Source organism: Eleutherodactylus coqui, chromosome 3 (assembly GCF_035609145.1).
Source record: "Eleutherodactylus coqui strain aEleCoq1 chromosome 3, aEleCoq1.hap1, whole genome shotgun sequence".
In the NCBI taxonomy this organism is placed as follows: domain Eukaryota; kingdom Metazoa; phylum Chordata; class Amphibia; order Anura; family Eleutherodactylidae; genus Eleutherodactylus; species Eleutherodactylus coqui.
The window spans coordinates 107471783-108048498 of NC_089839.1; the positions used below are offsets into that span (position 1 = coordinate 107471783).

Below are 576716 nucleotides of genomic sequence, written 5' to 3' on the forward strand. Positions count from 1 at the left end.
TTTAAGATTTGCCTATAATTTCATTGTGGATACTGTCAATGGGAGTTCCCCCCGTGTGACACCAGCCAGGACATAATAAATGGACAGGTGGCTCTTCCTAGAAGGCAGCCCTGGAAATACCTGACCCGTACTAAATCTCAAGCTCCAGCTAGGTGAACCACAAGCCTCCCACATAGACTGGGAAGATTAGGCGGGTCTGTCACGGGAGGTGCCCCCAGCAATTACTGTATTAGCTGCTGCAATAGCTGTTGTATTTACTCGCAATTTTAAGAGCAACGTATGATTGTATTGTAAATCATTGAAATTACTATAAAAATCTCAATAAAAAATTTGATTTATAAAAAAAAAAAGTAACAGTGCCTTTCTGTGACTTTTTAAAGCACTAGAGCTCCTCAGTTGCTCTTCTAAAAAGAGCACCCTGTGCCCCTGCAGAGTGATAGTGCCCCCCCCCAATATTCCTTTAAAGAAACAGCCTCCTGTGCCCCTATATGATAGTAGGGCCCCCTCCTGCGCCCCTTTAAAAAAAATAATGCATGTGCTCCTTTAATGTCTCTTCTGCATGCCCCCTTTCCATCTGAGCATTAAGATCCAATTAACATCATGCTTTACAAACAGCAGCGCTGCACTCGCGGCGCTCAAGCTGTCCGTCGCTGCAGTTTTTCAGCAGAGTGTAGGAAGGCTCCCCCCTCTTCTTTTCACTTACAGCACTCACGCTGCTTGTCACTAGCGCTATGCGGCCCACGGGTGGAGTCTTCCTACGCTCTGCCACATAACAACAGTGGAGGGCAACATGAGTGCCATGAGTGCAGCGCTGCTGTGTGTAAAGCACACTGCTAATTTTACCTTAATGTTCAGACAGAGGGGGGTCACGGAGGAGCAGTGCAGCTATGGTAGTGAGGGGGGCCTCTGGGCTCCCATAGTTTAGGGACGTGGTCACAATTGCGAACCCTATTGCTATGCCATTGCCTCTTCTTGCATTAGGTGCATCTGTGCCTGCGGGGAATATATTGAATTCCTCCCTATGTTCTTTGGCAAACAATCACATTCTGTAGGTATCTGTGGTTTAATGCTTCAGGGCTGAGCTGCTGTTACAACTAGATGCTTTCACTTAAGAATAGCACTGACGGTTTTCTGGTGCAGAACCAACAAACCAGAATTTTCCTGAACCGATTTGTGGCAGTATGTCATGACAGTGCCACGTTCAAAGTCATTTCAGTATGACCCTTACTACTACCACTGTTTGTCTATGGAGAGTTTTTTATGCTAAACATTTTCTAAGAATTTTTGGTGATTTTTGAAATTACTTTTCAATGTCAGAAAGTATTAAAATCCTAAAATTCTGCCATTTTCACACTAACCACTAATTATAATAATAGGCTGACTCTTCTTGCTCTGTATAGATCACTTTTCAGCAGTCATCTTATTACAGGCAGGACTACAATAAAAGGTAACAGCTATATATAGATAATACAGGATCTACCATTCACAATAGGTGATTATTATAGCTCACCTCATCACCCTCCCTACACAATGACCTCTATACAGGTCAGAGAACATGCCTGGAAAACTTTGCCACTGTTTCCTATTGTCTGTGTGGCTTCAGTAAAGCATATCTTTAAAAATTTCATCTCAGGCAACTTGGCTACAACCATAATCTAACATGTAATATTGTTGTACTCAAGAAAGGCAACCGAACCCCTCTTGAACTCTTTTTAGTGGGTTTGCCATTATCACGTCTTCAGGCAGAGAGTTCCATAGTCTCACTGCTTTTACAGTAAAGAACCCCCTTCTATGTTGATGTAGAACCTAAAGTAACATAGTATGTAAGGCTGAAAAAAGACACATGTCCATCCAGTTCAGCTTATTACCCCCCAATGTTGATCCAGAGGAAGACAAATAACCCTAATGAGGTGGAAGCCAATTTTCCTCATTTTAAGGAAAAAATTCTTTCTCGACTCCAAATCTAGCAATCAGAATAATCCTCGGACCCTTCTGAAGTAATCAGTGAACAGAAAATAAAGAAATCTGCAATCAAAAAATAGGAGATTAGAATAAAATGAGTATCTGGCTGTTATAAGTAAGAAAAATTCTAAGCGATACATTCCCTTCAAAACAATTTTAGTACAATGAAAGTCAAGCTTTTGGTATGAGTGCTGGACTGGTGGAGAGATGATCAATGGTTATGCTGGGAAAGCTCCTTTAACCCCTTAGTGACGGCCACATTGCCTTTTTGCCTCCTGGCTTTGTGGGCTTTAATCCTCAGGGACGTAAAAACATGCATCCCCTGAGGATTAAAGCCCTGCAGGCTCTGGGCATGACAGCTCTATGCTGTCAATTCCCGGAAGTAGCTGACAACCTGGAGGTGTAATGGGGACAGCAGGAAGCCCTCTCTGCTTATGCGATCGGTGCTACCAGCGCACCTAAGTTATGATGCCGACACATGTGCAGACGACCAGATCAGTACAGGACATTTGAAATCTCCTGCTTCCTGGCAACCAAAGGTAGCCAGGAAGCAAGAGATATCACCGGGGACCGCGGGTCCATGATCACTGCTATCCAATGAATAATGGCGATCATGGAAAAGTTCAAAAAAGTTAAATAAAGTAAAAGTTTCACCTCCCCTCACGGATCGGATCCATAAGGGGAGGTGAAAATACTCACCCCCGTCCTCCGCGATGTCCCCCGGCGATATGGTCCTTCCAGGAATTCATGGCGCCTTCCGTTGGGTGTGTGCACAGAAGGCCTCATGCCCCGGGAAATTTAAGATCCCTCTGCTTCCAGCTAGCATGTGCAACCTGGAGCAGAGAGATGTCACCGGGGACCGCTGTATGTGGTTCCTGGTCACATGATCATCTAAAGTAGAAGAGACGTTTAACCCCTTAAAGGACCGCCGATACGCCTTTTGACAGGCTGTATCGGCGGCCTATGTATGAAGAGAGATCGCAGGGCGACGTCTCTTCATACAGCGCGGGCGTCAGCTGTTTATTACAGCTGACACCCGGGGGCAATAGCTGCAATCGGCCCCGAATGGTCCCCCCACATGAGATTGCAGGGAGCTGTACAGGTGTCATGGCAGCCGGGGGTCCTTCTGAAAGGCCCCAGGGCTGCCTTAGCGGGCTGCCTATCAAGCCGCACCAGTGAGTGGCTTGATAGGCTGCCTGTCAGATTTCAGTATGATGTAATGCTATGGCATTACATCATACTGCAGGAGCAATCAGAGCATCGCTAGTTGTCGTCCCCCAGGAGGACTAAAAAGAAAACTAAAAATTAGATCAATAAAGTTTTATTAATTCTACAAAAAAAAGTAATAAAAGTTTAAATCAGCCCCCTTTTGCCATATCTATAAAAAAAAATCTAAATCATAAAACAAAAAAACATATTTGGTTTGCCATGTCTGTAAAAGTCTGATCTATCGAAGTAGTGCATTATTTATCCCGCACGATGAAAGTCCTCCGGAAAAAAATAAAGAACGCCAGAAATGCACTTTTTCAGTCATCCTGTCTCCCAGAAAAAATGCAATAAAAAGCGATCAAAAAGTCGTATGTATTCCAAAATGGTACCAACATAAACTATAGGACGTCCCGCAAAAAATGAGCCCTCGCACAACTACGTCAAAAAAACAAAAGTAGGGGCGTGGCCTGGAGAGAGACCGAGACGGCCGTGCCTAAATAATCTCCGCTCGGCAGCATCGCTCAGCGACTCTCACAGCTTACCGGAGGGCTCAACTTACCGTATATCGGCAGGAAGAATTTTCAAGGAGCATGGCAGCATCCAGAAGGAGAGCCTCCAAAGCTCAGCCGACGCGGCTGGAGGAGTTTTTCGGCCCGCGCGCTCCTCTCCCTGTAATGGCGGCGGAGGAAGAAGACATGCCGGCTGCTGACACTCCGGTAAGAGGACCTTCCGACCCCACCGACACGCAGTCCCTTTGTAATGCGGACACCCCTAACGCTAGGGAACAGCCAGGGGGACCGGAACAGGGAGAAAAACAGAATAAGGGAGATTATAAGATGAAAACAAATCTCCCCTCCGGACGCAGCATAAAAAACAAAATGGCAGCGGCACATCCGCAGGGAAGCCAGGCTACTTCTGCTTCCAGCAGCCCTGCCAAGCAACGTCAAAAAATGACAGAGATCAGGGGAGAAGAGAATTTAGAGGAGGCTTCCCCTATGACTGCATTAGATGGTGAAATAAGCAACTTAGCTGCCACAGAAAGACCTGCCTCAGAATTGTACATTAAAGAGGCTATTTTAGCCTTAAGGCACACGATTCAAACTGACTTAAAGAGTCTAACTCAGCATGTGGACTCCTCAGTATTAGAAGTTAATAGCAGAATTAACAACACAGAGCATAAAATGGAAGAGATGGTCAAATCCCATAATGCCCTTATAGAGGCTCACTATGATTTAGAAGGCCTGGTCAACAAGTTACAAAACAAAATAAGCGACTTTGAGGACAGAAATAGGCGCAACAACGTAAAAATAAGAGGTGTATCTGAAAAGATCGCGAATACCGAGCTGTTGGATTATGTTGTGCACCTGACTCAGAAAGTCCTACCAAATATCCCTGAGCAGGAGCTCAAGATTGATAGGGCACATAGACTTCCTCTGCCTAAATTCTTGAGGGATAACAGCCCGAGGGACATTATTGTACGCTTCCATTACTTCAGTACAAAAGAGGCTCTCATGCAAACCGCAAGAAGAATGGGAGTCCTACCGAGCCCATATACAGATATCCGTTTATTCATTGATTTATCACAGGCCACTATGGAGGCGAGGCGAAGTTTTTCAGAAGTGACTCTAGCCTTGAGAGAGGCGAAGATTCAATACAGGTGGGGATTTCCCACCAAAATTATTGTGACAAAGGAAAATTCCTCTCACGTTTTTCTTGACCCTACCTCGGCCAAATCCACCTTGAAAGCGTGGGGTATAAAAGTGAAGGATCCCTCACCCCCCCGTCCTGACGGAGAGATGGGAAGAAACCAAAGAAAAGAGGCTAGAAACACCTGACTCCCCCTTCAAAGTTACACAAAGGAACAAATACTTCCTGAACCCTTGCCAAAGAGTGTTATGCTGTCTATTGAGCCCGACAGTATTAAGTTTCCGCAGATATGAGTGATGCTTCTCATTCTCACTCCTACGCAAACTGTCGTTCCCCGTAACAAAACCGCAAGTTTTTGCTTGCCTAGTCATGTCTTATTGTGCTTTTTTGTTTGTCTGCAATTTGTCAAAGTGTCCCCTAACCGTATATTATGGTTGCTTTTTTATCTGCATAACCAGATTTTGTTTCTCTTGTTCTGTTTGTAGCTTCTTGACAGGCATCACCTATTATGCTGGTTCTCTAGCTCCTAGCTCCTTATTGCTACATACGGAAATATGGCGTTGAAAGTACTGTCTCTGAACGCTAATGGTTTGAACTCTCCGAATAAAAGAAGGGCCGTTTGGAAAGAAGCTCTACACCACAACGCTGACCTAGTATGTATTCAGGAGACACATTTGCTTGAGTCAGATAGTTGGCATATGTCACATAAGAAATTTCCTCACTTAGTATTTGCTTGTGCACCTAAGAAACACGCAGGGGTGATGGTCGCTATTAGGGACTCCACAACGTTTAAAATTGACACCCAAGTGAGCGACCCTAAAGGCCGCTTTATAATTTTGGTTGGTACTATGAGAGGTTCACAAGTCACACTCATAAATATGTACACCCCTAACACGAAACAAGTTCACTTCCTAAACAAACTTATGAAAAAAACCCGCAAAATTGCTAAAGGCTCGCTGATTCTCTGCGGGGATTTTAATTTGGTGCCTGAAGGCAAAATGGACTCCACTCAGGGTCATGCAAAAAAAGATTCCCCTCTAGGCCGTTGGATACGCGAGATGGCTTTATACGACACCTTCCGCTGCCTAAATGCGTCGGCAAAAGAATACACCTTTTACTCCCCCCGACACAAGACGTTTTCGCGTATAGATTTGTGCCTGGTGGACAGGCAATTAATTGCCTCAGTGGCGGAAGCTGCCATAGGAACGGCAACGTGGTCTGACCACGCTCCAATTACAACGTCAATCCATTTAGGTAATTCCAGCCAGAGGGCAAAAACATGGAAAAATAATGTATACCTTATGAAAATCCCCGAATACAAAAAAGAGATTAAGAAAAGTTTGGAGGAGTTCTTTGCCATAAATGCCACTCCTGATGTAAATCCACACACCCTCTGGAATTCCCATAAGGCGTTTATAAGAGGTATGCTTATAAAACTGGGTGCCAAATACAAAAGAATGAAACGCGACAAGATTGAGTCTTTAGTGACCAATATCCATTCTCTGGAGAGGGAACTCCAGTCATCCCCTTCCACATCTGCTCATAATAAGCTTCTCAATACAAGGTTAGAACTTCGAAAAATTTTACAAGGGGACTTTGAAAAAGAAACTACCATAAATAAAGCTAACATATATTCTTCATTAAATAAGCCAACAAAACTAATGGCTAACCTGTTTAAAAAAAAGGTTATTAAATCTAACATCCCATTTGTGTGGAACTCAAAAAAGAAGGAACTCAAAATATCCCATCCAAAACAGATCGCAGACAGATTCAGATCATACTACAACGATCTATATAATCTGAAAGACGACAATTCCATAAAACAACCACATAGAAAGGTGATCGAGAAGTTCCTAAACAACTTGACACTCCCTAAAATCTCTGCATCACAGATGGCTGAACTAGATAAAGAAATATCTCTGACAGAGGTCCAGGACACCATCTTAATAATGAAAAACCAAAAAGCTCCCGGTCCTGACGGCTTTTCGGCCGAATACTATAAACTGTTCCAAGGATTGTTGGCCCCACACTTAACACATCACTTTAATTTAGCTATGCGTAAAGGCGCGTTCCCGGAGGAGTCCCTTCAGGCAACTATAGTAGTGCTTCCCAAGCCTGGTAAACCCCCTGATGATCCATCTAACTTTAGACCAATTTCCTTATTAAACGTGGATGCAAAAATATATTCCAAAATCTTGGCGGGGAGACTTTTGGATGTTCTTCCAGAAATCATTCATCCCGACCAGGTTGGGTTTGTGAAGGGAAGACAGGCATCTGATGGCACACGCAAAATAATTAACCTCCTTCACTCCTTGAAAGCTTCCCGCCTCCCAGTGATCATGCTCGCACTTGACGCCGAAAAGGCTTTTGATCGTGTTCATTGGGACTACACATTTTTGACACTGAGAAGGTTTGGCATGGGAGAGGGAATACAGAGAGCTATTCGTGCCTTGTACTCCTCACCCTCTGCGAGAGTGTTGGTGGATGGGACTTTGTCTGGGCCGTTTAAAATAACTAATGGCACAAGGCAGGGCTGCCCGTTGTCCCCTATACTGTATGTCCTCTCGATTGAACCGCTGGCAGAGGCTATTAGAACAGCGCTGGAGATTAGAGGGATACCGTTAAATCTTCGCCAGCACAAGATGACTTTAAAGTCAGAAGAGATTAGCAATGTATACAATGATGTGGTGTAACAACTATTGTCTTCCAATTGCTGCATGTCTATGTATTGTTCATATTCCTCAATAAAAATTAATAAACAAAAAAAACAAAAGTAGTACAGTAAAAAAAAAAACTATACAAGTTTGGTATCGTAGCAATCATACTAACCCATAGAATAAAGTTATCGGGTCATTTTTTTTTTTTTGCAGTTTGTGCGCCGTAGAAACAAGGCACACGGAAAGATGGCCGAATGTCTTTTTTTATTTTTCCACCACTTACTCCACTTAGAATTTTTTTTACGTTTTTTAGTACATTATATGGTACATTAAATAGCACCATTGAAAAATTTGTCCTGCAAAAAACAAGCCCTCATACAGCGACGTCGATGGATAAATAAAGGAGTTACGATTTTTTAAAAGAGGGGAGGAAAAAACGAAAATGGAAAAAAAAGGGCCGCATCTTTAAGGGGTTAAAAAAATGTAAGAAAAAAAAAGCGTTTAAGTTAAAGTTTCATCTCTAGAGTTGAGCGAGCACCAAAATGCTCGGGTGCTCATTGCTCGAGTCAAGCTTTCTGCGATGCTCGAGAGTTCGTTTCGAGTAACGAACCCCATTGAAGTCAATGGGCGACTCGAGCATTTTTGTATATGACCAATGCTCCGCTTAGGTTTTCATTTGTGAAAATCTGGAAAACCAAAGAAAGTGATGGAAACGACACAGAAACGGATAGGGCAGGCGAGGGGCAACATGCTGGGCTGCATCTCAGGTTCCCAGGTCTCACTATTAAGCCACAATAGCGGCCCACACGCCATGCCCTAGTCAGTCTAGGTTTTTTTTCGTGCCAGATAGGTAGAACACCGCGATGGGAAGACTTAGTGCACCCATAGTATACACAGACCCCTGTAATATTCCTGCAGCAAAGGTATAAGCTGACCCCAGTAACAGTTATGTTGCAGAAGTCTAGGGAGACCCCAGTAACATTTCTGTATTAAAGGGGTTGTCCCGCGGCAGCAAGTGGGTCTATACACTTCTGTATGGCCATATTAATGCACTTTGTAATGTACATTGTGCATTAATTATGAGCCATACAGAAGTTATAAGAAGTTTTTCACTTACCTGCTCCGTTGCTAGCGTCCTCGTTTCCATGGAGCCGACTAATTTTCGGCGTCTAATGGCCAAATTAGCCGCGCTTGCGCAGTCCGGGTCTTCTTCTTTTCTCAATGGGGCTCCGTGTAGCTCCGCCCCGTCACGTGCCGATTCCAGCCAATCAGGAGGCTGGAATCGGCAATGGACCGCACAGAAGCCCTGCGGTCCACCGAGGGAGAAGAATCCGGCGGCCATCTTCAACCGGTAAGTAAGAAGTCACCGGAGCGCGGGGATTCAGGTAAGCGCTGTGCGTTTTTTTTTTTTTAAGTCCCTGCATCGGGGTTGTCTCGCGCCGAACGGGGGGGGGTTGAAAAAAAAAAAAACAGTTTCGGCGCGGGACAACCCCTTTAACAGTATAGACCAGGGGTGTCAAACTCATTTTCACCGAGGGCCACATCAGCCTTATGGTTGCCTTCAAAGGGCCGATTCTAATTGTAAGACAGTAAGGTAAAAGTAAACCCCACAGTGGCCTGATTGGTAATAAGGTCCCCCATAGTGACCAGTGACACACGCCATCCTGCGCCCACAGATGCACGCCATTCTGCGCATACAGACGCACGCCATTCTGCGCATGCACAGACGCACACCATTCGGCGCATGCAGACGCACGCCATTCTGCGCATGCACAGACGCACGCCATTCTGCGCATGCACAGACGCACACCATTCTGCGCATACAGACGCACACATACACGCCATTCTGCGCATACACATGCACGCCATTCTGCGCATACAGACGCACGCCATTCTGCGCACAGTTGCACGCCATTCTGCGCACAGACGCACGCCATTCTGCGCACAGACGCACACCATTCTGCGCATACACACGCACGCCATTCTGCGCATACACACGCACGCCATTCTGCGCATACACACGCACGCCATTCTGCGCATGCACAGACGCACACCATTCTGCGCATGCACAGACCCACACCATTCTGCGCATGCACAGACCCACACCATTCTGTGCATGCACAGACCCACACCATTCTGTGCATGCACAGACCCACACCATTCTGTGCATGCACAGACCCACACCATTCTGTGCATGCACAGACCCACACCATTCTGTGCATGCACAGACCCACACCATTCTGCGCATGCACAGACCCACACCATTCTGCGCATGCATAGACCCACACCATTCTGCGCATACACACGCACGCCATTCTGCGCATATACGCACACACACACATACATATATTATATATATATACACACACACATATATATATATATATATATATATATATATATATATATATATATACACACACAGACACACACACACACACAAGGAACCCACCCTGCAGCTGCTCCTCTTCAGCGTCGCTCTTCTTGCTGCAGAGATCATGTTCTCTGCAGTCTTCTTCCCTCCTCCGCGGCCGTTGTCAGTCTGCAATCGGCACTCCTCTATTACTGTCTGCACTAGACAGAACTAGCCGAGAGCAGACTGCCTACTGACAGCAGCACGGAGGAGTGAGGGAACTTACTGCACAGCCGGCGGGCCACAGAAAATAAGGCGGCGGGCCTTGTGTTTGACACCTGTGGTATAGACAGACCCCAGTAACATTTCATTAGTAGAAGTATAGGCAGACCCCAGTAACATTTCTGTTGTAACAGTATAGACAGAGCTGAGTAACAATTCTGTAGTAACAGTATAGGCAGCCCCCAGTAACGTTTCTGTAGCAGCAGTATAGGCAGACCCCTGTAACATTTCTGTAGCAGCAGTATAAGCAGACCCCTGAAACATTAATGTAGCAGCAGTATATGCAGACCCCTGTAACATTTCAGTAGCAGCAGTACAGGCAGAGCCCAGTATTTGTAAAATTTCAGTAGTAACAGTACAGACAGACCCCAGTAGCATTTCTGTTGTAACAGTATAGACAGAGCCGAGTAGCATTTCTGTAGTAACAGTATAGGCAGACCCCAGTAACGTTTCTGTAGCAGCAGTATAGGCAGACCCCTGTAACATTTATGTAGCAGCAGTATTGGCAGACCCCTGTAACATTTCAGTAGCAGCAGTATATGCAGACCCCTGTAACATTTCAGTAACAGCAGTACAGGCAGAGCCCAGTATTTGTAACATTTCAGTAGTAACACTATAGACAGACCCCAGTAACATTTCTGTTGTAACAGTATAGACATAGCCAACTAACATTTCTGTAGTAACAGTATAGACATAGCCGAGTAACATTTCTGTAGTAACAGTATAGGCAGACCCCAGTAACGCTTCTGTAGCAGCAATATAAGCAGACCCCTGTAACATTTATGTAGCAGCAGTATTGGCAGACCCCTGTAACATTTCAGTAGCAGCAGTATATGCAGACGCCTGTAACATTTCAGTAGCAGCAGTACAGGCAGAGCCCAGTATTTGTAACATTTCAGTAGTAACACTATAGACAGACCCCAGTAACATTTCTGTAGTAACAGTATAGGCAGACCCCAGTAACGTTTCTGTAGCAGCAGTATAAGCAGACCCCTGAAACATTTATGTAGCAGAAGCATAGGCAGACCCCTGTAACATTTTTGTAGCAGCAGTATAGGCAGACCCCAGTACCATTTCTGTAGAAGTAAAGGCAGACCCCAGTAACATGTCTGTCTCTTCCCCCTCATCCTCCTGCTCCTCCAAAACGCGCTGAGATATAGACATGAGGTGCTCTGACTATCAAGCGACATACTCTCTTCCCGAATCTCTTGTTCCGACCGCAAAGCCTCAGCCTTTATGCTTTGCAGCAAACTTCTCAGCAGGCATAGCAGAGGAATGGTGACGCTAATGATTGCAGCATCGCCGCTCACCATCTGGCTAGACTCCTCAAAGTTTCCAAGGACCTGGCAGATGTCTGCCATCCAGGCCCACTTCTCGGTAAAGAATTGGGGAGGCTGACTCCCACTACGCCGCCCATGTTGGAGTTGGTATTCCACTATTGCTCTACGCTGCTCATAGAGCCTGGCCAACATGTGGAGCATAGAATTTCACCGTGTGGGCACGTCGCACAGCAGCCGATGCTCTGGCAGATTAAACCGATGTTGCAGGGTCCGCAGGGTGGCAGTGTCAGTGGTGGACTTGCGGAAATGTGCACAGACGCGGCGCACCTTGCCGAGCAGGTCTGACAAGTGCGGGTAGTTTTTCAGAAACCACTGAACCACCAAATTGAAGACGTGGGCCAAGCATGGCACGTGTGTGAGGCTGCCGAGCTGCAGAGCCGCCACCAGGTTACGGCCGTTCTCACACACGACCATGCCCGGTTGGAGGCTCAGCGGCGAAAGCCAGATGTCGGTCTGCTCAGTCAGACCCTGCAACAGCTCGGGGGCCATGTGCCTCTTGTCACCTAGGCTGAGTAGTTTCAGCACGGATCTGAGTGGCAAGTTGGGGCACAGGGGGAGAGGCAGTGGTGTGACCCGGAGGCTGTGAACGGCCTTCGTCCCACCTCGTGGGGTGCTGGCCATCATATGCCTGCGCATGCTGGTGGTGGTGAGGCTGGTAGTGGTGGCTCCACGGCTGATCTTGGCGCGACACAGGTTGCATACCCCTGTTCGTCGGTCGTCCGCGCTCTCACTGAAAAATATCCACACCTTTGAAGACCTAGGCCTCTGCAGGGTGGCTTAGCGCAAGGGGGTGCTTTGGGAAACAGTTGGGGGAGTCTTCGCTCTGGCCCTGCCTCTACCTCTGGCCACCCCACTGCCTCTTCCAACCTGCCCTGCTGCTGCACTTGCCTCCCCCTCTGAAGACCTCTCCTTAGTTGGCTTAGCGAACCAGGTGGGGTCAGTCACCTCATCATCCAGCGGCTCTTCCTCCGAATCATCTGTGCGCTCCTCCCTCGGATTTACTGCCCTTACTACTACCTCACAGATAGACAACTGTGTCTCATCATCATCGACCTCCTCACCCACTGAAAGCTCTTGAGACAGTTGCCGGAAGTCCCCAGCCTCATCACCCGGACCCCGGGAACTTTCCAAAGGTTGGGCATCGGTCACGAAAAACTCCTCAGGTGGGAGAGGAACCATTTTTTCCCAATCAAGGCAGGGGCCCGAGAACAATTCCTGGGAGTCTGTCTGCTCATCAGAATGTGTCATTTTCATGGAGTGAGGAGGCTGGGAGGAAGGAGGAGCAGCAGCCAGAGGATTCAGAGTTGCAGCAGTGGACAGCGTAGAAGACTGGATGGTCGATACATTGCAGAATGCATTTTCTGCCATCCACGACAGGACCTGCTCACACTGCTCATTTTGTAATAAAGGTCTACCACGTGGACCCAAAAATTGTGATATGAAGCTGGGGACCCCAGAAACTTGCCTCTCTCCTAATCCCGCATCAGCCGGCTGCGATTCACCTGGACCAGGAACTCGGCCTGTGCCCACACCCTCACTTGGACCTCCACGGCCACGTCCTCTAGGCCTACCCCTACCCCTCAGCATGGTGTATTACCAATAGAGCAGACACAGAGCGGTCTGAATAATTATGCAATTAGTGGCGTGCAGTTGGAGGCTGACAGCGGTTATGTTATGCACACTGCAGTCCGCAAAAAATTATACGCTAGGCTACAAAAAGGCCTAGCTGGGTAGTAGTGAGCCACTACAACTCCCAGCGGCCACGCAGTAAAATGCACACGGTCACAGGTAGCCCTAAGAAGGAGCTTTTTTCACATTTTTTTGAAAAAGCAAACAGCCTAGATAGCGTGTACATGTCTTTCCCTCTATCAGCTGCTGTGGGCGTATGCTGTGCGTGAAGTTGACGGGACGCACAGAGCGGTGTAAAAAATTAGGCAATTATTGGCCTGCACTTGGAGGGTCACAGCGGTTATGTAACGCACACTGTAGGCCAAAAAAAAAATACGCTGGGCTGCAGAAAGGCCTAGCTGGCTAATAGTCAGCCACTACAACAGTAATGCACATGGTCATAGGTAGCCCTAAGGAGGAGGTTTTTTTTAAAAAAAAAAAACAGCAGCCTAGATAGCGTATATATGTCTTTCCCTCTATCAGCGGATGTGGCCGTACGCTGTGCGTAAAGTTGACGGGACGCACGGAGCGGTGTAAAAAATTAGGCAATTATTGGCCTGCCCTTGGAGGGTCACAGTGGTTATGTAACGCGCACTGTAGGCCGACAAAAATATACGCTGGGCTTCAGAAAGGCCTACCTGGCTAATAGTGACCCACTACAGCAGTAATGCACACGCTCACAGGTAGCCCTAAAAGGAGTTTTTTTTTTTCAGATTTTTTTGAAAAAACCAGCAGCCTAGATAGCGTATATATGTCTTTCCCTCTATCAGCGGCTGTGGGCGTACACTGTGCGTGAAGTTGACGGGACGCACAGAGCGGTGTAAAAAATTAGGCAATTATTGGCCTGCCCTTGGAGGGTCACAGTGGTTATGTAACGCGCACTGTAGGCCGACAAAAATATACGCTGGGCTTCAGAAAGGCCTACCTGGCTAATAGTGACCCACTACAGCAGTAATGCACACGCTCACAGGTAGCCCTAAAAGGAGTTTTTTTTTCAGATTTTTTTTAAAAAAACCAGCAGCCTAGATAGCATGTATATGTCTTTCCCTCTATCAGCGGCTGTGGGCGTATGCTGTGCGTGAAGTTGACGGGACGCACAGAGCGGTGTAAAAAATTAGGCAATTATTGGCCTGCACTTGGAGGGTCACAGCGGTTATGTGTAACGCACACTGTAGGCCGAAAAAAATATACGCTGGGCTGCAGAAAAGCCTAGCTGGCTAATAGTGAGCCACTACAACTCCCAGCGGCCACAACAGTAATGCACACGGTCACAGGTAGCCCTAAGGAGGAGCTTTTTTGGGGTACTTGTTGACAGGATTCTACACTACCACTGTCCCTGCCTGACCAGTACTGCCCCTATACTCTGTATAATTGGCTGCAGACTGAGAACGCAATAGTCTGCACAGCCCAAGATGAAAAAAAAGAAGTGCAAAACTGCTCCCAGCTGCCACAACAGTAATGCACACGGTCAGATGTGGCCCTAAGAAGGACCATTGGGTTCTTGAAGACGCCAACACTCTAACTATAGCACTAGCAGCACCCTCCCTAATCTCTGCCAGCGTGTGTCTGAGGCGAGCAGCGGGCGGGACTGCTTTATATACTTGGCGGTCACTGCAGGGGGGTGGGATAGGGCTGGAATGTCACAGGAGGAAGTTGTAATGCCTTCCCTGCATGTCTATTGGCCAGAAAATGGAGCAAAACATGCAGGGAAGGAAATGGAATTGACTCGAGTACCGCGTGGTGCTCGTCTCGAGTAACGAGCATCTTGAGTACCCTAATACTCGAGCGAGCATCAAGCTCAGACGAGTACGTTCGCTCATCTCTATTGATCTCCCCTTACAGATCACTTCCCTTTATCCTCCCATGAGGGAGGATAAAAATTACATACCTAAGGCCCCCGGAATTATCAGTGGACCTTGCCTTGGCTTCAGCGCACGCGCCCATTGCCAAAGTGGCGGTCGCGTGCACAAAAGCTGCAAATTGCCTGGGTAATTTAAAATCTTACTGCTACTGGCTACCAAATGTAGCCGAGAGCCTGGAGATTTCATGGGGGGCTGCGGCACGCATTCCCTGGTCATGTGATCGCTGCTATCCAATGGATAACGGCGATCACGTAGATGTAAAAAAAAGTTTAAATTTCACCTCCCGCCACAGATCTGATCCATGAAGGGAGGTGAAATTACTTGCATAAGGCCTCCGGCGATGTCCCCCGACGGGATCTTTATTCGCTGACTGTTCTCCAACTTCGGTGCATGTGCCCGTTGGCAAAATGGTGGACACAAGCGCAGAAGCTTTGAAGGGTCCAAGAAATTTAAAATCTCCTTGCTCCTGACAACTAAAGGTAGTCGAGAGCCTGGAGCAGTGACCGAGGACCGCGGTGAGTGGTCTCAGGTCGTGTGATCACCGTTATCCAATGGATAATGGCGATCACATAGAAGTTAAAAACAGTTGAAGTGTAATGTTCCTTTCGATTTGGGCCCCATTGTGCAGCCAGACAGAAGATTAGGACCTCAATGGGTATGTTTCTGAACATGGGACAGACGGGGGTATTCATTTTGGGGTGAAAGCCTACATTCATATGTGTGCTGTACAAAAAAACTGTTTTTAAAATGACATACTTGCCAAAAAACTGAAAATCAGAATTTTTTCCTTCTGCTTTGCTTAGATTCATTCAAAAACTGTGGGGTCAAACTACGCAGTGTACCTCTAGATGAATGCGTTAGGGGGTCTAGTTTTCAAAATGTGGTCATTTTTGGGGGTTCTCTGTCATTTTGGCCGCTCAAGTGCGCAATGGGGCCTAAAACACCTTCACGCAAAATGTCTGTTCTGAAAGCCACCGGCTGCTCCGTGGGACCCGTTGTGCATATGACATAAGATTGGAGCCACAATGAGTATATTTTTGAACATAGGACAAACAGGGGTATCCATTTTGGGGTGTAAATTCTCGTTTTTATGTGCACTATAGAAAAAAATATGTCTCTAAAATGACATATTTGCAAAAATATGAAATTTTATTTTTTCTCCTCTAAATTGCATTAATTCCTGAAAAAAAAACTGTGGAGTCAAAATACTCATGACCCCCCCTCAGTGAATATATTAAGGGGTGTAGTTTTTAAAATTCGGTCATTTGGGGGGTATCTATCATTCTGACACCTATGAGCCTTTGCAATCTTGGCTTGGTGCAGGAAAGCAAAGTGTTCCTCAAAATGTTAATAAGAAATGTTAAATTTGTACATCTCCAAAATGGTTAAAAAAACGAAAGTTTTTCAAATGTGCACCCAGAAATAAAGTAAACAGATGGAAATATATATCTTAGCAAAAAGTTACACAGTATGTTTGCACATATTTGAAATATTACAGTTAAAAATGTGAAAAACAACATTCTTTGCCAAAATTTTCCAAATTTTAGCACTTTTAGTAAATATTCACAAATTCTAGCTGTCAGAATCACTTTGGTATGCAAAACCTTTACAAAGTTATTCTATGTTAAAGTGACACAGGTCAGATTTACAAAATTTGGCTCCGTCACTAAGGCGCAAACAGGCCTCGTCACTAAGGGGTTAAGGCCCCTTTACATCTAATGATTATCACTCAAAAGTCGGCCGAAAATCAGAGATAATCGTTACATGTAAATGCAGGCATTGTGCACTGTTTGAGCGATGGATTTTAGTTAAGGGGGTTTTCCAGTGAAATACTATTAATGACCTATCCTCCGTGCCAACCTCCGTATAGTGGCCCGGCGCTCGTGGCTGCAGGCACGGCTCTTATGGATTTCAGTGAGAGCCGTGCCTGCAGTTACAAACACCAGCCACTACACAGAGGTCGACACGGAGGCTTCTGCTCCAACCTCTGTGTTATTGTGGCGCTGACAGCATTCGCCTGCTTAACTGATCGATTGGAGTCCCGAGTGACGGACTCCGGCCTATCAACTATTGATGAGTTATTCTTATGATAGGTCATCAATAATATTTCACTGCAAAACCCCTTTAAATTTAAAATCCACAGTTCAGCCACTGAAAGACTGAGGAAATACATTTAATTTGAATGTATTTAGCTCATCTTTCAAAAGACTGCATGATGTTCTCCCTCTGACATGTTTGCACTAGCTACACATGCTGAGCACTGCAAACAGCTCCTAGAGGTCCTTTTACATGCAAATGAAGATGATAAAGTGGTAATGACCATTAACACTTTATGCAAATAGATCGCTAAATCTTTCAATCTTTTAGGCATTTGAAAGATTATCTTTGCGCTTAAAAGGGCCTTTACTTTCCTCCCACTGATACCTATATACCCTACATAGAGATGAGTGAGCGTACTCGCTATGGCAAACTACTCGAGCGAGTAGTGCCTTATGCGAGTACCTGCCCACTCGTCTCTAAAGATTTGGGTGCCCCCCCCTTCCCCGCGCGCTTACTCCCGCAACTCACCGCTCTCCCCTGCGCTCGCACCCGAATCTTTAGAGACGAGCGGGCAGGTACTCGCATAAGGCACTACACGCTCGAGTAGTTTGCCTTAGCGAGTACGGTCGCTCATCTCTAATCCTACACAATGGTGCTCACTTGCTTCATTATTCAGGGCTTCGGTTTATTCTGCTTTTTGGTTACTATAGTTGGATATCACACTTCTGTGTGCCTATTTGTTTTTATTTTTGTATGTGGTTACATTTACAAGGAAACATAATCACAAGTGATTCATTCAGTTTGAAAACCTTTCCAACTGAACGGATCCCCCTTTGAGCCGGATGACGTCATAATGAATATTTTGAGCCCTTAATTGTCATTGTAGAGTAATTTTTGCTTCTGAGTCCTAAATGATGTTCCTGAATACAAAAGCCACCCATATGGTACTGTGCATTCTTTCTGTTGTCAACACCACAATAAGAGCCTTACATGATGCTGTAATTAATTATCTCTTGGATATTTAGCTCATTGTCAAGACAAAATAGAACAGGAGAAATGTGTTCTTTGTGTTGCAAATAGAGAAAGACTTTGAAAAACTTTACAATAACGAATGGAATGGAGAATTTATGTTTTTATCGTTTTGAAACAAAATATATAACCGCAGCTTTGAATTATTGTGGGAGTATATATAAACCTGACCTTGTTTCATGTTCCTTTTAACAAACTGTTGGATGCAGCGTGCTATGCTCACGGTGATGCTGAGGTTGTGTTGTATTCAGGTCAGCTGTCTGTAAATTAATTGCTGCTAGAACAGGAGGGGCGGTCTGGATTTTCACAACAATTTAAAAGGAACTGGAAAAGTACCAGTCCAGGGACGGATACAAGAACAGAATGTTACATAGAATAACATGGGTGTAGGTAAATGCCTTTAGACTATGTTCACGTGGAAGAAATCAACAGCAGAGATCCGTGCAATGCGGATTAGCATTACCGCGGCTGGGGATCTGTCTGTGCTCCAGCCTCAATCAATGGGGCTCATTTGTGTATGGAAAACCCGAGTCAAGAATTCCAGATTCCCATTCAAATGAATGGTGTACTTATTGATGGAGATTTTGCAGTAAATTATGCTTTATGAACATTGCCTTATAGGTGAGCAGGAGGGTTTATATGCATTCAAGTTTTAAACAAGACACAATAGATGAAACAAGAAAAATAAAGATAAGGGAAAATGTGGTATGATAGATTGTCAGAGTTGAGTATTCCCACAACATTATTATTGATGGTCTATCTGCTGTTTAATATGTACCAATTTGCTATTCCGCAGCTCAGAGGGAGATAGATAGCTTTATAGACCTGTCTAATGACATACATTAACGAAGTCCAATGTCAACCATTGAAACTGAGCAGTGGGGAAGATGGAACAATACCTCTGCAGCGCCACCTAGTGGAAGGCAATGTCAGACTTTTTAAACAAGCATTATAACAATGAAATGAATTGGGAATTGTGAGCCAAAGTCAGAATAACCATACACAGATCCCTGTTTTAGGGTGATTGCCCCTCATCAGTGTGCAGAAGGTTTCCAGCTTGGTTAGTGAGAGGCCTATAGATGTTGGTCAGGAAGGACATCTAGAAGGTGCTCTCCTTAAGGAGAAACGATACCCTTCCTGGCTGACAATAATAAAACTGTGTGGACGACAAATGATAGCATACACAATTGTTCATCCCCCATACATACTGAGTTGGCCAGCCTGAAGGCCAGGTAAATAAGTGCCCTGGTTATCCAGTTCACATCAAGCCTTGTAGAAAGACTCTTAGCGTCCATGCTACCTGGACCTTGTGTGGATCTACTTCAGCACAAAAACGTTATATACTCCCTTCCCCCATGCCCCTCCCTCCCAAAGATAATTCCAAACATACTGCAGATGTAAACCTAGTCTTAGAGGGATATTACTCATATGGCATATGAAGGTTACACCTGTGGGCCACACTCATTCACAATTTGCCCCTCCAAAGAAACTTCGTCATGCACATACGTACAGTGGCTGAACCGCTGATCCAAAAAGGACCATATCTGAAGGCTAGAAAAACTAGCTAGTTAGGAACTTAGAAGCCACGCTGAATTGAGAAAGCAATTTACACCCTTCTTCCCCAGCAGTATAAGCAGTTACTAAAGCAATTGTGCTGTTTGTCATTATTGAAAACGTGGAGCCTGCCTGCCCTAATACAACTACAATTTCTTTCTGCTTGCTCTCTTTCAAGGTTACAAAAAAGTGCAAAAAAAAAAAGTTGTCAAACTGAGTGTAATTGGAGGTGGCACTTTCTATCTACACTGTGGTCAAGACATTTGGAAACATGTCTTCAAGAAAACAGTAGATCAGAATAGTAGCTTTTTCCCCATTAGTATATATTATTTTAACCCCACGAACAGAGAGGAGGTGAACCGTTCGTTAGGTTTCTAATTACTGTTTCACAAATAGATTTGTTGAGGTGGTAGGAGGTATAAAAATACTTCTGGATTGTAAGAATAAAGAAGAATGAAATAAACAATATCTGATATCCAGTGCTGCTGGAAATAAATTGGTCTTTGGGGAAAACAGGTTGTTTTTCTCAGTGTGGTGAAAAAGCTAATTAAAATGCAAAAAATAAATATAAAATATAAAACAAAGGATTGTTTTCAAAGCATAATATCAACCTAAAATGCCACAAGCAAATCATAACTGATGAAGCAAAGCCCAATCAAAGTTGAGGTCCACAGAAGTGACATCAATAGCAACAAGCTACACCGCAGTACAAAGGAAATATATAAAGTAAAGAACTAATATTTTTCCCAAATTCTGCCAAGCCTCACAGACCGCTCTATGGCCCAAATACTGTGCAGGAATATGTAGAAGATTGTACAGAGGTTACAATCAATCATGGAAATCACTCAAAAAGATCACTAAACCTAAACAAGAAAGCTACATAGACGACGAACAGGATCCTGGCAAGCCTACTCACTGGCTTTGGGAAGGAGCGAGCATGGTCAGTTATTCTTGCCGATACATAGTGGAAGAGTAAACATCCCAAGGTACACCCAACAGACGAGCGCATGCAAGTATATTTCGACATGAATAAGTCAAATTTTTTTTTTTCCGGGTAAGTTCAATGCTATCGCATGCGGTAAAAAGAGAAAAGCAGGAAGATAAGTCCTGCCTTATGTTTTCTCGTGTGTAGTAATATCACGCGAGAATCACACAAGTCAAAAACAAAACCATTGAAATCCATGGTTTTGTTTCGTCCTGATTTGGAGGCATGATTATCAGTGCCCGCAAAATATGACAAAAACATAGTCATCTGAAGAAGCCCTAGGGCTAACTTTACACAGGTGACCGCGATATGGGGCCGTGAAGCCCTTCCCCATATCGCAATCCCCATCCATGTGAATTCACCGAGGATGCGAGGCGCTTTGACCAAAACGGCCTCACATCACTTTGGGGATGAAGGCATCCGCTATCAGCCGCAGTCAAGATTTGCTAAGTTTCTTGTATTGGTTTCAATAGGCGTTCCCGCCGGCGCTCACCACCAATCAGCGGTACGTATGGGCGGCAGTGCAGAGGAGAGAGAACTGCTAACTGACCGCATATTTGTTTGTGCGATTGCTCGAAAAAATGGCAATCGCAACGAATTTCAGCACATTTGCCCTTTAAGATGCAACGGCTCCCCCCCCCCCCCTCCTCTTTGTAGAGCGAAAAATAAGGTATGTGAATGAGGTTTAGAGAAATCCCGGTGCTTGCCACCAAAACAACTCCCTTCAAATGAATGGATTTGATTTTCAGGGCAAAGACACATGGGCGCATGCGCTGATATACTCGCCGCTACGGAGCGTATTAGCGCATGAACTGGGGCTCTTTCTGACTATTCAAACCCCGGCTAGTCCTTTCTCTCATGTAGTATTGCATACGGATGGTGTTTTAAAACGCAACCCCACTATGAAAGAGTCCCACTGCACGCCCGTGTGATAGGTGGCATGTGCAGTGCACTCGCAGACATACGCCGTCTCTGCTGGCGGAGCCGGTGTTTACCAACAGCGGTTTACCAATACGTTCGCGGGCCCTAGCTTTGATATTGAAGGAACATGTTGTGGATAATCCATATTTCGGGCTCCCTTGCACCCGGGTATTTTTTAGTTATGTGACAGGATTCCTGTACGCTGATACTACACGCGATAAACATAGAACTCGCTCGTGTGTTTTTGCTGTTACTTTGGAAGTACCAAACAGCCGCCGGCCGCTCTCACGCTCGCCGCTTTTTACTGCGATTAGTGCGGCGTCCCGAGCGCTATACTAACTGCGGTACAATGCCGCCATTGATTTCAATAAGGCCCTGCGGACCAACGTTCGAAGAAAACGCTGCAATTTCCGAGCGCGGTCAGTTCTATTTCTCTGCGTTGTTTAACACACCTCATCACACATCACAGATGGATTGCGTTAATAAACACCATGCATTCAAAAACGCCGATAGAAATCACCATAAAATGCCGCGGTTTTGAGCAGCGTTTAACGGTCTGCGTGTGTGAGAGCGGGCTGATGTAGCAGAGCCAATAATGACACGATAACGCCTCTACGTTTTCAAGAAAACCACATGCACGTTGGAGCAGCTGCTCCCGTTATAAGGTGCCCTCACACGAGCGTATTACGAAACCGCCGTGCAAAATACGCAGTTCGTACCTCATAGACTTGAGTGGGTGGCATGCGGATGTAAAACACCCCAAAACGCGCATTTTAAGACTATGACCCGGCTCACACGTACGTATTTGTATCGTTTATTACGCGCACATAATACGTGATGAATCGCGTCAGTGAAAGTACATGATTGCCATTGTTACACTCACAATTGCGTATATTGCTAGCGTACATCACACGCGTGACGGTGCCTCATACGAGTGTACATGCATTTACGCTCGCTATCGCTGGATGTATATGCGCTGCGCATGGCGCAAGATCACAGGCTAATGCACCCGGATTGGCGCATTTTACTGTACTTTATCCCGAGACCGCTCACACCAGCCCGCTCCTGGCAGCGCCATGTTGGAATGGGACCGCCTACTTGTAACAAGCAGGTCAGCTGACTCACTAGGCCCAGGTGCTTTCTATTAAGCCCACAAAATTGCACAGTTCACTGCACAATCTCAGACGGCGGCCTTCTGTGCACGCTCGCGCAGTTAGATGGAGCATGTGGCGTGTTTTTCGCCCCACTCAAAATGGACGCAGAAAATGGCGCATGTAAAGAAACCCCGTGCCGCGAATAACTTCTACATGCTGCGCATCACGTTTTACCATACGGTCGTGTTTGCTATGGGATTGATGCGCAGCGTATTACTTGTGGAGGCAATACGTGCAGAATACGCTCGTGTGAATGAGGCCTGTGAGCAGGCAGCGGTTTATAGCCGCCAGTGAAGACACAGCACCGCCGAGTCCGAGGAGCCGCAGCCCCGACAGACTGACTGACCGACCGACCGCCCGCCAACGGAGGACACTGAGAGCGGCCGGATGGTACCACAACTAGCTGCGCCGGGGGGCGGGGACGGCTCTGCTCATACACAGTGCGCACCCCCGCAGCCGCTACATGGACGCGCCGCCCTCGTCTCCTAGCAACCAGAAGACGCGCCGCTTACTACTGAGCTCAGCCGCGTCCATGTCCTCCAGACAAGCCAAGAAGAGGGATCCCGGGCACCGCCTGAGCTCCGCCATGGGGCAGACACCCAGAGAGTGAGTGTGGGCTGTGCTGGGGGCAACTTGCAACTTAATAGCTAAAGTGCCTGTGGCATCTGTAGTGGCAGCACTGGTTCCCCCATATAGGTGCCAGTTGTGGGGTGATATGTGCCCTTCTGTGTGCTGCAGCTGCCACAGGGGTGCTACATAATGTGCCATCTGGCATTACTTGGGATCTGTAATAAGGGGGCATTTACATGAGTGAGTTTTTTGCGATAAGGAGACAAACTCACACTTGTTTCCGGTGGGTCTAATTTGCGAAGTTGCGAGATAGAAAAATCACGACATGTTCTATTTTTCGAAAGAGTCCGCACAAATCTCGCTAATCATGGGTGAGGAAAAAACAAGGCGCTGAGCATCTCACACTGCCCGGGTGTCCGGGTAGATGGCCTGGCAGAAGCTCGTGACCACAGCAGCCAATCAGAGGCCGCAGCATCACGTCCCCACACATCAGGGATCCAAGGCTGATATCAGGAGCGCCAATGGTGATGCTGCGGCCTCTGATTGGCTACAGCGGTCACATGCTTCTGCCTGGCTGTCTACCTTGAAGCCGGAGCTGGGGCAATGTGAGCCGCTCAGCTTCGCTTCGGGGGTCCAAGGAAAGGCAAATATGACGTATTTTTATTTTAAAATGGCTCAGCTGCTGGTAAAAATGTTAGGGTCATGACAAAAACCTTTTAATGGCGTTTCCCAGGAAAACACTATTGATCACGACCTCAGGATACGTCATCAATAGTTGATCGGCTGGGCTCCGCCACTTAGGACTCCGCCTGATCGGGCACCCGCTGTCAGCAGCAGGATGGACAGGTGTGAGCAGAAGCTTCAGCTCCATCCCCTGTGTAGTGGCCAGCGCTTGTGAAAGCAGGCGCAGCTATGGGAGTGCCGCCCACTATAAGGGGCGGAGCAATGACTTTCACTCCCTCTGACCCTAGTGGTCAGAGCTGATCGGTAAGGATCCCGAGCGGCGGACCCCAGCCAATCAACTGTTGATGACCTATCCTAGTAATAGTTCATCAAAAGTATTTTACATGGAAAACCCCTTCAAATAAAAAAGTAAAAAAGCACTTAATATGCCTTAGGCCTCATGTTCACGGGGAAAATCGGGCCCGCTACGGATTCTACATGTAGAATCTGCAGCGGGTCCCTCCTGCCCCGCGGACATGAGCGCTGAAAATGCAAATAAATGAGAATAAACTTACCTCCGATCCGCTCCGTTTCTTCTCTTCGCGGCGGCGTCATCTTCTCTCGTCGCGGCCGGATCTTCATTCTTCGGCTCGGCGGATGTGCACGATGACGTCGGTGACATGCCCCGCGCATGCGCCGGGCCGAAGCAAAATGATCCGGCCGTGGCTGAGAGAAGATGACGCGGCGCCGAAGAGAAGAACCGGAGCGGGTAAGTAAAATGTGATTTTTGTGTCCCGCGGATCCGGACGGCTTCCATAGGCTTCAATAGAAGCCCGCGGGAGCCGTCCCCGCGGGAGACCCGCATGAAAATGGAGCATGGTCCGGATTTTTTCATGCTCCATTTTTTTTAAAATCACTTTTATTGACGATCCGCGGGTATTTATCTACCCGCGGGTGGTCAATGCATCCCTATGGGGTGCGGATCCGCGCGCGGGAGAAGCGTTAAAATCCGCTGCGGATTTTAATTCTTCTTTTCCCCGTGGACATGAGCCCTTAAAGGGAATCTGTCACCTACTTCTAGTCCTATGAGCTAAGCTTATGGGGTGAAAGTTGGTGACCCGCTCAGTACGGGAATATATGTTATATTTACCTCCCTCGTCATTTCCTCGGTGTCACCACTGGGAAACACCTTGTTTTATTATTTTCACTCGTTTGGCAGTAATTTTAAAAACTGAATTTGCAACTGGACCCCCTTTAATGCACTTGCCTGATTCAGTCTTCCCGACTGCATTCAGGGTAGTTGGGGGCGATGGGTACCCTTAGGCTGGGCTCACACTGGCGGACCGGATTCCGCATGCAGGAGGACTTCAACGGATTCTGGCTGTGAGCCCGGCCGGTGACCCTGAATTATTTGTATTGCGGATGACTGCAGCGGAGCGCCATTGTTCATGTATAGTACAGTTTTCTTTAAAAAAAATCTGTATTAATGTTAATTCCATATGGGCTGCGGGTCGGACAGTCTCTATTTACTTCAATGGAGACCGTCTGTGCAGAGTCGGCAGCAAGATAGAGCATGCTGCGATTTTTCCTCAGTTCGCGAAAGAGGCATTTCGTATGCAAGAGTATGAGCGATAAAAGTGAAAGTACATGCCCTTGAATAGCTGTGTTTTGCTGCGGATCCTCCACGCCAATCGCGGACTCCGCAATTGGAATCCGCCCATGTGAGCCTGGCCTAACTCAAGATAAGAGCAAGTCCCAAAGTAGGAACCTACCGTTATCAGATGTTTATGCCATATTCTGTGGAAGGGGAATAGCACCTTTTTAAAAAACAACCTCGTTTTATTGAAATACAACGTGAACCGCAGGGAAGGTAACCCCCTCCCTGGGAGACACTCTGCATACGTGGACTTGCAGGTCCCTGTGGCTTACATACAGCACTAGAATGGCAAAAGGAAAAGAAAACCTTCGTGTCCTGCTGAAAGATGAACTAATGAACATTCTACAAATAGAAATAAAGCCCACAACCTTCACCAATAGAAACCATCTGGCACAATATGAAACAAAACACCAAGATGAGCCAGGACTGTTTAGCAGCTAGAATCCTATGTCAGATAAGAATGGGACGGTATTAGTGTATCTTGATGCCACTGGAAGCTAGGGGTTTGACAGAAGGAACGCCCCTGTCACACCCCCAGCTCCCGATAGGGTCAAGTGCTGTAGGTTCTGGAAGGTGGTAATCATAATATCTGTGTCAGAGCAGCTGTACGTAGCTTAGCGGCAGTCCTCGGCGCTCTGGGCTGCCAGCTGTCGGCCTCCTGCTGCATGCGCCAGCCGCTTTTTTCTTCTGTGTCGTTCGTCCCTGTAGGCTCTCTGCAGGGTACACATGTCAGGGAGTGCAGCGGGCCGCCACCAGCTCCCTACTGCGCTGCTGCTGTCTGTGGAGGGCGTCTGTGACTTCCAGGCCCCTTGCCGGTGTGTCCTCCCTGCTTCGGAGCGCAATATTCAAGGCAGCTTTAGAGGAAATGCAGCGGCTTCTGCGGCGCCGCTGCCAAAGGCGCTTCAGGACAATTTGCCCTCTGTCATGCCGACCCCGCTCTGCTCTTCTACACAGAGTGGGGTGCTGCCTTCAGAGCTGCAGCCGGGGAAGGACCTTTGAAGTGGGCACACTGCGGGATGCTGGCTTCTGAACCACCGCCACCGTGGAAGGGATTTAGAGGTGGCCACAGACCAAGGGCGCCTTGAATGGCAAGCTCTTGCAGCTGCTGCGTTACGTTAGTGGCCTGCCAGGACCTCCAGGCAAGCCAGCTGTGCAGCCAATCAGGTACAGGAGGCGTGACCCCCTGTCAATCTTGACTTCACCAGGACTTCCTGGTGGCATCAAGATACACTGATACCGAATGGGGCAACATTCCTCTCCCAAAACTCCAGCAATTGGTCCCTCACTTCCCGGATGTTTACAGACTGTTGTAAAAAGAAGAGAGGATGCTACACAATGGTAGACATGGCTCTGGACCAACTTTTGTGAGATGTGTCGCTGCCATCAATTTCTAAATGTGTTAATTTTTTTGTTGTATTGTGAATTAAATATAGTTATATGTCATCGAATCCCTTTTTTTGCTTTACATTTCTTTACATTTTATACAGCGTCCCAAGCTTTATGGAAGTGGGGTTGTGTGTTGAATAGACTGTATCCTGAGGACATTGTAACTGGAGAGACCACTGTGTATACTTCATACTGCTGCCACTATGCCTTGCTGACTTCTATGTGCATATTGGACTATAAACTGACTCCAAGTTGTTCTTGCCTCCGTCTTGTGGGAGCAGAGCTTGGAAACCTGTAGTTTTCCCATGGATTTAATGTACATAAATAGGAATGCTTCGTTTTATAAAAACAGCCTTTAATCTTTGGTTTCATTGCAACTACAAATCATCAGACTCTTCCTATTCCTGCAAAATGCAAATCATTAATCAAAATGAAAACTTGGCAATGATCTTTTGAACTCTGAAAATTGCAGCCAGCTTTTTCTAATTGGCTGCTCCTTAAAATATTATTGTTGCAGATTTAATTAACAGCCGAAGTGGAAAGTTTTTCTTCTTTTTAATTCAAACAGTTAGGAATTATGATGTATATTAATTGCTTGCACACCAAATATTAACGGGGGCTCTAAAGCTCATTGAACAAAAACCGTTAAAAGGGTTGAGTTCTATAAAAGTAATAGGAAGAAAGAAATGAAAAAGATGCTCCATAGCGTAAATCTGCATAGATATTATAAAGAAATAAGGTGTAAAAATGGTACCTGGGACCGCATGTAAATAGCAATATAGCTGGGTCCTAACAGCAGCAACCTCCCCAGTGACCCCAGCTCTGGTATAGGCAGCAAGCAAGGAGAATCGCAGGTGAATGGGGTGCCCGGACAGAGAATGAGAGCTGGGGAGTCATATGTTGGGTTACTGGAGGCTTGGGCATACATATAATAGTTTGTTAGGTTTGATCTTTGTTTGTTTCTATTGGTGGGTTTTATAATGTAAGAGTCCACTGGCTGCATATCTAGTCTGTTTTTCTTACAACGAAGGGCATTGGTGCCTGACACTTTTTACCTTACACATGGCTGCTTCATATTGTTGAATTTGGAGCCCCGTTAGGCTCTATTCACATCTGCCCAAGGAAGTCCATTTTCCTGCGCTGTCATGGGAGCAGGAAAACGGAACCCCCTGGATGAACAGAACCGTCTCATAACGGAACCAAACTGTGCCGAACGGACACTGTTGACTGCATGTATAACTTTTTCGTCTGGTAGTTTATGCCGAATCTGCGCCGGAGGCTCTGAACCGATCCTCCAACACACCTGTGTTGGGGTCAGTTCAGGATTTCCGTCTCTCTGCTCTGTTTTCGAAGGAGAGAGACTGAAATAAAACAGAAAAAAACACCAGTTTTTTGCCCATTGCTTTCTTTGGGGTTAAATAAAAAAAAGGAAAGACTGCAGTTTGTTTCCAAACCGCTAGGTTTCCGTTTTTATCTACAGGAAAATAGCGCAGTCTGCAGCGTTACTTTTCCATCTGGCCCCTCAACTTAGAGCTCATCTCTGAATTAAACTTCAATGTGTATTTATTCTGAAACACTCATGGGGGCAATAAGCATCCCTGTCCCTGGTTCATGCTACCTGTGGTTCAGGCGGCAGGCATCTGATGACAGAATGCCTTTAAGGTAAGATTTTGCTACATCTGGAGTTACTGCCAAGACTGATTTCCAGATTCAGCATTTTAGTGCATGCATCGGCACAAGCACTGGAACACATAAGAGGTGCCCCCGATACACTGGCATATTTGGGGTTATGTTCTGTCCATATTAATCCAAGGACAGCACACGGCTGCGTGGTTTTTTTTTTTCATTCATCGCACACCCTATTGTATATGTGCCTATTACTGTCCCATGTACAGTACTATGTGCAGTAGTGCTAAAAATACAGTACTATGCGCAGAAACGAGCACAAATCAACCTTGTTCATAGCGCTAATACATTGCGCTGAAGTGTGTGCATAAGATCATATGAAGGAGCCCTAATAGGCGTATTATGCACCAAAATAGGACATGCTGTGTTTTTCTCACATGTATAAAACACACAGGTCTGAATGGCCCAATGTAAAGCCATGCGGTTTTAGCACTGCGTATTTCGCACATAAAACATAAGCAGCCAAGATGTGCCTGTGCGAGCGAGCCCTTATTGTTTTTCTTGTTTTCTGAGCGAACAGGTTTCGCTAAATTGCCTCTTCATTTCACCTACAAGATGTTATTAGTCTTATTGGCACGAGGAACGCCATTCCTTGTAGTTGTATTGATTGACCTAAAAGCTGATCCGTTACCTTGATTTGGATGCAGAGCGACACATTGTAGACACACCAGTCACATTTTAGTAGAAGATACTTGTTTTATAGATCCTGCAGGGTGTCGTGTTTTCCACAATTCTGTATCATACATGCAAGGGCTCCATGACACGTAGACTGTCTGACGGGGCTGTTGTGTAGCTATCCAAGTCCAAAAGCATTTCAAGTGAGCGCTGTCTGTCTGCAAAGTATTTGTGATGTTAGAAAGAAGAGCCCTTAAGACAGTAACAAAGCCCCCGCTTGGCATCAGATATTTGATGCAGGGTGACACTTTTCTGTTATTATTTTGTAGACTTGCAGACAGTAACTGACACATTATATTTTCTTCCAATTTCGGTTTAGGCAACGGCTCAATTCATTTATGCTAAAGATACCAATATATTAGAATTTCCAGGGGTTGTCAAGAAATTGAGGCTTCACCACCAATAGAGCTAATAGTCTTCCCCATAAGAGTATAGATAGGATAAAAAGTGAAGAATATCTATAGCCCACTTATTTAAGCACTTATTTATTCCACATACTGTATACTTATTTTGTCAGGACTCCGAACCCAGGAGCTCCTGTACTCCAGGTGGCGGCTCTACCTGCTGATCTATCCAGTCCTTTGGATAGCTCCCCATGACGTTGTCCTTGTTTCCTGCTCCTGATCCAGTTTCCTGTTTGGCTTCAACCTGTTCTCCCCAATTGGATGTCCTATAAAAGCCTCACTCTCCAGCTTCCTCTTTGTGTGATTATTGTGCTCCTAGACGGTAGTCAAACTCCATCACATGCCTGTTCAGACCCCAGCCGATCAACTATTAATTACCTATCCTAACGATAGGTCATCAATAGTATTTATGCCTGGAAAACCCCTTTAAAATAAAACAAGCCCTCATACGGCTATATCAACAAGTTATGGCTCTTGCAATGCGACTATGAAAATCGCTTGGTTCTTGAGGCACAATATAGGCTGGTTACTAAGTGGTTAAAAAAACACATGCTTAAAACATTTTAACAAAAGTAATAAAAAAACAGAGGTATCAGCCCTCTACATAGGCACCACAGCAGAATATGCAAGGGGTAGAAAATGGGAAGGGTCAGGACGAAAAACAAGAGGTTGATTCATAAGTAAATGAGTGGCTCACCTATACCCTAAAGCAATATGAATGTCTGAGTAATTTGGTTGGATACAAGCCCACAAAAAGTTCTGGACCCGTCCTATCTTTGGGCGTGCTCTTGCATCGCCCATTGTTTCCAATGTGGTCGGTGACGGCACACACCACGTGCTAGATGCACACGAGTGCAATGTGAAGTCTCCCTATTGAAAACAATGGGAGATCCTCCACGATCATCTGCTGCGGCTCTCAGCTGCAGCAGAGGATCGTTACGACCCTGAAGTGATGTGAGGCGGTTTAGCTATAAAAAAAACCTCACATCCACAGGGAAATCGCTTATCCGTCTGAAGTTAGCCTTAAGCACAGAGCTGCTGAGATGGGAACAGAAATGTGATTGAGTGAACAGGTATAGTTCTCTTATAGTTTAAGCAAATATACTCATTGTCAGAACCAATTCCTCCCCTAGAAGTTGTCGTAATGAGATGAAACTGTCTCTGTATGATTGTAAGGTTGATATAACTAAGTGGTGAGCAATATCAGAGCAAAAGGATCATTTATTGTGGAAAACTGGCCTCTTGAAGGGAGGATACAGTACCCTGCTATACCGCCTCTAGCTTGGATACAAGATGTGATACAGGCGGTCATGGAGGCTCTAGCACCCTGTTGGGACGCCTCTAGCTTGTATACAAGATGTCATACAGGTTGACATAGAGACTCTAGTAACCCGTTCTACCACCTCTAGCTTGGATATAAGATGTGATATGGGCAGGCATGGAGGTTCTAGTACTCTGCTGGGCCACTTCTTGCTTGAATACAAGATGTGATGCAAGCAGGCATGGAGGCTCTAGTACCCTGTTATACTGCCTCTAGCTTGGATACAAGATGTGATACGGGTGGCCATGGAGTCTGTAGTATCCTGTTGTACTACCTCTAGCTTGGACAACAAGATGTGGTATGGGTGGGCATGGAGCCTCTAGTACTCTGTTGGGCCGCCTCTAGCTTGGATACAAGATGTGATACGGGTGGGCACAGAGCCACTAGTACCCTGTTGTACCACCTAAAACCTGGGTACAAGATGCGATACGGATGGGCATGGAGGCTCTAGTACCCTTTTGGGCCACCTCTATCTTGTATGCAAGATTTGATATGGGCGGGCATTTAGGTTTCTTGTAGTATACTATGAGCCTCTAGATCATCCAGCTCATAGATTGTCGAAGTTGGCATCCCAGATGGTCTCACACGTGTTTTACTGGTGATACATCTAGCAACCAAGCGAGCCCTGGAAGTGTGACCATGTTGTGAAGGCATTCCTGTGACCCCCTTGTGTGTGCGGTCGAGAACTATCCTGCTGGAAATTATCTTTACATGTAAACGCTCAACATTTGAAAGCAAAAAAGTTGTTGAATTCATTCATTCATACAAACGACAATCGTAAATGGAGCTTAAGTCCCGTTCCTGAGTCAAATAAGTCCCTGTGTGTATCGACAAATTTGGTGAATCTGCATTACGGTAGTTGTTTTAGTTCTAAAGTCACTGCCTGTATATGAGGATCAACAAAAGTCCTTATGTGGTAGCTGCACATACATCGACTTTCAGCCTGTCCTTCCTGTACAGAGACTCGCTCTTTGTTCCCAGCTCTTCTTAAATCAACAGTTCTGTTGTGTAACAAAGCATCACACAGAACAATAAAACTGGAAAAATGTTACCCCCTTACAGTATTTTGGCAGATACTTTTCTGTATTGCGTCTTTCATGAAGGAACTATTAGTTTGCCAACATGTAACTTCATGGCTGGCGACAGTCTTAGACAGACTTGCAGAACATGTGGCCCGGCAGAGGATTCTTAGCAGCCAATGGTCTATGGCTATTTACTACAGTAGTAAAGTTAGGCCTCCAGAACCACTTTTATCATTGGGCAGCATTCAATTCAGACAATCATGTGACCCTTGGCCAGTCATCTGACTATCATTAAGTTCTGATAAGGCTCAAGGAGCATTGATGCCCAGAATCTTTATATATAGTAAGTATGAACATAATGCGCACCACTGCTCCCTGAGCCTTCTCTGAATTGAATGCTGCCCAATGATAAAAGTTGCTTTAGAGGGCCTTCACTGCTGTTGTTAGTAGTAAGCTACTTATACCTACTTATTATATAAGCAGTATCTATAAAATAGGTTTCCAGTGGCTTACTTACAAAGTAAACCATTAAAAACCTATCTGCGGCTCCTAGAGGTTTGCCAATTTTAATTTTGACCCCTTCCTACTGCCAAATTGTGCAGATTCTGATCTAAGAGGAGAAGTATGTGGTGCACCAAGGCAGACCAGTGCTGGTGGAGGTCCCTACACAGAACATTAGGTGGGAGCCTTTTTCTTTTGGTAGGTGCCTATATAGTGATATATGATGTTACTGACATGACATCAGAATGCTGTGCCTTTAAGACAGTGGATATAACAAAAAGCCAAAAATACCATTATAATGCTTAACCTCTACAGTATATTGCAAGGTGGATATGTTGGAGACTAAAACACCATTATGCATGTCCTTACACTTTCATCTGCCCTTCAAGGCTATTTGATGTTCTTGCCAATTTAATATGCGTCTCATCAGGGATGCCATTTTATAAAGGAAAAAAATAGAAGGTGTAAAGAATGCCAACCTGACAGACTGCAGTGCAAGCTTTCTATTCTTCAGCAACAGATGGGAGGACAAGGTGTTCTGAAGAGATCCAAATTTCATGTAAAAATTAATCAAAGTCTTCAGGATGCTTATACTTCTCAATGTGATTATTAATTGTCGCAACGCCTACTTAACTGTACTGTCAACAAAGAAAACACTACCTCACAAGTCAAAATAATCAATCACTTGCCGCATGGTGAAAGCCTACAAATGATATAATTGCATAGTGACAGTTGCTTTCACTAGATCTAAAATTATACGAATAAGCGAATAAAATGGCTGGACAGAGCGTACAAACTAATTTCACGAAGGCTGAGAATAAAGGAGCCCATAATCTAGTATTTATAGTGATTATTACAATCCAGTAATATGGCATATTTCTTAGTGCTTTCCTTTTTTTAAAGGGGTTTTCCCAGGCAAAAAACTATTGAAGACCTATTCTCAAAACAGGTTAACAACAATTAATCATCGAGGATCCGTTCCTCGAGATCCCTGCTCATAAGCTGATCACCCAGCCCGCTGTCAATGCATCACAGGCGATGGCAGGGGCCTAGCTGGCTTCACTCCCAATGGGAGCTGAAACGGATATTACACTTCTGCATCCATTCCTGGTGTTAGAGGCCGAAATGCCAGAAGTATAATAACCAACTTCAGCTCACATTGATTTCATTGGGAGTGAGGACAGCTAGGGCACTTCGGCTTCTGTCTCCTATGGTGCACGTCTGGTCAATCAACTAATCACCTGGAGAATTGGAGCATTCTAACTATAGTTACATATGATATTTTATTCTGCTATGGGATTGTCAATCTGATTAAGCATTGCAATGGCATTGTCTAGCAAACTTTAGTATCTGCAGTAGTATAGTGTAAAGTCTTCAATGCAAAATAGTACAGGGCCCTCTAGCATCATGAGCTATTTATGCAATTACTGCTTTATGTGGCAGGATAGGTGAAGTCAGGGGCATAGCCATAGGAAAATGGAGGCAGGGGGAATGTTAAAATTTTGCATTGGGGCCTAAGAGCTTCATGTTGCACCTTTTAGGTTCAGCTGCAACTTCTGTAACCCTTATATACTATATGGACAAAAGTATTTAGACATTGCATGTTTTTCAGCAAATACTGAGTTTGCCGAACGATATGCTGGGAAGGGCATGGGTAAAATAAAAAGCTGCTCATTTTGTAATAACTATTCATTCATCCGATGGAGCACTTGTGGGATGAACTGGAGCGACGGGTACAACACCGCCACCCACGCGCATCCTCACGACAATCTCTTCTTACAGTCTTGCACGAGAAATGGCGAGCTATTCCTGCCCAGACTTACAGAGAACTTGTGGAAAGTATGCCTCGACGTGTTGCCGCTGTAATACCAGCAAAAGGAGGGCCGACGTGTTACTACATAGAATAATAAAGCTCTTTTTCTGAAAAACATGCAGTGTCCAAATACTTTTGTCCGTATAGTGTATGCTTCTGGGCTTCTGTACTTTGAATTGTTGTAGGTTTATATAGCAGCGATGAAAGGATTGGTGAGGAGCATTCTAGACCTACTTTTGCTAAATGCAAACCAAAGGGATTTAATTAAAGCACTTAAGGGAATCTGCCATGTTAAACATGCAGTCCGATCTGCCAGCATCGTGTCATGGAGCAGAATGAGCTGAGTAGATTGTGTATAGGCATGTAGGTAAAATCAGTGCAATTTGTATTTTGTTCATTTAATTCCCTCCTTATTCTAGAATTAAGGTGCCCATACACGTTAGACTAAAGTTGATGAAAACGGACGATTTCAATCAAAATGATTGTTTGCTGGATGAAATTTTACACCAAACTATTGTGTCAACTGACCCATGATAGAAAATCATCATCTGCAAAGAAGTCACACAAGTTTGACATTTTTGTCTGAAAAACCAGACAAAAGATCTTTTGTTCAAAAATACATATTTCAAGTACAAATGATCTGTTGTTAAACAACATTCCCAAAAAGATCTTTCGTTCGTCACCCAGTGTTACTGAACATGTATGGCCAGTTTGAGCAACCGTAATCGCCAATAGCGGTCAGGATTGCTTCTGGAAAGACAGATAGGTTCGGAATCGAGAAAGGTGTATAGCAAGCCTGCATTCTATCACCAGTCCTTTTCAATCCATACACAGAAACCATCATAAGGCGATGCAACTTGGCCGAATTAGAAATTGGAGTCAAAATCAGTGGCAGAAACGTCAACAACTTTCGATACATAGATGACACAACCCTGCTTGCGGAAAGTGAAAGGGACCTACAATCCCTTATCTGACGAGTGCAAAAGCAACAAAGAGAACGCAAGGAACTGTACCTGAACAGCAAGAAAATGAAAGTCATGACCACAGTAGGCAACGGGGCAGTGAACATAAAAAATTAACAACAAAGAAGTCGAGTTGGTCCAAGATTTTATCTTCCTTAATCCAAAATCGATCACAACAAGCAATTTGGACCTGAGATCAAGAGATCAAGTAGGATTGCAATATAAGGAATAAAAAGATCTGGAAAAGCAAGGATATTAGCATTACAACAAAAGCCATAACGATGTACGGTTGCAAGAGTTGGATGCTCAGAAAAACAGACAGGAACTCCGGCTGCCGGGAGCAGGTGAGTATATATATTTTTTTATTTTAACACTTTTCTGGATGAATTGCAGGGAAGGGCTTATATATTTAAGCCCTTCCCGACAATTCATCCCGCGCACGCCGGCAGCCCATTGCTTTCAATGGAGCCAGCTGTATTGCCGGCTCCATTGAATTCAATGGGCAAACATCGTTCTTCTCTGCCACAGCTGTTACAGCTGTGGCAGAGGAGAATGTTTTGTCTTCTATATGTTCTCAATGGGGTCAGCGCTGCTGTCGCCGGCCCCATTGTGCGCATATAGAGAAGAGAACAGGAATCGCAGATTGCAGATAGGTGCGATCTGCGATTTCTGTTCTATAATTTATCGGACGAGCGCAGTGTCCGATACCATTGCAAAGCAATGGTTTTAAAAAATCGCCGGACGCATGCGCAAATCGCGCGAAAAAACGCCCGTCTGACTAAGGCCTTACACAACTTAACAATCGGGTGAAACAACAGTGGACTAAATGTTCTGGCCCAATTATCGTGCTGTGTAAGAGCCCTTTAGACCTCACAAATTCCAACAATTTGATCTTTTGATATGCATCTTAAATATGTCAGCAGATGTTTTTGGACTAGATTTCATTTTTATGTAATAAATTAGTTTTATTATAGTTTAGAACAAAATCACAGATCACTTTCCTAGTAAGTTCCTCCTCTTGTGCCAACCACTGATTGACTGAGATTTCGAGCCCTTCTCTCTTCAAACCCTTAACCCATAAATATACGGCGCTTAGTCCTAGGCTTTAAAACTGGCCAGTTGTAAATATATGGCATGGGATTAAAGCTCCTGCAATCAAGCAGGAGCAGGTCCGATTCTCAGCTGTCCGACACAGCTGAGGACCCGGAGGAGAAGACAGAAGCTGTTTTTAACTGATTTATGCCTTCTCCCCTGCATGTAGAGAACGCAGGAAGTTGCACTGCTGATCAAATGATTTCGGGCAACCCCCAGCATGTAAGAGCTGCAGGGTCCTGGCAGATCCCTGACCAACTCTGGCAGTGACTAATTTCACACTAGGGGGATGTTTTCTCCTGTGGGACTGCTATGGATGTTCCCATCTGGATGGTCCAGTTACAGTGGGAAAGTATGAAATGAAAAAAAAAAAAAAAAGTGTGAACATTCCCCAGAGGTGGATGTTATGGGGGTCATAAATGTTAAAAAAAAATATTACTAAAATAATTTTTTTAAAAACTGAATAAAATATATATATATAGAAATAAAATGACCCACTGCCGACACTAACCTAAACAGTCACCATATTCACCATGTAATACGAGATTATGCAAATTATATATCAAAACGTCCAAAACAAAATGGTGAATCTATTCCTATTATATATTGTAATGTAAATATAATAATTTTAAAAATAACGAACTATAAATTTTAAAAAATTTAAATAAAAAAATGGATAAAAATCTCAGTGAAGAAAAGTTATTAAAAATAGCCCTATATGTGACAAAACAAAAAACACAGTAAAATAATTTGGGCAGGCCAAGAAAAAAAAATAGAGCCATAAAACCACCACATGGGTAAAATCACTAAAAAGTGACTGGTTGTTTTAGATCTGAAATACTCTGGTCTTTAGGAGGCTAAAGGAAATCTGTCAGATACTTTTAGCCCTGTAAGCTATTCCAATTTTATAATGGGCACATCACTTAGCATTCAGTGGCAGCTTTCAGCGCTCACATCGGAGGAATGACAGCAGAGGTAAGTATAACACTTGCATCCCTGGAATCGGCGGGTCACCTACTTTCAGCCCATAGGTTTAGCTCATAGGGATAAAAGTAGGTGACAGGATCCCTTTAAAGAAGTTGCTCTAATCCAACAAATATGCCCATCATTTTCAGACCAGTGCTGGTGATGTAACTCTGCGGTGGGGACGATGCTTCATGTTTGGTGGGAATGCCCTTCTGGAAGGATGTGTTCTCTATATATGAGAGAGTGACATATGGGATGGTCACCCGATCACAACTTGCACTGCTTCACATCATCCCTGGGAGCTTGTCGTCAATAAAAAAAGGGCCTCTTGCATCACTTCCTTACAGCAGCAAGGGCCGTGATTCCCAGGAACTGGAGGAGTACTCGCCCTCCCACGATAGTATAATTTATCCAAGAATATGCATAACTGATGGCGGAAGCCCATCCAGAACACGGGGACTCTCTTGGAAAGTGTGTGGCCTGGTCCCTTTTCCTAGAATCGTCAGAGTTCCATAAATTCTTCGAATAGGCGAGCAATGGTGGATACAGGAGGCGGGCGAGTGTCCTCTCTTGCAGATATTCCCCTCATAACCCATCCCTCTTCCCCTTACCTTCCCACCCTCTCTTCCCCTTTAACCTCTTTCTTTCTATTGTTACTTTTCTCTCTCCGCTATACCTTCCCTTATACATGGAGAAACCATGGCTGATATATTGAAGTGTTTAATAGCAATCAGTGTCATATGACACGACACAAGACAATGTACATCGAGATTGCATTGATGTTAGTATCTTAGCGGCAGAGGGATCCCCGGAGGTCTCCTTCAGCAGTTCCGTCTCAAAGAAACTCACAGTTAAGGGGCTATCACTTAATCAATCTTGCCTATCTGAGGTCGTTGAGAGCACCCCTGCCTGCTGCATAAGTGTTGAATTAGTACTATAATTTTGAACATAGTATACGGTTTACACTTGCTGTTGAATACTAATATATCAGAAACAAAAAGGTAGCAACTACAAGTCAGGGTTCAAAGTTACTTATGTAAATGTCATGTATTTATTGTTCTACTTCATTATGTGATCCGGTGGGACCTCCTTGATAAGGTATTTGCTAGACCTTAATAAAATCGATTAAACATAAAGAAGTTGCTGAAGAGCTGCAATGTGTATTATACAGGTCTGTGTTCCAGCTGCTGAAGAACATCATAATTCACACTTCAGATGTTTCAGACTAAGGATGAGCGAGTATACTCGCTAAGGCACTACTCGCTCCAGTAATGTGCTTTAGCCGAGTATCTCCCCGCTCGTCCCTAAAGATTCGGGGGCCGCCGCAGCTGACAGGTGAGTTGCGGCGGGGAGCAGGGGAGAGCGGGCGGGAGAGAGAGATCTCCCCTCCGTTCCTCCCCGCTCTCCCCCGCAGCTCCCCGCTCCGCGGCGGCTCCTGAATCTTCAGGGAAGAGCGGGGAGATACTCGGCTAAGGCACATTACTCGAACGAGTAGTGCTTTAGCGAGTATACTCGCTCATCCCTATTTCAGATCCCTTTCTGAAAAGCATGACCGAGTTCATATCATGTAGATCCCCTTACTTATAAAAACGAGATTCTGCAGCTGCAGAGGTGAATATTTTAAGGAGTAATGTACCAGCCACTATAAAAAATACATGACTTATTATTAAAGTCACATTATTTGCCCTTGTCCCAGTGTTTTGATGTTGGTAAATCCTGTCCTCAAGATACACAAATAATAATACATACTGACAGGTTTTATCACTAGATTAAAATTTAAGTCGTCTTATACCTCGCGTTACAAATTCTTCCCAGTTTAGGGTATTAAGTACATTTAGTCACAGGATATTATTGTGACCTCTAGGCATGTGTTTAGCTAATGCAGAGTATTTTATTCCTTTAAGTATTTGGGTTTTGGAATGTGTTCAAAGCCTTTGAAGATTGAATATAAATGTGTTTTTGTGCTTCACTGAGTCCAGACACTTTACAGAATGTCTCAAGACTATTCCAAAGCATCACTAGAGTAATTCAGCTCGATTTTATCTAGGCAGAAATATTAGTAAGTTCTCTTGATCCCCTCTTTATCTCCTTAGAGTAAACTTAACCCTTTCCAATCCACTGTCTGACATCTGAAGGCATTATGATGTAAGGCTGTACAGTTTCGATGTTGGAAGACATCCTTCGGGGTTCTCTTACTGTATATTGCCAGCCTCTCTGCTATCGGAGGCTTTCCAACGTGTCAGCTCATGCAGTACTGGCTTTAGCCAGCATATAGCGCTGTTGTATAACGGCAGAAAAAGAGTAAACCCCCTAGGCAAACCAGGATACAAATTGGATTGGAAAGGGTTAAAGGGGTTGTCTCACAGCTGACTTTTCTCATCTATCTATAGGATAGGTGATAAAAGTCTGATTGGTGGGTTTTTACAACTGAGACCACCACCAATCCCAAGAACAGGGTTTCAGTGTCCTCCTATTCTCATCACTGCGAGATTGCTGAACCGACCCACAGGGATGTCTCATTGAGTGGAACCATGGCTGCGCATGTGCTCCACCCCTCCATTAATTCCAATAGGACTGACCGAAGTAGCTGACCATCAGTTCCCATGAAATGAATACAGCGGTGGAGCACATATGTGGCCACAGCTCCATTCAATGTGACAACACGGTGTGCTTAAATAAATGAAGCTGGCATAAATAAAGCTATATGAACTTCACCCGGACTATTTGAGCAACTCCCTGCCAAATCTACTCCCCCAAAGCACACATTGCTAAAATGTTTGCATGCAAATGGAGACAGATAAAAGTATAAAGGCAGCCTCACATGATAGTGCGACTTGTTGAGCTACTGCACGTCTATCTGCACATTTTACTATAATTTCTGCGTTGCCAGAGACTGTTCAAATTGGTGTGGGATACACCCGTGCCGTGATTTAAATAGCTGTGCAGCTTAATTAATCCCCGGTGTTTTCGATTTTGCATGCAGGAGGCCCGCAGCATATCCAGGCTTTGAGCCTGGCCGGTGACCCTGCATACCTGAATAATCTGTATTGCGGATGATCGTGGTGGCTCGCCATCGGTCATCTGCAATGCAGTTTCTTTTTTAAGGTTTGCTTATCGATAATGTAGGTACCCGCAGCCCATAGGCAATGTGAATTCCATATCGGCTGTGAGTTGGACGGCTTCCATTGACTTCAATGGAGACCATCTACGTGGAGTCTGCAGCTTAAGGGTGCCTACCCACTTGCGTTTTTTTTTCCTGCGATGCTAAAATGCGTTTTGCGTTTTTTCTCAAGAGCAATTAGTATAGAATGTGTTCTTGTCCATCTGGGGTTTTTTTTCCATTTCATGGGGTTTTTTCACTTAGGAACTGTCAGTTGCATATGTCTCCTTATTTTTCTCTTAATGCACCCATGATTGTCAATGGAGGGCTGCAAAAATGCAACGCCTCATGTTGTGCTCCGAAATTAACGCGCGAAAATGGCGCGAAAAACGCTGCGTTTTTCACGCGCGAAAATCGGCAACGCAAGTGGGTAGGCACCCTTATAGAGCATTCTGTGATTTTTCCTATGCTCTCAAAATACACGATTCATATCCAAGTGTGAGCGAAAAGGCGAAAGTACATGCCTCTGAATGGCTGCATTTAGCTGCGGATCCCCCACACGGATGTTGATTGCGTATTCTGCAATTGGAATCTGCCCGGGTGAGCACAGCCTAAATGTACCGACACTAATTAAAAGTCTAGACAAACAGGCTGAGTCATAAAACATAAAAAGTGTACTGCTTGGAGAGGTTTTTGTAAAATGTCAGGTGTAATGCGCAATTGTATTACATTTCAATAGTTTGCAGGCTTCAGGCTTTATGAACTTCAACACAATGACATTGCTATTGAGCAGAATCAAAAGGGAAACTCTGGTATAGATTGAGAGAGAAAGTATTTTACATGTTTCACAGTCCTTTTGCATTACTTGACCATGATGCTGTGATGTGTATATAATTGTATAGGTAACGCTGGAATAAACCATAATTATAATGATATTCTACATATGTAGTTATACAAAAGATATTTCTGTCTATAGGTAGACTTCATTTATGTTTTATACAAGTGAAGCACCTCTATCTAGTCTATCAAATTGACAGATGCTTTATTGGCGAGACCAAATAAACATTAGCAATGCACAAGCAAGAAGAGAGTAGGGATTGAGATATGGGGTGAGGGACTAGAGTTGAGGATCTTGGGGTCAGGGGCACCTCAAGGGTAGGAGGCATCTTTATCTAGGTTTGTCAAGAGAAAAATAAAGCTGTCCTTTTGTCATTCCAATCCCCCTCTTACTAGTTTATGAGATTACTTTGCAGGTAACATCTTTTTACAGCAGCAGTAAAGGCTCGTGCCCACAGCCGTGTCGGGCTTCACAGGCAGAATACCGCAGTGGAGTCCGTCACTGCACCCCCCCAAAGACCCCATACTCACCTCCGTAGCTCCCGCATGACAATGCCGGTGCGCATGCGCAGTACAGCGCATAATGCGCCGGCTGTGTCACACGATGCGTCGGCAGCATCATATGACGCAGCCAGCGGTGGGCGGGGCGCGTATTCATGCTATACTTTCGCTGTGCTACAGCGGAACTATAGTGTGATGGGTAGCTTCCATTGACTACAATGGAAGCCGTCCACGTGTATTCCCGCGGCAAATAGGACATGCCGCGGGTAATTTCATGCTGCGGAATTCCGCAGCATGTACATTGAGCTATTAGGTTCAAAAGAACCTAATAGCTGTGGTGAAACGCAGCGGATTGTGGGCATTAGCCCTGAACTAACAAACTGTTTCCTCTCCATTCATGATGTGTCCCAGTTGTGCTGAGTGCTGCAGAAGGACTATATTTTAGTTTGTTTATTTAATTTACATAGTAATGCCAAAATAAAGAAGCCAAACAATTATGGTTTTCTCTGAATACTTTCTGATGCAACTGTCCATTTAAGATTGTTGAGCAGATATGGACAAATGAGCTCTCTACATTTTTGTCCTTTATTTCATTTTTTTTGCCAATGAAAAGCAAAATTTGACTTCTATAGCGGTTTAACCGATCTAGGAAGTTTTCTGTATTTTGCCTAGCCCTGTTTTAATACAAAATATTGTGACACTAACGCTACTTTTAGGGATGATTGTAGCAGCTGTCCATACAAATGATATAAAAATCTGTGAGACTCAGCAACAATCCAATGTATATGTAGGCATCCCAATTGTCCCCTGATGGTAAATGTCTAATTTCAGCCAGTGCCTAAGTGGTAAAAGCAGGAAAGGAATATGTTAGCCAGAACACTCATTCGTAAAATGCTTGTTTGACCGACAGCTACTGTATTTTTTGACTGCACCTTAAACATGCATATTCAACTTATGGGTCACTTTACACGGGACGATTATCGCTCAGCATTTGTTCAAAAGAACGGATTTGACCAATAATTGTGCAGTGTAAATTCACAAAAATCGCTCGTGTTGTTCAGTCAGCTTAAAAACCATGGCTGGACCGCTGGCTTGTCATTCTGTGTAAACTCTCCCCTCTCAGCCTTTCACATAGAAGCGAGAAGTCCACGATTCAGCGAACTGCGCCTGTCTAAATGTTCTGTACGAGTGCTAATGACATGAGGGGTGACATCAGCACTCGTGCAGTCGTTTAGCCAACTGTCGGCCTGTGTAAAAAGGCCATTAGTCTTCTGATGTATTTAGCCAGCTTCACGCACGTAAGGGTATGTCATGGGAGCGGTGTACTTCCCGCAAAATGAAGTACCCTTACGTCATAGGGATAGCGCGAGATCATGACAGATCTCGCGCAATCCGGCATCGGGAGCCGGCTGTCACTGATAGCCAGCCACCCACTGCAACAGAGTAGATCGTGGCAGGGAAAGGGTTCACAAAGGGAGCGCGCTCCCTCTGTGACTTCAGCCGGCTCTCGCGATGTTATCGCAGAGAGCCTGGCTGGTTGCTATCTCAACAGGACGTCGGATACCGGCGTCCTGTATTGCCATTACTTATGATTGCTGAGAGAAGCGATAAGGTATTGCAGGAGAGAAGTCCTGCAATGCCTTATCATAGCAATCATCGGTGCTACAGTGTAAGTCCCCCAGAGGAACAAAAATGGTGTAAAAAAAAAAAATAATGTACAAGAAATAAAAATGTAAAAAAAAAATGATGAAAAACCCTTTTTATGCTTTTTCTCATATTAGCATAAAAAAAATCCCACATATTTGGTATCGTCGTGTCCGTAAAGACCCGTACAATAAATCAAACACGCTTTTTATCCTGCACGGCAAAAAGCGTTTAAAAAAAAACGCTAAAAAAGTGTGGCAAAAGGAAAATTTTTAGCATTTTGCCTCCCAAAAAACGCAATAAAAGTGATTTAAAAAACGTATGCACCCCAAAATGGTACCAATAAAAACTACAGCTCATCTTGCAAAAAATAAGCCCTCATAGAGCTCCGTCCATGGCAAAAAAAAATGTTATAGGACTTTGAATGCAGTGATTTAGAAAAAAAACATTTCCAAAAAAAGGGTTTTTATTGCAGAAAAGTGGAAAAACCTAGAAAAAAATAAGAATTTTGGTATCATTGTAACCGTACCGGCCCACAGAAAAAAAAATGTAGTGTGTCATTTATGCTGCATAATTAACGCTTTAAAAAAAAAATCTATGGGAGAATTGATGCGTTTTTTCTCCCTGCGATAAAAACAAAATAATAAGTTTTACAATATAGTCTATGTACCCAAAAATGGCACCAATAAAAACTACAGTTTGCCACTCAAAAAACAAGCCCTTATACGGCCGTGTCGACGGAAAATAAAAAAGTTATGGCTTTTGAAAAATGGAGATAAAAATCTACCAAAAATCACTTGGTCCTCAATGCCAAAATAGGCCATGACCTTAAAGGGTTAAAAAGAAAGGAATACATTACCTAGCAGGCTTGGTCAAGGTCCCTACCGCTGCTCTCTGGAACTCCGACACGCTTCCCGCAGTCCTCGGCCACCCATAGAAGATCACTTCCTGGTTATGGAATTCTACCTCTAAGAAGCAATGGCTCTGATTGGCTGAGCACCAATCAATGCTGCACCCGATGAACCAATGTGATGGCTGTGATTGGTTCGTTAACTGCTGCTCAGCCAAACAATGCAGCGCTCGATTAAACAATCAAGCCATCGTGTTATGGAGGCAGGATTTATGAATTGGCCAATCAATGCCACGGCTCAGGCAATTCATAAATCCTGCCTCCATAACGCGATGGCTGTGATTGGTTCTTTAACCGCTACTTAGCCAATCGATGCAGCGCTCGACTAAACCATCAGAGCCATCGCTTCCGGGAGGCAGGATTTTATGAATCCTGAAAAAACAAGTGATAATCTGTGGGCGGCTGAGGACTGCAAGGAGCTCCGTAGAGCAGCGGGAGGGACCAAGCCTGCTAGGTAGGTATAATAAGACATCTCCCAAAAATAAGACCTAGCACCTCTTTTGAGGCAAAAATTAATATAAAACAGGGTCTTATTTTCAGGAAAACACAGTAGTAACCAAGTGAAAATGTTTAAATATTCACTGGACATACAGTTGAGGCAAATGTTTGGGTGGAGGTGATTGTTGCCACAGGGAGCCTACAGGTTATTGAATTCAAGGGTTCACTTACTTATTTTCCCTGCACCATGAATGCTTGCTGTGTTTGCTCGATAAAAGACACATAATACAACTGTTTGTGTGTTAGTTTAGTTACATTGTGTCTGTCTCTAATAGTGACTTAGATGACATTAAGATTACATTTCATTAGTAATTGATGCAGAAATCCTGGTAACTTTAAAGAGTTCAGGCTAACCTCACACGGGCAAGCGCGATATCGGGCCGTGAATCATGACTCCATATTGCACTCAACACCATGTGAAATCCCCATGGATGCAAGGAGTTTTCATGTCAAAAGAGCACTGCATCACTTCGAGGATGTAGCCATCCACCACCACGGCAGTCAGCCGCGGCAGAGGATCGCAGAGTTTCATTGTTTTCAATGGGAGATCTCACATTGCATCGCGTGCACTTAGCGCATAATGTGTGTGCTACTGCCGGCCCCATTGAAAACAATGGGTGGTTTGATACGAGAGCACACGGCAAGATAGAACATGCCGCGTATCGCATCGCAGTGCCTTGCGTGATAACATTGCTTACGTGTATGACACCATTCAAAAGAATAGGGTTCATATCGCAACGCACACATCATGCACAATTTTGATGCCTGTGTGAAGGCAGGCTCACTTGTTCTTTATTCTTGCAAATGTAAGTATGCATTTTTATGGTCAAGTCAGGAAAATTAACTGATTGCCAGCTTTAGATCTCCAGTAACTGATAGAAGATTTTTAGATATTAATGGAAATAGTAGCTTTCTCTATTTTTACACCATTGATGTATGTATGTTAATATAAATATACGTTCTGATTTCCAGTATGGGATCTGCAGTTGCCAATACAATGGTTGCATCAGCTGAGTTCAAGAAAGGAAGATCCTCTATGTGGCCAGAATGGAATGAAGCAGATATAAATGCAGAGAAATGGGACACAGGAAGACCTGGAAAGGAAAAGGACAAAACTGGAAAGAGTCCTGCATTAGTAAGTTTTGGAGTTTGCCTTAAATGCCAAACGAATATACATTGTTATCATTTTGTTTTAGTACTAGGTTGCTACTTTTTTACTATGTAGAGCAGTGATTCCCAACCGGGGTGTCGTAGGTGTACCGTAGCTCCCAGGCTGGGAATGACTTAACCGGTATTAAATGGCCAGCACTCGTAATTTCAAGCAAAATAGCACATCCTGGAGCCTGACTCCTCCCCCACTGATCACATGCTCATGAAGGTCTGGTAGTGTTCCTGTCCCTTTCTGCGGAGGTAGGAGGCTTGTGTTATGGACGGTAATGTATAAGGAAATATGCTGGCATGGTAGGCCTTCTGTACACTCTGTATAGTACTTCTACTATAGAACATCTGTTATTAGTGACAGCCTGTAGTGCAGTGGAGTATTGGAGCAATGGCATGGAGGTCCGTGTGATAGTATGCAAAATGCGCATCATTTCTGCAAAAGAAACAGAGTCAAAATACTCATTTCCTGCCTCCACCGGTAAAATCATACATCTTGATAAGCCATGGCTAGCCACGCTTACTGATCACACCCTCTTGTGGTAGCGGTGCCTCGCTGTAAAACTGAATAGGTTGGGAAGCAGTTCTGAGGTGATCTTAACTTCTATGGTGGATATTGATGTCTTAAAATTGCTACTGTGTTTAAACATTAAATATAAGCTATCTCTATACCTGACGTAGACTCTGTATTTCTAAGTGTTGATTCTGATTTTCCTTTGCACTTAAAATTCTCTAGTATGTTCTCATAGAAAATTGGCTTGGCGTGGAAATACAATGGGATGCCGACCACCCCGCAGCAATTTTCAGAGAAGAGCTTTAAATATAAGCCCTTCCCTGAAAATCATCCCTAACGTGTGTAAAAAATAAAAGAAAATATACATACTCACCTCTCCGCCACTGTCGGGGCTTGGCGTGTCTTGACGCTTGGCTTAGCCGCACTGTACTGAAGTTCTTTCAGCAGGCAGGGATTTAAAATCCCCGCCTTCTGAAAGGGCTGTGTCTGATTGGCTGAGCGCTCAGCCAATCACAGGCAGCGCTGACTGTGATTGGTGACAGCACTCAGCCAATCATTGAATTCAATGAATTAGCGACTAGCAAATTATCATTTATGACCCTGTTCATAACCGTGTTTACACACAATGACTCAATTGCATTTGTTTTTTAAGCGATCAGAGAATGGTTGACTCATGTAAAGCCATCCTTAAAGCGCCTCTTATCTAGTTGTATAACTTACCAGGAACAGTAACTAATGCAAATAAACCGTATGAAGGGCCAGGGCTCATCTTTTGATAACTCCTGCTCTTTGTGAGATACATTGTATTACAGTATGTACTTTTTTTCAGTGCTAAAGATGATATTTTGAAACATCGCTTTTCTGTGTATAACACCAATGTTTACCACTCCCAATCACTATCAGCATCATTATGCACCAAACAAACTGCTCCAGATATAATGTACATGAGATCTTCGCCGGAAAAAAAAATTATAAGAAAGAAAATAATGAAGAATACTGGACATTTGTATTCCTGTCTTTTGCGGTATTCTTCCTAAACTGCCATGTAATGGTGAACTATTGGTCCTTGTGGGATCCTAATTTTAATTCTTTATCCTAAGCGTGTTCTTACATACACGTACTAAGATCAGTTACATAGGAAGCCAGTTGACCTTGGAACATTTCTTAAATTCATGCCTGTGATGTATTCTACACAATTTGGAAGCTCCCAGTAGGATGCAAACTTTATGGGCTTTTGTTTGTTGATTTTCCATAAATCTATTTTTGTTTTCTTTTCAGCATTTTTTCGATGATCCTGAAGGAAAAATTGAATTACCAGCTAATCTAAAAATCCATTCATGGAAACGTCCCCATGAGCTTATAACAAGCACGGTAAGAATTATTGTACCTAAATGAAAGCAGTGAATTTCAATAAATTCTCTTTTGTAAAGCTGCAAGAATATAATGAATTGTAATATAGTGTTTCATGTCTACATTGAAAGCTTGGCTTTTTACTGCTCCCAACGCAAGCATTAAACTTTTGAAAAGCTTGCCACAGAAAGTTCAAATTCTAATCACAATGCTAGTGCGTAGCTATAAGGGTCACAGTGGTCATATTTCTAACCAAGACCCTAAGTCAGGGGGTGCAAATGCCCTTCTCAACACAGTACTGGTCACCAGGCTTGCCCCTGTGCTCTGCACAGAGCCGCATAGTATGACATCACTGTGAGTTGAATGATGAAATGTGATCTGCCTGCTGTGTTGGAGAGGTTTGCTGGCATAGGGGCAGGAACATAACGCCTCTTCAGCCAGTTTCTCCCTTTGTCTCCAGAACACACTGTAGTGAGACCATGAGAATTCAGACTGTGCTCTGTACAAAGCGTATAGCATTTCACAGAAGCACGTGAGTTTATGAGTTCAGAAGATTGTGCTGCTGCTGGGTCTCTGTACTGCAGGTGCCACAGTGGAACCAGTATATCTAAGTGGGACCACAGATGCAGCACTGTTTCTAAGTGCAGCCACAGAGGGGGCACTATTTTTAAGTAGGGGCATAGAGGGAGCACTATTACTAATTGAGGCAGAGAGGAGCGACAGTTACTAAGTGAGGCTGTGGAGGTGCCACTGTAACTTAATGGGACTTCAGAGGGAGCACTAATACTTTGTCCAATCATGGAGCACACATAAAGGGCACATTATTACTTTGTGGGTCCACAGAAGGGGCACTATTACCATGTGCACGGAGATGAAGGAGTAGCTTTAGGATAGGGAGAGGTTGCAGAGATGAGTCATGATTGGAAGAAGTCTTCATGGAGGTCTGGGCTGGAAAGAGAAAAAAAATTAAAACTTTTATTAGACATGTCATCTATGAATACTTGAGGTAACTACACTATAATCACTATTTGAGTAGAACTGGTATTTAACTATTATTTGGTGATTACATTATTTAGAGGTATACTGGAGCTGAGCTGTTGTAGCTAAGCCTGCCATATTATTGTACTTAAATGAAAGCGCAGTGGAGGCTCTATTATCTTGACAGGCTCACAATGGGGGCTCTACTACCTCGAGAAGGGTAGAACAGTGGGTGTAAACACTAGAACAAGGGGGCTCAATCTGAGATTAGTGTGGGGAAAATCAGAAGCAATGCCTCTGGCCGATGTGGTTGGAAAATCAACAATAAATGAATTCAAGCTGCCTGAGAAAAGCATAGATTTATCCTAAGAGAGAAATAAATAGGCAATATAAGGGCAGACTAGATGGACCATGTGGTCTTTTTCTGCTTTCAAGTTTCTGTGTTTCTAATAATTTGAGGGGAACAGAAGAGCTCTATTACTTTGAGGGGCACAGAGGATGAATTATTGCTTTGGGAGAACAGGGGGGCACTTTGCGAGGCACAGAGGACCTCTGTTTGTGGAGCCTCAGAGGGACTTTATTACTTTGAGAGGCACAGCAGAGGCACAATTAATTTGTAAGCAGATATTATTGCTTTGCAGGGGCACAGAATGAGCATTATATTGTGGAGGAGGGTAATTATTACTGTTTGGGTTTTATTACAGGAAGGACAATATTACTGTGGCCATAAAGGAGACATTATTCGTTATGAGTAATATAGAGAAAATGTTACTGTGGGGGCACTTTGTGGGGCACAGAAAGGAGCCATTTTATTATGGTCAGCTCTGAGAGGTATGCTGGGGATAGCGTCGGGATAGGAAGAGTATGTAGACATGAGTTGTAGCTTAAAGACATCTTCATGGTGTTTTAGGCCAGGTAGAGAAGAAAAGAGAAAGTGAACAATGCCAATCAGAAACTTTTCATCACTGGAGGTAACTGCACTGTACTGGATACTCCTGCATCTTGTCTCCACCAGAAATATGGGTGGAGACCTGCAGAGTGACAGGTATCGCCTTGTTAACGCCCCCCCAAAGCTCCAGATTGGCTGATGTTCTACTTGAGGGCATACAGGGGTCGTAGCTTCCCTATGGTGGTTGTTTTATGCTTTGGGGCTTCTGTGACTGGATGAGATGTCCACAGCAGCTGGTCCTTCTGCAGTCGTTGGTGCCTCAGCACTCACTTTGCTTCCCTGAAAAGCACTTGCAGGCGATTGCAGGCCAGAATCAGGACCTTCCGGATCGGCACTGGCGGAATTGCTTCCAGGAGCCGACCGGCCAGCGGCACAGGTAGGACGGGACATAGCTGATGCTGCTCTTACCTACATTTGTCATGTGACAGTGGGACCGGCTTCAGCATTTGTCGGAGGACTGCAGCAAAGAATGCAGCGGTGGAGCACGCCAGGGACAGTATCAGCGGCGGAGCCGAGAAAGGAGAACAGCGGCATGCATGACAGCAGGCCGGAGGGGAGATGATGGGAGAGCGGTGGAAACGCTTACAGCGTGGTTGGGAGTGGAGATGGCAGTCTGCCGGCGAAACACTGACAGCGGCCCAAGAAGCTGAGATGGGAGTCCTCTAGGGAAAGATAGCTACAGCGGCCCTCGGAGTGCAGATGGGAGGCGGCCTGGGAGCGTACATCAACCAATCCTCAGTTGTGGCTGTCACCTGCCCCTCCCCTATAACTGATCTCACTCAACCCATGTCTCTACTCATTCTTCCGGTGTAGACAAGGTGCACGAGTACCCTGTACTGTAGTCACTAGAAAAGATCCTCCAGCACCATCAGTAAAAATAGCTGTGCACACAGATGTGTTCAGTGCCAAATGAACATTGGGGGTACCAGAGCTGTTTGCTTAATGAGACAAATTTTAACTACCTAACACCATCTGAGTATCCCATTGTAGTCTGTTGGTGTACTATGCTAACTGTGTAGTGTGTTGTGTCAGTCTAGATGGGGAGTAATGCATCTATAAATGGTCAACAGCTCCACAGCAGCTCCAAGATTCAATGTATATGAAGTATCCAAATATGCCACTGCACCAGACTTTCAAGCTCAAATTTTGCACCATAGCCTCCAAGCCTTTGACTATCTCCTCCATCATGGCAAGCATTTGCACATGGGAAAATAGTTATGGATGGTTTTAGCACAATATATGTAACTCATTTATATTTTGACTTTTATAATTATAATGTATTATTATTATATTTGAAAACACGCAAGTTTTACTTTACCAAATAGTTGCACTTGTTGTTCCTGACAGTAGCAGTATTTTTTGAAAAACAAAACAGAATAGCTTCTCCTTCCATGTGTATGTGTAGCTTGCAGGCCCCTTTCCTGCAGTTATGGGACAGCCATGGTCAGTGGCAGTTATTTTGTTTAAGAAAGACTTATGACACATTCCAGACATCAGACTACCCAGACTGGTACGATCCATGTGACACATAGCAACTTTGTGAACGAGGTGATCACGTTCCTTGTTTTTGTTGCTTCATGTGTGTAATCAGAATCCACTGAATTAAAGGAAAGCCATAGAAAACTTCTTTTTTCAAGTCCTCCATACCTTCATATACTCACTGACAAATGACTTCTATAAGCATATAATTTGACCTAAAGAATTGCTCAACTGGTATTCCATTCCTGCATCTTCCTGACATATCCAGAGTCTGTGTGCTTTCCGATTACAGTGGGTAACCGGTCTGAAAAAGTCTACAAAAAGTTTCTGCTGCACTGGAAGTTCCCAAGAGCACAGTGGTCTCCATAATTCTTAATTGGAAGAAGTTTGAAACAACCAGGACTCTTCCAAGAGCTGTCCGACTCTCCAAACTAAGTAAATGGGGAGAATGGCCTTGGTAAGAGAGATGTCCAAGAACCCAATGGTCACTGGCTGAGCTAAAAAGATCCTGTGTGCAGATGGAAGAAATGTCCAGAAGCTCAATCATCACTGCAGCACTCCAGCAATCTGGGCTTTATGGGAGAGTGGCCAGAAAGAAGCCTCTCCTTAATAAAAGTCACATGAAAGCCACCTGGAGTTTGCTAAAAAAGGACCCTGACTGTGAGAAACAAGCCTTTCTGGTCTGATGAAACTGAGATTGAACTTTTTGGCCTCAATTTTAGGCATTATGTCTGGGGGAAACCAGGTACTGTTCATTACCTGCCCAATACCATCCCTACAGATGACATGGCAGCATCATACTGTGGTGGTGTTTCTCAGCGGCTGGGATAGGGAGAAAACTGGTCAAGGTTGATGAAAAGCTAATTGGAGCAAAGTACAAAGCTATTCTTAATGAAAACCTGATCCACAGCCTATAGGCCTATTTAGACAGGACGAGTGTCGGGCAAACGATGTCCAACAGTTGTCTCTGCACAGCAGCTAGTTTCACTGGCTCACAGCGTGGAGGCTGCAGGAGGTTTTCTCTCTTCACATTCTCCCGCCACTCTCCATTGCCTTAACATAGCGGCTGTTCAGTACTGAACGGCTGCTATTTACACTGAGCAATCAGCTCATCGGCCATCGTTTATGCTGCATGAACGATGAGCAGATCGCTGATCACTTAGTACAGGGTCTAAATACTTATGTCAATACAAAATGGTCTTAATTTCTAAAAAATTTACAAAGATTTCTAAATGCTTTTTCACTTTATGCCTCATTATGGGGTATTGAGTGCAGAATGTTTGGGGGAAAAATAGAATATTTTTTTTTTTATTTGCACAAGGCCACAACATAACAAATGTAAAAAAAAAAGTAAAAGGGTCTGAAGACTTTCTGGACTCACTGTACATGTATGCAGCACATTGACATACAGTGTCCATGATTCCTGTCTGTCCATATTTCTGGTCCATGATACAGACAGGAATAGGACATGCAATGAGTTTTTTCATGCAGACCATCAGAGTGTTGCTCTATATAACTTGATTGACTCGATGTTCACTATGCAAACATAAAATGTTTGGAAAAATCGTCCTCTCTCCCTGCTCTCATTCTTTTCTTCCCCTCCTCTTATTCCTATGGGCTTTCTCATTTGGCTGCGGGAGTCCAGCATCCCATCTTTATTGCTCCTATCCTCTGCAGCCTCCCTACTCTCAGCTATCTCCCCTTCACCTGAGGCGGCCTGGGCGTGTTTTTTTTGAATGGGGCCCTGTGGATATGTCGCTCCCTCGCTGCTCTTCTCTGCACACCTGTTCTGCCAGCACTCCTCCTGCACAGGAGACAGGAAGACTGGGGAAGCCCTCTTACCCTATTTACGTTGCAGAAAATCCCAGCCGTCTCTGGCATCTTCGGCTGGTCTGCGTCCACAGCTCGTGTCTCCGGCTCTCCTCCATCAGAGGAATTCCGTTATCCGCCTTGGTCATTCCTTCATGGTCCTCTTCTTGGCATCTTCTTTTCTTCTCCTTCATCCCTGTAAGTCTACTCCTTCATTTTAGCACTTTCCTGTCACTTCTTAGGTCTTTCTCTCAGCGGAGCTCACTCTCTAGCGTCTGCTCCTGCCACCATCCAGGCCACGCACCCTCAAATTTTATGATTTTACAGCGGTGGTGAGGATGTAACAAATCGAATGACACCAAAATCATCCACCATAGGCCTGTAGGCTTTTTTATATTAGATTTGGTTTAGTAGGATTGAGACACGTTTTAGATTACTGTTTTTGTGCTCGGACTGTTATAACATTGATCTTTTATGATATTCATTGGGTAATGCACAATTGAAGTAGTTTGGCAGGTACTATTGGTCCTGTAGTGGCAATGACCTAAGCACCATAGATTATTGGTGCAGGTACTAAGGATATATTTTTATCCTGTGGACCAAGTATGGTTGCTACCACTCTTGGCCACTCAGAATTTCTCTGTATTAAATACAGACTTAAAGGGGTGGACAAAAATATGGAAACAAAGTATGAAATGCATGCCTTAAATTACATGGGATTATACATAACATTTCAATAAGACATGTAGAGATTGATTTTAAGTGAAGGTAATATTGCACAGATAAAGTAAACACAAATTCGGTGGGAAAGCTCTCAATCGAACAGGGGTCAAAAGGGAAGCTAAGTGCTAATGAAAAATCCCATTCATTTCATACAGTGTTTCTATATTTTTGTCCATCCCTTTTATGTTTCCCATGAAAATTGTATTGTGTGGAAGTAAACTCACGTTCACACAGCAGTGTGATGAAAAGCGTTGGCTCCACTACAATTTCTCATGGCATACTGTTTTATTAACATTCTGGGCGTTATTAACATTTTTGCTTCTATGACATTTGAAATGCATAGTGCAGCCATTCACTTTGATAGCAAATAAAGCTAATTTCATCGCAAAGCCTGGATGTCTGCAGTCAGTTAGCAGTAATTACCGGCCCTGGGTTCGGCTCATAATATGAATGTCTTTCAATTTTTTTGCATTTTTTTTCTAAAGGTTTGAAAAATTTAGCATAGTACGCTATACTGCCCATGATCTAACAGAATACAGGCTAACCGATGCCAACTGTTGGCATTTGCCATCAGCAGAATTTTCTTGAAAGCAATGGAGCTGTAATGAAAAACATTTATCTGTAAAAACCATTAAGCAGAACAGCGCAGAGTGCAGCGATGCTCATCAGCTAGTAGCTGTAGCATTTAATACACTGTCCACCATGGTATAATGTTACTCTGAAAGAGTATATAATGCATGATGGCAAAAGCTGTCAATATTCATGAACTGCAGCTATCTCTGACCACCTGACAGGCTAACCACGCTCGCTCCACCCTCTGGCTGCCTATTGACAGGTGACTCCCTATTACAGTTCTCAATGAATATCATCTCATAAATAATGAGGACTAGTCCTCTGTGGCTGCTACTAATAAAATGTCTGTTTCTATCAAACTACTGCAGTTTCTATCAAACTACTCATAAAAGAAACATCGCTGTAATATACTGCTCTTTTTGATTAAGGGAAAGGTAGTGTGAGGTAGGTTTATGTGTGGGGTCATTCTTTTCAGGGCGGTTACTCCACTTTTCCATCTTTAGACTATTGTTTGGGATGGTTTAGGGTGCAATTAGGCTTTTTTAAAATAATTATTAATAAAAGTCATATATTTATGTATAGGACAGTATGCTTTTCTGTGAACACTAGTAGTTATTGTATCTGTAATTCTTATTTTTGCCGCAAGGGCCTTATATTCCACATAATTCCGTGACACTTTTGAGAAGGTAATCTCTTGTGTTAATAGTATGTGCGAGAAAAGATAGAACTTGTCCTATCTTTTTCACACACAGTTAATACTACGTGAAAGAAAGATCTTTGCGCTTTTTTTTCAAACTCGTGCACACTAGTATGAAGTTTGAATGTTCCAAAACCAAAAGAAAAACCCCCGTTAATGCGAAACTACGCTCTGTAGCAGTGATCGTAGTTGGACATACGCCCATCTGTTAAAGCCCTAGGTAGGCTTTATTAGGCTTTATACCATGTACCATATACCAAAAATACAGTAGTAAAAGTGTACATATACAACTGTCTGCGCCACTTCTGTTGCATACAGTGACAAATACAGTATAAGGCCAAGCTCACAGGGTCATTATTGGCTGCCTAGCAGGTGCAAGAGCCACGCACACAAGCGCACAGCAAGTACGCAATGACATGCATATTTGCTGCATGCCGCCAATCACTATGCACTAACCTGGCATTAAGAAGCAAGTACATTTAGAGGTTGGGGCAGATATGTATTCCTTAAAGCAGATCTTTGGTTCGATATAATGCAGATAAGCGAGGAAGGATACAAATATACTTTGTAGTTTTACTGGCTTATTTCTGTTTGGTATACAGGATATTAATGCCATCTACTGGTACTGTACAGCATGCTCAGCACAAACCAATCTCGCTTCTGGGCTGTGAACACAATACATTTACGGCCCCTTCACACCTGCATTAGGGCTTTCACTCACTATTCTGTCTCGCTTCCATCTTTAGAGCAGAAAAAACAAATTAATTGTTTCCGTTTTTCGCCATTTATTTCAACTGATTTTTAAATTAAGGAATAATGTTGGTTTGCTTCCGTTCTTCATGTTTCAGTTAATCAATGGAACAAATAGCGCAGTCTGCAGTGCTATTTGTTCTGATCCGGTAAAAGATCCGAAAAAACAACGGAAGAGAAGCAAACTGACATCATGCCGTGTTCTTTTTTTTAAAAACCCATTGAAATCAATTGGGAAAATAAACAGAAATACTACAATCGTGTTTGCAGAGATTTCCATGGCCGTGAAAATCATGGCCGCAAAAAGCGACGAAACAAATCCATTGATTTCAATGGTTTCGTTTTGACTAGCGTGATTCTCGTAAATAGTAATATTGCCCTATCTTTCTCTTTATCTTTTTTTTAATGTTCGCAATAGCACGAAGTTTAAATGGTAAACATAAAAAGAACTTTTCACTGTTTCATGCGCAAATACGCTCAGTATTGGCAAGTGTATTTGCACATGCGCCCATCTATTTAAGCCCCTAATTCTGCTTTTCTGTTCCAAAAACAGAGCAGGCCATTGCTGAGGTACCGTAGCTATAGTGTTTATTTTATTTTGTATCCACTTCTATTTTTTATGAACCCCTTAAGGTCCATATACTTTTTAGGGATTTCACCTATGCCCTATTTTTTTTTCTTCAGCTACCAAAATTATTATTTTTTTGCGACAGTTTTGGTTGGTGTGGGCGCTGGGTCATTTTCTTTTTTATGTATATTTTTTCATTTTATTTTTAACATCTATGTCTCTCATGATGTCATATAAAACCTCTGGGGTCATTCACATTGTCTTTTTTTTATTTCACACTTTTATACTGTAACTGGGAGATCGACAGGAGCTCCAGTTACAGGTAAAACATCCCCCTGTAATGACACTGGTTACTAACAGAGCTGATCTGGGTCTGCTAGGAACCTGCAGCTCTGCAGTGAGAAGGGGCACCAGAGGTCAAACACCCTATCTGCCTTCTCCTCCAGGTCCCCAGCTGTCACTGATAGCTGTGCACCTGACTTGTTCCTGCTACAATGCAGGAGCATTAATCCTGCGCCATATATATACTATCGACCAGCATTAAAACCCAGGACCAAACTTTTCATTACCTTGTTATATTTGTGGGGTGACCAGTGTTAAAGGGATTTTCTGGAACTTTAGCATTAATGGCCTATTTTAAAAAAAAATTTACTTGACCTTTAGGACCCTCTGCACCAATTAATCTTTCATGACATATCCTAAGTATAGACTCTTTGTTATGCCTTCTAAAAACTTTTGACATGCCAAAAGTTTTGATCACTGCTGAGACCCCCACCGAGCCAGCTGCAGTGCTCCTCTGAGTAGTGTCACTGCTCGCTCGCTGAAAACTGACTCAATAATAATGTGGAGACAACCTATCAGTGTTAAAAATATGTGACGAACTTAAATGGGTTTTCTGCAAAAGCACTTCTTGAGATTGGGGCTTTTTCAACTAGATTTGCATGCTAAGGACATTCTACTGTGGAGGAAGTGTGAGGTTAATGTCTTGGGTATTAGTGTAGCTTGACGCTACCAGGAATAACTGGTGGAGTCAAGATTGACAGGGGGGTAACGCCCCCTGTACGTGATTGGCTACAGAGCTCGATGGGCTGCAGGTCCTGGCAGCCCACTAAACTCAAGCAGCAGCTGCAGTGACTTCTGAGAGGGATGGAGGGTTAGGATGAGGGCAAAGTGTAACAGTTAGTCTTATAGATATAATATAAGGATAACTGTTACACGTACCCCTGACCCTAACCCTTCATCCCTAGCACAAATTGTTAGATGTTGCTTTGCCTATGCCTCGCAGCTGACAGCCCCCCCTTCCTCCCCGACACAGTACAGTCCTGCGCCAGCACCCCTGCGGCCGAAGCAGCTGGGAGCGCTGTCAGTGGCGTCCCCACTGCTGTGCCCTGCTCCTGCAGTTTGGCCAGAGTACTCTTCAGTTGCTGCTCCCTCTAGTAGCTACTTTGAGGCGGCCGTGGAACGTGCTGTGCCGCCGGCACTTCCTCACTGTGAGTCGCCAATGCAGAGTGCAGGGAGGGCATCAGGGAAGGTGCTCTGCCGCTGCCACTCCCTCAGTGTTCGCCGCCACAGCCCAGTACAGCCAGGTCAGCAGGGAAAGGTGTGTGCCTTCGCCACTCCGTCACTGTCCCACACCGCTCACAGTCCACAGCCACAGGCCAGTAGAGACAGGACGCTGGCGATAACTATCTTGCGCCACCGCTCCCTACCACTGCCGAGTGCAGGCAGCCCGGCAGGGAAGGCACTGTGCTGCCGATGTTCCCTCGCCTGGTAAGCACACTTTACTGAATTGCAGGACCTGAGAGGGGGGAGTGGCTGAGCTGTCAACCTGAGTGTACCTTGTCACCACCCACACTTCTGGTGGCATCAAGATACACTAATATCAATGTCTTGTGTAGAATTTGTACGCAACCTAATTTAAGAAAGACCCATCAGCTCCTCTGGCTTGACTGTTTTAGTAAGTACTTCTATTCCCCATAAAAAAGCCATTCTAGATCATGTTTTTTTTAGATCTCTGCATTATGCTGTTCATCTGTTAATTCTTTTAGAAATTCCTAAGAAGACAAGTGGGTGTTACCACTCCTCTTGTCCACTGGGTATGTCCTTACACAGTCTGGCATTTTCAGCATTGATTAGACTGTGTCAGAGTGTGTAGGGATCCACGCCCAACTAACACCCAGTTGACAATTTATTCCTACATTTCTAGGAGGAATTACAGGGGAAAAGCACCACATAAATTTGTAAGTAAAGATGGTTGTTATTTTATGGGGAATACAAGTATTTACTAAAATAGACAAGACAGGAGAGTGGACACTTACTATTTAAGTGAACTGTAGGGTACATTGTGGTGGTATTAATATCAAGACCCAATGCCAAGGAGGAGGCCCATATTCAATTCCCAGTGACCCCCTCCCTAATCATTGTATACCTCTAGAAGCTATAAAAGCAAGACTACAACTGTACTCATATTTTTCTTGCTGCCAGGACACTTATATATATAATTTTTTTTTCTGAAAGACAATATTCTGCACCAGCCAGCACTTTATGCTCGTTTTCAATTTTGCGTCAAAGCATAGGATGTTGTAAAAAATTCATTGAAATTCTTTGTGACTACAATTCTGACTGAAGCGCACCCTGATATATACAACATTTCCAGAAAATAAAAGTACTGTCTACATATACCTATTAATAATCTTACGTATTCACCGCTGAACATTTAAGCGTTATGTCCACCTTTTCAGTCATTTTTTTTATTTATTCCAGTCTATATAAAGTAAAGCAACTTTACAAAAGTTCTGAGTTATAAATGTTCCATTGTTTTTTTCTAGAGTTTCTATGCAGACTTATGTGTTTCCATGGTACCAGACACAAACTCTAAAAAACAGTCTGATTATGCATCTGTTCTCAACTTTAGGTTAGAAAGAAGTAGAGGACAGATGGAAGAGAGTATTATTTTCTTTTTTCAGGGTGGGGGGTAGGGAGAGGTGTATCTATCCCAATACCACTGACATCTGTAGCTTTTCTTCTGACCTTCAAGTCACATGAGCAGCACTCTGACAACGCTCTGTGTTCTGCAGTTCATAGCAACCAATCACAGAGTAGACTATAAAATAAAAGCATTTATGTGATTGGTTGCTATGAGCAAGAAACACAGTTTTTCTTTATTACAGTTGACATAAATCTGACCTATTAAAGAGATTGTACCAGAATTCACTTCTATCACCTATCGATAACAGTCTGATTAGTGGGCGGATCTCAATCCCGAGAATGGGGGTCCTTTTTTCCCTTTACATGCATTGAGGAGGAGATTGAGTGGAGCGGCAGTCATGCATGCATGGTACTGCTCCATTTATTTTCAGCAGGACTGCTAGAGACAGCTGAACGCCTGTATTCAACTATTTCCATCAGACATATTGAAATGAATGGAGCAGACATACCGGAGCTTCCGTCACTCTGAACTGTACGTGACCAATACAGCGCAGTGCTTCTACTCTTGTCCTCCCAACATGCACTGTTCACAGGATGTTAGAGACTATGTACAGGGGAGGAAGTAGCAAATGCGGACAAGATGTCAGGTGAAGTGAGTATATGCTATTTAGGGTCATGTGACATAGATAGAAAATGAAGAAAGTAGCTCAACCACATGCAGTGAACCTATTATAAAGTGACTTATTGTGATGATGTGTATTAGATTTTAAAATGCTAGTTCGTACCCGGGAAACCCCTGAAGGTCACAGAGTCGACAAATGTCCTGATGATAACGACATGAAGAAAAGTTCCTGTATTCCCTCTGCCCTGCAACCCACAGTCTTGCTGAATATTGTATAGGAAAAGATGGAAGCAATAGGCTGTTTTCTGTCTTCCTGATGTCACTTGCAGATCCCCCCTACAAACAAGTGCTGCACCCGGAATATTGAACCTAAAATATTGAGCCTAGTAGCATTAGAAAATGAAGATTCTTTAATGTGTTATAATTGTCCTTATAGTCTAGGCAGTGTTTAAAGTCAGGACTTGTTACATATGTCATTGGCAGTGAAAGGGTCGCTACTTTTCAATAGTTACGGCCTCCGTTCTGGTAATAATGTTCATTTCCCAATAGCTCTCCAGCCGGCTTCTGTAGTCTGCATGTTCACACCATGTTAATACTGCACAGCTACAAGATTTTCTTCACAAGTGCTGAGTTTAACCACTGTATAGAAGAATGACCTCTAAGACCATCCGAGCGTAATACTGGATATCTGTTGTCTTCTTTTCCTTATAGTCTCCTGTGGTTGTTAAGGATGAAACCTCCTGTGATTTATTTTCAGCAAATGAACATTTAATTGGAAGTGAGGTATGGAAGACTCTACAAGTCATGGATTTCTAATGATACATCTCAAAACGTATTTCTAAGCTATTTATTATTCTGACATGTAAGAACAATTTTGTTGTAATACGGTCTTGTCATTTTACCTCTCAGCTCATGAGGTGGATAATTAGTGAGGTCAGTGCCGTCTGGAGAATTTATAATGAAAATCTGACAGATAATAAACCCACATCCGCAGAATCACCAGCGCTGTCATGGAAGCCATGGGAACACATCTATGCTCTTTGTAAAGCCGTAAAGGGGCACATGCCTCTCTACAACAGCTATGGGAAATATATTGTGAAACTATATTGGATGGTAAGTAATTAAATACAGTTTATGATCTGGAGCTATGAAGGTTGTAATGTCTTATTTACCGTATATAGACAGATGAATTCTTACTATTTACAGCAGTTCCCAATAAAGTTAAAAGAAAAAATTGAAAAAAAGATTTCGGCCATATTAGAGACGATAAATGGGTCATAGTATTGTGTATGATTCCAATGATATCGCTATCTGAAATAATTAAAAAAATATATCTGTTGTCAATATTGGTCTTAATCCCAGAACTTGTATATTGGGTATTGTTGATGGGCATACTCTTTTGGGAATTCAGAAAGAATTGTATCAGCCAAGGAAGCTGATTACTGCCCGTTGGATGCAGCCTTTGGACCTAACAGTAGGAGATTTTGTCGTAAAGATAAGAGCGGTTATATCCCGGAAAAGGGGGATGTATAGAAAAGAGGCTGTTTCACTAAATTTGAGGAAATTTGGGAAAGATGGTCTGATATATAATAGAGAGGTGAGAAGCTCGAGAAGATTTTTGTATGTACCTAAATGTTTTTTTAGGGGGCTGGGGGGGATTATGATTTGTTTAAATATAGTTATGATTGATTGTATTGTTGAGGTGCAGTAATGTTTTATGTATGTTGAAATTAAGGGGTAATTGTATTCAAAAATATAATTTCAATAAACAGGATCTGATTTAAAAAAATGCATTTTATGAAAGTTCTCCAATCTAGATTTAAAAAAAACAAATAAGGACAGCGCCTTGGAGGAAATAGCAAGAAAAAATAAGGGTACCAATAAAAACAAAATAGGACAGGGAAGGGCCACCTCTCACACCGATAGTCCTGTAAGCCAACAAATGCACCACTTCTTGTGCCCAAAAGGCATCCATAGACCAGGAGACCAACAGGGAGATCCAAAATCCACAGTGGAATTTCAGAAGAAAAGAGAACAAGTATGTTTGTAGAAAGAATCCAACGCTCGTAAGAATAATGCAAATTAAATAGCATAAAGGCACTTACTGGAGAAAATAGGCAAGGTAATGAAAAAGGCTTGAAAAATGAGTTTTTACACATCGAAACGCATTGCAATACCTTGCCTACCTATATTGGTTGTCCTGCTCAACTTAATAAACCACTCTTGATCAACAATTTGAATTTCATAATCACTGCTTGGAGCATCTACCTCCTGGAGGGGGGTAAGGTTTGTTTAACCACCAGACCCACCTACTTCAGTAAGTGCCTTTATACTATTTTAATTTGCATCATTCTTATGAGCACGGGATTCTTTTTACAAACATACTTGTTCTCCGCCTAGATAGTACTTTTTTGTGAACATAGAGCTAGATATACGTTCAGTATCTTGTACAAACAATAGGACCATGAAGCAGTCATGTTTCAAAGCTCTCTGAAGGGTTGGGCATTGCTTTACAGGATTTAATCATATACCATATTAAAATCACTTTTATGCTTACATAGTGTGAGAGGCCCTTATACTTATCAGTTTATGTCTATAACTCTCTATCTATGGGATAATGCACCTCCAACTGTAAACTATAAGAATATTAAAGGTCACTGAGCAATGCATTGAAATCCCAAGGCTGTAGTATGACTGCTCTTATATAGGTCATGAAACTCCAGGGTAACTTCTAATATGTGTAATAATTTATAAGAAGTTCACTATTCCATATAATAATACACATTTCAGCTGCTGCAAAGCCACTTATTTCTGAGAGGCTAATTCAAAGATGACAACCAATATGGCTGCAACTCCTGTTTTCCCTTTTATATCTGTAAGTAAAACAAGTAATAAGGGCTCCTCTATCACTGAATTCTGTTAAAAAACGGGCCCAAATAAAGCAGCATGCATAGCTATTCCATGCTGTAACAAGCCAGAAGCCCCGCCAGAGACCAAGCAGACTCCATTATAGTCAATAGAGTCCATTTGGCGCAGTTCAGTTCCATCATAAGACAGATCTGTTCAGCCATGGGCTGCTGCTTCCTGCACCACAAACGGAGCAGAAAAACGGAGCCCCTGAGCACAAGTGGGCACAAGTCCTTATCAAACTTGGGCTACTGCTTTAAATTCTGATTTACTAATACATGGCCATTTTAAGCTTTGGTTGGGAACTCTTTTCAGCATCCATCATCCCTCACCAATGTCCTTTTCTAGCTTCCTACACTGTGACGGATTACTTCTGGAAGGAAAAATGAGCATCACCCATGAGCTGATCATCTCTGTTTAATTGACGCAAATATACTATTATGTATTTACATACACATCAATATGATCTCTACTAGTCTTGTTGCACTGAAATAGTTTATCAGTCCTCTAATACTCCTAATAAATCCCAGATCACTACTGTCATAATCGGAATCAATACGTCATTTACACTTAATGTAAACATTTAACTTTGAAGAACAAAACAGTAATGGCATATGCACAGCATACACTATTAATATCTGAAGCAAGGGTGTTATCGTGGCAATCCCATGTAGAAAAAAAATTGTAAAAAATCTCAATATTTTAGGATATATGTGTTTATTGCACTTAAAACATATCAAAAAGCAGCTCATGGAATCTGGAAATAAATTCAATTTTTGTGCTCTCCAAAATATTCGCCCTATGCCAGTATGGATAGCCTTCTATATTCTTGACAAGCAGTGGAACAACTTAAAGGGGTGGTACCACAATTGACCTTTATTGCCTATCCATAGGATAGCTGATAAAAGTCTGATCGCTGAGGGTATCACCCCTGAGACTTTGTATTACCAAGCTTTTGTGTTTAAGGTTCTGATACGCCTTTAAGGGCGCCCACCCACTAGCGTTTTTTTACTGCGAAATTCGCAGCGGTTTTTTTTTTTCTGCAGGGGTCTTTGGGCTATGGGACATGCAAAGCTAAAATCGCGATCGCGCAAAATCGCGATATCGCGGTAAATCGCGATTTTGCGCGATCGCGATTTTTACATTACAAGTCCCATAGACCCCCTGCAGAAAAAAAAAACCTGCGAATTTCGCAGTGAAAAAAAACGCCAGTGGGTGGGCGCCCTAAGGAAGGACAAGGAGCTAAATTTAACGCAATTCTATTAATAGAATGAGCTGTAATACATTTGCATATAGTAAATTATATTGCGTACACTTTTGCAATAATTTCTAGCAAAGGTTAAGTACTTACTTACACATCACCAAGCATAATCTGTCTAGTCATCAGTTGGGGAAGTAGAGAACTCCTAGGAAATTCCCAACACTATGCAGACGTCTCCTGCCACGGGTACAAAGCTTCTAACTCAATTGGGGCTCTCCCGCTTATTATACACAATAACAAATATTTTACACAACCTAGCGTTATAGTCAAGCACTTGCACGCGGGTATTTCTGTCAGCTCCACTGAAATTAATGGAAGAGTGTCATGCATGTGTGACCACGCTGCATTCAGTCTGACATCACTGCGGGTTTGTGCAGTGAGTCTGCAGTGAAGAGGGGAATACAGGACCCCCACCTTTGGGATCAGTGGGGATCTCAGCAGTGAGACCTTCATTGATCTACTATGATTCAGCCCTTTTAAGGTTTTCAATCGAGATATGCCTCCATTTTGGGTGGAGAACCTCCTACAGGTGTTTATGACTACTGATTTGCTGTTTGAAGGATGGAGTGTTTCCAGACTTCTGGCAGGTACTGCATATGCATGATTCAAGTGTAAAATGAAGATAAAAGAAATGTTCAGGTTTTATTAAAATTAGTCAGGGCCATTTCATACTAGCATTCTTGCTTTCCATCTAGGTTTTACATCATTGGAGCAGCAAAACTAAAAGAAGACATCTCTGTCTTCCTGTCCATAAAAATGCATTGAAACTGAAGGCCTGCAGTTTCAATACGTTTCTCAATTTTTCATCTCCATTCCAGTGTTTCCAGTTCAAAAAGCGGAACAAAAACAAATCTATTTTTTAACAGTGTAGTCAATGGCAGACTGAAAGAAAGGAAAGCAATCTGTTCCGTGCTTTTCACTTCCATTTTGTACAACTCGTTTTTTTGCAAAACAAGATCCACCGGAAAACCGCTAGTGTGAACGCGGCCTCATTAGGTATTTATACTGCATGGGGATAGGCTAGGCAATAAACCATATTACTGATAAGTGCATGGAATATCCTATGTGTTGGAGCTACAGTAAATTGTCACTTCCACCCACTTCCACTGTTGCAAGGTTTTCTTTAGGTTTTCTCTGACGTTCTGCATGCCATACTTAATTTGCTAATCCCCCGTTTTAATAATACATTTTGCAGATGTGTTCAAAGGACAAATTAAAGCTTTAGTGCAATTGTTTAGAATAAATGGTATGTTGCGGCTTCACTTGGCAATGATATTTATATACACTAAAATACTAGCAACCAAGTCGGAAGCGAAGTGAGTGTGCTTCCAAATTAGGACAGATTATCAGTGGCTGTCACATAAAACATGCGTGCGTGGTGCCTAAGCTGCAATCTTGGTGCCTTCTCTTCATTTAAGCCTTCAATAATTTCTCTCGGCCCACAGCAGGAAAACAATACAAGTGTTCTGTGTAGGAGAGATGGATAACTTGCTCTGAATCATAGTTTCTATTCTTGCAAAGGGTTTTCATTACTTTGCTCTTTTTGCTTTATTCTCAGGGGTGCTGGAGAAAAGTTATTGTGGATGATTCTCTACCGTTCAGCGAAGATGACAAATTACTACTCCCAGCAACTACCTGTGAAGCTGAATTATGGCCAATGCTACTGTCCAAAGCTATTATTAAGCTTGCAAGTGCAGAGTATGGCGAATTTACAATTCTTTTATTTTATATTTCATTCAGCTTGTTGGTCTTCCATGTCATCACTCCTCAGGGAATTATTTTTCGTCAGTGGCTTTATTTTACAAAATAAACTTTTCTTTAAAAAATAATTTGCAACTTTTTCTGCAGAACTGACAAATTTATTAACCCTCTCCAATCCAATTTGTATTCTAGTTTTCCTAGGGGGCTTACTCTTTTTCTGCTATTATACAACGGCGCTATATGCTCGCTAAAGCCAGTACTGCATGAGGTGACACGTTTGATAGGCTCCAACAGCAGAGAGGCTGGCAATATACAGTAAGAGAACCCTGATGGACATCTTCCAACAACGGAGCTGTCCAGCTTTAAATCATAATGTCTTTAGATGTCACAGACAGTGGATTGGAAAGAGTTAATGTATTCACTATGAAGACATCTTCTTACATCTCCTTAGTTCTGATATGATCGAGATAGGGAAGGGGGGGGGGGGGGGGGGGGTTAGTGAAAGAAAATTTGTGTTCTGTTTTAAGAAGAACATCATAATGTACCTATTACTAAATCAGTTGCACATATGCAACTTGGTAAAATGTTTTGTTATGGCCAAGTGGAATCTACAGCAGCTTGTAGTTCTCCTTTCCCTGCCTGCAAGTTCTCTGCATGGCCATTTACACATGATCGCCCATTAATTAATCAGTGATATGTACAAGCATCCCAGTATCCCCACCCAAACTCAGAGCATCATAGAAATTTATAATGTTCAGAGTTCAGGTTAGGATACCCGCAGCTAGGTTGGGACAATCGTCCACATTATGGATGCATAAATTCACCCATCATACACTTGTTTAAAACTGACCTTAATGTGTAAATGTTCTGGAACTTCCTGGGTACCCCCCAAAAAATTCATCTAGTATAAAATTGTACGTATAAGATGAGGAGATGGTGGGGTAGGATGTAGCTCCAGCAACTCAAGCAATGTTTGTAAAGCAGAATAAGGAGTAGAGGGTTATAATATATTTTTTTTAAATTGACATATATACCTTCATTTTTACCAGGCCACAGAGTAAGGCCGGGCTCCCATAAGTCCAGTCCTCTGGCTTTTCGTCCCTCCGGTATTGCAGTGAAATGTCGGAGGGAAACTGACACTAAAACTGATCCTATAGTTTTCTATGAGATAGTTCAAGGTACCCAGCACATCAGTTTAGATGCTAGATGCCTCCCTGAACTAGACAGACAAACATTGCATGCAGTGTTTTTAAGTCTGGTTATTGATACCGGACCGGTCCGAAAAATGCACCAAAATGACATCAGTTGTGTCCTGCTCCAGCCAGAAGACAGTGGCCTGACACAACCGATGATTGTGAACCCAGCCTTAGTGTGTTAACTTTATTTTCAAAATCAAAGTATACTGCAGAAGTTTTATTTTGTTTCATTGAAATTCATTATGTTAATTAAAAATATATATAATTAATTACCAGATTTAATAGACATTGTGGATGCTTGATATTGTTATACATACAGATGTGTCCTGCCTTAACTTGGCCCTCAACTCGACATATCCTAAGATATACGGCAAGGGATGAAAAAAGTGTGCACATATGACACAGCAGATGCTTTCGAGGAATACTGTCCATCAGCCATCATCAACGGTTCCCATGTTAAAAAAATAATAAAAAGTATACGTTAAAGTGTGTATATACTGTAATTTTATTGCAGTCAAGGATATCATCTGTCCATCATCAGTACCACTTTTTAACTAAACTTATGCCTTGTAAGGGCGGTTACATCTGTATATAATGCCTTTTGCCTGTTACTTAAAACTTTCTTTCTCTCTTTGTATTTTTTCGGCTGTGTTCAAACATGCGAACACTAAAAAAACAGTTGCCAAAGCTCATAGTTCTCAGACAACTGTGTACAGATGATAAGAGCATTACACATTAGGTTTTTGTTAAATATGTAGAATTAAGACTAAACCCCGCAATGATTTAATTGACTGTTTGCACATAAGAAAGTGCAACACCCAACTCATACTACACTGTCACAGTCCTTGAAACCAAGATGAGTAACACTTTTTTATGTAACCCTATTTATTATATGAACATAACTACAGTCCTATTCTAATATTACAGTATCAAAGAAGTTGTCTGGTTACCAGACAACATTTCACCCGTAGTTGCAACTGAATTAAAATAACAAAAGAGCTGTACGTACTCCTCCACTGCCACTGTGATCCAATGCTGCAGCCTCGCAGTGGTCCCAGTCTTTGTATATTGCAGATGATGTCACAGGAAGTCACTTGACCAATGCAGCCAATCAGAGGCTGCAGCGTCACTCTTCTGAACCTCTGGCATCGTGCCGCCCAGGATGTAAATGCTCATGCCAGGAGACTGGGCGGTGATGCTGCTACTTCTCTGATTAGCTGCAGTGGTCACCTGACTTTCAGTGACATCATCTACCACAACAAACACCTGGACCATGGCAGGGCTGCGACACTGGATCTTAGTAGCAGAGCTGGGGGGGAGGGGGGGGGGTAGGTACTGCTCTTTTTGTTGTCACATATGGGTTTTTTCCCAGAAAAGGAGTGAAATAATGGGGACTTGCTCTTCTGATCACTCCTCTACACTGTTTAACCCCACTGATGCTGAAGTCATTGCTAACCACATTATCCAAACTTTTTTTTACAGAAAAAAAATATAACTTTTTCCCTTTAATCAAGGCTTTAGTTATTGAAAAAAGAGTTAAAAAGCCCTACACATAATTGGTACTGCCACCTTCATAACCCATACTATCAAATATTACATTATTTATCAAACAGGAAAAATGTAATTAAAAAATGTATTTAAAAAAATCCAAACTAGCCATTTTCTGATCATCTCACTTTTCCTAAACAGGAATAAAAAATAATTTGAAAATTGTATATCCCTCAAAATGGTACAAATAAAAAGTACAAGTTGTCTAACTAAAATCAGACCTGATGCAACGGCTGAAAAATAAAAATGCTCAGCTCCTGGAATGGGGTGCCACGCGAAAAGTCCTTTTGTAAAAAGAAAGTAGTTAAACATAACAAAGACCCTACAAATTCAAAATCTACATAAATTCAAAATCTCCCACAAAAAGTGACGTTTCTGGGAGGGTTTTTCGATTTTTAACGTTACTGTTTGGGGGTTAGAGATGTATTTCTCAGTCACCTCACAATGCATTCACAAAAGCTTGATACGATTTAGTTAAAACTTCCCTCCTCTTATTTGCCTCATGTTCCATGCTATTTCTATTGTTACTCCTATATGCTTCATTGGATTAGTAATCAAGAAGTTATCCATTACCTTCATTCCCACCCTTTCTCTAATGTTAATTCAGTGCACAGAGAAATTGGGTATAACCCAACTAACACAATTCAATTTTTCATGAATATTGCATTTTGAGGCCTCTCTATAAGATAAGTTTTTAATGCAAATGGAGTTTCACTCACTTCCCGTTGTCTTTGTAATTTTTTTAATATAGTACCAATGGATTTTCTAAATGGGAGCTTGGAGAGTTTACTGTCCTGCATGCACTAACTGGATGGCTGCCAGAGGTTATACCACTACGGTAAGTGAATGTACTAGTTTAGGATTTTTATGAGCGATTGCAAAGAGATTTTGTTTAGCATAGTTGTAACTCCAGACTAAGAATATTTGTCATGACAGTTGCTCTAAAGGTTCTTGCCCACATTCAGTGTGTACCTTTCATGTATACATATGGAAATGCTTCTGACATATACACCAAGTGTAATAATATATTTCATTGTACTTGACATATTCTAAAAGAGTTGTCCTTTTAGCTGTCCTTTTAATTGTCTATTTGGCCTGTCTATGTCAGCATACTTTTACAACTGTATTGGAAAGCATTGTCAGCAACGCTATAGGGTATCCCACTAAAATTATATACCGTGTAACATACATTTTCTTTTTACAATGGGAGTTAATGACATCTATGTATATGTATGATCCAGAGTTACTTGCATTGCAATCAGACTGTATGTTCGTAATGTAAATCTGAGGATATTCTTGGCATATGTTCCGGGTGTACATACTGGATGCCATGTGACCAGAACCTAAGGCTTGGTTCACATCGAAGCCTCTATTGCAGATTCTGTTGTTTTTGATGGGAATAATAAAATAATACATATTTCTGCCAGTAAAACGACAGACACCCTAGCAGAATCTGACCCTCTCCATTTTAAGTCAGTGGGGTTTGTTGGGCGGCAATGGGACCATAATTTGACAAATCTGCAAGAGTATTGTGGCTTTTATTATAAACCAGAGCCACAACACAGATGTGAACAGAGCTTTTAACTGTCTGATGTTCTCTCATGCTTGTACATACTGTAACATAACATACCGTAGTATGTAAGGCCCAAAAAAGACAATGTCCATCCAGTTTAGCCTATTACATCCCAATGTTCATCCAAAGGAAAGCAAAAAAACCCAATGAGGTAGAAGGCAATTTTTCCTATTTAAGGGAAAAAATTCCTTCCCGACTCCAATCTGGCAATCGGAATCCCCGGATCACCACCCCTTTTGAAGTTAACACATTGCTAAAGGTGCATTTTTACATAACGATTATCATAAAAAAACGTTCAAATGAGCGAAAGTGAACAATAATTGTTGGATTTAAACACGAGCCAAGGACGAACTAGAATCGTGGACTTTTCATTCGTCGGTCAGTTTTAGCCGGCTTAATACTCATTGTTGACCAGTTCACTTATCGTTGCATTTAAACGCTTCCCGTTCAGTGTTTTACTTAGGAATGTGAAACACTGAATGAAAGGTAAACGATTCTCAACGATGATCTGTCCGTCTAAATAGGCGAATTAGTAGGGAAGTCACATGCTCGTTCATTCGTTCAAACAAGAATCGGCTTATCAAAAAGGGGCATTACTGTGCTGTTAATATCCAGTTACCTTTACAATGCCTTTATAGCTTAACCCCTTAGTGACGGAGCTTTTTTTGCTTTTTTCCATTTTCGTTTTTTTCTCCCCCCTTTTAAAAAATCGGAGCTCCTTTATTTATTCATTGACATCGCTTTATGTAGGCTTGTTTTTTGAGGGATGAGTTGTAGTTTTCAATGGTGCTATTAATTGTACCATATAATGTACTGAAAAACTTTTTTAAAAATTCTAAGCGGAGATGGAAAAAAAATGGGAAAAAAATGACATTCCACCATGTTTCAGTGCGTCTTGTTTCTACGTTTCACAAACTGCAACAAAAATGACCTGATAACTTTATTCTATGGGTCAGTACGATTACTACGATACCAAACTTATATCGTTTTTATTTTACTGTACTACTTGTATTTTTTTTAAAAGAAATTTAATTTTTTTAAATTATTTTCTGCGCACAATTACTTTTTTATTTTCTGTTGACATACTTGTGCAAGGGCTCATTTTGTGCAGTGTGTCCTGTTGTTTCCGTTGGTACCATTTTCACATACAATTGACTTTTTGATTGCTTTTTATTACATTTTTTCTCGGAGATAGGGTGACTAAAAAAGTGCATTTCGGGTATTCTTTCTTTTTTTTTACGGACCATGTTTACCGTGCAGGATAAATAATGCATTACTTTGATAGCGTATATTATATCTGAAAACTACTGCACAGAAAAAGAAAACATATGTTATTCCTGGAAACAAATCCTTTATGTTTATTTCCAATTATCAATTAAGTCAACCACAAAATTGTATTATAATATACAATATGTACATATTAGTAACTCAACCCACAACCATAACTTTTGGCATGAGCACTATGCGGAAAGAGGAAACTAGTAGCTTTCCCTAAAGCCTGGCCCACATGATTTTATGCTTACTGTGTATTACCCTCACAGTTTTTGTGCACCTAATACGTAGTAGCAAAGTCCTATAGATTTTAATTGTGCTGCTCACACAAGCCGTGCAAAATACGTTCGTGAAAAAAAATTGCGGTATGCACTATCTTGGTGCATATTACGCAAACATACAAACAAAGATAGTGTATGTGTATTTGTGGCATGCAAAAAGTAGGCATGTCATTGACTACTTGTGGGCATTCGTGCTGGAGAGATACACATGAGGCACGCCAGGAAACATGTTCATATGAGCCCAGCCTAAGGGTGCTAAGATCTCTTCCAGTGGATTGCTGGTTGACACAGAGACCAAAGGGAGCTCATTTATTGTTTTGCCGAAAATACTTTAAATACTGTCCTTGATGATTATCCGTTAAGTTGAGGCCAACTTTTGGTCACTTTATGAATCATTGTTCTCCATGCTTTCCTATCCTTGACCGCTTCTTACAGGTCTTCCATGTGCATGTTTGTATCCGCCAGCATGTTCTTTGGTGACCTCTTCTTCGCGACCCACTAACTGTGTCGGGCATCAATGTTTCCAGATCATTGGCTCACATGATATCTCCAAAATATGAGAGCCGCTGTTTGGTGATTTTGCCCTCTAGCGATATTTTTGTTTTTTTATCCAATACATTGCAAGTAAACCTTTTCTGTATAAAATTATAAACTAATAAAACCTAATTTAATTTAAAAAAAGGCATGGAACAGCTTTTAATTAAATGCAAACACCATTTTTTTAGGTTTATAGTATAACTGGATCAGCTTGGAAGAGTTTGAATCTAATGTCAAAATTAGTATGTTGTGAACCGTTTCTAATTTGTGGAAATGAATGTTGAATTAATCCGTATATACAATATGCACCAAAAAAGATGGAAAGCTTAAAAGTTATTGTAAGCCCAGTATAACTTACACTAATAAAGTACAGTATATATCAATTCTGCTATTGCTCTTTATCCCTGAACTGCAATACTTCCCATGTTTCAGAAACGACTATCTCGATGAAGTGTGGGAGCTCTTGAAAAGAATAGTCCCTGAATTCACGTTACCTAGTGATGAAAAACACGAATCCAAACCCAATGGAGCGGAAGAGAAATCCAGAGACAGCAAGCTAACAGATGTTAAATCGGAAACCCCTGCACCCCTCATTATTAAACCCCCAGAAAGCAGCAGGAAAGGTTACATTGATTATCAATTTTATTTTCAGTGTTTATGCAGAATGTAGAAACCAAATCTTGCTATCCTAAAATCGTTGCAACCCATTTCTCTGTAATTTAATTTAAGATGAGAGTTGAATACATTACATGCACTTGACTTTTCATGCTAATTAAAGCTGTTGGTTAAAATCCTCTTTAGGCTAATGAAAGCCTTGACATTGCAGAACAGATATCTTATTTTAAATGAAACACTCGGGGTAGGTGTCAAGAATATTGCTTTTAGACACTAAAGTAGGCAAAATTAACAGTGAATTGAGCTGTGTTATATAATTGTAGCCATTTGTTTTTTCTAAAAGAAAAGGCAACTATTTTGTCAATACCTTTAAATAATGTTTTCTCCTAAGCTTCCTTTTTTTGCTGTTCCAAAGATGACAATTAAATGGACACTAATCTTGTATCCTATAGATTAAGATGCCGTTGCTGTAGTTTAGTATTTCTATTCTTTATTGTAATTACAAAATGCTAAGGCTGCATGTTTTTAATATATATAGAAAAATGTGCGTCCGATTCAAGAGACCCGACTGGCAGCTCTTCTTTTTCTTAAAGGGGTTGTCTCGCGGTGAAAATTTTTTTTCACTTACCCCCGCATTCTGCCCTGTTAAAAAGAAAGCATAGGTTAGTTTTTAAATAGCACATTGCACTTACCTGCATCAGCGTTCTGCAGCTTCTTCTATTCTTCTTTTAAAGATGGCGCCGCTGGTCTTCTCCCACGGTGCACCGCGGGTCTTCTCCCATGGTGCACCGTGGATTTTCTTCTCCTTCCTTGTGTTCCATTGCCGATTCCAGCCTCCTGATTTGCTGGAATCGGCACACGTGACGGGGCGGAGCTACGATGACGACGCGGTGACCAGCTCTCCGGCACGAGCGGCCCAATTCACCAGGCAGAAGACCGCACAGCGCAAGCGCATCTAAAAAAGCAAGAAGCCAGCGAAATTAGACGGAGTCATGGAGACGAGGACGCTTGCAACGGAGCAGGTAAGTGAATAACTTCTGTATGGCTCATATTTAATGCATGATGTATATTACAAAGTGCATTAATATGGCCATACAGAAGTGTATAACCCCACTTGCTTTCGTGAGACAACCCCTTTAACATTATCACTAGGCCCTACAACAAAATTTCTATTTTCTTACTTTATTTCCATGAATGTATTGGCTGGCAGAGCATTAGAAAAGAAGCTACAGAGGGTCAGCCAATTAGGAGGCTCAGTGGACAATTTGAAAAATGCAATATTTTAGAATTACAAATTAGCTAGAATAAAAAAAAATTGTAAAAAACACCAGTGGGAAAAAAAGCACCTTGTCCACATCGGTCATAATATATTGTCCTAAAAGGACTGATATACACGTTAAACCAAAACAGATAACACTGCATACATATTACTGTCAGGTCTTCCACTTTTAAGTAGGATTTCCCAGGATGTGTAATATGTATATATTTGACCCTAATTTACTACAATGGCGAAACCTTACCTAAAAGTAAAGGATTCACCCTGATGAGGATGACCCCATGTCATGAACCTGGGGTAACCCTGACTTTCCCTAGTTGGAAACTGGGATAATGATTGCTAAAAGTGTACAACAGTATATGCTGGCTTAGATGTTACATGCGCAGACAATAAACCAGATGATACACAAATGCATAAAAAACAATTAGTCAGGAGATAGTTGTTATAACACTCCTGTTAGGGTTTCTGCTGGGATCTGTGGTACTACATGGGTTTCCAGCTGCTCTGCCGCACAGGTAGGGGTTGATTGAGCTGATGGGGTGATTTTCTCTAGCCAGCCAGTCCCTCGGGTCTTAAACCCCTGTGTGTTAGGTGACTGTATCTCTGGAGGCCCCTCTTTAAGTAGGAGGTACTGCTAGGGTTCGTTGCTGGGACCTGTTGTACCATATAGGTTTTCAGCAACATAGCTTCACAGGTGGTGTTGATTGAGCTGGCTGGGTGTGGATTGCTCCAGCCATCCAATCCCGAAGGTCTGTTGCTCATATATACAAGCTCCTTTGCTAGGAGCTGCTGGCCTTTTCTCTGTTTGTTCAGTGTGGGCAGTGTCATGCTCCTGCATGTCTGTGCGTGTGGCTGGACCTGAGGTGTCTGTGCAGCGTTCAGGATGTTCAGTGTCATGTCATGCTCCTGCGTGTCTATGCGCCTCTCGGTACGTGTGGTGTGAACTGTGTCTTGCTGTGGGTTCTTTATCTTCTAGAACGCGGTAGGTCCCTAGGTTTCAGCACGCGTTCGTCCCTATCGGGACTATAACCCTGCATTGCAGGCAGGTTTCCTGGGGTTAGTTAAAGTATGGACCTGCAAGACAACGAGGCCCCTTGAAGTGGGCTTACAATCTTGGCCAAAATAAGAAATAATACCTTGTATTGTATCTAATTCATCTGTTTATACATGTGGGTATGATTGGTGTCTGTTTTGAGCATTTATCAGTCGTTGATTTGTGTATGTCTGTGAGTATAGAATCTGTCCCACAGTTCTGCTGTTCGATGTGGTTTTTGCCAGTTTGTGAGTGTGAACGGCATAACGTTTATGTCTGGTTCTCAGTCATGTCCACGAGTTTTGTGTCCAGTCTGCAGTTCTGCTGTTCAGTCTGCGTTTGCCCGCTGGCGACTTTCCTGTCCAATTCACAGTTCTGCAGTTCAAATGCTGGTAAGAATCTGTAGTGTTCATGTCCCAGTGTGGCGTTACAACCCCATTACACTAAAAGCCAAGTAGACTTATCTGAACTGTGGAACAGGACAGGGACTACCAACCTGACCAGAAACAGCTTCAAACTAAGCTTATAACCAGCGTCCTCTGTGATGATGAGCCAGAATAAATGTGTACAGATAAGCACTGATTGGCTGTCTGGGACACACACCTCCCAGCCAATCAATCCACCCACGTACCGACAGAGAATTGCTCATGTTTAATGCTAAAATGAATATGCACAGGCGTGCATACCACGTGGACCAGGACTGATGCCAGGACATTACTCCAGTCCCAATCTTCAAAAGGGAGCACTCCAATGGAAGGAATATGAATAGAGATATAAATAATGTAAAGAATATTTCGACTCACCTTGATGTAACTGGACTGCCCTTTAAGGTAGATCCCGGCTCGTCATCCAATCCAAGTTGGCACTATAATCCAGCAGGGTGCACTTAATGAAGATCCACCGGCCCAAATGGCATCCCATCGGGAGAGCGTCATGAGCTAACTCTGGGGATTTATATGCCAGAGAAAACTAATTTTATGCAGAATGTGTGGGTAAAAAACCTCAGCACTCCAGTGGATAATGGGTGAAAGAATTAAGAAGACTTACTTCACAGGGGTGCCTTGTCTGCGGCACCCCTGATCCCGGGAGGCGTATAATGTAATATAGGTGCAGGAGATGTTCCAATGCCCAGTAACATTTGTTTATTATCACGACGCGTTTTGGCTTCTAACATAAGCCTTTCTCAAGAATAATAATACATACTTCCACACACATGTATATATACAAATTAAAATACAGTTGAAATTACCTTCCTCGTTGTCTATTCGCTTATAGACAACGTCAGCCTATACTCATCCATTGCAGCTTACCGCTGCTCAGTATGGCACCTCCCTTCACCCTGCCGGGTCTGTGTACAACTGTTGTCAGCCTGTTTACGGGACATCACACGCTCCTACAGCCAGTTGGAGAACTTAATGTTCAACTGCAGAGCACTGGAATTGGCTGTATTGCTGTTGATGAGAGAGAAATAAAATATCAAATTTTATTGCACCAGAATTCTGTCACAGATAAATTGTTGTGTGTGGCTGCAGCAGCCTGTGACATCCTGTCAACAAGTGGCCTGTAAAAACAGACCTGTCTAGGTGAATGCTGTGCTGAAGCTGCAGGGACCTGGAACAGGTGAGTACAGGATAATTTGTAATTTTCTAATGTGCAGTCTGTTTTTAGCAAAAAAAATCCCTTTTAAGATTAGGTATTAGAAAAAATGTTCTGACAGTGAGAGTGATCAATGAGTTGAACAGGTTACCAGGGGAGGTGGTGAGTTCTCCTTCCATGGAAGTCCTCAGAAACATCTATCTCTGGGATGATTTAGTGATTCTGCACTGAGCAGGGGGTTGGACCCCATGACCCCGGAGGTCCCTTCCAACTCTACCATTCTATGATTCTAAGCTTAAAAAATTGTTTATAAGCTGCATAATTTAATTTAATATATATTATATTAAGCTCTAATATAGAGCTTTTTTATAACGTCTTCCAAATTGATTGTTATTCCAAGAGAGGCCAGCATTCTGAATAACTCCACTTCTCTCTTGTTGTAGAGAATGTTGGGGTTCTGAGTACATAGAACTCCACCACTACTATCTTCTGAAATGTCACTACGAAGATAACACCTGCAGTATCTTCTGACATGCCTCTATAACATCTTTCTTGGCACAAATAGCACATTTACATTTCTTGTCTAAAATTCGCTATGATCCTTGGTATAACTTCAGTTTGGCAACCAACCAGCTTTTAATTTTTTTTTTACCCAGAGAAAACAGACTCAAAGGATGCTGGGAAAAAGAAAGGAGACAAAGAGAAAAACAGGTCAGGCACTCATTCCGCAAGGCCTCCTTCAGGGTTACCAAGCTCTCTTCACGAGTGTAAGTAACAGGCATCTATCAGTAAAGCATTCTTTATAAGGAGGGATGAACTCACGCATGTCATATTTGTGGAATTTGTGTCGGCGAAAAACACTGCAGCCACATTTGGACTGTAAAACAATATCGAATTACAAACAGTTCATCTATAGTGGCATGTTTTGTTGCATTCATGGATTTTTACCATTTTTAGCATTCTTTTCAAAATACAGCATACTGTAGGAAAGCAGTTTTTTTTCAAACATTTTTCCATACATTTCTCTATAGAAAGAAAAAAAACATCTAAAATAAAAATGAATAAAAAAAATTTGTGAACTTAAAAAACACTACACAAAATGATCACATAAAAAGTGCATGTATGTGACAGGTTTTTTTTAACTATAAAAAATACCACAAATGTGTGTATGAAGGAAGCCTCAGGTATTTGATCGGACTGTTTTTAAAAAATTTTTTAATATGATTGCATGTTTTTGTTTTTATTCTAACACAATCAGCTTCCTGCTCTGGTACCCCACCTAATTGCACCTATTGTGTGAGTAGAGTCAGACTCATTGTACTGTATCAGCCACTAGACAATGCAGATTTAGCCTATTTTCACATATGAATCAGAGACTCCATTTGTAGCCTTCAGCACAAAATCCAAGACAAAATAGGGCTGCGCTATTTAATCTGGGATCATTTCGGCTGGTTTGCTGTAATTCAGACTGACCCCATCATTGTCAGTGCACTGGATACGGCGATATTATCTTCATTCGGCTCAGAGGACAGAGCCAAACAGCAGAAATAGACTGGAGGCCCCGGGCACAAGTGTCAATGTGTCCTTAGCATGCAAAGTACTGTTAAAGTCACCATGAAGCCTTCCAAACATATAGTGCTACAAAGAAAAATTACAATAATCTTTCTCTAGATTACAGGGTTGGGACAAGGTGTAGGCAAGGGTAGACACCCACCTAGGGTGCCATAAAACTGTAAATGTGAGTGGACACAAGTCATACAAGAAGAATAGTCTCTTTATCATTAAATTCCAGCTGTTTCACGCTTTATCAGATGGGCTGATTATACAAGGAAGATGCTATGGTGTGGGTAGAATTGTCCCTGTACTAAAGCACTCATTGGTTATAGAGTACAACCTACCTCAGTGTGTACCTTGTGACAGGCATCTACCTCAACCAATCAGGGGCTTTTCTTTAGTGCAGGTGGGAGGTTCCCAGGGTTGTCGGTGGGGACAGATGAAGGAAAGCAGATAAGGAAGTTCCTGCTGCACTATACTGCACTTGTGCAAAACTAGCATCTGGCTATTTAAGGGATGATTTTAATACTCCCAGCTCACAATAAAAATCTTCTCATAAAATATCATTTCTATTTGCAATTCTCTAAAACAGTAACTAATTGATTTCCTAGTATATGGTGTGCCTATCAGGGATTGAGCCTATCTTGCCCTATATGTCTTAATCACTTGTCTCCTAATTGCAGAACCAGCACCCTGATGAGGACAACCCCTCTCTCCTGCTTTTCTCTAATGAACTCCTATTACTCTCTTGCTTACCTGACAGAGAGGATTTTTCTGCTTCTTACACAACCCTTTTAGTAGTAAACCATTCCTTATTCTACACACTTATGGTAGGGTTCCATGCTGCATCTGTTGCATGGCAACCTTGCGTCTCAGGTGTGGCCACAAACTCCATCTCAGTGTGGCTGTAATTTTTTTTTATTTGTGTAACAGTTGACAGAGATCCCCCTCACTGGAATTACCCCTGTAGGTGGCCTGTAGAAAGTAATCATATTAGCTAATAGTTTTATTACTCTGCCTCCCTGAAAATAAGACCTACACTGAAAATAAGCCCTGGCACGATTTTTCAGTTTTTTTGAATATAAGCCCTACTCTAAAATTGAGCCCTAGTTACAGTTAATAAAAAGACAATATAAATAGTGTCCAGGCAGCTGTACATGTAAAAATGTAAAATCTTTTGGAGCAAAAATTAATATAAGACACTGTCTTATTTTTGTGGAAACAGGGTAGTATGAAAATAGTTTATGGAATAGTCAATGATCTCTGATACTGAGCTCTATATTGTGGTGCTATATTTGGCTTCCGCTAATAGGGAAATTAATTCAATATTAATAGGAACCTTATAACAAATATGTATTTCATTTACTCTAATGGGTTTTACTAATTGCAAGGTTTGTACTTGTAAATAAATATGCCGCTAATAAGGAAGCTTATATCACATCTGGCACGATGATTTTCTATAGTTATGTACTTTATATGAAAACGTGTTGTTACTCTAATAGCATTTTGTGACATGATATTGCATTTCCAGTAGGAAAATGTATCTGTAATGCCCTATTATCCTGCCAAAGGACACTTTTCTCTTTTATGAAAACGCAACCCACAGCTGTGCTTTATTTAAAGCTGTTTGTGTAAGGAAAAGGACAGTTATAATGAGGCTTCTGAACGGGTCTCTGTTTACTTGGTGTAAAAGTATGATAAATTGCCCTAGCTTGATTTTCAGAGAGGATATTTATCCAGGCACATCAATAGAGCTGTGTTTTCCGACGTTTTCAAGAGAAGAAAAATGTCTCATAGTGGTAATTCCAGTGCTTTCATTTAAAGAAAAGTCTCACATAGTTTTCAGACTTTAAACAACAGTGGAACAAACTTACTATTGCAAGAAAACTTTTGAACTTTTCAACTTTTTTGAAATTTTTATGCAGCTGAATTCATGCATCAGATTAGAATACTGGATGTGGAGACTGAATAAGCCTGCAGAAAAGATGAATGTGGCATATAGACTATGCTCACATAAAAAGAGGAAGAGCTTCCTGTCTTGTTCACCTAGGACAGAGGCTTACTTGATACAGTTGGGATTTAAAGGTGGTTTCCATCCAAATTCTATTGATGACTTATCCTCAGGATAGATAATCACTGGGGACCCGCCATTTGGGATTCCTGGAGATCAGCTGATAGTCTGGCCTGTTGTCAGTGCAGCAGAGCCAGATGTCTCAAAAAACGTCATAGAGGGCTTCACTCCCATTGATATCAATGGAAGCTGAAGATTCCTATTACACTGTTGGCTCTTCCAGTTCTAACACCGAGGTCAGATGCGGAACTGTAATAGAAGGTAGCACTCAATGGGAGTGAAGTTCTCTATGACACTTCTGCCTCCGACCTTGATGATGACATCCAACTACACTGCACTGACAGTGGGATGGACAATCAGCTGATCACCAGGGCAACTGAGTGGTAGGTTCTCGGTGATTACCGATTTGTAGACCTATAATTTAACATATAGTTTATTATTGAATAATTATTTGTATTATAAATAAATTATAGAGTTTGCTCAAAAAACTTCTCCAATAGGCACAACACTACAGTTAGCATCAACAAGAAATCTCCCGGATGCTCCTTTTTTGTCTCCTGGTAGGGTTACAGTGGAAAACGCTAACATGGATGGAAAAATTCACTGATGAGTGGGTGGCAGGGACTTCAAAGGAATTATTTGCTCTTGAAATGCATCATATGCATAAGTGGTTAACTGGGATTTTATTGTTGATGACTTGCGTGACGTTTAGGACCCCCAGCAATCAGCTGATATTGGGTTAGCTGTCAGTGGAGACTAAGCTGACAATTCCATTTCCGTTGCAGCAGCTTAGGTTTGTAATTGCAGGCACAGCTCCCATTGAATTCAGCGCTTGCATGAGCTGTTCCTTTGACTTCCTTGGTGCTGCTGATCATCAAATTTTCCTATCGATGGTGGTCTCTTCCACTTTCATACAGGCTGAATAAGGGCTCCAATACAGACGTGGCCAGATATTTTCAGTATAGAATATACATTTTATGAAGCCTGAGTTAGGTGATTCAGAAACCAGGTGACCAACGACAGGGACAGCAATTTTCACATATAACATTGCTGCAAATTTTTGCATACCCCTTAGATGTCTTGGAGTCCACATAATGATAGTACCTCAACGGCCATGCTTTCTTTATAGAAGGCTGTTTAAATTAGCTGTAAGAGAGTTTGAAAACCTTCAGTAGAAAAAAACTGGTGACCGGCGCACTAAAACACAAACTTACAAGGATTCATTTTCCATCTCTTTTACTAAAGCCAGAAAGAAAACATTTCATGAGGCTTTACACTGAGATTTACTGGTCCTTCGATCAATGGATCACAATCTATTGTTTGTCCTGTTCTAATATATGGTTATATGGAAGCACTGTAACTCAATTTAAGCATTTCAAATGAATTTCCAATTCAAAAGTACTGTAAATGTATTATGTCTGATTGTCTGTCTTGTACCGGCATATCTTATATTTTTCTAAGCAACATTATGCAAATGTCACCATCTGTAACACAACGGGATTTTCAAAACAGCAGTAACAGTATTGTCAGATGCTTCTTAAGCAATTGGCAAAACATAAATTGACACAATGCCAGTGGCAGTACACTGTGTATATCTGGAAGAAGAAGACAGATGGCATGCTTGTAGCCAAATCACACAACATGATAGGTACATGTTAACAGGGCAATGTATCTTGTACCAACAGGACAACAGTTCTGTCGTACTGGATAGCCATATACAAAGGCTGAGTATGTTGCAACATTGCTTTATGCCGAGATGTATCATTTTTATTTACTAAACACTACACATTGCGATTCAATTAAGCCTTTTTTAATATTGTTAAAACTGACCATATATATTCAACGACACTAGATGACACACAAATGATCTTTCTGGTAAAGGTCTTTCAAATAAATATCGTTAGTTGATAAAAGATCAATCATGAAAACTAAAGATCTTTTATCCAGCTACCTAAAATCACTGAAAAAGGGAATATACAGAAAAGAAAATCACAGGAAGTGGCCATATACTCACCAGTGTACTGATACAAGAGGGCAGGTAGAAGCACCACATCCCTCAACATGCAGACAGTCAAATTGCTAAATGATGGAACATTGAACCACCCTTCCTTATACTGAGAGTGCAGCTGCTTAGTACTGTACTAAAGAATACCAATGGTATCAGGCCACATAGTATGTGTACTGCACCATACAGGCTTACAATCTATTAGTAACCCCATGTATCAGTCCAGCAGCTGCCCTGCACCTCATAGGTGAACCACACTGGCACCTCCAGTATTCAAAAGTCGTACTACATGTTACTGATTCATACTAATAAATATAAGATATCCACTATTTATTTGTCAATGTCTGTTTGTTGGAGCATCACACACAAACTGTACAACCGATTGACATGAAATTTTGCACATACTATAATCTCGACCCGGAGAAGGTTATAGGCTAAAAAAAATTCAGAAATGTTGTTGCCTTGGCAAGCTTATTTGCATTTTTTTTGCCTTTGCTTGAAATTTAATGCAGCAACCCCCAAATTTGCTTTCACCAATGGATTCTCTATACTTGATTTAGTATTCCTGGTTATTTCCAATGAGTAATTCCCAGTAGGACTGCTTTTTCGCCCCAGTCTAACCCTGGTGGTGGCCACCAATCATTTGCCCATTTTGTCCTTCCTAATTCCGCCTTGCATGTCCGTGTTTGCAAAAATGATATGTCCCCAGACAGGAATACATGGAGCAAATTTATGAACACTGACTGTCATTTGTCAAAACTGTCTAACAGTAAATCAACAAACAGTTTTGGGGGCCTATAGCAACCAATCACAAAGCAGCTTTCGTTTTACCTCAGCACTAAGCGAATTAAATATTGTTGCCCATAGCAACTAATCACAGAGCATCTTTCATTTTATCTCTGCACTGAGAATTGAAAACTGTTGCTCATTGCAACTAATCACAGCACAGGTTTCATTTTACCTCAGCACTAGGAGGATTAAAAGCTGTTGCCTATAGCAACCAATCACAGCACAGCTTTTATTTCACCCCAGCAGCATAATATATAGCAACCAATCACGGCAGAGCTTTTATTTTACCTCAGCAGAATAACAAATGAAAGCTGCCAAATTTTACTCAAATCAGACCAGAACTGGGAATTTATATATGACACAAACAAACAGATTTTGTGTTTTAGATATAAGATGCCAAGCAAGCGAAGGACCTGTTTCCGGAAGGACAACAGCCGCACTTAAAGTAGCAGCCGCTCGAGTAGCTGCAGCACCAGAGCAAACTAACGCCCGACTGGAGAACCAATGCACTCGACAAGCTGCCGCTTGACTAGCTAAGATGCCAGAGCAAGCGATAAGCAGACGCTCGAATTGTAGAAACTGACGAAGCGTGCCCAACATTCCTCAGACCAAGAAAAAAATTTCCAGAAATTCTTGGAGGGGGGAGGTTTTAGATACAATGCAAACAATAACTACAAATGTCATCCCCAGCTTTCTATTGGCTGAATTAACAAACCATGTTCATATTGAAATGCATTAACCTAGCATTAATCAGCATAGGTGTCCTTTGACGTATTTATGTGTATGTTCTGATATCATGTCACGTTTTGTATTGCACGCGCTCTGTATCTGGTACCTGGGCTAGTTGGTTAATATTTTGGCCAAAATACACAAGCTTACAAGCCCTCGTCCAGGGTCCTTATGCTCTTGTGAGTCCCTACACTAACATCAATTTAAAATCAAGAGGGCAAGTAGATGGTGATATGTCGCAGACATTGGGGGATCAATGCCCTTCATATTCTACAGTTAAGAACTGGGTTGCCAAATTTAAAGCGGGCCACTTCAGCACCAACGATGAGGAACGTCCTGGACGACCGAGAGAGGTTGTTGTTCCGGAGATCGTCGATGCTATGCACAACCTCATACTGGAGAATCAGCGAATTTCAGCTAAAGGAATAGCAGACATCATGGGGATTTCTCGTGAACGTGTTTGTGTCATTATCCATGAACATTTGAACATGAGAAAACTATCTGCAAAGTGGGTCCCCAAATGTTTGACAACAGATCAGAAAAGCATGTGAGTGAAAATTTCCCGGTCCATTTGTCATCGTTTCCGGAACTTCCTGGATCGACTGGTCACTATGGATGAGACCTGGATTTATTTGTATGACCCTGAAACCAAGGAGCAGTCAAAAGACTAGAGGCACAGTGGTTCTCCTTGCCCAAAGAAGTTCAGAGTGCAAAAATCAGCCACTAAGGTGAAGGCATCTGTGTTCTGGGATAAGGAGGGCGTGCTGCTAGTGGACTACCTTCAAAATGGTTCCACCATCAATGCAAGGTATTACATTGAACTTTTGGACCAATTGAAGGCAGCTCTGAAGGCCAAAAGGCGCAGCAAGCTGTCCAAAGGAATCTTGTTCCTTCAAGACAACGCTTCCCGCTCACACTGCACAAGCAACCACGGCAAAACTGATGGAGCTAGGCTTCCAGCTGGTTGACCACCCACCTTATTCACCAGATCTAGGTCCCTCCGAGTATCATCTGTTTCCAAACCTGAGGAAACACCTCAAGGGTACAAAATTTCACAACATTTCTGATGCAATGGCTGCTACGGATGACTGGTTTGAGGCACAACTAAAATCCTTACAGAACTTTGTATACCAATGTAAGCAGTGTGTTGACATCAGTGGAAAGTATGTGGAATAAATGTAAAGTTTCATTTTCCTATCTCGTTTCTTTCTGGGTAAAGCCAAAGACTTAGCAGCCCCTCGTAAAATGATAGTTTATTACTAGAGATGAGCGAGCGTACTCGGAAAAGCACTACTCGCTCGAGTAATTTGCTTTATCCGAGTATTGCTGTGCTCGTCCCTGAAGATTCGGGGGCACGGAGCGGGGAGCTGCAGGGGAGAGCGGGGAGGAACGGAGGGGAGATCTTTCTCTCCCTCTCTCCCGCCCGCTCTCCCCTGCTCCCCGCTGCGACTCACCTGTCAGCTGCAGCGGCACCCGAATCTTCAGGGACGAGCACAGCGATACTCGGATAAAGCAAATTACTCGAGCGAGTAGTGCTTTTCCGAGTACGCTCGCTCATCTCTATTTATTACATTTCAACTAATGAACAATCGTTTTAGTTGAAATCATCCATCTCCATTAACTTTATTTAGCCCTTCTATTCATAAAGCAAAAAGGAGGTAGCCCATGCATTGTACAGAAATAGTGTTCCCATGCTGCCATGACACATACTGACAGTTCTTTCCCTTGGCCACAGTGGAGATGCCCTCTCTGTAAAATTTATGGGAGATCTTTACATTATACAGATAATGGTGGAAGGAAGGGGGACTACCGTGGTTCCCCCAAAATAAGACCTACCCCTAAAATAACCCTACCCTTGTTTTCAGCTATTTTTGGGGAGGCTTAAAATATAAGCGCTACCCCAAAAATAAGCCTTAGCTAGACTACATAAAAAAAAAGAATACACTACCCAGCAGCTGCGGTCTGGGTCACTCCCACTGCTCTCCAAAGTTCCGTAGCTCCGCCATGTGTCGTGCACTCCTTGGCTAATGCCAGAACATCACTTGCTGGTCGTAGGATTCATAAATCCAACCTCCAGGAAGCAATGGCTCTGATTGTTTCAGCGAGTGCTGCTCTCAGCCAATCATTGCAGCGCTCACTGAACCACCGCGACAACTGTGATTGGCTAAGAGTAGCGCTCGCTGAACCAATCTGAGCCATTGCTTCATGGGGGCAGGATTTATGAATCCTGTGACCAGAAAGTGATGTTCTGTCGGCGGTCGAGGAGTACAGGATGTGCGGCAGAGGTACAGAACCCTGGAGACTAGCGGAAGGGACCCAGACCGTGGCTGCTACGTAAGTAAAATAAGCCATTCCCCGAAAATAAGACCTTATTTTGGTCTTATTTTGGGGAAAACACGCTATATAGAGACCCAAGCAGTGTTACATACAGTAGTGATCTGTTCAGTTGGTGACATAAGGAGGGATTTAAACATAACACAAACAGTATTTATCAAAGATGACGTTTTTGAAGTGGTAAGAACTTATTGTTGGAGTTATTAGTAATTTAAGTTGAAGGCTTTTGCAACATCCATTGACTCCAGGATTTTGGAGCCGCAATTTTTCTGACTGGATTGCAGGTTGAAGAATAAATGTATTAGTTTGAGAGCAGAATATTCCCCCGATATGAATCAAGTTTCATCTAACTGGATACTATGAAGTATAACTCTGTTTCCTCTAGATGTCAGTATCTTAACCAAAATGTTTATATCTACCTGAAACAGAGATATCACCCTGTAAGACTTGCAATAATTGGGATCCTTAGCAGGCTGCAATATTACTTATACCAGAGTTTTGATCTTAAATTTGAGGTGATTTTCGTCTCTATAAGCCTCAGTATATAACTGCAGGGGAAGCAGGGCCAGACATGAGGTGTACGTTTTATATAATTTGGCACAGAGGCAATCTAATACAGGGGATTTGGAATTTTGTAGAGAGGAAATAGCATTTTAACCTCCTCTATTGTTATTAATTCACATAAAATTTCTTAGCTAACCATAGATAGTTGTAGTGAAACAGTACGTATATTCCTGGTCCCCTCCATAAGTGTCATGCATGTTATGTTTCGTGTAGATGCACTGTGCAAACTGTCTAGTCTTTCGTTATGTGCATTGCAAACCTACAGCAAATGAGGGGTTAATGTTTGCATGAGACTGTGAAATGCCTGCAAATGTATCGATTTATGTCCTGTCATGTGGTATGTGAGAGATTATAAGTATGAGTGATTGGGGTGTGATAGTGAGTCTTCTGTTCTTCAGAGAGAGAGAGAGACAGAGAGAGTGCCAGCTACATGGGGGTACCTTCAACCCTCATGTGGTGAAGAATGGAAGAAAAAGAGAGGTTTTCTGAGTACCCCAATGCCAGGAGCCAACAGTGAGTGAGGACAGAAGTAAGAAAGAGAGATTAAGAGTGAGCGAGAAGAGATGACCAAGACCACCATGCAGAGGTACTGTTCTGTGACTGTCTGTGGAGTGACCGAAGTCATCCTACGGGAAGCTCCATAGTCACCTTTTCCACTTAGCTCTTAGAGAGGTTCAGATGTTCAGTTACTTTTTCTCCTTGTATTGTGGATCTTTACTCAGTGTGCTTAATAAAAGGCAGACGGTTGAGAAAATGTATCCATTTATAGCTCATAAGGCTGTAGTATGTGATGAATGAACAAAATAAAACTCCTTAGGAGACAGGTCTCATGTCCCCGAGACCCCCCTATTAACTAGTAGATAGCCAGTCGGAAGTATACTCTTTAATTGGTCCAAAAACAGGTAGATACAGGAAGGTAAACCAAGGAATTGAATGGAAGGCAATGGAAGTGTATGGGACATGTTTCAGGGGGAAGAAGACCCCTTTCCTCACTAAAAAGCAGGAGTGGTACAATAGTTTGGGTGTTATTAGTTTCATTAGATTGTGTTTACTATAATTGTGACCTATATAACAATGATACCATATTTGATTAGTATTCAGTGCTAAAACCCAGATTATTGCAAAGGGTTCACTTACTTTTTCTTTCACCTTATAAGCAAGGTTTGAAGACACAGCTTTACTGGTGATTCCAATGCATTTTGTCCACACTTGCAGAAGAAGACGAGGAGTTATCAGAAGCCCTTTGCGAACTACTTTTGTCATGATTGTAGTAAATTTGTTTTAAGGAAATGCATTTAAGGAGCCTTCATCACTTTTGTTAAAGGTCTTGTATTTTAAACTAAATTGCCTAACCAACCAAGATGTAGTGAGTTCACGTTAGCCATGAGCCTTCAACCGCTACCCTAATTCTTGAATAGTCAGTCTTTCCTTGTAATATAGCAAACAAAACGTAATTAAAAAAATGACATTTAAAAAGAAGGTTGCTGTTAGCTGTACTCCATCACTTCCTGAAGTCATTACCTATGACATGCTTCTGTCAATTGACTTCCATGCATTTCAACTGTCATAAATCACACATGTGCCTCTGTACAGATAATGCAAGAAGGAAGTGTGTGCCTTCAATATGGCTGCCTCTAGGGAGGCCTTTCGAAATGCATGGCTACAGCATTAAAAAAACTGAACAAACACTCTCTTTTTTATTAGACCTCACTAATCAATATTAAAATTAAATACATGAGAAATTCCATTTATGTGCTTTTTAAGTTTATTGATCCCTTACAAAAGGGTCTAATAATATGAGCTGCGGTCTCATATAATAAAGATTTACACTACTTGTCTATTACTTCCTAATTTTACGCACCTTAAACTAGGTGACCTTAAGAGATTATAACTTTCTAAGCTTGCCTGTTTTTTTTTCTCATTTTATATTGGCTTTGACCTAATTATATCTTTTGTACTCAACCCGTCAATTAAAATAGAACATATAGAAAAAGCCTAAGGGATTTTATTTATTAGCACAGCTTAACATGAAGCTTGTACCAGCTTTATTTTTATATGGCTCTCCTTAGAGAATTTATCTACAAAAATGCAATTATCTTTTTCACACATTCCTAAATTACATTGGCCTTGCTTGCTATGTCAAGGGGACATGCAAGTTATCAGTCTCCAGACACTAAAGGGGTTCTTATTTGCATCATAAAATGTAGCACTCATTACACCGAGAACTTCAGTTGACTTCTTATATTTAGAACTTTACTTTGGCCACTTTTTCCAGTATGGTGTTTCTTTTTTGCATGACTATACTTGAAACAAGCAATATTTGTCAGAGCCTTAATTAAGCTTTCAAGCAGAATAAAATTCTGTGCATGTTTCTGCAGTCACATCTGTAACCTTGGTGCCCCAGATGGTTGTGTATGCAAGCTACTTACCACTCCATTTGAGTGAGCAGAAGATTTCCATACTCGGGCAGATGGTAAGAACATTTAACTGCATTCAGCCATTATTAAAATGAATATTTAGAGTCTCGTGAATTCTATCTTTATTTACCAAACAGTATGATCTGTCCATAAGAATGTCAGGTCCCTCTTTATTTTCAAGTATGCTATAACGAAACATTTCCAGCTATTGCTCCCCATAGTAATTAGTAGTGGGAAATCAGGAGCAGTATTTAGAGAGGCAAAGGTATCAAGTGCCCTCATTTTCGTTGCAAATTCTGGTATTCTTGGACTTTTGTCTCTCATAAAGTATGTGCCTAGTAAACCATACCCTCCTGTCTACCATCTGCCGGGGCAGTAGGCTATTTTACTTTTAGTGCTCCAATGATTTTTAGCTGTCGGCTTCTGCTCCATTCCTAAATATGAATTTCTTGCACATGACCCAGGCCTTTGGTTTCTTATAGCCTGTCTTTCAGCTTTGAACCTGCAAGTGCCCTATAGTTTGTTATTCAGTGGACATAGACTGATTCTTACTTTAATGCATTCAGAATCAATAAAATAATATACTTTATTTATAAATAGCAGCTTCACTTGATTGATCTGCTCTCTCGTATTCCAGTACATCATTGATTTTGTAGTCAACCTTGTTGCTCCCCATTATTTTTTTTTATAAAAGATGTTTCAGTCCTCAATCAACACCTGTTTTTTTAATATTAAGAAGCCATTCCTAGGACTGCTTATTATCATATATCCTTCAGCATATGTAATATGCTATTGATAGTACTTCACCAGCTAATCTGATATTGAAAGAATTCCTTTTAATCCCTTTTCTCTGTGCAGAAATTGAATGCATCATCCTTTTGTCACTGATTCCTTTGATTACTACATAATAAAGTACGAAAACAGTTTTATGTTCATTTTATACTGCAAATATTGATAATTCTTTCAGTGAGAGAAACAAAATAATCTTGCAAATATGATACTTTTTAAGGGCTCAGTCAGACTAGTGTTTTTTTTTTTGCACACCTATGTCTGCAAAAAAAAGCACCGTGCGGACGTGCAAAATACGCCTAACCGTAGCTCCGTGCCCATTGTTTTCAATGGGGCCAGTGCTACTGCCACCGTTTTCATTGAAAGCACTGGGATTCAGGCAACCCCCACAGTGATTTTCAGGGCAGTGTTTGAAATATAAGCCTTTCCTGGAAAATCATCCTCAGCTGCTGTAAAAAATTTTAAAAATATATACATCACCTCTCCGCCGCTGACAGGGCTGCGGTGCATCTTCTCCCTGGCTGCCAACACTGCTCTGAAGCACTTTCTGCTTTAAAAATCCCCACCTCCTGAAAGTGCTGTGTCTGATTCATTGATTGAATGACAGCTGAGTGCTACCTGTGATTTGCTGAGCGCTCCGCCAATCAGACAGCATTTTCAGGGGGACCTTCCCGGCACACGGATGTCCTATCTTTTGCAGGAGCGAATGTTTTGCGCCTGTAAAAGATAGACATGTGTACACACCATAGGGAACCAATGGTTCTATCAGACAGGCTTTTTTTGCGCACATAGGCGCACGCAAAAAAAGCTTGTCTGACTTCGCCCTAATGGGCAACAAAATGGAATGACGTTAACAGCAAGCTTTCAAGACTACAGTACTTATTTTCATTAGGCATGGTATAGCAATATATGAGGAGGCACATACACACAGAAATATATATGTGTATGTATGTTTACACACACACACACACACACATATATATATATATATATATATATATATATATATATATATATATTTATTGAGGTGCTTCAGTTTACAGGATGGCCCATGGAGGGCATGAAATCAGGCATTTTGTGTGCTAAATTAGCTGGAACAGCTGGAGGGGTGTGGTTGGAGCAGATAAAACCTCCAGATACTCCTGCAAGGGGCAGAGGAAAACAGACAGCTCAGGAGAGCTGAAAAGGCTGCAAGTCTGAGCTCTGGTGCGGACCAGTAAAGGCACTGAGTCTAACCAGGAGGACGCCCCTAAAATTACAACCTGGTGGGGTACAGATAATGATCAACTTTGTTGATGTTATGGCATTGTGATGTCAGCGAAACAGTCTGAAACTGAAATAAAAGGCTGGTGAAGCCAGATATTTTCTAAAGATACAGTCTCTTGATGTGTTGCCACCCTTCTTGTGGAGAAATATGGCAGTCCAGAAGTGAGTAACCCCCAAGTTAACACCATATATACATGTGTGTATACATACACAACAGAGCAGAAACACAGCATGAGTAATTGACATTCCTAAAATTAGCTTGGAGACATACTGCAAATATATATGATGTTAAGTACAAAGAAAGGAAATTAACCTATATATTTCTATTCTAAGGCAGACTCCTCGGAAAAGCTGAGGCACTATGGATTATCTCACATTCACAACCACCCAGTACTCGTGTCTAGAACTAGATCATGTCCTTTAGTTGCTCCACCAAAACTACCACCTGTGCCACGATGGAAACTCATAAGACCGAAAAAAGAATTTAATGTCACAGATGAAGCCAAAGGTAAAATTATGTAGATGTACTGTATATTTCCAAAATCCTTCTCTAAAGAAAGCTCAGGCCTGCTCCTGTAGAGAAAATACAGTATTATGTGGTGCTCTTTCCTAGTGTCTCTTCTTTAGTAGGCCTGAGCAGAGTACCCCCCACCCCATTATGCCTTTTATGGGGTATATGGTTGTTATTTTCAAATACCCCAATAATGAGGGTTAAGGTTTTGCAGGAATAAGAGTAGAAATACAGCAAGTATAGCATATATTATGTAATATTTCAGCGTTTTTAGAGGATATTTAACTTCACATAAACCCCTTACTGAACAAAGTAATTTGTGCCTCAATGCCTATTCCACAGTTTACAGATTTAGCATATGCTTATTAAAATGACATTATAGGGGAGATTTATCAAAAATGTTGCAAAGGTATAGTGGAGCAGTTGTTCACAGCAACTAGTCAGGATGTAGCTTGCAGATGCTAAAACATGAGACTTGGAATCTGATTGGTTGCTATGGACAACTGCTCTGCTTTTTTGCACCATTTTGATTAATCTTCTCCATAACTGCTTTGCATGCCATTGCAATTTTTACTTTATTTTTGCTCAGGTCATTCAGGACTTTTATGTAGTAGATTACATAATTATATTACTTTTACTAAAAGCAGACATGTGTACTTAAAGGGGTCTTCCCTTGACTTAAAATTGCTTTACAACTGCTCTATACTCTCAGGTTGTTGCTGACCAGGACATGTGACTTCTGCTGCCAATCACTGGCTAGGGAAGGTAACTGCTGTGGCCAGTGATTGGCTGCAACAGTCACAGGTAGTGGTCAGCAACAAGGAAGGACAGAGTGGTTATGAAGCAGTTTTAAGTAGCGAGAAACCCCCTTTAAAATGTACCACTGGTTATACAATCAGCATGTAACAATATCAGGTGGGAATGGTCTCCAATCTGTATCCCTTTAATTGAAGTATTTTCTCTAAGGACTTGCACTAATGGTTCCAGGGACAGTACAAAGATCAGCGACAAAGGGCAACCCTGCCTGGTGTCATTTATAATTTTGAAATCATCTGATAAAGCACCATTTGTAAATACTCACGACCAAGGGTTTGAATACAAAGCGGATATGGCATTGAGAAAAGGCCACCAAAGCTCATATTATCTCACACTGCGAAAGCATACGACCAATTTAAATCAAATGCCTTTTCAGCACCCAGAGCAAGGAAAACAGCAGAAATTTTTGTGGATTCGATATAATTAAGAAATAAATACAAAATTTAGGACCCTTCTAGTGTTATCCAATGCTTGTCGATTTTTCAAAAATCCAACTTGATCTTCTTTAATCACATACGCTAAAAAAGTTGCCAATCTGGAGGCCAGGATTTTTGCATAGTTTCTGATATCAGTGTTTAGTAATGATACAAGCCGAAAGTGGCTGCTTCCCTAGTTTAGGAAGGGTACTTATTAAGGCTTGTTGATTTTTTTTTTAGGAAACGAGCCCTCCGTAACCGCCAATTGAAATACCTTGCACAAATACGGGGATATTTTAAAAAGGTCTTATACTAGGCCTTATAGTAAGACCACCTGGGCCAGGTGATTTACCAACTGGTAGGGATTTGATATGTTGGAGCACTTCCACTACTGTAAATGGTGACTCAAGACCTGTGTTTCACTTGGGAACGTAAAGGAGTCATCCTTTAGATTATACAAGATCAAATAATAATCCCCAAAATTATTTGCTAGATCAATAGGTTTTGTAAGTTGTCCTTTGTTGTTTTGGCCAATTAAATATGAAATTCGTTATTTAAGATGTTCTGCTTTAAGACAAATGCTGATAATTTCCCAGATTTATTATTTGCTTTTCTGCGTGTTGAGTTGTCTGCTTACGTTTATTTTGCATTTTGAGAACCTTTATTGTATCAATTTTAGGCCTTTCTTTTTTCACATGGTGGCCTATTCTGCTAGGGTCAAGGAGATTGTGGCATGATCAGACCAGGTGATCGTTTCAATTGTTGAGAAAGTAGTAGAAAATTTCTATCTAATATAAACACATCGATCCTCAATAACTGTTATGAACAGTCAAGTGGAAGGAGTAATCCCTTTTAGAGCTGTTCTTCCTTCCACCATTTGACTTAAGGATTGAGCCTGATTGCACAAGTTGGAAGTAGTATCAAAGCTATCTGAGACTGCATTGAAACCACTGCAAATAAATAATTTGCCTTGTTTACATTTTGATAGAATACGTAGGATTTTATGTGTAAAACCTCTTAGTTTTTTTATAAGAAGCATAAATTGAAGCTAATTTATATACTGTATTGTTTGTAGAATAGACAAGTATAACATATCTGCCTTGTGGATTTATTTTCTTTTGAATAAACTAAACTGCTCCAGAGTTTTTTATCGCAATTCGAAAACATTTCGATTTAATAGCAAAGTGAGATTCAAAGATTGTGGGATATCTAGAATGTTTCATATGAAAGGCATCCTTTAGTCATATGTATACTAAAAATGACTGCGGATATCTTTTTAACATTATCCCACATAAATGCATGTTTTTATGGGTCATTGAGCCCCTTAACATTTAATGGTACCTTAATCAGCGTGTTTAAAAGTAAATAAAAAGAGCATATTTATGTAGAGACTTTTGCAGTAAAAGCTGTACATAGCTGTGATTATGGGAGCAGCCCGGCCATACCAGCCAATGGTTATACCTGGTATACGACAGGGAAAGAAGAAAGAAAGAGACAGAAAAACACAATAATAAAAATAAACAACCTTCTTAAACTTGCAAATGAGAAGAAACATGTAGCAGCTCTTCCAGACCTGAGTACCATTGGTGGGGGGAAAAGTTCTCCGGTGTTTCCAAAATTTGAATGTTTTTTAATGTCACACTAGCAGGACAGATTTGGAAATTAATGATGAAATTGTTTGCAAGAGTTCACTGGTAGGCAGTGACTGGATTGTCTAGGATCTTTAGTAGGCAAGGGGACACCTCAGGTCCATTGATGCAAGAGACCAATTCCTTCATCCAACTATTTAGCAACAAAAGTAGTGTCACTATGTGTTATCAGTGGACCCCACGGGGAATCCCCATTTTTACTTTATTTTATTGTCTCTATCGTTGTAGAGATAGGCAACATTTGTTGCCTTTGTGCCAAAGTTGCGGCAGATAAATCTGTGAATAGAGGCAGTGCTTGATAAGTCGCAGATAATGAGCCTGTTTTCCTGGCTGCCTCCAACAGATTTTCTTGAAAGAAATGAATATGACCCAAAACATCTCTTGGTCTGCAAGATGTTTAGGAGGGAACAGTCTGTGCACTTGATCTATAATAAGATACTGCAAGGGACACTCTGGTGACAGTAATTTCATGAAATTTTGCCAATAGTGCATTAGGTCAAAGATAGAGACTATTTCTAGGATCCCTTGGAACTTGTTATTGTTGCGGCATGACCTCTCCTCCAGGTATTTCGAAGTTCTGATTCCAAGTTTTAATGTGAGTCTATAAGATTATTATGCAATGATGCAAATTCTACCATTTTAGTCTCCACATAGATAATTCTATTCTCAGCCTCAGCAATAGCTGAGCTAAGGAATTGAATAAGTTGAGCAAAGATAGATTGAAAGGAAATTTGCAAGGCTTGCAACATCGCTTTCATGGAGTTATCCATAACTGATTTATCATTAACAGAAGAATCATCAAAAATACCCGAATGGTGGTTTATGTAGCTTTAGAAAATGTGTGGTCACTCACACCTGAACCATGTTGTTCTTCTTGAGAGTTCATTCTCTGTTTCTGTTTCCCTGAGCTTGCTGAGGGAGAAGAGGCCGCGTCCACCATGTTGGCTGAGAGATTATAATGATGACCAATTTGCTGTAAGGATAACCATTTGGTTTTTAGAGGGCTGACCTTTGGGTTTGCAAGCGAACTTGTGAAGTTTGGCTGCAGGTGCTCATTAACCAGTGGCTCAGAGTTGAATTTCATCTCAACTCCTTGAACTTTGTATGCTTGGGTGAGCATTCAAATACAGAGGAGCTTCTGCACGAGCTTCTGGCTATGCCATCTTGGTCTTGTGCTGGAGACAAGTATAAATTAATCAGCTTCTCTAGCTTGGCTGTTGATTGCTTCCCTCTCCACGGCATCCTGGATGACTGGCAGCACGTGAGGTCCATTCAGCTGTAGTTTTTAAGCTGTGGAGCCCTGGTGGTTCAGGAGCTCTGCAGTCAGGCAGCCATTCACTTTCGCAACCGGAACATTTGAAGTTCCTCATTCATTCATACATTTTCAGGAGGAATAATAGAGAAATGGCACAATGCAGTGAATGATGCTTCAGAATTGTTATTTTATGAAGAATGCAAGTATTCACTAAAACGCACATCAGGAGTGTTGAAAGGTCCTCTACGTATTTAGCGTATTATTTGTTAAATAAAAAACTATTATAGAAAGTTCAAGAATAGAGATGAGCGAACGTACTCATTTAGGGCGATTTCGCAATCGAGCATCGCTTTTTTCGAGTAACTGACTACTCGGGCGAAAAGATTCGGGGGGCGCCAGGGGTTGCAGAGGGGAGTGGGGGGGGGGAGAGATAGAGAGACCTCGCCCCTGTTCCCCACTGCTACCCCCAGCTCCACCATGCCGCCCCCCCGGCCCCCCGAATCTTTTCGCCCGAGTAGTCAGTTACTCGGAAAAAGTGATGCTCGATTGCGAAATCGCCCTAAATGAGTACGTTCATTTCTATTCAAGAATATAAAATAGAAAAAAAACACAGGACATTTATAATCAAATTATACACATAATAAAAATACCATTGAAGAGTGAGATATGTAAGGCGTTATATGCCTCTATTTTTTTTTTTAAACAGAAACTTTTGGTTAATGCTGTTTGTCAAAGGTAAAAGTACTTGAAAGCCAAAATGTTTTATTCCTAAATAGTACATCTATTTACACTGGTTCCCATCACAGGCTTAATAATTACTGATTTTAGAAGACTAGCCATTAATTTTGATCAAATTATTACCAGAATAAATGGATAGTACATTTTCCCTGCCAGTGAATTTTCAGCAGATATTGACTGTGAGGCCATTAATATATTTCTTTATTGTGACTCAAAACCCATCATTGATCATAATAAAAGACTACAAAGGGGGACAATTTTATCTGCACAATATCCATTTATCATTTTCTACTGGGTGCATCAAGGAAATTTATTTATTCTTTCTTTAGCATCAGTACATTTTAAACTAGCACACAAAATATGTTCTGCAAAAATAAATCAGTTTTGTGACCTAAAACAACTTTCCGCTGTCTACATTAAGGTTATTTCAGCAATCAACTAAAATATCTATCTTTTGGGAATGAAAGCTATAGTGCTTTTTCTTAGAATTTGACAAATAATAAGTTAATGGCTGTATTTAGCTTCTGTCTACAAAATGTTTTCTGTAAGTCCCTACGTGGGTTAGAATTATCTGAAGATGAAAATCCTACAAAAACACTGCTAAAGACCTGAGTGGACATCAATCCATAGTTAGACAAATTAGGTAAATGTGGAGAAAATTCAGGACAGTTGCTATGCTCTTTAGAAGTGAAAGCGTGCATCCTGTTAAGAGCACTCAAAGAGCACAACTGGAAATTCTGAAAAAAGAAAGAAAGAACCCAAGGGTAACAGTAAGTGACCTACAGAAGTTCTACAAGCTTCAAAATCTATGAACATGGGTCCACTGTTAGAAAAAAACTCAAAAATGATGTTTTTCCGGAAGAACAATAGAAAAGAAGCAGTTGCTGTTCAAAAAAAATCCACAATACTTCTGGGAAAATGTATGGACAGATGAAAAGTGGAACTTTTTAGCACAAATCCCAATGCTGTGTAAAGGAAAAAGAACACTGCACACCAATACGAAAGTCTCATTCCAGCTGTAAACCATGGGGGAGGGGAGCATCATGGCTTGGAATCATTCAGGAAATAATGAATTCTAAATTGGGCCAAAACATTTTACAAGCCTCAAGAATCAGAGCCATTGGGTCATGCAAATACAAATTATCCAAAGCGCACAAGTAAATCAAATAAAGAATGGTTAAAAATTAAGAAAAAGTGTCAGATATAAAAAAAAAAAGGGGGCTTACCTGATGTGGATGTCCGGAACCCGAACAAATGGGGCCAGACCTACACACCTGTAGTCCTAGCTCGACAGATGACCAGTTCTCCTTTGCCATCAAAGGCATCCACACCAAGAGAGCCGCAGAGGAAACCAATATACTCTCAGAGTTTTCAGAACATAGAAAGAAAATGTTTTTCAGATGTAAAAAAACTCTGCGCTCATAGGAATACTGATAAACCCAGATGGTCAATTGTCAAAAAAGAGTATCCTGAAGACACTTACTTTGAAGAAGAAAGGGTGTGGTGTACAGAATCCCCCTCCTAGTAGTAGTAACCACTATACTGGATGTATAGTCCATATATTTATTCTTGCAACAGACAAACTGGGATGACAGGCAACGGGTTTCGGCTGTATAAAAAGCCATTGCAACAGACAAATAGGGATGACAGGCAACGCCTTTTGGCTCTATGAAGAGCCCTTTTCAAACAAGTATTGCTTGATAAGGGCTCTTCATAGAGCCAAAACACGTTGCCTATCATCCCTGTTTGTCTGTTGCAAGAATAAATATATAGACTATACATCCAGCTTGTGTGGAGCTGAGTATTATATATGGGGGTAAAAGTTCTTTGGTCTATCCAAATGTTGTGTTTCATAAAGTCTCAACAACAAGACAGATTTAAAGTCAGCGATGAACTTGTTTACGAGACCTTATGGTGTGCCATTCCTTCAGGAACTAATGACTGATTTGTCCAAGAACTCTAGTAGAAGCAAGGATACGTCTATATTCCATTGTTGCATGGGAGCGATTCTATATTCTAATGGTTTGTAGAGTTTGGGCATTGTTTTTTTAATCGCAGTGTCTGTAACTGATATACCATTAACAGTAGTGTTGTCAAAAATATCTGTGAAAGCGGGTGATTTAGGAGAGGTTTGGTCACTCATTCCGCATCAGAATGTCTCTATAGGGAGCTCATATTTTGCCTTTGTTTCACTGGGCTGACTGAGGGAGACTTAGCCGCATCTGCCATCTGGTTACATAGTGGATCATGATGACCAGCTTTCGCCAGATTTTCCTTTGGGCTTGCAAACAGATTTGCGAAGTTTAGCTGAAAGTTCTCGATAGTCAATAGCTCAGAACTGCATTTTCAACTTGACCCCACAGATTTTGCACACTCAGAAGAGTGCTCGGCAGGTTCCGACACAGGAAAGCTTCCATATGAGCGTCCAGTCGCACCATCGTGGTCTTGCATCGGGGACTGAGAAAAGTAGAAGTTGATCAGCTTTTCCAGTTTTACTGATGATCACTTCCCTCTCTGCCTAGCTATCCTGGATAGCTGGGCAGCAGATGAGGTCCGCTAAGCTGTGGAATTGACGTGGTATTGATGCTTAAAAGTCGCTTTAAAGCCCTGATGATTCAGGAGCTCCACAGTCAGGCAGCAATTTACTTCAGCAGCCAAGCCACGCAGCCCTGGTTTTTCCAATTTTAACAGGACTGATTTATGTACACGTATATCAATTTCAGAGTTGGTCTCCTAAAAATTACTGCTTTTCCCATAAAATACAGTCTCAGGCCTCGGTCAGACGGGCGATTTTTTGCGCGATTTGCGCATGCGATCGGCGATTTTATAAAACCATTGCTTTGCAATGGTATCGTACACATGGGCGCTTGTTATGCGCTTGTCCGATAAATTATAGGACAAGAAATCGCAGATCACGGCTATCTGTGGTCTGCGATTCCTTGTGTTCTCTATATGCGCTCAATGGGGCCGGCGGCAGCAGCGCCGACCCCATTGAGAACATATACTACACAAATCATTCTCCTCTTCCACAGCTGTAACAGCTGTGGCAGAGAAGAATGATGTTTGCCCATTGAATTCAATGGAGCCGGCAATACAGCCAGTCGTCTGACCGAGGCCTCATACAACTACAAAAAAAAAAAAGTTATGACTGGTTGAACATAGCAGAGGAAACACTTTTACTTGTACTTAAGCTAAGATTAGCTGCATAATTAAGGGGTTAATATGCTCTTAAGAAAAAGCAGTATGCGACAATTAAGTGAAGTGTCATTTTCAGGAGGTTTTTACTATATTAATGTGACTGTTTGTTAATTTAAGAAAAGCCTTAAAATTATTACTTCTCTACACAAACTATAAGAAGTTACGCTTTTCCAGGATTGAGTAACAGCTGAAAGTGTGGATAGATTTAGAAAAGAATTATAGACATTCCTTGAGTAACTCAATTGTACAGCTTGATTGGTATTAAAGGGGTTGTCTGGTTGTAAACTACTGATACCCTTTTTTAGGATAGGCAAAAGTAGAGCGGCAGGGGTCAGCTGCTTTGGAGTCCTGTAGGTCAGCTGTTGCTGGGTTACTGCGCTCATGCATTGAGCTGATTTCTGTATGAAGCAGACAGATCTGTTCTCACTGCAAAACCCTAAGCTAAACCCTTTAAAATAATCTTCTTCTTTCTCTTCCTCTTCTTCCTGCGCTCCCTTTTTTTCTTTATTTTTTGTTACTCTTTTTCTTTTTTCTTCTTCATTAACTTTACTTTAAAATCAGCTCAAATGTACATAGATATACTCCTAAGTTACCTAAGAGTTTTGTACAGGGCTTTTATGGCCCTTAGACAGTGTTATATACCAGTTTTAGGAGTATAGATGAACTTCCAGATCAATTTGAACTAAAATGGACCAACCAAAGCTTTTGACCAAATTTGGTGAACTGGTCAAACCAAACTTTTTCCAAAGTCCTCGTATTATCTCCGTTGTTTTTTTTTACTCACTCTCTGTAGACTCCTGTTATATCTATATGGTAACCTGGCAGTGGTACTTTACATTTCCATTCTGAATATTCTCGGGGAAGAAGTCATTTATGGCTTATGAGAGACATCCATTACTTTGTTTTGTTTAACATTTAATAAATTCCAAAGTAATGTATTACAGTATAAACCTTTATGAGCCTTTTTACATTACCTTATATTGTATATTCTTCATTTTACTGTAAAACAATTTTAAATGTTACAATTCAGTATTTGCAAAATATTTTGAATCACAGAAATTGTTGGGAAGAAAGCTCATCAGTTTGTGGAGATCACACCATTTCTTAACTTTCGATTGAATCCACTCTCTGTACCATCTGAAGGGTAAGTACAATAAAGTAAAACTTATCTTACAGCCACATTGTCAAAGCATTAGCTGTGTTGGCATTTTATCTCTGCTTTTGTTTCTACATGTTATTACATAATGTTCAATAAGTATGAATGTTTCTCCATGCCCTACTGCCACAACCATTAAAGGGATTTTCCAGCCCCCACAATAGCAGAATTTAAAAATAAGATCAAGTGGTTACTGCCCTGGGAAAGAGGAGTATACATTAAACATAACATGGAGCACCAATATAACAAGATTTGGATGAAGTGGATGTTAACATTTGAACTGAAGAGAATTTAAGAGAAAATGCAATTAGGAGTGGACACAGATAACCTTGTTGCAGAAGCTAGTAGTTTGACAACATCAATGACAGTAGCGGACAGATGTAAAATGTCACTTTGAGACACAACTGAGTTGGGGATGATTTTATTGTTGGTTATTATATAAGATATTTGGCAACTTTATTATATCTCAACAAGTGTGGAAAAAACTGAAGGGAGTACTATGGAAGGAAGGAAGAAGAGCAACGTACCCACTATAAGGAATTCTTGTAATTGGTCATTGAGGCCAGTTGTGCAGAGAAGGAGGACTCCATAATTTCTGAACTTACTAGCAAATGATACATCATATACATTGTGGTGGGACGTTGTGAGAGAGACGGTGGAGGGGGTCATAGAGTTGGTTAAGTTGTTAAAAAATTGAAAACTTTAATAAAGAGCACTTAATTTAAAAAAAGGGTGTTTTCCAGGCAGCACCAGTTTTCTATGGCAGGCTACATCGGGGTCGAAGCATAATTGCGGGAGCAGCTCTTATTGAAATCAGTGAGAGCTTCGCCTACAATTAAAAGTGGCGGCAGGGTTCAGGGCAGCAGTTTCTGCTCTGATCGAAGTGTAGCCCAGCACTGACAGCCAGCGCTGCCTAAAAAACCCCTTTAAGCTAACTGTAAATTTAATTATAAACCTCAATTTAATTACCAGCCAAGAAATTATATTATTTTATTGGTGTATTGCTATTAGATTTATATTTAAGAAATGTCATCTTCAGTATATTTTTAGGTGAAATTTGTCTTTAGGTGTCCCCCCAAAATACATACTACATTATCAAATTAAACTTGATTGAGAAACTGAATTACCAAATTTAGTTCACACCATAAAAATAGGTATAGCTTAGGCCCCATTCACATCTGGGTTGCGGCCTCAGGTGATTTGCATTGTTTCTCTCAGTCCCTGGAGTCGAACAATGTGAATACCGGAACCACCATAGCCAAACAAACCTATAATGAGGTCCGTCCAGCTGCCAACTGACATTTTCCTGGATGAAATAGCACTGCATGCTGCTCTATTCTATCTGGGATTTTCACCCAGATCTGTGCCCGGCTATATATCCAACATGATAAATGCCTGTAAACACGCATGAACTTTTTTTGTTGTATTTTATGCTCTAGACAAATTGTAAGTACTATTTTAAGAAGAAGCTCTGTTGTAAAATCTGGCCTAGCATCTGTTGATGAGGCTGAAGAGACCGACCTGAAAAGTAATACAGACATCATGGAAAATTTGGGATTAAATGCTGAAAATGAAACCGAGGTAATAAGTTTCTGAAAAATAAATATGAATTTATAAGCAAAACACATTAAATATTCTGATTACATTATGTTAATATGTATTATACAGTTTATGCCCCCAGGAAAGGTAATAATCACAGTTATATGGGGTTATAAAGAGGGTCATTGTTTTTTCTTTTCAGCGGAATCAGTGCCACCCTTGTCCATAGGCCAAGTCTGGCATTGCGGCTCATTTAATTGAATAGAGCTGAGGTGTAGCCTGTGACCAAGTGTGTCAATGTTAAAGGGGTTGTCTCGCGAAAACAAGTGGGGTTATACACTTCTGTATGGCCATATTAATGCACTTTGTAATATACATCGTGCATTAAATATGAGCCATACAGAAGTTATTCACTTACCTGCTCCGTTGCTGGCGTCCCCGTCTCCATGGCTCCGTCTAATTTCGGTGTCTTCTTGCTTTTTTAGACGCGCTTGCGCAGATGGGTCTTCTCCCTTCGGCTCGGCTCGGCAGCAGCGGCGTTTTGGCTCCGCCCCTTGTACGCATCATCGCGTAGCTCCGTCCCCGTCACATGTGCCGATTCCAGCCAATCAGGAGGCTGGAATCGGCACATGTGACGGGGCGGAGCTACGCGATGACGCGTACAAGGGGCGGAGCCAAAACGCCGCTGCCGCCGAGCCGAAGGGAGAAGACCCATCTGCGCAAGCGCGTCTAAAAAAGCAAGAAGACACCGAAATTAGACGGCACCATGGAGACGGGGACGCCAGCAACGGAGCAGGTAAGTGAATAACTTCTGTATGGCTCATATTTAATGCACGATGTATATTACAAAGTGCATTAATATGGCCATACAGAAGTGCTTAACCCCACTTGCTTTCGCGAGACAACCCCTTTAATGAAAAAAAGTTTACATTTTTTTTCTAATCCCAAACTACTTTAAAATGTAACTGCTTATTAGTGCCTCTTGCTCCATCAACTACACTAATAATGTTCCAGATTTGGACAGTATGTGTCTATATCTGATGCCCTTTTTATCCAGTTTCGAATACTATTTACTATAATGTTGTATATTGGTTATTACCTTATTTCTTTCTTTATTTGTCTGGTTGATGTACTCTTAAATGCATCTTACTTTCTTACTCTCTCTTTAAGGCTATATTTACATGGGCGAGAGCGATATTTGGGCGAGAAACTTGTCCTGATATCGTGCTTGCCAAGTTACGATTTTCACCGAAGGTGATGCATTTTTGCTTAAAATTCACATCCCCCCCCACTCCATGCCGCTTCTCTTTCCCCCCACTCCATGCCGCTTCTTTCTCCTCCCCTCTCCATGCCGCTTCTCCCCCCCTCTCCATGCTGCTTCTCTAGTGTGTGGGTATATCTGTATGTATCTGTGTCTGTGCACCTGTCACTTCTTTTATAGCAGCGTTCCAGCCAGCACGGACATTCATAGTTTTCCTAGAGAGAGACGTCATGAGACTATGAACGTCGCTTTGCAATGCTTGAATCTGCATAACGGCCCTGCTGGCTGAAGCACTGCTATACTTAACATGGGGAACTTTGACGAAGCCAAACAGGTCACTGAATGTACCCGCCTCAAATTTTTGTATTTTATGGCTATGGTCAGCATCTAAGGAATTGAATAAGACCAAAATCATCCTCCTAAGGTGAGGCAAACTTGTCAAAGTGTGGTGCAAGAAAAAGCATGTAGGCTTATTTAGATAAGATATGGAAATATTTCAGTTAGGAATCCGCTGGCAGTCGACGATCGCTTCCTCTTTCTGCCACGTCCAGGTACCAGTCAGTATTCCCATAACTCTTTTAATATGTTTCAACTTGCCGGGGGATGGCATTGTCTCTCCCCAAGAGAGCACCCAGAAGGAGTGCTATTCGCAATCACTGTTTTACAGACTTGGTAAAAAGTCATACATTGATTTGAAGGAATGCTGCTATCCAATAGGTGACACTGCAGAGGTATTGTTTCATTTTCCTTATCTGCAGGTCTGAAAGAGAAATAACACACAGGCTTGAGACCCCTAACACCAATTTAGAGATCGTAAAACTGTCACATTCCTTACCAGGGGACTAATTGCATATTTACTTTTCAGCTCATCTTGTCTGGTATTGTTTTAAGTGCAAATTAGTCTCTCTATGTCTGTGCCTTTTTGTGTGTGAACATTTGTATATATGAGGTATATATGTCCCATCCAGATCTGTTTCATTATGCCTGAGGAAGAATCCTGAGAGTTCCAAAAGCTTGCAACAACATCATGTATTTTTGTTAAAGGCCCTTTTAGACACAATGATTCTCGCTCAAAAATCGCTCAAAGCAATCTTTTGAGCGCTAATCTTTGTGTCTAACTGCACTGACATTGTGCAGTTTTCGTTAAGCTGTCGCTGATATCAGGAATTCACAGCAGGATACAGCTGATACTATTGTTTCAGCTGTCCAGCTGTGCTCTGCATACCCCGTTTAGAGCACTGCACTGTATAACAGCCGGGAGCTCCAAGCGGGGGAACAGCTAGATGCAGAAGACAAACGGCCCTGCTTGTCTTCTGCATCCCCCGCTCGGAGCGCAAGGTGATCGCTCAACATTTGAGTGATCACCTTGCGCTGTAAAAAAGCACACAACGGTTATCCCTCAAAAATCGCTCAAAAGATTTTTTGAGTGATAATCGTTGTGTCTAAACCAGGCTTAAGCTGTAAAAAGGTATCATAGCTACAAAATTACTTGGTTTCTCTTACTGAGAACAATCACAAGATGAGAAATAAAATAGAGAATTAAATAAACAATACTAGAATAGAGTTTTAACCCCTTTGAACTTAGGTCGCTGTCACACGGACATAAGTGCATTAACATGTGTTTTGTGCAATGGGCATTGTATATTTGCATGTGCATGTATGTGTTTTACTGTACTTTTTGCGCACAAAAAATACATGCAACCGTGCTCCCATTCATTGAATTAGTGTAATTAATTCAATATGTGCACTTTCCCTGTACAAATGTGCAGGAAAATAGAGCATGCTGCATTTTTTTTGTGTGACCGAAATGTACATGCAAAATATGTGCCTGTGCACGAACCCATTGAAATAAATGGGCTCTATTCGCTGCGTATTGCGTGCAAAAAATGCTGTGCAAATACGTTTGTGTGACACAGGCCTTAAGGTGTCAATATCTATGTAGAAAAGAAACAAAAAGTAATTTCAGATGAAAACATGATAATAGCTGCCTCTGGAGTAGATGGAGGATACACATGGTGAGGTGTATGTGGGGTGTCTTTTAGTCATCAAACATGTGTTATTGGGAAACGGTTGTCTCCATGTTTCTGGAGAACCTAACCATCTATTGGGGGGGGGAGGGCAAAAAGAGAAATACGGTGGTAGTCAGTATAGCTAGCGACCTGGGTCTAAGCAATGGGAAGGGGGGGGTCCAGCAGGGGATGGGGTTAGTACAGTTAGAACTGACAGATCAGCCAATAGTACCATTAGCAACAAAACAAATAAATTGTATGACCACGAATGCAAGAAGTCTGATCGGCAAAATGGGTGAGCTTGAAGCTCATGGCCAATGAAAACTATAATATAGTCGGAATAACGGGAACAGGGCTTGATGAAAAGTGTGATTAGGCAGTGAATCTACAGGGTTACAACCTCTTCAGAAGAGACTGTGGAAACCAGAAAGCGGGAGGGGTATGTCTGTACGTTAAATTGTACTTAATGCCGAGACTATGGTCTATAGACCACCAAAAGCAACAGAAGAAACTGAAACCTTACTACTCAGGCAGATAGAAGAGGTGTCAAACCACAATGAAGTAATTATCATGGGGGACTTTAATTATTCAGATATAATATGGGAAAACGAAACCTACAAATCTCAAAAATAAAAGAACTTCAAATAAAAGGAAAGCAATGTGGCTCGACAAGATGGTAAGAGAGGCAATAAACGAAAAAAAGAAAACGTTCAAACTACTGAAGCAAGAAGGCAGCGAAGAAGCGTGAAAATCGTACAGGCAAAAAAACAAAATATGCAAAGATAAGATCAAAATTGCTAAGGAGGAGGCAGAAAGACTGATCACCGAAGAGAGCAAAAACAACCTGAAACTATTCTTCAACTATATTAACAGCAAAAGGATTTGCACCGAGAGCACTGGCCCTTTAAAAATAATGCAGGAGAAATCATTGAAGATAATGGAGGGAAGGCAAACCTATTAAATAGTTTCTTTTCAAACGTATTCCCAAAACGAAAAGAAAATGCCACACGAGATGCAGGGGAATAAAATGAACCTCACATGAAATATCTCATACCTAACGCAGGGGGAGGTGCGGAATCGGTTAAAGAAGATTAAAATCGATAAATCGCCACGCCCAGATTGAATACACCCAAGGGTACTAAGGGAACTAAGTGATATGATAGCTAGGCCGCTATATCTAATATTTGTGGATACTATCAAGACCGGGGTTGTACCATTGGATTGGCGCATTGCCAATGTGGTTTCAATTTACAAAAAGGGGACCAAACGTTAGCCTGGTAACTATAGGCCGGTAAGTCTCACTTCAGTAACGGGAAAAATATTCAAGGGGTTTCTGAGAGATGCCATCCTAGAATACCTCAAGGAGAACAAAGGAATAACTCCTCACCAGCATGGATTCATGAAGGGTCGATCATGTCAGACCAATCTGATCAGCTTCTACGATGAACTAAGCTCTAGGCTGGACCTGGGAGAGTCTATTGATCTCGTATATCTGGACTTCTCTAAAGCATTTGACACCATGCCGCATAATAGGCTGATATATAAAATGAGACAGCTCGGATTGGGTGAAAATGTGTGTATCTGGGTAAAGAATTGGCTCAGAGATAGAAAGCAGAGGGTGGTAATAAATGGTTCATACTCTGATTGGGCCACCGTCACTAGTGGAGTGCCACAGGGTTCAGTATTGGGCCCCATTCTGTTCAATATATTTATCAACGACCTGATAGAAGGACTGCACAGTAAAATATCAATATTTGCAGATGACACACAATTATACAATATAATCAATGCAACGGAGGACAAGGTACGGCTACAAACGGACCTAGATAAGCTGACGGCTTACGCAGAAAAATGGCAAATGAAGTTCAATGTTGAAAAATGTAAGGTTATGCACATGGGCAGGAGAAATGGATGTCACCAATATACACTAAATGGGGTACTGCTAGGGAAAAAGTGATATAGAAAAAGACCTGGGGGTACTAGTGGATTGTAGACTAAACTGGAGTAACCAATGCCAGTCAGCTGCTGCAAAAGCTAATAAAGTCTTGGGGTGCATTAAAAGAGGTATAGGGGCGAGGGACGAGAACATTATCCTCCCACTATATAAGGCACTTGTCAGGCCTCACATTGAATACTGCGCACAGTTCTGGTCACCGGTGCTCAGGAAAGATGTTACAGTACTGGAGGGGGATCAAAAAAGAGCATCTAAACTAATACATAGAATGAAGGGACTGGAATACCCAGAGAGGCTATCCAAATTGGGATTATTTACACTGGAAAAAAAGACGGCTAAGGGGTGATCAAATAACTATGTATAAATACATGAGGGGACAATTCAAGGATCTCTCCCATAATCTTTTTATACTCAGGACTGCGCTGGTAACGAGAGGGCATCTGCTACGTCTAGAAGAAAGCAGGTTTCATCGCCAACACAGAAAAGGGTTCTTTACTGTAAGAGCAGTGAGACTGTGGAACTCTCTGCTTGAGAATGTGGTGATGGCAAAATTCATAAAGGAGTTTAAAAGGGGACTTGATATCTTTCTGGAGGGGAAGGATATTACAGGATATAAATCTTAGGTTAATTGTTAATCCGGATATACAGGCAGGTAGGAACTATTAGGGGTTGATCCAGTGACTAGTCTGATATCCATTAGGGAGTCGGGAAGGAATTTTTTTTCTCAAAGGGCTAATTGGCTCCTGCCCCTTGGGTTTTTTTGCCTTCCTCTGGATCAACAACATAGGAGGATAAACAGGCTGGACTAGATGGACATTGTCTTCATTCGGCCTTACATACTATGTTACTATGTGAGTGCTGCAAGCTGCATCTGCAGTACATTGAGTGGCACACTGAGTAGTCCGTCTGCCCATTATAAAGTTAGAACGCATGGACTACTTAGCACACCACTCAGTGCATTTAGCGGTGGTTGTCCGCAGTGACATGGAGCTTGTAGGTATAACACATAGCTGAACTCAACGGGTCACCAACTTTCAGCCTGTAAACTTAGCTTATAGGGCTCAAAGAAGGTGACAGATTTCCTTAAAATAGATGTGAGCCTGTCTAGATTAGCTGGTTATGGGAAAGCTGGATGGATGCCCTGTCTCTTAAGAGGGCTTGTGCACCCTATGGGAAGCAGTGGCATATGGCCAGGAATGCAAAGAGATGTAGTGTATGCTGCAGACGACAAAGGCAGAGGGCTGGGAGCTGTGGCCACTGATGGGAGGAGGGGAGTCAAATCAGTAGCCCCAATACATAGCAAATGTCTTGTTACTATGTTTATAAATTCATTTTTGAAGGGCAATATTAGGTTGACCAAATGTATTTAGTCATGCAGCGTAGAAGGAATAGACATAATCCGCGGTTTGGCCACCATTTTTCTAGCATGATAAAGGGTCTCATTTCCATTAACTCTCTCAGTGGGGTAGGGGAATACTGTATTTTTTGGACTATAAGACACCCCCATGTTTAGACAACAGAAAACAAAAAACTATATGTTTCATACTAATTTAAATGTCTTTTGGGGTTCTAACAAAGTTGAGGGGCTACCGTCGTTAACTTTGAAATGATAGTATAGAAAAGGGGGTTAACAGTCAACAGTCAGCTTCTATTAAACCTAGTGTATTCATTCAAACAATGGAGCAAGCACATAGGTACACATTATACACATACACAGCTCTACAACATATACACATAGCTCTGCAGCATACACAATGCTGTTACATACGCACACAGCTTTGCAGGATGCACATACACAAACAGACAGTTGTGCTTGCGCACACACAAAAAAAGCTCTGCTACATACATGCACTCACACAGCCAGCTAATGCAGCTCTGCTGCATGCATACACATCTGCCGCTGGCATGTTAAACACTGATTTCATTACCACGAAATCCCCACATACAAGTGCACTTATACACGACCGCCTTTCTGCTACCTGCGCACATGGTGATAACATCGTCTACAGTCCTGCTGCTTCTGCAAGACCTTTGATATTTGCTGTTGCCTGTCCGCTTCTGTATAGAACAGGACCTGTAACCCAGGGGAGATATGTCAGTGTTACCTGCTGGACGGACTGCTTCTGGTCGGGCAGACACGGTATGTATGGCACTGCCGATCACTAAGGCAGCGGTGAGGAGTCTCTGGATCTATCCGACCCCCAGCCTCTGGACGATAAGGCGCAGGCGCTTTTGAAAACTGCGTCTTATACTCAGAAAAATATGGTATATCAGGAACTTGAGGTACCTTTTAAAGACATTTACAGATCAAAGAAATTATAAGCTATTTGGAATACAAAGCATCCAGTCAAGGCAAATAATATGCAAGATTCCACTAATATATGCCACTTGTTACATCTTAGGTGTAATTTCTCCAGACAACCATCTCTCAAACCAAAAATGTGCATAATTTTCACACTGGAACAGACACTAGAACCTTGAGCTGTCATTGAGTCAGACTTTCTTAACGTTACTTGCAAGATATTAGTTCCGTGTTTCCCTACATGAAGATGATATAATTTTTTACGTTTTTCAAATGCAAATATGTACTTTGAATCTTACTGCCTGATGGAATTAAAGATGACTCATGTGCCGTATCGAATTTGTGAGTCATATGTGGTGACACTTTGTTTTGTAAATGACAAGCTGCTCTTGCTACTTCATTGTGTCACATATTAATTAAACATGAGAGCTAAAGACGGTATCCCAAAATTGTTCTTTTCCTTTACATCACTGAAGGCTAGTTTCTTTAATAATTAATAAAAAAAAACAAGCCCAATCTTATGAGATACTAGCAGGCAAGCTGGAAGTCAAGATTTTTAGCTTGCTATTGAGTTTCATTAAATTGCTGAACTGATGTAGAATCTACAGTTAATTATGAATACATAATTCACAATTCTTGTTTCCAAATATAAATTGTAAAATGCCCAGTAACTATGTTAAATGTATTGTTTTCTGAGAACAAGTACTGGCAAGGCATAAATACTGCAAAAACTACATATTTTTGTAATTATGGCCGCTGGTCATGGCCAGTGGCATTCCATAACTTGGCCAGCTACTGGGCATGGCCAAGATATGTTCCCCATGTTGTCTGTTGCAGACTGCATCTCCTGTCAGTTTCTTGGTTCCCATAGAGTGTAAGTGTGCCCAGTCCGTGTACCCTGCTTTCCTGTCTCCTCCAATCCTGACAGTTTTTGGGTTATTTAGGGCTACCGCACCCATCAGCAGGTACCTGAGTTTGCAGTTTCTTCTGAGCAAAGGTGCTAGTTGTTTCCTATCAGATCTCCTAACTATGTATCTCTTTAACTATGTATAAATACATTAGAAGACATTACAAGGATCTCTCCAATGATCTGTTTATACCCAGGACTGCAACGGTAACAAGAGGGCATCCTCTTTGTCTAGAGGAAAGAAGGTTTCATCTCCAACACAGAAGGGGCTCTTTACCATAAGAGCGGTGAGACTGTGGAACTCTCCGCCTGAGGACGTGGTGATGGCAAAATTGATAGAGGAGTTTAAGAGGGGACTAGATGTCTTTCTAGAGAAGGGTTGTTGATCCGGGTATTTGAGTCAGATAGGAACTTTCAAACATTTATCCAGGGATTAGTCTGACTGCCATTATGGAGTTGGGAAGGAATATTTTCCCCCAAATGGGCTGGATTGGCTTTTTCCACATTGGTGATACATTCGTGTGGGCCCACATGAACGTGTCCCGATGGCACGGGTTGGAAACACAAGGAACTGTCATGGTTATACACCTCTCCCTATCTACTACTAGGTTTAGTGACACAGACCTACCTGAGCGGGGACATCGCCCCTATAAAGGGCGTCCCAGCGGTCTTCGGATCTGGGCCCTTGTTGCTCCTAGGAACCACGCACTCAGGATAGGATACATAGACATGCCACCACGACAGGGACAACTGGACAGAGTAAGCTGACACACAGAGCTGGAATCACACCATACAGCAGCCAAAATGCAAACGCTAGTAGCAGGTGTTAAGCTATGAATGCCAGATATTAGTTGACATTTTGATCAAAATATGGAAGCTAGCGGGCCACTTCACAGGTCATGGCTATACTGCTAGTCCCTATACTAACCAGGCGTTCAGCAACACCAACCTTTCTTGCAGCCACCACACATCGAACCTGGTCACATCACAAAGAGAGACAGAATGAGCATTGAACAGGACTGTCCTCACCTGATGTCTGGCCAACTGCACAGACACTGAACACATATACAGGTATGCAAGACTACAAACCCTAAAGAGAAGGGACACCAGCTACCTCTTACAGAGGGGATTGTGAATATATATGCAGCAGACCTGTGGGGATTGGCTGGCAGGAGGAACTTCACACCCAGCCAGCTCAAGTATCCCTTATCTGTGAAGGTGTGCTCCTGGAACCCTGTAGTACAACAGATCCCAGCAGCACAACCTGACAATTGGGTTTTTTTTTGCCTTCCTCTGGATCAACAAGTGGGGGGGAAACAGGCTGAACTAGATGGCCATTTGTCTTCTTTCAGCCTGACATACTATGTTACTATGTAGTAATAGACCCATGCTTGAACCCAGCTTTATGGATTTTCTTAATTCCTGATCCTGACTCATTTATCGACTATGCATTTCTCTGTCCACTGCTTGCCATGGCTTTTGGCCTGTTTCTCAACTACATAAGACATCCATCTGCTCTGACCATGTTCCTTGACCATGCAAGGTATCCACCAACCTAAACCTCGGCTTGTTCTTCAACTACTTTTTTCTCTACACCTTCTGATGCATTAGAGTTTTTCTTTATATTAAGACTGTTTCTGGGGAAGTAGTCTGGGGCATCCCACAGCGAAGAGTAAATCTTGACTAGTGGGATTAAAACTGGGAAACCCTAGGTGCATTCTCTAGACATGGCCCAAAGTCAAATTAGTTAAAGACCCAGTGAATCCATGTCCACTGTCATGACATGTGTCTTCAGTATCAGATGCTTCACCTTTTCACAATGAAATGTTATCACTTCCATTTTTATACAAGCCGTGAAAATACATCTTTTAAAAAAATGACATTATTTCACAAAATCATATCAAAAAGTAAGGAAACGCCATGTAAAGTTTTTTTATGTTACTACATACTTGGACATATTAATATTTGATCTTTTTTCAAGTAGTATATAAAGATAAAGGTAATTAATCGAGATGAGCGAGCATGCTCGTTCGAGCATTAGCCTGCTCGATGTACTCGTTACTCGAGCTGAGCACCACGCAGTTCTTGGGTGCTCGAAAAAATTTCACCCTCTCCTCCCTGCATGTTTTCAATGGAGCTGCGGCTGCTGCCAGCGGCTCCATTGAAAACAGTGGTCTGCCGGCACCCCATAATTGTTTTTCATGGAAGGGCTTTCAACATAACCTCTTCCCTAAAAAACAATCATTTTAGTGTAAAAAAAACAACTTACCTCTCCACCGCTGCCATGTCCCCCGCTGGGATGAAGAACACATCTGCCACATGTGGCAGATGTTTCCTTCATCCCCGCTGGTAAAAAGAATTCCCTGCTGCTACATCTGCCACATCTGTGACAGATGCAGCAGACAAATTCTTCAATTCCCTACCGCAGCTGTCACACATGACAGCTGCGGTGGAGGATCCTGCTGCCGGCACCTGGTAATTGTTTTTCAGGGAAGGGCTTTAAACATAAGCTGCCATGTCCCCACAGGGTTGAGGAACACATCTGCCGCATGTGGCAGATGTTTCCTTCATCCCCGCGAGGAAAAAGACTTCCCTGCTGTACCTGCCACATATGTGACAGATGCAGCAAAGGAATTCTTCATCCCTGCAGGGAATAAAGAATTCCCTACCACAGCTGTCACAGATGACAGCTGCGATAGGGGATCCAGCTGCCGGCATCCTGAAATTGTTTTTCAGGGAAGGGCTTTAAATATAAGCCCTTCCCTGAAAAACAAGAAGAAATGGTGAAAAAATAAATAAATAAAAGAATACTCACATTTCTTCAGCTGCCGGGGCTCAGCTGCATCCAGCCGCCTCTTCTCCCTGCACTGCTCTCAGTAGTATTCAGCACGCGGGGATTTAAAATCCCCGCCTGCTGAATGGGCTGCCTCTGATTGGCTGAGCACTGTGACCAATCAGAGACAGCTCTCAGCCATTGAATGACAGCTGAGAGCTGCCTCTGATTGGTCACAGTGCTCAGCCAATCAGAGGCAGCACTCACCCATTCATGAATTCATGAATGATTTACAGTGATTTCAGCAGCTTTGTCATGCGTTTCTGACAATGTTTTGGCAGGCGCCGTCTGGGTCCATCCCACTGCTCTGTGACACTCCTGCAGGCTTCCCATGCACTTGTCAAGGCCGACAGAGCATCTATTGCTGGTAACTGGGTTGAAAACCCTGCCTCCAGCAAGAGATTGTTTTGATTGGCTGAGCTGGCGCTGAAGAACCAATCTAAGCCATTCAATAAAAATAGTGGTTGTATGGGGGGGCCTTGGAAAACCTGTCCACGGGCATAGTCGTTGTGGGAGAACGCTAAAGTCACAGCGATTTTCCGCGATGAACCAATCATTAATGATAAGTTAACCGTGGGCAAATTGCGGCAGGCTGCGATTTTTATACGTGAGCGGAAACTCGTGGCGATTTTCCCCTCGTGTACATTGGGCTGCGCTTTCCATAGTTATCCTATAGAAAGCATTCATTGATTTTATTCTGTAATTTTATTTGACTTATTAATGTAATTATGTTTTTTACTATCTGTGTCCCCCAGAGGTCTTACATGATGTCATGGGGGACATAGATAGTAAAAAAACATAAATTCATAAATAAGTAAAACAAAATTACAGAATAAAACAACAATACATACATAAGAAAGAAAACAACCCAAACCGTCGCTATAAGTGCCCTGTAATCCAAAATTATACATATCATAAATCAAAACATCCAAAACAAAATGAGGAACCTGTTTCCATACTTTATTTTAGTGTAAATATACTAATTTAAAAAAAATAACTAGAAATGTTAAACAAATTTTTTTTTTAGCTTTTTACCCCCAATAAAACTAAAAAGCTGAAAAAAAAGAAAGTAAAAAAGGATATTTAAAAAATAGCCCTATATGTCACAGGAAAAAAACACAGCAAAAATAATTTTGATAAAGGAAAAAAAAATAGGGCAGTAAAACCACCACAAGGGTAAAATCTTGATCCTTAAGGTACAAAACAGCCTGGTCCTTAAAGGGTTTATAAAAGAAAACACAAAAGAAAAAAAAACATTTAACAAGGTTCATTGTTGTTGTTAGCCGTTTAATTGTTCACGACCCTTGGCAACCTGAAAGGCTCCCTCCATGTTTTTCAGTTTTGCACTGCTTCTTTCAGTTGTGTGATATCCATGCCAGTATCAGTTCTGACAGTATCAGCCACTGTTTTCTTTGACGGCCAGGTCTTCTTTTGCCTCTGATCTGTCCAAGGATTATAGATTTTTCTAGTGACTCTGCTCACATTACAGGGCAAAAATACGTGAGTCTGAGCCCGGTCATTTTGCCCTCCAGTGATATATCGGGTCTTACATGATTCAGGACTTCTCTGTTTGTTACTCTCGCTGTCCAGGGCATACACAGCAGCTTTCACCAGCACCATAGCTCAAACACATCAATCCTCCTTCTATCAGCTTTTTTCACAGTCCAGCTTTCACATCTATGCATGGCTATTGGAAAACGGTGGATGTACTATCCTGCATTTAGTTGCTATAACGATATCCGTACTTTACCAGATTTTGTCCATGTTTAGCATCGCGCTTTGCTTCAATGCCATCCTACATTTTATCTCTGGCATAGATTCTCCAGCCTGGTCAATTTTTGAGCCAAGGAAGATGAAGTCTTTACGCATTTTATGATCTCATTGTCGATTTTGATTTGAATTTGGCCATTTTTTGCAGTTGTCATAATTTTAGTCTTCCTTTCAGGTAGAGGCCCATTTTTTCACTTTCAGTTTTAATCTTTAATATCAGCTGCTTCAAACCTGCTTCTGTTTCTGCAAGCAGAGTTGTGTCATCCACATAACGGAGATTGTTGATGTTTCTTCCACCTATTTTTACCCTAATTTCCAATCCGTCTAGGTCCATTTTCCAGGTGATAACTTTCGCATATAGGTTAAACAAGAAGGGTGAGAGCGTGCAGCCCTGTCGGACGCCTTTGCCAATCCCAAAGTGATCTGTGTCCCCATATTGTGTTCTCACAGTGGCTTCTTGATTGGTATAAAGTGTGCATTATTCATGATCAAAACAAAAAAATTCAGTGAAAAGGATTATCAGAACAAAGAGGTACAGAAAAAGATTGTCAGTGCTTACACAAAACCCACATCTTGTTTTATTCATTCATCTTCTAGACAGCAGAATCTTCTTCTTTTCTCCTACAAATAAGCACAAAGTTGGTAGTCCACCCCCAACCCCATCTATTAGGCATTTCTTTATGTTTACAGATTTAGTTAGGTGAAAGAATCTTATACGGGAAGGAATCATTTATTTAGCTGAACTAATGCACATTTACGAGTCATAATAGTTTTCAATTTAGCACTATTGAATGTCTGGCATGTACGTCACTCCTACAGCTTGCCGCTTTCTTGTTTTACTGCAATACTGTTTATGCATTGGAAATACAAAAGCTGCACTATCTTGCAATTTATATTTTCATTTTATGACCAGTTTAAATGCTGTTACCATGATGCTCTGTTTTTCTTCTTTTATGTTTTTCTGGGGGGGGTTTTTCTCTTCCATTTCCCGCTTAACCAATGCGCACTCTGTTATGCCGCTTTCAAGTTGCATTCCTGACATCTATGCATTTTTCATTCTTTACTCATAGGCATCAATTTATTTGTCTCAGGTAACTTGGTCATCCTTGAGAGACCTTACATTCTGCCTTGGCATTTCCTTCAATTCAGGAGCAGCTTATTCCTGAATTTATTTTTAAAGTCTTTTGGGGGCTTTTCTATATGAAAGCCTTTTTGGGCCTGTTGTGGCCAAGTGAATTATCTTACACTCAGGTCAGTCACTCAAAACTTAAAGGGGTTTTCCAGTTGTAATGCGAAATTTTAAAAAATTCAGATATAAAAAGGTGTTTCCACCATATTTATACACAGCTGTTTATGGGTATAAATTGCACAGCCATTACCTTCTTATCTAGTCCTCCATTTCTCATATTTCCCCACATTGGGAAACTAGATTGACATTGTCTCCTTTTAACCTTGCATACTATGTTACTATGTAAAATGGCTACCACATCCCTACTGACATGCAGCTTGAAACTACATTTACCATAATTTCCTGCTCTGCACTTCTTTCCTGTGTATGTCCTCACTAAGCACTGATATTGGTCAGTGATCCGGTCCCAAGAGCCGAATATAAAAAAAATCCGTCCCTGTTTGTTCTTCCTGCACAAGCCCAACCTATAGCATGAATTTGCATGGAGGAGTACTAAGAGGTCTGTGCTTGGTTGTTCTGTTCAAATGGTAGAATTTGACCTTGCAAAATTTATGACATTGCTTTTAAAATAAGCCACACACCTGTTGTCTTCCTTGGTGCAATTTTTGATCTAGGAGACCTATGTGAGCCTTCTTTTGTTTTAAGTGACATCCCTATTCTATGATTGACCCCTACACTACTGTACACCATTATTACCAGTTAATGGGAGCAGGACAGTGTTCCCTAAATGTATGGCTGTATTCCCACGGGGGGGGGGGGGGGGGGGAGTGGCTGCATTGAGGACCTTCTGGAAGGCAAATTAGTGAACCAAATTTTTACTCCCATTGACTTTAATGGGAGTTGGAATCAACCACCAATACACAATGAATTTGGTGAAATTGGCCTGATGCTGACACAAACCAATTATTCCACTAGTTAGGAATTTCTCAGAGCTACACTACCATCTGTATTCTCAGGCATTTATCGGTTTCTTTGACAGCTTTTGTTGATAAGATCAGGTGTTCTTTTATTTATATTGCCCATGTCCAGGAGTTGCGCCAACATTATATTTTAATTAAAGAGACAAAGTGTAAACGACATGTAGGTCACCTAATTAGCTGAGAAACAGTCAAACAGGTGTTGTAACTACTGATATCTGATCTTCGAGGATCTTTCTCAAAAATTTCTAAAACTTGTGAGGCCTACAATATGCAGAGTCTAAAAGCAACAGCTTTTACAACATTATGCTTCACATAGAATGAAACATAGTTACAGAATAGAAGTATTGATAAAATGTATGAAACAAATTCCTATGAAAAAAGTACAAGTTGTCTTGAATAAAAAAAGAAAATCCCACATATGGCTAAGTCAATAATGAGTTAAAAAAAAGCTAAGATTGTTTTGAAAGAAGGGAGTAGTAAATGACATTTTTTTAAAAATGGTCGTGTCCTCCCAGAGTTAAATATCTTTCTTACAATAAATATAAGGCCTAGATGTTCAGTACTTTTTTTAAAGGTATCACGCAGGGTTTACTCTTATCTATTAATATTGCAAGTCATTAAGGAGACTTTAAAATTAAATATGCAGTGTTTATAGTTGACATATGGTGCAGATTTTAAATCCACATCATGCTAGTTGTTTGTTGTGGATTTTCACAGTTGAATTCACTTCTGTCAATGAGCAAGGTGAATTTTGCAGCAAAAACAGCAGGAAATCCACATGTAAAACAATGTGGATTTTGTAAAAGAATCATGGCAATACCAAAGTAGAATTGCAGCTGTGGAAATTCCACCCCATGTAGTTGTAATCCTAAAAGCTTAATAACTCTAAGGGCCTGTTCAAACGTGCATCAGACATTACACGGATGTACGTCCATGTGCCTTCCGAGCAGTGGACATTGCTTCTCCTACTCTTGTCTATCATATGGACAAGAGCAGGACATGCTGTGACTTTTCTAATTCGGACCATCTGTCTATGTGAAAAAATGTGCGTGTTAATAGTCTAATTGGCTATAATGGGTTTGTGAAGTACACAGGCAGCACAAGGATGGAAAATGTGCCTGTGTGAATGGGCTGTTAGACCTAGGCTAGACTGAGACATTTTGCACTACTACTAATTGATTTTAATTATTGAGTGACAGCTGCTGCAGTCCACAAGTGGCATGCAACTCAGTGTATTTATTTGGGAAGTATCTATGCTGTAGCTCAATAGTTAGCATTAAATATCAAACCAAATATCTGTAGTGTCATATCTTGCCCACACAGTTTCAAATAGAACTCATAGATTGCCAACATTTAGCCACACATAGCGCCCAGGGAATGCCAAACGTTTTCCAGCTGAATAGTGCCAACTTAATGCCCTCATAAGGCCTACAACCCAACAGTCCTCTATCATAAGACAGAGACTTTTGTGTATTGCTTTCCCATTTATTGATATTATGTCAATAATGGCTGCTGCTTTAAAAAAAATATCTATTTTTTATCCGCAGGTAAACTCTTCATTTCAAGAAAACATACCAGGTAATTACACTTCGATTTATATTTTAGATTGTTGTGATGGTAATGCTTGAAGGAACATTTTTATTAGGGTTTAGTTAGTTAAAGTTGTGTACATCGATTACAAATAGACTCAGAACATAAGCGGATCATCAGGGGTCACAATAATGACCGGGCCCATGCACTGAGGGGGGCCAGAGGCCACCCTTTGCCATATACAAAATGCGCACTGAGTGCATTACTGGCTGGTCGCACTGTTGACTGCTCTGCACCAAGTTATAGAAAAGCGTGTCAGCATCAAAGGTATTTAAAAGAACAAATTCTTTTTATTGCTCCATGTTCATACAAGGACAGGCAACATTTCGACAGCAATGTCTTTATTAAGCCTGCTGTGCACCAATCACACTGCCGGCAAGGCGACCGGCCAGTAATGCACTCAGTGTGCAATTTTTATATGGCATAGGGCAGCCTCTGGGCCCCCTTAGCGCAGGGGCTCGGACGCCATTGTGACCCCTGATGGTATGCCTATGTCCTGAGGAAGCTGAAACAGAGAAGAAGAGGAGGAGGGAAGCAGACACACAGTACGGAGTGGAGTGAAGTAGAATGATGATGTCATCATCCTGCTGGTCCTGCACAGTGTATGGCGTCCGCATCTGCTGCTCTCCTCAAACAGAGAAGTGGTTTCGGGCCCAGGGGTATCTATCTATCTATCTATCTATCTATCTATCTATCTATCTATCTATCTCATATCTATCTAGTTCATCTCTCTCTCTCTCATATCTTGCTCTCATATGACTATCTATCTATCTATCTATCTATCTCATATATCTGTATCTCTGTCATCTCTATCTAGTTCATATCTATCTATTTATCTATCTATCTTTGAAGGTGAACTTTTGCACCCAGGCCCCTGAACCTTTTGTTACACCTCTGATTCAGGATACAATATTTTCAGCATACAATGGCTGAAAACAACGAGCAAAACTGTAGAAATTTGTTGCAAAAACCCATGCAGTTTTCAGAATGTGTTTTTGAATGTTTTGCAGGGGTTCACACAAAATATCATGTATTTACGACATGTAGATAGCATGGGTTCAGGAGCTAAACCTCCACCATCCAAAGTGATAGCTGGCTGCTAGCCAGGTCCTACTGAAACAATAGTTATCACAAAGAACACTGATTCCCACCATTAACTGTTCACATGCTGCAATCAATATTAATCACAAGATGTAAGCAGTTAACCTTTGGAGTAAGCTTCCTCTGTGATGTCATTGACCTATCGCCATTCAATTGCGGAGAGCCGATGGGTTGCCATGGTATCTGAACTCTGAGCAATGGCCTCCGAGTTTACCATAGCTTGTCATAGCCAAGAAAAGAGATAATACACTGAAGTATAGAAGTACTGCAGTGTATTATCTGAGCAATCATAGGTTACAAAAAAAAATAAAACAATCTTTCTTGTGCATGTTTCTTGTTTTGCAAAAACAAGTGAATAAAGAAATTTGTTTAGTGTTGCCACATGCATAACAACCTGTACAAATTGAACATACTTTTTTACATGCACAAGAAACACTATTGAACACTCTAGAAACACATTAAAAGGACACTGAGGTGTCACAGTTCTTGGCTATGAACATAAGTTGACTAGAGATGAGTGAGTATACTCGCTAAGGCACATTACTCGAGCGAGTAGTGCCTTAGCCGAGTATCTTCCTGCTCGTCTGTAAAGATTCGGGGGCCGTCACGGCTGACAGGTGAGTTGCAGCGGGGAGCAGGGGGAGCGGGGGGAAAGAGGGAGAGACGCTCTGCCCCGCTGCTCCCCGCCAGCCCCGAATCTTTAGGGACGAACGGGGAGATACTCGGCTAAGGCACTACCCGCTCGAGTAATGTGCCTTAGCGAGTATACTCGCTCATTTCTAAGGTTGACCTAATTGAATGATATCCAACCTTTCAGAAGAGTATGGCAGGTTTATTTTTCACCAAAATGATGAGGTATCCCATACTACACTGCCATGAGGTGGTCAGTAAAAACTATAAAGAGTTATAGAATAGTACAGGTTAATGTAAGTTGCAATATTCTGTTAATTGATATAAAAGGTTTCATTTGCATTAGACAAAATAACATTGAATATAGCTACTAGTGTGGTTCTACAAGTCAGGCTCTGTTTGCACTGCTGCAAGTACTCCATTTCATTTTTGTGCCAGGCGTTTTGGGTGTAGTCGTCTGCATTATCCGTGGCATCAAAAACAAAGAAACCGCAACACAAATGTAGCGAACCTCATTATAAGTTAGGATAAATCAGGATAAGTTAGGATTAGTTTGAAACTACTTGGAAAAAGATCTGTCATACTTGTCATGACTCTGTTAAAAAAGGAAAATGTTATGGCGTTGTGAAAACAGCCTAAAAAATACTACTACATACTGTATTACTGTGTATATTGCATATAATATACAACTGCTTATCAGTATAGTGTCGATGATGAAAGCAGATGATATTGCAATGCAGTTTGCAGTTCTTTTTATGGTTCAAAATATATTTTTTTATTGAAGAACTACAAATCCAGTGAGGAACAAGTATACATCATGGTAGAATGGTTTGCATCTATGTATCTTAGTAAACAGTAAGAGGGTTTTTAATCGCAAAATGGGTGGCTTAAAACAAAAACTTTATTAAACCAAAATAAAAGGAAAAAAGGATTTAAGAAAGAAGAAAGGAGGGAAGAAGAAGGTTGAGAAAAGTGAGGTAAGGAGTTGAATATAAAGGTCAATTAAATATGTATAAATATGTAAACACACAGTTTAGGCCCAAAGGAGACTCAACTTTTATTATGATTAACGGCAAGGTTACATAATTGTGGAGGTAAACACCGTTTAGGAGCCAGTTATTTAAACTAGAAGATGAGTGAAAAATATTCTAAGAAGCCCCCATTGAGTAATACTGGAATAGCTTTTATCATCATTTGCACTAAGTTCTTCCATATATATTTTACTGTCTAGGGCCACCAACCACATAAATCTTGTGGGAGGTGATCGATATTTCCATCCTTAGAGATAGATATCGGAATCATAGATAGGAGGACCATTTCTGGAGATAGCGAAACTGTCACTCTGCACAGTGAAGTATTGATTCCTCGCCAAAAGGGTAGAGAGCAGGAGGCATGACAACCAGATATGAAGAAAGGTGCCTCTATCGAAGGAGCCTCTCGAGCATTTGAGATCTGAGGGCACATCCTAGCCAAAGTTTGCAGTTGTTTTTGTCTCTGTCCTAGATTGCTCCAATAATGTTATGGCTAGTGATGGTGTCACGACAGATGTGTCAGATCAAGCACCCAACATTACTGAGAAAGAAGCAGTGGTGGACATAAAGCAAACATGGATGGAGTTTTCAGACTTTGGCAGATGTTTCCAGTAAGTTACCCACATCTTCAAAAAGTAAATATGATTTATTCCACTTCTGTTATCATCAGCTTTGATAGTAAATATTGTATGACATGGTACTGATTAGTTAGACACAATATAGTAACCTAGTATGTCCATCCAGTTGAGCCTGTTTCCACCCTCACCCCCATGTTGATCCAGAGGATTGGAAAAAAAACCAAACTCATTGAGACAGAAGCCAATTACCCCACCCCGGGGAGATAAATTCCTTCCCGACTCCATTACTGCAATCAGAATAATCCTTGGATCAAAACTCTTCTAAAAAGGTTCCTTTCTGACTCCAAGTCCAGCAGTCTGAAGATCAACAACCGATTCTGACTATTTAATGTGTATTACTAAGTATCCATCCTCACTGATTTTATTTTTTACCAATTTGTTCTTTGTCATTCATTCTATATTTTTGAAAACAAATTACATTGAAGGGAAGAAAGATCAAAGAGAGACCCAACAAGCAGAACTCGTGACATAAAGACATAACTAATCAATACAATCAAGCACAAAATTATGTAAAGTTTCTTCTCATATTATTGCAGTTGCTGCTCATTTTTGAGTTTTCTAATTATATTCATTTCCCTAACTCTAGAGCTTCATAAAGTAGCTAAGATCTTTAATTAAACAATTGCCGGAAATAAAGTGAGATGTTAGTATAAATGCTGATGACAGCACTATCTTTCACCTTTTTTCCCCAAGAGCAATTATAATGTGCAACATAAATTTGTTTAATTGCATTTTCAAAATTAACGTATTTGCAATCAAATTAAATCATATACCAAATACCATGAAAAAGTGTCCTTTACAGTTACCAACCCCTAGAGCAAGTATAAATTATAAATACCATACATTATATATGGTTTTTAGCATAGTTATTGGTCTTACCACATAATTTACCATTTTGTAAAGTACTTTTTACCTGATGCATGAGAGAATACTATACTATGGTATATTATTAATTCACACTAGAAAACGTTTTAATTATTTTGTAATGACAGCTGTGTTATTGCTACATGTTCTTTAATACCACCTGTATGGGAAACAACTTAATAACAAAGTAATTTCCTCAGAATGAAAGATATCAATTTTCTAACGGACATCAAAAACACAAAATGTAATGTTTTTGGGACAAGGGAGAATAATTAGTGGCTGATATGCGGATATGGTTCTCAAGTTGTTTCAAGAATAAACCCAATTGGATGGCAAATTGTTGGTCGATGAGGTTAACTCCTGCACCACTAACCAAAAAGACAGCCATAGGAGATGCACCAGTATTATCAATTAAGTTGAGAGCCTGGAAGTGGTTATACAAGCTATTTGTTGACCTATAGGAGTCTCCCTACTAACCGCTAGGCTGGTTAGTTTTCCCAACTGATTACTTCAATCAGGACAATTATGAATAAAGTGATCCACCCAATCACCATAAAAGCAATGGCCCTTAGAAAAGCAATTTTCTTCTTGTTCACTCATTTAGCAGTGCATTGGTTCCTTTATATCAGAAAATATAGAGACACCAGGATCTTCAGATTACACAAATTCACTTGCACTTTCTTTAATACAGTGACCAATATGAATAAGTGTAAGGGCCTCGTCTAGTAAATTAGGCATGGTATACTGAATCATGAGATCTTTAATTTTATGAGACAGACAGAAGCAAAATTGAATTTCAAGCATAGAATCATTCCACCGAGTCTCATTTGCCCATTGGCAGAACTGTGCACAATAATCCTCAATTCCATGATGTAATACTCTAATCATACTTTCTGTCAATGCCACGTGATCAGGACCATCATACAGCAGGCCCAAAGCAGAAAATAAATTATCACTAGAAGACAGAGCAATTGAGGAAGAAGGAAGAGAAAACGCTGACACGTGCGGATCTTCCTAAATACAGGAAATTATTATCCAAACCCTTTGGGATTCATCCCCAGAAGGCAAGGGTCTAAGCTTAAAACACATTTTATGGGATTCATGAAATGAAACAAAATCACAGTGTGGCTTTTCTGGTCCTTGGGTTGGAGCCGCAGGAGTAGTAGCCGCAGGTCTGGAGAATGGTCATGGAAAAGTCAGAGGTCGGTATCAGGAGGTCTTGTGTTGTGTTACAAATGGAGGAGATGGGTAGCGTTGTCAGTAAGGAAGCCATTGCTCGGTATTAGGAGGTCTTATTCCGTGGTACAAATGGAGAATGTGGGTAGCGTTATCAGGAAGGAAGCCAGGAGTCAGTATCAGTAGGTCTGGTTGAAATAGCAGAGCAGTAGACAGGACTGAAGCTTGATCAAGGCTGTGGAGCACAATAATCATGCATTGAGAGAGTGGCAAGGCCAGGCTTTTATTGTGAGCCTAATCAGGAACAGAGGCGAGATCGACAAATTAAAGAGTTATACAGGGGAACTGTCAAAGGGCTGAATGGCTCAGCAGAGGGAGCTACTGACCGGAGCACAGGAGGTCTCTGGTTCGATCCCTGACACACAGGCTCAACTACCCATACATTCAGTATTGGATCTATTAGAGACAGACTGAATACATTTTTCTATATGTGTACGCTGTTTGATTTCTGCAGCTTCAAGCATGAGAGACTGAAGTTGCTCTGCAAGCATTTACATCAGATCCTCCATACCAACAGACAATTTAAAAGAAATGTCCGTAATATTTTTTGGGTTAGTAATTTTGTAATGTTTGACTCGGACGTATTGGTTGTGTCCTAAATGGAATGAAGTACTGTAATCTACAGTCAGCACTCTGCCTTTGGATACATATTTATGTAGACAGAAATACTTCCAACCAGATGTGTAATGGCACACTTGTTTTGATTTACAGGACATTGTACATCTTCCACAAGCCAAATACATATCCATACACATGTCAGAAAGGAGATTTCAAGGTAAAGGATTGTGCTACTGGTAACTTTATGTAATATTCTTCAAAGTTAGGGACAAGGGAGTACCAGTGAATTGCATATACTGAAATACTCTGTACTGCCAATATTATTATTTCAATGATCTGGCTGCATGTTCTAGTCTCATCCACTCCTGCATTGTATGTATATTTGTAGAAAAATACATTAGGTGAGCTGATCCTGATCAAGCACAAGTGGAGAAGTATAAACAATAACCTATTCTCATAAGCATTCTTCATATTACAATTAATGGATACAGCATATCTAAAAACCTGAAGTCATTAATGGCCAAGCAATTACTGAATCCTAGAATAAAAACGATGACAAGCTGAGTACACCAAGTTAGCCTAGTTATATTTAGTCTTTCATTTAACAGACCTTTCTAACCCACTTTCCTGGTTAATTCTCTTGACTTTAAGCTCATTACAAAGATTTGCATTATTAGATTAGTTACCCTCCTGAGATGTTTTGGATGTATTTTAGAATTAATTCACCATTTTATATAAATCTCATGAACTTAACATCTCTGTACAAAATGTTATGCTCTTTAAGTGGCACAAGACTTCCTTAGGCAGAAAGTCATAGATAAAACCTTCTTCTCCATCTGTTGAGTGAATACAATAGTGAAAGGACTATAAATAACTAAATAGCTTAAATTATTGATTGGAAGTGATGAAGGACAGGAAGAGAGGACAAAGTGACAGTGAACACAGTGCTGCTCCTGAGACTTTGTCAAACTTTTTGACCCTTGTGTCTTTTCGTCTCTTATGTCAACAGTAAGCCTTCATGCAATTAATTATTTAGTAATGGATAGGCACTTGACTATCGCTCAATGTTTATGTCATTTTAACTTTGTATTTAACACCTTCACCTCTCCATTGATGACAGATGATGATGAGTTTTTGTGAATCATTACTGAGACTTGCATGGCCAAATTGAAAAACATAATTATTGCATTAATATGTAACACCTCACTCGCCCTTGACTAATTTAGGAGTTTCATGTTATGAGCTCTAGGAAAATGTGAATTGACATTTACATATATGAAATATGACCTTTCATGTTTTTCTCTCTTACATTGGTAATATTGAGTAAAGTCCATTTTAATGTTTTTTTTTTAAAATCAAACTTTATTGAGCAATTGTTGAATTTACAGAAGTACGTAAGTGCAATTACAATAAGCATCAAAATAGTATACAAGCTAAATCATTTTTAAGTTAGCATTTTCTAACTAAGTAAGTAAAGGTATTTAAAAACATTATATAGCCATCTGCAATTAATCGTTACTGGGGAGACTTCCTTGCTAAGCCCATTGGGAAAGGGTCTTCGAGTATTAGGATCCATTTACACCAAAAAATTAATGAACAAGCAAATGACGTCAGAGTTTAGTTTGTTCGCTCCTGCTACCTGTTCAGACAGGCAGGCTCATTCAACTGAGAAATTGTTCAGGAGTTCACATTCACTGTCTAAGAGAATGAGAACAACCAAATGAGCGTTATTTAAATTGAATGATAAGTAAATGAGCCAACGATAATTTTTATGTATAAAATAGAAAGGAGTTTTGCTCACCCCTCCTTTACCTCAAACAGCACTTTATCATCTGTGGCAGTGGTTCCACCGTCCAGTCCTGACGGCATCATACACAGAAATATATGAAAAAGGAGGGCTGGCTTCTAGTGGAAAAAACTCTGCCTTTATTTACCAAACAGTGCCCGAATGCATCAGATACACTTAGTACGCGTTTCAACCCTAACCACGTCTTGATCACCTCTGGTACTGTTTGAAATGAAGGAGATGTGAGCAAAACTCCTTTCTATTCTATACATAAAAATTATCATTAGTTCATACAAACCTTAGGTGATTAAGACCTGGCTAGGGTTGAAACGCGTACTAAGTGTATCTGATACATTCAGGCACTGTTTGGTAATTAGAGGCAGAGTTTTTCCACGAGAAGCCAGCTCTCTTTTTTCATGTATTTCTGAGAATAATTTTCTATGCCTTCATAATATGAACTATGAACAAAACGTAAACGATTATCGTTCATTCTTCAGTTGTTGGCGTGCATTTAGACTGAATGTTTATTGTTCAGTTTTTGCACGTTTAAATGATTTTTTGGGTAATAATCATTTTGTCCTAAAGGGCCTTTAAACTAGTGCAGCATAATGTAGTAAAACTCTGCGAGTAAGCTTCTATACCAGTCATACTTGACTCCTAGTCACCTAGCCGCCATTTATCAGAAGCTTGGATGGTAGAGGAGCGCTGAGATATATTTTTGGGGGCTGCCCCGTTATTAGCATGTTTTGGAATCAAATTAAGGTTCTACTTAAAGATTCCTAAAGAATAATACCAGACTGGTACTGTTCCTTAGCTCTGTTACATATTAATATTGCAGATTTACCACCTACAGACAAGGTTAAGTTTTCCATATCTTAGAAGTCACTAAAGCTTTAATTTCAAAATATTGAAAGTCAACTGGGTTTCCATTTAATGTTTTTTTTAATTTACTTTTTATTGCATAGACTGCAGATGATCGAGAAAGAGGAACCTATTTCTTATATGTTGATAATCTGAGGCCTACAGAAATTTTAGTTAGCTTCTCAGCACTGACACACTGGGGAGATTCGCTTGGTAAGTTGAATAGTTTTGTTTTGTTTTTTTGTTGTTGGGTCTCTGACATTGCATGATTTTGATGGGTGTGCTGGTTTTAAAAGCTAAAATTGTTTGTTGGGCCCTGCAAGTGATTTAACATATGTAATGTGACTAGAGATGAGCAAGCACCAAAATGCTCGGGTGCTCGTTACTCGGGACGAAATTATCGCGATGCTCGAGGGTTCGTTTCGAGTAACAAACCCCAATGAAGTCAATGGGCGACTCGAGCATTTTTGTATATCGCCGATGCTCGCTAAGGTTTCCATTTGTGAAAATCTGGGCAATTCAAGAAAGTGATGGGAACGACACAGCAACGGATAGGGCAGGCGAGGGGCTACATGTTGGGCTGCATCTCAAGTTCCCAGGTCCCACTATTAAGCCACAATAGCTGCAAGAGTGGGCTCGCCCCCTCCCAACAACTCTTACTTCTGAAAAGCCCTCATTAGCAATGCATACCTTAGCTAAGCACCACACTACCTCCAACAAAGCACAATCACTGCCTGCATGACACTCCGCTGCCACTTCTCCTGGGTTACATGCTGCCCAACCCCCCTCCCCCCCCCCCCCCCCGCACGACGCAGTGTCCACAGCGCACACCAAAGTGTGCCTTCAGCTGCACTCATGCCACACCACCCTCATGTCTATTTATAAGTGCGTCTGCCATGAGGAGGAACCGCAGGCACACACTGCAGAGGGTTGGCATGGCTAGGCAGCGACCCTCTTTAAAAGGGGCGGGGCGATAGCCCACAATGCTGTACAGAAGCAATGAGAAATATAATCCTGTGCCACCGCCATCAGGAGCTGCACACGTGGGCATAGCAATGGGGAACCTATGTGCCACAAACTATTCATTCTGTCAAGGTGTCTGCATGCCCCAGTCAGACCGCGGTTTTTTATAAATAGTCACAGGCAGGTACAACTCCGCAATGGGAATTCCGTGTGCACCCACAGCATGGGTGGCTCCCTGGAACCCACCGGCTGTACATTAATGTATCCCATTGCAGTGCCCATCACAGCTGAGGTAACGTCCGATTAAATGCAGGTGGGCTTCGGCCCACACTGCATGCCCCAGCCTGACCGGGGTTTTTAATTCATAGACACAGGCAGGTACAACTCCCTATTGTGAAGTCCGTGTGGACCCACAGCATGGGTGGGTGCCAGGAAGCCACCGGCGGTACATAAATATATCCCATTGCATTGCCCATCACAGCTGAGGTAATGTCATGTTTAATGCAGGTGGGCTTCGGCCCACACTGCATGCCCCAGTCAGACTGGGGTTCTTTAGAAGTGGACACATGCAGTTACAACTCCCTGTGGACCCACAGCATGGGTGGCTCCCTGGAACCCACCGGCGGTACATAAATATATCCCATTGCAGTGCCCAGCACAGCTGATGTAACGTCAGCTTTAATGCAGGTGGGCAAAAAATTAATTGGATTACACTGTAGGCGAGGGCCCCAAAAAATTGGTGTACCAACAGTACTAATGTACGTCAGAAAAATTGCCCATGCCCAACCAAGAGGGCAGGTGAAACCCATTAATCGCTTTGGTTAATGTGGCTTAATTTGTAACTAGGCCTGGAGGCAGCTCAGTTAAAATAAAAATTGGTTCAGGTGAAAGTTTCAACGCTTTAATGAGCATTGAAACTGTTAGGGATAAATCCATGTTACGTTAATATGCTGTGGGGCTCCAAATCAAAGGTGGTTATGGCAGCCACCATGAGAAAGCAATAGACACAGGCATCACGGTCGTGTCTTAGAGCAATCTGAGTTTATTGTGTACTTTGTCTTTCTTATACAAAAAATAGTAGGCGTATCAGAGGTTGAACTGCTTTACAGAGGTCGACCTGTTTTACTGGTACATAATTTTGTCTTCTCTATAAACAATGCTTTATTTGTTTGTATGTAGACATCGTGTCTGGTACCCTGATTATCATCACACTCTATATATTAATCACATGCCCTACCTAGACAGCAGACAATGATCAAAGCATTCCTCACAACCTTTGTAAACAAAAGCTAAACAAGATCTTGGAGACATGATGGACATTTAAGATTACACCTCTTACTTCATTTAGCAGAGCTTTTCATAGGACACAGAATAGAGTGTACAATTTAGGCCTACAGCCTCCGGAAACGTATATTACAGATGGATGAAATGTATACATATATAAGTTTTCATGTTCATAACCCTCACAAAACGTATAAAAATTGATTACAAAAATTATATGACTGAGCCTTGTGGGCCTAAGAAAAATTGCCCGTTCGGCGTGATTACGTCAGGTTTCAGGAGGAGAAGCAGGAGGAGGAGGATGAATATTATACACAGATTGATGAAGCTAAAAGGTCCCCGTTTTTGATGGTGATAGAGAACAATGCTTCCATCCGCGGGTGCAGCCTACGTATTGTTTAGGTATCGCTGCTATCCGCTGGTGGAGAAGAGAAGTCTGGGGAAATCCAGGCTTTGTTCATCTTGATGAGTGTAAGCCTGTCGGCACTGTCGGTTGACAGGCGGGTACGCTTATCTGTGATGATTCCCCCAGCCGCACTAAACACCCTCTCTGACAAGACGCTAGCCGCAGGACAAGCAAGCACCTCCAGGCATACAGTGCGAGTTCAGGCCACGTGTCCAGCTTTGACACCCAGTAGCTCTAGGGGGCAGAGGCGTCACGGAGGATGGTCGTGCGATCGGCTACGTACTCCCTCACCATCCTTTTACAGTGCTCCCGCCGACTCAGCCTTGACTGGGGAGCGGTGACACAGTCTTGCTGGGGAGCCAGAAAGCTGTCAAAGGCCTTAGAGAGTGTTCCCCTGCCTGTGCTGTACATGCTGCCTGATCTCTGCGCCTCCCCTGCTACCTGGCCCTCGGAACTGCGCCTTCGGCCACTAGCGCTGTCAGATGGGAATTTTACCATCAGTTTGTCCGCCAGGGTCCTGTGGTATAGCATCACTCTCGAACCCCTTTCCTCTTCGGGTATGAGAGTGGAAAGGTTCTCCTTATACCGTGGGTCGAGCAGTGTGTACACCCAGTAATCCGTAGTGGCCAGAATGCGTGTAACGCGAGGGTCACGAGAAAGGCATCCTAACATGAAGTCAGCCATGTGTGCCAGGGTACCTGTATGCAACACATGGCTGTCCTCACTAGGAAGATCACTTTCAGGATCCTCCTCCTCCTCCTCCTCCTCAGGCCATGCACGCTGAAAGGATGACAGGCAAGCAGCATGGGTACCCTCAGCAGTGGGCCAAGCTGTCTCTTCCCCCTCCTCCTCATCCTCCTCATGCTCCTCCTCCTCAACGCGCTGAGATATAGACAGGAGGGTGCTCTGACTATCCAGCGACATACTGTCTTCCCCGCCTTTGTTTCCGAGCGCAAAGCGTCTGCCTTTATGCTTTGCAGGGAACTTCTCAAGAGGCATAGCAGAGGAATGGTGACGCTAATGATTGCAGCATCGCCGCTCACCATCTGGGTAGACTCCTCAAAGTTTCCAAGGACCTGGCAGATGTCTGCCAACCAGGCCCACTCTTCTGTAAAGAATTGAGGAGGCTGACTCCCACTGCGCTGCCCATGTTGGAGTTGGTATTCCACTATAGCTCTACGCTGCTCATAGAGCCTGGCCAACATGTGGAGCGTAGAGTTCCACCGTGTGGGCACGTCGCACAGCAGTCGGTGCACTGGCAGATGAAACCGATGTTGCAGGGTGGCAGCGTCCGTGTGGGACTTGCGGAAATGTGCGCAGAGCCGGCGCACCTTTTTTGAGCGGGTCTGACAAGCGTGGGTAGCTTTTCAGAAAGCACTGAACCACCAAATTAAAGACGTGGGCCAGGCATGGCACGTGCGTGAGGCTGCCGAGCTGCAGAGCCGACACCAGCTTACGGCCGTTGTCACACACGACCATGCCCGGTTGGAGGCTCAGCGGCGCAAGCCTCCGTTTCCACAACCCTATACGGCAGCATCTCCAGGCTGATAAATTTGGCTATGTGCACGTTTAACGCTTGAGCGTGCGGGTGCATGGCGGCGTACTTGCGCTTGCGCTCCAACACTTGCGCTAGTGACGGCTGGACGGTGCGCTGAGAGACATTGGTGGATGGGGCCGAGCACAGCGGAGGTGAGGGTGTGGGTGCAGGCCAGGAGACGGTAGTGCCTGTGTCCTGAGAGGGGGTTGGATCTCAGTGGCAGGTTGGGGCACAGGGGGAGTGGCAGCGGTGCAAACCGGAGGCGGTGAACGGCCTTTGTCCCACCTTGTGGGGTGCTTGGCCATCATATGTTTGCGCATGCTGGTGGTGGTGAGGCTGGTGGTGGTGGCTCCCCGGCTGATCTTGGCACGACAAAGGTTGCACACCACTGTTCGTCGGTCGTCTGCACTCTCAGTGAAAAACTGCCAGATCTTTGAGCACCTCGGCCTCTGCAGGGTGGCATGGCGCGAGGGGTCGCTTTGGGAAACAGTTGGTGGATTATTCGGTCTGGCCCTGCCTCTACCCCTGGCCACCGCACTGCCTCTTCCAACCTGCCCTGCTGCTGCACTTGCCTTCCCCTCTGAAGACCTGTCCTCCGTAGGCGTAGCAAACCAGGTGGGGTCAGTCACCTCATCGTCCTGCTGCTCTTCCTCCGAATCCTCTGTGCGCTCCTCCCTCGTACTTGCTCCAATTACTACTACCTGAGTGATAGACAACTGTGTCTCATCGTCTTCGTCCTCCTCACCCACTGAAAGCTCTTGAGACAGTTGCCGGAAGTCCCCAGCCTCATCCCCCGGACCCCGGGAACTTTCCAAAGGTTGGGCATCGGTCGCGACAAACTCCTCCAGTGGGAGAGGATTCGGAACCATTGCTGCCCATTCTGGGCAGGGGCCCGAGAACAGTTCCTGGGAGTCTGCCTGCTCCTCAGAATGTGTCATTGTAATGGAGTGAGGAGGCTGGGAGGAAGGAGGAGCAGCAGCCAGAGGATTCAGAGTTGCAGCAGTGGACGGCGTAGAACTCTGGGTGGTCGATAGATTGCTGGATGCACTTTCTGCCATCCACGACAGGACCTGCTCACACTGCTCATTTTCTAATAAAGGTCTACCGCGTGGACCCATTAATTGTAAGATGAATGTGGGGACGCCAGAAACTTGCCTCTCTCCTAATCCCGCAGCAGTCGGCTGCGATACACCTGGATCAGGAGCTCGGCCTGTGCCCACACCCTGACTTGGGCCTCCGCGTCCTCGCCCGCGTCCACGTCCTCTAGGCCTACCCCTACCCCTCAGCATGCTGTATTACCAGTAGTGCAGAAACAGAATGCTGTAATTAAATGTGCCGCTTATTGGCCTGTGGTTGGAGGCTGACTTCCCTTACGGAATGCACAGCAGAGCCAGGAAACAATTTTGCACACGCCTGTAGTGAGACGTAGGTGCGTATGACTGAGCTAGTGGAATTCACAGCGCAGAAGCAGTCAAGTGGCCAAAGGCCAGTAGTAGGCCTTAAGTATTTTGCTTCTATTTTTTTAAAATACAGCAGACAGATACTGTAGGCAGCATATAATATTATGTATACTGTTTTCCTCTGGAGGGATGACGGCGATCATGTAACAGAGACAGCAGATCCAGGAAACAATTTTGCGCAAGCCTGCTGTAACGCTTAGCTGCGTATTAATTAGGACTACTACCCCCAGCAGATAGATACTGTAGGCAGCGTATAATATTATGTATACTCTTTCCCTCTGGCGGGATGACGGCGATCATGTAACAGAGACAGCAGATCCAGGAAACAATTTTGCACAAGCCTGCTGTAACGCTTAGCTGCGTATTAATTAGGACTACTACCCCCAGCAGATAGATACTGTAGGCAGCGTATAATATTATGTATACTGTTTTCCTCTGGCGGGATGACGGCGATTATGTAACAGAGACAGCAGATCCAGGAAACAATTTTGCGCAAGCCTGCTGTAACGCTTAGCTGCGTATTAATTAGGACTACTACCCCCAGCAGATAGATACTGTAGGCAGCGTATAATATTATGTATACTCTTTCCCTCTGGCGGGATGACGGCGATCATGTAACAGAGACAGCAGATCCAGGAAACAATTTTGCGCAAGCCTGCTGTAACGCTTAGCTGCGTATTAATTAGGACTACTACCCCCAGCAGATAGATACTGTAGGCAGCGTATAATATTATGTATACTCTTTCCCTCTGGCGGGATGACAGCGCTGATGTATCAGAGACAGCATATCCAGGAAACAATTTTGCGCAAGCCTGCTGTAACGCTTAGCTGCGTATTAATTAGGACTACTACCCCCAGCAGATAGATACTGTAGGCAGCGTATAATATTATGTATACTCTTTCCCTCTGGCGGGATGACGGCGATCATGTAACAGCGACAGCAGATCCAGGAAACAATTTTGCGCAAGCCTGCTGTAACGCTTAGCTGCGTATTAATTAGGACTACTACCCCCAGCAGATAGATACTGTAGGCAGCATATAATATTATGTATACTCTTTCCCTCTGGCGGGATGACAGCGCTGATGTAACAGAGACAGCATATCCAGGAAACAATTTTGCGCAAGCCTGCTGTAACGCTTAGCTGCGTATTAATTAGGACTACTACCCCCAGCAGACACACAGTAAACTGAAGACGGTCATAGGCAGCCCAAATATAGTATTTTTCCCCAATTTTTTGGAAAAAGCCCACTGCCTATATAGCCTGAATATCTCTTTCCCTGCCTCACCAGTACTGGCCCTATACTCTGTACAATGACTGCAGACTGCGGACGCAATGCTCTGCACGGCCGATATACAAAAAAAAAAAATGGTGCAACACTGCTAAAAGCAGCCTCAACAGTACTGCACACGGTCAGATGTGGCCCTAAGAAGGACCGTTGGGGTTCTTGAAGCCTAAAATAACTCCTAACGCTCTCCCTATAGCAGCTCCGGCACCAGCAGCACTTTCCCTCATCTCTGTCAGAATGCATCTGTGGCGAGCCGCGGGAGGGGCCGATTTATATACTCGGGTGACACCTGATCTCGCCAGCCACTCACTGCAGGGGGGTGGTATAGGGCTTGAACGTCGCAAGGGGAAGTTGTAATGCCTTCCCTGTCTTTCTATTGGCCAGAAAAGCGCGCTAACGTCTCAGAGATGAAAGTGAAAGTAACTCGAACATCGCGTGGTACTCGCCTCTAGTAACGAGCATCTCGAACACGCTAATACTCGAACGAGTATCAAGCTCGGACGAGTACGTTCACTCATCTCTAAATGTGACACATGATATTTGATATTACATTTTATAAACTTTTAAACAAATTGTGGAAAACTTGCAAGGCAAGATGTGCAACAATTCTGCTATGTTATATTACACAAAACTATCATGATTAGCACCATTATCCTTGCCAATGTAATAAAATGAAGCTAAACAGTAGTACAAGGGAGCACAATCTGAGATTAGTTGGGCAATAATTGGTGGAAAAATCAGAAGCAACGTCTGGAAATATTTCTTTACTTTAAGGGCTCCTGCCCACAGACGAATAATTGCTACGTAATCCGCGGCGGGTGTCCGCACCGCGGATCCACAGCAAAAGCGTCCATAGCATGCTATGGCAAATCCATTCTTCCTGCACACTTGCGGAAACCGATTGCGGTTTCCGCAAGCGGAGGAAAACTTGCAGCATGCTCCATTTTTGTGCGAATTTCGCATTGACAGCTTCCATACAAGTCAATAGAAGCCATCTGATCCGCGGCCCATCTTCAATCACATTGTGGGAAGGTCGCGGATTCCACGTCATCGATAGGCGATGACGCAAGAAAATCAGGAGTTTTAAAAAAATCTGTACTGCGCATGTTTGACGGCAAGCCGTGCGGACCATCTGCAGTACAGATGAAAATGAAAGCAATCAGGTACCTATGGATGCCGCTGCTCTCAGGGCCTGATTCCACTACAGGATTCCGCATGAGTAATCTTGCTCTGCTGTGTGCATGCGGCCTAAGAGTAGAAGATGTTCGGAACAAACTCCCAGCAGACGTGGTTGGATAATCAACTATAAATGAATTCATGCTACCTAGAATAAGTATAGATCTATCCTAAGAGAAATAATATAAGGGCAGACTAGATGGACCATGTGACCTTTTTCTGCTCTCAATTTCTTACACTTTTTTCCTTTATACTTCTTAATTTCAAATTATTTAAAGGTATTCTGTAAGTAATTTTGCTTATGCAAAACTACTGATCAATCTATGTAGGGGCCAGGGAACAGGTAGAGAAGATTCCTTTAATAAATCTGTCTGTAGCCGCATCACACAGAAATTCATCTTCTCACCCCCGGAGAAAGCAAACTGCAAGTACTCTGCGGCTTGACTTCTCCCTGTAATGCTCTCCCTCTCTATCTAGCCTTACCTTTTTACTTACACACAGCTACATTATGATCGAGAAAGCTTAAAGGAGTTGTCCCACTTCTAGCTGTTTTGCTGTAGGAAGCAGACTGCTCCGTACATTGCATGGTGGCCCACACTGGTACGGCAGGCTGAGTCCCTTTCACTTCAGTAGGGCTCAGCCAGCAGTACCAACCCAGGCCATTGTGCAATGTATGGAGCTATCTGCTTTCTGCAGTAAAATAGCTGTAAGTGGGACAACCCCTTTAAGTTGGTTACAATGTAGTTTCTGCCTCTTCTACTAGGAGTCCTGTTCTATGAATGCCATAAACCTTGCATGATGTATAAATATACATGATCTACCGCGGGCCTCCAAATATGAGTGATCCATGATGTTGAAAGCCTATGTACAGTAGAAGCAAATAATCACCTTAAGGGTATGCTTACATGGCACAGAAAAGCTGTGTACTTGCAGCTGATTTTGGAAGATACAGTGCTCACCTCCAAAGTCTTCAGCTGTCAGCGCTCCCTTCACCTGGTACCTGGCCGCCTGTACTGAGCACAGCACCACTGGTCAGGTGATGCGGAAGTGACCAGTGGCACTGCGCTTCGTACAGAGTGCCAGGTGAACATTCTGCAGCATTTCAACTCCATGTAAACATACCCTAAGAGTACATCCACATGAAATATAATAAATCTGTCACAAAGTTTGCATGTGTTAAATTTTGATTTACCATAGATTTTGGTGCAGATTCATTGTGGATTTTATCCTCCCTTTTGAATGGGTAAAATCTATGATGAAAATCCGCAGAATAAATTGGCGTGCCGTGGATTCAAAATCCGCAATGCAAGTCAATTTATGCTGGATCAAACCCACTAATAATGCAAAGTGCTGCATATTTACTGCATGAAATCCGCATCAGTACATATGTCGTGTGTACGTCACGTGTGAGCATAACCTAATGCTGGTTTGGAAAAGCATTCTTGATGGAGATTTGGTTCTTTTGCATTTCCTTAACTGTGTCTCTTCACAGTAAAACAGGATTCTGGAACCCAGAAGGGCATATTAACCGCACAGCAGTTTACTTGGAAAAGTCTTCTCAATGGACCAGTTATACTACAACTACATACGTATGTGACCAAAGCTGCTATGATAAAACTGCCTCCAGGGTATGTATTTTTACTTTTTTTGTCACAGGCTTATGTGCATTGTTGGCCATAACAACTGAATCATTTACAGCTACTAGTAATTATTAAAAAAATATAATACCAGTGTTTCTGGTGGTGCGATGTGCCACACAGCTGTACTACATGCTACATCCATCCTGATCCCCAGACATCACATACACAGCTCTAGTAGATCTATCTTGACCCCATACATCACACAGGTCTACTACATCCATCCTGATTCCCAGACATCACACACACAGCTGTACTACATCCATCCTGATTCCCACACATTACATACACAGCTCTACTACATCCATGCTGATGGCCAGACATTACAAACACAGCTCTTTTACATTCATTCTGATTCACACACATCACACACACAGCTCTACTACATTCATCCTGATTCACACACTTTACACACACAGCTGTACTACATCTATGCTGATTCCCACACATTACACAAACAGCTCTGCTACATCCATCCTGATTCCCACAAATGACACACACAGCTGTACTACATCCTTCCTGATTCAGAAAAATGATACACACTGCTGTACTACATTCATGCTGATTCCCATACATGACACACACAGCTCTACTACTACCATCCTGATTTCCACACATTACTCAAAGAACTCTACTACATCCATGTTGATTCCCACAAATGACATACACAGCTCTACTACATGCATCCTGATTCACACATATTACACTCACAGCTGTACTACATGCATCCCTATTCACACAAATTACACAAACAGCTCTGCTACATCCATGGTGATTCCCACACATTACACAAACAGTTCTGTTACATCCATCCTGGTTACCACACATGACACAAACAGTTCTGCTACATTTGTGGTGATTCCCACACCTTATACACACAGATGTACCACATGCATCCTGATTCACACACGTTACACATACAGCTGTACTACATACATCCCAATTCACACACATCTCACACACAGCCATGCTTATTCACACAAATGATACATCCATGCTTATTCACTACTACATCCATGCTTATTCACACAAATGATACACACAGCTGTGCTACATTCACATCCATCCTGATTTCCAGACATCACTAGCAGAACAGATTCCTGGATGCAGTGATCAGCCCCTGGTCATGTGATCCCTGACTCCAACCACACAGGTGATCACATGACAGTGACATCATCACAGGTCCTGGTAGCTGCTGTCGGGTTATCCAGTATAGAGTACTTTTTACCAAACTCCAGAATGGCTCCTCCCACAGCAGCGCTGGTCACGTGGAAGTGACATCACCGCAGGTCCTTCAGTCCACCGAATCTCTGTGTTGGTGGTAGGTTGGTGCCTCCTATCAGGACCGCTGAGTTGTGTCTCAGATAATAACGGCTTAGTTGTATTCTCATTTTGTTATTTTTGTCCCCCAATTCCAAGGGACCTAACTTTGTTCTTGTCAGGCTCTGTGTTGTATATATGTTGTAGGACCTGTGATGACGTCACAAGGGGATGAAGTGGTCGTGAAGAGGTCAGCAATAACTTTCTAAAAAGTTTCTAATGGAAAACAAAAGCAGCAACCTTTTTAGTTGCTATGTGGAACTTCTATCTCTCTATTGTCTCTTCAGGACTTTGTCATCATGTGTGTAAGGCCATGCTCATGCAAACAGATTTGAATTGTGGATTTCATGATCGCAGTAAAACACAGGCAATAATAGGCATGTGTTTTTGAATTTTCGTTCACACTCGCAGGTACAAATTCCGTATTCTGTGAGTGGAAGAAAAATTGTAGCATGCTCCATTTTAGCGTAGATTCCACGAGGATGGCCTCTATTGAAATCAATGGTGCACGTGTTCCTTCGTCCATACACAATTAACATTGCATATGAGTGATGGAATCGCTTGTAAGCAGGTATGAGAATCCAGAGAAAAGCCAGAATTCTGTCTGGAAGAAGAGAGAGAAAGAGAATATCTCATCTGAGCTTTTTGGTGCTATTTCCTTACCTGCAATCTTTTTCTACGTGGACGATATGCTGTGCATATGTGTACATTCCTCCGGAAAAACGTTTGCATCCGCAATTTTCTACATCCATTCGTATAGTTTATGGCATGTATTGCAGGTCTTCTAGTAATCCGACCCATTCGGGTGAGCCCAGCCTAACTGGGCAGTACTTGTTTTCTGTGGTCCTACACCCATCTGCTACATTAGTAGGTGGATGTCTGCTATAGAACTTTGTACAATGCCATAACCCCTAAGACATTTACCAGCTATAGCACCACCTTTACCCTAGTGTTGTTGCTGGTATTCTTCAGAGAGTAAATTGTCTACAGGTGTTTATTTACTTTTCTTTAGATTATTTTGATGGGGTTTTCTTGTAGACTATTTCTTTGCAATTTACAACCTAAACTTTCTGTCAAATTATTCTTGAAGTCCTTTATTAGACAATGCTTTTATGTATCTTCATTGCAGGCGTCATGTTTTACGCTTCACTGCAAGTTCACCCTTAGGGCACCATATCCACCTGTGTAGTACAGTGCCATTTGTCTTTGGTGATGAGGAAACCGTTATGCCATATCTTGACAAGGTACATGTTCCCATGGAAACTCAAGAGCTACTCGGTCACTGTACATGATTTATGATATTCTTATTGTATTTCTGCTCATTGTAAGAAATGGCAACAATGTACATCATATATAAGAAAGAGTTGACATTTTTTTTCAGCTTTTGCTTGTTTTCTTTTTTTTAATTTGTTTCTAGTCTACAGATTTTCCCAATACAGTAATAATAACAGTACGTAATTTCCGGGAATACATTAATTAGAATTATGTATCTTATTTGTTGGTTCTAAGTAAGTAACAAAATTGTACTTTTGTTGTTTGAACCATCTGATAAAGTGGTATGAGAAACACCAGATAAGGCCGCTCTCACACGGACGTATTGTCATTGCCTGTCGCATATACAATTTACCCGCACACAACACGCAATGCCAATTGCCTATTGTTTTGTATTGGGCCACTCACTCCAGCAATTGTTTGCGTGCGTTTTCACATGGCAGAGAAAATTTATGAGATTTGTGCGTTGCGATATATGTTTCCATATGTCTCCTATTGACTGTAATTTTAAAAAAAAGAAGCATTTTGTGTTCATTGCTTTTTGTGAAAGACAGAAAATTGTGGTGTGCTACACTACGCTATCCTACAAAAAAAGTCGTAGATAAAAGTTTGCACCTTTGCATTATGTTTGACCAATTATAATTTGTTCGTTTGAATGCATTATGAGTGATAACTGTTACATGTAAATGGGCCATAGGAAATAAACCTATTTATCTTATTGGTTTCAGTTGGGGGCTTATGTATTGGTAGACATTGTACAAGTGTTATTATTTATAGAAAAAGATGTAAATAAAACAGGCCTTCAGACCTTGTAGCGTTTTTTTCTTTTCGGAAAGGTTTATTTTCGCAGGAAGCCATGTAATTACATCTAGTAATAGTTTACCATCATAAAGTTAAATTACGGAAAATGTATTTTTATTGAATAAACTTATAGAAATGAAGTAGAAATCTTATCAAATTGAGGTCATTCTGATATTTCTTTATGCTGCAGGAAAGCTATCGATTTATGGAACAGGCTACAAATATAGTTAGAGCTGTACTGAAAGTGATGCAGAACTTTAGCATTGAAAATGAATTATGCAGAGCTTTAAAAGACCTGGAACTCACACACTATCCACCGCAAATAAGAGAAAAACATTTGGGATTTGAAGAGGAACATTTTAAGGTAAATATATTTTAACACCCAGATTTTTTTTTTCTGGTACAGTAATTGGATGTATAGATTAATGATTTTTCAATTTTTTTGCTGTGGAATTTGAATTATCCTCGCAATAGCAGTGTTTTAAAGAAATATTAAGCCTGTTCCCGCTTCATACAATGCGGGTGCTGGCTGTTTATTACAGCTGCAATCAGAATTAATGCTGAGCAAGCCTGTTAACCCATTAAATGCCATCATTTCTGACAGCGGCATTTAAACGCCCCAATTGGAGTTCAGAGGCCCTAAATGGCCCCCCACAATGAAATTGTAGGGTGCCGTTCGGTTGCCATGGCAGCCGGGAGCCTTCTGAGAGCCCCCAGGGCTTATGTTACAGATTGCCTATCAAGTCATACCCGTGGGAAGAAAAAACGAAAATTTTAAAAAAAGGGATGCGGCTTTAAGGGGTTAAACTACTTACATTATTGTATATCTAGAAATACTCTTTTTCAAAACCAAATTACTGTAGTAGAAAGAGAAAGGCATTAATGTATTCTGCAAAGGCTCATTGCTCAAACTATACCCTCAGAGTGGTTCAACTTTAGTCATAAATTGAAGGCTTGAATTATCTAATGCAAACTGTCGTGCTAGTTGTCACCTGTTGTCTTACCTTTCTATCTAAGCTAAAGCCCAGCCATGTGATAGGGAACTCAAATAACTAGTTGCCGGAAATACAGTTTGCAAAACAGAATGGTTCCTATAGAATTCCTATAGTAATGACAAGTGGGAATAATGCAGTAGACACATACAGGGAGTGAACAAAAATATGCAAACACTATGAAATGCATGCCTTAAAATCAGTCTCTGCATGTCTTATTGAAATCTAATTAATAATCCCATGTGACGTAAATGGAGGTAATATGACACAGATGCTGCCGGGCAGAAGTGAACATCTGTCCGAGCAACAAGGTTCCATTGGTCAAGGGCTTAAGCCACTCAGCTGCTGTTACCAGCTGGCTCCCAAAAGCACCCAGAGCAGGGCAAGAGGTGAAGTAAACACAAATTTGTCAGGAAAGCTCTCAGCCAAGCAGAAGTGAAAAAGTTAGCTCAGTGCTACTGATTAAAATTCTTGCGGTGTTTACATATTTTTGTCCACCCCCTGTATTTGTCTTCCTTACTTTTATACAGTTTGTATTTTCTGTGACATCATTAGTGCTGCTTGCTCTTGATTCTGTTTCTTTAGCAGGAAGGCAATGTTTCTTGATCATATTACAGATAAGCTAATGTATTGTAATATGTGCATCATTGCATAGAGCTAAATTTGCCAAATAAACAGAGGAGAGTTTGTAGTTGGGCACAATTCGCCTTGTTTTTTATATTGTAGATTACATGTAACGTATTGCTCTGATTCTATTTCAGGCTTTTCATACCGCTTTGTGGCATTTTATGACTGAATCCATGGGGAACAAAGTTACACTCGACATGATCTTTGCTTTCAGAGTTTTCACAATGGATTTCTCAGCTATTTTGACTTCAGAATCTAATTTTATGCAAGGTACCAGAACTTATCGCCAGACAAATAAAACCTAATCCTGACTAATCATATAGAAGCTTCCTAAGACATTCTACAATGTATGTAGGTTTACTCTTGCATTGCATATGATATTTTCTTTCAGTGTGAGATGTTAGAATCTTAGATCAGAAATGACCAGAAGATTGTAACTCACTAAAAACAATAGTATCTTGTAATAATGTTGCTCTAAGAAACACATTCTTTATCAGACGAAGTGCATAAATGCGCTTTATGGGCTCAGTCACACGGGCGCATCCGGGCGCCGATGCGCCCGTGTTACTGCAGGATAAGACGGCCGCATTGCAGGTTCGGATGACTCTCTGCACCGCCGGAAGAAAGAACACATGGCCGGCTCCATTGCTGGTCATGTGTTCTTTCTTCTGGCGGTGCGGAGAGTCGTCCGCACCTGCAGTGTGGCCGTCTTCTTCGTGCAGTTACACGGGCACATTGGCGCCTTGATGCAGCCATGTGACTGAGCCCTATAATTGCAGAAAATACATTTCACCATTACAAGGTAATTTGTAATGAATATTTTGTAGATACATGTAAAGACACCAGATGGACGCTGAATGGCAGAATGCAACTTCACCTTTAGCAGTCATCTTTACTTGTTACTAACCATGTGTCCCAATACTCAGGGGTTTTGTTTCTCCTTAGGGAGAGCACCTTGAAGGTATGACGAGACTTACAAGCCCATGCATGCTCCTCTAGGAAATATGCAAATTGGAAGATAGAACAATGCCTCTACAGCACCACCTATTGGAAGGCAGCATTCCTGCAAGTCAATGTCAGATCTTTTAACAAGCCTTCTAACAATGACTGGGAATTATGAGGCAAAGCAAGAATCTTCTCCAGACGGAGACAACCATGCACAATTAGCTGTTTCAGGGTGGGGGGAGGGGGATTATTGCCCCTCATCAGTGTGCAGTAGGTTACAAAGCTTGTTAAAAGGACTTGCAGGAATGCTGCCTTCCAATAGGCAATGCTGTAGAGGCATTGTTCTATCTTCCCATTTCCAATACTCAGATATCCCCAGGAATTAGATTAGAGCCTAACCATCACAAGTGGACATCACAATAAATATTCATATGAAGCACATATTAACAAAATAAAACACAAACAATGCTAGGAACTTACCATTAGATGAGGGATCCAGAGAATAATGGTAATCGGATGATTAGTATGAATATGATGAATAATTTGATGAAACTGGCAGTGAAGGCAGGAGCAGATGGTATGGAACCGAAATCACAACCAGAAAAATGTTGTCCCTAATACTACCTCTCGCTATACCTTTCCCTAACCTCTCCCTGACACTGTCCCTCAATACCAGACACCACTGTCCCTATGATAAATATCTCTCAGTTGTCCTTACTGGCGTTTTACAACACTGTCCTTGAGCTCAAAAGTCCACAGGACTGAGAGAAAAAGCTAACAAGCAGTGTTGGAATATGAACCAAAGCGGACAGAAACTAGGAAGAAATAAGACAGCAGAAACTAGGAAATACTGACTGGTCGTGAAATAAGCAATGAACAAGACACAGGGCAGACTAGACTAAAAGAAGGTATACTTGATTGAATCCACGTTACCACAGCTATCAACTGCCCCAAACGCGCAAGCCAAAGATACACATTTTTTGGACATATCCCATGCTACGGAAAGTGATATGCAGCATATATAATACATGGTACTAGTCACCTGAGAGCATTTTCAGGACCATCTTATTGATAAATGAGTCCTGATTAGAGATGAGCGAGCACCAAAATGCTCGGGTGCTCGTTGCTTGAGTCGAACTTTCCGCGATGCTCGAGGGTTCGTTTCGAGTAACGAACCCCATTGAAGTCAATGGGCGACTCGAGCATTTTTGTATATCGCCGATGCTCGCTAAGGTTTTCATTTGTGAAAATCTGAGAAATTCAAGGAAGTGATGGGAACGACACAGAAACGGATAGGGCAGGCGAGAGGCTACATGTTGGGCTGCATCTCAAGTTCCCAGGTCCCACTATTAAGCCACAATAGTGGCAAGAGTGCCCCCCCCCCCAACAATTTTTACTTCTGAAAAACCGTCATTAGCAAGGCATACCTTAGCTAAGCACCACACTACCTCCAACAAAGAACAATCACTGCCTGCATGACACTCCGCTGCCACTTCTCCTGGGTTACATACTGCCCAACCCCCCCGCATGACCCAGTGTCCACAGCGCACACAAAAGTGTCCCTGCGCAGCCTTCAGCTGCCCTCATGCCACACGCTGGCCTCATATTTTTATAAATAGTCACAGGCAGGTACAACTCCGCAATGGGAATTCCGTTGCAGTGCCCAGCACAGCTGAGGTAACGTCACATTAAATGCAGGTGGGCTTCGGCCCACACTGCATGCCCCAGTCAGACTGGGGTTTTTTATAAGTAGACACATGCAGTTAGAACTCCGTGTGGACCAACAGCATAGGTGGGTCCCAGGAAGCCACCGGCGGTACATAAATAATTCCCATTGCATTGCCCAGCACAGCTGAGGTAACGTCAGATGAAATGCAGGTGGGCTTCGGCCCACACTGCATGCCCCAGCCAGACCGGGGTTTTTTATAAATAGTCACAGGCATGTACAACTCCGCAATGGGAATTCCGTGTGCACCCACAGCATGGGTGGCTCCCTGGAACCCACCGGCAGTACATAAACAAATCCCATTGCAGTGCCCAGCACAGCTGAGGTAATGTCACATTAAATGCAGGTGGGCTTCGGCCCACACTGCATGCCCCAGTCTGACCGGGGTTTTTAATACATAGACACTGGCAGGTACAAATCACTAATGTGAAGTCCCTGTGGACCCACAGCATGGGTGGCTCCCTGGAACCCATCAGCGGTACATAAATGTATCCCATTGCAGTGCCCTGCTCAGCAGAGCTAACGTCACATACAATACAGGTGGGCTTCGGCCCACAGTGCATGCCCCAGTCAGACTGGTAATATGTACCTTAACAGTAACCGCGTTGGTGAGAAATGGCCTCGCCACCATCATGTCTTTGGGAAGCCTCCGTTTCCACACCACAGTGACATAGCATTAGCAGCGGTATAGTGAGAGCCCAGAATTAGTAACATTTCAGCGGTAGCATTAGGGACAGGCCCCAGTAACATATAACTAGCAGCAGTATAGGGGGAGCACAGTCCATTTCAGTAGTAGTAGCAGTCAAGACAGGCCACAGTAACATTCCCATTGCAGCAGTTTAGGGAGATAACAGTCTCTTTCACATTTCAGTAGTTGCAGTATAGACAAGACCCCAGTTACATTTATGTAGCAAAAGTGTAGGTCAACCCCACACACCTTGCTGTAGCATGAGTGCAGGCAAAGCCCATAAAAATTACTAGGATTACACTGTAGGCGAGGGCCCAAAAAAATTGGTGTACCAACAGTACTAATGTACCTCAGAAAAATTGCCCATGCCCAACCAAGAGGGCAGGTGAAACCGATTAATCGCTTTGGTTACTGTGGCTTAATTTGTAACTAGGCCTGGAGGCAGCCCAGTTAAAATAAAAATTGGTTCAGGTGCAAGTTTCAACGCTTTAATGAGAATTGAAACGTATAAACATTGTTTAGTCATATGATTGAGCCTTGTGGGCCTAAGAAAAATTGCCCATTCGGCGTGATTACATGAGGTTTCAGGAGGAGGAGGATGAATATAATATACACATTGATGAAGCTAAAAGGTCCCCCTTTTTTATGGTGATAGAGAACGATGCTTCCATCCGCGGGTGCAGCCTACGTATTGTTTAGGTACCGCTGCTGTCCACTGGTGGAGAAGAGAAGTCTGGGGAAATCCAGGCTTTGTTCATCTTGATGAGGGTAAGCCTGTCGGCACTGTCAGTTGACAGGCGGCGACGCTTATCCGTGATGATTCCCCCAGCCGCACTAAACACCCTCTCTGACAAGACGCTAGCCGCAGGGCAAGCAAGCACCTCCAGGGCATACAGCGCGAGTTCAGGCCACGTGTCCAGCTTCGACACCCAGTAGTTGTAGGGAGCAGAGGCGTCACGGAGGATGGTCGTGCGATCGGCTACGTACTCCCTCACCATCCTTTTACAGTGCTCCTGCTGACTCAGCCTTGACTGGGGAGCGGTGACACAGTCTTGCTGGGGAGCCATAAAGCTGGCAAAGGCCTTGGAGAGTGTTCCCCTGCTTGCGCTGTACATGCTGCCTGATCTCTGCGCCTCCCCTGCTACCTGGCCCTCGGAACTGCGCCTTCTGCCACTAGCGCTGTCGGATGGGAATTTTACCATCAGTTTGTCCACCAGGGTCCTGTGGTATAGCATCACTCTCGAACCCCTTTCCTCTTTGGGTATGAGAGTGGAAAGGTTCTCCCTATACCGTGGGTCGAGCAGTGTGTACACCCAGTAATCCGTAGTGGCCAGAATGCGTGTAACACGAGGGTCACGAGAAAAGCATCCTAACATGAAGTCCGCCATGTGTGCCAGGGTACCTGTACGCAACACATGGCTGTCCTCACTAGGAAGATCACTTTCAGGATCCTCCTCCTCCTCCTCAGGCCATACACGCTGAAAGGATGACAGGCAAGCAGCATGGGTACCCTCAGCAGTGGGCCAAGCTGTCTCTTCCCCCTCCTCCTCATGCTCCTCCTCCTCCTCAATGCGCTGAGATATAGACATGAGGGTGCTCTGACTATCCAGCGACATACTGTCTTCCCCCCGCCTCCGTTTCCGAGCGCAAAGCATCTGCCTTTATGCTTAGCAGGGAACTTCTCAAGAGGCGTAGCAGAGGAATAGTGACGCTAATGATTGCAGCATCGCCGCTCACCATCTGGGTAGACTCCTCAAAGTTTCCAAGGACCTGGCAGATGTCTAGCAACCAGGCCCACTCTTCTGTAAAGAATTGAGGAGGCTGACTCCCACTGCGCCGCCCATGTTGGAGTTGGTATTCCACTATAGCTCTACACTGCTCATAGAGCCTGGCCAACATGTGGAGCGTAGAGTTCCACCGTGTGGGCACGTCGCACAGCAGTTGGTGCACTGGCAGATTAAACCAATGTTGCAGGGTCCGCAGGGTGGCAGCGTCCGTGTTGGACTTGCGGAAATGTGCGCTGACCTGGCGCACCTTTCCGAGCAGGTCTGACAAGCGTGGGTAGCTTTTCAGAAACCGCTGAACCACCAAATTAAAGACGTGGCCCAGGCATGGCACGTGCGTGAGGCTGCCGAGCTGCAGAGCCGCCACCAGGTTACGGCCATTGTCACACACGACCATGCCCGGTTGGAGGCTCAGCGGCGAAAGCCAGCGGTCGATCTGCTCTGTCAGACCCTGCAGCAGTTCGTGGGCCGTGTGCCTATTCTCTCCTAAGCTGAGTAGTTTCAGCACGGCCTGCTGACGCTTGCCCACCGCTGTGCTGCCACGCCACGCGGCACCGACTGCTGGCGACGTGCTGCTGCTGACACATATTGATTGCGAGACAGAGGTTGCGTAGGAGGAGGAGGGTGGTTTAGTGGAGGAAGCATACACCGCCGCAGATACCAGCACCGAGCTGGGGCCCGCAATTCTGGTGATGGGTAGGACGTGAGCGGTCCCAGGCTCTGACTCTGTCCCAGCCTCCACTAAATTCACCCAATGTGCCGTCAGGGAGATATAGTGGCCCTGCCCGCCTGTGCTTGTCCACGTGTCCGTTGTTAAGTGGACCTTGGCAGTAACTGCGTTGGTGAGGGCGCGTACAATGTTGCGGGAGACGTGCAGGGCTGGGACGGCACATCGGGAAAAGTAGTGTCGACTGGGAATTGAGTAGCGCGGGGCCGCCGCCATCATGTTTTTGAAAGCCTCTGTTTCCACAAGCCTATACGGCAGCATTCCTCTGAATCCTCTGTACGCTCCTCCCTGGGACTTACTGCCCTTACTACTACCTCACTGATAGACAACTGTGTCTCATCGTCATCGTCCTCCTCACCCACTGAAAGCTCTTGAGACAGTTGCCGGAAGTCCCTAGCCTCATCCCCCGGACCCCGGGAACTTTCCAAAGGTTGGGCATCGGTCACGACAAACTCCTCCGGTGGGAGAGGACCGATTGCTGCTCAATCTGGGCAGGGGCCCGAGAACAGTTCCTGGGAGTCTGCCTGCTCCTCAGAATGTGTCATTTTAATGGAGTGAGTAGGCTGGGAGGAAGGAGGAGCAGCAGCCAGAGGATTCAGAGTTGCAGCTGTGGACGGCGTCAAAGACTGGGTGGTCGATAGATTGCTGGATGCACTTTCTGCCATCCACGACAGGACCTGCTCACATCGCTCAGTTTCTAATAAAGGTCTACCGCGTGGACCCATTAATTGTGAGATGAATCTGGGGACCCCAGAAACTTGCCTCTGTCCTAATCCCGCAGCAGTCGGCTGCGATAGACCTGGACCAGGAGCTCGGCCTGTGCCCACACCCTCACTTGGGCCTCCGCGTCCTCGCCCGCGTCCACGTCCTCTAGGCCTACCCCTACCCCTCAGCATGGTGTATTACGAGTAGAGCAGAAGCAGAACGCTGTAATTAAATGTGCCGCTTATTGGTCTGTGGTTGGAGGCTGACTTCGCTTACGGAACGCACAGCAGAGCCAGGAAACAATTATGCACAAGCCTGTAGTGAGACCTAGGTGCGTATGACTGAGCTGCTGCAATTCACAGCGTAGAACCAGTGAAGTGGACAAAGCCCAGTGGTAGGCCTTAAGTATTTTGCCTCAATTTTTAAAAATGGTGAGGTGAAAAACCAAAGAAACACCGCATGCAGCGGATATAATGTGTACTGTTTCCCTGTGGCGGGATGACGGCGGTCATGTAACGGGCGCAGCAGAGCCAGGAATCAATTATGCGCAAGCCTGTAGTGAGACCTAGGTGCGTATGACTGAGCTGCTGAAATTCACAGCGCAAAACCAGTGAAGTGGACAAAGCCCAGTGGTAGGCCTTAAAGGGGTTGTCCCGCGAAAGCAAGTGGGTCTATACACTTCTGTATGGCCATATTAATGCACTTTGTAATGTACATTGTGCATTAATTATGAGCCATACAGAAGTTATAAGAAATTTTTCACTTACCTATTCCGTTGCTGGCGTCCTCGTTTCCATGGAGCCCGTCTAATTTTCAGCGTCTAATGGCCAAATTAGACGCGCTTGCGCAGTCCGGGTCTTCTTCTTTTCTTAATGGGGCTCCGTGTAGCTCCGCCCCGTCACGTGCCGATTCCAGCCAATCAGGAGGCTGGAATCGGCAATGGACCGCACAGAAGCCCTGCGGTCCACCGAGGGAGAAGATCCCGGCGGCCATCTTCAGCAGGTAAGTAAGAAGTCACCGGAGCGCGGGGATTCAGGTAAGCGCTGTCCGGTGTTCTTGTTTAACCCCTGCATCGGGGTTGTCTCGCGCCGAACGGGGGGGCTGTTGAAAAAAAAAAAAAACCCGTTTCGGCGCGGGACAACCCCTTTAAGTATTTTGCCTCAATTTTTTAAAATGGTGAGGTGAAAAACCAGAGACACCGCATGCAGCGGATATAATGTGTACTGTTTCCCTGTGGCGGGATGACGGTGGTCATGTAACGGGCGCAGCAGAGCCAGGAAACACTTATGCGCAAGCCTGCTGTAACGCTTAGCTGGGTATTAATTAGCAACTACCACCCCCAGCAGACACCGCATGCAGCGTATATTATGTATACTGTTTCCCTCTGGCGGGATGACGGCGGTCATGTAACGGGCACAGCAGAGCCAGGAAACAATTATGCACAAGCCTGTAGTGAGACCTAGGTGCGTATGACTGAGCTGCTGCAATTCACAGCGCAGAACCAGTGAAGTGGACAAAGCCCAGTGGTAGGCCTTAAGTCTTTTGCCTCAATTTTTTTAAATGGTGAGGTGAAAAACCAGAGACACCGCATGCAGCGGATATAATGTGTACTGTTTCCCTGTGGCGGGATGACGGCGGTCATGTTATGGGCGCAAAAGAGCCAGGAAACAATTATGCGCAAGCCTGCTGTAGCGCTTAGCTGGGTATTAATTAGCAACTACTACCCCCAGCAGACACCGCATGCAGCGTATATTATGTATACTGTTTCCCTCTGGCGGGATGACAGCGGTCATGTAACGGGCGCAGCAGAGCCAGGAAACAATTATGCGCAAGCCTGTAGTGAGACCTAGGTGCGTATGACTGAGCTGCTGCAATTCACAGCGCAGAACCAGTGAAGTGGACAAAGCCCCGTGGTAGGCCTTAAGTATTTTGCCTCAATTTTTTAAAATGGTGAGGTGAAAAACCAGAGACACCGCATGCAGCGGATATAATGTGTACTGTTTCCCTGTGGCGGGATGACGGCGGTCATGTTATGGGCGCAAAAGAGCCAGGAAACAATTATGCGCAAGCCTGCTGTAACGCTTAGCTGGGTATTAATTAGCAACTACCACCCCCAGCAGACACCGCATGCAGCGTATATTATGTATACTGTTTCCCTCTGGCAGGATGACGGCGGTCATGTAACGGGCACAGCAGAGCCAGGAAACAATTATGCGCAAGCCTGCTGTAACGCTTAGCTGGCTATTAATTAGCAACTACTACCCCCAGCAGACACGCAGTAAACTGAAGAGTGTCACAGGCAGCTCAAATATAGTATTTTTCCCCAATTATTTTGAAAAAGCCCACTGCCTATATAGCCAGTATACCACTTTCCCTGTACCACTGTCCCTCCTCACCAGTACTGCCCCTATACTGAGTAAAATGACTGCAGACTGAGGACGCTATGGTCTGCACGCCCGATATACAAAAAAAAAAAAAAAGTGCAACACTGCTAAAAGCAGCCTCAACAGTACTGCACACGGTCAGATGGGGCCCTAAGAAGGACCGTTGGGGTTCTTGAAGACGAATATAACACCTAATACTCTCCCTATAGCAGCTACAGCAAGACAGCACTTTCCCTGATCTCTGTCACCATGCATCTGTGCGGAGCGGCAGGCGGGGCAGATTTTAATACTCGGGTGTCATCTGATCTCCCCAGCCACTGCAGGGGGGTGGGATAGGGCTGTAATGTCACAGGAGGAAGTTGTAATGCCTTCCCTGTGCTTCTATTGGCCAGAAAAGCGCGCTAATTTCTCAGGGAAGGAAATGTAATGGAGTCGAGCACCGCGTGGTGCTCGTCTCGAGTAACGAGCATCTCGAAAACCCTAATACTCGAACGAGTATCAAGCTCGGACGAGTACGCTCGCTCATTTCTAGTCCTGATGTATCTAATTTTAATAATTTCTTCTAATTATAATTTCTTCAGGCATTTCTGTATAGTTGGAGACTACCTAAGCATAGTAACATGATTAAGATGTACAGTACTATTTACGGAACCACTCGGGTAGTTTTTCCCCATTCATTATGTAACTAGCCTCCTAGTATATATATATAAGCCAGCTAGTATTACCTTGTATTCCATTCTATCTGAAACTTCCTGGAGTTCTTCTCAGGTGGGTCATGTGATCTCATTTTGACCATCTGAGATTTACTTGCCTTTATGTTCCTCTAAAAAAGTCAATAGCATAATTCCTGTCTGATGGACCTTACCACACAAGCTCTTTAGAGAAATACATCGAAACGCCTATCACAGTTACGCCTGATGATTAGCGGGTCCTGTCTGTATACTTATGGTCTATAGCTTATTTAGGTGAATATAGAGGGTAATAATAATTACAGTGTCCACCCAGTAGGCAGAGATGGTACTGGCTCTAGCTGCTCTTGTGATGCTGTGCTGATGCATCATGGTAATGATAGCACAGAGTAGTGAAAGCAGGGATAAACTCAGCATCAAGATAGTGCAATGTACATAGGAGACATCCATAGCAGGGAGAGGCGGAGCAGGGCTATTGGTTAATCCACCATAGCTCCGCTCTCTCACACTGCTATGTGGAAAAAACCCATAGCTCCGCTATCTCTGCCTGCTATGGGGATCCCCAAGAGAGGGCAGGGCTTTGGGCTTCTCACAGAGAATCCCTTTAGCAAATATAAAGGGATGGAGCTAGAGAAGCAGTTCTAGAGGTTTGATCCGGGGACTAACAGGAGTTTACAGCGGGACATTTAAAATGTGCTTCTGGGCACCATGTTTTAAATGTTGTTCTGCTGTAAGCAGCGGGTAATATATTCCCTGCGCAGGAGTTTCCACAAACATCTGCTTCCATAACAGTTGATGAAAACTCCTGCGCAGCACACTAGAGAACTAATCAGTAATATGACATGTAATATTGTTACTCCCAAGGAAGGCATCCAAGACCCTTTTGAAGTAGGTGCATTTGCCATCACCACGTCCTCAGACATAGAGTTCCATAGTCTAACTGCTCTTACAGTAAGGAACTCCTTTCTATGTCAATGTAGAAACCTTTTTTCTTCGAGACATAGAGAGTGCACCCTTGTAACAGTTACAGTCCTGCGTTTAAATACAGGTTTCTAAGGTATAAATATGTGTGTGTGTATGTTATAGCTGATATACCCGGCCTCGCCGGAGTTAATCTGATACAGGTGTTTACGTGTTGTTTGCACAGAAAATTTTATGAAGTCACAGTTACTTTAGAGTAAACAAGGAATAAAATATGTATACACATGGAGGAGCATTAGATTGTCCTCAGGCTGCATGTACCGATGTCCCTCTGCAGAATGTGCCACCCCTCCCACTCTCCTCATTTAGGACCTAAAGGATGGTTGTGCCAAATTTCATGTTTGTACAACACCAAGAAGTTACATTGCATAGGGGTGCCAGTACTTTTGCACTTACCATTGAATAATCAAGTTATGACCCCTTTATGTTTTCTATTCAGGACCTAAAGAATGCTCCTGTCAAATTTCATGTCTGTATGACATCGGGAAGTTAGAGATTTAGATTTGGTAGATCGCACAGAGGTGCCAATACTTTTGCACGTAGAATTGAATTTTCGAGTCGTGACTCCTTTACTTTTCCTATTTAGGACCTAAAGAATGGTTGTGCTAAATTTCATGTTTGCACGAAACCGGGAAGTTACAGAATTAGATTAGGTACATTACACAGGGGTGCCAATACTTTTGCACTCAGCATTGAATTTTCAAGCTGTGACATCTTTACTTTTCCTTTTTAAGACCTAAAGAATCGTCCTGCCAAATCTCATGTTTGTGCGACATCGGGAAGTTGGAGAATTAGTGGCGAGTGAGTCAGGGAGTCAGTTAGTGAGGGCTTTCACCTTTATATATATATATCTATATATATATATATAGATATATATATAGATATAGATATATATATATATAGATAGATATGGAAATTAAAAACTTACAATTTTGGGAAGCTGCCTGGATGGAACGTTTGTAGAGCTATCTACTGTACATTTTAACTAGTTTAATTATAGGTTTATGCACACAAGTACCTTTGGGTACCTAATGAGTTCTATGTGGTAGAAATCCTGAGTTTTGGTATTTTTATTCAGTCTACAAATCTATCAATATATGTGTATTGAGCTATATTTCTCCAGAGTAGCAGTGAAATGCTTCTAGAATATATTCTATACATAGAATAAGTAGAGTGCTGTGTGGTGTGGCATACTGAATACATGCGCATGAAAAGATTGGTCAGCAAGATCACAATGTATACAACTCCATTAAAACTTTTTTACTTTTGAAAGTCCAAATATATGAAACTATTGCTATTAAGATTATTTTTTCTGTTTTTAAGATCCAAAGCCAGACGTACCATCTTCATGGCAAAATAGATTCCCTACTTATGTTGAAGAAACCGCATCTTCTAAACTTCAAGCGTGGTGGAGAGGGCTTTTTTGCAGAAAATGTTGCAGTGGTAGAAAACCAGGTAGATATTATCAACGATTTACTATCTGGACTATTAAGGGAACACTTACTAAATAATTATTTCTGCAGTTGAATGGGTGAACAGGATTCAAAATATATAGTTGCCATCTTCCAAAAACAGTATCATGTTTGGGGGATTTAAATGCCACTGTCAGAATTGACAGCGGCATTTAAAGCGTTAATAGCCGCAATCGGCCGCACGGTCCAATTGCGGCTATTGCACGCTGGTGTCAGCTATAATAAACAGCTGATGCCCGCGCTGTATGGAGGGAGCTATCTCCCTCCATACACGTCCTGCAACAGCAGCACGTAAAAACACTATGGGGCCGTCACTAAGGAGTTAAAACTGTCAAGAAAAATAAATAATCTTAGTCATGTATGAGGTGATTATAATGGTCAGAAATTAAAGCTCATCTCCTCTATAACAAATATATATTTGTGTTCATTGTGTAACAATTAATAAATACCTTTGCAGAATCTATGTTTAGAGCTCTCCATCTCCAGGATGAAATCTTGCTGCACTGGCATAAAGATTGTAGTAGACAAATGGAAAAAGTGCAGCAATAGGAAACATTGTGAAGCTGTGTGCAATTACTCTACTGAGAGGGAGTCTTGGGGTGGCTTCACACTGGCGAGGGAATCGCACGATTTCCCAGCGCTGCGAGGCTGTGAGAAATCGCAAAATTATGAAGCTAATGGTTCCATGCACATTTGCGATGTTTGAACGCTTGCGATGCAGCGTTAAAACAAAATCGTGGCATGTCCATTCTTTCTTGCGATCTCACCCATTGTTTCCAGTGGGGGCAGGCGGCAGCGATCCTTTGCCACTGCCCCCCGCCCCTCCGAAAATAATCAATAACTCTACAAAAAAATAAATAAAAAAGAAGAATACATCACCTTAGTAGCGCTGTCATTTCTGGCGCGTATTCTTGCAGGTCCCCAGCACTCTTTTTCTGCTTCTCTTCTGGCCGAGGATTGAAAATATTTCAACCCCCCTCCCCAAAGAAAATCCTTGTCGTGGAGAGTCCCCTGCCACTGCTGTCACAGCAGTGGCAGAGGATCGCGAGCATCTCCCATTGATTTCAATGGGACTAGCCCTGCTGCCGCTGGCCCCATTGAAATCAATGGGAGAAGACCACTATTCCTTCAGCCCTGCAGGGATGGGAGGCTGTTTACCTGTGGAGACGCCTTGCATCCAGGGCTTCAGAGGGATTGCGAGAGCGATATCGGCCGTCAATCACATCCCAATATCGCTCTCTGACAGGATTTTCCCAATGCAGATTTTGCCAATTTGCAGTGAATCCGCGGCACAATCGGCATTGCAAAGGGTAAAATCTGTGACAGAAAACCAAAACCTCGGTGGATTTGAGCATATCTTGGGGATGACATTGTGTTGCAAGCACAGATAGGCTGATGAGAATCTCAATGGTATGAGAATTGAGTAGGTAAGAATAGAATTAAGATGCCTAGACATGACTATATTAATAGAACTGGGGATAAAATAGAAATATGATTGCACATATGGCTATAGGTTTTATTTAATATTAAATATAATTTTTATTTCCTCACATGGTCATGTTACAATGTACATTTCAATCAAATCGAATCACAATACACCTTTTCTGCCACAAAATAGAACTACTCAATAAACATATTTTGGACATCTGGTCATTTTTTAATCAAAAATCATCACACCAAGATTGGTTAACGTGCATAGCATGCATTTTTATGAATGCTACTTAAACCAGCATGAACTAAAACATTATATACATTATATTGTATGGAAAGAAAGACACTAGCCCACAAGAGGACTAGCATGATCGGATATTCAATGGTAAGCAATCAGTCTGGGCATCTGGGGTGTAACAAAGACTCATAGGGCATTATAGCAGAACTGGAGAGGGGCTCCACCATGGCAAATATTTGGCTTCATAAACTATCTGCAGTGACTTCTCCTTCTTTCCTTGGCCTCTTACTGATCTGTAATTTCCAGGATATTCTGGGTATTTAAAAAAAAAAAAAAAAAAAAAAGTTGTACATTTTCCGTGTTAAGCTTTCCTTTAATTACTTAACGCTACAGGACATACAGTTACGTCCTGGAAGTTCGGGGCATGTATAGAGGGGAATCGCTGGTTGATCTTGCTCCATTCAATGTGGTTGCTAGCTGTTACTTACAGCCAACACCCGCCCGGAAAAGCTCCAATAAGCAGCGCCGTTGATCGGAGCTGTTAAACATTTAAATGTCTCCATCAATTCTGACAGCGGCATTTAAATGCAACAATCAATTTTCGTGGGTCCTGCACTGCTCCCTGTAATAGGATCACGGGTTGCCGTGCGGTTGCCATAGCAGCTATGTGCCCCAAAATAATACCATTAGAAATTACAGGATTGCCCACAAAAAATGATCCTTCGCACAACTATGCCAACGTAAAAATAAAAAAAGTTATGGCTGTCAGAAGATGGTGGCAGAAAATAATTTTAAAAAATGAAATATCTTTGGGAAAACATAACAGTAGTACAGCAGAGAAAACAAAAAAATATATATATAAATTTGGTATCGTAGTAATTGTACTGAGCCATAGAATAAACTTGTCATTTTTGTTGCAGTTTGTACAACGCAGAAACACGACGCACCCAAAAATGGCTGAATTTTTTTTCCATTTCTGTCCATTTAGAATTTTTTTAACGTTTTTCAGTACATTATATAGCACATTATATAGTGTCATTGAAAAACAAGCCCTCAGACATCTATGACGATGGTTAAATAAAAAGCGGGGGAGGGGTGACGGAAATTGGTAAAAAAGGGCGTCAAGGAGTTAATAATAACTCTGGGGCCCAGTTTTTCTGCGGCCTGCAGGGACTCAATATGTACAGTTTCCTGTATGAGTCACAAAGATAACTACAGAAGAAAGAGAGAGATGTGACAACTTTTTACCAGCTGAACAATTCTTTCTGATTGATCACGAGAGGCAGATCACAAACATAGATAATTTAATAATGTTCACAGTTCACAGTACAACATTAAGTTATAAAATGCCATTTCTATGATTACTCCTTTCATGGACTGAAAAGTGTGATAATTTAGAGTTAGTCCAGACTCCTCAATGTTCTAATAGGTTTTAATCCTAAGGTGACATCTAATTACAGATCTATGGTGTTACAATAAATGCCGCTCTATTATACATTTCACAGTTTTATCCTACTTTACAGCATTATCCTTATCAGTTTATCAGAAGCAGCATCTCTCGTCTCTCTGTAATCCAAATTTCTATTAACTGTCATATTTATCTTATCTACTCTAAATATGATGTGGCACAGCTGGAGTCAAGCAATTCAATAAACGGTCTTAAAAGTAGCCAAATAGTACTGAATAATGAGAGTTGAGAAAGAAGAGGTGTTCACTTGATGAAAGAGAATTCAGTTTCCAAGCAACAGTAATTGAATTATAAGCCTATCATTTAGATAACAGTAAGAAAACAAACTCATATATTTGTAAAATTATTTTGGTAAACAATTTACCTTTGTTTGAATATTGAAGTCTGCAATATACCATATATAAAGCAAGCTACCCAAGAGATCAGTTGATCACCATGTGTCATGGTGCTGGTACCTGGAGATCTGTAGATATCACTTATTACATAGCACCTATACAAAACCAGGGTAGAACCTGCTCTCTGCAGAAGCTATCCACTCCGGCTAATAGTGGGGAGTCCTGAGCGAGAACTCCTTAAGGGTACGTTCAGACATAGCTGCTGGCAGAGCCAGCTGTCACCCTATACAGAGTAAGAAGCAGACTGAAGTCAATATTTACTGAGTCTGCAATACCATGCATGGCCACTCCACACTGTATGGAGCTATCTGCTCCATACAGGGTAACAGCTAGCCTGGTGAACAGCTAATTGGCCCTTGTCCCATGTGGTGAACCCCCGCCAACAAACTATTGATGACCTATCCATTGGATAACAAAGGAGAAAAGTCAGATCCTTAAAGACACTTTTTTTATTCCAAAAAATCCATAAAACAACAAATGGTAGGTACCGTGTAACACCATGTCTACACTCAGACATGTTTCGAAAGACACTTCTTTCTTGATCCCAGATAACATCCTGTGCAATGAATGTCTTGCTGGGGGGCTTTATATCGGGGAAACAGGACAAACTGAAAGCCAGGATGAGATCTCACTGCCACTCAATTAGAGAGGAAAAGACGGAATTACCTGTGGCAAAACATTTTTGTGGTCACGGACATAGCATAAAGCAGATGAGAGTTATCATACTGAAGGGCAACTTCAAGTCACAGCGTCACAGAAGAATTTGGGAGTATAAATTTATGGCCATGTTTGATACCCTCAAGAATGGAATGAACCTCAGCCTGGGATTTTTGCATAAGTGCAGAATATAAAGGGTCTGAAGGAGGTCAAGAAGGGCGTCCTCTTCCCAATCATAGTTTTTTTTTTGTTTTTAAAACTTGATAAAAATTCATAATTTGATTTGTAAGAATGTTGTCATCCAATAGGTGGTGCTGCAGCGCTAGTGTTTCCATCTCTTTCTTATTGGCATCTCTTTCTATAACAGACATCATAAAACTGTCACATTCCTTAGCTCAGTGGACTGATTAAGTATTTATCACTTTTCTCAGGTTGTTTGGTGTTATTTCAAGTCTTGAGTGCGAAACAGTTTCAAATTTCTGTGTCAACATTTATTTAGATCAAGAGGGGTGTCCTCTATGCATTTGTGTTATATTTGTGCCCCATCCAAACCAGTTTCATCAGCCTGATGAAGGGTCGATAATAGCAACCTGAAAGCTCGCTGTAACATCATGTATTTTTGTTAGCAATTAAAAGGTATCATATCTACAGGATTACTTGGTTTCTCTTCCTGAGAACAATCACATTTTGCTCTACTGGCTAACACCGTACCAAACCTTTTTTTCGAGATAACAAACTGACATGGTACTTCCACTTTAAATCAATTAGGGTCCAATCATTATATATTTAAATCATATGTGTACATTTCCACAAGCTTGATTGGGACACCCAAAACTAACACATTTTTTTATTTTTTTATCTTTCCTTCCTTTCCTTTTCTCCTTAACAAATATGCAGCAAATCATTTTTAAAATTTAAACCCACTGGTAAGTGAGTTCCCAATTTCAATATCTAGAATATCTCTCTGCTGAGGATAAATTTTCTCCAATCCACTCCTTTTAAAGGTTTTTTATTAGTGCAATAACATGTTTGCTATCACAACTGATGACATTTTTAATAATAAACTTGGATTCTCCATCTGCACTTTTAAAATTTTTAGTTTTAATTTGATATCTACAAGCTCCACATCTAGTGCTATCCTGTGGATAGCTAAACAATTTTTCATACATGGAAAATCACTTTAATGTATGCTTACTGTCAGGAAACTGGAAGTCCCTGGAAATACCCGCAACCCTTGTCCCTACCTACTTGCCCCCCTGGGCTAAGCCCCAGGGCAACAACTGGGCGACGGTCCCTACACTCACTAAGGAAGGGGAACACTAGGACTAACAAATGGACAGACACTGCAACAAACAACAGCAAGGAGAGTCAGACTATCCGGGTCGGCAACGAGAGGGTACGCGGTACCAGAGAGTCAGGCAAAGGCAACGTCAGGTTCAAAAACTGGGAGTCAAAAGTCCGGAGTCACAACAAGAAATATACTGGTGTAGCAGGAAGACCAAACTAACACTGGCACTGGAATGCAGACACAAGCAGGTTTAAATGCTGTCAGAGCTCCCGCCCCAGCAGCTGATTGGGGCGGGGAGTCTGACAGCAGCTGAGTGCACCTAGCAGCACTGGGGAACCCGCCCCCAGCCCTGCAGGAGGCAGGGAAGGAGATGCATGCCTGGTTGCTATTATACCGAGGACACGACGCGGGGCAACACCCACCGCGTCCCTAGCAACCTGGTGGCGAGGAGGAGCTCGGCGGCCAGGGGAGGGGACGAAGACTGGGGCTCCCCTGCGCAGCAGCCCGTGTGACAGGACCAGCGGTGAGGGCACGAGGGACACGCGAACCGCCGATCCTTACACTTACCATTACATATTTGATTTAGTAGTTGCATAGAGTATGCAGTACTATATATATTGTTAGTGTACTTAGTAAATCAGACTTTGGGCCACAACCCTGGTTTGAAGGTTTTAAATGCTTCTGAGTAGGATAGTTTTATTTCCTTTTGATACAATAAAGCAGTGTTTTTTTAAATGATCCGTGTGGAGTTCTGGACTTTGTTAAATTTTTTATGAAATCGTTCAGCATGCTCATGCTGTTGTGCACCTAACTGGAGAGAAGCTCTGAGAGTGGGGCAAGCTAGAAAGCCAGCCACTGAAAGAGAATGCTCGCTCCTGAAGCACAGGTATTGAACAAATTTGGTGCTTGAACAGAAATAGACACATCTGACAATGCTTTGTTCATGTAAAACTACAAGTATATGCAATATGAAATGACAGACTAAGGGCGAGCACCCACTGGCGTTTTTTTACCTGCGTTTTGCGTTTTTCCTGCACAGGCATAGAGATAAAGTGTGCTCATGTCCACTGGCGTTTTTAAAATCGCCCCGCCCCGCAAAATCGCATCGCAGCTGTCCTTACACTCTGGCTCCTTTTTTTAATCTAACTTCTCCCATGGTTTTCAATGCTCCCGGAAAAAACGCAACGCAACGCAATTCGCACGCGCCGCATGGCGTTTTTGCAGACAACATTACTGAAGACTGTGGAAGGGCGGGCATTCTTCACAGGTGCTGTAGGGTGTGTTGGTATAGAAACGCTATGCAACGTTTTAGGATGAGACATTCTCCGCGTTTTGCGTTAAAAAAACGCAGCGAAAAACGCAAACGCGTAGATGCGAAATCGCTGCGTTTTTCACGCACTTACAACGCAAACGCCAGTGGGTGCTCGCCCTAAGGCCTTATTCACACGACCATATGTACACCACTATTTAAAAAATAGTGGTAAAAAAACGTGTTAAAGAAAATCGCCACCAATTGCGACCACGTGAAGCATTGGATTCCAATGTATTCATTCACATGACCAATTTTTGGGTGCCTAAAAAAATTGCACTGGGAAAAATAGCAGTCATGGTCAGCATTTGGGTGACCGTTTAGTAATGGTTGTCAGGGCAATCTTTATAATACTGTGTAACTATAGTCACCATTATGGAATTACTGTTGCCATGACACTCAGAATATGAGATGATGAGTGGGGTGTGGCCTAGAGTGTGATGTGAGCAGTGGAGAAACACCAGGAGAGCTCCCATCTGTTATGCTACCTTCCTAGCTTGGTTTTCCTCCTGAAGCAGTGTTTTTGACTCTGTTGTGCTGCCTGACTTCCTGGTGCCTGGGCATTTGGTTGTGTTACATGACGCTTCCTGTTGTAGGGGTGCAGAGAAGCGAAAGGAGCAGTTATAACTGAGACTGGCCTGTTGTGAGGCCTGTCCGTTTAATCTAGCTGCCATGATGAGGAGGAAAGAAGCTGGCAATGTACGTGCGCTTCATGATGGCGCTTAGGTGCCAGCATCTGCATATGCTACTGTGAGTACTTTGCGCCGTGATGCTGCCCATGCATCAATACAGGCAATATTGAATATTGAGCGGGGTGATCGTGCAGAATCCATGGAACGCTTTGACCAGTCTGATCGCTTTTCTGAGAAATGCTACTGTGTTTCACCGAAAATAAGACCTAGCCTAATTTTCAGGAGGGGTGGGACTTGAAATATAAGTCTTCCCCCGAAAATAAGACCTAGCTAGACTACATAAAAAAAACAAAAAAAACAATACTCACCTAGTAGATGGTGTTCGGGTCCCTCGCACTAGGCTGTGGCGCTGCTACAAGCTGCCGTGTTTTCCTGAATGCCAAAAGAGCGCCGCGTCATCCTCTCAGAGCCGGTGCTTGATTAACCAATCAAAGCTATTCATTGAATTACATAATTGAGTAGCTTGATTGGTTAACGATTTGCAAAATCATACACAAAATGAACCTACTCTATGCAATGTTTTTCTAGCTGTGACCAAAAACAAAATTGTTTTGGCTTCCCTCTCTGCTCAGGTTAGTAGCCTAAAAAGAGGACGTTGGATTTATAAGAAATGATTTGCAAAAAGTTGCTGAAAGGTTGTGTAAAGAGACACATATAGATGAAATCGAAGAAAAAAATGTTTCCTATGCAGGATGCAATTAGTAAATGCGAGCAGTCTATGCAAAAGAAATTTTGGAGACATTTTAATAAGCTGTATGCTTTTAAGTTAAGTGTTAATGGTGAAAATCTTTATACATATTTGGCTCGGGTGCCCTTGCCAATTATGTCTCGTGATCAGAGAGTTATGTTCGAGGCTTCTTTAGCTGAAAGAGTTAGGGCTCCCACACACTTGCGTTTTTGGTGCGTTGCGTTTTTAACATTAGAAAGTCCCACTGACAATCGCGTTAACAAAAAATGCAAGTGTGTGGGAGCCCTTAAGGGATGCAGAAGTAATGCTTCCTAATGAAAAGTCGCCTGGGTTGGATGGTCTTCTAAATTCATTTTTTTAGTTCTACCAGGATATGCTTCAGCCATAGCTTTGGATGGTGTTTAATAAATCATTGCATGAAGGCGTACTTCCACCATCAATGTGAGATGCTATGATTGCCTTAATTTCTAAACTGGGAAAGGATTTAGCTCTTCCTAATTACTAATTACTAGCAGTTTTTTCACTCAATGCTACCAAAGCTTTTGACAGCATTGAGTGGAATTATCTGTGGGCTATTCTTCATAGAATGGGTTTTGGTGAGAAATTTTTGGCATGAGTTAAATTGCTCTATTCAAATTCAGGAGCGAGAGTAAGAGTAAATGGTCATATTTCAGGATTGATGATGTTAGCAGCAGTGTTCCCTGTACCTTTTTCTCTTTGACCTGGCAGTCGAGCCTCTGGCTGGTTTTATAAGACAATTGCCTGATATAGTTAAATTGCAGTGTGGAGAAATTGATACAAATATATAGGAATCAGGGTAGCGCCCCTACAAGCATATAATGGAGATCAATTGGTGGTAAGATATAGTGGACTTACCCTGGTACCCGGTGAAGTCACATGAGTGACTCCCACCGGTACCTGCTAGTCCAGAAAAGCCTTTAAGAGTGGACATTCTTTGGTCCCAATCCTTAATGGAGAGCTGCTCAGGTCTTTGTGTCCTCCCAAGCTGGGGGACCCAATGGTGTAGATTCCAAGGATAAAAAGAGAAAAATGATCCAAGCGCTTCCCGGGGAAAAAGTGGATCCACTCAATGGATACTAAGTTCTAAAATTTATTGCAATTTTATTACAATCTTATTTTCTCTATATAAATGATAGATTTGTATATGTTATATGCTTGATAAAGGCCCTTGAGGGGCTGAAATGCGTTGCAATAAATTTTAGAACTTAGTATCCATTGAGTGGATCCACTTTTTTCCCGGGAAGCGCTTGGATCATTTTTCTTTTTTATCCTTGGAGTGTGGAGAAATTTATGAACATATCTTACTATATGTAGATAATCTGTTGTTGTATACAGGGAATGTGAATAGATCATTGAATCCTATTACGTCTATCTTTGATATTTTTGGTAAGATGCTGGGTCTTACTATTAACTGGGGAAAATCTGTAATTCTCCTTTTAGATCCCTTGCCAATGGACTGTTCATTGGAGCATACACAGTTATAAATAGTGAAGGAATTAAAATATTTTGGAGTTGTGGTATCTTCTAAGTTTCAAGACTTTATTTCTGCCAATTTGCTTCTATTGGTACAAATTTTTGAACATACATGCAAGGTCTGGAATTGTCTCACATTGTTAATAATTGGCAGGGGAAATCTTATTAAAATCTTTTTAATGCCATAACACCTTTATATACTTTAAAACTTTCCAGTTTGGATTCCATTACAATATTTTTTACACTCCATATTCCAGACTCCAGACTTAGAAACCCTTCAAAGAACTAAATGGTCTGGAGGGTTGGCAGTTCGAAATGTTTGTATATATTTTGGCTTCTTAATTGCAACAGTTGAAGGGTTGGGGAGAGAGAAATGGGGTGGGGTTGAATGGTAAATTTGTTTCTAAAATAACAAGCTGTAGCCCCCCTCCACCCCATAACAGTATGTGAGAAAGGGATGAAAGGAAGAAAAAAAGAGACTACATATGACAATTATTTTAATAATTAAATTGTGGAATAAATTTAAGCAGATTTTGCAACTAGATGAAGTTAATATATACACCCCCTCAGGAGGAACCCTAAATTGCAAAGGTTTTTAGGTTGGAGTGAATTTCACAATGGGAGAGGCGTAACCTTTTTGGAATAGGTACATTCTGGGGCTATTTTTTATAACTTTGAACAATTTAGAGAGCTTTATGATGTTCCCCATAGTTATTTTTTGCAGTTCCTTCAGTAACAACATGAGTTTGCTGCACAGGCATGGAGAATCTGTGCTTACGATTCAAGACTCTTTGGTGATTTTTTTTGGGTGTTCAGGAGCTATGAAGGGTATAGTATCTTATTTTTGTCACTTTCAATTTTTATTTATTTTAATTTAGCATACTATCCATAAGTGTTTAGTATTTACATTACAATATAATCATGGCATGACTTAATACAAGTGCCAAACAAATCATTTTTTAAAAACAATTAAACAGTTTGTCAACAAATAACAGATCACTTTAGGTCGCTGTCTGTTAGAGTGATATTTCTATATGTGTTAGGGGATTTCTGGATATTTAGTGGCCTTACATATCTTTATAGGGAAACGGGACTGGGGAGGAAGGTAGAGGGGAGGTAAAAAGAGAGGAGGGGGGTCCCACCTCTGGCGGAGTTATGACCAAAACACAGCATGCAGAGTAGTGTAGAAATTTTTCATATTTATAAGGAAACTAGCTGATATACCCGGCCTCGCCCGAGTTAATTTGGTACTGGTGTTTATCTGGTGTTCACACGGAAAATCTTATGAAGTCGTGGTTACTTTAGAGATACCGGAAAAACATATGTTCACCATTTTGCATAGTTCTCTGCGTTACCCAGGAAACACCACGTGGAGGCAACCATGCGACGTTTCCTTTATATAAAATGACATCAGGAAGTGAGAGAATTAGATTACGTACATAAAACTTGGACACTAATTCTCTTGCGCTTAGAATTGAATAATGGAGTTGGGACCCATTAGCTTTCCCTATTTATGACATAATCAATGCTCGTGCCAAAGTTCCCGTTTCTATGACACCGAAAAGTGAGAAAATTACATTCCGCACGTAAACTTTGGACGCTAATTCTTTTGCGCATAGAATTGAATAATTGAGTTGGGACCCATTAGCTTTTCCTATTTATGATATAATCAATGCTCGTGCCAAATTTCCTGTTTTAATAACACCGGAAAGTGAAGAAATTACATTCCGCACGTAAAATTTGGACGCTAATTCTTTTGCGCATAGAATTAAATAATGGAGTTGGGACCCATTAGCTTTTCATATTTATGAGATAATCAATGCCTGTGCCAAATTTCACATTTCTATGACACCGGAAAGTGAGAAAATTAGATTCCGCACGTAAAATTTTGACGCCAATTCTTTTGCGCTAGAATTGAATAATCGAGTTAGGACCCATTCGCTTTTCCTATTTATGACATAATCAATGCTCGTGCCAAATTTCCCGTTTCTATGACACCGGAAAGTGAGAAAATTACATTCCGCACGTAAAATTTGGACGCTAATTCTTTTGCGCATAGAATTGAATAATGGAGTTGGGACCCATTAGCTTTTCCTATTTATGACATAATCAATGCTCGTGCCAAATTTCACGTTTCTATGACACCGGAAAGTGAGAGATTTAGATTATGTACGTAAAATTTCGATGCCAATTCTTTTGCGCATAGAATTTAATAATGGAGTTGGGACCCATTAGCTTTTCCTATTTATGACATAATCAATGCTCGTGTCAAATTTCACGTGTCTATGACACCGGAAAGTGAGAAAATTAGATTCCGTACGTAAAATTTGGACGCTAATTCTTTTGCGCATAGAATTGAATAATCGAGTTGGGACCCATTAGCTTTTCCTATGTATGACATAATCAATGCTCGTGCCAAATTTCACGTGTCTATGACACCGGAAATGAGAAAATTAGATTCCGTACGTAAAATTTGGACGCTAATTCTTTTGCGCATAGAATTGAATAATCGAATTGGGACCCATTAGCTTTTCCTATGTATGACATATTCAATGCTCGTGCCAAATTTTACGTTTCTCTGACATTGGGAAGTGAGAGTTTTAGATTATGTACGTAAAATTTCGACGCCAATTCTTTTGCGCTAGAATTGAATAATGGAGTTGGGATCTATTAACTTTTCCTATTTATAACATAATCAATGCTCGTGCCAAATTTCCCGTTTCTATGACACCGGAAAGTGAAGAAATTACATTCCGCACGTAAAATTTCGACGCCAATTCTTTGGCGCTAGAATTGAATAATCGCGTTATGACCCATTCGCTTTTCCCATTTATGACATAATCAATGCTCGTGCCAAATTTCCTGTTTCTATGACACCGGAAAGTGAGAAAATTAGATTCCGCACGTAAAATTTCGACGCCAATTCTTTTGCGCTAGAATTGAATAATCGCGTTGGGACCCATTTGCTTTTCCTATTTATGACATAATCAATGCTCGTGCCAAATTTCCTGTTTCTATGACACCGGAAAGTGAGAAAATTACATTCCGCACGTAAAATTTGGACGCTAATTCTTTTGCGCATAGAATTGAATAATGGAGTTGGGACCCAGTAGCTTTTCCTACTTATGACATAATCAATGCTCGTGCCAAATTTCCCGTTTCTATGACACCGGAAAGTGAGAAAATTAGATTCCGTACATAAAATTTGGACGCTTATTCTTTTGCACATAGAATTAAATAATTGAGTTGGGACCCATTAGCTTTTCTTATTTATGACATAATCAATGCTCGTGCCAAATTTCATGTTTCTATGACATTGGGAAGTGAGAGATTTAGATTATGTACGTAAAATTTTGACGCCAATTCTTTTGCGCATAGAATTGAATAATCGAGTTGGGACCCATTAGCTTTTCCTATTTATGACATAATCAATGCTCGTGCCAAATTTCACATTTCTATGACACCAGAAAGTGAGAAAATTAGATTCCGTACGTAAAATTTGGACGCTAATTCTTTTGCGCATAGAATTAAATAATTGAGTTGGGACCCATTAGCTTTTCCTATTTATGACATAATCAATGCTCGTGCCAAATTGCATGTTTCTATGACATTGGGAAGTGAGAGTTTTAGATTATGTACGTAAAATTTTGATGCCAATTCTTTTGCGCATAGAATTGAATAATCGAGTTGGGACCCATTAACTTTTCCTATTTATGACATATTCAATGCTCGTGCCAAATTTCACGTGTCTATGACATTGGGAAGTGAGAGATTTAGATTATGTACGTTAAATTTTGACGCCAATTCTTTTGCGCTAGAATTGAATAATCGAGTTGGGACCCAATTTCTTTTCCTATTTTGGAGATAATCTATGCTTCTGCCAAATTTCATGTTTCTACGACATTAGGGAGTTGGAGAACGTTTGGCGAGTCAGTCAGTGAGTGAGTGAGTGAGTGAGTGAGTGAGTGAGTGAGTCAGTGAGGGCTTTCAGCTTTATATATATAGATTAAGAATCTGTTGTGTTAGGAGGGCAGAATATAATCCACCCATGGCTTCCAGACTTTTCGAAAAGCCTCATAGTGGTCTAACAATATTGAATTTAGTTTTTCATTTATGAGATACCAATTTAATCTTCTTTTTACCTAAAAAAAAATCCAAAGAAGCATTTCACCAGGATTGGGCTTTTGTTTGCTTGGTGGCTAAAAAAAAGAAAGTGATTAGTCTCTGGGAATTTATAGAGATTCCTGTTATAAGTTAATTTAGTAGAGCTTCCCAAGGATTTGGTGTAATGTCTTATTTATATAGACAGATTCTTTCCTACTATTTACAGCCATTCCCAATAAAGGAAATAGAAAAATGGGAAAAAGATTTCGGCCATATTAGTAAAGATAAATGGTCCGCAGTGTTGCGTATGATTCCAATGTAATCTCTATCTGAAAGTCAACCAGTATTACAATTATATTTAGTGCATAAAGTTTATCGCACTCCATTAGGTTGTTTAACATGAGTATTTGATTAAGCTCAGACTGTCCAAAATGTTATATGAATGGTGCAGATTTAATGCATGTTCTGGGATTGTGTAAAATCGTGTGCATTTTGGAATGGGGCATTAGAGGTTATTAATAAACATATATTGTCAATATTGGTCTTAATCCCAGAATTTGTGTATTTGGTATTGTTGATGAGCTTGATAGGCATACTCTTTTGGGAATTCAGACAGCATTGTATCGGACGAGGAAACAGAATACTGCCCTTTGGATGCAGCCTGCACCCTCGACAGTTGGAGATTTTGTTGCTGATTAATGGGTGACTGCAGTACAGATCTGAGCAACTGGAGTCAAAGCATTCCACAAACAATTGTAAACTAATTGCTTGAAGCTGCGTTGGATTCTCGGACCCACATGCAGTATGTTCCATTAACCTGATTTCACTGCCAGCAACAACTAACCTGATGTACTGCTAGACGGACCCAGATGCATGAATGGAGAAAAAGTCCCAATTCTGTCGGGGCAAAGTGATAATTATCAACGTATTAGTAAGTGTTTTGGAGAAAGGACCAACCCTGCTGTGACTTCATAGAACTAGACAGTTCCCACCCCCTGGAGTCATAGTTTGGGGAGCAATCAGTTATGACAGTATGACTGAGTTGGTGGTTGTTGAAGGCACAATGACTGCCCGCTAATATGTGGGCAGAGTGGTATGCCCTTTTATGATACCCTTTAAAACCACCACTCTAAATGGTATCTTCCAATAGGGTAATGCTCGTCCACATGCTGCAGCCATCACAAGACATGCCTTTCAAGGTATTATGACCATGGATTGTCCCACGCAGTCCTCAGATTTATCTTCAATCACCCATGTCTGGGATCCATAGATAGACACATTACATTGTGTGACTACCCACCATAAACGGTACAACAACTGACTGCCCAAGTCATGTGGGCTTGAAGAGACATACCCCAACAAGATAACTGAAAACTTCAAGCATCCAAGAGTGCACAGGAGTTTCATAGTGGGCACACTACTTACTGACACCTGTACTGAACAGTGAAAAACTTTGATTCATTCCAATCTGCTATCATTTATTTTGGTTATGACTCTGTATATATCTATCATCATTCATGAAAAGCCGACAATTCCTTTTGGGTGTAACACTTTCAATTTCCCCCAGTGTATTTTGTCATCCAGGGGCATAACTGGTATTCATAGGGTCTCAAAGCAAGGCCAGGAATGTCCTCCAACACTGTTCACGATAAAATGAACTAAAGTAATGCTGTAAACAGCTGCATGATTACTTTTATATGAGCAGCAAATTAAAAATAAAAGAATAAAAAGGATAACGACATGTACCACAAAAAAGTATGCTAAAAGTATACTTTTTGGCATATGTTATGTCCATAGGAGTCAGATATGTTGAGCGCGTACCTCTGGCGCATTTCTTAGTATATATGCCAGATGAACTGCATGCCAACGTGGTCAAGGGCACATATACCATATAGGCAGATCAAGCCACTGCTAGGAAGAACTTGTAGAATGGACGCCTAGTCCTGGGAGATCTGGATGTCCTTTCCTCATTGTACTTTGAGTGGTTAGACCCTGTCCATGACTTTCCTTTCCAAAGGAAATGAATTGTTAATAAACAAGGCCTGCGTAATTAGGCCAAGGGTTATGGGTAGAGTTTGGAAAAGGGAAGCAAAGACCAGGCCTTTCTGTTCTGGGTATCAAAACCTGGTGTCATTTTGATCTTTGCTATGGAGTTTTTGCCCTTCTATGTATACCACTGAAAGTAGAGTCAACAAAGCCCTGCTTATCAAGGATTTCTACCAAAAATGCATTTGATTCTACTAAGTCGGTGTTTTACTAAACCAAACTTATTTTACTGCATATTCTAGGAACCAAAGAAAACGTCGTTGTCAAAGGAATTCTGGACAAAATTAGTGCAGTTGTTGAGAGGAATGCTGAACAGTATAGCATTAATTTTTTGAGGTAAGCTTAGTATGTGTCAAATGTGTTACTTTTTACATAACTTCTGGCCAGATTGTGTTCAATTGAATTATATATGGTTTTGAAGATATATTTGTGTAGATCATGGTGATGTGAAGCAGAATGCATGAATTACCTGTAGCTATAGAAGCTAGGCCTGTGCGTATAGGTAGCTATGCAGGAGAGACATTGTATATTCATTCTGTATGTACAATATGTATATATTAAGCTCTTACAGTGCTTTGGGAAGGATAAGGGGAAGTTACAGATGTGTTGTGAAAAGCACACCATAATGTTCTGCTTAAGGCCTAATGTCCACGAGCAGGTTTGACTTGTGGAACTTGCATGGGGCACCCTTGCGGGAGATCCACAAATGAAGCCGCCCATAGGGATGAATTAGCATCTGCAAAACAATTTTAAGCATGCGGATGTGACTTTTTCCCAGCGTGCGGATCGCTTGCGTGGGAAAAAATCACAGCATGCTCCATTTTTCTGCGGATCCTGTGGGACAGCTTCCATTGAAGTCAATGGAAGCCGTTCGATCCGCGGCACAGCCACAGCTGTCACTATGGAGGTGCCGCGAATCTACGGGAAACCAGGAGATTTAAAAAAAAAAAAAAATTGCATTGCGCATGAGTCCGGCACGTCCCCAGCACATCCGGACACATCCACCGTGCTGAAGAAAGACGATCTGCCCGGCATGCAGGAAACCTTGCGCTGGATCTGGACAGGTAAGAAAATGTCTTTACCTGTCCATGTCTGCGGGCATGGCTGGATTCCGCTGTGGGATTCAGCAGTGGAATCCATGTGGGCAAGTGGACATGAGGCCTTAGGGTACATTGACATTTGCTTTTTTCTGTCCGATTTTCAGACCGAAAAATGCACGATAATCGTACCCATTTAAGTGAATTGGGGCACTCACATAGGCTTTTTTTCACTCAGACTGTCAGTCCGAGTAAAAAAAAATCACTGCATGTCCTATTCATGCCCAATTTTAAAACAAGAATAGCACGTCAACGTGCGTTGTTCAGCACATCGGACAGCACAGAGACATACATGCCAGTTGCGCTCAAGAATCTTGGGTGTAACTTTGAAATCACCTGTGTACAAGTAGCCTTATTTTGTATGAAGCAATATGATATAAGGTTTTGCCTACTCAAATTAATGGAGTTTAAATTGCAAGAATATTACTAAGTCTATAACAATATAAGTTTTATATCTGATACTTGATGCAAGAGAAACTTTATCATTTCTTGTATTACTGAATTAGTCAGAATATAAATACAGAGCTGGATATTATGATTTTAGCCCATCCTTCTACTCTACTTGTCAAATGACAACCTTATGTTTTGATATCTTGAGCACAAACAGAAATAGGGCAAGTGCTTGGTACCTCCTGAGAAGTTACAGTACTAAACATGACATGGATTTAGTGCAAGCTTGGCATAGAAAATCATGCAAAAGTATACAAAATGTTAGTTATTTGATTTTCCTTACCCCATTCACATGTAGCAAAAAGATCTGCAGCATGTCCCATGTTCTGCATATTTTGCATGTTTTTACCCATTGTTACTTCCTAAGATATAAAATGTACGGTTAAAATCAAAATGATTCAACTCCCATTGCAAATTAGCTTTATTTGCCAAATTTACTAAGGACCCTTTTACATGGGCCGAAGCGCCCGACAGTTGTCCCAGCGATAATCACTCCTGTGCTTTCACACAGGAATGATGATCGCTCAGACAATGCAGATGGATGATCGTTCCAGCCACCCATCTTCATTGACAGTAAGCTGGCAATCATTCATAGCTGATTTTACATGGATCAATTGTCGTTCAGTATTTATGCCACCTAAGCTGAACGATGAACTATAAGTGAATGAATTATCATTCGTCGTTCAGTTGCTGGCAGCATTTACATTAAACAATTCTGAAAAAAAAGTTTTCCTCAGCTGCATGGGATATTTTAGGTAAATTTTATGTTTTCAAGGTTGCTGAATCCAAGAGTGACCTCCATTTCCCCCCATCACGTACAGTTATTTTGCAATATATGAGGGGTTTACATTATAAATGCATATGATCGATGAAAAAAAAAAAATCACAATTTTATTACAATGAACTAAACATAACCTTTGTTAAAAATACATTCATGATACATTTATCATTCTGTGTTCACTCTTTTTGCCTGTTAAATCTTTTCTTCCTCTCTTTGATGCTCCTTCGATCACGCTTTCACTTTCCATTTTTCGTTTCCCGCTTGAGCATCCAACAGTAGACAGCTGACATGGAGACGTCCCGACTTCCTTGGTAGCAGCTCTCGATATCACGGACATCCTAATTAAATCTTTCACCCTGCTCTTCACTATAAACTCCCAAGTTTTCGAGAAAATAGTCAACATGGGAGTGTAAGAAATGAAACTTTAAGCTGATCTTGCATCCTTGAGCTTTAAACACAGCCAACATACGTTGTGCAATGGTTTTGTAGAGAGGGTCTTTAGTATTCCCCAAAAACTAGTGCACTACGTCCTTGAAAGAGTCCCATGGTTCCTTTCCTTTTTCACCCATTGTTTCTGAAAAGAGGGGATCAGATAATTTCTCAATTCCTCTTATTTTCTCTTTGTATTGTTCTTTAGTATCGCTCTTATAAATATTAAATGAAAGTAAGAATCTGAATGATAGCACTGTGCAACACAATTCTTGTAACAGATAAGCAGATAGGAGGCTTATAGTAACTTTAGTGTCCGGAATTCAAAATGATATTCGTTTTTTTCTGCCACGTAATGTTTTCCAGTTATGGGGAATAATGTGATCCAATTGCTGTTATACTTTATTTTTTGGAAATATGCCTATACAATTAATTCAGTAGGCTCGCCATTAACCTTGCTTAATAAAAAGAATTAAAAAAGTGACTGCTCAACTATTTCGCAATCGCAATTACATACTGCACACTGACTGAACACTATATGCAACATATAGGGTATGTTTCCATGTGCAGAAATGCCGCGGATCATCCACCAGTAAGTTTAATAATAATATTTAATTTAATAACAATATGGCTGAGTGGCGCGAATGTCTGAACAACACAGACAATTCCCGATATGTCCGTGGACAGTTAACAACAAAATACAGCGGAGGACAATAACATCCTTGGTAAAGTGGGCCTATCACAAGTATTTCAGAATAAAGCTTGGTGACCAAGATAAGAAGTGGGCATCGCACATCATCTGTGTGTCATGTAACACTCATCTCATCATATGGCGAGAACAAAGAGACCACCATACTGACTGTTTTTTCTGCATGACAAATACCACAGGTTCCTCCAGTAAACAGAAAGATAACATTCTGTATCCAAATATACTTTCTGCAATAAAACCTGTGCCTCATGACTCCAGATTGCCTATTCCCGATCTAATGGAAGGGTTGCTATTGGCCTCTGGCAGGCCAGCATTTCTGGGACTACTAGGGTGGTCACTATTACTGTTGTGGCAACTTTGGGGGTCACTTACTACTGTGGCCACTTTGGGGGTCACCATTACTACTGTGGCCACTTTGGGTTTCACCATTACTACTAAGGCCACTGTGGGGGTCAGTATTACTACTATGGCCACTGTGGGGGGTCACTTTTACTACTGGGGCTTCTGTAGGTGTCACAATTGGTGATCATTTCCATGGACGTAAGCACATTTCAGTCATGCATAAAATCGCTTATGCCCACGTTTTTCGCCTGCTCTGGCGTGTTTTTAAAGTGCACAAATACACTGCATATTTGCCCATGCAAAAAAGACTGTAGACAGGCTCATTGAAATTGTGTGCAAATAAGCAGGTTTCTTCCGTACTCCCTGCATATTTGTGCTCACCCATCCACTTCAATGGCTTATTGCAGTGTGTAATACGCCCCAACAAGGTCATGCTGCGTATATTTTCATGTGATTGTACATCATGAAAAAAATACGCTCATGTGAACGAACCCATTGAAATCAATGGGTTCTATTCACTTTGTATTACGCACTAGAGATGAGCGAGCATACTTGCTAAGGACAATTACTCGAGCGAGTAGTGCCTTATGCAAGTACCTGCCCGCTCGTCTCAAAAGATTCGGGTGCCGGCGGGGGGCGGGGAGCGGCGGGGGAGAGTGGGGAGGAATGGGGGGGAGATCTCTCTCACTCTCTTCCCCGTGTGCTGTGTGTGCTACACGCATGTAGCAGAGCCGTGTGTGTCACACACATTTAGCAGAGGTGTGTGTGATGTGCATTTACCTGAGCTGCATGTGTCATGCGCATGTAGCAAAGTCATGTGTGTTGTGTGTCACACGTATGTAGCAGAGCCATGTGTGTGACATATGCATGTAGCAGAGCCATGTATGCTGTGTGTGATGTGCTTGTAGCAGAGCTGTGTGTGATACGCATATGTAGCAGGGCTGTGTGTGTGACATGCACTTGTAGCAGAGCTGTGTGTGATGCGCATGTAGCAGAGCTGTGTATGCTGTGTATGACGCGCATGTAGCAGAGCCGTGTGTGCTGTGTGTGACATATACATATAGCAGAGCCATGTATGCTGTGTGCCACATGCATGTAGCAGAGCCATGTGTGCTGTATGTGACACGCATGTAGCAGAGCCATGTATACTGTGTGTGACATGCATGTAGCAGAGCCGTGTGAGTCATGCACATGTAATAGAGCCATGTGTGGTGTGTGTCACGTGCAAGTAGCAGGGCTCTGTTTGATTGGCATGTAGCAGATCTGTGTGTGACTTGCACATGTAGTAGAGATGTTTCTGTGACACGCGCATGTAACAGAGCCATTTGTGCTGTATGTGATGCGCATGTAGCAGAGCTGCATGTGCTGTGTGTAAACCGCATATGTGGAAGAGCTGTGTGTGTGACACATGCATGTAGCAGAGCCATGTATGCTGTGTGTGATGTGCATGTAGCAGAGCAGTATGTGGTACCTGCCATGCACATCTAGCAGAACTGTGTGCACTGTGTGTGACACGTGCATGTATTAGAGCCGTGCGTGCTGTGTGTGACGTGCATGTAGCAGAGCCATGTGTGCTGTGTTTCACGTGCATGTAGCAAAGCCATGTGTGCTGTGTGTCATGTACATGCAGCAGGACCGTGTGTACTTTGTCTGACGCGCATGTTGCAGAGCAATGTGTGCTGTGTGTCGTGCACATGTAGCAGAGCTGTGTGTGGTGTGTGTGATGTGCATGCCGCAGAGACGTGTGTGGTGTGTGTCATGCACATGTAACAAAGCTGTATGTGTGACATGCGCATATAGCAGAACTGTGTGTGTAACACGTGCATGTAGCAGAGCTGAGTGTGCTGCATGTCACGCACATGTAGCAGAGCCATGCGCTCTGTGTCAGGTGCATGTAGCAGAGCTGTGTGCTGTGTGTCACGAGCATGTAGCACAGCTGTGTGCATTTTCTGTGTCACACGAATATAGCAGAGCTGTGTGTGCTGTGTGTCACGTGTATGTAGCAGGGCTGTGTGTAAGTGACATGCGCATGTAGCAGAACTGTGTGTGTAACACGCACATGTAGCAGAGCAATGTGTGCTGTGTGTCATGCATGTAGCAGAGCTGTGTGTGCTGTGTGTCACACACATGTAGCAGAGCTGTGTGTGCTGTGTGTCATGCATGTAGTGGAGCTGTGTGTCATGCATGTAGCAGAGCTGTGTGTGCTGCATGTCATGCAATGTAGCAGAGCTGTGTGTCAGGTGCATGTAGCAGAGCTGTGCGTCATGCCTACGTAGCAGAGCTGTGTGTGCTGTGTGTCACGCCCATGTAGCAGAGCTGTGTGTGCTGTAGCAGATCTCTGTGTGTGACATGTCCATGTAGCAGAACTGTGTGTGTAACACATGCATGTAGCAGAGCTGTGTGTGCTGTGTGTCATGCGCATGTAGCAGAGCTGTGTGCATTTTCTGTGTCACACGCATACAGCAGAGCTGTGTGTACTGCGTGTCACGGGTATGTAGCAGAGCTGTGTGTGCTGTGTGTCACGCATATGCAGTAGAGCTGTGTGTGCTGCATGTCACGCGTATGTAGCAGAGCTGTGTGTGCTGTGTTACGCACATGTAGCAGAGCTGTGTGTATGTGACATGCATATGTAGCAGACTGTGTGTGTGACACGTGCGTGTAACAGAGCTGTGTGTGCTGTGTGTCACACCCATGTGTGTGTGATGCACATATAGCAAAGCTTTGTGTGCTGTGTGTGATGCGCATGTACTAGAGCTGTATGTGTGTGACACGTGCGTGTAAGCAATGATGGTGACATCATCACAGGTCCTGAACCAGCAGCCGTGTGCTTACAGCTCCAATCCCTTTCACTGTATTATATCAGTCAGTGGTGCCACCAAAAACACTGGTACTATAGGTTCCTAATAATTACTAGTTATATCAATAAAAGTTAATTTTTAGAGGACCAAGGGCATAACTAGAAAAGGCTTGGCCCCATTTCAAAATTTTATATAGGGCCCTCCTCGATCATGAAGCAGTCGCATGTAATAGTCCATGCAAGGACACACTTTCCTGCCGAATCACATTAAAATTATATGAAAATATATATAGTAGGCGGCTAAGTGTGCCCTTACATTTACCTAAACCAATAAATGTAAGGGAAAGACTGCAGCTGTCCCATTGCATTCTGTAACTAGCGCTATTCCACTAGCGTTCCCCGGTGAGCACATTTGCTTTAAATATTTAATCCTCTATTTCAGTGATGTCTGGGCTATGGAAGCACTTTTTTTCTTATTTGCATTTAGGCTTACCTTTTCTTAGAAACAGTGTAACAACTGAGCATTGATATGTTTAGCCCGAACAGGACCCCGCAATCACATATATACAAGCTGCAAATATTTATATTATCAACATTCATGTTACCTCCATACTGTCACTAAACAAAACCCACTATATCATAAACCGCTTTACCAATACTATAAAAAGGCCAAGTAATACCGCCACATTATGATCCCATATTACCACTAGTTAGTAACTGATACTGCCATACTGGTACTGCAAAAAGACCACTACAAAGATGAGGGTTGCCAATAATACCACTATATGAGGGCCAATACTATCACACCATGATCACATATTACCACCATAATATTACTGTATAAAAATACTCTACAGAGACCAATATTACCCCTATACAGTTACCATACAGTGATAGATACTAGTTCTACAGAGATGCTCTGCAGACTGTATCAGTGATTACAGTACCATTGTATCCAATCATCACAGATTACTCCCTCTCTAATTGGAGATATTCACTTTATCCATCTTTTCCATTCAGACCAAAGCACCATGATGACTTCTGGCCACAACACATCTCTGCACAATTCAAAAAGGACATTTTGGCTTCTTGCTTTTCCATTACCGTCTCTACATTTTCCACAGCACTACATGATCTCCCAATCTATAGTGCCCCAGAAAGAAATACTAGTGCTTCATTATGCCGTCAGCTATTCGGAATGCCTCCCTGTGCCCCCAATGAGTAATGATGCCCTCTTATCCCTCCAGCTATTATAAATGCCTCCTTATGCCCCCAGCTATTATAAATGCCTCCTTATGCCCCCAAATATAAAGCCTCCTTATGTCCATAACTACAAATAATGCCTCCTTATGCTCCCAATCCATTATGCAGTAAAATAAAACACAATGATGCGCTCACTTCTGTTGTTGACATGACACTCCCCACCACTTACCTACAAATATTGAACTATTCACAGTTTAAACAACTGTATTTTTAATGTGTATATGACATAAATCTGGAACAATGCACAATTTTATCTATTTATTTTACGCAGCGTTTATTACAAACATTTATTCGTCTTAATGCTCATTTGTTTTTATTATGTTTGTGTCTTTTTCCTACCTTGTTTTTCCTTGATCTAATAATCCAATTGTTCTTCCTATTTCTGGATATCTTTGTTTTCTGTAACCTAGTCTCACCCAGTGTGACTGATGAAGGGACCCGCCTTGAAATGTGTATCTGATGATTTTAATAGATACAGTAAAAGAGAAGTTGGATAATTTTATCCCACTGTCTGTCGAAATTTATTGGAGAGCGGCGCCTAAATACCAGTGTTATTTCTCCACAAACTCCACTTGACCACCATTTTGTGCATCTATCTGTCCGGCATTACCTCCCTAGTGAAACTCATTTCACACATTCACACTTTTTTCTCTTCAGATCCTTGAGGTTTCTGGGCATCTTAGCAGACCCCAAACTATTAAATACACCAGGTTTTCTCAACCACTTTCCTTCCTCTTTGTCTTCTTGCTCCCCGCCACTGAGCTGTCCTCCTTGTCCACTGGTAGGTTGTCATGTGACTGCTGCAGTCAATTCCCGGCCTTCATTGCCATGATGGTCATGTGATGGCTGCCAAGAGACAAGGCGGAAAGCTCTGCGGTTCAGGGCAGAGGTGAGTATATCATTGTTTTTTATTTTACTGCATTCCCTTTTCCCACAATATCTTTAGTAATCACAGTCTCTAGGTGGCTTTTGCTGCTGGGCTGAACCCGGCAGCCTTGGACCCCTAAGATACGGTCCCCGCTGCGGCAGTACTTGCGCTTCTGTAGAGGACTCTCACAGTGATAATAATTTGCAGTGAAGTTTGAATCATGTTGATTGCAACTGTAGTTTTATACGTTTTCTAATTTTGTTCTACAGTGAAAATCACTATTGGGCAAGGTCTTTAGTGTTAGTATGAGGTGACACTGTTCTCACAGTGTATGAGTGTGGTTTAGTTTAGACTCTATCCACAACAGTCTTAGATTTATAGACCGTAATAACATCAGTATTTCAATATGTTTCAGGTATATGTTTAAGCACAGTTCTGCTTCACACAAGTACCCCTGCTATGCGGATGAACAGTATAAGATTACATTTGCTGATTATCCAGTTACCTACCCAGATCAGCCTGCAAATTCATGGTTTGTGGTTTTTAGGTAAGTTACAGAACTGTAATGAGGATTGATGATCACCCTTTGACCCATCTTGGTCTTGTATTAGACCCATCAAGGTCCTGGAAACTGTACATTTTTTTTTCTCCTTACTGTATCACAGAACAAAGATGTGTTATACATAAGACTCTCCCTGTCCCTTACTTCTAACAAATGGTAACCTTCTGTGTGTAGGAGACATCTGCAGGCATTGTTGTGCTCTTCTGCTTAAGCTGAAATCAGGGCCTCAGCAAGATCCGCCAAGGTCCCAGGATATATTGGTGAATTGAGCAAAGTAGCCAAAGTTTCAGGAAAGCACTGTGCCACTTTGTCTTGTGGTTGCAGCTCTCAGTTTTGGTGACCTAATGACAAATAACATTGATTGTATATTTTTATAGTGCTTCGGCAGTCAAATTACCAGAATGGTCTTCGCCAGTTGATGTAACATTCAAGGGATGTAGGCCAGATTATAAAATTCTCCAAATTGTATAAATTATATGGGGGCAAAAACTTAAAGGGGTTGTCCGGCCATAAACATTAGGTCTCATTACTTCTGTTTGCCCATTTCCATGCACTTTGTAATATACATTGTGCATGGAAAATGAAGCAAACAGAAGTTTTGGACTTACCTGAAGGGATGCCCCCCCCTGTGTTGCTCCTCCGTCGTCCCTGGTTACCACAAGAATCTTTTCTTCTTGTCGGCCCAGCTCTTGTCGGCGCGTGAACGAGCCCCTTCTCATCCGCGCATGCGCAGTTCTTCTCTCTGCAGCCGGGACCAATATACGTTCTTGTGTGCAGGGGGGGAGGATGGAAGAGCCTCAGAGCAGGAACTGAGCTCCCGCCCCCTCTCTGCCTCCTCTCCGCCCCTCTGCACTATTTGCAATGGGGAGAGCCGAGACGGGGGCGGGGCTAATTCTCGAACCTTAGCCCCGCCCCCGTCCCGCCTCTCCTCATTGCAAATAGTGCAGAGGGGCGGAGAGGAGGCAGAGAGGGGGCGGGAGCTCAGTTCCTGCTCTGAGGCTCTTCCATCCTCCCCCCCTGCACACAAGAAGATCGTATATCGGTCCCGGCTGCAGAGAGAAGAACTGCGCATGCGCGGATGAGAAGGGGCTCGTTCACGCGCCGACAAGAGCTTGGCCGACAAGAAGAGAAGATTCTTGTGGTAACCAGGGACGACGGAGGAGCAACACAGGGGGGGGGGCATCCCTTCAGGTAAGTCCAAAACTTCTGTTTGCTTCATTTTCCATGCACAATGTATATTACAAAGTGCATGGAAATGGGCAAACGGAAGTAATGAGACCTAATGTTTATGGCCGGACAACCCCTTTAAGGGGAAACCTCAGTTTAAAAAAATTTATTTTTCATTATACGTAGTTTATACAATGAATTGTTTACTATTTACACTGTTCAGTTTGCAGCTCCTTAATGGAACATACCGTAGTTTAACAGAGACAGTAGCTCAAATTGCCGGCTGCAAGAGATAGGAATATGGTGTTTGGGATCCCATGTAGTTGTGTGGATTTCTGAGTTGTTTTTTTTTGTCCCGCTACCACAGAGAAGACCACAGGGATAGACAGGTCACTTTGCATTTCTCTACTCTCATTTTTCTATCAATAGAACCTGTCATGGAATAAAATAAGTGGGACTGACCGCATGGCTCTGCAGCCATGGTCACATTTATTCTATTCCTGTTTTTTTTTTTCATACTCACTTCTCTTTGTCTGGTTGGGCTCTTTGTAGGTCCATTTCCTGCCACTGTCAGTATGTCAAGTGGGCAGTTTGCACCACTCACTATTACTGGGTAACATTGAACTTGATTGGCAATCTGACGTCACCTATTGAGTAATTGAAACCTCCAACTTGGCACATTGGCAACGCTGGGACATTGACCTAAGAAGAGCCTGTCCAGGCGAAGGGAGTATTAAACAGGGATAGAGTCAGGAGGCTGTAGATCCATGCAGTCATCCCCACTGACTTTATCCTATGATAGGTCCTCGTTACTATTCAACTAAATATAAATCTTGTTTTTTTAACTAAATCCTTTAACTTCTTTAGGGCAGTTTTCCATGTTCCTGAAGATATGCTTATAATACCCAAGATGTATACAAACCTTCAGGCCTGTGCACTACACGTAATTAACAATGATACATTGGAGGAAATACCTCGAGTGTTTAACAGAGTAGCACCAAGTATATACATCAAAAACATGGTGAGTGCAAAGTGACCAAATCATGCATTAAAGTGTTGTAATTGGGGAAAGTGGGGTGTGGATTAGAGCGTGATTTGAGCATTGGAGGCATGCCAGGAGAACTTTCATATGTCATGCTAGTTTGGCTCTCTTCCAGAGGTGGTGTTTCTACCTCTACAATGCCAATTGCCTTGCTGGTCTCTGGACCACTGCTTATTCTGTAGAGTAGATGAGTGCAGAAGAGGAGGAGTGATGATAGCTGAGACTGGATTGTTGTAAGGCCTGTCTGTTGTTCAGTTAAAGTGGTGATGACAAGGGGGAAAGAAGCTGCTGGTGGACATGCGTTTCAAGATGGCGCTCAGGCGCACGTGTCTGTGAACTCTACTGCACATACTGTCCACCTTGAGGCCACACATATGACACTAGAAGCAACTGCACGGGATATTCTGTTCGCTTCGATCACTTTACCGAAAAATGCTGCAAAGTGGTAAAGATGTTAGCAGCTTACTCAACCCCTCTACAACCCAGATAAATGCTCATGTAAACGAACCCGTTGAAATCAATGTGGATAAGCCCTTAGAGGGTTTGAGGGCAGTTGGTCCAAGATTTCTTATCCTTTCATTGGTGTGTCCAACAAAAAACCTCATCCAGACGGACAATTCGTCCAATCTCAATTTGTCCTAATTTTGATACAGGTGAAAATTTTATGAAGTCAAGGTTACTTTGTACGACACTGGGAAGTTACATTACATAGGGGTGCTAATACTTTTGCACTTAGCATTGAATAATTAAGCTGTGACCCGTTTACTTTTCCTATTTCCTATTTAGGACCCTTGGAATGCTCCTGCCAAATTTCATGTTTGTATGACAAAGGGAATTTAGAGAACTAGATTAGATGCATTACACAGGGATGCCAAGACTTTCGCACTTGGCTTTGAATAATTGAGTTGTGACCCCTCTACTTTTCCTATTTAGGACCCAAAGAATATTCCTACTATTTTATGTTTGCACAACATCGGGAATTTGGAGAATTAGTGACGAGTCAGTGAGTGAGGGAGCGAGTCAGTCAATGAGGGCTTCCACCTCTCTCTCTCTCTCTCTCTCTCTCTCTCTCTCTCTCTCTATCTATCTATCTATCTATCTATCTATCTATCTATATATATATATATGTCCAACCTAGATTTTATCCACTTAGCATTAGAAACGCAAAAGTGATTCTGAGCCACTTGTTTTAAGGGCCAGTCTCCTTACATTTCGCCTCTTCAAGGATCTGTCCACTTCCATGGTCAACTTCTTAAAGGGTCAGTCCCCTTACAATGTCACCTGTTCAAGGGTCTGTCCACTTCCAGAATCAACCTCTTAAAAGGCCAGTCCCATAAAAATGTCGCCTCTTCAAGGGTCTGTCCACTTCTAGGGTCGCCTCTTAAAGGGCCAGTCCCCCCACAATATCGCCTCTTCAAGGGTCTGTCCACTTCTAGGGTTGCCTCTTAAAGGGCCAGTCCCCCCACAATATCGCCTCTTCAAGAATCTGTCCACTTCCAGGGTCGCCTCTTAAAGGGCCAGTCACCTCCCAATGTCACCTCTTGGAGGGTCTGCGCACTTCCAGGGTCACCTCTTAAAGGGCTAGTACCCCCACAATCCTGCACCGTACATCTGCTATCGGCAGCGATTAAAGCCCAGTACCAAGCTCCATATATTTACGTGGTTAAGGTGCACACAGACTTCGTCACTGAGGTTATGTTGGTTTTGTTGGGGATGAGGGATCCGTTTAAATATGATTATGTTTAAATGCACTGTTTGGGTGGGATAATGATATACTTTATATATATGATATTTGTGTATATATTAATGTTATGTAGCACTGTATTAAATTATAATTTTAATGCAAATTATCTGATTTTAAAAAAAGTGTTATGATTGAATATTGCACCATGGACAAATAAATTTTATAATTACGCTTATTGTAACTATTTTAACTGTAAAAGGAAGCATGTATCTAGTACAGGCATTTAGGCCTCCTTCACATGGGTAATATGGGGTCACTGCGAGAAAATTGCAGCGGTATCGCATCAGTGGTCCATGCACATCACTGTGTTTTCTCACGGCAATACCACAATTTTCCGGTGCTACAAAGTCGCACATGGTACTACAAAGTTTCTAGCACCACATGTGAGCATTTTTTTGGGGGGGGGCTTGAAACATAAGCCCTACCCTGAAAATAAGCCCTAACTGCAGAAACAAAATGAAAAAAATATACATACAGCACTTAGAAGTGCTGTCCAAGGCTCCTCTGCATCTTCTCCCTGGTCCCGAGCACTGGTCTTCAGTATCTCTTCTGGATTGGGATTGGAAAATCTCCACCTCTAGGAAGTGCTGGCTGTGATTGGCTGAGGGGCTCAGCTCAGCCAATCAGAGCAAGGGGTCGTTGAACCAATCACAGGTTGTCATGGTAGCAATGGGACTAGTGAAAGCCCCCTACCATCTTTGGGCACCCATTAGATCCTGTCACCAGCTCCAAAATTATACCATTAAAAATGTAACTTGGTCCTCGGTCACAGAGGCCTCGGTCACATGAACGAGAGGCAGCCGCACCGAGTTTTCTCACTCATTCAGAGAAATGTATGTACGCCGCAACCTGGAATACCATTAGCCAGGGGGAGAGAGTTCAACTCTGCTAAACTCCCTCCTCCTTCCTTCCACCTCTCCGCCCCTTGCCAGACCTAGTCTGCACAAATGAACCAATACCAAGGATGCCAGCCATAGATAAGTGCGCAACACCATACAGGAATACAACACCTACTGGCAAAGCAGTAGATTGCCCTATATCACCACAGTGCACCACACTGGCAAGACATCCTGGGCTCCCCAGCATGTGTAACACAGTGCATGCAAAAAAACACTGATAAATGCGGGTATTAGTTTGCATTTTAGCCAAAATGCGTAAGCTGACGGACTGTGGCAAGGCCACCACGGGTACGTTGATTTTAATCTAGTTATTAGTGAGATAGTGCAGGTTCTGACATATGCGTGGTGACCTTGCAGCGGCCCTTGCAGCTTACCTGTTTTGGCCAAAATGCAAACTTGTTGTTAGCCGTTTAGTCGATCACGACCCTCAGCGACCCTAAAGATGAGCTCCCTCAATGTTTTTTGCACTGCTTGTTTTAATCGTGTGATATCCATGCCAGTATCAGCTTTGACCATATCAAACGATTGTATGCTTTGGTGGCCGGGTCTTCTTTTGCCACTGATCTGTCCAAGCATTATAGATTTTTCTAGCGACTCTGCTCGCATTACATGGGCAAAAAACGTGAGTCTAAGTCTGGTCATTTGGCCCTGCAGTGATATATCGGGTGTTATACCTATCTGACACTATCAGCTTCTTTTGCTTACCTCCTCCCTTGGTCTCTCACAACTCACAGCCTCTCCCACTCACAGGGATGGCAATACTCTTGATCTGATCTTTCTCCGTCTGTGCTCTGCTTCCAACTTCACTAACTCCCCTCTCCTGCTCTCAGCCCATAACCTCCTCTCTTTCTCTGTCAAGTTTCCTAGTATCTCCCCAGACCCTCCTACCTACCGTACGTACAGGAACCTTCAGGCCGTTTATATGCAAAACTTTGCTGAAACCCTACACTCTTCTCTGTCCCATTTCTCTCTACTCTCCTGCCCCAACCTGGTTGCTGCAAATTACAACACCACTCTCAAACATGCCCGGGATGAAGCGGCACCCCCCCATGACCCAAACCATCTGATGCAGACCTCCGTAGGTATGGCTCACCCCTTAAATTTGTTTCACCCAGCGGTGCTCTAGATGTGCTGAATGGTTGTGGAGAAAGTCTCAAAAGTCTTCAGACTTTCTGCATTTCAAAGTCATGCTCAGAACCTACAACCTAGCCCTCCACCATGCCAAACAAGTCTATTTCACCTCTCTCCTCTCCTCACTATCTCACAACCCTAAATGACTCTTTGACACTTTCCACTCCCTTCTCAGACCAAAATTGTTGATCATAATAGGTTTCTAAAAATTAGAGAAAAGGGTAGAGCATGGCTCATTCCAACAAATTAGATTCCAGCTCTTATTTATCAGTTTCTTTAGATAATCAAAGCAGTCACATGATTGGTTGCTATGATTCAATAAATCTCAACAGTAGTGTCCACAGTAGAACAGCCGAAGTCACTGAAAGAAGGACCCGCAGAATTTCTTCAGACCTAAATACATTCTTTTGTCTAGAGTGATAGACCCTCACTCTCAGGGCTTAGGCACATGGGTGATATTCCCGCGTAAGGTCCATCCAATTGTTATATGGATGGAACTCACACAGAAAAAAAAAAACACATTCATTTGAATGGATTCATGCATGCAAGCAATTTTCTCACTTGGAATGATGGTTGAACTTTGAAAAATCATTGCAACTCCTTTTGCGAGTCTTACTTGAGACTTGTAGTGTGCGGATGGTGTGTCTGTGTGCTGTCTGATACGAGCTACATCCAAGAATCTTAGGCGCAACTCGCAATTATCCATGTGCATATGACCTCAGTACTCTGCAATTAAGCTGGTCACATGTTCTTTCCGTCTTCAGGTACGTCCGTCTCCTTCCTGCAGTCACACGGACGCATCGGCGCCGGTGTACGGATGCCAATGCGCCCGTGTGACTGAGCCCTTATACTATATGTAATCACATTTTATTTATGTCAAATTTCAGAAAGGATATACATTTATAGCTGAAGCACATGCTGGTGAATTTTCTGTGGCATCTGGAAAATGGAGACTAAGACTCATTGGTGCCTGTAATCCTTTACCGTCACTTTCAAGTGACACTGTACATAGTGCCTTCTCTGTGAAAGAAATCAGAGATTATTATATACCAAACGAGAAAGGCATCATATTTAGGTAAGTGCACATACAGAATAACTCATAAACTAATCTGAATATCAAGACAACAAGATGGTATTTGCCCCTGGCCATGTGTGTTCAACACATGACCAGTGTAGATTTTTATCCACTGGAAGTAAGTGATAAAAGGCCCTATTGAATGATAGCAAGTAGTATTGGATAATTAGATAGATAACTTTTCTTTTGCTGAAACTGGAATACATTTTTAAAGGGAAGATATCAACGGTCTTTTTTTTACTAATTAAAACCAGATAACGAAACATTTTCCATTTTTATAATCTGCTTTTATTTTAGTTGAATTTTTGTTGGCTGAGCTGCAGTTAAGAGCACTTAGAGAGATGCTTTACAGCAGCTACATGGGTCATTCATACACTGGACAGGACAGGAAGGATCCATTATGGGACACTGTTCCAGGCATTCTCTGTGGTATGTGCAGGAGTCATGGTGCAGGGAGCGGGAGCAGATAAACTGTGATCGTAACCTATTGTGAATGGTGTTATCTATACAAAAGAGTCACTTTTCATTGTAATCCTGCCTCTGATAAAAATGGCTGCTGAAAGGTTTTCTCTACAGAACAGTGTCAACCTATTATTAGGCTTAGTAGTCCGTGTGAAAATGGCAGGATATCAGGAGTTTAAAAAAATATATTATTTGTGTAATAAAAAATAAAAAAAATGGCACCAGAGGTTTTTAGACGTCAATGGGTCAGGTCATGTACATTCTGTGAATGGCTCATGAGTCCTGCTGTAAAGCATATCTCTAAATATTGGTAACTGGAATTGGCGCAAAGTTATTCTAAAGTTATCCTAAAGTTATGCTTGGTTGTCTGAGTTTTCTCTTGTCCTTTCTTATCCATTACTGATAGAAGAAACTGAAAATATTGTGGCACTTAAAGAAGCATTCTGTTTTTTTTTTTCTGTGGGAGTGTGGGGTGGGAGGGGATGCAGAATACACATTCTGGAGTTAGCTTGGATTGGATTCCTCCTGGCAGAGATCAGTGATATAGTTAACACACACCCCACCCCTGCCTCACCCCCTAAAAGCAATTCACGTCTAATTATTTAACCCCTTAGTGACAACTTTTTTTGCTTTTTTTCATTTTCGTTTTTTTCCTCCCCCTTTTAAAAAACGTAACTCCTTTATTTATCCATGGACGTAGCTGTATGAGGGCCTGTTTTTTGCAGGATGACTTGTATTTTTCAATGGTGCTATTTAATGTACCATATAATGTACTGAAAAACTTTTAAAAAATTCTAAGTAGATAGAATTGGAAAAAAAATGACATTCCGCCACCTTTCAGTGCGTCTTGTTTCTATGGCAACAAAACTGCAACAAAAATTTCATGCTAACTTTATTCTATGGGTCAGTAAGATTATTACAATACCAAACTCATCATTATTTTTTTTTGCTGTACTACTTATATATATATTTTTAAAGATATTTAATTTTTTTAAATTTTCTATCTCTATTTTCTGCGGACAATAACTTTTTTATCTATTTATTTTTTTATTATAGTTGTGTTACGGCTCATTTTGTGCGGTACATCCTGTAATTTCCGTTGGTACTATTTTTGAATACATATGGCTTTTTGATCCACTTTTTATTAGATTTGTTCTTGGTAATATGGTGACCAAAAAAGCACATTTATTGATATTTACTGGTATTCTTTATTTTTTGTTTCGGACGATGTTCACTATGTGCGGTAAATAATGCATTACTTTGATAGATTGGAATTTTATGGATGCAGCGATATCAAATATGTATTTTTGTTTTACTATTTAGATTTTTTATTGTAAATATGGCAAGAAGGTTTTTTTTTTACTTTTATAACTTTAAAAAAAATAATAAAACTTTATTGTTCTTATTTTTACACTTTCCATTAGTCCCCAGGGGGGACCACAACATGCTATGCTTTTATCGCTCCTGCAGTATGATGTAATGCCATAACATTACATCATACCGCGATCTGATAGGCAGTCTATCAAGCCACCCCACAGGGATGGCTGGATAGGCATACTGCCATGACCGCCCTGGGACTTTTCAGAAGGACCCCGGCTGCCATGAGACCTGCATGGCTCTCCTGATCTCTGTTGCCTGCAGGTGCCAGCTGTAAGAAACAGCTAACACCCACGATGTATGGAGGGAGATTGCAGCGCGATCTCCCTCCATACATGTCCTGCAAATGGCAGGACATAAAAAGATGATAGGGTGGTCACTAAGGGGTTAAACATTGATTCAACAAAGCTGTAAGCTTCTGACAAACTATCACTGAACAACAATATTTTATCTACAGACAAAAAGTGAACAAGTGATTTATTCATCCATTTCTTTATAGTATCATAAATCTCATGTCATAATCTACCAGAAACCTTTCTGTTTGTGTTGCGTTCTGACATAATGATTTCTTTGTTCTGCTCTTGTGATAAAGGTATGTGATAAAACCCACAACAGAACACATTGCAACCCTCAAGGTGCAGACCTCTAAGTCAGATGTATTCATCAAGATACAGATCCTTGATAATGATGAAGAAGTTGTAAGTGCTACTGGCAAAGGTCAAGTACTTATACCTGCATTTTGCTTCATGTTGAATGAAAGGCCATTAAGCTCTCGCTGTGAGTATTTTTGCACTGTACACTACTATTTTAGATTTCTGCAAGGCAGTTCCTTCAGTACGCTGTATATAATGTACAAAATTTTAGATATTTAACCCATTAAGGACCAAGTACTGTAAATAGATGGCACTTGGTCATAAGATTTAATCCCAGCCGATAGTAAATATACTCCACGGGAGTAAAGCTCCTGTAATCTAGCAAGACCAGGTAAGGTCCTCAGCTGTCAGACACACCAAGGACCCGGAGCAGAAGAAAAAAAAAAGTTTAACAATTTCTGCTTTCTCATTTACAAGCTATATAGCACTCTGAGTGCTACATAGAGAATGCAGGAAGCAGCAGTGCCGTTTCTTGCATGGGATCCGGCAATCACAAGGTTGACAGCGACTCCGGGATGTCAGAGCTGCAGGGTCCTAGAAGACCCCTGACGAGCTCTGACAGTGACTACTGTCACACTAGGGGGGATATTTCCCCCACAGGTCTTATGGTCTTATGTGACGTCATGGGGGACATAGATGTTAAAAAAATGAAAAAGTTACAAAAATAAGTAAAATGAATTACAGGATAAAATTGGAATTTTTTATTTATATATATATATATATATATTTATTTAAAGAAGCAACCCACTGTCGATGCCAACATAAACTGTCGCTATATCTGCCCAAGAGTACAAATTATATATCAATACGTCTGAAGCAAAATGTCACACACATTCCTGTACTTTATTTTAATGTAAATATAGTATTTTTTAAAATAAACTATAAATTGAAAAAATCTTTTTTTTTTACACATTAAGTCTAATGATATAAAAAAAAGATTTAAAAAATTCAGGTAAATAAGGTATTAACAATAGCCCTAAATGTCACGGAAAAAAAAATTGCTGTGGATTTTCTGCTGTGGAAAACCTGCACCAATACTGCTACATTCCACAACCTGTATTCGCACTCTTCAGACAGTCTTGTAAATCTCCTCCTATGTAGATGCTATAGTAATAACTTTTTCTATGACAGCCAGTTACTGATCACAGCGCTGCATTACTGACATCACAATTATCGCCGGTGGTTGGGTGCTGATGCCATGTGCCTCATTAATGCAGAATAAAGAAAAGCCAGTAGAGGAGCTAGGGAACCATTAGTACAGATACGAGGGTACATTATTTTAAACAGAACCCATCACCAGTGTTATGCTGCTGGAAGCAGTGGCAGCATGAACGCGGCACAGGTATGCCCATTGCCCCATGTATGTTTTAGTCATAATATGCACAAGGGGAGAGAGCTGCCAGTCTACATGATGCAGGCGAGGAGAGGTTGGTGCAGCCCACCTTCGTGATTGGGAGCTCACTTCCGAGTCAGACTTCAAAGTGTGAATTTAGAATAAAATATACACAAGGGCACTCTGCATACAGCCTAGGTTCATGCTGCCCGTTGTTCAAACAGCATGAACATGGTAATAGGTTACCTTTAAAGAGTTAAAAAGGAACTGATTTTTTTTTATGGAAGATTGTAAAAGTACAGAGTAGTAAAGAAAAATAATAAGGAAATGGTACATGGATTAATTACTTGCAAATGCACTATTTGTTTCACTTTTTTTCATGATATAACACATATACTTACATGATTTACTGTTTAATAGCAAGCCAGGTGTTGGTAAGTGGAACAAAAAAAGGAAGAATCAGTTCAGGGGGAAGCCAGAACAATAACAAGACCTCTTCGAGACCTGATAGCATCGTTGAAGCTTTGCATTCTGCAGAGAATGAAACCTTAGAAGACAAATTATCCTCTCCACAGCCGGTAAGAGTAGTTCCTTAACATACAGATTAATTAACTTATGGTGGCTGGGCTCATGGACTTAGCATAAAGGAGGGGAAAAATTTGTAAGTCGAGTGTTGTTGTATCAAGTACACCTGATGCAACTAATCAAGGGCAACTAATTCCCTAGTGTAGGCATACCTATTGCTATATCACTGTTGGAGAAATAGAGATAGGGGAGCACAAGCTCCTCTTTTCTATGTGTGTTGTGTATTGGAAACATCATAGCAGGTAGCAACCTACCATAAAAATTGCAAATTTTCTCACCTTAAGGGGTTGTGCTGTATAGGACACAACTACAACAAACATCTGATGTCTACATAATATGCACCCACTTAAAGGTCCCACCAACATCTAGCCATGATGGATAAGGGGGAAGTGTTGTTACAAACACCTCTTTCCCCACTTGAAGTGATAGTAAAAAAAAAGTCACCTAAAATGGCACTGTTGCATGGACGACCAACAGGTTTCTGATGCCAAAAATATATATCCAACAATATTTATTCAAACATCAGAATAAATGCATTTTGAGCATACCCCCTGATGAAGACCCCTGCAAGTGTCGAAACGCGTAGTACTGCATCATTTATTCTGACGTTTAAATAAATGTTGCTGGTTATATATTGTTGGTGTCAACAACTTGAAGTGTTGGTCATCCACATAGCAACGCCATTGTAGGTAGCTTTTTTTACTGTCTAATGGCCAGAAATAGTGTTATTTCTCATGTACACACATGACATCTCTGTGCTGTCATCTATGTTGGAAACATCTGTCACAGATTCCATCAATAATGCTGGACAAAATAGCACAGCATGTTTTGCTTTTTTGTCCAGTACAATAAAGGACACCATGGCAAAAAACTGACAGATCCCATTACATTCAATGGGGTCCATCCGGTGCCATTGTGGTCTGTCATGTGATGGATCCACCACTTACGTACGTTTTGGTGTTTAACTTCTAACTGAGACTTACCAAATATGCAGATGACTTATTACTCTATATCTCCCAACATCAGCACACCCAGCAACATCTGCAATAAAAAAAAAAAGAAACCATAACTCTCCTGATGAGTTTTTCCATTAATGTCCATAAGTCAGACACTACTACTCATGGGTTCCAGCCAGACTCATAAATATGGCCTCACAATTAATCCCTAAAATGGCAAACAACTGCGTTAACCCTTTCCAATCCACTGTCTGACATCTTCAGACATTCTGATGGACTCCTGTACAGCTCTGATGTCGGAAGACATCTGGCAGGGTATTCTTACTGTATATTACTGGCCGCCCTGTTGTCGGGGGCCTCTCCAGCATGTCCCATACCGCAATACTGGCTCTAGCCAGCAGATGGCACCATTGTATAATGGCAGAAAGAGAAAACCCCCTAGGAAACCCTAAATCCAAAATTGGATTGCAAAGGGTTAATATACCTCAGTGTCCAAATTACTCCCACACCTTTCATACTGTATTTAACTAACCTGAAGCTTTTCTTCACCTAACTACAAGCAGATATATTTGCATGGAATGACTTCTTAATCTCTTTCATTTCAAATGAATAATCTTTTTGAATCTATTTCAATCTTTGGCCCTGATCCTAAGATAAATAAAAACAATCCACTATTTCTCTCCTTCATATGCAAGAGTGAAAAAAATCTAGAATTAATCTTCACACACTGCAGCAGCATAAATTCAATGGAGAAATACAGTTTTCCAGATATTAGATTTATAAATTCTTTCCGCCAGTGGTAGAATCATGCACTGGAATAAGTTAGGTTAAAGGGGTGGTCTCGCGAAACCAAGTGGGGTTATACACTTCCGTATGGCCATATTAATGCACTTTGTAATGTACATTGTGCATTAATTATGAGCCATACAGAAGTTATTTCACTTACCTGCTCCGTTGCTAGCGTCCTCGTCTCCATGGTTCCGTCTAAATTCGCTGGCAGCTTGCTTTTTTAGACGCGCTTGCGCAGTCCGGTCTTCTCCATTCAGCACGAGCCGCTTCAGTGTGCTCCCCGCTACAGCTCTTCTGCGCATGCGCAGACGAGCTGTCACTGCTCGGGAGCGCGCTGCAGCGGCCATTCTGTACCTTCCTCTGTTAGAGGAAGGTGCAGAAAGTGGAGCTGCCCAGCGGAGAAGCCCAGCCCAGCCCAGCAGCCCCGAGAAGCCTCCCAGGTAAGTGATTTGTCGGGGGGGGGGCTGCCGCTGCGCCGGGCTGCGCCGGGGGGGCTGTCGCTGCGCCGGGGGGGCTGCCGCTGCGCCGGGCTGCGCCGGGGGGGCTGTCGCTGCGCCGGGGGGGGGCTGCCGCTGTGATGGGGGAACTAGCGCTAGGCCGGGGGGGCTGTCGCTGCGATGGGGGGGCTGTCGCTAGGCCGGGGGGGGGCTGCCGCTGCGATGGGGGGGCTGTCGCTAGGCCGGGGGGGGCTGCCGCTAGGCCGGGGGAACTAGCGCTGGGCTCCGGAACCTAGCGCTGGGCTCCGGGGCCTTCACCTGGGCTGAGGGTCTAGCGCTGGGGAGCCGGGGGCTAGCGCCGGTTACCTGCTGCCTGGCGGTGGGCGTCTGGTCGGCGGCTGCGGGGCGTCTGGTCGGCGGCTGCGATGCGTCCGGTTGCCATGGAGACACAGCTGGCGGCGTCTCGGGAGCGCGCACGTCGGGCTGCAGCGAGCGACGGGGAAAGAGTCGGCGGCCATCTTGAGGAAACTTTTATAAGTTGCTGAAACGCTGGAACGGTAAGTACGAACCAGCTAGAAATGTCATTTACAGGGGGGCTTAGTAATGTATGCTTAATGGGGGGGACTGGGCAAAAAAAAAATTTAACTGCTTCCTCGAGACATCTCCTTTAACTCATTAGTGACATCAACTGTACATGTATGTGTTCAGGGAGTGTATGGGGTGGGCTGATACCCACCTGCAAAGACTAGGATCAGAGATCATGCAATAACAAATATGTTTGAAGGAGGGTCTCCCTTTGACACCAGATCAGTCCCCTGCGGCACAATCACAGGCTACTAAGGCCTTTGGGCTTCCTATGTTAGTGCTACAATTAAAGACATAGTGCAAGATTAGAAAAATGTGTCAGTTTTCTTTCAGAGTAGTGCTACACTTGTCCATGAGTTGTGTCTGGTATTGCAGGTCAGCTTTATTAAAGTAAATGAGTTTGTACTGCAATACCATGCACATCTGTGACACTGTTTTTGGAAGAAAAGTAGCCATATTTTTCTAATCCTGTACAGTCTCTTTAAAGGGAATCTGTCCCCATCTTTATGCTGTCCTCTGTAAGAACAGTATAAAGTAGTGACAGCACAGGCATGCTCATTGTAGCAATATAACTGTCTTATGTATCTGGAAAATAATTTGTCAGAATCTTACATTTTATCAGCAGCAGCCACACTTAGGACCACAAGAAGTAGTCCTCGATACTCATGAGCTACAGGCTATCCCCATTCGCCTTCCTGCTACATATTGACTGCTGTCTCTCTATGTACAATAATAAGCAGACTTGTCACTGCAATCAACATGCCCATCACTACTTTATGCCATTAGAGAGGGCAGCATAAACATGATGACAGATTCCTTTTAAGACAGCCAGAGGCAAGTTCGAAAGGATAGGGGATGACTTTAGATTTAGAACCCCTTTATTGGTATTACATTGAGAGGCACAATGCCCTGCAATACAGAAGTATTGCAATATATTGTACAAGAGATGAAGTGATTGCAAGTCTCCTAGTGAGATTAAAAAAAATGTAAAAAAAAGTTTAATAAAATTTTTAAAAGATTAACAAATTTTGAAAAGCTCAAAAAAAACTCTTTCCTATTAAAGTAGAAAAATAAATAAGAAAAAAATCACAGGGTGCAATTAAAAATGCACAACAAGCTTTTGTACGACTATGTTGAAAAATAGGAAAGTTATAATTCTATGAAAGGCAAGGAAGGATGTAAAAACAAGAAGGAATAAAGTGAAAACGGCTGCAGTGCCAAAGAGTTAGCAACAGCTTACTTTTTATTGTTACTTGCATAAGGATAATGAGAATAATTTAAAAAAAACGCTTTATAGGTGGATATGTAAGGCAATATGTCATTATAGTCTGTGTTTTTTCATACATTGCAAAGCTTTTAGAATTGAGTTGATAACCAAAGTAAAAAAAAATACCGTACATAAAAAGCAGATCAATAGAACATAGGAACAGACTTGCATAGTTTTTTTTAATGAAAGGACTTTCAAGCCAAGGATAAGCCTGTTTCAAGATCACGTTATACAGTAATTGGCATTTTGAGACCTTGAATAACCATTTGCTGCTTCATTTGCTTGATACTTCAAACATTCTAAAATCATTTTGCTGCTTTGTGTTTTGTTAGCAGAGACCATATAATATGGTTAATTAAAGTTAGAGGTATTTCATGCTTTTTATTGATTTCCTAGCACACTGTCGGTGAAACAATTCTTCTGTACTAATGATTTCCTGAAATGAATTTGAGCATTGAATTAACACAATATAAATCTGCAATGAGATAGCACTTCATAGAAAGGGATCTATTTCTGTCTAATGACCACAATGAAGTTCTTAGTAAATCTATTTCAAAGAAAACACGGTTCTAATAGTTTTACTATATCGCCTGTTTCCTTCACTGTGAAGGAAACAAATGTAAAATTGTGTGTAGAAGTTTAATTATGTGAGAAAAATTCACATTCATTTAGAAATAGACCCAAAGTGCTAAGGTGAATGAAAAGCTGTGAAAGCAATAACAGTTGAAAGAGGAAGTCAAATACTGAATAAATGACTGGCAATCTTTATGTTCTAGTATAATGTGATGCTGGTATATTATATGCAGAAATTACTAGCAATAAAACAAGAAGCAAGCAATTTTTGTTACTGCAAGATGCTTTAAATACAAAATGTCTAGTTTACTACCTATAGCATATGCAAAAAGCAGTATTACATGTAGAGGTGAGCGAGTACGCTCGGATAAAGCAGTTACTCAAACGAGCATCGCTCTTCTTGAGTAACTGCTTACTGGTCTGAGAAGGCTCGGGGGGGGGGGGGCGGGGGTGAGTGGGGGGCGGTGGTTGTTAGCGGGGGGTAGAGAGAGAGATCTCTTTCACTCTACCCCCTGCTTCCCCCCTGTCGCCCCCCTGAGCCTGCTCGAACCAGTAAGCAGTTACTCGAGAAGAGCGATGCTTGCTCGAGTAACTGTTTTAGCCGAGCGTGCTCGCTCATCTGTAATTACATATGATCACATGGCACTTTTTAAACACTATGTTCACACCTGCATTATTACATTTTGGTGTTCCATCAAGGTTTCCTAAAAAACTATAAAGCCTCAAGAGACCTCCAGCAGACCAAATTATAAGTCAATAATATCAAAATACTAAGGACCACCTGTCCGTGAGTGAGTTAAAGCATGTGATCAGTCATCTGGGCTCTGAGCTCTGCCCCTGATCACATGACAGTGACCCCATCACATGTCCTTCCTGTGCAGATTTCCGGCAGACTACATCCCCTATAAACCTTCGCGGCCTCAGTTGCTATAGAATGCCAATGAACCCTTGTGAGTGACTGTGTGAGTTACATGCGAAGATGCCACTGTCATGGAATCAGTCACCTGGGCTCTAAGCTCCGCTCTTGATCACATGATGGTGACATCATCACAGGTCCTAAGACATGCAGAGCCTGACGCCAGCTGTTTGCTTACAGAACCTGTGATAATGTCTCTGTCATGTGAACAGTCACCTGGGCTCTGACCTCTGCCCCTGATCACATGACTGTGATGTTATCACAGGTCCTAAAACATGCAGAGATGGACAGCAGCCGTGTGCTTACAGCACCTGTGATAATGTCACCATCTTGTGAACAGTAGTGAAAAACAAACTTCTTTATTCCTCCTTACAGTAAAACATAAGGCGTTTCGACTTCCTGAGTCTTTATCAAGATAATACCTGATAAAGAGTCAGGAGAGTCAAAACGTCGTATGTTTTACTGTTTGGAGGAATAAAGAAGTTCTTTTTTCACTGCACCACGTATGCTGTCATACCTCTTTTCCATTTGGTACTACATTTGGGTCTTTGTGGATTGGATTTTCTAGAAGGTGGCTTTTCATGCGGCCGTCTGGCTATATTTAGCACAAGGATTGTGCTGTTGGCATCCTTTCTCTTTTTATCGTCATGTGAACACTCACCTGCATGGGAGGAGTCCGGGGTCACATGACCAGGGGGTGATCAGTATGTGCAGGACTCTGCTGTGCTGGTTGTGATCCCTGTTGTATGGGATGAAAAATGTATGTAGCAGTGCTGTATGTAACATAGTAACATAGCATGCTAGGCTGAATGAAGATAATGTCCATCTAGTTCAGCCTGTTTCAACCTCTTACTTGTTGGTCCAGAGGAAGGCAACCTTCCTGACTCCACAATGTCAGACAGAGTAATCCCTGGATCAACATTTGAGATCAACAACCCTGCTGGTCACCTAATGTCTATATCCTGTAATATCATAGCGCTCTAGGAAGACATCAAGTCCCCTTTTAAACTCCTCTATGGATTTTGCCATCACCACATCCTCAGGCAGAGAGTTCCACAGTCTCACTGCTCTTACAGTAAAGAACCCCCTTCTATGTTGGTGATAAAACCTGCTTTCTTCTAGACGTAGCGGATGCCTTCTTGTTACCGTCGCAGTCCTGGGTATAAACAGATCATGGGAGAGATCCTTGTATTGTCCCCTAATATATTTATATATAGTTATTTGATAGCCCCCTAACCGTCTTTTTTCCAGGGTAAATAATCCCAACTTTGATAGCCTCTCTGGGTATTCTAGTCCTCTCATTCCGTTTATTAACTTAGTCACCCTTCTTTGAACCCCCTCAAGCGCTGCAACATCTTTCCTGAGCACCGGTGTCCAGGACTGTGCACAGTATTCCATGGGAGGCCTGACAAGTGCCTTATATAGTGGAAGAATAATGTTCTCGTCCCTCGCCCCTATACCTCTTTTAATGCACCCCAAGACTTTATTTGCTTTGGCAGCAGCTGACTGGCATTGATTGCTCCAGTTAAATCTACAGTCCACTAGTACCCCCAGGCCTTTTTCCATATCACTTTTCCCTAGCAGTACCCCATTTAGTGTATAATGGTGACATCCGTTTCTCCTGCTCATGTGCATAACCTTACATTTATCAACATTGAACTTCATTTTCCATTTTTTTACCCAAGCCCCCCTGTTTATCTAGTGCCTTTTAAAGCCAGCCGCACATTGTCCTCCATTGTAATAATTGTCTGGTATAATTTTGTATCATCTGCAAATATTGATATTTTACTGTGAAGTCCTTCTATCAGGCCATTGATAAATATATTGAACAGGGTGGGGCCTAATACTGAACCCTGTGGCACCCCACTAGTGACCGTGGTCCAATCAGAGTATGATCCATTTATTACCACCCTCTGTTTTCCATCTCTGAGCCAGTTATTTACCCAGATACACACGCTTTCGCCCAGACCGGGCTGTCTCATTTTATATATCAACCTATTCTGTGGCAAGGTGTTAAATGCTTTAAAGAAATCCAGATATACAAGATCAATAGACTCTCCCAGGTCCAGCCTAGAACTTACTTCATCGTAGAAGCTGATCAAATCGGTCTGACATGATCGACCCCTCATGAACCCATGCTGATGAGGGGTTATACTGTTGTTTTCCTTGAGGTATTCTAGGATGGCATCTCTCATAAACTGCTCAAATATTTTTCAAATTATTGAAGTGAGACTTACCGGCCTGTAGTTACCAGGCTCTTTTCTTGATCCCTTTTTGTATATTGGAACCACATTGGCAATGCGCCAATCTAGTGTTACAATCCCCGGTCTGTAGTGTCCATAAATATAAGAAATAGCAGTCTAGCTATCATGTCACTTAGTTCCCTTAGAATCATTGGGTGTATTCCATTTGGGCTCGGCGATTTATCAATTTTAATCCTCTTTTTCTGGCTCTGCGCTTCCTCCTGTGTTAGGCATGCAATATTTAGCGTTGGCTTCATTTTATTTCCCTGCATCTCGCGTGACATTTCTTTTTCATTTGTGAATACACTTAAAAAGAAACTATTTAATAGATTTGCCTCCCCCCCCCATCGTCTTCTTTGGTTTGTCCATTATTTGTTAAAGGGCCAGTACTTTCAGTGCAAATCCTTTTACTGTTTATATAATTGAACAGTAGTTTGGGTTATTTTTGCTCTTTTTGGTGATCAGTCTTTCTGCCTCCTCCTTAGCAATTTTGATCTTTTCTTTACATACTATGTTTTTTTCCTCTGTATGATTTTAGCGCTTCTTCGCTGCCTTCTTGTTTTAGTAGTTTAAATGCTTTCTTTTTTTCATTTATTATCCCCCTTACAGTCTTGTCCAGCCACATTGCTTTCCTTCTACTTGTAGTTCTTTTATCCCCTTAACGACGGGGCCATAGTGTTTTTACGTCCTGCAGCTGCAGGACGTGTATGGAGGGAGGTAGCGCCGCTATCTCCCTCCATACAGCGTGGGCGTCAGCTGTTTATTACAGCTGACACCCGCGGGCAATAGCCGCGCTCGGCCGTTCGGCCGTTCGCGGCTATTAACCCTTTAAATGTCGCTGTCAACTCTGACAGCGGCATTTAAATCCCCCGAACGCTGTTTGGGGGTCCCGCACGGCCCCCCCGCGGTGAGATCGGGGGATCCGTGCAGGTGTCATGGCAGCCGGGGGCCTAATGAATGGCCCCAGGGCTGCCTTAGCAGACTGCCTATCAAGCCATCCACACAGGGTGGCTTGAAAGACTGCCTGTAAAAAAGCAGTATGACGTAATGCTATAGCATTACGTCATACTGCAGGAGCGATCAAAGCATCGCATGTTAAAGTCCCCCAGGGGGACTTCAAAGTAAAGTAAAAAAAAAAGATCAATAAAGTTTTTTAAATTGTTAAAAAAAAAAGGTATAAAAGTTTAAATCACCCCCCTTTTGCCATATCTATTATTAAAAAATCTAAATCATAAAATAAAAATATGTATTTTATATCGCCGCGTCCGTAAAAGTCCGATCTATCAAAGTAGTGCATTATTTTTTCTGCACGATGAACGTCGTCTGAAAAAAAAAAATAAAGAATGCCAGAAATGCATTTTTTAGTTATCCTGTCTCCCAGAAAAAACGCAATAAAAAGCGATCAAAAAGTCGTATGTATTCCAAATTGATACTATCGGAAACTACAGGACATCCTGCAAAAAATGAGCCCTTGCTCAACTACGTTGACGGAAAAATAAAAAAGTTATTGCGCGCACAAAATGACCGCAGAAATTAATTGAAAAAAATTTAATATCTTTAAAAAAAAATACAAGTACTACAGCGAAAACAATACTATATAAGTTTGGTATCGTAGTAATCGTACTGACCCATAGAATAAAAATATCAGGTCGTTTTTGTTGCAGTTTGTGCGTCGTAGAAACAGGACGCACCGAAAGATGGTGGAATGTCGTTTTTTTTTTCCATTTCTCTCCGCTAAGAATTTTAAAAAGTTTTTCAGTACATTATATGGTACAATAAATAGTGCCTTTGAAAAATACAACTCGTCCCACAAAAAACAAGCCCTCATACAGCGACTTCGATGGATAAATAAAGGAGCTACGATTTTTTAAAAGGGAGTAGGAAAAAACAAAAATGGAAAAAAGCAAAAAAGCCCGGTCACTAAGGGGTTATTGTAACCCTGTAAATTCACCGCCCAATCGCACTTATCCTCAAGCCATGTTTCCGTTATTCTCACTATGTTGTAATTGTCATCAGTCATTCTTCTCAAGCTCTCCCACTTTACCGATCAGACTTCTTGCATTTGTTGCCATACAATTTATACGGTTGTTGTTGAACTTTATATTTATTTTGTTACTAATGGTACTATTAGCTATTCTGTCAGTTCTAACTGTGCTAACCCCACCCTCTACTCGACCCGCATTCCTATTACTTGGTCTGAGGTCGCTGTCTACACTGTTTCTCCCCCCTGTTTCTCCTTTTGCCCTCCCCCTAGTCTATAGTTTAAACACTCTTCCAGCCTTCTAGCCATCTTCTCCCCCAGCACAGCTGCACCCTCCCCATTAAGATGCAGCCCATCCCTATGGTAAAGCCTGTAGCCGACAGCAAAGTCAGCCTAGTTCTCCAGGTACCCAACCCCCTCCTTCCTACACCAACTCCGGAACCACTTGTTTACCTCCCTAAGATCTTGCTGCCTTTCTAGTGTGGCACGTGGTGCAGACAGTATTTCGCCCTAAGCTTGGATCCTAGATCCCTGAAATCGTTTTTGAGGACCCTCCATTGACCTCTAATTTGTTAATTGGTGCCAAAGTGCACCATGACCGCTGGATCCTCACCAACATCTCCCAGTAATCTGTCAACCCGATCCTCAATGTGTCAAAGTCGAGCGCCAGGAAGACAAAACACCGTTCGACGATCCCGCACTTTGTGGCAGATTGCCCTATTTATCCCCCTTATAATTGAGTCCCCCACCACTTGGACCTGTCTAGCCTGCCCTGCGCTCCCCGTCCCCTTCTGACTGGAGCAATCATCTCCCTGTCGTTCAGAGGGCATGTCGTGCTGCAACGGTGCTGACTCTGTAATGGCATCCTCCTCATCTGCCAACTTTGCAAACTTGTTGGGGTGTGCCAGTTCAGGACTAGCCTCCCTGATTCTCTTCCCTTTACCCCTTCTAACTGTCACCCAACTAGCTGCCTGCTCCCCCTGCTCTTCCATACTACCATCTGCTCCCGCTTCTACCCCAGCAAGTGCCTGCTCAGTGAGCAGTAAACTCCTTTCCATGATGCCAATGGATCTCAGTGTTGCCAGTTGCTCATTTAGATCCATGATGTGTATGTGTGTGTAGCAGACCTGTGTGTGTGTGACATGCATGTAGCAGAGCTGTGTGTGTGTGACGTGGATGTAGCAGAGCTATTTATTATCAAACACCCTAGAGGCGCAATGACGGTGACATCATCACAGGTCCTAAAACAGCAGCTGTGTGCTTACAACTCCAATCCCTTTCAGTATATTATATTAGTAAGTGGAACATTGCGCCACCAGAAACACTGATACTATAATTTCCTAATAATTACTATTGTAGTATTATTATGGTCAGGTAGACGGATGTAGATTCGCTCTGTCACACACTAGTTTAATTTTGGGCTGTCTGAGAAAGCAGAACCTGAAGAAAAATGTTTTTCACCCATGACCCCTCCAAGTGGGATATGGTCTTTGCTGTTGAGTCCCCAAGCCGTTACTCACACAGATAGTCCTGGTTGTGTGGCTGACGATGCTACAGAGTGCCAAGGCATGCTACCTGATAATGTGAATGTGCGTAACAGGAAGAAAGGGTATGGTCAGGGCTTGTCTCAATGAAGCAGTAAGGAAGTCCAGGCAGATGGTTAGGGCAGGTAGCGACCAACAACAAAGTCTAAGGTCAGGGAGTGCAGAAGTCAGAAAAGTCAGCAGTCGGAGCAGGACTAGAAACGGAATACACACTAACAGTGGCATTGTCACAATGACTGATGAAACCAATTGCTTAGGTATCCACACATGGGAGTGGATGCCGAATATAACAGTTGCTGACAGCAGATTGGTGGGGGACACATTACTGGAGCATGCGCTGGTCCTTCAAGTTTTGGGTCAGGAGTGCATGTGAGCCCTACAGGCAGAAACAGGGTGCCATGCAGCAGGAAGAATGTGGAATGCAGGATTGGAGTGATGATGGTGAAACCCTACTGTTACTCATATGACAGGTGAGCCAAGGGAATACTAAACATTAAATTCCTAAATATTTCAGAATTTATTTTAGAACTATATGGATAATACACACATCTCATGTACTTGTGATTCTCACATCGAATAGTCCATGAACAAACCACCAACTACTATGCAGATGTGGCATAAGTTAGTTAATAGATTGAGGAATACATCAGTTCTATGTGAATTTTGGGACATGAATGTGTTATCATAAGTTTCTTCTTAAGGGCTCATGTCCACGAGCGGGTTCAATTCCTAGATCCGCGTGGGGCACCTGTGCGGATGATCCAGAGTTCAAGCCGCCCATAGACAATCATGGGCGCCCGCAGCTTAATTAAAGCATGCGGGTTTGTTTTACGGACCTTCAGGAAAACAAATTGCAGCATGCTCCACTTTGCCGCAGATCTCGCAGGGACGGCTTAAATTGAGTCAATGGAAGTCATCCGATCTGCGGCACACCCGGAACTGTCACTGCAGGTGTGCTGTGGGTCCCGCGTGAAAGCAGGAGATTTTTAAAAAAATCTCCACTGTGCATGTGCAGGGGGCTTGCCGGCTAGCAAGCCCACCCACATGCACGGAGGAGACGATGGACGTCCAGCACACATCCGGACTGGTAATGTCTTCATGCCACAGGCAGGGTGTGATCCCACAGCAGGGCTCCCCGTCCACTGAGCCCGACCCACCCGTGGACATGAGGCCTAATGGAAAATTAGCTTTGCTATATCTGTAACTAGTCAAGGGAATAGCTGTCAATTCTTTGAAATATGATGACAGGTTTTAAACAGAAAAGTCTGATTTTTCGAATCAAATTTGTATTCCTGTTCACTGTATGTAGTAAAGAGAAGCAGAGTTGCAGACAGCACAACCTTAACCCAATAAGGGATGAACTGGTAACTTGCAATCGCCACAAGGAAATTGATCCAAATAATTTCCAAAGTAATCCAAGTATGTAGAGAAAAGTATGGCAGCAAACCAGGTGCAGATAAATGATGCAGAGCTTTATTCCTCCTCAAGTCACAGATACATGACGTTTCGACACAAAGTCTTTTTCAAATGCAATGAAAGCAATGGTACAACAGGGTATATATGCAGTCAAACAGCCAATCAGTTGTTAATTGCAAATTAGTACCTCATGTGGAGGGTTTAGAATCAATGCATGGATACTTGTGGGCACTTCTGGCATCAGGCGTCGTCATGGAGAAAGTCATGTGATAGAACGTCATGATGTCACGACGTACCACGCATAGGGGCCTCATACAGCCTCATTGCATTTGAAAAAGACTTTGTGTCGAAATGTCATGTATCTGTGACTTGAGGAGGAATAAAGCTCTGCATCATTTATCTGCACCTGGTTTGCTGCCATACTTTTCTCTACACACTGTATGTAGTAAATGGGCAAATTTCTTACATTTGTGGTGGATTCAAAACATAAAGGAATATAAAATAAGAATTATCTCCCTTTGTTTTATCAGCAACATCTGTTTCTATGCAGGCACATAAATACGCTGTGCAAGCGTCTGTGTTGTATAGAAGTTGGGAGCTTACTGAAAGTCAGATAGCCTTTGTTCAAATGCTGAAAGAGATGGAAAAGCTGGAAATGAAAGGTAACTTATTATTCTTATGTTTTTATTCCTTTCCTTAAAGGAGTTGTCACATGTTTTACATTTTTTCCTTTTCCATAGAATAGGGGTAAGTGTCTGACTGATGGGAGTCCAACTGCTTGGACCCCCATCTATCACAAGAACAGTAGGTCCAGGTCCCACTCTGTGATCTGCAGTGATCAAGCTTCTGCAGCTCCAGTCATCTCTATGGGACTGAGAGAGCTGTCCTGAAAACTTTGTGAAACCCTCTTAAGGGGACATTACACAGCTGATTTTGGTGCGGATCTGCAATAAAATCCATCGTTTGGATTACTGTGTCCAGTTCTGGGCACCCCAATTTAAAAATGACATAGACAAACTGGAGCAAGTTCAGAGAAGAGTTACCGAGATGGTGAGCGGTCTGCAAATCATGTCCTATGAGGAACGGTTAAAGGATCTGGGAACGTTTAGCTTGCAGAAAAGAAGACTGAGAGGAGACTTAATAGCGGACTACAAATATCTGGAGGTGTACTATGGGTCCATAGAGTGTCGTTGTGAATACACAACGACACTCTATGGACCCATAGCACACCTCCATTTTTTTGCATACGTGGAGGATTGTTTTGTTTTTTGCTCCTTTTACTCATTTATTTCCTTTTGCTTATAAAACGCCAACATATTTCCCAGGGTTGTACAGAGATTATCATCACTCTGTGCCCACTGGAAGCTTACAATGTGATTTCTCATTTTCTAACACATATGTAATATATGTAATTAGAGCTAATGTAACCTATCAGAATGTTTTTGGTTGAGTTTGGTCAGACCTTGGGAAACCAGTGCAAACATGGAGAAAGAATACTCTAACGCCACGCAGTGCTGCAAGGTAGCGGTGCTAACTATTGAGCGAAATGATGGCTTGTACTATCACTTTTAGAGGAGAATACTGTACAGTGCTGCTGCGGGGACACCAGATGAGGAACTCAAAGAGAGTGAACCTGGATATTATTTTTAGCGATTAGCTTTGATGAAATGAGCAGTGGGGTTTCTTAATTAACAGGTTGATAATTAAATCTGCAAATGAAACACTAACATAAAATGTTTTACACTTTATTTTTAGCTTATAGGCAGAGTTTCACCAAGGGAGCAAACAAATATCATGTCGGCATATTTACACCACACTTATTGTTTATGTGTCACATATTTTTTCTTCTGGAATGTTTTTCTTGTGTAAATTTCCACTTATGTACATTTTTTTTGCACTGTGAATACTTTTAGCCACTTCATGTGGCACTAATATCGGTGTGCACATTGTACAGGTAAAAGTAGGGTTACATGTCAACTTCGGCTGCAGCATATGCCCCTGCTACATCCTATCCTGATGTAAGTGAATGTGATCATGTTGTAACTTGCAAATAACCATGATCCAAGAATTTCAATTTATCCATCAAGTTAGGATTTCTTGGGATTGTTGGGTCACAGCAAATTGCATTTGAATGCGATGTAGTAGGACCAAAGTGCAATCTTTGGCCATGAGTTATGGTGCAAAAATGTATTTCAGTTAAATGCGTGTATTTTGGGCTGACAATCATTCTTGCAGTAGGGTTTTGTTAAAAATGTTGCACTCAACTTACATATCACTGTATACAGCAGTTGCAGTGCAAGTCTCAATAGGTGAGCCCTCAGTGAGGCTGGACTGACAGCTTGTTTTTGAACCCTTATCTCTCCTATACTTTTTATCAGCTAGTTTATGACCACAAAACCAAAAAGAGAAAAAAATAGATAATTTTTTACTACAGTGAACTAAGCTCATTCCTAGAATTATCACCTACACCTGTTTTCAAACTTATTTTCTCCTGGCTCATTACAGATGCATAATTGAGGAATTGGTGCTTGACCCTTAGTGGGCTTTAATTCCCAGGGGCATAAAAACATGCTTGCTCTGCGGATTAAAGCCACGTGGGCTGTGGATGTGACAGCTCCATGCTGTCGGTTACTGGAGGTAGCCGACAACCTGAATCTGTCATGCGGGGTCTGCGGGGAACCCCCTCCCCGGTAATGCGATCGGCATTATCCAATGGATAACGCCGATCGCATAGAAGTAAACAGAAAGTGAAAAAAAGTTAAAGTTTCAGCTACCCTCATGGATTGGATCCATAAGGGCAGCTGAGCGTACTCACCCCCCATCCTCTGCGATGTCCCACGGCAATCTGGTCCAGAAAGGACCTGACGCCGCCTTCTGTGCATGCGTGCCAGACGTGTGATGTCACGCGCACGGGCATAAGGCCAGGTGGCCCGGGAGATTTGAAATCTTCAGGCTCCTGGCTACCTTCAGGCAGGAGATGTCATTGGGGCCAGGATCGCCATTATCCACTGGATTAGATACATGAATACAGCTGGAACTACTCACCTCCGTCCTCCATGATGTCCCGCGGCTGTCACACATAGCTGAGCGCAGGGAGATGTCACTGGGAACTGCTGTCACCAAGATTTCAGCAGGGACCGTTTTCACCAGTCATGTGATCACCGTTATCCATCAGATAACAGCGAACATATAAAGTTAAAAAAAAAAAGTTTAAAAAGTTAAAGTTTCATCTTCCCTTACGGATCGAGGAGGGATATCCGGTTTTATTGCCCCATGTGCCTATCCTAACCAGGCCTTTGTAATTACCGCTGTCTTCGGACATACCACACAGTTTACATTATTACTTTTATCTAAGATTTAGGGAATGCCGTCTTTCAAACAACTTAATAAATGTCATTTGAACAGAGCGAAGAACAAACTAGTGACTATTTTTATGCAGGCTGAAAATCAGTGATAAATTACAAATAAATGAATAAAGGCTTCACATTTACCTGTAACAATTATAGCGCAAAATATTTTGAGCGATAACCGTTGCATGTAAATGGGCCTTTAGACACTAATACTGTAGGTCTTATTAATTCATGACCACAATAAAGATAAACTTTGTTGAGGTCATAAATTAGCAGATAAGAACATTCAGAAGAGAGAGCAGCAGTACACTAAGCCAGCAGTTCAGCCTCACTGACAGATCTCTCATTAAGAGCTCTTTCACAGGAACATAGGCGATTTTCGGTCGTCTCTGACACAGCCACAGCGCGACCGAAAATAGTGTGAATGAGAGGCAGCTATGACCAAATCATGGCTGCATGTCCTGTTTGTGCGCCCGATCAGACGTCCCAGGGCCTGTGAGTATATGCTGAGCCCGGGATACTGTTGGATAGGGGGAGACAGTTTAGCTCTGCTAAACTGCCTCCTCCCTTCTGCCCCCTCCACGCCTCATGGCAAGGGGAAAGGGCAGAATGGGGTGGGAGCTCGTGTGCTAAGCTCCTGCCCCCACTCTGCCCCTATCTTTTCTGGCCAGCATAAAAACACCTGACTGGAATGCTCTCGTATGCGCTATCTTTGCAGGCCGGCCGTTTTTAGATGGGCAGCGTATATGGGCTGGCCGTGAAAACGAGGCGATATACACTTGTGTAAATGAAGCCTGAGACTGAGAATGTAGTGTCTATACAGTGCACATACAGTGATATATTAGGAGACTATGTGCTCCACAAAACTATTTGTAGACAGGAAAGCAAGGCTTCAAGGGTATTCTTGGTTGTATTTCATCACAGTAGTCCACAGGACAGATATTGTTGGTAAGGTCAGCTGTCACAGGGTGGAACTACATATATTAAATGTACCGTATGTTAGCATTAAGAAAAGGAGAAAATGTTACCAGCTTGAAAAATTATGTAAAATGCTCACATTTTTCTAAACAGCTTGTTGTACAAATTCTAGCAAAAGTGCTTGCTATCCTACGCACAGCAGCTGAGCATGCTGGGCAGGAGCAGAGCGGAGAAACACTGCTCATCCAAGAGATGCAGAAGATAGAATTTTCTATCTGTCAGATCATTAGTATCAGAAACTAATGACAATGAGATCATAAAGCACTGTGTAAGTCAATAGGAATTCTGACTACGATTAACCCATTCACTACCCTACACCACCAGAAATTTTGAAATGACAAGAAACTAACAATCAGTGGGTAAGCAACACTTACACTTTTAGGCCTTAGTCAGACGGGCATTTTTTCGCGCGATTTGCGGATCGCATGACGGATGCGCATCCGCAAATCGCGTGACCGATGCCCGAAAATCGCCCGAAAATCTGCTCCTAGCCGCGTTTCATTAGAAACGGGCTGGAGCTGTCCAGCGCATTGCATTCAATGGAGCCGGCAATACAGCCGACTCCATTGAAAGCAATGCGCTGCGGGCGAGTGTGGGATGAATTGTCGGGAAGGGCTTAAATATATCTAAGCCCTTCCCTGCAATTCATCCAGAAAAGTGTTAAAATAAAAAAGATATACATACTCACCTGCTCCCGGCAGCCGGAGTTCCGCGCAGCCGGCCTGCAGTGGGTGTGAAGGGGGTGTGAGTCAGACCTGCCCCCTGATTGGCTCAGGTGCGATCTGCGATTTCTGTTCTATAATTTATCGGACGAGCGCATAAAAAGCGCTCATGTGTCCGATACCATTGCAAAGCAATGGTTTTAAAAAATCGCCGGACGCATGCGCATGCGCAAATCGCGCAAAAAAACGCCCGTCTGACTAATGCCTTAAAAAAAATTAATCAGAAAAAAAATTTATTATTGCATTTTCTAAGGCCGGGCTCACACTGCCGTAATTTGCTGCGTACCGCGCACTAGAGACGCGCAAGAATGTAGCAAGTACCCAATTATATGCGTAATTGTTGCATGCCACCAATCCCCATGCATAGCAACACAATATGTAAGGACAAAAAAAGACATATGTCCATCCAGTTCAGCCTATAACCCACCCCCAAATGTTGTTCCAGAGGAAGGCAAAAAAATCAATGAGATAGAAGCCAATTATCCCCATTTAAGGGAAAAAATCCTTTCTGACTCCAATCTGGCAATCAGATATAATCCGCAATAATCCCTGGATCACCGAATCTTCTGAAGTAATTAATAATTACAGCATGTAATATTGTAACACTCAAGAAAGGTGTCTAGACACCTCTTGTAATCTTTACGAGCCAAGATAGAACATGCTGCGATTTTATTTTGTGTGTGTGTACTTTATGCAATTCTTGTGAGCAGCAACATGAGAACGTATGGGGGATTGGTACTGCATATTAGTGCAAATCCTGCACACATAATATACTGTGACTTTAGGCCCGTGTGAGTCCAGCCTTAGGATGCCTTCACCCTTGCGATCGCGATATCACTGCGTTTTAAAGGTGAATATCAATAGGACTTTTTAATGTTAAAAATGTGTAGTACAAAAATTGCAAGTTTGTGCTTTGTGATTTTTGTGCGATGCGTTTTTAACATTAGAAAGTCCTTTACATTTGCTTTAAAAAAAATGCAGTGATATCGCGATCGCAAGGGTGAAGGCGCCCATACAGTTATATGAAATAATTGCTTCCTTTGATAATGACACCAACTAGTTTTGGAAAATATATTTCACTATGTACATGGAGCATTGTAAAGTGAATAGACAAAATGTTTATTACTACTTTCAAAAGTTTGAAAAAAAAATAATGTAACAGTGCCACCTGCTGTGCCCATTAATTTTAGGAAAAAAAAGTTTTCTATAAAGGCTTGTTCACATCATCATTAGGCAGTTCCGTTATCTGCACCCCTTGGCTGAATGGTTCTGTCTTATGATAGAAAACGAATGGCACCAAGTGGACCCTCATTGACTGTAATGGACTCCATTCAATTTTTGGCCAGCAGTGCCGCATTTTGCCTGAATATACAGCACAAAATAGTGCTGCTGGTTGCAATATTTTGTGCTATTTTCTAGTGGAAATTAACAACAGAGGTTCCGAACAACACTGATGTGAAAAAACCCTAATTATTATTTAATGAAATAGAATTAGTCATTAAATAAAACATAGAAAATGATAGCATTAAGCATTTATTCTTTCACTCATTTTACATTAAATTGTGACAATGGTATTGCTGTAGATTTAAAGCCCATTTAGACACAACGATTATCGCTCAAGATTCGCTCAAAACGGTCTTTTGAGCAATAATCGTAGTGTATAAACGCGCGCCCATCGTGCATTTTTCGTTACCTATTCGTTCATCGTTGTCTTTCAGTCTGCTTAAAATCCATCGGTCAGCAGATCGCTTTTCGTTTGGTTTAAATGACATTCGTTCAGCGATTTGAAGGGAGTGTTTAATCGTTTGGCGGGGCGTACATTTAGCCGGCTAAAAGCAGAGCGATTGGCTGTCGGGAGGACAAAGCTTCAATTTTAACACGCCCACCTAGTGCTCAACCATTGACTGTGCCGTTGTGACTACCTTGCAAGCAGCAACCAAGACCAATTAAAAATTTATTTGCCTTTTTAAACAGACGTGCCAAGGTCTCGGATTCACTGATTATTTTTATTTAGGCTTGCACAGATTTCTGAGCCGGAGATTATTTACATTCCAATGACAAAATACTATCGTTTGTACCACCTAGTTTTTTTCAAATCTTTCGCAATTCCTTAACATAGATCGCCTATTATAGGCATCTTTGTTTTACTTTTATATTAAAGGCATTTCATTTCTTTCTGCCACTGCTAAACAGCTGGGCTTTTATTAAAGACAAGATAAGCGCAGCCATGATTTTCACGAGCCAATACAAAGAAGGTCTTTGTTTCCCTTCACTAAATGCACACGCCTTTCAAAAAAAATATGGCTCAATTATCGTTTAATTATCGTTTAATGCAAATGATACACAATGATAATCTAACAACTAAAAGTCCCTGCCGCTACGTCCATTCTCCAACGATTTTCGTTAGGTTAAAACGTCCATCTTTAAAATCAAAACCATCGCTCACTTTTGATTGTTATAACAAATTTTGAGCAATAATGGTTGCGTCTAAATGGTCCCTAAGTTATTTACTTATCTAAGCCACAAGCACTAGAGTCTACTTCCTAAGGCCTCATGTCCACGGGGAAAATCAGGCCCGCTACGGATTCTACATGGAGAATCCGTAGCGGGACCCTCCTGCCCTGCGGAAATGAGCGCTTAAAATAGGAATTAATAAGAATTAACTCACCCGCAGCGGACCGGGCACCTCTTCTCTTCCTCACGGCCAGATCTTCTTTCTTCAGCCGGCGGATGTACTCGGCACGGCGTGGGTGTGGCAGCGTAGAAAAGTACAGTAGAATGTGCGGATATCCCGGTAGAGCGCTCCCTTCACAGCGCAATTACGTCACGCTATGGCAAGCGCATCTACTCCTACACTTGTCTGCAGCAGCCCTAAGCCTCATGTCCACGGGGAAAATCAGGCACGCTATGGATTCTACATGGAGAATCCGTAGCGGGTCCCTCCTGCCCCGTGGACATGAGCGCTTAAAATAAGAATTTAAAAGGATTAACTTACCCGCAGTGGGTCGGGCACGTCTTCTCTTCCTCACGGCCGGATCTTCTTTCTTCGGCCGGGCACATCCGCCGAGCTGAAGCAAGAAAGATCCGGCCGTGAGGAAGACGTGCCCGGCCCGCTGCGGGTAAGTTATTTTTATTTTAGGTCTCCCGCGGATCCGGATGGCTTCCATAGGCTTCAATAGAAGCCTGCGGGAGCCGTCCCCGCGGGAGACCCGCACAAAAATGGAGCATGTCACGTTTTTTTACATGCTCCATTTTTTTTAAATTTACTTTTATTGACCATCCACAGGTATTTATCTAACCGCAGGTGGTCATTGCATCCCTATGTGATGTGGATCCGCGGACGAGAGAGGAGTTAAAATCCGCTGCGGATTTTAATTCTTCTTTTGCCCGTGGACATGAGGCCTAAGGCTTCTTTCCAACGAGCGTATATCAGCCAGCCGTTTTCACGGCTGGCCCGATACACGCTATGTTGGGAGAGATTAAATTGGTGAATGGGCGCACAAATCAAATGTTTGTGCGTCCGTCCAGACGGCATGAATCCCGGCGCCTATGCGCCGAGACTACCATGCCGTCGTCCGTTTTCCCTCGCTCCCCATCGCAGGCTCACCTCTCTTCTCCTCCCCGCTCGTTCTTTGCAATGGGAGGGGCGGGATGGGGGCGAAGCTAAGTGCTATCCCGTCCCGCCTCTTCCCATTGCTGGCTATGGACAAGGTGTGGGAAGAGGGTGGGAGCTTAACTCTGCTCGTGTACCGCCCCTTGTCCACAGCCAGCAATGGGAGGAGGCGAGACATTGCTTAGCTCCACCTCCGCCCCACCCCCTCCCATTGCAGAGAGCCAGCGGAGAGGAGAGGTGAGCCTGCATGGGGGGGAGGAGAGTAGAGAGAGGGTGTTTAGCAGCCATGTTGCTAAACTCCCTCCCACCTGCTGCCGCTGCTATGGTCTCCCATATGAGCCCATGCAGTGGCTGACGTATTCCGGCTCAAAAGATACTTCCAGGACTATCTTTTGGGCCCGACATTTTTACGTCTCAGGAATACGGCCATGTGATCTGATGCATTGGAATCCAATGCATCAGATCACAGCATATTTCAGCTGGCCATGAAATCGGCCATTTGATATACGCTCGTGGGAAAAAAGCCTCGGAAGCAAATTAACTCATGTTTAAAGTGACCTTCTGGCTACCTTCATACTTTCTATATCCGCTGTGGGCTTTCTGAAGCAGAAAACTCGCAGCATATACTCAGGAAAACAGCAGAGATTAAATCCCCACCAAAATGCTGCCGATTTGGCCACTTTTTTTTTGTACAGATCTATTTCAGAATTTAACTCTTGCATAGCAAGGGTTGAATTCCACAAAGAAATTTGCAGCATAAATAGACACACTGCGGATTCGTTGCTGAAAATTTCCACATCCTGTGAAGGAGATTTTTTAAATCCACTCCACATGGCTTGTACTGCAAATGCTGCTTAATTTCTACAGTTCCACGAGCAGAAATTCCGTAGCATTTTCTGCCCATGTGAAAGCAGTCTTTGGGAAACACCTGAAGATCCTGCTAATGTCTTGGGGGAAGTTGCACACCCACCCCTCTAAGTTATAATTTCTCTAATGTAGTGGTCCATTGGGGTCTTCAAACTGGTACTTTCTTCAGCATAGGCTGAGCGCACATTAGAGTGAGGAGCAGCAATTGTTATAACCTGCCCAAGAGCAATTCTATACCAAGGTTTTCAGACATTCCCCTGAGGGTCACTAAGGCTAAGTTTACGCATGGTGATTTTGCTGTGGGTTTATTTGTAAAGTAAGGCCGCCTGCACATGGGCGGAAATCACGCGACGGGATTTCCCACGGGATTTCCGCCACTGAAAGCCTGCATAGGAGTGCATTACAATATGCACTCCTATGCAGACGGCCGCAGTTTAGCCGCGCGAAATCTCGCACGGAAAACAAACCGCGGCATGTCCTATTTCTGTGTGGGGCTCGCAGAGCCCCCTCAGAAACGTCACTCACCCGGCCGCTGGCTCCGTTCTGCGCATGCGCCGGCTGCCCGGCAGCCGGCACATGAAAGAGCCGGAGCCGCCGGGCGCGGATAAGTGCGCTCCTCCCTGCAGGCGCTATGGTCGGGTCCCGCGGCGAGAATTCTCGCCGCCGGATCCGACCCGCTCGTCTGCAGGCGGCCTAAGGCTTATTCCAGTCTTTTGGGGTTTCCATTGTTTTTGAATGCAAAAATGGTATAGTCCGCAGACATTTCTTGCCACCAACAATAATGGAAGCCTAATGGGCGCAGTTATTTCTAAAGGGAACCCGTCTTTAAGACAGCATAAAGTAGTGACAGACACACTGATTTCAGTGGTCTGTCACTTATGGGTTAAAGTGCAGAAGCTTGCCAGAACTTACAGGTTTGTCCAGAAGTGCGGCTGGAGATGAGTCCTGTTTATCCGTCATCTGCCTCTGACCTTGGCCACCCTCCATGAGTGACAAATTTTGGCTATTACTGTGTATATAGTGCTAATCAGGAGAAGAGTCTCATGAATAAGCAGGTCTCATCTTGGCTGCACTCCTGGATAGGGCCTCATTCACACGGGCAATGTGCTTTGGCGCCAGCTGCATTGTGGCCAAAAATCGCATCTGTGAAGAATAGCCTGGAATTGAATCCAGAGATTAATTAGCGTTTTCTCGTCCATTTACAAGGGTATATCACATGAATGATATGCTGCTGCAAAAATCCTCAGAATGACTTGTAATGCTTAAATAGAGACAGTTGTCTTCTTTTCCGATGGCTGGATGCAGGTAAACTCCCTTCCCCTTCCCTTTTTTTCAGCTCTTGTAGGTGTCTATGGGAGCCTTTAGTGTTTTTTTGGGGTCAAAAGATAGGTCAAGACTAGAGAAGAGTGAGCACACTCGGTAAGGTCAGTTACTCAAGTACTTCTCGGGTAACTGCCTTCTCCGAGCATGTTTGGGAGGCGGCGGCTGTGAGCGGGGGGGGCGGCGAGGGGGAGAGAGATCTCTCTCACTCTCCCCCCCCCCCCGCTGCCCCCCCGAGCACGTTCTGACGAGAAGGCAGTTACTCAAGAAGAGCAATGCTCGCTCGAGTAACTGACGTTACCGAGCGTGCGCGCTCATCTCTAGTCAAGACCTATCTTTTGACACATCGTGAAGAATTGGTGACCAAAAACAGTTGCCGATCTCACATTTTAATGGTACAATTTTTTTCACATGCCCGAAAATTGCCCTTGTGAATGAATGTATTGGAATCCAATGCTTCACATAGTTGTGATTTTTTTCTGATGTTTTATCACAGCTAAATAGCCATGAAAGAAGTACAGTATCTTGTGTCAACGAGGCCTAAACCTGTAAGATCTGAGAAACTACTGCACTTTAACCCATAACTGACAGACCACTAAAATCCAGTGAGGACAGTATAAAGAACATGACACGTTCCCTGTAAATGCCTGGATGAAGAGCATAACAGACACTGAATAAAGGTAGACATCTGTGAAAGAATCAATCTGCCGATTCAGATTTTTTGGTTGTTTTTTAACATACTAACATAGTATGTAAGGCCGAATGAAGACCATGTCCATCTAGTCCAGCCTGTTTATCCTCCTATGTTGTTGATCCAGAGGAAGGCAAAAAACCCCAAGAGGCAGAAGTCAATTAGCCCTTTTGAGGGGAAAAGTCCTTACTGACTCCCTAATGGCAATCAGACTAATCCCTGGATCAACCCCATAATAGTTCCTACCTGCCTGTATACCCAGATTAACAATTAACCTAAGATTTATATCCTGTAATATCCTTCTGCTCCAGAAAGACATCAAGTCCCCTTTTAACCGCCTCTATGGATTTTGGCATCACCACGTCCTCAGGCAGAGAGTTCCACAGTCTCACTGCTCTTACAGTAAAGAACCCCTTTCTGTGTTGGTGATGAAACCTGCTTTCTTCTAGACGTAGCGGATGCCCTCTTGTTACCGACGTAGTCCTGGGTATAAACAGATCATGGGAGAGATCCTTGTATTGTCCCCTCATGTATTTATACATGGTTATTTGATCGTCCCTTAACCATCTTTTTTCCAGGTTAAATAATCCTAATTTTGATAGCCTCTCTGGATATTCTAGTTCTCTCGTTCCATGTATTAGTTTAGTTGCCTTTTTTTGAACCCCCTCAAGCACTGTAACATCTTTCCTGAGCACCGGTGTCCAGAACTGTACGCAGTATTCCATGTGAGGCCTGACAAGTGCCTTATATAGTGGTAGAATTGGTGCAATCATTAACTTGTATAGGCATGGGTCTACAAAAAGATGACATCAGTAGAAGTCCAGCCCTGGTTGTAGCACAAGAAAGCGATATATTGATGAATCTACCAATTTTCCTGAATGCTTATGAATTTAAATGGATGTTTTAAACTGAATTAAATATTTAGCCCATGAAAGTCTAATGCACATGTTTTATCTTTTCAGATTTCTTTCAGCACTAACTGAATCTTTTCCCTCCTATTTAGTAAATGTGGAGAAGAATGAGGAAATTACAGCTGAGACACACAACAGCTCGGAAAACCTGAAATCTGCAAGCACTTCAAAGACTGCCAGAAAGAGCAAAGAAAAAATAGCAGAGAAATCTGAAAAAGAGAGGTCTGGTAAAGACAAGGATAGAGAGAGACTCCAGTCAGCGCCTACTTCTAGACCTGAATCACAGGTAAGAATATTAGATTTCCTTTGCTTCTCGCTTTGAGGTCTCTGAACCCCCTCACAGTGAGGAGGAGATTAAATGGCACAGCCCTTGCGCATGCGCGGCACCACTGCATTCGTTTTCAATGTGACTGCCCACAGATGGCTAACTGCTTGTACTTGTGGGAGATGTCCGATATGTTCACCATTTTGTATGTATTTTCTGTTGTCAACTGTGAATATACTGTATTTTGTCTATGGTCTAATCCTCTGGGGGAAGGGAACATCACCCCCCCCCCCCACACCTCCACAAGAATTGGAGGAGCAGTCTCTGTGTCCATAAACTGGTCAAACCGGTTCTAACTGGCAAAAGCCTATCTAGGAATGTCTCTTGGACAAGCAGAGAGGAGAAACAGGATGTTCTTCTCATGAGACCAAATTCCAGAATGAACTGAGCGTGCTCACCGTAGTTCCTCCCAGATGGATGGAATCACAAGCTACTTCACAAATACCTCCCTCTGAGAATGACCTATCAGCTCACTAAATAATGTAACTGTATCCTAAATTACTTAACTTCCTGTGTTTAAACATTTAAAACTTTTACGCGTGTTAATAAAGGCAGACGCTTTTTGGGACACATGATGGTCAGATGTGTGGTCTTTGAAAGGCTCTCCAGGCCTGCACATATTATCTAATTTGAAACACACAGTATATCTGAAATAGCGAATTTTGCGCTAACATACTTGACTACTTCCGCCAGCCCCATTGAAATGAATGAAGTAGCACTGCACATGTATGACCGTTGCTCCATTTAATCTCATGTACTGCGGGTGGGTGCAGCAAGCCCACAGTGATGAGAAGAGGGGAATATGGGGCAATTGTTCTTGAGATCGGTGGGGCTCTCACTGCTGAGACCCCCAACAATCACACTTTTATATCCTACCCTGTGGATATATAATAGAAATTCTTGTTGATTAGACCTCTTTAAAAGGGTTCTTCAGGATCATTTTAACTGTTTTCAATAACATGATGCATGCTATTGGTTTTAATATTTCGTTTGCTTTTTATTTGCCTTCATCCTTCATTTTTACTGATATCACATCCATTAATTTTCCACTGCCATCTGTGAGTGGCAAAAGGAGTAGAAGCTTAGTATTGTGGAAATGGGTGCATGCGTGATTACGGCCGTATGTGTCTGTGTTATCCATGTGCGTGCATTGTGGATCAGGGCTGTAGAGTCGGGGAATGGCAGGAGTGGAAGTGAAACCACAGGAAATCATGCTTGTAATGAACAAGATACTGCGGGTGCAGAGCAAGCGGCAGGTAAAATGTGAAAAGGAGGTGACTGCTATATTTATTATATACACATATTATATACCATGTTTCCCCGAATATAAGCCCTAGCCTGATTTTTTCTGGATTTTCGGGGTGGCTTGAAATATAAGCCCTACCCCAAATAAAAGCCCCAGTTACATTACATTTTTAAAAAATGAATACATTACCTAGCAGGCTCGGTCCAGGTCCCTCCTGCTGCTCTGCAGAACTCTGGCGCAGTTCTCTCAGTACTAGGCCACTCATACAAGATCACTTCCTGGTTACGGGATTCATAAATCCTGCCTCCAGGAAGCAATGGCTGTGATTGGTTTATCCAGCACTGCATTGATTGGCTGAGCAGTGCTCGAAGAACCAATCACAGCTATCGCGTTGTGAAGGCAGGATTCATGAATTGGCTGAGCCGCAGCCAATGCATGAATCCGGCCAGGCAAAATGTCTGTGTATTGTGCGTAAATACATCCATGTAAAGGAGTCCTTGAAGGCCCCTTTTACACTGCAAGATAAATTGGAAGGTGCGGGCAACCAGCAGTGAGCTAGTGATTGTATATCGCTCATTTTGCATGCATTTACACTGAACAATAATTGGCTAGTTTTGATTGTTCTTTGAATCATAACTGGCCGCTAGTCAACCTTCTGCCACTTCTTTTTATTCCTTTTTATGCAACAAATCTTTAAGATGTCTGTTAATACCGAAAGATTTGCAACAGATGAACAATGATTTTTAGATCTGCATGTAACATCTTACATTTTATCGCTGATTGTTCAGTAGCTGCACGTATTTACCCCTAAGGCCTCTTTCACACGACCGTATGTGTTTTTACATTCGTCCGTATGCACTGAAAAATCGTATGAATGAAGAATAGCTGCGATCAAGTCCTGATCTTTAGCCGTGTATTTTCTGCCGTTCACACGGGCAGCTGCATCATATCGTCAAAGCAATACGCTGCAACGCAGAAATCCCTTGGTCGGCATAAATCCTCGGAATGACTGCTAATGCTTAAATAGAGCCAACTGCGAGGAAAAATCGCAGCTGAAAATCGCTGGCGTTTTGGCGATTTTCAGTCATGATTTTTTCTTGCAGCTCAAAATCACCAATGTAAATAAATGCATTGGAATCCAAGGCTTTACATGGTTGCGATTTTCCAGCTATGTTTGCGCACAGTCTGAATGAGGCCAGAATGTGCAATAAGGCTGCAAAGAGAGTAAGACTAAGGCCTCATGTCCACGGGCAAAAGAAGAATTAAAATCCGCAGCGGATTTTAACTCTTCTCCCGCCCGTGGATCCGCACCCCCTAGGGATGCATTGACCACCCGCGGGTTGATAAATACCCGCGGATGGTCAATAAAAGTGAATTTAAAAAAATGGAGCATGTAAAAAAACGCGACATGCTCCATTTTCGTGCGGGTCTCCCGTGGGGACGGCTTCCGCAGGCTTCTATTTAAGCCTATGGAAGCCGTCCGGATCCGCGGGAGACCTAAAATAAGAATAACTTACCCGCAGCGGGCCGGGCACGTCTTCTCTTCCTCACGGCCGGATCTTTCTTGCTTCGGCTCGGCGGATGTGCCCGGTGCATGGGCGCGGCACGCCGCCGACGTGCCGCCGGCCTGCCGAGTTCATCCGCCGGCCGAAGAAAGAAGATCCGGCCGTGAGGAAGAGAAGACGTGCCCGGCCCACTGTGGGTAAGTTAATCCTTTTAAATTCTTATTTTAAGCGCTCATGTCCGCGGGGCAGGAGGGACCCGCTATGGATTCTCCATGTAGAATCCGTAGCGTGCCTGATTTTCCCCGTGCACATGAGGCCTTAGGGCTGCTGCAGACAAGTGTAGGAGTAGATGCGCTTGCCATAGCGTGACATAATTGTGCTGTGAAGGGAGCGCTCTACCGGGATATCCGCGCATTCTACTGTACTTTTCTACGCTGCCATACCCGCGCCATGATTGAACAGGCTGAGCAGCGTAAGGCTGGTTTCCCACAGCCGAGAAAACCACGTTAAATTTGAGACACAAATCTCGCGCGAATATGAATCCACTTTTTTTGAATGAAGTTATACACATCGTGGCATGCTCTAACTTTTTGCGTGCTCTAACCTTTAATGCTTCGCATGCCATGCGATGTACATGCGAGTGGGATGCGAGATTTCCCAAAGAAATCAATGGGAAACACTTCTAATCCTCTATATGTGTAAATCTTGCGCAAGAGTATCGGAACTTCACAGATGTGCTGCGGGGCGTTTTTTTTACCTGAAAAACGCCTTACATTCGTGGGTAAATCGCACATTGGTGGGCGAGATATCAGGCCAAGTTTCACGGCCCGATATTGCACTCATTCGTGTGTATGTAGTCTAATTAGTCCCCAGTGTTATTGATTAAGACCATGAAATTCCGTAGTTCGGAGTGCGGTTTTGTGTGGACGGGGTGCACAAATGCACACAAAAATAGAGCATGTTGAGTATATTTTCATACATGCCAAAATATTGCCCAAAAACGCTGAATGTGAAGGAACTCATTGAAATCAATGGGTTCTACTCTCTACGGTTTGAACAAGCAATTTTGGGTGCGCGAAAACCCATGTTAACACACATGCTCATCCGCTTGTTACCTTAACATGTAAATGTATAGGAGTTATGTTGCACTTTGTATGCAGCTCATCAATAAATGTTTGCAGCATTTGCTTCAGGTTTAATTAGATTTCCGAGCTGCAGGAATATTTCCATAATTATATTTCCATTTCTTATTTATAGCACATCTACAGATGAATTTGATTTGCTTTATCTTGTATTATTGGCACAAAGTAGTTTGCAGTTTACTCTTTCTGGCTTTCTAATCCCAAAACATACTCTTCATGAAAACTGAGTGAATGCAAATGATATACTTTCAGCATACAATTACCACGGCGATGTTCTGATGTACAAGAAATTTGCATGCTGTGTAATTGTTAGGCAAATGCTGCCACCAAGTGTTCCAGCAGTATTATACCATCTACACGGGGAACCACGCAGATACACCAAGCCCACCGCATAACGGGGGAAACGGAATCCTCTGATTCGGGTGGGCTACCTGTAATGTGACTCTAAGGGCTCAACTGTAAAAGTGTAGGCAACATGGTAAGAAATCCAAGCATACAAGTGTTAAGGCTTTTGGACAGGTCACAGAAAATGAAATCAAATCTACTCAAAAATCACCAAAAAAGGACATAAAAATATGTGCACATGTTGCCGATTCTCTGCAGCAGAAAATCTACACTGAGGCCAACTTCACAAGGGTGAGTGCGATATCATGCCCGATATCGCGCTTGTCAACATGTGATTTTCCAGTGTTTGCGAGGCATCTTTATAACAAAAATGCCCTGCATCACTTTGGAGAAAGAGGATCGTGGAGTGTCTCTAATTGTTTTCAATGGGGAGACCTCGCATTGCACTCACATGCACCTAGCATGCGGTGCGATGCTGCTGCTGGCCCGATTGAGAGCAATGGGCAATACAATGCGGGAAAAAAATTGCTCATGTGTAATACCCCATTCAAAAGAATGGGGTTCATATGAATGCAAGATTTGTGCATCTCGCAACGCACAAATGTCTCGCAAGAATCTCGCCCATGTGACGCCGGCCTTAGTCTTCACACATACGGACATTTCTTTAGATCGCCTCCCATCAGTTCAGGTAAAGTAGTGATCCTACCTCATGGCTTTCTGCAAATGTTTCCCATTGTTTTCAGTGAGAAACCTTGCCTCGCACTTGCGGGCACCTCACACGCTGTGCGATGTGTTTTCCTGCCCCATTGAAAACAATGGCTAATGCGTTCTGAAGAAACGCCCAAGGATATGGCATACTGCGATTTCTTTCCTGCAGCACGATGCAAAAAAAAAATCGTTCATGTATATGACTCTATTTGAAAGAATGAGGTTCATATGCACAAATCTCACAGAATTTTCTTGGTCGTGTGAAAAAGCCCTTGGGGCTACTACAGACGAGCATTAGTGCAAATATGCTCTCTCTTGCGCAATGTATTTGCACAGTGAACAACTCTTTATTGCACTTGTAAAGGCGTATATATATATATATATATATATATATATCTTTCTGTTAGTTCAGCATAGCTGCACATTGGCGCGTGCATAAAATCCTGCTAGCAATATGTCCTGCTGTCATCATTGACCCGCCACTTAAATCCTAAATACGCTGCATGTGTGGCGTGACGCTGTCCTGTGGTGCTTCTCATACTTTCGGGGTTTGTAAGAGAGTAGCTGAGGTTGGAGACGTCTTCTGATGACAAGGATGCTCTTTTGCCTTGGTTGCCGTCATGCTGATTTGGGCAGTCACGTGAGATGGTGGAGGTTGTTCCTGGAAGGCGACTGTTCTGGGTTCATCCTCTGGTGTCCCAGAGTGCCGGACTCTGATCTAATAAATTGGTATGCATCTCCATCTCCACTCGGTGGACCTTCCAAAATGAGATGATCCTAAACAATCTCCAAAACGTTTGCCTGCCTTAACTGCTATTGGCTGTAAAATTTATAACGCCCTGACAGGTGGCAGCAAAATTACGCCATTTTCCACATATGTTTGTGCGGAGTTCGTGTGCATTTGTGTTCCCCATAGACTTCTATGGGGAGCTTTACTGCGAATTGTGGCCAAAAATAGAGCATATTGCGTACTTTTTCTTCTGCTGGAAATACACATGCAAAAACGAGTAATGTAAGAGAATGCATTGAAATCAATCGATTCTAATTAGAGATGAGCAAGCATGCTTGGATAAGTCAGTTGCTCGAGCGAGCCTCGCTTTTCTCGAGTAACTGCATTCTTGTGTAACTGTGCTCGGGGCGGTGGCGGAGGTGAGCGGGGGCGGCGGAGGGTAGCGGGGGGAGAGATCTCTCACTCTCTCTCCGCTACCCCCCGCTATCCCCCACCGGAGCACTCTCGGACAAGAATGCAGTTACTCGAGAAGAGCGAGGCTTGCTCGAGTAACTGACTTATCCGAGCGTGCTCGCTCATCTCTAATTCTAATGTGTGCGGTTTGCGTAAGCGTATTTTTGTGCTCAAAAACATGCACAAATACACCCGTGTGAAGACTCCTTTCACATGGGTGTATTTGCGCATGCAAAATTTGTACACACAATATGCAAGGAATAGAATCCATTGACTTCAATAGGTTCGCTCACATGCACATATTTTCCTATGCATTTCGGTCGCTCAAGAAAAACACAGCATGCTGTATTTTCCTGCTCATTTGTGCACCAAAAGTCCCAATATACCATGTATACTCGAGTATTAGCCAACCCAAGTATAAGCCGAGACAATAAGTTTCACCACAAAAAAACTGGGAAAACTTATTGACTCGAGTATGCGCCTAGCTATACTCGAGTATATACTAGGTAAAAAAATAAAACTCCATACTCACCTCCCTACCAGCGTCTGTGTCTGTGTGACAAGCTGCTTGAATTCTCCCCGCTGTCATCACCTGCCACCCTCTCTGCTTGGCTCTGTCAGTGCTGTGTAAGTAAGTGCTGTGATTGGATTGAGCACCAGCCAATCACAGCTGGAGCTCGATCCAATCACAGTGCTTACTTACACAGCACTGACGGCGGGGGATTTGAAAGCCGAGCAGGGAGATGACAGCGGGGAGAATTCTAAAGCAGCTTGATTGGCTGTGAATGATCGAGCACCGGCTATGATTGGCTGACGCTCGATCCAATCACAGCTCTTATTTACACAGCGCTGACAGCGGGGGATGACAGAGCCGAGCAAAGAGGACATCAGGGGATGACAGCGGAGAGAATTCAAGCAGCCTCAACACCGCCGCTGGAGACACAGATGCCGGCTAGGAGGTGAGTATGGAGGGTTTCTTTTTTAAGCCTTCCCTGACTCGAGTATAAGCCGAGGGGGGCTTTTTCAGCACAGAAAAATGTGCTGAAAAACTAGGCTTATACTCGAGTATATACAGTAAGTCAATAGGAGATAAATAAATACGTGTGCAATACGCTAGGAGATGTGTGATAAGCTGCATAATTTCGTTGGAAAAAGAACACATCTGGAACTTGGACTAATTAGTCATTTAAATTGGTGCATCTTTGTTTGCCGTGTGTAAATGAACATGCCTTGCAGACACAAAAAGTACAGTAAAATATGCAGATATGCGAGCAAAAATGTCTCATTCAGTGCGCCAAAATGTCGCGCTGAGGTGCGCACAAATGCGAATAAACTTGTGTGAAGTGGGCCTAAATCTCTATTAAAATCCGCACTAAATGGTGCAGACTTCGCTGTGGATTTCACCCGTCCGTTTGAAGCAGTGAAATCTGCAGTGAAAATCAACCACATAAATTGACCATCTGTGGACGTACAATCTGCAGCGCAGGTCAGTTTATGCTGCTGATTTTCTGCAACGTATGTGGACGCGATTTCTTAATATCCCATTCACAATGCCTGATTTCTGCTGAAAATCCGCAATATTTCTAGTCCGTGTGAGCATACGCTAAGGTCGGTTTCCCGCAAACGTATTCCGACTGCATTTGCGTATCTGTAAGGCTGATGAGTGTCCCTGTCTGACTGCAGCGCTGAGCATCATAAATGCTGCTGGAATACATTAGTGTGAAATGGTCATACTGATGCAAACAACAATTCCCAGCGGAGTGCAAAAAAGGTGAAATGTTATATGGGGAGGGGCACAGGTGCATAATACTGATGAAATGCCACTCCCACATCTACCACTCATGAGAGCGTGGCTACTTAGTATTAGGGTGCCTTCACTTAGGTTGTAAGTACTGTGGAAAATCCACAGCATTTACAGTATAAGCCACATGGAGGAGGTTTCAAAAATTTCCTTTACATGGAGGAGAAAATTTCCGCACTGAATCCACAACATCTTTTAAAAACACTGCAGATACTAATACTAAATGCCAAATCATGCTGCAGATTTCTGCCGTTGAAATACAAAGGTTAAAGCCTGCAGCATATCCGCAACATAAAATGCACCATTCAGGTGCAGATTTGGCCACTGTGTATCTGCGGCATATTTGCTTTGGGTTTTTCACTGCGGAAAGCCTGCAGCGAATGTGCCATGTGTGAAGGCACCTTGGGTCAGGAAGGGTATCGTCGTTTCTTCTTAGGGAGAGCACCTAGAAGGTGTGAGGAGACTTATAAGACCATCTATGCTCCTCTGGGAAATATGCAAATAAAGGAGATGGAACAATACCTCTGCAGCACCACCTAGTGGAAGACAATATTTCTACAAGTCAATGTCAGACTTTTTAAACAAGCCGTGTAACAGTAGCTGGGAAATCTAAGCAAAAGTCAGAATAACTGTCATAGACAGCTGTTTGGAGTGATTGCTCTTCATTAGTGTGCAGTAGGTTTCTGGCTTGACTAGTAGAGGCTTACAGATGTCGGTCGGGAAGGGTATCCTTTCTCTTTAAGGAGAGTACCTAGAAGGAACCTACTGCACACTGATGAGGAGCAATCGCCCTGAAACCGCTGTCTATGTATGGTGATTCTGGCTTTGGCTCACAATTCCCAGTCATTGTTATAAGGATTGTTTAAAAAGTCTGACATTGACTTGCAGGAATGCTGCCTTCCAATATGGGGCACTGCAGAGGTATCGTTCCATCTTCCCGTTTGAAGGAAATTTGATACTTGCACATATAGGGTACTAGACACAAGGTTAAGTGTAGCCACTATGGAAACTTACAGTCTATTAGTGACACCCAAACTGATAGATCAGAAGGACTATCCAGCACTTTCTATGGGACATTTCACACGGGATGGAATTAGTCCGCACAGTCTGTAACACAATGTTATCTCTGTGGGGCTTGAATTCCGCATCTGTTAAAATCCGTGCATCTTTACTTCAAAACCGCAAGATTAAATTCCGCTGTGGAAAAGCTTTCTGCTGTGGAATTATGGAGATCTTGTGGAATTGTTGTTGCAGATTTCTAACATACAGGAGATGCAATTCAGCAATTGAAGTCTGCAGAAAAACTGCTAGAAATTCCAGAGAACACATTCCGCAGTTAAAAACCCAACTAAATCCACAGTGATTGACAAAATCCATGTGAAAGGTCCTTAAGGTTCTTTCACAGCAGCAAATAATCTTGCAATACGCAACACAAGACATGACTTAAAGTGGTTTCCCCACGACTTAAAATTGCTCCACAACCACTCTGTCCTTCCTGGGTGCTGCTGAACAGGACATGTGACTGCTGCAGCCAATCACTGGCTATAGAAGGTCTCTGCTGTGGTCAGTGATTGGCTGTAGTAGTCACATGTCCTGGTCAGCAGCAACCAGGAAGGATAGAGGAAATGTGAAGCAATTTTAAGTTGCGTAAAAACACCTTTAATCTACTACCGTGGAATTCTGCTGCAAAACCAAGCATTTCTACATGTGGATTTTGATGCAGAATTACTGGCAGAATTAGACCATTTTTTTTATTCCACATTAACCCGTTAAGGATCAAGTGCCTTAAATTTTCTGACACTTGATCCTGGGCTTTAGTCCCGTGCCATAGTAAAAATATGGCGTGGGATTAAAGCTCCTGTCCCTGCAATGTAGCAGGAGCATGTTGGGTCCTCAGCTGTTAGTGACTTGGAGGAGAAGCTATAGTTATCTCGCTTGGACAATGAGGGTCCATAGCACTGATGACCATGACCGAGAGCATTGTTCCATTCAGTGTTGATGTCAGAGGAGGTACCATTGCCTATCTGTTGCACCCACGAGCGCCGCAGACGATCATCCGGCAGGGGGTCGTCTCTCGATTTTCCTAGCAATTGCTGCGGTTAGAGCACCGTTGGCCGGGACATTTTTTAACAAGCGTGCAACATGACCAAAAAGTGCCGTGGAAGCCTGTATCTCGCTGTTTCTGATTAGGTCAAACCAATGGACACAGAGAATCTGGCGTTGGCATCACATGTGAAAGGACTCCAGACGCTCAGTGGTTTGTGACAGAAAGGTCCAGGTCTCCGAGCCTTACAATAATATTAGCTTTATGCAGGTCTGGTAAAATCGAATCTTAGTCCTTAGTGTTAAGTTCTGCCTCCACCACAGTTTATCCAGGGACCTCTGGATATCTGGAAGCTCCCTCCCATCAGTGTGCTGAATGCTTCCGAGGTACACAAACTCACTGACAGCATCAACTCTCTGGCGGTTTATGTCTAGGTCTGGAGGGTTTGCGCCAGCTCCTAGATTCTGCGGCTTGTTTTTTTGCCAGGAGATGTGAAGCCCAAGATAAGACGCCTCAAAATTGAACTGTTCCAATGAGTGTCTCAGATTATTAGATGCAACATCCAAGAGTGCAACATTGTCGGCATAGTCCAGGTCGGTGAAGTGGTACTACGGAAGAGTGACCCCATTACATTGGGCAATACACTGAAGAATCCGGTCCATGGACCTGCAGAAGAGTTTGGGAGCCAAAACGCAACCTTGTCGAACACGAGATGAGGTCTCAAAACTAGCAGAGGTTGAACTGTTAATATGGACTTTGGCAGATGTGCCCTGATGCATGTCTTTTAGTAAGTTTAGAAGGGATGTGGGGATGCCAATGCCACGCAATGCCTTACAGAGGACTTCTCTGTTGACCGAGTCGAACGCCGCCTTGAGATCGACATACGCGACAAGGAGCGGTTTGTTAAATTCTCTATGTCTCTGAGTGGAGCCTAAGAGTAAGTATGGTATCCATGGTGGAGCAGCCTGCCGTGAAGCCTGACTGCTGGGGTCTCCACTTGGAGGTCAGGAGTGGTAGAACGTGCGCAAAGACCTTGCCGGGGACTGAAAGGAGCGTTATCGGCCTGTAGCTAGTGCATGCTGTTTTTAGGCACTCGCCCTGTACAAGGGGAAGGATGATGCCCTCCTTCCATTCGACAGGGACTTTCCCAGAAGACCAGATGTGTAGAAATAGCTGATGTAAAGCAACGCTTGTCGGCTCAATTGCACATTTTAGCAGTTCAGGTGTAATGCCATCTGAGCCGGCGGCACGTCCGAATCTAATTTTCTGAATAGCACAACGGACCTCTTCCCGTGACAGAGCATCCGTAGGCACAGAATGGTCATCCACAGCAACGGATGCGAGGTCATCGGGTCATGGCACGGATTAGCCAGTGCATGGTTTAGGGCGGATGAGAAATGTTGACGCCAGCATTGAAGAGTCTCGTCATGGCTGGTACAAGGGCTGCCATCAGATTTGTGGATTGGTATATGCCAGCTGGTCCCTGAGGACCCTTGGATTCTGGCGACTGCTTTGTCTGCTGCTCTCCGATTGTTTGACTTCAGACCCTTCTCACCTTCATCAGCCAGAGCATTATAGTACCACTCCCTGTTTTTCTTGGCCTTTCCCCGGAACACGCCCTTCCGCCTCTTACATTCCGCTTGGTTATTTTTAAGGTGGGCTTTCACCTTCGTTTCAAGGACCTATATAGTGTCATCCGTTAGCCAGGACTGTCTACGGGGACGCCAGTATCCGAGAACAGTCTTTGCGGTTTCATGAATAGCATCTCTTGTGACATTCCAAGCCTCCTCTGGTTCATCTTGGAGATTGCCCAGAGCGTGGAACTGATTTTCAATTGCGATATTGTATTGACATTCAAGTGCTGGATTTTCCCTAGGGGCGTCAATATTTAATGAAGGTTGGGATCTGGTCTTATGGGGCGGACAGAATGGAACTTCTATTTCGGCAACAAGCAAACGGTGGTCTGTGTTTGCTGGAGCTTCTGCCCCGCGGTATACTCGATACGATTTGACAGAATCGCGATGACGAATGAGTATATGGTCCAGTTCCTTTTTTGTTCATCCATCGTTGGATATCCAGGTAAACCTATGAATGCTATGTCTCTAGAACCAGGAGTCCAATGTCATCTTTGTAGCCAGGAGTCCAGCGACCTGGGTTTGCATTCAGGTCCCCGAGCACTATGAGTACATCGTGTGGAGGGACTGACTGCACGATGGCGGCAAGCTGGTCATAAAAGGCATATTTGTCTGCAGCTGCGTGTTCTTCAGTTGGTGCATATGCCACAATGAGGGACATGGGATCGTGACGATGAACAAACCTGGTGTACAGCAGACGTGGAGAGATCGGATGCCACATTTCCATGGACTGATTTATGGGAGGGCGAAGGGTCAGTGCCACTTCCTGGGTGTGGTCCGAGCCACTGGAGTGTAATATGGTGGCGCCATTAACCTTGTGCTGGTCATGATGCAGTAGACGAGCATCAGTGATGCCAGTTACAGTGATGTTATATCTAGCCAGTTCATTGATGAGTGCCGCCTGGAAGCCAGTCCCGTTCAGAGTAAGGACATTCCATGTGGCAAAGCGGGTAACTGAATGCTGGTCAATTTTTGGGACCCGGTGATCAACCTTCATCCAGGAAGGGCCGTCCCGAATTAGGCTTTTGGCTCTTTCCTTCATGTGTGCACTGTGAGGTGCTGGTTGGCAACAGGAACTCGGGTTTTTCAGGGGCTCTAACCCTGGTACTTGAAGTGCTAGCCATTGTTTTTTGATCGGGAGTCCCTGGATACTTTGTCGCATTAGGACAGGGGGCGACAGGAAGCACAGTAATGAGGCCCATTTCACAAGTGTATTGGTACTAGGCCCTTCACTGTTGCCTGCTGTTGTTGTTTGCCTCGACTAGTAGGTGTATCCGCCTTCAGCAAGGAAGGAGCCGCTGCTACCCGGCCTTCACCAGAGCTTCGTTAGCCAGCCGTATTCGAGGTTCCTGACAGGCCTTCACAGCTACCATAGCGGCCACCGTACTTCGCCCTTTCAGGCAGTCCCCTACTTGACTGTTGCCTGTCTTCCACGACGAGGATGTGAGGTTGGACTTTTGGGAGACAATGGAGGAGAAGGCAGAAGTGGTTTTTACCGTGTAATACAAATTATATTAATATTCACGTACTTTATTTTCATGTAAATGTATTATTTCAAAAAAGAAAAAAGTAACATTTTTAAAAAATCTGTGTGTGTTTTACTGTACTTCTTGCATGTGCATTCATAGAAATGGGCAATAAGTGTTATTAGTTCAATATTTGCTATTTTTGGGTGTAAAAGCGCAGTAAAATAGAGCATGATACGATCCCCATGAAATTGGGCAATGAACTGTGGAATTTCGCGGGAAAATCAATAACAATAAGGACTAAGAGTCTGTACTTCAGAAAGTACAGTAAACAACTTAGATAGGCATGTGGTAGCGTGACCTTTACAGCGCAAAATGTGACGCTAGTGCAAGCGTTTTCGCGCCTACGGTCTTCTGAAGGAGCCCTTAGTGTTGTGAAGTGTTTTCTCTTTCAATGACAGTCACTGTTGCTGTCAATGTGTTGCAGACTCAGCTGCAGACGGATCTAAGCAAACCTTCCTGGATCCTGCGACTTGTCAGTGAAGCAAGTGCGGCAGACACGCTAGAGGTGAAGAAAGACACTGAGCACATAGATGAGATAAAAGCCTTAAAACAAGCTTGGGAGTTGGCAGAACCGGGTCGAGCTGTTAAGGTAACTCCAAGAATAAACAAGTCTGCAAATATTAGAATAAGAGCTCATACACATTTACGTATTTTCGGTCCATACTACATGAATATTTTTATGTGCATAATACGGGCAGCATAAACCCCATTGATTGGCATTGGGTTATAAAGACGTTCATATTTTACACATGTCAAAAAAAATCACAGTGTGGCCTATTTTGGTCCATACTACAGACCAAAATTACCCATTGAAGTCTAGGAAGAACACAGCAAATATGCAGTTGCACGTGTATTCACTGTGTTTTTATGCAGGAAACAGTGGTTAAAAAAAATTGTGACATCATTTGGCCCTTCTGGTGGTTGGTTTGTGTGCATGCAAAAAAAACAGACGCATTAAATACACACGAAATACACCCATATATTCACACAGTAAAAACTGCATATTTCATGAACCAAAACTGCATGCGCCCGTATGATCGAGCCCAGGGGCGTAACTATAGAGGATGCAGGGGATGCGGTTGCACCCGGGCCCAGGAGCCTTGGGGGGCCCATAAGGCCTCTCTTCTCCATATAGGGAGCCCAGTACTATGAATAAAGCATTATAGTTGGGGGCCCCGTTCCAGGTTTTGCATTGGGGCCCAGGAGCTTCAAGTTACGCCTCTGATCGAGCCCTTATAGTAGTGAAATGTATTAGAACCAATTAAGGCTCTGTTCACATCTGCATTGTTTCCATCATAAATGGAAGCAACATAGTGCCAGACGCATCACACAGAGACCAATAGACCCCCATTGACTTACAGTGGGGTTTTACCAGTCTTCATTTTTTTTAAGTAAAAATAGTGCTGCAAACTATCCTTCTGAGCAAAAACAAATCTGCAGTACAGATGTGCACATAGCCTGCGTCATCCATGTTCATCTTTCAGCGTTTACTAAAAACTGTACTTACAGGCTTTACAGTCACGACTGCAATTTGTGAACAAGCACATGCAGAAAGGTCCCTCTGTGCAGCCAGAAAATGTCCCTCCGAGTAACCAAGTTTCAGCTGGGGAAGAAGGTAAAAACCAGTGCGAGTGTGTGAAAAATTATTTGAGCTAGATGCAGTTTTGGTCATTGTTTCTAGTCGTTTATGAAAAATATGTCAGCAAGTCGTTCCTTGTATGTTCGCTTACAACATACAATCACTAGTTAAGCAGCTAAAAGCTTCCATCTAGATCCTGCTGTGAGGGAAATTATATCTGGTATAATTTAGTTTTGTATTTCAGTTTAAGGTTGTCTGTCCACGGGCGATGATCCACCAGCGACAAAATCGCCGACGGATCACGCTGTGTGAAGCTTTCCATTGCTATGGAAAGAGCAGCGCCGGTGTCCACGAGGGGAGAATCATAGCGATTCTCCACTTGCGGGATTTAAATGGCAGCATGCTGCAATTTGCCACAATTCTCCGCGGTGAGCCTATCTATCAAATAGGCCCACCTTGGAGACCTGACAGCGCTCCCCTTCCTCCCCCGCTGCGGAATATTGCTAGCGATATTCCGCCTCAGCCGTGGGCAGGGGGTCTAAATCTGCTTATCCCCATACACAATGAGAGTGTGATGTATTATTTTTTATCTAGAGAAGTTTCTACATAAACAGGGAAAAAAAATGGATTCTAATCAAGCACACAAACTAGCAAAGAGATAAGTAAACAAATGTGATCATTCTTTACACTTGTAAGAAAAAATTGTTTTAACCGAATGAATGATGTGGCTGTTTTTAACTTTATCGTGTGGCAAAACCCTACTGAGCATGTCTGATAATTTCTCTCCCTTTTGATCACGTCATGAACTGTACTCATGAGAATGACCTATCAGCACATGACATGTTGTAATGTATCTGAATGTCACACCTTCTTTTGTCTCAGTTGCAATAAAAAACTTTTTTGCCGCCATTATTAAATCGGATGCCCTTTGGTTTTACACACTATTCTGCGTGTTATTCATTGTCTTCTCTGAGCTAGTACCAACCACACCTAATATGGCATCCACAGTATGTCCAAGAGCGTACTTGCACTAACACTGCAAGCAAACGTAATTTGACAAAAGTTCACGTTTCTATTGTGGGGTGAGAGGTGACTGCATTGATGCCACTCTATCCCAAAAAGAAAAAAGTTAAGGCAGAACAAATCCATCCAACATTTTTGTCTCCTGACATCTATAAGTGTTACAGGTAAAAGAATTTGCAAAAAACGCTGTACTCCAGGTGCATAAATGGTTAATAAATGTATGAAAGGCACTTACTTTTAAAAAATTGCAGTTACTAAGTAATCGTGAGCATAAGCAGTGGGAGCCTAATCAGCCCCCAGCTTTAAGGTCTCAGGATCAGCAGAATCTCTCTGTGTCTGCGCCTCCCGGTAACCACCAGGCCATCGCCTCACCCTCATCTTACCTTCTGAATATAAGTGTCTTTCATACATTTATTTATTACCCATTTACCCCATCCTTATGTATATAATCAGGGATTAGGTGGTAAACTGGACCATTGGCTCATTATTTTGAAGGCAAATCAGGACTTGCAGTGTGGTGCCCTGTCAATTGATGTGCGGTCTGCACCAGATGAGTCCTGTTTTACCGATTCTGCCAAATGTTTATGCATCTGCGAAAAACTTTTTTCTCCATTCTTGGGGTGCTGTTTTGTATCTGCCAACAAATTTTAGATTGTTGGTAAATCCTTTCAAATATGTCAGGATCTTTCAGCAACGGCGCCCACATCGAACATCTGTAAGGTGCTTTAAAAGTTTAAAAAGTTCTTCTATCTTTTCATGTCATTCTGGCTGTTATATGTCAATTCATGTATGAATATATCAGCTTTACTTTTGCACTATTCAATTTGAATTTCCCTGTACATTCAATACTCATCATATCTGAAGCCAGCTTTCATACAGTCAAGAATCTACCATGAATATGAACCCCATTCTTTTGAATAGAGTCATATACATGAGTAAATCTTTCTCGCACCGCATTGTGGTGTGATTAAAAATCATGGCATGTTCTAACCTTTCACGTTTCTCTGAATGCGTCGCCCATCGTTTTTAATGAGACTGTAAAACACATTGCATGGTGTGCAATGAACACGAGAGTATGATGCCAGGTTTCCCATGGAAAACAATGGGAAACACTCTGATTCGGCTGAAAGTAACGCCAGAGGATTGAAACCTCACAGAAGTGATGGTAGGCATTTCATGGCCCAATTTCACGCTCGCCCGTGTGTGGGTAGCCTAACTGAGTAATGCAGTGATAATATAGAAGACAGCCCACCCACACACAACTCAGAAAAAGATTACACTCCCTAAGCTCCGCCCTCTCTACCTTGTTACATTTTGTCTATAATTTTCCAGACATTAGGCCAAATTGTGTCTACTATTCACATGAGAAAGTATAGATTTGCATTATAATTTACACCAATTTCTGGCTTATATTATAGTAAATTTGTTGGACTGATGGTGGCCACACCCTCCCACCTAACCCACCCACTTTTCACAACACTTCTCAAAAAGTGTGAGAGGAGGTAAAAGCTACAGATTGCTGAAATATAGCGTTTCTCAAAATTTTCAATTTTTACACACAAAGAAACTGGCATAAATAGTTTAATAAATTCCCCTCATGATTTAAAGAACACTGTGATTTTATAAATACTCGTTATTTGCTCATTAGGTGTATTTTTTGTGTGCGTGTATCTGCAGAAATGGAAGCTATTAGTAGTTTAATACATACGTTTTATCTCTTTCTTGCTTTCAGTAGCACTGACTTCCAAAATTCAGGAGCCTCAGTCGTCTGAACCTGAGATACCAACACCTAAAGGAGAAATAGAACCATTGGATTTATCTTCTTTTATTAGGTAAAATTTAAATTTTAGTTACAAATCAGGGGAGTACACAAAAGTCATGGATCCCCATAGTGAAACTTAGAATCAGGTCCTCCAAAAACTTAAAGAGAGCATATCTATAATGCCTAATCTCTAGTATACCTGTAACTAATGCAGTCACCATATAATAGTCAGATACCAGATGTACACAGTGATAGTGATTACAGTGCAGCTAACCCCAGTAATCACAGGTGACACCATCTGTAATTGGTTATGTCCGTTCTGGTTCCCTATCGAGGCCTAGAAGACCATGCAGATTTCTTCCGGCCATGACTCATCCTAAACTGCCATTACCCCCCAATGAACCTCTCAGTAACCCCAAACTCCGTGACCCTCACTTGTGTCCCCTCTGTTGCCCCACAAGGTACTAATGTCTCCTCTGTGTCCCCACAAGGTACTGATGTCCTTCCTTTAGCCCCACAAGTTACTAGTGTCCTCTCTCTGTGCTCTTAAGGCTGATTTAAACACAATGATTATCGCTCGAAATTTGCTCAAAAGCTATAGTTTAACAATAATCGTTGTGTCTATCTTACGCCCGTCGTGCAGTGTTCGTTAAAGATTCGCTCATCATTGCCTTTCAGTCCACTTAAAATCCATCGATCAGCCGTTTGCTTTTGGTTTGGTCAAAATGACATTGTTCAGTTGTTAGCGATTTTAGGGGAGTTTTCAATGCAAACATTACACATCGATAATACAACGACTTAAAAGCCCGACGTTTTACGACGATTTTCATTAGGAAAAAAACATCTGTCTTTAAAAGCAAAACCATCACTCACCTTTATCGTTATAATGAACTAGCTGATATACCCGGCTTCACCCGAGTTAATTTGGTACTGGTGTTTATTAGAGACTAGCGTACCCGTCGCGCGTTGCTGCGAAGACAGACATACATACATACATTCGTTTTTATATATCTAGATGACGGCAGCAGCGACCACTGAGGTTTTGTAGGCCGCTGCTTCCCCCTTGCAGGCTGAATAAAATAGCCGTTGTGTGGAACATCCAATTTATCCGGCTGCTGTGGCTTCTTGGGAAGATATCCTAGTACATGTTTGCCCACTTCCAACTCCAATGGAGACTGACTGTAAATGGCTGGCGTGCTCTAGTATTTATGGTTTCAAGCTGTACGTGTCATTGCATACAGTCTATCTATCTATCTATCTATCTATCTATCTATCTATCAGGGTTATTGCATACAGTCTATCTATCTATCTATCTATCTATCTATCTATCTATCTATCTATCTATCTATCAGGGTTATTGCATACAGTCTATCTATCTATCTATCTATCTATCTATCTATCTATCTATGACATCAGGAAATGAGAGAATTAGATTCCGTACGTAAAATTTGAACGCTAATTCTTTGGCGCTTTGAATTGAATAATCGAGTTGGGACCCATTAACTTTTCCTATTTATGACATAATCAATGCTCGTGCCAAATTTTAAGTTTCTATGACATTGGGAAGTGAGAGAATTAAGTTGGGATGAGACATAAGGCCTTGCCCATAAGCATTCCCCAACCTCCAAGAACTGAACCTACCTACCTGAATGAGATTTTGTAGGCCGCTGCTTCCCCCTTGCGGGCTGAATAAAATAGCCGTTGGGTGGAACATACAATTTATCCGGCTGCTGTGGCTTCTTAGGAAGATATCCTAGTACTTGTTTACCCACTTCCAACTCCAATGGTAATTGGCTGGCGTGCTCTAGTGGTTCCAAGCTGTACGTGTCATAATACAGCCTTAATGACATCACAATGCAGCTTTATAGAACATGTTGGGGCATGTTCAAGGGCGTCCGATGTTGATGACATCAGTGATGACATCACAATAGCAGGTGGCTTACTTACTCGATCTACGTGGGGGGGGGGCGTAACTTTCGACGACGCTCGCGCGCCATTTATCGTAGGATATTTGTACTATGCCTATAATCTTCCCAGGAGTGTACTTAACAACTTCCCAAAGTTTCATGGCGATCGGATGAATGGTGTAGTAGCGCATAAAGGACAAACAGACACGCACGCACGCACGCACGCAGACACGCACGCAGACAGACATACATTCAATTTTATATATATAGATGAGCGAGCATACTCGTCCGAGCTTGATACTCGTTCGAGTATTAGGGTGTTCGAGATGCTCGTTACTCGGGTTACTTTCATTTTCTTCCCTGAGAAATTTGCGTGCTTTTCTGGCCAATAGAAAGACAGGGAAGGCATTACAACTTCCCCCTGCAACGTTCAAGCCCTATACCACCCCCCTGCAGTGGGTGGCTGGCGAGATTAGGTGTCACCCGAGTATTAAAATCTGCCCCTCCTGCGGCTCGCCACAGATGCATTCTGACATTAGTTCAGGGAAAGTGGTATCTTGGTGGAGCTGCTATAGGGATTGTTAGGAGTATTTTAGGTTTCAAGAACCCCAACGGTCCTTCTTAGGCCATAGAAATCGCAGATCGCACCTATACGCCGGCAATACAGTGGAGCAAAGAATAAAAATCATTACTCACTTCTTCTGGTGTTCTGCGCCGCTGCTGCAGGCTGTCGCTCCCTCCTGGTTCCTGGCAGAGCATTGCTTTCTCTACGAAGGGCTTTAAATCCCTTAATAGTGGGACCTGGGAACTTGAGATGCAGCCCAACATGTAGCCCCTCGCCTGCCCTATCCATTGCTGTGTCGTTCCCATCACTTTCTTGAATTGCCCAGATTTTCACAAACGAAAACCTTAGCGAGCATCGGCGATATACAAAAATGCTCGGGTCGCCCATTGACTTCAATGGGGTTCGTTACTCGAAACGAACCCTCAAGCATTGCGAAAATTTTGTCCCGAGTAACGAGCACCCGAGCATTTTGGTGCTCGCTCATCTCTAGTGTTTATCTGGTGTTCACACGGAAAATCTTATGAAGTCGTGCTTACTTTAGAGATACCGGAAAAACATATGTTCACCATTTTGCATAATTCTCTGCGTTACCCAGGAAACACCACGTGGAGATAACCATGTGACGTTTACTTTATATAAAATGACATCAGGAAGTGAGAGAATTAGATTACGTACATAAAATTTGGACACTAATTCTTTTGCGCATAGAAATAATCAAGTTGAGACCCATTAACATTTCCTATTTATGACATAATCAATGCTCGTGCCAAATTTCCCGTTTCTATGACACCGGAAAGTGAAAAAATTACATTCCGCACGTAAAATTTGGACGCTAATTCTTTTGCGCTAGAATTGAATAATCGAGTTGGGACCTATGAACTTTTCCTATTTATGACATAATCAATGCTCGTGCCAAATTTCACGTTTCTATGACACCGGAAAGTGAGAAAATTAGATTCCGTACGTAAAATTTTGGACGCTAATTCTTTTGCGCATAGAATTGAATAATCGAGTTGGGACACATTAACTTTTCCTATTTATGACATAATCAATGCTCGTGCCAAATTTCCTGTTTCTATTACATTGGGAAGTGAGAGATTTAGATTATGTACGTAAAATTTGGACGCTAATTCTTTTGCGCATAGAATTGAATAATGGAGTTGGGACCCATTAGCGTTTCCTATTTATGACATAATCAATGCTCGTGCCAAATTTCCTGTTTCTATGACATCGGGAAGTGAGAAAATTAGATTCCAAACGTAAAATTTGGACGCTAATTCTTTTGCGTATAGAATTGAATAATGGAGTTGGGACCCATTAGCGTTTCCTATTTATGATATAATCAATGCTCCTGCCAAATTTCCCGTTTCTATGACACTGGAAAGTGAAAAAATTACATTCCGCACGTAAAATTTCGACGCCAATTCTTTTGCGCTAGAATTGAATAATCGAGTTGGGACCCATTAGCTTTTCCTCTTTATGACATAATCAATGCTCGTGCCAAATTTCACGTTTCTATGACACCGGAAAGTGAAGAAATTACATTCCGTACGTAAAATTTGGACGCTAATTCTTTTGCGCATAGAATTGAATAATGGAGTTGGGACCCATTAGCTTTTCCTATTTATGACATAATCAATGCTTGTGCCAAATCTCCCGTTTCTATGACACTGGAAAGTGAAAAAATTACATTCCGCACGTAAAATTTGGACGCTAATTCTTTTGCACATAGAATTAAATAATCGAGTTGGGACCCATTAGCTTTTCCTATTTATGACATAATCAATGCTCGTGCAAAATTTCCTGTTTCTATGACATCGGGAAGTGAGAAAATTAGATTCCGTACGTAAAATTTGGACGCTAATTCTTTTGCGCATAGAATTGAATAATGGAGTTGGGACCCATTAGCTTTTCCTATTTATGACATAATCAATGCTCGTGCCAAATTTCACGTTTCTATGACACCGGAAAGTGAAAAAATTACATTCCGCACGTAAAATTTCGATGCCAATTCTTTTGCGCTAGAATTAAATAATCGAGTTGGGATCCATTAGCTTTTCCTATTTATGACATAATCAATGCTCGTGCCAAATTTCCTGTTTCTATGACATCGGGAAGTGAGAAAATTAGATTCCGTACGTAAAATTTGGACGCTAATTCTTTTGCGCATAGAATTGAATAATGGAGTTGGGACCCATTAGCGTTTCCTATTTATGACATAATCAATGCTCGTGCCAAATTTCCTGTTTCTATGACATCGGGAAGTGAGAAAATTAGATTCCGTACGTAAAATTTGGACGCTAATTCTTTTGCGCATAGAATTGAATAATCGTGTTGGGACCTATTAACTTTTCCCATTTATGACATATCCAATACCGTGCCAAATTTTAAGTTTCTATGACATTGGAAAGTGACAGATTTAGATTACGTACGTAAAATTTCGACGCCAATTCTTTTGCGCTAGAATTGAATAATCGAGTTGGGACCCAATTACTTTTCCTATTTTGGAGATAATCTATGCGTGTGCCAAATTTCATGTTTCTACGACATCGGGAAGTTGGAGAAATTTTGGCGAGTCAGTGAGTGAGTGAGTGAGTGAGTCAGTGAGTGAGTGAGTCAGTGAGTGTGTGAGTCAGTGAGGGCTTTCGTCTTTATATATATAGATTTCAAACGATAATCTATGTGTCTAAATGGGGCTTTACAAGGTACTAGTGTCCCCTCTCTGTGGCCCTTCGTGGCACTAGTTAACTCACTTCTGTAGTCCCAGAAAGTGCTATTCTTCCCTCTATGTCTCTAGCCTTCCCTTGAATGTCTGTTCAGCAGCAAAACACAAGTCTGTCTGTAACTTCCACTACAGCTGGTCGGGATGCTGCTGTCTCAGTCAGTGCAGGCTGCCTTCTCCCACTCCTTCCTGCTGTCACTGCAGCATCGTCAAAGGGAAGCCGAGGAGGCAGCCTGCACTATCTTAGACAGCAGGGTCTAATGGACTTTACTGTAAGTTACTGAGAGACTTGTGCTGCTGGACAGACATTCAGGGAAAGAGAGAGGCAAATCAGCTGTGTGCCCATTCAACCCCACAGGCCCTGTAACAGTTGTGTGGTCTACTTACATTGGTGAAACTCCACTGTTACAAATAGTTTGATTAAATGTCTGCACAAAATGGAAATGCTGCTGATTTTCCGTCTGACATTTTTAACAGAAAATCCACACAATGTAGCAGTAAAAGTGGATGTTATCTGAATAAATCTTACCATCATGCTCCACTTCAGAAATTGGCCTGCAGTGCGAAATTAAAGGGGTTGTCCCGCGCCGAAACGTTTTTTTTTTTTTTTTCAACCCCCCCCCCCGTTCGGCGCGAGACAACCCCGATGCAGGGGTTAAAAAACATCACCGGACAGCGCTTACCTGAATCCCCGTGCTCCGGTGACTTCTTACTTACCCGGTGAAGATTGCCGCCGGCATCTTCTCCCTCCGTGGACCGCAGGGCTTCTGTGCGGTCCATTGCCGATTCCAGCCTCCTGATTGGCTGGAATCGGCACGTGACGGGGCGGAGCTACACGGAGCCCCATTGAGAAGATAAGAAGACCCGGACTGCGCAAGCGCGTCTAATTTGGCCATTAGACAGCGAAAATTAGACGGCAACCATGGAGACGAGGACGCCAGCAACGGAGCAGGTAAGTGAAAAACTTTTTATAACTTCTGTATGGCTCATAATTAATGCACAATGTACATTACAAAGTGCATTAATATGGCCATACAGAAGTGTATAGACCCACTTGCTGCCGCGGGACAACCCCTTTAAGCCTCCCTCACACAGGTGCTCGGCAAAGCGCTGCGATTTCAGGATAGGGCAAATGCAAAGAAGTACTTCAAATGAGGCCCAATAGCCAAATAAGCAAATGAATGGATGTAACCTTGTGTGGTTGTTTTGTCACTGCTCTTTCATTCTGAAAATTTGTTGTGATGAGCGCTCACAGACTTCACCAGTGTAATCTTCTCACTTGTACTTACGACATATTAGCAGAACATTTTGACCTGATTTTTGTTTTAGTGCAGTAATTTGGTTATAATACTTATTGTAGCTATTATTTACTGCAGTAATTAGTAGAGATGAGCGAGCACCAAAATGCTCGGGTGCTTGTTACTCGAGACGAACTTTTCGCGATGCTCGAGGGTTCGTTTCGAGTAACGAACCCAATTGAAGTCAATGGGCGACTCGAGCATTTTTGTATATCACCGATGCTCGCTAAGGTTTTCATTTGTGAAAATCTGGGCAATTCAAGAAAGTGATGGGAACGACACAGCAACGGATAGGGCAGGCGAGGGGCTACATGTTGGGCTGCATCTCAAGTTCCCAGGTCCCACTATTAAGCCACAATAGCGGCAAGAGTGCCCCCCCCTCCCAACAATTTTTACTTCTGAAAAACACTCATTAGCAAGGCATACCTTAGCTAAGCACCACACTACCTCCAACAAAGCACAATCACTGCCTGCATGACACTCCACTGCCACTTCTCCTGGGTTACATGCTGCCCAACCCCCCCCGCACGACCCAGTGTCCACAGCGCACACCAAAGTGTCCTTGCGCAGCCTTCAGCTGCCCTCATGCCACACGCTGGCCTCATAGCCACACCACCCTCATGTCTATTTATAAGTGCGTCTGCCATGAGGAGGAACCGCAGGCACACACTGCAGAGGGTTGGCACGGCCAGGCAGTGACCCTCTTTAAAAGGGGCGAGGCGATAGCCCATAATGCTGTACAGAAGCAATGAGAAATCCAATCCTGTGCCACCTCCATCAGGAGCTGCACACGTGGGCATAGCACTGGGGAACCCATGGGCCACACAGTATTCATTCTGTCAAGGTGTTGCATAGCTCAATCCACACTGCAAGGGGAAAGGTGTCTGCATGCCCCAGTCAGACCGGGGTTTTTTATAAATAGTCACAGGCAGGTACAACTCCGCAATGGGAATTCCGTGTGCACCCACAGCATGGGTGGCTCCCTGGAACCCACCGGCTGTACATAAATGTATCCCATTGCAGTGCCCATCACAGCTGAGGTAACGTCCGATTAAATGCAGGTGGTCTTCGGCCCACACTGCATGCCCCAGTCAGACTGGGGTTCTTTAGAAGTGGACACATGGAGTTACAACTCCGTGTGGACCGACAGCATGGGTGGGTCCCAGGAAGCCACCGGCGGTACATAAATATATCCCATTGCATTGCACATCACAGCTGAGGTAACGTCAGCTTTAATGCATGTGGGCTAAAAATTATTAGGATTACACTGTAGGCGAGGGCCCAAAAAATTGGTGTACCAACAGTACTAATGTACCTCATAAAAATTGCCCATGCCCAACCAAGAGGGCGGGTGAATCCCATTAATCGCTTTGGTTAATGTGGCTTAATTTGTAACTAGGCCTGTAGGCAGCCCACTTCAAATAAAAATTGGTTCAGGTGCAAGTTTCAACGCTTTATTGAATTGAGAATTGAAACGTATAAACATTGTTTACAAAAGTTATATGACTGAGCCTTGTGGGCCTAAGAAAAATTGCCCGTTCGGCGTGATTACGTGAGGTTTCAGGAGGAGGAGGATGAATATAATACACAGATTGATGAAGCTAAAAGGTCCCCGTTTTTGATGGTGATAGAGAACGATGCTTCCATCCGCGGGTGCAGCCTATGTATTGTTTAGGGTGCAGCCTATGTATCGCTGCTGTCCACTGGTGGAGAAGAGAACTCTGGGGAAATCCAGGCTTTGTTCATCTTTATGATTGTAAGCCTGTCGGCACTGTCGGTTGACAGGCGGGTACGCTTATCCGTGATGATTCTCCCAGCCGCACTAAACACCCTCTCTGACAAGACGCTAGCCGCAGGACAAGCAAGCACCTCTAGGGCATACAGTGCGAGTTCAGGCCATGTGTCCAGCTATGACACCCAGTAGTTGTAGGGGGCAGAGGCGTCACGGAGGACGGTCGTGCGATCGGCTACGTACTCCCTCACCATCCTTTTACAGTGCTCCCGCCGACTCAGGCTTGACTGGGGAGCGGTGACATAGTCTTGCTGCGGAGCCATAAAGCTGTCAAAGGCCTTGGACAGTGTTCCCCTGCCTGTGCTGTACATGCTGCCTGATCTCCGCGCCTCCCCTGCTACCTGGCCCTCGGAACTGTGCCTTCTGCCACTAGCGCTGTCGGATGGGAATTTTACCATCAGTTTGTCCGCCAGGGTCCTGTGGTATAGCATCACTCTCGAACCCCTTTCCTCTTCGGGTATGAGAGTGGAAAGGTTCTCCTTATACCGTGGGTCGAGCAGTGTGTACACCCAGTAATCCGTAGTGGCCAGAATGCGTGTAACGCGAGGGTCACGAGAAAGGCATCCTAACATGAAGTCAGCCATGTGTGCCAGGGTACCTGTACGCAACACATGGCTGTCCTCACTGGGAAGATCACTTTCAGGATCCTCCTCCTCCTCCTCAGGCCATACACGCTGAAAGGATGACAGGCAAGCAGCATGGGTACCCTCAGCAGTGGGCCAAGCTGTCTCTTCCCCCTCCTCCACCTCCTCCTCCTCAACGCGCTGAGATATAGACATGAGGGTGCTCTGACTATCGAGCGACATACTGTCTTCCCCGCCTCCGTTTCCGAGCGCAAAGCGTCTGCCTTTATGCTTTGCAGGGAACTTTTCAAGAGGCATAGCAGAGGAATGGTGACGCTAATGATTGCAGCATCGCTGCTCACCATTTGGGTAGACTCCTCAAAGTTTCCAAGGACCTGGCAGATGTCTGCCAACCAGGCCCACTCTTCTGTAAAGAATTGAGGAGGCTGACTCCCACTGCGCCGCCCATGTTGGAGTTGGTATTCCACTATAGCTCTACGCTGCTCATAGAGCCTGGCCAACATGTGCAGCGTAGAGTTCCACCGTGTGGGCACGTCGCACAGCAGTCGGTGCACTGGCAGATTAAACCGATGATGCAGGGTGCGCAGGATGGCAGCGTCCGTCTTGGACTTGTGGAAATGTGCGCTGAGCCGGCGCACCTTTCCGAGCAGGTCTGACAAGCATGGGTAGCTTTTCAGAACATGCTGAACCACCAAATTAAAGACGTGGGCCAGGCATGGCACGTGCATGAGGCTGCTGAGCTGCAGAGCCGCCACCAGGTTACGGCCATTGTCACACACGACCATGCCCGGTTGGAGGCTCAGCGGCGCAAGCCAGCGGTCGGTCTGCTCTGTCAGACCCTGCAGCAGTTCGTGGGCCGTGTGCCTCTTCTCTCCTAAGCTGAGTAGTTTCAGCACGGCCTGCTGACGCTTGGCCACCGCTGTGCTGCCACGCCGCGCGACACCGACTGCTGGCGACATGCTGCTGCTGACACATCTTGATTGCGAGACAGAGGTTGCGTAGGAGGAGGAGGAGGAGGGGGGTGGTTTAGTGGAGGAAGCATACACCGCCGCAGATACCAGCACTGAGCTGGGGCCCGCAATTCTGGGCGTGGGTAGGACGTGAGCGGTCCCAGGCTCTGACTCGGTCCCAGCCTCCACTAAATTCACCCAATGTGCCGTCAGGGAGATATAGTGGCCCTGCCCGCCTGTGCTTGTCCACGTGTCCGTTGTTAAGTGGACCTTGGCAGTAACCGCGTTGGTGAGGGCACGTACAATGTTGCGGGAGACGTGGTTGTGCAGGGCTGGGACGGCACATCGGGAAAAGTAGTGGCGACTGGGAACCGAGTAGCGCGGGGCCGCCGCCGCCATCATTTTTTGAAAGCCTCCGTTTCCACAAGCCTATACGGCAGCATCTCCAGGCTGATCAATTTGGCTATGTGCACGTTTAACGCTTGAGCGTGCGGGTGCGTGGCTGCGTGCTTGCGCTCAAACACTTGCGCTAACGACGGCTGCACGGTGCGCTGAGAGACATTGCTGGATGGGGCCGAGGACAGCGGAGGTGAGGGTGTGGGTGCAGGCCGGGAGACGGTCGTGCCTGTGTCCTGAGTGGGGGTTTGGATCTCAGTGGCAGGTTGGGGCACAGGGGGAGAGGCAGTGGTGCAAACCGGAGGCGGTGAACGGCCTTCGTCCCACCTTGTGGGGTGCTTGGCCATCATATGCCTGCTCATGCTGGTGGTGGTAAGGCTGGTGGTGGTGGCTCCCCGGCTGATCTTGGCGCGACAAACCTTGCACACCACAGTTCGTCGGTCGTCTGCACTCTCAGTGAAAAACTGCCACACCTTTGAGCACCTCAGCCTCTGCAGGTTGGCATGGCGCGAGGGGGCGCTTTGGGAAACAGTTGGTGGATTATTCGGTCTGGCCCTGGCCTCTACCCCTGGCCACCGCACTGCCTCTTCCAACCTGCCCTGCTGCTGCACTTGCCTCCCCCTCTGAAGACCTGTCCTCAGTAGGCTTAGCAAACCAGGTGGCGTCAGTCACCTCATCGTCCTGCTGCTCTTCCTCCGAATCCTCTGTGCGCTCCTCCCTCGGACTTACTGCAATTACTACTACCTGAGTGATAGACAACTGTGTCTCATCGTCGTCGTCCTCCTCACCCACTGAAAGCTCTTGAGACAGTTGCCGGATGTCCCCAGCCTCATCCCCCGGACCCCAGGAACTTTCCAAAGGTTGGGCATCAGTCACGACAAACTCCTCCGGTGGGAGAGGAACCATTGCTGCCCATTCTGGGCAGGGGCCCGAGAACAGTTCCTGGGAGTCTGCCTGCTCCTCAGAATGTGTCATTGTAATGGAGTGAGGAGGCTGGGAGGAAGGAGGAGCAGCAGCCAGAGGATTCAGAGTTGCAGCAGTGGACGGCGTAGAACTCTGGGTGGTTGATAGATTGCTGGATGCACTTTCTGCCATCCACGACAGGACCTGCTCACACTGCTCATTTTCTAATAAAGGTCTACCTCGTGGACCCATTAATTGTGAGATTAATCTGGGGACGCCAGAAACGTGCCTCTCTCCTAATCCCGCAGCAGTCGGCTGCGATACACCTGGATCAGGAGCTCGGCCTGCGCCCACACCCTGACTTGGGCCTCCGCGTCCTCGCCCGCGTCCATGTCCTCTAGGCCTACCCCTACCCCTCAGCATGGTGTATTACCAGTAGTGCAGAAACAGAATGCTGTAATTAAATGTGCCGCTTATTGGCCTGTGGTTGGAGGCTGACTTCGCTTACGGAACGCACAGCAGAGCCAGGAAAGAAGTTTGCGCAAGCCTGTAGTGAGACGTAGGTGCGTATGACTGAGCTAGTGGAATTCACAGCGCAGAAGCAGTCAAGTGTCCAAAGGCCACTAGTAGGCCTTAAGTATTTTGCTTCTATTTTTTTAAAGGCTGAGCTGGGACAGCAGACAGATACTGTAGGCAGCGTATATATGTATACTGTTTCCCTCTGGACGGGATGACGGCGGTGATGTAACGGGCAACGCAGAGCCAGGAAACAATTTTGCGCAAGCCTGCTGTAACACTTAGCTGCGTATTAATTAGGACTACTACCCCCAGCAGAGACGCAGTACACTCAAGACGGTCACAGGCAGCCCAAAGATAGTATTTTTCCCAAATTTGTTTGAAAAAGCCCCCTGCCTATATAGACAGTATATCTCGTTCCCTGCCTCACCAGTACTGGCCCTATACTATGTAAAATTACTGCAGACTGTTTGCCTCTGGACGGGATGACGGCGGTGATGTAACGGGCAACGCAGAGCCAGGAAACAATTTTGCGCACGCCTGCTGTAACACTTAGCTGCGTAATAATTAGGACTACTACCCCCAGCAGAGACGCAGTACACTCAAGACGATCACAGGCAGCCCAAAGATAGTATTTTTCCCAAATTTGTTTGAAAAAGCCCACTGCCTATATAGACAGTATATCTCTTTCCCTGCCTCACCAGTACTGGCCCTATGCTATGTACAAGGACTGCAGACTGAGGACGCAATGCTCTGCACGCCCGATATACAAAAAAAAAGTGCAACACTGCTCACAGCAGCCTTAACAGTACTGCACACGGTCAGATGTGGCCCTAAGAAGGACCGTTGGGGTTCTTCAAGCCTAAAATAACTCCTAACGCTCTCCCTATAACAGCAGCAGCATCAGCAGCACTGTCCCTGATCTCTGTCAGAATGCATCTGTGGCGAGCCGCGGGCGGGGCAGATTTAAATACTCAGGTGACACCTGATCTCCCCAGCCACTCACTGCAGGGGGGTGGTATAGGGCTGGAACGTCACAGGAGGAAGTTGTAATGCCTTCCCTGTCTTTCTATTGGCCAGAAAAGCGCGCTAATGTCTCAGAGATGAAAGTGAAAGTAACTCGAACATCGCGCGGTGCTCGTCTCGAGTAACGAGCATCTCGAACACCCTAATACTCGAACGAGTATCAAGCTCGGACGAGTACGCTCGCTCATCTCTAGTAATTAGTTAACTAGTACGCATATCATAGCAGTATGTGATCACTTTGTGATTAGTAATAGGCCCAAGTATTGCACACTGCCCTGAATACTACTTAGAATCATTACAAAACTTCATACAGTTATTTTTTTCAGACCTTAGTAGTTCAGTAATATTATATAGTATATGGTATATAGGAGTTTTCTGAGTTTTCACTTTAACAGGTCTGAGCTGTAATACCAGACACAGCATATGGACAAGAATAGTATTGTTGCTGACCTTTTCTTCTAATCTCATAACCCTCTTGAACATAGAGGGTGTCCCAAAAAATGTTTAAATACTCTAAATGGTTATAAAGTCATTGTTTATTAACATAGCATTCTTCACTTTTCTCTAATTGCTTTTTGTCAACGACTGTATTCAATCTGAGGACCATTCTGACGTAGGCACTGCGGGTAATACAAAGCAATGGAATTACAAACATCAAGAATCATTTCATTTGGTATCTGTGCACATTCTTGTCCAATGGCTGCTCTCGATTCATTAACTGTTGCTGTTTTTTGCCGTCAACTTTGTCTTTTAAGTATATCCATAAAAAGTGTCTAGTAGCGTTAGGTCTGCTGAACGTGGAGGGTATTCTACTGAACCTTTTCTGCTAATCCATCTGTTTGGCAGATTGTCATCAAGGTAGTTCCTTACATCATGATGGTAGTGTGGGGGTGCTCTACCCTGTTGGAAATAAAACTCTTCATCCTTAAAGTCCTCTTAACCCCTTAACGACCAGCCCATAGTGTTTTTACGTCCTCCCGAAGTGGGCTTTATTCTCTGAGGACGTAAAAACACGTCTCCTGCAGGAAATAAAGCCCCTCGGGCTACGGAAGTGAGAGCTCTATGCTGTCGGTGTCCGCAGGTCGCCGACAGCATGGAGCTGTCATCCCGGGCTGTGGGGACCCCCCCCCCGGCAATGCGATCGGTGCTATCGCAAAAAAGTAAATAAAAGTTTGAAAAAAGTTAAAGATTCAGCTGCCCTGATGGATCGGATCCATCAGGGCAGCTGAAATTACTCACCGTGGTCCGCCGCATGGCTCCCCACTCTCCTGGTCCTCCGGGTCCCGAAGCCGGCGTTCTGCGCATGCGCGCCAGGCGGCATTACGTCAGCCACATGCGCAGAAGGCCTGGCAGCCCGGGAATTTTAAAATCTCCTGGTTCCCGGCTCCTGTAGCTAGCCAGGAGGTAGGAGATGTCAGCGGGGACCGCAGTGAGCGGTCCCCGGTACCGTGATCGCCCTTATACAATGGATAACGGGGATCGCGGAAAAGATGAGAAAAAAGTAAAAAAAAGAAAAGCTTCACCTCCCCTCATGGATCGGATCCATGAGGGAAGGTGAAAATACTCACCCCCCTTCCTCCGTGTTCTCCGGCCGGTGTCAGGACCATCTGCTGGCTTCTGCGCATGCGCCACTGTGGCGAGCATGCGCAGAAGGCTGGCGAGGCCGGCAAATTCAAAATCTCCCTGCACCCGGCTGTCACAGATAGCCGAGTGCAGGGAGATATGACTGGGGACCGCTGTATGCGGTTTCCAGTCATATGATCACCGTTATCCATCGGATAACGGTGATCATATAAAGTTAAAAAGTAAAAACAAAAAAAAAAGTTAAAAAAAGTTTAAAAAGTTAAAGTTTCATCTCCCCTTACGGATCGTATCCGTAAGGGGGGATGAAATTACGTACCCAAGGTCCCGGATTTGTTCCCTGGTGGGATGTTGATCCGTGGACCTTACCCCAGCTTCTGCACATGCGCCCGTCAGCATGATGGCGGACGCATGCGCAAAAGTGAAAGATTGCCCAAGAAATTTAAAATCTCCCTGCTGCTGGCTACCAAAGGTAGCCAAGAGCCTGGAGATGTCACGGGGAGCCGCGGTATGTGGTTACTGGTCACGTGATCGCCGTTATCCAATGCATAATGGCGATCACGTAAAAGTTCTTTAAAAAGTGGAAGTTTCATCTCCCCTCACCGATGCGATCGGTGAGAGGAGATGAAACATCTTCTCGGAGGCTTCCGCATTTGAATCCAGATGCGATTATCCTCCATGGACCCTTCCGGCTGCTGCGCATGCGCCCACCGGCAAAATGCCGGACACATTCGCAGGAGCCGGGGAGCCCAGGAAATTTTAAATCTCCTTGCTCCCAGCGACCAACGGTCGCTGAGTGCTTGGAGCAGTGACCGGAGACCTCGCTGAGCGGTCCCCGGTCACGTGATAAAGTAGCGATCTAACATTAGGCCGGTCATGCATGACCGGAGAGGAATTACGGGTTCTGCATGCGCTTGATCAGCGGTAATCCACGGATCAATCGCATGCACTGGATTACACAATTCCTCCCAATTAGCGGGTCGAAATTGCGTAATCCACTCGCAGAAAACAGAACACAGCATGTTATATTTTACCGCGGATATCCGCGACCTAGAACCCATTGTGCTCTATGACCGCGGATATACTCGCAGCCCATATGCAAACACATTGTGAACGGGCTGCGGGTACCCGGGTCATCTCTAAGCAACGGCGCGGGAAATATAAACAAAAAAACAGTGTACTGCGCATGACCGCCTGTGTAAGTAGGCAGTTATGCGCAGTACATTATGTGGCCGTACGCAGGGTCACAGCTGGAATCCGCTGCAGGCCTCCGTAAGCGGATTCTGCATACGGCCGTGAGAGCCTGGCATTATTTAGATCGCTACCTGTAATCCGTAATTTACAAGAAGCCCCGGGAAAGCTCATCTTCATGCAGTTCCAGGAGCAGCTTGTTGAGCGCCTTCTATGTGAGACCACTGCACCGCAGCAAGATTACAAAAGCCTCACAGCGCCACTTTTTACACCCCATCCCTGCTGCTGAGGTCACGAAATACCCCCAAAAAAGCGAGAGAGGGGGTGGGGGATACCCGGTTTTCTTGCCCCATGTGCCCATCCCAACCAGCCTCCGTAATTACCCCTGTCTTCGGACATAAAACGCAGTTTATATTATTACTTTTATGTAATATTTAGGAAATGCCAAAAAATGGGGATGTCAGGGGGGTGGGGGGGGGGGGGTATTTTTAGGAAGTCAATTTTTTTTCCGTATAAGTGGGCAATGGGGCCTGGAATTTATTCAGTTGTAACCTGAAATCCAGCGGGCATTCCCTCCATTATGGGCCTAGCCATGTGTCCTGTAAGTAGATTAGGGCCAAAATGGGTATGTTTCTGAACACGGGACAAACGGGGGTATCCATTTTGGGGTGAAAGTCTTCATTCCTATGTACACTGTACAAAAAAACTGTTTTTAAATTGACAAAATTGCCAAAAAAATGAAAATCGTAATTTTTTCCTTCTGCTTTGCTTAGATTCATTCAAATACTGTGGGGTCAAAATACGCAGTACACCCCTAGATGAATTTGTTAAGGGGTCTAGTTTTCAAAATGGGGTCATTTGTGGGGGCTCTCTATCGTTTTGGCTGCTCAATGGCTCTACAAGTGGGCAATGGGGCCTGGAATTTATTCCGTTGTACCCTGAAATCCAACGGGTGCTCCTTCCATTTTAGGCCTAGCCATGTGTCCTTTAAGTAGATTAGGGCCACAATGGGTATGTTTCTGAGCACAGGACAAACGGGGGTATCCATTTTGGGGTGAACGTCTTCATTCCTATGTACACCGTACAAAAAAAACTGTTTTTAAATTGACACAATTGCCAAAAAAATGAAAATCATAATTTTTTCCTTCTGCTTGGCTTAGATTCATTCAAAAACTGTGAAGTCAAAAAAGGCATCGTACCCCTAGATAAATTTGTTAAGGGGTCTACTTTTCAAAATGGGGTCACTTGTGGGGGTTCTCCATCGTTTTGGTCACTCAAGGGCTGTAAAAAGGGGGAAATGGGGACTAAATCTTCTTCAAGCAAAATTTCTGTTCCGAAAGCCACCGGTTGCTCCTTTCATTTTGGGCCCCATTGTGCATACAGACGTAATAATACGGCCACAATGGGTATGTTTCTGAGCACAGGACAAACAGCGGTATCCATTTTGAGGTGAAAGTCTTCATTCATATATGTGCTGTACAAAAAAACTGCTTTTAAAATGACAGAATTACCAAAAAAATGAAAATCGTAATTTTTCTCCTTCTGCTCGACTTAGATTCATTCAAAAACTATGAAGTCAAAAAAGTCATCGTACCCCTAGATAAATTCGTTAAGGGGTCTACTTTTCAAAATGGGGTCACTTGTGGGGGTTCTCCATCGTTTTGATCACTCAAGGGCTCTACAAGTGGGCAATGGGGACTAAATCTTCTTCAAGCAAAATTTCTGTTCCGAAAGCCACCGGTTACTCCTTTCATTTTGGGCCCCATTGTGCATCCAGACGTAATACTAGGGCCACAATGGGTATGTTTCTGAGCACGGGACAAACAGGGGTATCTATTTTGGGGTGCAAATTCTCATTTTCATCTGTATTATAGAAAAAAGTCCTGTCTTTAAAATGACATAAGTGTTCCTCAAAATGCTGAAAAGTAATGTTAAATTTGTACGTCTCCTAAATGGTTAAAAAAAAACGAAAGTTTTTCCAATATGCACCCAAAATAAAGTAAACGGATGGAAATATATATCTTAGCAAAAATTTCTATATTATGTTTGCACATATTTGAGATATTGCAGTTGGAAATGTGAAAAAATGACGATTTTTTCAAAATTTTCCCAATTTTGGCGCTTTTAATAAATAAACACATTCTATCGGTCTTTTTTTTCTGCCTACATGAAGTACAACATGTGGCGAAAAAACAATGTCAGAATCGCTTGGATATGCAAAACCTTTCTGGTATTTTTCCATGTTAAAGTGACACATGTCAGATTTGCAAAATTTGGCCTGGTCATTAAGGCGCAAACAGGCTTGGTCACTAAGGGGTTAAATGCGCAGCATGACAGATTGCTGTAGCAAGTTCAAATAAACTGTAGCAGTCACAGTAGCAAACAAGGATGATCCAATGAATTTCTTTGTTGATGAGCCACACAACACTGTAACTCCTGGTAAGTTAACATGATGTTCCTCCATAATATGTGGATTCTCAGGTCTCCAGTAGGTGTAATTGTGGTGGCTAAAACCCCATTTACACGCAACGACTATCGCTCAAAATTCATTCAAATGATGGCTTTAGACGATAATTGTGTGTAAATGCTTCCATCTTTCACCCTTCAGCTGAATGATGATTTTTTTAGGTGAGCATAAAATCTATCATTCATCCGGAGAGAGATAGCAGGGACCACATGCTGTGTTCTCCACGGGAGCAGCTGCTTACATTGTATTTAGTTTACAGCCCGCAGTCAATGCAGCTAAGTGCAAAGTCCAGACCACATGCTGGGATTTGCAAAACGCTGCTGGAGGCTCATTCACATGCAAATGAAGCTGATAAAGTGCTAATGGGCATTAGTGCCCATTAGTTTTTTCTGAAAATTGATCACTAGAACTGTCAATCTTTCAATCCTTTGAAAGATTGTCTTTGCGTGTAAATGAGCCTTTATTGAGTCATTTAATTTAAATGCAGCCTCATCACACTAAACAATCTGGACTCTGGAGATACTTTTTTATTCAGAACTCTGTCTGAAGCTGTCTTTGCACTTCAACTGCATTTTCAAACTTCAAGTAGTGCTTTAGGATAAATTTCTTTTGTTAAAAGCTTAGTCTGGCTTTACTCATTATTTCTAATTGGATAAGCCTGAAAAGAGTGAAAATTAAGTTGGAGCGATAAATCAAAACTGACAAATAAAAAGAAAAAGACATATCGACCAATCAGGTCTGCTTTCATTCTCCAAAGGTAGAATGCATGCAAAACTTTATCATCCTTGGTCCGCAAATTGCCCAGGCTGGAGAATCTATGCCAGAGAAGCGCGAAGCGCGATGCTGAACATGGTCAAAATCTGGAAAAGTTGTAATATCGGCATAGCAACTAAACACAGGATAGTGCAAACCACCGTTTTCACCATAGCCATGTATGGATGTGAAAGTGGGACTGCAAAAAAAGCTGAGAGAAGGAGGATTGATACGTTTGAGCTGTGGTGCTGGTGAAAGCTGCAGCATAAGCCCTAGATGGCGAGAGTAACAAACAGAGAAGTCCCGTATAAAACCCGATATTTCACTGGAGGACAAGATGACCAAGCTCAGGCTCACGTATTTTGGCCATGTAATGCGAGCAGAGTCTCTAGAAAAATCTATAATACTTGAACAGATAAGTGGCAGAAGCCCTGGCCGCCAAAGGACATGATGGATACTGTCAAAGCTGATACTGGCATGGATATCACACAACTGAAATAAGTTCAAAACCGAAAAACATGAGGGAGCCCACCTTTAGGGTCACCGAGGGTCATGAACAACTAAAGGGCTAACAACAACAGAATCTGATTGGTTGCTATGGCCAACAAAGCCAATTTTCCTTTGCACCAGTTTTAAAGGGGTTGTCCCGCGGAAGCAAGTGGGGTTATACACTTCTGTATGGCCATATTAATGCACTTTGTAATATACATCGTGCATTAAATATGAGCCATACAGAAGTTATACACTTACTTGCTCCGGTGCTGGCGTCCTCGTCTCCATGGCGCCGACTAACGCTGTCTTCTCCTTCCATTAGACGCGCTTGCGCTGTGCAGTCTTCTGCTTTGTTCAATGGAGCCGCTCCGGCGTGCTCGCGCCGCAGAGCTGGTCTGCGCATGCGCAGAAGACCTCAGCGGCGTGAGCACGCCGGAGCGGCTCCATTGAACAAAGCAGAAGACCGCACAGCGCAAGCGCGTCTAATGGAAGGAGAAGACAGCGTTAGTCAGCGCCATGGAGACGAGGACGCCAGCACCGGAGCAGGTAAGTGTATAACTTCTGTATGGCTCATATTTAATGCACGATGTATATTACAAAGTGCATTAATATGGCCATACAGAAGTGTATAATCCCACTTGCTTCCGCGGGACAACCCCTTTAATTTATCTTCTCAGTGAGTGAGAGAGTTAATAGCTGATGAAGTGTATATACATTTTTTGGACACCCTAAATTTATTGCTAATTTCCATTACTCATTTTTATACAACCAGTTTTAACAAAGCTAAGGACTGGAGATTAGCCAAACCTCATAAATTCATTCCATCATTCCTCTCTAAGGTATTTTTAAACCTGACCGTTTCCTTCTGTATCACGCAGGCACACCAGTTCTAAAATGATTCTTGATAAGTCTTTATGTATTTAGTTCTATAAGTAATCCATTCTCTTAGTATTCGTTACTCTCAGCTTCCTTAGTACATTCACTGGATCTAAAAGTTGGGAATAATATCTCTGCAGCGTCACCTATTGGAAGGCAGCATTCCTGCAAGTCAATGTCCGACTTTTTAAACGAGCCTCATAACAATAACTTTGAATTGTGAGCCAAAGCCATAATAACTATGTACAGACAGTTGTTTCAGGATGATTGCCCCTCATCAGTGTGCAGCAGGTTGCTGCCTTCTAGTAGGTGGCGCTGCAGAGGTATTGTTCCATCTTCCCTTTGCATAATTCCCAGAGGAGCATGGATGCCTTATAAGTCTTCTCACACATCTTCTAGGTGGTCTCCTTAAGGAGAAATGATACCTTCCCTAACCTGAATCTAGCAGTAACATACAATCATACAATCCCTCATATATGCTTATTGTGGTGCTAACATACTATTTTAACAGAGGAAGACAGTCAGAAGCAGTACTGCGAGATGAACAGGTCATTCAGCAGCAGGCATTGCAGAAAGCAGAGGAAATTCGACAATTCAGACAACTTAAAGAAGAGATTTTAAAACAAAGAGAGCAAGAACAAAATGCAAGAAATTTGCAAAAGCATAAAGTTCTACAGATGTATGAAGATTTGCAGGTAAAGAAAAAATATGTTTGTATATGTTTAGTGGGATTATGATTTGAGAGAAATCTCCAGGATCTGACTAAATTAATTGATGCCAGGAGTTAATTACCTTTTGGACATCGATTAACTGTAACCAAAGCACTTAACCAAATAACCCTTTAGGCACAATAGGCACATGCCTTGAGGAAGAAAGCTTACCAGAGGGACAATTTCCATTTGGAAAGACATCTAAGCATTGTGCATTTATGAGATGGCATACGCATCAGCAGCTGCATTGTATACCTCAATAAATGTGGCCACCTTGGAATTGTGACAGATGCCTATTCTGGTGAATATATGTGTATGATTTCTAACGGCATTTGAAGAATACATAGCGGAGTGAAAGCAATATGGGACATTTAAGATCCATCTTCATTTGGGATCAGAGCTGTGGATGGGTATGAAGGATCATAACTTAAGCAAGTTTATTTTTACAGAACCTATCGAGTTTAATTCTTGCTGTATAAATCCCTAGGCAGAGCTCCCTCAGTGATGGATATAGGCACCTGGAATTGCATCATTTTATTCTGTAAGAGTTTAAAGGGAAGCTGGTGGGTTGGAGCTATATGCATAGTAAAACACAGATCGAATGCCTACAAATAGGTTATGAAATTATGTTAACAGAGTTATATTCTTTTATTACAAATAGCTTGTCATCCTGAAAGATAATAAGAACATACAGGGGGTTGACAAAAATATGGAAACGCCATACAAAATGCATGCCTTAAGTTACATGGGATTACAAATCATTAGGTTATATACCCGTGTGTTGCACAGCGCTATAAGCGCAACGATCGATCATTGAACATTTGACTTTCAAAGTTATTTCCTTCTTCTACATAATAAGTGATGTTACTACGCCATTTTGCAGTGGTCCCAAATCATTCGCTCGTCAAAAATGTGATTGTGAGGTGCTGCTCACTTGGCACATCAACCTTATGCACAATCATCTTTAGTAATATTTCTTTTAGCTGAAATGTTCATTAGCGTCATTAGTTGCTACATAAGTGCCACCAGCAGACGCAGCTTTCATTGTACCTCAGCAGTATAAGAAGTGAAAGCTGAGCTGTGATTGGTTGCTACTTGCAACAAAGATTTTTAATTATGCCAGTATTCGCTGCCTGGTGCTGAAGAACGCTCATGCAAAATTTCACTAAAATCGGACCAGAACTGTGGATTTTTTTATGATACAAACAGATTTTGCGATTGATATAGAAGATATTTCAATAAGACATGTAGTGACTGATTTTAAGTGGAGGTAATATGACACAGATGCTGCGTGGCAAAAGTGAACATCTGCCCAAGCAATAAGGTTCCATTGGTGAGGGGTTTGAGCCACTGAGCTGCTGTTACAGTTGGATCCCAAAACCACCCAGAGCAGGGCAAGAGGTGAAGTAAACACAAATTTGGTGGGAAAACTCTTAGCCAAGCAGCTATCAAAAGGCTAGTAGCTCTGTACTTATGATTAAATCCCATGCATTTCGTATGGTGTTTTCATATTTTCGTCCACACCTGTATAATCATCTGCTCCAGACCCCTGCAGCTCCAGCGCTGCATCACCTGCTCTCCCCGGCAGCTCTGTTTACGTCTTGCAGTTGATAACATTCGGTGTACAGTTGAATGTTAAAGCCAATCAAGGCCTCAGCAGTGTTCTGTGATTGGCTACAGCTGTCAGCCTGTTTACAGGATATCACCAACTGTAGGTTGTAAGGGGAGTGAGCGGTTAGAACAGGAGATGCGTCATTGGAGTTGCTGGGATCCAGAGTGGGAGAGCATAAGTGATTTTATTATTTTTCAGAATGACAATATATTTAAATATAATTAACTCGGAAAACTCCTTTATTGAAGAAATATTGGGATTTTCAGTTGGGTCTGGGGGCTATTGTGTGTTCTGCTACATGGCCCTCTAATTTCTGTGCTACCAGTATTACTATTTTTTTTTCTGACCATAAGATGCATCCATGTTTTAGACAACAAAATATAGGAAAAAGTCTATCATACCAATTAAATCTTCCCCAAATCTGGGCTAAGGAAGTGAAGGGGTTAATGTAACTGATCTAGGGCAATTCCTCACTACTTTGTATTCTAGGCTAGAGGGGGGAATTATATATAATGTGACACAACAGGATCATACAGATACACGTAGACCAGTTTCAAACAAGTGTATTATATTTTGCGTGCATTTTGTGCCTCTATTACAGATGAGTTTCCTGTCTCAACCAAAGGCCTACTGACCTCAACTCACAGCCTCCTAGGGATCTACAGTACTGTGAATTTGGGTCAGCCGACCCACAGTTGGGCTGGGACACTCATCCATAACATGGAGATAAAAATTAAACTTTAAGCTGATGGGCAGCAGCACAACCAATATAACCACCGTGTGGGGGAGCCTTAAGGCGTGGTGCAAGATCCTATCAGTCAGGTCTGGACTTAAAGGGGTTCTGTCAGCAAAAAAAAAAATTCTATACTTACCTGTACCTCACCAGGCCGTTCACCAGACACCTCCTCGTCTTCCCATGTCCGTCCTGCAGGTTGTATAAGGCAGTGCAGAAGCTGGCAAAGTTCCAGCTTCGCTACTGCCGTGGCCACTGCCGGGCGGCAAGTACTTCTGCCCGGGTCAGTGGTTGGCACGTGACGCGTCACTCCTACGCCGGCTGCGTCTAACCGCCGGAGTCAATGGCGAGCGCACATGCGCACTGGCCGTCGACTCCGGCGGTTAGACACGGCCGGCGTAGGAGTGTTGCATCGTGCGCCTAGCATCATGTGCCAACCACTGACCAGGGCGGAAGTACTTGTTGTGGAAGCTGCCAGCTTCTGCACTACCTTATTCAGCCTGCAGGACGGACATGGGAAGACAAGGAGGTGTCTGGTGAACGGCCCAGTGAGCTACAGGTGAGTATAGAATTTTGGGTTTTTTTGCTGACAGAACCCCTTTAATGACTCATAAACATAGTTACTAGAGATGAGCGAACGTACTCGTCCAAGCTTGATATTCGTGCGAATATTAGGGTGTTCGGGATGCTCGTTACTCGTAACGAGTACCACGCGGTGTTCCGGTTACTTTCAGTTTCCTCTCTGAGACGTTAGCGCGCTTTTCTGGCCAATTGAAAGACAGGGAAGGCATTACAACTTCCCCCTGTGACGTTCAAGCCCTATACCACCCCCCTGCTGTGAGTGGCTGGGGCGATCAGATGTCACCCGAGTATAAAAGTCGGCCCCTCCCGCGGCTCGCCACACATGCCTTGTGAGTTAGCTGAGGGAAAGTACTATCGTGCTGGTGCTGCTGTAGGGAGAGCGTTAGGAGTCAGTGTAGGCTTCAAGAACCCCAAAGGTCCTTCTTAGGGCCACATCTACCTGTGTGCAGGCTGCTGCTAGCAGTGTTTTTTTTTTTTTTTCCTCAAAATCGGCAGTGCAGAGCATTGCACCCGGTATTAGGGACAGAAGTGGTGCATAGGCAGGGAGAGTGTTAGGAGTGAGTGTAGCCTTCAAGAACCTCAACGGTCCTTTCTAGGGCCAAATTTAAGCGTGTGCAGTACTGTGCTGGCTGCTGTTAGCAGTGTTGCATATTTTTTTTTTTCTAAAAATCGTCTGTGCAGAGCATTGCACCCTCCATTGATACTACAGGGACAGAATTGTGTAGGCAGGGCCACAACACAGTTATTGTTCATTGAATATACGCAGTGGGTCCTTCCCTTTGCAAAAAAGGAAAATAAATTATATTTGGCCTGCCTGTGTCAGTCCTAAGGTCTCCGTGTACGTGTGTGCTGCGTGGACAACGTACAAAAATCAGACGCAACCAGCTACGGTTTACTGCAGGCTTGCGCCATTGTCTTTCCAGACTGGCAAATACCTGCTCTGCTAGAGTTAATAACTCTGCTACACTAAAGTTGTGTGACACTTTTTCAGGGCCACACTACAGTTCTAAAAGTTATTGTTCATTGAATATACGCAGTGGGTCCTTCCCTTTGCAAAAAAGGAAAAGAAATTGTATTTGGCCTGCCTGTGTCAGTCCTAAGGTCTCCGTGTACGTGTGTGCTGCGTGGACAACGTACAAAAATCAGACGCAACCAGCTACGGTTTACTGCAGGCTTGCGCCATTGTCTTTCCTGACTGGCAAATACCTGCTCTGCCAGAGTTAATAACTCTGCTACACTAAAGTTGTGTGACACTTTTTCAGGGCCACACCACAGTTATTAAACGTATTGTTCATTGAATATCCGCAGTGGGGCCCTCCCTTTGCAAAAAAGCGAATTCAATTAATTATATTTGGCCTGCCTGTGTCAGTCCTAAGGTCTCCGTGTACGTGTGTGCTGCGTGGAGAACGTACAAAAATCAGACGCAACCAGCTACGGTTTACTGCAGGCTTGCGCCATTGTCTTTCCTGACTGGGAAATCAAATCACTGGTAATACAGCATGCTGAGAGGTAGGGGTAGGCCTAGAGGATGTGGACGCGGCCGAGGACGCGGAGGGCCAAGTGAGGGTGTGGGCACAGGCCGAGCCAGTGCGGTGGCCAGGGGTAGAGGCAGGGCCAGACCGAATAATCCACCAACTGTTTCCCAAAGTGCCCCCTCGCGCCATGCCACCCTGCACAGGTCAAGGTGCTCTACGGAGTGGCAGTTTTTCACAGAGACACCTGACGACCGACGAACAGTGGTGTGCAACCTTTGTCGCGCCAAGATCAGCTGGGGAGGCACCACCAACAGCATGCGCAGGCATATGATGGCCAAGCACCCCACAAGGTGGGACGATGCCCGTTCAACGCCTCCGGTTTGCACCACTGCCTCTCCCCCTGTGCCCCAACCTGCCACTGAGATCCAACCCCCCTCTGAGGACACAGGCACTACCGTCTCCTGGCCTGCACCCACACCATCACCTCCGCTGTCCTCGGCCCCATCCAGCAATGGCTCTCAGCGCAGCGTCCAGACGTCGCTAGTGCCACAGTTTGAGCGCAAGCGCAAGTACGACGCCACGCACCCGCACGCTCAAGCGTTAAACGTGCACATTGCAAAATTGATCAGCCTACAGATGCTGCCGTATAGGCTTGTGGAAACGGAGGCTTTCAAAAGCATGATGGCAGCGGCTGCCCCGCGCTACTCGGTTCCCAGTCGCCACTACTTTTCCCGATGTGCCGTCCCAGGCCTGCACGACCACGTCTCCCGCAACATTGTACGCGCCCTCACCAACGCGGTTACTGCCAAGGTCCACTTAACAACGGACACGTGGACAAGCACAGGCGGGCAGTGCCACTATATCTCCCTGACGGCACATTGGGTGAATTTAGTGGAGGCTGGGACAGAGTCAGAGCCTGGGACCGCTCACGTCCTACCCACCCCCAGAATTGCGGGCCACAGCTCGGTGGTGGTATCTGCGGCGGTGTATGCTTCCTCCACTAAAGCACCTTCCTCCTCCTCCTCCAACGCAACCTCTGTCTCGCAATCAAGATGTGTCAGCAGTACGTCGCCAGCAGTCGGTGTCACGCGGCGTGGCAGCACAGCGGTGGGCAAGCGTCAGCAGGCCGTGCTGAAACTACTCAGCTTAGGAGATAGGAGGCACACAGCCCACGAACTGCTGCAGGGTCTGACAGAGCAGACCGACCGTTGGCTTGCGCCGCTGAGCCTCCAACCGGGCATGGTCGTGTGTGACAACGGCCGTAAGCTGGTGGCGGCTCTGCAGCTCGGCAGCCTCACGCACGTGCCATGCCTGGCCCATGTCTTTAATTTGGTGGTTCAGCGCTTTCTGAAAAGCTACCCCCACTTGTCATACCTGCTCGGAAAGGTGCGCCAGCTCTGCGCACGTTTCCGCAAATCCCACACGCACGCTGCCACCCTGCGGACACTGCAACATAGGTTTAATCTGCCAGTGCACCGACTGCTGTGCGACGTGCCCACACAGTGGAACTCTACGCTCCACATGTTGGCCAGACTCTATGAGCAGCGTAGAGCTATAGTGGAATACCAACTTCAACTTGCGCGGCGCAGTGGGAGTCAGCCTCCTCAATTATTTACAGAAGAGTGGCCCTGGTTGGCAGCCATCTGTCAGGTCCTTGGAACATTTGAGGAGTCTACCCAGGTGGTGAGCGGCGATGCTGCAATCATTAGCGTCACCATTCCTCTGCTATGCATCTTGAGAAGTTTCCTGCAAAGCATAGAGGCAGACGCTTTGCGCTCGGAAACAGAGCCGGGGGAAGACAGTATGTCGCTGGATAGTCAGAGCACCCGCCTGTCTATATCTCAGCGCGTTGAGGAGGAGGAGGAGCATGAGGAGGATGAGGAGGAGGGGGAAGAGACAGCTTGGCCCACTGCTGAGGGTACAGATGCTGCTGGGCTGTCATCCTTTCAGCGTGTATGGCCTGAGGAGGAGGAAGAGGAGGAGGATCCTGAAAGTGATCTTCCTAGTGAGGACAGCCATGTGTTGCGTACAGGTACCCTGGCACACATGGCGGACTTCATGTTAGGATGCCTTTCTCGTGACCCTCGCGTTACACGCATTCTGGCCACTACAGATTACTGGGTGTACACATTGCTCGACCCACGGTATAAGGAGAACTTTTCCACTCTGATTCCCGAAGAGGAAAGGGGTTCGAGAGTGATGCTATACCACAGGGCGCTGGTGGACAAACTAATGGTAAACTTCCCATCCGACAGCGCTAGTGGCAGAAGGCGCAGTTCCGAGTGCCAGGTAGCAGGGGAGGCGCAGAGATCAGGCAGCATGTACAGCGCAGGCAGGGGAACATTCTCCAAGGCCTTTGCCAGCATTATGGCTCCCCAGCAAGACTGTGTCACCGCTCCCCAGTCAAGGCTGAGTCGGCGGGAGCACTGTAAAAGGATGGTGAGGGAGTACGTAGCCGATCGCACGACCGTCCTCCGTGACGCCTCTGCCCCCTACAACTACTGGGTGTCGAAGCTGGACACGTGGCCTGAACTCGCGCTGTATGCCCTGGAGGTGCTTGCTTGTCCTGCGGCTAGCGTCTTGTCAGAGAGTGTGTTTAGTGTGGCTGGGGGAATCATCACGGATAAGCGTACCCACCTGTCAACCGACAGTGCCGACAGGCTTACACTCATCAAGATGAACAAAGCCTGGATTTCCCCAGACTTCTCTTCTCCACCAGCGGACAGCAGCGATACGTAAGCAATACGTAGGCTGCACCCGCGGATGGAAGCTACGTTCTCTCTCACCATCCAAAACGGGGACATTTCTGCTTCATCAATCTGTGTCTAATATTCCTCCTCCTCCTCCTGCTCCTCCTCCTGAAACCTCACGTAATCACGCTGAACGGGCAATTTTTCTTAGGCCACAAGGCTCACTCATATAATTTTTCTAAACAATTTTAATATGTTTCAATGCTCTTAAAAGCGTTGAAACTTTAACTTGAACCAATTTTTCGTTAAACTGGGCTGCCTCCAGGCCTAGTTACCACTTAAGCCACATTAACCAAAGCGATTAATGGGTTTCACCTGCCCTCTTGGTTGGCCATGGCCAATTTTTTGGATGTACATTAGTACTGATGATACAGCAATTTTTGTGGGCCCTCGCCTACAGTGTAATCAAATGAATTTTTAGCCCACCTGCATTACAGCTGATGTTACATCCGCTGTGTTGGGCAATGCAATGGGATATTTTTATGTACCGCCGGTGGGTTCCAGGGAGCCACCCATGCTGTAGGTGCACACGGAGTTTAACCTACATCTGTCCACTTGTAAAGAACCCCAGTCTGACTGGGGCATGCAGTGTGGGCCGAAGCCCACCTGTATTAAGCACGACATTACTACCTCAGCTGTGTTGGGCAATGCAATGGGATATTTCTATGTACCGCCGGTGGCTTCCTGGCACCCACCCATGCTGTGGGTCCACAGCGAATTATAAATGCATCTGTTTCCACTTGTAAAGAACCCCAGTCTGACTGGGGCATGTAGTGTGGGCCGAAGCCCACCTGCATTAAACATGACATTACTACATCAGCTGTGATGGGCACTGCAATGGGATATTTTTATGTACCGCCGGTGGGTTCCAGGGAGCCACCCATGCTGTAGGTGCACACGGAGTTTAACCTACATCTGTCCACTTGTAAAGAACCCCAGTCTGACTGGGGCATGCAGTGTGGGCCGAAGCCCACCTGCATTAAGCACGACATTACTACCTCAGCTGTGTTGGGCAATGCAATGGGATATTTCTATGTACCGCCGGTGGCTTCCTGGCACCCACCCCTGCTGTGGGTCCACAGGGAATTATAAATGCATCTGTTTCCACTTGTAAAGAAGCCCAGTCTGACTGGGGCATGCAGTGTGGGCCGAAGCCCACCTGCATTAAACATGACATTACTACCTCAGCTGTGATGGGTAATGCAATGGGATATTTTTATGTACCGCCGGTGGGTTCCAGGGAGCCACCCATGCTGTAGGTGCACACGGAGTTTAACCTACATCTGTCCACTTGTAAAGAACCCCAGTCTGACTGGGGCATGCAGTGTGGGCCGAAGCCCACCTGCATTAAGCACGATATTACTACCTCAGCTGTGTTGGGCAATGCAATGGGATATTTCTATGTACCGTCGGTGGCTTCCTGGCACCCACCCCTGCTGTGGGTCCACAGGGAATTATAAATGCATCTGTTTCCACTTGTAAAGAAGCCCAGTCTGACTGGGGCATGCAGTGTGGGCCGAAGCCCACCTGCATTAAACATGACATTACTACCTCAGCTGTGATGGGCAATGCAATGGGATATTTTTATGCTCCGCCGGTGGGTTCCAGGGAGCCACCCATGCTGTCGGTCCACAGGGACTTCACAATAGGGAGTTGTACCTGCCTGTGTCTATGAATTAAAAACCGCGGTCTGACTGGGGCATGCAGACACCTTGACAGAATGAATAGTGTGTGGCACATAGGTTCCCCATTGCTATGCCCACGTGTGCAGCTCCTGATGGCGGTGGCACAGGATTCTATTTCTCATTGCTTCTGTACAGCATTGTGGGCTATCGCCCCGCCCCTTTTAAAGAGGGTCGCTGCCTAGCCGTGCCAACCCTCTGCAGTGTGTGCCTGCGGTTCCTCCTCATGGCAGACGCACTTCTAAATAGACATGAGTGTGGCGTGGCATGAGGGCAGCTGAAGGCTGCGCAGGGACACTTTGGTGTGCGCTGTGGGGGGGAGGGGGGGCGGTTGGGCAGCATGTAAGCCAGGAGAAGTGGCAGTGGAGTGTCATGCAGGCAGTGATTGTGCTTTGTTGGAGGTAGTGTGGTGCTTAGCTAAGGTATGCCATGCTAATGAGGGCTTTTCAGAAGTAAAAGTTTTTGGGAGGGGGGGGGCCCCACTCTTGCCGCTATTGTGGCTTAATAGCGGGACCTGTGAACTTGAGATGCAGCCCAACATGTAGCCCCTCGCCTGCCCTGTCCATTGCTGTGTCGTTCCCATCACTTTCTTGAATTGCCCAGATTTTCACACAAGGAAACCTTAGCGAGCATCGGCGAAATACAAAAATGCTCGGGTCGCCCATTGACTTCAATGGGGTTCGTTATTCGAAACGAACCCTCGAGCATTGCGAAAAGTTCGTTCCGAGTAACGAGCACCCGAGCATTTTGGTGCTCGCTCATCTCTAATAGTTACCATACGATCAAATGAAGCAGGATCAGCACACTGAAACTTTTCATAGAAAAAGTAAAAACTTCTTTATTCTTCCACAAGTAAAACGCTGTGACGTTTCGACCTTTCAGAGGTCTTTGTCAAGCATGTAAAAATAAAACTTACCATGGGTTGAGAAAACTTAACACCTGCTTTCTGATCACATTGTGAGGCAGCACCTGATTAGCGCATCTACTTCCCATTAACTAGTACAAAGAGCCTAATAATTGGCTGATGCTTCCTGCTTTTTTAAAGCAAAAATTTCAGCAGTCATCTTATTGGTATCACTACCGGTCACAAGTCTTAGAACACCTAATTTTTCAGTAATTTTTCATTATCTCAATTCATGTCTAGCAAATAACATGAAATGGTTCAAAGGTTCCAAAGTAAGTTAACAACATAAAAAATTATGAAATTTTAACTGAAACACAACAATAGTCTTAATTTATGATTTTTAACCAAAATACCTTTTATTCAGAGAACACATCTGAAAAAATCAGGGCATTTCCCCTCAAGAGTGTCATAGGGCAGATTAGCCTCTTAGGGACACATAGGAGCACAGCTGGAAAAGGCCAGGCAGCCTGCAGTCACCTTGGCACAGCGTGACTTAAAAGGACATCTTACAGAGTCACAATCAAGGACCCTGATTTAAGCACCGCAGTGAGAGGCCTATAGACATGGGTCAGGAAGGGTATCGTTTCTCCTTAGAGAACATACCTAGAATGCATAAGAGACTTATAAGGCCATACATGCTCCCAGTCATTGCTGCAAGGCCTGTTAACATTGTTTTGAGGAATGCTTCCTTCCAATAGGTGGTGCTGTAGAGGCATTGTCCCAACTTCCAATTCGCATATTTCCCAGAAGAGCATGTATGGCCTTATAAGTGTCCTCATACCTTCTAGGTGTTCTCTTTAAAGAGAAACAATAGCCATCTTGACCCACATCTGTAGGCTTCTCACCAGCTAAGTCAGAAACATACTGTACACTGATGAGGAGAAATCACCCCAAAACAGTTTGTCTGTACATAATTCTCTTTTCCTTCTGGAGAATACTGGCTTTGGCTTATACTCCCAGTCACTGTTACAGGGCTTGTTGAAAGGTCCGACATTTACTTGCAGGATGCTACATTCCAGTAGGTGGCGTTATAGAGACATTGTTCCATCTAGTCTACTAAAGGTCACAACAGACTGGAAATTTCGAAAGCAAAACTCACATTGATATATAAAAATACATATTTTCATGTTCTTGCAGATATCACTTGATAGAGCTCGAGAGCAGACTTTCAGTGCCCAGGAAGCGTATAGAAGAAAATTGGTAGAAACTGAAAAAAGAAAGCAGGAAGGTAATGCAGCTGAAGAAGCCAACAGTCACTTAGAAGAAGACAAGAAACCTCCATCAGCCCAGAAGAGAAAAAGTGCAAAGAGTGGAAAAAGGAAATAACTTGATTGAATTCTCCATCTTTTTTCAGATACTTTACTAAGCACTGGGTTATCTGTTAAGATAAATAGCTGCAACTTCTGATAACTGTAAAGAAAACACAGTTTAGAACATTCTACCATTCAATATGCAAAATAAATACTTTTTTTCCCCACAAAGTCTTCATTTTCTTGTATATGCAAACTAAAGACTAGGAGAATAGTAACAGTAATATGGAAAATATTCCAAACTTCAGAAGTGATTCAGTAAATCCAGATGGGAACCTGACCTGATGACATTTTCCAGTACACCATCAATTTCCATAGTCTGGTGATAATAATTCATTTGTACCTGGGGTGCTAAACTGCTAACCCTACCAACAGTACTTTAAAATGTTCTTTGTAGGCTGTGGCCCTGAAAAAGATACCTCTGCCACCTACACTGTTTATAAAAAGTCAACACACCCCTGTTAAAATACTAGGTTTTAGTCAAGGTGGAGGGAATTATGAACAGTTCCAAATATCAGTCCCTTTTGGCACAAAACCTTCACGCCTCTGCTAAGAAGCTGAAGATTAACCCCTTAAGGACACGGCCTATTTTGGGCTTAAGGGCGCAACGATTCTCTATTCTTCAAAAGCCATAACTTTTTTACTTTTCCGTTGACGCGGTCGTATAATGGCTTATTTTTGGTGTGGCGAACTGCAGTTTTTGATGGTGCCATTTTTGGGTACATAGACTATATTGTAAAGCTTTTATTATTAATTTTTTTATAACAGGGAGGGAAATCGCATCAATTCTGCCATAGATTTTTTACAGCATTAATCATGCAACATAAATGACACAATACATTTTTTTTGCGGGTCGGTACAATTACAACGATACCAAAATTCTCATATTTTTTTAGGTTTTTCCACTTTTTCTAAATCGCTGCATTCAAAGTCCTGTAACTTTTTTATTTTTCTATGTAGGAGCTCTGTGAGGACTTATTTTTTGCAAGACTAGCTGTATTTTATTGGTGCCATTTTGGGAAATATACGGCTATTTTGATCACTTTTATTGCATTTTTTAGGAGGCAAAATGCTAAAAATTAGCATTTTGCCTCTGTTTTTTTTACACTTTTTGCCTTGCAGAATAAAAAGTGTATTCAACTTATTGTACACATCGTTACGGATGCGTCGATACCAAATATGTGCCATTTTAATTTTTTTAACTTTTTTATGCTAATAAGAGAAAAAGCATAAAAAAGTGTTTTTTTTACATTTTTTCTTTTTTTTTACATTTTTATTATTTTTTTTTTACACCATCTATGTCCCTTTGGGGGACTTAAAGCACAGCACTGATGATCGCTGTGATAAGGCATGGCAGGAGTTCTGTCCTGCCATGCCTTATTGCTTTATACAGCGATTATTGGCTCTGGCAACACAGGACGCCGGTATCTGGCATACTGTTGCCATGGCAACAGGCCGGGCTCTCTGTGATTATATCGCGAGAGCCCGGCAACTTCACAGAGGGAGCGCGCTCCCTCTGTGAACCCTTCCCATGCCGCAATCTACATAGATCGCGGTAGGGAAGGGGTTAACAGCGGTAGGCGCATCTCTGATTGTGATTGGTAGCTATGGGAACTAAGACAATTTTTCTTTTACACTGTTCCATAACTCTGCCCCATCATCTATGTAGGTAGAGCAATACAATTAATAAAAGTTGGGACAGTGTAAAATGTAAATAAATGTAAAGCAAAAAAGAATGCAATGATTTGATAATCTCATGTAACTGCTGAGCATTTAGGCACCACTCTGGAACCTAGGCCACATGTACTGACCCTATGTAGATACAGGACATGTCAATAACAAGGTGGTAACAACTAATGGAAGTAGGAGCAATAGCGTAAACAGTACTAAGATATAAATCAATATATCAACTACTTAGCTTGATCCGGATGGCAGCACCAAGAAAAAAAGGACTAGACCAACTTCACCCATAAGACATGAATAATCACAACTTCTAAGAGCAGAGGTTAAAATATATATACCCCTCTCAAATAGATTGGCCAACAAACTATCTAGGGCAATTTCAACATACAACTCCCAATGACCCTTTATTAACGACAGGGGAACCCAAGGAAATAACAAATGTACAAGTTTTAAGTGTCATAATGTGGCTCAGACTGCCCTACTACCACCAGTCTAATTCCGCCTTGCGGCTGGTAAACTATGGCCCTGTCACAGCTGTTGAGCCGTGACACACGTTATTCACATTAGAACATATAACGCATGTCAGGAGGGCACAGGGAGACATTTTTCTATTTTATTTTAAAAAACAAACTCATTTTTAAATTTATGGCGGTAACACATCTCAAACACGTTTGGCCAGAGCCATGTCTGCCATTGCGTGTAGTGGGAACACACACACACTGTGAAAATGTCTATTTCACAATATATAGAGCAGGAAAGAAATATGTGCCTCAGTTTGTCCGATGATAACATTCCTGCATATCCAGCCTTATCTCTATGTACGCTTGTGACCTTCAGATTTATCCAGCTTAAAGGCATTTAACACTCTGTCATCATTTGATGCGACGCTACTCACCACGCCCCCAGCCCCACCATTGAATGTAGAAGATGGCGCCGGCATTCCAACTGGAAACACGTGATGGGCAACGTTGATGATGACAGATACACACGTAGAACCGGATGCAAGAAGACCATATAAGTTTTACCCAAGCATATGCCTATACGCATTGCTCACGTGATTTACAGTGCGCCCATAAAGGGCAGTTACTTTGTGATACTATAATAGATGCTACACACCCCTAATAAAGTAGAGGCAAGGAAAACTTCCCATACTGATCATCTGTGTCAGAGTGATTTATCTTCTGTGCACACGCCATCTCTCAACATAATTAGGAAGGCTGCAAAACATTTTCCAGGATTACGCCGTGGACCTCAAAGACGATCCACAACATGTGTAACCTCCCCACTTCTTTTTTACAACAGTTTGTAAATGTCTGGGAAATGAGGGACCAATTGCTGGAGTTTTGGAAGAAGAATGTTGTCCAATTCTTGTGTAATGTAGGATTCATGCTACTCAAGAGTCCTGGGTCGTCTTTGCTGGATTTTTTGTTTCATAATGCGCCAAATGTTTTCTGTTGGTGAAAGTTTTGGACTGCAGGTGGCCAGTTCAGCCCTGGACTCTTCTTCTGTGAAGCCATGCTGTTGTTATGAATGCAGAATGTGGTTTAGCATTGTCTCACTGAAATATGCAAGACCTTCCCTGAAAGAGACGTTGTCTGAATGGGAGCATTTGTTGTTCTAAAACCTCTGTATAGTGCTGAGCATAATAGTGCCTTTCAAGATGTACAAGCTGCCCATGCCATAGGCACTAATGCATCCCATAACATCAGAGATGCAGAATTTTGAACTTGGAGCTGATAACAAGCTGGATGGTCCCTCTCATCTTGAGTCCGTGTCTGTGGTTTCCTAAAAGAATTCCAAATTTTGCTTCATCTGACCACAGAATAATTTTCCATTTTTCCTCACTCCATTTTAATTGAGCTTTGGCCCAGAGAAGATATTGACGTTTCTGGATTGTGTTGACATATGATTTCTTCTTTGCATTAAACAGATTTAACTTGCATTTGCATTACAGAATCATGCCTGTTTTTAATGCAGTAAAGCCTGAGGGCCTGTAGATCTTGAGCATCCAATATTGACCATTGACCTTGTCCCTTGTGCACATGAATTTCTCCATATTCTCTAAAACTTTTGACATTATGTACTGTAGATGCTTGGATATTCAAAGTCTTCACAATTTTATGTTGAGGAACATTTTTTTCTGAAATTGTTCCAGAAGTTTTAGATGCAGTTTTTCACAGATTGATGAACAACATCTTTGCTTATGAGAGACTCTGCCTCTCTAACATGCTTTTTTTATACACAGTCATGTGTCTTAGTAGAAACTGGACCCTCCAACTCTCTTGCATTAGTGCCATTTACTTATCCAGATTGTTGTTACCCCTGTCCCAAACTTTTATGAGAAGTGTTGCTGCCATCAATTTCTAAAATTAGTTAATTTTTTAAAATTAAATTGAAAAAAGTCTCAATTTATACTCCTGATATGTGTTCTATGTTCTATTGTGAATAAAATATAGTTTGTGTGAGATTACAAAATCATTGTATTTTTTTTTCTTTACATTTATTTACATCTTACACTGTAAATAGTGGACACAGAAATAAAAGTTTTTGCCCTTTGTAGCATCTTCTGTAGTTTTTTGCTGTTACCCTTGGATACTGTCTCACCTCTTTCAAGATTGATTGCTGTGCTCTTGAAGTGATCTTAAAGGTGTATTCTGAAACATTTACCCCTTGTACTGTTGATGACCTATCCACCGCTTGGAACCCCCAGCAATCAGCTGATCTCAGCCCCTGTACTTATTGCAACTGAACTGCAAATTGGCAGCTTAGTATTCATTGTAGGCAAAGACAGAAGTGTGAAGGCATAGCTCCCATTGAAATCAATTGGAGATATGCTTTCTATTACAAAGGATAATCACTCTTATAGAGAGTAGGAACAGTTATTAATTTTTTGCATGTGTAGATAATTTGTGTAAATGTAGATTGAGGTACACTCAGGTGTGGAAGCCTTTTCCAGGTTTATGTGTCTTTATAACAGGTCTTCTGAACGTTGTTTGCATTGAGCATGGTTTACACTAACTATTCCTAAGAAGAACAATCTTGTCAACAACCAGGCTTTGTGTGCCTTTATTTAATGAGCATAGCACGCATGAAACCTACTCTTCTAATCTCATTTTCTTAACTGATATGTTAGATTTCTGCATATATAGGAATGGCCTGTACAGTACGATGCAAAAGTACTATTAGAAATCCTTAACATATAGGTTTGCTTACCTTTTCTCACTGTGGGGTGTTTAATTTGCTAAATATAAGATATGAGCAGTAAAACTGCTTGTCTGTTAGTAGTTTAGTTAGACTGTGTTCACCTGTATCTGTGATTTAGATAACAATCAGACCACATTTTATTAGTAATCAATGCAAAATCAAGGTGTTTCAAATGAGTTCCCCAACTTTTTGTGGCACCTGTATGATTTGTAGTGATATTTCCTATACACAACCCGATTATTAATGATTACACAAATTACAAGCTATTGTAGATTGCTGTGCTATGAACAATAATCTCCACACTTTTCATGCTCCTGTGCTAGTGACTGACAAGCCATCCGTGAATTAGTCAATATAATAGTAGTTGTGTTTTAATGTATATGCATTAAGTGATTTCCAATTGATTCTAACAAGGTACAGTACACTTCAGTACATGTTAAAATTCCTTCCAGTGCATCTTAATATAATTTATTTGTAGACTCTGCATTAGCCAAGTATTTAATGTACTTGGCAAGTTTATTACAAATAGATATGGATTGTCTTCATTAAATGTCTAGCTTTGAGCACAATGCAATAACTTCTTTATAAATAGATATTTACCGCAAGTTTGCACAGTGTTCAGTCTGCTGGCAATATGAGACATAATAAGTCTAGCTGAGAGCATCCCTCGAGATCTGTCCCCAATTAAATTATATAGAAGTACATCATAATTTAGCAAGCAGTAGGCCTAGTAACTGGATGATATCATGCACCACGTGTAATAACAAAGTCATAGAACTGTGTATCACCTGTGTTGATTGCTGCTCAAGATTACAAGAGTTGTACTTATTAAGATTAATGGGCATATTCTAATATAAAATTGAAAAACATGATTATTATCTTGTTATGAGCAGTTATAGCTCTGCCCAATGATATCTCAGCTCTGCCATAATCAGTGACTTAACAAACTACCTGATGAAAGATTCGAGTACCGAAAGTCCAAGTGCTGGCTATATTGGCAATTTACCTTTCACTTACCTTCTGAAAGCACAAAATGAGACAATTACAGATGTAACAAAGCATAACTTGACTATGATAACTTTTGGCAACAGTTTATCTTAAGCTATTGAACATTTATTGTTATCTTAACACAAGAAAATCCATTAAAAAGCGATTAAAATAGTAAACAAGCTGGGACACAGAAAGTCATCTTAAAGGGGTTGTCCCGCGAAGGCAAGTGGGGTTCAGCACTTCTGTATGGCCATATTAATGCACTTTGTAATATACATCGTGCATTAATTATGAGCCATACAGAAGTTATTCACTTACCTGCTCCGTTGCTAGCGTCCTCGTCTCCATGGAGCCGTCTAATTTCAGCGTCTAATCGCCCGATTAGACGCGCTTGCGCAGTCCGGTCTTCTCCCTTCTGAATGGGGCCGCTCGTGCCGGAGAGCTGCACCTCGTAGCTCCGCCCCGTCACGTGTGCCGATTCCAGCCAATCAGGAGGCTGGAATCGGCAATGGAACGCACAGAGCCCACGGTGCACCATGGGAGAAGACCTGCGGTCCACTGTGGGTGAAGATCCCGGCGGCCATCTTCGCAAGGTAAGTAAGAAGTCACCGGAGCGCGGGGATTCGGGTAAGTACTATCCGTTTGTTTTTTTTTAAACCCCTGCATCGGGTTTGTCTTGCGCCGAACGGGGGGGCTATTGAAAAAAAAAACCCGTTTCGGCGCGGGACAACCCCTTTAACATATTAAGAGTCAAATTAAACTTGGCTAAATCTGTCTGTTGCTAAACCAAACACTGCTGCAGCCAGAAAAAGGTCTGTCAGTTTATGAGCACTTCTTTCAAAATTGTTTCCTCAACCATGCCTCCCAACAACTAGAAGGCACCGCACTGGGTATGCCAACCAGGGACAGTTAAATAGGTTGCACATCCTACGATTGAAGATTTGGAAAGATTATAGATAAAAGATAGAATTTGGCCAATCTTCAATCTTGGGCATGGAATTCACTTAGCGATGTTGTAACAGACATGTAGCTTGGTCAGGCTGGGTTCACATCTGGGCTCGAACCTCCATTCAAATGTTCTGTTGCAGATCTGGAAAAAAATGCCAAAACAAATAGAGTTCATGCAGCACTTTTGTTTCTGGTAAAATCCTGGGCAGCAGAGCAGAAACTGAACGTACCCCATTATAGTCAATGGAGTCTGTTGGGCGCTGTTTGGTTCTGTCATAAGACAAATCCATTTGACCAGGGGATTCCCCTTTCCTGCTCCTCAAACGGAGCAGGAAAACGGAATCCCAGACACAGATGTGTGAAAGCAGACTAGGGTGAACAAATGCTGCAAAAGGCTGCGGATATCAACAAACGCCGAAAACGGATGGAACTTCAACTAATCTTTTCAAGCTTGTACCAAACTCTTTGCCAAACAGGTTACTGTGTATATGTGTATTTGCATGTGCATGTGTGTGCAATGGGGGTGGGAGAATGGGGAAAACAATGACTTATTAAATACAGTAGCCTTTGTTGTCCCCTCCCTGTGGGACTACATGAGTTTAAAAATTTGACTTTCATGCCAATATGGAGAAACATTGGCAATGTCCAAAGTTGCTTCATATGGCATAGTAATTGTGTTTTATGCCCAGAGTAATGCATCTGTTTCCAATTAAAAATACATAATTTGCTGGCTAATGGCAAACTCAATGGATTTGTTTTGATTTATTTGACACCTCATGTGATGTAATTAAAGTGCAAATTGGGGAATGAAGATAAGTATGAAAACTGTGGGGCTTATTTACTAATACTATCTCGTCTCTCTGCAGGGGGAAAGGCTGGAAGAGCCAGGAGCTCTGAGCTCCCGCCCCCTCTCTGCCTCCTCTCCGCCCCTCTGCACTATTTGCAATGGGGAGAGGAGGGGTGGGGGCGGGGCTAATTCTCAGACCTTAGCCCCACCCCATCCCACCTCCTTTCATTGCAAATAGTGCAGAGGGGCGGAGAGGGGTGGAGAGGAGGCAGAGAGGGGGCGGATGCTCAGTTCCTGCTCCTGGCTCTTCCATCCTCCCCCCCTGCAGATGAGGACGATGTATATCGGCTCGGCGTGAAAACCGAGCCGATATACGTTCGTGTGAATCCAGCTTAAAAGAAAGACAGTGAAAACTTAGACTAGACAGTCTTAAAATGTGCCAGTTCATGATAAATGTGTCAGATTTTAAAACTGTCTGGTCTAAGTTTAGACCACATATTAATTGCCTTACATTATACCAAAAATTGCTCCAAAAGTTTAATGCACTTTGGGCAATTTTTGGTGCAACTTAGGCCATGTCCCTTTTTTGGATAAGTTGGAAAAACTGTCCGAAAGTATCTAAAAACACATGATAAATGTAAAGCAAGCATGTAAGAGAGTTATCTGGTGTATTTTGCACCAGAAAACTGTTGAATTTTGAATAGTAAATAAGTCCCACCATGTGCGCGCAAAACAACATAACTGAAATGAATTGTATTGATAATAGCAAGAGGACATACTTCTGATAGTGTTGTCTAGTGCATTGGTTCTCTACATGGGCATTATTGCCCCCTGGGGGGCGTTTTTATTTCTTAAGGGGTCAGTGGAACAAAAAGGGGGCAGTAGGGGGCGTTCTGTGTTTGCTTTGTTGATTTTTTTTCGTCTAGAAACTACATTTTTCTAAAAATTAGTAGTGAGACCTCCTTTTAAAATCGATTATCTGTCCGAAAACAATCAGTGAAATCTGAAACCGATAAAAACCGAGGCAATTATTTCCATATGAATCACTTACATGTAATGGGAGTTGTGTGCAGCCTGTGCACCTCCATCATATAATGTATGACTTTTATAACTCCATGACTCCGCTACAGATCAATCACTTTATAACAGTGGATAACCTACAGCACAACCTAACCCGCTGTATCCCATAATGCCGCTGAATGGCTGGAACCACTTGTGTGGGTCTCTGGGAGTTGTAGTCTTAGTGGATGCCAAGTGCCTTTTCAGATCACTGATATAAACTAGAACTCCCAGAGACCCACCTGTAGTGGAGTTATGGAGTTATAAAAGTCATACATCATTGTATGATAGAAAGACATAAGCAGTGCATTCTTGAAGCATACTTTATAAAAATGTCTGAGAAGAAGAAACACCATTAATATTGAAATAAATACTTGAAATACGGATTCATCCCTTCTCCTACAAATGGACAGCTTCCCTTGTGCCTCGTTTGTGAAAAGTCATTTTCGAAAGAAGCTATGAAGCCTTTGAGACTGAGTGATTACCTTGCAAAAATGCATTCAGACAAAGTGGGTAAGCCGATTTCATTTTTTCAAGGTTTAAAGTCGAAGTTTGAGAACCGCAGCACTGTAGGCAAGCTATTTGGAGACAATGAAGCATTGCTGCTAGCTTAGGTTTGTTTCATTAATCGGAATGAAGAGGTAGTGGAGGAACTGTTGTTTACCAGAAATGTAACCACTGACACAAAAGGCTCCTCTATATACAAAAGAGTGGAAGAATTTTTCCAAGAAATAAAACATCCCTTTCACAAAGGTACTTGCTTGTGCAACTGATGGAGCTGCATCCATGATTGGTCGATATCGTGGCTTTATAGCCCATTTAAAATCTGCTATACCTGGCATAATGGCAGACCACTGTGTGACCCATCACAAGCAAATTGTTGCTAAACATTTATGTGAGAGATTGCATGATTCTTTGCACTATGTATTTAATGCTGTTAAAAGATAAAAGTGCACTCTTTGAACAAATGTCTTTTCTGCAAACTCTGTCAAGACCATGATGAAGAATTCAAACGTCTATTCCTACACTCCAAAGTGAGGACGCTGTCAAGAGGAAAGTGCTTACGACGCTTCTACAAACTTTTTGCCACAGTAGCCGAATTTCTTCAGCCGATTGACCCAAGCCTTTGTGATGCAATCGAACTACGATGTCTTGACATTGCCTATCTTGCAGACACATTTGACAAACTCAATGAGGTCAACACAGAGCTACAAGGAGACAAAATTAATTTAATTAAGGCTAAAGGTATAATCTCTTCCTTCATTGCCAAACTGGATCTTCATACTAATAACCTGAGTCGACGCGAGCTCTGTCAGTTTCCGAGTCTTTAAGAAATTGCAGGCGAAGACGGAGGCAAACTTCAAGATGCAGACTTAGACGTTTTTTGCTCACACCCCAAAGAAGCCAAAGTAGACATGCAAACTAAGTTTCATGATCTATGTACCCTTGAAATACCAAGATGGGTACTTAATCCATTTTCAGTAGACGCAGGAGAATTTCATCCCAAATTACAAGAGCAGTGGATCGACTTGAAACACGATAGCAAAGTCCAAGCACTTTTCCAACAAGCTAATGAATGTTTTTTGGTGAAAGTGAAGAATTCCTATCCTATCTTGTGGCAGGAAGTTAAGTTGCTCCTGTTAGCTTTTCCATCTGCATACTTCGTGGAGAGGGACTTAAGCGCAGTTCAGCAGCTCCTGACAAAAGCAAGAAACAAGCTTTAGATATGTGTGAGGGACGACTTGAGACTGTGGTTGATCAAGATAGAACCAAAACCCCCATCCCTCCTCCCTCCTTCCCCATCCTCTCCCTTTTTTTTTATTTTATTTTTTTTATGAAAGTTTGGGTTTGATGTAAATATACTTTGGTTTATAATATTTATTGTTCACACTTTATACTAAACTGATTTTTATTTATATTTAAGATCATTTGTAATAGCAATATTTCCTTGTTATGTATATCATTCAACAAATATCCTCCCCCTGGACGAATTACACAGAATTAGATAGGACTCCATGTATGTGGTCTATGTGTAGTTTTGATTAGGAGAATAATGGTAATGATCCATGTTCATTATAATCTGCACAGGTGTAGAGAGTGGAATGCATGGTGCGTTTCAATAAACGGTAAAAGATATTCCATCTTCAGTTACTCTGCACACGCACAATAGCTGGAGTGCACGGTGCGTTCTAGTAGACACCGATGGATACTTGTTCTGCACAGGCACAGACTTTGGAATGCAGGCTGCGTTTCATTTGACGGCCTCCACTGGGTCGGCATTCTGTGATGTTGACTTTCAGCGCCTGCGTCCCGATGGTTCTGCCACACTGTGTAAGATCTAACAGCTTCTAGGTAATTTGAAGATTTACACACATATATATATATGTGTGTGTGTGTGTAAATCTTCAATATATATATATATGTCTACACTATGTTCAGCTATGCTTGAGAAAGGCGCAGTTTGAGCACAGAAACGCGTTGCATCTGTACCTATAGCCGATTAGCGGGTGAGAGTATCCTCTGTCCACACTTTGGCTATCTTTATGTGATTTTGCATTTTATCCTATTCCTCTGCTGGGGTATTAAACCACTTATACCGACAAGAAGCCGAAAGCGCTGAGTTTTTTTTACTGCTTAGGCAGTTTTCTCCCCCTTTTTTCTTTGAATACCTAAAGGGGTCTGAAAAAGGTTGAGAAAGACTAGTCTAGTGATGCTTATCACTGTCCCTTATGCCACTGAATACTTTTTTTTAGTCAGATGTTCCAAGATTTTCGAGCGCCTAGTATACTGGATGTCCAAGTCACACCCCGGGGAATATAATGGAGTTTATTGGGAAATAAGACTAACTATGATTGAACCTATATATAGTATATTGAGTTATTACTCATAGCTAGGCTGGGTGCACACTTACCGAGTGCACCCAAGAGGCTTAGATGCAACTTGAATCGGACACCACATAGACATCTCTCCATGTACTGTCCAATGCACTGACTGCCTGCTCATTGACATGTATCTGCATGTCCTTTTCTTGTCCATGATACGGACAAGAATACGGCATGCAATGAGTTTTTTCACATAGTCTGTGTCTGAGTGAAAAAACATGGTACAGTGTGCTGCTTCATTGAATATTATGGGTCCATATGCTGTCTGTGCGTTTTCTATTTTTTTTCATACCCGATACATGAATAAAAAAACACTAGTATGTCGGAGGCCCCATCCTGATTCTTTTTTATAATGGTCCCTATATTATGTTATGTTAATAACATATATCAAAGACATTTTTTCAGAGTAGGTTTATAAATATCTTTAAATGCAGTCTTTTTCCAGACAGGAGATGGAATTTCCAAAGCAATAAAAATAGTAAGAACTGCAAAATTTCCTTTTCTTTCATAAATTAAAGCACATAAAACTAAAGTAATAAATGGAATGGGTAGACTACAATACCCAAAGAGGTTATCAAAATTGGAGTTATTCACGTTAGAAAAAAGACGGCTGAGGGGGGACCTAATAACTATGTATAAACATATCGGGACAATACAGAGATCTCTCCCATTATGGCTGCCTGTCCACAGGCGCTTTTGCATTGCATTCCCCGTGGCGATAATCCATCCGCGGGGAACGCAATGCATGCTTTTCATAGCATTGCTATGGAAAGCACAGCCCACCTGTCCACGAGCGGAGAATCATAGTGATTCTCCGCTCGCGGCCGGCAATTCGTAAACTCACTAAAAGAGTCCAAGAGGGGCCGGGGCACCTTTTTTGTGTTTTACAATATTACATGTTACATCACTGATTACCTCAGAAGGGTTGGTGATCCAGGGTTTATTTTGAATGCTAGATTGGGGTCAGGAAGAAATTCCCTTAAATGAGGAAAATTGGCTTCTACCTCATGTTTTTTTTTTTTTGCCTTCCTCTGGATCAACACTAGAGGGTATTAGGTTGAACTGGATGGACATATGTCTTTTTCAGCCTAACAAACTATATTACTACATATTACTGAAGATACACTGCTGGGAGTGTAAACTGGAGGAAACTGAATGATCGAGGCCCCTGGACAAATGCCCATTTTGCCCTCCCTATAATCCACCACTGCTAATAATACTAATCTAATAATATAAATCATCGTTTGTGTTTGGGCATTTAAGTCTTAAATAATTACAGTTTCTCCTGTACTTATCTAGAGGTGATTGCTGAGGGTGAATTATCTTTCTGCATTCTCTTAATATACTATGACATAATTAGCTCTGCATATGATCAATGACATTTAGAAGAAGAGAAGACTGTGACTCACATAGAGTTTTTCACTTGACAGATGGAGGACATGGATTTGAATCCAGTTGCATCCTGCATGTTACAGACATTTAGGAAACGTGATAATTTCACACTAAATGACATTTAACTAGAGATAAGCGAACATACTCGGTAAGGGCGATTTCGCAATCGAGCACCGCGATTTTCGAGTACTTCACTACTCGGGTGAAAAGTACTCGGGTGCGCCAGGGGGCAGGGGGAGGCGCGGCGGAGCGGGGGGGTAGCGGGGAACAGGGGGGAGCCCTCTCTCTCCCTCTCCCCCCCACTCCCCTCTGCAACCCCCCGCTCACCCCCGGCGCACCCGAGTACTTTTCACCCGAGTAGTGAAGTACTCGAAAATCGCGGTGCTCGATTGCGAAATCGCCCTTACCGAGTACGTTCGCTCATCTCTACATTTAACACATCTCACAGTCTTCAGCACAAAGAAGATTGGCACTAGTGGAAAATGCCATCAAAATATTTGTATCTACACTACCGTTCAAAAGTTTGGGGTCACATTGAAATGTCCTTATTTTTGAAGGAAAAGCACTATACTTTTCAATGAAGATAACTTTAAACTAGTCCTAACTTTAAACAAATGCACTCTATACATTGCTAATGTGGTAAATGACTATTCTAGCTGCAAATGCCTGGTTTTTTGTGCAAAATCTACAAAGGTGAATAGAGGCCCATTTCCAGCAACTATCACTCCAGTGTTCTAATGGTACAATGTGTTTGCTCATTGGCTCAGAAGGCTAATTGATGATTAGAAAACCCTTGTGCAATCATGTTCATACATCTGAAAACAGTCTAGCTCGTTACAGAAGCTACAAAACTGACCTTCTTGTGAGCAGATTGAGTTTCTGGAGCATCACATTTGTGGGGTCAATTAAACGCTCAAAATGGCCAGAAAAAGAGAACTTTCATCTGAAACTCGACAGTCTATTCTTGTTCTTAGAAATGAAGGCTATTCCATGCGAGAAATTGCTAAGAAATTGAAGATTTCCTACAACGGTGTGTACTACTCCCTTCAGAGGACAGCACAAACAGGCTCTAACCAGAGTAAAAAAAGAAGTGGGAGGCCGCGTTGCACAACTAAGCAAGAAGATAAACACATTAGAGTCTCTAGTTTGAGAAACAGACGCCTCACAGGTACCCAACTGGCATCTTCATTAAATAGTACCCGCAAAACACCAGTGTCAACATCTACAGTGAAGAGGCGGCTGCGGGATTTTGGGCTTCAGGGCAGAGTGGCAAAGAAAAAGCCATATCTGAGACTGGCCAATAAAAGAAAAAGATTAAGATGGGCAAAAGAACACAGACATTGGACAGAGGAAGACTGGAAAAAAGTGTTGTGGACGGATGAATCCAAGTTTGAGGTGTTTGGATCACAAAGAAGAACGTTTGTGAGACGCAGAACAAATGAAAAGATGCTGGAAGAATGCCTGACGCCATCTGTTAAGCATGGTGGAGGTAATGTGATGGTCTGGGGTTGCTTTGGTGCTGGTAAGGTGGGAGATTTGTACAGGGTAAAAGGGATTCTGAATAAGGAAGGCTATCACTCCATTTTGCAACGCCATGCCATACCCAGTGGACAACGCTTGATTGGAACCAATTTCATCCTACAACAGGACAATGACCCTAAACACACCTCCAAATTGTGCAAGAACTATTTACAGCAGAAGCAGGCAGCTGGTATTCTATCGGTAATGGAGTGGCCAGCGCAGTCACCAGATCTGAACCCCATTGAGCTGTTGTGAGAGCAGCTTGACCGTATGGTACGCCAGAAGTGCCCATCCAACCAATCCAACTTGTGGGAGATGCTTCTAGAAGTGTGGGGTGCAATTTCACAAGCTTACCTCAACAAATTAACAGCTAGAATGTCAAAGGTGTGCAATGCTGTAATTGCTGCATAAGGAGGATTCTTTGACGAAAGCAAAGTTTGATGTAAAAACAATGTTATTTCAAATACAAATCACTATTTCTAACCTTGTCAATGTCTTGACTCTATTTTCTATTCATTTCACAATGCATGGTGGTGAATAAGTGTGACTTTTCATGGAAAACACAAAATTGTTTGGGTGACCCCAAACTTTTGAACGGTAGTGTACGTGTAAATAAAAACAGCACTCAGTAACAAATGTGTAATTAGCTACTGGTATAATAAGCTAAAAACCAAACAAACTAGCCATTTTGTGGACATAAAGAGGCGTTCCCATCATAGCAAGTTATCCCCTGACCATAGGAATGGGGATAATATGCTCATTAGTGTCAGTTCCGACTGCTGAAAACCCTACCAATTCCGAGATTGCAACTGTAGCGCATCCCAAAATGTGGCCAGCGGAGGGCTCACATGTGCACCTCCACTCTATTCATTTAAATGCCATCATCAGAGATAGCCGAGCACTTGAAATTGTGACTACAAGGTTCTGTCCTGGATACTACTTTTTAAATATGTTTGTGTGTGACAAAGGAGGACGTTTGGGACATAAGGTTTGTCCTTTTGTCCAATGACACAAAAGTGTGTAATAGGGATAATGGTGGTGTTTGTAAATAGAAAATAATTTAGCTACACAGGATGAATCGTCAAAACAATGGAAACTGCCATCGGATTGGATGCATGAGGGCAGCTGAAAATACTCACCCCCGTCCTCCGTGATGTCACGTGGCAATCTGGACCTGCCGCAGGCTTCTGCGCATGTGCCGTTGTGGTGCGCTAGCACAGAAGGCTGGATAGCCCGGCAAATTTAAAACCCGCCTGCACCCGGCTGACAGAGATAGCCGAGTGCAGGGAGATGTCACTGGGGACTGCTGTATGCAGTTCCCAGTCACATGATCATCATTATTCATTGGATAAAGATGATTAAAAAGTGTCACTGGATTGTTCGAATTTGAACGGTAATCATTCAGTGTAAACATGGCCAATGATCAAACAATGAAGGATAATTTGTTCGCTTATCGATTATGGTTCATTTCAAGCTAGCATTAAAATAATTATTAGCTTGTTCACTAATAATATAGTTAAACTATCATTCAGTTGTTCTCATTCACAGGTACAATGAGGTGGCTTTGCTGACTAGTGGAGCAACTGCTCTGCCAATCGGTATTCATTATCCACACAGCAGAGGAGAGTAAGGAGAGATTTTCCCTACCCTGCCTCTAGACAATGAATGTGGCTGTGCGAAAGCCCCCTTCCCCCTCGCCTCCATCGGTGATTATTATAGAAAGTCCGTCGGGGAAGGGCTGACAAATTACAAACAATTTTTCTTTGTATGATCAGTTAGCCTAGCGCTCCCCCCTGCAAAGAACCACCCTAGGCTCTGGACCACCTATGGGTAAATATGGCACTGAATGCAGGGATGGAAAAAAATTAAACAGAGAATCCAAAAAATGGCTGTTAGTTAAAGTGCTTATACTTTTCTTTGTAACTCTCATTCTAAATAAACTTTACAGTTTCAATTCTTCACCCTGAGACAAGAAGATTCTGTTGACAGAGCAAAGGGTGGAGCTATGAGAAAAATTCACTTTGCTCTGCCTGTTCTACACAGATCATCTAGATTACTTCAGCTTGTAAATGAAACAATTCAAGTGACAAAATCAATATTTGTATATAGATCCCCATCAGAAGAGAAGTGTATGTGGCTTTGGGACTTGACTTAACACAGTGTGATTCATCACTTCAGTCTGGGAACCCCATTCAGACAATGACTGTAATTCAGTATCCTCTCTTTTTACCTCTACCCTCGGGCAGTATGTGGATATCTGGCTGTTGAATGTGAGTGTCCGGCTTTGTCCGTTACTTAGCTGTTTTCCACTAGTCTCTTCAGTTACTAGGGGTGTGGACATTTCTTTATTAGTTATTTACTAGCTGAACCCTACGTCTAGACGAAAGCAAGTTTCCACACTGACATAGAAGGGGATTCTTTACTGTAAGAGCAGTGAGACTATGGAACTCTCTGCCTGAGGACATGGTAATGGTGAATTTGATAAAAGAGTTTAAGAGGGATCTGGACCCCTTTCTTGAACATTGTAATATTGTATGTTATAATCGCTAATTACTTCAAAAGGGTTGTTGATCCGGGGATTATTTTGATTGCCAGATTGGAGTCGGGAAGGAATTTTTTCCTTAAATTGGGAAAATTAGTTTCTACTTCATTGGGTTTTTTTGCCTTCCTCTGGATCAACATTGGGAGGGTAATAGGCTGAAATGGATGAACATATGTCTTTTTTCGGCTTAACATACTATGTTACTATGTTAACCTGAGCCCTGTTTGTATATATTTCTGTTTAATTCCTCGATTACTTTAAAAAAAAAAATCCTTTATTTATGTATTTTCAAAGATAAATACAGTTTCACATTGTCAGAAACAGCACGTGAATCCTGTTACAATTTTCTTAACTCTTATCAACTGGCATGGCTGTAGGGGTTTTTTCACTTAATCAATGTGGAAATTAACCAAATTATAACACTTAAATTGAATTACTTGTTTAACCTAACTGTCCAAATCACTTGGAAATTGTCCACTGGCTCCCCTAAACCTCAAAGAGAGGGGGGATAGGGTGATAATGGGTGGAAGATGGGAGGGGAGACAAGGGTGGGGCAGGAGACACATAAGGAGCAACACACGCACAAAAAAAAAAGAGAAAAAAAAGGGAAGGGAAAAAGAACACACATTCCCTGACAGATGGGGTAAGAAAGACCTGAGAGTGGTGGGATCAGGGCTCAGATTTGTGCATCGGGTGCTGGGTCGAACAAGCTCATAGGGCACCAAGGTTCTTGTACCCCTCTGAATTTTGAAACTCAATCCAGTGATACCATGTTTTTGAGAACTTGTCCTGTGTGTGTTTGATGTAAGCTGTAAGGTCCTCCATTTCCATGATCTCACACACCTTACGAAACCACATTGCAATAGAGGGAGCTGACGATTGTCGTCACAGATTTGGAATACATGTCCTTGCTGCGTCAACCAGATGTCTCACCACAGAACACTTATAGGAGTACGAGGGGATCTCGCTAAGATGTAGGAGAAAAAATGCAGGTGAATTTGGGAGTGTGTACTCCGTAAATTTGGAGGAGATACGCCACACCTCGGACCAGAAACCTATTAGCACCGGGCATTCCCAAAATATGTGTAATATAGTCCCAAGGCCTGTGACACACCTCCAACAGAGGGGGGAAACAGTGGGTATCATTTTATGCAGTCAGGAGGGCACTCTGTACCAACGCGAGAGGAACTTGAAACCTGTTTCCTGGGTCTTGCTTGAAATGGAGGATTTCTGTGTGAAGGTGTAGATTTTATTTAGTTGGTCTGGCGTAAACAATGTTGTCAAGTCCCTTTCCCATGTGAGAACATATGATGGTGGAGAAGTCTCAGTGTCCAAAAGTAGAATCCTTTATATGTGAGAGAGGGTGTGGGCCGGTCCCACTACAGAGTTGTTCAAATGGAGTTTTTGCTCTGGAGAATCCCAGGGCAGAGGGTACAGAGAGGAGAAAATGTCTGATTTGGAAGATTTGCCAGTATGTCAGTGATGGGGGTTCTGTGATATTTGCTAGTGCGTCTACTGATAGCCAACGTCCCTTTGTTATAAAATTAGTTGCTCTACATCTCCTACTCCGAATCCAAAGGTGTAGCCCACCACTCTCTAAGCTAGTCAGAAAAGCTGGATTCCCCAAAATGGGAAATAGTGGTGAAGGACTGGGTGAGATGCCCTGGTTTGGAAAGACTCGTGTGAGGACCTTAAGCATGGGACCAATTGTTGGGTGTGGGGTGGCTTCCGGAGGGATGCTCCCTGTATCCACGGTAGGGCCACCAGGGGTGTGGGGGGGAATGTCTGTTCCAATGAAACACACTGCTTAAACTGTGTGTGTGTCTGTACCAGTCAACCACACGCAGTAAATGGGAGGCTTGATGATAAGCTATTATGTCTGGTAGGCCTAGGCCCCCCCTCTCCTTGGGTCTCGACAAGGCAGAATGGGCTATACGGGGAGGCTTGTCTGCCCAAACAAATCTTGAGAGTAGTGAATGTAAATGTCAGAAAAATAACCTGGGGATGTGAATCGGCAAGGCTTGGAGGATGTACAAAATTCTGGGCAACATATTCATCTTTATTATTGCGCATCTACCAAACCAGGAGAAGAAGCCTTTAGTCCAAGATGTCAGATCCTTTTTGATGTTATTTAATAGGCTTGGGTAGTTGGCTGCGTAGAGATTGGAGATGTCTGCGGTAAAATAGATCCCCAAATATTTGATGTTGTCACTGGCCCACCAAAAAGAGAAAGAGTCTTTTAGTTCAGAAAATAGAGAGTGTGATAAGGATATGTTGAGTGCAGCAGACTTTTGGTAATTAATTTTAGAAATTTGATAGCGTGCCATATATGCGGAGTTCGTTTAGAAGGTTTGGGAGGGTAATGCGAGGGGTTGAAAGGAAAAACAGTAGGTTGTCTGCATGTGCGGCTACCTTATGCGTAGAGCCCCCTAGCTGAACGCCTCTAATGTTTGTATTGGCACAAATGTAGGCGAGGAGAGGCTCCAGACACAAGACAAAAAGGAGAAGGGAGAGAGGGCACCCCTGTCGCGTACCATTGAAGATTAGAAAAGGAGCGGAAAACTGTCCATTTGCTTTGACTGCCACTGAAGGGGAGGAGTATAGACTAGAGATCCAGCACATCATGTTCTGGCCCAGTCCCAGATGCACGAGGGTTTCTTGCAGAAAATCCCAGTCAATCCTGTCAAAGGCTTTGTCTGCATCTGTGGACAGGAGGCATATTGGAATGGAATATGCCTCCTGTCCATATTTTTTTAGTTTGATGGATGATATTAATGGCCTTTATAGTGTTGTCCGATGCCTCCCTTAGTGGCACAAAGCCCACCTGATCCACATGTATTACCTCACGGAGAAGTGGCGATAAGCGATTGGCGAGGATTTTTGAGAAGAGTTTTAGGTGTACGTTTAGCAGAGATATGGGATGGTAGCTCTGGCATTGGGAGGGATCTTTCCCCTCCTTTGGGATCACCGTAATGAATGCTTTTAGGGTATCTCTTGGCAGGCTTACACCTGCAGAAAGGGAGTTGAAGGCCCTAAGGAAATAGGGGGACAGGGCCTCAGAAAATATCTTATAATATAAAAGTGTATACCCGTCTGGGCCGGGAGCTTTCCCTGTCTGTGATTCTTTTAATGTATGAGCTAGTTCTTCCGGTGAGATAGGTGACTCTAGCAACTGAATCGCTTCTTGTGAGAGATGTGGCAGGCCTGAGTTTAGGAAATAGGAATGAATTGTTGCTTTACGTGAAATGCGTTCTTGCTCTGAGATGGGTGGGGATAGGTTATATAGGGATTGGTAGTAATCCCGAAACGCCTCTGCTATCTGTTGTGGCAGGTGAAGGTTTCTTCCTGAGGGTGAGGAGATGTGTGGGATGTAGGAGAGAGTCCTCTCCTTCCTCAAGGCATTTCGTCAAACAGCCCTTAGCATGTGACATGTATAGGGAACATACCTTGTCCCTCAGTTGTGCTAGCTCACATCCTGTGTCCATGTCTAATGTTTGTTTATGGGATGCCTCCAAGGCCTGAATACGGCTTAAAAGGTTTCTAAGTTTGGCACCCCGTTCTTTTTTAATTCTGGAACCAATGCTAATGAGGGAACCATGAATGACGCACTTGTGTGCCTCCCATAGGGAGAGTGGAGCAATCTCCTGGGACGCATTATTCCTAAAGTATTCTTCTTGTAAGAGGAATTTGTTGAGACGCCACTGCCACGTTCTATGGTGTAGTGAAGGTAGAGAGAGCGAGATGGAGATAAGCGCGTGGTCTAAGAAAGAGATGCTGTTAATGTGAACTGATGTAATGTGGGGGAGGCTAGCATGCTGGACCAGGAAATAGTCTATTCTGGAGTAGGAGTTGTGTGAGTGAGAAAAGAAGGTGTAATCTTTTGTGGATGGATGAATGATTCTCCAAGCATCAACTAACTTGTGCTTGTTGAGTGTCTTGTGAAACCTATGATGTGTGGACCCAGGCAAACTACTGACCCCTTTTGAATTGTCTATGGATGGGTTGAGAGAAATGTTAAAGTCACCCCCTAGTATCAGGATGCCCTCCTGGAATTCCTCCAAGTCCTCCAGGGCCCCCTCAAGGAAGGAGACCTGGGCAGAGCTAGGGAGATAGAGTGAAGCCAGGGTAACTGAGGTCTTACCCAACCTACCCTTAACAAAGAGGTATCTGCCCGCTCCATCCGCCCGCGTGTCCAGGTGCTCCCATGGGATGGAACCTGCGATGAGAATGGACACTCCTTTTGTCTTGGAGACCGGGTAAGCGCTGTGGTAGACATCTGGGAAATGAGCATCTTTCAGCTTCGGAATGGAATTCCCTCTGAAGTGGGTTTCTTGCATGAAGGCGACATGAGTTCTTTTTTGCCACAGAAGCCGAAGCAGGGAAGACGTTTTCTCCGGAATGTTCAGTCCCTGTGTGTTGATAGAAACAATATTAAGGTTGGGTCTGACAGAAGACATAGCTAGGCTGGAGGAGAGCCTTTACAGATTAAAAGGTAGAGCTGATGGAGGGCGAGCGGGAGGCAGAAGCAAAACAAAGGAAGAGAGAAAAAAAAAAAAGACACACGGGAAGGGGACCCTACAGCAGGCAAAGGAAGACGCATGGGATGGGGATGAGGGGGTGGGAGAGAGCAACGGGGGAGCAGTAGACTACCAGCCGCCTTTATGAACCGCGTGCCCACTCGGGTGAACCATTCAGGCCAACAAGGCAGGCTGAATTCTCTAAACTTTTAAATTCTAAATTATGAAGACTGTCCCCACTTAAAGCAGGGCATCGGCCCCAAACAGGAACCCTAGGTGAGTACCGTGGAACAGCAAAACGCTGCCCGTATGGGTAGAACCAGAAACAAAAAGAAAGCCTAGTGAGAAGCCCTGGAAACCCAACGATGCAAGAGTGAAGATGAAACGTGGCTTAGATTCGAAGGGAACTGAAAGTGTAGAGGCCAAAGGAGAGTGGCGCCATCTATCCTTTAACCCCTTCCCACTCCAGGACGTACATTTACGTCCTGGAGCGTTGGGGCATGTATGCAGAGAGGTTTACTACAGCTGACACCCGCGGGCAATAGCCGCAATCGGCCGTTTGTCCGATCGTGGCTATTAACCCTTTATTTTTAACCAATTCTGACAGCGGCATTTAAAGCCTCCCGTACGCCATCCCCCCGTGGTAAGATCAGGGGAGCCGTGCAGGTGTCATGGCTGCCGGGGACCTTCTGAAAGGCCCCAAGGCTGCCTTGAGAGACTGCCTATCAAGCCATCCTTGTGGGGTGGCTTGATAGGCTGCCTGTCAGAATGCAGTCTGTCATACTGCAGGAGCGAAAAAAAGTGAAAAAAAGAGCAATAAAGTTTTTTTAATTGTAAAAAAAAAAGTTTAAATCACCCCCCTTTTGCCATATCTATAATTAAAAAGTCTAAATAATAAAATAAAAATACATATTTGGTATCGTGGCGTCCGTAAAAGTCCAATCTATCAAAGTAGTGCATTATTTACCTCACACGGTGAACGTCATCCGAAAAAAAAAAAGGAACGCCAGAAATGCACTTTTTCAGTCACCCTGTCTCCCAGAAAAAATGCAATAAAAAGTGATCAAAAAGTCGTATGTATTCCGAATTAGTACTAACGGAAACTACAGGACATCTAGCAAAAAATGAGCCATCGCTGAACTATGTTGACGCAAAAATAAAAAAGTTATTGCGCGCATAAGATGACCGCAGAAAATAATTGAAAAAAATTAAATGTCTTTGAAAAAAAAAAAAGAGTAGTATAGAAAAAAAAAAACTGTACAAGTTTGGTATCGTAGCAATCATACTGACCCATAGAATAAAGTTATCATTAGACGCACTGAAAGATGGCGGAATGTCATTTTGTTTTCATTTTCCTCCACTTAGAATTTTTTTAAAGTTTTTCAGTACATTATATGGTACATTAATAGCACTATTGAAAAATACAACTCGTCCCGCAAAAGACAAGCCCTCATACAGCAACGTCGATGGATAAATAAAGGAGTTATGATTTTTTTAAGGGGGGGAGGAAAAAACGAAAATGGAAAAAAAGAAAGGGCAGCGTTATGAAGGGGTTAAGACAACCCCCCTCCCTCTCTATTGCAGCAATGTGGGAAAACGACTCAATGGAGGACGATAAAATGTCCCAGTGTTCCGCATTAGATCTGAACTTGGGTAGGATTTCCGGCACCGATACCGCTTCTCGGGGTCCTGACTATGGAGGCCGTTTCCTCCTCTGTCGGCTGGCTGAAGTCAGGGGGTAAAGTCCAATTTGAGACCGGGATGGCTGGAATCTCCAAAAAGTGGAACGCACCATCCAAATCACTGTATATATGCGGCCGTGTCTCAGGATGATAATGTGAAAGGGATGTCCCCATCCGCATATATAGGGTGACCACGTGACGTTTCGACCGGATAATGGTCTTTTTCAAGCATGTGTCACACACCCCACCCACCCCTTTATATACTAAAACATGTATCTATGTAATGGATCAAATCACCTTGTGTCCAATCAATTGACAGCTCATTATGCCACAGATGTGTGTAAATAGTACTTACAAGAAAGTGATAGGTCAAGGGTTCCATTCCGGTCTCCAGGTGTCACATCATTCAGCGGAATGGCCATCACGTAAATATCATCACATTCCGTCTTAGCGTTCTCAAGGAACACTGCGCATGCGTCCGCAGCATCCCCACGTCACCACGGCACCTCGTAATGACGTCACTACGCTCTCTACCTCTGAAGGTTCCCGGAAGAGGTAGAGAGCGTAGTGATGTCATTATGAGGTGCCGTGGTGACATGGGGACGCTGCGGATGCATGTGGAGTGTTCCGAATGGTAGTGATTGCTAATGTTTACTTTCCAAATCAGGGTCAAATAGATTTTGCATATTGGGGCCCTTGACGAATTAAATCACAACCCATTGATTATCTTTAGTGGTAATTTCAGCTTTCCACACAGCTGTTAGCAACTTTCTAGCCTCTCATGTTTATGATTCTACAAGTGCCCTCTATCCCATGGGAAGCTCTTAAATGTGTTCTGTGGGGTATGTTGATTTCTAACGTAAGTAGATTGAAGAAAATTAGAGCAGGAGACCTGGCAAACCTTTTTGCCACACTTTCCAGACTGGAGACCTTGCATAAAAAAGCACAGACCTCTGACTCTTATTTGGAGTTATGTAAAAACTTGGTTGCGCCTCTGCCGCCTTTTAGATCAGAAAGATAAATTTGCCAGAGTGGCTTCAGCATCTATATCTCTTTGCTCCTAACTGAATTCTTCTTATGCAATGTCCCTTCACTCGTATCATAAGGCAAAAATACATACTACTACTGACATACTTGAAAAATTCCGGGATATTACAAATGCCTGTATAACATTCAGGATAAATATACACACCTTCCAGATGAACACCGTATATGAAAAATTAGAGAATATCTTAATCAACATACGGGCCTCTCCTTGGCTCAAAAGATCAGTGAAGAGTTGGAGGCTGATTTTTCAGAATCGGAACTGTGGCTGCTATTAAAGACCTTAAAGTGGGTAACTGTCCTGGCCCATAGGGATACACATTGTGATTTCACAAGATAAACTCCCAAAATTTGGTTAGTCCCCTTCTAACTGCGTTTAATTCTATTGCAATAGGCACTTCCTTTCCTCCTTAGGCTCTTACTGCACACATTTGTGCCATCCCTAAACATGGAAGGGTCCCATTGGTTTGTCCGGACAACCGACTTGTTCAATATAGATGCAAAACAGTACTCAAAGATGATTGTTAATCGTCTTCAGCCACATATTTCGTCATTGGTTTCCACAGACCAAATTGGTTTATTCCAAAAGCAAAGGCTAACACAATTAAAACTTTGTTTTTGATCTTCCTGGTGTGCAACTGGTGGACCCCATAATGCCTTCTTTCTCTAGATGCAGAGAAAGCATTCAAACAAGTGTATTGGGACTTTCTGCAAGTAGTAATAGAACATGCGGGATTAGGGAGGATTACGCTCACTCGAATAATGCTCTTATATTCTTCCCTTTTGGCACAAGTAAGGGTCAACTGGAATCTATCCCCGCTGTTACAAAAAGAGGCTGGCTGTCAGTGACACCTGGCTCTCGCTGATGATTGCGTGGGCTCAGCTTTTGAGCCCATGCTATCCATAGAATGTAAACTTACGTCCTGGGGTCAGAAGGGGTTAATAATTTTTGATGACTTTTTTATTTTTGATGTTACAACCTATGTATAAAAATCCTAATATCCTGAAGTTTTCACACTGACCACTAAGATTAATAATATTCTGACCCTTCCTGTTCTGTAGAAACAACTTTGCAATAGTCACCTCATCATCACAGGTAGAGCTACAATGACAAGTAACTCTCTTTCTCCTGGAAAACTAACCACAAATCTTCTGTGGATATAGCTTGCTCAAATCCTTCTGTCTCTTCATGTAACCCCAGACAGACTGGATGATGGTGAGATCAGAACTCTGTGGGGGCCGTATCATCACTTCCAGGACTCCTTGTTCTTTACGCTGGAGATTGCTCTTAATGACATTGGCTGGATATTGTTATTGTCCTAATGCAAAATATATTTGAAGCCAATCAAACACCTCCCTGATGGTATTACATGATGGATAGGTATCTGCCTATGTTTTTCAGCACTGAGGCCACAATTTATTCTGACAAAATCCCTAACTGCATTTACTGAAATGCAGTCCCAAATTTACACGGAACCTCCATCCTGCGTCACTGCTGTCTGCAGACACTCACTATTGTATAACTCCCCAGCCCTTCACATTGCCTTCTGTTAAGTCAAATATTTAACATTTGGATTCATCAGTCCAGAGCACCTGCTGCCACTTGCTGCACCCCATTTCCTATGTTTTCATACTTAGTTGAGCCCCTTGGCCTTTTCCTGCATCAAAGGAATAGCTTCTTGGCTGCAAATCTTCCATGAAGACCACTTCTGGCCATACATCTCTGAACAGTAGATGGGCGTACCTGTGTTCCACTGCTGGCACTGCTGGACATCTTCCTATTTTGAAGGGAAGTAAAAAACTGCACTATTTATTCAGTTCAAAAAAACAGAAACAAACAGAACAGAAGCAAACTCAAATGGGAAAATTGATCCAATTATTTCAGTTTTAAGTCTGTTTCACAGCTCCAAAAACGAAACGGAAAGATGGATTTCTAACTGACAGCTGAACTGGAATGAGAATGCATCCTACTTGGCAACAATTTTTATAATTGGTATAACACCAATTCACGCAAACATCAGAGCTCTCAATCTGTCCAAGTAAGCATAAGTGATGCAAATGAAAGTGACAACAGGTACAACGAAAGGGTAATAGCAAGCCAAGGGCATGGGTTTGCAGGTGGTGTCCAGACAATTACTCTCTCCTGATTGATTCTTTTCTAGTTTTGCTTTTCTATACTATTGTTGCCACTACTTGTAGCATGAGTTGGTACCTACAGCCCAATAATGTTGCACAGGTAGTCCTGCTCCTCCAGGATGCCACATCCATATAGCAACGTGGAACAGCAACAACCCAGCATCAAGACTAGTATCTGCTCCTTTGTGCAAGGAGGAGCACTGTGAGAGTCCTACAAAATGACCTCCAGTGGGCTACAAGTCTGCATGTTACTGACCAAACTATCAGAAACAGGCTCTATGAGGGCGGCATGAGTGCCTAACTAACCTATGCTCAAATCCAACACAATGCAATCTGATTGTCATTTCCCGGAGAACAGCAGAGCTTGCAGGTTCACCACTGGTACCTTTGTGAGCACAAGTGAAAGAAATGGAAGAGTCTCCAGATACCGTGCATTAAGCATTACATAGCGCAAATTTAATTAGGCATTACACAGTATGTATGTAAGTCAAAAAGTTGTCTGTGCATTTCAGGACAGGTCTTCTAGAGGAAAAGATACTCTTTGTAATAACTGTACTGAGGACCCCCCTTCCTCCCCGCATGCACATTATTTCAGAATTCCCAAATTGGGTAGATCAAACTGTACTTGGTAAAGTAGAAACCCCTTTAAGTACTACATATGTGGCAATGTCCCTAAATATTCAATTAAGTGTGATACAGGGGCGTCGGTGATATACAGCACAGTCATAGTTAATTGCCATGATAATTGTAGTGCAGCAGAAAATCACATGGCAGGCATACACAACACTCAACTCAATGGAAGGAGCACAGTCTCTTAAGCATTGCAATAACAGTTCAAACTACAACAGCCAATACAGCTGATGTGACAATAGTGATACCTGCTTAGTGGTGCATCAAATATTAAGCCTATGTTCACATGCTGGAATCCACTGTAATATTTTTTGTGTGGATTCCATTTGTAAAACCCAAAATCAGCGGTTAATCTGCCATGGTTTTTGCCATGATTTGCATGCAGATTGTCAATGGGCAAAATCTGCATGTAGAATTCCGATGCATTTCCACATGAAGAAGCAGCATATCACTTCTTGATGCTGAGCTGTGTGAAAAGGCGGTGGAATTCCACAGATAGATTTTGCCCATTATCAAGGCTAAATCCACATAAGGATCTGTAAAAACCACAGTAGAATGGACATACATTTTTGGCGTGGTTTTACATGTAGAATCCACGTGGAAAATTTTGCTGCAGATTCCACCATGTAAATATAGCCAAATAATTCTGATGCTTCCCTGATGCAGGTTTATTGGTGGCCAACTAAATCCAATACAGGCTTCTTAAAACTTGCGAAATGGTGGAGGGGTCTACCTTGTAGTTCCCTCCTATCTTTGCTCCGTCAAAGAACCAGACACTGCACCATTCCTTAACAGCATACGCCCAACCCATCTTTAGAATGAAACACTGTCCCTTAAATGGAGTCTGCCATCAGTTCCAAGAGAGGAACACAGAGATTGTTTGACTATGATTTGTCTTGCTGTTATAAACTAATCATTTTGTTATTCCGTAGCATTTATGGCGTGTGAGACCAATCATTCATTAGCGTCATGTTGGTTGGGTACGGCCAAGTACGAAAGCACCAGAGAACTCACCATGTCTTTACAGTAGTGCAGTAGAATAGTGCACAATAACAGCAGCACTTTAAAGTATCTTTCCTGACTTGCATTACTATTTACATTTACTAAATGAGGTGGTCTGCTACAACAATTGGTGGCGGAAGCATACAGCAGCCATAATAGATGGGTGGTTTCACATCTGTTGCGAGGGTTCTGGTTTCCTGCCCCTTTTGGGAAGCAGAAAATTAAATTCCTTGGCCAAACGGAACTGAACATCTCTGAATGAACCATATTGACTATAATGGGGTCCGCTTGCTCTCTGCTCAACCGCCCTGCTTTTCGCATGCAGCGCTCTTTCTTCTATTATTTTGTGCCTAATCTGCAATGAAACCTCCGACTGCAGGTCACAACGCAGATGTGAAACCACCCTAAGTTCATCTTTGGCAGTTAGGGAAGATGTATAACATAATTCAAAACTAAACAACTGAAGACTAGAGATGAGCGAACGTACTCGGTAAGGCCAATTTCGCAATCGAGCACCGCGATTTTCGAGTACTTCACTACTCGGGTGAAAAGATTCGGGGGTCGCCGGGGGGCGGGGCGTGGCATGGTGGAGCGGGGGGTAGCAGCACGGAACAGGGGGGGGCTCTCTCTCTCTCCCTCTCCCCCCCCACTCCCCTCTGCAACCCCCCGCTCACCCACGGTGCCCCCCGAATCTTTTCACCCGAGTAGTGAAGTACTCGAAAATCGCGGTGCTCGATTGCGAAATTGGCCTTACCGAGTACGTTCGCTCATCTCTACTGAAGACACGTGCTATAGTCTGTGAACATGTCTATATAAGCAGAAAAACGTCTTAACATATTTAATGGGGAGGGGGGTCCTCCATACCTTACATGTACACCACATACTTCACATTTTAGGATACATTAAAACATGTTTCAAGAATCTATTTAACAGCATGGGGCACCTTCAAATATTTCAGACCTAATATTTTATCAATCTTTAAATGTAATACATGCAAAACCCCACTGAAATACTTCTATTAGCAATTTGCAAGTTTTATGCTAATAATGCAAATTATCTCTCAAGTCCCCAGACACAATGCCCTTGGTCGCCTCAGAACTTCACATGTTCTTGGTGAATTCTATCTGACGTTTTTGCTCTTCTGCAAATTGATTTCATGTTGCTCCATAATTCTTGTAGTGTAGCACTCTTTACCACAAGAGGACGCTAAATTCCCATCCTTATTCAGTCACTTTCTTACTGAACGTCTTATTATCAATCTGCCACTAACAAACGTCTTGGTCTTATGGAAATAACATACTCCACCTGCATGTGAATGAACCCTTGGTGTGCCCGCTAATCACTGAACCAATTTATAGTTTGAAAACACTGTTTAAACACGATTGGACCTTAATTTTTAATCAGCAAAAGAAACACACAGCTAATGTGCCAAGTAGGAGATGTTAGCAAGTCCTCGCACAATGAGCAATTTCCCTTAACAATCTGAAAGCCTGTAACATTTGAGCCATGGAAAATGAAAGAATCCCCTCTTGCAATCTTTGTAGGAATGGAGGTTAATGAAGGCGAGTGAATTCCGGCTGATAAGGATGTAGTCGCCACAGAAGCGCATTCTTCATGTTGTCAAAAACAAAAACCTTATCTCCTCTCAAAAAAACCTGTTGTTTTCTGGAGATACTATTTAAAAAGCAATTTCTACAAATGAACAATGGATGTTGGCAACACTTGTATTGTAAGTGACATTTGAGTTCCTCAAAATGTCACATATTACCACAAAATGTTTTGCAATGGTAGAGATTTTCAGACTTGTATGGTAAGAGCATTTCTTATAGGTATGAGGGGAAAAAATATGCCAATATTTGACATATAGCACAGATATAACAAAAAACAACAAAATAAAAGATAAACTATAGGAGATAAATGGCTGTTAAAGTCAATGAAGAAATGTGTTCATTTAAGATAAGCAAAAGGGGTTTTAATGTTAAAAGAGAGGGCTCAATAATCGCCCACAAGAAAACAGACGCTTAAGAATGCTATTGCCTTCAAAGAGAAAGTCCAAGCATTATGGGATGAGTGGGAAACAACACTAGGACAAGTAAGGACAAATCACACTGGGGAAAGCACAGGCACTCAGGAAGCAAGGCGAGTAATACATTTAAAGGAGCAATGCAATAAGAGGAAAAAAACATTTCTGGCTGACATTTCATGTAATACACATGTACCCCTGCTTGCTTTTTGTAAAAGTAGATATACTTTGAACACAGAGTTGCTGTTAGGTGGAAGCAAACTGGACAGTTGCACCATCTTCAATAGGAATTCCCAGGCAAAAAAGCTGTGCGTCAGCATTAGGGCTTCTTCATATGGGCATATGCGTTTTCGTGCGCAACTCAGCACAACGCGTCAGTGCTATGAATAGGTCTTTTTTATGTGCATATTAGTGTATTTCACCGTACTGGGCATGTTTTTTTGCGCACTGGACACAGCCACGCTGTGATTTAAATGGCTATTTAGCCTAATGAGTTCCAGATGTGTTCTTTTTCTCACAGAATTGTGCAGTGTATTGCACATCCCGTTGTGCATTGCGTGCATATTTGCGCACCCTGCATGGATTTCTATGGGTATCTTTGTTGCGAAAATGCGCGCAAAAGTAGGACAGGCTGCGTTTTTTAAGTATGCGGGGAAAAAAGGAGGGGAAAAAAGCACATTGAAATCAATGGATTCTATTCTCTGTGTATCGAGCACACAAAAATGTGCGCAAATACGTCCGTGTGAAGGAGCCCTTACCGTGTTGCTTAACAACTACCCCCTGCTTAATGATCAAGCAGAGAGTCAGAGAGAACTCTGCAGTCATATAGTAGCTACACAGTTCTCTTTCTCCTCCCTGCACTCATCTCCATGATCAGCGCCAGCAGAAAACATTAGGCTGAAATATCAGTGCTCAACTTCCTGCAACATCTGGATTTAAAGGTAGAGGGGCATAGAGAGCAGGCTCTGTAACAGAGAGGACCTTGGGAGCAGTCTGTGTATGGCCGACTGCAGACAGCCGGGTTGGATGCCGCTGAGAGAATTCTCGCAGCGGGATCTGACCCGCTCCCCTGCAGAGAGCAGGGCGGCTCACCTTCTTCCGCATCTTCTCCTCTCTGTGATGCGCCGGCTGCCACCCAGCCGGCGCATGCCAGAGCGGAGGCGGCGTGTTAGGAGTGACATTTCTGTGCGGTCCTCTGCGAGATCCGCACAAAAATAGAACATCCTGCGTTTTGTTTTCCACGTGTGCTTTCACACGGCCAAATCACGACCATCTACATAGGATTGCGTTTTGTAATGTAATCTTATGCAGGCGGCCACGGGCGGAAATTCTGAGGGAAATCCCGTGGTGGAATTTCCACCCGTGTGCAGGGGCCTATGAAAATGAGGCATGGGGAGTAGTGTTTGTAACTAAAGAGGGCATAAAAAGTCTGTGACAGATGGAGGCTATGGGGAGTAGTTTGTGCACAACAGTGGGGCATAGGGAGCAGTCTGTAACTGAGGGGGCATGGGGAGCAATCTGTGAGCTGCTGTTTTAAATATCCCAATTTTGAAAGAACAGCTTTTAGGTCTAACTTCCCCATTCACTAGCTACAAAGCCTTTCAGAGAATATTAGTCATGACATTATTTCTTAAATATAATATTTGAGACACAGGAGCCATACAATGAGGGCTGTATTTGCCACTAGGCACTAGAGATCCAATATCTAGAGCAGCTCCTTGTGTATGAGGGGGTGTCACCATGAAGTGTAACATTTTTTTTTCAACCCCCACCATGCCTCTCATTGGACTTGCTAGTAAATCCAGCGTCGTTGGGGGAATGGGGGGGGCACATAATCCATTGCAGAGTCCCATGGAGCAGTGAGCAGTCTGAATCTCAGCACAGGCTCTAATCTACATTCATTCCTGTGTCCAGTCACTGGTTCCCAATACAGGGTCCATAACAAGGTGGTGTGCTATGCAAATAATTAATGCCTTCAACTGTATTGCGTTTTGTCGGGTTTCCAAAGGCTTTTGGTGCCCAACCGTTTTTGCAGAAAATATAGCACTGCATGTTGCACTAATTTTCCCTGTAAATTTAGTTGAATCTGAGACAGAGGCTCCTAATGAAATCTCCAGATGTTAGATGTTAACCAGGCCTATAAGAAATTGTAAAACATGCTTAACCCCTTAATGCCACAGGTGTACAGTTATATCCTGGGGGTTCAGGGTTTGTACGGAGTGGGATCAGCTCTATACAATCTTGCTCAATAAGGTTTAGATCAAAGTGATGTGCATGCCATTGGTGTGAAGTAGAAATTGTGTTTCCAGAGCAATATAGTTAAATATTACCTTTATAACATGGTTGATTGTCCTGTGAAATTTTATACAAGTACATTTTCCTGTGGTATTCATGAAATTAAAGCATTACTGTGTTTTTTCGCAGTTTGTTGCTGTTAATAGAAAACTGGTATGGTCACAATTGGGCTTAAAAACAAAAAATGAAAATACAAAAAAAAACTGGTATATTTTCTTTGCAATGCTATTTTTTTTAGGACTTAAAACTACAAAGTCTCTGATATATGGAAGTTCATAAGGAGGTAGTTCTTCATGTCTTGTTTCTCCATGTTGATATGTGAGGAGCATATAGGTGCCAGTGCAGGTGCCCATGGCTGAGTGTAGAATCCCTTTTCTGTGGTATCAGTGAATGTTCAGGACTCTCCTTAATTGAGGATTTATTTTCTCTGGCCTTCAGGGAGGAGATTCGATGTATGGGAGATTTTAACTATCCAGACAATTGTTGGGAATCTCTCTCAGCCAAAAGTAGGAAGTAAAATATGTTTCTCAAATGGAAAGTGGGTGGAATATCTAAAGGAGAATATAATGCATATGCAGGAACTGTAGGGCAAGTGTCAGAAAAGCTAAAGCTAATAATGAATTGAGGCTTGCAACAGAGGCCTGAAACATTAAAAAAGGATTTGGGGGGTATGTCAAAAGTAAAAGAATAGTCAAAGATGCTATAAGATGTTTACAGGAGGAAAATGGAGAATTGGTTAAAAATAGAGATGAGCGAGTATACTCGCTAAAGGCAATTGCTCGAGCGAGCATTGCCTTTAGCGAGTACCTGCCCGCTCGAGACGAAAGGTTCGGGTGCCGGCGCGGGAGAGCGGTGAGTAGCGGCAGCCAGCAGGAGGGAGCAAGGGGGAGAGAGGGAGAGAGATCTCCCCTCCGTTCCGCCCCGCTCTCCCGCGCAGCAATTGCCTCTCATTCGAGCAATTGCCTTTAGCGAGTATACTCGCTCATCTCTAGTTAAAAATGATGTTGAGAAGGCCAAATATTTAAATTCCTATTTTGTATCTGTTTTCTCTCAGAAAGTAGATGGAACATCAACTGATCTTCCCTGTGCAATTGGGGTAATAGCAGAATGCAGGCTATCTATAAGCAGAGAAATAGTGAGGGAACACTTAGCTAACGTAAATTAATTCAAGTATTCATGTCTAGATGAATTACATCCTGGGATACTGAAGGAAGCAGCGGAGGTAATTGCTGAACCACTCACCATAATCTTTGAAAATTCATGGAGAACAGGAGAAGATTGGAAACCGGCAAATGTTTTTTTAAGACTTCTCACTCTTGGATTTAATCTTCACCATCAAGTGAAAACCCAATTCTCTAATTTCATACTTATTTTCAGTCCATTTAAGGGTACATGTACACAAACGATTTTTACGTCCAATTTTCGGAGCCAAATATCGGTCCAAAAATACAGAAATAGCACCCATTCAATTGAATGACTGTATGGATATGGGCTTTTTTTACTCAGACAAATAGCTAAATACAAAAAATATTCACAGCGTGTCCTATTCTTTTCCGACTTTCATACGAGAATAGAACATGTCAATGTGCAGCCTCCGCACATCTGACAACACACAGATGGGATAGTCGTGTGCACCAAGGATGACAAGCGCAACTGTTTATTCATCCATGTGCATGTATCCTTAGAAGAAAACAAAAAAACAAACTAAATTTTCCCAGAATTACCTTGGAGCTTTCCATTATTGCAAAAACATGTTTATTGACCTCTTTCTTATATGGGCCTAAACTACTTGCTCCAACACCAAGATACACTGCAATTTATTGTGTCTATCTCTGTTATTTTATTACTTGTTAAATATTCAACCAAATGAGAAATGACTAGGGATGAGTGAGTATACTCGCTAAGGCACTACTTGCTCGAGTAATGTGCCTTAGCCGAGTATCTCCCTGCTCGTCCCTAAAGATTCGGGGGCCGCCGCAGCTGACAGGTGAGTTGCGGCGGGGAGCAGGGGATAGCGGGCGGGAGAGAGGGAGAGAGAGATCTCCCCTCCGTTCCTGCCCGCTCTCCCCCGCAGCTCCCCGCCCCGCGGCGGCCCCCGAATCTTTCGGGACGAGCAGGGAGATACTCGTCTAAGGCACATTACTCGAGTGAGTAGTGCCTTAGCGAGTATACTCGCTCATCCCTAGAAATGACACTTTAAAAATAATGATATCTCACAGTTAAAACATATTACTCTGACCATTGAGTGTATAAATCATACATCAAAAGTATAAACTTGGTTCATCATTTATTGTCAGACATTCAATTCAATCAAATATTGCTATGCACACCTATTTGATATAGAGTATATATTAATAACCTTATGATTTATTGTCATATATTCAATGTAAAACTTTGCACAATTATATTTATTTTTTGTTCATGCACATTTGCTTGTTACGCAGGCTCAAAGTGTAACACAATTTAAATGCATCCTTTTAATTCGCATTCCAATTGACATCATACCATTTGGTAATTCTGTTTGCAAATGTCTTCCCTTTGCTTGTTTTATTACACAATTGTCTCATTACCCTTTGTAAATGTATGTTTGAAACATCATTACCCTTTGTAAAGTGATATTACCCAACTAAGCAAAAAACATATATATTTAATATACTATGTACACTGTGTGTGCGCATACGTTCTGAATATAAATAAACATATATATATTGCTAACTTGGATCATTTATTCACATCACAGGTAGACACTGGTAGGTTAAAATCCAAATTCGCATTTATTTACACTTTCACAGCAATATCAGCTTGCTTCAGCACAGCTCTCAGCAACTAACTGAAATGTCCTTTATTTCCGTCTTTGATCATAAACACTCCAACTGTGGTTCTCACCCAACTTTCCTCAGTCCCAGTCCTACACAGCCTTCCTCAGGAACGCTTCAGTCCGCTTTCCAGGGCAACTTCACCCAGCCTTCCTGAGGCACACTAGGTGTCTTTCAATGTCCCTCTCTCTGGACCTCTCTCTCTGGCTTTCAGACCACGTTCTCCCCTGAATGTGACAGGAACCAACACCTTTATCCTACTTTCTGCCACACCTATGGGTGTTTTTCCCCATCTCAGACACCAGAATGCCTGTCTACAGACCCCAACAGGCCAACCTGTGCACTGCATCTCCACATTTCTTCCCCCTCCATCCCGATAAAGGCTGTAGGCCATATCACAGCTTTGTTCCCTCTGGGGTCAAAACTCCAGGCTCTGGAGTCTCTTTTTATTTTTACTACCTCTTGATTACCTTGCAGTTATTTAGCATTTTGACCACCTACATCATTCTAGAGATATACAAACTGGTACTATACTTCAGCCTAATTGGTGACCTGTGCTTTCTCTTTTCCCAGAGCATTCTGCAGACTCTGTACTAGCTCTGTTATTTGCCTGTATTATTTTTCTTTACGTTTCAGGATTGCTTGAACCTTAAGTTCACTTCTACCTCTCTATTTGCCAGAGCAGCTTCAAGTCTACTGTTGTGTTCATGTAGAACAGCATTGGATTGTCCAAGTCCAGTCAGCTTCCATTGCTCATACTCTAATTCCAGTGTCAGTTTCTTGTTGAGATCTTCTACTTTTTTAATTTTCCCTTTTAAAGCCACACGATTCCTAAAGCTCATTTTCCAGCTCAAGAACCTTCTCTCTGTAGTCTTCAAGTTATTGGTTGGTGAGTGATATGAACTTTTGTAGCTCCTGCTCCAGTCCTGTTGTGGTTTATAGTCTCTAATTCACTTTTTAATCTATTCAGCTTTTCCTGCAAAGCATGACTGCTGCCTCCTTCAGAAATTTGCAATTTGAAGTCATTGAGTTCAGATTCCATTCTTTCTTTATCTGTGGGTAGTCAAATTATCTTCATTAATCCTGAAAATTAGCATGATATTAGTTATGTTGCCTATATACTGTATATATATATATAATAGTGGGAGTGCGGTACATAGAAGGGCCTGTAGAGGGCTGAAGACAGGACTTCTGTTAGTAAAAGAGAGAGGGAACACCTGGTGGTTGTGGCACGAAGTGAGATAAAAGGATCAGTTTATACCACACTCAGGGGAAAGTGATAGTTCAGTGGAGCTGAAAGGGCTGCTAGCTAGAGAGAGACAGGCTGTAGGAGCAGCCATCAGGAACTTGGAACCTGAGGTCTGGTGTGGACCAGCTTGGACCCATCACCCGTCTGAAAGAGGAGGATGCCCTCTAGATGCCTCAGGTGGGGTTAGTGATGGGGACTCTGTGCGTTGTGAACTCTTGACAAACGAACTGTGTTACTGCTGTATGCTGTACATATTTGCTGTGGAATAAAACTGGCAGGTGACAGGTTTAAAAGAAATACAAGTTCCTGGCCTATTTCGACAAATTTGGCGCCATTCCCGACTGAGAGGTTGACGATCCAAGAGGTGAGTAACCCCAGCTTGCCACAATATATATTATAGTCTCTAACTGGGATATATATATATATATATATATATATATATATATATATATATATACAGTTCCAAATATAAGAAATTAGCTGATATTGCTTGCACTCCCTGTTTCCTACGAAGGAAAAAAGAAACAATAAAATTGAAACATTTCTTTTCATTCAAGCTATCATATACCAGAATGATTCACACATTGTTCTACATGCAGCTAAATTCACATCACACACATTACTAACTTAGTTTCATGAGTAGCTAGCACCCCAATAATTGGCAAGTGGTTGGATGCTATCACTGTACCAAGCACCTAACTGCTCAGACTCAAAATTAACTCTTAACTCTCCTGTGCCAAATCCCCTGTACCCTTTGAAGCAGTCCAAATGGATCAGTTTGAGGAGCTGTTTGATCATTCAGTGTCATGGATGTCAACCAGGCAGTAAAAACTGGTGTTAGTGGTGGTGGAACTGCTGCTGCTTTCCTCCTGCTTCCACCATGTGTCCTTCTCTTCCTCCCAAAATGAAAAGTTTCTATAGCACAAGAAAATATGCTTGTGTTTGACTGTTCTGTTCACCTGGCAGAATTTCCCATTGTAAAATTTATGACAATGCTTTTAAAACAAGCATTTAAACAAACTTCATTTTTGGTAGCTCTACAGCTGTTCCTTGGAGCAAGTCCGTGCTTTAGTGTTGTTTGCACCTCGTAGAATTTCTCTTTCTAAAATGTATGACTTTGTTTTTAAAACAAGCAGCCTACTTGCTGTCTTCCTTGGTGCAATTTTTGATCTGGGAGACCCTATGTCGGCTTTCTTTTGTTTTCAGTGACATCCTTGTGCTACAATTGACCCCTACAATAATGTATATTTTGACCAATTTTTCGTAGAAGCACAGTATTCTCCAGATTTGTGGCCGTATTTCCATGCAATTTCAGAAACTCTGGACGCATTTAGGACCTTCTGGAGCGCAAATTAGTGAACCCTATTTTTACTCCTACTGACTTTAATGGGAGTCAGAATCGACTGTCCTGATTCATGATGATTTTTATGAAATCACCTGATACTGACATAAGCCAATTATCCCACTAATCATCACTATCTGCAGTGAACTTATAAACCATGGATGATGCTGCATGATATTTCTATGTGGTTAACCAATAAGATATTTTACACCTATTCTGTCAATTCCTGTAATGCAAAATGTTCCTCTTAACTGTGAGAGAGGCAGAACATCATGACCGAGGGATGTTTTTTAAGTGCCAGCCTGTGCTAGGTATAAGATAAGGCCTTCCCAAGCTATGGGTTTTGTGTCTAAGTTTCTGTTTATGAATCTAAAGGTATAGTGTCAAAAATACTCCTTCGATACACAATTGGAAACATTTCCTATTAAATATAGTGAATGCGCACTGAAAACAGTGTGAATAGAGCCTAAGCCTATACAAGTCTTTCAAGCAGTACAAAGTTAACTTTCTGTTAGTTATTTGTTCATGGGACCTATTGAAACTATATTAATTTACAAATTCCATCTCAACCTGTAGAGAAAATGAAAGACCCATTGCTGCAGGAAGACCATGCAAATTTTCAAATTTTCACTTCTTACTATGTTAAATACAGAAATGTATTATGCATGAGATAACTCAGAGTGAACTGTACTTCTCAAATAAAGCAAATTCATGTATTCACAGTCTGCGACATTTCTGGGGATTCTAATTGCTAAAATCCTTTAATGATCCTTTACAAGTCAAATAAATGCACACAAATCAAAATATGTAAAAAATAATTAATAATACCAATTTCATACCAAGACAAATTACCAATCAATATACATGAGGAAGTCAGAATATCTAGAGGAAACCCAGAAACTACATGGAGACATGAACAAAGCAAACTTGAACTAAGGACCACAATGATGCAAGCCAAGACTGCTCACCAAAATTTGTATACATAATACAGTTAAATATTACAAATAATTTTCTTTATTTTGAGCAATCCTCAGGGCCTTCTTAAAACAGAAAGTATTCACATGCTGATTTATCTACACACCATCTCATGCAATGTGACATCCGCAGAACAAATGGAATACTTTAATTTTATAACTAAATTGTGGAATGCATCACTTTTTCATACTAGTCAAATATCTAGATCAAGTAAAAACTACAGAAAATATATTGCACATAAGGAATACAGTATTACTATTTCGGCAGAGTTTACTGTAGTGTAGATGGGTTGTCTGGAATGCTATTTTTTAGAAGGGGCTTTCTCACAACTTAAAATTGCTTTACAACCATTCTGTACTTTCTGGTTCCTGCTGACCAGGACATGTGACTGCTGCAGCCAATAACTGACCATAGCAGGTCATATGTCCTGGTTAGCAGCAAGCAAAAAAGACCGAGTGGCTGTGAAGCAATTTTAAGTAATGGGAAAACCCCTTTAAATTCAGTCCTTTAATCTTTGAAGAGGTCTTTCAATTCAATGTTTGTTAAAAATATATCCTCTCTGCACTACACTGACCAAGAAATAAGAAAGATAGTAACCCCCTTTCAATATACAACCTGGTACCTAGTAGAGGATGATAGAGACTCTCTGGGAAGACTAAAAATCAACAGAGGGCAGGATTACGGGACAGACCGGAATGGAACATGAGACATAGGATAGGGTCTGGACGGGGACAGTAGGAGGATAGGAGGACAGTAATATTAAAAGTACCCCCACCTGGTTATTTCTTTTTTTTAATGTTTTGTTTGTTGCCTAATTTGAAACAAAGGGATATATATATATATATATATATATATATATATATATATATATATATATATATATATATATATATATATATATATATATATATATATATAATGGAAGGATTGAAAGTGACGAGTAAACCATGATAAGGAAATAGTACAAGAGATCAATATGTTTATTATAATGTTTTATTTCCCAAAGGGACAATGCAAGTTATGTCTGCAAATGAATAGATTTTGAAGAATATCATTGTATTTTTCCAAGATATATTTTATTTCTGTATTATTTCATTATTATTATTTTTTTGTTTTTTGAATTGTGATGAAAAACATTAGCGAAATTTTAAAATAAAACAGATGTTTGGGGGAAAAAAAAATATCCTCTCTCCCACTCTATTGAACCCACTGAACTAAGCTCCTGTGCAATGCTTATATGTTGTGTCTCTCAAGTAAATACAGAGCCCTTCATCTCCCAGCCTGTGCAATGTATGGGACACCATATCATGTATGTACATACTATACACTATCCATTTTTGCAGAAAATTCATCTTTTTTTATACTTTTCCCTCCTGTCGCTGTCATTGTCTCTGAGGTGCCATAGAAGGCAGTACATTTGGCCACTATGGCAGTCACACTCTCCTTCTCTTCCTCCTGACTTCTTGCCTGTTTAGTGCCACTTCTGAATACCAAGATGTGCTGCTCCTGCCCTACAGAGACGCACTTGTTACAGCGGCTAAGGCAGCTCCGCAGGGCTCGGTGAAGCCAATGATCTGTGCAGCCTCAGTTTCTCCTCCACTGCCCTGGGCCTTGCTTTTGCTTCACACCGGGGGTTGGAATGCATTGCAAGTCCTCAGTAATTGCTAACTGGCCAACTCCATCTCTCATATAGAGGCCCTACTGAAAGGTGAGTATGATGGCTCTCTCAATGTCAAAAAGGAGGATAGGAAATTATATGGGGAGCTATAACTGAGGTGATGGCTGATCCTACCACTCAATTCCAGATCTAATTAAAAATAATAACACTGGCCAACAAAAATAATATTTTGGAATGTTTCCTTAACTTCATGAGTAGAGATGAGCGAGCACCAAAATGCTTGGGTGCTCGTTACTCGAGACGAATTTTTCGCGATGCTCGAGGGTTCGTTTCGAGTAACGAACCCCATTGAAGTCAAAGGGCGACTCGAGCATTTTTGTATATCGCCGATGCTCGCTAAGGTTTTCATTTGTGAAAATCGGGGCAATTCAAGAAAGTGATGGGAACGACACAGAAACGGATAGGGCAGGCGAGGGGCTACATGTTGGGCTGCATCTCAAGTTCCCAGGTCCCACAATTAAGCCACAATAGCAGCAAGAGTGGGCCCCCCCCAATAACTTTAACATCTGAAAAGCCCTCATTAGCAATGCATACCTTAGCTAAGCACCACACTACCTCCAACAAAGCACAATCACTGCCTGCATGACACTCCGCTGCCACTTCTCCTGGGTTACATGCTGCCAATTCCCCCCCCCCCCACACGACCCAGTGTCCACAGCGCACACCAAACTGTCCCTGCCCAGCCTTCAGCTGCCCTCATGCCACGCCACCCTCATGTCTATTTATAAGTGCGTCTGCCACAGGAAAAGCAGGCACACACTGCAGAGGGTTGGCACGGCTAGGCAGCGACCCTCTTTAAAAGGGGCGGGGCGATAGCCCACAATGCTGTACAGAAGCAATGAGAAATCCAATCCTGTGCCACCTCCATCTGGAGCTGCACACGTGGGCATAGCAATGGGGAACCTATGTGCCACACACTATTCCTTCTGTCAAGGTGTCTGCACGCCCCAGTCAGACCGCGGATTTTTATAAATAGTCACAGGCAGGTACAACTCCGCAATGGGAATTCCGTGTGCACCCACAGCATGGGTGGCTCCCTGGAACCCACCGGCGGTACATAAAAATATCCCATTGCAGTGCCCATCACAGCTGAGGTAGTAATGTCATGTTTAATGCAGGTGGGCTTCGGCCCACACTGCATGCCCCAGTCAGACTGGGGTTCTTTAGAAGTGGAAACAGATGCATTTACAACTCCCTGTGGACCCACAGCATGGGTGGGTGCCAGGAAGCCACCGGCGGTACATAAATATATCCCATTGCATTGCCCAACACAGCTGAGGTAGTAATGTCATGTTTAATGCAGGTGGGCTTCGGCCCACACTGCATGCCCCAGTCAGACTGGGGTTCTTTAGAAGTGGAAACAGATGCATTTACAACTCCCTGTGGACCCACAGCATGGGTGGCTCCCTGGAACCCACCGGCGGTACATAAATATATCCCATTGCATTGCCCAACACAGCTGAGGTAGTAATGTCATGTTTAATGCAGGTGGGCTTCGGCCCACACTGCATGCCCCAGTCAGACTGGGGTTCTTTAGAAGTGGAAACAGATGCATTTACAACTCCCTGTGGACCCACAGCATGGGTGGGTGCCAGGAAGCCACCGGCGGTACATAAATATATCCCATTGCATTGCCCAACACAGCTGAGGTAGTAATGTCATGTTTAATGCAGGTGGGCTTCGGCCCACACTGCATGCCCCAGTCAGACTGGGGTTCTTTAGAAGTGGAAACAGATGCATTTACAACTCCCTGTGGACCCACAGCATGGGTGGCTCCCTGGAACCCACCGGCGGTACATAAATATATCCCATTGCAGTGCCCATCATAGCTGAGGTAGTAATGTCATGTTTAATGCAGGTGGGCTTCGGCCCACACTGCATGCCCCAGTCAGACTGGGGTTCTTTAGAAGTGGAAACAGATGCATTTACAACTCCCTGTGGACCCACAGCATGGGTGGCTCCCTGGAACCCACCGGCGGTACATAAAAATATCCCATTGCATTGCCCATCACAGCTGAGGTAGTAATGTCATGTTTAATGCAGGTGGGCTTCGGCCCACACTGCATGCCCCAGTCAGACTGGGGTTCTTTAGAAGTGGAAACAGATGCATTTACAACTCCCTGTGGACCCACAGCATGTGTGGCTCCCTGGAACCCACCGGCGGTACATAAAAATATCCCATTGCATTGCCCAACACAGCGGATGTAACGTCAGCTGTAATGCAGGTGGGCTAAAAATTCATTTGATTACACTGTAGGCGAGGGCCCACAAAAATTGCTGTATCAACAGTACTAATGTACATCAGAAAAATTGGCCATGGCCAACCAAGAGGGCAGGTGAAACCCATTAATCGCTTTGGTTAATGTGGCTTAATTGGTAACTAGGCAAGGAGGCAGCCCAGTTAAAATAAAAATTGGTGAAGGTGAAAGTTTCAACGCTTTAATGAGCATTGAAACGTATAAAAATTATTTAGAAAAATTATATGACTGAGCCTTGTGGGCCTAAGAAAAATTGCCCGTTCGGCGTGATTATGTGAGGTTTCAGGAGGAGGAGCAGGAGGAGGAGGAGGAATATTATACACAGATTGATGAAGCGAAAAGGTCCCCGTTTTTGATGGGGATACAGAACGATGCTTCCATCCGCGGGTGCAGCCTACCTATTGCTTAGGTATCGCTGCTGTCCGCTGGTGGAGAAGAGAAGTCTGGGGAAATCCAGGCTTTGTTCATCTTGATGAGTGTTAGCCTGTCGGCACTGTCGGTTGACAGGCGGGTACGCTTATCTGTGATGATTCCCCCAGCCGCACTAAACACCCTCTCTGACAAGACGCTAGCCGCAGGACAAGCAAGCACCTCCAGGGCATACAGCGCGAGTTCAGGCCACGTGTCCAGCTTCGACACCCAGTAGTTGTAGGGGGCAGAGGCGTCACGGAGGACGGTCGTGCGATCGGCTACGTACTCCCTCACCATCCTTTTACAGTGCTCCCGCCGACTCAGCCGTGACTGGGGAGCGGTGACACAGTCTTGCTGGGGAGCCATAAAGCTGTCAAGGGCCTTAAAGAGTGTTGGCCTGCCTGTGCTGTACATGCTGCCTGATCTCCGCGCCTCCCCTGCTACCTGGCCCTCGGAACTGCGCCTTCGGCCACTAGCGCTGTCGTATGGGAATTTTACCATCAGTTTGTCCGCCAGGGTCCTGTGGTATAGCAACACTCTCGAACCCCTTTCCTCTTCGGGTATGAGAGTGGAAAGGTTCTCCTTATACCGTGGGTCGAGCAGTGTGTACACCCAGTAATCCGTAGTGGCCAGAATGCGTGTAACGCGAGGGTCACGAGAAAGGCATCCTAACATGAAGTCAGCCATGTGTGCCAGGATACCTGTACGCAACACATGGCTGTCCTCACTAGGAAGATCACTTTCAGGATCCTCCTCCTCCTCCTCCTCCTCCTCCTCAGGCCATACACGCTGAAAGGATGACAGGCCAGCAGCATGTGTACCCTCACCAGTGGGCCAAGCTGTGTCTTCCCCCTCCTCCTCATCTTCCTCCTCCTCCTCCTCCTCCTCACTGCGCTGAGATATAGACAGGAGGGTGCTCTGACTATCCAGCGACATACTGTCTTCCTCCGGCTCTGTTTCCGAGTGCAAAGCGTCTGCCTTTATGCTTTGCAGGGAACTTCTCAAGAGGCATAAAAGAGGAATGGTGACGCTAATGATTGCAGCATCGCCGCTCACCACCTGGGTAGACTCCTCAAAGTTTCGAAGGACCTGGCAGATGTCTGCCAACCAGGCCTACTCTTCTGAAAATAATTGAGGAGGCTGACTCCCACTGCGCCGCCCATGTTGGAGTTGGTATTCCACTATAGCTCTACGCTGCTCATAGAGCCTGGCCAACATGTGGAGCGTAGAGTTCCACCGTGTGGGCACGTCGCACAGCAGTCGGTGCACTGGCAGATTAAACCGATGTTGCAGGGTGCGCAGGGTGGCAGCGTCCGTGTGGGACTTGCGGAAATGTGCGCAGAGCCGGCGCACCTTTCCGAGCAGGTCTGACAAGCGTGGGTAGCTTTTCAGAAAGCGCTGAACCACCAAATTAAAGACGTGGGCCAGGCATGGCACGTGTGTGAGGCTGCCGAGCTGCAGAGCCGCCACCAGGTTACGGCCGTTGTCACACACGACCATGCCCGGTTGGAGGCTCAGCAGCGCAAGCCAGCGGTCGGTCTGCTCTGTCAGACCCTGCAGCAGTTCGTGGGCCGTGTGCCTCCTATCTCCTAAGCTGAGTAGTTTCAGCACGGCCTGCTGACGCTTGCCCACCGCTGTGCTGGCACGACGCGCGACACCGACTGCTGCCGACGTGCTGCTGCTGCTGACACATCTTGATTGCGAGACAGAGGTTGCGTTGGAGGAGGAGGAGGGTAATTTAGTGGAGGAAGCATACACCGCCGCAGATACCACCACCGAGCTGTGGCCCGCAATTCTGGGGGTGGGTAGGACGTGAGCGGTCCCAGGCTCTGACTCTGTCCCAGCCTCCACTAAATTCACCCAATGTGCCGTCAGGGAGATATAGTGGCCCTGCCCGCCTGTGCTTGTCCACGTGTCTGTTGTTAAGTGGACCTTGGCAGTAACCGCGTTGATGAGGGCGCGTACAATGTTGCGGGAGACGTAGTCGTGCAGGGCTGGGACGGCACATCGGGAAAAGTAGTGGCGACTGGGAACTGAGTAGCGCGGGGCCGCCGCCGCCATCATACTTTCGAAGGACTCCGTTTCCACAAGCCTATACGGCAGCATCTCCAGGCTGATAAATTTGGCTAGGTGCACGTTTAACGCTTGAGTGTGCGGGTGCGTGGCGGCGTACTTGCGCTCGCGCTCAAACACTAGCGCTAGCGACGGCTGGACGCTGCGCTGACAGACATTGCTGGATGGGGCCGAGGACAGCGGAGGTGAGGGTGTGGGTGCAGGCCAGGAGACGGTAGTGCCTGTCTCCTCAGAGCGGGCTTGGATCTCAGTGGCAGGTTGGGGCACAGGGGGAGAGGCAGCGGTGCAAACCGGAGGCGGCGAACGGCCTTCGTCCCACCTTGTGGGGTGCTTGGCCATCATATGTCTGCGCATGCTGGTGGTGGTGAGGCTGCTGGTGGTGGCTCCCCGGCTGATCTTGGCGCGACAAAGATTGCACACCACAGTTCGTCGGTCGTCTGCACTCTCAGTGAAAAACTGCCAGACCTTTGAGCACCTCGGCCTCTGCAGGGTGGCATGGCGCGAGGGGGCGCTTTGGGAAACAGTTGGTGGATTATTCGGTCTGGCCCTGCCTCTACCCCTGGACACCGCACTGCCTCTTGCAACCTGCCCTGCTGCTGCCCTTGCCTCCCCCTCTGAAGACCTGTCCTCAGTAGGCGTAGCAAACCAGGTGGGGTCAGTCACCTCATTGTCCTGCTGCTCTTCCTCAGAATCCTCGGTGCGCTCCTCCCTCGGACTTACTGCCCTTACTACTACCTCTCTGATAGACAACTGTGTCTCATCGTCATCGGCCTCCTCACCCACTGAAAGGTCTTGAGACAGTTGCCGGAAGTCCCCAGCCTCATCCCCCGGACCCCGGGAACTTTCGAATGGTTGGGCATCAGTCACGATAAACTCCTCTGGTGGGAGAGGAACCACTGCTGCCCAATCTGAGCAGGGGCCCGAGAACAGTTCCTGGGAGTCTGCCCGCTCCTCAGAATGTCTCATTTTCATGGAGTGAAGAGGCTGGGAGGAAGGAGGAGCAGCAGCCAGAGGATTCTGAGTTGCAGCAGTGGACGGCGCAGAACTCTGGGTGGACGATAGGTTGCTGGAAGCACTTTCTGCCATCCACGACAGGACCTGCTCACACTGCTCATTTTCTAATAAAGGTCTACCGCGTGGACCCATTAAATGTGCTATGAATGTGGGGACGCCAGAAACGTGCCTCTCTCCTAATCCCGCAGCAGTCGGCTGCGATACACCTGGATCAGGAGCTCGGCCTGTGCCCACACCCGGACTAGGGCCTCCGCGTCCTCGGCCGCGCCCACGTCCTCTAGGCCTACCCCTACCCCTCAGCATGCTGTATTACCAGGAATGCAGAAACACAACACTGTAATTAAATGTGCCGCTTATTGGCCTGTGGTTGGAGGCTGAGTTCGCTTACGGAACGCTAGGAAATAATTTGGCGCAAGCCTGCTGTAACCCTTAGCTGGCTGCGTATTTATTTTGAGAAATACTACCCCCAGCAGACACGGACCCAGAACACTGAGCAGAGTGACAGGCAGGCCAAATAGATTTTTTCCAAATATTTTTTTCAAAAGGACCACTGCGTATATTCAATCTATAATATATGTCTTCTGACCCTGCCTACACAATTCTGTCCCTGATGTGTGTGTCACGGAACTGCAGTGTTGCAGTGTTATTAACTGCAACAGACCGGTGATTTCAGAGCCAGGAAATAATTTGGCGCAAGCCTGCTGTAACACTTAGCTGGCTGCGTATTTATTTGGAGAACTACTACCCCCAGCAGACACGGACCCAGAACACTGAGCAGAGTGACAGGCAGGCCAAATAGATTTTTTCCAAATACTTTTATCAAAAGGACCACTGCGTATATTCAATCTATAATATATGTCTTCTGGCCCTGCCTACACAATTCTGTCCCTGGACTGTGTGACGGAACTGCAGTGTTGCACTGTTATTAACTGCAACAGACCGGTGATTTCAGAGCCAGGAAATAATTTGGCGCAAGCCTGCTGTAACACTTAGCTGGCTGCGTATTTATTTGGAGAAATACTACCCCCAGCAGACACGGACCCAGAACACTGAGCAGAGTGACAGGCAGGCCAAATATATTTTTTTCAAATATTTTTTTCAAAAGTACCACTGCGTATATTCAATCTATAATATATGTCTTCTGGCCCTGCCTACACAATTCTGTCCCTGATGTGTGTGTCACGGAACTGCAGAGTTGCACTATTATTAACTGCAACAGACCGGTGATTTCAGAGCCAGGAAATAATTTGGCGCAAGCCTGCTGTAACACTTAGCTGGCTGCGTATTTATTTGGAGAAGGACTACCCCTAGCAGACACGGACCCAGAACACTGAGCAGAGTGACAGGCAGGCCAAATAGATTTTTTCCAAATATTTTTTTCTAAAGGACCACTGCGTATATTCAATCTATAATATGTCTTCTGGCCCTGCCTACACAATTCTGTCCCTGATGTGTGTGTCATGGAACTGCAGTGTTGCACTGTTATTAACTGCAACAGACCGGTGATTTCAGAGCCAGGAAATAATTTGGCGCAAGCCTGCTGTAACACTTAGCTGGCTGCGTATTTATTTGGAGAACTACTACCCCCAGCAGACACAGACCCAGAACACTGAGCAGAGTGACAGGCAGGCCAAATAGATTTTTTTCAAATATTTTTTTCTAAAGGACCACTGCGTATATTCAATCTATAATATATGTCTTCTGGCCCTGCCTACACAATTCTATCCCTGGAGTATTACTGCAGGGCGCAATGCTCTGCACGGCCGATATACCAAAAAAAAAAAAAAGAGCAACACTGCTAAAAGCAGCCTCCACACTACTGCACACGGTTAGATGTGGCCCTAAGAAGGACCGTTGGGGTTCTTGAAGCCTACAATAACTCCTAACGCTCTCCCTGCCTCCACACTTCTGTCCCTGGACTATTACTGCAGGGCGCAATGCTCTGCACGGCCGATATACCAAAAAAAAAAAAAAGTGCAACACTGCTAAAAGCAGCCTCCACACTACTGCACACGGTTAGATGTGGCCCTAAGAAGGACCGTTGGGGTTCTTGAAGCCTACACTAACTCCTAACACTCTCCCTACAGCAGCTCCAACACGATACCACTGTCCCTCAGCTATCTCACAATGCATCTGTGGCGAGCCGCGGGAGGGGCCGATTTATATACTCGGGTGACACCTGATCTCGCCAGCCACTCACTGCAGGGGGGTGGTATAGGGCTTGAACGTCGCAGGGGGAAGTTGTAATGCCTTCCCTGTCTTTCAATTGGCCAGAAAAGCGCGCTAACGTCTCAGAGAGGAAAGTGAAAGTAACCCGAACATCGCGTGGTACTCGTTACGAGTAACGAGCATCTCGAACACGCTAATACTCGAACGAGTATCAAGCTCGGACGAGTACGTTCGCTCATCTCTATTCATGAGTCAAATCTTACTAACTTGGGGGTGAGAAAAATGAATATGACAAAGAAAAAATTTTAGGTGGAAGTCTGTTATTTTAACAAATTAAGAGAAAAAGATACATTTTAATTACATATGCTAACAACTTTGAAAGTGCATTTGAATTTTTTTTTAATGACAGAGTTCTAAATTGATGGAAGAATTCCTGGCAGGTGGTTCTGTGTGAAGAGAATCATGTGATCGTTTTTGTTTTTGCTTGCCTCTTGTGAGTGAGTTCTGGATTATCCCTCCACACAGAGCAGCAATAATCCGCAAGCATTGCTTTATTCCAATGGCCTTGATATCTTTGTTCCATTACAGAAATATCCTGGTGGAATATTTCTCCATGTTCATCACTGACAGCTCCACAACTAGGAGGGAAAAAGTCTAAGTAGGAGTGGAGAAAATGGATTTTAAGGGACATGTTGCATCCGAGTTGATGATATTTTTCCAGAAGTACTGTCACCAACTGAGTGTAGTTATCATCTCTTTTGTTGCCTAAGAATCCATGAATAACTCCCTTTAAGGCTTGCCAAGCTTCCTTTTCTTTTCCCTCCAAAACTTGGTCAAAGGCAGGATCCTTTACAAGTTGTCGAATTTGTGGCGCAGCAAAAATACCTTCCTTAACCTTTGCATCACTCAATCTAGGAAATCTGTCTTTTAAGTTCTTAAATGCCTGTGCTTCCTCGTTCATATATTTGGAAAAAATTTTCAAAATATAAAAATTATAAAAAATATAGACCCAGCTTTATATGAAGGGGTGCACAAGGGTCCACAAGAGGAGCAACACTTTTCTCGGCAGAGTCAAGATTTCTTGCAGGCCAGTCCGCTTGAATGTAATGTGATTTCCTATCCCTATTGTCCCACATACATAAAAAGCAACAGTATTTAGTGTACCCCAGTTGAATTCCTAAGAGTACAGCAATTACTTTTAGATCACCACAGATTTTCTACTTGTGTTCAGCATATTTCATTGAATCGAGGAGAGCTGTCATGTTTGCATAAGTCTCCTTCATGTGAACTACATAACCAACAGGAATAGAAGGAAGATGGTTGCCGTTGTGAAGTAATACAGTTTTCAAACTAAGCTTGCAGGGGTCTGTGAATAGCCTCCATTCAGTTGGATCATGGTTCAAATTCAAACATTTCATCAAGCCATTAACATCGGAGCAAACAACCAGATTGTTTTTCTTCTGAAAAAAAGGAAGCAGATCCCTCTGACGTTCTCTGTACTGTGAAACCCTGACATCCCGTTGGAGAAGATTCCATTGCTGTAGTCTTGACCCTAGAAGTTCTACCTTCGAAAATATAGATAAAAGACTAAGTGAAATGTGTCAGAAGTTTCTGAGGAGAAGAAACCCACTGGATTTGTTCTCCTCATCTTCAACTACAGTGAGACAAATGTCTCGCCCGAATTTGCTGACACCTAGAAATAGGATGTGCAAACCAGCGAGGATACCTTTTGTGTCAAGCTTTGGTCCCTATAGTAGATGCATTTCTAGTATTATTAGAAGATATTGGCTGATCTTAAGTTAAAATTGCCCCCAAATAATAGAGTTTAGATTACCAATGGCGTACAGACAAGCCCCTAACCTTAAAGATAGATTGGTACATGCATATTGTCCTCCCCCCAAGTCATCGGGACAGACACTTTTGGTCCAATTGAAACGTGGGAACTTCCCGCGTATGAATTGACCTTGTTGCGGTAACCTCGCCAGAGGTGACAAATTTGGTCATCCACGTACTGGAGAAATTTTAAAGTTAAGAAATAGATACTCGTGCAGGTCCTCCGTTATATGTTATCTTGTGCCCTTGTGGCCTGTTATACATTGAAGAGACTACTATGAAGGTGAGGACAAAGATAACTGGGCACAATAGCACGATTTGTACAGGAAAAGAGGAATCACCTGTCCCCTAACATTTTCTAAAAATTGGTCATTCTATCAGTCAACTTTAGTTCCGTGTAATAGATCATGTCCCCAAAAATATCAGAGGGGTAGACCTGAAAAGAATAGAATCCTGAAAAGAATAGAACTACAGTGGATCTTCAATTTAGACATGCTTGCACCTAACGGTTTGAATCTTGATTATAATACAACCTCATCTATATATATAAAGACGAAAGCCCTCACTGACTGACTCACTGACTGACTGACTGAGTGACACACTGACTGACTGACTCACTGACTCGCCACTAATTCTCCAACTTCTCGATGTCGTAGAAACATGAAATTTGGCACAAGCATAGATTATGTCCAAAATAGGAAAAGTAAAGATATCCCAACTCGATTATTCAATTTTAGCGATAAAAGAATTAGCGTCCAAATTTTACATACGTAATCTAATTCTCTCACTTCCCGATGTCATAGAAACTTGAAATTTGGCACGAGCATTGATTATGTCATAACTAGGAAAAGTTAATGGGTCCCAACTCGATTATTCAATTCTAAGCACAAAAGAATTAGCGTCCAAATTTTACGTACAGAATCTAATTCTCCAACTTCCCGATGTCATAGAAACTTGAAATTTGGAACAAGCATTGATTATGTCATAAATAGGAAAAGTTAATGGGTCCCCACTCGATTATTCAATTCTAAGCGCAAAAGAATTAGCGTCCAAATTTTATGTATGGAATCTAATTCTCTCACTTCCTAATGTCATAGAAACTTGAAATTTGGCACGAGCATTGATTATGTCACAAATATGAAAAGCTAATGGGTCCCAACTCAGATATTCAATTCAAAGTGCAAAAGAATTAGTGTCCAAATTTTATGTACAGAATCTAATTCTCTCACTTCCCGATGTCATAGAAATTTGAAATTTGGCACGAGCATTGATTATGTCATAAATAGGAAAAGTTAATGGGTCCCAACTTGATTATTCAATTCTAAGCGCAAAAGAATTAGCGTCCAAATTTTACGTACGTAATCTAATTCTCTCACTTCCTGATGTCATTTTATATAAAGCAAATGTCGCATGGTTACCTCCGCACAGTGTTTCCTGGGTAACGCAAAGAACCATGCAAAATGGTGAACATATTTTTTTCCTCGGTATCTCTAAAGTAACCACGACTTCATAAGATTTTCCATGTGAACACCAGATAAACACCAGTGCCAAATTAACTCGGGCGAAGCCGGGTATATTGGCTCGTTCTTAATAATTGTCCTGCCTGTTAACTCTTGGTTGTTTTTATCTTTGAGATTATCTTGATAATCAACCTGAATTTTAATTATACGTTTTTGCATATTCTCCCACAGGTTGGATATGCAGCCTCTGATCCTCATGGCTCCGCTCAACTCCCGTGCTCCATGGCCAGTCAGAAAACACTTTAGTTTTGCGTCTCAACTATGTTTGGTGTATCTTTATTGTGTTTCTGAAAATTACTGATTTACATACATGCGACATGCAACTAATATGTTTTTTTCCACTTGGGGCTTACAAATTATAGTGTATTGTATCTTGCTAACAATAGCAAATATTTCCCTGGCAAACTGGTCACTGATTCTGTGTGACAGAGGCTTTGAAGTTAATTGCCTCTTGTCTTATGGACAATAAAATATTTAGGTGTATTCCCTCTCGTTGTAGTTGACATTTATGGGTGATTTCTCGTGGATCAACATGAACAATGATATGTAGAGCACACGGATATGCAAAATTTGTTCTAAAATACTTCAACAATTGGGGATTGAATATCTTATAATTAAATGAAGTTTGCTTTTTATAACCCGGTAGTACAATTGTATATATTCAGTTATGGGGACCGCATTAATATGAAGGATGATATGGGTTGACATCTCCTTTTTAAAAAATAAATATCCTCCCTTGGGTTTTAATATCCTGTAGACTATGATATAGGTGCTAAGAGTGTTAATACATAGCAATATACATCTGTCCTTTTCCTACATTCTTTTGGGTATCAGTGTGTGCAAGACAAGGGGTGTATATAATATACAGATCCTATGTAATGTAAAATTCACACGAAAAGTATACCCAGAGAGCGCCTCAGGATCGTCATTCAGCTTATGTAAAACGATACAATTCTGATCCTCCAAAGTGGGGAGAGCTGTGGAAATAATTGGGGTCTCTCATGAGAGAGTGATCCCAAAAGAATACAATAGAAAATAGCTATTAGCAAATAAAAAACTTTTCTGCACTCAAAGGATTGTTCATTTTTACAAGTAATAGTTGTCCAGTAATAAACAGGAGTTACACTTACTCGGGAGGAGGGGGGTATGATGACAAAAAGCCCCCTCCTTGAAGTGATGGCTCCTTTCTGTCCAAGCAAACGTCACATTCCAAGCGTTTGGATAAGATAATGTCACTTTTATTCTAATATACAATAAAACGGGCAACGCGTTTCTGTGCTCACAGGCACCTTTCTCAAGCCATGTTTAGATAGTATAACAAACATACATATATAGCATTACAAAGTACCTTACATTCAGGGTCGTCTGTGTCTGCCGGTGGCCGCGGCCATATTGGGGGCGTGTTAGAGTTTGCAAACGTCATCACGGCCGTCACGTTCCTAGAATCAAGAATGGGTATTGTTGGAGGCGTGTCTAATGTCCCCGACGTCATCACAGCCGTCATGTGACCGGCGCGTGATGTGCCCTTAGTAACCAGTGTTCAATCATTGGGCTGGGTTAAAGGACAAAAAAATAGCTGACAAATGAGGAAATGCCCATTTGTTGGCTAATCATATCTTTTATGCAAACATAAAAAAAGTTGCTGGTCAGCTGCACATCTTCCCTGTATAAAGTGGGATATGTGCATCTGAGCCATGATAGCCTGTTTGGCAAAAAGCAAGAAAATCAAGATTAAACTCAAAAATAATCTTAAATTAGGAAAGATTTTTATTTTGGGCCATATCACCCAGCCCTAATTTGTGTATAAAAAGTCAGGCCCCTAGAAGAAATTGTCATTTTGTTGCAAAACTCCGCATGCAGTTACATCTCAGGCAGATATGCAAATGATTAGAGTTGAGGTCCTAAAAGCGATTCCACCCTTGGCCCTTAAAAAGTCTCTCAGAGGCTCCTTGTGTATAGTGACCTCTTTTTTCACTTGTGTAGAGCTTGTTGACCACTAGACACCTCAATGAAGCAATCATAGAGATTTTGCTTAGTCAACAGAGTTTGAGAGAGGGACATTATTGTATTGCGAAAAGATGAATGGTCATATCAATGAATTGCCCATCACCTGTGCCATTCTGACCAGACTGCTAGGACGTGTTGGGACCAGTGGATGCATGATGGCATGCACACAAGGTGACTGCGCTCAGGACATCCTCGACAGATCACCTGTAGACAGGATTGTCTGATCATCTGACAAGCACCAGCAGCTTCAACTGTTTCATTCCCCACCACCATCCAGAGACAGGTGTTACCATTGCTACAGGTTTCCGAGTCTGCTGGAACCATTTCCAGGTGCTTGGCTGAAGGACATTTGGTCTCAGAATACCCATTACATATACTGCCTTTGACAACCACCATCAACCCCATTTGCAGTGATGTCATGATCGACGAAACTAGACTGCTATAGAGTAGAATAGAGTTGACTTCAATGACGACAGCCGTGTTCATGTCTAGAGACTTGGGAGTGACCACCTCAATTCTGCCTTTGCTTTGTAGTGGCACATGGCCCCCACTGCTGGTGTGATGGTCTGTGGAGCCATCCTATATAACAATCAGTCATCCGCAGTAGTAGGATGAGGGACAATGACAGCTCAGCGATATTCATCAGAGATGTGATACAGTATATAAGTTCACTATTTACAAGCATGGATACAATGGAATATTCAAACCATGGGCCAGGCATGGGATGCTTTACCTTGATTACATTTTTGGAAACTGTTTATATATGCATTCCTATGAAATCACCTGTCAGACTCCTTATCTCTGTCTGCTTCTGACTCAGCACAGCTGTATGTGCAGGATTTAATGGGGCGGAAAATGAAAAATGCCACCCTTCCAAATACATTCTCAGCTGGGAAATTTCCTGGACTTCAGACAATGAGAAGAAAACTTTAAAATTCCAAGTTGTAAAATAAATAGGATTGAGCCAAATACAACATTACACTATACAGAACAACATATACTACATGTGTCACTTTTGCATCTGTGCTTTTTCTACAATGTGTCACTTTGAGAGACTGGAATCCGTTATTTTCCTCCGACCTGTGTATTATACTTAGTGTTACATAAATGGTATTAAAGGGGTTCTCCCATGGCTTAAAGGGATTGTCTGAGTTATAATATCTTGGTACAACACCTTCCCAATGCAGTAACATCTGGTTATAGGGATATCACAGGGGCTTCAGCCAATAACAGAGCTAGGACATATAACTGCTGCAGCCAAACACTGGCTACAACAGGAACCTTCCATAGTCATTGATTGGCGGCAGCAGTCACATGTCCTAGTGGTAGTGAAAGAATTTTAAGTAATGGGAAAACCCATTTAATTAAATATCATTGCATGAACTGCAAATACATGCAACAAAAATTATTAGCAGGCTAGTACACAGGTTAAAATGTCCAGTATTCTGGAATGTGTTTATGTGCAAGGTAAAATCCTGGAGCAGTATTGCAAAATGATTCAAGCTAGACTTGTGCAAAGATCAACACATCCCAACCAATTTTTTTTTAAACTGATTGTTAAAGCAGCTGGTTACTGTAAAGCAGTATAAAACACATATACACTCTTTATGAAAGAAAATCAATCCCCTAGAATGAGTTATCAGAATGAAATGAAACTTTCTCTGTGTGATTGTAACGTTGATATAAGTAAGTGATTACTGCCCCCGTGCGCATATCAAGTGAAGAGGCACAGGACCTTGAGGCAGACTTCACCCTGCAGGAGTTAAGAGAAGCAATTCAAACACTGAAGGTGGGCAAGAGGACGGGCCCGGATGGGTTTACACCGCGCTTTTACAAAATGTTTGCGGAGAACCTGGCCCCTCGGATGTTGGAGGCGTTCAACAGGGTCTCTGGGGGGGGTCTCTTTCCCCGGCACAGGCACTACCGGCGGTCATTACGGTCATCCCTAAACTTGGCAAGGACCCAGCCAACTGTGAGAGCTATCGGCCGATTTCACTCCTAAATACCGATATAAAATTATTCTCCAAAATGTTAGCGGGCTGCCTACAGCCCCATGTACCAAACTGGATCCATGGTGATCAGGTGGGCTTTGTCCCGGGAAGGGAGGCAGGGGACAATTCCATCAGAACACTAGCATTAATATCCAAGACAGCCGAATTGGGGTCCCCCCTCTGTCTCCTTTCGGTAGATGCCGAAAAGGCGCTTGACAGAGTAAACTGGAACTTCCTGGAAGCAACACTAAAACAAATAGGACTGGGCACCAGGTTTTGCGAGTGGGGCATGGCCCTCTATAATAACCCCTCAGCAAGGGTACGGGTAAATGGGAAACTATCAGAACAAGTACAGATTAAAAACAGCACAAGGCAGGGGTGTCCGCTGTCCCTCTTCCTATACATCTTAGTCATGGAGACCTTGGTAAACGCCCTCCGGGACAACACTGACATCAGGGGGGTCCAGACAGAGGGAGGGGAACAGAAGGTTGCGCTATACGCCCACAACCTGCTAATTTAAATATCAAACCCCAGGGTGTCACTCCCGAACGTCCCGGAGGAGTTTCGACTGTTTGGTTGTCTCTCCAACTTCAAGGTTAACCTAAATAAATCAGAGATCCTCAACATCAATATACCCAAAGTAGAAGAAAAAGACTTGAGGCCCACCTTTCCATTTCGTTGGAGGGGGGGACGGGATCAAATACCTAGGAGTCACGATCACACCCAACGCAAAGGACCTGTTTCAAGCAAACTATAAACCATTATTAACAAAGCTGGAGGAAGACTTAGACAGGTGGCGGTCAGTGCCCCTCTCCTGGTTCGGGAAGATCAGCTCGGTTAAAATGAATGTTTTACCCAGATTATTATATATTCTCCAGACCGTCCCCATACGTCTCCCCGGAGCATACTTGAACTGGATCAGGAGAGTAATGATGCGGTTTATTTGGGGGGGCAAAAGGCCTAGAAGAAATTGGAAATCTATGGCCGGCCCCAAGGAGGGTGGAGGAATGGGGCTCCCAGACATATCTCTATACTATAGAGCGACGCTGACCAGAAAAGTGTTAGACCTGCTTTAGGAGGGATCCCAAAAATGATGGGTACTGTGGGGGATTAGTGTTTAGGGGCAGTAGCAGCGTGGGAATCCGCGGCCAGAGACAGTGACACCGGGCAACAACGTTCTTTAATCCAGGCTTTGCCTGGGTTTATTGCAGCAGAAACAAAACCAAAATGGAAATAAACACCTGCTCGTCTGAGCACTCACTATACATATCCTTGTTCCTGACTACTCACTGTCAGAATACTTCTTGCTTGCTGCACACAGCCAGTCCGGTCCTCAGACCTGTGGAGGTCTCACCACACCCTCCTGGGTGTTGAGGTTAGGGGCGTCACCCTGTCAACCTCGCCTTTTGGCTCTCTCACAGCCCACACGCTGGGCTAGCCGGGCTCCTTGCTCCACAGAGCCCTCTCTCTGGCTCTCAGCCAGACGCGCTCTCTCTGGCTCTCAGCCAGATGCGCTCTCTCTGGCTCTCAGCCAGATGCGCTCTCTCTGGCTCTCAGCCAGATGCGCTCTCTCTTTGACCTGCAGGCCCAGGCTTTATAAGGCCTGGTACCAGCCTCACCTGGTACGTGGGAGTGGCCATCCCACCCTTCGCTTTGACCACTCCAGGAAAAGCCGGCCCAGACTATGTGGCTTGGAGCCACTTACAAACACTACAACGTGTCAGTAACATAGTGTTACCGACACAGAAATGCTGGCTTCCTCCACCGAGCCCAGGCCGCTCGGTGGCACGTATCCACCCTCCAGCACTTTGTCAGTCACTGTCTCACATACCCTCCCCCTCTGTTCGAGCCCGTGGGTTCGGACACTTAGCTGTCCTGAAATGCGTCCTTGACGAGGCCTGGGTGTTGGGCCTTGGTCCCACGCTCAAAGTCTTTTCTTCTTGGCCCTCCAGGGTCAAAGCTCCAGGCTCGGGGGTCTCTTTCTAGTGCAAGAACCTTGTCTCTGTGTTCTTCCAGTTCCTTTACCTCTGACTCTGTTTTGGTAGTATTCAGTTCGCTGATGAGCTGGTCCTTGGAGCCAGCATCCCTGTGATAGGTTTCTACCACTTGGACAAACAGTTTCTTCACTTTTGGGGTTTGCTTTTGTACGTCACTATTCTTTTGCTGCAGTTCTTTCAAGACTTCTGCGTCCACTTGTGAGACCTTCTGAGCCTCAGTAGTCTCCTTTTGTAAACATAAATTGGCACTCTTTACTACTCGTAACTTTTTCAGATTCTTTAATAAAATCCCCTTTTTTCTTTTCTGTCTGAACTGGGTTTTAGACATGTCTGGTCTCAGAACACTTCTTTCAGCCACTTGGCTGTCTGATTTACAGCATTTTTTCTTCATGCACAACTTCTCTGAGAACTGCTGAAGCTCTGCTTTGCCTGACACTACCTTCAGGGGGCGCTTCAGTCTCTTTCTTAATATTCTCCAGCAGGATCTCCATTTCTGCTACCGGTCATTGGAACACACCTTTGGGCTTTTCCCGTATCCGGGTTCTCTTCTTAGCATCTGTCTTTGCGCTAATCCAGCCTTGCATTTCAGTGTGCACAAGCTTGTTACATCTTTCTTTTGCAACTTTAGGAAACACTGACTTCTCCTCAGTAAGCCACTGTTCACACATCTTTTGTTTCTTCTCCCACTCTGACATCATTTTCAGGGTGTGCGTTAAAGTTAACACTTCGGTCTCTTTCATACAGACCCTTTCTTCAGCACGCCCACATTCAGTGACACATCTTGCCGACCTGATTTTCTCCTCTGTAAGCTGCTGTTCACATAGTTGCTGCGTCTTTCTTAGTTTGGACACAAGGTCCTTTTGGAGACCAAGCTTCACAGAAGCACTTTCTATCTCTTGCTGAAGATGTACTTTAACCTTCTCGAGCTTGTCACAAGCAGCTGTCTTCTCTACACACTGCTGCCTTGTAGTTTCTAATTCTCCTTGTATTTCTCTTTTCTGCTCTTCCACAGAAACTAGACACAAAGCACTCTTCTCCAGTCTAACTTTCAGATCCACCACCTCAGCCTGAAGTGTTGCAATCTGCTCTGATAGCTTTTGCATCCTCCCCTACTTGCTTGAGGAGCACATTTTTCTCATCTTGCATAGCCTTCAGGTGTGCATTGAGACCAAGCTTCTGCTGCTTTTCTTCTTGCAGTAACTTCTGAGACTCTTCAGTCTGAGCTTCCAGCTTCTCCTGCAGCCTGCTCACCTGCTCAGACAATGCTGTCTGCACACTGTCACCTTTCGTTATCTTTATTTGTAGCTCTTGAAGCTGCATCTCTACTGTTTCTTTCTTGCATTCATATGCACATTTGTCTTCCAACAACCCCTTCACCTTTTGGGACAGCTCAAGACACTCACTTTCCAATGTTTCTTTCACTTTTTCAAGTTGCTTCAACAGCTTGGACAGTTTCCCCACAGCTACAGCATGACTCCGTTCCAGCTCCTGGATTTGGGTTCCATGTACTTCAGCTTCCTCATCCAAGCTCATCTGTAGCTGGGACACCAGTCTCTCAAGAAGCACTTCCTGGTTTTCCTTGTGACCCAGTAAGTCTTCCAAGAACTCTGCTTGCTTTTTGGTCTTACTGCACGCAGCTTTCTGTATTTCCAGCTCTTCTTTGAGCTGACTTACTTGGCACTCCCAGTCACCATTTTTCTTTGCTAGCTGCATTTTCAACTCTGCAACCTGATTCTGCAAACCTGTAGTTTGATTACGTGCATCTGTAGAAGCTCTTTCTAACTTGCAACACGTCATCTCCAACTCTTGGGTTTTCATTTGCAGTTTCTTACAGTCCTGTTCATACTGCGCAGCTTGTGCCTCCAGACATACTCTGCGGTCAGCCTCATCTCTGGCTACATCTCTGAGGTCTTGTATCTCTTCATGGGCTGATGAAAGATATTCCTTAAACTTTTCTTTCTTACTTCTCATCTCTTTTAAGCGCTGTTCATACTGAACATTCATCTGTTGCAGCAACACTCGGCGATCAGCTTCCTCCTTAGCCAACCTCTCAAAATGCTCCTTCTTCTTTAAGAGAGCTGCACTTTTTGTTTTCAGCTGCTCCACCTCTTGAAGACTACTTTCTTTCTCAAACTGTGTTTTCAACTTTTCACACTTAGGGGCTTGTTCTCGCAACACAGCCGTGTGATCCGTTTCAGTTTGTCGTATAAGGGGCTCATTCCCTGTAGTCTTGAGTGACTCTGTCAGTGTATCCAACTGCTTTATTAGGCGTTGCCTTTCCTCCCGCTGCACCCGCATAGCCTCTCCATGGGCTTTCAGCTGCTGAGCCATGGCCTCCTGTTGTGCTTTCTGCTGCTGAGCCACGGTCTCCTGTTGCAGCACTATCTCTGTCATCCATTGCTTCAGCCATTCCTCCATATTGGCTGTATCTGGTTGCTGCGCCGTTGTAGCGTCCACCCGGGACATGTGGTTATGGCACGCTCAGACAATCTCTCCTTGGGCGGTTGCCCTTAGCAACGGTTCTCCAGTTGCTACAGCAAAATGTCCATTAATTGGTGTATGTCTCTTTAAGACCGCTGCCCGCATCCAAACACCATATGTGGGGGATTAGCATTTAGGGGCAGTAGCAGCGTGGGCATCCGCGGCCAGAGACAGTGACAACGGGCAACAACGTTCTTTAATCCAGGCTTTGCCTGGGTTTATTGCAGCAGAAACAAAACCAAAATGGAAATAAACACCTGCTCGTCTGAGCACTCACTATACATATCCTTGTTCCTGACTACTCACTGTCAGAATACTTCTTGCTTGCTGCACACAGCCAGTCCGGTCCTCAGACCTGTGGAGGTCTCACCACACCCTCCTGGGTGTTGAGGTTAGGGGCGTCACCCTGTCAACCTCGCCTTTTGGCTCTCTCACAGCCCACACGCTGGGCTAGCCGGGCTCCTTGCTCCACAGAGCCCTCTCTCTGGCTCTCAGCCAGACGCTTCCTCTCTGGCTCTCAGCCAGATGCGCTCTCTCTGGCTCTCAGCCAGATGCGCTCTCTCTTTGACCTGCAGGCCCAGGCTTTATAAGGCCTGGTACCAGCCTCACCTGGTACGTGGGAGTGGCCATCCCAACCTTCGCTTTGACCACTCCAGGAAAAGCCGGCCCGGACTATGCGGCTTGGAGCCACTTACAAACACTACAACGTGTCAGTAACATAGCGTTACCGACACAGAAATGCTGGCTTCCTCCACCGAGCCCAGGCCGCTCGGTGGCACGTATCCACCCTCCAGCACTTTGTCAGTCACTGTCTCACAGTACTCACAGAGCAAGGTTCGGTACCGTTTAGAGGAGCGGGTCTGATTTGGATCCCAGGCTCCGGGAAACACAAAAACTTGGGGCTCTTGCCATTTATAGAAGAGATCTTGTTGGCATGGGTGGGACCCGCTACTAAAACAGGGCTGAATAAGTACCGGGCCCACTGACTCCGTTAGTAGGAAATGTTTATATTCTGTCCTCATACAGAGGCTTACCACTTACTGAAATGCTAATAACCGATCAGGCAGCTGACATCCCTAGAGTGAGAGCCGTGTTCAGAACAAGGGGTCTTAAAACTTTAAGGGAAATATTAGGGGACTGCAATCCACCAAACGGAGCATGGTTCCAATACCTCCAAATCTGCCATTATATCAGATAACTAGGGGACACCCAACTACTGGCATCGCCCCTGTCGCCCTTTGTGACACCTTTTGTGCACACTAAAACAACAAAAGGGAGAACCTCAGAGCTATACCAATTTATGATAGAAGAGAATAGAAGGAAGAGTGGGACAGTTCTGGAAAAAGAGTGGGACAGGGAGCTGGGCGTATTGCCCCCCGAGGAGTCATGGAGGAAGGCCTATATCCTCACACACAAAATAAGCATATCCAGTAGGCTTCAAGAACTGAACTACAAAATCCTAAGAAGGTGGTACAAGACACCGGTCGGGCTTGCCAGAATTTTCCCACAATACCTGGATACCTGCTGGAGATGCCTGACTGAAAAAGGTACCTTTCTCCATATTTGGTGGTCGTGTTCCCTGGTCTGCCCCCTGTGGCAAGAGGTTAGTGCCCTTTATTCATGGGTGAGTAGGAGACACACTTGCCTGATGCCGGAAATGGCACTGATGTCAATGTTCCCTGGTTCAATGGCTCAAATTAAGAAGTCGCTGTTGCGATTCTTCATCCTGGTCGTTCGCCAGGTGATCCCTAGAAGGTGGAAATCGCCATCGCCATCCTCCAGACTGATGTGGATGGAGGCAATGGACAACATTAGATATATGGAAGAACTATGTGCCGGAGATGAACAGAGACACATTGGATATTTGTCAACATTGTCCACCTGGGTGTCACTCAGGGACTCTCCAGAAGTGTCCACTTGGATTGTAAATGGCCATATCCCTCCTCCACAAACTACCATCATTACACTGTAGACAACATCACTGACTAATGGGCCGCCCGACCCTTCCCTCCCCTACAACCCTCCTTCCCACACACCCTCCCTCCCTTCTAATCTGTCACCCCCCATCTCTTCTACTTAATGTTACTATTCTTTAGCTTTCTCTCTCCTCTTCACTGCTCGAAGATTCATAGGTCTTATCAGCAGTATATGTTCCTGATAATTTGATTTGTATTGCACCGTCTTACCCTGTAAGCGATGTACTGTACAAACACGAGACACATCCATTTGGTACTGGCTGCCATTAGGCGGCAGAATCTAAGAGGGAGGAATTGAGATGGTGGAAAATTTTCTCACCCAATGCTCACTCCTCTAAGTTCCTGAAAAACAACTCCAGCCAAAAGCTCCCAATCAGGCAGCAGCCAACCCAAGCAGCCAGAAGTGGAACTGCAGCAATGCTAGCAATGGAGTGTCTGACTGGTTGCTGAACCACAGAACTGGAGTCTCGAGTGGGTCAGATACCTGACAGCAGCCTTGATTTATCGCTGAACGAGGCTAGTGTCTGAGGTGGTGTGCCCTTACTGTACAGTACTACTGATGTTTTGATCTGTTACCATTCCATCCTATATACCTGACTTGATTTTAATCCCTCCTCATTCCTTGAGTATTCAAGGTTTTCTTTTCATTTTCTATCCCTGCACATATCTTTCATTCTCCTCTTTTCCTGTCTTTGCACCTCTTTCTACTTTCCCCTTTTCCTCTTGTCTTTAGATTTTCTCTCCTTTCTACCTTTGTCTCCAGTTTCTGCATTTTCCTCTGCTTTCCCTATACTTAAACTCTGAGTGGACGTATAAATTCTAGTTATAAAAACAGGCCTTGTCACCAAATAAACACTGCAATTTGTTTATTATAGATGTTGTGCCAGAATTCTGGCCACAAAAAGTTGCAATGTTTTGATAGTTTACGCTGACTCGGACACTTTTTAAATAATGTGTGGTGCCTAGTTTCTACCCATTCAGCATATAAAGGAATGAGCAACTGGGGGTCTACAACTTCAAGCAGATCTACTCATCAAGTTAAATATCCCTAACATGCTGGAAATGCTTTCTAAAATTGGCATCTTTCTGATTCAAAAGGCTTATTTTAAGGGTGTGAAATTAAGGTGTGATCTCTATAAAGGGGCAGTCTGTGTCCGTAAAAATGTGGACTGTCAGTGATTTAGTTAGCAACCCTGATATTGGCCTGTAAAATACTTAAGCCCCATCGCAGCTCACAATTTGATTTTCTAATTACAGACACACTATATGGAGAATTTCTCAGAAGGCTCTAAGACATGGACGAAGGTCATATTATTTTATTTTATAAGGTCCACAAATTTATTATGGGAGCCCTGTCCATCACCATCAATAGATTTCAAACAATGTTTTGCTTAAAATATTATCTGCAAACTCTCTAAGAGGTGAATATAGTATATAGTGTATAGTCTTTTTTTGGTATGGATGTCAGTGGTGTCCCAAGATCAGACTTCACGAATTTAATTTTTTTTCTTCTAATGTATCTATGGCATAGCATATGTTCATTTTTATTGCGTTTAAAAATAAGTTACCTTATAAGTTACTTATGCTCATACAGTAATGCTAACACCATTTTAATATTATTATCTGGGGTCCAATGAAGCTCATTGTCCACCAAGAGTTTCTTCTGTGACAGCAACTGATTGCCAGCTTTTCCACGTTTAGAGAACAGCTTGTTGAGTTGGAACGACAACCCCTTTCAGGTCAGAGGACCGATGTAAACTTTGTTGTCCAATCTATTACCTAAGAAAAACATAAGAGGGATACATGTGAACTTCAGCCTTATATATATTGGTAATATATGTAAAAGGCAAATCTTGCTATTTCATTCTAATTATATGGAAAAAATCTTATTACATTCTGGATATAATGAGCTATTGTAACACTGATTTACTTTGTACATGGCTTTTATGAAGAACAAACGCTTTAACAAAGGATTTGGAAAGTTCACAAACCAACTGAAAGTAATAAAAATGATAGGTGTTAAATGTCAGGGTTTAGCATGTGTTCCAAATTCACTTCTCATTAAACAGATTATAGGAATTCATTAAAGATTTCAATATGTCCATGTTCTGAAATCTTAGTGTCCATGGCAACAATATTGTACCTCGCTTACCTGTCCATGCGCTTGTCATTGAGATGAAGGACATGTTTTGTTTATTTTAATAAAAAGCCAAAATCTTCCAAACACAAAGCAATGTTTTATCCCATAAGATGAAAGATTCGAAGTTTGGCTTTTTTCCAAATGATTTTAAATCATTGGATAGATACTGTACAATGTTTCTCATTAAACTCATTATTCTTTCAGCCTCAAGAATTATGTATAATATTTAGTATATCGTTAAAATGAAATGTGACCAATATATTATCTTAGCAACTTGAACAATTCTGTCTTCGTGAACATTTTTAGTTGCCACAGACTGAAGTTCAACCACAATGTTCTACTATTTACTAGTATTTTGGAATACGTACTTTCAAGCATTAATGCAATCATTTGTATTTGAAGTATTTATGAGTATTTTATCGAGCAGTAGGTACTTTGTAAAAAAATGAAATGGACTGGCTCAAAATCGATATCCTTGGTATTAGTGAGCTCCACTGGACAGGCAGTGGCTATTTCTGCAGTGATGACTACAAAGTCTGATACTCTGCAAATGATAACGCCAGATACAATGGAGTAGCTTTCATTGCAAACAAGAAAACTACAAAGGCTGTTCAATGTTTCACTGCCATCAATAATAGAATTATATCTATATGTCTCCAAGGAAAGCCTCGCTCAGTTACAATCCTGCAGGTATACCTGCACCAACCACTAATGCAAAGGAAGAGGACATTGAAAAATTCTACACAGATCTCCAGGGAACCATCAACCAAATTCCAGCCAAAGACACCATCTTCATTGCTGGGGACTTCAATGCAAAAGTAGGCACTGGAGAAGAATCACCACGTCTGGGCAAGTTCAGTCTTTCATAATGAGACTGGTGACTGCCTGATTCAATGCTGTCAAGAAAATCAACTTGTGTTTATGAACACATGGTTTGAGCAATCGAAGTGCCATTTATACACATTGACATCCACAAATGGAAAGCACCGCAACCAGATTGACTTTTTTCTATGCTAGCAACACTTTATGCCAATTGGCAGAACTCAGTACTGTTACAGACTGTTACTAATATACCTAATGATGAAGAGCTGCTCCCTTTCTGATTAGTAGGTATAAGGCCTGAGGCCTGTGCATGCACAGAAGAATCACACTGAAACCTGCTTTTTGGCTAAATGAAAGTTCTAATCAAGCTGCATTGGGTTTTTTAGACAGTGGGCATGGTTAATATGTCATGAAGTACAAATCTGTAGCTGATTGGTTATTGCCCTCATATGGATCTCTCCCTGCAGGAGCTGAGGTCTTATCTTGGAATTCCTGGATGAAGAATGTGCCATATTGAGCAAAATGTGAGAGACATGGTGGGAGAGGGTGAGGAGAAAGTAGTTGCTCAGCACTTTGAGACAGGAATCTGTGTTAGTAGTGTAGAGGAGAGGCACATATTTACAATAGGCATTTTACTTGGTTTATTACAATCCATTACAGTACAAGCAGTTTAAACACTCCCTGGTACAGAATGTGGCATGATGAGAAGAAAACCAGTCTATTAAATAGCTTTTTTCTCCACTGTTTTCACAGAGGAAAATGAAATGTCAGATGTGATGCAGAGGGATAAAGTATATTCTCCACTAAATACACCCCTTAGTTTCAAGGGAATTAAGTAATGTGATACATAGATCCTTGTTTCATATATTTAAGGACTCTATAGTAACAGGGTCTGTTCCACTGGATTGGCACATAGCCAATGTGGTGCCGATATTCAACAAGGATTCAAAAAGTGAACTTGGAAAATACAGGCCAGTAAGACTTACTTATTGTGGGTAAAATGTTTGAAGGGTATCTAAGAGATGCTATCCTGGAGTACCTCAAGGAATATAGCTGTATAACTCCGTATCAGCATGGGTTTGTGAAAGATCGCTCCTGTCAAACCAACCTGATCAGCTTCTACAAGGAGGTGAGTTCTAGACTGGACCATAGAGAGTTGTTGGATCTTGTGCAGCTGGACTTTTCCTAAGCATTTGATACTGTGCTGCATAAAAGGTTCGTATATAAAATAAAAATGCTTGGTCTGGGCGGGAATGTGTGTAAGTGGGTAAGTAACTGGTTCTGTGATAGAAAGCAGAGGGTGGTTATAAATGGTACATACTCTGACTGGGTCACCGTTACTAGTGGGGTACCACAGGGGTCAGTTTTGAGCCCTATTCTTTTTAATATATTTGTTAATGACCTGGTAGAATGATTGCACAGAAAAATATCAATATTTGCAGATGACACAAAACTATATGAAGTAAGAGGTATGGGAGCACACAATGAGAACATTGCTCTTCCTCTTTACAAGTCACTGGTTAGACCACACATGGAATATTGTGTACATTCTATCCCCCAGTATTTAAGAAAGACATATCAGAGCTTGAGCGGGGACAAAGGTGGGCACCTAAAGTAATAAATGGAATGGGCAGACTACAATACCCAGAGAGGTTATCAAAATTGGGATTATTTAGTTTAGAAAAAAAAAAAATGAGGGGTGACCTAATAACTATGTATAAATATATCAGGGGACAATACAGAGATCTCTCCCATGATGTGTTTATACCAAGAACTGTGAGCGTAATAAGGGGGCATCCTCTATGTCAAGAGGAAAGAAGGTTTCTACACCGACATAGAAGGTACTGTAAGACTATGGAACTCTCTGCCTGAGGATGTGGTGATGAAAAATTCGATAAAAGAGTTCAATAGGGGCCTGGACATCTTTCTTGAGTGATACAATATTATATGTTATTATCATTAATAACTTCAATAGTTGTTGATTTAGGGATTATTTTGATTGCCAGATTGGGGTCAGCAAGGAATTTTTTCCCCTAAATGAGGAAAATTGGCTTCTACCTCATTGGGTTTTTTTAACCTTCCCCTGGATCAACATTGGGGGTGGGGGGTAATATGCTGATTTGGATGGACACATGTCTTTTTTCAGCCTTACATACTATGTTACTATGTTTTTATAAATCAGTAACTAGTCAATATTTTACTGGATAAGCCTAGCCAATTTCTCAATCTCTGTCATCCATGGCCATCCTCAGTTGCCTTCCTACTGTATTGCCTTTGTCTTCTTCATTCTCTATATTAACTTATTCTTAGTCTAAAGAACTCATTCAGGATACCCCCACCCATTTTCCCTCTCTTTTTTACTCTACTTCTTCTGCTCTCTTGGTTTTTCTGTTTAGCTTTTTCCTATGCCGAATGGGATATTTGTTTCTTTGTAATTTTGAAGAATTTATGAATCTCCATCAATTCCAGTTTACACATTGGTGATGATCATTGACATTAAAGTTCTTAACTACCATGGCTGTGTCATTGTATGCTGGTTTATATACTCGCCTTCCAATGGTGCCTACAACCTACTGTGGATCTAGTTTCCCTTGACTGTTTTAATTCTTGGTTTTTACCTGTTATAGTTTTTTTTATGTCATCTAAAACATATTCTATATGTGTATGTTACAGTGCAACATTCACTTGATTTTACTTTGTATCATATGTCTTATTTGAAATAGAAAAATCTAATGTAATCTACATTATGTTGGTAAACTTTTAAGTAGAATTCTGTCAGCCATTTTGCCACTGTGTAGATGTGGCCACGTGGTTCAGATAATGGATTTGCAATCCATTGTTGTCACTCTGTATGTTCAAATCTTGCTGAGTTCATTATGATAATGCTGTTTTCCTTGAGCCATAAAATTTAAACATAACACTCAAAAATTAGATTTATATTTGCCTACTAAGTTGTAGACTAGTCCATTCCAACTCAAACTTGTAACTTATGAATCAATTTGCTCATTTATATTTTGCAATATCCAACTGATGACTGCCAATTTCAACCATAATAAATAATGAAGAATTTCAATAGCTCCAGGCAATTGCATATTATGTTAAAACACTTCAACTGATGGTAAAAAGAAATGTAACATGTTTAATGTGAAACTGATTGTTTAATCTTTATTTAAGATACAGTACACTTTAAAGAGAACCTATTATTTTTCTGACCTGTGTGACAACTTGGGGGTTACTCACGGGGATTGCCATCTTCTGCCTCTAAGATGGTTTGCGCCACTCACAAAGAGACCCTGGACAACCGAATTCTTCAAATATCTAATGTCTGTCAGCTTTATTTCACACAGCAAAGTTTTTACAGCACCAACACACTGCTTATATACTGGAACACAACATAACTTTATGGTTTACAACTCCCAGTGTCCTTGTGGCTCCTTGTTGCTCTTCCCCTTGAGTATGGCCGGAACCGATGCTTTTATTTTTCTTCCTGCCACGCTGAAAAGTGTTCTCTCTCATTAAGTAGCACCTGAATGCCTGTCTGCAGCCTCCTGCAGGCCATTCTGTGCACTGCACTTTTATATATTCCCCCCTCTTATAAAGAACATAGGCCTAATCACAGCCCTCTCATTTTTACTATCAACTCTTCATGTTCACTGTCCTAGCTGCCACCTCTCAACCTTGCGTCTCTTGCTGAAACTCATCTCTCTCATGTTCTCACTCAACTGCTTGCTCATTCCTGAACAGCCGTTGTGTCTTCACTTGCTTCTCTTCAGGTCCTTGTATAGAGTCTGCTTGTACTGACTGTGTTTTGCTATTCTCTGCAAGTTCTTCTACATCGCAACTTCTTTCACATTGTTCTCTTTTCACACAACTTCTGAGGCCTCTTTTCTAGTCTCAGCTTCTTCAGCTGTTTTCTCAGTTTCAGCAGCCTCAACTTCTGCCTTCTTTTGCAGGCAACTCTACAACTGGTCCTGCATCTCACACAATTTCTGAACAGCGTCTTCTCTACTATTGTCTACAGAGACAACTTCATCCATCAAGACTCTTTCAGTTCTCAAACTGTTCACCTATAGCATCCAGGCTACCTTCTAAGCCCAACTTGGCATACTTTGCTGCTCATACCTCTTTTTTAAGATCCTTCAACAAGGTCTTCCTGTATTTTATTTGCTGTCTGAAGTAGGGCCCAGACCTTTCTAGTCTCTGAACCTTCCTTTCAGCAACACAACAAACCAACACCCAGTGTTTCATCTTTGTGCTCAACCTCTTTCTTATGAGTGCTTTCCTCAGCATGGTCATTTTCAATGGCATATCTCACAGACATGATTTTCTGTAAGCAAGTGATCAAACATCCTCTGTTTCTTCTCCAGGTTGAACACAATCTGATGTTGGTGACCAAGCTCCACAGTAATATCTTCTAATTCCTGCTGTAAACTTGTTTTAAACTTCTCTAGTTCTCTAGCTACTTCTTCTTGATTTGTAGCTTCTAATTAACTTTGAAGTTTTCTCTTCTGCTCTTCAACGGAATCCAAAGATGCAGTATTATCCTCTATTTTCTTTTTCATATCTGCAACCATATTTTGGAGTAATAAAATCTGCTCTGACAGGTTTTTCTTCGTTTCGGCATCTTCCTCCAACTGCTTGAGAAACATATTTCTCTCCTCTTCCATTCTCTTCAGGTATGCACTAAGGCCAACTCTTTGGTGCATCTCTTCTTGCACCAGTTTCTGAGACCCTTGGATTTGTGATTACACTTCCATTTGCAGTCTATTTGCCTTCTCAGACAGCTCTATTTGTAACCTGTTGCCTTCAGCAATTTTTACCTTGTAGCTCTTGAAGCTGCGTCTTTCTCATGTTTCTCTTACATTCAGAGTCACCCTTGTCTTGCAGAAACTTTATCTCACTGTTCAACTCATTTTGTTCACTTTCTGGAGCCTGTTTAGTTTGCTACAACTGTTTGGGCAGTTTCTCCATAACTTGAGCATGATTCTGTTTAAGCTCCCAGATTTGAGCTTCATGTATTTCAGATTCCTCAACTAAGCTTTCTTTCAACTGGGTCACCTCAGACTCCTGAATTCTCATTTGCATTCTAAGGTTTTGCATCTTTTCATGCGCCTTTGCAAGATATCTGTCATATTTCGTTTTCTCACTTCCCAATTCTTCCAAGTCTTGCTCACACTGAGCGGATTGCTCTTCCAGCAACAATGTGTGATCAGCTTCAGCTTTAGCTAATCTTCTGAGGTACTCATTCTCTTTTAAGACAACTGCAGCTTCTGTTTTTAACTGAGTGGCTTCTTCGAGAGGATCCTCTCCTTTCCCCCCAGAGTCTCCATGTTTCCTCTTCTATCAGTAGCCTTTGTCTCGTGACCTCTTCTGCAAGCAGACACAAGCTGGCAACTTATTTTTCCAACTCTATATCATATCTCCTATTTGCAGCTTGACATGCCTTTTCTGCACACATCTTGGCCTTGAAAAGAACTACTACGCAAGCTTGCATCTTTACAAGTTCCTCTTGTTGCAAAAGCAACTGTTGACATTCTTTCTCAACTAGAACTTCAGGGTCTGCACTGACTAAAGCTACTGTCATCAGAGAAGCAGTATTTTTCTTTTCTTCTTTTTTTTCTCTGCAATTTTATTATCTGTAGTCCCAGCAAACATTTGGTTGCTACTAGTAATATCTCAGTTTCACAGGAAACTATACTGGCAACACCTCCCTCTAGTTTGCCTTCATGTTTAGTACTACTTGCATTCTTTTCATTATTTCTACTTTTTACCACTAGAGGCACATGTGAGCTAATTCCCACATGGGCGGTGGCTGAACTCCCAGAAACAGCCTCTTCACACTCTGCATTCACCTGCGCAGATTGTGGAATATCATGAGAAATTCTAGGCATTTCATACACAGAACAAAACATTTCATAATCCTCACATGAGCCTTCTATGTCAGTAGAAAGATTTTTCTACAACATATTTTAATCAATACATTTTCAGATGCCTTTTTATTAGACACTAATGCACACTGTGCACCTTCCACTGCATCTTCCTACAAGGAGAACATATCATGCAACATTTCAATTACATTCCTGTCAGTGTGCTCTCCAGACTTGTCTTTTCTAGATGCCAGTAAACAATGTGCAGTTTCCACCACACCAACCTGCAAAGCAAAATAATTATCACCATAAGCTTTTACACCAGACACTTCCTTCAAAATATTTGCAACATCAGTCTTTTTAAGTCTATGCTGCAGTTTCTCAAGACACACTGATGAAGCTTTTTGAACACATTTCACGTTATCAATTACTGTGACTCTAGCCAGCAACTGTTTAACTGGTTCAGACTGATGAACAGCGGGTTGTGTAGGAGACTGCACCTGTTCCTCTCCCTCCTACAACTATTAGAAAAAAGTCTCCCCCTAGAACCAGCTTCACTCCCAGAGCTTCACACTTTTCAAATTTAAATAACACAGCCCAACACTGACTTCCACTGTCTTGCTAGTCTTCAGACCTCTTGCAAAACATGGCAGCACCTCCGGCATGATCGTGGACACCGCTTGCTTGGGATCAAGAGCCACAAGTAGTGGGATTCCACCCACCAACAACTTTCATGTCCTCGTAGCTAACTTTCCTAACCTCCTGGCCATAGAACACTTGTTTACACAGCACTTCATACTGTGACACCAACATCTTTGTTCCCCATGGCAACTGCTCTTTCTGGCCTCCTCGTCCTTTAAATTTCTTCACTCTGCAGCAAAATTCTCTTTCGGCCTTCCTGGCTCTATAACTGAAACATGGCTCTTTCTCTCTCTGTGGCTGCAATCTTTTACCAGCACATTCTCCACCATATGTGACAACTTGGGGGTTACTCAATCACGGGGATCACCATCTTCTCCCTCTAAGATAGTTTGCGCCACTCACAGAGAGACTCTGGGCAACCAGATTCTTCAAATACCTGGTGCCTGGTAACTTTATTTCACACAGCAGAGGTTTTACCGCATCAGCACACTGCTTATACACTGGAATAAAACATAACTCCTGGGTTTACTACCTGCAGTGTCCTTGTCGCATTTTACCCAACCAGGGTATACAGGGGGCATCCTCCCCTGTCAGACTGTGCGACAGACACAGTTCTAAGTAGTGGATCTGCACCAGATCTCAGGCTTGCAACTCCTGTAGCTGCCTCTGCAGCCTCTTCCCCTTGAGTGTGGCAGGAACCAATATTTTTATCTTTTTTCCTGCTAAAACTACAGGTGTCTTCTCTCTATTAGTTAGCACCTGAATGCCTGTATATGCCTATATGCACCTGGCACCCTTCTAACCCTTGGGCCACTAAGATGGCAGTAGCCTTTCCATGCTATCCTCAATTCACCTTAGGGCCATCTCACAGGGAGCTCTGCTTGTTTTTTTAACTTTTTTCTTTGTAGTCTACAGGACAATCAGTCATGGCAGCCCTGGGGTCTTCAGAAGGCCCCATGTTGCCATGGCAACCAAACAGCATCTCACAATCTCATCATGGGGTATCTATTTGGGATCTCGGTACACCAATAGTTAATGCCTGTTATCTGCTGATCCTGGCTGTTGTGTGTTGGTATCAGAGACAGCCATGCCAATCCCACTCAATACAACCCCTCATGCCCAGGATGTAAATGTGTGTCCTAGGGCATGAAGGAGTTAAAGATATTTTTTACAGTAAAAACCTATTGATGACTTGAGAGCTGTAGAACAATACCAGGCCAGTACACAGTGGACGGTGTTTTGAATTCTCCAGCCGACTCCTTTAAGCCAGCTGATTGCTAGAGGTGCTGAGTGTCGGACTACCCATCAATCTATCAGAAGACCCCTTTAAATTAAGATTAAGTCCTGTAGAGTAAGAGCTGCTCTTTGTTAACCTCTCTCACTCCCAGCTAATACAGGTTAGTTCTGAGTGGATCTTTCTCTATGATGTCCATGTGCCATTGCAGGGCTTTAAATCACACCATTTAAAGGTGTTGTCTAATCTTATTTAAAACACATTCTACTTAAATAGAAAGAACTGTAAAATTCTTTATACATATTGCCCTATGGAAATGATGACGAACCTTTTAGAGACCGAGTGCCCAAACTGCAACCCAAAACCCACTTATTTATCACAAGGTGCCAACACATCAGAGGTGGGGCTTATCACAATGTATGATTTTACTTCCATCATTATAAAAAAGACAAGGCTGTTTCAAAATAGACAGGGAGGAATGCCCTGCGCTTTTCCCGAGCTAGAGCACTGGCATACCATTGGTGTGGATTTTGACTGCGGGTACGCAGCTGATTTCTTACTATGCGGCACTCCCCCTCTCCTCCTCTGTAAACCTACCACTATCCACGTTCCTTGGCTCCTGGCTTCCATCAGCCTGTAGTGGCCTCACCTAACCAGGCCACTGGAAACCGGAAGCCAGAGAGCACTGACAGTAGGAAATCTACAAAGGAGGTGAGGGGGAGCGCCACATAGTATGAAATCAGCTGCAAATACACGGCTGATTTCCAGTCAAAATCCGCACCAATGATGCATATTTTTTCTATTTTTTGGATGTGTAAATGCCGCATTATTTGCTACTGAAATGTCTGCTGCAGACATCCAGAAGCATTTCCGACACATGTAAACACAGCCTAAGTCAGCTTGAGGTGTGCTGCCATGTGCAGAGTGGCCTCAGTAGTAATAATGACCCCTATATCAGTCCCAGTAATAATAGTAACCCCCAGAGTGACCTCAATAGTAATAGTGTCCCCTATATTAGCCTCAATAGTAAAACTCTTAGTATTGGGGCCAATATAGGAGACACTATTACTGATGGTGCATGCACCCGGATGCCTCTTCCTGTCTCCTTTCCTCCTGCAGAACCAAGGAGGAGAGGTCAGGGGAGGAGAATCCCAGGTGCACACACTGCCATCAAGTTGTGCACCCATAACAGTGCAGATGAGTGATTACTAGCTGGGGAGCTGGCGCACCCCATCTGGTGATCACTTTAATGGCGATCTGACGTCAACACACGTGCCCACAAAGTGGGCTTTGAGTACCCCCTCTGGCACGTGTGCCATAGGTTCACCACCATAGGCCTATGGCTTTAAGGGAGTTTCCAGGAGTCTCCATAGATTGGCTATCCCCAAACTCCCTACTGAAGCAGAATGAAGTACTATAGCGCTGCAGACTCTTCACTTTTGTTTCAGACACTGCATTAAATTTGTACCTGCGACTGCTACTACTGGTCAGCCCTATTTGCTTAACTTAAGCTTAAAAGGGTTGTTTCACTTCTAGCTGTTTTGCTGCTAGAAGCAGACAGCTCCTCACATTGTGCAATGGCTAGGGTTGGTATTACAGGCTGAATCCTATTGAAGTGAATGGGACTCAGCCTGTAGTATCAACCCAAGCCACTACACAATGTACAGTGGCTGCAGCAAAATAGCTAAAAGTGGGACAACGCCTTTAAGTGTTAACATAATCCTATTGAAAGACTGTAAATGGAAACCCTGAATTCCGTGGCTTCATTTACATAATATTTTTATTAGATCCACTAAGACAACATAATGCAATAATACAGGATTATTAACCTTTACTTCTGCAGGCAAAAAAAAAGTTCTAATGGCAAGATCTGCATTAGCTAATAGTTTATAATTAGAGATAAGCGAGTATACTCGCTAAGGCACATTACTCGAGTGAGTAGTGCCTTAGCCGAGTATCTCCCCGCTCGTCTCTAAAGATTCGGGGGCCGGCGCTGGTGACAGGTGAGTTGCGGCGGGGAGTGGGGGGGAGAGAGAGCTCTCCTCCGTTCCTCCCCGCTCTCCCTCGCCGCTCCCCGCCCCCTGCTGGCCCCCGAATCTTTAGAGACGAGCGGGGAGATACTTGGCTAAGGCACTACTCGCTCGAGTAATGTGCCCTAGCGAGTATACTCGCTCATTTCTATTTATAATACATTAACACTTTTGCGTTTTGCACAGATCAACCATACTTAAGCTGATTCACACTGATGCAGCTGCCATTTATATAGATGATGTTATTCAATCAAAACAGTGAAGTATATCACGGACTGCATTACCATAAACCAATGGGGCATTTGGCCCTTTCATAAAATGTATTTTTCATGCCCTATTTAGCTTCATCTATAACACTATTTTAAGTATCTAACTTTCCTAGTAAAGATTTGTTTTCTGTATACAAAGCCAAGTTTTCAAAATGGGTATGTTATTAAAAGGCTTGATGACTGAATTAGGTAGGTAGCTTGGCAAATTAATTTATAAAGTAGCATTGTACCTTTTTTAGATATTACTTCTATTGTAAGTAATTGTGACGCTGACAAGATTATTCTAGCAACTACACTGAATTTGTGAAGTGTATTTAAAAAGAACATCTTTAATATGTTCAAGTGACTCGAAGATGCAGCTGTGCGGGGGAACAATTGATACGTTGAGGAAATGAGGTGGTTCTCTATCTTTTAAAAACACAATACATCCTATGAGATGAGTGTCTGCAACCAATAATTTTTAGTACAAAAGTTCTCTTTAATTGGTAATTCCAGAATTACTTGTTACTGTGTTTCACTTTTAATACCCAACCAAAAGGGACATATTTTCGGTTTGCGAGTGATAATTATGTTGTACAAGCGCTTGTAATTTATATGCAAATTGAATTATGTTTGAATTATATTTTAACTACTGAGAAAAAAATCTAATTTCAAAAGATTATTAGACTATAGAGAAAGAAGGCTTGAATGAAAATATGTATTAGTCTTTCCTATTATTTTGATAGAAATTAAGTTATATAATTGTAATTATTTTTTTTCAGCCAAAACAAGCAGAATTCTTTTCATTCTGATAACACCATTTCATATGGCTTTTGATGGGAAATTTTTCTATTGTATTGTATTATTTCATATGCTATGCTAAATAAAATATACTTCGCCATACTAAATGCGTTTAGAAAATAGAAAACAAAAACTGAACAAGAGATATTCCAATCATTAACATGGTTGTCACGTTATGATATCTCGATTTACAGCATTGTAGTATATTGTTGTTATCATGATGGGCAACATGATTGTGAAAGAAAAAATAAATCGGAGAACCCCTTTAAACTTGGCTACATCTGTAAGACCGTTTAAGTTTTTACTATCTAACTGTTATACACTTTTAGTAAATCAGCACTAGGGTGGCCCATAGAGATATGGGAAAAAAATAAAGTGGCAGCTATATAGCAAGACCCCTTCCCAATTTGTTACATCTGCTAATAGTAATGTTAGGGTAAAGTTTTAGCTTTAAATTCCAACTGCAAGATGGTGCTCAAAACTGATGTATGTTATGAGACTCGCTTATGCGCAACATTTCTGATTACACAAACTACAGCATTAATATTAACAATTTGCTATTGTAAAACAACCACTATACTTTTGTTAGTGAAATGAACATGACTCCATGTTCTATCCTATATGTAGCTATTTTGTATCGGGTATCCACCTTGTATGCCTCTTTCATTTACATTCATTTTCCCTTTAAGATGAGACTGATTACTGATATTAAATAGTTGCTCAAAAAGCCTTGAGTGAGCAGCCAAGGTCAGAGCTACAGCCAATAGCTATGAAGCATCTAGACTGACCAGCGTGTCAAGAAGACTTGCTCGTCGCTGTTCACGCATGTTTCTAAATATTTATACTAAACATTTTAGCATCTCTATATATTCCTGTACCCGTGTTCTCTGAAGCCCACAGCACCGGCGTCTGTTTGTTTGGCATTTTAGATCTTAAATTCTTTGTCCTGCATATTCATATTTCTGTTTTAGTTTTATAAACCAATGGTAATAAATGAATTATAATTAGATATGAGCGAGCACCAAAATGCTCGGGTGCTCGTTACTCGAGTCGAACTTCCAGCGATGCTCGAGGGTTTGTTTCGAGTAACGAACCCCATTGAAGTCAATGGGCGACTCGAGCATTTTTGTATATCGCCGATGCTCGCTAAGGTTTTCATTTGTGAAAATCTGGGAAATTCAAGAAAGTGATGGGAACGACACAGAAACGGATAGGGCAGGTGAGGGGCTACATGTTGGGCTGCATCTCAAGTTCCCAGGTCCCACTATTAAGCCACAATAGCGGCAAGAGTGGGCCCGCCCCCCCCCCCAAACAATTTTTACTTCTGAAAAACCCTCATTAGCAAGGCATACCTTAGCTAAGCACCACACTACCTCCAACAAAGCACAATCACTGCCTGCATGACACTCCGCTGCCACTTCTCCTGGGTTACATGCTGGCCAACCCCCCCGCACGACCCAGTGTCCACAGCGCACACCAAAGTGTCCCTGCGCAGCCTTCAGCTGCCCTCATGCCACACGCTGGCCTCATAGCCACACCACCCTCATGTCTATTTATAAGTGCGTCTGCCATGAGGAGGAACAGGAGGCACACACTGCAGAGGGTTGGCAGGGCCAGGCAGCGACCCTCTTTAAAAGGGGCGGGGCGATAGCCGACAATGCTGTACAGAAGCAATGAGAACTCCAATCCTGTGCCACCTCCGTCAGGAGCTGCAAACGTGGGCATAGCAATGGGGAATCCATGTGCCACACAGTATTCATTCTGTCAAGGTGTTGCATAGCTCAATCCACACTGCAAGGGGAAAGCCGTCAGCGCTCTGCCCCCTACCCAAGGCAGTCAGTGCCTTTGTGCCAGACAGGTCAAACACCGCAATGGGAACGAAGTTTGCACCAACAGCATAGGTGGGTCCTAGGAAACCCAAGACATGAACAAAAAATTGATCTGAGCGGCCAAACATGGCAGACTTGCACCGCACCCACGGCATAGGCCTCGGCCCACAGATTCAGCAATCCTAGGCTGGAAGTGGACTTTCACTGCACCCAGGACATAGGCCTCTGCACAAACCCTCAGCAATCGCGTGCCTACAGCGGACTCCAATGCTAGCGTAGCTGTGCACGTCTCCTTAGCGCTGTATTGCTCCTGTAGTTTGTCCCAATGCAGTGCCCCGGATAGTAGAGCTAACGTCAGAATAAATACAGCTGGGCTTCGGCCCACACTGCATGCCCCAGTCAGACTGGGGTTCTTTATAAGTAGACACAGGCAGGTACAACTCCGTGTGGACCGACAGCATGGGTGGGTCCCAGGAAGCCACCGGCGTTACATAAATAAATCCCATTGCATTGCCCAGCACAGCTGAGGTAACGTCAGATTAAATGCAGGTGGGCTTCGGCCCACACTGCATGCCCCAGTCTGACCGGGGTTTTTAATACACGGACACTGGCAGGTACAAATCCCTAATGTGAAGTCCGTGTGGACCCAAAGCATGGGTGGCTCCCTGGAACCCACCGGCGGTACATAAACAAACCCCATTGCAGTGCCCTGGACAGCAGAGCTAACGTCAGATTAAATACAGGTGGGCTTCGGCCCACACTGCATGCGCCAGTCAGACTGGGTTCTTTTTAAGTAGACACAGGCAGGTACAACTCCGTGTGGACCGACAGCATGGGTGGGTCCCAGGAAGCCACCGGCGTTACATAAATAAATCCCATTGCATTGCCCAGCACAGCTGAGGTAACGTCAGATTAAATGCAGGTGGGCTTCGGCCCACACTGCATGCCCCAGTCTGACCGGGGTTTTTAAAGCATAGACACAGGCAGGTACAGATCCCTAATGTGAAGTCCGTGTGGACCCAAAGCATGGGTGGCTCCCTGGAACCCACCGGCGGTACATAAATGTATCCCATTGCAGTGCCCTACTCAGCAGAGCTAACGTCAGATACAATACAGGTGGGCTTCAGCCCACAGTGCATGCCCCAGTCAGACTGGTAATATGTACCGTAACAGTAAACGCGTTGGTGGGAATGTGGTCGTGACTGCGGAACTAGTAGCGCGGTTTTATTTAGTTGGTTTTCGGAATGTGGCCAGGATTAAGTGAGCCGTGGTGGGGGGATGGTGGGGGGGCTCTCTCGTTGTGTCGTTAAATGTGAAATTCTTGGACTGCCACCAGACGGACCAATGCAAAGGTATTTGCCAAGAATGTTTTCATTGTTGGAGGAGGAGGGGGATGTTTTTGAGGCACTACGTGTCCTCTCCACGTGTCTGTGGTTATATGCACCTTAACAGTAACCGCGTTGGTGGGAAATGGCCTCGCCGCCATCATGTCTTTGGGAAGCCTCCGTTTCCACACCCCAGTGACATAGCATTAGCAGCGGTATAGGCAGAGCCCAGAATTAGTAACATTTCAGCGGTAGCATTAGGGACAGGCCCCAGTAACATATCACTAGCAGCAGTATAGGGGGAGCACAGTATTAGTTCCATTTCAGTAGTAGTAGCAGTCTGGACAGGCCCCAGTGACATATCACTAGCAGCAGTATAGGGGGAGCACAGTATTAGTTCCATTTCAGTAGTAGTAGCAGTCAAGACAGGCCAGTAACAATTACGAAGCAGTAGTATAGGGGGAGCACAGTATTAGTTCCATTTCAGTAGTAGTAGCAGTCAAGACAGGCCCCAGTAACAATTCCGAAGCAGCAGTATAGGGGGAGCACAGTATTAGTTCCATTTCAGTAGTAGCAGCCAAGACAGGCCACAGTAACATTCCTGTTGCAGCAGTTTAGGGAGATAACAGTCTCTTTCACATTTCAGTAGTTGCAGTATAGATAAGGCCCCAGTTACATTTATGTAGCAAAAGTGTAGGCCAACCCCACACACCTTGCTGTACCATGAGTGCAGGCGAACCCCATAAAAATTACTAGGATTACACTGTAGGCGAGGGCCCAAAAAAATTGGTGTACCAACAGTACTAATGTACCTCAGAAAAATTGCCCATGCCCAACCAAGAGGGCAGGTGAAATCCATTAATCGCTTTGGTTACTGTGGCTTAATTTGTAACTAGGCCTGGAGGCAGCCCAGTTAAAATAAAAATTGGTTCAGGTGCAAGTTTCAATGCTTTAATGAGAATTGAAACGTATAAACATTGTTTACAAAAGTCATATGACTGAGCCTTGTGGGCCAAAAAAAAATTGCCCGTTCGGCGTGATTACGTGAGGTTTCAGGAGGAGGAGCAGGAGGAGGAGGATGAATATAATACACAGATTGATGAAGCTAAAAGGTCCACGTTTTTTATGGGTATAGAGAGCGATGCTTCCATCCGTGGGTGCAGCCTACGTATTATTTAGGTACCGCTGCTGTCCGCTGGTGGAGAAGCAAAGTCTGTGGAAATCCAGGCTTAGTTCATCTTTATGAGTGTAAGCCTGTCGGCACTGTCGGTTGGCAGGCGGGTACGCTTATCCGTGATGATTCCCCCAGCCGCACTAAACATTCTCTCTGACTAGACGCTAGCCGCAGGGCAAGCAAGCACCTCTAGGGCATACAGCGCGAGTTCAGGCCATGTGTCCAGCTTCAACACCCAGTAGTTGTAGGGGGCAGAGGCGTCACGGAGGATGGTCGTGCGATAGGCTACGTACTCCCTCACCATCCTTTTACAATGCTCCCGCCGACTCAGCCTTGACTGGGGAGCGGTGACACAGTCTTGCTGGGGAGCCATAAAGCTGGCAAAGGCCTTGGAGAGTGTTCCCCTGCCTGCGCTGTACATGCTGCCTGATCTCAGCGCCTCCCCTGCTACCTGGCCCTCGGAACTGCGCCTTCTGCCACTAGCGCTGTCAGTTGTGAATTTTACTATCAGTTTGTACGCAAGGGTCCTGTGGTATAGCATCACTCTCGAACCCCTTTCCTCTTCGGGTATGAGAGTGGAAAGGTTCTCCTTATAGCATGGGTCGAGCAGTGTGTACACCCAGTAATCCGTAGTGGCCAGAATGCGTGTAACGCGAGGGTCACGAGAAAGGCATCCTAACATGAAGTCAGCCATGTGTGCCAGGGTACCTGTACGCAACACATGGCTGTCCTCACTAGGAAGATCACTTTCAGGATCCTCCTCCTCCTCCTCCTCAGGCCATACACGCTGAAAGGATGACAGGCAAGCAGCATGGGTACCCTCAGCAGTGGGCCAAGCTGTCTCTTCCCCCTCCTCCTCATGCTCCTCCCCCTCCTCCTCCTCAACGCGCTGAGATATAGACATGAGGGTTCTGTCTATATACATACTGTCTTCCCCTGCCTCCGTTTCCGAGCGCAAAGCGTCTGCCTTTATGCTTTGCAGGGAACTTCTCAAGAGGCATAGCAGAGGAATGGTGACACTAATGATTGCAGCATCGCCGCTCATCATCTGGGTAGACTCCTCAAAGTTTCCAAGGACCTGGCAGATGTCTGCCAACCAGGCCCACGCTTCTATAAAAAATTGAGGAGGCTGACTCCCACTACGCCGCCCATGTTGGAGTTGGTATTCCACTATAGCTCTACGCTGCTCATAGAACGTGGCCAACATGTGCTGCGTAGAGTTCCACCGTGTGGGCACATCGCACAGCAGTCGGTGCACTGGCAGATTAAACCAATGTTGCAGGGTCCGCAGGGTGGCAGCATCCGTGTTAGACTTGCGGAAATGTGCGCTGACCCGGCGCACCTTTCCGAGCAGGTCTGACAAGCGTGGGTAGCTTTTTAGAAACTGCTGAACCACCAAATTAAAGATGTGGGCCAGGCATGGCACGTGCATGAGGCTGCCGAGCTGCAGAGCCGTCACCAGGTTACAGCCGTTGTCACACACGACCATGCCCGGTTGGAGGCTCAGCGGAGAAAGCCAGCGGTCGGTCTGCTCTGTCAGACCCTGCAGCAGTTCGTGGGCCGTGTGCCTCTTCTCTCCTAAGCTGAGTAGTTTCAGCACGGCCTGCTGACGCTTGCCCACCGCTGTGCTGCCACGCCGCGCGACACCGTCTGCTGGCGACGTGCTGCTGCTGACACATCTTGATTGCGAGACAGAGGTTGCGTAGTAGGAGGAGGAGGGTGGTTTAGTGGAGGAAGCATACACCGCCGCAGATACCAGCACCGAGCTGGGGCCCGCAATTCTGGGGGTGGGTAGGACGTGAGCGGTCCCAGGCTCTGACTCGGTCCCAGCCTCCACTAAATTCACCCAATGTGCCGTCAGGGAGATATAGTGGCCCTGCCCGCCTGTGCTTGTCCACGTGTCCGTTGTTAAGCGGACCTTGCCAGTAACCGCGTTGGTGAGGGTGATGTTGCGGGAGACGTGGTCATGCAGGGCTGGGACGGCACATCGGGAAAAGCAGTGGCGACTGGGAACCGAGTAGTGCGGGGCCGCCGCCGCCATCATGTTTTTGAAAGCCTCCGTTTCCACAAGCCTATACGGCAGCATCTCCAGACTGATCAATTTGGCTATGTGCACGTTTAATGCTTGAGCATGCGGGTGCATGGCGGCGTACTTGCGCTTGCGCTCAAACAGTTGCGCTAGCGATGGCTGGACGCTGCGCTGAGAGACATTGCTGGATGGGGCCGAGGACAGCGGAGGTGAGGGTGTGGGTGCAGGCCAGGAGACGGTAGTGCCTGTGTCCTGAGAGGGGGGTTGGATCTCAGTGGCAGGTTGGGGCACAGGGGGAGAGGCAGTGGTGCAAACCGGAGGCGGTGAGCGGCCTTCGTCCCACCTTGTGGGGTGCTTGGCCTTCATATGCCTGCGCATGCTGGTGGTGGTGAGGCTGGTGGTGGTGGCTCCCCGGCTGATCTTGGCGCGACAAACCTTGCACACCACAGTTCGTCGGTTGTCTGCACTCTCAGTGAAAAACTGCCACACATTTGAGCACCTCGGCCTCTGCAGGGTGGCATGGCGCGAGGGGGCGCTTTGGGAAACAGTTGGTGGATTATTCGGTCTGGCCCTGCCTCTACCCCTGGCCACCTCACTGCCTCTTCCAACCTGCCCTGCTGCTGCACTTGCCTCCCCCTCTGAAGACCTGTCCTCAGTAGGCTTAGCAAACCAGGTGGGGTCAGTCACCTCATCATCCAGCTGCTCTTCCTCCGAATCCTCTGTGCGCTCCTCCCTCGAACTTACTGCCCTTACTACTACCTCACTGATAGACAACTGTGTCTCATCGTCATCGTCCTCCTCACCCACTGAAAGCTCTTGAGACAGTTGCCGGAAGTCCCCAGCCTCATCCCCCGGACCCCGGGAACTTTCCAAAGGTTGGGCATCGGTCACGACAAACGAGGAACCATTGCTGCCCAATCTGGGCAGGGGCCCGAGAACAGTTCCTGGGAGTCTGCCTGCTCCTCAGAATGTGTCATTTTCATGGAGTCAGGAGGCTGGGAGGAAGAAGGAGCAGCAGCCAGAGGATTCAGAGTTGCAGCTGTGGACGGCGTAAAAGACTGGGTGGTCGATAGATTGCTGGATGCACTTTCTGCCATCCACGACAGGACCTGCTCACACTGCTCAGTTTCTAATAAAGGTCTACTACGTGGACCCATTAATTGTGAGATGAATCTGGGGACCCCAGAAACTTGCCTCTCTCCTAATCCCGCAGCAGTCGGCTGCGATACACCTGGACCAGGAGCTCGGCCTGTGCCCACACCCTGACTTGGGCCTCCGCGTCCTCGCCCGCGTCCACGTCCTCTAGGCCTACCCCTCAGCATGGTGTATTACGAGTAGAGCAGAAACTGAATGCTGTAATTAAATGTGCCGCTTATTGGCCTGTGGTTGCAGGCTGACTTCGCTTACAGAGCGCACAGCAGAGCCAGGAAACAATTATGCGCAAGCCTGTAGTGAGACCTAGGTGCGTATGACTGAGCTACTGGAATTCACAGCGCAGAACCAGTCAAGTGGCCAAAGGCCAGTGGTAGGCCTTAAGTATTTTGCTTCAATTTTTTAAAATGGTGAGGTGAAAAATCAGACAGACACCGTATGCAGCGTATATATTGTATACTCTTTCCCTCTGGTGGGATGACGGCGATCATGTAACGGACACAGCAGAGCTAGGAAACAATTATGCGCAAGCCTGTAGTGAGACCTAGGTGCGTATGACTGAGCTACTGGAATTCACAGCGCAGAACCAGTCAAGTGGCCAAGGGCCAGTGGTAGGCCTTAAGTATTTTACTTCAATTTTTTAAAATGGTGAGGTGAAAAACCAGACAGACACCGTATGCAGCGTATATATTGTATACTCTTTCCCTCTGGCGGGATGACAGCGATCATGTAACGGACACAGCAGAGCCAGAAAACAATTATGCGCAAGCCTGCTGTAACGCTTAGCTGGGTATTAATGAGCGACTACTACCCCCAGCAGACACGCAGTAAACTGAAGACGGTCACAGGCAGCCCAAATATAGTATTTTTTCCCAATTTTGGGGGAAAAGCCCACTGCCTATGTAGCCTGTATATGGATTTTCCTGTTGGAGGATGACTGTGGTTATTGAAAGCACAGTGCAGCCAGAACAAAATTATGTGCAAGGCTGGGTATTAATTAGCGACTACTACCCCCAGCAGACACGCAGTAAACTGACGATGGTCACAGGCAGCCTAAATATAGTATTTTTTCCCAATTTCGGGGAAAAAGCCCACTGCCTATATAGCCTGTATATGGATTTCCCTGTTGGAGGATGACTGTAGTTATTGAAAGCACAGTGCAGCCAGAACAAAATTATGTGCAAGGCTGGGTATTAATTAGCGACTACTACCCCCAGCAGACACGCAGTAAACTGAAGACGGTCACAGGCAGCCCAAATATAGTATTTTTTCCCAATTTTGGGGAAAAAGCCCACTGCCTATATAGCCTGTATATGGATTTCCCTGTTGGAGGATGACTGTGGTTATTGAAAGCACAGTGCAGCCAGAGCAAAATTATGCGCAAGGCTGGGTATTAATTAGCGACTACTACCCCTAGCAGACACGCAGTAAACTGAAGACGGTCGCAGGCAGCCCAAATATAGTATTTTTTCCCAATTTCGGGGAAAAAGCCCACTGCCTATATAGCCTGTATATGGATTTCCCTGTTGGAGGATGACTGTAGTTATTGAAAGCACAGTGCAGCCAGAACAAAATTATGCGCAAGGCTGGGTATTAATTAGCAACTACTACCCCTAGCAGACACGCAGTAAACTGAAGACGGTCATAGGCAGCCCAAATATAGTATTTTTTCCCAATTTTGGGGGAAAAGCCCACTGCCTATATAGCCTGTATATGGATTTCCCTGTTGGAGGATGACTGTGGTTATTGAAAGCACAGTGCAGCCAGAACAAAATTATGTGCAAGGCTGCAGTAACACCTAGCTGGGTAATAAGTGAGCGACTACTACCCCCAGCAGACACGCAGTAAACTGAACACGGTCACAGGCAGGCCAAAGATTTTTTTTTCCAATTTTTTTGAAAAAGCCCACTGCCTATATAGCCAGTATACCTCTTTCCCTGTACCATTGTCCCTGCCTCACCAGTACTGCCCCTATACTCAGTAAAATGACTACAGACTGAGGACGCTATGGTCTGCACGCCCGATATACAAAAAAAATTTGCAAAACTGCTAAAAGCAGCCTCAACAGTACTGCACACAGTCAGATGTGGCCCTAAGAAGGACCGTTGGGGTTCTTGAAGACGAATATAACAGCCTAACACTCTCCCTATAGCAGCTACAGCAAGACGGCACTTTCCCTAATGCTTCTCAGCGTGCATCTGTGGCGAGCCGCGGGCGGTCCCAGTTTATATACTCGGGTGGCACCTGATCTCCCAGCCACTCACTGCAGGGGGGTGGGATAGGGCTGGAACTTCACAGGGGGAAGTTGTAATGCATTCCCTGTGTTACTATTGGCCAGAAAACGGCGCAAAAGTTTCTGGGAAGAAAATGAAAGTGACTCAAACACCGCGTGGTGCTCGTCTCGAGTAACGAGCATCTCGAGTACCCTAATACTTGAATGAGTATCGAGCTCGGACGAGAACGCTCGCTCATCTCTAATTATAATATATTTGAATTATTGTAATTGAGGAATGTGGCTCTATAAAAACTACTGCCTGTCAATAAAAGATATATAACTTTTGATCACATCCGGTCGTGTGGGGTTTGATAACTTATTTCGGGGCCCGACTATAAGCAACCTAATTTGAAACCAAAAGACATACTTTGGAAAGCAATCTTTAAGCTTTCTCTAACACTTTAAAACATTAAGTATTGACAATTACATTTGTCATGTACTAATAATATTTGTCCTGACAATCTACACATTTGTGATGTTCCAACAAAAATACCTCAAAATATATGAAAATAGTCAAAATTACAACAGAAATACTTGTCAGTCAGTGCTTCAATTAACTTTGCCATCCAGCGAGCATGATGCATGGGTCTTGGAGCTCTCCAGTGGATTGTATTCAGTGGATGTCCCAAAACAATCATAGACAATTCAATAAGCTCCATGTAATTATCTCTGACTTGTTTTTGTGGGTGCTGTTTCCTCAGGATTGTTATGGTTGTATCTAGAAGTTTCAGGTGTCGCCTGCAATCCTGCAAAATTTTGTCTGGTGATGTCATTCCAACAAGCTTTGAATCGTTTGAAGAGTATATGGTGAAAACTTTTGGCAAGATTATTTGCTTTACATGATGATGGCAGGTAGAGATGAGCGAACGTACTCGTCCGAGCTTGATACTCGTTCGAGTATTAGCGTGTTCGAGATGCTCGTTACTAGAGGCGAGTACCACGCGATGTTCGAGTTACTTTCACTTTCATCTCTGAGATGTTAGCGCGCTTTTCTGGCCAATAGAAAGACAGGGAAGGCATTACAACTTCCCCCTGCGACGTTCAAGCCCTATACCACCCCCCTGCAGTCAGTGGCTGGCGAGATCAGGTGTCACCCGAGTATATAAATCGGCCCCTCCCGCGGCTCGCCACAGATGCATTCTGACATAGCTCAGGGAAAGTGCTGCTGCTGGTGCTGCTGCTATAGGGAGAGCGTTAGGAGTTATTTTAGGCTTCAAGAACCCCAACGGTCCTTCTTAGGGCCACATCTGACCGTGTGCAGTACTGTTGACGCTGCTTTTAGCAGTGTTGCACAATTTTTTTTTTTCTATATCGGCTGTGCAGAGCATTGCGTCCGCAGTCTGCAGTCATTGTACAGAGTATAGGGGCAGTACTGGTGAGGCAGGGAAAGAGATATTCAGGCTATATATGCAGTGGGCTTTTTCCAAAAAATTGATCGCCGTCATCCCGCCAGAGGGAAACAGTATACATAATATTACACGCTGCCTACAGTATCTATCTGCTGGGGGTTGTAGTCCTAAATAATACGCAGCTAAGCGTTACAGCAGGCTTGCGCAAAATTGTTTCCTGGATCTGCTGTCTCTGTTACATCAGCGCTGTCATCCCGCCAGAGGGAAACAGTATACATAATATTATACGCTGCCTACAGTATCTATCTGCTGGGGGTTGTAGTTCTAATTAATACGCAGCTAAGCGTTACAGCAGGTTTGCGCAAAATTGTTTCCTGGATCTGCTGTCTCTGTTACATCAGCGCTGTCATCCCGCCAGAGGGAAACAGTATACATAATATTATACGCTGCCTACAGTATCTATCTGCTGGGGGTTGTAGTCCTAATTAATACGCAGCTAAGTGTTACAGCAGGCTTGCGCAAAATTGTTTCCTGGATCTGCTGTCTCTGTTACATGATCGCCGTCATCCCGCCAGAGGGAAACAGTATACATAATATTATACGCTGCCTACAGTATCTATCTGCTGGGGGTTATAGTCCTAATTAATACGCAGCTAAGCGTTACAGCAGGCTTGCGCAAAATTGTTTCCTGGATCTGCTGTCTCTGTTACATCAGCGCTGTCATCCCGCCAGAGGGAAACAGTATACATAATATGATACGCTGCCTACAGTATCTATCTGCTGGGGGTTGTAGTCCTAATTAATACGCAGCTAAGCGTTACAGCAGGCTTGCACAAAATTGTTTCCTGGATCTGCTGTCTCTGTTACATGATCGCTGTCATCCCGCCAGAGGGAAACATTATACATAATATTATACGCTGCCTACAGTATCTATCTGCTGGGGGTTGTAGTCCTAATTAATACGCAGCTAAGCGTTACAGCAGGCTTGCGCAAAATTGTTTCCTGGATCTGCTGTCTCTGTTACATGATCGCCGTCATCCCGCCAGAGGGAAACAGTATACATAATATTATACGCTGCCTACAGTATCTGTCTGCTGTATCAGCTCAGCATTTTAAAAAAATAGAAGCAAAATACTTAAGGCCTACTACTGGCCTTTGGCCACTTGACTGCTTCTGCGCTGTGAATTCCACTAGCTCAGTCATACGCACCTACGTCTCACTACAGGCGTGCGCATAATTGTTTCCTGGCTCTGCTGTGTGTTCCGTAAGGGAAGTCAGCCTCCAACCACAGGCCAATAAGCGGCACATTTAATTACAGCGTTCTGTTTCTGCACTACTGATAATACAGCATGCTGAGGGGTAGGGGTAGGCCTAGAGGACGTGGACGCGGGCGAGGACGCGGAGGCCCAAGTCAGGGTGTGGGCACAGGCCGAGCTCCTGATCCAGGTGTATCGCAGCCGACTGCTGCGGGATTAGGAGAGAGGCACGTTTCTGGCGTCCCCACATTCATCGAACAATTAATGGGTCCACGCGATAGACCTTTTTTAGAAAATTAGCAGTGTGAGCAGGTCCTGTCGTGGATGGCAGAAAGTGCATCCAGCAATCTATCGACCACCCAGAGTTCTGCGCCGTCCACTGCTGCAACTCTGAATCCTCTGGCTGCTGCTCCTCCTTCCTCCCAGCCTCCTCACTCCATTACAATGACACATTCTGAGGAGCAGGCAGACTCCCAGGAACTGTTCCCGGGCCCCTGCCCAGAATGGCCAGCAATGGTTCCTCTCCCACCGGAGGAGTTTGTCGTGACCGATGCCCAACCTTTGGAAAGTTCCCGGGGTCCGGGGGATGAGGCTGGGGACTTCCGGCAACTGTCTCAAGAGCTTTCAGTGGGTGAGGAGGACGATGACGATGAGACACAGTTGTCTATCACTCAGGTAGTAGTAATTGGAGTAAGTCCGAGGGAGGAGCGCACAGAGAATTCGGAGGAAGAGCAGCAGGACGATGAGGTGACTGACCCCACCTGGTTTGCTACGCCTACTGAGGACAGGTCTTCAGAGGGGGAGGCAAGTGCAGCAGCAGGGCAGGTTGGAAGAGGCAGTGCAGTGTCCAGGGGTAGAGGCAGGGCCAGACCGAATAATCCACCAACTGTTTCCCAAAGCGCCCCCTCGCGCCATGCCACCCTGCAGAGGCCGAGGTGCTCAAAGGTCTGGCAGTTTTTCACTGAGAGTGCAGACGACCGACGAACAGTGGTGTGCAACCTTTGTCGCGCCAAGATCACCCGGGGAGCCACCACCACCAGCATGCGCAGACATATGATGGCCAAGCACCCCACAAGGTGGGACGAAGGCCGTTCGCCGCCTCCGGTTTGCACCGCTGCCTCTCTCCCTGTGCCCCAACCTGCCACTGAGATCCAACCCCCCTCTCAGGACACAGGCACTACCGTCTCCTGGCCTGCACCCACACCCTCACCTCCGCTGTGCTCGGCCCCATCCACCAATGTCTCTCAGCGCACCGTCCAGCCATCGCTAGCGCAAGTGTTTGAGCGCAAGGGCAAGTACGCCGCCACGCACCCGCACGCTCAAGCGTTGCACATAGCCAAATTTATCAGCCTGGAGATGCTGCCGTATAGGCTTGTGGAAACGGAGGCTTTCAAAGGTATGATGGCGGTGGTGGCCCCGCGCTACTCAGTTCCCAGTCGCCACTACTTTTCCCGATGTGCCGTCCCAGCCCTGCACGACCACGTCTCCCGCAACATTGTACACGCCCTCACCAACGCGGTTACTGCCAAGGTCCACTTAACAACGGACACGTGGACAAGCACAGGCGGGCAGGGCCACTATATCTCCCTGACGGCACATTGGGTGAATTTAGTGGAGGCTGGGACAGAGTCAGAGCCTGGGACCGCTCACGGCCTACCTACCCCCAGAATTGCGGGCCCCAGCTCGGTGGTGGTATCTGCGGCGGTGTATGCTTCCTCCAATAAACCACCCTCCTCCTCCTCCTCCTACGCAACCTCTGTCTCGCAATCAAGATGTGTCAGCAGCAGCACGTCGCCAGCAGTCGGTGTCGCGGGGCGTGGCAGCACAGCGGTGGGCAAGCGTCAGCAGGCCGTGCTGAAACTACTCAGCTTAGGTGATAAGAGGCACACGGCCCACAAACTGCTGCAGGGTCTGACAGAGCAGACCGACCGCTGGCTTGCGCCGCTGAGCCTCCAACCGGGCATGGTCGTGTGTGACAACGGCCGTAACCTGGTGGCGGCTCTGCAGCTCGGCAGCCTCACACACGTGCCATGCCTGGCCCACGTCTTTAATTTGGTGGTTCAGCGCTTTCTGAAAAGCTACCCACGCTTGTCAGACCTGCTCGGAAAGGTGCGCCGGCTCTGCGCACATTTCCGCAAGTCCCACACGGACGCTGCCACCCTGCGCACCCTGCACCATCGGTTTCATCTGCCAGTGCACCGACTGCTGTGCGACGTACCCACACGGTGGAACTCTACGCTCCACATGTTGGCCAGGCTCTATGAGCAGCATAGAGCTATAGTGGAATACCAACTCCAACATGGGCGGCGCAGTGGGAGTCAGCCTCCTCAATTCTTTGCCAACCAGGCCCAGAAGAGTGGGCCTGGTTGGCAGACATCTGCCAGGTCCTTGGAAACTTTGAGGAGTCTACCCAGATGGTGAGCGGCGATGCTGCAATCATTAGCGTCACCATTCCTCTGCTATGCCTCTTGAGAAGTTCCCTGCAAAGCATAAAGGCAGATGCTTTGCGCTCGGAAACAGAGGCGGGGGAAGACAGTATGTCGCTGGATAGTCAGAGCACCCTCCTGTCTATATCTCAGCGCGTTGAGGAGGAGGAGCATGAGGAGAATGAGGAGGAGGGGGAAGAGACAGCTTGGCCCACTGCTGAGGGTACCCATGCTGCTTGCCTGTCATCCTTTCAGCTTATATGGCCTGAGGAGGAGGAGGAGGAGGAGGATCCTGAAAGTGATCTTCCTAGTGGGGACAGCCATGTGTTGCATACAGGTACCCTGGCACACATGGCTGACTTCATGTTAGGATGCCTTTCTCGTGACCCTCGCGTTACACGCATTCTGGCCACTACGGATTACTGGGTGTACACACTGCTCGACCCACGGTATAAGGAGAACCTTTCCACTCTCATACCCGAAGAGGAAAGGGGTTCGAGAGTGATGCAATACCACAGGACCCTGGCGGACAAACTGATGGTAAAATTCCCATCCGACAGCGCTAGTGGCCGAAGGCGCATCTCCGAGGGCCAGGTAGCAGGGGAGGCACAGAGATCAGGCAGCATGTACAGCACAGGCAGGGGAACACTCTCTAAGGCCTTTGACAGCTTTCTGGCTCCCCAGCAAGACTGTGTCACCGCTCCCCAGTCAAGGCTGAGTCGGCGGGAGCACTGTAAGAGGATGGTGAGGGAGTACGTAGCCGATTGCACGACCGTCCTCCGTGACGCCTCTGCCCCCTACAACTACTGGGTGTCGAAGCTGGACACGTGGCCTGAACTCACGCTGTATGCCCTGGAGGTGCTTGCTTGTCCTGCGGCTAGCGTCTTGTCAGAGAGGGTGTTTAGTGCGGCTGGGGGAATCATCACGGATAAGCGTACCCGCCTGTCAACCGACAGTGCCGACAGGCTTACACTCATCAAGATGAACAAAGCCTGGATTTCCCCAGACTTCTCTTCTCCACCAGCGGACAGCAGCGATACCTAAACAATACGTAGGCTGCCGCGGATGGAAGCATTGTTCTCTATCACCATCAAAAACGTGGACCTTTTAGCTTCATCAATCTGTGTATAATATTCATCCTCCTCCTCCTGCTCCTCCTCCTGAAACCTGACGTAATCACGCCGAACGGGCAATTTTTCTTAGGCCCACAAGGCTCAGTCATATGACTTTTGTAAACAATTTTTATACGTTTCAATGCTCATTAAAGCGTTGAAACTTTCACCTGAACCAATTTTTATTTTAACTGGGCTGCCTCCAGGCCTAGTTACAAATTAAGCCACATTAACCAAAGCGATTAATGGGTTTCACCTGCCCTCTTGGTTGGGCATGGGCAATTTTTCTGACATACATTAGTACTGTTGGTACACCAATTTTTTGGGGCCCTCGCCAACAGTGTAATCCAATTAATTTTTTGCCCACGTTACATCAGCTGTGCTGGGCACTGCAATGGGATATATTTATGTACCGCCGGTGGGTTCCAGGGAGCCACCCATGCTGTGGGTCCACAGGGAGTTGTAACTGCATGTGTCTACTTTTATAGAACCCCAGTCTGACTGGGGCATGCAGTGTGGGCCGAAGCCCACCTGCATTTAACATGACATTACCTCAGCTGTGATGGGCAATGCAATGGGATATATTTATGTACCGCCAGTGGCTTCCTGGCACCCACCCATGCCGTGGGTCCACAGGGAGTTGTAACTGCATGTGTCCACTTCTAAAGAACCCCAGTCTGACTGGGGCATGCAGTGTGGGCCGAAGCCCACCTGCATTAAACATGACATTACCTCAGCTGTGATGGGCAATGCAATGGGATATATTTATGTACCGCCGGTGGCTTCCTGGCACCCACCCATGCTGTGGGTCCACAGGGAGTTGTAACTGCATGTGTCCACTTCTAAAGAACCCCAGTGTGACTGGGGCATGCAGTGTGGGCCGAAGCCCACCTGCATTTAATCGGACGTTACCTCAGCTGTGATGGGCACTGCAATGGGATACATTTATGTACAGCCGGTGGGTTCCAGGGAGCCACCCATGCTGTGGGTGCACACGGAATTCCCATTGCGGAGTTGTACCTGCCTGTGACTATTTATATTAAACCGCTGTCTGACTGGGGCATGCAGACACCTTGACAGAATGAATAGTGTGTGGCACATAGATTCCCCATTGCTATGCCCACGTGTGCAGCTCCTGATGGCGGTGGCACAGGATTATATTTCTCATTGCTTCTGTACAGCATTGTGGGCTATCGCCCCGCCCCTTTTAAAGAGGGTCGCTGCCTAGCCGTGCCAACCCTCTGCAGTGTGTGCCTGCGGTTACTCCTCATGGCAGACGCACTTATAAATAGACATGAGTGTGATGTGGCATGAGTGCAGCTCAAGGCTGCGCAGGGACACTTTGGTGTGCGCTGTGGACACTGCGTCGTGCGGGGGGGGGGGGGGGGTTGGGCAGCATGTAACCCAGGAGAAGTGGCAGCGGAGTGTCATGCAGGCAGTGATTGTGCTTTGTTGGAGGTAGTGTGGTGCTTAGCTAAGGTATGCATTGCTAATGAGGGCTTTTCAGAAGTAAAAGTTGTTGGGAGGGGGGGGCCCACTCTTGCCGCTATTGTGGCTTAATAGTGGGACCTGGGAACTTGAGATGCAGCCCAACATGTAGCCCCTTGCCTGCCCTATCCGTTGCTGGGTCGTTCCCATCACTTTCTTGAATTGCCCAGATTTTCACAAATGAAAACCTTAGCGGAGCATAGGTCCCATACAAAAATGCTCGGGTCGCCCATTGACTTCAATTGGGTTCGTTACTCGAAACGAACCCTCGAGTATCGCGATAATTTCGTCCCCATCTCTAATGGCAGGCTAACCAATAGAGTTCACGACCAAGCCTGTTTTCAAGACCAACACATACTCCATTTAATCTGCCATTGTTTACTGAGGACGTATTGAAAGACGTAGCTTCAACTTTCCCAGTCACCTGCCACTCTTCCAACAGTTTGTAAACGGCATTTGCTTCATTTTTACCAGTTCCAGGGCCCACTTTTTGTTCAATATATTTTTATTAGTTTCACAAAATAAGCAAGACAGAGAAAAAAATGTTTATGATATCTCAGTTTGCTAATAGATCCATTTAACAATATGACTTAATAAATCTTAACTGGAAAAGTGCACTACTTGTTTGTGAAATTTTGTACGATAAACAAACAGGGGAGGGGGTAAGTTGGGAGTGGGTAAAGGGGGGTTGGTGAGGAAGGGGGGGGGGGTCGGTTGGGGACTCCAGGATGGTTGTTTCTGGCTATAGGTATAGTTTGGTCGGGCTACACACACATCCCTGACTGTAGCCAATCAGCGAATAAGGGTGTGTTCCGGATGTCTATCCATGCTGCCCATGTATGGTAGAATTTATCGTGACCCGACGGGTCGTCCGAGAGCCTCAGTCTCTCCATTGCGTTCTATTTCGTCCATCGCCCCCACCCAGGCGCCTCTAGGTATTTCTATTCCTTGCTTCCAAAATCTGGGAATCGATTGTCTCGTGGCCATAATGAAGAACTTCAATAGACCTTTTTTGAGGGAAGGGGCGCCTTCCAGCGTGATGGACAACAGTGCCAACTCGGGTGTCAGGGACAGAGATTCCCTGCTCACCTTCTCGTATAGGCGCTTCACATCCTGCCATATGGGAGTGACCATGGGACATCCCCACCATATGTGGAGCATTGAGCCCACGTCCGCCCTGCAGCGCCAACAGGTGTTCGGGGTCGCTGGAAAGAGGGTGTGTAGTCTCTCCGGGGTCATATACCACCGTGAAAGAATTTTAAAGTTCAGCTCCTGTAGTTTGCTGGCTATGGACATCTTATGTGTGAATTGGAACGCCTTGCTCCAGAGCTCCCCGGGAAATGACCTACCCAAGGCTTCCTCCCATGCGCCCAGCCACCTGGGGAGATGGTTGTCAAGCTTTTCCTTTAGTAGTTGGTCGTATAGCAGTGAGACCGTATGTCTGGGTATTTCTGAGGCACAGCATAGTCTCTCGAAGGGGGTAAGGCTCTCGCTCCAGCCCCCCTCTGGTTTTATTTTCTCCAGGTAGCTGCGTACCTGAAGGTATTGCATCCATGAGCCCGGGGGAAGCTCCCGTGTCCCCCCCAGATCCACCAGCCCTCGTATACCCCCAGAGTCCACCACGTTCCCCGCCCTGGGCTCTGTCCCCGGTGGCAGGAACCCCAAGTTATGGGAAGATATTGTTGCTATGAGCTGTGGGTTACCCACCAGTGGAGTCAGGGGTCCTGGGACCGACATCTCGCACCCCTCCCGCCACGCCCCTATGAGTGTGTTCATCAGGGCTGATGTCTCTATGTTCCCCCGGCTGACCTTACCCGGAATCCAAAACACTCCCCTCGTCTCAAAGGTGTTGTTTTCGTTTTCAATTTGTACCCAACATTTGTCTGATCTATGATGAAATAGGTCTAGTATGAGGGTTCCTATTGCAGCTTTGTGGTATAGGCGAAAGTCTGGAAGTCCCCCGCCCCCCTTCTCCTTTCGTTTAGTTAGGCTCTTATAGCTGAGTCTCTTGGATCCTCCTTTCCATATAAACTGAAGTATTTGACTGCGTACTTTATTGAAGAAGTCTTTTAGGGGGTTGCATGGTGCAGTTTGAAAAACATACAGTAACCTGGGGAGGATGTCCATCTTAATCGCACCCATTCTGCCGAACCATGATAATGGTGTTCCTACCCAGCTTTCTATGTCCCTTTTAAGGGTCAACAATAGTGGTTTGTAGTTTAATTCGTATAGTCTGGATGGATCAGCCGGAATCAGGATCCCCAAATATTTAAAGGAGTCCTGTTTCCAGGAAAATGGGAAGGCTGAGGTCAGGTCCTCCACGTCTCGTTGCGGAATAGAGACGTTAAGAATGACCGACTTTTGGGCATTGACCTTGTAGTTGCTAAGTTTACCGAATGTCTTAAATTCTTGTATAATGTTGGGGAGGCCAATGCGAGGGTCAGTAATGTAGACCAGAAGGTCATCCGCGAATAGTGAGATCTTGTGTTCTACCCTTCCCACCTGCACGCCCCGTATGGAGGGGTTGTTTCTTATAGCGTTGGCTAAGGTTTCCATCACTAGGATGTACAAGGTGGGGGACAGGGGGCACCCCTGCCGCGTACCATTTTTAATCACGAAAGGGGGGGACAGCCCACCATTGACCCTGACTTGTGCCAAAGGATTATGATATAGGGCCATGATCCAGGAGAGCGCCCTAGGCCCCACTCCCAACTTTGCGAGGGTCGCCTCCATGAATCCCCAGCTTATCCGGTCGAACGCTTTTTCAGCGTCGACCGATAATAGACAGAGTGGGTGTCTTTTCCTCCTTGCCCGATCAATTAGAGACAGGGTCTTGGTGGAGTTGTCCCTTGCCTCCCTCCCCGGGACGAAGCCCACCTGGTCCCCGTGTATAAGTCGGGGTACCGAGGGGTTCAGTCTGTTCGCTATGATTTTGGCAAAGATTTTTAGGTCAAAGTTGATAAGGGAGATCGGACGGTAGCTACCGCATGACAGGGGGTCCTTATCTGGCTTAGGTATTAAAACGATGTGTGCCCGAAGGGCCTGGGGGGGGAACGGGCACCCCCCGGCTACCGCGTTGAAGGCCTGAAGTAGTATGTCCGAGAACAGGGCTCCGCAGGTTTTAAAAAACCTTGGGGAGAAGCCGTCAGGGCCTGGGCTCTTCCCATTCTTTATTCCCTTTAGGACCTGTGTAAGTTCCTCTGTCTCAAAGTTTCTTTCTAGGTCTGTGGACTCTTCCGAGGAGAGGCGTCTCGGGGTGTAGCGGTCGAGGTATTCCGTAAGTGCGGTTGCGTGTTGGGACTCCGATGTGTCCCTAGCTACGGGGATGTTGTAAAGTTTAGAGTAGTATAGGCGGAATTCCTCTGTTATTTCCCTAGGGGAGTGTACTCGCCTACCCTCGGAAGAGTTGACAGCATGGATATGAGGGTGGGACGCCTTGGGGTGCAGTGCTCTGGCTAGCCATCGCCCACTTTTATCTCCATATTCATAATAGCCTGCTTTGAGTTTATCTCTCCTACACAGGGCTTTTTGATCTAGGATGTCCAGAATTTTGTGCCGGAGGTCCAATATTTCGGTTTGGAGAATGGCTGTCGGTTGGGCCTTGTTTGAGGTTTCTTTTGTGTTGAGCTCCTTTATTAGTTGGGTGAGACGGGCTGCTTGTTCTCTTTTGATTCTTGCACCGTGCGATATGAATACGCTTCCCATTTTATCGGCGCGGCCGTGGGGTCTGAGTTGTGATCTCGTTTAAAGTTTTCTATTGTTCTTTTAATGTCGTTCATACATGCAGTATCTTTAAGTAAATTGTCATTGAGACGCCATGTGGGGGCCCCCCTCCTCTCCTCCCCCGGGCCCAGGGACGCAAAAATTGGGGAGTGGTCAGACCACAGGAATACGTCTAGGGAGCATTGGGGTGCCCCGTCTAGTAACCCATGTGAAATGAAGATATAGTCTATCCTGCTATACGAGTTGTGTACCATGGAATGAAAGCTGTAATCTCGCTTACCTGGGTGGAGGATGCGCCACAGGTCAATCAGGTTCAAACTCACGAGCAAGCGCTGGACTCTACGGATGGCCGCCCTCGTGAGAGACGAATGTCCCGATGAGGAGTCCAGACGGGGGTCCATACACATATTAAAGTCTCCGCCTAAGACGATCGGGGTCCCACCCGCGAAGTCCGAGAGTTCCCGGAGAGCTCTGGAAGCAAACCCCACCTGGCCTTGGTTGGGAAAGTACATGTTAGCCAATGTGAGTATCTTATTAGAGATGGATATTTTTAGAAAGATGTATCTCCCATCCTCATCTACTTCCTGCGCCAGGATCACCGGGGCCAGTGATTTATGGAAGGCTATAGAGACTCCACAGGATTTACTCTCCGGGTGAGTGGAATGATACCAAACGTGATTGAATTTGTTTTTGCCGCAGTCCGGGGGACTATTGCGGGGAAAATGTGTCTCTTGGAGCATTGCTACCATGACCTTTTTCCTTTGGAGCCTGTACAGCACCTGGTTGCGCTTGTTAGGGCCGTTAAGCCCTTTAGCGTTAAAGGAGCAAAATGTCAGACGGGCCATCGGGTCACGTAGTAAGGAGGTAGTGACAGCCAGCAAGTCTCCTGGGGTGATCCCCTTCTCTGGGGGGTGTTCTGGGTCGGGAGGACACACAAGAGGGTAAACGGGGGAGGGGAAATGGGGGTAACATGTATTTGCATATACATCCTAAACTATTCAACGACTAATCAACGACTAACGTCTCTGCGGCAGTAACCTGCTGCGGTCCCTAGTGGGGAGGCGGCCGAGTCGGGTCGAGTCCTCTAGGCGCAGCTCCTCCTCCCCACGGCGACCAAAATTGGTAAACAACTGTATGGTGGGCATCCAAACCTTGGCACTGTATTCAGTAAGAGGAAAAGAAAGGCAGAAGGGGGCGGGAGCAGATGGGGAGAGGACAACAAAGAGGGAGAGAAGAGGAAAGGGAAGGAAAGAGAGAGAGAGAAAGAGAGAGAGAGAGAGAGAGAGGGAAGAAAAAAAAAAAAAAAAGGGGGGGGGGGAAGGCCGTAGACGCAAGGGTTAGAGATGGGTGCGTCAGCAGCAAGTGGTGCTATGGGTAGGGGGGATCTGATGTCCCCCTTGGGTACAGCGGGAGGCTCAGCAGTTTAAAGTCCCGCTAGGAGGAGAGGGACCGATATCTCGGGTTCAGAGTAAAGTGTTCACATGGATAGAGTTCCGTTCTTGTAATTGTGGCGTGCCGGCTCCCAGGGGTTTAGCGTTCTGGTATGGGGTCTTAAGGTCGGGTCTCCATGGGTGTTTCCTGTTTGTCTTACGTAAGGGGTGGCAACGAATTGTGTTTTCTTTGGTGGTCTAAGTGGTTTCCAGGATAGGAAAAGACTCACTCATATCCGTCAGTCCTTCCGATTTTCAGGGGGCGGAGTCTCGTGGTGGTGAAGCTCTGCCATTGTTATTTTGCCTCCTCCGTCCCGGTTGCACTGTTTGCCATTGGCTTCTGGGTGGGTTCAGTGTCGGGGCACTTGTTTTCTGCCATTCCGGAAGCGAAACCATTGGAAGTCTAAGAGTTGTGAGAAAATTGGGGAGGTCTCCGAGGGATCTGAAGATGGCTGTCCCGTTGCCCGCCCCGGCCACAAGTTGGAACGGATAGCCCCAGCGATACGGGATTCCCTTTTCCTTCAAGGCTGCTAGGAGGGGCCGGAGTGCACGGCGTTGTTGTAGTGTTCTCCTTGAAAGGTCGGGCAGGACCAGCAGGTCTTTGTCTCTGACTCTTATCGGGCCTTTGGTTCTTATCTGGCGCAGGATCTCCTCCTTCTCCTTGTAGAAGTGGATCCTGCAAACCACATCTCGCGGCCTTTCCGGGTCTGTTGGTCTGGGACCCAGGGCTCTATGTATTCTGTCTATCTCAATTGGGGTGCCTGGGGGTCTGTTTAGTAGGTCTCCAAAGCACTTTTGTGCCCAGGTCTCGAGGTGTCTATTATCTATCTCTTCGCTTAAGCCTCTAATTCTCAGATTGTTACGTCTGTGGCGATTCTCGATGTCGTCCAGGTGGGTTGCGAGCTCTGAGATCTGGCTAGCATGTTCGCTCAAGATAGCATGGTGTTCATTCACGTGTTGAAGTAGCTGTTCTTGTGTTTCCTCTGTTTCTCTGACTCGGTTTCCCATCTGTTGGATTTCTCTTTGTATTGACTCGAGCGCCGATTTTTGTGACGAAGCAAATTGGGTGAAGAGACGATCAAGGTCTCCCTTGGTTGGGATCGATCGAAGGTGTTCCTTGCAGTCCCAGTTATCAGAGGAAGGTTCTGTAAGATGTATCAGAGGCTCGCTTTCTGGCTGCCCACTGGTCATTATGTTAGATCTCCTGTCTGCCTTGTGCGCTCCCTTCAAGGGGTTTGTTATGTCGGCATATGTTGGGTGCTTTTCTCTATGGTCCCCGTTATGAGGTGTCCTTTCTTGTGGCGCTTCCCTGCGCTGTGGGGGTGTTCTGGAGGGCAGGGGGGTGAGGTGGGCAATATGGGCAGTATGTGGCTGTTCTCCTCTGTTGCTGGGACGGGTGCCTGTGCTTGTTGCACTGTTGTTGTCTCCCCAGGTTACAGGTGAAGGCCCGGGGGAAGCTGCCCATTCTTCGTCTCCCTCTGCGGGGAGCTCATGAGCTGTATACTGTGACTGTTTCTGTCTCTCCCCCCCTCCCCCTAGATGCAACTCCGGGGTCCCGGGGCCTGGACTCCGTGGGAGAGGGAGGGTCTTTCCGGCCTCCCCCCCTTGTGCCTGGTGACTCACCGGGTGTTTCCTGGCTGCCGGTGTCACTCGCTGCAGCTCTCTGCATTGTCCCGCCCCCTCTGCCCTCCACTTCCGGTCCGGCGTGTTCGCAAGATGGCCGCCGGGCCCGCACTTCCGGCAAGATCCTCTGGTGTCGCGGCAGCGGCGATGGCGTCCTGCTGGACCCTGTGGGTGGTGAGTCGGGTGTCTGCAGTGGCGGAGAGCCGGTGTGTCTCGTTGTGCTGTCGGAAAGGGTCCTCGGCTGCTGTGGATGTCTGTGGTCGCGGCGCCGCTCCGTCCGGCGCCCTCTTGTCGCTGCTCGGATCTTCTGTTCTGCCAGGCTGGGGCTGTACAGGCGTGCGGAGCTTCGGTCCACTGGCTCTGTCTGGGGGTCCGCCCTCGCGGTCCGGCTCTGCGTCTTCTGCTCGGCGTCGGCTCTCACCCCTCTCCACCGTCCGTTCTGCAGGGGGCCGTTTCCCGCCTTCACCTTCCCGCTCGCGGCGGTCACCGCTGGCGGACATGTACTGGTCCAAGGGCCCAGAGTCCTCTTCTCTGCTTCTCCCGAAGCTCGCACCCCTCCTTCTCCTCACCATGGTGTGCTTCTGGGTGCTTTTAAGGTAGGTTGGATGCCTTTTTTTTGTATTTTCAGCCGTGGGGAAGACGGAGCTAAGGTGCAGCATGACTTAACTCTCCATCGGCTAGGCCACGCCCCCCCAGGGCCCACTTTTGTCACTCTCAACAGTTTGTCCATCCCATCACCTGAAACTAGAACTGGCAGCCTGTCAACAGAGCCTAAACCAAAAATTTCTGGAAGTATCTTTCCAGCCCACTGAAGTACTAATGTTGGCTCAAAATTATCCTTCATTTCCTTTGAAAGTTCATGCCTTGCACTTGTCCTTGCTTGTTGAATTGTGAATTTGGATCATGACCAAGAGCTGCTGCAATAGGAATCATTAGTTGCACAGCTTCACGATTAGATGTTTTGTTGCGATCGAGGGCACTTGTCACATGTGCATTATACAACTTGCTATACCTGGTCTTGCCCTTAATTTGACTTACTACCTTTGATAGGCCTGTACTCAGCATCAGAATCCATTTTATCATCAAGATCAACAATTTCTCAATTGTCAGACTGGCTAAGGTCTGTTGCTGTGGATACTGAAGGTTGTGAAGCCTTGCGCTTTCTTTCTTCCTCTTTTTGTTTTCTCCATTCCCACCATTGTTGTTTTTTTAGCCAAGTCTTTATCTTCAGTTGTCATGATCATTTGTCTGTCAGTTCACTGATCGTTGAGGAATTCCTTGTCCTGTTCTATTTTGACTGTTGACATTGCATCAGCATGTGCAGTATCAAACTGCTGATTCAACTGTTCAGCAAATTCTAGCTCTCTTGTTTTCTGACCCCCAGATTTCATTCCTTTATTCTTCTTCAGCAGCAGACAGGTATCATGCAATCTTTCCAAATTTTCAATTGAGTCTGTCTTCAACATTGTTGGGATACCAGCCTTCGACCAGTTAATCAGTAGCTGATCAACTGTTGCATGAGAAACATTTCTAACTGACTTCTTTACTCTTAAGCCCTATTTACATGTAACAATTATAACTCAAAATTCGTCCAAACGACGGCTTTTGAGCAATAGCCGTTGCGTGTAAATGCATGCCCATCGTGCACTTACCGCGCACTCTACATTCATGGCTGACTTTAGGTCAGCATAAAATCCTATGTCCCGATAACAAGGATGGCATGCTGTGTTCTCCACGGGCAGCGCTGAAAGCATTGTATGCAGTCTGCAGCCCAAGGCAGAACAAAGCAGATGTATTTAGAGAACAGACAACCCACTTTTCTCTAAATACATGCAAATGAAGCTAATTAGCTACTAACAGACTAATTAGCCCATTAGTAGCTAATGAAAAATGAGAGATTATCTTTGTGTGTAAATGGGGCTTTAGATATCCCTAAAAGGTAGATCTCCATACTTTGGCATGTTAATGCCATACTAAATAAATACGTTGTAAAATAAACTAAATAAATATAACTTACAGGTCATGACATCATAGGCAGTATGCATAATAAGAGATGTATCTGAAAACAAGACAATTTTCGGCAAAAGTCTGAAAATTCATGTTCTTTGATCACAACCTTGTCATAGACATCATGACATTGCATTACTACAAACTAAGGTCACAGCTATTTAAAAAGGAAAACTTCTAATATGTAATTTTGACCCCCCTGCAACTGCAACAATCAAAAGATAATAAATGGCCTTATAAATCTCCTCACCCACTCACCATCTAACTGCTCTCCCTAAGGAGAAAAGATAGCGTTCCTGACCCACGTCACAGGCCTCTCGCTAGCCAAGCCAGAAACCTACTGCACACTGATCAGGGGCAAACACCCCAAAACAACTGTCTGTGTATGGATTCTGGCTTGGCTTTCAATTCCCAATCATTGTTACAAGGCTTGTATAAAGAGTCTAACATTGACTTGCAGGAATGCTGCCTTCAATAGGTGGTGCTGCAAAGGTATTTTTCCATCTCCCTAATTTGTATATTAACCAGAGAAGCATGAATGGCCTTATAAGTCTCCTTAATCACTCACCTTCTATGTGCTCTCCCTGAGGAGAAAAGATAGCATTCGTGACTCAACGGGTAAAAGAATCCAATAGTTGTTGTTTTTTTGCCTCTCCTGGGTAGTTGGTAGGGTCATCTATCCCATCTGTCGAAGGCTTTATAATTAATCCTGGATCCTACATGTCCTTGTTCATTTGGATTGTGTATTTTCTACATTTAAAGGGGTTGTCCCGCGCCGAAACGGGGTTTTTTTTTTCAACCCCCCCCCCCCCCCGTTCGGCGCGAGACAACCCCGATGCAGGGGTTAAAAAAGAACACCGCACAGCGCTTACCTGAATCCCCCCGCTCCGGTGACTTCTTACTTACCTGCTGAAGATGGCCGCCGGGATCTTCTCCCTCGGTGGACCGCAGGGCTTCTGTGCGGTCCATTGCCGATTCCAGCCTCCTGAATGGCTGGAATCGGCACGTGACGGGGCGGAGCTACACGGAGACGGCATCCTGCACGAGCGGCCCCATTGAGAAAAGAAGAAGACCGGACTGCGCAAGCGCGGCTAATTTGGCCATTAGACGCCGAAAATTAGACGGGCTCCATAGAAACGAGGACGCTAGCAACGGAGCAGGTAAGTGAAAAACTTCTTATAACTTCTGTATGGCTCATAATTAATGCACAATGTACATTACAAAGTGCATTAATATGGCCATACAGAAGTGTATAGACCCACTTGCTGCCGCGGGACAACCCCTTTAATGCATCTTTAACATTATGATTTATGAATTACATGAATACTTGTAGAAAAGGCTAACGTTATAGTGTTTTATTGCATTAATATAGCATACATCATTCTAGCACTATAGAGAACTAGGCCTTTGAAATGTCACAATATCAAGTGAAATCTGAATGATCTGAATGAATATGTGGAATATGTGTTTAATTTATTAAGCAAACTTTCAAGAAACTGAAGGCAGACAGATGTGCCCCTTTATATAGACAGGCAGAAGCTATAGGAGAGCTACTGTTTTACTACAGATTAAGTAAATGGGCAGGCCAGGTGGGCTTATCGGCCATCACTTTCAATTTCTATGTAAATGTATATTTCGACTTAAGAAGGCAGCAATTATAAAAGTTACGGAGATCCGTTGTATTTCTTCCAGCAAGACACGTACCATGCTGTGCTCTGGAGCATTTCATTTCATTTCACTGTGAATTTCCTACTATCTATTTTCAAAGTTCTATAAGATTCCAAACCTATCAAAATATGTCAGAGAAGGTCAGGACGAAAAAGTGAAGGTGCTTAGCATACAAAGTGGACAGAGTGGACTGACTTGTAAACTAGAGCAGTTTCTGTATACATACATACAAAGAAAAAAGGTCAGTTATGTGGATGATTTCCACAGAATGTGGATAATTTCTGTCAATTCTAAACCTTGCTGAAGTACTTCCAGTGTGATTTATAATAAGATCAGCATGATTGAAGTAGGGCTGGGTGAAAAATTAAATTATTTCTATTGATTTGCCATTAGACGACTCCACAATACTGTTTTTGTACCTAATCAGGAAATCAATTTTATTATTCATACATACTTCTCTCCGCCTCCTGTTGCTATCATCGTCTCTGTGATACTATAAAAGGCGTTATGTCTGCCCGCTATGGCAGTCACTCTGAGCAGGAAGTTGTGTCAGAGAATGAGGTGGGGGGGGGGGGGATTTCTTCCCGACTACTCTCGTCTGTATAGTGTTGCAATTAACATTGCATATGGGCATGGATTCGCTTGCGACTTGCTAGGAAACCAGATATAAAAGCTGGAATTTTGAGAGAGAGTATAAATATATATCGCCTGGGCGGCTGACTATGCAATGTTCTGCTACTTTCTTATGTCATTCCCTGCTTGCGAGTTTTCTTGTGTGTGGGCAATACACTGTCTATAGACGTACATCCAGGCTGAAAAAATGCATGCATTCTCGACCTTACGCAATTAATTTTGCAAGTCTCCTGCTGCAGGTATCTACATGCGTAATCTTTCCCATTTGTGTGACACCAGCCTTACCCTGACAGCAGTTAAGAGGGAGTTTCCTCCTAGGTAAAAATGGAGGCGAAGGGGAATGTTGTGTTGAAGTTTAAGGGACATTTACGCATCTGGATTATCAGAAAAGAACACTTCTTTGTACGTTTGTGTTCAATCATTGGGTTATGTAAAAAGTTAAACAAATATCTGACAAATGAGGAAAAACTCATTTTTGGCTTGTTGTATCTTTTATGCAAGCATAAAAATAGTTGCTGTCCAGCTACACCTCCTTCTCTTGTTAAAGAGGGAAATGTGCAATAATAATAAATGAAAAAAAATTACCTGAAAGCGCTGCGTAATAAGTTGGCGCTATACAAATAACAAGATTTATTTTTTTAATGTGCAGCTGTCCTATGATAGCTTGTTTACCAAAGAACAGGAAAATCAAAGTTGAAATCAAAAATTGTCTTAGGTCAGAAAACAAAATCAAAATTTTAATTTTAGGCCATATCACCCAGCCCTAGATTGAAGAATCTAGCCACAATGATTGGGACAGCTTCAAAGAATTATTAATTTAATATTTTACAATAAAGAGCCACTAAAATACTTGTTTCATAAGAATTTAATTTCCTATTACTTAAATACAGCAGTACCACATATAACACATACAAACATATTAGGGCAAAATTTAGCAAAAACATTAGTTTGCTTTGGGGTGTAGGGTGTAACTGGAGACCCCTAGTGAAACCAATATGCAAGCATGGGAATAAGATACAAATATAAATGTTTCAAATGTTGCCCCGTCAGATTCAAACCTTTGGTTCTAGTGCTGAAAGGCAGAAGTGTTTATCACTGAGCCAACATGCAACTCAACATATAGATAATCTAAGATTTATCCTAGAAATGATATGTAATATGCATCAACTTCATTAGTTATATTTGTCCCATAGACAGCAGGAGAGATTTAAAACGGACAAGGCTGACTTAATAATTGTAGATTTATTCTAGAAAAGGTCTAGCAGTGCAAAATATAGATATGTACAAAAGATATACAAAAAAACGTTGTTACACAGGAGTATAAGGAAATACAGAATTAATACACACACAGACAGTATTTTAAAATAAACGGGAGAAGTTAAAAGAAAGTTACCAGATTTTGGGATACACGGCCCAAAGGGTCTGTAAGGCAGAGATCGTAGAAACAACGGGACAGTCCATATACCGCAGCATATCTCCGTGGATCTGACATTTAGGGTTTGTGTAGCCCCAAATTATAACATTCCTTCTCCTGCCTGCCCTGATGTCATTCAGGAGGGTTAAGGGGAGAGTTCTGTATCCCTTGTAGAAAAATCATAATTCCCCATTTTCAGTCATATTGTGGCATGAGAAACTCCAATTGTGAATATAGATTTTGTCTGTTAATCGGTATCAAGCGTGACATGTAAATTATGCCCTGTTATGCAGATATGCCATTCGAGGTGTTCTGCGAGTCGCATCTCGATGAGTCTGGATGCATTTCATTCAGCTGGCCCGTCTGGTTCTGAAAATATATATCATATCGGGCTAGGCCTTTCAAATGACCCAATAACCTTTATTAAAAGATTCTCTTTCTATAAATCTTGGACCGCTATGTCTGTGTAAACAGACAAAGGTGTCACTCCACTCCAGCAGGGGGTCAATTTAGCATTCCCTTTTCATTAGCTAGGAGGCTGGAGGCTGGAATCGGCACACGTGACGGGACGGAGCTACGTGATGACGCGTAGAAGGGGGCGGAGCCATAACGCCACTGCTGCCGAACCGAGCCAAAGGCAGAAGACCCTTCTGCGCAAGCGCGTCTAATCAGGCAATTAGACGCTGAAGTTAGACGGAGCCATGGAGACGGGGACGCCAGCGCAAGGAAGGTAAGTGAATAACTTCTGTATGGCTCATATTTAATGCACGATGTATATTACAAAGTGCATTAAAGGGGTTGTCCCGCGAAAGCAAGTGGGGTTCAGCACTTCTGTATGGCCATATTAATGCACTTTGTAATGTACATCGTGCATTAATTATGAGCCATACAGAAGTTATTCACTTACCTGTTCCGTTGCTAGCGTCCCCGTCGCCATGGTGCCGTCTAATTTCAGCGTCTAATCGTCCGATTAGACACGCTTGCGCAGTCCGGTCTTCTCCCTGGTGAATGGAGCCGCTCGTGCCGGAGAGCTGGTCCTCGTAGCTCCGCCCCGTCACGTGTGCCGATTCCAGCCAATCAGGAGGCTGGAATCGGCAATGGACCGCACAGAGCCCACGGTGCACCATGGGAGAAGACCCGCGGTGCATCGTGGGTGAAGATCCCGGCGGCCATCTTAGTAAGGTAAGGAAGAAGTCGCCGCAGCGCGGGGATTCGGGTAAGTACTAAACGTTTTTTTTTTTAACACATGCATTGGGTTTGTCTCGCGCCGAACGGGGGGCCTATTGAAAAAAAAAAAAAACGTTTCGGCGCGGGACAACCCCTTTAATATGGCCATACAGAAGTGTATAACCCCACTTGCTTTCGCGAGACAACCCCTTTAAGTAGCTACTCAGCTACTTAATAGCTTATTAGTGTGCAAATGAAGCCTTTAGCTGAATGCAGTTAATAGCCGGAGGGCTCTTATCTGCATTCAGCTCCTTTGTTCTCTGATGGGTTAAATAGCTGAAACAATGCTATCAGCACTACCCACGGAGAACTCAGATAAAACCGCACAACGATTTTTAAGCTAGCTTGAATTTAACGATCAGCTAGCGGTGCACAAAAAGTGCACGATGGCCACGCGTTCAGACACAACGATTATCGCTCAAACGATTGCTATTTAGCGATTTTTGAGCAATCATAGCTTCGTGTAAATGGGCCTTTAGTCTTTCAAGTCTCTGCTGCCATTGTCATGGTAGAACAAAAATTGTTTACCTGACCTGCAAACATACAATTTCTTTTCTCAAGCTATTAACCCTTTTTCCCCTTTCTAAACTTTCAGACCCCCACTATATAGCTAATAGTTGGGTCAACTTGTGCACTTGAATGAGGCAACATGGAACCTGTAGCCACAGCTGTACATCGATCTACACCTCTGGGCTTGGATAGAGTGAGTGCAGTACTTCATCTAGAACTACAGAACTCCCTAGCTCACTCATATATTACTTACTTTACTGTCTTGAAGTGTAGTAAACTTAAACCACCAGATAAAAACCAACAAGTATTAGCACACCTTAAGGAATATAGGACTCATATGGTCTTCCTGCTAATAACGCACCGGCAGGCAGGTGATTCTTGCACCATCTACCCAATGGATCAAAGGAAATTACCTCTCTTCATAGTAATAAATTCCCTGGCCTGATGGCATATGGCTACATATTACAAAGTACTTAAAACCCATGTAATTCCTCTTCTAACCTCTTTGCTTAATGTTTTGTTTTCCTTTATTAAATGCAGATTTAAAATGTAAAAAAATGTACAATATAATCCTAGTAAACATTTTGGCAGATAGAAGCAGTTTAGTTATGTTCACCTCACATTTATGTTTGGTGTATAGTTTCCAGAAGTCTCCATTGACCAGCATGATTTTTGGCCACTTTTGGGTCTGCAGTATATATTGGTATAACTTTTTTGGTGTTATGGAATAGTATAGTAAACTACACTATTCAGTAATAAAGTATCTAGTAAATAAGAAATGTGCAATATTTTCTACAATGGGAGTCTATTATCCCATTGCAGCTTTTATGGCAACTTCTGAATTGGGCTTTAGGGGAAGGAGGGGGCACTCTATAAGAGGTCTGCATGCCACACTTGCTGCCCCGATCTTGGGCTGACAACACAAAGACCTGATGCTCATGCCTCTCAGTTTAAGGCTTCTTTCACATGAGTGCATATCTGCTGGCCTGTTTTCACAGCCGGCGGATATACGCTACATTTGGAGTGAAAAATCTGGTGAACGGACGCACAAATCAAACGTTTGTGCGCCCGTTCATATGGCCTGGGGAGGTTGGTACAAATGCCCATTTTCCCTCCCTCCCCATCGCAGGCTCATCTCTCTTCTATTTCCCGCTCGTTCTGTACAATGGGAGGGGGCGGGATGGGGGTGGAGCTAAGCGACGGTCTGCCCTGCCTCCTCCCATTGATGGCTACCGACAAGAGGTGGGGAGTGGGAGTGGGCGGGCACTTAGATCCGTCCACGTCCCGCCCCTTGTCCATAGCCAACAATGGGAGAGGCAGGGCGGGAGAGTGCTTAGCTCCACCCTAGTCCCGCCCCCTCCCATTGCACAGAACAAGTGGGAAGGAACGAGAGGTGAGCCTGCACGGGGGGAGAAGAACAGAGGGAGGGAGTTTAGCAGCCACGCTGCTAAACTCCCTCCTACCTACAGCTGCGGCCTTGGGCTCCCATAAGAGCCCATGCAGTGTTCGATGTATTCCGGCCCAAGTGATAGTTCCAGCACACGCGGCGCTATATTGGCTTGGCAGGGCATTTTACCTCTCAGAAATACGCCCATGTGATCTGATGAATTGGAATCCAATGCATCAGATCACAGCGCATATCGGCCAGCCATGAAAACGCCAGCTGCTATGCACTCATGTGAAAGAAGCCTTAGATGCAGATAATTCTATCTCTTGACAATCCTTGAATGCCATACAAATTTAGCAAACTTTAACCTGACTGTGAAAACTTTCCAAAATACATTATCTTATCATTGAAAAGCTACTGAGAGGGCATTTTTTTAATGTGTTAAGAGTCAAGTTAAACCTTGGTACATCCGTACATCACTCAGACATAGATTGCAGAGACACTTTCCCTGTTTTCCCAGTTTTCTTATATACAGTTCTGCAATCTGTAAACTATGCAATTTCATACAAGGGTATACAGAAATAAAATGTTGTGTGGTACTTTTTATAATGGCAGCCTATTACTGATTAAGTCTATTGTAGCTATTATACTCTGTGCCCCCAAAAATAAGACCTACCCTGATTTGGGGGGATTTGGGGGGAGGCTTAAAATAAAAGCCCTACCTCAAAAATAAGCCCTCACTGCATTGCAATAAACAAAAAGGAATATATTATCTAGCAGGTACGGTCCAGATCCCTACAGCTGCTCTCCAAAGCTCAGATGCACTTTTTGCAGTTTTCGGCCGCCCACACTAGATCACGTCCTGGTTACGGGATTCATAAATCGCACCTTCAGGAAGTGATGGCTCTGCTTGGTTCTTGAGCCCTGCTCAGTCAATCAATGCGGTGCTCGATGCACCAATGTGATGGTTATGATTGGTTCATCGAGCGCTGCATTGATTGGCTGAGCAGCAGTTGAAGAACCAATCACAGCCATTGTGTTGTGGCAGCAGGATCTATGAATTGGCCAATCAGTGCCACGGCTCAGCACGTCGTAACTCCGGAGAGCAGCGGGAGGGACCTGGACCGAGGCTGCTAGGTAAGTATAATAAGAGATCCCCCGAAAATAGTGCCTCTTTTGGGGCGAAAATTAATATAAGACAGGGTCTTATTTTGGGGGAAACATGGTAGCAAGTTCTGATTTGGGCTTTACTTGGAGATGGGGCACTCTACAAGGGGTATCCATGCCAAACTTGCATCACCAATCTTGGCCTGCCTCACACTCATGATTCTGAGCTTCAGGCCGGGCTCACATGGCCGTAATTTACTGTGTGTGATGCACGAAACGGCATGCAACAAGTATGCAATGGCATCACATACTTGCTGCATGCTGCTAATTGCCATAAACTATTGTGGCGTGTATGCACACATAATACGCACCAAGATGGAACATGCTGTGATCCTTTTTGCAAGCATATTGCACGCATTATGTGTACAGTGTCTTACCTGCGCAAAAACCACCGCACATAATACGCTGTCACCACACGCGCATGTGAAGGAGCCCTCAGATGTAGAGAAAGCCTTTGATTCTATCTCTTGACAATTCTTGAATTCCATACACATTTGGCGATAAATGGCATTAACCTAATTTTGTTGAGCATAGTGGCCAAACAAGTCTGTTACATAGTACAAATTACAGTGATTCTCCAAATTGTTTTATACTTTCTCATCATTTGCATTTTACTATGGGTGGGCTAGTCCAAGCATCCACTCTCCAAAGTGGATGCCTGTCTATCCCATCTGTTAAAAAATGCCTTAAAGGGATATTACATTTTTAGCAAATGAAGCCTATTAATTCTATCAATTAAATTTATTCAATTTTCTAACACATCTTAGTATTCAAGTCCTCAAAGTTTTTAAGATCTTTGTTTGTAGAAATTGAGAGAGAACTTTCATTGTTTACAACCACAGAATGAACATCTGTCCTGGGCATGTGATCACAAGGGTGGATGGTACAATACAGATAGAAGAACCTTCTTGTAATTAGCTGTGCATCTGCGTGATGATCACCTGACCAGGATCTTCTTGGAGTAATCAGTGAATGCTCCCATCCAATGACTACAAGCACAGATCTTAAAAATCTGTTCAGAACTGATGTACAAAGTATATTAGAATATTTGCACCAAGCATAGCACAATTTCTGAGTTTTCATCAAAATGAGGTTCTTCACATCAAGGCAACAAGTTTTCTAAATACAGATTTTATGGTGATCAACTGGTTCACACAGGTTTGGCTGCTGAACTTCCTAGCAATCAGGTGGTACCACTGGATAAAACTGCAGGCTGCCACAAATTTCACAGTATATTACTACATGGCTCTAATTCAAATTAATGGGCAACTATGTGTTACATTTCTCCTTCCTTTTGGGTCTTGAGAGTGTTTCTTCTTAAATCATCAAATACAGAGGTTTTCAAGTGAAAATAATCTTCAAGTTTAATTTATCAAGATGATATAAAATGCAGTTCAGTTTATACAAAGGTTACATCTTTTAAAGTACAAAAAATACAAAAAAATAAAAAAATACTATAAATTAATCATCTTAAATGAAATACTTAGTTGAGGTATATAGAAAATTCAGTGCATGTAGTAAAATTCAGTATTATGATGAATTCATGGCAAATCTGTGTAGTCTGTCCTGATCAGTTGAAGACCAAAAATGTGCTCTCCAAACAAAGGAAATTATGTTTTTGTTAACCCTCAATTACCTTGTCCGGGCTGTTCTGGACGACACTGAACCAGTTTACCTTTGGTAGTCACATGAGTTAGTCAGTTACACAAGGACATTCAAAAGACAGGAAAAAGGGAGTGGAAGTGAGGAAAGACATAATTTATCCATCTTTCCCAGTAGAGTGAAATCTAACTTTTCCAGGATAGGGGAAAATCATAGCTTTCTAAAGGTATCTCTTAAACAAGGATTTAAAAAGAATGTTAGTAAAAAGTATTGGTATAAAGGTTATTTTACATTTCCCCCTGATTTTTAATTTGAAATATAGAATTTCCAGTCATAAGCTTCTTTTATACTCAATCACACATAAATCGTGTCTCATTCAAACCCACATTTGTATCACATTCATTCAAAGATTAAAGATCCTTTGAAAGCATATTGTTTGTATATCCCTTCTCAGACTTTATATTAAAGTATTGAGATCTATTAACCATTTCTGTTAACGTTTTTGCTTTACTAATCATTAACTTTACTTGATTCTATGGTTTCCCGGTTATACAGCTAATAAAAATTTTATATAAAATATATATCAAACCTATAGTTGATAAAAATAGGACAGGATTTAAAAGCATGTTTCCTGTTTGCTTACTTTCAAAAGATTTTAACCAATTTACTACAGAAATAAGTGGCAAATTTAACTTTGGCCTAAATTTCAAGTTTAATAATCTAGTACCCTCTTGGATGTTTGGTGATATTGTAATAACTAGGATTTCAAAAATCACCTCATTAGTTACCCTGAAAACAATAGTCACTCTTATTTGGACAGATTCTCCAGATATCTGGTACCTCCAAATTTTCACCCAAGCCTCATTTTCCTCTGAAATAGGAAGAATTGCAGGATCTAAAATTGTTATAAAATTTTATGTATAAACCAAATTTCAGTTTTAGACCTGTCCACTTTTCCTGAGCCTGATATGATTTGTAACACCATTTGTCCATTGTGCAAGCTCATCACCTTTTATCATTATATAGTAAGCTAATGTAACTGTAGATGTACATTTCCTTGTAGTTGTTTGATTGTTGTTGTAAGTTCCGTCAAATTGGGTGAATTTTGGTTTGGGTTTTGCTTTTGCATGTAAGTCAATGGTTGTATTGTGTGCAAAATGTAATTCTATACAACATCCTTCCCCATAACCGATGTAAATATTGCCTGTAATGTCTTTAGAATGGTCTTTGACTTGTTTATTATTTAATAAGTCCTCATCATAGGGTCTGGTTTTCCTTTGAAGTGATAGTTTCCTTGATGGATTCCTTAATTTTTCATCAACAGTCTATAAGAAAAAGTCTGTAGGAACAGCAGCAAAAGTAACCAATGTTTTTGTTGTAACTTTTTTTCTTCCAAGATGGATATTCGGAACATCTTGTCCTTCATAAACATCTTTCTTTGCAAAGATTAATTTCCTACAAAATAGACAGCAGCATAATCTTGCATTATACAATTTGCATTGATCAACATGAACCCACGACTTGTGTTGCCTGTGGGTATTCTTTACGGCATTTGGTGCTCTTTATACCAAAATTATCACATGTCCCATTGTGTCAATTATCTCAAAAGGCCCCTTCCCAATCACTGTCCCAAGGTCCTCTTCTCTTACTTAAGCACCTTTCACAAATTTATAAGGGTGTGGTGATGATGGTGTATTTGCTACATTTTAGATCCTGCACTTGGAAGAATGGTTTTCAAGTTTCCCTGCAAATAATTGCAACCTTTTTGCTTCGCTTTTGCTTATTTTTGAAGTGTGAACAAGTAAAGTTCATGTGGAAAAGTGAGTGGCATTTTCCTACCTGTCATCAACTCAAAAGGTGTAAACTGTGTTGTGGCAGAAACTGTACCTCTAATTCCCATGAGTATAAAAAGTATTGTATCATTCCAGGTATTTCCTTTGTCAAGCAATATTTTTCCTGGATTTGATTTCTTTGTTTATTCTTTCCACAATACAGCGGACTGCCATTTTTATACTTCTAATATTTTGCAAACTGCATGATTTTTCCTGTGAAATGACTTCCTCTGTCGGAAGCAATTGACCTTGGGATTCCCCAGGTAAAAAAAATAAGGTTCACTAATGCACAGGAATTACTTCAACTAACTTTGAAAATATATGTACTACCGTACTACTAGTGCATACCTGAGACTATGTTTACTTGAAGGTAATGGACCAATGTAGTCAATCTATGTTGTGGACTATGGACCGTCTGCAGGCACTATCTGTAAAAGCAACGTCCTTAGTCCTTTATGTCGGGGATTTACTCATGCACAACTGAGACATGACTCAACAATGTTTTGCATGGTTTCCACCATTTTGTCTCAATATAATTTCTGTTTGAAATATTCCAACTATTTCTGTTGCCCGAAGCTTTCATGATTTTATTGTATGGATTCTTTCTGTAAATGTGTGGGTACAACAGTATGTAAATTTCCTTTAGCGTCATGACACACAATCCCGTTTTCACAAAGCAGGCATTCTGCATATTTTAAAAGCAATACCATAAATTTTACAAAGAGAAATTCTGCAAGATGAACACAACACTTCACCAACCACTCCAGGGAACAGCTGGTTGCTTTAAAATCAAGGTCATAAAGTTTGCAAAGGAGAAATTCTACCAGGTGAACACAACAGCCAAATATGGGTCTTCTCCAAGGAAAAGCTGTAGAGCTACAGCTGTTTCATGTGGTTTAAAAAATTTTCATTTTGGGAGAAGGAGGAGGAGAAGGAAGCATGGCGGAAACAGGAGAAGGAGAGGAGCAACAGGGGAAATGCTCTGCTTAAGAAACACTAAACACTCTGTCCTGGTAGTGCCGCATTTTGAGGTCCCTCTCCACTGGTAGAATGAGATGTTTAATTCTGGCTTTGTAACGAGGATCAATGAGGCTGGTCACCCAGTAATGATCTGATGGTTTGATGTGGGCTATGCAATGGTTATTCTGCAAGCGCTGCAGAATACAAGCACTCATTTGCCTCAAAGGGTTTAAGGGTGATGGCCCACAACCAGCTGGTCCATGTAGATTGGCTGGAGTTAGTGATGGATGGAAGAAATATTATGTAGCCCCCTACCCAGCATCTGTACCTACATTATTAACTTCTCCCATAGGTGGAGAAACGTGGTGGAGACGACATTCCCCTTTCTTGTTCAAAGCCACCCTCGCTGTGGTGTTGAGTAATGGTGGACTGACCAGTCAGTTTGGAGATTGGTATCTCCTCCTCCTTCTATAACAACAACACGTCATTATCCCTAAGGTCTTGTAGTATCTGTTCCAGCAGGTAGACAACAGTGATGGTTATACTGCTCAGTGTCTTATCACAACTGACCATTTTGGTTGCTTCCTCAAAGCAGGCTAAAATGGCACACACATCTTTGATCACTCCACAGGCATCAAGTGACCGATCTCCATCCAGTGCCTGCTAACAACATGATACTGTATTATCGCTCTCTGCTGTTGACGTAGCCTTTGCAATATAGATATTCCACTGAGTAAGCATCCATGACACTGAATGATTAAAATGCTTCTCACCTTGGCATGTGGTGAAGTAGAGAGTGAACCTTATGGCCAACTGCTACAGATTGACAGCTGTGTACCTGTGACTGAAAGGAAGAGGAGGTGCTGGTATTTGAGACATGCTGTGTCTTCCAATCAATGACCTGTTCTGTATGTTTCAGATGTAATGCATGGGCAGAACCACTTCTAAAGAATGGCAGTGGGGGGTGTGGCCTGGCCATGGCGGAGGACAGCAGCTAACTCTAAAAGCTCCTGAAACCAGAGGTGCTGACAGCCCGTAGTGCAGCTACTTACATCACCCAGAGACTATAAAGGGTAGCAGCAAGAAGAACAGACCTCAGCGGCACCCTGCAACACTCTCTTGGACCTCCACAGGACGGGGTTATGAGGCTTTCATCTTTGGCGGGCAGCAGAGAGAGCCCGACAGCGGGAAGCTGCAAGATGGCGCCGGCAGCAGATTGGAGGAGGAGCGCGTGGACACAGTGCTTCCTCACAACAGCCGGCAAAGAATGGGGGTCCCGCCTGCTCCTCCACTGCTGTACCCATGGAAGACTGAAGCAGCGGGGGGGGGGGCGTGGAGCAGGGTCAGAAGATCGGCGGCAGCTCACCCGGCCCCAGCACTGGAAACTCCACAAGGCATGGAGTGGCCATTACAGGAGGGGGAGTGGCACAGTCCACGGGAGGCACGCAGAGCAGAAGCGGAGGTAGGATGGAGGGGACAGCGAGGGGACCACAGCTGCCTCTGAACCACTTTGCCCGGGTCCCTGAGGAATCACCCCAATACCAGCTGCCCTCCACCTAGGTAGCCGATTCCCAGCCCTACAGCCCTGATCCAGCAATTAAAGAGGCACCCCCTACCTCAGTTGGAGGATTGAGGAGCGATGTGAGGGGAGCACAAGCAGGCGGTGGACATTTGGAGATAGGTCCCCAGCTCATGGTGGAAGTGCAAGCCACTGAGGGCACAAGAGGACTGTCCCCATTAGCTCACCAAGTTACAGGAGCTGGAGCTGTGGGCCCTGTCTTGACCCCCAGTGCAGGGGCATCGGCCCAAAACATAAACACGGGTCTAGAACACAGGTATGCCCTGCTTCCCCCCATCTGGAGGCGATCACACCCTCACACAGGAGGCACAGGCACCAGACGCAAACAAGTCACCTCTAAACATGGCCACAATGAGGGGCAGAAGCACGGACATGCTACAGAGAGTGGAGAATACAGCAGGCAGTTCATGTGTCTCCAACATATCTCCCCCCCCCCCCCCGACAAGGGAGTCATGACTATACAATGATTGAATTCCATGAGCTACATGCTCAGCTACAATCTATTCCTACTAGGGAAGATATGGAGGCGTACGTCTCTTGGCTTGAGTCAGCATACAAGGCCGAGATTTGCTCCATCCGCCAAGATGTACACCATCTGGGAGAGAGGATATCGACGACCGAGGGCGATGTGGCTTCTCTTGCTGATAGAGTGGAGTGCCATTAAAATACCCTAGTCACTGTATTTCACCAGCTACACTTTCTAATGGACTCTCTAGACGACATTGGGAACAGGGGTCGCAGGAACAATATCCGAGTTAGGGGTCTCTCTGAGGATATTGAGCCCTCTAGAATAAAGATGACTGTACGGAACATCTTCAATGACCTACGAGAGGCCCCACCAGATACCCCACTGGAGATGGACAGATGTCACAGAGCCCTTGGGCCATGGTCTAGGGACCCTGACAGACGACGAGACATAGTGTGCAGAATTCACAAATTCCAACTGAAGGAAGCCATAATGAGAGGTGCCCATGAGCGACCAGACATACAATATGAAGGGGCACGGCTTTAAATATTGCCGGACTTATCCAGATTCACACTGGCAAAACGACGGGCCCTCCGCCCCCTGTTGGAAGAGCTCAGTCACCGAGAGATCGCTTACAGCTGGGGGTTCCCATTTCGCCACCAAGTCCGGCACAGAGGAAACATGAGAGAGCTGAGACACCCGGAAGAGATACCGGCCTTCTGCGAAATGCTCAACCTCCCGATCCCTAACATTCTAGGCTGGCCAACCCTACCCTCGTTGCCTGGGAATGAGCATCTTCAACAGCCATACAGGGGACCTAGAAGGAGGAGAAGACGCCGAGAGGGACAAGATGGAGCGCGCTCGCCACCTGACCTCCCACGTGGCTGGTCCAGACTAAAGGGACTCTGCTCATGTCCATGCTTACAGGTTTTATAGGCTGCTAGCATTCTGTTCCTGCTGATACCTAGTTAATGGTTTCCCATAAAGTTGCATAATGACCATTGTTGCTGCGCGGTGGGCTGGGGGCACCTTCTGGGGTGGTCTATCCACCGGTGGAAAGCGCATCTCAGATTGGGGGCCCAGGATGGACCTTAGGTCGTCTAGCGGGCAGTAAATAGTTTTTTTTCCTCCCCCACTCTCTTATTTTTTTAGGGGCGTGGGCGTCTTCCCCACTTGAGGGGGGGGGGGGGCGGGTGCGCTCCAACTGTTTGGCAAACTTGTGCCACTGAAGGGACTGCCAACACTATAGTTCTGAGAGAGCTGTATATTAGCGCTTGAGTTACTTGTTATTTGTCCCCCCCTTCCTTTTTTTTTCTTTCCTTCTTCCTCCTCCTCTAATTGAGACTTGGGTGGCTGATATCTATTGGGGTCGTCCCCTACTCTTGGCTCTTTGAGGCCAAACCTTATCTGTAAGTGTTTTCCAGAGTCCTATCTCTCCCACTTTTCTGTGTCTTCTGCCATGTGCTGGGGGTGGCCTCTGACGTGCCGTCGCTGCTGTCTATAACTATGGCCAAACTAAACTTTTGTTCCCTAAATGTTAGGGGCCTCAATGTAGCGCAAAAAAGAAGTCAGATATTGTACCAAATGCATAAACTGAAATCACATGTCTTATTCCTGCAGGACACGCATTTCCGTACAGGGCATGTTCCGACCATGAGAGACCGGTGCTTTGCGGCATGGTACCACAGCACGAACCCCACTACCAAATCGAGAAATCGAGAGGAATGTCAATAGCGATACACAGAGCGGTTCTTCGTGAGGTTTTAGACGCAGAGCTAGATCCAGAGGGGCGGTTTGTCTTTCTGAAGGTCCGTATGTGGGGTAAGCTCTTCACCCTTGCGGCGTGGTACCTTCCCAGTCGGAGTCCTGCACAAGTGGGTAGAGCTATGTTGGGCAAGTTGGAGGATTTTGCAGAGGCGGTGGTAGTGCTAGGGGGCGACTTTAACTTCCCACTAGATCCGGAGCAGGATTGCTCATCAGGGTGGGCATCAGTCTCAGCTGCACAGCTCCGCATGTTCCACAGGGCCCTTAGACAGCTCCAGTTAGTAGACGTCTGGTGGGTGACTCACCCCACAGAGCGAAACTAGTCGTATTTCTCCCCAGCACACCAATCTCACAGTCAAGAAACCTATCCACGAAGAACGAGTTACTGAATGCAGGGGAGGAATTGAGACACCTCCTGGACCAAAAATATCTGCGATTTAGGGATAATATGAAACGATATTCCTATGAGCACGCTAATAAATGTGGAAGTTCGCTTGCACGTTTTCTCCATAACAAAACTAGTTCCGCATATGTTCCTCATTTGGTGGACGGTACAGGCCAAAAGAAGCATGATCCTAGGGAAATCACAGAGGCCTTTAGGGCCTACTATCCTGACCTCTATAATATACAGGGCCAATTGGCTGATATGACCCCTACCAGTCGGAAAGCTAAGATAGACGCTTGTATACAGAAAACGGCCCTCCCGGGTATCTCAAGAGAAATTAGGGAGTCCTTGGACTCTGAGTTCTCGGCGGAAGAAATTAACAAAGCTATTAAGTCCTCGCCGGCCGGGAAAGCCCCAGGCCCAGATGGGTTTACTCCCCGATTCTTCAAACAATTTTGGGAAATTCTCACCCTAATCCTAAAAGAGGCGTTTAATCAAATCTCACCCTCAGCTCCTTTCCCCCCTCAGTCACTTATGTCCCACATCACAGTACTTTCCAAACCAGGCAAGGATGCTGGAGTATGCTCCAGTTATTACCACATCTCACTTCTTAATATTGATGTTAAGTTATTTTTCAAAGTATTAGTGAGCAGACTGGCTCCCATACTCCCATCCCATATCCATAATGATCAAGTGGGATTCATAAAAGGACAGGAGGCTTGGGATAATACCAACAAGACCCTCCTCCTGTTGAGTCAGGCCCAACGCTTGCCGCAGCCATTCTGCCTCCTTTCAGTGGACGCTGAGAAGGCCTTTGATCATGTTAGCTGGGTGCCTCATTGGCACATCTGGGCTTGGGACCGCGATTCATGAACTGGATACTGGCGCTGTATGGGAATCTATCGGTGCAGATTCGAGTGAACGGCCTCCTGTCCAGCCCAGAGCCTATTAGGAACGGGATGAGGCAGGGATGCCCCCTGTCCCCTCTCCTGTACACTATTGTTATGGAGCACTTGGCTGTGGCACTGCAGAGCAATCCGGATGCACGGGGTCTACAGATTGGGAGCCAGAACTGTAAGACGGTCTTTTATGCAGATGACCTTCTCTTAATCGTATCTCAACCTCGTACCACATTCCCAGCGATCTTACAAGAGTTTGCTCCTTTTCGGCCATCTAAGTAACTTTAAGGTCAACCTGCACAAGTCTGAGGCTATGAATATCTCGCTTCCTCCCAGTGAAGTAGCTCACCTTGCAGACCAATTCAATTTCAAATGGCGCTCAACCTCCATCCAATATCTGGGGGTGTATATAGCGGCAGATGTTTCATCTTTATACCATCTTAATTATGTTCCCCTATTAGAAAAAGTGACCCAGGAACTGAAGGGGTATGCTACGAAACAGTTAAGTTGGTTTGGGCAGATAAATGTATTAAAAATGGATGTGACCCCAAAGTTCCTCTTTCTCTTTCAGACCTTGCCAATTAAGCTACCGGTACAGTATTTTAAACAGATTCACCAGCTGTTTCGCAGATTTGTGTGGGGAGGGAGGAATAGCCGTATTAGCTACGAAACCATGTCGCGCTTAAAGCCCAAGGGAGGAGTGGGTCTCCCAGATCTTAAAACATACTACTCAGCGGTGGTTCTCACCAGACTGGTAGACTGGCATCATCATGCGGCCTCAAAACAGTAGGTGGGATTGGAAGCAACACTGATCTGGTCCCACTTGTGGCGGCTACCTTGGATCATGAGGAAGGACAGACCTACAGCCTTACCCCACACTCCGTTGATGCTGAACTGTTTAGAAGTATGGGACAGATTGATGACCAGAGGGGATGTGGCGATTCGCAGGGGAGCCCTAACTCTGATATTTCATAACCCCGCATTCTTGCCAAGATGGGAGAGACAAAATTTTCTGGGCTGGAGGGAGGAAGAGGATGTTCGGTGTTGTCAGATTGTGGGCTCTGGGGGCCTCCCATCTTTTAACGAACTGCAGGCATACAGACCTGAGCAGAGATTGCTATGGATGGAATACCTTCAGTTGTCCTCATTCTGGAGGACCCAATTGGGGTCATGTACTTTTGGGAACCCCCTAAGCCCATTGAGGAATTGTTCCTGAGAACTGATCCCTCGGTTCGGGTCCTTTCTCAAATCTATAGAATCGTTCTAGAGAAGCTCACTCAGGGCCTGCCACGCTATGTCAGGGGCTGGGAGAGGGAGCTATTGGTGGAGTTGCAGGACTCTGATTGGGAGAGGGCCTTCACGTTCATGCACAAGCTACCCCTGGCCTGCGCTGCGCAAGAAAAATCTTTTAAACTTCTCTACAGGTGGTACAGATGCCCTGATGTAATTCACAGCATTTTCCCTTTAGTCCCGGAGGAATGTTGCAGATGCGGGTCCGAGCGGGGTACCATGCTGCACATCTGGTGGGAATGCTCATTTATCCAGCTTTTCTGGAATAGGGTATTTAAGTTGTATGAGGGGGCATCGCGTTGCGCGGCAGAGGTCACCCTGCAGCTGGCACTGCTGTCAATTATTCCTGGCCCATTCGCCACCATCAAAAAGCGTCTACTACGGCATTTCCTTACCACAGCCAGAGCGGTAATCCCACGCCACTGGCGTAGCAACTCAGCTCCCTCAACCCTGGAATTTGTTCAGGAACTGAACCAGCTAATGTACATGGAGGAGCTGGGTGACGAAGGAGCGGAGGGACCCAGGCTAAGTGATCGAGCTTGGGAACTATGGAACACGTAGCGTGACTCACCGCAGTTCCAGTTGGCAGTGGGATGGGGATGCAGAGGGTCTCGGGAGGCGATGGGGAGTTGGATCTGTGACACAGACATAACTGGACGACTATAAACAGTGTGAACCATGAAGGGTTTGTTCCCTTTACCCCTGTGCAGTCTTCTCTTCTCCTGAGATTTTCTTTTCCTCCTTTTATTTCTAATTTTCCCTTAGTTACCATATGTGTCTGTTTGTCTATTTTAATGTTGGTTATCAATTTTTATTTTTACGGGTTCAGCCAGTTGAGAGTTGAACCAATTAAAGGGGTTGTCCCGCGCCGAAACGGGTTTTTTTTTTTTTTTAACCCCCCCCCCCCGTTCGGCGCGAGACAACCCCGATGCAGGGGTTAAAAAAACAAACCGCTCAGCGCTTACCTGAATCCCGGCGGTCCGGCGTCTTCATACTTACCTGCTGAAGATGGCCGCCGGGGTCTGCTCCCTCCGTGGACCGCAGCTCTTCTGTGCGGTCCATTGCCGATTCCAGCCTCCTGATTGGCTGGAATCGGCACGTGACGGGGCGGAGCTACACGGAGCCGGCATTCTGCACGAGCGGCTCCATTGAAGAGAGCAGAAGACCCGGACTGCGCAAGCGCGGCTAATTTGGCCATCGGAGGGCGAAAATTAGTCGGCTCCATGGGAACGAGGACGCTAGCAACGGAGCAGGTAAGTAAAAAACTTTTTATAACTTCTGTATGGCTCATAATTAATGCACAATGTACATTACAAAGTGCATTAATATGGCCATACAGAAGTGTATAGACCCACTTGCTGCCGCGGGACAACCCCTTTAAGTAAGCGTAAGAAGGTGTAGGATACGAGGGCCTAGTGCCCCGCTTTGATAGTTTTTGAAGGCTGCCCTTAAGGTGTTACGAGAGGGACTTTCAACTGATTCTACGGTTTGTTCAACATCTGTGACATTTGTTCTCAAAATCCTCAACCCCATGCTGCGGTCCTACGTGACCTACCATAAAATAGATACCAATTTTCTCCCCACCCTTTGTTTTGTTCTGTATGTGATTAAATATGTGAAAATTTTCAATAAAAACATATTAAACATAAAGAATGGCAGTGGGTTTTCCTTGCTTCCTACAGAACATTGAGCTGTTGCTGCAGTGGAAGTCGCTTGAAGTGCCAACTTGGCCAGTCCTCTACCACCTCCAACACCACCACTACCAACACGTCCTCTATGCCTTCCTTTGTTCATGTTTCCTTTTTATTTATTTAATTTTTTTTGTTTATATTTTAGTGTACTTTTATGTAACTTATCAGCTAAGGCCCCCTGCCCACGGGCGTGATTTTGCCGGCAGTAAATTACTAGCGAATCATGCCGTCTGAAGCTTTCCATAGCATTGCTATAAAAAGCACCGGCCCCTGTCCATGAGCGGAGAATCATTGCGATTCTCCGCTCGCAGCCGGCAATTCGCAGCATGCTACGAATTGCCCTGATTCTCCGCGGTCAGCCTATCTATTAGATTAGGCTGACCAGTGGAGATTCGTCTGCGGCTCCTGCTCCCAGGCGGTAGCTCCCGTGGCTATCTACATAAGGCCTGTAAATAATTCATAGTGGCTGGACTCGTAACTTCTGAGGCTGCTGACACACAATTTGTATTTGCCTTTGGGGTTTCTTCTTGTTTTATAATAACAAAAAAAACACCACCAACTAAATAAGTTGCAATCTCTGGGTAGCACGATATATGAGAACAGAAGGCCACAAAGAATAGCTTGTATATTTGTGCACTGTCCCTGTTTGATGCAGTGTAATTTAATTCCTACACCCTACTGTTAGCTGCATAAGCCCTGCAAATAATTTGTAATGACCTAACTTGTGACTGAACTGCATCTGAGGCTGCTGAGACAAACGTTGTGTATTTGTTGTTACCCTGTTTGGTTTTCTTTTTGTTTTATATTAACACAAAACACCACATCCACGTAAATAAACTGAAATCCCTAGGCAGCACAATATGTGAGAACAGAAGGACACAGAGTACAACTTGTATATTTGTGCACTTTTCTGTTTGGCACAGTGTAATTGAATTCCCCAAACTCACTCCTAGCTGTGTAAGTTCTTCAAATAATTTGTATTGGCCAGACTGGTGAGTTTGAACGATGTCTGAGGCCACACACAGAGAATTGCAATATTCCCCACACCAAAGCATATTATGTTTGTCTGGTTTGCTGCTATATACGTTGACAGCAGCAGAAATATACCCTCTCCCACTGAATAGACCATATTTTGTATAGGCATATAAATGTGATACAGCTACTTTCTCTACTGCCTCCAATAGAACCCCATTTCAGTTCTCTGCTGAAATACACATTTTCTTACCCAGCAGCATAATATCCTCTTTTGAATATCTGTTCTTATTACCAAAAGACCACATGTTAAATCAACATATACATGTGATGCAGCTTCTTTTTCTGTTCCCTCCAATATAACCCCAGTACACAATATGTTATATTTTATTACATCATACTGCAAGAGCGATTAAACCATTGCAAGTTCTTGTCCCCTGTGGAGACTAAAAAAAACTGTAAAAATCAGTTTAAAAAGTTTTAGTAATTATAAAACAAATAAAGTGTAATAAAAGTTAAAAAACTTAATAAAAACCCCAAAACATATTTGGTATTGCTGAATCCATAAAGGTCTGATCTATCAAAGTAATGCATTATTTACTCTGCATGGTGGACATCATCAGGAAAAACATTGTCAGAATTTTGCTTTTTAGTCCGCATCTCCAAGAAAATCCCATGTAATAAAAAACAATCAAAAAGTCATATGTACTCCAAAATTATACCAATAGAAAATACAACACATTCTGCAAAAAAACATGCCATCACAGTCCATGAATAAAAATTAAAAGTTATGGCTGTCAGAAGATGGTGGTAGAAAATAATAACATTTGTTTCAAAATATATTTTATGTCTTACAGCAAAGAACAAAAGAAAACTATATAAATTTGGTAATGTAGTATTCATACTGATCCACAGAATAAAGTTATCATGTTATTTTTGCTGCAGTGTGTTTAACAAGACTTCCCCAAACATGTCGGAATTGTGTGTTTTATCCACTTCACTCCACTTGTCTCACAAAAAAAGTCCTCAGACAGCTACATTGATGCATAAATAAAAGAGATAATTTTTTTAAAAGTGGAGAGGAAAAAACTAATATGAAAAAGAAAAAGGGTCGCATCCTTAACACTTTCCCGCTCCAGGGTGGAAGTTTACGTCCTGGCAGTCGGGTACTTCCCGCAACAGGGGGTATACTTACGTCCTGGGGATAGCACGATATGAGAAGAGTTCCTCGCTATCCGTCGGCGGAAGCCGGCTGTCACTGATAGTGTGCTCCCTCTGTGACATCATTTGATTCTCACGATATAATCACGGAGAACCTGACTGGTTGCTATGGCAACAGGATGCCAGATACCCACGTCCTGTATTGCCAGTGCCTGTGATCGCCATAACAAGCGATAAGGCATTGCAAGAGAGAAGTCCTGCAATGCCTTATTATATCGATCATCAGTGCTATGCTGTAAGTCCCCCACAGGGACCCAAATAGTGTAAAAAAAAAATATATATATATATATTGTACAAAAAAGAAAAATGTAAAAGAAAATGTAAAAAAGACCCTTTTGGGGGGCTTTTTCTCAGATTAGCTAAAGAAAAACTAAATCCTACATATTTGGTGTCGTCATGTTCGTAATGACGTGTACAATAAGTTGCACGTGGTTTTTATCCTGCACGGCAAAAAGCGTAAAAAAACGCAAATTTTTTACATTTTGCCTCCCAAAAAATGCAATAAAAGTGATCAAAAAAGCTATATTCACACCAAAATGATACCAATAAAAACTACAGCTTGTCTTGCAAAAAATAAGCCCTCACAGAGCTCCATCTATGGAAAAATAAAAAGGTTATAGGACTTTGAATGCAGCGATTTAGAAAAAAAATTCCCAAGAAATGTTTTTATTCCAGAAAAGTGGAAAAAAAACTAAACAAATATAAGAATTTTGGTATCGTTGTAATCATACCGACCCACAGAAAAAATATATTGCGTCATTTAGGCCTTAGTCAGACGGGCGTTTTTTCGCGCGATTTGCGCATGCGCATGTGTCCGGCGATTTTTTAAAACCATTGCTTTGCAATGGTATCGGACACATGAGCGCTTTTTATGCGCTCGTCCGATAAATTATAGAACAGAAATCGCAGATCGCACCTATCTGCGATCTGCGATTCCTGTTCTCTTCTCTATATGCGCTCAATGCGGCCGGCGGCAGCAGCGCCGACCCCATTGAGAACATATAGAAGACAAATCATTCTTCTCTGCCACAGCTGTAACAGCTGTGGCAGAGAAGAACGATGTTTGCCCATTGAATTCAATGGAGCCGGCAATACAGCCGGCTCCATTAAAAGCAATGGGCTGCCGGCTTGCGCGGGATGAATTGTCGGGAAGGGCTTAAATATATAAGCCCTTCCCTGCAATTCATCCAGAAAAGTGTTAAAATAAAAAAATATATATATACTCACCTGCTCCCGGCAGCCGGAGTTCCGCGCGGCCGGCCTGCAGTGGGTGTGAAGGGGGTGTGAGTCAGACCTGCCCCCTGATTGGCTCAGCGCTGAGCCAATCAGAGGCAGGCTGACTCACACCCCCTTCACACCCACTGCAGGCCGGCCGCGGGGAACTCCGGCTGCCGGGAGCAGGTGAGTATGTATATTTTGCGTCCTTAAGTCCAAAATAGGCCATGTCCTTAAGGGGTTAAAGGGTTAATTCAACAATGTTTTCAGTTGCTTTGACTGCAAAGTGTACATCAACCAGATGTCTAGGATATATTTCAAAATCTTTCTCTACGGAAAGTTTGCAAAAATACCCAAGAATTCTCCATTCTTTTGCTTGCAACTGCAAAAGTACCGTTGATATCTCTGTCTCTGCAGTGTGTTCCTGTAGTGCAAAAAGAGCACCAGCATCAGCTGTAGCTAATGCTGCAACTACTTGCAAGCCAACTGTTCAAAAGCTCTTTGTTGTTCACCACTGCCCCACCCCACCCCACCCCTTCCCCGAGGGCCAAAAGAATCCTAAACATTTACCTTCAACAAATCATAGAGTAGCTTGGCCTACCCTGCAAAACCCTCTATACTCTCTTGAGAAAAGTTCACCAGACCTAGAAAGTAGTGTAAAGCTTTGTTTGATTTAGGAATGGGAAGACTGGCAATAGTTCCAACCCTTTCTTTCCGTGGTTTCCAACATCCCTGTCCAATCAGCATTGCCAGATACTTGACTTCCGATTGCAGCAATTTGGCCTTTTTCATGTTCAATTTCAGACCTGCTTCATGCAATAAAGTGAATAACTCAGCCAAAAGCAACAAATGTGTTTCTTTTTCTGAAGTGGCCAATAAAATATCGTTCACATACTGGATCAGACAATCAGTCTTGAAAAGTTCTTCGGAACATTTGATGAAACATGCTTGGAGATAAATTTGCTCCCTGAGGAAAATGGCACAAAACGTGTTGTTCACCTAGGAATGTGAAAGCAAACTTTTACCGACAACTTCTCTCCAAAGGTATACTGAAAAATCCATTACCGATGTCTTACACAGAGAAGTAGTTTGCTTTGGAACTCAATTGAGTAATCAACTCATGGGTATCTGCAACAATCTGAGTTACATTAGGTATGTATTTGTTAAACATTCTCATACACAAAATCATTCTGTGACCAATCAGGCTGCAAAACACACCATAAAAGATTGTTACATACAGAATTTGCTTTTTGCATGACTCCTTGCTGCAATAATTCCTCCATAATGTTTTACAAAGGTTATTTGTATTATCTAATAATAATTTACATTGCTTTTGTGCAGGTGTATTTTTCCCTTTTACATCAACATCTGGCATCACTCCAACCTCATTCTGAATTTGTGCCTACAAACAAATAATACTATTCACAACCTCTGTCAGCATAATTATTAGTCTTAGGCCATAAATTCTCTTTAGGAATTGCATCATTCAAACAAATACTTCTAATATCACTGAATTCACAAGGATTAATGAATACAGATTTAGGCCGGCTACACACGAACCGATTTGCATTGCGGAATCTGCAGTCGGCGTCTGCACTGCGGAACAGCAGCAAATACCGTCCATAGCATGCTATGGAAAAACACTTTTTCCTGCACACTCGCAGAAACCAATATTGCTTTCCGCGCGTGGCAGAAAAATCACAGCACACTCGTGGAAACCAAATGCAGCATGCTCTTTTTTCATGCGGACCATCCGCAATACAAATGAAGAACAGAAAAGACAGGTACGCACGGACGCCGGCCGGGCACAGGGTCGGATTCTGCTGCATGCTCTCACATGTGGAGTCCAACCTTTTTATGAGTAGGCGGCCTTAGAAGTGCTTGTATTTTCCCAAATCACTCGATTCCCTAAATAAATAATGCAACACAACTGTTTCATGATTTCAACAGCAATAATATTCTCAGAATTAGTACAATACCAAATAGCAATCTCAATTTTTATCAGGAATTTCCAAAGTTGCAATAGTCGTTAATGTAGCTTCAATACCTCCTTTCCCACTAAACCCAACTACTGTACATGTAGGACTATTTTGATTTAAATTCAGTTTTTGATTTGTAAAACCCAGTTGAGATCCATTATCAATAAAAAAAATTACCTCTTTCCTTGCAAAAATCCTTTCCCAAAAGGTCATCCATCAAAACATTCATGATATCTTCTAGTGGGAAAGAGATATGTTTCATTTCTAGTCACAGTGAAGGTAGTAAACCCCCCATAGTAGTAGCCCCACCATTGTAGGGCTGGACATAGAGTTATTTGCTGTCATTTCCCTCATTTGTTTTATCAAAGGTGCATATGGTGAATTTGACTGTGATTCCACTAAATCACCAGCTGCTAAAGCAGTTGGTACTAATAATAATCTTTATTTACGGTATGTAGCGCCAACATATTCCGCAGCGCTTACAAAACAGGGGAAAAGAGATAGAAACTACAAAGATACAAAACCATGGTTACATGAAGTAATCAATTGATGGATATAGTAGGGATAAGGGTGTAGCGAGGTGGAGAGCGTGGGATGCTATATACATAAACAATGGTCAGACTTAAGCCGTAAAGTGGCTGAAACGGTATGACTGCAGGGGCGGTTGACTACGGCTAGCAGGGATGCAGTCAGTAGGACGGGGAGCATGTAATCTAGTGGACTAGAGAGGGGTTTGGTTTAGGAGATATGGTATGCCTGCCTGAAGAGGTACGTTTTTAGAGCACGCCTGAAATTTTGTGCATCAGGGATTGCCCAGATAGTTTGGAGTAGTGCATTCCAGAGAACTGGTGCTGCTCTGGAGAAGTCTTAAAGGGATGAATAAGAAGTTTGAATTTAAGCTGACTTCATTAGCGGAGCGGAGGGTGCAGACTGGGTGATGGATTGAGATGAGGGAGGCAATGTAGGGCGGCGCAGTGCTATGCAGAGCTTTATGGATGAAGGTAGTGAGTTTGAATTTGAATTATATATATGACAGGCACCTAGTGCAGTGACCGGCACAGGGCAGAGGCGTCCGAGTAGCAGCTAGGCATGAAGATGAGCCTGGCTGATGCATTCAGGATGGATTAGAGAAAGGAGAGTCTGATGGGAAGGAAAATAAGCAGCAAGTAGCAATAATCGATCTAAGAGTGGATGAGGGCAACAGTGAGCATTTTTAACGTGCCCATGGTGAGAAAGGGGCAGATTCTCCTTTCCCTGCTCTTGTAAAATATTATTATTTCTCAAAAATCTGCAACATTGCAATTTTATGTTTCATTTACTTTGTCACAATGATAACATGTCTTTGTATTATTTGCCTTAGGACTCCCTCGCACACAAAGCATTGCTGCAGCCAAGGTCGAAAGTGAGACGTGGCAAAGCGCTGCGATTTAAATTGCGGCGTTTTCAACAACACAAGTGTGAGGGACACCTTAGCTTTCTATCCACTAGAATTTTTCTTAACCACAGCAACATTTACTTTGATATTTGCCAGTTTCATTGACCTTCTAATACGATCAATAAAAGTTTTTCCATAACAAATAGTATTGAAACAGGATCGAAGTATTACATTTTTTTACATATGCTTTGATCATAGATAAAGACTCTTGATCCTTCTCAAAATTCATCACCATCCTATAAGCTAGCTCAAATTTCAACAAGAATGCCAAAGCATTTTCTTGCATATTAACAGTTAATATATCAGGAAGAGATACATCAATCTCAGAGTCCCTTGTCATAAACAAAATTAACTGTTTGAGTCTATCATTCAGAAAATCTACACTCATTTTTTTCATGTCCACTGCTATTTATACATCCTTTTTTTTCTCTTTGTTGCTAGTCAGCATAGATCTCTTCTGGCAAAAGCACTGTATCCACGAAAGTCCAATTCCTCCTTAATATTTTGATGTTCTTTTTCACCTTCTTATATGCATATTATCCCCCACATCTGATTCTTCATTAATCCATCTCTCTGGCCATTTACTGTTATAGTTCTCTTTCTCTTTGGGCCTTGAGGGAGTTTCTTGTTAAATCATCAAATATGAAGGGTTCCAAGTCAAAGCAATTTTCAAGTTTAATTCATAAAGTTATATAGGATACAGTTCAGTTAATTCAAAGGTTACAGTTTTAAAGGTACAAAAAATACTGAAAAAATAAACTACAATAAAATAATAACATTTAATAAAGTGAACAAAATACTTAGTTGAGTTATAGGGAAAATTCAGTGCATTTAGTGAAATTCAGATTTATGATGAATTCAATGGCAGTGTAATCTGTCCTGATAAGTTGCAAGACCAAACAATGTGTTCTCCAAAACAAAGGAAACTATGTTTTAGTCAACCCTCACTTCCCTTGTCCAGGCTGTTCTAGATGAGATTGAGCCAGTGTAACATCTAGTACTCACATGCCTTGGTCAGTTATACAAAGACATTCCATAAGACATGAAAAAAGGTGGAGAAGTGAGGAGTGATAGAATTTGTCCAATTTATTTCTGAGAGAAGGAAGCCTAACTTATACAGTAAAAGTGAAAAACAGCTTTCTAAAGACATCTCTTAAAAAGAGGGATTTAAAAAGAATGTTAGTAGAAAGTATTAGTATAAAGATTATTTTACATGGTGAAATATATAATCGCAGCAACTCTTGTAGAATGAAAGCCACTCTGTAGTATCTCTGCTTTCTGGATAATAGCTCTATCAAATTTATATCTCCTATTATGGAGAACTTCTTTAATTGTACCAGCTGTGTGTCAAAGTTAAGTGATGGAACTGGTTGTCAGAGTTGCCATAATAGGCCAGTTCAAACTGACATCCAGGAAACACACTCACATAATTCAGGGAGGGCTAAGAGAAACCAACGCAGCAAGTGGTTACCTGCCATATCATTCATAGTAGTCCCTGGTGACCCCTATCTATACAGGAATATACAATGGTGTTAAAAATAGTGACTTTTGAAAAGCAAAAAAAGTGCAAAATGATCATAATAACTTTTATTTCCATAATTCCATGCATCCATTTTGTGTTAATCCTTTATAGGAAGTAAAGAAAAAGGAATTCATGGCTGTTCAAAAAATAGCAGTGCCTCCATTATTCAATAAAACTCAAATATATAATGTATAAACTGAGAAAAATGTTTAAGATTTCACTTTACTTTGAATTACTGAACTAATATTTAGGGGCATATACATCGGTTCTGAGAACTACTTGACATCTGTGTTGGATGGAGTCTACCAACTTCTGGCACCTCTGAACAGGTATTCTAGTCTAGGAAGATTGTACTACATTCCATAGTTCTTCTATATATTTTAGTTTTGCCTTATAAACCGCACTTTTGATGTCACCCCACAATTTCTCTAAGGAAATCAGGTTACATAATTGCGCTGGTCAATATATTACCTCAATCTTGTTTGTCTGTAACCAAGATGTTGTTCTCCTACTGGTGAGCTTTGGGTGATTGTCGTGTTGAATAATCCATTTCAAAGGCATTTTTTCTTCGGCATAGGGCAACCTGATTTCCTCAAGTATTTTAATATGTTCAAGCTAGTAAACAAAAAGAATAGCAAAAATCCCGCGCTCTCGGATCCCAAGGATTCTTCTTTTTCCGTGATAGTAAATAGAGTTTTTCGTGAATGACGGAGTTTCATTGATGAAAAGAGTGACATGTATGATCACATGGTTGGGAAGTGACGTTTGCACACGTGATGTCAAAATGGCCCCGATAGTGGCGTGCATCGTGGGGGATGTGAGTAGTACTTTGTAATGTTTTAACATATATAAATGTGAGCATTTTTAACTTGTGTTATGCTTGAAAAGGGCAAACTTTGTAATTTGCCGAAATGCGTTGCATATACAAATAAAGAAGATTGATACGGACCGCAAAGTCCTTTTCTGAATCCTTGGGATACGAGAGCGTGGGGATTTTTGCTATTCTTTTTGTTTACTATATTGGACCACAGCCCTAGGGAGGGCTGCATCCCATAGACGACTCTCCGGTTATCCGGATCTGGAACCCAGGGTGGTTATATAGGCGATCGTGGATATTGGGTGCCAGTGGGTTCTCAGGACCGAGAGTCCCACTGAGCACCAGGTGAGTTGGCTTAATATTCACCTGTGCTTAAGTATCTAAAAACATGAGGCACTGATATCAAATTTTAATATGTTCAAGCTGATTTATGATCCCTTGTATATGTTAAATAGGCCCAACACCATGGTGTGAGAAACAACCCTACTATGATTTTTCCACCACTATGCTTTACTGTCTTCGGAGAGTACTATGGCTTCAATTCAGTGCTCAGGGGTTGTCACTAGACCCAAAAAGAACAATTTTGCTTTTATCAGTCCATAAAATGTTGTGCAATTTCTCTTTGGGCCTGTCAATGCGTTCCTGTGTAAACTTTCCCCTATTCATGACATCTTTTTTATTCAACAAAGGAACTTAGTAGGGAGATCTTGCTGGTAATTTGGCTTCACTTAATCGTCTTCTAATTGTAGCAATACTCACTGGTAAGTTCAGATCTTTTTTGATCTTTCTGGAGGTGATTATTGGCTAGGTCTTTGCCATTTAGGCTCATCTTCGATCTATTCAAACAGTGGTTCCCCACTTCCTTCCGCATCCCTTGTGTTTGGGTTGCCACTTCAAGGCATTTGACACCATTTTAGCTGAGCAGCCTACAATTTGTTGCACTTCTCTATATGTTTTTCCCTCTCCTGTCAACGTTTTAATTAAAGTACGTCCTTCATCAGAGCAATGTCTAGAAGGACCCATGTTTACCAGTATTTCAGAAGGAAATACACTTTAACCAATATGTGCAACATTTGCCGCACTCCTACTTTAAATAAGGGCAAAAATTAAGACCTGTTATTCCACAGAATTAATGACTTCGCTAACTTAACTCCTTACAGCTATTATTTGGAAAACTCCCCTTTTAATTAATGATTCAATTACTCAGAATGAGTGGCAGGCACATCCTAATTGTTAGGTCTGTCTTTTTTTTCTATTGCTCTACTACACTTACAAGTAAATTACTTGCTTTGTAGAAATATCACTTTTACCAAAAACAGTCATTTATCAGGTGAATGATGTTGGACTGCTATTTTTTAACACAACTGTAAATTGATTCCCTTAATCTAGGGAAGAAACTAGAAAAACACATTGTCAGGCAAGCCAGGTATGCAAGTGGAGGAGTAATAAGTACCTGGGAGTTAGACAGTCGTAGTTGGATGGAGAAGCCAAGTCCATAATCTAAGTAACAGCTAAATCAAGGTGCCAAGGAAAAAAAAAACCCAGAGAGTTTAATCCAAGTCTGTGTCCAAAGCCAAAAGATACAGAAAACCAACACCTCCTCTCAGAAGCTGAAGAATCAGAATATTGCCATTCAGAAAGGGAAGTGCCAGTTTAAATAGACCTTCAAAACCATAGATTGGTTGTCCAGGATTATAGACAGACTGAGTATCCAATCACATAACTGCAAAGAAACCAGACTGTAGACCAGAGACAGCACACAAAATGAATTGCTCCTGTTCAGAGCAGGTTACCTGGCACAAGTACAAACAAAAAACAAAAGCCCAAGAACACAATATCCATGCAATCATCATATCATAATGCCACATGGAACATCAAACAGGACGCTACTGCATCCTAACACTATGGTGTATTCACATTATGGTTCCCCTAGAAAATACAGCAAACTGTAATGGGACACAGCAGTGGATCTTCTACCATTCACTTTACTATTAAGAGATCTGAAATCTAAAAACAGGATATCTAGATTGTGCTACTTTTTTTCCTTGAAGTGGCTCCAAACAAAAGCTTTGCTTTTATGTACTCTGAACGTTTTTAAGCTTTGACACTTCATGCATGAAAATAGATTAGGATGTTTAAAGGGCTTTATATGACAGGAAAAGCTGAGATAACGCTACAAAAACATTCCGTATGACCTATTTCCATTCTTGCCATATTTTATACATCCCATTCTATAAACAACAGTATCAGCGGTGCAATTTTGTACAAGACACTCTTGCATGTTGCATGAAGTTATTCTAAAAAGAACAAAACCCAAGAAAAATCTGAATACTTATTTTTAATTGTGCAAATTACCTCATAGGGATTATCCCCATTAAATACACAGGTTGCTCTACATTTTTTTTTTAGGAAAACACTGCTTTTTTAGATTAATTATGATTCTTCTGGGAAATATCCTCTCTTTTCTGTATGATTAAATTGAGTATAAATAGAATATATAATTGTAAATTATAGCAATTGTTGACCTTATTGTGAAAAAAACATAAGGCATATTTCTGCCTGAGCCATATAAAATAATCATAAAACAAACATTAGATGTACTAACCTAAGGACAAAATGCTAGCTTATGTAAAATGGGAGCCATTTGTTCAGAATCATAGAATGGTAGATTTGGAAGTGACCTCCAGGGTCATCTGGTCCAACCGCCTGCTCAGTGCAGGATTCATTAATCATCCCAGATAAATATTTGTCCAGCCTTTGTTTGAACACTTCCATTGAACGAGAACTCACCACCTCCCATGGTAACCTTTTCCACTCATTGATGACCATCATTGTCAGAAAGTTTTGTCTAATATCTACTTTGTGTCTCCTCCCTTTCAGTTTCATCCCATTGCTTCTAGTCTTTCCAAGAATAGGGCTAATCCCTCTGCACTATGATAGCCTTTCAGATATTTGTAGAGAGCTATTAAGTCTCCTCTCAGCCTTTTTTTTTTGTAAGCTAAACATTCCCAGATCCTTTAACCGTTCCTCATAGGACATGATTTGCAGACCGCTCACCATGTTGGTAACTCTTCTCTGAACTTGCTCCAGTTTGTCTATGTCTTTTTTGAAGTGGGGTGCCCAGAACTGGACACAGTATTCCAGATGAGGTCTGACTAAGGAAGAGTAAAGGGGGATAATTACCTCACGTGATCTAGACTCTATGCTTATCTTAATACATCCCAGAATTGTGTTTGCCTTTTTGGCTGCTGCATCACATTGTTCACTCATGATGAGTCTATTAGTATGCTCACGTCTTTTTCACATGTGCTGCTTAGCCCAATTCATCCCATTCTGTATGTGCTTTCTTCATTTTTCTTTCCTAGATGTAGGACTTTGCATTTCTCTTTGTTAAATACCATTGTTAGTCACTGCCCACTGTGCAGGCTTTTCTAGATCTTTTTGAATACTCTTTCTCTCTTCCCTACTGTAAGCTATCCCTCCTAGTTTTGTGTCGTCGGCAAATTTAATCAGTTTCCCATCAATTCCCTCCTCCAGATCATTTATAAAAATGTTGAACAACACTGGGCCTTGGAAAGAGCCTTGTGGTACCCCACTTGATACATTCTTCCACTTGGATGTGCAGCCATTTATGAGCACTCTTTGAGTATGATCACTTAGCCAGTTGTGAATCCACCTAACAGTTGCCTTGTCAATACCATATTTGGTCATTTTTTCAATAAGTATAGTATGAGATACTTTGCCAAATTTTTTACTAAGGTCAGGATAAACTATATCCACCGCATTTCCCTGATCAACCCAGTCGGTGATTCTGTCATAGAAGGAAATTAGATTTGTTCTGGTTCTGGTTAATTATTTTCATCCAAGTACTTGCATACATGCTGTTTAATAATTTGTTCAAAGATCTTTCCCGGTATAGAAGTCAGGCTCACAGGCCTGTAGTTTCCTGGATCCACCTTTTTACTGTTTTTGAAGATAGGGACATTTGCCAGTTTCCAATCTTCTGGGACTTCGACTGTTCTCCAGGAATTTTCAAAGATTATGGCGAGTGGTTCAGCAATTAGCTCCGCTACTTAATTCAGGATCCTAGGAAGTAATTCATCTGGACCTGAAGACTTGAATTCAGCACATGGTCTGTTATCTGCATACAGCCCTTTTGTTCTGCTGTGGGATTGCAGCTGAAAACAATGTTATCAGTGCTCCCGTGGAGAATCACAGCGTGTGGTCTCTGCTATCAGCTGCCCAGCCGAACAATGGATTTTAAACTCAACATAAAATCATTGTTCGGCAAAAAAGCTAACGATGGTAGCATTTACACACAATGATTATTGCTCAAAAGATATTGTTTGAGCGAATTTTGAGCTATAATCGTCCCGTGTAAATGGAGCTTAACACCCTATATGTAAGGAAAGATTCCTGGTAGATTCACCCTTCTTTGCATGTTGGCTACTTTCTCAGTTAGCAACTATTTGATCTGGGAAAGTTAGATTAATTAGAGCAGATGTTTAAGTGTGTATCTTGAGAAGCAGAGCATCAATATTCAGAACTGTACAGGGTGCCTTTGATCCAATCTGCCCCTTTTGGTATAAACCAAGAAGCCTTTGTTCAATGCTAATGAAATTAGCAAATTACAGGAGATTCCATTGTCCTTCTGCTCTTCCAATGTACATTTTATCAAATTGTCTGCCTGGATCTTCAGCTAGTGAGTTGAGACAAAGGGAAAATTAATAACTATGTTTATGAGAAATCTAAAAGTTTTATTGAGACACAAGTTGCATCTTGCAAACTTGGAGTGTACAACAAATACAACTCATCTAACTCCTGTTGCTGTACGATCCCCAGAACACGTGGAATTGCATACCGCTAGGCTAATAACCTTTTGTGTACAGTGTTTGATGTCCAATTGTTGGTAAATTCATGCTATGAAATATAGCATTCATAGTTTATCTCTGGGACTGCTTCCTTGAAAAATATGGCTGAGATAATAAATTGGGTTTCCATCTGGAAGATCGGTGCATCTACTTAGTTGGCCTTTCCATGATGTCACAAAGAGGAGGTGTTAAGATCCAGGTTCTGACTTTAAATCTTGTCTCCTTCAGCCATTTTATGGACTGCATCTTATGAACTTTAGCCTAATTCTCTTCTCAAGCTTAGATGAGGACTCATCTTGTCGTACAACCAAGTTTTGTTATCTCAGCAGTTCTCATGAAATATTTTAGCTGGTTATCTTTTAGTTGCTTATGGTTTTCTGTTTTTCTGCTACAAGTTATATTTTTGCTACAAGTTATCTTTTGAAATGTACTGTGTGCTAGTTTCAGATGAGAATGAAAATTGCTTACATGAATTAATAGTTTCACACGAGACCTTATATACAACGTTGGCATAAACCCATGTATACTGCTTCTTCTTCCTGATAAAATCTCTATGTTTGTAGTAATAAACTTAGAATTCTTTCAATGCAGCAACATGTCTGTGTCATAGAATTCTGCAGGCCTGCTACACTTCAATACTAATTTGGAACTCGGCAACATATCATTGGTGTTCCCGGAACATCCCTAACAAACTTGGCGCCCAATTTGGGGCTCAAGGCAACAGAATAACGATCATTGTACCCCAATTCTCGGACCATGAGTGAGAAGGAGCAGCCTGGAACCACAGACTGAAAACAGCACTGTAAGGTAAGACATTATCTTGCCAATTTGATCTGTGCTTTTTGGCTGATCTTTCTTCTGTCTGAGGGTAGGTGTGCATGCTTCCTTGTAAGACCTCGAGTCCATAAGAACCTAGATGGGCTGATGTGTTGCTTGAGTGGATAGATATTTGCTTCACTGTTGGTATTTGTTTATATGTACTATTCCTAGTCTGGGTATTGTGGAAAGTAGCACAGAAATACAGGAGAGGCAGTGATAAGCCGTGGAACCCCTTTACTAACTTCTAAATAGGTACAACGTTTGGGTTGCGAGAAGCCTAGGTAGAACAGGACTAACTTTCAATAGTAGCTTCTGGGGAAATCCTCTTTTGTAAAAGAAGGAAAATAGAGTCAGGGCAGAAATAAGAGGGGACGAATGTATAGCGCACTACTGACAGACAATATGGGAAGCATACAGGGAAAGACTATGCCTATATGGAGAACAGCCAAAGAAATAGTAGGAGAAAGAGAAGGTAAGCAAGCTGTGGGGAAAGGATGTAGTAAGCTGTGGAGAAAAGCAGGTGTCTGGGGAGATGGAGCCTTAGACCAGCAAGCTTGGGAAAGGTTTAGAGACAGTCACGGAGGTTGGATCAAAGATAATGGACTAGTAGATATGTTAAACAGTTGGATGAAGACAAGTATAGACACAGCAGGAATGGGCTATCAGAAGAAGGATTTCAAGGGACGTATGTATTATGCGTCCCCTGACAATCCACACCAGATACCACCTCCCTACCCCAACCCTGCCTCAAATGGACCTGAGGGTTGAACATGTAGGGTGTGTGGTCAAAAGAATGCAGAGAACAGGAACATTTGTTTGACTTGTAGTGCTCCTTGCTCGCAAGTCACGCAAGAAATTTACCTTGTTGTAACACGTAGTAAGCAATAGCACAACGACAAGCGGCAGCCGCAGCAGAAGGGGGGGGACAGTTCTGAACTCCAGAATGCTTCCTTCGCTTCAGGGACCAGAGGGATGGCACCTGGGGGGATCACATGGGTGTCCGTGGTGAACTATAAACCCTGGCCTCCCCAGAGCACATGTCACTGATCCAACATTGGCTGGACCCTATTGCCTGACCGATGCCATACTACAGACAAATGGCATAAATACAGAGCACCTACAATGCCCTATGGCAGGAACTCATGGCATTTCTCCCTTGGACATCCACTGTGCTTCAGCTCATGACTCTGTTACCCAGTCCTTAGGGTTATGAGTTCCCTTGCCTGAGAGTGAAGTCATCCCAGCACTACTGATGAAGGGGTTTTACGCCGAAATGCGTTTATTACCTGGATTTTAATTTTAGCATTCTAAATAAAATGAGAAATGGGATATTTATCCAATTGTTCTTGTACCTTTATTGGAACCTCTGGAGAGTTGAGCCTACACAACAGATTTTTCTTTTAGCATATACATGGCAGGACCTGACAACCCTAACTGCTCTCAAAGCTGGAGAAGCAGTTGGAGCAATCATAAATGACCATGTAGAAAGGCATTGTGGGCGCAATTTCAATCAGATAACCCCCCTTGATTAGTTATCTGGTCCATTGTACATCATGGGACTACAGTACTGGGCAAGAAAAAAGTTACAGGAATTCTTCCTGTCCCTTTTGAATGTAGCACAGGAAAAGGGAGACAGTATTGAGACTTTCTTTGCAAAGCTTCAGACCAGATGGGTTGACTTGGGGCATAACAGGATTGGAGAGATGGGCGACACCATGCTTGCATTGGCATTTGTGGATGGCCTTAAGCCGTCCTTAAAGAAAGAGTAGCAGGATTTCAAGCCAGAATGGCAGCAGACGGCAGCTTCCTTGTTCCTCCAGGTTGCCAAGGGTATAGAAATAAATGAGAAAACAGAGAAAGTTACTCATGGTAAACATGTTATGTTAGCCCAAGGGGGAGGCGGTAGAAGCTACAACAAAGAAGGAAGTAGACCCAAACAGCATAATTTCAAGTGCCATTTTTGTGGCAAACCTGGTCATTTCAAACGTGAATGTAAGACGTTTTGGGGGCCAAAGCAACAGTCCAATATTGTGCCTCATCCTTCTCCAAAGGAACGGGCATGAAAAACAGGTAACCCCCTGCCCCTATTCCCCATCACTGTGGAAACAGAAGGCTCAGCGGTCTACATGAAGGGCGAAGTTTTACATCAAGAGATTCCATTTCTTATAGATACAGGGGCTGCCATGTCTGTCATCCAGGGGCACCTTGTACCTCCACCCCATAGACAACAGAGTACACAATCAGTAGTGGGGTTGGGAGTGAAACCTGTTAAGTTGCAAGAAACTAAACCTGTTCCACTCAAATTCTGGAGTCAGATGGTAATCGTCAAGCTGCTGGTAAGCAATGACATTCTCATCTCTGTTCTCGGCACTGACATCTTACAAGACTTATCTGCATCCATCAAATTCTCACTGGATAATCCGGTACAGGTTAAGACCTCAGGTACCAGTTCAGAAGAATTTTGCTAACTTATTGCTTTCTTGGTGGATTCGGCTCATGTGTTTGTCCTGACAGCTGCTGAAGAAACCCAGCTTTCAGTGCTTCCTGACAAATTGTGGGCCACCCCAAGACAGACATAAGGAAATTGAATGTACGCCCTATGATGGCATATCTGAAACCAGGATATACGCCCCCCCCCCCCCCCGGGTCAAACAGTATCCTCTTAGTTTTCCACAAGAAGATGTAATTGGGGGGCAGGTGGGAGATTTGGTTCAAATCGGGGTTTTACGTGAGATATACTCTCCAGCAAACACCCCTCTTTTTCCAGTCAAGAAAAAGATGCAAAAAGGTCAGCCGGACACCTACCGCATGGTCCATCACCTCCGCTAGGGGAATAAGGGTACGGTACTGGACACCCCTGTGGTGCCCAATCCCCACACCTTACTAGCACAGGTGCCCCCCACTGCCACATAATTCACAGTGTTGGACCTGACAAATGCTTATTTCAGTGTGCCCCTCCACCCAGACTGCCAATACCTTTTTGCCTGTACCTTTAAAGGTAAACAGTATGCATCGACGGTTCTCCCGCAGGGAGCTCAAAACTCGCCAAACATGTACACTCAGGCGCTCCAGTCAGTGTTGCAGGGTTGGCCCCTCCCGCAACAGGGGTGGTACTTTTGCAATATGTTGATGATCTTTTACTGTGTGCTAGTAATCTGGAAGCCTGCCAACAGGCCACCATCTCACTGTTTATTTTCTTTGCAGAAAATAGCTGCAAAGCCTCAAAGGAGAAACTTCAGTTTTGCAGAGCAAAGGTTATTGTTTTGGCTCATTGCCTGGCTCAAGAAATCAGATACTTAACAGAGAAATGGAAAGCAGCTGTCCAGGCAATTCCTGTAGCTTCATCTGTTGCTAAACTTTGCACCTTTTTAGGTCTTGTCTCCTACTGTCATCCATGGATCCGCTCTGCCTCCTCTCTCATGCAACCACTCGATGACTGCCTCTCTGTAACTCCCTTCTCTCTAACTTCTGAAGCAGCTGACAACTTTCACACTTTGAAACTCTCTACTCTCAGCTTTCCAGCCTTTGGAATTCCTAACTATACTTTACCTTTCACCCTCTTCTGCACTGAACTTTCTGGCCATGGAAAAACACGGAGGGCATCTACGACCACTTGGATACTACTCCATGCGTTTGGACCCAGTGGCTCGGGGAGTTCCCTCATATGTCCGTGCAGTGGCAGCAGTACAAGCAATGGTTGAGTTGGTCTTGGACTACCCCCTAGTGGTCCTCACCCCTCATGACATTCAGAGCATACTGACACAGGTCCAACCTAAACATTTGTCTTTGGCACGTCAAGTCAGATTGCAATGTGCCCTTCTTATGCCCCCTAACATCTCTTTCCAGCGATGCACTGTGTTGAACCCGGCTACTCTTCTTCCAATCGAGTACCCTGGTTCAAATGGGGGAGGGAAAGACATAGGTGATCTAGGTACTGCAGATCAGTTATATTTAAATTCTTTGCAACAAGATTCTGATATATTTGAAGTAGAACATCAGCATGATTATCTGGCATGATAATCTTGATGCAACAAGAAACTGCAGGTTTTGAAACAGTTACTGAAACTCGTCTTGACAATGCACATTTTGAGCTTTTTGTAGATGGTACCAGGGTGAGGATGGACGATTCAACACCGGATATGCAGTGGTCACACAACATGATGTCCTAAAAGGAGGAGCACTGCCTGCGCAATATCTCAGCGCAAGAAGTGGAACTGAAAGCCCTCACTGAAGCGTGTGGAGTGGCAGAAGGTAAGTCGGCAAACATTTACACTGATTCGCAGTATGCATTTGGCATAGCTCATGATTATGGCCCAATATGGAAGGCCAGACAGCTTCTTAACTCAGCTGGACAACTAATTAAGAATGCTGCAGCGGTGCAGAGTCTCATGGAGGCTCTACTTCTACCTGAAAAAGTAGCAGTCCTCAAGGTTAAAGCTCACACCAAAGCCAACACTGGACAAGCAAGAGGCAACACCCTAGCAGACTTCACAGCAAAGGCAGCAGCCCTCAAGCCGTGGAAGAAAGAGGAAAAGAAGATACTGACAGCACAAGTCAGAGACAATGATTTGGACATGGATATGCTAAAAACTTTACAGTCACAAGCCAGCAAGGAAGAAAAGGATAAATGGACTAAGATGGGAGCGACAGAACAGGACAGCGTATGGCGAACAGTCAACAGAACTTGCCTACCACGATCCCTGTATTGCATAATGGCCCAGCTGATGCACGGAAAGATGCATCTATTAAAAGCAGCAATCATGTTGACGCTTGAACAAGGACTGGTGACTCCTGGGTTTTCTGTAGCTGCTGCATTATTTGTCCAATCCTGCATGATCTGTGCCATAAGAAACCCAGGACAGAAGGTAAAGGTGCCACAAAAACACTTACCTAGGCCACTCTACCCATTTCAGAGATTGCAAATTGACTAGATTCAGCTCCCACCTGTTGAGAAGTATGAATATGTGCTTGTTCTTGTTGATGACTTTTCAGGTTGAGTTGAGGCCTACTCTGTTACCAAGGCAATCTCTCGGATAACCTCAAAGAAGCTCATGAACAAGGTAATTTGCAGATACGGGATACTGGAAGTGATTGAGTCAGACAGAGGTACACACTTCACAGGTGAAATAATGCAACACATCATGTCTGCTCTGGGTGTATCCCAAACCTTTCACACACCCTACCATCCACAAAGTAGTGGGAAAGTAAAAAGTATGAACGGTACCCTGAAATTAAAATTACAAAAGGCAAACAAATGTTTTTAGGCAGCAGCACTCACTGACAGATCCTGCTCAGGAGGGGTTCTGTTTCAGTAGGAACGCACTGATGCAAGCTTCCTGTGAGGACTGGACTGGCGTCCCCAGTAAATCCAGAAGTGTAGAGATAGAAAAAGAAGTAGCATCCAACGATGTTAAACTGAAGATATCAAATGTATAGCAGACACAGCTTGTATGTCTCAAAGTATGGTATCTTTATTCCCACACACCAATATGCAGCGACGTTTCGACTCACACAAAACAGAGTCTTTCTCAGCAGCTTGAGAAAGACTCTGTTTTGTGTGAGTCGAAACGTCGCTGCATATTGGTGTGTGGGAATAAAGATACCATACTTTGAGACATACAAGCTGTGTCTGCTATACATTTGATATCTTCAGTTTAACATCGTTGGATGCTGCTTCTTTTTCTATCTCTACACTTCTAAAAATACAAAAGGCAATGGAGGAAACGAGCAAACCTTGGACTGAGTGCCTTCCATTAGCCGTTTTCTCAGGTACATATCCAATAGAAAGACAGGATTGCCCCCCTATGAAATTTGGGACACTGACTGACTATGTACAGTCCTTAAGCAAACATCTGAAAGTAACACACAACCAAGTCTTCTCTTCTATTCCAAATCCTAATTCTTTTGAAGGTACACATAACCTGCAGCCTGGAGATTGGGTCGTTACCCAGAGGCACATGAAGAGAGTGCTGGGACCCAGATTTGATGGCCCTTACCAAGTCCTCCTCACCACCAGCACTTCAGTGAAACTGGAAGGAAAGCCAAATTGGATACACGCCTCACATTGCAAGCAAGTAGCTGAACCCCCCAGGGGAAAAATGAAAATTGTATCATTCATAGTGTGCAGAATAACTGCCATAGTCTTTGCATTCCACCATTTTAGTTTCCTACCAGCTAAGGAAAAAGAGCAGCTAAGGCATAGAAGGGGGTGGATGCAATGGGCAGAAGGGCATGCTAACATGGGAGAATACTTGTCCCAAGATGTACTAAATATTACTAATATGTGTATGGCAAATCTTAAGAGTGGTGAGGACATACTGCTTACCTGCCTGTTGAAAGTACCTACCTCAACTTCAGTACTAAAAAGTGTATATTTGTATATTGTTGTGTTGCTGCATACAATGTATTCCTTCTTTAATATCTCTATGTATGGGATGTTTTAGGCATGCCAGAAACAGTCTTGATAAAACCCTTAGCCTAACCACATTTTTATCTAAACACTGTTAAGGCCCATTTAGACACAATGATTATCGCTCAAAATTTGCTCAAAAGCCAGCTTTTGAGCGATAATCGTGGTGTCTAACTGCACTGACATCGTGCAGTTTTCGTTAAGCCATCGCTCATCATTGTCTTTCAGCATGCTAAAAAGGAATATATATATATATATATATATATATATATATATATTGAAACTTCTACTAGCATTGACATCTACTAAGGCCGATTTTGAGTAAGGCCTTTTTTAAGCCAAAATTTTGTCTTTAGTGACACTGGTTGTCTCTAATAACACCGGTGTGTGCCGGCCCATGTGACCTTGCTGCTAAACCCACGTGATCTACTGCTCGGTGTCTCCCCCTCCTGCTAATGCAACCCACCCTTCTCCATCATTGGCGATGGGTAATACACTAGTACAGTAGAGTACACTACTGTACAAGTGCACTCCAGTGTAACAGCACAGAGAAAACAGTGATAACACTGAGGACAGATGATGTACTGTAGCATAACAGATGTCACCTGCAGTCCTATGTAACACTACAGAGAACACAGTGATAATGTTGAGGACAGATGATGTTGTAGATGTAACCTGCAGTCCTATGTACCACCACAAAAAACACGCAGTAACTTGTTCAATGTTCATTTATTCTTTACAGTAGTCTTTTATATTCATTTATTATTGTTATTATTTTTTGTACTAAAGACCATATTTATTCTGCATTAAATGTGGTGCGGTGTGTTTTTTGGAATGTCTATAATGAATTAATTGGATTTACATTGATTTCTATGTAAATAATTACCTCGAGTAGCAATGGTTTCAGGTAAAGATGATTGCTTTCGGATGGATTACCAACATTAGTAGAGGTTTTACTGTGTCTATACAGACATACACACACATCTATATATAAGTAAAGGATAGAGAAAGAGCTGACAGAGAATTCAGTTAAAGAAAGAGAAAATGGCTCCAATCCTCAACAATCCAGAAAATAAATATTTTATCTGTTAACTGCATAAGGAAAATAGAAACTAAGAATAAACGTGAGTTATATTGTTTGACCTGCTAACCTGACCTCTGGAGCCTCCTTCTCAGCCAAGACCACCTGCATTACACTGAGTACTACACCACCCTCCAGGGGAAGGGACAACAACCCCCAAAATCCCCATCTCCCTTAAGAACTTTATTTGTAGTGGGCCTATGGACTGGCGTTGGACTACTTGACCATGAGTAGCGGTTAATAATTCTACGCCAACTGTCGGTTGCCGCTGTTTTGTGGGAAATTAAAGCGAGGACGGTAGCCACCGTGAATGGGCATCTGGTCCGAGAATACCGCTTACATCGTTGCCCGCAAAACGACCGCCAACTCTATCACCAACGCCCATTCTGGCGTGCTACACTGGAAGCTACGCAATTTTACATTTTATACAAGAAGAAAACTTCATATTCCCTACAGATAGCACTTTAGTATCAATGGCATCTATGTTAATAGAAAATATGATTTGCTTTATTGCACTGGTATTTCAAAATCAGCACTTTGAAATGTAGATTCAACCCTATTTTTACTAATACATAACAGGGCTTTGCCCATAAGTGCACCGTTTACTACAGTGTACTTGTTTATATTTGGCTACTTACTGTTTGTCTTTGACCTACTGCTTGCAACTGGCCTGCTAATGAGAATGAAACCATTCAAAATCATTGGTTTCATTATCATGCAATTTCATTCACTCTGGCATCGCTGGGAAGTCATATTGCCAGTGGGGAAGAGCCCTAACTCTTTACTTTGCTTCCTACCAGGTTTGCCAAGTCCAGAAATTTAAGGAGCGTACATGACATGATGGGACTAACTTCCACAATAACATAAATGCTGGAGGTATTTGTACAGGTTATTGTGCTGCTTATGTGTTCCTATTAGTTTTCTGAGCCATACACTTGTTTGTTACTTATACTTACTATGATTCTTCTAGGATTTTCCAATTTGTTCATGAAAAGCTTTGGCTGTGCATATTTTTTTACCGTTACACTTGCAAGGGGAAGACTGGTGCCAGGGCGGGTGCAAGGGTGGATATACCACCTATGTAATTGGGCGCCACAAATTACATTTTTTTCTAGTGGGGTAGATGAATTTACTAAAATAAGAAAACCAGGTATAGTCATGTTTGTCGCTTCTACTACTCTTTGCAGTAAACATCGCTGAGGTCTATTGCTGACTTCCTGATAGCATGATCACATGAGAAGCTGTGGCCAAGCCTTTTCCTTAGCATGGTGAGGCTGGGTATTTACCACAGTGATCAAATGATTGTGCTACCTGGAAGTCAGTGGAAGCCAGTGCAGCACAGACTGCAGTGGGTGGAAGAAATAACACAGTATAGCTGGATTTTTATTTTAGTGCATTTAAGGGGCTTACTACTGAATGGGGGCCATGAGGGGCATTAATACGGAAAGCAGGCCATAAGAGCCATTATTAATAAGTGGAGAGATAAAAGGCATTATTTCTGAATGTGGCTATAAGGGATACTATTTCTGATTAGTGCAAAAGAAGACATTATTAGTGAGTAGGCGCACGTTTACTGTGTTAGGACCATAAAAAGCAGCCGTTATTGTGTGAAGCCTACAGGGAGCACAAAAAAAGGCAGCATTATTACTATTTGAGACACTACAGATATGAAGATTGTATGGCAGTGTTAAAGACATAGGCAGGTAGCTGGAAAATTGAGGAGTCCAAGATGTTTGCATGTCATTCTGCAAAGACAAGTTATGACTAGAAGTCATTATGGCTGTATGGATCATACAGAGAAGAACAGGGAAAGTAATCACGTTATATACTGTTACTATTGGCGACATTGATCTTATTCAATAACACTATGGTAGCATGTGGTCACAATCTGGGGTATTATTTGACCCTCATATTGGTGTTTTTATTGGTAATATTAATTTTTGTAGTGGTCTTTATTCAGTATAGTGGTATTATTCCATCACTATGTAGTGATAATATGTGATCATGGTGTGGTGGTATTATTTGGTCCTAATATGCTGTTATTATTGGTAATGCTGATTGTAGTACTGTATGGTGGTGACATCATAGGGGTAATTGCAGCAACACAATGTGTGTTTGGTTTTTTCACTTACAAAAAGTAAAACCAAAAATGGTTTTATTTATACTAACAGTGTACATTTTTAAGTAAACTTTATTAACATTTATACCATTATTTATTTAGTCTCACCAGGGATGTCTCAATGTGATCATTTTTTATAATACTTTGGAATGCTCAGTATAGTAAAGAATTATTTTCTGTGAGTCTAAAACTGCAAAGCAATCTATTAAGCTGTGGTGAAGGCCCAATAGACATACGGCTGTGACAAAGGCGCAGCCTAACAGACATACAGTTATGGCATGCCCAAATGCCTTTCCTATGCTTCGGGCTGTCATTGCTACCCATCGATGTTTGCACTTGCAGTGGGCAGATGGGAATAGAGGGAGCCCCCTCCCTCTATCCAACAAGACAGAAGGAACCCCCTTCCTCCATTTAATCACCTAGATGCTGTGGTCGCTATTGAAAGTGGCATCTAGGGATTTAAAGGGGTTACAGTTGTAAACTATTGATAGCTTATCGTCAGGACATATAATCAATAGTAGATTGGCTGGGGGCCACCACAAATCACTTGTCAATGAGATTGGGGCTGGTGACCTTATATATAAGAGCACAAACCTCTGACTTATCTGGAGTTTTGTGAAACTCAGTTACTTCACCGCCGTGGCACAGGTGAAGGCGAATGGGAATTTATCTACCCCATTCTGCACTAAGTATAGAACCAGACAGGGTTGCCCACTGTCTCCCCTTTTATACATCAAAGTGATGGAATGCCTTGCCAGAGTCTTGAGATCAAATGAGTTGTTTCAAATGAGTTGTTTCAGAGGGTGTCAGACGGCAACTCCATATACAAACTGGCCATTTATACAGACTTGTTAATTTATACTTTCATTCCTTTCATTCCTGTAGTCCTAAATATTAATCTCCCTCCAGCAGTCTGCAGATTTCTTTCTCCTTTAAATGGTCTGCTCGTTCTTTGTCCTGTTTGGGTACTCTGATTCCCCCAGCCTATGATGATGTGTTTTCCTTGAACTTTATTACCCTATTGGAGCAAATTAAAGCAGACTTGCTGTCTTGGAGCAAATTAACGTTTTTGTGGTGTGAATGCATTCACACCTTAAAGATGAACGTTCTACCCCAAATACTTTACCTTCTCCAGACTTTGTTGTGCCTTTTTCCAAGTTCTTTTCTTACCAATTTGAAATCTTCATTTATTCATTTTGTTTGAGCCAGCTCAAATCTAGAGTGGGGTGCAAACACCTTATTAAACCTCAGCCATGGGGGGTAATAGTCATTAATCTGTATTACAGAGCTTCTATGTTAACTTATATCTTGAACTAGTTTCACCGCAGACATGATAAACAACGGGTGTTGTTAGCCAAAATTATCCATCCTAACCCTACTTTACTGCTGTAGCTAATGCCTCTCCATTGGCCTCTTTGTCTTTTTTCCTTGTAATTATCTTTATGGCCAAAATATTTTAAAGACCTTGGGTCTTTCTTGAAGCCATGCCCATTTACTTCGGTATTTCACAATCCAGCTTTTCCAGATAGTATGCACAAGCCTATATTCTAGGATACCCAGAGGAAGATGCCCGACAGGTGAGACATTATATGTTAATGGAGGCTCTATGCTCTCTATCCTCCTTTCTGGATGGTCTGTCTAGTGGGCACAAATTTTCTATGCCTAGTTATCAAACTTTATATTTAGTTAGTCCCCTTGGGAATCTCTTCTATGGGACCTAACCCCTTTTGAACACCTTTGTTTACAAACTTCTCTCCCTTCCCACTTGGTGTTGTTGCTCTGCAAACTGCTACAGAAGACTAGGGAGGCCGCCTTCATTGTTATTTTTGTGTCTGCCTGGGAGATTGAACTTGGCTTAAATTTTTCTGCAGAGAAATGGATCAAGTCGTTTACTCTCATGCATAAATTTTCTATCTCTTGTAAACTTCAGGATAAGAGTGATAAAATCCTCTCTAGATGGTGCAGAACACCTTCTTTGCTCCTTGACCTCTTTCCTGTGTGCTTTCCCCCTGTTGGCATTTGTGTGAAAAAATTGCCCACTTTTCGTCAGCTGTAAATGCCCTTTACAATAATATCTGTCATGCCCATCTGGCTTGGTCTCCAGTAATGGCCTTACTCTCAATAGTTCCAGGGTCTCTTACCTCCCTTCTTACTGCAAGCAACCCATCTAGTTATCCCTCATCACTGGAAATCTCAGGTTTCCAGTTTAATGGAATGGTATGATACATTCTCTGAGATGTATCACTTAGAGGGGGTCATTGCTCAGGACGAAGACAGATATGATAATTTCTTACGTATTTGAACCACCTGGATAATGTTTCAAGAAACCCTTGAATTGTCCATCTAGCTCCGTAGCGTACAAGCTTTCACTGGAATGCCTCCACCTTCCAATTCCCCCTCTTCTACCCTTATCCCCAGTTTTTTTCCCTTCTCTGTGTATGTTGTAGATTTTCTGCTTGTTTTTACATTGAAAATGTTGCTCCACTTATGAGTATCTACAATTTTTGGTAATAATATATAATTTTCCCCGATAATAAGCCCTACCCTGGTTTTTGAGGGAGGCTTGAAATATAACGCCTTCCCCGAAAAGAAGCCCTAGCTAACCTACATGAAAAAAAAACTTGCGATGGCCACATCACTGATGAATTACATCACTGAATGGCTGTGATTGGCTCATCGAGAGTCAGCTGTGATTAGCTGGAGCTCAATCCAATTACAGCGCTCGCCTTGCTGAAGGCGGAGTATTTAAAGCCCTGTTAAACAGAAAGAAACTGATATGTCAGCGTGGAGGACCAGGTGAGTATAAGCCCCACCCACCCACCCACCCTGAAAATAAGACATGGTGCCTCTTTTGGAGCAAAAAATAATATAAGACAGTGTCCTATTTTGGGGGAAACATGGTATCTTGTACTGTTTCATTGCTTCATTTGGACGCGTATGAGCACATTATGTACTGTTTCCAGTCATGTTATGCTTTTTACTGGATTGTTTAATAAAAGTGATTGAACCAAAGTGATTGAACCATAAAAAAGACACGTTAAGATAGATTTTACAACAAAAGGTTTGGCCTCTTTTTTCCAGTTAAATGCTGATTTGACTAGCTAGTATTTGCCTGTCTTTTGCTATCCTTAAAATCCCATGTTTCACAAAGCTAAAAGACACCGGGGTTAGATACATGGTATAATTTCCATATAGTACCTTTTTATTTCACATAATCTTAGCAGTTGGTAGAAACTCCATACTGATAAGTCTTCAAACACAAAACACTACAGAATCATACACTACCATAGATTGAAAAATATATATTTTATCAAATCACATATAATACAAACAATTTATAGCAGTTATCAAGATGATTCAACAAAAATCTATGGCAGTGACAATTTAATTTATATAATAGCCTAAATATAGTTAGTAGTAATATCATATGATGGAAATGTATTAATTTCCGCACAGAATGTGCAATCACACTGCAAAATACATCTTCACTATTCTATATATCAGGAGATTGTGCCCAAAATAGCTAACATATTCCTCAAAAAAAAGCTCAGTTCATAAAGTGCCAATAATATAAATAATAGCCAATAGTATAAATTTTATATGAAAGAGGATCTAAAAAGAACATTCAACACATGACAAAGCGGACGGAGAAAAGCACGTTTGGACATTTGGCATATACTATATGATGGGTAAGAACTTTACGTATATATGAAGACTTTTTATTCCATTTATACTATTGGCACTTGATGCACTGAGCACTTGATTGAGAAATATGTTAACTATTTTGGGTACAATCTCCTTATATATGGAATATACAAATTTTATTTTGTAGTGTGATTGTGCATTCTTTGTGGAAATTGATAGTTCTTTATCATATTGTCACTACCAGAAGTTTTTGTGGGATCAACTTAAAATGTACTTTGAATTGTTGTTTTTAGTATATGTAATTTATTAAAGTACTAGCTTACCCGTCGCGCGTTGCTGCGAAGACAGACATACATACATTCATTCGTTTTTATATATCTAGATAACAACCAATCACAGCGCAGCTTTCATGTTACCTCAGTGGTATAATATATAACAACCAATCACAGCGCAGCTTTCATGTTACCTCAGTGGTATAATATATAGCAACCAATCACAGCGCAGCTTTCATGTTACCTTAGCAGTATAAAATATAACAACCAATCACAGCGTAGCTTTCATGTTACCTTAGCAGTAAGAGAAATAACAACCAATCACAGCGCAACTTTTATTCTGCCTCAGCAATATAAAAAATAGCAACCAATCACAGCGCAGCTTTCATGTTACCTCTGCGGTATTATATATAGCAACCAATCACAGCGCAGCTTTCATGTTACCTCAGTGGTATAATATATAACAACGAATCGCAGCGCAGCTTTCATGCAACCTCAGTAGTATAAGAAGTAGCCACCAATCACAGCACAGCTTTCATGTTACCTCAGCAGTATAAGAAATAGCAACCAATCACAGCACAGCTTTCATTTTACCTCAGCATTCTCAATATGCAGCAATTGTCTTGCGAAACGTTCGGCAGATGCATCATTTTCTGGTTGAACACTCATCCCGTTGCTCGTAATGCCTTTTGCTTTCGTGCTTGAGATGGAAATCAAACGATCTTTGTCTGGGGGGCATAACTGTCAACGATGCTCGCACGCGCGCCACCTATCATAGGATAGTTGTACTATGCCTATAATCTTCCCAGGAGTGTACTCAGCAACTTTCCAAAGTCTCATGGCAATTGGATGAATGGTGTAGTAATGCATAAAGGACAGACAGACAGACATACATTCATTTATATATATCAGGAAGTGAGAGAATTAGATTCCGTACGTAAAATTTGGACGCTAATTCTTTGGCGCATAGAATTGAATAATCGAGTTGGGACCCATTAGCTTTTCCTATTTATGACATAATCAATGCTCGTGCCAAATTTCAAGTTTCTATGACATTGGGAAGCGAGAAAATTAGACTCCGTACGTAAAATTTGGACGCTAATTCTTTGGCGCTTAGAATTGAGTAATCGAGTTGGGACCTATTACCTTTTCCTATTTATGACATAATCAATGCCTGTGCCAAATTTCATGTTTCTACAACATCGGGAAGTGAGAGAATTAGTGGCAATGATGGAAATCGAACGATCTACGTGGGGGGGGGGGTCGTAACTGTCGACGACGCACGCACGCGCGCCATTTATCATAGCATAAATGTACTATGCCTATAATCTTCCCAGTAGTGTACTCAACAACTTCCCAAAGTTTCATGGTGATCGGATGAATGGTGTAGTAGCGCATAAAGGACAAACAGACAGACAGACAGACACGCACGCAGACATACACACACGCATACATTCAATTATATATATATATAGATGTATCTTTTAATATTGGTGGAGTGTTGTTGAGTTGGAAGAATTATTTCTAGCCTTAGTAAAACATTGAGTGCAGATTTCTTGGAATACTGGGTCTAGTTAGAAATGTTTTTATTTTCTTTATGGAGACGTAAAAGTTTTGTTTTTTTTTAAAGCTGCCTTTCTCACTTTGGTGTAGATCTTGGATGTCAATTTTGCAGGGTGTATTTCCCAGGTTTCCATCGATATTACACAACTGATCAATGCAGAAGCATATTGGTTGAACAGCTGATTCTGTGTTGTATCAGAGAAGTGTGAAACACGCTTAAAGGGGTTGTCGGAGGTCAAATAAAACTGGGGCAAAGGTGGGGAATGGTAGAAAATAACAAAATAAGTACTTACATACCAGTTGATTTCCTTGATGCTCCAGAGTCTTTTCACTGCTTCCTGCTTGAAGCATCAGGCCATTCAACCAGTAAAACTTATTTTGTTATTCTGTACCATTTTCAGGCTTTGCCTCAATTTTGTTAGATAAACAGTGAATATTTTTTGTCAGCAAATCGTGATAGGTCATACCCAGTAGATAGGGCACGGCCCAATTTATGTATAGTAAGTTCTACTTTTACCTTTTTGAAACAAAAATTGCTGGTATTCCTCTTAATACAGATAGTCCCCGACTTGCGAACATTCGACTTACGAATTTCGCTAGATACGAACTATCTGTACAGCACAGTATGATGTAATGCTACGGCATTACATCATACTGTGCAGGGACCGGACAGGCTATTATCAAGCCTGATAGAAGCCTGTCCGGTCACATCGCGGTTGCTGGGCAGCCGGGGGCCTTCTGAAAGGCCCTAGGGCTGTCTATGCAGAGCGCCTATCAAGCCGTGCGCTTGATGGGCACTCTGCATAGGCAGCCCTGGGGCCTTTCAGGAGGTCCCCGGCTGCCTAGCAACCACACAGCGTCCCGCGATCTCATCATGGGACGCTGTACGGGCCCCCTGAACGTCAGGTGCCGGCTGTTTCTTACAGTGGGCACCCGGCGGCAGCAGTTCCGACGAGCCGCGCCGCTCGTCAGAACTGTTAACACTCTAAATACCACTGTCAGAGCGGTATTTAAAGTGTTAACAGTTCCGACAAGCGCCACGGCTCGTCGGAACTGCTGCCGCCGGGTGCCAGCTGTAAGAACAGCCGGCACCCGACGTTGTATGGAGCGGGATCCACCCGCGATCCCCTCCATACAACCATTTGTTTGACTTGCGAACAAAACGGACTTGCGAACGGGCTCCCGGAACGAAACCTGTTCGCAAGTCGGGGACTAACTGTACTGATTTCTAGTCTTTGCAGCTTTTAGACTTCAGTACAAAAATTGTATTTACTATTTAATTGCCCTTTTCTTGATTTGTATGTGTTGTTTTCCCTTCCTTCTATAGAAAAATATAGAATGTAATGTGATCTTCAGCAGGGGTTTCTGATTATGTATAATATCAAGATTGAGTACATTGGAGAAAATAAAATAAATGTAACCCATCTTTGCCGTAAATACATCTGAATTTATAATCACTGAAACATTCAATATCTTTGAAAACAGAAGACATATCAGTCTAGTTAAGTAATCGAAGGTCTAGCAATAGCAATACCCTCAAGGTGCAAATTAAAAGATAATAGAATAATTTTTAAATGGTTTACTGCTTCTCCAAGTAAAGATCAATTATTGTAAAATGAAGTTCTGCAGCTTTTTAAAAGGGTATTCAGTAGAGATGAGCGAACGTACTTGTCCGAGCTTGATATTCGTGCGAATATTAGGGTGTTCAGGATGCTTGTTACTCTTAACGAGCACCACGCGGTGTTCCGGTTACTTTCAGTTTCCTCTCTGAGACGTTAGCGCGCTTTTCTGGCCAATTGAAAGACAGGGAAGGCATTACAACTTCCCCCTGTGACGTTCAAGCCCTATACCACCCCCCTGCTGTGAGTGGCTGGGGCGATCAGATGTCACCCGAGTATAAAAGTCGGCCCCTCCCGCGGCTCGCCTCAGATGTCTTGTGAGTTAGCTGAGGGACAGTGGTATCGTGTTGGAGCTGCTGTAGGGAGAGTGTTAGGAGTTAGTGTAGGCTTCAAGAACCCCAACGGTCCTTCTCAGGGCCACATCTATCCGTGTGCAGTACTGTGGAGGGTGCTGTTAGCAGTGTTGCACAAATTTTTTTTTTTCAAAATCGGCAGTCTGCAGAGCATTGCGCCTTGCATTAATAGTACAGGGACAGAAGTGGTGGTTAGGCAGGGAGAGTGTTAGGAGTGAGTGTAGGCTTCAAGAACCCCAACGGTCCTTCTTAGGGCCACATCTATCCGTGTGCAGTACTGTGCAGGCTGCTGTTAGCAGTGTTGCATTTTTTTTTTCTTTTCAAAATCGGCTGTCTGCAGAGCATTGCGCCTTGCAGTTATACTACAGGGAGAGAATTGTGTAGGCAGGGCCAGAAGACATATCTTATCTGATTGAATATAGTCAGTGGGCCCTCCGTTTCCCAAAAAGGGAAACATTCAATTTGTCCTGCAGGCTTGCGCCAATTTATTTGTTGCCTGGGAAAAGTAACCGCTGTGCTGCACTTCATATAACTGCATTTCTGTGCAACACATATCTTATCTGATTGAATATAGTCAGTGGGCCCTCCGTTTCCCAAAAAGGGAAACATTCAATTTGTCCTGCAGGCTTGCGCCAATTTATTTCCTGCCTGGGAAAAGTCTCCGCTGTGCTGCACTTCATATAACTGCATTGCTGTGCAACACATATCTTATCTGATTGAATATAGTCAGTGGGCCCTCCGTTTCCCAAAAAGGGAAACATTCAATTTGTCCTGCAGGCTTGCGCCAATTTATTTGTTGCCTGGGAAAAGTAACCGCTGTGCTGCACTTCATATAACTGCATTTCTGTGCAACACATATCTTATCTGATTGAATATAGTCAGTGGGCCCTCCGTTTCCCAAAAAGGGAAACATTCAATTTGTCCTGCAGGCTTGCGCCAATTTATTTGCTGCCTGGGAAAAGTAACCGCTGTGCTGCACTTCATATAACTGCATTTCTGTGCAACACATATCTTATCTGATTGAATATAGTCAGTGGGCCCTCCGTTTCCCAAAAAGGGAAACATTCAATTTGTCCTGCAGGCTTGCGCCAATTTATTTCCTGCCTGGGAAAAGTCTCCGCTGTGCTGCACTTCATATAACTGCATTTCTGTGCAACACATATCTTATCTGATTGAATATAGTCAGTGGGCCTTTTCTTTTTAAAAAAAGGGAAACATTCTATGTGCCCTGCCTCTGTCAGTCCTCAGCGTTCTGTGTACGTGTGTGGTGGGTGGAGATAGTAAACAAATCATACGCAGCCAGCTACGTTTAACAGCAGGCTTGCGCCAATTTATTTCCTGCCTGGGAAATCAAATCACTGGTAATACACCATGCTGAGGGGTAGGGGTAGGCCTATAGGACGTGGACGCGGGCGAGGACGCGGAGGCCCAAGTCAGGGTGTGGGCACAGGCCGAGCCAGTGCGGTGGCCAGGGGTAGAGGCAGGGCCAGACCGAATAATCCACCAACTGTTTCCCAAAGCGCCCCCTCGTGCCATGCCACCCTGCACAGGTCAAGGTGCTCTACGGTGTGGCAGTTTTTCACAGAGACGCCTGACGACCGACGAACAGTGGTGTGCAACCTTTGTCGCGCCAAGATCAGCTGGGGAGGCACCACCAACAGCATGCGCAGGCATATGATGACCAAGCACCCCACAAGGTGGGACGATGCCCGTTCACCGCCTCCGGTTTGCACCACTGCCTCTCCCCCTGTGCCCCAACCTGCCACTGAGATCCAACCCCCCTCTGAGGACACAGGCACTACCGTCTCCTGGCCTGCACCCACTACCGTCTCCTGGCCTGCACCCACACCCTCACCTCCGCTGTCCTCGGCCCCATCCAGCAATGTCTCTCAGCGTAGCGTCCAGACGTCGCTAGCGCCACAGTTTGAGCGCAAGCGCAAGTACGACGCCACGCACCCGCACGCTCAAGCGTTAAACGTGCACATTGCCAAATTGATCAGCCTAGAGATGCTGCCGTATAGGCTTGTGGAAACGGAGGCTTTCAAAAGCATGATGGCGGCGGCGGCCCCGCGCTACTCGGTTCCCAGTCGCCACTACTTTTCCCGATGTGCCATCCCAGGCCTGGACGACCACGTCTCCCGCAACATTGTACGCGCCCTCACCAACGCGGTTACTGCCACGGTCCACTTAACAACAGACACGTGGGCAAGCACAGGCGGGCAGGGCCACTATATCTCCCTGACGGCACATTGGGTGAATTTAGTGGAGGCTGGGACAGAGTCAGAGCCTGGGACCGCTCACGTCCTACCCACCCCCCGAATTGCGTGCCCCAGCTCGGTGGTGGTATCTGCGGGGGTGTATGCTTCCTCCACTAAACCACCCTCCTCCTCCTCCTACGCAACCTCTGTCTCGCAATCAAGATGTGTCAGCAGCAGCACGTCGCCAGCAGTCGGTGTCACGCGGTGTGGCAGCACAGCGGTGGGCAAGCGTAAGCAGGCCGTGCTGAAACTACTCAGCTTAGGAGAGAAGAGGCACACGGCCCACGAACTGCTGCAGGGTCTGACAGAGCAGACCGACTGCTGGCTTGCGCCGCTGAGCCTCCAACCGGGCATGGTCGTGTGTGACAACGGCCGTAAGCTGGTGGCGGCTCTGCAGCTCGGCAGCCTCACGCACGTGCCATGCCTGGCCCATGTGTTTAATTTGGTGGTTCAGCGCTTTCTGAAAAGCTACCCCCACTTGTCATACCTGCTCGGAAAGGTGCGCCGGATCTGCGCACATTTCCGCAAATCACACACGCACGCTGCCACCCTGCGGACCCTGCAACATCGGTTTAATCTGCCAGTGCACCGACTGCTGTGCGACGTGCCCACACAGTGGAACTCTACGCTCCACATGTTGTCCAGACTCTATGAGCAGCGTAGAGCTATAGTGAAATACCAACTCCAACTTGCGCGGCGCAGTGGGAGTCAGCCTCCTCAATTATTTACAGAAGAGTGGGCCTGGTTGGCAGCCATCTGCCAGGTCCTTGGAAAATTTGAGGAGTCTACCCAGGTGGTGAGCGGCGATGCTGCAATCATTAGCGTCACCATTCCTCTGCTATGCATCTTGAGAAGTTCCCTGCAAAGCATAAAGGCAGACGCTTTGCGCTCGGAAACAGAGCCGGGGGAAGACAGTATGTCGCTGGATAGTCAGAGCACCCTCCTGTCTATATCTCAGCGAGTTCAGGAGGAGGAGGAGGAGCATCAGGAGGATGAGGAGGAGGGGGAAGAGACAGCTTGGCCCACTGCTGACGGTACCCATGCTGCTTGCCTGTCATCCTTTCAGCGTGTATGGCCTGAGGAGGAGGAAGAGGAGGAGGAGGAGGGTCCTGAAAGTGATCTTCCTAGTGAAGACAGCCATGTGTTGCGTACAGGTACCCTGGCACACATGGCTGACTTCATGTTAGGATGCCTTTCTCGTGACCCTCGCGTTACACGCATTCTGGCCACTACGGATTACTGGGTGTACACACTGCTCGATCCACGGTATAAGGAGAGCCTTTGCACTCTCATTCCCAAAGAGGAAAGGGGTTCGAGAATGATGCTATACCACAGGGCGCTGGTGGACAAACTGATGGTAAACTTCCCATCCGACAGCGCTAGTGGCAGAAGGCGCAGTTACGAGGGCCAGGTAGCAGGGGAGGCGCAAAGATCAGGCAGCATGTACAGCGCAGGCAGGGGAACATTCTCCAAGGCCTTTGCCAGCTTTATGGCTCCCCAGCAAGACTGTGTCACCGCTCCCCAGTCAAGGCTGAGTCGGCGGGAGCACTGTAAAAGGATGGTGAGGGAGTACGTAGCCGATCGCACGACCGTCCTCCGTGACGCCTCTGCCACCTACAACTACTGGGTGTCGAAGCTGGACACGTGGCCTGAACTCGCGCTGTATGCCCTGGAGGTGCTTGCTTGTCCTGCGGCTAGCGTCTTGTCAGAGAGTGTGTTTAGTGTGGCTGGGGGAATCATCACGGATAAGCGTACCCACCTGTCAACCGACAGTGCCGACAGGCTTACACTCATCAAGATGAACAAAGCCTGGATTTCCCCAGACTTCTCTTCTCCACCAGCGGACAGCAGCGATACCTAAGCAATACGTAGGCTGCACCCGCGGATGGAAGCATCGTTCTCTCTCACCATCCAAAACGGGGACATTTCTGCTTCATCAATCTGTGTATAATATTCCTCCTCCTCCTCCTCCTGCTCCTCCTCCTGAAACCTCACGTAATCACGCCGAACGGGCAATTTTTCTTAGGGCCACAAGGCTCACTCATATAATTTTTCTAAACAATTTTTATACGTTTCAAAGCTCTTAAAAGCGTTGAAACTTTAACTTGAACCAATTTTTCGTTAAACTGGGCTGCCTGCAGGCCTAGTTACCACTTAAGCCACATTAACCAAAGCGATTAATGGGTTTCACCTGCCCTCTTGGTTGGCCATGGCCAATTTTTTGGATGTACATTAGTACTGTTGATACAGCAATTTTTGTGGGCCCTCGCCTACAGTGTAATCAAATGAATTTTTAGCCCACCTGCATTACAGCTGACGTTACATCCGCTGTGTTGGGCAATGCAATGGGATATTTTTATGTACCGCCGGTGGGTTCCAGGGAGCCACCCATGCTGTGGGTCCACAGGGAATTATAAATGCATCTGTTTCCACTTCTAAAGAACCCCAGTCTGACTGGGGCATGCAGTGTGGGTCGAAGCCCACCTGCATTAAGCACGACATTACTACCTCAGCTGTGTTGGGCAATGCAATGGGATATATTTATGTACCGCCGGTGGCTTCCTGGCACCCACCCATGCTGTGGGTCCACAGAGAATTATAAATGCATCTGTTTCCACATCTAAAGAACCCCAGTCAGACTGGGGCATGCAGTGTGGGCCGAAGCCCACCTGCATTAAGCACGACATTACTACCTCAGCTGTGTTGGGCAATGCAATGGGATATTTTTATGTACCGCCGGTGGGTTCCAGGGAGCCACCCATGCTGTGGGTCCACAGGGACTTCACAATAAGGAGTTGTACCTGCCTGTGTCTATGAATTAAAAACCGCGGTCTGACTGGGGCATGCAGACACCTTGACAGAATGAATAGTGTGTGGCACATAGGTTCCCCATTGCTATGCCCACGTGTGCAGCTCCTGATGGCGGTGGCACAGGATTATATTTCTCATTGCTTCTGTACAGCATTGTGGGCTATCGCCCCGCCCCTTTTAAAGAGGGTCGCTGCCTAGCCGTGCCAACCCTCTGCAGTGTGTGCCTGCTTTTCCTGTGGCAGACGCACTTATAAATAGACATGAGTGTGGCGTGGCATGAGGGCAGCTGAAGGCTGCGCAGGGACAATTTGGTGTGCGCTGTGGACACAGGGTCGTGCAGGGGGGGTTGGGCAGCATGTAACCCAGGAGAAGTGGCAGCGGAGTGTCATGCAGGCAGTGATTGTGCTTTGTTGGAGGTAGTGTGGTGCTTAGCTAAGGTATCCATTGCTAATGAGGGCTTTTCAGAAGTAAAAGTTGTTGGGAGGGGGGGGGGGGCCCACTCTTGCCGGTATTGTGGCTTAATAGTGGGACCTGTGAACTTGAGATGCAGCCCAACATTTAGCCCCTCGCCTGCCCTATCCGTTGCTGTGTCGTTCCCATCACTTTCTTGAATTGCCCAGATTTTCACACATGAAAACCTTAGCGAGCATCGGCGAAATACAAAAATGCTCGGGTCGCCCATTGACTTCAATGGGGTTCGTTACTCGAAACGAACCCTCGAGCATTGCGAAAATTTCGTCCCGAGTAACGAGCACCCGAGCATTTTGGTGCTCGCTCATCTCTAGTATTCAGGGACTTTTGCTACTGATGACTTATCCTCAGGATGAGCTATCATAATAATCTATATTTGCATAGCGCTAACTTATTCCGCAGCGCTTTCAGGCATGGGAGAATACAGACGATACAACAACAATGTGATATACAATTACTTTGAAGTCAACAGCGTTGGGGTGATACAAGAGGCACAAGTAGGGGAAGGAGATAAGGCATAGGGTAACACAGGCAATACGGGAGTTGCATGTAGAAATCAATTATTAGGAAGCAAAAGGGATGTGAGAGTTAGGATGTGCAAGGGTACAGGTTGTATGCGATAAGCAGGGTGGAAGGTGTGGGGAGCCATAGGGAGGAGTAGGGGGACTAGGTCAAGAGATTTGATATGCCTCCCTGAAGAGGTGTGTTTTTAAGGTGCGTCTGAAAATTGTGGGCATCAGGAATTGTTCGTATGCCTTGGGGTAGTGGGTTCCACAGAATTGGTACTACTCTGGAGAAGTCCTGTAGGCAAGCTTGTGATGTTCGTATTAGAAAGTGTGTTAGCGGATTGGAGTGTGCAGGCTGTGTGGTGTACAGACAGGAGGGAAGCGATGTATGGTGGCGTGGCGCCATGTAGAGCTTTGTGGGCGGGGTGGAGAGTTTAAATTTCATTCTGCAGTGGATGGGTAGCCAATGAAGTGACTAGCATAGTGCAGAGGAGTCTGAGTAATGGCTGGATAGAAAAATTAGCCTAGCTAATATAGGAGAGGTATAGGAGAGGTCAGAGTCCAGTGTGACCGCAAGGCAGCAGGCATGCTGTCTTGGGGTTATGATGGAGCCAGATACTGGAATGGAGAATAGAACTAAAAAACTGGCAGTGGAGAAGGCGCAGCACTCCAGGTTAAAGCAAATATGCAGTGACCAAAGGTTTGGGAAACTTCTCCTTTTATTTAATAAAGTATGTGATCAGCTTATGAAAACGCGTTTCGGAGATAACCCCTTCGTCACTTCAGCTGGTGTGTAAAACATACAAGCTATAAAATACACATTAGAAGGCAGAGTGGGAGGTAGAGGATGGGAGAGTAGAAGAAAAAAAAGGGAACAAAATATATTAGATGTGTTTGTTATATAAACTCATGTGGGTTAAAAGTAGTCATATATATAGTGATATATATATATATGTATATATATATATATATATATATTAACATACAGTCATATCACACAGTACATTGGTATATGTAAAAAAATGATAGATGGAAAAAATGAGTATGCATAAAACTATTTTATGCATACTCATTTTTTCCATCTATCATTTTTTTGGAAGTCAGAAAGATGAGAAGTTCAGTTTTAGAGAGGTTAAGTTTGAGAAAGAGGGAGAACATAGTATTAGAGACAGTGGACAGACAGTCGGTGATATTTTGGAGGACTGGTTCAGAGATGTCACGGGAGGAGATATATAGTTGGGTGTCGTCAGCGTAGAGATGGTATCAGAGGCCGAATTTGTGGATGGTTTGTCCAATTGCGGCTGTGTAGATAGAAAAGAGAAGGGAACCAAGGACCGAGCCCTGGGGAACCCAACAGCGAAAGGAAATGGAGAGGAGATAGAGCCAGCAAAGGAAAAGCTGAAAGAGCGGTCAGAGAGGTAGGAGGAGAACCAGGAGAGAACAGTGTCCTTTAGGCCAATAGAGCGGAGCATAGTGAGAAGGAGCTCATGGTCGACAGTGTCAAATGCAGCAGAGAGGTTAATCGCCATGCTGTCAGTGCAGTGGGCCTGTTGTCATCATAGGTGGTCAGTGGTGGAAGTGTAATAGCCAGCTTCACTCCTATTGAAGTTATTGGAAGAGCTGCCTCCTATTCAATTTTTGGCTATTCGCTGCAGTGGGCGTCAAACATAGGGTCCTAACCACAATGAGGAACCTGAAGTTCAATAGGATGCAGCGTTCCTATTGATTTCAATGGGAGTCAAGTCTGCTATTACACTTTTAGTGCTGACCTGCGCTTATGATGTCCAGCCCACTGCACTGACATTGGACCAAACGATCAGCTAATTGGTGGGGATTCTGAGCAGTGAGTGGAGATAGGTCACCGTCTTTTTTTGACGTGAAACCCCTGGAAGCTGTCGCATCCAGGGGTTTCACCTTGTGCTCAATGGGGCCGGCGGCAGCAGCGCCGACCCTGTTGAGAACATACAGTGAAGATCGCGATCTTCTGGCACAGCTGTCACAGCTGTGGCACAGGAGTGCAATGTTCTCCCATTGAATTCAATGAAGCTGGTGCTACAGACGACTCCATTGAAAGCAATGGGCTGCCAGAAAGCCCTGCAGTGATTTTCCAGGGAAGGACTTTAAATATAAGCTCTTCCCTTAAAATCATCCCTAAAATGTGTAAAAAATAAAAAATATATATATACTCACCTCTCTGCAGCTGCCGGGGCTCAGGTACATCCATCCGTGTCTTCTCCCTGCACTGCTCTGAAGTGCTTTCAGCAGGCGGGGATTTAAAATCCCCGCCTGCTAAAAGGGCTGCCTCTGATTGACTGAGCACTGTGACCAATCAGAGGCAGCACTCAGCTATTAAATGACAATACTGTCACAGTGTTCAGTGATAAGGGGACTCCCCGTGGAGATTAAGAAATCCTCTGGCACAGCTGTCACAGATGTGGCAGAGGAGCGCGATGTTCTCTGTATGTCAATGGGGCCGCCATTGACATACATATGTTGTCATCTTCTGACATTTATATTTTTTCTTATTTTTCCATTGATGCACCAGTGTGAGGGCTTGTTTTTGCAGGGTAAACTGTATTTTCTATTCATAGGATTTTGTGATGCATGTAACTTTTTGATCATTCATTAAACATTTTTTTCTTCTAGCCTGGGTGACTAAAAAAGCAAAATTCTGTCATCACAATTTTCTTATGACATTCACAGTGTGAGATAAATAATGTGATATTTTTTTTAAATCATTTTCAAATGTGGCAATAAAAATGCTTTCTTTTTTCTTTCTTTTGGTAAAATGGGAGTTTTAAAATTCCTAATATTTTTAAATGTGCTACAAACTGAAACTGAAACTTTTTTTTATCACCATAGGAGACTTAAACTAGCTATTATACGATCACTTATACAATATACTGAAATACTTCAGTATTGCAGAAGATAGTATTTTTGCAGGCAAAATCCATAGCAGCTCTGAGGGCCTTTGGGAGGCCCCAGACTGTGATGGCAAATGAATGAAACCCTGCATTCTTACTGCAGGTGGGCCATTCAGGAGACAGAGTGAGCCCATCTCTGTCAGGCTATTTAATTAGTTAATGGCCAGTATCAAAGTTATCTCCAATTCTGGCTGTTGCAGCCTAGTGTCAGCTGTTAAGACAGCTTACCCCTGCTATGTATGTGTAACGTCCCACAGCGACCAAGACACAAGGCCCACTCTGAGGAGCTAGTGGGGTTAGAGATGGCACTTGTCATGGGGGCTCTACCAGACTCCTTCCTGGAGGGACGCATGTAATCTTGGCCAAGGTACTGCTAGGCCTCTTCCAGGTAACACTGGAACAGCAAATACCTGCAGGTGTGTAGTGACGCCACTGTTGCTTCACACTGTTGATTCTCCAACAGTAGAAAATAATAGAGTCCACATACGATTAACGTTGAAACTAGAGATGAGCGAATGTACTCGGTAAGGGCGATTTTGCAATCGAGCACCGCGATTTTCGAGTACTTCACTACTCGGGTGAAAAGTACTCGGGTGCGCTGTGGGGCGGGGGGTTGCAGAGGGGAGTGGGGGGTAGCAGCGGGGAACAGGGGGGAGCCCTCTCTCTCTCCCTCTCCCCCCCCCCCCCCACTCCCCGCTGCAACCCCCCGCTCACCCACAGCGCACCCGAGTACTTTTCACCCGAGTAGTGAAGTACTCGAAAATCGCGGTGCTCGATTGCGAAATCGCCCTTACCGAGTACGTTCGCTCATCTCTAGTTGAAACTTAATCACTGTGAAAGGACAGTGACTGGAAAACTTTACTTCTGCTTGTAAAACACAGCTTTACACGCCAGTGCAGGAAAGACTGTTTAGAAGACGGTCATGGAGGAGGACACAGTATGAAACCGGGCCTTCTCTCAGAAAGTGAGCATTCATTTTTAACAACAGGTTTCCTACTTTATTGACAAAAGTATGCATGAAATGTAAGCGGCATAGCGGGCTATATAAAATGGTCCCTAAACTAATAATAAAATATTAATAATTACAATAATGTAAATGTATATTAATTATTAATGCTAGAGCATAGATCATCATGACATAAATACTGCACCAGGACCAACCTGAGTACATAAATACAGCACCTGAACTAACCTCAGTACATACATATAACACTAGAATTAACCTAAGTATCTAATAAATACAGGCCAAGAACCAAATGCATAATATAATTACAGTACTGGAACTAACCTCAGTACCTAAGTATAACCCCAGATACAATCTCCATACAACAATACAGCACCAGGACTAAGTGCATAACATAAATACTGTACCAGAACTAAGCTCAATACAGATATATGTAGCAGTCAAGTTAAGGGTAAATGAAGGGTTACATTGCAAAGTCAAGTTAGTCCCTTCTATTTTTGCACCATCTGAGATAACACCTCCAAGTATGACCTGAGCATTGGTTCAACAATAAGTGTTGTGAGTTGTTAATTCACAAACAAGAATGCTACTGTGTTTCGCCAAAGATAAGACACTGTCTTATATTACTTTTTGCCCCAAAAGAGGCATAGTGTCTTATTTTCAGGGGGTGTCTTAAATACTCATCTAGTTGACAGCAATCGGGTCCCTTGCGCTGGTGTCTGTCGCTGCTGAAGTCTTCTGTGTACCTCTGAACTCCGACAGAGCACTTCTTCCTGGTACCCCGCTTCCAGCAAGTGATTGCTCTGATTGGTTCATGGAGCGCCGCGTCAGCCAATCAGAGCTGGTGCTTGATGAATCAATCACAGCCATTCATTGAATGACATCATTGAAGAACTACACAGAAGCCTGGAGCAGTGCCGCTGCCCAGCGCGAGGGACCCAAACGGCGTCTACCAGATGAGTATTGGGTTTTTTTGTCATGCAGTGCAGCTAGGGATTATTTTCGGGGGATGGCTTACATTTCAAGCCACCCCCCAAAAAATCAGCGTAGGGCTTATTATTGGGGAAGGTCTTACTATCGGGGAATCACAGTACCACCCATCATCACTCAACTGACCATACAATGACTATATTATTGATCAGACACAATCACGGGCAGAATAGTCAATGACATTCAGTGACTCACAAGTGAAGTCATCTCTGAATGAAGTTTTTTTTTCTTTTCTATCTAGCCCAGACCATCATTATGACTTCTACTGGACTTTTTCCATTTCTTCAGAGGTCGCCGCACAGATGCTTTTCGCTCTTCACTTTCTCATATCCTTAACTCCTATATTAAGACAAACTTTTAATACTGCCATACTTACTAATAGAATATTATAATTGTACAAACAGTGCTCCCTGGATATAATATTGCTACACACTGTGCCTCCCAAATAATAAATAAGCCCTCATTGTGCCCCCCTAAATAATTAATACACCTCCACTGTGCCCCTTGATCAATTAATATGTCTTCACTGTGTCACCCTAAATAGCTAAGTCCCCAATGCACTCCCGTAATAATGAATACACCTCCACTGTATTCCATGAATAATGAATAAGCGCCCATTGTCCCCCCTGAATAATGAATATACCACCACTGTGCCCCCTTGATAATGAGTATACCAGCGCTGTGTCCTGGTAATAAAATAATAAACTCACCCACCTCCCTCATGCTTCCACAATGTCTGTAATTAGCTGCTTTGGCCTCTTTTGGCTGAAATCCTGTGGAATGATGCAGACAACAAAATGGCATCATGCCACTTTTATCACATTAAAGGTGCCAGGTGGCAGAGCAGAGAGTTGAATTTGGTTTCCTACAGTGTCGCTTTTGTAATCAATTGTAATCACATTGTAGAGACACAGATAAAATTGCCTTCAGAGAAAGAGACCTGAGCAGCATATTGGCTATTAACAATTATATAAAACAGTTGTTATGTTTGAGAAAACTGGGAAGAACTGGCTGAATCCCACTACTTGGTAAGATTCTATTCTGTGGCTTCTATTCCAATATCTTTTCTCCTGCAGGGAAGAACTATTGTGATGGCGACTGCAATGTTCTGGCCATTAAGTTGACCATTGAAGAGTGAAGACATCTGCTGAAGGAGGTTTGATATCCAATTATAATCTATACCAATCACAAATTTACTTTACCTCCAGATTGCACATTGGGTCAACCCTCGCCAAGCAGGTTGGTCATTATTTGTCTCACTTTATTGTCTAACTGACAAGAATGTAAAGGCAAAGACCTTGTCCCAATCTTTGAATCCCAGAGACCAAGCAGCTGAACATAAATACATATGTATCAAGCAACCAGTGAAAGTTCAGCATGCCACAGCTGTTTACAAATAAGGAAGATGAAACAATACCTCTGCAGCACCACCTATTGAATTCCTTCAAATCAATCTCAAATCCATTATACAGGTCTTTATAACAAGGATTGGGAATAGGGAACCAAGCCAGAAAACCAAACAAGCTGTTTCAGGGTGTTTGCCCCTCATCAGTGGGCAGTAGATTTGCCATCCAATAGGTAGTGTTGCAGAGGTATTGTACCATCTTCCTTATTTGCATAAATTACCTAGAGCAGCGTGCATGACCATATAAGCCTAATCACTCAACTCTCAGGTGTCTTCTCACACCCCTTCTGGGTGCCCTCCTTGGAGAGAGACAATGCCATCCTCCAACTGACTCACCTTTGGGTGCTCTCTAAGGAGAGATGACACCCCTCTTGATCCACATCACAGGTCTCTCACCAGCCAAGCCATAAACATACTGCACACTGATGAGTGGCAAATACCCTAAAACAGCAGTCTGTGTATGGTTTCCTGGCTTGGTTTCCTATTCCCAATCATTGTTATAAAGACCTGTATAAAGCGTCTGACATTGATTTGCAGGAATGCTGCAATCCAATAGGTGGTGCTGCAGAGGTGCTGTTTGATCTTCCTTATTTGCACAGCTGTTTTTTTTAATGCACTGAACATTCATTCAGCATGCTGTGCTATTTTTGTAGCCCATGCTTGCCACCCAGGGTTGCAAAACAACTTTGGACATCATCCCTAACTATCATTGATGGTCTTCTTTAACTGGAGATATCAAAGACTTTATTGCAACTTGTTCTTCTTGTGTCCAAAACAAGAGTTCACACCAATGACTTGCAGGCTTGCAATTCCCAATGCTAACTCCAGACTCTTCTTGGACTAATATAGCAATGGACTGCATTACTGATTTGCCAAGCTCTTCTGAATGCACAGTAATCTGGGTGCTTGTATAATGTTTTTCTAAAATAATACACTGTATTCCATTAACTAGTCTTCCTTCTGATGCTTCAGTGCTCTCTCCTCCACTGAGTGGAAAGAACATTAAAGGGAACCTGTCACTAGATATGAACCCATGAATTAAGGTATGGTGCTCATATGGCAGGTTGCCTGGAGTCCACTGAGTTATTTCTTATACTTACCCAGCTCCCCAATCCAATAGTCAGCACAGACCATACAGCCAGGTCGCTGGCTGCACACTGTGTGCCTGCACTCCCATTCATTGCTATGGGAATGCGTGCACACATTGTGCAGCAGCATGGTGCATGCAGAGTTTTGTGGGTGACGGTGCTGGATTGGGGAACCAAGGAAGTATAAGAAATAAACTTTTTGTAAAAAAAAAATCAAATACCAAATTGAGTTGCATTTTGCTACAAAACTCGGCATGCAGTTACATCACAGGGAGATATGCAAATGATTAGAGTTGTGGACTGATTACATGAATGGTCTTGCCACCTGAGGCACTAAAAAAAGTTTCACTCTTAGCCTATAAAAAGGCTCAGAGGCTACTTATGAGTAGTGGACCTCTTTTTTCGCTTTTGTAGAGCTTTCTGACCACTAGAAATGCCTCTATGATGGAATCAAAGAGATTTCACCCAATTAACAGAGTTTGAGAAGGGGCGCATTATTGGAATGTGAGAAGCTGGATAGTCATATTGACAAATTTCCCACTACCTGTGCTGTTAGGATGTGTTGGAATCAATGGATGCGTGACGGCATGCACACAAAGCAACCAGACTTAGGACATCCTTGACAGACCACCAGTAGAGAGGATCTTCTTGATCATCCGACAAGCACAGGCAACTCCAACTATTTCATTGTCCACCATCCAGAAACAGGTGGAACCATCGTTACCGGCCCCTGTGTCTATTGTAACAATTTCCACACACTTGGCTGAAGGACATTTGAGCTCACAGCACTAATTATGTGCATTGCCTTTGACACCCACCATTTGCAGTGGTGTAGTGAACGATAAAAACTGTACTGCTATGTAGTGGAACCAAGCTGTCTTCAGCGATTAGTCCAGGTTAAGTTTCGGCACTGACGACAGCTGTGTTCATGTCTGGGGAACTAGGGGTGATCACCTCAATCCTGTATTTGCTGTGGAGTGGCACACTGCCTATTGCTGGTGTGATGGTCTGGGGAGCAATCACATCTTACATCCAAGCTAGAGGTGGTACAACAGGGTACTAGAGCCTCCATGCCCGCCCGTATCACATCTTGTATCCAAGCTAGAGGTGGTACAACAGGGTACTAGACCTTTCCTTTAAAGTTTTCTGCAATAAATTATCTTTTTGCTCTCATATTGTAGCCACTTATTTATATCAGCATTACAATCACACATAGAAAGTTTCATTCAATTCCATCAACTTCTTCTAAGTGCTTGATGTATTTTGACAATGAGTGGACCTCTCTGGACTCCAGGGAATCTGCAGTATGAGCACCATAGCTTAGTCAATCGTGCTCATACCGGGAGATAGGTTTCCTTTAAAGCTGCTAATCTCTAGTCACTCACTATCACTAACTCTCTAGTCCCCAAATCAGCTGAACTCTATTCAGAAATTAAAGGGGTTTTCCAGGCATAAATACTATTGATGACCTATTATCAATAGTTGAAAGTGCAGGGTATGCCGCTCGGGGCCCTGACCGATCAGCCATGCTGTCAGTGTCGCAATAACAGAGGTTGGGGGCAGAAGCTTCCACGCCAACCTCCGTGTAGTGGCCGGTGCTTGTAAGTGCAGGCATGGCTCGCATTAAAATCAACAGAAGTTGTGCTTACAGTTACAAGCGCTGGCCGCTACATAGGAGGTTGGCGCTAAGGTTTCCGCTCTGACCTCTGTGTATTTGGAGCGGAAGTCTCCGCGCCAACCTCCCATGTAGTGACTGGCACTCTGACCTCTGTTATTGCAGCACTTATCCTATCTGGGAGAAGGATCCTGTCTAGGAGAAGTATACTTCAATGACCATTCCTACCCACAGATACATGTGTGATACAATTTGAAAGTGACAAAGAAGCATCAGCTGATCTGACACTTCTGCAAACAGTAGTCTCTCAGTAGCATATTTGGATATGAGCCTTACTTGAAATTACAAAAACTGAGCTGCAAGGCAGCAGTACTGGTTGCTTGTTAAATATAATAAATGACCAAATAGTAAATGTACAAATTTACAGATGAGGGAACTTATCTAGTTATTGTTTCATCTAAGTGGACACTAATTTTTGTTCTAAATTCTTCAGGCTATATTTTTAAACATAAGTATTCATAATGTAGAAGTTAGTTTATTTTGGTCATTACAAGGCTTTAGACTAAAATCTGTGTTAGAAAATAAGTAATAAGAGAGAGTGAGTAACCTTTGTAATAACATAATAGCCACCTAACGAATAATAAGCTTATACATTGTTGCTCTCTGTGGTAGTGAATGGCACCCTGTTAAAGAAAATGAATGACTTTTTAACACTAATACCTTCCTAGGGGTAATTAAATACATTCCTAGCATTACAGCAATACTTTCAATCTAAAGACTCCTGAAAGCTAATTAATAGCTTCCTGCCATTAATTATCTTGCTGAAAATAAAGATATGTTCCTTGATTCTTACAAATTGTTACCTAAAGCTAACTAAGCTAATGAGTGCCAAGAGACACAGAACATACTTTTCAGATTTTCCCCAAATTTTAATGATACCTAACACAATATGCTATAGAAATCCAACCTTTCCTTTTTCTGGCATATGGTAAAAATATAGCCACCTGGAGTCATTGAAATACATTAATAAATTCATGAATGGGGAAGATCAAACTATTTCCTGGTAAAGGCATTAACACCACATTCACACATGTATAAAGCAACATCAGTCATTCATTGAAAAGACAATTAGCATATATTATGGACTCTAAAGTATATGGAATTATTAAAAGGAACTTATCACTTTTGATCTATGTCCATCACCACAGTTGTGATATTCATGATAATGAGATGATTCCAAAGTTGTCAATGTTTGAAATATACATTGCCAATATCTGGAACTAGAGTATAATGCATATGCACAAGACTTGGGTCAGGCTTGATGTGGTGTAAGAAAAAAGGTTGAATGTCAATAATGTCTGGCAGGGTAGGTTTACGGAGTAGAGAGACGGACTCTTCTGCATTATGGATATGCCTAGTGGACTCCTCTTTGGCTGTTTGCATACAGTACACCAAACCTGTGGGCTGCATTCCCACGAACGTATATCGGCTCGGTTTTCACGCCGAGCCGATATACGTCGTCCTCATGTGCAGGGGGGGAGGATGGAAGAGCCAGAAGCAGGAACTGAGCTCCCTCCCACTCTCTGCCTCCTCTCCGCCCCTCTGCACTATTTGCAATGAAAGGAGGCAGGGTGGGGCGGGGCTAAATGGGAAGAATTAGCCCCGCCCATCCCGCCTCTCCCCATTGCAAATAGTGCAGAGGGGCGGAGAGGAGGCAGAGAGGGGGCAGGAGCTTAGTTCCTGCTACTGGCTCTTCCACCCCCCCCCCCTGCACACCAGGAAAACGCATATTGGCTCGGCGTGAAAACCGAGCCGATATACGTTAGTGGGAATGCACCCTTAAACTGCATTTTCTAAGGCAATGTTAAGCATTTTCTTCAAACATAAGTATCTGAACAAGCTTGTCATTTCAATGAATATCACTAATGTGGTGGTTGGTGGAGGTCAAAAGTGATGCCTTAAAGCCTAAGGGGTCAGTTACTATAGCAAAAGGATGTTGTAGATCTTGGTTAACTTTAATCCTTAAATATATACAGTAAAAACGCAAGCGATTTTTCTGTATTTACACAGATTAAATACTCTAATATTACACTGTGTTCGACAAAGACTGTGTTCTATTAGGATAAAACGAAGCTAAATTGTTTTCCCATATATCCCAATTTTGGACACCATTGTTAAGCCACCATTGCGATCAATAATCATGCCAACCTCCTAATATTCAAAACACTTGTTCTAATGACCCCTGGAGGTTTTATTAGCTCAAATATAAGTACGTTTTCTCAAGCTATGCAGGGTTGATTCACACAGCTCTTGTTAGGAGAACATCATATATAGAAGCATTTAGCCATCAGAGACAGTTATATATTTCATCATGTTCTGGAACATTTTCACAATGACTCATGCAGTCTGTCAATTTCCTTCATAGTAATTGTGGCATCAATTTATCTGGCTCTACCAATATACAGTATTATACACTGTGTATCATATATATAGAAGTATAGAAATTGTGCTTGAAATAAGTAGGATTACGTCTCTGTTCAGATTTTTTTCCTGGCTTTTCGTCATAAATGGTGGAGAAAATAGTTCAGCAAGCTGTGCTATTTTTCTGGTAGCATGAAGGAAACTAGGCAAAACCCATTATAGTCAATGGTTGGCATCATTTGATGGATCTTGATGGTGATTTTTCATTCTTTTGTTGGAACAAAAAGTCAACTGTAAATGCAAGCAGAACCTAAACTAGCTTCTTTAACTCTGTGTCCTCTTTTGTATAAAATTGTCTTATTTGCATATCACATCTTTATTTTATCATAGTTTATTGTTATATGTCCTTTTTTTAATCCAGCAATCAACTGTGGTATTTCCAGAGCAATATGTTGAGCATTTTATTACTGTGCCATATTGTGTGCATTTGATATACTGCTACCCCTATTAACAGAAAATAATCAACTAATTGGAGTTATGTGGTTAGTTGCTATGGTGTAGTTTTAAAAAGCATATTGAAACATGTAAATGGATGACAAGTCAAAAATTTTCCTGCAAGTTGCAATATGTTCTTTTGCTCATGTGAAAATAAAACAACCCTATCAGTATTTTATTTGCTACATGCATGTACATTTATATTTTAATTTCAGCCTCATTGATAAATGTATAGAAACAGTTAATAAATACACTAGTAATGACTAATTTATCTAAGTGGTGCACATATTTAGGTGGGTTCCAGGTCACAATGGCCTCTGTACTTTTTCCTAATAAATGGGCTCCTTCACACGAACGTATGCGTTTTTATTTCTGCTCAGACGTGCCGTGGATTCGAATGAATGGACGATTTTCTGCTATCAAAATCCAAGCTTAATTAGCATTTTCTCGTCCAATTACAGGGCTGGGTGCAATATTTTTAGCAAAAAAATACGTCGCAGCCCGGAAATTCTATCGCTTGGCATGAATCCTCGGAATGACTTAAAATGCCTAAATAGAGGTACCTGTAAGCTTTTCGCAGCGTTGGACGCTGCTAAACTGCCTCCCCCTCCCTTTTGTTCAGCTCCCATAGGCGTCTATGGGAGCCGCCACCGTATATCAGTTGAAAGATAGATCCAGAACTGTCTTTTTACCCAGCACATAATAGCAGGCACAGATTTTGTTCAAGTATGTTCTATTTTTTATGGTGCAACGTTTTTACACGCTGCAAATTCACCCATGTGAATGAATGCATTGGAAACCAATGCCTCTGATGGTTGCGTATATCAGCTGGCCATGAAAGCGTACCTACATAGCTGCATATATACGCTCATGTGAATAAATCTTTTTTTTTTTTTTTTAAACTCAAGATTTTTATTGAATTTTTTTCCGGATAGCATATGCAATAACCATAAAACACGTGAATTACAGATATAGAAAAAATTATAGGTATCGCACATGTACCACAGATATTTTTTGTTAGGTGATAAGTCTCCCTCCCTAGACCACCCCTAACATTGGGTTCGGATCCAGGGGAGGGAGTCCATAGAAAATGCAGTGAAAAAACTCATTACATAAGTAGGAAACATGGGGTAATAATCCCAGGATGAGATATGAAGCAAATAGCTAAAGAAGCCAATATAAAGGCCAGTAAAGGCCAGTAAAGAGGGGCAGGTAAGGGCAAGGTGTGGGGAGGGGGAGAGAGTGGGATGGTTGGGTGAGAGAGAAGGGGAAGGGGGAATTAAGGGAAGGGATATGGGTTCCTGATTATGAGGCGGTGGTGGAGACTCATGCCATCTCTCTCCGGGATCTTCCCCCTCTTACCTTCCACCTGTCGAGGACACAAGCTCCGAATCCTGAGTGCGCCATCGCTCACCGCCCGAGGTCCGCTCCGCTGCTCTGAGGACACGTGTTATCCCCTGAGTCTTCCACATCCGGCGGGAGCCGGCGCAGGCATGCCGTGGCACCCGCTCCGTCCAGATCCGAGGCCCGAAATTGAATCTCGGAAGCTTTCCTTCTCAGGTCCCTCCAGGGGTGCCATGTAATGATAAAGTCTTCCTGGTTTCCCTTTGACCAGCTCGTGATTTCCTCAAGGTTGCATAATAAATCTGCTTTTTCCCTCCATTGGTTTACTGGGGGCGGAGTTTGCTGGAGCCAGTACAGTGGAATTAATGCTTTGGCCGCGTCGATCAGATGTGCTATTAGTTTGTTTTTGCGCGGGTGAAAGTGGGCCGATGGCCTCCACAGGAAAACCATGTCAGGTGTTAGGGTGAGATTAGGGGACAACGCTCTCAGGTCTCTCTCTATTTCTGACCAGTATCCCAAGATGCCTGAGCATTCCCACCATATGTGAAGAAAAGAGCCCACTTCCCCTCCACATCTCCAGCATTTGTTGTGTGGGGCTAATTTGTAACTGAAGAGCCATTGGGGAGTTTTATACCACCTGACTAACAATTTATAATGGCATTCCTGCATAAGTACGCAGGGGGATAAGCCGTAGGCCAAGCTCAAGATTAGTTTGGTGTCAGCAATGGAGAGTGAGATCCCTAGCTCTTTTTCCCAAGTAATTAAGAAGATAGGTTTCGCCTGCTGGGGGGGCGCTATGAAGCTCTTTCTTATGATGGAGATTTTCTTTGAGCCCGGTGCATTTGTTTTTAGAGCATTTTCAAATTGCGTCTTAGGTCTGGTTGATATGAACCTAGTCTGGTAGTCGCCAAGTACTTTTTTGACATGTGCCCTTTGCAAGAAAGAGAGGGAGTTATTAGGAGCTAGAGTAGATATGATCTCCTCTGGTGACTTATGTGCTAGGTTCTGAATGTCTTCCAGCTTGCTATTTTCAAATTGTTTCCAAATACTCCTGGAGCCCGGGTCTTGATGGATCCCCACCAGTCTCCCTATCCCTCTAATGGGTATCAAGGGGGAGGGATCTGGCGCAAGCGATTGTTTAAGTTTATCCCATGTTTCACATGGGCCTCTAAGTAAGGGGTTAAACCCTTTTGCTCTAAATTGACGTTTTATTGGGAACCAAAGGTCTTCCAATAGTGTGTCGCTCTGAGAGGCCTTCGCCAAGTTTTGGAGTATTGGGTCTCTCGACGGGTGTGTCAGGTCTACCCAATAGCTAAGTTGAGAAGCCTGATAGTAGTCCTGGATGTTTGGCAGATCCATCCCCCCCTCTGTTCTCCGTCTTGTCATTAAGCTGAACGCTAATCTGGGTCTTTTACCTCTCCAGACAAAGTTTGTGAAAAGCGATTTCAGCGATTTAAAGAAAGATAGGGGAAGATAAATCGGAATCATGCGTAGTTTGTAGATAATTATAGGTAGCACGTAAGACTTTAAGATATTTTTCCTCCCGAACCACGATAATAGCGGAAGGTCATAAAGCCTCAGGAGGGATTTTATATGTGGAAATAGCGGTTGGAAGTTATGTAAGTATAGATCTTCTATCTTTTTGGGGAGCTTCACCCCTAGATAGTCAACTACCGTCTCTGACCATTTGAAGGGCGAGCTGGGTCTCAGGGAGTCGCTTTGTGCCTTCGGGATTGAGATGTTTAAAATTATGGATTTATTAAAATTTACTTTAAAATTTGAAAGAACTCCGAAGTCCTTTAGTATTGAAGTGAGTCTGGGTAGGCTCCTTTCGGGTTTGGTGATCACGATCATTATATCATCCGCAAATGCCGCTGTTGACAAAGTATGTGAATGGACCTTAAGTCCCCTGATTACTGGGTCCTGTCTTATCCATTGGAGGAGCGGTTCTAAGGTAAGGATAAAGAGCGTGGGGGACAGAGGGCAGCCCTGTCTAGTCCCGTTATGTATGTTAAAGGGAGGCGATAGGGATTCATTTACTTTAAGTCTGGCATGCGGTTTTGAGCAGAGGGAGAAAATTGCTGCGACCAGGATCTTGGGGAACTTAAATCTAAGCAACACTCTCTCCATAAAGACCCAGCTCACCCTATCAAACGCCTTCTCAGCGTCAGTACTGACGAAGGCCGCTGGGATTTTACGTGATTGTGCATATTTTGCTGCGTGAAGGAGTCTCAGACAGTTTTCTCTTCCCTCCCTGCCCCGTACGAAGCCTACTTGTTCGGGTGTTATCAATGTTGGAATGAATTCCCCCATTCTCTCAGCCAGGAGTTTAGCCCATATTTTTACGTCTTGGTTTATAAGTGAGATGGGTCTGTAGCTACCACACTGCTCCGGATCTTTGCTGTCCTTCAATATAAGAGTGATATGTGCTTCCTGTGTTTGCTTAGGAAGTTCAGATCCGCTCAGTAGGGCGTTGAACGTTTCGGCCAGTCTGGGGATTAATTGTTTCGGAAAGGCCTTATAGTAGGTTAGCGAGAGGCCGTCCGGCCCTGGACTTTTGCCAAGGGGGAAAGATTTAAGAACATCTTCTATTTCTTTTTCGGTGATCGGAACTGTTAGTGATGAAGCTTCTGCTGCTTCTAGTACAGGGAGGTTAAGAGACCTGAGGAACGCATCTATGTTTTCTATCAAGTTCTGCCCCTTTAAGGGGGTCTCATTTTCCTCCAGGTTATATAGCTTCGCGTAGAAAGACTGAAATTCTTGGGCGATTTCATGAGTGGAGGAGACCAGGGTCCCTGCTTGCGTTTTTATGGAATGGATTGCATTCCTAGTTCTGGATTTCTTTAGTAGGGCTGTCATAAGTTTGCTACCTCTATTTCCGTGGGCGTAATATGCCTGTCTGCGATACATGTGTTTTTTATTGTATTTGTCAGTGAGGAGACATCGGAGTTGGTGTCTTAGGGCGGTTAGTGTATCTAGATTGTTTTTTGTTTGCGATTGTTTTGCGACCTGTTCCGTTGTAGCTATTAGGGCTAGCAGGTTGTCAATCTGTTTCTGCCTCTGTTTTTTAACTTTGGAACCCAGCGCTATCAGCAACCCCCTCACATAGGCCTTGTGGGCCTCCCAGACTACGGGCATCTCCACGCTCCCCTCTGAGTTGATTTTAAAGTATTCCTCCAACAGAGATTCTATCTTGGATTTTTCCTCCAGGGAGTCTAGTAAAGAGTCATTGAGGCGCCATCTCCATTCGCAGGGGACTGGCTGTGGTAAAAAGACGTCTAAGTGAATTGGGGCGTGGTCAGAGACGGTGATTGGATCAATGCTGGCGTTCTTGATGTGTGGCAAAAGGCCTGGTGTGGTGCAAAGGTAGTCGAGCCTATGGAAGGAGGCATGTACTTGGGAGAAGAATGAGTAGTCCCTGGTGGAGGGGTGGCGGAGACGCCAAACATCCAGGACCCCCACTTCTTGCATGGCTCTGTGCAACCTTCTCAGTTTCACCTGGGAAATTTGAGAGCGGTTGGTAGAAGAGTCTAAAAGCGGGTTCAGGGTGACATTTAGGTCTCCCCCTAAAATGATGTGACCTGTTGCAAATTGTTTTAAAGTCTCTAGTTGTCTTATTAACCAGGGAATTTGGTCTTCATTTGGCGCGTAAACATTGGCTAACGTTAGTTTTGTGTCGTTAATTGAGCCTTTTAAAAATAGAGCTCTACCCTCTCCATCCTGTAGCAGGGATTCTAGTTTAAAGGGAACTGACTTATGTATCATGATGGCAACCCCTTTGGAAGACGAGGCTGGGTGGGTGCTATTAAAATGTTGTTGAAATCCCAACCCGGGAAGGGTATAATGTTTATCCCCTTTAAAATGTGTTTCTTGTAGCATTAGAATTTTTATCTTACATTTTTTGAGGAGGTGGGCCACGGCATGCCTCTTGCTTGGCGAGTTAAGACCTCGAGCGTTGAGCGACGTGATGCGCACCGGAGTCATAGTGGAGCCGAATCCCAAGAGGGGTTCTAGACCTGTGAAAACAAACAATAAGAGAGAGATAGGATGAGGCCTTGACCCAAAGAGTCTGCTCCTCCAGTCGCCTAAAAGCTTGATAGACTGCAAGCGTTAAAGGGGTGCGTCCAAGATTTCCTCAAAGAGGGTAGGGGAGGGGTGAGGTCAGAGGTCAGAGGCGGGAGCCCGAGCAGGGGGGCAAGAGAGGGGGGGGGGCAGAGAAGTAAGGACTATAGGAGGTAACCGACCAATAGGTCAATTAATGACAACTAAACACTATGAGGTTGCAAGTGGGGCTGCGGAGCAGGCAGACTCCTCGAGCAAGTGCCGAGTATGAGGTATGGTGTCTTGCTGACGAGAAGGACACTCGTCTAACAGGGAGTCTCACCCGACCGCAGACCGACCAATGCAAGAAAAGAACCAACCACAGTCGGCAGGTTCGCAGCAGATAGGTTAGGCCTGGACCCAGATGGGGCCGGCCTCGTCACTATCGACAAGTTAAGTTATTAATGAATATATAATGTCAAATATTATCAACTCTTAAAGAAAAACTGTCAGACAACAGGGGAGTAAACATCCTCTCCGTCAAGATTCTGAGAAATAATTTGCCGTGAAATCTTGGCCAAACAGATACTCAAGTGGCTTCCTGGAGTTGTCCCTCTTTGTTTTTCTTTTTCTTCCCTCTAGGAGATCTGATGTCCCCTAGGTTCTGGTCACCCTCAGCCAGGTACAAAGAGGGAAGTGTGGGGAACTCCGGGAGCGGAAGCCACGAAGGAATGTCAATAGGCTCCATCTCCAGGATATGCCAGCAATTCTGAAGGTCTTCCGGCGTGCGAATGTTGTATCGGCGGCCTTTTATATTAAGTCCCAGTCCAAAGGGGAAGAGCCAGGAGTACCTAATGTCCCTGGCTCTCAAAGCCTCTAGCAAGGGTCTCATTAGGCGCCGTTTAGCTAGGGTGGTTGGAGCAATATCCTGGAAGAACTGTATTGGAGCTCCATCATACAGTGTGTCCTTGTTGTGCCTTGCTGATTCCAGTACTGCCTGTGTATCTGCGAACGTAAGCAGCTTGCAAATTACATCCCTCGGTGGCTCCGAACCCCCAGGGGGGGGTCGCAGGGATCTGTGAATTCTCTCTATTATGATTTGCGCTGCTCTTTCTTGGCCTAAGAGTGAAGCAAACAGTTCCGTCGCCACCTTGGGGAGGGCCTCCGCAGCCCATGTTTCCGGGATACCCTTCATCCTGATATTATTTTGCCTATTGCGATTCTCCAAGTCTTCTTGTAACAGTAAGGCTCGGTTTAGCTGAAGGTGGTGTTCTCTGATCGTTTGCTCGAGCTCTGTTGAATGCAAAATTATTGAAGTTGAGGAGGCCTCCAGGGCCTCTACTCTTCTGTTTGTGTGCTTAACCTCTTCTTTAATCTCTGCAAGATCTAAGACAATTGGTTGTAAGGCTTTGGTGATTAGGTCTCTCATGAAGCTTCTGGATACTTGTTCCGTTTCTTCTCCTTCTGATGATGCTTCTTCATCTCTGTCTATATTGGCTGGCGGTGGTATTGTTAGATTTAAGGCTTTTTTGCTGGAGGGATGTGGGGATCTGGAGGATCTCTCCTTGAGAAATTTCTGCATGTCTGACTGACCTTTTGTTGGCCGGGGAGTGCTTAGAGAGTCGCTGCTTTTGTCTCTATTATTTTTCCCCATGCTGTGGAGGAGTTAATTCAAGCTTGTCTGTGCGACGAGGTCCGCCCCCTAGTGTGGTTTTATTTTCGGTTCATCGGGTGGGCCCTAATGCCCAAAGCCGCTGTACGAAGAACCCTGTCTGGGGTGGTTCGGTCCGAGGTTTGACTGCGTGGATGATGCAGCCCGCGTGGTGCTTTGTGGGTCGGGGAGTCTCCACTCGGTCGCCTGGGCAGGGTATCAATTGTACCCGGAGAGGGCTTCTTTTGAGATACGAACTCACGGGGGGTCCGTGGTCGGGATCACCCTTGAAAAAATTCAGGCTGGGCCTGTGTAAAGTCTTTAGCGCTGGTTGTCTTCTGGTGCCCTTATGACTACTCTCCCTTGCAGGGAGTGAAAAGGTGGTAGTGGAAGGGAGAGGAGGTGGGGGAAGGTGAGGCGCGGCATCCAGAAGTGAACCCGTACGGGGGCTGCAAGCTGGGGTAGAAAGTCTCTCAGCACCTTCAGCGCTGCTGAATTCGCTGCTGGGTTTGTTTTTTGCTCTGCAGCAGGGGGCAGATCTGTGCTTGAAGGCTGGGGCTGCTCCAGGGGAGATGTTAGAGACCCCTTTATGCTTGGGAGCAGGTGCAATGAGGGGGGGTTGCTTTGCCTTCCCCGGGAAGGTGCTGTGCTGCCCGATGGGCTTAACCTTTAGCCTCTTTTTATTTATTCTGTACGGAGAGGGGGGCCTCCTCCAGCCCTCCGCTGGGTCTGGCTGTGTTTCTCCTCTCACCCCGCTTTAGTCACCGCGGCCACGGCGCCGCTTAATACAGGGCAGCCTGAGCCTCCCCCCTTCAAACCTTTGTCCGGGTTTCCCCTCTGTGGGTTGCCGGACCGTGCCGCTTGTAGGTGTAGCCGCGGGGGTTCCCGCCCGCTTCACTTCCCGCCGCGCGCCTCCGGAGCGGCGCGAAAATCCAGGCCCCGGCCTCTTCCTCCTCGCTAGGCCCGGATGAGTACTATGGCTGTGCGGGGCCCGGGGCGGCTCGTCTTGATCCTTAACCTGCGGAGCAGCTTGTGCCGGTATTTGGCAGACTGTACCGGTGTCAGGAGCGCCGATATCGGAGGTTTTCCTGATGAGGTTGCAGGAGCTGAGGTCCCGCGCGTCTGCACTCTCCGCTGGCTAGGCCACGCCCCCATGTGAATAAATCTTAAGGGCTTCAACAGACAAACGTGAAATGCCACAATTATGTGGGCGGGGGATTTCCCACACTGTTTTGCCAATTAGAAAACAACAAGTTTGGATACGGCTTTAAAGAAGGACAAGTGGGTTGATACAACACAATTTGTTAATAAAAATGAATAAAGTATAAGAATAAAACAAAGTTACTTTAAAATAGGTGATATTGTGTAAATGTTTACAATGATTCTCTACAGGTAAAATACATATGGCAAATAATAAAACAGAAACACACTTTACAATACGAAAGACTTATATGGACATGCTTACAAATACAAACTGCATCCGTTAATAAGAAGGAGCTTTCATTAAACACTTCTGTCTAGAGTTCATCTTTTCACTGGAGAAGCCACAGTGAAGAGCAGACAGGTTTCATGGAGAGATTGTCTTCTCCATACAGGTATAAGATGCTTCTGATCTGCATTACAATTTGTCTCCTGTTTTATACTCTATAACTGCTCATTCATAGGCCATATGCTCCAAGTTTTGAAACCAAGATGTTATCAATCTGAGACCCCCACCATCTGAAGTAGCCAGCTTCATTGATGAAAGGTTCAGAATCATCAAGACTCAATTCCCTATGCAATGATGATGATATCACAGGATTAACAAGACTCAACAGATTCATGGTGATACAATGCATATGGACAGAGTTTAAACAAACCTATGCAAATGGAATTGTAGTTAATACAATTAACATTGTTCTGGTAATTGTAGTTGATTCAATTAACATTGTAACTGTAGTTAATTCAATTAACACTGTTTTGGATAACTAAGCCTACACCAAACAGGTTTAAAGTCCACATGAGTGTTCATAGCATTTTGTATTTTAGATAGAAAATGGAGGATAAAAGAACATAAATAGCCATTTACATAGGCTTGCATTACAATAAGATACAAAATGGAGGGCTACAAATAGCCAATTATATTTGCACTGCACACACACATAACGCAGAGAATAGAATCCATTGATTTCAATAGGTTCGTTCTCATTTTTTGCACCTGTTATTTTCACGGACGCAAAAAAAAAAAATAAGACTTGAAGTATCTTTCTGCATTTTGCACAACAAAAACCTCCATAGTGGTCTATGGGAGGTATGAAAACACACATAAAAATCTCTTAAAGGTTAGGGCTACACTGCGACCTATTGTAGCACTACTGATTGAGTTTCAATATCAAGTTGCTGGTGCAGTCCACAAGATTGCATACAGCTCAGTGGATTCTTTTGGACTACAGCTGCAGCTTAACCACCTATTTCAAATGTAGTTTTTTCCTCTCTAATTTCAAAAAAATCATAACTCCCTTATTTTTCCCTTGACACAGCTCTTTGAGGGCTTGCTTTTGGCAGGACCAGTTGTATATTTCAATTCACCTGTGGTGGAAGCCCAGTATATATCTATATGGATCGGTGGGCCTTGGCAGTAGACAGTTGTCAATTTAACATTCTGTATACATATTTGCTTTCTGTCTTGCTACAAATATAATGTTCTTACAGTTATGCAATAGGTACTTCCGCTCATATGAAAATATCTGTTTTATAACTCTGCTGACATGGGGAAGCCAACATGAAACTTCTGTTCTCAAAACGCTGACAAGATAATATATAGTATAAACACGTTACATTTTCCATCTGTTTTGCAATTTTGGAAGACAGTTAACTCAGACATGGACAACCGCAGTCTGAAACAGCTACCGCAGAAATTACCCAAGCAATTTTACTGGAAACGTATGCAAATAACATGGGAGGTTTGTGCAATTTATAGTTCATGATGTAACATCCAATCATATCGAAGGAACCACACGTGGCTCCAAGACAACCCACTCATTTCATCCACCACCTGATGGCCAATCACAGATGACCGGAGGATGGAAGAATTGCAAGATGCTTATCCAATAATTAAACAATACGTTGTATCTATGTAATCTTTGACCTGCCCAGATGGGCGGATATGTTAAACTCTTAAAACAGGCTACACGCCGATCATTAAAGTTAGAATTGAGGAAGCTATGCATGCTGAACCTTGTGTCAGTGTGAAAACTTCTTATGCGCATTATCAATTCAGAATTAATATGGAAGGGTGTAAACATTCCAAATTGAGTAAGCCGTGGTTCCGCAAAGGAGGGTTCCGCGACAGCTGGTGGCCCATACGGGGAGTGATCGATAGGTTCCATAGAGTGCGGACAGAAGACACGGACATATGCGACCTTGGACTTGGTGGGCCCAAAAAATCATCAGAACACGGTAAGATAAATTAATTATCTATACCTGTGTGGCTAAGTTCAGGCTCGCCTATGTGCCGTGTCAAGGCCGAACGATTTGGACCCGCTCGACAGGTATTTCTATAAGTCTCGATCACTCGATAAGAACCTGTCATAAGATAAAAGGAATGTTTGCATGCCTGTTGTTTTGAGAGTACTAGTTAATTGGTGACATCAATAGCTGCCTCGAGGGAGGGCCTGCACGGGGTGTTTCCACTCCTGCGGGAGGAGGGAGCCGTGCTGGCGGCCTGTTGCAGAGACCCATCAGTGGGAGACTGCCAGAGATAAGTCTGATAAGGGATTTCCGCTCCTGCTAGATCCGTTTGGAGGGTCCGGGAGAAGGGAGCTATCAGACAGTATCCCGAGGGGCAGTTTAGACCAAACCAGCCGTACTGGTGCTCCGTCTACTTGTCTGTCTAATTGTATGAGAATACCGCACATGTCTTGCCCAAATTGCAAAAAAGGATTGTTATTGACGAAAAGTACCCTCGGATGGGAGATCTGTAGTCAGAATAATCCCTACCCCGCCCACCGCTGTGGTTATGGCCCACTGCTTGAGGATGATGGTCTGCAAATATTTGTTTATCGTTTAAACGTGCACGAGTGGATCCCTCCGTCTGAGGGTAGATTAATAAACTGTGTAGTGACAGAAATGCTAGAGACTCTAGGGCGGGACATACTGTGTCCGGCGTCTGAGGAGACTTCTATAATCATGAATCTGGCAGCCATGATTGAAATTGAAAGGCAGCGAACATTGTACCGAGGTTAATTCTTACACCCTCCAGGAAAGTGTGGAAGGGGTGGAGAGTCAAGTTATCATTGATTAATCAAGCAATCTTTCTGTGCGTTTAAAACGTCCTACCTGTCCTCTATATAAAGTTAGTGTGCTTGTCTGTTGTGTAGAGCTAATCCTGCTGAGTTGTTATATAGAATTAGTATCAGTCCTGCTCAACTGTAAGAAGGGATTGTTAGCAATGAGAATGCATTGGTTGGGTTATAGCCAAGATAATGCACCGTACACAGCGGCGCGCTGTGGGTTTGGACTTCATAGGTTGCATTATTGGATCCCTTCTAGTAAAAGACAGACTACTAAACTGTGTTGCCTTTGAATTGTTAAACGTTAATAATAGCATAGAAGTATAGGCTTGTGCCCGTAAGTGTGTTTGGTAAAAAAAAAAAAAAGGCTGCTAACTTCATTTAAAAAGAGGAAGTGGAACTCTTAATAAAAGTGAAGCAATTCTTGTACTGTAACAAATAACTACTGCGGATGGCTTGTTATGTAATCTAATCCTTCAGACAAATACATCCGTCATACAAATGTAAAAAGTTATATGCCACTCACATCCTGAGGGGGCTCTTAAGAATACAAACTGTAACTGTAACAGACTGCGTAGCCCACCATGCCCACAAGAAAATACGTCTATGTTTGCCAAGTCCCCAACAGCGTACATGTTAGCAGCCCCCAATTCAATTGTAACCACATACAATGTTAGGTGGTCACCGCTGTGACCGTAAAGTTACAACATAATATATGTGATTTATGCATTAGACGTTAGAATTTCCCTAAGAGACCTAAAAAGAGGAAGAGAAGGTGGGCTGAAATGGCGTCTGTATTAATACACGCCAAAGACACCAGCGTTCAATATAACAGTTTAGTAAATAGAGAGAATTGCAGTACATTACCAATCAGATGGAGATGCCCGGCATCTAAGACTGCATCTGCCCGGTCGCCGGAAGTCTGGGACAAAAACTGTTGTAAAAGTAAAAATTAGCCACGTTCTCCCTTATAATCCTGTCGCTGGGCTGTCACATGAGCGAGAGACTTGAAAAGAGGAAGTTACTTGCCCTGTAGTCCCAGCACAAGTAACGTATATTCACAGACAATATAAAATAAATAAATAAACTACAGGGAGTAAGAGAAACTGTAGAGAAACGGTAGAGAAGCCAAGTAGTAGGAAACAAGCAGGTAACGATAAGGCCAGGTATCCACAGGAGGAACGGGGCAGATTGACCCGTAATTTGTAAAATGTAAATTGTGTGATGCATAAGACTTTATCTTTATTGGGTTGTGATGTGTACCCAAGGACTGCCAAACTTGAATGAGAGAATAAGGAAGTAAGGGATTAGCCTGATTCAGAGGGGTGGAGCTAGATGATGCAAGAACACGTCTCTTATCCAAGGAGGGGGTAAGAATCATAGATAGCCAGAAGAAAAAGTTTTGTTTTTTCTCCTGTCCCAAACTCAGCTTTCCACGGTTCCTGACAAATTATGGGACACCCACAAGACAGGCATAGGGAAATTGAATATATCCACCATGATGATATATACGAGACCCAGATACACACCCCTGGGTCAAACAGTATCCCCCTAGTTAAAAAAAAAAAAAAAAAAAGGGGTGAAGGGTCAGCCACACATGTTAGGTGCTGTGTGATGATGCTTTGGAAAAACTGCCAACCGGCCACAATTTCACTGTTAATTTCTCTTGCAGAAGGCTGTAAGGCCTGGAGGCCTCCAAAGACTAACCAAGTTCTGTAGGCCATACCTGTACATACACTGTTGCCAAATTCCGCACCTTTCTGGGCCTTGTTTCATACTGCCACCCATACGACAGTATTGACACAAAAGCACGGAGGACAACCACAGCCATGAGGTTAGATCCAGTGACTCGAGGAGCTCCCTCATCTGCTTTTGCGGTGGCAGCAGTACAGGCAATGGTTGACAAATCTTCTAAGTTGGTATTGGACTACCCCCTAGTGGTCCACACCCCAAATGACACACAGAACATACTCATGCAAGTGCAACCCAAGCACTTATCTCTGGCCTATTAGATCCGGCTACAATGTGCTCTTTCCATGCCTCCCCCAATATTTCTTCCCAATGTTGTAATACCTTGAATCCGGCTACTCTTCTTTTAATCAGGTATTCCTGGGGGGAGGGGAGGCATAGGTGATCTGAGTATGGCAGATCAGCTATTTTTTTAAATTGTTTAAAATTCTGTGCAACAAGATTCTGACATTATTGTAGTGATGTACACACTGTTAATGATGCATATTTTGAGTTTTCTTTTGTAGATGGTATCAGGGTGAGGATTGATGATTCCGAACCAGATATGCAGAGGTCACACAACAAGATGTCCTAAACGCAGAAGCTCTGCCTCCGCATGTCTCAGGGCAAGAAGCGGAACCGGAGGCCCTCACTGAGGCGTGTGGAGTGGTAGAAGGTAAGTCGGCAACTCTTTACACTGACTCCTGGAATGCATTTGGCATAGCTCATGATTATGGCCCAATATGGAAGGCCAGACAGCTTGTTATCTCAGTAGGACAGCCAATTAAGAATGGTGCAGCGGTGCAGAGTCTCATGGAAACCCTACTACTACTACCTGGCAATGGAGAATTCACACCGATTTCTACAATGGAGAAGCGAGAGATGACACCCTCGCCATCGACACAGCAAAGGCAGCGGCCCTCAAGCCGTGGAAGAAAGAAGAATAGATACTGACAGCATGAGTCAGTGATAAAAACTTTGGACTTTGATAAAACCTTTGGACTTTGATAAAACCTTTGGACTTTGATAAAAACTTTGGACTTTGATAAAAACTTTGGACTTTGATAAAGACTTTGGACTTTGATATGTCAAGGACTTTACAGTTACAAGCCAACGAGGAAAGAAAGCAGATGGGCTAAAAGACGGGAGCGACAGAACAGGACGGCGTATGGCGAACAATCAACAGAACTTGCCTACAGAGGTCCCTGTTCCCCATGATGGCCCAACTGGTACACAGAATCAAAAGCAGCGATGACGGCGACACTGAACAAGAATGGGTGACACCTGGGTTCTCTGTAGCTGCTGCATCATTTGTCCAGTTAGCATGATCTTTGCCATATGCGAGTCCGGACAGAAGTAAGGTGGCCATATCACACTTGCCTTGACCACTCTACCCATTTCAGGGACTGCCAATTTGACCACATTCAGCTCACACCTGTTGGGGAGTATGAATATGTGCTTGATGTTGCTCGAGTCTTTTTCAAGTTGGAGGCCCACCCTGATACTAAGGTAAATGAGCAGATAACCACACAGAAGCTCATGAATGAGGTAATCTGCAGATACAGGGTACCGGAAGTGAATGAGGTAAACGAAGGTACACACTTCATAGGTGAAATAATGTGACATCATGTCTAGAAAGTAATTGGACAGGGGAATGTGCCTTAGTAAAGCCCTTATGCTCCCCCACATCCTGTCAGACAGCATTGAAGATAATGAGGTTACCCCCCATAGTTACTCTATCTTGACCCAACTCTGCTGTGTTCTGTAGTTATCCTGTCATGTTGGTCTACCCTTGTTTTCTGCATAGGTACGATGGCTCTTTCCAGTCTTGTCACTAGGTAGTGTAGGGTCAGGGTAGGCGGCCTGGACGTGTTCACCATCAGGACTATCTCCAGGAGGGACATCGGTGTGGGTGAAGATCAGGGTGTCCCACGCCGTGCGTACCTGTGCACACTACTAGTATTGTAACAGCACATTAGAGTGAGAAGAGAGGCTCCTGGTGATAGTTTTGACCCACACATGTACGTTGACGTCATAAGACAGCCAAGGGGGGTACCTGACGAGTTTTTAAAATTTTTCCTGATTTATTATGGTAAATAAAATGTTGACCAGATTAATTATGTTTATTACAATTAAAAGTGATTTATAAGTTATACTAGAGACGCCTTATAGGGACTAGTCGACCAATAGGACCTACCTCGACTATGACTTTTCAAAATAGAATGGCACTAGGTACGATTTTAGCCAAAAAAGGGAGTGTCTGTAAGATGATAGGGGAGACTTGTACCTACATTCCAGACAAAACGTGACCCACAGGTAAAGACGCAGTTGCCATTAAGAAGCTGACCGCACTAACTAAAAAGAGCTAACCTTAGTCTGTTTTCCTCAGTAAGGTACCTAACGGGAGAAGGAAAAAAATATATAAAATAAGTTTTGAAACATTGTGTATTTAGAACACTGTGAGAGGTTTTCGCTAAGATTTTGCTTTATTTTATCTGCAGTGCACTCTGCTTATGTCCACGCAACATACCGGTGTTACAACGCCCCTGGTCCTGTTACCTTGCCGCCTCTGGAAAAGGGAAGTGGGAATAATCACCTTGTAGCTCTTTCTTTCCAGATTGATATATATGATAATGCACTTACTAATGAGACAGGGGTTCAGTCATATTGATCAGTAATTAGATAGTCCTGACTTTGCACTCCTGTTGATGAATCGAGGTAACGTCAAGAAGGCGGGGTTCTATACAAGTTATGCAGTGTTTACCTGAAATAGTAAAAGTCGCACTTCTCCTAACCTAATTATGTTTGTCACCTTTATAGTCATCCTAATTTCTGTTTGTTGTTGCATACAGTGTATTCCGACCCTGATGACTGCCTGGTCCACCTGTCCCACTACGATGTCCAAAAAAAAGCCCACTATCAGCGCAAACGTCGTCATCATGGATCCAGAATACGATGATGTCGAACCATCCTATACCCCCATGACAGCAATAGCTCCAGTGTACAACACAATGCGAGTCTAGGGTCAGCGGTGGGGGTGGGACGGAGCAGGGCGAGTTTAGTGAAACAGATAGTTTCAAGGGGGGTCTGTGGTGGAAGCCCAGTATATATCTATATGGATCGGTGGGCCTTGGCAGTAGACAGTTGTCAATTTAACATTCTGTATACATATTTGCTTTCTGTCTTGCTACAAATATAATGTTCTTACAGTTATGCAATAGGTACTTCCGCTCATATGAAAATATCTGTTTTATAACTCTGCTGACATGGGGAAGCCAACATGAAACTTCTGTTCTCAAAACGCTGACAAGATAATATATAGTATAAACACGTTACATTTTCCATCTGTTTTGCAATTTTGGAAGACAGTTAACTCAGACATGGACAACCGCAGTCTGAAACAGCTACCGCAGAAATTACCCAAGCAATTTTACTGGAAACGTATGCAAATAACATGGGAGGTTTGTGCAATTTATAGTTCATGATGTAACATCCAATCATATCGAAGGAACCACACGTGGCTCCAAGACAACCCACTCATTTCATCCACCACCTGATGGCCAATCACAGATGACCGGAGGATGGAAGAATTGCAAGATGCTTATCCAATAATTAAACAATACGTTGTATCTATGTAATCTTTGACCTGCCCAGATGGGCGGATATGTTAAACTCTTAAAACAGGCTACACGCCGATCATTAAAGTTAGAATTGAGGAAGCTATGCATGCTGAACCTTGTGTCAGTGTGAAAACTTCTTATGCGCATTATCAAATCAGAATTAATATGGAAGGGTGTAAACATTCCAAATTGAGTAAGCCGTGGTTCCGCAAAGGAGGGTTCCGCGACACACCAACCTCTGTGACCGTATGCACATTGCTGCGTTAATGCTGAATAATAAAGGAAAAGTGTCTAATTTGAAAACCACACTAAAAAGTGTGAAAAATGTTGTTAAAGGACTACTATTGTGTCAGACACTGAGGACCATCAACCTGGCAATCAGCAAGTACTCACTGCTGCTCCAGTAGTTGCCCCAGATCCCGCGCTTGCCGCTGTTCCAGTTGCTGTCGTGTCTGCAGATGCTGCTCCGACAGGTCCTAGCGCATCTGGGTTCACACCATTAACCATGCCGTACTGTTTAGGTACTCCATGGCTGCTGCGGTATAGTGGAGAGAAGCATACTTTGTGAGACTTTAAGGGAAAAATCGGAGCTGTGTTTAGACTTAATCCGCTAGCAGCAGAACAGAAAGTAGAAATCCTAATAGAACAGTTGAAAGAAGCTGCAGCTAGAGAGGTTAAAACTTGGCCCCAGGAACATAAAAAGACTGTTGAAGATATTATGGAAAGGCTACAGAACATTTTTGATGTGCATACAAAGTCAGAAATTAAGAAAAGATTTTTTAATACGTGGCAGAAGGTTGGTGAATCTCTTAGAGAGTATGCTCTGTCACTACATGAGGACATGAAGGCAGTGGGACGGTGCTGAACAGGCTTTGAGGGAGCAGTTTATCCACACAGTAAGTTCATGAAATTTAAGGAGTTGGCCATACAGATACTGGGAACAAAACCCGAGACTAGCTCCACAGCCCCTAAACGGGATTTCTAAATACGTCATCCCACGTCCTGAAATAACCCTCTGTGTGGAAGGCATGCCTTTGCCTGCCCTATTGGACACAGGGTCTCAGGTGACCCCTATATGAGAGAAGCAGGCTGCCTTTAGCAAACATAGCATGGACTTTGGCCAAGTAAAAGGCATCTCCCACACGATATGCACTAATGGTCATGCCCCAGTCAAAGAAAAATACCGTCCTATACCTCCTTCATCCTATCAACAAGTGAAAGCCATGATCAAAGAAATGAAGGATAATCATATTATCTGGGAGAGTTATAGCCCCTGGGCTGCAACTATTGTGCTAGTAAAAAAAAGAAGGATAGTGGCATAAGATTCTGCCTAGACTATCACAAGTTGAATAACATTATGCACAAAGTTGCTTACCCACTGCCACGCGTAAAAGAATCTTTAACAGAACTTGGTCTCCTGTGTATTTCTCTACTCTATATCTAACCAGTGATTATTGGCCAGTCCCCATGAATGAGTTAGACAGAGAGAACACCGCTTTCACTACCCCATAGGCTTATTTGAGTTTAATTGCATGCCCCTTGGACTTTGCAATGCCCTGGGGACATTCCAAAGATTAATGGAGTGATGTTTAGGACACAAGAATTTTGAGTCAGTCCTATGGTACTTAGATGATGTCATTGTCTATTCAAAGACTTATGAGGATCACTTGCAGCACCTATGAGAAGGTTTCCAAATCTAAGTGAACCACAGCCTGAAAATAAAGCCCTGCAAGTATCACTTTTTACAAACACAGGTGCGCTACCTGGGTTACATTGTTAGCGCTGATGGTATGTATCCTGACCCCAAAAAGACTGATGCAGTTAAAAAATTGGCCCACTCACAAAACTCTCAAAGACGTCTGACATTTTCTGGGGTTTGTAGGCTATTACTGGCGCTTCATTCCTAATTTCACACACATAGCCACTCCTCTACAAGAAGTCCTGAGGGGACATTCAAAAGAGTCACATTAAAGGCCTTTACCTATCAATTGGGAGATTTAAAAAGAGCAAGCATTTCAGATCCTGAAAGAAAGGTTAATTACACCTCCAATTCTAGCATACCTAGATTAGACTCTCCCCTTCAACTTGTACACAGACGCTAGTTTTAAAGGGCTAGGCGCAACACTAAGTCAGGTTCAGGAAGGGAGAGAAAGAGTAGTTGCTTATGTTAGTCACTCTCTAAAGCAGTGTTCCGCAACTCCAGTCCTCAGGGACCGCCAACAGGTCATGTTTTCTGGATTTCCTCAGTGTTGCACAGATGATGTAATTATTGTCGGTGCCTCAGACATTGCCACATTTGTTCTTACTATAGGATATCCTGAAAACATGACCTGTTGGTGGTCCCTGAGGAGTGGAGTTGGGGACCCCTGCTCTAAAGGGTTCAGAATGCAATGATCAGAATCATAGCTCTTTTAAACCAGAATTGCTTGCGCAAGTTTGGGGCGTAAGAGAGAAGTATAAGGATTAATTAGCAGCTATAATGTTCACCGATTACACTGATAATAATCCAGTGGCGCATTTAAATTCTGCAAAACCTAGAGCACTAGAGCAAAAATGTCTCTCCCGTCTTGCCAATTTCAACTTTAAGGTCAAATACAGAGCTGGAAAAACCAACAACAATGCTGATGTTCTCTCTAGGTTACCCGAAGCAATGGACTATTTCCTTGGGGAAGATCAGTGGGAAGAAATAGAAATTACCAATTTTGAAGTTCATCAAGCTCCACAACCTTTTTATTTCCCAACGGATCACTCCAATCCTTTAGTGATTCCACTGATATTCCTCAGAGATGGCTACTGTTACAGCAGGATAGTAGAACTCTTGGTGAAATACAAGAGTATTTGCTGATCTGGAACTACAATGTCTCTGGAGACAGAGAAAGAGACTATTCCTGAAAAAAAATCTCATCCTAAAGAGTTCCACTAATCCAGTATCAGGCAACTGTGTCCACCAGATTCTTTTTCACCGCCGCGATGTGAGTCAAGTCCTGTTAGTATACCATGATTAGTCAAGTCATTTTGGGGTGCATAAGACTGAAGCTACTGTAAGACAGGGCTTACTGGATTGGAATGCATAATGATATTGAAAAATGGTGTCAGGAGTGAGCCTTGTGTGGCGCAGAGTTTTAAGGCAGCAGAAATGCAGCCCTAAGCTCTCACTCATGATCTGAAGGTTGCAAATTCAATCCCTGCATAGTTCAGGTAGCCAGCTCAAGGTTGACTCTGCCTTCCATCCTTCTGAGGTCGGTAAAATGAGTACCCAGCTGGTAATACATTTTAAAAAATTACCTGAAAGCACTGCAGAATAAGTTGGTGCTATACGAATAACAAGATTTACTGTCTGCAAGACCCACAGAAGAGCTAAAAATGACCAAAAGGCTGCTCTTCATCCAATTGTTGCCAGAAAGCCTCTTGAATTCTTGGCTATTGATCAAGTCAAGATAGAGACTAGTTCGTCTGGATATAACTATGTACTCACCCTCATTGACCATTATACTAAATTTACAGTGGCTGTTGCAGTAAAAGACTGCAAAAACCACCGTAGCTGTTGTATGGAAACATTTTATTCTCAATTACGGATGCACTGACAAAATACTGTCCAACAGAGGTTCTGCATTTGAGTCTCAACTGTTTCAGCAACTATGTGATGTCTACAAATGACAAAAGTTGGAAACTACAGCATATCATCCCTAAGTAAAAAGATTCTGTGAAAGAGTCAATGAGCTCATTGGCCAGAGTTATTATTTCAATTAATCTATACTGTAGTGAAGTAAGGGGTAAAGTCCTGGATGGAGTGTATATACCACGGAGATTACTAAACTCCAGGATATAACTCTGGAGTTTGCATGAGACAGGGGCTGTCTGGGTCACACGTATATTCCAGTCCAGGAAGTACCTGAACCTGGAACACAGCTGAAACATAATTGAAAAAGGAGCAGGAAAAGCTCAGTAAGAGAGAGATTGTGGCAGAGTGTGTCCAGCCAGACCAGAGAGAGGACAGACTGTGTGCAGAGTCCCTGGAAAGCCGGGTGAAGAGAACCTGGAGAGCTGACGGAAGCAAAACCCTGAGAAAAGGGTTGGGTGAGAATGCCTGCATCAGATTACAAAGACTGTTATTTTGGGTGCCTTATGGATATTATATTGCTGGAGAAATCCTGTGTTTGTTTATGACTGAAAGTTTGGCAATAAACCATACCTGCCTCTGCTGCTGCCTGACTTCCTACAGCTGAAACATACCTGTTGTGGATCCTGCTAACGATACCTATAACAACACTCCACACTGCTCTACTGGGTATACCCCGTATTACCTTATGTTTTCGACGGCAAGGAAAACTACCTGCTGATTTGAAGTTGGGTGTCCAAGTCTCTGACAATACAAATCGCCTAAAACGGAATAGGTTCAAGACCACCAGCATTGCCTCAAAGAAGCTCAGTATATTGTGGATAACTGCCTAGAAGGAGTGTGGAATAAACAATCCAGAGACTTTTACAAAAGTGCCCATGCCACTGCTCTTCCTGTAGGAGATCATGTGTGGTTACGGAAAGAATATCGCACTGGAAAATTGGACTCAAGATGGGAATTGCAGCCCTATACTGTTTCTGTTGTATTGTCCCCTGAATTAGGACTGTATCATATAATACAGCCTAGTGGACATATTCAGGTGCTGCATCACAACCGATTAAAATTTGTTTGGCTATGCCATGATCATTTGGATATACAAATTCAGCGACTGGAGGAATAGAAACAGATTCTGAAACTGAGGCAGTTGAACGTCAGAACACTAAACGTCCATCGCCATTTGATTTGATCAATCAGATTTTGTGGTGCCAGAATCTTTTTTCCAAACTGTTGTATCAAAAACCACCGATACCACCCCAAATTTTAGTATATGTACCACCACCGCAAGTGTCTATTGCACCTACCCCCAGAAGAAGGCTTTCGGGAATACCAGTTCTAAGAAGATCCATTAGAAGTACTCATGGACAACCACCCCTGCTGTTGCAGGACTAACTTTCTTGTATCAACTTATTAAATCCTGTGGATTACAAATACCCCATATTTATTAAAAAGCTTTGTTCAACAACGTTTGTGCCCTGAGGGACTTAGCAGAGAGTTAAAAAAAGCAACGTTTATATGTGTGAGCCTCAAGAGACTTCTTGATGAGTTCTAAAAGTTTTTTTGCTGTTATTGTATGTAATTCTATTGCTCATCTCTAACCTATCGATTACAGAAATACTGGACTAGTGTACCTCACAGTGTATCCTAGACTCTCTGTTATTCTGCTCATTTGCTTCAAATAGACTCATTCCTACCCTTTGTGGTTAATTAGCCACCAGGAAAGGTTTGCCAAGCTGAAACTACTGTCACGTTGCATGCTTTTGTCAGGTTATTGCATTCATATGGACTGTTTAACAGGACTGTAAAGTAATGATGTGTGACTATTGTGTAACTAGTGAATTCCTTCCCTTACAGGTTGCCTACTGTACAATACATGCTTTACCAATGTCATTTACTGCATTAATATGTTTTATGCAAAAACTGTCTGAATGTGGGGAGAAGAATAATGTTAAGACCCCATAACTAGCTGGGATGTAAGATTCTGTCTTAGCCCAACGTATTCCCTGAAAGATACTTGCAAGTACTCAAATTTCTAAAATAACGTTCTGTCACTAATACTAGTAGGTACACTTTTCCGTCTCTCAGACCTCATTACATGTCGGGAACAGCTGTGTTTTAAGAAGGGGGGAACTGTAGTGGCCTGGGGGGCCTCCAGTGTAGCCACACAGTAACTAGTCTTAAAGCACCTGGCTTTGTGCTCCTGCTGAAACATAGAAGGTGTTGTATGAGTGAAAAGGGTCTTTTCCCTTTCTTCACAGGCTTAAGCTATCTGCCCGGCATCAGCTTGCTTTTGATTGTCTGCTTGTCATGCACTGATTGGTAGAGGGGGGAAAGGTGAGATTCAAGAGTGGGAAAATGAGCAGGGCGAGGCAGGAAGTGAGAAGGAGTCTGGAGAGAAAATACAGGAGTAAGGACAGTAAGTGAAGGAGGAGTGAGGAGGAGGTTGTTGTTGGAGAAAAACGTGAGAGGAGGTGTACAGCAGTGCAGCAGACGATTAACGTTGTCCGGAGTGGAAAGCAAGGGCTTTCAAACTTCTAAATAAGGATGGTGTGGAGGAGAAAAGATTGGGATCCATCTACACAACAGTGAGTTGCACGAGCAGGAGAACCCTAGTTACCACTGCTGGAGGATTCCTTCTTGTCCCCTGCAGGGAAACCTCTCTCTCCCCCAGCGAGGATATCCCTCCAGCTCCACTGAGATGAAGGGAAGCCCCACCGAGAAGGGATTTCCCCAAAAAACTTCCTTCATCTTGCTCTTTCTTTCCCCGCTGCAGGGATATCCCTCCAGCCCCACGGAGAAGAAGGGAACCCCCTGGGGAGTCCTCTCATCTCCGCAAGGACTAACAGGAGCATACAACAGGACATTTAAAATGTGCTTCTAAATTTAGCATTGTGGCAGTACTACCTCCCCCCTCCCCTTTTGTCCAGCTCCCATAGGGGTCTACGGAAACTCCTGTGCATCGCGCACCAAAGATAAGTCAGGTCTTTCATGCAGCAGGGAATATGAGTTGCGTGAATTTCAGTCACTGATGTCCTTTCTTTTTAGGTGCGTGTTTTTTCTAATACTCGCAATCTTTTGCGCATGTAAGTTAGCTGCGTGAATTCCCTCATGTGAAATAGCCCTAACTATTAGAAAGATTTAGTAAATCTGCCCCATAATTGTTTTAGTCTAGTTAGCTCATGCTTTCAGCATCCAGGCAATCAAGTAGTCTTCAGTCAGGCATCTAACCACTGAGACTGATACAAGTAGAGGCAGTGCAGCTGCAACTCTATCTATTGTATTTACATTTACTGCATATATGTAAAAACAGAGAAGACAGAACCAGTGAAAAACACTTCTGTCTTCCCTCCAGGTTACCTGGCTGTTTCTGACAAATTTACAGGCCCTAAAAGAATTGCCTGAATTGTATTTTCTCTGTAAACCCTGTTCCCATGCGCTAACAGAACAAATATGAATATATCCACTCCTCTCTGCTCCCTGCTGTGTCCCGCTCCACTGTTGGTCCTCATTTTTTTGTTTGCTCACAGGCTGCAGTTTTACCGATTTATGGGATGGCATAGACTGCTGCAGCTAATGACCGAGCTTAGCAATCGATTGCTGAGCTCTGTCATTGGATACCTTGCCTAAAGAGAGAAATACACAGCAGCACTCACAAAGTTCCTCCTTAGAGTGAGGTGGAAGAGATGCAAGCCACAAAAACAGGCCAGAGCCAGGAGGCCTAATGTGTAGTCCCGCAAAAAGCAATAATAGTGGCAGCATGAGAAGGAGTAAAAAACAAAATATAAACTTTATCTCTCCATGGTCATCTTTAAAAAGGTAGGCAACCCTTTTAAAGATGACCATGGAGAAATAAAGGTTATATATTTTTTTTTTTACTCCTTCTTATGCTGCCACTACTATTGCTTTTTATTGGATACCTTGCCTGTGACATGCCGTAAACATGGTAGGGGTAGTCTGTAAATGTGATATCGAAGGGAAGACCTGGAGAGGCAGCACAGGACACAGTAGAAAGTATGGAGAGGTGTGTATATGTCTACTTCTTCTGGTAGCTCGTGGGGAATGAGGTTTTACAGAAAAAATACAACTTGAAGGACCCTATTAAAAAGGGGTTGTCCAAGGTAAAATTTTATGTTAAAAAATATAAATAATTTATTACTCATTCCCCCCTTTCTCTACTTAGCATTTTCCCCACCAACAACTCCAGGACTCCCTGTGACATACTGTTTACAGGCTGCAGGGAAAGGGAAGGGGGAGGGAGCTTACAAGCCACAGCCAGGCTGTCTGAATGGGCATTAAAATGAGAGATGCAGCCGTGTCTTGGTCGCGGTTGCCTCTCATTCAAATGTTTTTCGGCTACGATTCGGACTGTCAAAAACCACAGTGCCCATGTGAAGGAGCCAATATCAAATCTGTGGGGCTGCTGATCAGCTTTTTAAAGACCACTACATTGTTTCGCAGTTTCATACAACAAAGTGTTGTCACATTTATGCTATCAATTTTAAATAGTTGAGAAACCTTGTTTAATGTTACATACTTTAAAACATTATATGCAGTCGGGAAACAAGATCCGGATGTAATGATAGTTTCATATTGCGACAGGAGATTTTCTTAATTTTTCTTCAATGTTCAGAATAATTAAACTATGATATTTGTACTGTCACTTTCTAATTCATTTTTGTAATATAGTACATGATTGTAACTCCAACACTTGATAATGTCCACAGATGTTTCCAAATCACTGATCATTTTTTAATTGTTCTCAGCCACAGGATGCTATCCAGGCATGAAAAGATTGCTCCCTGATACCAAAAAAGAGCCTCTACTTAGAAAAAATGTTAGCCCGTGGAACATCTGCGCTGTTTACAGCTTTGGCACCATAGGTGGTAAAGTGTCATTGTTCTAATTTTTTGTTCTATTGCTACAGTACTCTGCTTCCTCCAGGCATGTGCTGAGACTACTGCAGTACTTGTAAATTGCTCAGAGTTTAACCACAAGATAACCTGCTAAACAGTCCACAGACATATTAAATGTGGGCTAATGGCCAAATCAGGCTGGCAAATGTTGTATTAATCATGTAAAGCCTCAGGGCATAGGTTTAGATGTGTTGAGATAGCAGTGGAAATAAACGCTAAAGTAATGATGCTGTTTTGTACTTAGCTTCTCAAGAAACTAGGAGAATAAATAACTGCATTTCTTGGATATTCATCTCCACATTATTATGTTTTTCTTGCTATATTTTTAGCCAATTTCTATGTTGCATATTGTTTGTGTTATCATTAGTGTGTTTCATATTGTTTTTAATGTGCATGAGAAACTTCTTCAGTATAAAGCATATGTAAGTATCTAGCTTTCTTACAGTAAATAGCTATTTTATGAATTTAGCCAAAACATAAATGAAATGGCACCAGGGAATTGCATTCCCATTCCAATAAATTAAAATGACTATTTCATCTACTTGCATGTAATTAGTCAAGTACTTTGGACTAATACAAATGTCATTTGTGCAAGCATTATGTTAGCTACTCTGATTTAGAAAATATTTGCATTCAAATCTTTCAGTAGTAAATTTTCAGTTCTATTTCAAGACTTTTTAGTGTAGTATTTAAAGGGAACCTGTTACCTCCATACAGCACTATTAACTCAGTTAGGGCTCTTTCCCACGAGCGTATATCGGCCGGCCGATATACTATGTGATCTGATGCATTGGATTCCAATGCATCAGATCACATGGCCGTATTATGAGACGGGCATTTTTACGTCGGGCCCAAAAGATAGTTCCAGGACTATGGGAGCCCATGGCAGTGTGGCTGCTAATCTCCCTCCCTCTGCTCTCCTTTCCCCGTGCAGGCTCACCTCTGCTCATCTCCCCGCTCGTTCTTTGCAAAGGGAGGGGGTGGGGGTGGAGCTAAGCACTAGCCCATACCGCCTCCTCTTATTGCTGGCTGCGGACAAGGGCGGGACATGGGTGGAGCTAAGCTACCGCCCTCTCCCCACCCCTTGTCCATAGTCATCAATGGGAGGAGGCGGGATGGGCCGGCACTTAGCTCTGCCCCTGCCCCGCCCCCTCTCATTGCAAAGAATGAGCGGGGAGTAGAGCAGAAGTGAGCCTGCAATGGGGAGGGAGGGGAAAGGGGTGATAGCATGGTGACCTCAGCGCATATGCACCGGGGCCCATGCCCTGTGAACGGGCGCACAAACATTAGATTTCCCATTGTCAACCTCAGTCTGGATTATAAATTCTTTTTTTAATTCCTGATCTATGCTGTTCCTGGCCATCTATTGGAGCTAAAATAGATAAACAGTTTGTTTCCATCTAGTTTCTTGCTACAATGATACCTGGGAAACCATGAAATTCCCTGAGGTTAGGTCTTCAATAGTAAATGCCTGGAATATCCTTTTAATGACCAAGCAATTTTCTTAGTTTTTTCATCTTAACATTCCAAGAGCTTAAACTTGGTCAGCATAGCCATATGAGGGCTTGTTTTTGAGCACAACTAAGTGGTACATGCAGATGTGTTTTTTAGCTTGACTCTTAACACAACATGCTATCATGGTGGTTTATTTACACTCTGAATTATTTACACAGGTTTTCTGTTGTCTATATATATATAAAGGCGAAAGCCCTCACTGACTCACTAATTCACTGGCGAACCACTAATTCTCTAACTTCCCGGTACAAACTTAAATGTGGCATGACCATTCCTTAGGTTGTAAATAGGAAAAGTAAATAGGTCGCAACTTGATTATTCGATACTAAGTGCAAAAGTAAGTGAACCCTCCTCCCTATGTTATGTACCTAATCTAATTCTCTAACTTCCCAGTGTCGTACAAACTTGAAATTTGGCACTACGAGTCTTTTAGTCCTAAATAGGAAAAGTAAAGCGGTCATAACTTGATTATTCAATTGTAAGTGCAAAAGTAAGTGACCGTCCATTTAATGTACCTAATCTAATTTTCTAACTTCCTGGTGTTGTACAAACTTAAATTTGTCACAACCATTCTTTAGATTCTAAATAGGAAAAGTAAAGGGGGCGCAACTTGATTATTCAATTCTAAGCGCAAAAGTAAGTGACCCCCTATGTAATGTAACTAATAACAGACATCTGTACCGCAAAACTTGAAATTTGGCGTGACCATTCTTTTTGTCCTAAATAGGAAAAGTAAAGGGGTCACAACTCGATTATTAAATTCTAAATGCAAAAGTAAGTGACCCCCCATGTTATGTACCTAATCTAATTCTCTAACTTCCCGGTGTCGTATAAACTTGAAATTTGGCACAACCATTCTATAGGTCAAAAATAGGAAAAGTAAAGGGGTCACTACTTGATTATTCAATTTTAAGTGCAAAAGTAAGTGACCCCCTATGTAATGTAACTAATAACACACATCTGTACTGCACAAACATGAAATTTGCCACAATCATTCTTTACATCCTATATAGTCAATTCTAAGCATGAATAACTGTGCAAAAACCCACAATACATGACATGGTTCTTTTCTCAGAACCCATAAAGCCTAGGGAAATGATTTGCATACTGAGGAGAAGCTAATGCTCCTCTATGTGTATATAATGAGGAGAATCTAACTGACCTCTGTGTTTATATAATGAGGAGAATCTAACTAACCTCTGTGTGTATATACTGAGGAGAATCTACCTCAATTCTATATGTATATACTAAAGAGAATCTACCTCACCTCTGTGTGTATATACTGAGGATAATTTACCTCACCTCTATGTGTATATACTGGGGAAAATCTAACTTACCTCTGTGTGCATATACTAAGGAGAATCTAACTGACATCCATGTGTGTATACTGAGAATAATCTACCGCACATCTATGTGTATATACTGAGAACAATCTAACTGACCCCCTCTGTTTATATATTAAAAGGCTGTAAAGTATATAAGGAAGCGGCCATGGACTGCAGGGATGGAGCATGCCTTTAAGGCTAAGAGGAGGCAGCAACCTCCAGTCTGAGGGTAAATGTGAATAAAAAGGGGCATTACCTTTAAGGGTAAATGTGAGGAGAATGGGAGGGGTGGCACATTCTGCGGAGGGATATCGGTACATGCAGTCTGAGGAGAATCTAACGCTCCTCTATGTGTATACATATTTTATTCCTTGGTTCCTCTGAAGTAACCATGGCTTTATAGAATTTTCCATGTGAACAACAGATAAACACCTGTACCAAATCAACTCGGGCGAAGCCGGATATATCAGCTAGTGTTAATATAAGAGAACAATAGGTTTTTAACAGGTTAAGGCCTCAGCCGATGCGCCCGTGTGACTGACACCAGCAGACGGACGTACCTGCAGACGGCCGTCTCTCTACAGCGCTGGAGGAAAGAACATGTGACCGGCTTCACTGCCGGTCATGTGTTCTTTCCTCCGGCGCTGCAGAGAGACGGCCGTCTGCAGGTACGTCCGTCTCCTTCCTGCAGTCACACGGGCACATCGGCGCCGGTGTACGGGTGCCGATGCGCCCGTGTGACTGAGGCCTAAGATTAGATAACTTTTTGCAGCATGCTATCACAATGAAGCTAAAATTTGTTGCATCCCTGTAACATATTTTAGTGGTTTTATTTTTAGAGTGTTCACCATGCGGTAAAAATAACATGTCTACTTTATTCTCTGGATCATCATGATTGCAGCAATATCAGGTATATATGGTTTTTAAGTGTTATTCCTTTTGCAAACTAAAAACATTTAGAAAAAATTAAAACATATTGTTTCTCTGTCGTCGCATAAGATCCATAACATTTTTATTTTTTCATCAACAGAGCTGTATAAGGACTTATTTTTCGAGGGCCAACTTGTAGTTTACAATAGTACCATTTTGGGGTACATATGGGATAGTCATGTGTCCTATGAACTATAACTCTCAGGCTTGAAGAAGAGGCACTCACCAAAGTGCTGCAGATCGTTCATGCAGCTAGTCAGTGGGGTTGCCCAGGCATCAGATGATATTAATAACCTATTTTAAAGATAGATCATGAATATTTAAGCCCCATAAAACTCCATTAGTAATCATCTATGCAGCACTACTTATTGTACACTTTCTTGGTGCTTATTTAAGTCCCAGAAAGTCCATTTAACTAAAACCTAATTAAAGCTTGCTTCACACGGGAGGATTTCAATTCGCTATGGGATTCAATCCACACGGAGGATCCGCAGCAAATAGTCGCCATTACAAAGCATGTAAATTCACCTTTTCGCTCACACTCGCGAATACAAATTGCGTATTCTGTAAGCGGAGGAAAGATCCCAGCATGCTCTATTGTATTTTGCTGCGAACTCTGTGTGGACAGCCTCCATTGAAGTCAATGGAGGCGGTCTGAACCGCAGCCCATATGCAATTAACATGGCGCATGGGCCACAGGTTCCCAAGTCATTGCTAAGCAATGGTGCGGGAAATACAAACACTGAGCTGCTGTGGTTATCCGCAATGCAATAAACTCACAGTCGGATTCCACTGCGGGCCTCCCGTATTCAGAATCTGGTCCGCCTGTGTAAAGTCGGCCTAAGAAATTTATCCTTAAAGTGAAACTCCACTATTGGGTAACATAGGTTACATAGGCAGCAAATACACATAGGTTGTAACCCTGGATAACCCTGGATAACCTGTTTAATATGTTACGGTTATTCGACTCCCTTTCTACACCAGAAATAAACACACCTCTATGCTAGATTAATATACCCGTTCAATTGGCAGATAAAGAATAAACTGCAATATAATTGGCATGTCATTACAGATATTGCACGAAGACAATTCTACTATTTTACAAATGACTAATAAATCTTCTTCCTGTGTTCCTCAATCTGAATATTTGGAGTTTTGTATCTTTCATTAAAACATGAAAGTCATATCTAATATTTGTAGATGAAAATTCCCAGCTCAGTAATTAGTAGCTCCCAGTTTTGCTAACATTTAATACAAAATGTGTGGAGTTCATAATTTTATGGTGTTTGATTTTTCAGAAGTGGTTTGCTGAAGGCATATACTATGAAGATTAATCATCACACTCATATACATTATACATGTCTATATATTGCTCAAAAATAGCCTGTCCTAGCATGATGCAGAATATAATGCAGTAATTTCAAATGGGATTTGTAGCTGACTCATATCAAGACATAGTAACAAGAACTCATCCCACAGTGACATGCATAGATGTTATATATAGAGAAAGATACATTTAGACTGTATATGTAGAGAGAGAAGGTCATTAATCACCCCATAGGGCTAAAGAAAAGGAAAATGGTAGAAAAAGAAATATTTTACTTAACAAAGCAGAAGTCAGTGATATTGTGATGGTTCATCCCCTACAAGAAACTCAGCAGTGCTCCTTTAAGTCTCTTTAATGGGGTAAAAATCTGTACTTCCAGATATTCACTTATAAACATCTCTTTGGTCATGCATTTCAGCAGAGCTGTAGCTAGACTTTCTTTCATCTAGGGGAAGGACTAAATGCTGTGCCTCTTCAGCTCCGTGTACACACCAACAGCTAGAACTCAGTTCAGTTTGTCCCCCAAAATCTATCTTAACTTAAATTGTCTTTAAGTTAACATGCGTGACAGCTGCGGTAGAGAATTGAAGAACTCCTCTGCTACATCTGTCACAGATGTGGCAGATGTATCAGCAGGGAATTCTTTTAACTAGCAGGGATGAAGGAAACATCTGCCGCATGCGGCAGATGTGTTCCTCATCCCGGCGGGGGTGACGGTAGCGGCGAAGAGGTAGGTATTAATGATGAGCGAGCACCAAAATGCTCGGGTGCTCGTTACTCGGGACGAAATTTTCGCAATGCTCGAGGGTTCGTTTCGAGTAACGAACCCCATTGAAGTCAATGGGCGACCCGAGCATTTTTGTATTTCGCCGATGCTCGCTAAGGTTTTCATGTGTGAAAATCTGGGCAATTCAAGAAAGTGATGGGAACGACACAGCAACGGATACGGCAGGCGAGGGGCTACATGTTGGGCTGCATCTCAAGTTCACAGGTCCCACTATTAAGCCACAATACCGGCAAGAGTGGGCCCCCCCCTCCCAACAACTTTTACTTCTGAAAAGCCCTCATTAGCAATGGATACCTTAGCTAAGCACCACACTACCTCCAACAAAGCACAATCACTGCCTGCATGACACTCCGCTGCCACTTCTCCTGGGTTACATGCTGCTGACCAACCCCCCCTGCACGACCCTGTGTCCACAGCGCACACCAAATTGTCCCTGCGCAGCCTTCAGCTGCACTCATGCCACACAACCCTCATCTCTATTTATAAGTGCGTCTGCCACAGGAAAAGCAGGCACACACTGCAGAGGGTTGGCACGGCTAGGCAGCGACCCTCTTTAAAAGGGGCGGGGCGATAGCCCACAATGCTGTACAGAAGCAATGAGAAATATAATCCTGTGCCACCGCCATCAGGAGCTGCACACGTGGGCATAGCAATGGGGAACCTATGTGCCACACACTATTCATTCTGTCAAGGTGTCTGCATGCCCCAGTCAGACCGCGGTTTTTAATTCATAGACACAGGCAGGTAAAACTCCCTATTGTGAAGTCCCTGTGGACCCACAGCATGGGTGGCTCCCTGGAACCCACCGGCGGTACATAAAAATATCCCATTGCATTGCCCAACACAGCTGAGGTAGTAACGTCGTGCTTAATGCAGGTGGGCTTCGGCCCACACTGCATGCCCCAGTCAGACTGGGGTTCTTTACAAGTGGAAACAGATGCATTTATAATTCCCTGTGGACCCACAGCATGGGTGGGTGCCAGGAAGCCACCGGCGGTACATAGAAATATCCCATTGCATTGCCCAACACAGCTGAGGTAGTAATGTCGTGCTTAATGCAGGTGGGCTTCGGCCCACACTGCATGCCCCAGTCAGACTGGGGTTCTTTAGAAGTGGACACATGCAGTTACAACTCCGTGTGGACCGACAGCATGGGTGGGTGCCAGGAAGCCACCGGCGATACATAAATATATCCCATTGCAGTGCCCAGCACAGCTGAGGTAGTAATGTCGTGCTTAATGCAGGTGGGCTTCGGCCCACACTGCATGCCCCAGTCTGACTGGGGTTCTTTAGATGTGGAAACAGATGCATTTATAATTCTCTGTGGACCCACAGCATGGGTGGGTGCCAGGAAGCCACCGGCGGTACATAAAAATATCCCATTGCATTGCCCAACACAGCTGAGGTAGTAATGTCGTGCTTAATGCAGGTGGGCTTCGGTCCACACTGCATGCCCCAGTCAGACTGGGGTTCTTTACAAGTGGACACATGTAGGTTAAACTCCGTGTGCACCTACAGCATGGGTGGCTCCCTGGAACCCACCGGCGGTACATAAAAATATCCCATTGCATTGCCCAACACAGCGGATGTAACGTCAGCTGTAATGCAGGTGGGCTAAAAATTCATTTGATTACACTGTAGGCGAGGGCCCACAAAAATTGCTGTATCAACAGTACTAATGTACATCCAAAAAATTGGCCATGGCCAACCAAGAGGGCAGGTGAAACCCATTAATCGCTTTGGTTAATGTGGCTTAAGTGGTAACTAGGCCTGGAGGCAGCCCAGTTTAACAAAAAATTGGTTCAAGTTAAAGTTTCAACGCTTTTAAGAGCATTGAAACGTATAAAAATTGTTTAGAAAAATTATATGAGTGAGCCTTGTGGCCCTAAGAAAAATTGCCCGTTCGGCGTGATTACGTGAGGTTTCAGGAGAAGGAGCAGGAGGAGGAGGAGGAGGAATATTATAGACAGATTGATGAAGCAGAAATGTCCCCGTTTTGGATGGTGAGAGAGAACGATGCTTCCATCCGCGGGTGCAGCCTACGTATTGCTTAGGTATCGCTGCTGTCCGCTGGTGGAGAAGAGAAGTCTGGGGAAATCCAGGCTTTGTTCATCTTGATGAGTGTAAGCCTGTCGGCACTGTCGGTTGACAGGTGGGTACGCTTATCCGTAATGATTCCCCCAGCCACACTAAACACACTCTCTGACAAGACGCTAGCCGCAGGACAAGCAAGCACCTCCAGGGCATACAGCGCGAGTTCAGGCCACGTGTCCAGCTTCGACACCCAGTAGTTGTAGGGGGCAGAGGCGTCACGGAGGACGGTCGTGCGATCGGCTACGTACTCCCTCACCATCCTTTTACAGTGCTCCCGCCGACTCAGCCTTGACTGGGGAGCGGTGACACAGTCTTGCTGGGGAGCCATAAAGCTGGCAAAGGCCTTGGAGAATGTTCCCCTGCCTGCGCTGTACATGCTGCCTGATCTCTGCGCCTCCCCTGCTACCTGGCCCTCGGAACTGCGCCTTCTGCCACTAGCGCTGTCGGATGGGAAGTTTACCATCAGTTTGTCCACCAGCGCCCTGTGGTATAGCATCATTCTCGAACCCCTTTCCTCTTCGGGAATGAGAGTGCAAAGGCTCTCCTTATACCGTGGATCGAGCAGTGTGTACACCCAGTAATCCGTAGTGGCCAGAATGCGTGTAACGCGAGGGTCACGAGAAAGGCATCCTAACATGAAGTCAGCCATGTGTGCCAGGGTACCTGTACGCAACACATGGCTGTTTTCACTAGGAAGATTACTTTCAGGATCCTCCTCCTCCTCCTCCTCCTCCTCCTCCTCTTCCTCCTCCTCAGGCCATACACGCTGAAAGGATGACAGGCAAGCAGCATGGGTACCGTCAGCAGTGGGCCAAGCTGTCTCTTCCCCCTCTTCCTCATCCTCCTCATGCTCCTCCTCCTCCTCAGCGCGCTGAGATATAGACAGGAGGGTGCTCTGACTATCCAGCGACATACTGTCTTCCCCCGGCTCTGTTTCCGAGCGCAAAGAGTCTGCCTTTATGCTTTGCAGGGAACTTCTCAAGATGCATAGCAGAGGAATGGTGACGCTAATGATTGCAGCATCGCCGCTCACCACCTGGGTAGACTCCTCAAATTTTCCAAGGACCTGGCAGATGGCTGCCAACCAGGCCCACTCTTCTGTAAATAATTGAGGAGGCTGACTCCCACTGCGCCGCGCAAGTTGGAGTTGGTATTCCACTATAGCTCTACGCTGCTCATAGAGTCTGGCCAACATGTGGAGCGTAGAGTTCCCCTGTGTGGGCACGTCGCACAGCAGTCGGTGCACTGGCAGATTAAACCGATGTTGCAGTGTCCGCAGGGTGGCAGCGTACGTGTGGGATTTGCGGAAATGTGCGCAGAGCTGGCGCACCTTTCCGAGCAGGTATGACAAGTGGGGGTAGCTTTTCAGAAAGCGCTGAACCACCAAATTAAAGACATGGGCCAGGCATGGCACGTGCGTGAGGCTGCCGAGCTGCAGAGCCGCCACCAGCTTACGGCCGTTGTCACACACGACCATGCCCGGTTGGAGGCTCAGCGGCGCAAGCCAGTGGTCGGTCTGCTCTGTCAGACCCTGCAGCAGTTCGTGGGCCGTGTGCCTCTTCTCTCCTAAGCTGAGTAGTTTCAGCACGGCCTGCTGACGCTTGCCCACCGCTGTGCTGCCACGCCGCGTGACACCGACTGCTGGCGACGTGCTGCTGACACATCTTGATTGCGAGACAGAGGTTGCGTTGGAGGAGGAGGAGGAGGAAGGTGGTTTAGTGGAGGAAGCATACACCGCCGCAGATACCACCACCGAGCTGTGGCCCGCAATCTGGGGGTGGGTAGGACGTGAGCGGTCCCAGGCTCTGACTCTGTCCCAGCCTCCACTAAATTCACCCAATGTGCCGTCAGGGAGATATAGTGGCCCTGCCCGCCTGTGCTTGTCCACGTGTCCGTTGTTAAGTGGACCTTGGCAGTAACCGCGTTGGTGAGGGCGCGTACAATGTTGCGGGAGACGTGGTCGTGCAGGGCTGGGACGGCACATCGGGAAAAGTAGTGGCGACTGGGAACCGAGTAGCGCGGGGCAGCCGCCGCCATCATGCTTTTGAAAGCCTCCGTTTCCACAAGCCTATACGGCAGCATCTCTAGGCTGATCAATTTTGCAATGTGCACGTTTAACGCTTGAGCGTGCGGGTGCGTGGCGTCGTACTTGCGCTTGCGCTCAAACTGTGGCACTAGCGACGTCTGGACGCTGCGCTGAGAGACATTGCTGGATGGGGCCGAGGACAGCGGAGGTGAGGGTGTGGGTGCAGGCCAGGAGACGGTAGTGCCTGTGTCCTGAGAGGGGGGTTGGATCTCAGTGGCAGGTTGGGGCACAGGGGTAGAGGCAGTGGTGCAAACCGGAGGCGGTGAACGGGCATCGTCCCACCTTGTGGGGTGCTTGGCCATCATATGCCTGCGCATGCTGTTGGTGGTGCCTCCCCAGCTGATCTTGGCGCAACAAAGGTTGCACACCACTGTTCATCGGTCGTCAGGCGTCTCTGTGAAAAACTGCCACACCGTAGAGCACCTTGACCTGTGCAGGGTGGCATGGCGCGAGGGGGCGCTTTGGGAAACAGTTGGTGGATTATTCGGTCTGGCCCTGCCTCTACCCCTGGCCACCGCACTGGCTCGGCCTGTGCCCACACCCTCACTTGGCCCTCCGCGTCCTCGGCCGCGTCCACGTCCTCTAGGCCTACCCCTACCCCTCAGCATGCTGTATTACCAGTGATTTGATTTCCCAGGCAGGAAAGAAATTGGCGCAAGGCTGCACTCAACCGTAGCTGGTTGCGTCTGATTTTTTTACGTTCTCCACGCAGCACACACGTACCCAGAGCCCTTAGGACTGACAGAGGCAGGGCAAATATACTTTTTTCCCTTTTGTTTAAAAGGATAGGCCCACTGCGTCTATTCACTGAATAATAAGTTTAATAACTGACACTGTGTTGCGGCCCTGCAAAAGTGTCACAGAACTTTACTGTTGCAGAGTTATTAACTGTGGCAGAGCAGGTATTTCCCAGGCAGGAAAGAAATTGGCGCAAGGCTGCACTCAACCGTAGCTGGTTGCGTCTGATTTTTTTACGTTCTCCACGCAGCACACACGTACCCAGAGCCCTTAGGACTGACAGAGGCAGGGCAAATATACTTTTTTCCCTTTTGTTTAAAAGGATAGGCCCACTGCGTCTATTCACTGAATAATAAGTTTAATAACTGACACTGTGTTGCGGCCCTGCAAAAGTGTCACAGAACTTTACTGTTGCAGAGTTATTAACTGTGGCAGAGCAGGTATTTCCCAGGCAGGAAAGAAATTGGCGCAAGGCTGCACTCAACCGTAGCTGGTTGCGTCTGATTTTTTTACGTTCTCCACGCAGCACACACGTACCCAGAGCCCTTAGGACTGACAGAGGCAGGGCAAATATACTTTTTTCCCTTTTGTTAAAAAAGAAAAGGCCCACTGCGTCTATTCAATGACTAATAACTGTGTTGTGGCCCTGCCTACACAATTCTGTGCCTGTAGTATCAATGCAGGGTGCAATGCTCTGCACCGCCGATTTTGAGAAAAAAAAAAAAGCAACACAGCTAACAGCAGCCTGCACAGTACTCCACACAGTTAAATGTGGCCCTAGAAAGGACCGTTGAGGTTCTTGAAGCCTACACTCACTCCTAACACTCTCCCTGCCTAAGCACCACTTCTGTCCCTAATACCGGGTGCAATGCTCTGCACTGCCGATTTTGAGAAAAAAAAAAAATTTCTCCACTGCTAACAGCAGCCTGCACACACGTAGATGTGGCCCTAAGAAGGACCGTTGGGGTTCTTGAAGCCTACACTCACTACAAACACTCTCCCTACAGCAACTCCAATAGAACAGCACTTTCCCTCAGCTAACTCACACGCCATCTGAGGCGAGCCGCGGGAGGGGCCGACTTTTATACTCGGGTGACATCTGATCGCCCCAGCCACTCACAGCAGGGGGGTGGTATAGGGCTTGAACGTCACAGGGGGAAGTTGTAATGCCTTCCCTGTCTTTCAATTGGCCAGAAAAGCGCGCTAACGCCTCAGAGAGGAAACTGAAAGTAACCGGAACACCGCGTGGTACTCGTTATGAGTAACGAGCATCCCGAACACCCTAATATTCGCACGAATATCAAGCTCGGACGAGTACGTTCGCTCATCTCTAGTAGGTATATTTTTAAATTTTTTTTTACACTATATATTTTTTTTTTTACGCTTACATGTAAAGCCCTTCCCTGAAAAACAACTCAGGGGTGCTGGCAGGTCATTGCCTTCAATGAAGCCACCGGCAGCAGCCACGGCTAATTCGAAGACAATGCATGGACCTGCATTCACGCATGTTTTTGCATGTACATGGGTGCGCACCTATGTACGCACCTATATACACACAAATACACGCTTATGTGAAGCCACCCTAAGGCTCTGTTCACATCACATTGTGGAAAAACTCCCAATATACAATCCAAAGGAAAGCATGGGGAATCCAGTTACAAAAATAACAGGTAGTCAGCAACTCAATCCAAACATCTCAGCGGCTGGTCGGCAGTGCAAAGTCATGTGGGACCAGAATCCTTGAACTCAGGATACAGACCATAAAATGATTGTGACAGCATAACGGGTGCAGTCAAAACAGGGACTTTATTCTTCCATAAAAAGGAGCAATGTTTTGACCAACAGGTCTTTATCAAGCAGATTGAGGGAGAGCGAGAGATAGCTAAAAAACTTAAATATGTTGCCTAAACAGGAAATTAGAATCTGTTTATGTGCCTAGGAGCTTGCTATTTAACACAGTTCTGTGATTACAGCAGCATATAATAGTATATAATAGTAACATAGTATGTAAGGCTGAAAAAAGTCATATGTCCATCCAGTTCAGTCTATTATTAGAGATGAGCGAACGTACTCGTCCGAGCTTGATGCTCGGGCGAATATTAGGGTGTTCGGGATGCTCGTTACTCGTAACGAGTACCACGCGGTGTTCCGGTTACTTTCAGTTTCCTCTCTGAGACGTTAGCGCGCTTTTCTGGCCAATTGAAAGACAGGGAAGGCATTACAACTTCCCCCTGTGATGTTTCAGCCCTACACCACCCCCCTGCTCTGAGTGGCTGGGGAGATCAGATGTCACCCGAGTATAAAAGTCGGCCCCTCCCGCGGCTCGCCTCAGATACGTTGTGAGATAGCTGAGGGACAGTGCTATAGTGTTGGAGCTGCTGTAGGGAGAGCGTTAGGAGTTAGTGTAGGCTTCAAGAACCCCAACGGTCCTTCTTAGGGCCACATCTAACAGTGTGCAGTACTGTGGAGGCTGCTGTTAGCAGTGTTGCACTTTTTTTTTTTTTTCCAAATCGGCCGTGCAGAGCATTGCGCCCTGCAGTAATACTCTAGGGACAGAATTGTGTAGGCAGGGCCAGAAGACATATTTTATTGATTGAATATACGCAGTGGGCCTTTCCTTTAAAAAAAAAGGGCAAAAATTCTATTTGGCCTGCAGGCTTGCGCCAATTTATTTCCTGGCTGGGAAATCACCGCTCTGCTGCAGTTAATAACACTGCAGTTCTGTGACACACAGCAGGGCCACACAACACATTTATTATTGATTGAATATAGTCAGTGGGCCTTTCCTTTAAAAAAAAAGGGCAACTATTCTATTTGGCCTGCCTCTGACAGTCCTCAGCGTTCTGGGTACGTGTGTGCTGGGTGGAGGACGTTAAAAAAATCATACGCAGCCAGCTAAGTTTAACAGCAGGCTTGCGCCAATTTATTTCCTGGCTGGGAAATCACTGCTCTGCTGTAGTTAATAACTGTGCAACACTGCAGTTCTGTGACACACTGCAGGGCCACAACACATTTATTATTGATTGAATATACGCAGTGGGCCTTTCCTTTAAAAAAAAAAGGGCAACTATTCTATTTGGCCTGCCTCTGACAGTCCTCAGCGTTCTGGGTACGTGTGTGCTGGGTGGAGAACGTTAAAAAAATCATACGCAGCCAGCTAAGTTTAACAGCAGGCTTGCGCCAATTTATTTCCTGGCTGGGAAATCACCGCTCTGCTGCAGTTAATAACAGTGCAAGACTGCAGTTCTGTGACACACTGCAGGGCCACAACACATTTATTATTGATTGAATATAGGCAGTGGGCCTTTCCTTTAAAAAAAAAAGGGAAAAAATTCTATTTGGCCTGCAGGCTTGCGCCAATTTATTTCCTGGCTGGGAAATCACCGCTCTGCTGCAGTTAATAACAGTGCAAGACTGCAGTTCTGTGACACACTGCAGGGCCACAACACATTTATTATTGATTGAATATAGGCAGTGGGCCTTTCCTTTAAAAAAAAAGGGAAAAAATTCTATTTGGCCTGCAGGCTTGCGCCAATTTATTTCCTGGCTGGGAAATCACCGCTCTGCTGCAGTTAATAACAGTGCAAGACTGCAGTTCTGTGACACACTGCAGGGCCACAACACATTTATTATTGATTGAATATAGGCAGTGGGCCTTTCCTTTAAAAAAAAAGGGAAAAAATTCTATTTGGCCTGCCTCTGACAGTCCTCAGCGTTCTGGGTACGTGTGTGCTGGGTGGAGAACGTAAAAAAAATCATACGCAGCCAGCTAAGTTTAACAGCAGGCTTGCGCCAATTTATTTCCTGGCTGGGAAATCACCGCTCTGCTGTAGTTAATAACTGTGCAACACTGCAGTTCTGTGACACACTGCAGGGCCACAACACATTTATTATTGATTGAATATACGCAGTGGGCCTTTCCTTTAAAAAAAAAGGGAAAAATTTCTATTTGGCCTGCAGGCTTGCGCCAATTTATTTCCTGGCTGGGAAATCACCGCTCTGCTGCAGTTAATAACAGTGCAAGACTGCAGTTCTGTGACACACTGCAGGGCCACAACACATTTATTATTGATTGAATATAGGCAGTGGGCCTTTCCTTTAAAAAAAAAAGGGAAAAAATTCTATTTGGCCTGCAGGCTTGCGCCAATTTATTTCCTGGCTGGGAAATCACCGCTCTGCTGCAGTTAATAACAGTGCAAGACTGCAGTTCTGTGACACACTGCAGGGCCACAACACATTTATTATTGATTGAATATAGGCAGTGGGCCTTTCCTTTAAAAAAAGGGAAAAAATTCTATTTGGCCTGCAGGCTTGCGCCAATTTATTTCCTGGCTGGGAAATCACCGCTCTGCTGTAGTTAATAACTGTGCAACACTGCAGTTCTGTGACACACTGCAGGGCCACAACACATTTATTATTGATTGTATATACGCAGTGGGCATTTCCTTTAAAAAAAAAGGGCAACTATTCTATTTGGCCTGCCTCTGACAGTCCTCAGCGTTCTGGGTACGTGTGTGCTGGGTGGAGAACGTTAAAAAAATCATACGCAGCCAGCTAAGTTTAACAGCAGGCTTGCGCCAATTTATTTCCTGGCTGGGAAATCACTGCTCTGCTGCAGTTAATAACAGTGCAAGACTGCAGTTCTGTGACACACTGCAGGGCCACAACACATTTATTATTGATTGAATATATGCAGTGGGCCTTTCCTTTAAAAAAAAAAGGGAAAAAATTCTATTTGGCCTGCAGGCTTGCGCCAATTTATTTCCTGGCTGGGAAATCACCGCTCTGCTGCAGTTAATAACAGTGCAAGACTGCAGTTCTGTGACACACTGCAGGGCCACAACACATTTATTATTGATTGAATATAGGCAGTGGGCCTTTCCTTTAAAAAAAAAGGGAAAAAATTCTATTTGGCCTGCAGGCTTGCGCCAATTTGTTTCCTGGCTGGGAAATCACCGCTCTGCTGCAGTTAATAACAGTGCAAGACTGCAGTTCTGTGACACACTGCAGGGCCACAACACATTTATTATTGATTGAATATAGGCAGTGGGCCTTTCCTTTAAAAAAAAAGGGAAAAAATTCTATTTGGCCTGCAGGCTTGCGCCAATTTATTTCCTGGCTGGGAAATCACCGCTCTGCTGCAGTTAATAACAGTGCAAGACTGCAGTTCTGTGACACACTGCAGGGCCACAACACATTTATTATTGATTGAATATAGGCAGTGGGCCTTTCCTTTAAAAAAAAAGGAAAAAAATTCTATTTGGCCAGCAGGCTTGCGCCAATTTATTTCCTGGCTAGGAAATCAAATCACTGGCAATACACCATGCTGAGGGGTAGGGGTAGGCCTATAGGACGTGGACGCGGGCGAGGACGCGGAGGCCCAAGTCAGGGTGTGGGCACAGGCCGAGCCAGTGCGGTGGCCAGGGGTAGAGGCAGGGCCAGACCGAATAATCCACCAACTGGTTCCCAAAGCGCCCCCTCGCGCCATGCCACCCTGCAGAGGTCAAGGTGCTCTACGGTGTGGCAGTTTTTCACAGAGACGCCTGACGACCGACGAACAATGGTGTGCAACCTTTGTCGCGCCAAGATCAGCTGGGGAGGCACCACCAACAGCATGCGCAGGCATATGATGGCCAAGCACCCCACAAGGTGGGACGATGCCCGTTCACCGCCTCCGGTTTGCACCACTGCCTCTCCCCCTGTGCCCCAACCTGCCACTGAGATCCAACCCCCCTCTGAGGACACAGGCACTACCGTCTCCTGGCCTGCACCCACACCCTCACCTCCGCTGTCCTCGGCCCCATCCAGCAATGTCTCTCAGCGTAGCGTCCAGACGTCGCTAGCGCCACAGTTTGAGCGCAAGCGCAAGTACGACGCCACGCACCCGCACGCTCAAGCGTTAAACGTGCACATTGCAAAATTGATCAGCCTAGAGATGCTGCCGTATAGGCTTGTGGAAACGGAGGCTTTCAAAAGCATGATGGCGGCGCGCGGCCCCGCGCTACTCGGTTCCCAGTCGCCACTACTTTTCCCGATGTGCCGTCCCAGGCCTGCACAACCACGTCTCCCGCAACATTGTACGCGCCCTCACCAACGCGGTTACTGCCAAGGTCCACTTAACAACAGACACGTGGAAAAGCACAGGCGGGCAGGGCCACTATATCTCCCTGACGGCACATTGGGTGAATTTAGTGGAGGCTGGGACAGAGTCAGAGCCTGGGACCGCTCACGTCCTACCCACCCCCCGAATTGCATGCCCCAGCTCGGTGGTGGTATCTGCGGGGGTGTATGCTTCCTCCACTAAACCACCCTCCTCCTCCTCCTACGCAACCTCTGTCTCGCAATCAAGATGTGTCAGCAGCAGCACGTCGCCAGCAGTCGGTGTCACGCGGCGTGGCAGCACAGCGGTGGCCAAGCGTCAGCAGGCCGTGCTGAAACTACTCAGCTTAGGAGAGAAGAGCCACACGGCCCACGAACTGCTGCAGGATCTGACAGAGCAGACCGACCGCTGGCTTGCGCCGCTGAGCCTCCAACCAGGCATGGTCGTGTGTGACAACGGCCGTAACCTGGTGGCGGCTCTGCAGCTCGGCAGCCTCACGCACGTGCCATGCCTGGCCCATGTCTTTAATTTGGTGGTTCAGCGCTTTCTGAAAAGCTACCCCCACTTGTCATACCTGCTCGGAAAGGTGCGCCAGCTCTGCGCACATTTCCGCAAATCCCACACGTACGCTGCCACCCTGCGGACACTGCAACATCGGTTTAATCTGCCAGTGCACCGACTGCTGTGCGACGTGCCCACACAGTGGAACTCTACGCTCCACATGTTGGCCAGACTCTATGAGCAGCGTAGAGCTATAGTGGAATACCAACTCCAACTTGCGCGGCGCAGTGGGAGTCAGCCTCCTCAATTATTTACAGAAGAGTGGGCCTGGTTGGCAGCCATCTGCCAGGTCCTTGGAAAATTTGAGGAGTCTACCCAGATGGTGAGCGGGGATACTGCAATCATTAACGTCACCATTCCTCTGCTATGCCTCTTGAGAAGTTCCCTGCAAAGCATAAAGGCAGACGCTTTGGAATCAGAAACGGAGGCGGGGGAAGACAGTATGTCGCTGGATAGTCAGAGCAACCTCATGTCTATATCTCAGCGCGTTGAGGAGGAGGGGGAGGAGCATGAGGAGGAGGGGGAAGAGACAGCTTGGCCCACTGCTGAGGGGACAGATGCTGCTTGCCTGTCATCCTTTCAGCGTGTATGGCCAGAGGAGGAGGAGGAGGAGGAGGATCCTGAAAGTGATCTTCCGAGTGAGGACAGCCATGTGTTGCGTACAGGTACCCAGGCACACATGGCTGACTTCATGTTAGGATGCCTTTCTCGTGACCCTCGCGTTACACGCATTCTGGCCACTACGGATTACTGGGTGTACACACTGCTCGATCCACGGTATAAAGAGAGCCTTTGCACTCTCATTCCCGAAGAGGAAAGGGGTTCGAGAATGATGCTATACCACAGGGCGCTGGTGGACAAACTGATGGTAAACTTCCCATCCGACAGCGCTAGTGGCCGAAGGCGCATTTCCGCGGCCCAGGTAGCAGGGGAGGCGCAGAGATCAGGCAGCATGTACAGCGCAGGCAGGGGAACACTCTCTAAGGCCTTTGACAGCTTTATGGCTCCCCAGCAAGACTGTGTCACCGGTCCCCAGTCAAGGCTGAGTTGGCGGGAGCACTGTAAAAGGATGGTGAGGGAGTACGTAGCCGATTGCAGCACCGTCCTCGGTGACGCCTCTGCCACCTACAACTACTGGGTGTTGAAGCTGGACACGTGGCCTGAACTCGCGCTGTATGCCCTGGAGGTGCTTGCTTGTCCTGCGGCTAGCGTCTTGTCAGAGAGTGTGTTTAGTGTGGCTGGGGGAATCATCACGGATAAGCGTACCCGCCTGTCAAATGACAGTGCCGACAGGCTTACACTCATCAAGATGAACAAAGCCTGGATTTCCCCAGACTTCTCTTCTCCACCAGCGGACAGCAGCGATACCTAAGCAATACGTAGGCTGCACCCGCGGATGGAAGCATCGTTCTCTCTCACCATCCAAAACGGGGACATTTCTGCTTCATCAATCTGAGTATAATATTCCTCCTCCTCCTCCTGCTCCTCCTCCTGAAACCTCACGTAATCACGCCGAATGGGCAATTTTTCTTAGGGCCACAAGGCTCACTCATATAATTTTTCTAAACAATTTTTATACGTTTCAATGCTCTTAAAAGCGTTGAAACTTTAACTTGAACCAATTTTTCGTTCAACTGGGCTGCCTCCAGGCCTAGTTACCACTTAAGCCACATTAACCAAAGCGATTAATGGGTTTCACCTGCCATCTTGGTTGGGCATGGGCAATTTTTTCTGAGGTACATTAGTACTGTTGGTACAACAATTTTTTTGGGCCCTTACCTACAGTGTAATCATAGTAATTTCTATGTTCTTCGCCTGCACTCATGGTACAGAAAGGTGTGTGGGGTTGGCCTACACTTTAGCTACATAAATGTAACTGGGGCCTTGTCTATACTGCAGCTACTGAAATGTGAAAGAGACTGTTATCTCCCTAAACTGCTGCAATGGGAATGTTACTGGGGCCTGTCTTGAGTGCTACTATTACTGAAATGGAACTAAGACTGCGCTCCCCCTATACTGCTGCTAGTGATATGTTAGTGGGGCCTGTCCCTAATGCTACCGCTGAAATGTTAATAATTCTGGGCTCTGCCTATACCGCTGCTAATGGTATGTCACTGGGGTGTGGAAACAGAGGCTTCACAAAGACATGATGGCGGCGAGGCCATTTCCCACCAACGCTGTTACTGTTAAGGTGCATATAACCACGGACACATGTAGAGGACACATAGTGCCTCCAAAACATCCCCCTCCTCCTCCAACAATGAAAACATTCTTGGCAAATACCTTTGCATTGGTCCGTCTGGTGGCAGTCCAAGAATTTCACCTTTAACGACACAACAAGAGAGCACCACCACCATCCCCCCGCCACGGCCCACTTAATCCTGGCCACATTCCGAAAACCAACTACATAAAACCGCGCTACCAGGTCCGCAGTCACCACCACATTACCACCAACGAGGTTACTGTTAAGGTACATATTACCAGTCTGACTGGGGCATGCAGTGTGCGCCGAAGCCCACCTGCATTAAGCACGACATTACTACCTCAGCTGTGTTGGGCAATGCAATGGGATATTTTTATGTACCGCCGGTGGCTTCCTGGCACCCACCCATGCTGTGGGTCCACAGGGAGTTGTTACTACATCTGTCCACTTGTAAAGAACCCCAGTCTGACTGGGGCATGCAGTGTGGGCTGAAGCCCACCTGCATTAAGCACGACATTACTACCTCAGCTGTGTTGGGCAATGCAATGGGATATTTTTATGTACTACCGGTGGGTTCCAGGGAGCCACCCATGCTGTAGGTGCACACGGAGTTTAACCTACATCTGTCCACTTGTAAAGAACCCCAGTCAGACTGGGGCATGCAGTGTGGGACGAAGCCCACCTGTATTAAGCACGACATTACCTCAGCTGTGATGGGCAATGCAATGGGATATTTTTATGTACCGCCGGTGGCTTCCTGGCACCCACCCATGCTGTGGGTCCACAGGGAGTTGTTACTACATCTGTCCACTTGTAAAGAACCCCAGTCTGACTGGGGCATGCAGTGTGGGCCGAAGCCCACCTGCATTAAGCACGACATTACTACCTCAGCTGTGTTGGGCAATGCAATGGGATATTTTTATGTACTACCGGTGGGTTCCAGGGAGCCACCCATGCTGTAGGTGCACACGAAGTTTAACCTACATCTGTCCACTTGTAAAGAACCCCAGTCAGACTGGGGCATGCAGTGTGGGCCAAAGCCCACCTGTATTAAGCACGACATTACCTCAGCTGTGATGGGCAATGCAATGGGATATTTTTATGTACCGCCGGTGGCTTCCTGGCACCCACCCATGCTGTGGGTCCACAGGGAGTTGTTACTACATCTGTCCACTTGTAAAGAACCCCAGTCTGACTGGGGCATGCAGTGTGGGCCGAAGCCCACCTGCATTAACCACGACATTACCTCAGCTGTGATGGGCACTGCAATGGGATCTATTTATGTACAGTCGGTGGGTTCCAGGGAGCCACCCATGCTGTGGGTGCACACGGAATTCCCATTGCGGAGTTGTACATGCCTGTGACTATTTATAAAAAACCGCGCTCTGACTGGGGCATGCAGACACCTTGACAGAATGAATAGTGTGTGGCACATAGGTTCCCCATTGCTATGCCCACGTGTGCAGCTCCAGATGGAGGTGGCACAGGATTGGATTTCTCATTGCTTCTGTACAGCATTGTGGACTATCGCCCCGCCCCTTTTAAAGAGGGTCGCTGCCTAGCCATGCCAACCCTCTGCAGTGTGTGCCTGCTTTTCCTCTGGCAGACGCACTTATAAATAGACATGAGGGTGGCGTGGCATGAGGGCAGCTGAAGGCTGGGCAGGGACAATTTGGTGTACGCTGTGGACATTGTCGTGCGGGGGGGGGGTTGGGCAGCATGTAACCCAGGAGAAGTGGCAGCGGAGTGTCATGCAGGCAGTGATTGTGCTTTGTTGGAGGTAGCGTGGTGCTTAGCTAAGGTATGCATTGCTAATGAGGGCTTTTCAGAAGTAAAAGTTGTTGGGAGGGGGGGGGGGCACTCTTGCCGCTATTGTGGCTTAATAGTGGGACCTGGGAACTTGAGATGCAGCCCAACATGTAGCCCCTCGCCTGCCCTATCCGTTGCTGTGTCGTTCCCATCACTTTCTTGAATTGCCCAGATTTTCACACATGAAAACCTTAGCGAGCATCGGCGAAATACAGAAATGCTGGGGTCGCCCATTGACTTCAATGGGGTTCGTTACTCGAAACGAACCCTCGAGCATCGCGATAATTTCGTCCCGAGTAACGAGCACCCGAGCATTTTGGTGCTCGCTCATCTCTATCTATTATCATGCAATGTTGATCTAGGGGAAGGCACAAAGCCCACATGGAAACTTCTTACCAGAGGCCTCCGTATTTGAATTCCGACGCGATACTACTCCACAAACCTACAGCAAAATGCCAGACACATATGCAGAAACCGGGGAGGATTCGGGAAATTTAAAGTCTCTTTGCTCCCGAGAGGCTGCAGCAGTGGGTGGTGGCCTCATTGACGCGGGGGGAGGGGAAATTATTTTTAGAGAGTCAATTTTTTTTCTGCACAAGTGTGCAATGGGGCCTGAAATTTATTCAGTTGTGCCCTGAAATCCAATGGGTGTTCCCTCTATTATAGGCCTAACCATGTGTCCGCTAAGTAGATTTGGGCTACAATGGGCATGTTTCTGAGCATGGGACAAACATGGGTATCCACTTTGGGGTGCAAGTCTTCATTCATATGTGTGCTGTACAAAAAAAACCTGTTTTTAAATTGACACAATTGCCAAAAAAATGAAAAACGTAATTTTTTCCTTCTGCTTTGCTTTGATTCATTCAAACACTGTGGGGTCAAAATACACAGTACATCCCTAGATGAATTTGGTAAGCGGTCTAGTTTTCAAAATGGGATCATTTGTGGGGGTTCCCTATGGTTTTGGCCGCTCAAGGGCTCTACAAGTGTACTATGGGGCCTAAAATGTCTTCAAGCAAAATGTCTGTTCTGAAAGCCACTGGCTGCTCCTTTCGGTTTGGGCCACGTTATGCATAAAGACATAACATTAGGGCCCCAATGGCTATGCTTCTGAACAAAGGAAAAACGGGGATATCTATTTTGGTGTGAAAGCCTACATTCATATGTGTGCTGTACAAAAAAACCCTGTTTTTAAAATGACAGAATTGCCCCAAAAAATGAAAATCATAATTTTTTCCCTTCTCCTTTGCTTAGATTCATTCAAAAACTGTGGGGTCAAAATACGCAATATACCCCTATATTAATTCATTGAGGGGTCTATTTTTCAAAATGGGGTCATTTGTGGCGTTTTCCATTGTTTTGGCCGCTCAAGGGCTCTACAAGTGTGCAATAGGGCCTAAAACACCTTCAAGCAAAATGATTGTTCTGAAAGCCACTGGCTGCCCCTTTTGGTTTGTGTCCCGTTGTGCATACAGACCAAAGATTAGGGCCACAATTGATATGTTTCTGAAAACAGGCGTATCAATTTTGGGGTGGAAATCCTCATTTTCATGTTCACTATAGAAAAAAAACTGCCTTTAAATGACATATTTGCAAAAATATGAAATTTTATTTTTCCTCCTCTAAATTGCATTAACTCCTGAAAAAAACTTGTGAGGTCAAAATACTCATGACACCCTTCAGTAAACATATTAAGATGTCCATTTTCTAAAATGGGGTCATTTGTGGAGGTATCTATTATTCTGACACTTATGAGCCTTTGCGATCTTGGGTTAGTGCAGGAAAACAAAGTGTTCCTCAAAATGTTGACAATTAATGTTAAATGTGTACGTCTCCTAAATGGTTAAAAACTAAAGGTTTTTCAAATGCGCATCCAGAAAAAAGTAAACAGATGGAAAAATATATCTTATCAAAAATGTGTGCAGTATGTTTGCACATATTTGAGATATTGCAATTAAAAAATGTAAAAAATGTAGAGATGAGCGAGCACCAAAATGCTCGGGTGCTCGTTACTCGGGACGAAATTATCGCGATGCTCAAGGGTTCGTTTCGAGTAACGAACCCCATTGAAGTCAATGGGCGACCCGAGCATTTTTGTATATCGCCGATGCTCGCTAAGGTTTTCATTTGTGAAAATCTGGGCAATTCAAGAAAGTGATGGGAACGACACAGCAACGGATAGGGCACGCGAGGGGCTACATGTTGGGCTGCATCTCAAGTTCCCAGGTCCCACTATTAAGCCACAATAGCGGCAAGAGTGGGCCCCACCCCCCTCCCAACAACTTTTACTTCTGAAAAGCCCTCATTAGCAATGCATACCTTAGCTAAGCACCACACTACCTCCAACAACGCACAATCACTGCCTGCATGACACTCCACTGCCACTTCTCCTGGGTTACATGCTGCCCACCCCCGTGCGCGCACGACGCAGTGTCCACAGCGCACACCAAAGTGTCCCTGCGCAGCCTTCAGCTGCACTCATGCCACACCACCCTCATGTCTATTTATAAGTGCGTCTGCCATGAGGAGGAACCGCAGGCACACACTGCAGAGGGTTGGCACGGCAAGGCAGCGACCCTCTTTAAAAGGGGCGGGGCGATAGCCCACAATGCTGTACAGAAGCAATGAGAAATCCAATCCTGTGCCACCTCCATCTGGAGCTGCACACGTGGGCATAGCAATGGGGAACCTATGTGCCACACATTATTCATTCTGTCAAGGTGTCTGCATGCCCCAGTCAGACCGCGGTTTTTTTATAAATAGTCACAGGCAGGTACAACTCCGCAATGGGAATTCCGTGTGCACCCACAGCATGGGTGGCTCCCTGGAACCCACCGGCTGTACATAAATGTATCCCATTGCAGTGCCCATCACAGCTGAGGTAACGTCCGATTAAATGCAGGTGGGCTTCGGCCCACACTGCATGCCCCAGTCAGACTGGGGTTCTTTAGAAGTGGACACATGCAGTTACAACTCCCTGTGGACCGACAGCATGGGTGGGTGCCAGGAAGCCACCGGCGGTACATAAATATATCCCATTGCAGTGCCCATCACAGCTGAGGTAACGTCCGATTAAATGCAGGTGGGCTTCGGCCCACACTGCATGCCCCAGTCAGACTGGGGTTCTTTAGAAGTAGACACATGCAGTTACAACTCCCTGTGGACCCACAGCATGGGTGGCTCCCTGGAACCCACCGGTGGTACATAAATATATCCCATTGCAGCGCCCAACACAGCTGATGTAATGTCAGCTTTAATGCAGGTGGGCAAAAAATTAATTGGATTACACTGTAGGCGAGGGCCCCAAAAAATTGGTGTACCAACAGTACTAATGTACGTCAGAAAAATTGCCCATGCCCAACCAAGAGGGCAGGTGAAACCCATTAATCGCTTTGGTTAATGTGGCTTAATTTGTAACTAGGCCTGGAGGCAGCCCAGTTAAAATAAAAATTGGTTCAGGTGAAAGTTTCAACGCTTTAATGAGCATTGAAACGTATAAAAAGTGTTTACAAAAATTATATGACTGAGCCTTGTGGGCCTAAGAAAAATTGCCCGTTCGGCGTGATTTCGTCAGGTTTCAGGAGGAGGAGCAGGAGGAGGAGGATGAATATTATACACAGATTGATGAAGCTAAAAGGTCCATGTTTTTGATGGTGATAGAGAACAATGCTTCCATCCGCGGGTGCAGCCTACGTATTGTTTAGGTATCGCTGCTGTCCGCTGGTGGAGAAGAGAAGTCTGGGGAAATCCAGGCTTTGTTCATCTTGATGAGTGTAAGCCTGTCGGCACTGTCGGTTGACAGGCGGGTACGCTTATCTGTGATGATTGCCCCAGCCGCACTAAACACCCTCTCTGACAAGACGCTAGCCGCAGGACAAGCAAGCACCTCCAGGGCATACAGCGCGAGTTCAGGCCACGTGTCCAGCTTCGACACCCAGTAGTTGTAGGGGGCAGAGGCGTCACGGAGGATGGTCGTGCGATCGGCTACGTACTCCCTCACCATCCTTTTACAGTGCTCCCGCCAACTCAGCCTTGACTGGGGAGCGGTGACACAGTCTTGCTGGGGAGCCAGAAAGCTGTCAAAGGCCTTAGAGAGTGTTCCCACGCCTGTGCTGTACATGCTGCCTGATCTCTGCGCCTCCCCTGCTACCTGGCCCTCGGAACTGCGCCTTCGGCCACTAGCGCTGTCGGATGGGAATTTTACCATCAGTTTGTCCGCCAGGGTCCTGTGGTATAGCATCACTCTCGAACCCCTTTCCTCTTCGGGTATGAGAGTGGAAAGGTTCTCCTTATACCGTGGGTCGAGCAGTGTGTACACCCAGTAATCCGTAGTGGCCAGAATGCGTGTAACGCGAGGGTCACGAGAAAGGCATCCTAACATGAAGTCAGCCATGTGTGCCAGGGTACCTGTACGCAACACATGGCTGTCCTCACTAGGAAGATCACTTTCAGGATCCTCCTCCTCCTCAGGCCATACACGCTGAAAGGATGACAGGCAAGCAGCATGGGTACCCTCAGCAGTGGGCCAAGCTGTCTCTTCCCCCTCCTCCTCATCCTCCTCATGCTCCTTCTCCTCCTCCTCCTCAACGCGCTGAGATATAGACAGGAGGGTGCTCTGACTATCCAGCGACATACTGTCTTCCCCCGCCTCTGTTTCCGAGCGCAAAGCGTCTGCCTTTATGCTTTGCAGGGAACTTCTCAAGAGGCATAGCAGAGGAATGGTGACGCTAATGATTGCAGCATCGCCGCTCACCATCTGGGTAGACTCCTCAAAGTTTCCAAGGACCTGGCAGATGTCTGCCAACCAGGCCCACTCTTCTGTAAAGAATTGAGGAGGCTGACTCCCACTGCGCCGCCCATGTTGGAGTTGGTATTCCACTATAGCTCTACGCTGCTCATAGAGCCTGGCCAACATGTGGAGCGTAGAGTTCCACCGTGTGGGCACGTCGCACAGCAGTCGGTGCACTGGCAGATGAAACCGATGTTGCAGGGTGCGCAGGGTGGCAGCGTCCGTGTGGGACTTGCGGAAATATGCGCAGAGCCGTCGCACCTTTCCGAGCAGGTCTGACAAGCGTGGGTAGCTTTTCAGAAAGCGCTGAACCACCAAATTAAAGACGTGGGCCAGGCATGGCACGTGCGTGAGGCTGCCGAGCTGCAGAGCCGCCACCAGGTTACGGCCGTTGTCACACACGACCATGCCCGGTTGGAGGCTCAGCGGCGCAAGCCAGCGGTCGGTCTGCTCTGTCAGACCCTGCAGCAGTTCGTGGGCCGTGTGCCTCTTCTCTCCTAAGCTCAGTAGTTTCAGCACGGCCTGCTGACGCTTGCCCACCACTGTGCTGCCACGCCGCGCGACGCCGACTGCTGGCGACATGCTGCTGCTGAAACATCTTGATTGCGAGACAGAGGTTGCGTAGGAGGAGGAGGGTGGTTTAGTGGAGGAAGCATACACCGCCGCAGATACCACCACCGAGCTGGGGCCCGCAATTCTGGGGGTGGGTAGGACGTGAGCGGTCCCAGGCTCTGACTCTGTCCCAGCCTCCACTAAATTCACCCAATGTGCCGTCAGGGAGATATAGTGGCCCTGCCCGCCTGTGCTTTTCCACGTGTCCGTTGTTAAGTGGACCTTGGCAGTAACCGCGTTGGTGAGGGCGCGTACAATGTTGCGGGAGACGTGGTCGTGCAGGGCTGGGACGGCACATCAGGAAAAGTAGTGGCGACTGGGAACTGAGTAGCGCGGGGCCGCCGCCGCCATCATACTTTTGAAAGCCTCCGTTTCCACAACCCTATACGGCAGCATCTCCAGGCTGATAAATTTGGCTATGTGCACGTTTAACGCTTGAGCGTGCGGGTGCGTGGCGGCGTACTTGCACTTGAGCTCCAACACTTGCGCTAGCGACGGCTGGACGGTGCGCTGAGAGACATTGGTGGATGGGGCCGAGCACAGTGTAGGTGAGGGTGTGGGTGCAGGCCAGGAGACGATAGTGCCTGTGTCCTGAGAGGGGGGTTGGATATCAGAGGCAGGTTGGGGCACAGGGGGAGAGGCAGCGGTGCAAACCGGAGGCGGTGAACGGCCTTCGTCCCACCTTGTGGGGTGCTTGGCCATCATATGTCTGCGCATGCTGGTGGTGGTGGCTCCCCGGCTGATCTTGGCGCGACAAAGGTTGCACACCACTGTTCGTCGGTCGTCTGCACTCTCAGTGAAAAACTGCCAGACCTTTGAGCACCTCGGCCTCTGCAGGGTGGCATGGCGCGAGGGGGCGCTTTGGGAAACAGTTGGTGGATTATTCGGTCTGGCCCTGCCTCTACCCCTGGCCACCGCACTGCCTCTTCCAACCTGCCCTGCTGCTGCACTTGCCTCCCCCTCTGAAGACCTGTCCTCAGTAGGCGTAGCAAACCAGGTGGGGTCAGTCACCTCATCGTCCTGCTGCTCTTCCTCCGAATCCTCTGTGCGCTCCTCCGTCGGACTTACTCCAATTACTACTACCTGAGTGATAGACAACTGTGTCTCATCGTCATCGTCCTCCTCACCCACTGAAAGCTCTTGAGACAGTTGCCGGAAGTCCCCAGCTTCATCCCCCAGACCCCGGGAACTTTCCAAAGGTTGGGCATCGGTCACGACAAACTCCTCCGGTGGGAGAGGAACCATTGCTGGCCATTCTGGGCAGGAGCCCGGGAACAGTTCCTGGGAGTCTGCCTGCTCCTCAGAATGTGTCATTGTAATGGAGTGAGGAGGCTGGGAGGAAGGAGGAGCAGCAGCCAGAGGATTCAGAGTTGCAGCAGTGGACGGCGCAGAACTCTGGGTGGTCGATAGATTGCTGGATGCACTTTCTGCCATCCACGAAAGGACCTGCTCACACTGCTCATTTTTTAATAAAGGTCTACCGCGTGGACCCATTAATTGTGAGATGAATGTGGGGGCGCCAGAAACGTGCCTCTCTCCTAATCCCGTAGCAGTCGGCTGCGATACACCTGGATCAGGAGCTCGGCCTGTGCCCACACCCTGACTTGGGCCTCCGCGTCCTCGGCCGCGTCCACGTCCTCTAGGCCTACCCCTACCCCTCAGCATGGTGTATTACCAGTAGTGCAGAAACAGAACGCTGTAATTAAATGTGCCGCTTATTGGCCTGTGGTTGGAGGCTGACTTCGCTTACGGAACGCACAGCAGGAAAGAATTTTGCGCAAGCCTGCTGTAACACTTAGCTGGCTGCGTATGAATTAGGACAACTACCCCCAGCAGAGACCCAGTACACTTGTGGACAGGAATACAGCGGTGATGTAAGAGGCAACACAGAGGCAGGAAAGAATTTTGCGCAAGCCTGCTGTAACACTTAGCTGGCTGCGTATGAATTAGGACAACTACCCCCAGAGGAGACCCAGTACACTTGTGGACAGGAATACAGCGGTGATGTAAGAGGCAACACAGAGGCAGGAAAGAATTTTGCGCAAGCCTGCTGTAACACTTAGCTGGCTGCGTATGAATTAGGACAACTACCCCCAGCAGAGACCCAGTACACTGAGGACGGTCACAGGCAGCCCAAATAGATTTTTTTTCCCAAATGTTTTTGGAAAGGCCCACTGCCCATATACACTAAATATGTCTTCTGTCCCTGCCTCACCACTACTGGCCCTGGACAGGCGAACCCCTGTAACATTTCTGTAGCAAGAGTATAGGCGAACCCCAGTAACATTTCTGTAGCAAAAGTATAGGCAGACCCCAGTAACATTTCTGTAGCAAAAGTATAGGGGAACCCCTGTAACATTTCTGTAGCAAGAATATAGGCGGACCCCAGTAACATTTCTGTAGCAAAAGTGTAGGCAGACCCCTGTAACATTTCTGTAGCAAAAGTATAGGAGAACTCCTATAACATTTCTGTAGCAAAAGTATAGGCGAACCACTGTAACATTTCTGTAGCAAGAATTTAGGCGGACCCCAGTAACAGTTCTGCAGCAAAAGTATAGGCAGACCCCTGTAACATTTCTGTAGCAAGAGTATAGGCGAACCCTTGTAACATTTCTGTAGCAAGAGTATAGGCGAACCCCTCAAATCATTCAGTAGAAAAGGTATAGGCAGACCCCAGTAACATTTCTGTAGCCAAAGTATAGGCGAACCCCTGTAACATTTCTGTAGCAAGTGTATAGGCGAACCCCTCAAACCATTCAGTAGGAAAGCTATAGGCAGACCCCAGTAACATTTCTGTAGCAAAAGTATAGGCGGACCCCAGTAACATTTTTGTAGAAAAAATATAGGCGAACCCCAGTATGCTTTCTGTAGCAAAAGTATAGGCAGACCCCAGTAACATTTCTGTAGCCAAAGTATAGGCAGACCCCTGTAACATTTCTGTAGCAAAAATATAGGCGAACCCCTGTAACATTTCTGTAGCAAGAGTATAGGTGGACCCTGTAACATTTCTGTAGCAAAAGTATAGGCAAACCCCTGTAACATTTCTGTAGCAAAATTATAGGCAGACCCCAGTAACATTCCTGTAGCAAACGTATAGGCGAACCCCTGTAACATTTCTGTAGCAAGAGTATAGGCGCATCTCAGTAACAGTTTCTGTAGCAAAAGTATAGGCAGACCCCAGTAAAATTTCCGTAGCAAAAGTATAGGCAAACCCCTATAACATTTCTGTAGCAAAAGTATAGGCGAACCCCAGTAACATTTCTGTAGCAAAAGTATAGGCAGACCCCAGTAACATTTCTGTAGCAAAAGTATAGGGGAACCCCTGTAACATTTCTGTAGCAAGAATATAGGCGGACCCCAGTAACATTTCTGTAGCAAAGGTGTAGGCAGACCCCTGTAACATTTCTGTAGCAAAAGTATAGGAGAACTCCTATAACATTTCTGTAGCAAAAGTATAGGCGAACCACTGTAACATTTCTGTAGCAAGAATTTAGGCGGACCCCAGTAACAGTTCTGCAGCAAAAGCATAGGCAGACCCCTGTAACATTTCTGTAGCAAGAGTATAGGCGAACCCTTGTAACATTTCTGTAGCAAGAGTATAGGCGAACCCCTCAAATCATTCAGTAGAAAAGGTATAGGCAGACCCCAGTAACATTTCTGTAGCCAAAGTATAGGCGAACCCCTGTAACATTTCTGTAGCAAGTGTATAGGCGAACCCCTCAAACCATTCAGTAGGAAAGCTATAGGCAGACCCCAGTAACATTTCTGTAGCAAAAGTATAGGCGGACCCCAGTAACATTTTTGTAGAAAAAGTATAGGCGAACCCCAGTATGCTTTCTGTAGCAAAAGTATAGGCAGACCCCAGTAACATTTCTGTAGCCAAAGTATAGGCAGACCCCTGTAACATTTCTGTAGCAAAAATATAGGCGAACCCCTGTAACATTTCTGTAGCAAGAGTATAGGTGGACCTCAGTAACAGTTTCTGTAGCAAAAGTGTAGGCAGACCCCAGTAACATTTCTGTAGCAAAAGTATAGGCAAACCCTGTAACATTTCTGTAGCAAAAGTATAGGCAAACCCCTGTAACATTTCTGTAGCAACATTATAGGCAGACCCCAGTAACATTCCTGTAGCAAAAGTATAGGCGAACCCCTGTAACATTTCTGTAGCAAGAGTATAGGCGCATCTCAGTAACAGTTTCTGTAGCAAAAGTATAGGCAGACCCCAGTAAAATTTCCGTAGCAAAAGTATAGGCAAACCCCTGTAACATTTCTGTAGCAAAAGTATAGGCAGGCCCCAGTAACATTTCTGTAGCAAAAGTATAGGCGAACCCCAGTAACATTTCTGTAGCAAAAGTATAGGCAAACCCCTGTAACATTTTTGTAGTAAGTGCAATCAGGACAAAAAAGGAAAAAACACACTTTTGCGCTCCGTCAAACTATGTCAATACATGTGGGGGTCTTACTTGTTAGGGGGTGCCTTTCGGCTTATACCAAGCCTTTTTCAAGCATAAGAAACAAGTGGCAAGCTGCCTCTATTTATAGTGAGCATACAAATGGGAAAAGAAAGGGGAGGGAGGGGAAGAGCGGTCTGCTCTGTCACTCCCCTAAGTGGGCGTGGTCATTCAATAGTTAATGCGTTGTAATATATATGGTGTCTTATCCCTACAGTATTAGCGTCCTCTAGCTGATATTGCATGTTGCATCAGTAAGTACAAATTAGTAAATGGGACTGTAATAAACGGCGTCCGCGTAGTAGTGCGGCGCCGTTTAGTGACGTCCAAGGAGTCATATGGTAACCCAGGATAAAGGAGGAGTGTCATAAAACCAGGGGGGAAAGGGCGTTCCTGGAAACGTGGGTATGTGTGCTTTGTAACCCTAGTTACAAATAGAGGGCGTGATGATATAGCGTCACTAATGGGAATTCCCTCCCAGTGACGTTGATAAAGTCATGGTTTTTCATCTTGGACGTGGCTGTGCATTTGGGTACTTCCTTGTTTGTTTGACCTAACCGGGCTACCATCAGGTAGTCACATGACATAATGCCGACCCGTCCCAGCTAATATATACTTCCCTCCTTCCTCCTCCACGTGATCCCGGCTCTGCGGTCATGTGACGCCACGCCCCCACGTTTAGACGTGATCACGCTTTACGTGGCACCATGTGACCTTATCAACATCACTGGGAGGGAATGCCCATTAGTGACGCTATATCATCACGCCCTCTATTTGTAACTAGGGTTACAAAGCACACATACCCACGTTTCCAGGAACGCCCTTTCCCCCCTGGTTTTATGACACTCCTCCTTTATCCTGGGTTACCATATGACTCCTTGGACGTCACTAAACGGCGCCGCACTACTATGCGGACGCCGTTTATTACAGTCCCATTTACTAATTTGTACTTACTGATGCAACATGCAATATCAGCTAGAGGACGCTAATACTGTAGGGATAAGACACCATATATATTACAACGCATTAACTATTGAATGACCACACCCACTTAGGGGAGTGACAGAGCAAACCGCTCTTCCCCTCCCTCCCCTTTCTTTTCCTATTTGTATGCTCACTATAAATAGAGGCAGCTTGCCACTTGTTTCTTATGCTTGAAAAAGGCTTGGTATAAGCCGAAACGCGTCGCAGCACCAATAATTTTTTTTAATACAATAAATTGATCTACAGGAATACGCCTTTCTCTACTGAATTTCTGCTTCTTTGGATATGAGGGGTGCCAGGAGTCCAGGCACCCCCTAACAAGTAAGACCCCCACATGTATTGACATAGTTTGACGGAGCACAAAAGTGTGTTTTTTCCTTTTTTGTCCTGATTGCGTATTCTTTCCTCCTTAAACGTATTTGTTTGGAGTTGCCTTTTGCTGCTCTCCCTCAGGGATGTCCTAGGACCGTTAACTTCTATCTTATCGAACTTTGGCTTGAGAGGCTCACGTGGACCAACAAACTGACCGGTGCCTAGTACGTAGGACCGGTTCAGTTGCGGTGAGTCCCCCCTTACACCAGTTCCGTTTTCCACTGTATTTCCACATACCATTGGAGCGCCGCTTCTGACCCATATTGTTTTATTTTTGTAGTAAGAGTATAGGCGAATCCCTCAAACCATTCAGTAGAAAAGGTATAGGCAGACCCCAGTAACATTTCTGTAGCCAAAGTATAGGCAAACCCCTGTAACATTTCTGTAGCAAAATTATAGGCAGACCCGAGTAACATTTCTGTAGCAAAATTATAGGCAGACCCCAGTAACATTTCTGTAGCAAAAGTATAGGCAAACCCCTGTAACATTTCTGTAGCAAATGTATAGGCAGACGCCAGTAACATTTCTTTAGCAAAAGTATAGGCGAACCCCAGTAACATTTCTGTAGCAAGAATATACGCGGACCCCAGTAACATTTCTGTAGCAAAAGTGTAGGCAGACCCCTGTAACATTTCTGTAGCAAAAGTATAGGCGAACCCCTCAAACCATTCAGTAGAAAAGGTATAGGCAGACCCCAGTAACATTTCTGTAGCCAAAGTATAGGCAGAACCCTGTAACATTTCTGTAGCAAGAGTATAGGCGAACCCCAGTAACATTGGTGTACCAGGAGTATAGTCAAACACCTGTAAAAATTTGCTTACCAAGAGTATAGGCGAAGCCTGAAAAAATAAGTTTGCCAGCAGTATTGGCAATGGCCAGAAAAATTGGTGTACCAAGAGTACAAGTGTAGCCCTGAGAAATTGCTCAACCGCGAGGGCAGGTGAAACCCACAATCATTTTTTTGAAGATACAGCTCATTATTGGTTAATTTGTAACAGAGCCTGGAGGCAGCCCTCTGCAAAAAAATACCACAGGGCCCTGTGGTATTCCATCACTCTCGTACCCCTTCCCTCTTCGGGAATGAGAGTGGAAAGGTTCTCCTTATACCGTGGGTCGAGAAGGGTGTACACCCAGTAATCCATGTTGGCCAGAATGGGCCTAACGCGAGGGTCACGGGAAAGGCAGCCTAACATGAAGTCAGCCATGTGTGCCAGGGTCCCAGTACACAACATATCGCTGTCCTCACTAGGAAGATGACTTTCAGGATCCTCTTCCTCCTCCTCTGCCCATACATGGTGAACAGATGAGAGGCAAGCAGCATGGGTACCCTCTGCAGTGTGGCCAGCAGTCTCTTCCCCCTCCTTCTCCTCCCCCTCCACCTATTCCTCCTCCAAAACGCACTGAGATATAGACATGAGGGTGGTCTAGCTATCAACTGACATCCCCCGTCTCCTGTTCCCACAGCAAAGCGTTGGCCTTTATGCTCAGCAGCGAACTTTTCAGCAGGCAAAGCAGCAGGATGGTGACGCTAATGATTGCCGCATCGCTGCTCACCATCTGGGTAGACTCCTCAAAGTTTCCGAGGACTTGGCAGATATCTGCCATCCATGCCCGCTCCTAAGTAAAGAATTGCGGAGGCTGACTACCACTCCGCCACCCATGTTGCAGCTGGTATTCCACTATTGCTCTATGCTGTTCGTACAGCCTGGCAGCATAGAATTCCAGTGTGTGGGCACTTCCCACAGCAGTCAGTGCTCTGGCAGCTGAAACCGACGTTGCAGGGTCCTCAGGGTGGCAGCGTCCATGGTGGACTTGCGAAAATGTGCGCAGATGCGGCGCACCTTGCCGAGCAGGTCAGACAAGTAGGGGTAGTTTTTCAGAAACCACTGAACCACGAGATTGAAGACGTGGGCCAGGCATGGCAAGTGTGTGGGGCTGCCGAGCTGCAGAGCCGTCACCAGGTTTCGGCTATTGTCACACACAACCATGCCCGATTTGAGGCTCAGTGGCGAGAGCAAGAGGTCAGTCTACTCTGTCAGAGCCTGCAACAGCTCGGGGGCCGTGTGCTTCTTGTCACCTAAGCTGATTAGTTTCAGCACGGCTTGCTGATGCTCACCCACCGCTGTGCTGCCGCGCGCTACCGACTGCTGGCGACGTGCTCACACTTCTTAATTGAGAGGTAGACGTGACAGAGGAGGAGGGGGAGGGTTTGGAGGAGGTGGCATAAAACGCTGCAGATACCAACACCTAGGTAGGACCTGCTATTCTGGGTGTGGGTAGGACGTGAGCAGTCCCAGGCTCTGACTCGGTCCCAGCCACCACCAAGTTCACCCAATGTGCCGTCAGGGAGATATAGTGGCCTTGCCCACCAGTACTTGTCCACGTGTCCGTGGTTAAGTGGACCTTCCCAGTAACCGCGTTGGTGAGGCCACGATTTATGTTGCGGGAGACGTGCTGGTGTAGGGCGGTAACAGCACACCAGGAAAAATAGTGACGACTGGGGACTGAGTAGCGCGGGACCGCCGCCGCCATCATGTTTTTGAAAGCCTCCATTTCCACAAGCCTATACAGCAGCATCTCCAGGCTGATTAATTTGGCAATGTACACGTTTAAAGCTTGTGCATGCGGGTGGGTGGCGGCGTATTTCTGCTTTCGCTCCAATGCTTGTGTTAGCGACAGCTGAATGCTGAGCTAAGAGACATTGCTTGATGGAGTGGAGGACCGTGGAGGTCAGGGTGTGGGTGCAGACCAGGAGGCGCTCATGCCTGCGTCCTGGGATGGGGATTGGATCTGTGTGGCAGGTTGTGGCACAGGGGAAGAGGCAGTGGTGCGACCTGGAGACGGTGAATGGCCTTCGTCCCAGCTTGTGGGATGCTTAGCCATCATATGCCTGCACATGCTGGTGGTGGTGAGACTGGTAGTGGTGGCTCTCCAACTAATCTTGCTGCGACACAGGTTGCACACCACTGTTCGTGGGTCATCCGCGCTCTCACTAAAAAATATCCACACCTTTGAACACCTAGCCCTCTGCAAGGGGGCTTGCCGCGAGGGGGTGCTTTGGGAAACAGTTGGGGGATTCTTCGCTCTGGCCCTGCCTCTACCCCTGGCCACCCCACTGCCTCTTCCAACCTGTCCTGCTGCTGCACTTGCCTCCCCCTCTGAAGCCCTGTCCTCAGTAAACTTAGCAAACCGAATCCTCTGTGCGCTCCTCCCTCGGACTTACTGCCCTTACTACTACCTCACTGACAGACAACTGTGTCTCATCATCCTCATCCACAAAAAGCTCTTGAGACAGTTGCCGGAAGTCCCCAGCCTCATCTCCCGGACTCCGGGAACTTTCCAAAGTTTGGGCATTGCTCACGACAAACTCCTCAGGTGAGAGAGGAACCATTTTTTTCCACTCGTGGCAGGGACCCAAGAACAGTTCCAAGGAGTCTGCCTGCTCAGAATATGTCATTTTCATGGAGTGAGGAGGTTGGGAGGAAGGAGGAGCAGCCAGAAGATTCAGAGTTGCAGTCCCTAAGCCAGGAGTAGTGGACTGCGTAGAAGACTGGGTGGTCGATACATTGCTGGACACGTTTTCTGCCGTCCACGACAGGACCTGCTCGCATTGCTTTGTTTGTAATAAAGGTCTACCACACGGACCCGTAAATTGTGATATGAGGCTGGGGAGCCCAGAAACTTGCCTCTCTCCTAATCTCACAGCAGCCGGCTTTTATTCACCACGTCCAGGAACTCGGCCTGTGCCCACACCCTCACTTGGACGCCTGCGTCCTCGACCCTTACCCTTACTCCTCATCATGGCGGATTAAGAATAGAGCAGGGCCCAAAAAAAGTACCCCACTGTACAACTCTGACAACTGTGGCTTAATTCACCACACACAGAGACTTGTAGATAGTGGAGGCTCTATGCTGTGACTTGAGAAAATTAATCTTGCGCTGATACCTAGGGGTAATTTACCGCTCGCAGAGACTTGTAGATAAGAGAGGCTGTGTGGAGTGGGAGAAGACTCTAAAGCCACTGGATAGTGCTGGTAACTGCGGCTATCTCAACCCCACCAAGGAAAGGGTAATGTGAGACGCTCTGGACAGTGGCAGAGCTAAAATACTTTGCAGGGGCCCAGGAAATATTACAGTACTGTTTAGCGGTGAGACCTCTGTCTCATGCACTGCAGACACAGAACGGTATAGCTGTAGTAGATTGTAGTAGGCTAGGAAATGTTAGAGTGCAGTTTTATGGTGAGAGCTGGTTTTATGGCACTGCAGGCTGAGAACTCTATTACGGAAATGCGGGGAACAGGCCTAGATGTGTAATACAAAAGTTGGTGCACTACTGCTCCCAGCCAGCCCAAACTGTAAAGCACACGGTCAGATGTAGCCCCTAAGAAGGACCGTTGGGGTTCTTGCACGGAGGATCAGGACTGTATAACTTTCCCTATAGAAGTGGCTGTGTCCCTAAACGCTGCGTTTTGCACAGCACACAGAACGGTATAACTAAAGTAGTTTGCAGTAGGCTCTGAAATGTTAGAGTGCAGTTTCACGGTGAGAGCTGGTTGTACGGCACTGCAGGCTGAGAACGCTATTACTGAAAGGCTGGGAACAGGCCTAGATGCGTAATACAAAAATTGATGCACTACTGCTCCCAGCCAGCCACAACTATAAAGCACACGGTCAGATGTAGCCCTAAGAAGAACCGTTGGGGTTCTTGCACAGAGAATCAGGACTGTAAAACTTTCCCTATAGAAGTCGCTGTGTCCCTAAACTCTGTGTTATGCACTGCAGATACAGAACAATTTAACTGAAGTAGTTTGCAGTAGGCTAGGAAATGTTAGAGTGCAGTTTCACGGTGAGAGCTGGGTGTATGGCACTGCCGGCTGAGAACGCTTTTACTGAAAGGCTGGGAACAGACCTAGATGCGTAATACAAAAATTGATGCACTACTGCTCCCAGCCAGCCACAACTGTAAAGCACACGGTCAGATGTAGCCCTAAGAAGGACCGTTGGGGTTCTTGCACAGAGGATCAGGACTGTATAACTTTCCCTAAAGAAGTGTCTGTGTCCCTAAACTATGCGTTACACACAGCACACACAGAACGGTATAACTGAAGTCGTTTGCAGTAGGCTCGGAAATGTTAGAGTGCAGTTTCATGGTGAGAGCTGGTTGTACGGCACTGCCGGCTGAGAACGCTATTACTAAAAGGCTGGGAACAGGCCTAGATGCGTAATACAAAAATTGATGCACTACTGCTCCCAGCCAGCCACAACTGTAAAGCACACGGTCAGATGTAGCCCTAAGAAGGACCTTGGGGTTCTTGCACAGAGAATCAGGACTGTAAAACTTTCCCTATAGAAGTCGCTGTGTCCCTAAACTCTGTGTTATGCACTGCAGATACAGAACAATTTAACTGAAGTAGTTTGCAGTAGGCTAGGAAATGTTAAAGTGCAGTTTCACGGTGAGAGCTGGGTTTATGGCACTGCAGGCTGAGAACGCTTTTACTGAAAGGCTGGGAACAGGCCTAGATGCGTAATACAAAAATTGATGCACTAATGCTCCCAGCCAGCCACAACTGTAAAGCACACGGTCAGATGTAGCCCTAAGAAGGACCGTTGGGGTTCTTGCACAGAGGATCAGGACTGTATAACTTTCCCTAAAGAAGTGGCTGTGTCCCTAAACTATGCGTTACGCACAGCACACACAGAACGGTATAACTGAAGTCATTTGCAGTAGGCTCGGAAATGTTAGAGTGCAGTTTCATGGTGAGAGCTGGTTGTACGGCACTGCAGGCTGAGAACGCTATTACTGAAAGGCTGGGAACAGGCCTACATGCGTAATACAAAAATTGACGCACTACTGCTCCTAGCCAGCCACAACTGTAAAGCACACGGTCAGATGTAGCCCTAAGAAGAACCGTTGGGGTTCTTGCACAGAGGATCAGGACTGTAAAACTTTCCCTATAGAAGTCGCTGTGTCCCTAAACTCTGCATTATGCACTGCACACTGGGAACGCTATAGCTGAAATTGCCTGCACAGCCCGAGATGCTTAAAAAAAAAAATTGGTGCACTACTGCTCCCAGCCAGCCACAAAAGTAATGCACGCTATGAAGAGTAGCCCTAAGAAGGACCGTTGGGGTTCTTGACGACAGGATCCTACTCTAAGGGCGCCCACCCACTGGCGATTTTTTTTCCCTGCGAAATTCGCAGCATTTTTTCCTCTGCAAGGGTCTATGGGACTTGTAATGTTAAAATCGCGATCGCGCAAAATCGCAATTTCGCGGTAAATTGCGATTTTGCGCGATCGCGATTTTAACATTACAAGTCCCATAGACCCCTGCAGAGAAAAAAATGCTGCGAATTTCGCAGGGAAAAAAATCGCCAGTGGGTGGGCGCCCTAAGGGCGCCCACCCACTGGCGATTTTTTTTCCTTTGCGTTTTGCGTTTTTTCTGAAGAGCAATTAGGATAGAATGTGTTCCTGTCCACTTGCGTTTTTTTTTTCGGTCCGTTGCAATTTTTAACATAGGAACTGTCAGTTGCATATGTGTCCTTATTTTTCTCTTAATGCACCCATGAATGTCAATGGAAATTAATGGAAAAGGCGCGAAAATGCCGTGAAAAAGCCGTGAAAAATGCCGCGAAAAACCCGCGGAAAACGCTGCGTTTTTCACGCACGAAAATTGCAAACGCCAGTGGGTAGGCGCCCTAAGGGTGACTACCCACTAGCGTTTTTTTCACTGCAAAATTCACAGCGTTTTTTTTTCTGCAGGGGTCTATGGGACTTCTAATGTTAAAATCGCGATTTACCGCGAAATCGCGATTTTGCGCGATCGCGTTTTTAGCTTTACAAGTCCCATAGCCCATAGACCCCTGCAGGGAAAAAAAACCACTGCGAATTTCGCAGTAAAAAAACCGCTAGTGAGTAGTCACCCTAACACTGTCCCTATATTAGCAGCAGCACTATCCCTAACCTCTGCCAGCATGCGTCTAAGGTGAGCCGCAGGCAGGACCACTTTAAGTACTCGGCGGTCACCTGATTAGCCCAGGCACTCACTACTGTGGGGGAAGGGGAGGGCTGGCACATCACAGCAGGAAGTGGTAATGCCTTCCCCGCATGTCTATTGGTTAGAAAATGGTGCTAAACATGCGCAGAAGGAAATGCAATTGACTCGAGTACCGTGTGGTACGTTCGACTCGTGTATCGAGCATCTCGAGTACCCTAATACTTGAACGAGCATCAAGCTCGGATGAGTGTGCTCGCTCATCTCTAGTATTTATCAATTTAATGAATTCATCTATAAACTTTAGGGCTCTTTCACACGAGCGTATGCATTTTTACATGCACTATTAAATTGCGTGAATGAAGAAAAGACACGATCAAGTCCCAGGCTTAGGGCTTATTCAGACGACCGTATATCGGCTGGGTTTTCATGCCCGGCCGATATATGGTGTCCCTCTCTGCAGGGGATGGAGGCTGGAAGAGTCGGGAGCAGTGCACTGAGCTCCCGCCTGCTCTCCGCCCCTCGGCATTATTTGCAATAGGTGGGTGAAAACCCATCCGATATACGGTCATCTGAATAAGCCCTTACATAGCGTTTTCCCTACTATTCACACGGCCGAGTGTGACATATTAGCGAAAAAATACGCTGCAGCTTAGAAATTCCTCACTCAGCATAAATCCTCATAATGACTTCAAATGCCTAAATACAGACACCTGTAAGCTGTTTCCTCTGCTGAATGCTGCTAAACTCCCTCCCCCTGACTTTTTTTCCAGCTGACATAGGAGTGTATGGGAGCCACCAGCGTATATCGGTCGAAAGACAGATCCAGACCTATGTTTTCCGGCAGCATATAAATTTTGCCCCCAATTTCGGCCAACGTTAAAACACGCCCGTGGAAGCTGCCATAGGATTGCGCTAGAAAACGCAATCCTAGGCAGACGGCCTGGATTTGTCTGCATGAAATTACACGTGGAAAACAAATCACGGCATGCTCTATTTCTGTGTGGGTCTTGTAGAGAAATGTCACATCCCGTCCGCTGGCTCCGTTCTGCGCATGCACCGGCTGTCTGGCAGCTGGCACATTAAAGAGCCGGAGCCGCGGGAGAGGTGAGTGCCGCACTGGTCCCTGCAGGGGCTGCGGGAGAATTCTCGCAGCGGGATCTGGCCAGGTCGGCGGCCTTACTCTGTATGTTGGTGTGAACAGTGACTTGTTTTGTATGTCTGTGCAGGTGGCCAGACATGTGCTTTATGTGCAGTCCTGTTCTATGTGGTTTGTGTTACTTTGTATGCTAATGTTAATAGTGACTTGTTTTGTATGTCTGTGCAGGTGGTCAGATATGTGCTTTATGTGCTGTCCTGTTCTGTATTTAGTATGTAAAAACAGTGTTGTGTCCTATGTGTGTTTTGTGCACTTCTTTAGGTTTATGATCAGGGATATCTAGATCCCAAATGAAGACTGGGGCTGACCTTATCAGGACAAGCACCCTGCTTTTAGGCAGGGGTTCCCCACTTTGCCTGATTGGTAAGGGACAGGGGTCCTTCCATCTTGCCTGGAAAGATGTATTTGTAAGTGCTAATGTTGTGAGTGTTTGCAGCTTTAAATGGACACAATCTTGTGTCCATTCTGAGGAGTGTCACTTTAGTATGCGGAGCAGACATAACACATACAAGATCCAATGACACTCCCCTGTTCAATCTAGAATTTACATCTTCATAGAAGCTGATCTGATTGGTTTGACAGGAGCGACCCCTCATAAACCAATGCTGATATGAGTTATACAGTTATTTTCATTGAGGTACTCCAGGATAGCATATCTTAGAAACCCATTAAATATTTTATCTACAATAGAAGTCAGACTTACTGGCCTATAGTTTCTAGGTTTTTTGAAAATTGACACCACTTTTACTATGGGACAATCCAGTGAAACAGATCCCATCACTAAAAAGTCCTAAAATAAAAGAAACAATTGTCTATCACATTACTAAATCCCCTTAGAACCCATGATGTATGCCATCAGAACTCAGTGATTTGTCTACTTTAATATTTTTAAGGCGGCTGTGCACTTCTTCCTGTGTTAGGCTCGTGACACTTAGTGGACAGTTTACTTTATAATGCTGCATTATACCTGACATTTCATTTTCCTCTGTGGATACACTGGAGAAAAACTATTTAATAAATTTGCTTTCTCCTCATCACCTTCTACAATTTTTCCTACATTACTTTTTATAGGATCAACACTTTCAGTTTTAACCTTTTTGCTATTTATATAGTTGAAGAGCAGTTTAGGGTTAGTTTTAATCTCTTTGGCAATGAGTCTCCTTGTCTCCATCTTTGCTGCTTTTATCTGCTTTTTATATAATTTCGTTTTTTCCTTACAGGTTTTTTAGTGCTTCTGTGCTGCTATCTTGTTTTAATAGTTAAAACGTTATATTTTTATTTTCTCCTATTTTAACCCTTTTATTCCTGCAAGGTATGAACTGCTCACAGTTAGTATTTAAGTTTCTTATAAAAATTTGCCAGTGTTTTCTGTACTCTTATTTTGAGAAAATTGTCCCAGTCAATAAGGTTAAAGGCATCTATAAGCTGAACTTTGCCTTCCTAAATTTAGTATTTTTGTAGCTCCCCGATAAAACTCCCTAGGGGCCTCATATTTCTCTTGATCATCTTTGAGAAGTTTCTAAACCTTAATTGGAGTCCACCTGTGCTAAATTCAGTTGATTGGATATCATTTTAAAAGTCGCACTCCTGTCTATATAAGGTCTCACAGCTCACAATACATATTAAAGCCAAAACCAAGCTATGGGGAGGAAATAACTGCATAGCGTAGAGCTCAGTGACATAACTGTGTGCAGGCACAGATCTGCAGAAGGCTACAAAAAAATTCAGTTGCCTCTATAATTTTTAAATGGAAGACATTTGGAACAACAAGGACTCTTCGTAGAGCTGGCCAACCGACTAAACTAAGTAATTGGGGAAGAAAGACCTTGGCAAGAGAGATGGCAAAGAACCTAATGGTCACTCTGTCTGAGCTCCAATGATCCTGTATACAGATGTGAAAAACTTCCAAAAGGTCAACCTGCAGCACTTCGGCAATCTGGATTCTATGGCAGAGTGGCCAGAAAGAAGCTTCTGCTCTGTAAAAGACACATGAAATCGTACCTGGAGTTTGCCAAAAAGGACCTAATGGACTCTCAGACTGTGAGAAAGAAGATTATCTGGCCTGATGAAACCAAGATTTACCTGTGTGGCCTCAATTCTTCTATTTTTCTTCTATAAATTCTTTATTTGTATTTCAAAAATATAATTAAAATATAACATTATCAAATACAACAGTGATGTCAGGTTTACTAACGTCAATTGTCAAGGACAGGATAGAGAACTTGTTGTTGTGAAGGGTGAACAAATTAGGCACCCATGTGTCAATTGTGGCCTCAATTCTAAACATTATGTCTGGAAGAAACCAGGCACTGCTCATTACCTGCCCAATACCATCCCTACAGTGAAGTGTGGTAGTGGCAGCATTATGCTGTAGGGGTATTTTTCAGCGGCTAGAAAGACTGGTCAGTATTGATGGAAAACTGAATGGAGCAAAGTACAGAGATATTCTTAATGAAAACCTGATCCAGTGTGCAAGGGACCTCAGACTGGGCAGAAGGTCTACCTTCAACAAGACAATGACCTTAAGCACACAGCCAAGACAACAAATGAGCGGCTTAGGGACAACTCTGTGAATGTTCTAGAGTAGCCTAGCCAGAGCCCTGACTTGAATCCAATTGAACATCTCAGGCATGTTTCAGAGACCTGAAAATGGCTGTACACAGATGGTCCCCATACATTCTGACACAACTTGAGAGGATCTGCAGAGAAGAATGGCATAAAATCCCCAAATCTAGGTGTAGAAACCTTGTGGCATCATACCCAAAAAGACTGCAGGTTGTAATTGCTGCCAAAGGTGCTTCAACTAAGTACTGAGTACAGGGCCTGAATACTTATGTTAATGCAAAATGGTAGTTTTCTATTTTAAAAAATGTGCAAAAAAATCATTGTTTATGTTTTCTCTTTTGTCATTATGGAGTATTTAGTGCAGAATAATGAGGATATATGTGAATTCTTTTTTAATTTGCACAAGACCACAACATAACAAAATGTGAAAAAGTTGAGAGGGTCTGAAGACTTTCCGGACCCACAGCATATGAAATATGCCACACTTCTTCATGCAGTTATTTGAGCCAGGGCCAGGAGAGAAAGGAAAGGGAAATACAAAGGAAGGACTTATACTTTTCCTTACTGCTGGATACGCTTCTGGCTTTGGCTCAAAAACTGCATCAAAAACTGAAGTGTTTTTTCCAAGAAACATGCGTGAAACCACCTTTATAATGGTAAAATAAACATTTTTATGCTATTTCAACATACTTTTTTCACACCATTAAATTGATACTATAATTGAGTAAAGTAGCATTTTGCTGCCCGTGGTTACTATGGAAACATGATAATACTGTATGGCTTTAAAGTCCACATGTACTAAAAATAGTTGAGTTGACATTTTAAAATGGAACTGAACAGATTTTCTTGGTCAGTTTGTTAATATCTATGTAAATCTGTCATCCTCTAAAGAAGAAATGTTTTATCTTTTTTTAGTTTAATGCTTAAAAATAAAATATGAAAGATAGAATCCCAATATTATTATATAATTTTATTATTCATCAGATAGGTAAGTATAATATGTACAATTATGAATGATATTTAAAGCATATGGTCTATACTTGTACAGTTCACGTAAAGAATAAATCTATATAAAAATTTTAAAAAACATGATTATATTGCAAACACTGGCAATATAAGTATCAAATATAAACAAAGTAAAACAACCTCAGTGTATTACAAAGTAACTAGAGGTCGTCAATACAAATATCAATATGAATGCCATAAAACACATGTGATATAGGAATACATGTAGATGCAACAGATAACAAAGAACCACTGCTCCATCATTTTAGATAACGGTCCAGCTTTAGGGAAGAAGCCCTAAGACAGTAATGGCCGATTCTGTCATGGGCAAGCCGCCACCGTACTAAGCACACCCAAGAACAACAGTAATGACAAAACAACACAAACAAGACTAAGGAAACATAATAGGGGAAGAGCATCCTAGGTAATAGTGACAATGACACAGAGTTTGAAGAGGTATTGCAGAACGGATCACTACAACAGAAGGCTGTTGACCCTGCATAATCCAGTATCGCAATTACCCCAAACCGCCTCAAATTGTGTCATCTCGTTGTTCAATAAAGCTGTCAAATAAAGCATACTTCTCACATCTTATATTTGAGAGGATAGTTCTGTCTCAGAGGGAGAAGTTATATGTTTCCAGGTCATTGCTATCAAACACCAAGCCATGGACATTATCTGCATGATTAACTTGCTGGAGTGCTTGCCTATCTTAAATGCTAAAATGGTAGAATAGGGGAATGCAATATTTTAGATATAAGAGTTTTAACCTCTTGCCAAAAGGGTTTAATTAAAGTACAGTTGCAGAAATTATTGGGCTATGTACCTTTCAAAGTCTCACACCTCCAACAGGAGTCTGGTACAGTGGGGTTTAATCTGAAACTGAATCTGGAATGAGAGAGGGGGTATGATATCAAAACCTCATAAATGTATATTGTTTTTCCTTATATGTCACACATAAAGCTGTCTTGGCAGTCTTCCTCCATACTAGACCCCAAGTGTCCGAGGAAAGTAGAGCGCCTAAATAGGACTCTCACTCAACCAGATAAAAGTGCCAAACTTCCCTATTAAGATATGAATTGATAAGAATTTCATAAGTAGCTGAGTAGCAGGTTCCTTGTGGAGGTGCAGGTCTTGCAGGGTTTCTCAAATTCTGTTGGGTGGATATGGAAGATCATGCAAACAAGAACTACATATAGAGTTTGATTTGGAGATAATGATACTGAGTATATAAAGACATAGTAAAAGAGTCTTGCAAGGATCTGAAAAAGAAAATCTCTTTTGATCTAAAGTCAACAATATCAACAAATCGTAAGAGTGATTTTTTAAACCATGGTCTGGACATGCTTCGCATAGGACCATCTGCAAAGCATGGGCTAAACAAAAGAGGAGGTCATAGAAGAATGCTGGGATACCAGTGGAAATTTCCCAGAGCAGGTATGCCAAATATGCCTTTTGAAGGACATCGGGTTGAGAAGAGTGGTCTTCAACTGAATATGATATGTGGACCAGAGGAGCAACTTAGGATGGACCAGAGCTATCGAGAGTTTCTCTGCAAGGTGGACAAGGGAAGAATAGGGTGCACTACCCAATAGTATTTAAGAATATCTGGGACTGTCAGGCCTTCCCTACATATACTTGTATGTAGTACTCCCTTCACAATTCTGTGTCATTTATTCACCCAAATAAAGTTAAGGAATGCTGTCTCAACCGCCCACAGTGCACCCAGTGGAACAGGCATAGGCAGAGTTATGAATTAACACATTAAATTTTGGTAAAATTGTCATCTTAACAGCAGAGATTTTCCCAAACAGAGCAAAGGGCAAGGTACTCAATTTATGTAAAAGGCCATGTATGTTCGCTAATACACAGGGAAAGTTATTAGTGTACAAGTAAGAAAATTAGGCAGTCAAGTGGATTCCCAGAAGTAGTCTGCCAACAAAAGTTATAGTTAGCCTGAAAGGTCTCCAACAGAATCAGGGAGATATTGATAGCAAGAGCCTCAGTTTCAGCCACATTCACCTTATATATAATTTGAAGATTGGGGAGAGCAATATGTGGCCATGTCAACATTAACCCCTTAGTGACCATCCCATAGTGTTTTTACGTCCTGCCCAAGTGGGCTTTAATCCCTTAGGATGTAAAAACATGTGTCCTGCAGGGATTAAAGCCACGTAGGCCATGGACGTGACAGCTCCATGCTGTTGGTGCCTGCAGATAGCCAACAGCATGAAGCTGTCATCCTCGGCTGCGGGCAGTCCCCCCGGCAATGCGCCGATCACATTAAAGTGCAAAAAAGTTTTAAAAAGTTAAAGATTCAGCTGCCCTCATGGATCGGATCCATGGGAGCAGCTGAGATTACTCACCCACGTCCTCTGCATTGTCTCCCGCTGATCTGGTCCTCCCGGACCCATCGCCGCTCTTCTGCATGCGCATGCGCGCCAGATGGATGACATCACGCGCATGTGCAGAAGGCTGGGAGCCCCGACACATTTAAAATCTCCTGGCTGCCGGCTCCTAAAGGTAGCCGGGAACCAGGAGATTTCACCAGGGACCACGGTGAGCAGTCCCCGGGCTGTGATCGCCGCTATCCAATGGATAGCAGCGATCACGAAAAAGTTTTAAAAAGTGAAAAAAGTGCAAGTTTCACCTCCCCTCATGGATCCGATCCATGAGGGAAGGTGAAAATACTCACCTTGGGTCCTCCGCGATGTCCCGGTGTTCCGGGACCTGAAGTCCCCTTCTGCGCGTGCACAGAGGGGCTCAGTCCTGGGAAATTCAAAATCCCTCTGCTCCTGGCTACCATGTGTAACCAGGAGCAGAGAGATGTCACTGGTGACATGATCACTGTTATCCAATCGATAACAGTGATCATTTAAAGTAAAAAATGAGTGTAAACACTTTTTTTTTTTTTTTAAGTTTTAAAAAGTTTAAAAAGCTTACCTTTCATTTCCCCTCACTGATGAGGGAGGATGAAAGTACGTACCTAAGGCCCCCGGATTTATCTGTGAACCTTACCCCAGCTTCAGTGCACACGCCCATCGCCAAAATGGCGGGCGCATGCGCAAAAGCCGTGGATTGCCAGGATAATTTAAATTCTCCCTGTTCCTGGCTACAAAACTGAGCCAGGAGCCTGATGATTTCACGGGGGCCGCAGTGAGCGGTTCCTGGTCACACGTTCGCCGTTATCCAATGGATAATGGTGATCATGTAAAAGTTAAAAAAATTGAAGTTTCATCTCCCCTCACTGATGCGATCGGTGAGAGGAGATGAAACTTTTTACCAGAGGCTTCCGTATTTGAACCCCGACACGATCCTCCTCCGTGAACCTTGCCAGATTCTGCACATGCGACCGCCGGCAAACTACCAGACACATGCGCAGGAGTCGGGGAGCCCAGGAAACTTAAAATCTCCTTGCTCTCTGTGACCAACGGTCACCGAGAGCCTGGACCAGTGACCTTGTTGAGCGGTCCCCGGTCACCGGATAGGAATTACGGATTCCGCATGCGTCTGATCCGCGGTGATACGCAGATCAATCGCATTGGATTACACAATTCCGCTCACATTAGTGGGTCGGAATTGCGTAATCCACTCACAGAAAAGAGAATGCAGCAGGTTCTATTTTACTGCGGATATCATTGTGCTCTATTATCGTGGATATACCTGCAGCCCATACGCAACTACATTGTGAACGGGCTGCGGGAACCCGTGTCATCGCTAAGCGACGGTGCGGGAAATACAAACAAAAAAAGGTGTACTGCGCATGACCGCCTGTGTGAGTAGGCAGTTATGCGCAGTACATTATGCGGCCGTATGCAGGGTTACAGCTGGGCTCACAGCTGGGATCCGCTGCAGGCATCCACAAGCGAATTCCACATCAGTCTGTGTGAGCCCGGCGTTATTCAGACCGCTACCTGTAATCCGTAATTTACAAGAAGCCACAGGAACGCTCGCCTTCCTGCAGTTCCAGGAGCAGCTTGTTGAACGCCTTCTGTGTGAGACCGTCGCACCTCATCAAGCTTACGAAGCCTCACAGAGCGCCACTTTTTACACCCCATACCCGCCACTGTGGTCAAAAAATACCCCCAAAAAAGCATGAGAGGAGGGGGGATACCCAGTTTTATTGCCCCATGTACGCATCCCAACCAGGCCCCTGTAATTACCCCTGTCTTCGGAAATACCACACAGTTCACATTATTACTTTTATCTAAGATTTGGGGAATGCCGATAAGAGTGCGGAGTGTGTGTGTGGGGGGGGGGGATATTTTTAGGGAGTCAATTTTTATTCCGTACAAGTGAGCAATGGGGCCTGGAATTTATTCAGTTGTGCCCTGCAATCCAACAGGTGTTCTCTCCATTACAGGCCTTGCCATGTGTCCTATAAGTAGATTAGGGCCACAATGCGTATGTTTCTGAACATGGGACAAATGGGGGGATCCATTTTGGGGTAAACATATTCATTTCAATGTACACTGTACAAAAACAACCCTGTTTTTAAATTGACAAAATTGACAAAAAAATGAAAATCGTAATTTTTTCCTTCTGCTTTGCTTAGATTCATTCAAATACTGTGGAGTAAAAATATGCAGTACACCACTGGAGGAATTTGTTAAGGCTGGGTTCACACACGGCGGATTCCCGTCGGAAATCTCGCGGTTTGGCCGCAGCAAAAACCGCGAGATTTCCGCCGGGAGAACCGCCGCGGTTTAAGCCGTGGCGGCTTTGAAGCGGTCCGGCCGCATGCATTTCCGTTGCGGCCGGCTCTCCCATAGAGGAGAGCGCGGCCGTAACATAAATAAACAAAAAACCGTCTGTAAACAGACATGCTGCTTCTTTTGAAACCGCGGCTGCGGCCGCCGCAGCCGCGGTTTCAACCGGATTTACCGCAGCGGGTTAGCCGTCCCGTGTGGACGAGATTTCTGAGAAACCTCGTCCACATGGCTGGCTAATCCCGAGATTAGCGGCCGCGGGCGGTTTTGCCGCGGGCGGATCTGCTGCGGCAGAACCGCGGCAAATCCGCCCTGTGTGACCCCTGCCTAAGGGGTCTAGTTTTCAAAATGGGGTCATTTGAGGGGGTTCCTTATCGTTTTGGCCGCTCAATGGCTCTATAAGTGGGCAATGGGGCCTGGAATTTATTCCGTTGTACCCTGAAATCCAACGGGTGCCCCTTCCATTATAGGCCTTGCGATGTGTCCTGTAAGTAGATTAGGGCCACAATGGGTATGTTTCTGAACACAGGACAAACAGGGTTATCCATTTTTGGGTGAAGGTCTTCATTTATATGTGTGCTGTACAAAAAAAAACTGTTTTTAAATTGACACAATTGCCCAAAAAATGAAAATCGTAATTTTTTCCTACTGCTTTGCTTAGATTTATTCAAAAATTGTAGGGTTAAAATACACAGTACACCTGTAGATGAATTTGTCAAGTGGTCTAGTTTTCAAAATGCGGTCATTTGTGGGGGTTCTCTATAGTTTTGGCCGCTCAAGAACTCTACAAGTGTGGTATGGGGCATAAAAGGCCTTCAAGCAAAATTTATGTTCTAAAAGCCACCTACTACTCCTTTCATTTTGGCCCCCGTTGTGCATCCAGACATAAGATTAGGGCCACAATAGGTATATTTCTGAAAACAGGACAAACAGGGGTATCCATTTTTTAAAATAATGGAATTGCCAAACAAATGAAAATAACTTTTTTTTCCTTTTGCTTTGCTTGAATTCATTCAAAAACTGTGGGATCAAAATACACAGTACACCCCTAGATAAAATCATTAAGGAGTCTAGTTTTCAAAATGGGGTCATTTGTGGGGGTTTTCTATGGTTTTGGGCGCTTAAGAACTCTACAAGTGGGCAATGGGGCCTAAAACCCTTCAAGCAAAATTTCTGTTCTGGAAGACACTGACTACTCCTTTCATTTTGGGCCCCGTTGCGCATCCAGGCATAAGATTAGGGCCACAATGAGTATGTTTATGAACACAGGACAAACAGGGGTATCAATTTTGGGGTGTAAATCCTCATTTTCATGTGCACTATAGGAAAAAATATGTCTTTAAAATGACATATTTACAAAAATATAAAATTTTACTTTTTCTCCTCTAAATTAAATTAATTCCTGAAAAGAAACTGTGGGGTCAAAATACTCATGACACCCCTCAGTGAATACATTAAGGGGTGTAGTTTTTAAAATAGGGTAATTTGTAGGGGTATCTATCATTCTGACACCTATGAGCCTTTGCAATCTTGGCTTGGTGTAGGAAAACAAAGTGTTCCTCAAAATGCTGAAAAGTAGTGTTAAATTTGTATATGTTTCCTAAATGGTTAAAAAAAATAAACGTTTTTCAAATGTGGATTCAGAATAAAGTAAACAGATGGAAATATATATCTTAGCAAAAGTTTGTACAGTATGTTTCCACATATTTGATATATTACAATTGAAAATGTGAAAAAACGATAATTTTTTCAACATTTTCCCAATATTGGCACTTTTAATATATATACACAAATTATATCGAACTATTTTTACCACCTAAATGAAGTACAACATGTGGAGAAAAAAACAATGTCAGAATCACTTGGATATGCAAAACCTTTACAGAACTATCCTATGTTAAAGAGACACATGTGAGATTTCCAAAATTTAGCCTGGTCATTAAGGCGCAAACAAGCTTTGTCACTAAGGGGTTAATAACACACCATCAGCAAATAACGACAACTTAAATTCATGGTCTCCCATGGAGATGCCATACACATTAGAATTTAGTTGAATAGCTGCTGCCGGGAGTTCAATACAGAGGACAAACAATAAAGGGGACAGTGGGCACCCTTGCCGAGTCCCATTTTTAATGTGTATGAGGCAGGAAGTGGCATGCATAATTTAATAGTGGCTGAAGGATGGGAATATAGCCTGATCAGGGACATCATGAAAGGGCCCGATGCTCCAAAGGTTGCGAGAGCTTCGAACATAAACGGCCAGCCCAGGTGATCGAAAGTCTTTTTCGCATCTAAACTAAGGAGCAAGGCTGACGAATGAGTCTTGTTAAAGATATCTATAAGGTCAACCCTCTGTCTACATCAAACAAAGCCCACTTGATCTTTATGGACCAAATATGGAAGTCAACAGGATCAGTGATTAGCTAGAATTTTAGTAAATGTCTTGATATCAGAGTTGTGTAATTAGAGTATAATTACCGCAATCTGTCAGGTCCTTGCTGGTTTCGGGATAACAGTTATAGAAGAGTGTAATATAGTGTGGGGAATATGGGCACCTGTCAAAAAACAATTTTTTAAAAAGTCACCAGACGCAGGGATAGCTGTTCACTAAAAGTTAGTCTATCAGGACCTGGACTCTTGCCATTGAGCAAAGCTTTTACAGTTTCTGAGACCTCCTTCTCCGTAATTTGACTATTGATAGAGTCAACAACCTCTCGAGTAAGGGTAGGAAGTGCACAGGAGGATAGGAAACCCAAAAACAAGCCTTCCTAGCAGCAGGGTCATTGAACAGTGAATCTGGGAGCGAGTACAACTGCGCAAAATATTCCTGAAACTGGTCAGCACTTGCTCCAGGGTCATGTAGGAGGGCACCACCATGTCTCTTAGGGACATGAGGGTGGGGGGTTAACCATTCTGCATCATCACATACTTGCTTGGCAGGGAGTGTATGTGCCTTATACCCTCTCTTATTATACTGATTTATTATGCATACAGTGTCCGCGCATTAGGACCTTGTGAGTCTTCCATAATACCGTGCAGGAAAATCCTGCACCCATATTGGAGAGAAAATAATAATCAAGATATCATTGAAACTTCTCTTAATAGAAAGGGTTTTTTTTTAGGAGAGTTAAATTAAGCTGCCATTGGCAGGTGTGAGTTAGGGTATACCCAGTTTGGAATTGAAAGGAAATAGGAACATGATCCAACTATGTGAAGGTCAGCATCCACTAAAAGCTGCAAAATGATATTACCAAAGAAATAGTCGATCCTGGTGTGGGTCTCATGAGGGGCAGAGTAGAAAGTGACTTGGGCAGAAAGGTTATTAATTTGCCATAAGTCATTTAAAGAGAATTTGCAGATAGTCTTGCAAAAGTCCCTGGAAAGCGTACGTTGGGCCAGGTGCAATGAGGTACTCAACATCACCAGTCTTTACCATAGTATTTAATGAAGTGCAATGTAAGCAGTAGTACCATCTCACCACCCAGATTCCTCCAGAGTGTCATGCCACATAGTACGTGTTGTGACCTTATATTTAAATCCAGCGGGTTGCCCTGCACCCCAAAGACAAACGACACTGACCCTGGCTCCCTGGGCTACCCCGCAGTTCAAAGCTGCACTGCATGTTACTAATAAATATTAATAAATACGAGGTATTGGTTAATATTTTGGCCAAAATCATGTGACCTGGAGAGGGCAGAACCAGAGGAAATGCCTGGAAGGAGCCAGAAGCTACACTCTAGGACACCATATGCACAGAAGAGGGCTGCAGCAGCTGGTTTGTGGGCCTGAAGCTACTGCAGTATGCCCTACAGCAACCATACAGCCTTTTATGTGCTATTAGACATTAGTTGTCTGTCACAGAGCTTTAATATGCTTCACAGATATTTGACGTTTTAATTTCAAGCTTTTATACAACCCTCATGAATGCTGTTTGTCTCCAACATGTTGACCTTTGTGTGTTATGTGTTTCTTTAGCAACCAGGTTATACATGATAATTTTGTTGCATTGTCTATGTGGCCCTGAGTCTGCGGTTTTGTGGTTGCGTAGCCTAAAATTCATGAATAGTACAGCTTGTATTTTTGCCAATAATCCCTAAATGCATCTGAAAGAAGAAAGAAAAGGGAATCTTCATCCCTAAGCTTTTTGGCAAAGCTTGCTGTTGATGCTCTGATAGTAGTTTTGCTAAACATCAAAAATGTGCACTCTTTCCGTTTGTTTTTACACACTGTGTCTGTATAGGCTTCCTTAGTAAAGATAGTCCCACAGGAAACAGGAAGCAAGAACCCATCAGACTGATTATTTAAAGATCCATATAAAAGGTGATTTAACCCTTTCCAATCCAATTTGTATCCTGGTTTTCCTAGGGGGCTTACTCTTTCTCTGCCGTTATACAACGGCGCCATATGCTGGCTAAAGCCAGTACTGCACGAGGTGACACATTGGATAGGCTCCGACAGCAGAGAGGCTGGCAATATACAGTAAGAAAACCCCCGACGGACGTCTTCCAACATCGGAGCTGTACAGGCTTAAATCATAATGTCTTTAGGTGTCAGACAGTGGATTGGAAAGGGTTAATTTTTCCATATACGTGTGGGCGTCATAATGAAGAGGATGGGGAAAATGGGATGCCTATTCTCTAGAAAGGAGAAGGTTGCAGATGTTTTAACCCCAACTTTCAGCTACTTATCCCCTATCACGTGAACCTGCCACATTTGGAATATCTATTTAATAGGTTCAAGAAGCATCTACAGTTCCTTCCCATGGACAAAAGACATGGTCTGCAGTTGCTGATCTAATGAGTAACACAATATGGTAAGGAAAAAGTAGTATTGGCAGCTGTCACTCCCCATCTAGGGCTACAGATGGAGACCAAAATGGTGACCAATGCGCTGACCATTTTGCATACTTCTACAAAATTTTTACATCTTGTCACCATTTGAGACTAGCCGTGCCACTAAATAGATGTATTGAGAAACCTGTTCCTTCTACATCTAGCAGATGTCCTAAACACAAGGGACAACTGTTAGTGGCTTATCTACAGAGTTGAGACAGCTTGCTTATGCACACACATGCTGCAGTGGTGCAAGACAGTTGGCCTATATGTGGTCTACAGTTGTGGTAATAAGCGGTCTGTTTAGAGGTCAATGGAGGGCCCTCAAAAATGATTTCAGGGACTTAGGGTCCAAGCTCAGGGCAAGGACCTCCAGGGTAGTTTTCTCGGAAATACTACCTGTACCTAAAGCCACACTAGAAAGGCAGCAGGACCTTAGGGAGGTAAACAAGTGGCTCCGGAGTTGGTGTAAGAAGGAGGGATTTGGGTTCCTGGAGAACTGGGCTGACTTTGCGGTCGGCTACAGGCTCTACCGTAGGGACGGGCTGCATCTAAATGGGGAGGGTGCAGCTGTGCTGGGGGAAAAGATGGCTAGAAGGCTGGAGGAGTGTTTAAACTAGGGACTGGGGGGGAGGGCAAAATGAGAAATAGTGGGGTAGCCAGTGTAATTAGCGATCTGGGTCCAAGCAAAGGGAATGGGGGACGAGCAGGGGGTGGGGTTAGTACAGTTAGAACTGATAGATCAGCCATAAGTACGAATAGCAACAAAACAAATTTAAAAAACAAAAAAAATGATATAAATTGTATGATCACGAATGCACGAAGTCTGATCGGTAAAGTGGGCGAGCTTGAAGCAAGAATGACTGATGAAAGTTATGACATAGTCGGAATTACTGAAACATGGCTTGATGATAAGTGCGATTGGGCGGTGAAATTGCAGGGGTACAATCTCTTCAGAAGAGACCGAAGGAACCAGAAAGGGGGAGGGGTATGTCTGTACGTCAAATCGAACTTGAAGCCGAGGCTACGGGAGGATATAGGGGTAAGAGACGAACAGGTGGAATCTCTGTGGGTAGAAATACAGGGAGGAAAAAATAACAAAATCCTGATAGGGGTCTTCTATCGACCACCAAAAGCAACAGAAGAAACTGAAGACTTACTACTAAGGCAGATAGAAGAGGTGTCAAAACGAAACGAAGTAATTATCATGGGGGACTTTAATTACCCAGATATAACATGGGAGAACGAAACCTGCAAATCTCACAGGGGTGATAAGTTCTTGAGAGTAATTAAAGACAATTACCTGAACCAACTTGTGCAGGAACCAACAAGAGGGAGGGCCATTCTGGACCTAGTACTAACTAACAAACCGGAACGTATAAGGGGGGTGCAGGTTGAGGGGCACTTGGGGAACAGCGACCACAATATAATCAACTTCCAGCTGTCAATCAATAGGAAGCCTTATCAGGGAGAGACAAAGAAACTAAATTTTAGTAAAGCAAAAGTTGATGAGCTTAGAACTACTATCGGTAACATTAATTGGGACAACATCCTCAAAAATATCAGTACGGAGGAAAAATGGGAAAAGTTCAAAAGGATTCTAATCACCTCATGTGAGCAGTTCATTCCCTTTAAAAATAAAAGAAACTCAACTAAAAGGAAACCAATGTGGCTCGACAAGACTGTACGAGGGGCAATAAACGAAAAGAAGAAAGCGTTCAAACTACTAAAGCAAGAAGGCAGCGAAGAAGCACTAAAATCATACAGGGAAAAAAACAAAATATGCAAAGATACGATCAAAACTGCCAAGGAGGAAGGAGAAAGACGGATCGCAAAAGAGAGCAGAAACAACCCGAAGCTATTTTTCAACTACATAAACAGCAAAAGGATTTGCAGGGAGAGCGCTGGCCCTTTAAAAAACAATGCAGGAGAAATCATTGATGATGACGAAGGGAAAGCAAATCTACTAAACAGCTTCTTCTCAAGTGTGTTCACCAAAGAAAAGGAAATGCCACACGAGATGCAGGGGAATAAAACGAACCCCTCACAAAATATCTCATACCTAACGCAGGAGGAGGTGCGGAAGCGTCTAAAGAAAACTAAAATTGATAAATCACCGGGCCCAGATGGATTACACCCAAGGATACTAAAGGAACTAAGTGACGAGATAGCTAGGCCGCTATACCTAATATTTCTAGACACTATCAAGACCGGAGTAGTACCATTGGACTGGCGCATTGCCAACGTGGTTCCAATTTACAAAAAAAGGGAGCAAAAGTGAGCCTGGTAACTACAGGCCAGTAAGTCTCACTTCAGTAACGGGAAAAATTTTCGAGGGGATTCTGAGAGACGCCATCGATGAGTACCTCAAGGAGATTAAGGGAATAACTCCTCACCAGCATGGATTCATGAAGGGTCGCTCATGTCAGACAAATCTGATCAGTTTCTACGATGAAGTAAGCTCTAAGCTGGACCAGGGAGAATCTATTGATCTTGTATATCTGGACTTCTCTAAAGCCTTTGACACCGTGCCACATAATAGGCTAATATACAAAATGAGGCAGCTCGGACTGGGCGAAAACGTGTGTAAGTGGGTAAAAAATTGGCTCAACGATAGAAAGCAGAGGGTGGTAATAAATGGTTCGTACTCTGATTGGACCACAGTCGCTAGCGGGGTGCCACAGGGTTCAGTATTAGGCCCCACTCTGTTCAACATATTTATTAATGACCTGATAGAGGGGCTGCACAGCAAAATATCAATATTTGCAGATGACACAAAATTATACAATATAATTAATGCAACGGAGGACAATGTGCGGCTACAAACGGACCTGGATAAGATGGGGGCTTGGGCAGAAAAATGGCAAATGAAGTTCAATGTTGAAAAATGTAAGACTATGCACATGGGCAGGAGGAACGGATGTCACAAATATTCACTTAATGGGGTACCGCTGGGGAAAAGTGATATGGAAAAGGATCTAGGGGTATTAGTGGATAATAGACTAAACTGGAGTAACCAATGCCAGTCAGCTGCTGCAAAGGCAAATAAAGTCTTGGGGTGCATTAAAAGAGGTATAGGGGCGAAGGACGAGAACATTATCCTTCCATTATATAAGGCACTTGTCAGGCCTCACATGGAATACTGCGTACAATTCTGGACACCGGTGCTCAGGAAAGATGTCACAGTGCTTGAAGGGGTTCAAAGAAGGGCAACTAAACTAATACATGGAATGACGGGACTGGAATACCCACAGAGGCTATCCAAATTGGGACTATTTACTCTAGAAAAAAGAAGGTTAAGAGGCGACCAAATAACCATGTATAAGTACATGAGGGGACAACACATGGATCTCTCCCGTGATCTGTTTACACCCAGGACCACAAAGGTAACAAGAGGACATCCGCTACGATTAGAGGAAAGTAGGTTTCATCACCAACATAGAAAGGGGTTCTTTACTGTAAGAGCAGTTAGACTGTGGAACTCTCTACCGGAGGAAGTGGGGATGGCAAAATCGATAGAGGAGTTTAAAAGGGGACTTGATGTCTTTCTGGAGAAGAAGTATATTACAGGATATAAATATTAGGTTAAGGGTCAATCCTGGTATACAGGCAGGTAGGAACTATTAGGGGTTGATCCAGGGAACAGTCTGATTGCCATTAGGGAGTCGGGAAGGAATTTTTCCCCCAAAAGGGCTAATTGGCTTCTGGCCTTGGGGTTTTTTGCCTTCCTCTGGATCAACACAGTAGGATAGACAGGCTGGACTAGATGGACAATGTCTTCATTCGGCCTTACATACTATGTTACTATGTTTATGCACCCATTGAGCCTCTTGTGGTGCAGAGTGTTAAGGCAGCAGAAATTCAAAGCTAAGCTCTTGCTCATGACCTGGAGGGTCCAGGTTCAAACCCAGCTTGATTCAGGTAGTTGGCTCAAGGTTGACTCAGCCTTCCATCCTTCTGAGGTTGGTAAAATGAGTATCCAGCTTGCTGGGGGAATAAAGATGACAAGAGAAGGCAATAGTAAACCACCCCGCAAAAAAAAGTCTGCCAAGAAAACGTCATGATGTGATGTCATCCTAGGAGTTAGTCATGACTCAACTTCTTGCACCAGAGGACTTTACCTTTATGCACCTGTAGACCATGATGTCCCTATAGACTTGAGGGTGTTAAATTCTCATGAGGCAGGTCTGCCTAGATGTAATTACACTGGCTGTATGGGAGGGCAACATCTTAGATACTATTATATGTCATATAGAGGAGGGGAAGCTATATGCAATTAAAGTATGTGTGTGAAAAGACCTTAGGGACAATTATATTATCTGTGTGGGTGGTAGGACTTATAGTCACAATTGAACTGTGTGGTTGGTGGAGGAACATACAAATGATGCCGTTTTGAGATTAGATAATGAAATGCATAGGTACACGGATGAAAGACAAATCATAATTTGGCAGTTGGAGGGGGGGGGGAACAATCCGATTGTACACAAAGTACCCATTACCACTTTTATCAGCTCCTCTTGTCATTGATGGAGTGCATGAGTCCCAAGCAGCTCTATGAATGCCATCAAGTGGTATATCAGGACATCTGGGAGATCTTTTACCACCCCGCATCCCAATGATGTTCCCCAACCCACTCAGATCTTCCATCTGAAATCTATTACCCATCACACTCCAGATCTGCTACTGTCCTACATCAAACTGTTCACCCCTATATAGAACCACCCCATGGCATACCTACTGTCTGCCATCCAGCACATTCTTATCATCTTGGGCCTTGCGTGGCGCAGAGTGTAAGCTCTCACCTACGACCTGAAGGTTGCAAGTTTGATCCCTGTTGAATCCCATGATTCAGGTAGCCGGCTCAAGGTTGACTCAGCCTTCCATCCTTCCGAGGTTGGTAAAATGAGTACCCAACTTGGGGGGTAATAAATAATAATTACCTGAAAGCACTGCGGAATAAGTTGGCGCTATACAAATACCAAGATTTATCTACCACATAGTGTTCTCACACACCCTCATACATCCCCCATTTTCCTCTGCCACTTGCCATTCCAACACCCCAAGCCCATCCTTTCCACACTCTTTAAATTCCTGGGGGATTTTCCAGACTTCTGATTTGTATCATTTCCACATACATCTGGAAGCTCATAGTCATCCTTCCAGTAACAGGAACAAAGCAATGTCCCCACACAGCCTTGCTTTTCGGACACTCCCAACATACCCGGGGACTCCCATCTGGATTGCCGCTAGCTGGTTTAAGCATCATGTTTTCAAGTTGTGTTAAGCGTCATGTATTGATTTTAAAGTTATGTTTTATATTCAAATAATATGTTAATTGTTTTTGTACAATTTTATAGTCTTTACAAATTTTAATATAAAACAAAAAAGTTTTTTTTACGTTTGCCCGAGTTAGAAAAGTCAAAAAAGGTTTCAATAATAACAATACTTTTCTTGCAGGTAAGGTTTAATGAGGTTTTTACACATCTGAAAGCCCTCATAAGCAACAAGAACAAAGGGCATTAGTGATCCCTCCGTTCCTGGAAAAGTCTATGGAGGCGAAAATCCAAAGTTCTGAGAATCTAGCCTTTGGACCACAGATAAGGAATTAACTCTTTCCAGTCCACTGTCTGACGTCTGAAGACATTATGATTTAAGGCTGTACAGTTCTGATGTTGGAAGACGTCTGTTGGGGTTCTCTTACTGTATATTTCCAGCCTCTCTATTTTTGGAGCCTATCCACCATGTCACCTCATGCAGTACTGGCTTTAGCCAGCAGATAGTGCCATTGTATAACAGCAGAAAAAAATTAAGCCCCCTAGGAAAACCAGGATACAAATTGAATTGGAAAGGATTAAATACTGTAGAATCATTGGTCAGACCATAGGAACAAATGTTGACTCCCACAAACCAGTACTCAGAGTCTGCAATAATATTTTTTTATAGTTGTCAAACTGTGATCCACTTCATGGCATTTTCTGTAGCCAAATATATTTACCATCCAGAGCTCCTATACAATTTGGAAACTGAGTGATTTCCCAAATGTTTTCCGCAATAGCAGTCCATTATTGCATTGTAAGATGGGGGATATATTTCTCATGTAGCACGTCCCACAAAGCCTTGCAGGTGTCCTGAACTATATAGGAGATGATTAGAGATGAGCGAACGTACTCTTTTCGAGTAATTACTCAATCGAACACCGCGATTTTCGAGTACTTCAGTACTCGGGTGAAAAGATTCGGGGGGCGCCGGGGGGCGGCGTGGCAGCGCGGGGGTAGCAGCGGGGAACAGGGGGGATCCCTCTCTCACTCCCTCTCCCCCCCCCCCCACTTCCCGCTGCAACCCCCCACTCACCCACGGCGCCCCCCGAATCTTTTCACTCGAGTACAGAAGTACTCAAAAATCGCGGTACTCGGGCGAAAAAGGGGCGTGGCCGAGTAGGTTCGCTCATCTCTAGAGATGATCTATCTTTCAAGTCAGAATTGAAAGTGAAGCGAGGAAAGACTTTCACCTGTTACCAGAAACCTAAAAAATAAATAAATGTGGCAATTTTGAAATAATTGCATAAATAGGACAAAACTGTACAAAAACATAGCCTGAAATCCTTACAACGTAAGTGCCCTTCAGAAAAGGTTTCAACATGTTCGAGGACTATGTCCAAAGTTTGTATTACTTGCAGCTCCTGTTGCTGACACCACTAGACACCCCTACACAATCAATACATCAAAGCGACTATAGTAGTCATCCAAGCGATATCACTGCTTGTTAGCTGTAGACAGGGATATACATTGTATTTGAGCATGTGTTTAGCTAGCCAGCAGTGAAAGCGCCATGCCGAACACTACAGCTGCTTTAGTCTAGTGATCTGTTGGTGTTTGCAATATTGGGACACTAGCATACTAAAGGTTAGCCTTGTCCCAAAAACATGTCTCAGGTTTTCAAAAGAAAAAACATATCCATGCCAATAACAGAGAATAAACTTATGCAAAAAATTAAACAAAGGAAACACCTGCTGTAACTGCTTATTCTGCCTCTGCAGTCTGCATGCAACATGTTGAAGAAACTCATCAAAGTAATCAAAATTCATCTGCAGTTAATCTACAAATTTATCTTCATGGCCCTGAAGCTCTCTGTACAGGTTGTGGTAGACCCCTTATAGAATGCATCCAATACTGCTATCTTCATCTATTCCTTTCTACCCTGGGTTGGTGCATTTTTAGCAATAGAACTTCAATCAGAATGTAACATGCGCTGGAAGTGTGACTGCAGAAAAACACACGAATGAGCAACCAAATGCAGCATGGTAAGAATTATTTGTACTGGAAGAATGCTTTTCCTCACTTGTGCCATCTGGAATTAAAAACTTCCCTTCCTTTTGTACATATATAGCCTTGGAATAAAAAAAATAGGATGGGGAAAGACAAATAAAAATGGACCCAAAATTAAAGATAATAATGATTAGTGAAATATCTGTTTTATTAACAGATTACTAGAGATGAGCGAACGTACTCGTCCGAGCTTGATACTCGTTCGAGTATTAGCGTGTTCGAGATGCTCGTTACTCGAGACGAGTACCACGCGATGTTCGAGTTACTTTCACTTTCATCTCTGAGACGTTAGCGCGCTTTTCTTGCCAATAGAAAGACAGGGAAGGCATTACAACTTCCCCCTGCGACGTTCAAGCCCTATACCACCCCCCTGCAGTGAGTGGCTGGCGAGATCAGGTGTCACCCGAGTATATAAATCGGCCCCTCCCGCGGCTCGCCACAGATGCATTCTGACAGAGATCAGGGACAGTGCTGCTGGTGCCGGAGCTGCTATAGGGAGAGCGTTAGGAGTTACTTTAGGCTTCAAGAACCCCAACGGTCCTTCTTAGGGCCACATCTAACCGTGTGCAGTAGTGTGGAGGCTGCTTTTTGCAGTGTTGCACTTTTTTTTTTTTTTTGTATATCGGCCGTGCAGAGCATTGCGTCCTGCAGTAATTTTACATTGTCCAGGGCCAGTAGTGGTGAGGCAGGGACAGAAGACATATTTAGTGTATATGGGCAGTGGGCCTTTCCAAAAACATTTGGGAAAAAAAATCTATTTGGGCTGCCTGTGACCGTCCTCAGTGTACTGGGTCTGTGCTGGGGGTAGTTGTCCTAATTCATACGCAGCCAGCTAAGTGTTACAGCAGGCTTGCGCAAAATTCTTTCCTGCCTCTGTGTTGCCTCTTACATCACCGCTGTATTCCTGTCCACAAGTGTACTGGGTCTCTGCTGGGGGTAGTTGTCCTAATTCATACGCAGCCAGCTAAGTGTTACAGCAGGCTTGCGCAAAATTCTTTCCTGCCTCTGTGTTGCCTCTTACATCACCGCTGTATTCCTGTTCACAAGTGTACTGGGTCTCTGCTGGGGGTAGTTGTCCTAATTCATACGTAGCCAGCAAAGTGTTACAGCAGGCTTGCGCAAAATTCTTTCCTGCCTCTGTGTTGCCTCTTACATCACCACTGTATTCCTGTCCACAAGTGTACTGGGTCTCTGCTGGGGGTAGTTGTCCTAATTCATACGCAGCCAGCTAAGTGTTACAGCAGGCTTGCGCAAAATTCTTTCCTGCCTCTGTGTTGCCTCTTACATCACCGCTGTATTCCTGTCCACAAGTGTACTGGGTCTCTGCTGGGGGTAGTTGTCCTAATTCATACGCAGCCAGCTAAGTGTTACAGCAGGCTTGCGCAAAATTCTTTCCTGCCTCTGTGTTGCCTCTTACATCACCGCTGTATTCCTGTCCACAAGTGTACTGGGTCTCTGCTGGGGGTAGTTGTCCTAATTCATACGCAGCCAGCTAAGTGTTACAGCAGGCTTGCGCAAAATTCTTTCCTGCCTCTGTGTTGCCTCTTACATCACCACTGTATTCCTGTCCACAAGTGTACTGGGTCTCTGCTGGGGGTAGTTGTCCTAATTCATACGCAGCCAGCTAAGTGTTACAGCAGGCTTGCGCAAAATTCTTTCCTGCCTCTGTGTTGCCTCTTACATCACCGCTGTATTCCTGTCCACAAGTGTACTGGGTCTCTGCTGGGGGTAGTTGTCCTAATTCATACGCAGCCAGCTAAGTGTTACAGCAGGCTTGCGCAAAATTCTTTCCTGCCTCTGCTGTGCGTTCCGTAAGCAAAGTCAGCCTCCAACCACAGGCCAATAAGCGGCACATTTAATTACAGCGTTCTGTTTCTGCACTACTGGTAATACACCATGCTGAGGGGTAGGGGTAGGCCTAGAGGACGTGGACGCGGCCGAGGACGCGGAGGCCCAAGTCAGGGTGTGGGCACAAGTGGAGCTCCTGATCCAGGTGTATCGCAGCCGACTGCTGCGGGATTAGGAGAGAGGCACGTTTCTGGCGTCCCCACATTCATCTCACAATTAATGGGTCCACGCGGTAGACCTTTATTAGAAAATGAGCAGTGTGAGCAGGTCCTGTCGTGGATGGCAGAAAGTGCATCCAGCAATCTATCGACCACCCATAGTTCTGCGCCGTCCACTGCTGCAACTCTGAATCCTCTGGCTGCTGCTCCTCCTTCCTCCCAGCCTCCTCACTCCATTACAATGACACATTCTGAGGAGCAGGCAGACTCCCAGGAACTGTTCCCGGGCCCCTGCCCAGAATGGCCAGCAATGGTTCCTCTCCCACCGGAGGAGTTTGTCGTGACCGATGCCCAACCTTTGGAAAGTTCCCGGGGTCCGGGGGATGAGGCTGGGGACTTCCGGCAACTGTCTCAAGAGCTTTCAGTGGGTGAGGAGGACGATGACGATGAGACACAGTTGTCTATCACTCAGGTAGTAGTAATTGGAGTAAGTCCAAGGGGAGAAGCAAGTGCAGCAGCAGGGCAGGTTGGAAGAGGCAGTGCGGTGGCCAGGGGTAGAGGCAGGGCCAGACCGAATAATCCACCAACTGTTTCCCAAAGCGCCCCCTCGCGCCATGCCACCCTGCAGAGGCCGAGGTGCTCAAAGGTCTGTTAGTTTTTCACTGAGAGTGCAGACGACTGACGAACAGTGGTGTGCAACCTTTGTCGCGCCAAGATCAGCCGGGGAGCCACCACCACCAGCATGCGCAGACATATGATGGCCAAGCACCCCACAAGGTGGGACGAAGGCCGTTCACCGCCTCCGGTTTGCACCGCTGCCTCTCCCCCTGTGCCCCAACCTGCCACTGAGATCCAACCCCCCTCTCAGGACACAGGCACTATCGTCTCCTGGCCTGCACCCACACCCTCACCTCCGCTGTGCTCGGCCCCATCCACCAATGTCTCTCAGCGCACCGTCCAGCCGTCGCTAGCGCAAGTGTTGGAGCGCAAGCGCAAGTACGCCGCCACACACCCGCACGCTCAAGCGTTAAACGTGCACATAGCCAAATTTATCAGCCTGGAGATGCTGCCGTATAGGGTTGTGGAAACGGAGGCTTTCAAAGGTATGATGGTGGCGGCGGCCCCGCGCTACTCAGTTCCCAGTCGCCACTACTTTTCCCGATGTGCCGTCCCAGCCCTGCACGACCACGTCTCCCGCAACATTGTACGCGCCCTCACCAACGCTGTTACTGCCAAGGTCCACTTAACAACGGACACGTGGACAAGCACAGGTGGGCAGGGCCAATATATCTCCCTGACGGCACATTGGGTCAATTTAGTGGAGGCTGTGACAGAGTCAGAGCCTGGGACCGCTCACGTCCTACCCACCCCCAGAATTGTGAGCCCCAGCTCGGTGGTGGTATCTGCGGCGGTGTATGCTTCCTCCACTAAACCACCCTCCTCCTCCTCCTTCTCCTACGCAACCTCTGTCTCGAGATCAAGATGTGTCAGCAGCAGCACGTCGCCAGCAGTCGGTGTCGCGCGGCGTGGCAGCACAGCGGTGGGCAAGCGTCAGCAGGCCGTGCTGAAACTACTCAGCTTAGGAGAGAAGAGGCACACGGCCCACGAACTGCTGTAGGGTCTGACAGAGCAGACCGACCGCTGGCTTGCGCCGCTGAGCCTCCAACCGGGCATGGTCGTGTGTGACAACGGTAGTAACCTGGTGGCGGCTCTGCAGCTCGGCAGCCTCACGCACGTGCCATGCCTGGCCCATGTCTTTAATTTGGTGGTTCAGCGCTTTCTGAAAAGCTACCCACGCTTGTCAGACCTGCTCAGAAAGGTGCGCCGGCTCTGCGCACATTTCCGCAAGTCCCACACGGATGCTGCCACCCTGTGCACCCTGCAACATCGGTTTCATCTGCCAGTGCACCGACTGCCGTGCGACGTGCCCACACGGTGGAACTCTACGCTCCACATGTTGGCCAGGCTCTATGAGCAGCGTAGAGCTATAGTGGAATACCAACTCCAACATGGGCGGAGCAGTGGGAGTCAGCCTCCTCAATTCTTTACAGAAGAGTGGGCCTGGTTGGCAGACACCTGTCAGGTCCTTGGAAACTTTGAGGAGTCTACCCAGATGGTGAGTGGCGATGCTGCAATCATTAGCGTCACCATTCCTCTGCTATGCCTCTTGAAAAGTTCCCTGCAAAGCATAAAGGCAGACGCTTTGCGCTCGGAAACAGAGGCGGGGAAAGACAGTATGTCGCTGGATAGTCAGAGCACCCTCCTGTCTATATCTCAGCGCGTTGAGGAGGAGGAGGAGGAGCATGAGGAGGATGAGGAGGAGGGGGAAGAGACAGCTTGGACCACTGCTGAGGGTACCCATGCTGCTTGCCTGTCATCCTTTAAGCGTGTATGGCCTGAGGAGGAGGAGGAGGAGGATCCTGAAAGTGATCTTCCTAGTGAGGACAGCCATGTGTTGCGTACAGGTACCCTGGCACACATGGCTGACTTCATGTTAGGATGCCTTTCTCGTGACCCTCGCGTTACACGCATTCTGGCCACTACGGATTACTGGGTGTACACACTGCTCGACCCACGGTATAAGGAGAACCTTTCCACTCTCATACCCGAAGAGGAAAGGGGTTCGAGAGTGATGCTATACCACAGGACCCTGGCGGACAAACTGATGGTAAAATTCCCATCCGACAGCGCTAGTGGCCGAAGGCGCAGTTCCGAGGGCCAGGTAGCAGGGGAGGCGCAGAGATCAGGCAGCATGTACAGTACAGGCAGGGGAACACTCTCTAAGGCCTTTGACAGCTTTCTGGCTCCCCAGCAAGACTGTGTCACCGCTCCCCAGTCAAGGCTGAGTCAGCGGGAGCACTGTAAAAGGATGGTGAGGGAGTACGTAGCCGATCGCACGACCGTCCTCCGTGATGCCTCTGCCCCCTACAACTACTGGGTGTCGAAGCTGGACACGTGGCCTGAACTAGCGCTGTATGCCCTGGAGGTGCTTGCTTGTCCTGCGGCTAGCGTCTTGTCAGAGAGGGTGTTTAGTGCGGCTGGGGGAATCATCACGGATAAGCGTACCCGCCTGTCAACCGACAGTGCCGACAGGCTTACACTCATCAAGATGAACAAAGCCTGGATTTCCCCAGACTTCTCTTCTCCACCAGCGGACAGCAGCGATACCTAAACAATACGTAGACTGCACCCGCGGATGGAAGCATGGGTTCCAGGGAGCCACCCATGCTGTGGGTCGACAGGGAGTTGTAACTGCATGTGTCTACTTCTAAAGAACCCCAGTCTGACTGGGGCATGCAGTGTGGGCCGAAGCCCATCTGCATTAAACATGACATTACCTCAGCTGTGCTGGGCAATGCAATGGGATATATTTATGTACCGCCGGTGGCTTCCTGGCACCCACCCATGCTGTCGGTCCACACGGAGTTGTAACTGCATGTGTCTACTTCTAAAGAACCCCAGTTTTACTGGGGCATGCAGTGTGGGCCGAAGCCCACCTGCATTTAATCGGACGTTACCTCAGCTGTGATGGGCACTGCAATGGGATACATTAATGTACAGCCGGTGGGTTCCAGGGAGCCACCCATGCTGTGGGTGCACACGGAATTCCCATTGCGGAGTTGTACCTACCTGTGACAATTTATAAAAAAACGCGGTCTGACTTGGGCATGCAGACACCTTGACAGAATGAATAGTGTGTGGCACATAGGTTCCCCATTGCTATGCCCACGTGTGCAGCTCCTGATGGAGGTGGCACAGGATTGGATTTCTCATTGCTTCTGTACAGCATTGTGGGCTATCGCCCCGCCCCTTTTAAAGAGGGTCGCTGCCTAGCCGTGCCAACCCTCTGCAGTGTGTACCTGCGGTTCCTACTCATGGCAGACGCACTTATAAATAGACATGAGGGTGGTGTGGTATGAGTGCTGTGTCGTTCCCATCACTTTCTTGAATTGCCCAGATTTTCACAAATGAAAACCTTAGCGAGCATCGGCGATATACAAAAATGCTCGGGTCGCCCATTGACTTCAATGGGGTTCATTACTCGAAACGAACCCTCGAGCATCGCGATAATTTCGTCCCGAGTAACGAGCACCCGAGCATTTTGGTGCTCGCTCATCTCTACAGATTACCCAAGCAGATACATTTAAAAAATGGAAACTTTGTTTTCCGTTGAGCTTCTATCATTCACCAGTTCTAACATTTTTATTTTATAACTGTAAACGGATACATATATAAAAAAAGGGAATTGTCAATGCACCCTAATACAAACAAAACATTAAATCGGTGAATTTTAGATATCAAAGAGAGGTTTTAGTTTAATACAGTTAAAAGTCAACCTTTTGCATTTGCACTGTAGCTTGTCACTTTTGTCAAAGATTGACAGTTTTCTCTGCAAAGCAGCAATGCTGTAAGGCTTTATTTACTGCTGTGCAGCATTGCTTGCCAAATATTTAAACAGAAACTATTAATTTCTGGTTTTCCCTAAGCTGCCAACCTTCTCTTCAAAACAATTCTTATGTTTAAGAAGACCCGGACACCAACTGTTCAGAAAAAAAAAATAAGAGCTTTCTTTCCAGATGAACATTAGTTCCAATAGCTGAGGTTAATAGCATGACATCTTATCAATTACAGGAAAAACAGTCCCTATTGACATCTATTATCCATGCCTGTCATGCTTGCTGCTTTCAATTTTAGTGCAAATGAAGAAAATCTTAATCAAAAATACGGTCTAATAAAAACATGATAATCAGCAGATGAAAAAATAAAACCATTTTATGGAAATTATTTTGTTGAGAAGGCTTGGACATAAAACATAATTTCGTGTTGTCAAATCATTATACAGCGTAAGATTTCAGATAGCATAAAGTTGCAAGTATGAGCAAGAGAAGTACTGTATATTGTGAGTTAAAATATTTTTTTTGTTTTCTTTTCTCTCTAGTACTGCATGTTCTCTACTGTTCATACCTGTCCTTAAAAAAATTTTTTTTACTGAGTTATGTGTAAAATATTACACATAAAATACTCCCAGGATATCACTTATATACTGTATTGGAATCATGTCTTAATTATTTCCGATTTCTGAATCATGTATTTGAATATAAAGTCTGATCAGTAGCAAATTATAATTGGAATATTTTTGGCGATAGCCCAAGGTCAAGTGGGCTTATTCAAATTCATATGAACTACTATAACTTTAAGAAAAGATAAAGTGAGCAGTAAAAGAGTAAGGAATATCCTACTGCGCTCATGCATAGATGGATGGGAATATACTCACTCGGTGAGCAGTAAGAGAGTTTCCGTGTATATAAATGAAGATAAGGCTTTGGATTTTTTATTTTAATTGTAATTGTTTTTCATTTTTCCTGTTTCTAATATACAATACTAGCTGATATACCCGGCTTCACCCGAGTTAATTTGGTACTGGTGTTTATCTGGTGTTCACATGGAAAATCTTATGAAGTCGTGGTTACTTTAGAGATACTGAGGAAAAAGATATGTTCACCATTTTGCATAGTTCTCTGCGTTACCCAGAAAACAACACGTGGAGGTAACCATGCGACGCTTCCTTTATATAAAATGACATCAGGAAGTGAGAGAATTAGATTACATACATAAAATTTGGACACTAATTCTTTTGCGCTTAGAATTGAATAATCGAGTTGGGACCCATTAACTTTTCATATTTATGACACAATCAATGCTTGTGCCAAATTTCATGTTTCTATGACATTGGGAAGTGAGAGATTTAAATTATATATGTAAAATTTGGACGCTAATTCTTTTGTGCATACAATTGAATAATGGAGTTGGGACCCATTAGCTTTTCCTATTTATGACATAATCAATGCTCGTGCCAAATTTCACGTTTCTATGACACCGGAAAGTGAAGAAATTACATTCCGCACGTAAAATTTGGACGCTAATTCTTTTGCGCATAGAATTGAATAATGGAGTTGGGACCCATTAGCTTTTCCTATTTATGACATAATCAATGCTCGTGCCAAATTTCACGTTTCTATGACACCGGAAAGTGAGAAAATTACATTCCGCACGTAAAATTTGGACGCTAATTCTTTTGCGCATAGAATTGAATAATGGAGTTGGGACCCATTAGCTTTTCCTATTTATGACATAATCAATGCTCGTGCCAAATTTCCCGTTTCTATGACACCGGAAAGTGAAAAAATTACATTCCGCACGTAAAATTTTGACGCCAATTCTTTTGCGCTAGAATTGAATAATCGAGTTGGGACCCATTGGCTTTTCCTATTTATGACATAATCAATGCTCGTGCCAAATTTCACGTTTCTATGACAGCGGAAAGTGAGAAAATTACATTCCGCACGTAAAATTTGGATGCTAATTCTTTTGCGCATAGAATTGAATAATGGAGTTGGGACCCATTAGCTTTTCCTATTTATGACATAATCAATGCTCGTGGCAACTTTCCCGTTTCTATGACACCGGAAAGTGAAGAAAATACATTCCGCACGTAAAATTTGGACGCTAATTCTTTTGCGCATAGAATTGAATAATCGAGTTGGGACCCATTAGCTTTTCCTATTTATGACATAATCAATGCTCGTGCCAAATTTCACGTTTCTATGACACCGGAAAGTGAAAAAATTACATTTCGTACGTAAAATTTCTAGGCTAATTCTTTTGCGCATATAATTGAATAATCGAGTTGGGACCCATTAGCTTTTCCTATTTATGACATAATCAATGCTTGTGCCAAATTTCCTGTTTCTATGACACCGGAAAGTGAGAAAATTACATTCCGCACGTAAAATTTGGACGCTAATTCTTTTGCGCATAGAATTGAATAATCGAGTTGGGACCCATTAGCTTTTCCTACTTATGACATAATCAATGCTCGTGCCAAATTTCCCGTTTCTATGACACCGGAAAGTGAGAAAATTACATTCCGCACGTAAAATTTGGACGCTAATTCTTTTGCGCATAGAATTGAATAATCGAGTTGGGACCCATTAGCTTTTCCTATTTATGACATAATCAATGCTTGTGCCAAATTTCACGTTTCTATGACATTGGGAAGTGAGAGATTTAGATTATGTACGTAAAATTTCGACACCAATTCTTTTGCGCATAGAATTGAATAATCGAGTTGGGACCCAATAGCTTTTCCTACTTATGACATAATCAATGCTCGTGCCAAATTTCCCATTTCTATGACACCGGAAAGTGAGAAAATTAGATTCCGCACGTAAAATCTGGATGCCAATTCTTTTGCGCATAGAATTGAACAATTGAGTTGGGACCCATTAGCTTTTCCTATTTATGACATAATCAATGCTTGTGCCAAATTTTAGGTTTCTATGACATTGGGAAGTGAGTGATTTAGATTATGAACGTTAAATTTCGACACCAATTCTTTTGCGCTAGAATTGAATAATCGAGTTGGGACCCAATTTATTTTCCTATTTTGGAGATAATCTATGCTTCTGCCAAAATTCATGTTTCTACGACATCGGGAAGTTGGAGAACTTTTGGCGAGTCAGTGAGTCAGTCAGTGAGTCAGTGAGTCAGTAAGGGCTTTCAGCTTTATATATATAGATAATCACAATGGATGTAAAGAGGTTGTGAATTGCTCAATGGAGTGCCCCAGCTGCAGTCCATTTAAGGACAATCTGGAATGTATGAATATGATGGATTGGAGGATATTTGCTTCCACAAAATGTGTTGCAATTGTATACCTTTGTGTACTGTCTTGTTAATCCCTTCCACAGTCAAATGCCACTCTCCTGCTCCTTGCTGATGTCTCACTGCTGAAGATGGCTTTTCAGATACCATTTTTCAGACTCTTCAGTTTTCCTGCAAACTCTGATGTGCGTATCACATGCATATGTAATTTTTTTGGCTCTGATAGCTGGGAATTTTACTCAACTGTATTAAGTTATTATTTATTAATCAATTATAGCTACATTGCACATAAAAAGTACAGTGTAGACAGGGGTGTGGCTTGACTGCGTGAGGAGCAGCATTGCTAAACTCTCTATACCCTTACTCATTTCTCACAGCACCACCTGTTTCATTTTGTATCTGATCATACACCATGGGACCCAGGAACAACTGGTATGCTACTACATCCTTGTGGGAACCCGATGGCAGTGGTATTCTGCAATTCTTCCACGCTCTGCCACCAGGGGATGACTGCAGCACTGTATCAAAGATGGCCAAAGGCTCTCTGTCACACTGTATGCAGGATCCAGTTTTACAAAAAAAAGGAACCTATTCTACAAGCCACATGGCAAAAAGGCCATATTGAGGTAGAGAGCTCTGTAATTCAGATTCTCCCTAACTTATCATGCAAAGTCCTACAGCTCCGCAGCTTCTCCCGCTGTTAAAGGAGAAAGACAGCCGATTCAGATGGGGCTTCCCATTTCAACCTATTACTACCAAAGCTGAGAAAGCATTGGTTTTGTGAGATTTGGGGGCATTTACCCAAGTTCCTAGGACATTTGAACTTCTTATGATGTCCTTCCCATACTGACAGTCTATGCCCATGCTGGTGTCCCCCCTGAGTGAGAAAAGTAGAATGAGGTGCAAACATGCTGTACCAGATTCAAGAATAATACCAACACCTGATTCAAAGATTCATCTCTGAAACCTCAGGTCTTCTATATTTGATTATATCCCCTTTGTCAAGTTCGTGACACCAGTCCACATACAGGCCAAGGCCTTTCCTGGACAAAATAATAATATAAAAATGAAAAAAATAAAATAAAACATATCTGAAGTGTAGTGCGGTACCTCAGTGCAGACGGTGAATGGTGGGAAGGGACTCCGGGAAGCAGAATTAACAATGAAATCATTGAACCATTTATTACTTTTAAATAACACAAATCTTCAACTTTCATTAGTGCAATTTGAGAATTACTTTTCATTTTTTTAGTACAATTCAGATTCACTTTGCTTTCAAGTAGTAACAGTACAAGTAGAATGTATGCAGGCATGAGGGGCAGACTTCCTGTCTGGACAACAAATGGGCTCTTTGACAGTAATCAAGCACGGGATTCTTTCTTATCATCTATGTTTTGCCCTCCTGCTTTTCTCTCCATAGTTCCTTCCACTTTCCTGAGCATTTAGTTTCCTTCCATGAAGAACATTACAATTACTTTAGTTCTTGGCTAATTCTCTTCTATTCTTTCAATTATTATGGTTTCATTTAGTATATTACATTTTGTCTAGATTCTTGCTGAAGATTATCTATTTCTTTTCTTTACTTTCTTCTTAGTACGATTATAGAACTCTTGGGGTACTCACACTTTTCTGTTCAGCTTTACTTCTTCACTGGAGCTCTATCTAACAACCTTCTTCTTCCTTACTCCTTTATCTTCTTTCTTAAACTGTACTCACACTCTCCTACTCAAACTCCTCCTAGTCTCTTAACCTAACTCCTATCTACCAACCCATGAGTAGAACCTTTCTACCTATCCTAGGCTGTCTTTCTTCTAACTAGCTGACTCATGCCTGTAAGCTAGGTCGTACCTTGTAAGAATAAAATGTGGTTAGCCAACATTAAATTAACATATTAAAGTGACATACGCATTTTGTTGCTTCACCTAAGAGTCCATAGTCTTCTATGAAGTGTACAACTCTAGTACACTACAATAGCAGGGATTCCTCTTTTAGGCCTCATGTCCACGGGGAAAATCGGGCCCGCTACGGATTCTACATGTAGAATCTGCAGCGGGTCCCTCCTGCCCCGCGGACATGAGCGCTGAAAATAAGAATAAATGACAATAAACTCACCTCCCATCCGCTCCGTTTCTTCTCTTCGCGGCGGCGTCATCTTCTCTCGTCGCGGCCGGATCTTCATTCTTCGGCTCGGCGGATGTGCACGATGACGTCGGTGACGTGCCCCGCGCATGCGCCGGGCCGAAGCAAAATGATCCGGCCGCGGCTGAGAGAGGATGGCGCGGCGCCGAAGAGAAGAACCGGAGCGGGTAAGTAAAATGTGATTTTTGTGTCCCGCGGATCCGGACGGCTTCCATAGGCTTCAATAGAAGCCCGCGGGAGCCGTCCCCGCGGGAGACCTGCATGAAAATGGAGCATGGTCCAGATTTTTTCATGCTCCATTTTTTTTAAAATCACTTTTATTGACGATCCGCGGGTATTTATCTACCCGCGGGTGGTCAATGCATCCCTATGGGGTGCGGATCCGCGCGCGGGAGAAGAGTTAAAATCCGCTGCGGATTTTAATTCTTCTTTTCCCCGTGGACATGAGCCCTTATAGGGGCTTGATTGACTAACACTGTCTTTGTTGTTTAAATACCAGGGTTTTGTCTCTGTCTGGGGCTTCGGGAAGATAATTAGCCTCTAAGCTCGATATACGAGGTCACTATGCCCCACTTTACCTAACTATATTCTGGGACTGACAAGTTACTGTTTCACAGATGCTTTATTTTATTTTATACACTACTGATAATTGGTGATTCTATTATTGTTCTCATATTTAATACCTAAATTAGTAATATGGCTGTGGGTTTGGAAAGCTGCTTAATGTAGTTAGATAGCTTCCACTTCCCCACTCATTTCTTGGCTGCCCATAACAGCCGGTTTTGTCTTCTCTGTTAATGCAGAGTGACCACCTTCCAGTATGTAAAAGCAAGTATTACACAATGTGGCACCATAGGGTAGTGGAGTGTCAATTGCCTTTCATAAAAACTTGCTACATTCTATTGTTGAGACTAAGTCAGACAGTAATGGCAGATTTCTTTTTGTCAAGCTCTCTATTTTTTATAGGACATTGCAAAAATAATACATGCTAGAGACATATTGAAACAACTTTATTATGAACACAATAATAAAAGCAGAAAGCTTCTCATTCATACTTTATGGCCACGACTAGCCATCACTTATACTATTTCATTGAATTCTCATAAATGTAAGATATTTTGGAAGAATTTCAGCCCTATTACATGGACTTGTATAGTTTAAGGGGGAAGTTCGCCAATCTCTTTTGAAGAGAGGATTAAAAAAAATTAATGAATATTTAAAGGATCTGGTTGGGCTTGTTCTTTCCAATACTACTAGAGATTCTTTATACACAGAAATAGAAGAAGATGAAGTTGCTGAGGCCATTAGCAACCTAAAAACTGCGAAATCCCTAGGGCCCAATGGATTTACAGTCCAATTTGTAAGACTTTTATCTAGGCCATTGTAGCTCAGCTAACAAAAACATTTAACATCTTGGTTTAGGGGTCAGAACTCCTATTCCAGGCCCTGACAGTGCATACCTGTGCTAGGCATGGACTCCCTGGTCTTCAGCAATTATAGACCAATATCCCTTATTAATATTGATGTAAAGATATACACCAAAATACTAGCTAACAGGCTGAAACAATATATTCCAAATCTTGTTCACTGTTGTGAGCTTTGTCCCTGGCAGAGAGGCCTGAAATAATACCATCAAGGCGCTGTCTTTGATCTCATTTGTTAAAGTTAGGAATCTCTCCATGTGTCTTCTTTCTATCAACGCCAAAAAGGCTTTTGATCAGGTGGACTGGGACTTCCTATGGTTGGCCCTGGTACATATGGGTTTGGGCCTCCTTATAATTTCACAAACAATGGCACTACATTCTTCACCTATGGCACTGGTCTGGGTGAATGGTACACTATTCCCCCTATTTCCCATTGGAAATGGGATCTGTCAGGGCTGTCCCCTGGCAAGATTTCACTACTGAAAAAGGCTTTATTACACTTTTTCCTTCAGGCAGCCCACTTGGTTGTTCCCCTGTATTGGTATCCCCTTCTGTTCAGGATTGGCTTGACACCTACGAGAACTTGCATCCTATGGAAGAGCTTATTGCAGAGTACTCAGATTTACATGATAAATATTATGGGGTGTGGCAGACCTGCCTGCTATTTCAGAAACCTCTGTCTTTTGCAGTGTGGATGCATTCTTGTGACTCCTCAATGGGTCCCTTCTCTCCCTTCCCTTACCTACTCCCTCACCTCAATGCCTCCCCCCATTTATTTTTTCTTTCTATTTCTTTCTTCCTTTATTCATCCTTCCCCATGTTACACCCCAGTGTACTGTTGGTGTGGTGTCTTGGTTGATTATGTGTGTATAGTTCATCCCATTGCTTTCTAAAACCTTTATTTCGAAAGTATATTTTGCTTTTTGGGACTCTAACTATGGCTTCCATTTTCTTGTAGGTTTCATATTTTGCCTTCACATTGTATCGTTCCTCATGTTGCAATAAACGTTATTGAAGCAGAAAAAGTACATACTTTGTGTGTTTCAGGGGTGTAATAACCAGGCAGGTACATTGTCTGTGCAGTGCCTAGCAGCCCATTGTCGGAAATGTCCACTGCCCTTAGTAAAATGTAATGCACATCAAAAATTCCATGTAAGACGTAAGACCATTTTAGTCCCTCTAGTGTGAGTTTACATTATGTTTTGTGGATGTACTGATGTAGCTATGTTTCACTTGACTGATGTAACTTTTTATGAGGTTTTCTTATTTTAGGCCATTGAAAAGATACTATTTTGTTAACACAAGAAAAGCCATTGGAAAACTTTTGCAAAGGTAAACAAACTGTGACACATGAAATTTTCTTAACGCAATAAAGAGTACTTTACGCAAGCCGATAATTGCACAAGTTCTACAAATTTGGGCAGTAATCGTCTCATGTACATGTAGCCATCAACAGCACACTGAGCAGGAATTCGCACACTTGTCAGAGTCATTTGATTTTTAGCAAAACTAAAAACCAAGCGACTATTGGCCCGTGTAAACAGGAGCCACTCGATGTTTGAGTAACTACTGTTTACTGTGAATGGAGGTCCGCAGGTCAGAATGACTCTTGGCCTTGCCACCTCCATTTACTTGAACAACTATCGCTTATGTGCAAGCACAGGAGTAATAGTCGGGTGGCAGTCTGTGGGACGGCTGTCGGGTGAATAAGCACCTGACAGTCTTCTCATGTAAAGGGACCTTAAAACTCAAGTAAAACTTTGCTACAGTTGTAACAGATGAAAGGCAGTCTGATTCCAATTTTAAAACAAGGGACCTGTTTTCATTTTTAGGATTCTTAAGAATCTACTATATTTATAAAGGCACATTAAGACTTCTTATACAAAATCTTACAAGCATGAATAGCATCTTTATAGAAAATGAATTCAGCTGGCAGCATCTCTCTGGCAAGGTAAAAATAGACCACTATGTTGTGCCAAGAGAGGTTTAAGAGCTATTCAAAGCTTTCGAATAATTACCTAATCATACTCTGATATGTGCACTTGAGCAAATTTCACATTTTGTGATATTACATTACTTACTGTACATACTTTTGCCAACAACCAAATCAAGCACTTCAGAGATCTTCTAGTACTTTCGCTAGTTATTGATGTGTTCTTTATGAACACTGTCAGTCAGTACTCATTATAATATACTGCAACTGAACAAGCTTGTCAAAAAATAGAGAATATTTCTAGCATTCGTTGTCCTGACACATGATATACATTGTTTTGGCTAGGGATTTGATCTCCCAACCTCTAAATGTTCCACCTATTTCCATGACTGTGAGAGTTTTAGTATATAGGAGGATTATTCCATTGCATACTGTTAAGGCCCATTTAGACGGGCAGCATAAACGATGGACGATAAGCAGATCGCTGATCACTCAGTGTGAATAGCAGCCATTCAGTACTGAACAGCCGCTATGTTATGTCAATGGAGAGGGCAGCTGAGCGTGAGGAGAGAAATCTCCTCCAGCCACCCCGCTGTGAGCCAGCGATGCTAGCTCTCGTGCAGGTGCACGGGAGCTAGTATGTACAGGGACGGGTGTCGGGCATCGTTTGCCCAACACTTATTGCCATCTAAATGGGCCTTTAAACATAGAAGCAGGGCTACCAGAACTGGATTTCTTATTAATTACCCTTGGAATTTTATACTCTGCATGGAAAAATACCTTCCCATTCTGGATAGACATACAGTCATGAGAAAAACTAAATACAACCTCTTAGAATTCTATGATTTACATCTCAGTACATAATAAAAAATATCTGCTCCTTAAAAGGCCTTTAGATTAGGTAAATACATCCTCAGATGAACAACAACACATGACAAATTAAACATTACCATGTCATTATTAGCAAAAACTAGGTCAAATCTAGAAACAGTGTGTGAAAAATTAAGTACATTTATGAATCAAGAGCTTGTAGAATATCACCTTTAGCAGCAATAAGTTGTAGTGATTGTTGGCTGGAGCAATTTTGGCCCACTATTCTTGACAAAGTTGCTTCAACCCGTTGAGGTTTGTGGGCATTCATTTATGCACATCTTTTTTAAGGTGCCACCACAACCTTTCAATTGAGTTTAGGTCTAGATTTTAACTAGGTCATTGTAACACCTTGATTTTTTTTCTTATTTAGCCACTCTGATGTATATTTGATGGTGTCCTTGGGATCATTGTCCTGTTGCATGACCCAGTTTTGGCCAAGCTCTAGGTGTTGGATAGATGGCCTCACATTTGACTCTAGAATACTTTGGTATACAGAGGAGGTCATGGTCTACTCAAGGTGCTCAGATCCTGTGGCTGCAGGACAAGCTTACTTGACAGTTGGTATGAGATGTTTGTGCTGATATTCTGTGTTTGTTTTTTTGCCAAATGTGGTGCTTGGAGTTATAGCCAAACATCTCCATTTTGGTCGTGTCTATGCAAAAGACATTGTTCAACAAGTCTTACGATTTGTTCAGATGCAACTTTGCAAACTTTAGCCGTGCTGCCAAGTTCTTTTTATAAAGAAGAGGCTTTCCCCTGGCAATCCTTCCAAACAAAACATACTTATTCAGTCTTTTTCTAATTATACTGTCACGAACTTGAACATTTAACATGCTGAGGCCTTTAGAGTCTGAGATGTAGCTCTTAGGTTTTTTGCAGTTTCTTTGAACATTGCGTCTGACCTTAGGATAAATTTGTTAGGTTGTACACTCTTGGGAAGATTGTCAACTATTTGAATGTTTTCCACTTGAGAATGATCTTTCTGATTGAAGAATGATGGACTTCAAATTGTTTGAAAATGGCCTTATAACCCTTTCCAGCTTGATGGGCATTAACAGTTAGAATTAAAGAATTAAAAAATTCTAAGTGGAGTAAAATGAACAAAAAAATGACATTCTGCCACCTTTCAGTGTGTCTTGTTTCCACGGCTCACAAACTGCAACAAAAATGACATGATAACTTTATTCTATGAGTCAGTACAATTACTGCGATACCAAACTTATATAGTTTTGGGGTTTTTTGCTGTATTACTTTTATTTTTTTTCAAAGACATTTAATTTTTTTTACATTTTCTGCAGCGATCTTCTGCACGCAATAACTTTTTTCTTTTTCTGTCGATATAGTTGTGCGAGGGCTTATTTTTTGCGGGGTGTCCTGTGGTTTATGTTAGTACCATTTTTTAATACATATGACTTTTTCATTCAAAAAGTTTTTATTGGGACAAAACTTGTTACATACATATAACCTATCAGGCTGTATTGCAACAAACACCAGATGATATATTACAAAGCGTCAACTCTCTTCTATCCTTTACATACTCTGACGTCCTGCATCTAGATTTTTATTGCCCTTTAGTTTTACTAAACTAAAACCTAACTATCCAACCATAGGACAAAATTAAAACATAAGGAAATATCAGAAAAATACTAAGAGGATAGTATCTGAAGAGAAGAAAAAAGATATCAAGAAGGAAAATGGTAGAGAAGGGGAGAAAGAAAGAAGAGGGGCTGGATAGGGGTGAGGGATGGGTTATCGGCATACCTCAACGTTGAAACTTGTGTCGCCGCAGAATGGGGTTTTCAAGAGTTGAGCCGACCAGGCCATGTGCCAGTACTAAAACAGTTACTGGCGTGATAGTCTCACATTTCTCTCCTTCCCAGGCATAGGGGGACTGATAGTATCCTAGGGCGGGACCAGTCCATGGGCTATCCAATCCGTAGCCCCGGGGGATGACCTAAAGTCCAGCCATGGCCGCCAAAGTGCGTAGAACTTTTCAGTAGCCATGTCCTCGTCTGCCCTCATCTCCTCATACCTCACCAGCTCATTGACCGCCTCAACCCAGTGGCTCCTGAAAGGGTGGGCAGTGGATCGCCAAAACCTTGGTATGACTTGCCTGACTGCCTGGACAAAAAAGCAAAGCAGGCCCTTCTTGGGTTTTGAGATAGATCCCAGAAACATGGATAACACTGCTATCTCTAGTGTGAGTCTCACTTCCCTTCTGCATAGGCTATTGTGTAACCTTGATACGTCATCCCACAAAGTGGCTATCGGTGGGCATTCCCACCAGATATGTGACATACTTCCCCCTGTATCCGGGCATCTCCAACATGTGGGTGAGGCCTGAGGGAACATTCTGTGAAGTAGCTCTGGGGTTCTGTAGCAGCGTGACACAATCTTGAAGTTTAGTTCCTGTAGTCTGGAAGAGACTGACCCTTTATGAGTCAGAGCAAAGAACTTCTCCCATATGACTTTTTGATCGCTTTTTATTGCATTTTTTCTAGGAGACATGGTGACCAAAAAAAGTGCATTTCTGGCGTTCTTTATTTTTTTTCGGATGACGTTCACCATGAGGGGTAAATAATGCATTACTTTGATAGATCGGACCTTTACGGACACAGTGATACCAGATATGTATTTTTGTTTTATTATAAATATGGCAAAAAGATGTTTTTTTTTTACTTTTATTACTTTTTTTAATATTTCATAAAAAACCTTATTGTTCTGACTTTTACTTTTTTCTTTAGTCCCAACAGGGCACAACAACTAGCGATGCTTTGATCGCTCCTGAAGTATGATGTAATGCAATAGCAATACATCATACTACGATCGGGCAGGTAGTCTATCAAGCCCCCGGCTGCCATGAAACCTGCACAGCTGATTTAAATGCCGTTGCAGAATTGACAACGGCATTTAAAGGGTTAAAAGTGCTGATCAGCCGCGTATGAAGTGACGTCGCCCCCCGATCTCTCTTCATACATATTCCGACCCAGCAGGATGTAACTGTACATCCTAGAGCGGGAAGGGGTTTATAATGAAGAACATGGAAGGATAGAAGGTTCTGGAGATTAAACATCCAGCCTGTTAAACTTTAAATCCTTAAATAATTCATATAGTATAATACATACATACACAGTAAATGGAATCATAAAAGCACACATTTGCAAATCAAGTGTCATCTCAAGCACATGTGATGGACCTACTCAGTGGCTTCACTAGTTGATCAGATGTGTTTGAGATAAAGCACATCAAATACCAGGACTGGTTAGGGCTTCGTTCACTTTGACATAAGGCTGCGTGTTAGAATCATGGCTAAATTAAGCGAGTAGTCCAAAACGTTAAGACAAGAGATCAGTGCCTTACACAAATAAGGTAGAGGATACAGAAAGATATCAAATGTTTTGAATGCTTCCAGAGATATAGTTTGAATTATAGTTTGCACATTCAAAAGGAACACTGGCTACACTATCTGTATGTGGTAGAAAAAGGAAGGTATCACTGGATGCCACCAGATTACTGAAGAGGCAGGTGATCCCAAACTCTTGAGTGATTGCAAAAGACCTGGCGGCACAGAGGTTTCCATTGGAAAAATAATAAACATTCAAGGTATTTATGCCTGAATCAAAAACACAAGGAAAGTCAGCTCCGATATGCTCAAATCTATATAAATAACCCACAGAAGTTTTGGGATTATCTTCTGTGCAGCAATGAAACAAAACTGGAACTTTTCATGTCTATGGATCAGCAATATGCCTGGAATAGGAAGAATGAAGCATTCATTGAAAAGATCACCCCTCTGAAGCATGGAGGTGGCTCAGTGATGCTCTGGGAATTGTTTTGCTTTCTCTGGCACTAAAAATCTGCAGGGTGTGGAAGGCAAGATGGATTCTATCGAGCATCAGGAATCCTTGGAACAAACGTATTCATGCATACTGTGAGGTAGCTAAAACATGGGTGTCCTTGGGCTTTCCAACAGGACAATAATCCCAAGTGTACCTCCAAGTCCACCAAGGCTTGGTTGCAGATGAAATGCTGGAAGATTATTGAGTGGCCGTCACAGTCGTCTAACAAATCTTTGGTGAAATTTGAAGAACAGCAGCTGCAGCACGCAAACTCAAGAATATTAGTGAACTGGAGGCCACTGACCATAAGGGATAGGCTAAAATTCCTCCAGAATGCTGTCAGAAGCTGGTGTCTGGATATGCATCATCTTTGCAGCAGGTTATAACAGCAAAAGGATGCTCTACGAAGTACTAAAGAGTAAGACATCATGAAAGAGTTGAATAATTCTGAGACTGTAGTAGTCATTGAATGTGGCATTTTGTGTTGACTTTGGAGAAACCACTTGTTATATTATTTATGTTGAGCTGAAAGTTTGTAAATTTGGCAAAAAAAGGCCTAATTTACAATGGAGTTGAATAATTTTGAGTGTCGCTGTATGTCTTTTTCAGCTTTACAAACTATACTACCGCATTACTTTTTTCCTACTTTACACAAACTATTTTTTGCTGATTAAGGGAAGCCTCACACGAGTGTGTGCATACATAGGTGCGTACATATGTGCGCATCCCTGTAAGCGCAAAAATACGCGTGTATGCAGGTGCGCATTCTCTTCAATGGAGCTGCGGCTGCTGCTGGCGACTCCATTAAAGGCAATGGTCTGCTGGCAACCCTTAATTGTTTTTCAGGGAAGAGCTTTAAATATTATCTCTTCCCTGAAAAACAACCATTTTAGTGTAAAAAAATATATATACTTACCTGTCCGTATCTGCCGTGTCCCGCTCGGGAATGAAGAACACATCTGCTACACGGGGCAGATGTTTTTTTGATCCCCACTGGGAATAAAGAAATTCACTACTGCACCTGCCACAGATGTGACACATGCGGCAAAGGAATTCTTCAAACCCTGCAGGGAATAAAGAATTCCCTACCACAGCTGTCACAGATGATAGCTGCGGTAGAGGATCCAGTTGCTGTCACCCAGTAATTGTTTCTCAGGGAAGGGCTTTAAATATAAGCCCTTTCCTGAAGAACAAGGCAAACTAGTGTAAAAAAGAAAAAACATACTCACCTTTCTTCAGCTGCTGGGGCTCAGCCGCATCCTCTCTGTGCTGTCCCCAACTCTGCAATGCAGTTCTTTGAGCAGGCGGGGAATTAAAATCCCCGCCTGCTGAAAGAGCTGCTTCTGATTGGCTGAGGAGCTCAGCCAATCACAGGCAGCTCTCACCTGTCATTCATTCAGGGGTGCTGGCAGACCATTGCCTTCAATGGAGCTGCCGGCAGTAGCTGCGGCTCCATTAAAGACAATGCCTGCATTCCCTATGGTGCACGCAAGTCCTATCTTTGCAGGCACACGCCTGCAAAGCACGGGCATGTGAACACACCATAGGGAATGCATTGGTTCTCATAGATGCGTGTTTTTGTGCGCGCGTATGCACGCACAAAAACACGCTGGTGTGAAGCCACCCTAAATGCTTGTTAACCAGCAAACACTGGTTTAGTGTTATTTCTTGGTTTAAATGTTAACAATATTACTAATAAAACAATCCAAAAATTTCAGGTTACAGATAAACTTATAAAAAAAATCTGTATACAAGGACCATATGCTATATAAGAATGTATAGTCTATCCATTGTATTTAATTCTGATGTCCATAACAATAAATACACTTCTATGTTATGTTATTGAAAACACCAATAAAAATCATTGGAAAGAAAAAGGCTGTGAATTGTCATAATAACTGTAATTATGCAGCAGGTGAAGCCCTAACTCTCTGGGGTGTATCTTATCACATATGCAAGGGAAGGAAATACCAACATATTGCAGATGACATTAAAATAATAGTAATAAGAATATGACAAAACAGAGAAGCAGCAGTAACAAACCAGAAAAACTCACTGGTATCCCAATAATGATTCATAATTTCATGCCATAAATTGAGACCATCGAGGCATCGGGTTCCTAGATTGAAGATCCAAAACGCCAACCTGTTCAGGGCATGGTGCCTTGGATCCCGTCCCCTCATGGATTACTTCACTTTCTCAATGCTATGAACTTTAAAATTATTCTCACAGCCTTAATGTACTGTGATGCTCAGATATACAGAGGTTTAATGTCCTAGAAGTACATCCCATGTATAACTTATTGATCACATTCAATTATATAAGCCACATGATCTGAATTGCAATTAATAAAACTTTTAATGGGGAATGCCTGATTGCGATTTGCATCTCTAACATGAGATTAAACCACATCTAAAAATACCTGTGTGGTATAGGAGGTTCTAGATTGCAGTTGATAAATTTCACAAAGTCCCCTTATGGAGACAACTCTGCAACCATTTTGAAGAATCAGTGAAGCGCTATTGTCTTTGTGCAAAATCTGTAAGTATATTATAATACCAGGGGCATAACTAAAGGCTCAGGGGCCCTGATGCAAAAGGTGAGCTGGGCCCCCCCCCCCTCTACCTGTATCTGTATCCGTACCCATACCTTAACCATGCTGCACAGAGGCATAACTTGAAGCTTTTGGACCCCAATGCAAAACCTGTAACAGGGCCCCAACTATAATGCTTTATTCATAGTACTGGGCTCCCTATATGGAGAAGAGAGGCCTTATGGGCCCCCTAAGGCTCCTGGGCCCTGGTGCAACCGCATCCCCTGCACCCTCTATAGTTACGCCCCTGTATAATACATAAAACCACCTTTGGCATTAAACTGAGGACTATTTTTTAAAAGGACCATAGATTTATGTGACTATGTAGACTTATTCTCAAAGTTTGTATGCAGCAAATTTCCAGAAGATCAAGAATATGCAGTGTCATGTGCTCTTTTCAGCATCCACCTAGGATCCCTCCCATGTTTTAGACAGGTGCCAATAGCAGAACATTCTATAAAGAAAGTTTTTTAAATGGTACAATTACATCTGGCTCAGATAAACTCACGTACAGGTATGGATTTAATCATATGGGAGGACAACTCTTCTCTTGTGCTTTTTTAGTTTTTTTGTACATCCTACAGTGTTAATGCTTCAACTGCTACATATTACAATGGGGGTATTCTTGTATCTTGATGCCACCAGGAGCTAGGGGTTTGACAAGAGGAGCACCCCTGTCACACCCCTAGCTCCTGATTGGCTCAAGCCTTGAAGGTCCTAGCAGCAGCTGCATTGCTTTTAGCTGACCCTGCTGCCTTTGGCTAAGGGTTAGTTTTCCAATTTGGCATACATTATGAGTTTAACAGTGTATAATCTATGGCTAAGAAGAAAACTAACCCTCACCCTAAAGCAGCACTGACTCTCACTTCTGGCTCCGCCACCGCTTCTCTGCAATGGCTCCCGCCCGGGCGGGAAGTCAGGCTTCAGTCACTGCCGACGGCTGTCTGTTGCGTTTCGGCCGCCGCCTGCCTGCTCCTGCAGGCCGGCGCCTCTCTGCTCCCTGATGGCCGGTCCTCCGCACACATTTACTGGCTATGTGCCGCCCCTGACAATCCTGCTGTTGTCCCGCAGCTGTGCAGTGGGATTGCTGATGTGCTGCTGCAGTCTGCAGGCGGCCGCCTGTCAGTGTCTGCCCCCGCCGCTTTGTTCTCACTGTGCAAGGTGAACATGACATTGGGGGCAGAGAGGGCCACCTTGGTTCTACTGCTGCCAGCAGCAATTTGCAAATTACATCTGGGTGAGGGTGCTCACACTTATTTCACGCTGCCTGGGAAGAGCTGGGGTGGCGTGCCTGCAGCTGGGGACTGCTGTATGCTGCTGCGCTCCAAAAAAGGCTTCCTTTGTGGGCTGCCAGGACCTTCAGCCCAGCCAGCTGTGCAGCCAATCAGGTACAGGGGGCGTCACCCCCCTGTCAATCTTGGCTCCACCAGGACTTCCTGGTGGCGTCAAGATACAATAATACCTACAATGGGAGTGTCTTTGATACCTACACCTTGTGATCATGCTCTGTAACCTGAGTCGTTCTCGCTCATCTAAATGCATTACATACGTACTAAAGAAAAGTTGGGGCAGCCATAAGATAAACTTTTGCACCCGGGCCCATGAACCTTTAGCTATGCCCCAGCTCTCAGCTATACTCTGTATTAGTCAAAATTCAAGCTTGAGGTTTAATTTTGGCAAGTCCTATATTCTATCACTAGATACTACAGCGCGATCAGAACAAGCCTGTACTCTTCCACTTTCCAATTTATATATCAAGGTACAAATGTCTCCAAATGTCTAGATGAATTTTATGCCTTGAATATTATCCGTCTTTTCTTCTTCATTTTCTTCTTCCTTTGCTGCAAGATACTAAGCTGTAATAATCTTTCCTTATCAGTAATGACCAGAATCAACATTATTAAGATGATTGCTACCTAAAATCCTGTATATTCTTCAAGCACTATCATACTTGAATTCAGCTGTCTTTCAGAAACTAGACTCCCTGCTGATTCCCTTTATATGAGATAATAGAAGCACATAATTTTCTCTGTAAAGCCTGCAACACCCATAGTTTCCAGAATTGTGATTATACTATTGTTACGATACCAGTGGGTCACAGCTGAAATCCAATTGCTTAGAAAAGGTGAGCTGGACACAGCAAATGAGGTACTTCCGAGGAACAGCTTGTGAGGAATACAATGTGGTAGGTAATCCACAAGGGAAATAGAGTAATCCCCATTTGCTAGGGCATGAGAAAGGAGCTAGGTAGTACAGCATAGGCACACAAGACTAAATCAAGAGTCAGGCCTGCTGTGAAAACTTAAGTAGGCTCAAACAGGAAACATGATGGCTTCTGAAAGAGGGCAAGTTAAGGGATAAAACAGCAGCCTCCAGTGGCAAGAAGTAAAATTGCAGCATAATACTTAAAAGTGTGAAACATCGGCCACTAGTGGCTAATTCCTAGAAAGACAAAAGAATCTTAAAGGGGTTGTCCCGCGGCAGCAAGTGGGTCTATACACTTCTGTACGGCCATAATAATGCACTTTGTAATGTACATTGTGCATTAATTATGAGCCATACAGAAGTTATAAAAAGTTTTTTACTTACCTGCTCCGTTGCTAGCGTCCTCGTTCCCATGGAGCCGACTAATTTTCGCCCTCTGATGGCCAAATTAGCCGCGCTTGCGCAGTCCGGGTCTTCTGCTTTCTTCAATGGGGCTCCGTGTAGCTCCGTGTAGCTCCGCCCCGTCACGTGCCGATTCCAGCCAATCAGGAGGCTGGAATCGGCAATGGACCGCACAGAAGAGCTGCGGTCCACGGAGGAAGAGGATCCCGGCGGCCATCTTCAGCCGGTAAGTATAGAAGTCACCGGAGCGCGGGGATTAAGGTAAGCGCTTAGCGGTTTTTTTTTTACGTCCCTGCATCGGGGTTGTCTCGCGCCGAACGGGGGGGGGGGTTGAAAAAAAAAAAACCCGTTTCGGCGCGGGACAACCCCTTTAACAACTATTGAGTGCCCAAATATTCTGTCTAAACAAACCTCTGAATAAACATGAACTATGAAATTATTCAATAAGCCTTTTTCTCCATTTGTGCTAATCCCTTTCATCTTCAATTTAGCTCCTACAATTTATTTACTACAGTAAATATGGTTTTGATTGTGTGATCTCCAGACAAGCCTTTCTGATATTGTGTGGTTAATGTAAATACCCCCTCTCCTAGGATAATGATGATATGTGAAAGCTGAAATTAGTAAACTGTGTCCCCTTTTAGAAACAGACAGGTGCTGTGTACTTATCTCCACTATTTGAAGGAGTTGACATAAAATCCTTTGAAGAGTTTGCCGCAGCATATTCTGTCCCAGACAGCCCTTTTTAAGTATTTACAACTATATCAAGCTTTGCAAACTCAGTCCAGCATGCTCCTCCATCATTCATAGATTTTCCTGTTACTATATTACTCATTACCTCAATTTCAAGTAGAAAGGAAAAACTTCAGCAGCATTGAAGGCGCAAAATCGTAGGTGGTTTTTATTCCTCCATCACACACAGAAAGACAAGCGCCGTTTTAGCCATCTTTGGCTTGAGAAAGGCCAAGATGGCCAAAACGTCACTTGTCTTTCTGTGTATGATGGAGGAATAAAAACCACCTACGATTTTGCACCTTCAATGCTGCTGAAGTTTTTCCTTTCTACTTGAAATTCTGCATAAGGAGTAAGATTCGGCCTCCTATTTACCTCAGCTACTGCATTTTTTTCAGTCACCCCCTAGTGGGAGTAGAATTTGGTGCTGCTTATGGACATTTCTTGTTCAAGTACTCATTACCTCAATTAATGGCCATGTTATAGTTTTTACTCACCACTCTTATGGCAGAAAATGGGTACTCTGTTTCTGGAGAAAAAACATAAGAGGTGAATGTTGGACCTTTCATTGATGGTCAGTGGCCTTTCACATTGGAAACATCCCCTCTCCCAAAAGTATATAGTTCAATAGCTTAATTGAAAAGTAATGGTTGTCAGGGAGGCAGAGGGGGACCCTGACCAATCCCACCTCTGTCGCCTGTTCATCACGGATCGACTATTCCGGGCACTCTCGCTGCTGCGAACACTAATAATGACAGAGCCTTGATTGATCATTCTAGTGGGATTGCAAGCTTGGAGTCATTAGAATACAGGCTGATTTGTACCCAGCTTTCTCAGGCTTCTGCACGCATGCAAAGCAAAAGCTCAAATCACCACCTGATTCGGTCTAACGGCTCATGCACACTATAATACCCATGGATGGTTTTGTTTTTTCTCTTCAGACTATAAAAGAGCAGATATGTAGAATGATGAGTAGCGGCCTTTAATTAGATTTGTCGATAGGCATCCAGACATTTCCATATCGGAATATATAAAGAGAAATCGGCGAAGTACCTTGTATCATCAGATTAAGGTGCACATAAATATGTGCAGGAGAGTATGAGTGCATTAAGTAGAAAAAAAATGCACTTACCTGGTGCTAGGCGGGGAACCCCTATAGGTGCTAAACCTGCGGGCACCTTGGTGGCCCAGGCAGCAGATCACACATTTTCCCGTCCTAATCCAGAAGTCTGGAGAAGCGTCCAGGAGTAATGCCCACTGGTCCCCAGTGGGCATAAGAAACGAGCCAAAATGTTGGAAAAAAAGATTAAAAAGCTCTGCGCTGCAAGGATCAGGATAAGTTGGAAATGAATATTTCAATAGTTAAATGGTTTTCTATACCATTTTATTAGCTATAGTAAAATAAAATTAAAGAAAGGTTGCAGCATGTTTCAGCATTGGCAAGCACCTTTTTCCACATTTGTATACTGTATATGTGATTTGGAGTCCAAAAGGGCAATTTTTATTCTTCCTAATTCCTTTGTTTTTTTCTTGTGAGCGAGATGGGGCTAAAATATTTTGTAATGTTCTATTTCTTCTGAATATCATTAGAGGGGTCTTTGTAATTTATTTCTCCAGATATGGGTCGTTTTCTAATATTTTCAAATTTTCTTGCTAGTTTTTCTTATGTTGTAGTGTTGAGTACTGTATTTGCTTTTGAATACCGTTTTATTGTTATTTTTCTCATTATTCTGTGTGTCTTTTTTCATTCTTCTTTTCCCAATAGCTTCTTGTTCACTCTTCTTATCTTCTTTTAGTATTCTTTCATATGCACTATTCACCAATTTCTCTGTGTACCCCTTATCTCTAAAACATTTTAAAATTAATGGTTGTTGTTTAAAATCTACTAAAGATGTGCAGTTTCTTTTTATTCTCTTTAGTTGTCCGAATGGTATGTTCTTTTTCCATTGCTTCGCATGAAAACTATGGAAGTCTAAATAACTGTTTGTATCAACTTTTTAAAGTAGGTATTCGTGGCAATTTTATTTACATTTGTTGATAATTCTACATCTAAAAATACTATTTTTGTTGAGTCTATATTTTCAGAAAAATGGAGATTACTGTTGTTTAGTTTATTGATAACATTTTTAAAATCCATTTCACTACCTTCCCATATTATTCCCAATAAAATATTGTTAATGAAACGCCAGTAAAAAACAATATGTGCATCTTTAAAATTCTGCTCTTTGAATGCTCCCATAAATAAATTAGCGAAACTTGGCGATACAAGGACACTGGACATTTGTTAGAGTTATTAAAGGATATTACATGCAAAGAAACCTATACATGGTGCACATTAGATGTTGATGCCTTGTATTCAAATATACCACACAAATTAGGAATATCAGCTGGAGAATATTTTTTTAAAAAGCGACCCACTCATGCCATTACATCAAAGAATTTTAATCCTTGAATCTATTTATTTTATTTAAAAACAATAACTTTTCATATGATAAAAAGTTTTTCAAACAAACACATGGAAAGGCGATGGGGACTTAAAGGAGATGTCTCGAGGAAGCAGTTAAATTTTTTTTTTGCCCAGTCCCCCCCATTAAGTACACATTACTAAGCCCCCCTGTAAATGACATTTCTAGCTGGTTCGTACTTACCGTTCCAGCGTTTCAGCAACTTATAAAAGTTTCCTCAAGATGGCCGCCGGCTCTTTCCCGGTCGCTCGCTGCAGCCCGACGTGCGCGCTCCCGAGACGCCGCCAGCTGTGTCTCCATGGCAACCGGACGCATCGCAGCCGCCGACCAGACGCCCCGCAGCCGCCGACCAGACGCCCACCGCCAGGCAGCAGGTAACCGGCGCTAGCCCCCGGCTCCCCAGCGCTAGACCCTCAGCCCAGGTGAAGGCCCCGGAGCCCAGCGCTAGGTTCCGGAGCCCAGCGCTAGTTCCCCCGGCCTAGCGGCAGCCCCCCCCCGGCCTAGCGGCAGCCCCCCCGGCCTAGCGACAGCCCCCCATCGCAGCGACAGCCCCCCCCGGCCTAGCGACAGCCCCCCCATCGCAGCGGCAGCCCCCCCCCGACAAATCACTTACCTGGGAGGCTTCTCGGGGCTGCTGGGCTGGGCTGGGCTTCTCCGCTGGGCAGCTCCAGTTTCTGCACCTTCCTCTAACAGAGGAAGGTACAGAATGGCCGCTGCAGCGCGCTCCCGAGCAGTGACAGCTCGTCTGCGCATGCGCAGAAGAGCTGTAGCGGGGAGCACACTGAAGCGGCTCGTGCTGAATGGAGAAGACCGGACTGCGCAAGCGCGTCTAAAAAAGCAAGCTGCCAGCGAATTTAGACGGAACCATGGAGACGAGGACGCTAGCAACGGAGCAGGTAAGTGGAATAACTTCTGTATGGCTCATATTTAATGCACAATGTACATTATAAAGTGCATTAATATGGCCATACGGAAGTGTATAACCCCACTTGGTTTCGCGAGACCACCCCTTTAATTTGCACCAAACTTTGCCAATTTATTTATGGGAGCATTTGAAGAGGAGAATTTTAAAGATCTACATATTGTTTTTTTACCAGCATTTCATTGACGATATAAATTGGGCAGTCAGGCATCATGGCTGCTTGCTCCTAACATATGCATCCTCATGACACAGCCACAATAAGACTGTAAAAACGCATTGATGATGTTAGAAGAACGTTAGATTAGATGGTTAGGTATTCTTCCTCACTAGGCAGAGAGATTAGGAAGAGGAGGCTGTTTGGCACTTTTAACCAGACAGCTACAACGGGGCCAGTAGCACAGGCAGCACTAATCACCACAGCTGCAGCTAGATAAGAGTCCCTTTACAGGTGCTATCTAGTTAGCTGACTACTACTCTCATTTCCCGCAGAGAGATTCGGAAGAGCAGCACTAGTCATCATGACTGTAGAATCTGTGGACACAGATTAAGTGTTCTTGAGGCTGTACCAGAGACACTAATAATTAGAGGAGCTCCCTGTGCACAGTAAGGGGAGTGTATATTTATATATATATTTCTCTGGCAGCCTGGTTAATTCTGACAAGCACATTGGGTCATCATACTATTTGTGCTGTCTTCACCCCTATGGTATCTAATTTGGGTGTGCATCAGGTCTTGGGACACTATTTTCCACTGGTAAACATCGATAAACCAGGTGTAGGTCCCATTTACCTCCTCTTTTAATGTTTATAGTCTGTCAAATATATTAATATTTTAACAAATAAAAGTTAGTTTTTAATATTCTTTTTCAGTGAAAAAGCCCCTCTAATGATATTCAGAAAAAATAGAACAGTACAAAATATTTTAGCCTCATCTCACCCACATGGAAAAACCAAAGGAATTAGGAAGAATAAAAATTGCCCTTTTGGACTCCACACCACAGGAGTATGCAAATGTGGAAAGACTAAATGTAAATGTTGCCCCTACATGGAACATGGAAAAAAGAAAATCAATTTGGAACATAATCAAGAAAAAAATCAAACTAAAACAGATGATGAATTGTGGGACCAATTATGTGGTGTATCTATTGGAGTGTCCCTACGGAAAAAGATACTCAGGAAGAACAAAGAATGATTTAAGAATAAGGATGACAAAAAACACTGGTTTAATATAAAAAATCATTTTAAAAGCCATAGCATATCACGACATTTCTCTAGTACACACAACTGTGATCACTCTAGTCTTCGAGTAACACCACTAGAACATGTACATTCAAAATCCTTAAATGATTTAAGAAAGAAAGAAATGTTCTGGATATTCAGATTAAATACATTAATACTAGAGATGAGCGAGCACCAAAATGCTCGGGTGCTCGTTACTCGGGACGAAATTTTCGCGATGCTCGACGGTTTGTTTCGAGTAACGAACCCCATTGAAGTCAATGGGCAACTCGAGCATTTTTGTATATCGCCGATGCTCGCTAAGGTTTCCATTTGTAAAAATCTGGGTAATTCAAGAAAGTGATGGCAACGACACAGCAACGGATAGGGCAGGCGAGGGGCTACATGTTGGGCTGCATCTCAAGTTCCCAGGTCCCACTATTAAGCCACAATAGCGGCAAGAGTGCCCCCCCCCCTCCCAACAACGTTTACTTCTGAAAAGCCCTCATTAGCAATGCATACCTTAGCTAAGCACCACACTACCTCCAACAAAGCACAATCACTGCCTGCATGACACTCCGCTGCCACTTCTCCTGGGTTACATGCTGCCCAGCCCTCCCCCACACACACACACACACACACACACACGACGCAGTGTCCACAGCGCACACCAAAGTGTCCCTGCGCAGCCTTCAGCTGCACTCATGCCACACCACCCTCATGTCTATTTATAAGTGCGTCTGCCATGAGGAGGAACCGCAGGCACACACTGCAGAGGGTTGGCATGGCTAGGCAGCGACCCTCTTTAAAAGGGGTGGGGCGATAGCCCACAATGCTGTACAGAAGCAATGAGACATTTAATCCTGTGCCACCGCCATCAGGAGCTGCACACGTGGGCATAGCAATGGGGAACCTATGTGCCACACACTATTCATTCTGTCAAGGTGTCTGCATGCCCCAGTCAGACCGCGGTTTTTTATAAATAGTCACAGGCAGGTACAACTCCGCAATGGGAATTCCGTGTGCACCCACAGCATGGGTGGCTCCCTGGAACCCACCGGCTGTACATAAATGTATCCCATTGCAGTGCCCATCACAGCTGAGGTAACGTCCGATTAAATGCAGGTGTGCTTCGGCCCACACTGCATGCCCTAGTCTGACTGGGGTTCTTTAGAAGTGGACACATGCAGTTACAACTCCGTGTGGACCGACAGCATGGGTGGGTGCCAGAAAGCCGCCGGCGGTACATAAATATATCCCATTGCATTGCCCATCACAGCTGAGGTAATGTCATGTTTAATGCAGGTGGGCTTCGGCCCACACTGCATGCCCCAGTCAGACTGCGGTTCTTTAGAAGTGGACACATGCAGTTACAACTCCCTGTGGACCCACAGCATGGGTGGCTCCCTGGAACCCACCGGCTGTACATAAATGTATCCCATTGCAGTGCCCATCACAGCTGAGGTAACGTCCGATTAAATGCAGGTGGGCTTCGGCCCACACTGCATGCCCCAGTCAGACTGGGGTTCTTTAGAAGTGGACATATGCAGTTACAACTCCCTGTGGACCCACAGCATGGGTGGCTCCCTGGAACCCACCGGCGGTACATAAATATATCCCATTGCAGTGCCCAGCACAGCTGATGTAACGTCAGCTTTAATGCAGGTGGGCAAAAAATTAATTGGATTACACTGTAGGCGAGGGCCCCAAAAAATTGGTGTACCAACAGTACTAATGTACGTCAGAAAAATTGCCCATGCCCAACCAAGAGGGCAGGTGAAACCCATTAATTGCTTTGGTTAATGTGGCTTAATTTGTAACTAGGCCTGGAGGCAGCCCAGTTAAAATAAAAATTTGTTCAGGTGCAAGTTTCAACGCTTTAATGAGCATTGAAACGTATAAAAATTGTTTACAAAAGTTATATGACTGAGCCTTGTGGGCCTAAGAAAAATTGCCCGTTTGGCGTGATTACGTCAGGTTTCAGGAGGAGGAGCAGGAGGAGGAGGATGAATATTATACACAGATTGATGAAGCTAAAAGGTCCACGTTTTTGATGGTGATAGAGAACAATGCTTCCATCCGCGGGTGCAGCCTACGTATTGTTTAGGTATCGCTACTGTCCGCTGGTGGAGAAGAGAAGTCTGGGCAAATCCAGGCTTTGTTCATCTTGATGAGTGTAAGCCTGTCAGCACTGTCGGTTGACAGGCGGGTACGCTTATCTGTGATGATTCCCCCAGCCGCACTAAACACCCTCTCTGACAAGACGCTAGCCGCAGGACAAGCAAGCACCTCCAGGGCATACAGCGCGAGTTCAGGCCACGTGTCCAGCTTCGACACCCAGTAGTTGTAGGGGGCAGAGGCGTCACGGAGGACGGTCGTGCGATCGGCTACGTACTCCCTCACCATCCTTTTACAGTGCTCCCGCCGACTCAGTCTTGACTGGGGAGCGGTGACACAGTCTTGCTGGGGAGCCAGAAAACTGTCAAAGGCCTTAGAGAGTGTTCCCCTGCCTGTACTGTACATGCTGCCTGATCTCTGCGCCTCCCCTGCTACCTGGCCCTCGGAACTGCGCCTTCGGCCACTAGCACTGTCGGATGGGAATTTTACCATCAGTTTGTCTGCCAGGGTCCTGTGGTATAGAATCACTCTCGAACCCCTTTCCTCTTCGGGTATGAGAGTGGAAAGGTTCTCCTTATACCGTGGGTCGAGCAGTGTGTACACCCAGTAATCCGTAGTGGCCAGAATGCGTGTAACGCGAGGGTCACGAGAAAGGCATCCTAACATGAAGTCAGCCATGTGTGCCAGGGTACCTGTACGCAACACATGGCTGTCCTCACTAGGAAGATCACTTTCAGGATCCTCCTCCTCCTCCTCAGGCCATACACGCTGAAAGGATGACAGGCAAGCAGCATGGGTACCCTCAGCAGTGGGCCAAGCTGTCTCTTCCCCCTCCTCCTCATCCTCCTCATGCTCCTCCTCCTCCTCCTCAACGCGCTGAGATATAGACAGGAGGGTGCTCTGACTATCCAGCGACATACTGTCTTCCCCTGCCTCTGTTTCCGAGCGCAAAGCGTCTGCCTTTATGCTTTGCAGGGAACTTCTCAAGAGGCATAGCAGAGAAATGGTGATGCTAATGATTGCAGCATCACCGCTCACCATCTGGGTAGACTCCTCAAAGTTTCCAAGGACCTGGCAGATGTCTGCCAACCAGGCCCACTCTTCTGTAAAGAATTGAGGAGGCTGACTCCCACTGCGCCGCCCATGTTGGAGTTGGTATTCCACTATAGCTCTACGCTGCTCATAGAGCCTGGCCAACATGTGGAGCGTAGAGTTCCACCGTGTGGGCACGTCGCACAGCAGTCGGTGCACTGGCAGATGAAACCGATATTGCAGGGTGCGCAGGGTGGCAGCGTCCGTGTGGGACTTGCGGAAATGTGCGCAGAGCCGGCGCACCTTTCCGAGCAGGTCTGACAAGCGTGGGTAGCTTTTCAGAAAGCACTGAACCACCAAATTAAAGACATGGGCCAGGCATGGCACGTGCGTGAGGCTGCCGAGCTGCAGAGCCGCCACCAGGTTACGGCCGTTGTCACACACGACCATGCCCGGTTGGAGGCTCAGCGGCGCAAGCCAGCGGTCGGTCGGCTCTGTCAGACCCTGCAGCAGTTCGTGGGCCGTGTGCCTCTTCTCTCCTAAGCTGAGTAGTTTCAGCACGGCCTGCTGACGCTTGCCCACTGCTGTGCTGCCACGACGCGCGACACCGACTGCTGGCGACGTGCTGCTGCTGACACATCTTGATTGCGAGACAGAGGTTGCGTAGGAGAAGGAGGAGGAGGAGGAGGAGGGTGGTTTAGTGGAGGAAGCATACACCGCCGCAGATACCACCACCGAGCTGGGGCCCGCAATTCTGGGGGTGGGTAGGACGTGAGCGGTCCCAGGCTCTGACTCTGTCCCAGTCTCCACTAAATTCACCCAATGTGCCGTCAGGGAGATATAGTGGCCCTGCCCGCCTGTGCTTGTCCACGTGTCCGTTGTTAAGTGGACCTTGCCAGTAACCGCGTTGGTGAGGGCGCGTACAATGTTGCGGGAGACGTGGTCGTGCAGGGCTGGGACGGCACATCGGGAAAAGTAGTGGCGACTGGGAACTGAGTAGCGCGGGGCTCCCGCCGCCATCATACCTTTGAGAGCCTCCATTTCCACAACCCTATACGGCAGCATCTCCAGGCTGATAAATTCGGCTATGTGCACATTGAACGCTTGAGCGTGCGGGTGCGTGGCGGTGTACTTGCGCTTGCGCTCCAACACTTGCGCTAGCGACGGCTGGACGGTGCGCTGAGAGACATTGGTGGATGGGGCCGAGCACAGCGGAGGTGAGGGTGTGGGTGCAGGCCAGGAGACGGTAGTGCCTGTGTCCTGAGAGGGGGGTTGGATCTCAGTGGCAGGTTGGGACACAGGGGGAGAGGCAGCGGTGCAAACCGGAGGCGGTGAACGGCCTTCGTCCCACCTTGTGGGGTGCTTGGCCATCATATGTCTGCGCATGCTGGTGGTGGTGAGGCTGGTGGTGGTGGCTCCCCGGCTGATCTTGGCGCGACAAAGGTTGCACACCACTGTTCGTCGGTCGTCTGCGCTCTCAGTGAAAAACTGCCAGACCTTTGAGCACCTCGGCCTCTGCAGGGTGGTATGGCGCGAGGGGGCGCTTTGGGAAACAGTTGGTGGATTATTCGGTCTGGCCCTGCCTCTACCCCTGGCCACCGCACTGCCTCTTCCAACCTGCCCTGCTGCTGCACTTGCCTCCCCCTCTGAAGACCTGTCCTCAGTAGGCGTAGCAAACCAGGTGGGGTCAGTCACCTCATCGTCCTGCTGCTCTTCCTCCGAATCCTCTGTGCGCTCCTCCCTCGGACTTACTCCAATTACTACTACCTGAGTGATAGACAACTGTGTCTCATCGTCATCGTCCTCCTCACCCACTGAAAGCTCTTGAGACAGTTGCCGGAAGTCCCCAGCCTCATCCCCCGGACCCCGGGAACTTTCCAAAGGTTGGGCATCGATCACAACAAACTCCTCCAGTGGGAGAGATTTCGGAATCATTGCTGGCCATTCTGGGCAGGGGCCCGAGAACAGTTCCTGGGAGTCTGCCTGCTCCTCAGAATGTGTCATTGTAAAGGAGTGAGGAGGCTGGGAGGAAGGAGGAGCAGCAGCCAGAGGATTCAGAGTTGCAGCAGTGGACGGCGCAGAACTCTGGGTGGTCGATAGATTGCTGGATGCACTTTCTGCCATCCACAACAGGACCTGCTCACACTGCTCATTTTCTAATAAAGGTCTACCGCGTGGACCCATTAATTGTGAGATGAATGTGGGGACCCCAGAAACGTGCCTCTCTCCTAATCCCGCAGCAGTCGGCTGCGATACACCTGGATCAGGAGCTCCGCCTGTGCCCACACCCTGACTTGGGCCTCCGCGTCCTCGCCCACGTCCACGTCCTCTAGGCCTACCCCTACTCCTCAGCATGCTGTATTACCAGTACTGCAGAAACAGAACGCTGTAATTAAATGTGCCGCTTATTGGCCTGTGGTTGGAGGCTGACTTCCCTTACGGAACGCACAGCAGAGCCAGGAAACAATTTTGCGCACGCCTGTAGTGAGACGTAGGTGCGTATGACTGAGCTAGTGGAATTCACAGCGCAGAAGCAGTCAAGTGGCCAAAGGCCAGTAGTAGGCCTTAAGTATTTTGCTTCTATTTTTTTTAAATGCTGAGCTGATACAGCAGACAGATACTGTAGGCAGCGTATAATATTATGTATACTCTTTCCCTCTGGCGGGATGACGGCGATCATGTAACAGAGACAGCAGATCCAGGAAACAATTTTGCGCAAGCCTGCTGTAACGCTTAGCTGCGTATTAATTAGGACTACTACCCCCAGCAGATAGATATTGTAGGCAGCGTATAATATTATGTATACTGTTTCCCTCTGGCGGGATGATGGCGCTGATGTAACAGAGACAGCAGATCCAGGAAACAATTTTGCGCAAGCCTGCTGTAACGCTTAGCTGCGTATTAATTAGGACTACTACCCCCAGCAGATAGATACTGTAGGCAGCGTATGATATTATGTATACTCTTTCCCTCTGGCGGGATGACGGCGATCATGTAACAGTGACAGCAGATCCAGGAAACAATTTTTTGCAAGCCTGCTGTAACGCTTAGCTGCGTATTAATTAGGACTACTACCCCCAGCAGATAGATACTGTAGGCAGCGTATAATATTATGTATACTCTTTACCTCTGGCGGGATGCCGGCGATCATGTAACAGAGACAGCAGCTCCAGGAAACAATTTTGCGCAAGCCTGCTGTAACGCTTAGCTGCGTATTAATTAGGACTACTACCCCCAGCAGACACGCAGTAAACTGAAGACGGTCACAAGCAGCCCAAATATAGTATTTTTCCCCAATTTTTTGGAAAAAGACCACTGCCTATATAGCCTGAATATCTCTTTCCCTGCCTCACCAGTACTGGCCCTATACTCTGTACAATGACTGCAGACTGCGGACGCAATGCTCTGCACGCCCGATATACAAAAAAAAAAATTGTGCTAAAAGCAGCCTCAACAGTACTGCACACGGTCAGATGTGGCCCTAAGAAGGACCGTTGGGGTTCTTGAAGCCTAAAATAACTCCTAACGCTCTCCCTATAGCAGTTCCGGCACCAGCAGCACTTTCCCTGATCTCTGTCAGAATGCATCTGTGGCGAGCCGCGGGAGGGGCTGATTTATATACTCCGGTGACACCTGATCTCGCCAGCCACTCACTGCAGGGGGGTGGTATAGGGCTTGAACGTCGCAGGGGGAAGTTGTAATGCCTTCCCTGTCTTTCTATTGGCCAGAAAAGCGCGCTAACGTCTCAGAGATGAAAGTGAAAGTAACTCGAACATCGCGTGGTACTCATCTCGAGTAACGAGCATCTCGAACACGCTAATACTCGAACGAGTATCAAGCTCGGACGAGTACGTTCGCTCATCTCTAATTAATACCAAATGGTCTGAATGAAATACTTGAAAAAATATATAGTACATAAAAAAATTGTTATTAATATGAACTCCTCCTGTTCCAGTAGTATTATAGTATGTGTATAAAACGTTGCTTGAATTTTAGCAGGCAAAATTTCCTTTTATGATGATATTTATAAATTCTAGTATCCATTTTTGATAGACATAAAATTCGGAACAAATCATTTATTTTATATATATATATATATATATATATATATATATATAATGTAATTCAATACTCAGAGCATTAATATAATTTTGGCAATGAATATTTTAATATTTTTTATATGATCAAAAATGAATTGTTTAAAGAGAAGTGATTATCTTTAACTCACTTTATTCAATCTACTGATCTAATGTTTAGAATTGATCCTCTAAATGAAGACAAATCATAACGCAAAAAAACTTGTAATTCAATAGAATGTGTAAGTTTCATCCTTGAAGCTGTTACTCTCTGTTGTCAGCCCAATTTGACCTTGCAGTGACGTCATTCTGTACAACTGGAGCACACGTTGCGCTGCTCTAACAACCTGAGCACACATTGTGCCTCTCTAACAGACAGAACTTTATTGAATTGGAGCACACGTTGAATTCCAATCATACTCCCATGTGATTCATGTCAAAAATGCCCACAAGACAGCCCCCAAAATAATGTCGCAGCAATGGACCGGCATAAGACAGAGATAGTTGTATATAGATATGGATTCATCATTATATTTTGCTTGAAAAAGGTGCTTGCCAGCGCCGAAACGTGCTGCAACCTTTCATTTATTTTATTTTACTATGGCTAATAAATATGGTATAGAAAACCATTTAGCTATTGAAATATTCATTTCTAACTTACTCCAATCCTTAGAGCGCAGAGCTTTTTAATCTTTTTTCCAACATATTGGAATATATGAGCTTCATGATAAGAGTGTTTCGATTGTATTCATCCATCCAGCCAGAGTTCATAATTTAGCTTGGCTATAGACAAATTTTGCAGTCTAGAGCTAAAGTTCTCAAACTTAGCTTTTATTTCTTTGTTGTGGGTAATAATGTAAGTCATAATACAGCCTCGAAGTATAGGCTTGGCTGTGTCCCACTATAGCTGCTGATTATCCTTATGAACCCAGTTTGTGGATTCATAATGCAACCACCAACCTAATAACTTTTGTTTAAAATTCTCATCTGCAGCTAGATAAGTAGGGAATCGCCAGAGATAGTCTGTTCCCCTAGAAACAGTGTCTGTCAAGGTAATCACTGCTTACAAGTTTTTGGAGATCACCAAATATTTGATTGAAGAGTGGACTACCTTAGTATACAGGGACTGTGATGTTAAAACACTTCAGATCAAGTGCTCCGATAGTACACATCTCATATATAACACATACATGGGCCCTTCACACACACACAAAAATTCACAAATTCTCCTTGTCTCTAACAATTTTTAATCACTGTACATAAACATAATTTCAATTCAACTTCCTTGTAACCTTCTGTACACACTTGTTAAGACATTTTAATACAATTCATTTTTTTTTCATCACAATCTGCTCTCCAACATTTTATTTCCTCAAACCACCTATATAACGTGCTTATTTCTTCATCTGATTCATTCTGTACGATTCTATGCAGCAGTAACACATTTTTTACAGTTCTCTAAAGCTGACAGAACCTCCCTTCAGAATTCACCTTATTTCTGAAGAGAAGCAAGACTCCATGAAAGCTTCTCCTCCTACAAACTGCAAATCCACACTACACAAACAGCAAGAACATTTATTCATTGATATTCAAAAACTAGAATCGGGCAAATGGCAGATAGGGAACAAAGCAAGGGTAAGAAAGGTCTTACTCACCGCAGTTTAACATGTTTGTTCACTATTGGGTATCTGATGCTGGTGACAACACGTGCCCGAATCCCACTTGCACAATTGTTCAAGCATCCTTCTAGATTCATACCAGCTCTTTTTACCATTGTTTGACATCCTAGCACTACATCTTTACCTTTCCCTCTCTTAACCAGCTGCTTAGCAGTCTTCTGTGCACCGCCCTTGCTGCCTTTTCCTTGTGAGTTCCCCATTGTAATTCACCTTAGGCTTATCTCGCAATCTTTAACATAGGTTCAAAGTCCTGTCTGGTAGCAATTGAAGAAGCCTGTATTGTGCCAGAACCCTTCTCAACACTACTCCCTTGGTAGTATTACACACTGTACCCTTGACAGTGTACTTATTCTAGGAAATGAGTTGCGTGCCCTTTTCTCAAACTGGTAATAACTCTTCAAGTTACCCAGATCACAAAAAATACAAGCAGCAACACTTTAATTATCAGCAGTGCAACCTTCAGTTCCAATCTCATTCCTCAACAGTCAGAACAAAATCCATCTTCTACAGGGGTTACTATTTCTCCTGGGCAATAGATAGGCATTCCTCCAAACGTTATACTCTTTTTTTTCCAGTTGAACATTGAACAAACCATCTTCCCCCCACCTGCAAGGTGATACTTTTGCTTACGTTTTTATGGAGCTCATTAATCCATCCATTCAAAAATGCAGAAACACTTCTATGTGGGATAGCTGCGTTTGGAAGAATGACTCTCCAGCGCCACAGTGGGATGCCAAATTTGCTAGCGCAATATTCACTAGTTGGTATGTTTTCAGGTGGCCAAATAAAAAAAGTTAATGCTTGAGTGCTAAGAAGCTTACAAATCAAACACAGCATTGAATGAGATAGGAAGTCGTCTGATTTATTAGTTAATTAACTACATTTGCAACAGCATTAAAATCGCCCCCAACCACGTTACGTGATCAGTATCGACAGTAATCAAATTTCTCAGTACAAGAAAAAATGACTTATTTTCCCCATTTGGCTCATAAATATTATAAATGCTAATCTGTTCTATGGAAGACTGCAGGTAGACATGAGCAATCCTCACTTCAGTGACATTAAAGTGATGGTTAACTGTGTAAGGGAGATTCTTTTGTGTATTAGAACACCAGCTTTTGACTGAACTACTGGGGATTCCAAATCCTGGCTAACCCATACATTTTTCATTCAGGAAATATCTGCTTCTGTCATATGCGTCTCTTGAAGGAGAGCTACATCCTCTCGGAGTCCATTAACGATCAATGATATTATGCAAATCATTATGTCACATGTTTGGCACGGGACTGGAATCTCATGTAGCCACTTACTAGAAGGTCACGTGGTCCAGGAGTTTCCGAGGTCTGTTTCACAAAATGACAGTGCAGTACAGCAGGTTCAAGCAGAAGAATAGTTATGTGGTATAGCCGAGGTCTGGTACACAGGAACAATCATCTTTTGTAGGGAGCAGGTAAAGGTAGGAGCAGATTTATAGGTTGAGGTACTGAACACAATAAACATGCAAAGAAGGAGGAACAGGGCCAGGTTTATATAGAGGGCTAATTGGGGAAGGAACAAGACATGGGGTGGAACTAGACAGGAAGACACGGAACGAGGAACAAGGAACAGGAGACAAGGGATGACGAACAAGGTATCAGGACAGCTCAATAGGTTGGACTACTGCTTGGAGTTTGCTGGTTCGAATCCTGACAGTAGCCTCCTCCTTCAAGGATGACTTCTGGACATCCCAGGGGCTGGCTTTCCTGGGTACCTTTGATGAAATTCCCTGGTGATCCCTGGAGCATGGACATTCTGAGTCAGTTCCCAAGAATTCTCCGCGAGGCCATACCCTTTCCATTGCGCAAGGCACTGTAACCACATTCTGGAGTCCAAAATGTTCTCCACTTCATACTCCTCTTCTCCTCTGATTTCTACTGGTAAAGGAGGTGGATGGGTCCTTCCTGAAAAGGGGTTTGCTTTAAATGGCTTTAGAAGGGTTACATGGAACACTGGGTGGATCTTCAGGCAATCCTCTGTCTCTGTGTCTAGCAGATGCGGGCATCGTCCTTCTCTCTCTGTTCCCTAAGCTTATACTATTCTCTTCCAGCACTCCTATAGTTAATTGCATCTGGGTCTCCTGCTCAGCTGATGCACCTATTCCCATCACCCCCCCCCCCCCTATATAGCTGATCTTGGCCTTCCAGACAGTGCTTCACTGTTCTTGTGAGAGCTGCTCCATAACTTCATGTTTATCGGCTGCTCCTGCAGTTATTTGCTATTTTCCCGTGCTCTGTGTTTTATTGTTCCTCCGTTGATGTATCCTGCTGTCTGTCATCCTTGTGAGTCTGGGTCTCTGTTTATCATTGTCAGCTTGTTCCTCCTTTGTTTCTGTAGTCCCTGGTATTGATCTGTCTTTTGTTTTTATAGGTGTTCTGTTCTGTCAGGGTCAGTCAGCACCTAGAGGAAGACCGCAGGGTCATTCTTTTTAGGATGCCACCCCTGCTTATAGGCAGGGCCTCCCCTCTCCCTGTTAGCAGCTCAGGGCAAGATACATTCCCCAGTTCTCATCTGTGTACGGGGTTTGTATATCTGGTATCTTACGTCCAATGCCGGGGTCAGCTGTCAGTCGTGCTGGATTGGGTCATCACCTACCCGGTAGGTTGACACAGCGGTTCCACATCCACAGTCATTACACAGACCCAGGTGAAAAGCCACTTGACTCACCCTTTTCGTAACTGGAAAAGACCTCAGAAATTTTGGCCTGAATTTGGGGGAAAGGACATAGCTCTTTAGGTTCCTGGTAGACAGCCATACCTTGTCCACTATCTGAAAGACTGGGGAGACCCTGCAATGGTGACCCGTAGCTAGCTTGGAGTTTGCCTGCATCTCCTGCAGAACTTCCTTCAATTGTTCTTGCATTTCCTGTAATGTTGCAAGTCTGTGGTTAACACTGCGGATAGCGGTCTCTACGGGAAGGCCCGGAATCAAACCCAGAATAAAACCCATAATTTGGAAAAAACAGACTTTGCGTGGTAGGACAATGTTTAGCATTGCTGTACATAAACTCCGCAGTTAGTAGGCAATCCACCCAATCATCCTGGCGATGGGAGATGAAACAACAAAGATACTATTCTAGTGTCTGGTTCGTTCTTTTGGCCTGACCGTTGGACTGGGGTGGAATGCAGACAATAGGTCCCAGTAATGCCCAGGGCTATGCAAAAGTTCCTCCAGAATTTTACTGTGAACCACATCATCAGGGATACCACGAAGTCTGAATATTTCTCTGATCACCAATTCTGCTGTATACTTCGCTGTAGGAATCCCTACGGTGGGGATAAAATGAGCCATTTGGGAAAGCCGGTCAACCACAATGAGAATGGCGGTCATCCCTTTTGACGGAGAGAGGTCCGCAATAAAATGCATAGACACGGATCCCCAAGGTCTGGAAGGAACTGGGAGTGGCTGTAGAAGACCCAGAGGACAAGCTAAGGTATCTTATTTCGTACACACACTCACAGGAATTCACATACTTTCTAACATCATCCTTACAATTGGGCCACCAGAAGAAATGAAGTACGAGCTCCAACGTTTTTGAGATCCTGGGATGGCCAGTCAGTTTGGAGTCATGGGTCTGCTTCAGGACTTCAAGTTGTCCAGAGTCCAATTTGTTTGTTTTTCTGCATCCAGAATCCTTTTTTGTATGAAAGATTTACTTCCTTGGAGGATTGTTTGAGGAAATGGTCACTTTCATTCCCTTCTTTAACCCTTGCTAGTAATTCTTTAGGGTTAAGAATTCCCCAAACATTTTTTGGGGAGAGAATATTACTGTCCATCTCAGCCTCCTCCCCTAATTCAACCTGAATCCTTGACAAAGCATCGGCCTTACCGCTCCTGGAATCAGACCGGTAACAGACAATAAAGTTAAGCCTGGAAAAGGACAAGGCCCATCGTGCTTGTTTCTCTGATAATCTCTTGGCTGTACAAAGGAATTCTAAATTCCTATTGTCTGTGAGAACAGTCACTGGATGACAGGCTCCTTCCAACAGATGTCTCCATTCAGAGAAGGCTACCTTGATAGCTAAACGTTCCTTGTTCCCAATGTCGCAGTTTCTTTCTGCAGACGATAAGATATAGGATAGAAATGCGGATGGGTGCAGTTGCATCTTATCTCCGACTCATTGTGACAAAATAGCTTCTACTGCTGAATCGCAGGCATCAACTTTGACGACAAAGGGCAATTCCAGGGTTGGGTGGACGAGTACTGGTGCAGATGTAAAGAGAGGTTTTAATTTTTCGAAGTCAACCTGCACCTGTGGGGACCATGAAAAAGCTTACGTTTTCTTTCTGAGAGCGGTGATAGACAAGCCGTTTTTTGAAAAGTCTTTTATGAATTTTCTAGAAAAGTTTGCAAATCCAACACAGCGTTGCATCTCTTTTACACTCTTGGGAACAGGCTCTATGCTCAGAGTGCTTGGAAAGATGATATATCCCAGAAACTGCATCCGGGTCTGTTCAAATTCACATTTCTCTAGTTTAAAATAGAGGTGGTTCTTTCAAAGTCACTCCAATACCAAACAGACATGCTTACAATTTTCTTTCAAATTGTCAGAGAAAATAAGGATGTCATTGAAGTAAGCCACCACAAGATGATCCAATAGGTCTCAAAATGCATTGTAATAAAATGCTGTCAGGTGACAGGATCATTGCACAGTCCGAACGGCATGACTAGATATTTGAAATGTCCATATTTTATTCTGAAAGCTGTTTTCTATTCATTCACAGGGTGGATCCGTAGCCGGTTATATGATCCTTTGAGGTCCAGTGTAGTAAAGATCTTGGGTGCCCGCAGCCTTCCCAGCAGATCTGGGATTAACGGGAGAGGATAATGATTAATAGTGAGCACACTGATAAATGCGGGTGTTAGTTAGTATTTTAGGCTCAAAACACGTAAGCAGGTGTGCCATGGCAAACCCGCATTTATCAGTGTGTGTTGTTTTTTATGCATGCGGTTTGTTATAGATGCTGAAACAGCCCAGGCTGACATGCCAGTGTGGCACACTTTTAATGCATGGCAATCCACTGCTTAGTCAGTGTGGGTTGTACCCCTGTTTGTGTAGCGCACATAACTATGGTGGTCTTACTGGTATCCGTTCTTATGGTGCAAGCTAGTTCTGTTGGCAGTCACCCCTCCCCCACCCTGGGTTGAGTTGAGTGTCTAATCAATCAGTGGGCACCTAAACATTTTTGCTCCTCTACATAGCAATCTGGCTTGCTGCATGCCACCAGGTTAAACATCAATCGAGCCTTTTCTGCAGTGTATCTCTTGTCTCTAGTCTCCTTTTCTGTGAGTTATGTCTTTGAGCATTTGTTCTCACCTCTTAAAACCAGTGAAGATCCATCCACCATTTCCATGTCAACGGATTCAGTTTTAGCTCTGGTTGCAATGATTGTCAAGAGCATATTGGCAGTCCATGAAATTCCTTCCTGCTTCTAAATCCAACATGGCAGTGCCTAAGATGTTGCTGCTCCCCATAGTTATCTTGATAATGATAAGGAAGTGCAGGAATGGGTGATTCCTCTCCTTGTCTTCTCGGGTAATGGATGGGATAGCTGGAAGAGCAGTATCCAGTCCTTTTGGTGTAGCAGGGTTAATTAAGGTCTTAGCATGTGTGAGGATCTTCTGGAACTTATTAGGATAGTTCGTAGCATAATGACTGGACCCCTTGCAGTACAGGCATAAATGTTCAGAATGGCGCCTCTTTTTCTGCCATGGAGGGTTTGCAGATGGCTTCGATCTGCATTGGTTTGGGTGAAGAGTCCATCCTTGGTTGAGTGTTTAGGGTGGGTGGACTGAACAAATAGGATGGGTAATTTCCAAACCACTGTAACTTCACCTTTTGGCATTCTGTAAGCCTCTGATCTATGCGGATACTTAATTGAAGGATGTCTTCCAAATCATTGGGGGTTTCTACTCTGGCCAGCTCATCTTTAACTCCTTCCAACAGTCCTCTTCGGAACTGACTCATCTGTGCGGTGGGGTTCCACATGGTGTCATTGGCCCAACGACGAAATTCCGTCATATATTCGGCGACCGAACGCCAACCCTGTCGGAGATTATGCAACCTTTTTTTGGCTGTTTCACATTGCTTAGGGTCGAACACTTGATCCATACCCATGATAAAGGTGCGGAGTTTATCAAGGAGTGTACTGTCATTTTCCATATAAGCGATGCCCAAGCAAGCGGTTCAGCTTCCAGCAAGTTATAAACATCACTTTTTTCTGGTCATTGGTAAATGTCACGGGTCTTATCTGGAAGTAAATGCGGCATTGGTTTAGAAACCCTCTGTATTGGTGGCAGTCCACACCAAATCTTGATGGTAATGGCATATGAACATCTGCCTTTCAATTGTGTGACTCCCTTACTTGTTGCTGCAACATATCTACCTCTTTTCCTAAGGTAGAGACCTTCTCCTGGTACAAAGCACACAATTCTTGTAACTCTGCAACTTATTTGCATAACATGACTATAATGGACTCCATGTTTGGGTGTGTATATTCTGTCATGTGTCTGGCGCAGGACTGGAATCTCATGTTGTAGCTACTAACTGGAGGGCAGCATGGTCCAGGAGTAGCCGAGGTCTGGTTCCCAAGATGGCGGTTCAGTACAGCGGGTTCTGGCAGCATAATAGCCAGGTGGTATATCCGAGGTCTGGTACACAAGATGGCAGTGTAGTAATCCCCATAAGAAAAATTTGAATGACAGTCCAGTGGAAATAAACTATCATTATGCTAATGAAGGATACAATGCCTGAGCATATGAGTCCTGGGTGCAACCTGGTGATGAACGGGTTTGAGCCATTAAGGTTTTTGCCACCTGTTTCTGCTTCAGCTGGTATGTGAAAGGTATGAATCGTGCCATTTTCCTGATAAACTTTCAGCATAGCTAAGGACAGTAATGCAAACTTGATCTGCCTCTTTGGAGCATATTAGGCGAATAGTCACCAAAATGTAAAATTTTAAATCTTTGGACAATGAAGCCATTTTGCTTGGCCTTATAAGAAAGCATTTTATCCATGAAATATAGGTATCATGACATTATTGACAAGGACGTTCTCTTATTATCTGGGTCAAGGGTAACTTATCTTGAACTTGCTTTCCAGTGCCTATAATGTTCTATCACATGTAGTCTGTCTCCATGCTAACTTACCTTGGTTTGTAGTTGCCAAAAGGAGTGAGTCACTGTGGCTGCCAGTGTAGCTCGAAAGTCTGGTGACAATATGTGAGCCACCTCAATGGCCACCTGCTTATAGTCCATGTGGGTGTCTGATGAAGATTTCTCTATATGCGAGCATGGTGGAGTGGCCTGTTGGCTGTATGGAGCTGCCATTATTACCTCAAATGGTGCAGTTTTTCTAGGCTTTCTTGTTGGCTTATTATTGCCCATCCTGAACACAAAATTGGCCATATACCATGCGCCACAGCATTGGAGGACAGTACTGATACATAAATATATGGTATATATATATATATATATATATATATATATAGATAGATATATATATAGATAGATATATATATAGATATATATTATATAAAAACATTATATATATTTATATATGCTGTTTTTTATTAGTATTTGTAAGTTTAACTCACATTATGTATGTCACAGAAGGGGAAATATAATAAACATAAAAACAATCACAGAAAATGGCCATATACTTACTAAGGAGGGCAGATAGCTGCATCCCTCAGTATGCAGGTAGCGAACTACCAAATGAGGGAGCTAATTACACCTGTGAGGGACACCAATAAAACAGCCACTCACACAGCCTCTTAATATAGACACAGCTCTATTACATGACATGCACGGCACAGACACAGCTCTGCTACATGACATGCATGGCACAGACACAGCTCTGCTACATGACATGCACTGCACAGACACAGCTCTGCTACATTATATGCGTGTCACAGACAAAGCTTTGCTACATGACATGTGTGTCAGACACTGCTCTGCTACACTATATGCACATCACAGACACAGCCTTGCTACATTATATGCGCATCACAGACACAGCTCTGCTACATTGTATGCACATCACAGACACAGCTCTGCTACATGACATGCATATCACAGAAATAGCTCTGCTAATGACATGCGCATCACAGACACAGCTCTGCTACATGACATGCACAGCACAGACAAAGCTCTGCTACATGACAAGGGCAGTATGGACATATCTCTGCTACCTGACATGCTTGGCACAGACACAGTTCTGCTACATTATATGCACATCACAGACACAGATCTGATACATTATATGCCCATCACAGACACAGCCTTGCTACATTATATGTGCATCACAGACACAACTCTGCTAATGACATGCACATCACAGACACAGCTCTGCTTTATGACATCCGCATCACAGACACAGCTCTGCTGCATGACATGCATGGCACAGACACAGCTTTGCTACATGACATGCATGTCACAGACACACCTCTGCTACATGAAATGCGCATCAAAGACACACTCAGGTGACTGATCACATGATGGTGACAACATCGCAGGGCCAGTAAGCACACGGCTGCTGACAGGCTGTGACAGCTGTGGCAGAGGATTCCTTCATCCCCGCTGTCCCCGCGGGGATGAAGGAAACTCCTGCCACAGCTGTCACAGCTGTGGCAGAAGTCCCCAGCATTCTCAATCTCTTTTCAATGGGGCTAGCGCTGCTGCCGCTGGCCCCATTGAAAAGACTGGCGATATCCCAGCGTGATGCCGTTTTTTTCTCGCACTGCGCTGCGAGACTTTAACTTTACTCTCACAGAGCAGTGGAGAAAAAAACTCCAGTAGGTGTCCACCCATAATGTTACAGATCCACTGTGCCAATCATTCGATTTGGCTTTCAGTTAATCCTAAGGGCGTTATCCTGATAGTTCCCCGTTATTTACCCTTTAACCTATGTACAGGGATCTGGACTTCTCTATGGGAAACCGTGCAGGCTGATACGTCCTAGGGTAGTACCGGTGTGGTTGGCAGCTGACCCATGGGAGTCAGAGGCACTGGTGCAAAGCACCACAAAACAGGCCAAAATGTAAACAGAACGGGGAAAAGCCCGGGCCCAGATGGCCTATCCTTAGCCTATTATAACTCCTTTAAGGAAATACTGATTCCTCGACTTAGAGACCTATGTAACGCGCTCCTTCTGGGGAAGCCCCTACCTAAACAATCCCTAGAAGCGCATATCACGCTACTACATAAAGAGGGGAAAAACCCTGAATTATGCGGCAGCTATAGGCCTATCTCGCTCATCAATGTAGACGAGAAGATATGGGCTAAGGTGCTGGCCAAAAGACTAGAGGACTTCATCCCCGAACTGGTTAATAAGGAACAAGCAGGATTCGTTAAGGGAAGAGAGGGAAAGGACAATTGCTTCCGACTACTTCATGTGGCAAAGTATGCCCAATCCCGCAATATCCCTTTGGCCCTGGCGGGGACCGACGCTGAAAAAGCGTTTGATAGGGTGAGCTGGACCTACTTAGAGGCAACCCTCAGACATTTCAACTTACCACCTCCCTTCATTACTTCAATCTTCTCCCTTTACTCTAGACCGTACGCAAGACTAAAAATAAATGAAATCTTATCCCCCCCATTTGACATATGTAACGGAACCCGTCAGGGATGCCCGCTATCCCCATCTCTCTTTATCTTCGCATTGGAGCCCCTGCTTCAGAGGGTGAGACAGGACCAGATCATTAGAGGACTGGAGATAGGCTCCAACACCATATCCACCGCTGCGTTTGCCGATGACGTCATGTTTGTAGTCACAGAACCAGCGAAAGGGATCCCTAGACTTGTCTCGCTCCTGGAGGAGTTTGGGACGCTATCAAATTTCAAGGTGAATTTCTCAAAGTCTACAATCTTAAACATCTCCATCCCTAAGCACCAATATGACCTCCTACAGTCCAGCTCACCCTTCAAGTGGTCCAATTCTCATATCGACTATCTGGGTATTAAACTCACCAAAAGGGCCAAAGATCTATACACCTTCAATTTCCTCCCCTTAATTACTAAAATCAGCGACATACTCCACTCATATGACTTGCCCCCAATCTCTTGGTTCGGCAGAAAAAATATCCTCAAATCTTACGTGCTCCCGATAATTCTTTACAAAATACGTATGCTCCCAATTTCCCTCCCAAAATCCTTCTTCAAAGCCATTAAAAAAGCTTTTTCGGACTATGTATGGAGGCATAAGAGACCGCGCTTGGCCCATAGTTTAATGATAAAAAAACGACACGAAGGCGGAATGGACCTACCCTGTGTCGCAGACTTTTACAAGGCAGCACAACTAAGCTATTGGATGGAACTTAGCCATCCCATAAAAGACCCAATCCTATTTTTACTAGCAGAGGGAGTATACGGGCACTCTCTGACGGAAGACCTATGGCTCCCAACAGGACTTAAATCCAGGAAGCGTATCTCAGAACCTCTCCTACAGGGCCCTAGCGAGACCTGGGAGGGACTTCGGACTACTTTGGCGCCAATCCCTTTCCCCGTGATGCCCATACGCACGATACACAAGCTATTAGACATACCCCCAGACTCAACAACCACTAGTATCTGGAAGAAATTCCAGGGAATCACTGTAAGGGACCTTCAAACCCAAGCCCACAAAAAACCAGCAGAAATATTACAGAACCTCCTTCCCCAACACTCCTTCTCAGTTTTGCAAAAAGCCCATGTAATAAAAACCATAGAGAAATTCCTGAAAACATATAATTCCACCAGACCCAGGACTGCCTTTGAGGAAGTCTTGGAAGAAATATCACCAGAAAAGAGGAAACTATCTAAGATAAAGAAGCGCTTTATAGCTCCGGCCTCTCCCACAAAGACGGCCTTTCTTTTGTCATGGGAAAAAGACCTGAATATTAATCTCACCTCTGATGAGGTGAGAGTGATAATGAAAATGGCCTTTGGACTCTCTCCCTGCGTGTTAATGCAGGAAAACCATTATAAGCTATTAGTTAGATGGTACAGAACTCCACAGTGGCTGCACGCATACAAGCTAGCACCCCATAATAAATGTTGGAGATGTGAGGCCGCCGTGGGCTCCTTCCTACATATTTGGTGGGAATGCCCGATTATAGTCCCCTACTGGAAAGAAGTAGAGAAAAGCCTACAAAACATCTCCCCAAACTTAACACTGACAGCCGACATCATTTTCCTATGGAGACCATCCAGCAGCTTCCACCCGTTAAAAAACAAATTAACAGCAATATTGATAGATGCTGCAAAAGCTCTGATTCCATTATTGTGGCTCCAGAAAACCTCCCCCACATTGAATCAGTGGAAAGAAAAAGTAGACTCAATTTGTAACCTAGAAGAACTAGCGAGCCGGGCCAAAAACGATCGGGATGGCTTTGTGGAGATGTGGAGCCCCTGGAAAGCTTTGATCTGAGTCATTTGAGGAGGGAGAGGTCTGGTGTCGGTGCTTCCCTCTGACGTGTGGCGTTGAGGTGAAACCCCGGGCAGTGAGCGAGTGAGGAGGAAAGGAAACAGAGAGTGATACTAAGTAAGGTGCTTGTACCACATATTCCCCTCTCCCCACCCCCCACCCTCGACCACCATTTCCCACCCTCCCGTCTGTACGTCCCCCCTTACACCTACCCTTCTCCCTCCCCTTTACTAAGATGTTCTTTAATTCTATATAAAAATCTCTGCACTCTCTCAGACTCTAAACAAAGGAAGATATATATCTGTAGCTCTGTGCAGAGACCGCAGTTTAAAGTTAGACGTTAAATGTTTGGCTTCTCCCAAGGATGGATCGACAATGTAAACCATCGTTTATTATGCATTTTTCAAGATCTATTGTTATATGACATGATATGTGATGTAAAGCCTGAAAAAATTCTAATAAAAATTCAGATATTAAAAAAAAAAATGTAAACAGAATCCGGTGCAATGTCAGAGCAGGTAGAGAACAAACGTTATCCAGGTAAAAGTCCAGGAATCAGAGCAGACACAGAAGTCAGAGATGGAAGACCTTGCTGGGTGACGGAGGCAAACTCACACCAACACCCAGGCAAAGGAGAAGGATCCCCAGCTCAGCTCAATAGGAGGGCAATTGCCTAATACCCTGCAGCTGAACTGAGAGCACTAAGTCCTGCAGTACTGAAGGAAAGTACACAGCAAACCCATCCTTACGCCCCTCCTCTTCCTGCCCATTCTTAGCAAGAACCTCTGTAGTAGAAGGGGTGCATTAATATTCTCCAAAGTTTCGCAAGACCTCTCCTCTGGGCCATACTCTTCCAG

General features: G+C 43.9%; 1 protein-coding gene across 2 annotated transcripts; it reads left to right on the forward strand.

Annotated features, from left to right (window-relative positions):
- The first annotated feature begins 23160 nt into the window (after positions 1–23160).
- Positions 23161–266370, forward strand: ADGB (androglobin). Of its 2 annotated transcripts, none has more exons than XM_066595947.1 (35): positions 23161–23269; positions 45844–46006; positions 47822–47914; positions 60681–60752; positions 60879–61082; positions 65696–65835; positions 69334–69420; positions 72678–72868; positions 77422–77532; positions 89190–89284; positions 91617–91791; positions 100923–101010; positions 102462–102603; positions 119254–119284; positions 122531–122669; positions 125508–125571; positions 128106–128214; positions 137604–137739; positions 140198–140312; positions 141332–141505; positions 142895–143030; positions 154713–154844; positions 170914–171007; positions 179823–179954; positions 182004–182157; positions 186840–187027; positions 189459–189643; positions 191273–191430; positions 204695–204806; positions 216689–216882; positions 230483–230647; positions 231568–231673; positions 234393–234492; positions 254953–255136; positions 266027–266370. In XM_066595947.1, exons 1-35 carry the CDS (start codon positions 23196–23198, stop codon positions 266213–266215), a joined length of 4632 nt encoding a protein of 1543 aa, XP_066452044.1. In that variant the 5' UTR covers positions 23161–23195; the 3' UTR covers positions 266216–266370. The 2 variants fall into 2 exon arrangements, with proteins under 2 accessions (XP_066452044.1, XP_066452045.1); XM_066595948.1 differs by having other exon boundaries at positions 234396–234492.
- The last annotated feature ends 310346 nt before the right edge of the window (positions 266371–576716 follow it).

Excerpts from the sequence above, each read along its gene's own strand:
- ADGB (XM_066595947.1), top strand. The coding sequence starts at position 23,196 with ATGTCCTCCAGACAAGCCAAGAAGAGGGATCCCGGGCACCGCCTGAGC. Across the intron at positions 46,007-47,821 it reads CTGGAAAGAGTCCTGCATTA|CATTTTTTCGATGATCCTGA; the intron begins GTAAGTTTTGGA and ends TTTTCTTTTCAG. Across the intron at positions 61,083-65,695 it reads TTGTGAAACTATATTGGATG|GGGTGCTGGAGAAAAGTTAT; the intron begins GTAAGTAATTAA and ends CTTTATTCTCAG.